Source organism: Heptranchias perlo, chromosome 32 (assembly GCF_035084215.1).
Source record: "Heptranchias perlo isolate sHepPer1 chromosome 32, sHepPer1.hap1, whole genome shotgun sequence".
NCBI lineage: Eukaryota > Metazoa > Chordata > Chondrichthyes > Hexanchiformes > Hexanchidae > Heptranchias > Heptranchias perlo.
Window position 1 is genome coordinate 19,132,541 of NC_090356.1, and position 542,732 is coordinate 19,675,272.

At 42.9% G+C, this 542,732-nt stretch overlaps 10 protein-coding genes and 1 long non-coding RNA gene across 25 annotated transcripts; 7 read left to right on the forward strand and 4 right to left on the reverse strand.

The window, feature by feature from the left end:
• Window positions 1-25,501: 25,501 nt before the first annotated feature.
• LOC137301126 (protein-arginine deiminase type-2-like) lies at window positions 25,502-70,361 on the forward strand. 3 transcript variants are annotated; one of them, XM_067970558.1, is made up of 17 exons: window positions 25,502-25,549; window positions 32,621-32,737; window positions 43,612-43,792; window positions 45,283-45,355; window positions 46,247-46,308; window positions 49,855-49,972; window positions 50,241-50,369; window positions 50,729-50,886; window positions 54,282-54,385; window positions 55,765-55,876; window positions 60,356-60,463; window positions 61,797-61,942; window positions 63,987-64,134; window positions 66,522-66,615; window positions 67,228-67,304; window positions 67,402-67,533; window positions 68,034-70,361. In XM_067970558.1, the coding sequence occupies exons 2-17, from the start codon at window positions 32,646-32,648 to the stop codon at window positions 68,265-68,267; spliced, it is 1,968 nt and encodes a 655-aa protein (XP_067826659.1). In that variant the 5' UTR covers window positions 25,502-25,549; window positions 32,621-32,645; the 3' UTR covers window positions 68,268-70,361. The 3 variants fall into 3 exon arrangements, with proteins under 3 accessions (XP_067826659.1, XP_067826658.1, XP_067826660.1); XM_067970557.1 differs by lacking the exon at window positions 25,502-25,549 and adding an exon at window positions 31,520-31,572; XM_067970559.1 differs by lacking the exon at window positions 25,502-25,549 and adding an exon at window positions 31,972-31,991.
• An 8,077-nt stretch (window positions 70,362-78,438) lies between these two features.
• On the forward strand, window positions 78,439-84,678 carry LOC137300853 (carboxypeptidase N subunit 2-like). Of its 4 annotated transcripts, none has more exons than XM_067970107.1 (3): window positions 78,439-78,648; window positions 81,804-82,614; window positions 84,216-84,678. In XM_067970107.1, exons 2-3 carry the CDS (start codon window positions 81,820-81,822, stop codon window positions 84,489-84,491), a joined length of 1,071 nt encoding a protein of 356 aa, XP_067826208.1. In that variant the 5' UTR covers window positions 78,439-78,648; window positions 81,804-81,819; the 3' UTR covers window positions 84,492-84,678. The 4 variants fall into 4 exon arrangements, with proteins under 4 accessions (XP_067826208.1, XP_067826209.1, XP_067826207.1 ...); XM_067970108.1 differs by lacking the exon at window positions 78,439-78,648 and adding an exon at window positions 78,716-78,776; XM_067970106.1 differs by lacking the exon at window positions 78,439-78,648 and adding an exon at window positions 78,756-78,837.
• A 6,904-nt stretch (window positions 84,679-91,582) lies between these two features.
• LOC137301129 (protein-arginine deiminase type-2-like) lies at window positions 91,583-119,225 on the forward strand. Of its 4 annotated transcripts, none has more exons than XM_067970565.1 (17): window positions 91,583-91,605; window positions 92,535-92,645; window positions 101,246-101,426; window positions 103,537-103,609; window positions 104,304-104,365; window positions 105,578-105,695; window positions 106,413-106,541; window positions 107,642-107,799; window positions 109,235-109,338; window positions 110,247-110,358; window positions 111,440-111,547; window positions 112,722-112,867; window positions 115,493-115,640; window positions 116,357-116,450; window positions 117,341-117,417; window positions 117,534-117,665; window positions 118,915-119,225. In XM_067970565.1, exons 2-17 carry the CDS (start codon window positions 92,554-92,556, stop codon window positions 119,146-119,148), a joined length of 1,968 nt encoding a protein of 655 aa, XP_067826666.1. In that variant the 5' UTR covers window positions 91,583-91,605; window positions 92,535-92,553; the 3' UTR covers window positions 119,149-119,225. The 4 variants fall into 4 exon arrangements, with proteins under 4 accessions (XP_067826666.1, XP_067826664.1, XP_067826663.1 ...); XM_067970563.1 differs by having other exon boundaries at window positions 91,590-91,605; window positions 92,465-92,645; XM_067970562.1 differs by having other exon boundaries at window positions 91,596-91,685; window positions 92,465-92,645.
• A 2,209-nt stretch (window positions 119,226-121,434) lies between these two features.
• Window positions 121,435-139,146, reverse strand: LOC137301131 (uncharacterized). Its single transcript, XR_010958230.1, has 3 exons — window positions 139,060-139,146; window positions 131,338-131,643; window positions 121,435-122,673 (listed from the first exon to the last, which is right to left on the reverse strand). It is a non-coding gene; the product is annotated as an uncharacterized lncRNA (long non-coding RNA).
• A 2,871-nt stretch (window positions 139,147-142,017) lies between these two features.
• Window positions 142,018-253,644, reverse strand: ccdc30 (coiled-coil domain containing 30). Its single transcript, XM_067970055.1, has 27 exons — window positions 253,316-253,644; window positions 243,950-244,135; window positions 242,382-242,502; window positions 238,832-239,022; window positions 237,915-238,004; window positions 231,081-231,164; window positions 227,811-227,964; window positions 220,879-220,994; window positions 197,164-197,262; window positions 196,552-196,662; window positions 195,123-195,223; window positions 190,955-191,147; window positions 186,573-186,683; window positions 185,863-185,988; window positions 181,275-181,412; window positions 178,436-178,584; window positions 176,142-176,496; window positions 174,191-174,319; window positions 170,212-170,382; window positions 167,700-167,909; window positions 162,126-162,283; window positions 159,870-160,035; window positions 157,306-157,427; window positions 155,440-155,581; window positions 151,934-152,070; window positions 142,167-142,269; window positions 142,018-142,086 (listed from the first exon to the last, which is right to left on the reverse strand). The coding sequence occupies exons 1-27, from the start codon at window positions 253,331-253,333 to the stop codon at window positions 142,018-142,020; spliced, it is 3,750 nt and encodes a 1,249-aa protein (XP_067826156.1). The 5' UTR covers window positions 253,334-253,644.
• Window positions 253,645-254,011: 367 nt separating this feature from the next.
• On the forward strand, window positions 254,012-280,741 carry utp3 (UTP3 small subunit processome component). 2 transcript variants are annotated; one of them, XM_067970566.1, is made up of 16 exons: window positions 254,012-254,069; window positions 258,197-258,287; window positions 261,547-261,603; window positions 262,361-262,417; window positions 263,630-263,738; window positions 264,386-264,460; window positions 265,909-266,030; window positions 271,044-271,196; window positions 272,184-272,255; window positions 272,369-272,409; window positions 273,062-273,158; window positions 273,607-273,786; window positions 274,481-274,605; window positions 278,799-278,865; window positions 279,606-279,713; window positions 280,550-280,741. In XM_067970566.1, exons 1-16 carry the CDS (start codon window positions 254,053-254,055, stop codon window positions 280,637-280,639), a joined length of 1,461 nt encoding a protein of 486 aa, XP_067826667.1. In that variant the 5' UTR covers window positions 254,012-254,052; the 3' UTR covers window positions 280,640-280,741. The 2 variants fall into 2 exon arrangements, with proteins under 2 accessions (XP_067826667.1, XP_067826668.1); XM_067970567.1 differs by lacking the exon at window positions 254,012-254,069 and adding an exon at window positions 254,211-254,274.
• Window positions 280,742-287,044: 6,303 nt separating this feature from the next.
• Window positions 287,045-291,606, reverse strand: ppcs (phosphopantothenoylcysteine synthetase). Its single transcript, XM_067970570.1, has 3 exons — window positions 291,028-291,606; window positions 288,420-288,523; window positions 287,045-288,069 (listed from the first exon to the last, which is right to left on the reverse strand). Exons 1-3 carry the CDS (start codon window positions 291,554-291,556, stop codon window positions 287,737-287,739), a joined length of 966 nt encoding a protein of 321 aa, XP_067826671.1. The 5' UTR covers window positions 291,557-291,606; the 3' UTR covers window positions 287,045-287,736.
• Window positions 291,607-291,879: 273 nt separating this feature from the next.
• Window positions 291,880-321,841, forward strand: zmynd12 (zinc finger, MYND-type containing 12). Its single transcript, XM_067970569.1, has 8 exons — window positions 291,880-292,019; window positions 295,612-295,753; window positions 297,990-298,161; window positions 303,900-304,069; window positions 305,689-305,811; window positions 307,659-307,785; window positions 310,498-310,643; window positions 314,517-321,841. The coding sequence occupies exons 1-8, from the start codon at window positions 291,904-291,906 to the stop codon at window positions 314,676-314,678; spliced, it is 1,158 nt and encodes a 385-aa protein (XP_067826670.1). The 5' UTR covers window positions 291,880-291,903; the 3' UTR covers window positions 314,679-321,841.
• Window positions 317,187-362,812, reverse strand: rimkla (ribosomal modification protein rimK-like family member A). Its single transcript, XM_067970568.1, has 5 exons — window positions 361,981-362,812; window positions 330,546-330,776; window positions 329,777-329,863; window positions 329,058-329,261; window positions 317,187-326,062 (listed from the first exon to the last, which is right to left on the reverse strand). The coding sequence occupies exons 1-5, from the start codon at window positions 362,141-362,143 to the stop codon at window positions 325,566-325,568; spliced, it is 1,182 nt and encodes a 393-aa protein (XP_067826669.1). The 5' UTR covers window positions 362,144-362,812; the 3' UTR covers window positions 317,187-325,565.
• Window positions 362,813-392,226: 29,414 nt separating this feature from the next.
• Window positions 392,227-497,343, forward strand: foxj3 (forkhead box J3). 5 transcript variants are annotated; one of them, XM_067970572.1, is made up of 13 exons: window positions 392,227-392,379; window positions 414,700-414,793; window positions 441,141-441,596; window positions 448,795-448,869; window positions 455,980-456,063; window positions 458,740-458,841; window positions 467,695-467,823; window positions 468,839-469,019; window positions 470,668-470,973; window positions 477,276-477,377; window positions 478,060-478,251; window positions 482,053-482,157; window positions 488,487-497,343. In XM_067970572.1, exons 3-13 carry the CDS (start codon window positions 441,279-441,281, stop codon window positions 488,615-488,617), a joined length of 1,725 nt encoding a protein of 574 aa, XP_067826673.1. In that variant the 5' UTR covers window positions 392,227-392,379; window positions 414,700-414,793; window positions 441,141-441,278; the 3' UTR covers window positions 488,618-497,343. The 5 variants fall into 5 exon arrangements, with proteins under 5 accessions (XP_067826673.1, XP_067826672.1, XP_067826674.1 ...); XM_067970571.1 differs by lacking the exon at window positions 414,700-414,793; XM_067970573.1 differs by lacking the exons at window positions 414,700-414,793; window positions 482,053-482,157.
• Window positions 497,344-520,245: 22,902 nt separating this feature from the next.
• LOC137301138 (uncharacterized) lies at window positions 520,246-539,240 on the forward strand. 2 transcript variants are annotated; one of them, XM_067970576.1, is made up of 7 exons: window positions 520,246-520,357; window positions 531,661-531,797; window positions 533,136-533,286; window positions 534,646-534,699; window positions 535,744-535,883; window positions 538,453-538,606; window positions 539,085-539,240. In XM_067970576.1, the coding sequence occupies exons 2-7, from the start codon at window positions 531,672-531,674 to the stop codon at window positions 539,108-539,110; spliced, it is 651 nt and encodes a 216-aa protein (XP_067826677.1). In that variant the 5' UTR covers window positions 520,246-520,357; window positions 531,661-531,671; the 3' UTR covers window positions 539,111-539,240. The 2 variants fall into 2 exon arrangements, with proteins under 2 accessions (XP_067826677.1, XP_067826678.1); XM_067970577.1 differs by lacking the exon at window positions 520,246-520,357 and adding an exon at window positions 520,453-520,547.
• Window positions 539,241-542,732: the final 3,492 nt, after the last annotated feature.

Consider the following 542,732-nt stretch of genomic DNA (forward strand, 5'->3'; position numbering starts at 1 on the left):
TCACTTTAAATCATAGGTGTGGGTTTTAACTTTTAGGCAGCCGACCGGTGGAGCATGCTGGCAGCCCGCCCAATGCCCTATTGCAGAAGGCTGAGATAAGCTTCGTCTCCTCTCAGCGTGTGTTATCATTGTTCTCACTTTCAAAATGGCTGCCAGTCCATTGCTGCAGAAGCACTGGAATTCTCTTGCCTTTCAGAGGCAAATAGGGCACAAATAGCACTGGGAACATGTCTACAATGTTAAAATGAATTTGATACAGGAACATAGGATGGGGTCACAAAAACCTTGCCATTGGGAAAAAGCAGGCCTGATACTCAAGGTGTTTAAAAAAAGCTATTAAAAATTAGGCTAACCAGGTATTTCTGACACCTTCCAGAAAAGTGCAAAAGAACCAAACCACTTCTTTTTCTCCTCTTTTACTGTAATTGGCATCCATTTCACGTTATTACAGTTGAATTGCTCAGTCAGACAGAGCTGGCTGTGATCAGTCTGTCCAAGCTATTAAACGGCAGTAAAAAGCAAAAAGCTGCAAATCTGAAACAAAATCAGAAAATGCCAAGTTCTGATGAAGGCTGCGTACCTGAAACAATCTCTTATCCGTTCTCTCCAGAGATGCTCACTGACCAGCGTTAATTCAACATTTTTGGAAAAAAGCAGTGGGTTGAGTCTGTGACACTTTTCTGAAATGTTTCCAAATATCTGGTCAGCAATTTGTGGGTGTGGGTGGGGTTTATGCATTAATAACAATCTCTCAGAGTGACGATCCGGATTCTTTCCCCTCAGTCTGGTTCAGTAATAACTGAAGTCGAATACATTTTAAAGTTCAACACATCCTTAATAGCAGGGTTCTTAGTCTGCAGCATTGATTTGGACTCCTGATAGAGTCCCTCTATGCTGGCAAAGCAAGAACAAGAAACATACAGAAATCCACACGTTTTTATACAAATCAATAGGGTTGGAACATACTTAACGAGGGTCAACACCAATCATAAGCCGGGCATAGGTTGCCATGCGAGGTTACATTATTTCCGGCCAATCATAAATCGTCCATGTGCTGATCATGCTGCTGTTAGACATCAAAGGGGATAACTTCCTCACTTTCCAACTTAGAATGTTCTTCCCTGTCCCTTCTGTTCCTTATCTCCCAACCTGGAATGTCTTTCAACTTTGGCTAAGCTCGTTCCCTATATTGATCTGCCATAAACATGGAGACATTCAGACCAGTCCTTGACTCACATCAAAGACCCTACATTGCTAAGACCATGCAACCCTGCTGACGAAGCAAACATATGGCCCAGCAGGAGGGCCAGGCCACTTGTATCAATCTCAGTTACTAACTAATTAACCCTTTCTAACCATTTTGCATTCTGCTTCTTTGCCACGTAGGCATCTTAATATTTTACCGAAAACTGACCACGTAGGGATTCTCAAGAGAAGGCAGATTTCATTTAAGTCTCGAGGAGTTCCTGTCTACAGAGGTATAGTAAACATGATTTGTAAGTGAGGCTGGAAAAGAGAGAGATCAGGATCTCCAGATTAGTTGTAAGAGGAATTTACAGTACCTGGGTCAGGTAAAGGACAGAGCGATATGAAAGTCAGGATCTTGTTGAAGTCTAATTATTTGCAAAAGGTGTGAAGGATATAGAATATAAAAACAGAAAATGCTGGACAAGCTCGACAAGTGAGGCAGCATCTGTGGAGAAAGAGTTAACATTTCAGGTCGAAGACCTTTCGTCAGAATGTTTCCAGCATTTTCTGTTTTTATTTCAGATTTCCTGCATCCACGGTATTTTGCGTTTGAAGGATATAGAAAATGGCTCGCTCACAGCCACTCCCTTACAGGAAATGCTTATATCAGTTACAGTGTAAGCAGAGACAGAGAAGAGTCTCTGTTCAGGTGAATTAAGACGGGACATTAACTTACGTAGTTGCAGGTCTGAGTTAAAACAATTTAGGGCAGTTTGGTAAGATAATCATTCATTGTGAATATCAGGTAAGAGAAAGAAAACAGGGACTTGTTTAAGTGTTTGAAAGAAAGGAAACGGCACTAACTCCAGTTAGTGCGGACTTGTGTAATAAGGGAGTCCCTTTATTGGGGATGTTTTCCCTAAAACAGATTAATTGCTGACGGATTTAAATAAGTAATAGGGGATTTCACTCATACGGATTATTACGCTTTTACTGCACCATTCCATTGAGATACACAAAACCGCAGAAGACAGTGGGGGTGAAATTTGACTTGGGCAGGGACATAAAACAAGTGGTATCGTATCTGTCGCCAATTACACGTCCCGCCCGATATTAAGTCCCATTGATGTCAATCCCATTTTGCAGCCCCGCCCAAGTCGAATTTCACCCTCTCTGACTGCAAAAGACATGCAGAAGCTTTGGGAGGGCTTTGCAAGCTCTATATCAACCCGTGACTTAGAGAAATAGTAATTTAAACTAATTATGTTTGGTGCATATATATACAACTGCAGCCTTCAAAGGGTTATTGCAAACAATAAAGATTTGATCAAAGTGTTGACTACTTCGTGTTACTGAATTACTCACATTTACCCCGTAACAGAACATTGACTCCCTCCCTAAATCTCTCCGCCTTTCCTCCGTTAAGTTAAAGGCGCTATATAAATGCAAGTTGTTGTTATATTGTATAAACTGGAGCAATACATTTGTCCAGGTATAGAAAGAACTTGCATTTATTTAGTGTCTTTTGGGTGTAAAAGAAATGACAGCCATCCGTGGCTAAGTAAAGAAATTAAGGACAGTATCCGACTAAAAACAAGGACATATAAGGTAGCCAAACTTAGTGGGAGGATAAAAGATTGGGAAGTCTTCAAAAGACAGCAAAAAGTAACTGAAGGATTGATTAAGAAAGGGAAGATAGATTATGAAAATAAATTAGCAAAAAATATAAAAACAGATAGCAAGAGTTTCTATAGTTATATAAAAAGAAAAAGGGTGGCTAAGGCAAACGTAGGTCCCTTAGAGGATGAGACTGGGAAATTAATGGTGGGAAACATGGAGATGGCAAAAATGCTGAACAAATATTTTGTTTCAGTCTTTATGGTAGAGGACACTATGAATATCCCAACACTGGACAAACAGGGGGCTCTAGGGGGGGAGGAGCTAAATACGATTAAAATCACTAAGGAATTGATACTCAGTAAAATAATGGGACTCAAGGCGGATAAATCCCCTGGACCTGATGGCTTACATCCGAGGGTCTTGAGGGAAGTGGCAGTAGGGATTGTGGATGCTTTGGTAATAATTTTCCAAAATTCTCTGGACTTGGCAAAGGTCCCGGCAGATTGGAAAACTGCTAATGTAACACCCTTATTTAAAAAGGGTAGTAGGCAGAAGGCTGGAAATTATAGACCAGTTAGCCTAACATCTGTGGTGGGTAAAATTTTAGAATCTATTATTAAGGAGACAGTAGCGGAACATTTGGATAAACATAATTTAATAGGACAAAGTCAGCATGGCTTTACGAAGGGGAAGTCATGTCTGACAAATTTGCTTGAGTTCTTTGAGGACATAACGTACAGGGTGGATAAAGGGGAACCAGTGGACGTAGTGTATTTAGACTTCCAGAAGGCATTCGACAAGGTGCCACATAAAAGATTATTGCTCAAGATAAAGAATCACTGGATTGGGGGTAATATTCTGGCATGGGTGGAGGATTGGTTATCTAACAGGAAGCAGAGAGTTGGGATAAATGGTTCATTCTCGGACTGGCAACCAGTAGCCAGTGGTGTTCCGCAGGGGTCGGTGCTGGGTCCCCAACTCTTTACAATCTATATTAACGATTTGGAGGAGGGGACCAAGTGTAACGTATCAAAGTTTGCAGATGATACAAAGATGGGAGGGAAAGTGGAAAGTGAGGAGGACATAAAAAACCTACAGGGGGATATAGACAGGCTGGGTGAGTGGGCGGAGATTTGGCAGATGCAATACAATATTGGAAAATGTGAGGTTATGCACTTTGGCAGGAAAAATCAGAGAGCAAGTTATTATCTTAAAGGCGAGAAACTGGAAAGTACTGCAGTACAAAGGGATCTGAGGGTCCTAGTGCAAGAAGATCAAAAAGTTAGTATGCAGGTGCAGCAGGTGATCAAGAAGGCCAACGGAATGTTGGCTTTTATTGCTCAGGGGATAGAATATAAAAACAGGGAGGTATTGCTGCAGTTATATAGGGTATTGGTGAGACCGCACCTGGAATACTGCATATAGTTTTGGTGTCCATACTTAAGAAAAGACATACTTGCTCTCGAGGCAGTACAAAGAAGGTTCACTCGGTTAATCCCGGGGTTGAGGGGGCGGACATATGAGGAGAGGTTGAGTAGATTGGGACTCTACTCATTGGAGTTCAGAAGAATGAGAGGCGATCTTATTGAAACATATAAGATTGTGAAGGGGCTTGATCGGGTGGATGCGGTAAGGATGTTCCCAAGGATGGGTGAAACTAGAACTAGGGGGCATAATCTTAGAATAAGGGGCTGCTCTTTCAAAACTGAGATGAGGAGAAACTTCTTCACTCAGAGGGTAGTAGGTCTGTGGAATTTGCTGCCCCAGGAAGCTGTGGAAGCTACATCATTAAATAAATTTAAAACAGAAATAGACAGTTTCCTAGAAGTAAAGGGAATTAGGGGTTACGGGGAGCGGGCAGGAAATTGGACATGAATTTAGATTTGAGATTAGGATCAGATCAGCCATGATCTTATTGAATGGCGGAGCAGGCTCGAGGGGCCGATTGGCCTACTCCTGCTCCTATTTCTTATGTTCTTATGTCTTTTACATCCCCAGGGTGCCCCAAAAATGCTTCACAGCTAATAAATTACTTTTGAATGTAGTCACTGTTTTTGTGAAGGCAATTGGGGTATATGTATTTCTTGGAGTGAGAGATGTGAATACTGGGGAACATAACATTTTTCCACTTTGGACACTGTGTTGGGATTAAGGTGAAAAGACCTCTGTTCTGATACATTCTAAAGTTTCCTTCTCCTGATGTAAGAGAGGAGAGTGAAAGATAAACTGACCTGGGCCATTCTCATGCACTAGCTACAGGTGGGGAGTCGTTTGCCATGTAGGGATATCTAAAATCTAAATAATACATATTTCATGTTATAATAAAATAAATAGTATGGAAACATTGTAAACTGATTAGCTGTTTTTTTAATGTTGTCCCTACTCTCCTCATTTCCCACTTCCCTTTTTAATGAGTTGTTACTACAGAAACCTGTTGTGAAATTAAATTAATCTCTCTATAACATTTTATATCTGTACATATTTCCTGTCTGCACCACTCGACATTCTGTTTTCATATTTTTGTCACATTTTTTATGTCAACCTTTCCACTATAAATTCCTTTGTTCACATATATTATGGGTTTTGCCCATGTAAACTCATCACTCTGGTTGTTCAATCTGGTCACCAGGTTCCTACAGTTCTCTCAAAATGTTTTCTGAAAATGCTTTACATCCACCATTTTTTCCCTCAGTAACTAACATTTCTAATGCCTTAATAAAGATTTAGACAAAATAAAAAACATTCAAAAATGATACATTTCACAATAACATGATTACATTTATCCACGGAATTGCCTTTTGTGTTTTTTAATGCCCTCGTTTACATAAAGGCTCAGATTCACCCAAAAATCTGGGCTTGAAGTTGATAGCTTTTCTTCAAATAATTTTGAAAAGCAAGAGGGCTAATTTCAAAACTTAACTGAGTCCAAATTTATATTTAGTTTATGTGTGAGAGAAAAATGAGAGTACTAAGTACAGGTATGTTATAGCTTTTGATTTGTGTTTTATAAACTTCAGAAAACGTGTTAAGCTGACAGATGGAAGAGAAAGTGAATTAATGTCTTTGTTCATGCTAATGTTCAATTTTCAAAAACTCTGAAGATGAATTCTGAAGTCAACTACATATCCACCTGCTTTTGTTGAGTTAGAAAAGGTTGATGCTAATGGTTTCCACTTCTGAGACAGCAGGGGTTAAATTATTCCGTGTAGCACCCGTTTTTCAGGCACTACGCAGCCTCTTAAGGCCCCAAAATGACAGGCAGGAAGTGCGCATGCACACTTCCGTCCTTTACCCACGGCTGAAGCGGGTATTAGGCCCAATGCATATGCAAATAAGGGACCTAATGCCTATTTCAGGTCCCTGCTGCAACATTGGTTTTCCCTGAGGCAGCCAGCGCCGACTGCCTCAGGGAAAACCAACCCTAAACATTGCTTGCAAAAAAAAAAGCTAAGTACTTACCACAATCACAATCTCGATCGCCGCCACTCCCGGTCCAGAGATCCCTGACCTCCGATCTTGGTCCAATTATCCTGGGCCTATAACTCCACTTCACCTGAAGACTACATTTGGTCTTGACTTGCTCTGTGTAACAGCATGAGCAACTGACTAGTATCTTATCAATAACCTTACATCGCATGCACTTTCTGTCTGTAGCACTTGACTGCCTATAGTCACGATTTTATCGCATTTTTCCCATTACAAATTCCTATGTAAACTTGCCACAACGTCATTAGGCATAATTTGGCCACTGGGTGACTTTGTGCCTGTTTCGGGAATGCGTTTTGGGGGTCCCTCTCTAGAAATTATATGAGACTTGGTCTACCATCTTGGTTTTTTAAACACAGGTCAGTTTTCATCTTAAATATTAGCTTTTCACCATAATTCTTTATCACTTTAAATCATAGGTGTGGGTTTTAACTTTTAGGCAGCCGACCAGTGGAGCATGCTGGCAGCCCGCCCAATGCCCTATTGCAGAAGGCTGAGATAAGCTTCGTCTCCTCTCAGCGTGTGTTATCATTGTTCTCACTTTCAAAATGGCTGCCAGTCCATTGCTGCAGAAGCACTGGAATTCTCTTGCCTTTCAGAGGCAAATAGGGCACAAATAGCACTGGGAACATGTCTACAATGTTAAAATGAATTTGATACAGGAACATAGGATGGGGTCACAAAAACCTTGCCATTGGGAAAAAGCAGGCCTGATACTCAAGGTGTTTAAAAAAAGCTATTAAAAATTAGGCTAACCAGGTATTTCTGACACCTTCCAGAAAAGTGCAAAAGAACCAAACCACTTCTTTTTCTCCTCTTTTACTGTAATTGGCATCCATTTCACGTTATTACAGTTGAATTGCTCAGTCAGACAGAGCTGGCTGTGATCAGTCTGTCCAAGCTATTAAACGGCAGTAAAAAGCAAAAAGCTGCAAATCTGAAACAAAATCAGAAAATGCCAAGTTCTGATGAAGGCTGCGTACCTGAAACAATCTCTTATCCGTTCTCTCCAGAGATGCTCACTGACCAGCGTTAATTCAACATTTTTGGAAAAAAGCAGTGGGTTGAGTCTGTGACACTTTTCTGAAATGTTTCCAAATATCTGGTCAGCAATTTGTGGGTGTGGGTGGGGTTTATGCATTAATAACAATCTCTCAGAGAAGGCAGATTTCATTTAAGTCTCGAGGAGTTCCTGTCTACAGAGGTATAGTAAACATGATTTGTAAGTGAGGCTGGAAAAGAGAGAGATCAGGATCTCCAGATTAGTTGTAAGAGGAATTTACAGTACCTGGGTCAGGTAAAGGACAGAGCGATATGAAAGTCAGGATCTTGTTGAAGTCTAATTATTTGCAAAAGGTGTGAAGGATATAGAATATAAAAACAGAAAATGCTGGACAAGCTCGACAAGTGAGGCAGCATCTGTGGAGAAAGAGTTAACATTTCAGGTCGAAGACCTTTCGTCAGAATGTTTCCAGCATTTTCTGTTTTTATTTCAGATTTCCAGCATCCACGGTATTTTGCGTTTGAAGGATATAGAAAATGGCTCGCTCTCAGCCACTCCCTTACAGGAAATGCTTATATCAGTTACAGTGTAAGCAGAGACAGAGAAGAGTCTCTGTTCAGGTGAATTAAGACGGGACATTAACTTACGTAGTTGCAGGTCTGAGTTAAAACAATTTAGGGCAGTTTGGTAAGATAATCATTCATTGTGAATATCAGGTAAGAGAAAGAAAACAGGGACTTGTTTAAGTGTTTGAAAGAAAGGAAACGGCACTAACTCCAGTTAGTGCGGACTTGTGTAATAAGGGAGTCCCTTTATTGGGGATGTTTTCCCTAAAACAGATTAATTGCTGACGGATTTAAATAAGTAATAGGGGATTTCACTCATACGGATTATTACGCTTTTACTGCACCATTCCATTGAGATACACAAAACCGCAGAAGACAGTGGGGGTGAAATTTGACTTGGGCAGGGACATAAAACAAGTGGTATCGTATCTGTCGCCAATTACACGTCCCGCCCGATATTAAGTCCCATTGATGTCAATCCCATTTTGCAGCCCCGCCCAAGTCGAATTTCACCCTCTCTGACTGCAAAAGACATGCAGAAGCTTTGGGAGGGCTTTGCAAGCTCTATATCAACCCGTGACTTAGAGAAATAGTAATTTAAACTAATTATGTTTGGTGCATATATACAACTGCAGCCTTCAAAGGGTTATTGCAAACAATAAAGATTTGATCAAAGTGTTGACTACTTCGTGTTACTGAATTACTCACATTTACCCCGTAACAGAACATTGACTCCCTCCCTAAATCTCTCCGCCTTTCCTCCGTTAAGTTAAAGGCGCTATATAAATGCAAGTTGTTGTTATATTGTATAAACTGGAGCAATACATCTGTCCAGGTATAGAAAGAACTTGCATTTATTTAGTGTCTTTTGGGTGTAAAAGAAATGACAGCCATCCGTGGCTAAGTAAAGAAATTAAGGACAGTATCCGACTAAAAACAAGGACATATAAGGTAGCCAAACTTAGTGGGAGGATAAAAGATTGGGAAGTCTTCAAAAGACAGCAAAAAGTAACTGAAGGATTGATTAAGAAAGGGAAGATAGATTATGAAAATAAATTAGCAAAAAATATAAAAACAGATAGCAAGAGTTTCTATAGTTATATAAAAAGAAAAAGGGTGGCTAAGGCAAACGTAGGTCCCTTAGAGGATGAGACTGGGAAATTAATGGTGGGAAACATGGAGATGGCAAAAATGCTGAACAAATATTTTGTTTCAGTCTTTATGGTAGAGGACACTATGAATATCCCAACACTGGACAAACAGGGGGCTCTAGGGGGGGAGGAGCTAAATACGATTAAAATCACTAAGGAATTGATACTCAGTAAAATAATGGGACTCAAGGCGGATAAATCCCCTGGACCTGATGGCTTACATCCGAGGGTCTTGAGGGAAGTGGCAGTAGGGATTGTGGATGCTTTGGTAATAATTTTCCAAAATTCTCTGGACTTGGCAAAGGTCCCGGCAGATTGGAAAACTGCTAATGTAACACCCTTATTTAAAAAGGGTAGTAGGCAGAAGGCTGGAAATTATAGACCAGTTAGCCTAACATCTGTGGTGGGTAAAATTTTAGAATCTATTATTAAGGAGACAGTAGCGGAACATTTGGATAAACATAATTTAATAGGACAAAGTCAGCATGGCTTTACGAAGGGGAAGTCATGTCTGACAAATTTGCTTGAGTTCTTTGAGGACATAACGTACAGGGTGGATAAAGGGGAACCAGTGGACGTAGTGTATTTAGACTTCCAGAAGGCATTCGACAAGGTGCCACATAAAAGATTATTGCTCAAGATAAAGAATCACTGGGTTGGGGGTAATATTCTGGCATGGGTGGAGGATTGGTTATCTAACAGGAAGCAGAGAGTTGGGATAAATGGTTCATTCTCGGACTGGCAACCAGTAGCCAGTGGTGTTCCGCAGGGGTCGGTGCTGGGTCCCCAACTCTTTACAATCTATATTAACGATTTGGAGGAGGGGACCAAGTGTAACGTATCAAAGTTTGCAGATGATACAAAGATGGGAGGGAAAGTGGAAAGTGAGGAGGACATAAAAAACCTACAGGGGGATATAGACAGGCTGGGTGAGTGGGCGGAGATTTGGCAGATGCAATACAATATTGGAAAATGTGAGGTTATGCACTTTGGCAGGAAAAATCAGAGAGCAAGTTATTATCTTAAAGGCGAGAAACTGGAAAGTACTGCAGTACAAAGGGATCTGAGGGTCCTAGTGCAAGAAGATCAAAAAGTTAGTATGCAGGTGCAGCAGGTGATCAAGAAGGCCAACGGAATGTTGGCTTTTATTGCTCAGGGGATAGAATATAAAAACAGGGAGGTATTGCTGCAGTTATATAGGGTATTGGTGAGACCGCACCTGGAATACTGCATATAGTTTTGGTGTCCATACTTAAGAAAAGACATACTTGCTCTCGAGGCAGTACAAAGAAGGTTCACTCGGTTAATCCCGGGGTTGAGGGGGCGGACATATGAGGAGAGGTTGAGTAGATTGGGACTCTACTCATTGGAGTTCAGAAGAATGAGAGGCGATCTTATTGAAACATATAAGATTGTGAAGGGGCTTGATCGGGTGGATGCGGTAAGGATGTTCCCAAGGATGGGTGAAACTAGAACTAGGGGGCATAATCTTAGAATAAGGGGCTGCTCTTTCAAAACTGAGATGAGGAGAAACTTCTTCACTCAGAGGGTAGTAGGTCTGTGGAATTTGCTGCCCCAGGAAGCTGTGGAAGCTACATCATTAAATAAATTTAAAACAGAAATAGACAGTTTCCTAGAAGTAAAGGGAATTAGGGGTTACGGGGAGCGGGCAGGAAATTGGACATGAATTTAGATTTGAGATTAGGATCAGATCAGCCATGATCTTATTGAATGGCGGAGCAGGCTCGAGGGGCCGATTGGCCTACTCCTGCTCCTATTTCTTATGTTCTTATGTCTTTTACATCCCCAGGGTGCCCCAAAAATGCTTCACAGCTAATAAATTACTTTTGAATGTAGTCACTGTTTTTGTGAAGGCAATTGGGGTATATGTATTTCTTGGAGTGAGAGATGTGAATACTGGGGAACATAACATTTTTCCACTTTGGACACTGTGTTGGGATTAAGGTGAAAAGACCTCTGTTCTGATACATTCTAAAGTTTCCTTCTCCTGATGTAAGAGAGGAGAGTGAAAGATAAACTGACCTGGGCCATTCTCATGCACTAGCTACAGGTGGGGAGTCGTTTGCCATGTAGGGATATCTAAAATCTAAATAATACATATTTCATGTTATAATAAAATAAATAGTATGGAAACATTGTAAACTGATTAGCTGTTTTTTTAATGTTGTCCCTACTCTCCTCATTTCCCACTTCCCTTTTTAATGAGTTGTTACTACAGAAACCTGTTGTGAAATTAAATTAATCTCTCTATAACATTTTATATCTGTACATATTTCCTGTCTGCACCACTTGACATTCTGTTGTCATATTTTTGTCACATTTTTTATGTCAACCTTTCCACTATAAATTCCTTTGTTCACATATATTATGGGTTTTGCCCATGTAAACTCATCACTCTGGTTGTTCAATCTGGTCACCAGGTTCCTACAGTTCTCTCAAAATGTTTTCTGAAAATGCTTTACATCCACCATTTTTTCCCTCAGTAACTAACATTTCTAATGCCTTAATAAAGATTTAGACAAAATAAAAAACATTCAAAAATGATACATTTCACAATAACATGATTACATTTATCCACGGAATTGCCTTTTGTGTTTTTTAATGCCCTCGTTTACATAAAGGCTCAGATTCACCCAAAAATCTGGGCTTGAAGTTGATAGCTTTTCTTCAAATAATTTTGAAAAGCAAGAGGGCTAATTTCAAAACTTAACTGAGTCCAAATTTATATTTAGTTTATGTGTGAGAGAAAAATGAGAGTACTAAGTACAGGTATGTTATAGCTTTTGATTTGTGTTTTATAAACTTCAGAAAACGTGTTAAGCTGACAGATGGAAGAGAAAGTGAATTAATGTCTTTGTTCATGCTAATGTTCAATTTTCAAAAACTCTGAAGATGAATTCTGAAGTCAACTACATATCCACCTGCTTTTGTTGAGTTAGAAAAGGTTGATGCTAATGGTTTCCACTTCTGAGACAGCAGGGGTTAAATTATTCCGTGTAGCACCCGTTTTTCAGGCACTACGCAGCCTCTTAAGGCCCCAAAATGACAGGCAGGAAGTGCGCATGCACACTTCCGTCCTTTACCCACGGCTGAAGCGGGTATTAGGCCCAATGCATATGCAAATAAGGGACCTAATGCCTATTTCAGGTCCCTGCTGCAACATTGGTTTTCCCTGAGGCAGCCAGCGCCGACTGCCTCAGGGAAAACCAACCCTAAACATTGCTTGCAAAAAAAAAGCTAAGTACTTACCACAATCACAATCTCGATCGCCGCCACTCCCGGTCCAGAGATCCCTGACCTCCGATCTTGGTCCAATTATCCTGGGCCTATAACTCCACTTCACCTGAAGACTACATTTGGTCTTGACTTGCTCTGTGTAACAGCATGAGCAACTGACTAGTATCTTATCAATAACCTTACATCGCATGCACTTTCTGTCTGTAGCACTTGACTGCCTATAGTCACGATTTTATCGCATTTTTCCCATTACAAATTCCTATGTAAACTTGCCACAACGTCATTAGGCATAATTTGGCCACTGGGTGACTTTGTGCCTGTTTCGGGAATGCGTTTTGGGGGTCCCTCTCTAGAAATTATATGAGACTTGGTCTACCATCTTGGTTTTTTAAACACAGGTCAGTTTTCATCTTAAATATTAGCTTTTCACCATAATTCTTTATCACTTTAAATCATAGGTGTGGGTTTTAACTTTTAGGCAGCCGACCAGTGGAGCATGCTGGCAGCCCGCCCAATGCCCTATTGCAGAAGGCTGAGATAAGCTTCGTCTCCTCTCAGCGTGTGTTATCATTGTTCTCACTTTCAAAATGGCTGCCAGTCCATTGCTGCAGAAGCACTGGAATTCTCTTGCCTTTCAGAGGCAAATAGGGCACAAATAGCACTGGGAACATGTCTACAATGTTAAAATGAATTTGATACAGGAACATAGGATGGGGTCACAAAAACCTTGCCATTGGGAAAAAGCAGGCCTGATACTCAAGGTGTTTAAAAAAAGCTATTAAAAATTAGGCTAACCAGGTATTTCTGACACCTTCCAGAAAAGTGCAAAAGAACCAAACCACTTCTTTTTCTCCTCTTTTACTGTAATTGGCATCCATTTCACGTTATTACAGTTGAATTGCTCAGTCAGACAGAGCTGGCTGTGATCAGTCTGTCCAAGCTATTAAACGGCAGTAAAAAGCAAAAAGCTGCAAATCTGAAACAAAATCAGAAAATGCCAAGTTCTGATGAAGGCTGCGTACCTGAAACAATCTCTTATCCGTTCTCTCCAGAGATGCTCACTGACCAGCGTTAATTCAACATTTTTGGAAAAAAGCAGTGGGTTGAGTCTGTGACACTTTTCTGAAATGTTTCCAAATATCTGGTCAGCAATTTGTGGGTGTGGGTGGGGTTTATGCATTAATAACAATCTCTCAGAGAAGGCAGATTTCATTTAAGTCTCGAGGAGTTCCTGTCTACAGAGGTATAGTAAACATGATTTGTAAGTGAGGCTGGAAAAGAGAGAGATCAGGATCTCCAGATTAGTTGTAAGAGGAATTTACAGTACCTGGGTCAGGTAAAGGACAGAGCGATATGAAAGTCAGGATCTTGTTGAAGTCTAATTATTTGCAAAAGGTGTGAAGGATATAGAATATAAAAACAGAAAATGCTGGACAAGCTCGACAAGTGAGGCAGCATCTGTGGAGAAAGAGTTAACATTTCAGGTCGAAGACCTTTCGTCAGAATGTTTCCAGCATTTTCTGTTTTTATTTCAGATTTCCAGCATCCACGGTATTTTGCGTTTGAAGGATATAGAAAATGGCTCGCTCTCAGCCACTCCCTTACAGGAAATGCTTATATCAGTTACAGTGTAAGCAGAGACAGAGAAGAGTCTCTGTTCAGGTGAATTAAGACGGGACATTAACTTACGTAGTTGCAGGTCTGAGTTAAAACAATTTAGGGCAGTTTGGTAAGATAATCATTCATTGTGAATATCAGGTAAGAGAAAGAAAACAGGGACTTGTTTAAGTGTTTGAAAGAAAGGAAACGGCACTAACTCCAGTTAGTGCGGACTTGTGTAATAAGGGAGTCCCTTTATTGGGGATGTTTTCCCTAAAACAGATTAATTGCTGACGGATTTAAATAAGTAATAGGGGATTTCACTCATACGGATTATTACGCTTTTACTGCACCATTCCATTGAGATACACAAAACCGCAGAAGACAGTGGGGGTGAAATTTGACTTGGGCAGGGACATAAAACAAGTGGTATCGTATCTGTCGCCAATTACACGTCCCGCCCGATATTAAGTCCCATTGATGTCAATCCCATTTTGCAGCCCCGCCCAAGTCGAATTTCACCCTCTCTGACTGCAAAAGACATGCAGAAGCTTTGGGAGGGCTTTGCAAGCTCTATATCAACCCGTGACTTAGAGAAATAGTAATTTAAACTAATTATGTTTGGTGCATATATACAACTGCAGCCTTCAAAGGGTTATTGCAAACAATAAAGATTTGATCAAAGTGTTGACTACTTCGTGTTACTGAATTACTCACATTTACCCCGTAACAGAACATTGACTCCCTCCCTAAATCTCTCCGCCTTTCCTCCGTTAAGTTAAAGGCGCTATATAAATGCAAGTTGTTGTTATATTGTATAAACTGGAGCAATACATCTGTCCAGGTATAGAAAGAACTTGCATTTATTTAGTGTCTTTTGGGTGTAAAAGAAATGACAGCCATCCGTGGCTAAGTAAAGAAATTAAGGACAGTATCCGACTAAAAACAAGGACATATAAGGTAGCCAAACTTAGTGGGAGGATAAAAGATTGGGAAGTCTTCAAAAGACAGCAAAAAGTAACTGAAGGATTGATTAAGAAAGGGAAGATAGATTATGAAAATAAATTAGCAAAAAATATAAAAACAGATAGCAAGAGTTTCTATAGTTATATAAAAAGAAAAAGGGTGGCTAAGGCAAACGTAGGTCCCTTAGAGGATGAGACTGGGAAATTAATGGTGGGAAACATGGAGATGGCAAAAATGCTGAACAAATATTTTGTTTCAGTCTTTATGGTAGAGGACACTATGAATATCCCAACACTGGACAAACAGGGGGCTCTAGGGGGGGAGGAGCTAAATACGATTAAAATCACTAAGGAATTGATACTCAGTAAAATAATGGGACTCAAGGCGGATAAATCCCCTGGACCTGATGGCTTACATCCGAGGGTCTTGAGGGAAGTGACAGTAGGGATTGTGGATGCTTTGGTAATAATTTTCCAAAATTCTCTGGACTTGGCAAAGGTCCCGGCAGATTGGAAAACTGCTAATGTAACACCCTTATTTAAAAAGGGTAGTAGGCAGAAGGCTGGAAATTATAGACCAGTTAGCCTAACATCTGTGGTGGGTAAAATTTTAGAATCTATTATTAAGGAGACAGTAGCGGAACATTTGGATAAACATAATTTAATAGGACAAAGTCAGCATGGCTTTACGAAGGGGAAGTCATGTCTGACAAATTTGCTTGAGTTCTTTGAGGACATAACGTACAGGGTGGATAAAGGGGAACCAGTGGACGTAGTGTATTTAGACTTCCAGAAGGCATTCGACAAGGTGCCACATAAAAGATTATTGCTCAAGATAAAGAATCACTGGGTTGGGGGTAATATTCTGGCATGGGTGGAGGATTGGTTATCTAACAGGAAGCAGAGAGTTGGGATAAATGGTTCATTCTCGGACTGGCAACCAGTAGCCAGTGGTGTTCCGCAGGGGTCGGTGCTGGGTCCCCAACTCTTTACAATCTATATTAACGATTTGGAGGAGGGGACCAAGTGTAACGTATCAAAGTTTGCAGATGATACAAAGATGGGAGGGAAAGTGGAAAGTGAGGAGGACATAAAAAACCTACAGGGGGATATAGACAGGCTGGGTGAGTGGGCGGAGATTTGGCAGATGCAATACAATATTGGAAAATGTGAGGTTATGCACTTTGGCAGGAAAAATCAGAGAGCAAGTTATTATCTTAAAGGCGAGAAACTGGAAAGTACTGCAGTACAAAGGGATCTGAGGGTCCTAGTGCAAGAAGATCAAAAAGTTAGTATGCAGGTGCAGCAGGTGATCAAGAAGGCCAACGGAATGTTGGCTTTTATTGCTCAGGGGATAGAATATAAAAACAGGGAGGTATTGCTGCAGTTATATAGGGTATTGGTGAGACCGCACCTGGAATACTGCATATAGTTTTGGTGTCCATACTTAAGAAAAGACATACTTGCTCTCGAGGCAGTACAAAGAAGGTTCACTCGGTTAATCCCGGGGTTGAGGGGGCGGACATATGAGGAGAGGTTGAGTAGATTGGGACTCTACTCATTGGAGTTCAGAAGAATGAGAGGCGATCTTATTGAAACATATAAGATTGTGAAGGGGCTTGATCGGGTGGATGCGGTAAGGATGTTCCCAAGGATGGGTGAAACTAGAACTAGGGGGCATAATCTTAGAATAAGGGGCTGCTCTTTCAAAACTGAGATGAGGAGAAACTTCTTCACTCAGAGGGTAGTAGGTCTGTGGAATTTGCTGCCCCAGGAAGCTGTGGAAGCTACATCATTAAATAAATTTAAAACAGAAATAGACAGTTTCCTAGAAGTAAAGGGAATTAGGGGTTACGGGGAGCGGGCAGGAAATTGGACATGAATTTAGATTTGAGATTAGGATCAGATCAGCCATGATCTTATTGAATGGCGGAGCAGGCTCGAGGGGCCGATTGGCCTACTCCTGCTCCTATTTCTTATGTTCTTATGTCTTTTACATCCCCAGGGTGCCCCAAAAATGCTTCACAGCTAATAAATTACTTTTGAATGTAGTCACTGTTTTTGTGAAGGCAATTGGGGTATATGTATTTCTTGGAGTGAGAGATGTGAATACTGGGGAACATAACATTTTTCCACTTTGGACACTGTGTTGGGATTAAGGTGAAAAGACCTCTGTTCTGATACATTCTAAAGTTTCCTTCTCCTGATGTAAGAGAGGAGAGTGAAAGATAAACTGACCTGGGCCATTCTCATGCACTAGCTACAGGTGGGGAGTCGTTTGCCATGTAGGGATATCTAAAATCTAAATAATACATATTTCATGTTATAATAAAATAAATAGTATGGAAACATTGTAAACTGATTAGCTGTTTTTTTAATGTTGTCCCTACTCTCCTCATTTCCCACTTCCCTTTTTAATGAGTTGTTACTACAGAAACCTGTTGTGAAATTAAATTAATCTCTCTATAACATTTTATATCTGTACATATTTCCTGTCTGCACCACTTGACATTCTGTTGTCATATTTTTGTCACATTTTTTATGTCAACCTTTCCACTATAAATTCCTTTGTTCACATATATTATGGGTTTTGCCCATGTAAACTCATCACTCTGGTTGTTCAATCTGGTCACCAGGTTCCTACAGTTCTCTCAAAATGTTTTCTGAAAATGCTTTACATCCACCATTTTTTCCCTCAGTAACTAACATTTCTAATGCCTTAATAAAGATTTAGACAAAATAAAAAACATTCAAAAATGATACATTTCACAATAACATGATTACATTTATCCACGGAATTGCCTTTTGTGTTTTTTAATGCCCTCGTTTACATAAAGGCTCAGATTCACCCAAAAATCTGGGCTTGAAGTTGATAGCTTTTCTTCAAATAATTTTGAAAAGCAAGAGGGCTAATTTCAAAACTTAACTGAGTCCAAATTTATATTTAGTTTATGTGTGAGAGAAAAATGAGAGTACTAAGTACAGGTATGTTATAGCTTTTGATTTGTGTTTTATAAACTTCAGAAAACGTGTTAAGCTGACAGATGGAAGAGAAAGTGAATTAATGTCTTTGTTCATGCTAATGTTCAATTTTCAAAAACTCTGAAGATGAATTCTGAAGTCAACTACATATCCACCTGCTTTTGTTGAGTTAGAAAAGGTTGATGCTAATGGTTTCCACTTCTGAGACAGCAGGGGTTAAATTATTCCGTGTAGCACCCGTTTTTCAGGCACTACGCAGCCTCTTAAGGCCCCAAAATGACAGGCAGGAAGTGCGCATGCACACTTCCGTCCTTTACCCACGGCTGAAGCGGGTATTAGGCCCAATGCATATGCAAATAAGGGACCTAATGCCTATTTCAGGTCCCTGCTGCAACATTGGTTTTCCCTGAGGCAGCCAGCGCCGACTGCCTCAGGGAAAACCAACCCTAAACATTGCTTGCAAAAAAAAAGCTAAGTACTTACCACAATCACAATCTCGATCGCCGCCACTCCCGGTCCAGAGATCCCTGACCTCCGATCTTGGTCCAATTATCCTGGGCCTATAACTCCACTTCACCTGAAGACTACATTTGGTCTTGACTTGCTCTGTGTAACAGCATGAGCAACTGACTAGTATCTTATCAATAACCTTACATCGCATGCACTTTCTGTCTGTAGCACTTGACTGCCTATAGTCACGATTTTATCGCATTTTTCCCATTACAAATTCCTATGTAAACTTGCCACAACGTCATTAGGCATAATTTGGCCACTGGGTGACTTTGTGCCTGTTTCGGGAATGCGTTTTGGGGGTCCCTCTCTAGAAATTATATGAGACTTGGTCTACCATCTTGGTTTTTTAAACACAGGTCAGTTTTCATCTTAAATATTAGCTTTTCACCATAATTCTTTATCACTTTAAATCATAGGTGTGGGTTTTAACTTTTAGGCAGCCGACCAGTGGAGCATGCTGGCAGCCCGCCCAATGCCCTATTGCAGAAGGCTGAGATAAGCTTCGTCTCCTCTCAGCGTGTGTTATCATTGTTCTCACTTTCAAAATGGCTGCCAGTCCATTGCTGCAGAAGCACTGGAATTCTCTTGCCTTTCAGAGGCAAATAGGGCACAAATAGCACTGGGAACATGTCTACAATGTTAAAATGAATTTGATACAGGAACATAGGATGGGGTCACAAAAACCTTGCCATTGGGAAAAAGCAGGCCTGATACTCAAGGTGTTTAAAAAAAGCTATTAAAAATTAGGCTAACCAGGTATTTCTGACACCTTCCAGAAAAGTGCAAAAGAACCAAACCACTTCTTTTTCTCCTCTTTTACTGTAATTGGCATCCATTTCACGTTATTACAGTTGAATTGCTCAGTCAGACAGAGCTGGCTGTGATCAGTCTGTCCAAGCTATTAAACGGCAGTAAAAAGCAAAAAGCTGCAAATCTGAAGCAAAATCAGAAAATGCCAAGTTCTGATGAAGGCTGCGTACCTGAAACAATCTCTTATCCGTTCTCTCCAGAGATGCTCACTGACCAGCGTTAATTCAACATTTTTGGAAAAAAGCAGTGGGTTGAGTCTGTGACACTTTTCTGAAATGTTTCCAAATATCTGGTCAGCAATTTGTGGGTGTGGGTGGGGTTTATGCATTAATAACAATCTCTCAGAGAAGGCAGATTTCATTTAAGTCTCGAGGAGTTCCTGTCTACAGAGGTATAGTAAACATGATTTGTAAGTGAGGCTGGAAAAGAGAGAGATCAGGATCTCCAGATTAGTTGTAAGAGGAATTTACAGTACCTGGGTCAGGTAAAGGACAGAGCGATATGAAAGTCAGGATCTTGTTGAAGTCTAATTATTTGCAAAAGGTGTGAAGGATATAGAATATAAAAACAGAAAATGCTGGACAAGCTCGACAAGTGAGGCAGCATCTGTGGAGAAAGAGTTAACATTTCAGGTCGAAGACCTTTCGTCAGAATGTTTCCAGCATTTTCTGTTTTTATTTCAGATTTCCAGCATCCACGGTATTTTGCGTTTGAAGGATATAGAAAATGGCTCGCTCTCAGCCACTCCCTTACAGGAAATGCTTATATCAGTTACAGTGTAAGCAGAGACAGAGAAGAGTCTCTGTTCAGGTGAATTAAGACGGGACATTAACTTACGTAGTTGCAGGTCTGAGTTAAAACAATTTAGGGCAGTTTGGTAAGATAATCATTCATTGTGAATATCAGGTAAGAGAAAGAAAACAGGGACTTGTTTAAGTGTTTGAAAGAAAGGAAACGGCACTAACTCCAGTTAGTGCGGACTTGTGTAATAAGGGAGTCCCTTTATTGGGGATGTTTTCCCTAAAACAGATTAATTGCTGACGGATTTAAATAAGTAATAGGGGATTTCACTCATACGGATTATTACGCTTTTACTGCACCATTCCATTGAGATACACAAAACCGCAGAAGACAGTGGGGGTGAAATTTGACTTGGGCAGGGACATAAAACAAGTGGTATCGTATCTGTCGCCAATTACACGTCCCGCCCGATATTAAGTCCCATTGATGTCAATCCCATTTTGCAGCCCCGCCCAAGTCGAATTTCACCCTCTCTGACTGCAAAAGACATGCAGAAGCTTTGGGAGGGCTTTGCAAGCTCTATATCAACCCGTGACTTAGAGAAATAGTAATTTAAACTAATTATGTTTGGTGCATATATACAACTGCAGCCTTCAAAGGGTTATTGCAAACAATAAAGATTTGATCAAAGTGTTGACTACTTCGTGTTACTGAATTACTCACATTTACCCCGTAACAGAACATTGACTCCCTCCCTAAATCTCTCCGCCTTTCCTCCGTTAAGTTAAAGGCGCTATATAAATGCAAGTTGTTGTTATATTGTATAAACTGGAGCAATACATCTGTCCAGGTATAGAAAGAACTTGCATTTATTTAGTGTCTTTTGGGTGTAAAAGAAATGACAGCCATCCGTGGCTAAGTAAAGAAATTAAGGACAGTATCCGACTAAAAACAAGGACATATAAGGTAGCCAAACTTAGTGGGAGGATAAAAGATTGGGAAGTCTTCAAAAGACAGCAAAAAGTAACTGAAGGATTGATTAAGAAAGGGAAGATAGATTATGAAAATAAATTAGCAAAAAATATAAAAACAGATAGCAAGAGTTTCTATAGTTATATAAAAAGAAAAAGGGTGGCTAAGGCAAACGTAGGTCCCTTAGAGGATGAGACTGGGAAATTAATGGTGGGAAACATGGAGATGGCAAAAATGCTGAACAAATATTTTGTTTCAGTCTTTATGGTAGAGGACACTATGAATATCCCAACACTGGACAAACAGGGGGCTCTAGGGGGGGAGGAGCTAAATACGATTAAAATCACTAAGGAATTGATACTCAGTAAAATAATGGGACTCAAGGCGGATAAATCCCCTGGACCTGATGGCTTACATCCGAGGGTCTTGAGGGAAGTGACAGTAGGGATTGTGGATGCTTTGGTAATAATTTTCCAAAATTCTCTGGACTTGGCAAAGGTCCCGGCAGATTGGAAAACTGCTAATGTAACACCCTTATTTAAAAAGGGTAGTAGGCAGAAGGCTGGAAATTATAGACCAGTTAGCCTAACATCTGTGGTGGGTAAAATTTTAGAATCTATTATTAAGGAGACAGTAGCGGAACATTTGGATAAACATAATTTAATAGGACAAAGTCAGCATGGCTTTACGAAGGGGAAGTCATGTCTGACAAATTTGCTTGAGTTCTTTGAGGACATAACGTACAGGGTGGATAAAGGGGAACCAGTGGACGTAGTGTATTTAGACTTCCAGAAGGCATTCGACAAGGTGCCACATAAAAGATTATTGCTCAAGATAAAGAATCACTGGGTTGGGGGTAATATTCTGGCATGGGTGGAGGATTGGTTATCTAACAGGAAGCAGAGAGTTGGGATAAATGGTTCATTCTCGGACTGGCAACCAGTAGCCAGTGGTGTTCCGCAGGGGTCGGTGCTGGGTCCCCAACTCTTTACAATCTATATTAACGATTTGGAGGAGGGGACCAAGTGTAACGTATCAAAGTTTGCAGATGATACAAAGATGGGAGGGAAAGTGGAAAGTGAGGAGGACATAAAAAACCTACAGGGGGATATAGACAGGCTGGGTGAGTGGGCGGAGATTTGGCAGATGCAATACAATATTGGAAAATGTGAGGTTATGCACTTTGGCAGGAAAAATCAGAGAGCAAGTTATTATCTTAAAGGCGAGAAACTGGAAAGTACTGCAGTACAAAGGGATCTGAGGGTCCTAGTGCAAGAAGATCAAAAAGTTAGTATGCAGGTGCAGCAGGTGATCAAGAAGGCCAACGGAATGTTGGCTTTTATTGCTCAGGGGATAGAATATAAAAACAGGGAGGTATTGCTGCAGTTATATAGGGTATTGGTGAGACCGCACCTGGAATACTGCATATAGTTTTGGTGTCCATACTTAAGAAAAGACATACTTGCTCTCGAGGCAGTACAAAGAAGGTTCACTCGGTTAATCCCGGGGTTGAGGGGGCGGACATATGAGGAGAGGTTGAGTAGATTGGGACTCTACTCATTGGAGTTCAGAAGAATGAGAGGCGATCTTATTGAAACATATAAGATTGTGAAGGGGCTTGATCGGGTGGATGCGGTAAGGATGTTCCCAAGGATGGGTGAAACTAGAACTAGGGGGCATAATCTTAGAATAAGGGGCTGCTCTTTCAAAACTGAGATGAGGAGAAACTTCTTCACTCAGAGGGTAGTAGGTCTGTGGAATTTGCTGCCCCAGGAAGCTGTGGAAGCTACATCATTAAATAAATTTAAAACAGAAATAGACAGTTTCCTAGAAGTAAAGGGAATTAGGGGTTACGGGGAGCGGGCAGGAAATTGGACATGAATTTAGATTTGAGATTAGGATCAGATCAGCCATGATCTTATTGAATGGCGGAGCAGGCTCGAGGGGCCGATTGGCCTACTCCTGCTCCTATTTCTTATGTTCTTATGTCTTTTACATCCCCAGGGTGCCCCAAAAATGCTTCACAGCTAATAAATTACTTTTGAATGTAGTCACTGTTTTTGTGAAGGCAATTGGGGTATATGTATTTCTTGGAGTGAGAGATGTGAATACTGGGGAACATAACATTTTTCCACTTTGGACACTGTGTTGGGATTAAGGTGAAAAGACCTCTGTTCTGATACATTCTAAAGTTTCCTTCTCCTGATGTAAGAGAGGAGAGTGAAAGATAAACTGACCTGGGCCATTCTCATGCACTAGCTACAGGTGGGGAGTCGTTTGCCATGTAGGGATATCTAAAATCTAAATAATACATATTTCATGTTATAATAAAATAAATAGTATGGAAACATTGTAAACTGATTAGCTGTTTTTTTAATGTTGTCCCTACTCTCCTCATTTCCCACTTCCCTTTTTAATGAGTTGTTACTACAGAAACCTGTTGTGAAATTAAATTAATCTCTCTATAACATTTTATATCTGTACATATTTCCTGTCTGCACCACTTGACATTCTGTTGTCATATTTTTGTCACATTTTTTATGTCAACCTTTCCACTATAAATTCCTTTGTTCACATATATTATGGGTTTTGCCCATGTAAACTCATCACTCTGGTTGTTCAATCTGGTCACCAGGTTCCTACAGTTCTCTCAAAATGTTTTCTGAAAATGCTTTACATCCACCATTTTTTCCCTCAGTAACTAACATTTCTAATGCCTTAATAAAGATTTAGACAAAATAAAAAACATTCAAAAATGATACATTTCACAATAACATGATTACATTTATCCACGGAATTGCCTTTTGTGTTTTTTAATGCCCTCGTTTACATAAAGGCTCAGATTCACCCAAAAATCTGGGCTTGAAGTTGATAGCTTTTCTTCAAATAATTTTGAAAAGCAAGAGGGCTAATTTCAAAACTTAACTGAGTCCAAATTTATATTTAGTTTATGTGTGAGAGAAAAATGAGAGTACTAAGTACAGGTATGTTATAGCTTTTGATTTGTGTTTTATAAACTTCAGAAAACGTGTTAAGCTGACAGATGGAAGAGAAAGTGAATTAATGTCTTTGTTCATGCTAATGTTCAATTTTCAAAAACTCTGAAGATGAATTCTGAAGTCAACTACATATCCACCTGCTTTTGTTGAGTTAGAAAAGGTTGATGCTAATGGTTTCCACTTCTGAGACAGCAGGGGTTAAATTATTCCGTGTAGCACCCGTTTTTCAGGCACTACGCAGCCTCTTAAGGCCCCAAAATGACAGGCAGGAAGTGCGCATGCACACTTCCGTCCTTTACCCACGGCTGAAGCGGGTATTAGGCCCAATGCATATGCAAATAAGGGACCTAATGCCTATTTCAGGTCCCTGCTGCAACATTGGTTTTCCCTGAGGCAGCCAGCGCCGACTGCCTCAGGGAAAACCAACCCTAAACATTGCTTGCAAAAAAAAAGCTAAGTACTTACCACAATCACAATCTCGATCGCCGCCACTCCCGGTCCAGAGATCCCTGACCTCCGATCTTGGTCCAATTATCCTGGGCCTATAACTCCACTTCACCTGAAGACTACATTTGGTCTTGACTTGCTCTGTGTAACAGCATGAGCAACTGACTAGTATCTTATCAATAACCTTACATCGCATGCACTTTCTGTCTGTAGCACTTGACTGCCTATAGTCACGATTTTATCGCATTTTTCCCATTACAAATTCCTATGTAAACTTGCCACAACGTCATTAGGCATAATTTGGCCACTGGGTGACTTTGTGCCTGTTTCGGGAATGCGTTTTGGGGGTCCCTCTCTAGAAATTATATGAGACTTGGTCTACCATCTTGGTTTTTTAAACACAGGTCAGTTTTCATCTTAAATATTAGCTTTTCACCATAATTCTTTATCACTTTAAATCATAGGTGTGGGTTTTAACTTTTAGGCAGCCGACCAGTGGAGCATGCTGGCAGCCCGCCCAATGCCCTATTGCAGAAGGCTGAGATAAGCTTCGTCTCCTCTCAGCGTGTGTTATCATTGTTCTCACTTTCAAAATGGCTGCCAGTCCATTGCTGCAGAAGCACTGGAATTCTCTTGCCTTTCAGAGGCAAATAGGGCACAAATAGCACTGGGAACATGTCTACAATGTTAAAATGAATTTGATACAGGAACATAGGATGGGGTCACAAAAACCTTGCCATTGGGAAAAAGCAGGCCTGATACTCAAGGTGTTTAAAAAAAGCTATTAAAAATTAGGCTAACCAGGTATTTCTGACACCTTCCAGAAAAGTGCAAAAGAACCAAACCACTTCTTTTTCTCCTCTTTTACTGTAATTGGCATCCATTTCACGTTATTACAGTTGAATTGCTCAGTCAGACAGAGCTGGCTGTGATCAGTCTGTCCAAGCTATTAAACGGCAGTAAAAAGCAAAAAGCTGCAAATCTGAAACAAAATCAGAAAATGCCAAGTTCTGATGAAGGCTGCGTACCTGAAACAATCTCTTATCCGTTCTCTCCAGAGATGCTCACTGACCAGCGTTAATTCAACATTTTTGGAAAAAAGCAGTGGGTTGAGTCTGTGACACTTTTCTGAAATGTTTCCAAATATCTGGTCAGCAATTTGTGGGTGTGGGTGGGGTTTATGCATTAATAACAATCTCTCAGAGAAGGCAGATTTCATTTAAGTCTCGAGGAGTTCCTGTCTACAGAGGTATAGTAAACATGATTTGTAAGTGAGGCTGGAAAAGAGAGAGATCAGGATCTCCAGATTAGTTGTAAGAGGAATTTACAGTACCTGGGTCAGGTAAAGGACAGAGCGATATGAAAGTCAGGATCTTGTTGAAGTCTAATTATTTGCAAAAGGTGTGAAGGATATAGAATATAAAAACAGAAAATGCTGGACAAGCTCGACAAGTGAGGCAGCATCTGTGGAGAAAGAGTTAACATTTCAGGTCGAAGACCTTTCGTCAGAATGTTTCCAGCATTTTCTGTTTTTATTTCAGATTTCCAGCATCCACGGTATTTTGCGTTTGAAGGATATAGAAAATGGCTCGCTCTCAGCCACTCCCTTACAGGAAATGCTTATATCAGTTACAGTGTAAGCAGAGACAGAGAAGAGTCTCTGTTCAGGTGAATTAAGACGGGACATTAACTTACGTAGTTGCAGGTCTGAGTTAAAACAATTTAGGGCAGTTTGGTAAGATAATCATTCATTGTGAATATCAGGTAAGAGAAAGAAAACAGGGACTTGTTTAAGTGTTTGAAAGAAAGGAAACGGCACTAACTCCAGTTAGTGCGGACTTGTGTAATAAGGGAGTCCCTTTATTGGGGATGTTTTCCCTAAAACAGATTAATTGCTGACGGATTTAAATAAGTAATAGGGGATTTCACTCATACGGATTATTACGCTTTTACTGCACCATTCCATTGAGATACACAAAACCGCAGAAGACAGTGGGGGTGAAATTTGACTTGGGCAGGGACATAAAACAAGTGGTATCGTATCTGTCGCCAATTACACGTCCCGCCCGATATTAAGTCCCATTGATGTCAATCCCATTTTGCAGCCCCGCCCAAGTCGAATTTCACCCTCTCTGACTGCAAAAGACATGCAGAAGCTTTGGGAGGGCTTTGCAAGCTCTATATCAACCCGTGACTTAGAGAAATAGTAATTTAAACTAATTATGTTTGGTGCATATATACAACTGCAGCCTTCAAAGGGTTATTGCAAACAATAAAGATTTGATCAAAGTGTTGACTACTTCGTGTTACTGAATTACTCACATTTACCCCGTAACAGAACATTGACTCCCTCCCTAAATCTCTCCGCCTTTCCTCCGTTAAGTTAAAGGCGCTATATAAATGCAAGTTGTTGTTATATTGTATAAACTGGAGCAATACATCTGTCCAGGTATAGAAAGAACTTGCATTTATTTAGTGTCTTTTGGGTGTAAAAGAAATGACAGCCATCCGTGGCTAAGTAAAGAAATTAAGGACAGTATCCGACTAAAAACAAGGACATATAAGGTAGCCAAACTTAGTGGGAGGATAAAAGATTGGGAAGTCTTCAAAAGACAGCAAAAAGTAACTGAAGGATTGATTAAGAAAGGGAAGATAGATTATGAAAATAAATTAGCAAAAAATATAAAAACAGATAGCAAGAGTTTCTATAGTTATATAAAAAGAAAAAGGGTGGCTAAGGCAAACGTAGGTCCCTTAGAGGATGAGACTGGGAAATTAATGGTGGGAAACATGGAGATGGCAAAAATGCTGAACAAATATTTTGTTTCAGTCTTTATGGTAGAGGACACTATGAATATCCCAACACTGGACAAACAGGGGGCTCTAGGGGGGGAGGAGCTAAATACGATTAAAATCACTAAGGAATTGATACTCAGTAAAATAATGGGACTCAAGGCGGATAAATCCCCTGGACCTGATGGCTTACATCCGAGGGTCTTGAGGGAAGTGGCAGTAGGGATTGTGGATGCTTTGGTAATAATTTTCCAAAATTCTCTGGACTTGGCAAAGGTCCCGGCAGATTGGAAAACTGCTAATGTAACACCCTTATTTAAAAAGGGTAGTAGGCAGAAGGCTGGAAATTATAGACCAGTTAGCCTAACATCTGTGGTGGGTAAAATTTTAGAATCTATTATTAAGGAGACAGTAGCGGAACATTTGGATAAACATAATTTAATAGGACAAAGTCAGCATGGCTTTACGAAGGGGAAGTCATGTCTGACAAATTTGCTTGAGTTCTTTGAGGACATAACGTACAGGGTGGATAAAGGGGAACCAGTGGACGTAGTGTATTTAGACTTCCAGAAGGCATTCGACAAGGTGCCACATAAAAGATTATTGCTCAAGATAAAGAATCACTGGGTTGGGGGTAATATTCTGGCATGGGTGGAGGATTGGTTATCTAACAGGAAGCAGAGAGTTGGGATAAATGGTTCATTCTCGGACTGGCAACCAGTAGCCAGTGGTGTTCCGCAGGGGTCGGTGCTGGGTCCCCAACTCTTTACAATCTATATTAACGATTTGGAGGAGGGGACCAAGTGTAACGTATCAAAGTTTGCAGATGATACAAAGATGGGAGGGAAAGTGGAAAGTGAGGAGGACATAAAAAACCTACAGGGGGATATAGACAGGCTGGGTGAGTGGGCGGAGATTTGGCAGATGCAATACAATATTGGAAAATGTGAGGTTATGCACTTTGGCAGGAAAAATCAGAGAGCAAGTTATTATCTTAAAGGCGAGAAACTGGAAAGTACTGCAGTACAAAGGGATCTGAGGGTCCTAGTGCAAGAAGATCAAAAAGTTAGTATGCAGGTGCAGCAGGTGATCAAGAAGGCCAACGGAATGTTGGCTTTTATTGCTCAGGGGATAGAATATAAAAACAGGGAGGTATTGCTGCAGTTATATAGGGTATTGGTGAGACCGCACCTGGAATACTGCATATAGTTTTGGTGTCCATACTTAAGAAAAGACATACTTGCTCTCGAGGCAGTACAAAGAAGGTTCACTCGGTTAATCCCGGGGTTGAGGGGGCGGACATATGAGGAGAGGTTGAGTAGATTGGGACTCTACTCATTGGAGTTCAGAAGAATGAGAGGCGATCTTATTGAAACATATAAGATTGTGAAGGGGCTTGATCGGGTGGATGCGGTAAGGATGTTCCCAAGGATGGGTGAAACTAGAACTAGGGGGCATAATCTTAGAATAAGGGGCTGCTCTTTCAAAACTGAGATGAGGAGAAACTTCTTCACTCAGAGGGTAGTAGGTCTGTGGAATTTGCTGCCCCAGGAAGCTGTGGAAGCTACATCATTAAATAAATTTAAAACAGAAATAGACAGTTTCCTAGAAGTAAAGGGAATTAGGGGTTACGGGGAGCGGGCAGGAAATTGGACATGAATTTAGATTTGAGATTAGGATCAGATCAGCCATGATCTTATTGAATGGCGGAGCAGGCTCGAGGGGCCGATTGGCCTACTCCTGCTCCTATTTCTTATGTTCTTATGTCTTTTACATCCCCAGGGTGCCCCAAAAATGCTTCACAGCTAATAAATTACTTTTGAATGTAGTCACTGTTTTTGTGAAGGCAATTGGGGTATATGTATTTCTTGGAGTGAGAGATGTGAATACTGGGGAACATAACATTTTTCCACTTTGGACACTGTGTTGGGATTAAGGTGAAAAGACCTCTGTTCTGATACATTCTAAAGTTTCCTTCTCCTGATGTAAGAGAGGAGAGTGAAAGATAAACTGACCTGGGCCATTCTCATGCACTAGCTACAGGTGGGGAGTCGTTTGCCATGTAGGGATATCTAAAATCTAAATAATACATATTTCATGTTATAATAAAATAAATAGTATGGAAACATTGTAAACTGATTAGCTGTTTTTTTAATGTTGTCCCTACTCTCCTCATTTCCCACTTCCCTTTTTAATGAGTTGTTACTACAGAAACCTGTTGTGAAATTAAATTAATCTCTCTATAACATTTTATATCTGTACATATTTCCTGTCTGCACCACTTGACATTCTGTTGTCATATTTTTGTCACATTTTTTATGTCAACCTTTCCACTATAAATTCCTTTGTTCACATATATTATGGGTTTTGCCCATGTAAACTCATCACTCTGGTTGTTCAATCTGGTCACCAGGTTCCTACAGTTCTCTCAAAATGTTTTCTGAAAATGCTTTACATCCACCATTTTTTCCCTCAGTAACTAACATTTCTAATGCCTTAATAAAGATTTAGACAAAATAAAAAACATTCAAAAATGATACATTTCACAATAACATGATTACATTTATCCACGGAATTGCCTTTTGTGTTTTTTAATGCCCTCGTTTACATAAAGGCTCAGATTCACCCAAAAATCTGGGCTTGAAGTTGATAGCTTTTCTTCAAATAATTTTGAAAAGCAAGAGGGCTAATTTCAAAACTTAACTGAGTCCAAATTTATATTTAGTTTATGTGTGAGAGAAAAATGAGAGTACTAAGTACAGGTATGTTATAGCTTTTGATTTGTGTTTTATAAACTTCAGAAAACGTGTTAAGCTGACAGATGGAAGAGAAAGTGAATTAATGTCTTTGTTCATGCTAATGTTCAATTTTCAAAAACTCTGAAGATGAATTCTGAAGTCAACTACATATCCACCTGCTTTTGTTGAGTTAGAAAAGGTTGATGCTAATGGTTTCCACTTCTGAGACAGCAGGGGTTAAATTATTCCGTGTAGCACCCGTTTTTCAGGCACTACGCAGCCTCTTAAGGCCCCAAAATGACAGGCAGGAAGTGCGCATGCACACTTCCGTCCTTTACCCACGGCTGAAGCGGGTATTAGGCCCAATGCATATGCAAATAAGGGACCTAATGCCTATTTCAGGTCCCTGCTGCAACATTGGTTTTCCCTGAGGCAGCCAGCGCCGACTGCCTCAGGGAAAACCAACCCTAAACATTGCTTGCAAAAAAAAAGCTAAGTACTTACCACAATCACAATCTCGATCGCCGCCACTCCCGGTCCAGAGATCCCTGACCTCCGATCTTGGTCCAATTATCCTGGGCCTATAACTCCACTTCACCTGAAGACTACATTTGGTCTTGACTTGCTCTGTGTAACAGCATGAGCAACTGACTAGTATCTTATCAATAACCTTACATCGCATGCACTTTCTGTCTGTAGCACTTGACTGCCTATAGTCACGATTTTATCGCATTTTTCCCATTACAAATTCCTATGTAAACTTGCCACAACGTCATTAGGCATAATTTGGCCACTGGGTGACTTTGTGCCTGTTTCGGGAATGCGTTTTGGGGGTCCCTCTCTAGAAATTATATGAGACTTGGTCTACCATCTTGGTTTTTTAAACACAGGTCAGTTTTCATCTTAAATATTAGCTTTTCACCATAATTCTTTATCACTTTAAATCATAGGTGTGGGTTTTAACTTTTAGGCAGCCGACCAGTGGAGCATGCTGGCAGCCCGCCCAATGCCCTATTGCAGAAGGCTGAGATAAGCTTCGTCTCCTCTCAGCGTGTGTTATCATTGTTCTCACTTTCAAAATGGCTGCCAGTCCATTGCTGCAGAAGCACTGGAATTCTCTTGCCTTTCAGAGGCAAATAGGGCACAAATAGCACTGGGAACATGTCTACAATGTTAAAATGAATTTGATACAGGAACATAGGATGGGGTCACAAAAACCTTGCCATTGGGAAAAAGCAGGCCTGATACTCAAGGTGTTTAAAAAAAGCTATTAAAAATTAGGCTAACCAGGTATTTCTGACACCTTCCAGAAAAGTGCAAAAGAACCAAACCACTTCTTTTTCTCCTCTTTTACTGTAATTGGCATCCATTTCACGTTATTACAGTTGAATTGCTCAGTCAGACAGAGCTGGCTGTGATCAGTCTGTCCAAGCTATTAAACGGCAGTAAAAAGCAAAAAGCTGCAAATCTGAAACAAAATCAGAAAATGCCAAGTTCTGATGAAGGCTGCGTACCTGAAACAATCTCTTATCCGTTCTCTCCAGAGATGCTCACTGACCAGCGTTAATTCAACATTTTTGGAAAAAAGCAGTGGGTTGAGTCTGTGACACTTTTCTGAAATGTTTCCAAATATCTGGTCAGCAATTTGTGGGTGTGGGTGGGGTTTATGCATTAATAACAATCTCTCAGAGAAGGCAGATTTCATTTAAGTCTCGAGGAGTTCCTGTCTACAGTTACAGAGGTATAGTAAACATGATTTGTAAGTGAGGCTGGAAAAGAGAGAGATCAGGATCTCCAGATTAGTTGTAAGAGGAATTTACAGTACCTGGGTCAGGTAAAGGACAGAGCGATATGAAAGTCAGGATCTTGTTGAAGTCTAATTATTTGCAAAAGGTGTGAAGGATATAGAATATAAAAACAGAAAATGCTGGACAAGCTCGACAAGTGAGGCAGCATCTGTGGAGAAAGAGTTAACATTTCAGGTCGAAGACCTTTCGTCAGAATGTTTCCAGCATTTTCTGTTTTTATTTCAGATTTCCAGCATCCATGGTATTTTGCGTTTGAAGGATATAGAAAATGGCTCGCTCTCAGCCACTCCCTTACAGGAAATGCTTATATCAGTTACAGTGTAAGCAGAGACAGAGAAGAGTCTCTGTTCAGGTGAATTAAGACGGGACATTAACTTACGTAGTTGCAGGTCTGAGTTAAAACAATTTAGGGCAGTTTGGTAAGATAATCATTCATTGTGAATATCAGGTAAGAGAAAGAAAACAGGGACTTGTTTAAGTGTTTGAAAGAAAGGAAACGGCACTAACTCCAGTTAGTGCGGACTTGTGTAATAAGGGAGTCCCTTTATTGGGGATGTTTTTCCTAAAACAGATTAATTGCTGATGGATTTAAATAAGTAATCGGGGATTTCACTCATACGGGAAGCACCAAGTAAATGGGGCAGTTTCCTCTTCATAAAAGGGTTCCCTACTAACAACTTATGTCACTACACAAGAACAAACAAGGCACAAGTTGATATTATAGGATCAGGACTCTTCATTCTGACAAACAGATCAGGTAATTTGTTAAGTGATAAACTCCTAAACTGTATTAATATTGCAGATAAGTACAAAAGGAGAATGAGAGATGAGGAGAGGTAGCGATTGTATTAAATTACAGATTTTTCTTACATCAGAAGACAGGTAAAGAGAGAGACTAGGTGATTCTGGGATTTTATTGTGAGCAGGGCAGTGGGTGTCTATAGGTAAACCGAGCTGAAACATTTGACTCTTATTCTGCAGAGTGTTATTGCTGTAAAGCTTCACTATGTCCAAGCAAAGAACCGTGCGCCTGGAGTGTGGAAAACCCACCCAAGTAATTTATGTGCTGGGAACTGAACTCAACATCGATATTTACAAGTAAGTCAGCAAACTGATTTGATTTTTTTTTTACTAGTTGATCCTTGTATATTTGCTCTTCAAACATTCTTCTTGCAAATACTGGACCTCTAAAATCTGAATCCCAAGGCTCCTCAGCTAGGGTAGCCATTTCCCAACTGACGTATCATCTATCCTCAGCTTCTCCTGGCCACATGCTCTGTGTGTCACCATGTGAACTCCCCTCTGTCTCACTAACAAATCCCCCCTTGGGTGGGTGTCTTTGGGCTGCTGCCTGTGAGGGTGAATTGCCATGATGGGATTGAAGAAGAGTTGCTAGGTATCACTGAAGCAGTTTTTCTTGCTAGTCTTGTAAAAGCACATGAAAATAAATACTGTATAACTTTAAAATGTACTAGCCAACTAATTCAATAGTACAAGCATGTACCAAATTTCCACCCACCTTGCCCTCCAGGTGCTGACAGTCATCTAGTACTTCCCTGAAATGTCCATAAGACTTTTCACACGTGACTTCTTGCCCCTGCAGGCATTCTTTCACTCTCAGCTTTTCATGAAGAATCATTAGCTCATTTTCTGTACCTATTATCACCCCACTAAGGAATATTTACTGACACCTGGGTTGCACAGGATGACAAACAAAGGGCCTTCACGTGCTTCACTTTCTTCTTAAAGGAGAAACTGGCCCATAAACAAAAACAAAGAACTGCCACAGGTGGAAGAACCCCAAGCCTCCAGCTTCTCAGCCTTTATGAGGAGGAAGCCCTGGAATATACGCATTGCACATGGAGAATCAAGACCAAGTGTAGTCTTGGTCAAGACCAGGTGTAACCCTTCATGTGAAGTGGCATTAGAGGGCGGAGTGTAATTGGACCAGGGCGTACGTAATTCAGTTCCCATTTTAAAGTCATACATTTACCACCTACTGCCCTTCTCAACTGACAAATCAGTACTTCTCCATGTTGAACATCATGAAAGAAACGCTGAGAAACAGGGTCACAGAATGTATTCTGGGTTGGGCACTTCAATGTCAACTAACAAGACTGACTCGGTAACATCACCACTGATCCAGCTGGTCGAGTCCTGAGGGACATAGCTGCCAGACTGGGCCTGTGTCAGGTGGTGAGGGAATCAACAAAATACCCTGAAAGGGAGAACTCAAGAAGAGATCACCAAGCTGGAGGATACAGTTGTATTTAGGAGAATAAAAACTGCTCCATGGTGACACCTGGTGGTCAAAGCCTGCAACTGCATGCAGACTCAAGCAGTTCTTAAAGTATTTCAAGATCACAGATTGTCACATTAATGGGCATTATCTGAAAGGCTTAACAGGTAGGTGTGGGCACATTTAAAATGGGAAATCCCTTTGAGGTGTTTATATAGGTGTTTCCAATGGAAGACATATCAGAACCCATTTTAATAACATATCTATTATATATTAAAAACAGTGCGTGATGGCAACAACCCAAAGCACCTGCATCTGTAGGTGGTGCTATCAGCATAATTTTATGTGACAACATTATGTGACAGTGCCACTTAAATAAAAAAATCAGTAACCTATCTACAGGTACCCATACATGGGTACAGTAGCATAGTGGTTATGTTACTGAACAAGTAATCCAGAGGCCTGGACTAATAATCCGGAGTCATAATTTCAAATCCCGTCACGGCAGCTGAGAAATTTAAATTCAATTAATTAAATAAAATCTGGAATATAAAAAAACTAGTATCTGTAATGGTGGACATGAAACTACCGGATTTGTCGTAAAAACCTATCTGGTTCACTAATGATATTTAGGGAAGGAAACCTGCTGTCCTTACCTGGTCTGGCCTATATGTGACTCCAGACCCACAGCAATGTGGTTGATTCTTAATCGCCCTCTGAAATGGCCTAGCAAGCCACTCAGTTGTACAATCTTGCTACAATAAGTCGTAATGAGAATAAAACCGGACGGAACACCTGGCATCGGACCACTAGGCACCAGACACGACAAAGGCAAACCAAGCCCAGTCGACCCTGCAAAGTCCTCCTCACTAACATCTAGGGACTTGTGCCAAAATTGGGAGAGCTGTCCCACAGACTAGTCAAGCATCAGCCTGACATAGCCATACTCACAGAATCATAACTTTCAGCTAACGTCCCAGGCTCTTCCATTACCATCCCTGGGTATGTCCTGTCCCAACGGCAGGACAGACCCAACAGAGATGGTGGTACAGTGATATACACTCAGGAGGGAGTGGCCCTGGGTGTCCTCAACATTGACTCTGGACCCCATGAAATCTCATGGCATCAGGTCAAACATGGGCAAGGAAACCTCCTGCTGATTACCACCTACCCCCCTCCCTCAGCTGATGAATCAGTCCTCGAGCACCACTTGGAGGAAGCACTGAGGATAGCAAGGGCACAGAACGTACTCTGGGCGGGGGACTTCAATGTCCATCACCAAGGGTGGCTCGGTAGCACCACTACTGACCGAGCTGGCTGAGGCCTGAAGGACATAGCTGCAGCAGGTGGTGAGCGAACCAACACAAGGGAAATACCTACCTGACCTCGTCCTCACAATCTACCTGTCGCAGATGCATCTGTCCATGACAGTATTGGGAGGAGTGACCACCACACAGTCTTTGTGGAGACGAAGTCCCGTCTTCACAATGAGGACACCATCCAACGTGTTGTGTGGCACTATCACCATGCTAAATGGGATAGATTCAGAACAGATCTAGCAGCTCAAAACTGGGCATCCATGAGGCATTGTGGGCCATCAGCAGCAGCAGAATTGTATTCCAGCACAATCTGTAACCTCATGGCCTGGCATATTCCTCACTCTACCATTACCAACAAGCCAGGGGATCAACCCTGGTTCAGTGAGGAGTGTAGAAGAGCATGCACCAGGTGTACCTAAAAATGAGGTGCCAATCTGGTGAAGCTTAAACACAGGACAACATGCATGCTAACAGCGGAAGCAACGTGCTATAGACAGAGCAAGGCGATTCCATAATCAACGGATCAGATCAAAGCTCTGCAGTCCTGCCACATCCAATCGTGAATGGTGGTGGACAATTAAACAACAAACGGGAGGAGCAGGATCTGTAAACATCCCCATCCTCAATGATGGCAGAGTCCAGCACGTGAGTGCAAAAGACAAGGCTGAAGGTTTGCAATCATCTTCAGTCAGAAGTGCCGAGTGGATGATCCATCTTGGCCTCCTCCCGATATCCCCACCATCACAGAAGTCAGTCTTCAGCCAATCTGATTCACTCCATGTGGTATCAAGAAACGGCTGAGTGCACTGGATACAAAAAAGGTTATGGACCCCTACAACATCCCGGCTGTAGTGCTGAAGACTTGTGCTCCAGAACTAGCTGCGCCTCTAGCCAAGCTGTTCCAGTACAGCTACAACACTGGCATTTACCCAACAATGTGGAAAATTGCCCAGGTATGTCCTGTCCACAAAAAGCAGGACAAATTCAATCCGGCCAATTACGCCCCATCAGTCTACTCTCAATCATCAGCAAAGTGATGGAAGGTGTTGTTGACAGTGCTATCAAGCGGCACTTACTCACCAATAACCTGCTCACCGATGCTCAGTTTGGGTTCCGCCAGGACCACTCGGCTCCAGACCTCATTATAGCCTTCGTCCAAATAAGGACAAAAGAGCTGAATTCCAGAGGTGAGGTGAGAGTGACTGCCCTTGACATCAAGGCAGCATTTGACCGAGTGTGGCACCAAGGAGCCCTAGTAAAATTGAAGTCAATGGGAATCGGGGGAAAACTCTCCAGTGCTGGAGTCATACCTAGCACAAAGGAAGATGGTAGTGGTTGTTGGAGGCCAATCATCTCAGCCCCAGGACATCGCTGCAGGAGTTCCTCAGGGCAGTGTCCTAGGCCCAACCATCTTCAGCTGCTTCATCAATGACCTTCCCTCCATCATAAGGTCAAAAATGGGGATGTTCGCTGATGATTGCACAGTGTTCAGTTCCATTCGCAACCCCTCAGATAATGAAGTAGTCCGTGCCCGCATGCTGCAAGACCTGGACAACATCCAGGCTTGGGCTCATAAGTGGCAAGTAACATTCGCGCCACACAAGTGCCAGGCAATGACCATCTCCAACAAGAGAGAGTCTAACCACATTGACATTCAACGGTAATACCATCGCCGAATCCCCCACCATCAACATCTTGGGGGTCACCATTGACCAGAAACTTAACTGGACCAGCCACATAAATACTGTGGCTACAAGAGCAGGTCAGAGGCTGGGTATTCTGTGGCGAGTGATTCATTTGCTGACTCCCCAAAGTCTTTCCACCATCTACAAGGCACAAGTCAGGAGTGTAATGGAATACTCTCCACTTGCCTGGATGAGTGCAGCTCCAACACTCAAGAAGCTCGACACCATCCAGGACAAAGCAGCCCGCTTGATTGGCACCCCATCCGCCACCCTAAACATTCACTTCCTTCACCACTGGCACACCGTGGCTGCAGTGTGTACCATCCACAGAACGCACTGCAGCAACTTGCCCAGGCTTCTTCGACAGCACCTTCCAAACCCACGACCTCTCCACATAGAAGGACAAGGGCAGCAGGCACATGGGAACAACAACCTGCACGTTCCCCTTCAAGTCACACACCACCCGACTTGGAAATATATCGCTGTTCCTTCATCGTCGCTGGGTCAAAATCCTGGAACTCCCTACCTAACAGCACTGTGGGAGAACCTTCAACACACGGACTGCAGCGGTTCAAGAAGGCGGCTCACCACCACCTTCTCAAGGGCAATTAGGGATGGGCAATAAATGCTGGCCTTGCCAGCAACGCCCACATCCCATGAACAAATTTTTTAAAAATCCCTCCAGGTGGGAAAATAAAAATCAGAAAGAATGCGCATAAAATTGGGTAACCTTGTGACATAGAAGATAGAGATTAGGGATAAAGGGAATGTACTCTGATGAGCGGGATGTGACAAATGGTGTCGCCCATGGATCTGTACTGGGGCATCAGCTTTTCACCATATATATCAGTGAATTGGATGAAAGAATAGAGAGTTGTATATGCAAGTTTGAAGATGATACTAAGTTAGCAGGCACAGAAGGTTGTGTAGATGATAGCAGGAAGTTACAAAGAGACATAGATTAAGTGAGTGTGAGGTCATTCATTTTGGATCCAAGAAAGACAAATTGTAATATTTTTTAATGGCGAAAGATTAGGAATTGTGGAGGGGCAAAGTGGTTTAGGTATCTATGTAAATAAATCACTAAAAACTAATGCACAGGTACTAAAAGTAATCAAAATGACTAATGGAATATTGGCCTTTATCTTAAGGGGCTTGAATACAAAAGTGAGGAAGTGATGCTTCAGTTGTACAGAGCCCTGGGTCAGACCCAGTACTGCATTCAGTTTTGGGTCCTGCACCTCAGGAAGGATATATTGGCTTTGAACATAAGAAATAGGAGCAGGAGTAGGCCATCCAGCCCCTCGAGCCTGCTCCGCCATTCAACAAGATCATGGCTGATTATCTACCTCAACGCCATTTTCCTGCACTATCCCCATATCCCTTGATACCTTTAATATCTAGAAATCTATCGATCTTTGTTTTGAATGTACTCAATGACTGAGCCTCCACAGCCCTCTGGAGTAGAGAATTCCAAAGATTCACCACCCTCTGAGTGAAGAAATTTCTCCTCATCTCAGTCCTAAATGGCCTACCCCTTATTCTGAGACTGTGACTCCCCAGCCAGGGGAAACATCCTCCCTGCATCTATCCTGTTGAACCCTGTAAGAATTTTGTATGTTTCAATGAGATCACCTCTCATTCTTCTAAACTCTAGAGAACACAGGCCTAGTCTACTCAATCTCTCCTCACACAACAATCCCACCATCCCAGGAATCAGTCTGGTGAACCTTCGTTGCAAGCCTCTATGGCAAGTAGATCCTTTCTTAGGTAAGACCACCAAAATTGTACAAAATACTCCAGGTGCGGTCTCACCAAGGCCCTATATAATTGCAGTAAGACATCTTTACCCCTGTACTCAAAGCCTCTTGTAATAAAGGCTAACATACCATTTGCCTTCCTAATTGCTTGCTGCACCTGCATCTTAGCTTTTAGTGACTCATGTACAAGAACACCCAGGTGGATCCCTATGAACATCAACATTTCCCAATCTCTCACCATTTAAAAATACTTTGCATTTCTGTTTTTCCTACCAAAATGGATAACTTCACATTTTTCCACATTACATTCCATCTGCCATGTTCTTGCCTACTCACTTAGCCTGTCTATATCCCCTTGAAGCCTCTTTCAATCCTCCTCACAACTGACATTCCCACCTAGTTTTGTGTCATCAGCAAACTTGAAAATATTACATTTGGTCCCTTCGTCCAAATCATTGATATATATTGTGAATAGCTGGGGCCCAAGCACCGATCCCTGCGGTACCCCACTAGTCACAGTCTGCCAACCTGAAAAAGACCCATTTATTCCTACTCTCCGTTCTCTATCTGTTAACCAATTCTCAATCCATGCCAGTATATTACCCCAGTTCCATGTGCTCTAACTTTGTTCACCAACCTCCTGTGTGGGACCCTATCAAAAGCCTTCTGAAAATCCAAATACACCACTGGTTTCCCCTTTTCTATTCTACTAGTTACATCCTCAAAGAACTCCATAGGTTTGTCAAACATCATAAATCCATGCTGACTCTGCCAAATCCTATTATTATTTTCTAGGTGTCCTGTTATCACATCCTTTTCCCTACTACTGATGTCAGGCTCACAGGTCTGTAGTTCCGTGTTTTCTCTCTCCCTCCTTTCTTAAATAGTGGGATTACATTTGCTACCCTCCAATCTGCAGGAACCGTTCCAGAATCTCTAGAATTTTGGAAGATGATAACCAATACATTCACTATCTCTATGGCCACCTCTTTCAAAACCCTGGGATGTAGATCATCAGGTCCTTGGGATTTATCAACTTTCAGTCCCATTAATTTCTCTAGTACTATTTTTTTTTTGCTAATACTAATTTCTTTCAGTTCCTCATTCTTGTCAGGCGCTTGGTTCTGTAGTACTTCTGGGAGGTTTATTGTGTCTTCTTCCATGAAGACAGACACAAAGTATTTGTTTAATTTCTCTGCTATTTCCTTATTCCCTATTATAAATTCTCCTGGCTCTGTCTGTAGGGGACCCACATTTGCCTTCGCCAGTCTTTTCCTTTTTACATACCTATAGAAGCTTTTACAGTCCGTTTTTATGTTTCTCGCTCGTTTACTCTCATATTCTATTTTCCCTTTATCAATTTCTTGGTCCTCCTTTGCTGAATTCTAAAATGCTCCCAATCCTCAGGCTTATTGCTTTTTCTGGCAACTTAAATGCCTCTTTCTTTGATTTAATACTATATTTAATTTCTCATTAGCCACGGTTGGACCACTTTTCCTGTTGGGTTTTTGTGCCTTAATATATTTGTTGCAAATTATGGATTAATTCTTTAAATGCTAACCATTGCCTGTCTACAGTCAGACCTTTTAATGTAGTTCCCCAATCAACCACAGCCAACTTGCACCTCATACCTTCATAGTTTCCTTTGTTTAGATTTAAGACACTAGTTTCGGATTGAACTACATCACTTTCAAACTTAATGAAGAATTCTATCATATTGTGGTCACTCTTCCCCGAGGGCTCCTTTACAACAAGATTATTAATTAACCCTTTCTCATTGCAAAATACCAGATCTAAAATAGCCTGTTTCCCAGTTGGTGCCTCAACATACTGATCTAGAAAACCATCTCGTATACATTCCAGGAATTCGTCCTCCACGGTATTAGTGCTAATTTGGTTTGCCCAATCTATATGTGGAGAGGGCAGATTCACCACAATGAACACTGGGGATTAAAGGGTTGCATTATAAGAACATGTTGCATAAAATTGGTTTGTATTCTCTTGCATTTGGAGGTTTGAGGGGTGATCTAATCAAGGTATTTAAAATTATAAAGGGATTCTATAGGGTAGATAACGAGAAACTATTTCTTCTGGTGGGGGAATCCAGAACAAGGGGGCATAATCTTAAAATTAGTATTTTAGATAAATGGTCATGCACAACTGTACAGATCTGGATAGTTTATTATTGCTGTGAGAGAAATCAGCTTGGAGCTATTGGGCCCGATGTTAGCAGGGCTGCGGGTTCTCGGCGGGGGGGCTATCGGGCGCGTGGGTAACGCGCCTGGTGAAATTAGTCAGTTTCCCGCGCAATCGTAGCAGACAATTCACTAATTGGAGCCACTTACCTGCTCCTCCGGGTTCCCCACTGCTGATCTGCGCGTCGGGCGGGCTGCGCATGCGCAGTAAGATCTGTCAGCTGGAGGCGCTCTAGTTAAAGGGGCAGTCCTCCACTGACAGATGCTGCAACAAATAGAACAAATTACAGCATGGAGCAGCCCAGGGGGAAGGCTGCTCCCAGTTTAATGATGCCTCACTCCAGGTATCAATACATGGGGTGAGGAGGAGGGGGAGGACAGAGATCTTCCTCCCGGCCGGCGGGAGGAAGTGGCCTGCCTCTGCCACCAGGAAGGCCTGGCTCGAGGTGGCAGAGGAGGTCACCAGCACCACCAACATATCGCCCACCTGCATACAGTGCAGGAGGCGGTCCAATGACCTCAGTAGGTCAGCCAAAGTGAGTATACGTAGTCTTTCCCCTACACTCCGTCTGCCACATCACTGCCCCCACCCCACATCTCCTTCTGCACAGCCAACACTACTCTGTCACATCACCCCTCACACCCACTCAAACCTCATCCTCATCTTACCTGCACCTACTCACCTCGCCAGTACTCATCCCGCCACTACCACTCAACCCAATCCTCATACAATCTCATGGCTCTATCTCATACTCACCCTCTCGTGCATCTCTTTCACAGCCAGCCTCACTCAACCTGCCACTACTTGTGCTGCAGCCACAGGGCATGCATCACATATGTGCAGTAGGCAGCGTAAGGCAAACGTGTCGTGAGCATGAAGGAGATGCACAAGGGTGTTTGAGGGTTTGTCATGGGTGTTACTTATATTGAATTTCTGAACAACTGACATTACATATTATATTGGCACCACTACTGCCATGTCTTCGCGAATCCTGTCTGGTTTGTGCAATAATGCCCGCTCCTGAGGATCACTATGAGGAGCCACAACTGATGCCACCCATTGTGTCACTGCAGAGTGGGTGTAGGTGTATTTGCAGGGCTCTTCTGCGCAGACGACTGGGAGACATCGGCGATGTTCCCGGTTGCACCCTGGAAGGATGCGGAGGAGAAGTTGTTGAGGGCAGTGGTGACTTTGACAGCGACAGGTAAGAAGATGGTGCTCGGGCTAGCCAGGAGCAGCTCGGCATGAAAGAGGCTGCAGATGTCCACGACTACATGTCGAATGACTCTGAGCCTCCGTGTGCACTGCTGCTCAGAGAGGTCCAGGAGGCTGAGCCTCGGTCTGTGGACCCTGTGGCGAGGGTAGTGCCCTCTGCGACGCATCTCTCTCTGTGGTAGCCCTCCCTCCTGCTGTGCAGGTGGATGTGTCACAGCACTCTGTTGTGGAGCTCCACGTGTCAGAGGTGGACGGCGTGGATGGCGAGGCTGGTGAGGCTGGTGATGCTGGTGATGCTGTTCGCCCTCCGAGGAGGTCATGACTGCAGCTACAGCGGCCCCCATCCGCAAGATGTACATCTGAGGGGGTCTGCAAGGTAGGTACATGTCTCTGGACCCCGGGGTAAGTGTGCAAGTTGGTGACTTTGACTGTCAGGAGAAGGGTGGTGGAGACCAAACTTTGTCCCAAGTGACAGAGTGGCCTCCTGCAATGGGTGAGGGTCTCCCCCCCTCCACCTGTCAAATGGACCTTTGCAGCTGCCACAGGCTGACAGCTGCAACACGTCCATTTGACCTGGGAGTGTTTCCCCCAGTGTGGGAAACAGTCCCACTTTGTTCTAAAATCCCACATAATCCCTTAATCAGGTCAGTTAATGACCTGAAATACCTAAATAAATACCTTCAAGTGGCATCCCGCTGGCTTTAATTGCCTGCAGGATTCCCACCAGTGGGGGCTGCGCGTTCACCCATCACCCCTGTGCTCGCTGACCTACATTGGCTCCTAGTCCACAAATGCCTCGATTTTAAAATTCTTATCCTCATGCTCAAATCCCTCTGTGGTCTCATCCCTCCCTATCTCTGAAACCTCCTCCAGCCCTGCAATACTCCGAGAACTCCACGTTCCTCCAACTCTGGCCTTGTGTATCCCCTGGTTCCTTCACCCCACCATTGGTGGCCGTTTAAGCCCTAAGCTCTTCAATTCCCTCCCCAAACCCCTCTGCCTCCCTCTCCTCCTTTAAGACTCTGCTTAAAACCAAGCATTTGGCTCGTTGTCAATTTTTGTCTGATTACACTCCTATGAGGCGCCTTGGGATGTTTATCTACATTAAAGACATTATATGAATGCAAGTTGTTTTTGTTGGCCAGCTATTTTCAGTTTTCTACCTCATAACAATCAATCAAATAGTCACTTTACATTTCAGCTGCAATCTTTTAAGAGCTGCAGCTCCACCTGCATCTGATTCCCCACCCTGCTGATTATGAGTTCTTGTTGGCAGGTGCAATCTGGGCTGGGAACTCAGCCCAGTGCCATGTTTACATGCTCTAAGTTTGTTGTTCTGAGTGGCATTACAACTGAAAGTTTTAGTCCCAATTAGTGCTGAATTGGGGCATTTCTAATATGTGGGCCATTCCTACTAGGAACTGGATTAAGACTCCCTGAACTAATTTAATGTAGGACTGTTGCAGCCAGTACAATGCCCTGTTTTAACTGAATTAGGTTTCTCATTTGGATGAAGCAAATAACTACCTAGACTTAAATATTTTCTCTTTTCCTTCAGGCCATCACCTCCAGGATCCCAGACATTTGAAGTCCGCTCTAGTCCTGGTGTTAAATGTTCCATTTCAGATCAACACAACGTAAGCATTGTAGCTGAACATGCAACAAGATGGGCCCTCAACAAAGGGACCTTGATTGTGGTCACAATGGACAAAACAAGCAATGGTCTCAACGAGAGCAAGGTAACATTGTAATGACTCTGCAGAAGTACCTTATTAAGATTATAGTGAATGATGCAGTAGATTTATGTTGAAATAGAATGGCCTGTAAAGTACTTAAGTGGAAAACAGAAGATGGTAAAAATCTAGAAGTGATTTCAGCATGAGACAATAGGAGGCATAATGAGAGAAATTAAAGACATTTCTGACACACAGAGAATCTGTGAACAGCTGAGGAGTTGGGGAATGAGGCAGGTGGAAATTGAAGCATGAAAAACTCGCACAATGGGTAGGAGATAAAAAGTGCTGGTCGACACCAACGTTGAAGCACACCCTACCAGCGTGATGTTCTGACAGAAGGTTGCCCCCCCCTAGAAATACCAGCAAACCCATCCCACATCACCAGCACTTTCTGCCAAAGAGAAAGTAAGGGGCTGTGGTTAACATCTGAAATAATTAAAGTCAGTATTAAGTTTGGAGGGTTGTAATGTGCCTAATAAAAAGATGAGGTGCTGTTCCTCACTCTGACAGAGAGGTCAGAGTGGGAGTGGCGAATTCAAGTGGCAAGCAACAGGCAGCTTGTGGTTGCACTTGCAGACAGAACTGGAAAGCGGCCACCTAATCCATGTCACCTGCATTTTATTCTCCCAGGCTCCAGGTTATGTTCCTTTTTAAATGTTGTTCATCTATAATATTCTCCAGTTTTAAAGAAGGCCCCTCACCCAAAATGTTAACTTATCTGTTCTCTCCACAGATGCTGCCTGACCTGCTGAGTGTTTACAGGATTTTCTGCTTTTTTTCCCAATTTTCCAGCATATGTAGTTTTTTTGCTATCCATTTAACCCCACTCTTTGCTTTTGACCCCATCTCTTTACCTATGAAGCTAAGAAGGTGCAGGGTTCAAACCCTGCTCCAGATACTCCCAGTGAGCTCTGAATTCTGGGTTGACATCCAACAGGATACTCATGTCCAGTAGGTGTGGGTGTCCCTCATCATTGTATGGGTTGTGAGAGCCCATATAACCACCCCACCGTATAGGACTGACCACCCATAACAGCCAGTATAAAGATGGTTATGGCCACGGAAGGAGTGTTCTCGTGGCAGCCTATCAGACTGTTAATCAGCCTGACAGCAAACCCTTCCACTACTTTATTCTATTCTCCAGGAATATAAGATTAAATGCAAGAGATTTATGATGGAGAAACTGGAAGATACTATACAGTGTGAACTCACGAAGCTACATTCCCTTTAATACCATATGTCCTAATATTCATGACAAGTCTTGTTAAGTGTTCACTAATTCCATCCTATATTATGGCTCTAGATGTTTAGCCACACTGAGGTAAGACTAGCTGGTCTGTAATTTGATGACGTACCTCTTTCCCTTTTCTTCAATTGACTTCAACAGAAAGGAAAGCTGGGCGAGGTGATCCAATATCCCCCATTTTACACAATCACTGAAAGTTCAAATTACCCCCTTTGTTCCTAATCTGGTTTCTGATCTCTTCCTGTAGGTTACAGTTACATTTTATGGAGACAAGTTGGAAAGCCCGATTGACAAGATGATCATCCAACTCACAGCTGTCAGTAAGTGATTGACATTCGGGTCTAGAAATTCCATGTGCTGAGTTGCATTGCTTTCATGTCAATGGAAAAGGGTCTGGAGAGGTACTTACACCAGAATTTTGTGAGTCAGCTTATTTACATCTTCAATGGAGTAGTAATTGGTGTAAAACCTGAGTTAGACAGGAATAACATGCTGGGGTGCACAGAAACTAGAGTGCAGCTTTTAAAAAGCCAATTCCAGCTGAAAGCTGCAGCAGCAGCTCAGTAAGGAATAATATTCGGCTCAGACAGCTGGCTGCCAGCTGGGCTTGACTGGATGCATCGTGACTGTTTTTGTGCCACATTACAAGAATGTCTCGCATAGCACAACCTGGCAAGATGCATCCAAAGAAGGGGCACAGAGGTGGAGAAGAAAATGCCGCAATTTCAAACCTCAACTTTCCTTGATGAAATAAAGCTTAGGAGAGACTGAGTGTTAGGTGTTTGTGGCAGGAAACCTATCAAAAAGATCAGTCATGCCACTTGGAGGCAGGTGGCACTGGCATTGAGTACAAACTCTCTCTTCCCCCAAGGACTGCAGACAAGTGCTGCAAAAAGTTCAATGACTTAACCAGTGCAGGTAGGATAACACACTAGTCGTTCTCCCTTTTCTTCCTTGGGCACCCTGGTCACCAGCACACTCTAAAAGCAACACTTTTACAATTAACCCTTCACAATGCACTTTAAGGGGAGCACTAACTCTGAATCTTACATTATGGTTAGCCAAATCCCCTAACAGCAAATACTTGTGTGCACAACCCTAAAACCCTTTCCTTCACTTTGACAGGCTGATATACCCAAATCTTACTGCTCTCATGCCAATCAGCAGACAGTCCCCAACTCCTAGCTAACTTTTTATCCCTTTTTTTACAGGCATATCCCTGGATGTGGATGCAGATCGTGATGGTAAAATTGAGACGAATAATCCAAATAAGGTGATTAAAAATGGAACCTACGCAGTTTATGTTTTACAATACATTTTGGATGAATTCCCATGGGATTCTCTCACTCGTTAACTGTAATTTTGGCAGAAGAGCTGGAGAAATACCAGAAAACAACTATCTGCATTTATATAGCGCCTTTAACGTAGTAAAACATCCCAAGGTACTTCACAGGAGCATTATCAGACAAAATTTGACACCGAGCCACATAGAGATATTAGGACAGGTGACCAAAAGCTTGATTAAATAGGTAGGCTTTAAGGAGCGGCTTAAAGGAGGAAAGTGAGTTGGAGAGGTTTAGGGAGGGAATTCCAGCATTTAGGGCCTAGGCAATTGCAAGCATGGCCACCAATGGTGGAGTGAAGGAAATTGGGAATGCGCAAGAGCCGAGAATTGGAGGAGTGCAGAGATCTTGGAGGGTTGTAGGGCTGGTGGAGGTTAGAGATAGGGTGGGACAAGGCCATGGAAGGATTTGAACATGAGGATGAGAATTTTAAAATCGAGGTATTCCTAGACCAGCAGCCAATGTAGGTTAGCAAGCAGAGGGGTGATGGATGAGCTGGACTTGGTGTGAATTAAGATACGGGCAGCAGAGTTTTGGATGAGCTCAAATTTATGGAGGGTGGTAAGTGTTTGCGTCATTTTTCTGGGGTTTCCGTAGCTCTTCTGCTGAAGTTACAGTGGACAAGTGGGAGAATCTCTGGGACTTCACTCCCATTGTGTGACAAAAGGGATTGCAAAGAATTCAGACAGTGTTGAATGGAGGCTTCTGTATATACCAACTGTGAATAAATTGGGCAGAAAGCAGAAGTTGGTCTCAATCTAATGCTACGACAAATTGAACTGGTTTTCCCTAGAGTTACTGCTTGTTTCTGGGCAGTTTTGGAGCACTAAACTGAGAAAAATGGCATGATAAGGGCGATTGCTGCAAATCTGCAACCCCCGCCACCCCCAAAAAAAAAATCTGCATCAGAACTGTCCTCCCCAAAATCAACTATTCCCCTCTAATGCTTACCTGGAGCCCAAACCCCCTCCCCCGCAACCACACTTAAATAAGGGTAGGTGGGTGTGTCCAATATTCCCCATCTTTTGTCCAAACCTGACTCTAATTAAAACCACCACTATATAAGTGGTTGTATGAGCAGCACAGTAGCAGATACTTTTTGAGGAAACCAATTTGTTTGCTGAAACTGAAGGTTTGTGCTACTCTACCTGCATAATGATTTTAGATGTTTGGTGCTGTACAGGTTCTGTCAATACGTTTCCTGCCATCTTTAGTCAGTTCTGCAGAAAATACAGTTTTAGATTGGGAACACTGATTTCCCGATGAGATATTACCTATTCGTATATCTTGAAGAGTAGGAGGCGGAAAAGTATATGGAAGAGGCTAGATTAGAGACACTTAGAATAAAGCATCATAGAAGATGTTTGCTTCCTACATGTAGATACCCACTCAACAGGGTCTACAGACCAAGAAAGTCTACACTTAGATTTCTCTGCACTTCAGTGCCTCATAAGGCTATGCTTCTCTCCTGGAGGCAATTTTGGGGATATGTTGGTTGTTGCCTGCAGACCCACAGACCACTTCTACCTTGGGTCCAGCATTGTGTGTACCAATCGAAGTAACCACTGCCTTAATTGTTTTGTGACTAGATTTTTCACCTTAGTCAGGCAGAGGGTCACCATTGTTTAAAGGTAACTGATGCTGTCTTCAGGCCGGCTGCACAGTTTATTTCCTTCTCAAAGGAATCACAAAAACAGTAAGCGCTATCCAATTTTACAAACTTGCAGGGTTCCCAAAGGTGCAAGGAGCAACTGATGGAATGTATGGCATTCAAGGCTCCATATAGGGAGAGGTTAGACAGACTGGGACTTTTTTCCCTGGAGAGTAGGAGGTTAAGGGGTGATCTTATAGAAGTCTATAAAATAATGAGGGGCATAGATAAGGTCGATAGTCAAAATCTTTTCCCAAAGGTAGGGGAGTCTATAACGAGGGGGCATAGATTTAAGGTGAGAGGGGAGAGATACAAAAGGGTCCAGAGGGGCAATTTTTTCACTCAAAGGGTGGTGAGTGTCTGGAACGAGCTGCCAGAGGCAGTAGTAGAGGCGGGTACAATTTTGTCTTTTAAAAAGCATTTGGACAGTTACATGAGTAAGATGGGTATAGAGGGATATGGGCCAAGTGCAGGAAATTGGGACTAGCTTAGTGGTATAAACTGGGCGACATGGACATGTTGGGCCGAAGGGCCTGTTTCCACGTTGTAACTTCTATATGAGAACCTCATTGTTCTCATGAAAAGGCAAGGCTTTCATTCAATTAATGTGCAGCTAGTGAGCAATACCAATTACCTTATCCTGCACGTTAATGCCCGGTACCCAGGACACGAAGCCATGAATCATAATGATTGATCGGTGATCAGGGCTATCCCCTGCAGCCATGGCTTCCACAGACAGAGGGAGAGACTCAGGGTTTTCAGTAGGTGTTCCTCTCCCGCATGCATTTCTTTGGCACTGGTTATACGTGACCATTTCCTTTGCATGGAGAGAACACAATGTTAAATCAATGTGAGTGGCAGGGACACATTTTTTCCCATATGAGCATGTTTCCCATGATGACAAGAGGTGATGGTGTGTTGTCCCTTTAAATTAACAGTCCTTCAAGACTAGCAGAACCCCTTGTGGTAGGCTATGCAAGTCTCTATTATTTGCATAGGATGTGCATTGGGAACAGTGCCTTCACTTATCTTTGATGTGGAGATGCCGGTGATGGACTGGGGTTGACAAATGTAAGGAATCTTACAACACCAGGTTATAGTCCAACTGTTTTATTTAAAAATCACAAGCTTTCGGAGGCTTTCTCCTTTGTCAGGTGAGCGAACCTGACGAAGGAGAAAGCTTGTGATTTTTAAATAAAACAGTTGGACTATAACCTAGTGTTGTAAGATTCCTTACATTCACTTATCTTGGACACCCTTGAGATAATTGAACCTCTTCCTGCACTGTGTACCAGTTCTTGAGTCGGTGGAAGTTGCACTTACTGTTTGAGTGGCCTCCCTCTATACAGTCTGAACCACCCTCTTATGGAACTTCCTGCCCTCAGCCCCCAAAAGTATTTCCTTTCCAGCCCTTACATCAGTCAGTAAAACATCCACAGCTGGATTTCAGAATCTGGGAATCTTTCCTGCTGTTGACCCTGCATCCTAAGGCTGCTGCTTTCTCATTCATTGAGGCTCCTGCTCTTCAAAAATACAAGCACCCTTTAATTGTCTGCAGCGTTTTAAGCACTGCAGCAGCACTCTCTTTCCCTCTGCCACTGTGGTAACCCAACAAAAAGCGATATTGTTGCTTCTAATATGCCCTGCATACTTAATTAGGGACCCTTTAAGATCCTCTTTAAAACCCACCACTTTGAATAAGTTTTTGGTTACCACTCCTAATTTCCCCTTCTTTGCCTTGGTGTTCATTTTCTCCACACATCAAGGAAGTAAATATTTTTCTAAGTTAAAGGCAAGTTGTAATATTTTTTCTTTACCTTACCAGGGTTCTTGGTCATGGGGTCCTAACGGACATGGAGCTGTTCTTCTTGTGAACTGTGACAAGGATAGGCTGGATACTACTGCACCTGACAATAGTGATGAAGCAGTGACCATATTTGAAGGTGACAAGAAACATGTACTTTTTAATGTGGTAAGGTATCGCTGGCTGAATTGGGTGCACTCAGGCTGGTGCGAATGAGATCTTTTTGGGAGTACGTAAAAGTTGAGATGTAACTGAAAAAAACACTAACAAAAAATCACTTCTTCTCAGAGGTGACTAAAAATATGCCAAGAAAAGTATAGAATTCTAGTCAGTTGACTCATTATTGACCCTAAGAATGTAGCTACCCCATTGTTTTACTGACAAATGTGGATATTTCTTCTTTTCAGACCTCGGAGATATGTCTCCTATGATCCTAAGAACCGAAGGACCCAACTCGCTGCCGTCTGGCTACAAACTCCAACTGTACATTTCAGCTTCTGATAAAGAGAAAGTGCGAGTCTTTCGTCATGATCTAAGTGAGTCTATCTGTCGGACGTCCTCCAGAAGGAGTATATTTTCATTAAGGTCCTTCTTCCCTTTCAATTTCCAGGTTTTTAAAACCCAAGTTTGGCAACACCTAAATCCTGCTTCCTGATTTGTCTAATTTTCTCTTTTCTTGTCACCTTGATGCTGTACTACATTATGGATTTTGGCTGTTCATTCAGGTTTCTTAATTTTATAAAATAAAATCCTTCACAAGAGAAACTTTGAACTTCCAACTCTCAATTTGTTTCTTGCACTCCCTTCATTTTCACCTTTGCTTACAAGTTTTCTTATTCAAGACGTCATTCAATTGTTATTTCACTTTTTTCTTTTTTTTTTCTGAACACTGCAGTAAAAATGACAAATGTCCTGGATAGAAAGAAGCTGTCGGTTGTTATGGATTACACAAAAGGGAACAATAAGTATCATTTCTTTGCCGAAGGGCTCATATTTCCAGATGAGGGGATTAACAACTTGGTGACCATCAACCTCAGCCTGCTTGAACCACTGGTAAAATTCTGACCTAATTCTGAATGTATGTTTTGTGGAATCGTTCTATGAATGGTGGGACTGGATGCATCAGTGGGTTTTGGCCTTTGAATCCAGTGCAGACTGTAAGATTCTAGCTGCCTTGTCTCACTAATTAATAGGTTCTAGTGTCAGTAACTTTAATACTTTATTAAGAAATATAAGATTAGCAGATTTTCTGTCCTCCTCCGTATCTTTTATTGACACATCAATCATAGTAAATATGTAAGTCCTGCGCACCCACAGTAACTTGCACCGGTCAGCCTGCTGGGTGGAACCTTGGTGTCTTAAGCTCAAGCTGTGCCCTTGCAGCTAGCAAAAGAAAGCTGGAAACTTTCTAATGTGATTTACAAGGACACATTCCTTGGTACCTAACAGCTTTCAGTTGCTTTCCGTCAGTAATTTTCTCATGGAACAGGCTGGATGCACCAATAAGTCTCTTTCTGTCTGTCATTTTTCATACGTTCAGATGTATCCATATGAAAACTAACTTGCCTATTAATTGTTATTTCGTATAGTTTCACAATCATAGGTATAAACATTCATTATAATTTAATCTATACTTTTACTCACTCTTGCTTCATCCTATATCATTAATGAGACAAAGCCCTGTTCTTCCTCCTTATCTCATTCTGTTCCATCTAGCCAGCTGTGAGAAATGCCTTATCAGTGTTGCCTTGGCGACCTGTCTGCAGTGAAGTGCCTGTCTGCTTCCATTTTAAGCTAGCACCACTTTCCCATAACGCATATTATGTTAGCCATTTTATGTTAATATATCTCAAACCTACACAGGCTGATTGGGTGAAAGTCTCTTCGTATGCAGGTGGATCCTGATGTGCTAACAGCAGAAGTGCACGTAATCTAGGCTGACACTTCAGTGCAGTACTGAGGGAGACCTGCACTGTTGGTGGTGGCATTTTTGGATGAGATCTTATACCCAGGCCCCATCTGCCCTCTTGGGTGGACATAAATGATCTCCTGGAACTATTTGAAGAAGAGCAGAGGAGTTCTCCTGGTGTCCTGTGCAATATTTATCCCTCAAACATCATCACTAAAACAGATCATCCAGCCATTTATCTCATTGCTGTTTGTGGGACCTAGCTGTGTACAAATTGGCAGCTGCATTTTGCCTATATTACAACAGTGACTACACTTCAAAAAAAGTACTTCACTGGCTGTAAAGCACTTTGGGACCTCCTAAGGTTGTGAAAGGCAGTATATAAATACAAGTTCTTTCTTTCCAATGTAAACATGGATTGTGTACACAGTTGAGTTCATTCTGGGTGTGCTTTCAACTTTTGGGGCTTTGAAAATGGCAGGGAAATGTAAACTTCTGTCTTGTAAAAGAACTTGGCAGAAGTCTTCGACAGTGAGGGATTTGAAAGGGTGTGGGGGAGAACAGGCAGGTGTGAAGTGATTTTACTGGTTGAGTCAACCATTATTTACCGAAAGCTTTGGGCTGACAGTTGTGTCCTCCTTTCTCTGGCTGCTGACTGTCCTGTTCCCTGTTCCCTGTCCCCTTCTTCCTGTGCACCCTCTTCATGCTGTGGGGAAGGAAGTCCTTCCATAACCTCTTTATAATCACCTTTCAGCTTCTAGAAGTAGGAAGCCTCTCTCTTCATCTTCATGTTATGTAGTACATATCATGCTATAATAATTCTTGAGACGCTCCTTGAGCTGTATTGCAGGGCTTTATTCAGGAACCTAAAATGAGCCTCAAAAATGTCTATAGTCTGCTCTACTGCATTTCTTGTAGGTGACATAAGCCTCATTATAGCTGTTGAACCCCTCTGTCTTCAAAAGCCTTACTAAAGTCATAAGCCATGACTTCAGGGGATAACCCTGGTCACCAATCGTCACAACCGCTTCCTGGGTATCTGGTATTCGCATGCCGGATAAGAGGTTGGCAATGCATACTATTTACACATTAATAAAATGAAAGCCTTTCCTGTTCATAAAATTGGAGGGAGGGGGGTTGTTATCACATGGGGCTTTGAGTGGCACATATGTTCTGTCAATTGCTCCTTCTAACTGTGGGAACACTGCCAGACTATAAAAACTGTTTGTCTGGGTTCAATGGGAAGGAAATGAATTTCACCACTTTCCTGATCGAGCATCAATGCCCTTTTTGGTGCAGCGGTGAGCAGCTGCCTGACCAATGTAGCAAAGGTCACCTGATGCTACTTGGAAGGATCCAGTTGCAAAGAAATTCAAGGCAGTGGTGACTTTGACTGGTACAGACAATGTTGTTCTCCTGGTGAAAGTGGGCTGCAGGTCTTCAGCCGGTGGTTGACATATTTCCCCAGTAGCCTCTGAGGGAAAGTGCAGCCTTCTGAGACAATGATAGTTAGAAAATTAAGACTTTCTTGGTCTGTAAGCTCTGGGTATGTGCATGCAAGGAAGAGCCACATTTTGTGATGCCTCCCTCTACAAGCATCCAATCTAGCCTCTTCCACATCCTCACCCTCCACTTCGTGGCATAATGAAAGGAAATCCATGTCCCCAATGCAAGGCAGTACTTTGAACAGAACTTACTAAAACTAGCAGCAAAAGTCCTGGCTGAACCTCCAAAGTACTAAAGAGTACTTCATTGGCTTTGAAGTGCTTTGTGAAAGGTGCTAAATGAATGCAAGTTCTTTCTTTAACATACAGCACAATTCCTAAGGCCTGAAAACTGAGGGACCCTGCTCAGCCGTCCGAAGTGTGGAGAGCAGGACTCCTCGCCAGCTATAAGAGGGAATGGGACCCTGTCCCAAATCTGGGGGATGGGGGTCATTTACATAATTGGAGCAATTGGGTCAGACAGGTGGCCTCCTAGACTGCCCGGTGGAAAATTGGAATGGCACCTTGCCACTCCAATGGGGGAGCCAAACGACTGAAGGGGTCAGTGCAATTTTCTTTGTTACTCGCTCTGCCTTCAAAGGTAATTAATATGGGAAGAATTCTGGCGGCCTTTCAAAGGTCAAGTACCAAACTCAAGCTAGTTCTCAGCTGGCGTGGCTTTCACTGGGCCTAAGGAGGAATTAATGGATAGAATTGCAAGAGCAACTTAGGCATGTCCCCAGACATTCCTCATTAGACATAATGGGGTGAGCGGAAGACTCATCCTCTCACTGCTGATCGGAATTTTGAGATTAATTACGTGGGGCGGAAACCTGGCAGATATGGGACCCACCCCATAATACAGTCCCCCCCCCCCCCCACCCCCTGCCCAGTCGCAAAGTTGTAAGGCAAAAACGTAGATTTCATGGTACCAAGTTGTACTAAATAAGGCAAAGAGGATTACAGCTAGAAAGTGAAATATCAATACAACTTTAAATCCATAAAATGTTTCTGTAGCTGTATCACAGTTTAACACTTGCTAACTCTCTTTCCAGACTGTTGGAGAGGCTCCTATTTTCACAGAAAAAGTTGTATTCCGCTTGGCACCATGGATTATGACTCCTAATACACTGGCTCCTGAGGAAGTGTTTGTGTGCAGGTAAGAGGCTGTTGCTTAGTGACTGATTTTCCAAGTAGATACATTACCAAGTTCCCTAAGCAGGCCTAGGTGTCTGTTTGCTAAAGCTGCCAGCTGCAGTTTGGTCAAAAGAACCACTGTTTTGCTGTTGCTGTAATGGAAACCTGACACTGATCATTGTGTTTATGCTGAGTGTGCTTCCTGTTGGCTGAGCTGGTGATGACATTGGGGCAGTCATGGGGGAGTCTGTGACTAGGTGTAATCCCTATCACATGATTAGGGGCCTGATTCAGCAGGGAATTCAGTGACTGACTACCCAGCAGTTTTATCAACAATCAATTATTACATCCTCCAAATCTAGATTATAGTCCTATTAGTCTAATGTCTGTTGAGTATGTTACTAGAATCTGTTATTGGGGAGAGTGACTGAGCACTTGGACAAATATGAACTGATCAGAGAGAGCAAGCATGGATCTGTAAGGGGTAAATCATGTCTAACTAACCTAATTGAATTTTTGGGGCTAACATCATGGTAGATAAGGGAGCGTCTATGGATGTTATTTATATGGACTACCAGAAAGCATTCAATGATTTTCCAAACAAGAGATTAGCAGCAAAAATGAGTGCACAAAATTAGAGGCAACCTATTGACATGGGTAGGGAATTGGTTAGGAAGTAGGAGACAGAGTGTGGGACTAATGGGTATGTACTCCAATTGGCAGGATGTGATTAGTGGTGCCTCTGTTTTCCCCAGGATCTGTACTGAGGCCTCATCTTTTCACTATATCAATAACTTGGATGAAGAAATAGAGAGCCATATATCCAAGTTTGCTGATGACACTAAGTTAGGCAGCACAGTAAATAGTATAGATGGGAGCAGAAAGTTGCAAAGAGACATTGGTAGGTTAAATGAATGGACAAAACTGTGGCAAATGGAGTTCAATGTGGGGGAGTGTGAGGTCATCCACTTTGGACCAAAGAAAAATAGATGAGTATTTTCTAAATGGTGAGAAGCTAGGAACTGTGAACAGAGAGATTTAGGGGTCCATGTACAGAAATCACTAAAAAGGTAGTGGACAGATACAAAAAAAATTAAAAAGGCTAATGGAATGTTAGCCTTTATTTCAAAAAGGCTAGATTACAAAAGGGTGAAAGTTATGCTACAATTGTATAAAGCTCTGGTTACACTTCTAGAGTACTGCATTCAGTTCTGGGTACCTCAGGGAGGACATAATGGCCTTGGAGGCTGCAGCGCAGATTCACCAGAATGATGCCAGGGCTAAAAGGGTTAAAATACAAGGGCAGGTTGCATAGACTTAGCTTGTATTTCCTAGAGTATAGAAGATTAATGGGTGATCTAATTCAGCTGTTCCACTCTCTGGAATTTCATTTTTCCTTAGTGTAAAAAATAATGAAAAATTCCTGAAGGAATTCACAGCTGTGGTGGAAAAAGCAAAGTGCAAGCTGACAATTTGTTCGGAGTATGTGAATCGCAACGATCGCTGGATACAGGTAAAACAATGAATTCCTAAAATTCCAGTCTGCAGTAACACTGAGCCTACATAAAAGGTGAGTTCTGTAGTGACCATCACCTCCACAGACAGAACAGGTATTATTCCTAGAGTATGGCCTCAGGTATGCTATAAAGGTCACAGACAGCATCTTTTGGGAAACAGAATCTTCTTATACATTGTTGCTCACATAGCTGCAGGAAAGAGCTCCTTGCTTGGTAGTGTCTGCTTTCTGGATAATTCTTTACCCTCCTCAGTCTGCTCTGATGCAGCTATGTGCTCTGATGCAGCTATGTCCTCTGTTCCAGTATTTCCACCTCCTCTCCCTTTACATTTAAGAATACCAAGCATAATATGAATAAGCTCTCAATCAACCAGGGCATATTAACCTCCATTTAAAAGAGGCAGGTTAGACCCCTTTAAATCCTCCCAAGCAAAAGCCACGGCTTCAGTCCTCTGGAAATAAACACATTAAAATAACAACAGGAACCTCCCCAGAGGATTATGATTCAATACCTGACTAAAATATGGCGCCAGCCTGGTTAATCCACTGCTATTTATTCACAGGCCTTCAGTCCAACATAGTTAGAGGCGTAATGACATCATCCAGCCTTATTTGCATGTCCTCCGCTCTGATTGGGGGAACCTGCGCCGCGCACCTGGGGGTGGGACAATGCGTGGGCGGAGCATCTTTGAGTCACATTGCGGCCCTGGTCGCCAATTCTTGGGCGGGAGGGGGCTGGAATATCCAGGCTCTTAAGTCTTTAATCCATTTTGTTAAAGTACAAATATTACCGAGTCCAGAGTTTCAGAAAGCAGAGCAATTTTGAAGTTATTCTCAAACATAAATAAAATGAAATAACACGTTATAGGGTTAGTGCAGTCCATGGCCACTTTCACTCATAAGTTACTTTCATTCTCAGTTACAAGGATTTATGAAACCGCACTTAAAGTTGATGTTCTAAAATTGTGAACTTTATATAAATAATTCCTGATTCTAACCTGAATTTTCACAGTCCAATCCCATTAACACCAGGAAAACACAGATGCTGGGATTTACGTTAACCTAATTAACTAAACTCGTTTCCTAGGGATAAAGAAGCAAGCGACCATTTGAAATAAACACAGTCTCTTATTCTTTAACTCTTGTTTGGAAGAACGCTGGTGGTATTCACTAAAATTTGTGAGAATTGTAAATCAAAAAGGGAGCTGTTCAAGGTTTTGGGTGGTGCAGATAGGTTAAAAAATTGGCCTTTCATCAAGTAAGTTGGATTTAAATCGACTCCCTGTGACTGCTGGCTATAAAGGGCCTGTGTGAAATTAATTTGGGCAATCTCAATCCAGTTCCGAATAGATATGGACCCACAATACAAAACTGCACTCACCTGGTATTTGTTAACATGAAATTAGCAATCTCACTTAGAGGGCCATGGAATGGTTAGAAAGCAGGATGCACTTGAGTTTGGGGCTGAGGCAGATTGTTGGGGAAGTAGCTTTAAAATAAACAGATTAATATCTGTTAAAATAGCGGAAAGAGGAATGTCATAACAAAAGTTTTAAATGTTCGTGTGCTAATATCGGCAACAACAATTCTTAGGCTTAAATGATTTCAGCTGTTTCCTTAGGAACATAGTTTCAAGTTACTAGTCAGAAGTAAAACTAAGAGGACCAACTATCTTCTCGGGCTTACACCCGAGCAAACAGCACGTCGAATGTCCGCTCCACCTGGACTTTCCCAACATGCACGTATTTCTGGTCAGGGGTCATTTACATGCACTAGGTGTGTCCGGGTATGCATAGCATCTGCTTTTGGGTGCACGTCTACAATGCCTGAGGAGGCTGGAGGTGGGGAAGCAGGAGGCCATGACCCAATGCAGGGTTTGTATGACACTGTTTCTTTTGCACGCCATCATATATGCTCTCACGTACGAACACACAAGCTGACATACATACGCAGCACCATGCCACCTGCTTCCTTAGGCAGATCTACAGTAAGTTGTTCTCAGGCAACTGGTAGGAAAAAGAGACTTTGTCCCTGCAGCTATGGCACACAAACGTGAGCAGGATTCTCCCTGGACCAGACACCAAGCACCTCACCTTGCACTACTTCATTGCATAGGGTGAAGTTGCCTCCCTTCTCAGTTGGTGATCCCAAGGATCCAGATTTCCAGAGCCCAGCTTTTAAAAGGTGAATGCTTTCAGAGCATAAGAGGTTGTTTAAGTCATTAGAGTATCTCTTTGTAACTTTCAGTACATAGCAGCAAATGTGGAGGAGTCCATAATATGTGTGAGGTGTTCAAGCACGGCATGAAAAGAATATAGCTTTGGGAGGAGTGGCAACAGCAGGGCCACCTGCATCACAGCCCCTCACGACAGAGGCCGCTTTGAATACTTTAAGATGGACCATCAGTCTGACAGAGTTGGAGAGCCACTAGAACAGACAGTCAAGCATAGCATATGCTGTTAGTAAGAGGACAGGCTGTAGAATCATAGAAAATAGGTGCAAGAATAGGCCATTCGGCCCTTCGGGCCTGCTCCGCCATTCAAAATGGTCATGGCAGATCGTCTAACTTAGTACCCTGTTCCCGCTTTTTCCCCATATTCCTTTAGCATTAAGAAATATATCTAACTCCTTCTTGAATATATTTAATGACTTGGCCTCCACTAGTTGGGACAGAGACACTTCACCTTTTGATTAATAAATTATTTGTGTGCATCAATGGTTGAGTCAGCAGTTTTATTCCAAATGTGAGTATCAGAAATGTGTAGACAAGAGGAATTGTGTTGATGGGGGAGGAGGAGGGTGGGGATCTTTTTTTTTCCCAAGAGGAGTGGGAAGTTGTATTTGGAGTGGCAAGACCTTTCTGCCAGCTCTCAAAGGGCCTTGTGGGACTACCTCCTTGTCTTCTTCAACATCCTCATTCTCATTCAATAGCTGCTCTTTTGTAGGTTCATGCTGCAGCTCCTTCAGGTGGATGCCTCTCTTATTGACCAGGTTAAGGAAAATGCAACACACCAGTGATGGGGAAAACTTTTTCTGGATGGTACATCAGAATGCCTCCCTAACCTGTCCAGGCATTTGTAACACTGCTTAAGGTACCCATCATATTCTCAATTATGGCACTAGTGAAGCCATGGACCTCCCTACACTGGCATTTGGCTGGGTTGTGGGATCATGAGCCAAAGCAGCAGCGGCTATCGCTGATCCCCCAGGAGCCAGCTTTTCATTCACTGAGGATCGGCAAAGACAGGTGGTATTGAAGATTGCCATTAAAATGAAGGCACCATAAGTGCAGCCTGGAAATTCGGCAGTAACCTGCAATGTGATGTTGATGATCTCTCATAAGCCGCACATTGATGGAATAGAAGTCCTTGCAATTCATGTAGGGGACTCTACTTTCAGCAGGATCCTGAAGGGCTACACGGGTATCATCAACTACCCTCAATTTTGGGAAGTCCTGTCACTTGGAAGAAGCCCATGGCCTGAGCTTGTTGTCCCTGGAGCTCCAGGGGGAACTTGATGTATTGGTTGGCTCTTTGGAACAAAGCATTAGTGAGAAAATCAATATGGTTTCCTTACAACTTCTGTCTACAGTACACCCCAAGTTCACCAAGCTAGCAAAATCAAAGTCCATAAATACCAGAGCAAACGTGGGACGATTTTCATCCCCATTTTTGGGCGAAAATGGGCCACAAATTGCAACGCAGCACCTAGCACTGCCATCTGGGCCTCCGCCATTTTGGTGGGGGTCCTTCATATATGATATCCAGGCCGCACCTCATTAGCCGGTGCAAATAAGGGTCCTATTACATACATAGGACCCCAATGCAATTTGGACTCCACTGGGCAGAGTGTGTGCTGTGCAAGCCCCACCCAGTGGAACTATATGTGGAGCGGCCTAACCAGTGGTCCTTAAAGAGACCTCTGGAACCCACTCAAAGATATAATTTTTGAATATTTGTGGAGCCAGGAGGAGCATGAATAATCTTCCTAGCCCCACAAAAATTGTCCTTCCTTTAACAGAATTCAGCTTTCAGCGCCTGCCTTCCAACCAATGGAATTGGACACATGAAAATTTACCCCTTGAAACTTTTTCAGTTTGCAGAGTCGAGGAATGCCAAGTTTAAATGGAGGAAGCTTGCCTTTTACTGATAGCCAGCAGAAATGGAGGAATGCTGGTCACAGGTGGTTGTGACATCCTCCTGCTGGTGCTCTAAAGCACACCCCACCCAGGTATCACTGCAGTGGCATCCTCCCTCATTATCCCTCTCTTTACCCATCCACTTATCTGTGTTTTACACCTATCCCCCACTGCATCTATAGAATCTGTCTGCTTGTCTATACCTTTCGTCTCTCCTCTTCTCTCTCACATTTTTCCAATCCTATCGTCTCTTTTTTTTTTTGCCTCACTTTTTGTTTCTTTGTCTTTTTCCACCTTGTCTTGAGGGATAGCCAAACTGACCTTTCTCTTTCTTTCAGGATGAAATTGAACTCGGTTACACGGAGGCCCCTCACAAATACTTCCCTGTTGTATTGGATTCTCCTCGAGATCGTGGACTGAGCAAGTTTCCCTACCAAAAACTCCTGGTGAGACACAATGGGGGGAATTTTAACCCCCCATGATGGGTGGGAGAGGTTGGGGGGTGGTTAAAAATTAAAAATCGCCTCTCGTGGCGGAACAGTTCATTATAATATTTAAATCAGGCTCCCACAATACAGTTGGGAGTCTGATTTAAATTTAACGCTGGCCGGCCAGGTTTCTCAGAGCTCGGGAAACCCGGCAGCTAAATGGAGACGGGAACAGCTGGATCAAGCAGGTAAATGCTTTTTATAGCACTGCTTTTGAGCCAGGAGGAGCAGGAATGCTTCCCCTGGCCCCAGCGAACCTTCTGCTGCGATTGGCCAACCCACCCCCCTGCCCCTGCGATCCCAAGCCTTCTGCCCCATGATCTTTTCCTCCTTTGTGATTGCCGATCCGACTCCTCCTTATGCCCAGCGATCTTTGCTGACCACCTCCCCCCCCCCCCCCCAACCTTAAACATCGGGCCCAATGTTTCTGTGGTGTGTGACTTTAGTATACATTTTTATCCCTTCAGTCTTCTCCTCACTTCCAAGATGCTGACTCTTGTTGGGATCGTGCACCCTGCTTGTATGTTACCAAGTAGTCATTCCCCATTTGTGACCCTAGGTAGTGAATGTTAGCAGGCTATTTTACAGTGAGGTACACCATAGCCTCACCCGATCATATCCTCAGTTGATAGGGTTGCCGTATTCCTGGAGGTTTCATCACATGGCTTCCCACCTCCAACCACTCCGCCCCCATGCTACCACCATTGGTCGCCCAACACATCCATCCTTGCAACGCAATGCCTTCCCACACAGATTGGAAAGTGAACAGAGGCTTCCTTATCTGAATGCATGATCAGCGTTTTTCTCTTCTCCCATATTTTTATAACTAATAAACGAAAGCTTTCAAAGAAAATGAAAAAAGCACATATTATTTAATGCCCCTAAGATTTTTCGCCCAAGTTGCTTGCAGCAGTATTAAGGAGATTAATATTTAATTCCTGGAAGGTTGGCAACTCTATCAGTTGACTTTCATATGGGGGTTCACTTTCCAGAGGGGGATCACTGGATAATCATCAGGAGTGCTTGATGGGAGAGTAGAGAACTCCACTCTGCATCTAGCCTGTGCTGAACATGACTTGGGAGTGCTAAATAGGGATAATGCAGGGTCCTTTACATCTGGACTATCCTATGCCTGATCTGAGTGTGCTTAATGCTGTTAATGGGGGTAAAAAAGTGAAAAAAATTCCATTCCTTTCACCTTGATGAACACAAAAAATTCATCAAAAATTTATTTTTAATTAAATTTGTTGACTTGAATCTCATCTTTGACTCTGTTGTATAATTTGTCCAGGGCCCAGATTTTGGACATGTAACCAGAACATCTGATGAGGTCAACAGCCTGGACTCCTTTGGGAATTTGGAGGTCAGCCCTCCAGTGACCGTGAAAGGAAAAAAATATCCAATGGGAAGGATTATCATCGGAAGCGCTTTTCCCACGTAAAGTTATTTTATTAATTTTGGGGGAGGGAGACCAAGGTGAAGGGTTCTCCCCCCATCTCTCCTGGGGTGTATTTCTCAGGTGCCAGCCACCCTCCAGTACCTTGCCCTAGTGACTATTCTTCATCTGTGAGCCTAGATGGTGAGAGCCAGCAAGCTCTTTGATGTGCCCTAGTGTGACCCCTCTATGTCCTTTATTTTTCTAAGTTCAGTCTTACAACAAGCATTTCTATTTTTTGAAGATACTTTTAATTGGACAAACATGAAACTCAATCAGCCTTTAAATCCAACATGGAATCACAATTGTCGGCCTGTAGTTTTCTCTCTGGTACCAGTTTCCCTGTGCAATGAAGTGTATTTTGTGCTTAAGTGCCCTGTCCAAATGCTGGAAATACACAGGGGACCGGCCAGCAACTGAAGGAAGAGGTTATCTACACACTGACTGTAGCAGCTTTTTCCAACTTTTAAAAAAAAAACTGCTCACAGGTTTTATAACCATTAGCTGAAGGAGTTATCCTCCCCTTCCTTTTTCTGATGGCTCTGCTTTGTTTCCAGAATTTTCTTCTTTTTAACTTCAGATTTCCAGTATGTGTAGTTTTTTTCTCTCTTTGACTCGCAGCACCATGGATTGCTCTACTTCAGAGCTGGCTATCGCTAACTCATTTAACGCAGGCAAACCTTAGACTGCCCTGGACTATCACTTAGACCCATCTACTCAGTCAATTTCAGTTTAGTTTGAGCTGGTTGAAGCGAGGACCTCCAGAAGTTCCTTGGGTTGTAACTGTAACAGATCGCGCCCATCAGCACCCTCTATCACTAACCCTGCCGGGGCACCTCCTTAGCATGGGGCAGTCAGGCTCAACCACCATTTAGGTGAATCTCTGTCATCCACCTGTCCCATGGCCACTGAAGCCCCAGCATTGCTCCACCTGTGCGGGGCGGGTGGGTGGGGTAGTGGCTGAGTCACCCAGGTTCCTCCCCAATCTCGGCAAATCTTCTATTAGGTCCCTGAGCAAGGGGGCCCGATCAGGTGCATTCTTTTTTAAAAATTCATCACTTTGGGGGTTTAGGCCACTTGTCTGGCCTGTACCCCACCATTGACCTCATGGAGGCCGGTACGTTTCCACTCATTGAGCTTACCGGTCGTCACTCAAATGCTGGGTTCCAACTGTGGATCAAAAGTGGGAACTTTTGGCTTAGTGGAGTTCTCATCCCTGGCCCCGCCCTTGCCTGTTATTTGTATTGAGCGGCAGAAAGAAGTCCTGTTTATGACAAAGCATTGAGGAAATTCCCCAACTGCACAATTTCCCTGGGCTTCCACTAGAGTTACAGTGGGAGATTGGTGGAACCCTTGAAGAAATTCAAGGCCCAAATTTGGAAAAAAAAAATTCGGGCATCCCTGCCCTGTTTGTCCAGTGCCTCTCCGCCTCCTCCCTTGCCCTCCTACCTACGCAGAGAAAGTATCCAGCACATAACGGGCAGCTAGCAGCCCATTATTGCTTGCTGGCACTCAAACGCATGGTACTGATGCTCCCAGTGTGTCATGAAATGATCCCGCAGCACCAGTAAATTATGCAAATGATCTGATCTCGTTTTATATGGTGAGGTTGGCCCATTTGTGCACAATGCATATAGCACCTGTGACACACCTGCATTAATATGTGTTGCATGTGTAGCATTATCGATCCCCTAAGTTTTTGTTTTGTGGCTTAGATCTGCCCTGGTATTTGCTGAGGATCTGCAGTCTTGATCAGGTCAAAGCTACTGATTGCAGACTGGTATAGACGTCCTTGTGAAACTGCAGGGAAAATTGGTAAAGAACTTAAGTGAGCAATAATCATGATAGAATTGAATTCATTCAAAGTAGAGAAGATCCAACAGGTTTGGCTCTCTGGCCTGAGTTTGTTCTCATTCCTAGATCTAGGTTTTGGTGTTAATTTGAAACAGCAGAGGCCAAAGACTCAGAAGTTTGAAACTTTTGTTCTTCAAACCTTGAAGATTTTTAAAAGTGAAAGTACGTATTTTTTTATTATTATTGCTCTAGGACGTCTGATGGGAGAAACATGTCTAAGGTCGTGCGGGACTTCCTGTATGCTCAGAAAGTGCAGTCTCCTATTGAGCTTTTCTCTGACTGGTTGGCCGTAGGTCATGTGGATGAGTTCATGACCTTTGTTCCAGCCCCTGACAGAAAGGTAACCAATTACATTCTACCATGTGACCAGGATCAGACTTATTTATTTTGTTGTTGGTATATTCTGAAAGTCTGTGATTAGAGATAATAGGGGTAAACTTCCATGGGGGTGGGGGAGAGGAAGGGGTTCTTCCAATGTAACTTTGGCAGAAGATCTACAGAAACGGTGTATACAGAATTTACGTGGTTTCTGCAGGGTTTTCGCAGATCTTAAGCCGATGTTATGGTGGGCGATCAGGAGAACCCCCATGGAAATTCAACCCCAGTGACACTGACAACAGAGACAGGAAATGTAAATTATGAAAAGCAGACACTGAATTGTGTCTTTGTTACACAAGATAAGGGCTCATGGGGTTGGGGATAATATATTAGCATGGATTGAGGATTGGTTAACAGGCAGAAAACAGAGTAGAGATAAACGGATCATTTTCAGGTTGGCAGACTGTAACTAATGGGGTGCCGCAAGGATCAGTGCTTGGGCCTCAGCTATTTACAATTTATATTAATGACTTGGATGAAGGGACCGAGTGTAATGTATCCAAATTTGCTGACGATACAAAGTTAAGTGGGAAAGTAAGCTGTGAGGAGGACTGAGTCTGCACAGAAATAGACAGGTTAAGTGAGTGGGCAAGAAGGTGGCAGATGGAATATAATGTGGGAAATGTGAGGTTATTCACTTTGGTAGGAAGAATAGGTAAACAGAATATTTTTTAAATGGTGAGAAACTATTAAATGTTGGTGTTGAGAGATTTGGGTGTCCTTGTATATGAAACACAAAGTTAACATGCAGGTACAGCAAGCAATTAGGAAGGCAAATGGTACGTTGGCCTTTATTGCAAGGGGATTGGAGTATAAGAGTAAGGAAGACTTGCTACAATTGCACAGGGCTTTGGTGAGACCATACCTGGAGTACTGTGTACAGTTTCGGCCTCCTTACCTAAGGATGGATATACTTGCCACTAGATTGATTCCTGGGATGAGAGGGTTGTCCTGTGAGGAGTGATTGAGTAGAATGGGTCTATATTCCCTAGAGGTTAGAAGAATGTGAGGTGATCTCACTGAAGCATATAAAATTCTTAGAGGTCTTGACAGGATAGATGCTCAGGCTGTTTCCCCTAGCTGGAGAGTCTGGAACTAGGGGGCATAGTTTCAGGATAAGGGATCGGCCATTTAGGACTGAGATCACGAGAAATTTCTTCACTCAGAGGGTGATGAATCTTTGGTATTCTCTACCCCAGAGGACTGTGGATGCTCAGTCGTTGGGTATATTCAAGGCTGAGGTCGATAGACTTTTGGACTCTAAGGGAATCAAGGGATATGGGGATCGGGTGGGAAAGTGGAGTTGAAGTCGAAGATCTTATTAAATGGCAGAGCAGGCTTGAGGGACCGTATGGCCTACTCCTGCTCCTATTTCTTATATTCTTAACCTGAGGCCTGGGGCAACTGGAACAGGAACTAAAAGGGGTTCCATTGGATTCCTCTTCTCAGCTCTTCCATGTTTATATTTGAGCTGGTTAAGGCAGAGTGTAGCTGATCCATAGCTAGACCCTGCTTCATGGTTCTCCCTACATGATCCCCCAGCCTGTCAAAGTGACAAGAGATAGCCTGTTCCACTCTCGCAACCCAGGCTTCTTTGGCAGCAGACTGCTCATTTGTACTCTATTTCTCACCCACTGCATGCCCCTCTATCTCACTATCTAAATTTCCTGGGGTATATGTATTTGGGGTATATGTATTTGAGCTGGTGCTTGGGAGGAAGGTGAGTGAAGGCACGGCCACCAATGGTGGGACGAGGGAGGGGGGATGCACAAGAGGCCAGAGATGGAAAAGTTGATGTAGCTCACCAGAGGCCCAAACCATTTTCATGATCCAGCTTCATTAGAACAATATTGGGGAGCTGCCAGCACTGAATGAACATCATTGACAAAGCTGGTTAGGAACATTTTTCTGGGCGTACTGCAGAAGTTGCTTTAAGGACCGTTGGTTCATCCGCACCATGCTCAGATTTACTGGGAAATTCCTGAGGCGTTGGTGTAGGGGTGTGAAGAGAAGCCATTGGTAAGACATGGTCTGGCTACTATTGGATAGGTAAGATTGGAACCAAGCAAGGGCAGTCCCACCAAGCTGGGCAACAGAGGAGAGGTGTTGGAGAATGATGATGTGATCGATTGTGTCAAAGGCTGCAGTAAGGTCGAGGAGGATAAGGAGGGATCATGATGGCCAATCCCTGGTCGGGAGAGAAGTTAGAGGAATGGCCTTCCCCCACTACTACTTCATACGAATGCAGGGAGAAAAAAGACAAGGCAACACAGTGGATCGGTCAGTCAGGATGCACTGCTGACAGAAAGTCAGTGTTCGAGTATCAATATTTGCCCTGTGTTCCTGCAGGGTTTTCGGCTTCTCCTGGTCAGTCCCGATGCTTGCTGCAAGTTGTTCATGAAGCTACAACAAGAGGGTCATGGGGAAGCCCAAATGTTTCAAGGTGAGTTTCTGACCAGTTGTACTATTTCAGTAGTAGACAAGTCAAACCCAATTTCTTCCTTACTCAGAGTTTAAAGTGACAATGTCCACCATGCAAAATGTGTGCTCTCTGCTGGTGAAATGAACATGGGTCTCCCTTGAATATGTTCTTATTTGATACATTACATGATTATGAATAGAAATAGCAAGCCATTGTAGTTATTTCTATATATAATCATGTAATGTTGGCAAGGGGAGGACCCAAAAGTAAAAGATACACATGGGTTTGTGGCTTTGATTCCCTGTATACGTTAATGGTCATAATCAGATGGAGGACATGCAGAGTGGAGACCAGGAGCCTTCCCACAGGCAGACCACTTTCCAGGCACCCCTCATGAGCCAGTATGTGCTCAGGTGTTCTTTCATTGAGAGGGCTGATAAACAGAAATAGCAAAAACAAGGACAGAATGACTCTAAGGAAGATTGTACACTATCAGGAACAAGGAGGTGGACAGCAGATCACTAATGGGTGGAATTGTTAGTCTCACAAGCCACAATTTAAAGTTAATGAGGAGATATTCAAGGAGCCAGCTGAGTAAGAAACAGTAATAATGCTTTTGTGTTTCACAACCAGGTCTAATGAGAAAATTGGTCACAATTAATGAAATCCTAAGCAATCAAAAACTGCTTGAAGATAATGCTTATGTACAGGTGAGTCAATAGAATAATATAATAATGTAGTGTAATTGTGTTCTTGTGCAAAAAATTATTGCATAAATATTTCAATTTCTGTCTGCCTTCCTCTCAGCAATGCATTGATTGGAACCGAGACATCTTAAAGATGGAATTGGGATTGGATGAAGATGATATTATTGATATTCCTGTGTTATTTGAGTTGCACAAGACTTACCAAGCAGCAGAAGCATTCTTTCCAGATTTGGTAAGTGGAAACTGGTGACGGTGAGTGGCTTGGTCTCAGCATCTGCTTGCTGGTTGCTCAGAGGTGCATAAGAACAGCCATTAGAACCAACCCACCCCAGCTGGGAGATGTCTGGTCTCTGCTCAGCACCTCTGCAGGAATTGAACCTTGGCTCAGATAATTTACAAACATAATATGGGACCTATTTTGTGTGTCAACTATGAGAAATTAATTGTCAGAATGGGTATTTGTTTTATCTGCCGCCTCCTCCTCCACCTTCAGTTTTCTTTGTTCATTATCCACTTGATCATCATTCATCCTTTTCCTCCTCATCATATAATTTTTGTCCTCTGCTTTTGTCTTTCACTCATTTATCTTCCCTCTCTCTCTCTGTCTTTCTCTTTCTCGCTACCTTTTTTGTCTGTGTCCCTCTTATTTGCCTCATGCATCTTTCTCTTATCATTCCGACTGTTTGACAGTGCTAATGAGTAAAAGAACTCTTTCTTTCTGTGTCCCTTTAGGTGAACATGATAGTCCTCGGCAAACATCTGGGCATTCCAAAACCGTTTGGACCTCTGATAAATGGAAAATGTCCACTGGAATCTGCGGTACGCTCAGCACTAGAACCACTTGGCCTGGATTGTAACTTCATCGATGACTTTGCTGCTTACCATTTGTTGAGTGGAGAAGTTCACTGCGGCTCCAATGTTCGTCGGAAGTCATTTGCTTTGAAGTGGTGGAATATGGAGATGTAATTACCAGTTACAATTGCCATAAGTAACAAAACATTGCTTTAGTTTTCATTTTGCTTTTGCATAACCTTGATAACATGCAACCTGCTGACAATAGCGCCTAACAATACCCGGACATTGGCATGCAACCTGTGCTATTCAAACACCTCTGGCACTAAATTGGGCCTTGTAGCACCCGTTGTTTCGCGCTACATGGCCTCTCCGACATCCAAGATGGCGTCTTGGATGCAACACATGTTTTCAGCGTGATATACGCCAGACGCCATCTTGGTATAGGAGTTAGTGCAGGCGCAGATAACTAACGCTGGAATCATGTAAAATAGGGAGAAAATGGCTTCAATCAGCGTACAACGCTGATTTAAAGTGATCGACACCATTTTGGGACTTAATGCTCAACTCAACGCACAGTCTTAACCCCGACCATCTGAACATGTCTTAGAGTGCCTGGAGGACCCCCCACCAGTGCTATTTAAAGGGACCATGCAGGATTTACAGGTTAATGGCTGGATTACTGCCTCTGGCTGCCGAGACATTTGTAACTGTTTTTGGAGGTCTCCTGCACTTGAATACTAGGATGCGGGGACGTAGCCTAACATTTAGAGCCAGAGTGAAGTTAGGAAATGCTTCTACACGCAAAGGGTGGGAGATGTTTGGAACGCTCTTCTGCAGATGGCAGTTGATGCGAGCTCACTTGTGAAAGTTAAATCTGAGATTGATAGATCTCTGTGAACCAAGGATATTAAGGGATATGGGGCTAAGGTGGGTATATGGAGTTAGGTCACAAGTCCTCCATGATCTCATTGAATGGCAGAACAGGTTCAAGGGGCTAAATGCCACTGCTACTTGCTGCCTCTTGATATGCACCACCTTCTCCTGCATGAAAGTGGGACGTGTGTCTAGGTGATGTGCCTGTCGTGGTTGAATAGCTGCCAGTGTGTGTGGCCTGTGAGTTGTGGGTGGGCGGCTTGAAACAGTGGTGATGTATAAGGGTGAGAGGAAGCACCTGGTTGGAAGAGTTGAGTACTGATGGAAAGAGTTTGTTGGTATGTGGGGGATGGGGAGTGTAGTGCGTGATGCAGTTGGTAGGAGACGCCACTTGACAGTTGACCTCACTCACCTTGACCATTCATGTCAAAGCATTGAACTTCTTCCTGTACTGCATCCATGTTCATGATGCTGTGCGCCTGGCATTGACTTCATCCCCTGCTGCCTCTCTCTGCCTTTTGGGTGTATGTCTGGAGGGCCTCTTGCCACCCCCGCCCCCTCTGTGGATATAGGATGTCCCTCCTTCTGTCCACCTCTTGCACTAGAGACCTTGGTGCATCAGCAGAGAGCCTTGGTGCTTGCACTCTCACAGGCCTAGTACCAACTCAGATTGGCAGTTTGGTGAGGTCTGGTGTGCAGATTGTAGGATGTGGGATTTAATAGTGCGCAACCTTTATTCAATGTTTTAACATAACTCATCAGTGTGTAAACATAGGGATGGGACCTGCATTTGTGTTTTATGTGTGCGATGTGTGATCTCCGTGCAGACAGTAGACTGTTATTTTCAGCAAATAACAGGTACCAGCTACCCTTGAGATTTCTAAGGAACATCCTCCCTTTAAGAGATTGATTTCCCTCTGGTGGTGGAAAGTGCGAATTGCATTGATTCCACGTACAAGGCCTGGAATGGAATGCTGATTGTAGGTAAGTCCTCGGGTGGGCCGAAACTTGCGTCCTGACTGCACAGAGGTCATTGGGTGCGGGGTAATAGCACATCACACTTCCTACGCCCAAAAATGGCCCTTATCCAATTTTTTTTTCCCCCTCGGGTCCTATAGTCAGATCTCAACATCTGTATTTACTCAGTTTCCCTTACGAATGAGTTGAATTTTTAAGCCAAATAAAACTTGTTGCTGAAAGATGAATTGTTCTGATCTGGAATTTACATTCCTGTGGATGTCAACTCAGATGTTTGCCTTGCAAATGATGCCCATTTTAATGTATGATGTGGAGATGCCGGTGATGGACTGGGGTGGACAAATGTAAGGAATCTTACAACACCAGGTTATAGTCCAACGATTTTATTTTAAAATCACAAGCTTTCGGAGATTATCCCCTTCGTCAGGTGAATGAGTGAAAGATTCTCAAATCGCATATCTTAGGCTGGGACAGCATCACACCAATCAAAAGGTGTCGTTGTTGTTCAAACAGGCCAGTCACGGAGAACAGCACGTCCCAGTACACTGGATATACATTGTGTCAATTACACAGACAGAAAGAGAGAGAGAGAGAGAGAATATTAAAACACATAACTTTATTGTTTTAATATTCTCTCTCTCTCTCTCTGCCATTTGGGTCTCTTTGTGTCAATTACACAGACAGAATGTATATCCAGTGTACTGGGACGTGCTGTTCTCCGTGACTGGCCTGTTTGAACAACAACGACACCTTTTGATTAGTGTGATGCTGTCCCAGCCTAATATAAGATATGCGATTTGAGAATCTTTCACTCATTCACCTGACGAAGGGGATAATCTCCGAAAGCTTGTGATTTTAAAATAAAATTGTTGGACTATAACCTGGTGTTGTAGGATTCCTTACATTTTAATTTAAGCCAAGTAAACAACAGCAACTTGCATTTATATAGCACCATTAACACGTCACAAAACGCTTCACAGAGGTGTAATAAAAAACATAACAGCACAGGTTGCATGCCACAACGGGTATTGCTAATTTGTTTGAATACAGTAGATCCAGACAGCCTAGCTTTTACTGTCTTGAGAGGATGAACTATTGATTGAAAATTTTAACTGGAAAATTGCAATAATTTTTTTTTACATATCTTGATATCTCAGCTGAGCCTGATCCTGCCTTAATCCAACATCTCGTACATGCACAATTGTCACCAGGAGTCATTGAATGGGTGATTTACTCCTCCCTAACCCAGGGACACTGAAACCGATCATGGAGCCTTATTGCTGCCTTAGCTAAGATCAGCTAATTCAGCACAGACCAAGGATTGACTCAGGAACCTTTTTTGGTCCGAGTGGCATAGTTCCTTAATTGCATAAACTTATTTTACCTTCAGAGGATAGAGTATAATTCTAATAATAGGTCAGGTATTCCAGTGAGTTAGTAACAAAATGCACAATGGCATTGGAGGACTTGAGTTTAAACTTGCAGTTCTCCATGACAAGTTTCTAATTTTGTTGAAGGGAGTTCCAAGTGTAGGACGCTTTTGAGAATGAACTCAGTCCTGTGCTGGAACTCTTTCTTCTAATGAAACTCTAATTCCAGGCCACACTAAGACCTTGAGGCCCATGCATTGGCTCCTTGTTCCAGCCGCGACACTATTATAGCTCCGGTTTGATCCCTACAAATGAGAGGTTGAGGAAATCTCTCCTTCCTCGTTAATATAAACTGGAACATTTCTATTTCAAGGTAACTTAGGTTGCAAGCAATGGCATAAAGGCCTCTGGCACTATCTGAGAGGCATTTCCACCAGATAGATCTTTGGTCTTAATTTATAGTGGGTCCCCGGAGTGAAGCTGCTCGCCAGTGGTGCTATAGTGAGTTTGCCCATTGAGAAAAATGATTCCATTTGATTATTACATTTTTGCTGCACCATTGCATTGATATCCACAAGCCTGTACAAGAAAGTAGCTGCAAAAAGCATGCAGAAGTCTTGGCAACCTTAATATAACCTCGGGGCTTAGGGTAATAATAGTTTAAAATGAATAATTTGGTGTACAGACTTCAAGGGTTAATGTCTATGCTATTGCAAGCAATAAAGATTTGATGAAAATGTTGATTGCCTCTTATGTTACTGACATACTCAAATTCATCAGTCACAAAATATTTCTGTTACGTTAATATAAACTGGAGCAATATATGATTTAAGGTGATTGGCAAAGGCGATGTGAGGAAAAACGTTTTTACGCAGCGAGTAGTTATGATCTGGAATACATTGCCTGAAAGGATGGTGAATGCAGATTCAATCGTGGCTTTCAAAAAGGAATTGGATAAATATTTGAAGGGAAAAAATTTGCAGGGCTGCGCGGAAAGAGCAGGGGAATGGGACGAGCTGGATTGCTCTTACAAAGAGCGGGCACAGGCTCGATGGGCCGAATGGCCGCCTCCTGTGCTGTAACAATTCTATGATTCTAGCACATCTGTCCAAGTATATGTATTTGTTGCAGTAAGCGATCTGAATACCAGGGCACAGGAAATATTTCCACCTTGTACTGTGTATTGGAGATACTGGTCTGATGCAACCCAATGCTTGCTGCCCTAGAGGGAAGAGTGAAGGGGTGAGCTGACCCTGGCTACCCTCATGCATTAGTTACAATAAGGTGCGGAGTGAGATGTTGGGGTAAATTTTAACTGCAAGTCGGGAAGGGAGCAGGGGGGAGGATTTTCGGGTGCGAAACCTGGAAGGTAAGTGGGCGGGTGGTGACGATCGCAACTTTAATGAGGCCCATCAATTGCACTTCCAGGTTTTGCACCCAGCAGCCAGCCGGGGTTCAGAGGGAGGGAGGGATCATGGGCTGGGGAGAAGATCGGGAAGGGGGATGCCAGGGAAGAGTTTGGGAGAGGGCTGAGGAAGAGTTCGGGGGGGCCCAGGAAGAGATCAGGAGGCCGGGAAGAAGATCTGAGGTCATTGGAGGCCCGGTGAAGAGTCGGAGGTATGTGGACGTCCACCATCGGGGTGGGGGTGTCCACCATCTGGTGGTGTGGGGAGGGGGGTGTTGGTCAATTGCAGGGGTCCTGTCGGCCAGGTGAGCTTGTCAGGCCTGGATAAAGCACTCCTGCCCCGCCAGGCCCACAAGCAGTGCAATAAAGGCACTCACCTCATGGAATCGGCCCTTCCCGCCTGCTTTCACCTGACATGAATGGGAAGTGATGGGAAACCCGTACAAGTAAGGTTAAATTTGTTTTATTATTCCAATACACAAAATATTAAGTACCTCAAGGAGCTCAATGAGGTACATTGCCCTTTTAAGTATCGGCCCTGCCGGCTTTAAGTGGGGGCGGGACTTCCTGGTGTCTGCTCTCCACACGCAATCAAACCTGCCTGGGTTAAACCTAGAAGTGGGCATGTTGGAGCCTGGATGCTGTCCCACTCTGAAAATGGAGGATACCCCCCACCCCCCCCCCCCCATCCCCAACCTGCCTGTTCTTGGGGGTTAAAATTTACCCCGTTATGTAGAAAGATCTGATATATGAAAAATATGCATTTTATGTTTTAATCATATAAATGAGGAATATGGAATAACATTGTAAACTGATCAGCAGCTTTTTTTTGTATAATGTTCATTTTCCTACTCCCCATTCTCATTTCACTTTTAATGAGGCAATTGTAACCTCAGAAATCCCAGTTATGATATACTAAGTGTGCAATAAAATATGTTAGCTTGTTTATCTGTAAATAGCTAATCTTAGTGAATTGGAAGCACAGGTGATTATCAGATGAAAATGTTGGCAACATAGCGATTGCAATATGTAATGTGTGGTTTGGAGAATTGCACAATGCAGTGTTTGTTCTCTTGTGGTAAAAAAGGTCAGCTTTGGTCACCCGATTCAAATAGAAATATAAATATTATTCTTTTATTCCCTCAATTTTCTCCTCTCCTCTCCCAAAAGCACCAAATTATGCTGTGGTCTACAGATCCGCAGACACCTACTGCCCTTCGGTACCTCGGCAAAGTGGCCATTCTTCATGCTCAAGTTTAGTGAGCAGTGTCTGGCTATTGGAATGTAGAAGACATCATAGCCAAACCCAATCTTGCCTTCACCTTATGTCCACCCAGATAATGTTCTCGAAGAACACTTTGGGCAACTGTAGCACCCATACCACTGCCCCAGTTGAGATCAGCTAATTCAGTACAGACTGGACACAGAACCTGGGACCTTTCTGGTCTGTATGGCTCAGCTATTCAACAGGAATGGTTACTTTTTAAAGAGGATTCTGCTCCCATCCCACCCTTCCCACCAGAGGATTACTAAGTTCTCAGAATGAATTATGTTATGATGGGAGTCTTTCTGAGTGCACACAGATACTTAACGGGTACGGTAGCATAGTGGTTATGTTACTGGACTAGTAATCCAGAGGCCTGGACTAAAATCCAGAGTCATGAGTTCAAATCCTGCCACGGCAGCTGGCGAATTTAAATTCAATTAATTAATTAAATTCAATTAATTAAAATTAAAATCTGGAATTAAAATACTAGTATCAGTAATGGTGGCCATGAAACTACCGGATTGTCGTAAAAACCCATCTGGTTCACTAATGTCCTTCAGGGAAGGAAACCTGCCGTCCTTACCCGGTCTGGCCTATATGTGACTCCAGACCCACAGCAATGTGGTTGATTCTTAATTGCCCTCTGAAATGGCCTAGCAAGCCACTCAGTTGTAAAATCTCGCTACGAAAAGTCATAATAAGAATAAAACCGGACGGACCACCCGGCATCGGACCACTAGGCACCGGACACGACAACGGCAAAAAAACACCAAGCCCAGTCGACCCTGCAAGGTCCTCCTTACTAACATCTGGGGACTTGTGCCAAAATTGGGAGAGCTGTCCCACAGACTAGTCAAGCAACAGCCTGACATAGCCATACTCACAGAATCATACCTTTCAGCCAACGTCCCAGACTCTTCCATCACCATCCCTGGGTATGTCCTGTCCCACCGGCAGGACAGACCCACCAGAGGTGGCGGTACAGTGATATACAGTCAGGAGGGAGTGGCCCTGGGAGTCCTCAACATTGACTCTGGACCCCATGAAATCTCATGGCATCAGGTCAAACATGGGCAAGGAAACCTCCTGCTGATTACCACCTACCGTCCTCCCTCAGCTGATGAATCAGTCCTCCACCATGTTGAGCACCACTTGGAGGAAGCACTGAGGGTAGCAAGGGCACAAAATGTACTCTGGGTGGGGGACTTCAATGTTCATCACCAAGAGTGGCTCGGTAGCACCACTACTGACCGAGCTGGCCGAGTCCTGAAGGACATAGCTGCTAGACTGGGCCTGCGGCAGGTGGTGAGCAAACCAACACGAGGGGAAAACTTACTTGACCTCGTCCTCACCAATGTACCTGTCGCAGATGCATCTGTCCATGACAGTATTGGTAGGAGTGACCACCGCACAGTCCTTGTGGAGATGAAGTCCCGTCTTCGCACTGAGGACACCATCCAACGTGTTGTGTGGCACTACCACCGTGCTAAATGGGATAGATTCAGAACAGATCTAGCAGCACAAAACTGGGCATCCATGAGGCGCTGTGGGCCATCAGCAGCAGCAGAATTGTATTCCACCACAATCTGTAACCTCATGGCCCGGCATATTCCTCACTCTACCATTACCAACAAGCCAGGGGATCAACCCTGGTTCAATGAGGAGTGTAGAAGAGCATGCCAGGAGCAGCACCAGGCGTACCTAAAAATGAGGTACCAACCTGGTGAAGCTACAACTCAGGACTACATGCATGCTAAACAGCGGAAGCAACATGCTATAGACAGAGCTAAGCGACTCCACAACCAACGGATCAGATCAAAGCTCTGCAGTCCTGCCACATCCAGTCGTGAATGGTGGTGGACAATTAAACAACTAACGGGAGGAGGAGGCTCTGCAAACATTCCCATTCTCAATGATGGCGGAGTCCAGCACGTGAGTGCAAAAGACAAGGCTGAAGCGTTTGCAACCATCTTCAGCCAGAAGTGCCGAGTGGATGATCCATCTCAGCATCCTCCCGATATCCCCACCATCACGGAAGCCAGTCTTCGGCCAATTCGATTCACTCCACGTGATATCAAGAAACGGCTGAGTGCACTGGATACAGCAAAGGCTATGGGCCCCGACAACATCCCAGCTGTAGTGCTGAAGACTTGTGCTCCAGAACTAGCTGCGCCTCTAGCCAGGCTGTTTCAGTACAGCTACAACACTGGCATCTACCCGACAATGTGGAAAATTGCCCAGGTATGTCCTGTCCACAAAAAGCAGGACAAATCCAATCCGGCCAATTACCGCCCCATCAGTCTACTCTCAATCATCAGCAAAGTGATGGAAGGTGTTGTCGACAGTGCTATCAAGCGGCACTTACTCACCAATAACCTGCTCACCGATGCTCAGTTTGGGTTCCGCCAGGACCACTCGGCTCCAGACCTCATTACAGCCTTGGTCCAAACATGGACAAAAGAGCTGAATTCCAGAGGTGAGGTGAGAGTGACTGCCCTTGACATCAAGGCAGCATTTGACCGAGTGTGGCACCAAGGAGCCCTAGTAAAATTGAAGTCCATGGGAATCAGGGGGAAAACTCTCCAGTGGCTGGAGTCATACCTAGCACAAAGGAAGATGGGAGTGGTTGTTGGAGGCCAATCATCTCAGCCCCAGGGCATTGCTGCAGGAGTTCCTCAGGGCAGTGTCCTAGGCCCAACCATCTTCAGCTGCTTCATCAATGACCTTCCCTCCATCATAAGGTCAGAAATGGGGATGTTCGCTGATGACTGCACAGTGTTCAGTTCCATTCGCAACCCCTCAGATAATGAAGCAGTCCGAGCCCGCATGCAGCAAGACCTGGACAACATCCAGGCTTGGGATCATAAGTGGCAAGTAACATTCGCGCCAGATAAGTGCCAGGCAATGACCATCTCCAACAAGAGAGAGTCTAACCACCTCCCCTTGACATTCAACGGCATTACCATCGCCGAATCCCCCACCATCAACATCCTGGGGGTCACCATTGACCAGAAACTGAACTGGACCAGCCATATAAATATTGTGGCTACGAGAGCAGGTCAGAGGCTGGGTATTCTGCGGCGAGTGACTCACCTCCTGACTCCCCAAAGCCTTTCCACCATCTACAAGGCACAAGTCAGGAGTGTGATGGAATACTCTCCACTTGCCTGGATGAGTGCAGCTCCAACAACACTCAAGAAGCTCGACACCATCCAAGATAAAGCAGCCCACTTGATTGGCACCCCATCCACCACCCTAAACATTCACTCCCTTCACCACCGGCGCACTGTGGCTGCAGTGTGCACCATCCACAGGATGCACTGCAGCAACTCGCCAAGGCTTCTTCGACAGCACCTCCCAAACCCGCGACCTCTACCACCTAGAAGGACAAGAGCAGCAGGCGCATGGGAACAACACCACCTGCACGTTCCCCTCCAAGTCACACACCATCCCGACTTGGAAATATATCGCCGTTCCTTCATCGTCGCTGGGTCAAAATCCTGGAACTCCCTTCCTAACAGCACTGTGGGAGAACCGTCACCACACGGACTGCAGCGGTTCAAGAAGGCGGCTCACCACCACCTTCTCGAGGGCAATTAGGGATGGGCAATAAATGCTGGCCTCGTCAGCGACGCCCACATCCCATGAACGAATAAAAAAAAAGATAGCTTCCAAGGTGGAGACAAAACACAGGACTTAACCAACTCCAACAAGAAGAGGTGCCCGATAGTTGTCATGGTCAATTCAATACACTCTGTCACACTCTCTCCCACTAGCAGTAGCATTCTTCTGCACAACCTCAGCAAATTCCATGTCAGTTAGCAATCTGGATGTCAGGACTTCCTTATCAACACCAGGAATGGATTCAAAACTCAAGTCAGCAAACAATGACCTGCGTTGAAAGAGGTTCTCTGCTTCAGAATAAGCCATTGGTGGGATCCTAGGCTGTGTCAGATACAACTGCTTCCTCTGCTAGCGGAATTAATTTACAGTGCCAAAAGTAGCTGACAATAGATTTTGCTTCCAGTTGCCCTGTCATGTTTTGGGATTTCTATTTGTCCTCAAGGGGATTTTTGGTTTAAGTTATAATGGGATGAAAATTGGGTGGGTTCTACAATGGGTGGGCAGTTAGCTCCAAAATGAACCCCAATATGTTTCGACATAAAGTCAGATTCAAGACTCTTAGGATTAATTCCCAACGGTCCAACATTTTTTTTTCACTTGACAGAAAAATGGCTGGAGCCACTGGGACAAACAGGGATTAGGTATGTTAATGAGTTCTTCCAAAAGGAGAGATTTTTCCAGCCATCAAAACTGTTATCCATATCAGTTTGAGACAACAGAGAGAGGTAAAGGATTTCCACAGTTGTGCGAACCTGGGCAAGAATGAGTTAAAGTAGGAGGCAGTACAATGAGTCATGATTTTAACACCGTGAGGATGCAGGGAGAAAGAACAGAATGCAGGATGTCTCGTTTGGAGCTTAGGAGGAACAAGAGAGTAAAGTTCAAAGGAACAATGTCAATGAAATGGAGACTAACAGATGAGGTCATGATATAAGAGAACATTCTGGAAGCAAGGTGCTTCCCAAAAATCTGAGTAGCAGAAATTGGCTTGGTACTACCTAGATTTCCCTGAAGTATTATCTAGTACTGTTTACCGTAAGTGACTGGTGGGCTCTTTCCTGTAATACTGTTAAATATTAATTACACCAAATGTTTATGTGCAATATTAAGTCTTGTTGATAGTTGCTGTGCTGTTTCAATAAATCCCAGAAGGCATACTCTAGGTTTGTTGTACTTTACTGAAGCTTGTGTCAGTGTATTTAGTCTGTGTGCTGAAACAGTAAGGTAAGTGCTGTATGATTAATGGAAAGGGGAGAAAGTACTTTAAAAAGAAAGTTGCACTCCCAGCAACAGCTGGTTGCCAGGGTAAAGCTAGCCCATGGCGTACTAAGCTGTTTATGCACAATTTTGTGAAGTCAAGTCATTTGAATAATTAGCATAAGCTTCCAGCACAACTTTTGCCTTGTGCCACCAGCTAGCTTAATGGGGCAGACAGAAAACCTGGCTTGCAACTAAAATTTAAAGGGGATATGACCACTTAAAGGTATAGTTACCTTTAACAAGTATTGTTTCAGCCCTTATGAAAGTTCAGAAAGGAATTTTAATATTTGTCAGTTTTTGCTAAAGCTTTGTGGGACAAGAGGGAGAAAGAAAGAAATGCCAAACAAAAATGAAGTAAACGGAAAACAATGTGAAGGCACAAAACTGTGGGCAGCACAGCACCTGACCTCCTGTTTGATGGATCATAAAGTGGACATATTGCTGCATGCAGTCAATGAGAGAAGGGTTTCCCTTTCTGGACATTCAGAAAATCTCCTCCACCACCCCCCCCACCCCCCAACTCCATTTCACCATCCAATTATTTCTTAAAAGATTCCAGGCTTTTGATTGCAGCTACTCTTTCTGAAAGTCTATCCATATGTTGATCACTCTTTGTAGAAGAATTTCCTGATTTTAGTTCTAAATTTACCTTTTGCTAGTTTGAACCTATGTCCCCTTGTCCTACTCTTGTAATTTAATTGAAAGTAATATTCTGGGTTTATCTTTTCCATTCCATTCACATGGGAGCCATCTACGAGGATCAGCATTCTGGGAATATTGCCACCCAGGAAAAGTTCAGTGCTTTCGTGAGCTGATCGGGTGGAATGTGAGCTGTGAGGAGGATGCAAAGAGGCTCCAAAGTGATTTAGACAAGTTGGGTGAGTGGGCAAGAACATGGCAGATGCAGTATAAAGTGGATAAATGTGAGGTTATCCACTTTGGTTGTAAAAACAGAAAGACGGAGTATTGTGTGCAGTTTTGGTCTCCTTATCTGAGGAAGGATGGAGGGAGTGCAACAAAGGTTTACTGGACTGATTCCTGGGATGGCAGGACTGACGTATGAGGAGAGATTGGGTCGACTAGGCCTATATTCACCAGAATTTAGAAGAATGAGAGGTGATCTCGTCGAAACATATAAAATTCTAACAGGACTAGACAGACTAGATGCAGGGAGGATGTTCCCGATGGATGGGGAATCCATAACCAGGGGTCATAGTCTCAGGATACAGGGTATGCCAATTAGAACCGAGATGAGGAGAAATTTCTTCACTCAGAGGATGGTGAACCTGTGGAATTCTCTACCACAGAAGGCAGTGGAGGCCAAATCATTAAATATATTCAAGAAGGAGATAGATATATTTCTTAATGCTAAAGGGATCAAAGGATATGGGGAAAAAGCGGGAACAGGGTACTGAGTTAGACGATCAGCCATGATCATTTTGAATGGCGGAGCAGGCCCGAAGGGCCGAATGGCCTACTCTTGCTCCTATTTTCTATCCTTTCCACAGGGAAATAAAAGCATGTTGCCCTCTTGCAAACAAGCTCTTGTCACTTTACTTGCTACATTTCAGTAGCCGACTGACTGGTCTAGCACATGCCATTGGCAGTGGCTTCAAAGGATTCAATGACGTAAAAGTTTAATACACCCATGGGAAGAGCCGGTGTGCAAGATGTTATCAGGTTTGCCTCCAAGAAATGGCATGTGTATCTTTCCATTTTCCTCCCTTCCTGTCCTGTAGGAGTAGCGTGCCATGATCCTCACCAAAGTGCCAATTTTAATTTGAGAGTCCAGATGAGTGTCATTGCGTTATTCAACCAGAGACTGCATCAAAGCTGAGCCCAATATCTTATTCGCTTGATGTCCACATAAGTCATTGGATAGCAATCAGGAGTGCTTTGTCTAGTTGTTGGTGCCAGATTTTGGCCACTTTGGCTAATATTAATTAATAGGTCTGAGAGTCTAGTGTCAGCAACTTTAATACTTTATTAAGAAATATAAGATTAGCAGATTTTCTGTCCTTTACCTTATCTTATATTGCTACATCAATCATAGGAAATACGCAAGTGATACGCGTCCGTACTACATACATTAGACAGCCCGCTGGATGGAACATTGGAGACCTTGAGCTTGAACTCAGTTCCAGCTGCCCACCTTACACCAATATACTCTGACTTTGATACTCTATAGTGATTCATCCATGCCACCTGACCCTTCTTTGTCTTCTTGCTTGTTTTTGGCACAAAACTAGCAACTGCAGCTGTGACCTCCCTTATCTGTGATTTACAAGGACACACTCCTTGGTACCTAGCAGCATTCAGTTACTTTTCTTCAGTGGTTCTCTTATTATCCCTAAACTAGCTTGCCCGTTGTTAATTATGTTGACCGTTAATGCTTTCTGCTCATGTCAAGTTATCCTAAATTAGTAATTTTCTACTATTATCCCTATATCCTACAATCCTATAACCTTCCAAGTGTTTAAATAATAAACTTTTCAGAATTCCATTCCCCATTATTCAATTTGAAATTATTTTGAATGTTACCTTCTAGATATTATACAAAACCTTTAGTATGTTGAATTTACAATCATCTAGAAATAAGAAGCAAAGGGTTATTCAATGTTGCAGATATTGCATTCCTCCAACTGTGGCCTCTTGTACATCCCCCACTCCTTTTACCCCACCATTGGCGACTGTGCCTTCAGCCTTCTAGGCCCACAGCTCTGGACTTGCCTCCCCTAAACCACCACATCTCCACATCTCCACATCTCTCACCTCCTTTAAAAAGCTCCTTAAAACCTACCACTTTGACCAAACTTTTAGTCACCCATCCTTGGTGTTAATTTTTGTCTGATTACGCTCCTGTGAAGCTCTGTGGGACGTTTTCCTACGTTAAAAGCACTATATAATTGAAGATGTTGTTGTTTCTACAGGGGAAAGAGGAGAGCTATGCCTTGGAAGTGTGTGATTTTCATCCTTTTGGCGATTGTTGAGGGGTTCAACTCCTGTCCAAGTGTCTGCACTTGTAGCCATACACAGAAGAATCTAATAGTGGACTGTGCAAGTGCAGGACTCAACTTTCTTCCTTCTGATATACCCAAAGCTGTCAACATTCTGAAATTAAGAAATAATTCAATTAAATTAGAAACAAATTCCTTTAGGAATACACCTGATCTTCAAGTGCTTCATCTTCAGAAGAACAATCTCACCTTGCTGCCAGGTGACTTACTTGCTTGGGTTCCTCAGCTAAGGGGGCTTTATTTGTATAGCAATCAGTTGACCCACTTACCAGATAGTATCTTCAACAATGTTTCCAATCTAGAATACCTCCTTCTCAGTGGGAACCAGTTACTCAATGTCTCTGATCAACTTTTCCTCCCCCTGAAGAAACTCAAGACACTAATTTTGTCCAACAACCATCTCCAAGTGATTTCCCCACGTGTTTTCCTGGGTTTGGAAGCATTGAAAGTATTGTCTTTGGCATTCAATCATCTGTCTGTTCTTCCAGAGTCTCTCTTTCACCCCTTGCATAATCTCAGATTGTGTGCTCTCAACAACAATAAACTGGACTCCCTTCCTGAGAAGGTCTTCTATGGTTTGCGAAGCCTGACCTGGATAACCCTGGCAAATAACAGCCTCCGAGAGTTACCCTCTAAGCTCTTCAGCCACACGTCACTTCTAAAACTCTTTCTCTACAGCAACCAACTGGAGAGTCTACCTACAGGATTTTTGCATTCTTTAAAGGTGAGATCAAATTATTTAACATTATTAGCTTTGCTGAAATAGTTAAATAATGTGGACAACAGGGGGAATTTTAACTTCCCCCAGCCCCCTCCGCCCAGAGGAAACCGGGTGTGGCGGGGGGGAGGGGCAGTTAAAATGGCCCAGGTCAATTACCCGCTCTGTTCCCGTTCCGTGGAGATTTTAATGCTGCTGTTTTTGGCGGTGGATGAGGCACCCACCTAGATCGTGTATACAAGTCGTGGTCCTATTATGTCAATAGGACCCCAATGGCCTTTCAACCAAGATCTGAGCAGGGTGCCCACTGCCCATGTCCCATTCAATGAAAGCTGCTCTGAAGACTGAAGCAGCCACAAGAGGCAATTGTAGCAGTGCTCCTCCAAGTCCCACACAAATGTCTCAGTCCCTGCTGCCCGGGCCCCCCACCCAACCATCCCACCCACAATCTCCTTCCTTCCAACCAGCAGGTGGCCTCCGGGCTGCACAACTTTAACCAGCCAGCCTCTGGCCAGCTTCCTCTTTCCTCCCATTTTGGGTGAGCAGCTGGCTGGCAGGATGTAAATGAGAGCCAGGAGTTAAAACAGTCCAGGCCTCAAGCTGATGATGTCGGGTGTGTTGGACACTTGCCCCGTCCCTCACCTGCCTGAAACCCGCTCCCAGTTAAAATCCCTCCCAATGACTCTGTTGACCAGTCATAGAATGGCACTGATTGCAGCTATGGAGAAAGTAAACATTCAAGCCACTCCCCTGCCCAGGTACAGGAGCCCAAAAGGAAATAAATGTCCAGAGAATAATTGGCAATTGCTAATGATGAGAAGGTATCTACTCAATGATTTACAATTAAAGCTGCCAGATCTCTCTCGGCATTGCTCATGGTAAGTTGGATGACACTCAATTTTACAATAACCAGGAGTGTTATACTATGCAATACATTTATGAATTATTCTACTTAGATGGAGCTGTATTTATGCTGATCTGTCCCTTTAAGCCCACCAAGTTTAGTTCTTTTAAGTAAAAACACAGCCTGAGCTCAATCAGAGTTTACTTGCTGTTTGGTAAGGCAAGCTTTTCCCCTTCCCTCTGAAGGTGTTGCCTTTGTGTTGATGCCATGGGTGCCAGTAACTCTTTGGTACCTTCCCATATGGCTATTATTCATGTGTGAGCCGTAACAATGAGTATTAGCAGTTGGGTGGGTGGGAGACAAGCCCAGTTCTGTTGTCATCTGATGCCCACACACACAGTTCCCAGCAGGGGTCACTGGATAATGATCCAGAGCCTCTTCCTCTCCCTAACCCAGAGGAACTGAGGCCAACTGTACCACCCCTACCATCACCCCAGCTGTAACCAGCTAAATCAGCACAGATCGGTAAGTTAACTTAGGACTTTCTGATTTGTATGGCTCACCTTAGACACTGGATGAATTTGCTGAGAAGTAATAGCAGCTAGGGTGTAATCTAATCAAAGCGTCTGTATGGTTTAAATATCGAAATAGAAGATACCCGGAATTGAGTGACAAGCGAAAATTCAATCATGTGGTTCGGAGTTTTACTTGGGAGCTGGAATTTATATTCTAACATTTATGTGATAAATAATGTGTTTTGCAGGACCTTACTTACTTGGATCTACATGACAACCAGTTAGAGTTGGTACCTGATGGAGCCTTTCAGCCTCTAGCTAGCCTCAGTACCATCAGGTTAGACCAAAACCCCTGGAGGTGCGACTCTGATAACAGTTACCTTCGCTGCTGGATCAAACATCACAGAAATACTGTCAAGAGTAGGAGTATCAGCAAACCAGAATCTGTGATATGTCACACACCAGATCATCTGGCAGGAAGCGCCATGGTGGATGTGTCTGACAGAGAGATGGGCAAATGTTAATCTTTGTAACTCATTACCACCCATTACATCATTCACAGAGGTCACTTAAAATAACATCACTTGAATGTTGAGTGAATATTCCTGCAACTAGAACAGAAGTTTAAAAAACTCCTAATCATTTTATGCCTGTAGCTGTTATACTTCATGTTCAAAATAACACCATCAATTACACATTATCACTGTCTAACTCGTCTTGTATTGTAATTTTTTCAGTTGTGTCACTGATAGACATTGGAACACTTTCCATTTTAGGCCTGTACCAAGCACTCTCAAGTCAGGTAAAGCATGGTTAGATGCAGAGTAATGTCTCTCTGTAGCATCCCATTCTCAGACAAGTGTCCCTTACTGCACCAAAAAAAATTTCTCTAGTTTCCGTACACTGTGCACTATTTGGAGCTGCTTCTCAATTAAGAATTGTCTTCAACGTGTCCTGAAAATGGAGTTTCAGCTTACATGTGTTCTCAAAATGGAGTTGGTAGTCAGGCTGAATGCTGGGAAATCAAGAGGGCAATTGCTAATTAAAATCATCAATTCTTATCTAAACAAAACATTCCGTACCAGAGATAGAAAACAAGCTATCTATGTCTCAAACCTTGAAATGGCTCATTAGGGGAATATAAATATATCATGCCTATCTGGACCTGTGTGAGACCCTTCATTAGTGAGAACCTGAGAAGCTGGGGTGTAAAAGCGTGACCTGGCATGTCTAGGTACTGGTGCTTAATTATCTTGGAGGCCATCAAGGGTGCCAAATGGCTGTGTGAGGTGATTGACACCAGTAGGGATGAATTCTTTTAACACGTGTTAGATTGGTTAGTAAAATCAAAGAGGTTTCTTTGAAATCAAGGCTATATAAAATGTTTTTTTTTACAGTTCTTAGTTTAGTAATTTTAGTAGTAGAAGTTGTAAGGGTTCTTTGTGTAGTATGTATAGAAGGGTGTCTCTGTAAAAAATAGAAAGTGCAACTCTGAGAGGGAGAGTGAGAGGTTACTGAAGTTAAGATTGCATGGCTATCCAGTCAGATGCAGGCAGATATAAGTGTTTCACTTAAGTGTACAAGTTTCCCTGAGATCAATGGAAGTGAGATTTAAGCCAGCTAGTTCAGATACAGCTACCAGCGTGAAAGATGAATCTACCCAGGAGCAGAGGATCCAGGAGGAAATGATAGCACCTCTACAGAAAGCTAACACCATCATCCCAGAGAAAGGCGAGACAACTAGTTTCTCTATGCCAGCTCTTAAAGGCAAGGTTGCATAAGTTCTGGAAACATTGCAAACTACAAGCATATAGACTTTAATCTATTCAATAGAATTACATTACATAGAATTATATAGATCGTACCGCACAGAAACAGACCATTCAGCCCAACTGATCCATGCCGGTGTTTATGCTTCATATGAGCCCCCTCCCTCCCTACTTCATATAACCCTATCATTATATGCTTCTATTCCTTTCTCCATCATGTGTTTATCTAGTTTCCCCTTAAATACATCTATGCTAGTCTCCTCAACTACTCCTTGTGGTAGTGAGTTCCACATTCTGGGTAAAGAAATTTCTCTTGAATGCCCTATTGAAATTACTAGTGACTATCTTATATTTATGGCCTATAGTTCTGGTCTTCCTGCAAGTAAAAACATCTTCTCCACGTCTACCCTATTAAACCCTTTTATAGTCTTAAAGAACTCTATCAGATCACACCACAGTCTTCTACTTTCTGGAGAAAAGAGCCCCAGCCTGTTCAATCTTGCCTGATAGGTATACCCTCTCAGTTCTGGTATCATCCTAGTAAATCTTCTTTGCACCTTCTCTAGTGCCTCAATGTCCTTTTTATAATATGGAGACCAGAACTGTTAACAGTACTCCAATTGTAGTCTAACCAAGGTCATATACATGTTTAGCATAACTTCTCTCTGTTTTTCAATTCTATCCCTATAGAAAGAAACCCCAGTGCTTGGTTTGCTTTTTTTTATGGCCTTATTAACTTGCGTCGCTACTTTTAGTGATTTGTGTATCTGTACCGCCAGATCCCTCTGCTCCTCTACCCCATTTAGACTCTTATTTTCCAAGGAATTTATGGCCTCCTTATTCTTCCTACCAAAATGTAACACCTCACACTTATCTATATTGACATTAATTTGCCAATTACACGGCCATTCTGCAAGTTTATTGATGTCTTCCTGTATTTTGTCGCAGTCCTTCTCAGTATTAACTACACCTCCCAATTTGGTGTCGTCCGTAAATTTTGAAATTGTACTTCCAATTCCCGAGTCCAAATCATTTATGTAAATGGTAAACACCAGTGATCCCAGCACCGATCCTTGTGGAACACCACTTCCCACCTTGTGCCAGTCTGAGCAATTATCTTTAACCCAACTCTCTGTTTTCTGTTTCGTAGCCAGTTTGCTATCCATTCTGCTACTTGTCCCCTGACTCCACATGCTCTGACCTTAGTCATGAGACTACTATGCGGTACCTTATCAAAGGCCTTTTGAAAATCCAAATCCTAATGCTGTTAACTTGTCAGCTACCTAAGGAGTCCAATCCTAAATTAATCTCACCAATTTATATCAATCTCAATCACTGATCTCAACTGTAAATTTATCATCAACAAGCTAGATAATACTGAACTACTGTGACATAACTGAACTTAAGGGGAGGGGGTTAAGAATTCCTCTGGTGCCCTTCATAAATACTCTTGTCAGTGTATTCATACATAGTTCAGGTACTGTTGCATCCTGTTCAGAACGCTGACACAGTGAATTTCATTCACTTCAATGGCCTCAGCCTGTGGCATTTTCTTTTAATTATGTAAAGGATAGATTTGGTTTAACTCCAGCTTCACCCAAGTCTCTGATTTCAATGGTGCAAAATGGAGAGCAGTGTTTGGTTGTGCATTTTTTTTAAAAATGGACCTGCTCGGTGGGATATCCAATGAAATATCCTATGTAAATGCAGTCTATAACTACTATATGCAGTTCCCTTGGCAAACTTCTACAAATGGGTGAGGGGATGCAGCTTTATGAAGATGTGCACAGATTTAGTAATGAAAGGAAATAAATTGCAAAAACGAAGACAAGTCACTGGGGTCAAAATGCAGCCGCTTGCTACAATTACCAAGCAGAACCCCCTTTATGAAAGAAGACCTAGCATGACTGTCTTTGGAGCAAGCTCATTTGGATGCTGATTGAATGCAGCTCGGTTCAGGCCCTGAGACTTCAATATGGAGCCAACATCACATTGACATATTTTTTCATCCCTTAATGAGCCGAGCAAATGCCTGGTGTAAAGGTCCCAGCACATAATACTACGGGTCAACTGCACCCAATGTGTATCATCGCTACCAGTGCATTATCAGCACTTAAACATGCACTGTGTCTATATGTGCACTGTACCTAGACATGAACTATGTCTGCATATGAACTGTTTCTGTACATGCACACTGCCTGTACATTTGCTATATCTACTATGTATGTGCTAGATATATATATATATATATGTGCAATGTGTCTAACAGCAAACCAGGGATATGCCACAACTTTCTGCAGCTTACCATTGGCAAGGTAAAAGTTGCCACCCCCACTGCACCCCGCCCCCCCCACACCCCGTATCCTGATTGTTTGCTCATGCTTAACTCTCAATATCCTCGACTCCAAGCTGATCTTCGCACCTCACTTCTGGACTATCACCAAGACCCCTTCCCCTCTAAAATATTGTCCGCTTTTGTACCTATTTCACTCCATTGCTGCTGAAACCTTCATCTATGTCTTTGCCTCATCAAGATTTAACGTTTCCAATGCTTTCCTTGCTAGACTTCCAAGATCTACCTACATAAACTCCAAACCACCCAGAACTCTGTGGCACATCCCATCTGCACTAAACCCTGCTAACCATCACCCATTCTCACCAACCTCAAATGGCTCTTCCCTCAATGCATCAACTTTAAATTTCTTGTCCTCATCTATAAATCCCTCCATGGCCTTGCTCCATCTTAACTCTGAAAACTCATCCATCCCTGCTCACATCCTCCACTCTTCCAACAATGGTTTAATGTGCGTTCTCTCTTCCTTCCACTCTACCATTGTTTGCAGAGCCTTCAGCCATCTTATCCCCATACCCTGTATTTTCTTGATACTGTATATACCTTTGCCTTGAACCTTCCACCACCTTCAAAAGCCTCTTTAAAATCTACCTTCAACTGTACTTTGGGCCACTTTTTAAAATTACTGCTGCACGGGTTTCCCACCTGTGAACATAGGAACATAGGAACAGGAATAGGCCATTCAGCCCCTCAAACCTGTTCCACCATTCAATGAGATCATGGCTGATCTGTATCTTAACTCTATCCACCCGCCTTGTCTCCATATTCCTTAATACCCTTGGCTAGCAGAAATCTAACAATCTCAGATTTAAAATTACTATTGCTTTTTATGTGAGAGAGTTCCGCACTTCTACCACACTTTGCGTGAAGAAGTGTTTCCTAACTTCTCTCCTGAATGGCCTGGCTCTGATTTTAAGGTTATGTCCCCTTGTCCTAGACTCCCCTACCATTGGAAAAATTTTCTCTCTCTCTACCCTATCAATTCCTTTCAAAATCCTAAAAACCTCAATCAAATCACCCCTTAACCATCTCTATTCCAGGGAATACAAGCCTAGTTTATGTAATCTCTCCTTACAATCTAACCCTTGGAGCCCTGGTAACATTCTGGTGAATCTGCGCTGCACTCCGTCCAAGGCCAATATATCCTTTCTAAGGTGCGGTGCCCAGAACTGTACACAGTACTCCAGATGTGGTCTAACCAGGAGTTTGTATAGCTGTAGCAAAACTTTCTCCCTTTTACATTCTAGCCCTCTAGTTATAAAGCCTAACATTCCATTAGCCTTTTTGATTATTTTTTATACCTGGCCACTACATTTTAGTGATCTGTGTACATGGACCCCTAAATCTCTTTGGACCTCCACTGTTCCTAGCTTTTCCTCATTTAAAAAAATGCTAGGATCTATCCTTTTTTGGTCCAGGGGGTTACTGTTTAAAAAAAGGAAGTGAGATCAGCGCAGACTGGGAATTGAATCCTGGACTTCCTGATCTGTTGGCTCCGTTCTACACTGGATAGTGTACATAGTAACTGTGCCTTTGAGGGAGGTCTAATGTCATTCTGAAAAATATTGTCAGAAATTAATGCCTTGCAATGACTTGATTGAATTATGTGAAACTTGTGCCCCACTCTCATTGCCAAAACCACCCACTACTCCAGGATCATCATGGAGAGCAAAGATAACTCTTGGCTTCTTTTCCCCACCACCAACCATCTCATTCATCCCCTCTCCCCATTCGCCGACCCTCACCTTCAACAATAGGTCCGAGGAGTTGCTTGTCTGACATCCATTCTTGAATGAGCTGCAATTTCCTCCAGCTAAAGATTGGGAAGACTGAAGCCATCATCGTCAGCCTCGCTACAAACTACGTACCCATACCACTGATTCCATCTCCCTCCCTGGCCAGTGTCTAAGGCTGAACCAGACTGTTTGCAACCTTGGCATCCTATTTGATCCAAGCTGATTGTCTGACATCATATCCTCTCCATCACAAATACCGACTACTTTCGCCTCCATAACTTTGTCTGTCTCCATCCCTTCCTAAGTCCATTTGCCTCTGAAATCTCCAGAATCAACCATTCCAACGCTTTCTGCCAGGTATCCCATCCACCAACCTCCGTAAACTTCCGCTCATTTAAAACTCGGTTGTCCGTATCCTATCCCGCATCAAGTCCCATTCATCCATCACTCCTGTCCTTGTTGACCTATATTGGCTCCCAATCCCCCAAAACCTTAAATTTAAAGTTCTTATGTTGAAATCCCTTCATGGCCTCACCTGTCTCTATCATTGTAACCTCCACCCCCTCCCTCCCGCACCCCACCACACCCGAACTCTCCTTCCTCTGACTCTGGCTTCTTGTGCATCTATGACAGCCATGCCTTCAGCTGCCTAGACCTCATGCTCTGGAATTCTCTCCATAACCTCTCCATTTCCCTTCTCCTTTAAGACCCTCCTTAAAACTTACTTCTGATCAAGGTTTTGGACACATCTACTAATAATCTCCTTTGTTGGCTCAGTGTCCATTTTTTCATTACGTCCTTGTGAAATGCTTTGGGACCTTTTGCTATGTTAAAGGCACTAAATAATCATAAATTGTTGCTGCTGCAAATGCAAAATAGTACACACTTTTTAAACACAAGTGTAGTGATCAAGCTGGTCAGGTAGGCATGTGCCAGGATTCAGCCCTAGAATCGCAGTGAAATAGCTGGAATCTTGGATTTCAATTTACTTATCATTTTAATTTGTTATAAGCAAAGCATCTTGGTGACATTTTCTTATCTTTGACTGTTGTTATGTCCTTATAGTAGAGGCAAAAGCATTAAGGAAGTTAAAAATGCAGCTGGTATGATATACTGGGAAGTTAGGGTACAAAAAGGGCCAAATGGCCTTTTTGTGCTTTTGGCTGTTCTTAAATTCGATACTGTCATATGATTCATTTTATGAGGCTGTACAACATCCATTTTTTTAAAAATGGCATTAATGAAAAGTTTCCAGAGACTCTGTAATAAACCCACACAGATATCTTTGTCCCTCTATCATTTTCCCCTGTGCCTGACATAGACACACTTGGCCCTGCATACAAAAAAAGCCTAGTCACCCAGTCTCGCTCTTTACCTGTCTTCAGGTGTAAGAAGAATCTGTAGTTTAATGAAATCAGTAGTCTCCCTGTCATTTTTTATATTTGTTCTCAGGTTATGGCTATTGCTGGCAAGGCTGCATTAATTGGCCATCCCTAGTTGCCTGAAATGAATTGTTTACAACAGAGTGGCTTGCAAGGTTACTTCAGAAGACATTAAAAAATCACTACATGGTGTGGGACTGGAGTCATGTGTGGGCCAGAATGGGCAAGATTCCCTTCCCTTAAGGACATTGGAGAACAATGTTGATAAGATTATAATTGACAGCTTAATTAGCCAGATTGTGATCACACGTTCCTGAAAATGGGCGGAGTTTGTGCAGTAATACATTACTGGTAAGACCGAATTCCAACCTCAGGTGCCACAGTCTACAGTTACACAGGTATGCTTAACCTTTGTGAGAGAGCGATTACGTGAAACAGTTTGGAAAGAATAAGATGGTGGTTACTTTGGGTTCAACAGGTTTGTTTTTGTAAGAATCTCATGAAATATTGTGTGTAGAGGTGAGGGGTAAATGATAATGGACCAAGCTTTGTTTTTAGCATTGAACAGCTGGCAGCATTTCAGCCAGGTGCAGAGTAGACTGACACTGAAAGCAAACCGAGGCTGGAGTACAAGAAACAAGGCAGCTCAGTGGGTTAAGTTTCCGGATTAACCATTAACTGTGAGTTTTAGGTGAACAAATAAAAAGTGAGATTTATTATGATCTGGAATGCACTGCCTGAAAGGGTGGTGGAAGCAGATTCAATAGTAACTTTCAAAAGGGAATTGGATAAATAATTGAAGGGAAAATATTTACAGGGCTATGGGAAAAGAGCACAGGAATGGGACTAATTGGATAGCTCTTTCAAAGAGCTGGCACAGGCAAGGTGGGCATCCTCCTGTGCTGTACCTACTATGATACTATGATTTGTGTTTGTACATTGAGGAGAGTAAACACTATGGTTCCAATCAATTGTTGAATTAATTGAGGCTATTTCCTCTAAAACAGATTAATTTCTGATGGATTTAAAACAGTAATAGGGTGTTTACTCCATGGGAGCACCTGCTAAATGGGATAGTTTCCTCTTCACTGGTGCTTTACTATTAACAGGTCTATTACTGTACAAAAGCAAATGGCATTCAAGTAGCTTATTAAATTATGAACTCTTAAACTGTATTAATATTGCAGATAGGTGTAAAGAGAGAGTAAGAGATGAGGAGAGCTGCTGATTACATTAAATTACAAATGTTTCTTGAAGACAGGCGAAGAGAGAGACTGGGTGACTCTGGGCTGATACCTGAGCTGAAACACTGACTCTTACCCTGCAGAGTGCTGTAAACCATCACTATGTCCAAGAAAAGGACTGTGCGTCTGGAGTGTGGGAAATCCACCCAAGTGAATTATGTGTTGGGAACTGAACTCAGCATCGATGTTTATAAGTAAGTCAGAAAATTAATTCATCTGATGTTCTCTCCTGAAATTAAGATAAAAATGTGGCCTGGTGTTCTTTTGATGGCTCAGTTCGTAAACAGGGCCAGAGTTGGTTGTGATGCCTCCCATATTCTAATATCCTATCAAGATACTGTCTAGGCTCACACATGGACTTTTGGGGAAGGTACAGGAGGGATACCGTGGAACCATACTCCAGTAAGAGTCAAAGAGAGGATAGGATAATCAATTAAATACCTGAATTTAAAAAAAAAACCTCAGTTGAACATCACCTCAGTTAATTAGATAAGGAGTTATCATCATAGCATTATAGAATCAAAAGCAATTTTGGTTCATTAGCAATAAACATTTCAAGTTTGAAAAGGGACGTTGAGAGAGTTGGCAATGATTACTAAGAAGGCTCGAGAGCAGAAATAATGGCCCAGAATTTGGTGGGACAATAACGGCGAGTTCACAACACATGCCGTTAGTAGTGTGTAACTAACCCAGCAACTCGTGCCAAGGAAGAGATAAGCCGTGAGTTGCGAATCGCCACCAGTTGCTGGACGATTTGCGTCACTCCGCTGTTGGCCTCGCAAAAATGGCAGCTCGCCCTCAACCTCCCCATGGGTTTCATGAAATTGCTGCATTTGCGCAATTAAAACGAATTAAACTGGCCGCAGAAAGATAGGGCTGGCACTTAATGACATAAGAACATAAGAAATGGGAGCAGGAGTAGGCCATACGGCCCTTTGAGCCTGCTCCGCCATTCAATAAGATTATGGCTGATCTTCGACCTCAACTCCACTTTCCTGCCCGATCCCCATATCCCTTGATTCCCCTAGAGTCCAAAAATCTATCTATCTCAGCCTTGAATATGTTCAACGACCGAGCATCCACAGTTCTCTGGGTAGAGAATTCCAAAGATTCACAACACTGTGAGTGAAAAAATTCCTCCTCATCTCAGTCTTAAATGGCCGACCCCTTATCCTGAGACTATGCCCCCTAGTTCTAGACTCTCCAGCCAGGGGAAACAGCTTCTCAGCATCTACGTTGTCAAGCCCCTCTCAGAATCTTATATGCTTCAATGAGTTCACCTCTTATTCTTCAGAACTCCAGAGAGTATAGGCCCATTCTACTCTACTCATAATTTTAAAATTCCTTTCTGTCTCTTTTTTTCTCTTTCTCTTAATCAAATCTTTCTTTCCCTCTATTTCTCTTTCTGTACCTAATTTGACTCTATTTCCTGTTTCTTTCTCTATCCTTAAATCTAATTGGTTAAGGAGATAGACTGTTGGTCCCGTCATTCACTAAGGTCCCGGATGCCCCATTATCAGCTTGCACTTCCAGCAATTTGTGGCACAAAAAATGTTCGAGCTGAAGGGTGAGGGAAAAAGTCTAACTAATGGGGCACGCCGCGAGATGCCCCACTCCAGCAAATTGTGGGACAATGGCTTTTTACACTGCGAAGAACATTCCTGCTCTTTCCAGCCCCACAAGGAAAGTAAAAATAAACTTATCTTCAACAGCCTTTCTGGTCCTGGATCCTCTTCACCTGGTGGGAAAGCTTCCGTACTCAGGCCAGAGTTAAAATAGCAGTCAGGGCCCGATGACATCATCAGACCCTGATCTGCATATTTAAAGAGAGACCCTGCCTTGGGAGAGCAGTTTAAAATCAAGATCACGGGAAATCAGCGAATAAGTCACCGGGCAGGTAGGGTTAAAATCGCCCCCTTATGTGTCAAGATGAGATTAGAGATGTGGAGAGTTCTGGCCTCCTAGTTGAAGATTCTGATCCCCACTGCCTTATCATTTGGTTGGCCTGTGTGTCCTATGCTCATTTATTCTGAGATTTTGGTGAGACAATTACACCTCAAATCAACTATCTTATGATGATGACATGGAACTTTAATTGGATGAGGGCCAGGCTAATGCAGGAATTTGCATATGAGTACAGTCCTCATGCGTGATACAATTGCGCACGCTCGAACCGGATTTTGGTTGCGGGCCCCGCTGCGTGTGTGCATGCGCAGCTACATGTCGCACAGTGTGTGGTTATCACGGTGGCCCTAGTCACAGCGGCAAACTAATGAACTGGAACAGGAAGCTATGACTCAATAACATTTCATTCAATGCACACAGCACAGACATGTTTTAAAGTGGATCTTCTAGTATGTTTGAAATATAACTGGATTATTGTTAGCTGTGGAAGGAATGTTCTAACTTTAACTAGTTGCTGTCTGTAATTTAACTTTAATCACAATTGTGGTTAGTTTCTGGTCGGTCAATCATTAAATGGACTGAAGTACTTGTTTAAAAGGATGAATAAGCAAAACTGGCTGAAGGGCGGTCCAATGTTAATTGGAATCAACGCTGAAGAACACTCGCAGAAGCACTTATTTGCTTTTTTTCCTCCAAAATATACAGTAGATCCTCTCTCTGTTGTAGATAAGTAGTATCTCTACATTGCTGTCTTTGGGAACTAGCCATATGTCAAGATTTATGTTATACCAAGGCTGTGTTCCAGAGAGAGAGAGAGAGAGAGAACATGCATTTATATAACGCCTTTCAAGGCTGTAGGACGTCCCAAAGCGTTTTAAAGTCAATTAAATACTTTTAAAATATGGTCACTGTTGTAATGTAGGAAGCACGGCAGCCAATTTGCGCCAAGATCCCACAACAGCAATGTAATAATGACCAGATAACCTTTTTTAGTGATGTTGGTTAAGGGATAAATATTGGCCATGGACGTCCAGTTCCTCTACCAGTTCCCCTCCATCCTCCACCAGGATGGCCTGCGGGCCCTCCGCTTCTTCCGTGAACGGAGGCCCAATCAGTCCCCATCCACCACCACCTCCTTTGCCTGGCTGAACTTGTTCTTATGTTGAACAACTTCTCCTTTGACTCCACTCACTTCCTCCAAATAAAAGGTGTCGCTATGGGAACCTGTATGGAAAATTTCATCAACTTTGCTTCCAATTTCCACCCTTCCCTTGCCTTCAAATGGTCCATCTCCGTCTCTTCCCTTCCCTTCCTCAACTTCTCTATCTCCATTTCTGGGGATTGGCTGTCAACCAATTTCTATTATAAGCCCACCGACTCCCACAGCTACCTTGATTACACTTCCTAGCACCCCGCTTCCTGTAAAGATTCTATTCCCTTCTCCCAGTTTCTCTGTCTCTGTCACATCTGTTCTGACGATACCACCTTCCGCAACAGTGCTTCCGATATGTCATCCTTTTTCCTCAACTGTGGATTCCCCTTCACTGTAGTTGACAGGGCCCTCGACCGTGACAGTTCTATTTCCCGCACTTCTGCCGTCACCCCTTCCCCTCCCTCCCAGAACCATGATAGGGCTCCCCCTTGTCCTCACCTTCCACCCCACTAGCCTCCACGTTCAATGTATCATCCTCCTCCATTTCCGCCACCTCCAGTGCGATCCCCCCACCAAACACATCTTCCCCTCCCCCCTTTTCAGCATTCCAAAGGGACCGCTCCCTCCGCGACACCCTAGTCCTCTCTTCCATCACCCCCAACACCCACTCTCCTCCCCACGGCACCTTCCCGTGCGAGCGCAGGAAATGCAACACCTGCCCCTTCACCTCCTCCCTTCCCACCGTCCAGGGCCCCAAACACTCCTTCCAAGTGAAACAGCGGTTTACTTGTCCGTCTTTCAATTTACTATACTGTATTCACTACACACAATGCATCTCCTCTACATTGGGGAGACCAAACGCAGACTGGGTGACCACTTTGCTGAACACCTCCGCTCTGTCCGCAAATGTGACCCTGACCTGCCGGTCACTTGCCATTATAATTCCCCTTCCCACTCCTACTCTGACCTCTCTGTCCTCGGCCTCTTACACTATTCCAATGAAGCTCAATGTAAGCTCGAGGAACAGCACCTCATATTTCGTTTAGGCACTTTACAACCTTCCGGACTCAACATTGATTTCAATAACTTCAGATCATAACCACTGCTCCCATTTCCAGTTCTGACGAAAGGCCTTCGACCTAAAACGTTAACTCTGTTTCTTTCTCCACAGATGCTGCCCGACTTGCTGAGCTTCTCCCAGCATTTTCTGTTTTTATTATAGAATTATAAAGCTTAGAGCATGGAAGGAGGCCATTCAGCACATCGTATCTGTGCCAGCTCTTTGCTAGAGAATTCCAAAAATAATGCTACTGCCCTCCCCCCACACTATCCCCATAAAAATATTTTTTCCATTTTCCCCTTAAAAGATGCAATAGTCTTTGCCTCAACCATTCCCTGTGGCAAAGATTTCTGTGCTCCAACAACCCTCTGTGTAAAGAATTTCTCCTAACCTCTTTCTTCACTCTCTTAGTAACAAACAAACTGATGATCGCTCATCACTGCTCCCCAACCAGAGGATGTAATTTTTCTCTATTCATGCTATTAAAACCCTCCATAATTTTTTTTTAGAAAACTCTATTAATTCTCCCATTAGCATTCTTTGTTCCGATGGAAATAGTCCCAGCATCTCAAGTCCCTCCTCATAACTAGTTTCCAGTCTCTGGCATCATCTGATGAATCTTCTCTGTATGCTCTCTACGGCTTTAATGTATTTTCTATAATGGGGTTCCCAAAACTGTACTCTGCCTAATCAATGATTTATTCAAATTTATCATTATTTCTCTACTCCTATGCTACTATCTATAAAAGCCAAGATACTATTGGCCTTTTCTATGGCTTTACCTTTCACTTTCAGGGAATTAGGTATCTGACCTCCTATGTCTCTCTGTTCGCACCTTTCAGTGTCTTTCCATTGAGTGTACACTCCCAATTCTTGTTTCTCCTCCCAAGATGTATTGCCTCACACTATCTACATTAAATTGCACCTGTCTGCTCATTCAATTAACCTCTCAATGTCTTCCTGAAGTCTTTTACAGTGCTCCTCATAATTTGGCAACCCCCCTACTTTTGTATCCTCAGAAAATTTCAAGATTGTGCTCCCTATGCCCAAGTCCAAATCACCTCTATATACCAAGAACAAAATTGGACCCAGCAATAATCATGGGGTACACCACTTCTACCACTTCTTCAATCTGAACAATACCCATTTACCTAAACTCTTTGTTTTGTGTCCGTCAACCAACATTCTATCCATGCTGCTACATTCCTTCTTATAACATATGCCTGAAAACAATCCTCTTGTGGAACATCTTATTGAACGTCTTCTGAAAACCCATATACAGTACATCTACTGCATTTCCCTTATCTATCCAATCAGTCACTTCTTCAAAAAACTCTTGAATGTGTCAAAAACAACTTTCCTTTAACAAATCCATGCTGGCTGTCCTCAATTAAACCTAATATTTCTAAATGCTTTTTAATTTTATCTTGAATTATGGATTCTAAGAGTCTAACGTTAATTGCAGGCAAACACCTGCAATTAACATTAGACCAACTATGACTACCTGGTTTATTCTTTTTGAATGGGAAATACAAATCACTCTTTGCCTGTGGCATAAACTTGGCAGTAGGTATCTTGTTGGGCGTGAGAAAATCTCTGAGAAAATGAAGAAAACATGAGTGCCCTGTAGCACTGGAGATAACTATAGAGTATCCTATTACCTGATGAAATACCTCATGAAACACTAGAGGCCACAATTATATGTTTTAAAGCCTTAGTCTATAGGTAAGATAATACAGGACTGAACTGGATCAGGATTTTGATTGGTTTTAGGAAATAACATAAGGCTTTAGCTCCACTTGTACCTATAATTTGCGTAAAATTTAATTTGTTAGAGTCAGTGGAGGCCTAAGGATCACAGGGACAGGGATTGGGATCACTCTGATAGAGTAAGGAACAAAAAGAAGAACTTGAATTTAGATAGCACCTTTCACACCCTCAGGATGTTTCAAAGCATTGCACAGCCAATGAATTACTTCTGAAGCATAGTCACTTGTTTTGTAGACAGATGCAGTAGCCAATTTGTACATAGCAAGATCACACAAACAGCAAGGAGATGAACAACCAGTTAATCTATTCTTGTTGGTTGAAGGATGAATGCTGTCTAAAACTCTTCTTCTTCAAGAGTGTCACAGGATCTTTTACAAAACACAGATGGGACAGGTCCTTGGTTTAGTGTCTTACCCAAAAGAAGGCACTTCCAACAATACTGTGCTCTGTCAATCACCATCAAGCTGGGAGACCAGCCCTTGTTCAATGGGGATTGTAGAAGGGTATGCCAGGAGCAGCACCACGCATACCTTAGAATGAGGCATGAACTTAGTGAAGCTACAGCACAGGGCTACGTGCATGCCAAACACAAAAAGCACCAAGCTATAAGCAAAGCTGCTCCACAACCAATGGATCAGAGCAAAGCTCTGTAGTCCTACCACATCCGATCGAGAATGATGGTGGACAATTACATAACTGACTGGAGAAGGAGCCTCCACAAACATCTCCATCCTCAGCTATGGCTGAGCCGAGCTCAGCATTGCAAGAGACAAAACTGAAGTGTTTGCCAATGTCTTCAGCTGAAAGTGCTGAGTGGATGATTCCAGGTGACCCCCCCACCCTCCCGAAGTCCCTACCATCATAGATGGCAGTGTCCAGCCAACTTGGTTCACTCACTGTGACGTTAAGAAGCGGCTGAGTGCAATGGACATAGTGAAGGTTGTGGGCCTTGATAGCATCCCAGATGTAGTGCTGAAAGTCTGTGGATCAGAACTAGATATCCCCACCCCACCCCAACCAAGCTAATCCAGTGCAGCTATGACACTGGGATCTACCCAATAACATGGAAAATTGTGCAGGTATGTCCTATCCACGGAAAGCAGGAAAAATCTACCCGGTGAATTACCGCCCTATCAGCTTCCTTCCAATCATAAGCAAAGTGATGGAAGGAGTTATCAACAGTATCATCAAGTGACAGCTACTCACCCATAACCTGGTCACTAATGCTCAGTCTGGCTCCAGATCTTGTCACAGCCTTGATCCAGGTATGGATGCAAGAGCTGAATGCTAGAGGAGAGGTGAGAGAATCTGTCCTAAACACCAAGGCAGTATTTGACCCAGTGCAGCACCAATGATCCCTAGCAAAACTGAGGTCAATGGGGTCAAAGGGAAAACATCCAGTGGCTAAAGTCATACTTGATACAAAGGTGATTGCGGTTACTGGGTGCCAATCATCTCAGCCCCAGGACATTGCTGCAGGAGCTCCTCAGGGAAGTGTCCTTGGCCCAACCATCTTCAGCTGTTTCATCAATGCCCTTCTCTCCATCATAAGTTCAAGAGTGGAGCCATTTCTACAGGGTTTAGCTCCACTCACAGCTCCTCTGACAGTGAAACAAAAACAGAAACTGTTGGAAACACTCAGCAGGTCAGTGTGTATCTGTGGTGAGAACTGACAAGTTAACATTTCAGGTGTAGACCCTGATCAGAAGGGTTTATACCTGCAACATTAACTTGCCTGTTTTCTCCAGAGATGCACACTGACCTGCTGAATGTTTCCTGCATTTTCTGTTTTTTGTTTCAGATTTCTAGCATTTGTCATTTTTTGCTTTTTGTTCCTCTGGTAGTGAAGCAGTCCATGCCAGCTTACAGCAGGACCTGGACAACTTCCAAGCTTGAGCTGACAAGTGATAGGCAACATTCATGCCACATAAGTGCCAGATAATGACCATCTTCAACAAAAAACAGCCCAAGCACCTTCATCTGACCTTCACCGGCACCATCATCACCATCACCATCAACATTCTTGGTGGGGGTTATCATTGACCAGAAGCTTAATTGGACCAGCCATATTGACTACATGGCTGCAAAAGCAGAACACTGGTTGGACACTCTGTGATGAGTGTCTTATCACATGAAACCTCAATGATTCACCATTGACAAGGCTCAGATCAAGTGTATGACTCACCATTTGCCTGGGTGGGTACAGCTGCTACAATATTCAAGAAGCTTGACACCATTCAGGACAAAGCAGTCACTTGATTGGTATCCCTGTCACTGGACTCAGTATCCGTGCCCTACCACTAGCACACTGTGGCTGCAGTATGTACTATCTGCACAATGAACTGTAGCAACTCACCAAGCTTACTTTAACATCATCTCCCAGCCCTGCAACCTTTACCACCAAGAAGAAGAACAGCAGCAAGATCATGGGAACACCATCACCTCCAAGTTCTTCTCCAAGTCACACACCATCCTGCCTTGGACATATACCACTGTTCATTCATTGTCGCTGATTCAAAAATTGTGGAATTCCCTACCTAACACGGTCACTGGGGCAAGGGCCAGAACCATCACCACAAGGACTGCAGTGGTTCAACGACAATGCCCACCACCACCTTTTCAGGGCAACTAGGGATGAGTAAGAAAAATGAAGCTTTCCAGCAACTCTCTCATCCCAAGAACAAACACAACAAACACACTGGTCAGCCTAGATTATGTGTAGAATCCTAGAGTTATGCTGGAAATCATACCCTTCAGACTCGGAGGCTACCACTGAGCCAAGCTAATACTTAAATGAGTAAGTTGAAGCTGAGTGTCACTGTGCTATAATGGGCACATTGTTAAAGGGCACTAATTCATTTTTTAAAATCAATCTAGTACATCAATGAAACTGTCTCTTTTTCTAGGCCATCGCCTCCAGGATCCCAGTCATTTGAAATCCGCTTCAGCCCTGGTGTCAAATGTTCCATTTTACATCAACAGTGTATAACCCCGGTAGCTGAAAATGCAACTAAATGGGTTCTCAATAAAAGGACTGTGCTCCTGGTCACATTGGAAAAAACGAGCAGTGATGTCAATGACAACAAGGTAACACACAATTTACTTTTCTTTTGTTTTTGTGATTGACTCTACTTGCACATTCGAAGTATTTCTGGTGTAACTGGAGTTTCTTCTTGTACTTCAACCCTTTTCACTCGGAGTCTTATTGTTCTCTTGCTTCATTGTTTGTTCTCGACACTTCTATGGAGTTGCTGAACAGTCTTTTTATTACTGCATCATGCTTTGAGGTTATGGTGGGGCAGCAGTTGGGGAACAAAGAGCGTGAGGTTTTTGAGTGGGCAGTTCAGAAATTTCTGAAATGAAAACCAGATGCCAAAGTCTGTGGCCCTGAAATTTCTGGGGTCTTGCTCCGCCAGCACGAGCCTCCACAATGATAGGCAGACACCCCGTCTCAAATTGCAGGGACGGGGTGATTTGCATGACTAGACTGGGCACACCCACCCTGGTGCGCTCATAGCTTTTTGCCTCAGGGGCCCCAAAGCCCTATTGGGATGAAGATAAAATATTTAATGGTCTTTGGTTCCCAGAAAAGCTATTGTACTGACAGGAAAAGGTAATCAATCCCCTCCAGGATCCATTAACTTGGTCTAGGTAGGGCTTGGGGCCTTTCAAAAGGCCTCAATAGGACTCATGCTAATTCTCAGCCGGCAAGAATTTTGCTGAGGCCTTTTAAAGGTAAATTTATTATATAGTACTAGATGTCCTGTGGTGTTGCTCACATATAAAAATAAAATTGCATGTGATTCTTGTAATTGTTTTTCCAGTTGGCTGGTATTGCCTAATTCTTCCTCTCTCTGGTAGTGTCGAGTTTATACAATTATATTGTGTTTAGTTTAATATTGTATATAATTTATTTGTTATGTAGTGATTAAATAATTAATACAATAAGTTTACATTTTGAAAATATGAACTTAGAAATAATTACTTATTTGTCTACAGTTTATAAATCTATAGATACTAATTAAATATTGGTTCTTAATTGAGTCACTTAGAGCATGGTCTTTTAAATATTTTAGAGTACTCAGCAGATGAAGAATGAAAGCTCTATTCTTTTATATTCAGAGGCAGACTAAGTCAATGGGCAAAACTATGGCAGATGGAGTTCAATGTGGGGAAGTGCGAGGTCATCCACTTTAGCTCCGAGAAAGACAAATTCGAATATTTTCTTATTGGTGAAAAACTAGGAACTGTGGAGGAGCAAAAGGATTTGGTTGTCCATTTGCAGAGATCACTAAAAGCAAGTGCACAGGTGCAAAACATAACTAAAAAGGCTAATGGAATGTTGGCCTTTGTCTCAAAGGGGATTGGAATACAAAAGTGAGATGCTTCAGTTATCAGAGCCCATCTGGGTATTGCATTCAGTTTTGGGCATCAAACCTCAAGGAAGATACCCCAGCACAGATTCACTAGGGCTTAAAGTGTGAGGACAAGTTGTATAAACATGCCTAGTGTTCCCTTGAGTTTAGAAGGTTGAGGGGTGATCTAATCGAGGTCTTTAAAATGGAAAAGGGATTTGGTAGGGTTGATACAGAGAAACTATTGCCTATGGAATGGGAATCTAGAACAAGGAGGCATAATCTTAAAAATTTGAGCAAGGCTATTTAGGAGTGAAATCGGGAAGCACTTTTTCACACATAGGGTAGTGGAAATCTGAAACTCTGTCCCCCAAAAGGCAGTGTATGCTGGGTCAATTGAAATTTTCAAGTCTAAGGTTGATAGATTTTTGACAGGTAAGAATATCAAGGGATATGGAGCAAAGGCGGGTAAACGGAGATGAGGTACAGATCAGCCATGATCTAATTAAATGGCAGAACAGACTCAAGGCAGTTGAATGGCTTACTCCTGTTCCTATGCCTGTTATATTGATGCCTTTTCAAGTTAGAGGAAGATGGGCAAAAGTCAGTGCAAGTTCAGTTACAGAATATGCCAAGGCAGAGTTGAAAGCAGCAAGCATGATGCCCTCACAACCTGCGTGTACGTGCGTGTGTACCCCTGTCTGCATGTATATAAGCACAGTGAATTCTTATGCATCACATAGCATTTACACCATTACATATACTCACCTCTTGTTCAAAACTTGATTGTACGAATCATTTTATCCTTGGTTCTTAATCCTGTGTTCACTCTCTTCCTGTAGGTTATAGTTACATTTTATGGAGATAAGTCTGACCACCCTATTGACAAGATGAACCTGCAGCTTACAGCTGTCAGTAAGTGTCTCATACAAAGGTTAAATGGATATTGCATGGTTTATTACCCATGCTCATGGAAATATAATAGCAAGCATTTGAAAGCTTTAATCCTTAGTCCTTTTTATTATATTAGAATCTTCTGTTACAGCACGGCATAGAAGAAAAAAATCCAAGAGAGTACATTTGCCTCAATAATGTTGTTGGTTGGTTCACTCCAAAACTTGAATACACATTGTAAGCTGATACTTCAATACCGTACTGAGGGGATGTGGCCCTTTGGATGGGATGTTAAACTGAGGCCCCGACTGCCTGTTCAGGTGACCGTTAAAAATCCCATGGCACTGTTTGAAGAAGAGCAGGAAGTTTTCTCGGTGTCCTGACCAACATTCTTCCCTCAACCAACACCACCACTGTTCATTCTTCTAATTGCTGTTTGTGGGATCCTGCTGTGCGCAAATTGGCTGCACAATAGCGACTACACTTTAAAATTAAATTGCGTGAAGTGCTTTGAGATCTTTCGCAGAGACATGATAAGATGATAAAGAACTGCAAGTCTCTCTTTTGTAATGGTTGGTGTATTTTTAAATGGTTGCTCAAGATGACAATGCTGTATTGTAATGCTATATATTGGAGAACTGGAACAATGGAAGAGTCGATAAAGGTCTACAGGCCAAGAGAAGTTTCCTTAGCCTTTGTATCCTTTCTTCTGCAGGCATATCCCTTGATGTGGATGCAGATCGTGATGGTAAAGTTGAAGAGAATCATCCAAATAAGGTGATCAGAAAAACTGAAATTCTGGAGTAATTTTTTCCCAAAACACATTCATGTACAAAGTCCTTCCACCTGCTCCGCTCAAGACCTGGTAGAACTAGGTGGAGCTTGTGTGGTGCAAGCTCTGCCCACTTGTACATGAATTTTGTATCGGTGTCGTACAACCAGCGTAGGACCCCGATTTGCATAGTGAAGCAGCCTTACACCTGTTTCAGTGGGTGGACTACTCACTCATTTACAGGCCCACTTGAATATGGCATCAAGTGGGCCTAGGGCATCAAAGGGGCAGCCGTGTTTCCCCAATTTCCAACCTGTGGTCGCATAGGCCACAGGCCTGGAGATAGCTTGGTAGGAGAGATAAGTGTGTGGCTCCCTAATTGAACAAGTGCAAAGTTCATTGTTATGTGGAGACTTGGAAGTTAAGGGAATGAATTTGCCATTTGACCTGTCTGGATTCTACAGCTCGAGTCACCTGAGGTCATCAGGGGTAATGACATGGCTGTTTGAGGCGATTGACACCAAACAAAAGTGGGCTCATCTGACACATGTGCCATTCAGATTTGTCAATTTGATGGATGGTGGTTTCTTTGAAAATCAAGGATATATAAGAGGGTGTTTGACACAGCTTGCACTTGCTTCTTATTTTTTTTAGTTCTGGTTCTTTAGCAGTCTTTACCTAATGTAAGTCAGATTGTACGGTTATGTGTGCCAGTTATAAGTAGACATAAGTGTATCACTTAGGTGTACAAGTTTTCCTGAGGTCAAGGGAGGTGAGCTTTAAGCCAGCTAATCTGGGTACTGTGAACAACCCTTAAGGTAAATTTACCCAGAACCGGAGGATCCAAGGAGCCAACATCATCATCCCAGGGGAAGGCAGGCCAAATTTAGGCATCATTCACTCAGGCATAGGCTGGGTAGTAATCCCCAGATGGTTCCTTGATGAGTTAAGGTGAGAGGGGTCTGATGCCTTGATAAATATTTGTTGGGGTACTGATCCTAGTGTTTTTACATCACTGTTCAGACTTGCACATGGAGAGAGGGTGCTGTTGCACTCTTAGAGGCAGTGATCAGTAGAGATTTTCCACCTTTTCACCCAGGGATAGTGAGCCCCACAGGGATACCCGAAGAAGTGGTCAAAATATCTCACACCTTTCATGGGATTGCAAAACAGGAGTCTGAATTAAACTGTAACTAGATCTTTATTTCCTTTACAAGGCTTCTTGGACATGGGGTCCAAATGGACATGGTGCTGTTCTTCTTGTGAACTGTGACAAGGATGAAGCATTTTCTTCTAAACCTGACAACACTGATAATTTGGTGAACAGTCTTTCAGGTAACGTAAATTATGCGCAGTGCACATATTTGTACTCACTGTGGTTTCTGTGACAGCCCGAACAATAATGATAGAAATTCCTCCATGTCTCACATATATAAACATTTACATAATGGGGACATGACCTTGCTTATGGGATAAATGCAACATTGGGAAGAATTTCCAGTTATTAGTGTCACATCCAGCTTTCTTAGAATTGTGATAGTGCAGTGGCACTGAGCTTTAGTGCCATGGAACAAGGACACACAGAGGTTCAAATTGTGTTTGGAGATGTATCAAGTTGGGACATGTTCAGGGTGGGGGGCTCTAGTTTTTCCTTCAAATGGAACTTGTAGGTTCAGCACTGTGCCATCTCAAGCCAAAATACCCAGCCAGCCAATAGTACTGTAACTTCCCTGTAATGGCACATGGTGCTGAATCTAGTAGTCCCATTGGATCCCCACACAGACACAGAAAGAGTACATGGTACTGGAACCAGATCCTACTCTTTTCATTTGTTGTATTGGCACATTGAAGGGAAAACATGGTCCAAATTTTTATTATGCTGACTGATGCAGAAAATAGAGGCTATTTCAGCACAGAACTGGTGGACATGGGTTAAAATGAATGCACTATAAGTGAGATTAGCGGTTAGAAATTTTTTTTTGATACATGTAATAGACTCAGCACTTTCAGGAGAGGTGGGGAGAAGAAAAAAAATCTCTGTTTTTGTTTTAGATCAGAAGGACATGTCTCGTATGGTTTTAAGAACAGAAGGACCACGGTTTCTGCAATATGGCCACAAACTCCAGCTCTACATTTCAGCCTCTGATAGGTACAAAGTACGGGTCTTTCTGAAAGAAGGAGGTGAGTCCATTTATCTGTCTGTCTACCCATCTGTCAGACTTGTACCAGGACATGAAACTGTGTTTTAAACAACTAATTGTTCAAGAGCTGATCATGAGCGACTGCAGAATTAGCTGGCACAGACAAATACACCGTGGAATCGGAAGCAACACATGAATAACACGAAATATAAATTGAAAAATACAAGTGGGGCTCAGTGTAATTATCAAAAATGGCATCAGGCAGTTCAAGAATGGATGTGAACAGCAAACGGTGCCAGTGCGTCTGGGATATGACATTCAAAAACAGAATGGTCCACACTAACACCAAACTTTCTACTTGTTTTAATTTTGCGTCCCAGTTCGGAAACCACTCCAGAGCTCAAGCCCACAGTGAATGATTGATAGAATCTTCCCCACACCCCATGCACAAGCAATGCTTTGCTTTTTCTTCTAGGAAATTAATTCCGTATAACACAGAATGACAAACAAAACTGCTTATAGGAATCTTTTAGAAAGACATTTATGGCTGAAAGTGTGTGTGCATTTATATGGCCGCATTTGAGAGATCACTTTTCAATGATTTCCTCATAGTTCTCTTTACTGGTACCTAAAGTTCAAATCATAAATCCATTGTACCTCAAATGCACCTCTGAGTTGTGTATGCCAAATTTGTCCTTCAACTCATAATACACCCATAGTACAGACCCACTGCTCCACGATTCTCTGGGCCTCTATTTACGAGCCTACTGACAGTGGAATGCTAATCGAGGTGGGATTCAGTGATGTTTTCTATTCTGACTCTATTAAAAGAAAGGAAGGGAATGCTATTAGGAGCATAGATATCAACCATTGTGTTTGACAGGGACAGTGGCCTTTTGGGGCCATCAGTACATGTCTACATTCATGGATGGAGGTCAGTGCAGACCAGACTCCCCCATCTAAGCGCCAGTCACGAGCTCCTGTGGCCATGGATATTTACTGCATGATTCTCTCATGCCAAAGCAGAGGCATGAGTGCCACTAGGATGGGGGTGGGAAGGTGAGTGTTTATTGCAAATTCTCTAATTCAAACAAGTCCCAGAATCATTGTGTTATATTTCTTTTATCCTGAATCCCACAGTGCGATTGGTGCATGTCCTGGGACACCAGAAACTGTCCTTTGTCACTAATTACATGTTTAGGAAGAAAGAATACGACTTTTTCGTCGAAGGGCTCAAGTTTCCAGATAAGGATTTTGATGGCTTGGTGACCATCAACCTCAGCCTACTAGAATCAATGGTAAAAGTTCTATCTAAATTCCTTTCTCCCCCTCCCTCTCCCAATTTTCTCCCTACCTCCCCTGAAGGCGTGGAATCATGATGGGTGTTGCCCTCCAGTACATTATCCTAGTGGCCATGATTCATTTGTGAGCCTAGATAATGAGTGCCATCAGGCTATTTGACAGGGGTGACTAGAATAGCTGAGCTCAATCCTGACCACACAGTTTCCAGCAGAAGTCACTGATTAGAGACTGTGGGGGAGAAATCTGTCTCGGGCAGTGGCACAAAACGGGCGGTATTGCCTCTGCCGCCCGTTCTACTCCCTACTGGTTCTACTCCCCGCCCGATATTCAGTCCCATTCACTTCAGTAGAACTGAATATCAAGCGGGCTGTACACTGGGCGGCCAAGGTGATAGCGCCCATTTAGTGCTACCGCCCGAGATGGATTTCTACCCCTAGGAGTGCGAACCGGGCTGATTTTTCCAAACCTACCAGCCTGGCTGAGATCAGCTAACTCAGCACAAGTCAGGGTGTGTGAGGCTCAGTACCACATCTGGTAGAGCACTTACCCAATGAGCCACTGGGGGAGCCCTATTGAGTACCATTAATAGCCAACAATCCTAAATGGCCAAATTGAAAAGCAAAGAAGTTATGTTAAACTTGTATAGAACCTTGGTTAGACCACACTTGGAGTACTGTGCACAGTTCTGGTCTCCATATTACAGAAAGGATATAGAGGCATTGGAGAGGGTGCAAAAAAGATTCACAAGGATGATACCAGAACTGAGAGGATATCCTTATCAGGAAAGGCTGAACAGGCCGGGGCTCTTTTCTCTTGAGAAGAGAAGGCTGAGGGTTGACTTGATAGAGGTCTTTAAGATAATGAAAGGATTTGATAGAGTAGACGTAAAGAAAATGTTTCCACTTGTGGAGGAGTCCAAAACTAGAGGTCATAAATATAAAATAGTCGCTAATAAATCCAATAGGGAATTCAGGAGAAACTTCTTTACCCAAAGAGTAGTTAGAACATGGAACGTGCTACCACAAGGAGTAAATGAGGCAAATTGCATAGATGCATTTAAGGGGAAGCTAGATAAGCATGTGAGGGAGAAAGGAATAGAAGGGTTTCATGATAGGGTTAGATGAAGTAGGGAGAGAGGAGGCTATTGCGGAGCATAAACGCCAGCATAGACCAGTTGGGCCAAACGGCTTGTTCCTGTGCCTGTTTTGATGAAACTTGATCTCATAGCAAGAGCTTTTACATTCCAGCCTTCCAACACTGCACTCCAAGGGGTCCTCAGCTCCCACCCATACTGCCCCCAGGAAGCACTTGCATCATATGAACTCAAGTCCGTATGACACACACTTGGCCTCCCAGCCCAGAGATGTGAGTCATGTCAAATAAGAACTATTCTGTTATTACTGTTTTAACATTTTCGAACACTCTTTCCAGACTGTAGGAGAGGCTCCTGTTTTTACAGACCAAGTCGTATTTCGTATGGCTCCATGGATTATGACTCCGAATACTCTGGCTCCTGAGGAAGTGTTTGTGTGCAGGTAAGAACCTGTTGCTTAAAACACCAACTGGTGTTCTTGCTGGATACAGCACTGACTCCAATTGACATTAACATCAGATTAAGATAACTATATTGTGCTATTTGGAAAGTAACAGGTGGTTGGGAGTGTATGACAAGGCTGAAATGCAAAGTGTTGAATGATATTGTAATGTGCACGAGGGAAGCACAGGAAAATTGAGCAATCACTCAAACCCCACTATTTGTCCTAGTGATGAATATACCTACAATTATCTTTTTAACTGAGTTTTTCCATATGGAGCTCATATCTTGCTATGTTAGTGCCAATGTTTTCTCACCCCTGCTGACTGGCACCATTATTGGCAGGTGAAGTTGCAAAATATGACATATGAAGGACTGGGTATATAGTGAGTTAGGACATTGACATTTCATTTCTGGGACCTGGCCTCAAATCCAGCCCAGGTTGATGGGATGAAAATCTCCACTCTACTGGGTCCCAGTGAAATGAGTTTGGGCAGTCTTAACCCAGTTTCTCATGGCCGACATTACACAACTGCCCCTAATTTAGCACAAAATTGGCAATCTCACTCAGGGCGACCACAGGATGGCTGGTGAAGGGTGGTAGTGAAACACTCACAGTGGTGTGAGTCTGAGGCTGAGGCAGATTGTTGGGGCAGTATAAAAGAAGCCCTGTGCTGCTTCTGGTCTTCTTCTACTTGACCTGGGACTGCTTCTTTGTCAATATTGGGTGGCTGAGTTGGGAAAAATGTTCCATTTTCCAGTGCCAACCTGGTACATCCTGGGGACCATACATCTCACCCAAAAAGATTTAAAAAAATTAAATGATATTGGACCAGGGTTGGAATATTATCAGTTAATAAGAGGAACAATGCTTACACATTTACGGGTAACCTTGTTTTATTTCCTTAGTGTAGCAAATAATGAAAAATTCCTGAAGGAATTCAAGGCTGTGGTGGCAAAGACCAAGTGCAAGCTAACAATTTGTCCCGAGTATATGAATCGCAATGATCGCTGGATACAGGTAAAACAATTTATTCCTAAAATTCCAGTCTGCAGTAACAGTGAGGGCATGTACCAGCTTGGATGTAATTAAATTCCTTTTGGATCAGAGATTGTTCAATATTCTGGACTGAAAACTCTCCAAACAAAATCAATCAAACGTTGGTTCATCTGGGTCCACATTTTTAAATCAAATTTGGTGGTGAACTCATCAATACCTAGGCCATATCATGTGGCATTAAGTTTCTCAGTCCTTCCTGTTGGGTTTCTGTTGATCTAACTTCAACTCTGATGAAGTTTGACAACTTTGACAGTAAAGATAGACAACTCAACTGTTGCCAGTTAAAAAGAATATAACTATTTTTTGCCCAAGGTGTATCCAGTTCTTTAGATTCATTAAGTGAAAGTCCAGTATAATGAGGTTCTAACCGGAAGAACTTTTCTTCCATCAAGACTTTCTTATAGAGAATTATATATTGTGGCCTCTTTGGGAGCCCTTTAGACACTTCATGATTCTGCACTCCCTACTATTCCCCTCTTTGTCAGGCAGAGGTCATACCTCCTCCGAAGATCTAACAAACCAAGAGCTAGCAGAAGGAATAACCTCACTTCCACATGTCACTATCAATCCCCAAGCAGTCTTGTCAATCTCTAACACACATTCCCAGATAACCATGAGCACAGTTACTGTGGGAACAGTACTGAAGACAACCTTCCCCTTGCTATCATCTGCTAATATATGCAACAATGAACACTCACGCATCAAGTACAGGCATCCTGTGATTTGCCACCTAATCAAATCATTTATGAAAATAAAACAATTTCTTCAAGATACCACCAATAGCACAGATTACAGAGACAGGTATTTTGTTGCAGCTTCACTCTCCTAAAATGTGAAATCTTTTTGTCCAGTACTTGTTGATTTTATGATCTCTGGTTCTTTCTCATTCACAATTTTCCACTTTTACTCATTCCTCACTCTGTCTACTCTCTTTTTTTCTTTGCATTCTATCCCTTGAGTTTGCTTGCCTCTTCTTTCATGCCATGTCACATTATGTCACTCTGCATTTTCTTTTACTTCAATCTTTATTTCTTCCTTACAGGATGAAATTGAATTTGGTTACATAGAGGCTCCACACAAGTACTTTCCTGTTGTGTTGGACTCCCCTCGAGATCGTGGACTGAAGAACTTTCCCTACCAAAAAATCCTGGTGAGATAGAATTGTTTTTATTATTGAGAATTTAAGGTGAAAGTCAAGGCCCATAGTGAAGGGCATCGCCAAGGGTAAAAAATGTGGGAGAGAAGACAGGGTAAATCAGGAAGTCATGTTTAGATGATGGTCAGCTCACTGTAGAAGGAAGGGAAGAGTTCTGCAGCTTTATGGTCCTGTGAAAGAATAGGTTAGAGTAGGAAACCATGCAATGAGTTTTGTGCAGATTCCAGGAACAGAAGAGGATTTAGAATGGCATATTTGAAGATAGGGAGGAACAAAAGAAGCAAGTTCGGAGGAGAAATTATTACAGTACTATCGGTTAATCAGATTTTCCACTTCAAATGCTGGAGAATATTGAAACAGCCCTAGGTTGGAGTGCAGTGGGATGGGACCAGTAAGTCTTGGACTTGATCCCATCCCAAATCCCAAAGATGAGGTCATTTACATATAAGGGGCAGGCATCTTTGCCATTTATAGCCTTCTTTGGGCATCCGTCCAGTGGGGTCTGGAAATTTGGAGCAACATCTTGCTGCTCTTTTGGGAGGTCAGGACATTCTGGTTGAAGATGGTCAGAAGGTCTAGAAAAGTATAGATTTTGAATGTCATTTTTCAAATGGCAAGAGTGATCCATTGATGTTAGGAAACTGACATTATGGCCCCCCTGTCCATGTTCATATTGCAAGTACACCCTCATTACAGAGATGTGCTTTCTGTGGGGTTCACGTAAGGTGTGTGATGACATTCTGTCAGCTCGCCTCTTCTGATATCAGGATGGAATGGGCGGTCACAAGAAGTGCTCACATCCCCTATCACAATTTCTCATCGTGGGGAGAAAGGGTTGGACAGTTGGTGGAACAAGGTGGTGCCCCAAATTCCAGCCTCGCCCCTCTGCCCAGCATATGCCCAGTAGTACCCTGCCAGACCCAGGAATTTCAGGGCTTATCAATGTAACGGAATAACTTGCTCTCCTGAGACCATGCTGAAACAGGTGGATTGAGTGACAGGCTGCACCGAGGCTAATAGCCATGTAGTTGAGAAGGTAACAGGCTTATCAACTTTCAGTCTGTAACTATCAAACCTAGATGAATATAAAACCCTATCATTAGTGAGCTAATTTTCTAAACATCGGCAACTTGAATCCCATCTTTTCTACCATTGTTTATTTATCCAGGGCCCAGATTTTGGACATGTAACCAGAACAACTGATGAGGTCAACAGCCTGGACTCCTTTGGGAATCTGGAGGTCAGCCCTCCAGTGACTGTGAATGGAAAAAAATATCCAATGGGAAGGATTATCATTGGAAGCGCTTTTCCCAGGTAAAGTTATTTTATTTTGAGGGCGGGGTGTTTAAGGGTTTGCATTTTGAAAACAATCCCATTTTCTTAAATAAAAGGAGCTACATCTGATCCCCATAAGCTTCATTGCTCTAGTTTCAAATTTTGCCCCCCCCCCCCCCCCCCCCCGCCAGATTTTCCACAAAGCCAGTGACCCGGGAAACCATTGGCTCCTGAAGCTCACGAGCAGAGAGAAGTGGAGTTGCTCTGGGTTTCAGAGCCTAGTTTCTCAATTTCTAGTCACACCTGAAATTAGAAATGTTGCTGTAGAACTGCTGACTTCCTTGAAGCATCCTCAACATCAAGACCCTTCCATGGTTCAGGTTACTTCAGGATGTGAAATGTAAAAAACCAAGGAAACAAAGACACCTGGACTTCAGAGTGCCTAGTCTCCAGTGCAGAAGTGGTCACAGGGAACCAGAACCCATCTACCTGGACCAACTGCCGGACAAAGCACAGCCAGAATAATAAGGGCACAGGTCACAACAGAAACTCTCAGCAGGTGAAAGCCAGACTTGTTTTCCTACCTCTAGTTGGTTGCTTAGAATCATAGAAGCATAGAAGTTTACAACATGGAAACAGGCCCTTCGGCCCAACATGTCCATGTCGCCCAGTTTATACCACTAAGCTAGTCCCAATTGCCTGCACTTGGCCCATATCCCTCTGTACCCATCTTACCCATGTAACTGTCCAAATGCTTTTTAAAAGACAAAATTGTACCCGCCTCTACTACTGCCTCTGGCAGCTCGTTCCAGACACTCACCACCCTTTGAGTGAAAAAATTGCCCCTCTGGACCCTTTTGAATCTCTCCCCCCTTAGTTGGTTGCTTGTATAGAGGGATTGGTGCAAGGAAGAAGTAAATTGGTCATATGATGGTGGTTAAATGCGCACAGAACCGTTCAATTAATTCGAGTTGTGTCACAGTGAAATGTCTATTAGTATGGGATTGTATATGTTATCTGTGGACAGTTGTTGCAATGGGCCATCAGAAGCATGGCAGGGTGTGATTTCTGGCTGTCAATCTTCCACGCCCCTGGACCTGTGCCAGTTCCAAATTCCTGGGTCAGGGTAATTTGCATATTGGGGTGGGCAACTGTGCCATCTGTGGCATAGGGGGCAAGAATCTCACTGCAGCAAAATTTGCAGATGACACCAAATTGGGGGGCGTATAGGTAATACTGAGGAAGACTGCTACAAAATACAGGAAGACGTTAATAAATTTGCCAAATGGACGCATAAATGGCAAATGAATTTCAATATAGGTAAGTGTGAGGTGGTGCATTTTGGTAGGAGGAATAAGGAGGTCACGTACTCCTTGGAAACTAAGAGTCTAAATGGGGTAGAGGAGCAAAGGGGATCTAGGGGTACACATTCGCAAATCAATAAAAGTAGCAATGCAAGTTAACAAGACCATAAAAAAATGCAAACAAAGCACTGGGGTTCATTTTTAGAGGAATGGAATTGAAAAGCAGGGAAGTTATGTTAAACTTATATAGAACCTTGGTTAGACCACATTTAGAGTACTGTGTTCAGTTCTGGTCTCCATATTACAAAAAGGATATTGAGGCACTGGAGAAGATGCAATAAGATTTGCAAAGATGATACTAGAACTGAGGGGGTTATAACTATCAGGAAAGACTGAACAGGCTGGGGCTCTTTTCTCTAGAAAAGAGAAGGCTGAAGGGTGATCTAATAGAGGTCTTTAAAATTATGAAAGAGTTCGATAGGGTAAACGTAGAGACGATGTTTCCATTTGTGGGCGTATTCAAAACTAGGGGCCATAAATATAAGATAGTCACTAATAAATTCAATAAGGAATTCAGGAGAAACTTCTTTACCCAGAGAATGGTTAGTGGAACTTGCTACCACAAGGGGTAGTTGAGGTAAATAGCATAGGTGCCTTTAAGAAGAAGCTAGATAAATACATGAGGGAGAAAAGAATGGAAAGATATACAAATAGGTTTAGATGAAGTAGGGTGGGAGGAGGCTCGTGTGGAACATAAACACCGGCATTGACTAGTTGGTACTGTTTCTGTTCTATAAATTCTATGTAGCACTTTGCTACAACATTGATGGACCAGTTTTCTGACCAAGGTGCGCCAAAAGGTTTTTTAAAAATCAAGTCACTTAAAGTTGCTGCTTTTGTAGTGATAATTGCTCAACCGATTGCCATTAGGAAACTAGCATTTGATATATTTATGGGCCCCATCTCGGTCAGGATCTGCAATGGGCATGCAAGTCCTCTTGCATCATGCAGGCGTACTTAGCATTGATGGCACTAGAGGAGGAACTGGCATGAATTTGTTGACAGAAACAAAAAGGGCACAGATCCTGTAGAACCAGGTCCCGCCTGAAATTCTGGCCCCCCCCAACTCTGATTGCACTGGCAATGTGCCCCCCCCTCCCGCCCTCTCCTAGGCCGAGGAATTTTAGGCCCCCAGGTGATTGTGACTTCTGCGTTTGCTTGGCATTTGTCCAGGGCTCTAGCCTAGTGAGCTCTGTCAGCACCACATTGGGGGGGGGGGGGGGGGGGGGTAGTGTCAGTTTAAATGAAGATTTTGGAAATTGTTAATGGGTGTAAAAATTTTTTAAAAAAATTACTATAGCACTTCCAAGGGGAGAAACATGGCAAAAGTCATTCGGGATTTCCTGTATGCTCAACAAGTCCAGTCTCCTGTTGAGCTCTTCTCTGACTGGTTGGCAGTGGGTCACGTGGATGAGTTCATGACCTTCGTTCCGGCCCCAGACAAAAAGGTAATCAATCATATCGGGAGGGAGTGCTGCACTGTCGGAGATGCCGTTTTTCATGCTGGAGATGTTAGACCGAGGCCCTGCCTGGCTCCTCAGGTGGACGTAAAAAATCCCATGGCACTATTTCAAAGAAGAGCAGAGGAGTTCTTCCCGGTCTCCTGACCAATATTTATCCCTCAACCAACATCACTAATTGGTCATTATCTGCGCTCCTCCAATTCTGGCCTCTTGCGCATCCCTGATTTTAATTGCTCCACCATTGGCAGCCGTGCCTTCAGCTGCCTAGGCCCAAAGCTCTGGAATTCCCTCACTAAACCTCTCCACCTCTTCCCTCCTCCTTTAGGATGCTCCTTAAAACCTACCTCTTTGACCAAGCTTTTGGTTACCTGCCAAAATATCTCCTTATGTGGCTCGATGTTTGTTCTCTCCTGTGAAGCAGCTTGGTATGTTTTACTACGTTAAAGGTGCTATATAAATGCAAGTTGTTGTTATCTCATTGCTGTTTGTGGGACCTTACTGTGTGCACACTGGCTGCCACATTTCCCTAAATTATAACAGTGACTACACTTCAAAAATACTTCTTTGGCTGTAAAGCACATAGAGATGTCCTGAGGCCTTGCGAGGTGCTATATAAATGCAAGTTCTTTCTTTTCTTTCTTATCTTACTAAGTGAATCATGACTGTTTGATTCTGATATAACTTCACCTTTGTTCCTGCAGGGCTTTCGGCTTGTTCTGGTCAGTCCTGATGCCTGTTGCAAGTTGTTCAAGAAGCTCCAACAAGAGGGTCATGGGGAAGCCCAGATGTTTGAAGGTGTGATTCTGACCAGCTATGCCACTTCAGTGGTAGGCAGTGGTGCATGCATCAAACCCAGTTCTTTCACACAGAGCTGGTGCTGTTTACACAATTTAACGTGGCAGAATGTCTGCCATACAAAGAAGTATGTTCTCTTCTGGTGCAGCACTAGGAAAATGAACACAAATTTCCTGTATCTTTGTTGTTGACCATATGAGCCATAGTAACCATTTCTGTACATGACCATGCATTCTTGACAAAGGCGATTAGGTGACACCTAATTAACTAGGACTAAGAGGTGAAGAGTTCCACAGTTTTAAGATCCTGGGAAAGAGCTAAAGTAGGAGACAATGTGATCAGGCTTGATTTCAACACAGTAAGGATGCAGGGAGAGTGAAGAGCATGTAGAATGTTTAAGGCTTGGAAGGAACAAGAGAGGAAAGTTCAGAGTAGCACTAATCACAGAACTAGCAAGAAAATTGGGAGAAGGTTGGAAGCTAGAGGTGAGATTGCAATTATTTATCTTGTGTCTTGTCCAAGAGTGTGAACGAGTTGCTAGAAGAGTTTTCATATGATTAGGTATTAGTAAATACCCCTACAGTTGTCTTCTGCATGAACTGCAGTTGTGAAATCTATGACTTTTATGTGCAGAGCCCAAGGAGAATAATGTTGGGATTGGCGGGAATAACCAAGTGTAAAGAATAAACATATTCTTTAAAAATGTACAGATGCCCCTAAGGGGGATGGGGGGGGAGGAGGGGATAGGTTTCAAGAATGCAAAGGGCGGGTGGCAGATTACCAATGGGTGCAACTGTATGTCTGATCAGCCTCACTGCAGAGTTATTGAGGAGGTATTCAAGGTGCTAGCTGAATAAGAACAGTAACGTTGCTTTGTATTTTTCAATCAGGTCAAAACACGCAATCATTCAAAATTAACGAACTCCTTAGCAATAAAATCCTGCTTGAAGAAAACGCTTATGTGCAGGTGAGGCAGTGGGACAATAAGATTAAATTTAATCATACTTTGTGTGAAATTCTATATAACTGTTGTTCATTTTCTTTCTTTCGCTTCCTTTATTCTTTCTGATCTCTCTTTCTCAGCAATGCATTGATTGGAACCGAGACGTTCTAAAGAAGGAATTGAGATTGGATGAAGAAGATATTATTGATATTCCTGTGATGTTTACGTTGGATCAGGAGTATAGACAAGCAAAATCATTGTTTCCAGACATGGTGAGTAAAAGCTGGAGGGTGTTGAAAAGAGACGGGAGCTCTTTACCTCTCCCCCTCCACTGCTGAAACCCCAGTCCATTCTTTCATCACCTTGTGGCTCAACATTTCCAGTTGTCTCCCAGGCAGCCTCCCTATTTCAACCACCACAAGCTTCAACGCATTGAAAAATGTTCAGCCTGCGCCTCAAATGCACTATGACCCACACTCCATTCATTTGCATCCTCTCCAAGTTTCACTGGCTCCCTGTGCTCCAGTAAGTTTATTTTAAAATACTCACCCTTGCTTTCAAATGTATTCAGGTCTTTCCCACCTTATCTTACCGAACTCGTCCTGTTTTGCACCTCACAGACATCCTCCACTCCTCTAACACTGGGCTTCTCCTTGTCCTCCAGCCCTTCCACTCCATGATTGGTGGCTGCTCATTCAGTCACTACACTCCTGCTCTCTGGAGCTTCTGCCCAATTCCCTTTGTTACCACCTCTCTTTCTGCTTTCAGAAGTCTCTTCAAAACACTTTTCTTTGACCTTGCCTTTGCTCCTCCATCCTAACCCTCTCCCTTTCCCATACCTGCTCAGTATCCACTGTTTTGCCAGCAATCTTCTGGTACCTCATCCAAGTGGCTATTTTACATAGATGTGCCTCGACTCTGAGCGTCAGCAGGTTGTGGGAGGCATTGAAGCCCAGCCCAAGGCTGAATGATCTCTTATCAGAGTAAGGTCCACACGTTCAATAGCTGGCCCTCAGCCATCACTCTCAGGCCCTCACTGCTGAAAACCTAATAAACCGGCAGACTGCTTTGTGACAGTAGAAGGGTAAAGATGATTTTTATTGCTGTGTTTATATTATAGCAAAGCTTGTGAGGCAGTGCAGACTTCAGCAGCAGGAGTTCTAACGTAAATTAAGTAGCATGGTGACCCACCTCAGATGGTCTATCTCTGCGTCTTCAGAAGGGGTTTTCTGGCCTCCATTCTGTTTTTGCAGTGCCAGCATCTAACAACCTTTCTCTGACATTAGCAACGTAGCAGAGACAGGAACGTAGTTGAGAATGTGACTTTTGAATAACTGTGGTTTCTGAAGTTTGTGAACATGCTGTTTTGTGGTTGCTGGCAGTGCTCCTTGGATTGACCCAGCAATACAAACTGACTGTGTTGCAGTTCCCGAGTGCCTTGGAACCCAACCACTGCTACAGTGTGGTACTATAAATGTGCCATAAACCCAGAGTAATAGGACTCTGTCTACGTTCCTTTAGGTGAACATGATAGTCCTCGGCCAACACCTGGGCATTCCAAAGCCGTTCGGTCCTCTGATAAATGGAAAATGTCCACTGGAATCTGCAGTGCGCTCAGCACTAGAACCACTTGGCCTGGATTGTAACTTCATCGATGACTTTGCTGCTTACCATTTGTTGAGTGGAGAAGTTCACTGCGGCTCCAATGTTCGTCGGAAGTCATTTTCTTTGAAATGGTGGAATATGGAGATGTAATTACCACAAGCAACAAAGCGTTTTTAGTTTTTAATGTATTTTATGTAGCCTTAATAAAATGCAACCTACCGACAAAAGACTAGTGTCTAGAAATACCCACACAATGATATGCAACCTGTGCCATTCAAACATCGCGGGTCCCATAATCTGAACCTAACATCTGTGCTCAGTTACTTAAATTTCCCAAAACAATGTGTCTCACTGTTGTTGGTAACTGATCCAGGACTTTGGGTCAACTCTGGTTGGAGGCATTCCTGGAGGTTTGATCATATGACATTCTGACAAAGACATCTGATCATGTGATGCCTGATCACATTACTTCTACAAATATTATTGCATTTACCTTCTCAAGGTTGCGTCCCCTGTAGTTGAGTATTTTTGCGCCAGCAGCTGTTGTGCGACAAGTTCCAAGAACCAGGAGGCCGCCAGTGAGCAGGCAGAGAGGGGAAATTGAGGGCAGGGAAGAGGAGAATCCAAAGACAGGGGAGCAATTCACAGGGGGGAAACAAATTGTTATTGTTCTGGCATAGTTATAAAGTCACTGTTCATGTCCTACATCTCCAGGGCAATGTGAATTTGCACAGACCAGCTTTCTTTCAATCTTCTCACCTGTTGAGTGCTGCTAGCTGCCCATACTTCATAATCAGCAACCAGCAACTGGGAGACAAGACCCACTCATTTTCATAATAGTTCCCCATCACATTTGGGTATTAAATTTCCTTCAGTAGCTCCCTGTTAACATGTTTTTGTAAAACTCTTCAATGTGTTATTTTAACAGTAATTAACCCATTCAAAACTCTTGCTCAGTTGGGTCAATATTCAGCACTTAGTGCAGTTCCTTCTCCCTCCTAGCTTCATACCAAGACTTCTGCTCCCGACCGAATTAGGAATCTGTTTTGTGGGGGGTTTGTTTTTAGAACAGTTCAACCAAGTCTGTAATCCTTTGTTTTTGAAGATTGGAATTTTTACTAAAGAAATTTTGATAAAAACTTAAAGCTCAGGAATTTTTAGAATTGCTTAGGATGGCTGGTAGGTGGGGAGAGCTTAAATGATGTAACAATGGACCACACAAATTAAACACAAAGGGGAATGCATTTAGAAAAAAATTATATATAATCTTTTATTTCAAAAATACACAGTATATAAAGTACATTTGCTCTGCTAAAGTTTTGCATTGCACCATACATATTGAACGCATGCTGCAAAAACGTGCTCAGAACTACGACTATACAAACCTTGACATATACATATAGACTGAACTGGGTACCAAAATGGTTTAACAAAAGTTTGTGCATCATTTCCAAGTCACTTTCTGTTTTAGCCGAATGGCCCAAATTAATTATCTGCCTGGAATTTCTGCAGGTATTCAGGGAATGTGCTGAGTGAGAAATGCGGGAAAGCTTCTTCGTGAAACCTTTCATAAATCGTGAACTGGTTCTGGTGAAGGGTCTCATCTAAAACATTCACCTGTCTATTCTCTCTCAGTTCCTGACCGTACTGCTGTGTGTTTCTAGTTCTTTCCATTATTATATCAGAATAACAGTGTTCACAGTCTTTTTTTGTACCTCTCAAATATCCATCACAATGGGGTGACTTGTCAAACATGCCAGTTCAGTTGACTTGTCAGGGAAGTCAGGCTGGTTGTATTTTCCATTTCAAACCCACTCAACTCTTTGGGAGTCATCTGCTTTCAGCACCAAATTGTAACTATTGGAAGTTTCAACTTGTGAAACACCAACAACTTAATTTAATTATTCCCTTCTAGTTGACAGTGAGCCGTAGTACTTGACTAGGCCCCTGGTTTTCAGTTTTCATGGAAAATGGATGGAATTTATGGATCTCAATCCATTAAAAAAGTCAAAATCCCCTCACCCATGTAACAAAATTAATTTTGACATATTCGGTCACTGTAAGGCAGTGACTCTGTGACTGGTACATGTATGGTACCAGATTGCCTACAGAACTGTCAAACATCCAATATGGGTGTAGATAGGACCCTCTGGTTCCTGAGTTTGAGACCACACTTTCATGGATGACTACTAGCTTAAAAGGTAAATCTACTGCAACAATTTCAGTGAATCAAAGGAGTGGACGAGAATGGTTTCATTCCATATTGGGTTAGTTTAAAACGTATTTTAGAAGGTCACCATCTCTTGTCAAATCCAAACTGGACAGTGGTCAGGATGACACAGTGGGGTGGCGTTGGTGGAATTCTGATGTTTGCTAACGATCAAAGTTCACTGAAAACCTTGATAACTAACATCTCTGAATCGTGCAATACGAAAGTATGAGAGAAATAATTGGCTTTATTTTAAAAGTCACACTTTTGAAGTCAGGTTAACATTTTTAAAATGTTACAAATCACCTACTCATAATTGGTCATATGTCAATCATACTTCAGAAGAATATAAAGTGGCAGGCTGGCACACCCTGTGCACTGAAGTACATGATAAATGTCGCACAGGGGGATTGAACAAGCACACAGCAACATGACTACAATATATGACGAGAACACAATTAACATTTTGGAGTAATGATATCTTTGGAACATTTAATGAACAACACTTCAATCTGCTTACCATATGTTGGACAACTATGTTTTTAAAATAACAAAAGCAGTTATTTTATTCAGTACAACGCCATTTCATGTTTACCCATGACCCTCTCTCATAATAAAGCACTCATGGAATTGTCCACTGGATTTAAAGGGAGCAGTTTGGAGCACGAATCAGTGAATCAAGGAAAAAAAGAAAATCAAGAAAGCAGTAGACACAGATTTGTTTAGTTTCTTTATGGAATTATGGTTTCTTGTGAAAATATCTTCGTATTCAGTCTCAAATATAGAATGCCTTTGTGTGCCTTTTCATGTTTGCGTAAAAATGGTTAGTGTGATAGAGGGCCTAACAACTGGAACAATGTTTAATTTCAAATAATTTCCTGCATTCCCTTTGGTTCCTGCTTCTAAACCCAACAGCAGCAATAACAAGCAGAACCCTGCAGCAAGGGTTTAGAGTTTTATTTTCACAATATTTTTTTTTTGTGCCTTTGCTTTCCTCTGGTTACTTTTCATCCCCTTTTGATGCCAGTCATAGTTATCCAGCAAAGTGGACAGGTGGGATGAACTGCTTCTCATCCCTGCATCCATCCAGGCCCCTATGGACTCAGTAATGCCATTTTTTAAATACAGTGTGTAATAAGGTCACTGGGGAAACCATCCAACTTTTTTTTTGTAAAATTATCTTATTCCATACATCCCTTCAAGTCGCTGTGGGCTATGCATCATCTTCCAGCATTTCCCAGGCCTCTACCTGGGCCACTGCTAGTAACCAGAGGGCTGCAAGGCCATAACATTCACCTGGGATATCTCACACTCCAAGTCCCCCTTTCTTTCCTGTAGGAAAGTGCCTGGTCTGTGCTGTGCACCTGTTCCGACAGCATGGTCAGGACCAGGAACTCCAGGCAAACGTTTAGTGTTCTTTTGACCATGTTACTTTAGTACCTCATAATTCACCAGGGCAGCACGAGCTAAAAGGATTGAAGTGGAAAGAACTCTCACCAACAGCATTCTGTATTTAGAAGTTCTGATCTCATACAGACAAGATAATACAGACAGTGCACTATTACAATTAATATACTGTGTGTCTGTGTGTGAAAGTGAAGCACCAATCTCACTTTAATAATCTAATTCCCTTATTGTGTAATATTCAGATGTTTGACACCTTAAGAATTGCTGGAATTATGTTGCCCCTCCATGGCACTGAATTATGTCCTGTTTTTAGAACTTAGGGGAAGGGGCAAGGCTTATAGTGCAAGGCGCCACTAAGATTAAAGGGAGTAGGGAAGGATGGGTTGAACAGTTAGTGTGAAGAGCTAAGGTGTGACTCAACCTGTAACATCACAAGAACAATCCACTGCAAATAGGGAACATCCTCAATTTGGCAAATAAATTGAAGGTATAAAGCATAGCATGTGATGGGTTGAATGTCAGAGCTCAGCTTGCAATTGGTGCGGGCTACATATCATCTGAAGATTTTAAGGATCAAAGAGAATTCCATCTAAACACTTGGAAGGATAAATACTTCAGAGTTATGATCTGTTGAGAATGAGCCAGGATTCCAACACCACTAGCCTGTAATGGAGAACAACTCACTTATAAACCTGAACCTCTCTTTTTAAACTGAGTCCGCTGAGTTACAAAGTAACTTGCTCTATTCAGCCACACCTTTCTGAATAATTTACAAGTGCAGATTGAGTAACAGCTGTGTGACAAACCATAATAATTTCTATAGTGTTCTTAGAAACAAGGATAAATTCATTAACCCTGACCTCTTAAGATTATATTTTAGCATCTTCCTGTACTATATAAAAAGCACTGTACATATAAAACCAAATATACACTTGCTGACTATGTACAACTCCAAAATGCAGTTTCCATTTTGTTGGCTAATTACACACAATAAAATCACCACAAGACAAGTGAGAATTCTAAAACATATAAGTAAATACAAAAACCATGCTGAATTCTACAGTACCTACCTGCATTATATACACCGACAATGTAGTGACAGCAATACTTTGAAAGGTAGGGAAAACATTTTTTTAAATTGTAAAAACTTCTTAAGGCAATTACAATATTATGGAACTGCTTCACCCTAGCTGTTTCTCTTTGAGGTGGGGGGGGGTGTTGGGTGGCAGGGGCAACTTGTTCCTGCAAATTGACAAGCAGACAAGTGCCAAGCTGATAAACTCAGTACCGAGCTTAGCACTACTGGTATTGAATTTTGACAGTTTGGATGCCTTCGTATTCTGCATTCACAATCGACCTCACAATGCTCTACATAGAAGATCATATTAACTCAATTCCCTTCAACTTATTATTTAGCACCAAGCAAAATACTGAGCGAAAGATTTCTGGTGCAATACTCTAAATTCATTACTTCAAATGGCTCTTACCACCAGTGACAGACCTGTACTCATCAGTATTTCACACTAGTACTGTACATTTTAAATTGCTCTCCCAGACACAACACAAGTTTCGAAGGACAATATACTGCCAAGTGTTTTTTTTAAACCTTTCAAGTAGGCTTAGTGTAAACTTTCATATATTAACAGTTATCTTTACTGAATTTCTAGTGGGCGCATTGTGTATTATCTCGGATTAATCATTTGAAAGACAATTTCTCTAAGTGTGCCAATACTGTGATCAATGGGTTCCCCATCTCTTATATTAATCTTGAACTATCACAATAATTAAGCTGTTGAAAGTACTGATCTGAGTATAATACTTATTTATCTTATTTAGAAATATCAGTTAGGCTCATTTGGTACCACTCATGCCTTTGAGTCAGAAGGTGGTAGGTTCAAGCCCCACTCCAGGACTTGAGCACGCGACCTAGGCTAACACTCCAGTGCAGTATTGAGGGAGTGTCGCATTGTTGGAGGTGCAGCCCTTCAGGTGATATGTGAAACTAAGGTCCTATCTACTTGTTCAGGTTGGCATAAGAGATCCATTTATCTCACCGCTGCTTGTGGGACAATGCTGTGTGCAAAACGTCTGCTATAGTCTACTACATAACAATAGTGAGTGCACTTTAAAAGTCAATGGGAAATGCGGTGGGGCCTTCCAAGAGAAATGTTAAGGTGCTATATAGATAAAAAAAGTTTAATTTAATTGTGGTGGAAGCTATCGCAAGATTCGAACTGTGTAACAAACATGTCAGCTAAAGCAAACAGCAGCTACTAACGTCACTTAACCATCAATCTGAACAAACAACGACACATTTAAAATGAACCCAGCTCTATTAGTCACCTAGCAGATGGGAAAGACAAGAGCATCAGTCAGTGATCTCAGCTGTATCATGCAAACAATAGTATTTCCAAAGTCGCACAGCAGAGACTCATGACCCTCCTTCCCCAATTTCTGGCGCTGAACAATAGAGGCTAGTGCTCTCCTCCCCCACCACACACTAGCTGCAAATCTGCACTTAATGCAGTGCGCTTTCATGATCACTCAATCGACCAACCCACTTCAGATGCTGGATAATATTACATTCTGGAAAGTTGCTGCCTGATAACCCTTCTCAGGGTTTTTCCTGAATAAAATGTCAACAGCTTAGACTGGCTCCCACCTTTAGCACTTGTCAGTTTTTTTGTCTAGACCATTTAACTGACCGTCATCTGGACTACCAGCCATCTATAGTGTTTCAGTGGTTGCTTCCTATTTCTCAGAATCACAAAACTGCCAGTCACTGGCTTTATCTACTTTTTGATAATTGTAAACAATTTTACAACACCAAGTTATAGTCCAGCAATTTTATTTTAAATTCACAAGCTTTCGGAGGCTACCTCCTTCCTCAGGTGAACGATGCGGAAATGAAGTCCTCGAAATGAAGTCGCATTTATAATTCACAGAACAATGCTGGTGATAACAGACAGTTTTTTCAACTGCCCGTTGCCAAGGCAATCAGTGTGCAGACAGACAGGTGTTACCTGCCAGGTCTCAGAATATACAAATCACCAAAAAAAACAACAAACAAAAAAAAAACAGAGATAGAGAGGTAGAAACATAGAAAAGACAGCAACTGACCCGTTATATTAAAAACAGATAACATTTGTTCGCTGGTGGGGTAACGTGTAGCGTGACATGAACCCAAGATCCCGGTTGAGGCCGTCCTCATGGGTGCGGAACTTGGCTATCAATTTCTGCTCGACGATTTTGCGTTGTCGTGTGTCTCGAAGGCCGCCAAGGACACACGACAACGCAAAATCGTCGAGCAGAAATTGATAGCCAAGTTCCGCACCCATGAGGACGGCCTCAACCGGGATCTTGGGTTCATGTCACGCTACACGTTACCCCACCAGCGAACAAATGTTATCTGTTTTTAATATAACGGGTCAGTTGCTGTCTTTTCTATGTTTCTACCTCTCTATCTCTGTTTTTTTTTTGTTTGTTGTTTTTTTTGGTGATTTGTATATTCTGAGACCTGGCAGGTAACACCTGTCTGTCTGCACACTGATTGCCTTGGCAACGGGCAGTTGAAAAAACTGTCTGTTATCACCAGCATTGTTCTGTGAATTATAAATGCGACTTCATTTCGAGGACTTCATTTCCGCATCGTTCACCTGAGGAAGGAGGTAGCCTCCGAAAGCTTGTGAATTTAAAATAAAATTGCTGGACTATAATTTGGTGTTGTAAAATTGTTTACAATTGTCAACCCCAGTCCATCACCGGCATCTCCACATCATGACTACTTTTTGATAGACATCAGTAGGCCAACTTGGGTAAATGACACAGCACATGTATGTGTCAGATTCAAAGAGGACACTGTGTGTCAAACAGTTTATCCATCCACGTCACTGACTTGAGATCCTTACAGATGTGAGCACATTGAGAGATCAAAGAACTTGAGCTGTAAAATTAACACTTTAACTGAAGCTGCACTGAAATAAACGTAACACATTCGGGTGACATATCCTACAGCATAATTTGAAGACCATAACCTAGAAAGCACATTTAAAATTCAATTCTAAACAGCTTAATCCCTCTTAAAATAGAGGATGAAAGAATTTCATGGATTAAGTGTTTGCATGTTAATATTGTATAGTCTGAAATTCAAATCCCAGGCTGAAAAGAACTGGTTTCTCCTATTTGGATGTACCTGGATGCATGAATCCAGATAGAAAATCAAAATAAAAATCTAATCTCAACCACATACAAAAAGGTTTCCGTATAAAAATATAACCAAAATAAAAATGATACAAAAATACATGACAAACGTAGTCGCAAACTTCAGCGCAGGAAGCCATTTTGCACCTCGTCACTGAATTTACTCCAACCCCATCGCCCTGCTCTTTTCCACTCCTTTAATATTTTTCTTCAAGTCTTTATTTAACTCACTCTTAAAATCTCTTGATTGACTTGATTTCAATAAACACTTTAAATATCTTGTGAAAAAAATCCTTCTAACCTCCCCCTTTTTGCTTCTATAATTATTCATGAGTTTGCGCCCCCTTGCTACCGACTCACTGATCAGTGGAAGTAATATTTCATTATTTACCCATTCAATCTTTTGAACAGTCCCCCCTCCTCTTAAATGTTCCCTGCTTCAGTGAGTAGTTGTGCAAGAAAACGCAGAATTTAATGACATCACAGCAGTGAACGCCAACAGGTAGTGTGATCACGTATGTCACAATTCATTTTTGGGTGTAGTAACTGCCCAAATCCTCAACAATTTTTCCAACAAAGTTTTACAAACAGAAAAATAATGCAGAGAGGAAGATGGAGCACAGTAGTCTTTTGCAATGGAGTATCAGAGCTCTGTAAGCTCTATACTATGGAGTGGTGGGTCAAAAGTTTGGTATCAGCCCGAGTCCCAATCTCAGCCCGGTTACCATGGGAAGTCCATTACAGAGGAAAATGGATGCGATTTTAGCCACAGGATGCTGTAGTACGCCCCCCTGCTGGTAGCTTACCATTAATCTATCGGACCAAATGCTGGAATATGGGATTAGAGTAGACAGGGCTGATGGCCGGCGCGGACACGATGGGTCGAAGGGCCTCTCTCCGTGCTGTATAACTCTATGACTCTAATTTGACAGAACCTTGGAGGTGGTCACCCTTTCCCTTGGCCGCAAGCAGTACTTGATCCGGGGGCATCAAGGAATGAAGAGAAATATTGGGGGAAGGGGAAAATAATTAGAGGATCCCACCAAAATTAGAATTAATTTGATTTTTGCATCAATATCAAATGCTAAAGGACATTTTTCAGAGCTGAGAGAACTCTCCAGTCGTCTCCTTCTAGCCTCTCACTGCAATTTAAAGTCAGAGGAGGGCCACTAGACTGAGATCTAGTTTAAAAGCCCTTAGTTACCACAATAGGCTTAGGGAGCTTGGTCTTCTTACTCTAGAAAAGCGTAGATTTCAAAGAGATTTGATTGAGGTCTTTTACATAATGAAAGGATTAGGTTTGGCCTATGTGGACAAGTTAGATATGTTAGGGAGGATCAGAGGACATGAGTATAAGTTACATAACCATAGAACTAGGTTAGACATCAGGAGGTATTTCTTTTCGTTGACGTACAGAAGAAGTTGCTGGCTCATGCAGAGAGTACAGATTTACAGCAAATGTTCAGCAGGGAGCTGGACAAGTGCCTGACTGTGGCTGATGTCACTGTGTATAAAGGTAGATGGGGTATTGGGTATGTGTCTTCCAGTCAAAGTGGGGTCTCCTGGAACTTGTTTGATCGCCTTCAGGAGTTGGAGAGGAATTTCCCAGAGTATTTTCCCCCCCTAAATTGGCCAGGGGATTTTTTCCTGCTATGTTTCCTCTCTCAGGAGATTGCATGGCTGGCTGGTGGGTGGGGGAGGGTCATGAGCATGGGGATCACAGTGTGCATAGATTGCACCCTGACAGTCATAACAGTATGGGACAGGCTTGATGGACCAGCTAGCCTTTTCCTATGTTTGTATATCAGTCTTCTGCAGATAATGTTTATGCTGATTCAGAATTTTGTTTGGAAGCAACTCTTTTTTTTTTACAGCAACACTTTAGGAAGCAAGTTATTTAAAGCGTCCGAGGTTAAAGCAAAGTATTTGTCTAACCATGGGCTTGTTCATTCTTATAATTTGTGCATACACAATGATGTTTACTAGTTGGTTAAGTCTGACCATAACCAACTGTGCTTCTATGTAAAAGTTGCCTTTGAGAACTATGTGAACTTCAATCTTGAATATGTTTTGGGGTAGAATTATGTTTCAACATTGCTTTAGGTCAGTAACAAGTGAATCAAATCAATTATGTACTGTTTTGTCCGTATAATCCCAGATCTTCAATTAGTTCTAACCTCGATACTGCACCTGTTTTGAGGTCCTCGTAGCAACAGACAATACCATCTTTTCATGAGAAAACCAAACCAAGACCCTATCAAAATCTATCCAGTCAAGTTCAACTATGCTTGGAATGGATGGGGGGGTGGGGGGGGGGGGGGGGGGGAAGAGGGGCTGGTGTGGAAAGAGTGCCATTCCCATTTGTCCCCCACTTTTGTTCATTTAAACTAGGAACATAGGAATATACAAGGGATTGGAGAGACCACTGCACTCCACCTTGCCTGTTCACAAGTTTGAAAAACACCAGAAACTACTTTGTCACTTGTATCTCTCAATCCATTTTTCTGCCGAATATTTAACCAATTCCCTCTTGAATCTGCCAATACTATCTGCCTCCACTATCTCCCTGAGCAGTCTGTTCCATATATTCACTACCCTCTGTGTAAAGTAGTTAAATCTAAATCTTCTGTTCATCTTCCTTCTTCTGAACTTGAGTTTGTGCCCCCTTATAGAGTTTGTGATTATGTCAAGTATATTATTAGAGTTCAGTATATTTATGCCCACTACAATCTTGAATAGCTCAGTAAGATGCCACCTGAGCTTCACCAGCTCATTCATAGAAAACTATCTCTTGCTTATAGAAGACAAAAACCCGAATCAAATCTAGCTTGATGCTGCTCACTGATATTCTTGTCACACCTGGATTCTTAGCTGTTGGTTGAAGAGTTCTATTACTACCCAGCTTATATTCCCATCTACTAAATCAACAGAGTTCCAAACCCACATTGTTTTGGTCCATTTATTTTAATGACGTATTTCTCCCTCCCTCCCACCATTCCAAGTACCAATCCCGGAGAGGTGCCCCAGCTTTTGGGCCTCTGCCAATGCTGCTCTTCTCCTTATCTGGCAATTAGAAAACATACGAGGGGCAGTCCGAGATGACCATCCCTCAGATTTTCCCTCCTGATCTTTGGGGAAGTATCATATCTCCACTACCACCGCTTCCTTCCCCTCACCCCATGGCACGAGAGCCGAGATTGGGAACTCGCTCTGTGGGGGAAGCCGCAAACCTACGGCGCACTACCCCATTGCACTGGTGGGTTACCGCACCAGCTCCCTAAGTAACCTCGGTAGCAGTGATTATAAGTTGACTGCCATTGCAGCAAAGGCAGAGTGAATGCAGAGGAAATCACTGGCATGTAATCAGACTGTTTGCCTCCTACATTTCTGTATGCTGCTTTTTCATTTTCACACTTTAAAGTGTCTGCAATTGGGATTTAAGTTTAAAAAGTACCTGACAAGTTTTAATAGGTCTGCAAGATGAATGCTTTTGGTAGAGCTATTTGCTTTCCCCCTGTCAGCAGCCTCCCCCACCCCCTTGAAGGGACAGACTATTGCCGGGGTGCAGACACCCTTTGATACGTTGCCCAAGCAGCCATTTGTCACTGGTAAAGCTATATAGTGAGTTTCATGTTCTATTTGACTGTGGAGGGCATCACTGCCAAGTCTGACCCTGATCTCACACGCGTATGTTCCAGCAGAGATTGCGATCAGAAGCAGGAATCCAATTTTTGCCCCTCCCTAGTCCGGTGAGGTGGAGGCCAATTGTAGCTCCCTAAACACTGCCCCGGCTGAGATCAATTAACTCAACACAGACCTTGGGACTGAACCTGGTACCATTCGGTTTATATGGCCCTGTATCGCACCAGGTGCCTTTATCCACTAGGTAATCAGGTGTTGCACTGTACTTAAATTAAAATTCAGAATCTCGAGAGAAAGCAACTGGGGAAAAACGCAGTGCAAGAAGGTATCGGCTCTGGCAAGTCGTCAAAACTTGGTGCTTTACAACCTAATTGCCAGTACTACAGCCTAATGCTATCTCCTTATGGTTATCTCAAACTGTGCAAATTTACTGCAATAAAATTACTTTACAACTATGACCACAAAGTTCCAAGACAAGGCAGAACACAAATAATGGATTCAAACTACAATGTGGACAAACTAATTACTCCTACAGTGAGCTCTTTGTTCTCATTGTACAAATTGGACAGCAGCACCAAAGCTCATTTTAACACGGAGAGGAATGTGGGCATTAGAGCCATAGAACCACAGTGGTTTCATACACCCAACGGGTACCCTTGACCTTTATAATACCGGTATGATTCCAGTATTCGTGTGCTTGTAAGTGCAATAGCCGGACCAGTGTCAAGTCAGGTATTTCAACCAATCTATCACTACTCATCCAGAGAAAGATGTGTTAATATTCCTGTTAGGCAACGTGACAAAGACAACAGCTTGCTGTATGTTGATCAATATGTCCCTGGCCCCATTGCCAGCATTACTTTAACTCCTGATAGAATCACCTTGTGGGTCATCCAGCCTTCGAATTTGCTTTGGGTTGCATAATCAGGATCCACTTAAATTGTACTCAGATCTCGTCTCGGTCATGGCCTGATCACACCTCGTCACTGCCTAGACTTCGGCCATCTTGGTCCCTGTACCGTGAGGGCATTGAGGAGCTTGTCAGGTTTAGGTAGCCCACCTCAGGCTGTTGCGGCCGGGATGGTGAATACGTGGATTTCGTGGCATCAGAATACTCCGCTGTTTTGCTGCGTCGGGTGCTGTCCAAAATATTCAGATTGTTACTACCTCCTGGTGACGGTGTATTGCTGGAAGAAAAGAAGAATCTGGTAACTCCAACAAAAACAACAACTACTACTTGCATTTATAAAACACCTTTAATGTGGAAAAATGTTGCAGGGTGCTTCACAGAGGTGTAATCAGACAAAAATGGATGCCAAGGCAAAGAAGGACCTATTAGGAGGGGTGACTGAAAGCTTGGTCAAAGATATGGGGTTTAAGGTGGGCCTTAAAGGAGGAGAAGGAGGTAGAGATGCAAAGGGGTTTATGGAGAGAACTCCAGAGCATAGGGCCTGTATAGCTGAAGGCACAGCCACCAATGATGGGCCAAAGGGAGAGGGGGATGCACAAGAGGCCAGAGTCAGAGGAACCCAGAGTTCTCGAGGGGTTGTAGGGCTGGAGGAGATTACAGAAGTAGGAAGGGGTGTGGCCACAAAGGAATGAAAATTTTAAATTGGATGCTTTGGGGGACCGGAAACCAACGTAGGTCCGTAAGGACAGGAGTGATCGGTGAATGGGATTTGGTGTAGTATGGAATATGGGTAGTAGAGTTATAGAAGAGTTGAAGTTTACTGAGGGTGCACAATGAGAGGCTGGCCAGGAGAGAATTAGAATAGGAGAGTCTGGAGATGACAAAAACATGGATAATTGTTTCAGCAGCAGAAGGTCTAAGGCAGAGGCGGAGGTTGGAGCTGTAAGAGAGATCGAAGTAGGTGGTCTTTGTGACAGAGAGGATAAGTGGTCGGAATCTCAACTCAGGGTTGAACAGGATGCCGAGGTTGTGAAAAGTTTGGTTCAACCAGAGACAATGGCTGGGGTGGGGAAGGATTCGATAGCAAGGGTACGGAGTTTGTAGTGGGAACTGAAGACAATGGATTTGGTCTTCCCAATGTTTAACTGGAGAAAATTGCAGCTCATCCTAGACTGGATGTCAGACAGGTAGTCTGACAACAGAGACAGTGGAGAGGTCGAGATGGATGGTGGAGCTGGGTGTAGTCAGCATACATGTGGGAACTGAACTCATGTCTGGGGATGTGGGTGATGAGAGACACAAAGAAGTGGTTATAGATGGCTTTGCCTATGATTAGACCATGGAAGTACATAGGTACATAGGAAAATAGGAACAGGAGAAGGCCATTTAGCCCCTCGACCCTGTTCCACCATTCAATGAGATCATGGCTGATCTGTGACCTAACTCCATATACCTACCTTAACCAAAGGTATTAAGGGATATGGAGCTAACAAAAATCTATCAATCTCAGATTTAAAATTAACAATTGAGCTAGCATCACTGCCACTTGCAGAAGAGAGTTCCAAACTTCTATCACCCTTTGCTTGTAGAAGTGTTTCCTAACTTCACTCCTGAAAGTCCTGGTTTTAATTTTTAGGCTATGTCCCCTACTCCTAGACTCCCCAACCAGCGGAAATAATTTCTCACTATCAGTTCCCTTTAATATCTTGAAAACTTCGATCAAATCACCCCATAATCTTCTAAATTCCAGGGAATACAACCCTAGTTTGTGCAATCTCTCCTCGTAATTTAACCTTTGGAGTCCAGGTATCATTCTAGTAAATCTACGCTGCACTCCCTCCAAGGCCAATATATCCTTCCTAAGGTGCGGTGCCCAGAACTGAACACAGTACTCCAGATGTGGTCTAACCAGGACTTTGTATAGCTGCAGCATAACTTCTACCCCCTTGTATTCTTGTCCTCTAGATATAAAGGCCAACATTTCATTAGCCTTTTTGATTATTTTCTGTACTTATCCATGACATTTTAATGATCGATGTACATGGACCCCTAAGTCTCTTTGGACCTCCACTGTTTTGAGCTTTTCACCATTTAGAAAGTACTCAGATCTATCCTTTTTAGGTCCAAAATGGATGACCTCACACTTGCCTACACTGAAATCCATCTGCCACAGTTTTGTCCATTCATTTAATTTATTAAAATCTCTCTGTAATTTTATGCTTCCATCTACACGGCTTACAATGCTGCCTATCTTTGTGTCATCGGCAAACTTGGATATGTGGCTCTCTATCCCGTCATCTAAGTCATTAATAAATACAGTGAATAGTTGAGACCCCAACACAGATCCCTGTGGGATACCACGAGTCACATCCTGCCAATTTGAGTGCCTGCCCATTATCCCTACTCTCTGTCTCCTGCTGCACAGCCAATTTCCTAACCAGGTTAATAATTTGCCCTCAATTCCATGAGCTTCAACTTTAGCTAACAGTCTCTTATGAGGGACTTTATCAAATGCCTTCTGGAAGTCCATATAAACAACATCCATAGACAATCCCCTGTCCACTACTTTAGTCACCTCTTCAAAAAATTCAATCAGGTTCGTCAGGCATGACCTACCCTTTACAAATCCATGCTGGCTTACTCTGATCAAATGAAAATTTCCAAGGTGTCCAGTCACTCTATCCTTAATTATAGACTCTAGTAATTTCCCGACAACAGATGTTAGGCTAACTGGTCTATAATTCCCCGTGTTCCCTCTCTCACTGTTCTTAAATAGCAGAGTGACATGTGCAATTTTTTCAGTCTAAAGGAACGGTTCATGAATCGTGTAGTAGACCACAGAAGATGGCAAGGTTGGGAAGTGGTGGCGGCGGGGGGTGGGGGGGGGGTGTGAATATGGGTAGGAGAGTTTATATAGGATATAGGAGAGGTTTAGGGAGGATGGGAGGTCAATGAAATCAGAGGAGGGCAAAGTGAGTTGAGATTGAAATCACTGAGGATGAGGAGTTGCTCAGTACAGAGTCTGAGGGGAGATATCTCGGTGCGAAACTCGAGGTGGGGGGCAGGGGAGGAGAGAGAATGAGAATTTTGAAGGAGAGGCGATTTGTGAGGTATGATTTGACTATAAGGATCACATCACCAACTCGGAGGATTTGGAGGGACAGATGGTGGAAAGTATAGTCAGGCCACGAGGCTTCATGATGGACAAGGTGTCGCCACCCATGAGCCATTAAGATTTGTTTTGAAGTCTGAAGGGTCCAATCTGTAGGAATATGTTAAGGGGGGGGGGGGGGGTGGGGGGAAATCACATTTAAGCCAACACGCTTTATCGATGTGTGATATCTTTTTCTGGTCAATTCAAATGGTTCTCACCATTACTATATCACCCCCTTTATTATACAATTCAGAATGCTGTTTCAAGACAGACTCAAAGTCGGAAAAACAGTCTCTATTAGTACTGTTGGATGATTTTCATCATTCAAGGGGACATTGGATCAAAGATTCACTTCCCCTTTGTTCACTTTACTTATTAGCATCCTATCCTAAAGGCATAGGATAGTGGTAGCAGAGTAGAACGGGAGAGGAGTAATGGTGGGCTGGGGTAAGGATGGGGAGGCAAAGTACTCGAGAGGGGAGAAATAAAAGGTAACATGATCAGGAGACAGGAAGGGGAGGATACAGGAGAAAAAAGCCTGGGAGGAGCCAAGAGAAAAAAAAAGGATATAGAAATAATTGACTCAGGTCCTAGATCAATGGGGACAAATTTGTCACCAGGCTGTTATTTAATATATTTGTACCAATGTACCACAGGAAAATGATCAAGCATATGGTAATATTCTGTATAGTTGATACTCTGAATTCATCCATTCAACTTGTTCATTGTTCCTTCAGGCAGTGACAGATCTGTAACCATCAGTACTTCACCGAAGTAAAACATATCTCAAAATGTTTTCTCTAGACACGGCCCAAAATTGGAAAGAAAGAAAAAAAGAAATCTAGTACTGCTAGATGACTCTTCCTGGGATACAATTCCTTGGGCAACGAACGCTCTCGAATACCTCACCTAAGAGAGCATCCTTCAAACGTGAGAGTTGGCACGCTATTAGACATGGGGGGCTGTCACAGCCAAGATCAATCTTGTCATCAATCGATGTGTGTACAACCAACACACACGCACGCACGCTTTCCAGCAATAAAGACTGGAATCAAGAACTGGTATCCTGACTGGGTTTTCCTCTTTTTAGCTCAGAGGTGATAAGGCCCTTAACTCAACAAAGACCAGAGATTAAACCTGGGACTTTCATGGACATTGTGACTCTTTGTGATCATCTGGGGTGGGGGGTGGGGATTATCCTTCTTATAAATGACTCAGCTGTGTCCTTTATTGTTTGACCAGCTTCCAATTCTCTAATCGGGAAGTGAGTGCAGTGACAGACTGCATAATAGTGTCGTTCACAGCTATTCAAGTCTTTCCTCAATGCTTGTTACTCAAAGTAAAATCTTGCAATTTTGTTAAAAGTATTATTACTCCAGAAACTGCCAGGTTTGATCCTCAATCTATACTAAATTAGCTGATGTCAGTTGGGGAAACTACAATTGACCTTAGTGCAACTCGATGAACTCAGTGTCTCAGTTCCTGATTGTTATTCAGTGATCCCTGCTAGAAAGTGTACATGCCAGGTGGGGACAGGATCAGTTGTGTTGCCCTGTATAGGTTCATAAAAAGGAACAGCCACTAGGATAAGATTTTTTTTAGCATGAGAACTTTTTTTGTTAGGTATTATGTTTTAAATACAACTCAACAGTACAAAGTTATCTAGTATCTCACCCAAGTGGCCAGCCTTGATGTGTAACCTTACATGATGCTGGTGATGGACTGGGGTGGACAAATGTAAGGAATCTTACAACACCAGGTTATAGTCCAACAGTTTTATTTGAAAATCACAAGCTTTCGGAGGCTTTCTCCTTCGTCAGATGAGTGTCGAGATTCATTGAAAATTACCGCATATATAGTCATAGAACAATGCCTGGTGATTACAGATAATCTTTCCAACTGCCCATTATCAAGGCCATCAAATTAATTGAATAGTGTTCAGACAGAGAAACCTTAGATACCCCAGACAACTGAATATACAAACGGCCAGAACCAAAGAAAGAGAGGGAGAGAGAGAGAGAAACATCCGAAAGGAAGAGAAAGAGAGAGAATGACCAGTTGTATTAAAAACAGATAACTTTTTTTTCCCCTGGTGGGGTTACGTGAAGCGCAACATGAACCCAAGATCCCGGTTGAGGCCGTCCTCATGGGTGCGGAACTTGGCTATCAATTTCTGCTCGACAATTTTGCGTTGTCTTGTGTCTCGAAGACCGCCTTGGAGAACGCTTACCCGAAGATCGGTGGCTGAATGTCCTTGACTGCTGAAGTGTTCCCCAACTGGGAGGGAACTCTCCTGTCTGGCGATTGTTGCGCGGTGCCTGTTCATCCGTTGTCGCAGTGTCTGCATGGTCTCGCCGATGTACCATGCTCTGGGGCATCCTTTCCTGCAACGTATGAGGTAGACAACGTTGGCCGAGTCACAGGAGTATGAACCATGTACCTGGTGGGTGGTGTCCTCTCGTGTGATGGTGGTATCTGTGTCGATGATCTGGCATGTCTTGCAGAGGTTGCCGTGGCAGGGTTGTGTGGTGTCGTGGACGCTGTTCTCCTGAAAGCTGGGTAATTTGCTGCGAACGATGGTCTGTTTGAGGTTGGGTGGCTGTTTGAAGGCAAGTAGTGGAGGCGTGGGGATGGCCTTAGCGAGGTGTTCGTCGTCATCGATGACATGTTGAAGGCTGCGGAGAACATGGCGCAGTTTCTCCGCTCCGGGGAAGTACTGGATGACGAAGGGTACTCTGTTGGTTGCGTCCCATGTTTGTCTTCTGAGGAGGTCTATGCGATTTTTCGCTGTGGCCCGTCGGAACTGTCGATCGACGAGTCGAGCGTCATATCCTGTTCTTCAGAGGGCGTCTTTCAGCGTCTGTAGGTGTCCATCGCGTTCCTCCTCGTCTGAGCAGATCCTGTGTATTCGCAGGGCCTGTCCATAAGGGATGGCCTCTTTGACGTGGTTAGGGTGGAAGCTGGAAAAGTGGAGCATCGTGAGGTTGTCCGTGGGCTTGCGGTAGAGTGAGGTGCTGAAGTGCCCGTCTTTGATGGAGATTCGTGTGTCCAAGAAAGAAACCGATTCTGAGGAGTAGTCCATGGTGAGTTTGATGGTGGGTTGGAACTTGTTGATGTTATTGTGTAGTCTCTTCAGATGACATTTTCTTCCTATGGACCCACGGCGAAGAATCACTGAAGAGACGTCATCCAGTACTTCCCCGGAGCGGAGAAACTGCGCCATGTTCTCCGCAGCCTTCAATATGTCATCGATGACGACGAACACCTCGCTAAGGCCATCCCCACGCCTCCACTACTCGCCTTCAAACAGCCACCCAACCTCAAACAGACCATCGTTCGCAGCAAATTACCCAGCTTTCAGGAGAACAGCGTCCACGACACCACACAACCCTGCCACGGCAACCTCTGCAAGACATGCCAGATCATCGACACAGATACCACCATCACACGAGAGGACACCACCCACCAGGTACATGGTTCATACTCCTGTGACTCGGCCAACGTTGTCTACCTCATACGTTGCAGGAAAGGATGCCCCGGAGCATGGTACATAGGCGAGACCATGCAGACACTGCGACAATGGATGAACAGACACCGCGCAACAATCGCCAGACAGGAGGGTTCCCTCCCAGTTGGGGAACACTTCAGCAGTCAAGGACATTCAGCCACCGATCTTCGGGTAAGCGTTCTCCAAGGTGGTCTTCAAGACACAAGACAACGCAAAATTGTCGAGCAGAAATTGATAGCCAAGTTCCGCACCCATGAGGACGGCCTCAACCGGGATCTTGGGTTCATGTCGCGCTACACGTAACCCCACCAGGGGGAAAAAAAAGTTATCTGTTTTTAATACAACTGGTCATTCTCTCTCTTTCTCTTCCTTTTGGATGTTTCTCTCTCTCTCTCCCTCTCTTTCTTTCTTTGGTTCTGGCCGTTTGTATATTCAATTGTCTGGGGTATCTAAGATTTCTCTGTCTGAACACTATTCAATTAATTTGATGGCCTTGATAACGGGCAGTTGAAAAGATTATCTGTAATCACCAGGCATTGTTCTATGACTATATATGCGGTAATTTTCAATGAATCTCGACACTCACCTGACGAAGGAGAAAGCCTCCGAAAGCTTGTGATTTTCAAATAAAACTGTTGGACTATAACCTGGTGTTGTAAGATTCCTTACATTTGTAACCTTACACAGTAAGTGTTAACAGGCTATCTGACCATGGTGGTTATCACAGTCGGGTCCGGTCACCTGACATCCTCACATGCATACACATTCCAGTACAGATTAGATACTGGATTAGGAATAGGAATCCTGGCTATATTTTTCCCTTCCCTATCTAGAGGTACTGAGGCCGGCCAGTTGTAGCATCCCTCCAGCCACCTCGGCTGAAATCAGCTAACTCAGCGTATAGACTAGGCATCAAACATGAGGCTCACTGGCCTGTAAGGCTCATTCACATCTTGGCTTTACCAACTGAGCCATTGGGGAGGGACAGAAAATAACAGTTAAAATAAGAATTTTAATTTTATTTACAGTACCGTGTTGAAGATTGAAAGTTGCCATTCATTACAGAATTGTCATTGCAATGAAACTTGCAAGATTCCTGGGGAAAGGAAACAGGCATATTCTCATGTTGCTGCGACTTCCCAGGATCCTAGTAGAAAGATACAGACACACAAAACGTAAAGTTCATGACCATAAGGGTGAAGGTAGCTGAGATGTGCAGATACCTGTGCTATGTTGTCCCTACTTATTTAACATATTAGGTGCATATGATAGATGCAGATGAAGGCAGCTCTTTGGTCCACAATACCAACTCTACCATCTCCCCAGTACAGCATTGAGCTATTTCTTAAATGAGTCCAGCGTCCTGGTTACCCCTTTTGGTGACCCTGTTTCAGTTGTTGATAATCCTCTGTGTAAAAAAATATTTCCTGACATCAGTCCTAAATTTGCCCTTCACAACCATGACCTTGTGCCTACTTGTCCTGCTGCATCTGAAAGTATTGTTCTAGATTCATTTTCCCTACATTGTTAAGTATCTTATTAAGATTTGTTTTGAAGGCTGAAGGGCCCAATCTGTAGGAATATATTAAGAGGGGGGGGAAAAAAAAAAAATCACACTTAAGCCAATATGCATTGTCGATGTGCGATACCCTTATCTGGTCAATTCAAATGGTTCTCACCATCACTACATCGCTCCCTTATTATACATATCAGAGTGCTGTTTCAAAACAGACTCAAAGTTGGAAAAACAGAGTCTCTAATAGTACTGTTGGATGATTTTCATCATTCAAGGGGACATTGTATCAAAGATTCGCTTGTCCATTGTTCACTTTACTTATTACTTACAAGTATATTATTGACAACTACAGTTTTTGGGCACATGTATGGCTCGGACATGCGTGATACTGGCAGTTCTAACCAAGACGTCACCACTTTTCACTTCACTGGTGTGGTTTATACATTTTAACGTGCAGCAGGTTGCTCAGAAGTGATTTCCGTACTCCTGTAAACATTCTAATTAATGTCCTGAACTCACCTTTAATATATATTACAGTAGGAAGAGGTGTGGACGTGAAGAGTCCGTGTGACACAGTATTTCAATTAGACAGAGCAACACTTAAGGGAAGTTGATATACTGTTTTAAGTATATTACTAGCAGATATCCTGTTGAAATGTTCACAATCAATCAATGGATACTCTGTTTTATGCTATGTAATGTACAATATATTATCAGGGTCACTATTTTATGGTGATTGAATGTCCAATCGTGGTTTAATTAGAGTATCGTGGGAGTGTCAATTGTAGAATTCAAGCCCCAAAATATCATTAATATATAAATACTGTGGCTACAAGAGCAGGCCAGAGGCTGGGTATTCTGCAGCAAGTGACTCACCTCCTGACTCCCCAAAGCCTTTCCACCATCTACAAGGCACAAGTCAGGAGTGTGATGGAATACTCTTCACTTGCCTGGATGAGTGCAGCTCCAACAACACTCCAGAAGCTCGACACCATCCAGGACGAAGCAGCCCGCTTGATTGGCACCCCATCCACCACCCTAAACATTCACTCCCTTCACCACCGGCGCACTGTGGCTGCAGTGTGTACCATCCACATGATGCACTGCAGCAACTCGCCAAGGCTTCTTCGACAGCACCTCCCAAACCCGCGACCTCTACCATCTAGAAGGACAAGGGCAGCAGGCACATGGGAACAACACCACCTGCACGTTCCCCTCCAAGTCACACACCATCCCGACTTGGAAATATATCGCCGTTCCTTCATCGTCGCTGGGTCAAAATCCTGGAACTCCCTTCCTAACAGCACTGTGGGAGAACCTTCACCACACAGACTGCAGCGGTTCAAGAAGGCGGCTCACCACCACCTTCTCAAGGGCAATTAGGGATGGGCAATAAATGCTGGCCTTGCCAGCGATGCCCACATCCCATGAACGAATAAAAAAAAAAAATCTTCAAGGAAACTGTAAATCAGTAACTTTGATTAATATTAAAAGTTCACTTAACTATATAGTTAATTTTAACTCTTGAATATATATATATATATAATATCTCTCTCTCTCGACGAAGATGGAAGAGATGCAGGTAAAGAGAAGGTAAGTTACAGAAACTGCATGTGGCAGTTCTGAGGGGAGGATGCTGGCTAGGTTCGTAGTTTTGGAAGAATGGTCCCAGGGTACGGGAACATTAGCAGCAGGAATCATAACGTGTGGGAGCATGAGGGGGTTACAAAGGATTGGGCCAAGCAAGAAGATTGTAGAAGATAGGAACACTGAGAGGAGGAGCATGGTATTTGGAAGTACTGGGAAGACGATGGCAAGGTGTTCTGTATGGTAGCCCTGGGCAAGTCCTGAGATGCTTAAAAGAGTGGAAGAGGGGCTCCGAGCAGTCGGAGGCTGTTAACGGGTGGACAGTGAAAGGAAAGTGGTGTAACTCCGTTCTTACACCACAGGTACACTGAAACATTCCAGGAAATTCCGGGCCATATTTTTTCATTCATGCAAAAAAAGGCAGCATGGTGCCCAGGATCTGGGGGTCAAACCCGTTGACGAACTGCCAGAATCACCCATTACCACGCTTATGTAAATGTGGGGTATTTCTACTCACCGGGCACACCAAACTCAGGAAGAGTACTTATGGATAGTGTTGTAAAAATTAAAAATAAAAAAAAAATTGTTTTTGTGTGGGTGTAACAGATAAAAAAAAAACCTGTATCTATGTGACAGCTTAACTTGCCTATGAGTACCAACCTTTAGATTCAAAATAGTTGATCAGCCAGTTGCTATGAGCACACCCATTGCTAGGTGTGTATGTATATGTACAAGACAGAGACAGAGGACAGGGTTTGGCTGTTGTGCCACCCTGTGGTTTAAGTCACCCGACCAACATTCATTATCCAGCTCATACATGAAGAATTGTGTTTCCCCCCCACTCCCTCAACACCGTCAAGGTGCTGATTCTTACTGGGGTACAGTTCTACTGGCACTGGCAAGCCTCTAGCACCTCGCCCAAGTGGCCAACCTTCATGTGATGCAGCACACAGGACTTTTAGAATGAGAGAAAAACAAAAAAGAATGGTTGGATTGTGCAAGGAGCACCACCCAGCTTGCTCCTGTATCATGTACCGTCTTAATTATTCTCAGAGAGCGCTCCAATGACCCAAGTCGGTCACTCAACTTCACTGTCTCGTCTTGAAGCTGCTTGTTCTCCTCTTCCAAATAGTTAATCCTAAAAAGTGAGTGAAAGGCAGACAATCAATATCGGTCAACACAGGCACGACATACAGTCTGAACTGTGTTTATTTTTCTTCCTCCTTTTGCCACCGGTTTTCCCCCTCACCACCGCCTCTTTCAAAAGTGCTGACTCCTTGCTGGGGTGCAGGAAGCAGTTGTCGTTGGCCATTCTTCATGTGTAAGCTTAGATGGTGAATGTTAGCAGGCTATTTGACCATAGATGACATCACAGCACAGCTCAATCCTGTCCTCACCCAATGTCTACACATGTGGGCACTTTCCAGGAGGGGTCACTGGGTAGTGATCAGGAGCAGGAGCTCCAGCTGTTGCCCCATCCCTCCAAAACAAGGGGCGCTGAGGCTAATAGTAGCATCTCAATGGACTGAAATCAGCAAACTCAGCACAGACTAAGATTAAATGTGGGACCTTCCTGGTCCATAGGGCCCAGCAACTCAGTGTCTTAAGTAGCTTAGCCACCATGGAAGCCATGATCGGTACAGGTTTAACCCCCCTCCAAATTTTTTTAAAAATTGAAAAGCAGCAGAGGGAGGGCACACAGCCCCTCCCCTACCACCACAGAGACACGGGAAGATTAGGAAGGAAATTTACTCAAATTACTTCTGGACTCTACGATGGACTGAAATCGATGGATATTCGGACACTAGGGGAATCAAGGGATATGGGGATAGGGCCGAAAAGTGGAGTTGAGGTAGAAGATCAGCCATAATCTTATTGAATGGTGGAGCAGGCTTGAGGGGGTCATATGGCCTACACCTGCTCCTATTTCTTATGTTCTTATATCAATAAGTGTGGCATAGACAGAGCACTGGGGTCAAGGTGCTGCCTGTCTTCCCAGCTGATACATTACATTTCAAAAGAGTAAGAGGAGAGAATAAAATTTTTAGACGGTACAAATGTGAAGGAGTCATTGTGCCTCTCAGCCATTGAGGTCTTACACAGACCACTGTAATCTCCTCCTACTATGGAATTGAAGATGTTAGCACTTTCAGTGGGACCCTTCATTAGGGCTATAAAAGGGGCTTCTCCAGCCTGACTGTGCCGGTCTAATGAAGGGTCAGCATCCTCTAAATATTAACTTATGTTTCTCTTCCCAATGCTGTCTGAGCTGAGATACAAACAGCACCTGGGATTAGGTCATTTCAGCAACGTGCACAGATCCAGCTTCTCACACTGTCCAGTGCAGTAACCCTGTCCAACCATTATTCTGGAACCCTTCCACTCCCAAATATTGAGATCTTCACATTTCCTTTCATGATACAATATGAAGGCTGGAAAAGGCGTCACTATGTTGTGTGTTATCCCAGCAGGAAGACAACACATTACAGCGATAATCAGACAGTAAGGTGCCTAGTCACTGCTGCTACTAACTGTAGTCTTATTACAACGCGTGGTTCTGTCTTACACTCGAGCGTGGTAAGATACGTGTGTCTGATTGAAAGAATTATGTGCCTTAAGCAGCAACACTGCTGCCAACAAAATTATTCAAAGCTATTAACCATCTGCCAAATAAAAATATATTTATAGGTAAAATGACCCAAGTCTCTGTTAAGAATAGAGTTTAGCACAAGAAAGGGCCATTTGGCCCAATCAACCCTGCATGGTCAAAGGCGCCCTTAATTCATATGATTTGCAAAGGTAGGTAAAACTTCCTGGAGGAAACTGGGAAATCTTTCCCTGATCCCGAGGAGGAAAAATGATCAAAAGCTTAATGATATCCAATATTGTAAGCCAGGATTTCAATGAAGTAATAGTGGGCATGTGAAATTTTTGTACCATGTTCACCTGAACAGGAAGAAACATCCACCAGTTATATATTGTGCCTTCTAACATTGGGTTGCATCCAAACGAGAACATTTTGAGCTGTATAACACTAGAGTGAAGTGCAGATGGCCACAGGTCTGTCACTATGGGAGGAGGGGGGGTGGGGGGTAGGAGCAATTTGAAGCGATGAATCAAAAGTATCATGCAATAAGTACATTGCACAACTATAATGCATATTGGCTTAAATGGGAGTTTTTCTTATAGCACATCAGTGCCAGTACACTAAACTAAGCCGGGTGCCAACACTTATATCAAGCTGTTATTCAAACCTGTTATCTTTCCCCTCTCCATTCCTCAAGGTGTTATTTCATGCTGAGGTATTGCCCACCCAGTATCTCACCCAAGTCACCATTCTCTGTGTGTAAGTCTAGGCTGTGAGTATTAGCAGGCTATTCTATCATGGCAAACATCACAGCTAATACCAACTGGGTCCTCGAATAATGTTCACACATGACCACTTTCAAGTAGGAGTTACTGGATAGTGATTAGGAGCAGGAACCCTTACACTATTTATCCCTTTTCCAGCCAAACCATGCTGAGGCTAATTGTACCTACTGATATTGTGGCTGGGATCAGCTAACTTGGCATAGACCATGATCAAACTGGTCAGGATGTACCCACTCAGCCATATGGGGAGCAGATAGCAAGTACCTATTGTTTTTTTAACCCATTTAAATTTGAATACCTCAAACACCCTCATATTTCCCCTCTATACACATCTGAAGTATTTCCCAATTACAGCAAGCAACCTCCAGCCCAGTTCCCTGACCCATTGTCTATTTAGATTCCTTAAACAGCCCTGAAATAGCTCAATTTTCATTAAACTCATAGGGTAGACATAGATGAGGAAGACCATTCAGCCCAACTCAACTCATTCTTCCAAAAAAAACCTACAGTTCCCTCATTACTGCATCTGTTTCTTAAATGATTGCAGACTGTTTGCCTTCACTACCTTACCCAAAGACCATTACATGTGTTGATCACGCTTTGCGTGAAGTGGAAACATAAGGGGCTAGAAATTGGGCCGTCTAGCGCCCGTTATTTCGGCACGATGCAGCCTCTTGAAATGCCAAGATGGTGCCATGTAAAGTAAGGAGAAAATGGATACAATCAGTGTGCAATGCTGATTTAAAGTGATAGATCATTTTGGAACATGACATTCAACTCAATGCACAGTCTTAACCACGACCATCTGAACGTGTCTTGTAGTCCCTGGAGGACCCTCCACCGGCGCTAATTAAAGTGACCATGCAGGATTTACAGGTTAGTTGTTGGATTATTGCTTCTGGCTGATGATGCATTTGTAACTGTTTTTGGAAGTCTCCTTTACTTGAATACTAGGACGCGGGGACATAACCTAACATTTACAGCCAGGACGTGCAGGAGTGAATTTAGGAAACGCTTCTACATGCAAAGGGTGGTAGATGTTTGGAACATTCTTCTGCAAACGGCAGCTGATGCTAACTCAATTGTGAATTCTAAATCTGAGATTGATAGATTTCTGTGAACCAAGCGTATTAAGGGATATGGGGCTAAGGTGGGTATATGGAGTTAGGTCACAGGTCCGCCATAATCTCACTGAATGGCGGAACAGGCTCAAGGGACCAAATCCCACTGTCACTTGCTGCCTCCTATTATGCGCCACCTTCTCCTGCAAGCAAGTGAGATGTGTGTCTGGGTGATGTGCCTGACATGGTTGAATAGCTGCCATGTGTGTGGCCAGTGAGTTGTGGATGGGCGGTTTGCAACACTGGTAATGAGTAAGGGTGAGAGGAAGCATCTGATTGGCAGAGTTGAGTAATGATGTAAAGAGTTTGATGGTATGTGGGTGATGGGGGGTGTAGTGTGTGGAGCAGTGGATGCGGCTAGTGGCGCAGTTGCTAGGAGACGCCACTTGACCTCACTCACCTTGACCACTCGTGTCAAAGCATTGAACATCTTCGTGCACTGCATCCATGTTCGTGGTGCTGTGTGCCTGGCATTGACTTCGTCCCCCACTGCCTCTTGGGACCATGTCTAGAGGGCCTCTTGCAACGCCCCCCCCCCCCCCCCGCTGATTTAGGATGTCCCTCCTCTGTCCACCTCCTGCACCAAGGCCTCTAGTGCATCAGCAGGGAATCTTGGTGCACGCACTCTCGCAGGCATGGTACAAACTCAGATCGGCAGGTTGGTGAGGTCTGGCATGCAGATTGGAGGATGTGGGCGTTAGTAATGCGCAACCTTTAGTCAATGTTTTAACATAGAATCATAGAAGTTTACAACACAGAAACAGGCCCTTCGGCCCAACATGTCCATGTCGCCCAGTTTACACCACTAAGCTAGTCCCAATTGCCTGCACTTGGCCCATATCCCTCTATACCCATCTTACCCATGTAACTGTCCAAATGCTTTTTAAAAGACAAAATTGTACCCGCCTCCACTACTGCCTCTGGCAGCTCGTTCCAGACACTCACCACCCTTTGCCCCCTCGTTATAGACTCCCCTACCTTTGGGAAAAGATTTTGACTATCGACCTTATCTATGCCCCTCATTATTTTATAGACTTCTATAAGATCACCCCGAAACCTCCTACTCTCCAGGGAAAAAAGTCTCAGTCTATTATCCAACCTCTCCCTATAAGTCAAACCATCAAGTCCCGGTAGCATCCTAGTAAATCTTTTCTGCACTCTTTCTAGTTTAATAATATCCTTTCTATAATAGGGTGACCAGAATTGTACACAGTATTCCAAGTGTGGCCTTACTAATGTCTTGTACAACTTCAACAAGACATCCCAACTCCTGTATTCAATGTTCTGACCAATGAAACCAAGCATGCTGAATGCCTTCTTCACCACCCTATCCACCTTTGACTCCACTTTCAAGGAGCTATGAACCTGTACTCCTAGATCTCTTTGTTCTATAACTCTCCCCAACGCCCTACCATTAACGGAGTAGGTCCTGGCCCGATTCGATCTACCAAAATGCATCACCTCACATTTATCTAAATTAAACTCCATCTGCCATTCATCGGCCCACTGGCCCAATTTATCACGATCCCGTTGCAATCCTAGATAACCTTCTTCACTGTCCACATGACTCATCTGTTTGTAAACATAGGGACGGGACTTGTATCTGTGTTTAACGTGTGTGAGGTCTGATCTCTGTTCAGACTTCGTGCAGACAGCAGACTGTTATTTTTGGCAAATAACAGGTATCAGCTACTTTTGAGAGATTTTAAGAGATGTCCTCCCTTTAAGTGATTGGCGCTCCCCCTGCTGGTGGAAAGTGCACATTTCCTTGAATTGTCACGTCAGGCCTAGTTTTTAGGCTGTTTGAAGCTAAGTCCTTAGACAGGTTGAACGTCTTGTCCTGCCTGCGCAGGAAGCACTGGGTGCGGGTTAATCGCAGATCGCGACATCTGCGCCCGGTTTTGGGGGTTAGCCAATTTAACCCCTATCTGTTTCTATCTCATAATCAGCTCCTTAAAATTTTTTAGCGTCTTTGGCTGTTGTCTCTAGCATGGGCAATAGTCCACAGGTGCCTTCTAACATTTGGTTAAACAAAAACAAATATGGACCTGAAATTTCTCCCATGCGCTGGGCACACCTCTAGTGTTGCTATGGGAGGGGATGGCAGAATATGAGATGAAATCCGGTTCTGCCAAGATTCCACCCAGAGCCAGTGAACTTTCCATTATGGGCTTACTAAAGGCTCCAGAATACTGGAACGAGCAGGTCGAATCTTGGAGGGGATCAATTACGTCGCTGGGATGGCCCAACGGGTCCATTGGCAGCTGCAGAACTGAAGCTGCTCTGTTAGCGAGAGGCCCTTCTCAAGGGAGAGACTAGAGAAACTGGGGTTGTTCTCCTTAGAGCAGAGAAGGTTAAGGGGAGATTTGATAGGGGTGTTCAAAATCATGAAGAGTCTTGATAGAGTAAATAAGTAGAAACTGTTTCCAGTGGCAGAAGGGTCAGTAACTAGAGGACACAGATTTAAGGTAATTGGGAAAAGAACCAGAAGCGACATGAGGAAAACATTTTTTTTACACAGCAAGTTGTTATGATCTGGAATGCACTGCCTGAAAGGTTGGTGGAAGCAGATTCAATACTAACTTTCAAAAGGGAATTGGTGAAATACTTGAAGGGGCAAAATTTGCAGGGCAATGGGGAAGAGCAGGGGTGTGCGGCTAATTGGATAGCTCTTTCAAAGAGTCGGCACAGGCACGATAGCCCAAACGGCCTCCTTCTGTGCTATATCATTCTATGATTTTAAGGCTGCACCTGCTATGTTGGAGTGGCCTGGAGCCACTCCGACATTCTGGAATTCAGTCAAGGCAGGCATCGCTGAAACACAGCCTCAACCATGCTAATGACTCCATCCTCAGAATTTGGTGCAGATCAGTGGCCTTGGGGTCCTTTTCACTGCACTTGTGCTGGCGGAGCGGGCCAACAGAATTTTGACCCTTCTGTCCTTTCACTTAATTCTTTAGTCACAAAAACACCCCAATATACATTGGAGGTGAATCATTTTTGAAGAAAACTCAGTAAGCACGAAATTTGATTTCCCATTTATGCACTGGTTTTGATTGCTTAAATTAACAGAACGAATCTCAGCCCCTATTCAGAATGGTGAAGGCTTCAAATATCAGGGACACAAATTTAAGAACTGGGAAGTTAGGATTAAGAAGGGAAGTTGGCCAAACCTTTTTGTCAAAGAGTAATGGAATGTGGAACAAGTTATCAGGAAAGCCCATTGTAGTGGACAGCATAAATGGGTTAAGGGCAATTACATACCTTTCTGGAGAGAAGGGGTTGAGGGATATAGTGATAAGGCGGGTAGGTAGGCTTGAACAATGAAAAAGGCGCTGGCTTGTTAGGCCTAATGGCCTTTTCTTTATTAATAAAATGATTATTTCTATATCACCAATCTTTCTTCACCTCTAGCTATTGCAATCCTGGCTTTATTTTATCATTACTCCTTTTTACTTTTCTCTCTTGTTCCTTCTGAACTGTAATGATGCTGTCATTCTCCCTATGTGCCCAAAAGTTTGTTGAAATGAAAACATCACAGAGTCTCCTAGTTTTTTTCATTTTTTCTAAAGACCACAGAACCCCTATAATCTACAGTCTTTTCAAATCTAAGCTCAGTGTCGCTAATCACTACTTCCTGATTTATCTCATCTCTTTTGAACTTTGGTGCTGTCCTGCCTTCACCTTAGTTTCTCAACAAGAGAAAGAGCTTCCAGCAAGGTTTCACCAGATAGTAATCAAGAGCAGAACTCTGTCCAATTTTCCCCTCCGCAGCACAGGGGCGCTGAGGTCACCTCTTGTGCCTTTCTGCCACCCAGCTGAGATTAGATAGTTAAACACAGATCAGGGTTTGAACCTGGGGTTTTCCTGATCTGTGGAGTTCAGCTACTTATTGGATAAACGCCGAGCTGTTGGGAAAGCCTCCTAAAAATCCTTGGGTACCTTTGCATCTAATAATGGAATCTCAACAATTACTTGGCTTGCATTCGTCAAGCTCCATACTCTTTGTTTAGAACCTTATCTACTTTTCCCTACTGACAGAAAACATTTTGCTACTAGCTGGTTAATCTCCATTCCTGCAGTAAAACTGGACAATACTGAATTATCCTGACTCAAAATGCATCCCAAGCGACATCAAGGACTGACCTGGATGCCGATGTTTGGGATTTCCGTTGGACTCGCTCGTTACCAGTTCTTGTTGCTGACAACAGCAGAGGTGTTCCCAAAGGTGTGTGGGCACCAGAGCCGGGAGATCTAGTGGGGAGGGGGGGAAAAGGAAAATTAAAATATGAAAAACCTACCAACTGGGGGATTCCTTTACTATTTGACGATGTTACTTAGATTGGAGGGATAACTTTAGATTAAAAGGTACTCCCTGTAGCACAAGTTAAATTGTTGGTTTAATTTACTTAAAAGAAACAAAAAGGTGTGTATCTGAGAGGTCAACAATCACCCCATTTGAACTAATTGGTTTACTGAATTTAACAAGGTCTCGCACAACTCAACGTAAAAACAAAGATGTTTCCTTGATTTAAATGGCAACATTGATCAGTTTTAGTTTATTTTATAGGTTTCACCTGCCTAGGCCCTAAGCTCTGGAATTCCCTTCCTAAACCTCTCCACCTCTCTAGCGTTCTCTCCTCCTTTAAGTAGCTCCTTAAAACCTACCTCTCTGACCAAGCTTTTGGTCACCCGATCCTAATATCTCCTTATGTGCCTCGGTGTCAAATTTCATTTGCTAACGCTCCTGTGAAGCGCCTTGGGATGTTTTATAACGTAAAATGTGCTATATAAAAGCAAGTTGTTGTTTTGTTTGTTCGACAAAGACATGTTCGATGTTCATGTCTTCTGGGACATGCACCACTGTACTTGTATTATCTGTTTCTCTACTGTTAATTATATATATAATCATGTGTTTTTAAAATTGTCTGGCAATCTGTACAACAAATGAGTAAACACAGGTATTGTTGTAACATCCAAGGGATTAACAGCAGTTTGAAACAGGACAACAGTTCTTCTGAAATTTGTTGCATGGTACATCAATTGGAAAGGATAGAGTACAGCAACAAAAATGATCCCAAGTGTAGAAGGGATGAACTAGGATTTGATAAATTCAGGTTCTACAGTCTAGAGTGAGGTTGGGAGTGGGGAGGCACCTCATTGAGGTATATAAAATATTAAACAGTGTAGATAAGGTAACCACAGAGTATGGCTTCAAAGCAAGTCAGGCTAGTAGAACTAATGGACAGGCTACAGGGATAAGTTTCAAGAGGCCGAATGAGCTTTTCTCATCCTTGGCTGTTCTTATGTTGGCAATGTGAGACAGTGTTAAATTCAGTAAATAGATTACGAGTGGGGTAATTGTTAAACCCTCAGGTCTGCACCGCTGAGATAATAATATAGAAAAGGTACAGCTTCTTGATCATGGGGAAAAGGCCCATTTATGGGAACAGTTAGAATGTTAGGAAAAGATGGTTGTGTAAAAATCTGAAATCTGTGCTTCCTGAGCACACACCTGCTTCTCTACCTACCATTATCTGATGTCTGCAGTTCTGATTTTGTTTGTGTGCACTGAATCAACAAACCATTTCTGACATACATTCCTCACACATTACCTCATCATTGTTAGTGACTATTGACTATATCATGCTTAGAATTATATACTTGATGACACACATCATGTGCAAACACAACAAGGACTTGAGGAAGTTGTCAAAGAAAAGAAAACAAATAAAAGTTAAAGAAAAAGTGGTTTGGGGGTGGAGGAAACACACACATTTAAAACATTTTCTTAATAACAAAAATAAACTTGACAACCTAGGGATCAGGCTAATTTGGGCTGCCCACTTCATTTGGCGTGTGGGGGGGCTGGGGGGGCCTCACTGCAACACCTCGCCGCAGTGCAAGAAGGCTGACTATGCCAGCCGAAGATCATTTAAAAATAACTACAAGGCTAGCTCTGCATCTGACTGCCACAGTCAAAGAGGCATTTTGAATAATACCGGGCCCTACTGCTTCATGCAGTAGCGGCGGGATTTGGCGCTGATGTCGTGATCCTACCAGCCCTGCAATGATGTCAGCATGGAAGGATCGTACACAAGAAATGCCCATTCCCACTTCTGATGGGATTTTAAAAAAGGATGGAGATCTGGCCAGGTAACCAGGTCCCGTGCTAGATTCCTCTACAGCTTGCCCAGATTTCAGGGCTCTCGTTATAAATTTTTCCCCTCTTGCACAAGTTAAAAGTAAACTTTTAAAAAATGAATTAGAATGTATAAGGAGAACCCGTCCTGTCTGCAGTGCAGGTACCTGTGCTTTACATTGCAGACAACTGAATTGTTGTTCCGTACAACCTCCTCCTGCTCATTCAACTGTTGTAGAAGCTCTCTCTTCTCAACAAGGAGCAGATCGTTTTCATACGTGACCTTCATGTTCCAGGCATGTTCCTGTGGGGCAGTGACAAGAGACAACATGAGCACAATTAATCGCAGCTCTATTTTTAAAACTCTTGATTTGTAAAATAAAATTTTAATGCTCGTCAAGGTGACTGATATTAGTGCTGGGGAATGAAGCAACTTGCATTTATGGCACCAATGTCAGGATTGTACGTGGTCAGGTTAGGTACAGTGTGGGTTAGATACAGAGTAAAGTTCACTCTACAGTGTCCCTTCAAGCACTCCCAGGTCAGATACAACACAGGTTAGATACTAAGTAAACCTCCTCTTACTCTGCCAAACATCAGAAGAGTACCTCTTCTGTACCACAGTGACATTCTTTCTACATGCTCCATTCTGTGGCCTCTCAGAGCTAGTTTGCTAATTTAGTGTTAGTCAATGTTGAATTAGGAGCAAATTCACTTCACATAGGGTCCTTACAAGTAACAAACAGAGGAGACTTTCATCTCAATAAACTTATCCCTAATAGTTCAGAGTGACTGATTTAAGAGAAAAAGTGCTCCTGAATGGGTGGAGGATCAGAATGACAAAAGGCAGATGATCTAATTCCTACTTTCACTTAAGATAAAAAGTGCCAGAAATCTGAAATAAAAACAGAAAATGCTTGAACCACATAGTAGGTTGGTCAGCATCTGGAAGCGAAAGATAGGCTAATGTTTCAGGTGTAACCCTTCATCAGAATCGTGGTAACATACATTATCCAGCACATTTCACCGCCTTGTTTCTGTTTGTGTACCCTTGACAAGAAAAGGCTAGCAGGCCCATTCATGCTCGCTCCCATCTGGTATTTTAAAATTTATTCACAGGCTACTAAACCCACGACCTGCCTCTTTGTAGTTAGCATATCTACACACTTAACCGTTACTGTCTTAGAAATATAGGAAGGAACATAGGAACAGGAGTAGACCATTCAGACCCTCGAGCCTGTTCCGCCATTCAATTAGATCTTAATTTCATCTATCCGCCTTGGTTCCGTAACTCTTAATATCGTTGTCTAACAAAAATCTATTGATCTCATTCAATTGACTCCCAGCCTCAACAGCTTTTTGGGGGAAGAGAGTTCCAGATTTCCACCACCCTTTGTGGAATTGCTCATCTCCAATTCTGGCCTTTGGTGCATCCCCGATTTCCTTCGCCCCACCATTGGCGGCAGTGCCTTCAGCTGCCTAGGCCCTAAGCTCTGGAATGCCCTCCCTAAACCTCTCCACCTCTCTCTCCTCTTAAGACGCTTGTTGGCCAGGGGCTGCAGAAAACTACTGAGTTTAATTAGAATTGCTAACAAAGAGACTAACTTTTGAACTGAAGTGACCTGGAGTTCAGTCACTGGTCTGAACTGGCCAGAACCGGTTTGAATTAGTTCCGCTTCTTCGAGGGACAAAGGAGCTCTGATGAGACACCAGTCCTTATTTAGAAAAGGAGTAATGAGGTGATGCTATCTAGCCCCTTGGAACAGAGCCAATCAGGGGATGACACTGACCACTCCAGCAACTTTAAGCCAACCGGAGAAGACAGCATCATTCGAAAAGACAGGCTTGAAGTTAAAAATGAAGAATTGCAGGCTTGTGCCAGTGTTTGTGAGGAAAACTCCAGAGACTAACCATCGCGAAAGTAGGGACCCTACGTCAGGGACGTAGAGACGATGTCAGGGACGTAGAGACGACGTCGAGAGAGAGAGAACGAATCGCCTGGCCAGCGTTATCTCTCCTTTCCGGGTAATATAATATCCTTTCTATTCGGTGACCACTCAGGGAGTGTTAGTCAGGGAAACCTAGTGGGTGTGCGTTTAAATCCTAGTTTGAGTATAAAACTGTATAACCTGCTGTAAACTGCATGCCTATATCTAACCAGACGTATAAGCAGTATGTACATGATCTAATAACGTTAATAAAGTGAATTGAGAATTAAGAGAGAATTGACTGTCTCCTCTGTGTACTAAGCCAATAACTGTAACCGGTGACTTCCGGTCAACACGCTCCTTAGAACCTACCTCTTTGACCAACCTTTTGATTACCTGTCCTAATATATTATATGGCTCGGTGTCAAATTTTGTCTGATAACACTCCTGTAAAGTGCCTTGGGACGTTTTACAACGTTAAAAGGCATTGTATAAATGTAAGTTATCGTTGTTTACTTCCCTCTTTGCTGTGAGCCACATTTATATTGTGCTGGTGCTGCCAGTAACTGATGTGGGAATCTCGTGCGGCCCACAGTAACACCAAAGCTAAACTGGTCAGATTTGCTAAAGCTAAACTGGTCAGATTCGCTAAAGTCAGCGGTCAAGAGGACATAACAAAGTTTGACAAGTTTAGCTTGTTACTGTTGCGGCACAAGACTCATGTGTCAGGATCCAGCGGCACTAGTACAACATGAAGGGGGCTTTGGGCAGCCCTATAAGAAGGATTCTCCCTACTGCTTGCCCCCTCTGAGAAAGGTAAGCAAAATTGATCAGTGATTTTACAACCAGTTTCGTGTTGCAAGCTCAGGTCAACCAGGAACTGAAATGTCTGCTTAAAACTAAACAAAGCTGCCTTTTATGCAAGAGCATGCAACAATGCAAGCTGCCTGCACTCTGCCCACATTGCTTTTTTTCAACAAAAGGAATTTTTTTTATCCTCTAAAGTCCTTCCTCCTCTCCTGAAGGTGCTGAAACGTGCTGGGGAAGAGTTCCATATCCTTCAGTACTACACCCAAGTGGTCATTCTCCAATGTGCAAGCCCAGAGAGTGTCAACAAAGTACTAGCAATCGAGAATGGGAACCCTGGCTGATATTTGTCTCCCTTACCCGGGGACGCTGAGCCCAATTGCAATGACTTTACTGCTACCCTGACTAAGATCAGCTAACTCAGCACAGATCATGCATCTAACCTAGGACTTTCCTGCTGTGCACAGCTGAGTGACACAATGCCTTTACCAATTCAGAACTGAATGAACTAAACTTTCAAATGCACAAGAAAGACTTATCACCTAGAATGTCTCAAAATGCTTCACAACCAATTACTTTTAAAATGCAGTCACTGTAGTTCTTTACACAAATGTGCCAATTGTGGCAGCAAGGTCCTATAAAACAGGAAATGAGATGAATGAGCAGTTAATCTGTATTTTGGTGGTGTGAAGTGAGGGAGGAACATTACTCTTCCCTAGTCTTCTTCGGATAGAGCAATGGAGTCTTTTACATCTACATGAACAGGCAGTCAGAGCCTCATTTTAAATTCACCCCTGAAAGACGGCACCTATGACAATGTAGCACTCCCTCAGTGCTGCACTAAAATGTTAACCTAGATATGCGCTCAAGTCCTGGAGTTGGGCTTGAACACCCAACCTCTGACTTACAAGTAAATAGCTTCTACTCTTTGGACTCACCTTGTCCATCAGGTTTTTCATCAATTTGAGCTCACTTTCCAGATGTTTTATTTTACCATCCCGTAGCATCACTTCGCGGATAAAGATCTCTTTAGCTTTGCGCAGCTTCTGTTTGTGTCTCATCTGTTTCTCGTTATACAATCTGGTTAGAAATAAAAAAAATACTTGCATTTATTTAGTGCCTTTCATGTCCTCAGGATGTCCCAAAGCGCTTCACAACCAATGAAGTACTTTTGAAACGTAGTCACTGTTGTAATGTAGGCAAACACAGCAGCCAACTTGCGTAGTCAGCACTACAAACAGCAATGAGATAATGACCAGATAACATGTTTTAGTGGTGTTGATTGAGGGATAAATATTGGCCAGGACACCAGAAGAACTCCCTTGCTCTCAAATAATATCATGGGATCTTTTATGTCCAGCCGAGAGGACAAACAGGACCTTGGTTTAGCATCTCATCTGAAAGACAGCACCTCCGACAGTGCAATACACCCTCAGTAGTGCAATGAAGTGTCAGCCTAAATTACACCTGCAAGTCGCTGAACGCACGCCCTTCTGGATCAGAGGCAAGAGAGCTACCACTGAGCCAAGGCTGACACAAGAAAAAAATGGAACAGAAATGCCACAATCCAGGAATCATGGAAACTGTGCATCTAATATTATAATTATAGACTGTGTGGCGTATTTACTTTGATGACCCCTTTACCGTACAATGCTAGCTTTGACGGCAGCCTTGACTCCAGCAGCAGTACTATTTGATAAATGAGGCAAATTATCTATGAGGTAAACTACAGAAGCACTGAGAACCACCTAGAGGTGTGTTATTTGTCAATCTTGTAAAGAAGGAACGTGGCAATGGCAAAGATTAATGCTGCCACTGCACAGATAGGCCCCGCAATTTCATCTGGCCACAGGCAAGTTCAACCCTCCTATTTGAACCTCTGATGCAGTTTCATGGTCACTGGCTGCTATGGACCTTTCCCAGCAATTGAGGAAGGTCAGAAATGAACTAATCCTGACTTTCAACTTCCAATGCATGTGTGAGCACAGTTATTTATTTGCTGCTCTGATACTTTGGAATCCATCTCGCGAAACAAATGTGGTTGATTCCACACGATGTTCTGGCTCAGATTTGTCCCGAGTACCAATTCTCTGTGTAGTGCAGTAAAGCACCTCCTTAACTGTAAGCTCCTATAATGGGGTCTGATTTCTGTATTAAATAAGGTTCTACGGCTTCTTTTAAAAAAAAATTCTATGCTCATCAAGTTGAAAGTTAGTGTCAGTGAATGGAACACTCCCAGGTCAAATATAGCACAGCTTTCTCTATTCTGCCCCAACAATGTGCCTCGAAAACGTGTGATATTTTTTCCATTCCTTACATCCTGAGGACTATCGGACTGAAGTTGCTATTTAGCAGCACATGCCCTCTAAGAGTTGGATTCAGTCTGCCCAAACTTATTTCACAGAGGATCCTTACAGCCAGCAGACAGAGAAGACTTTCATCCCAGTAGTCGGGGTTGGATTTGAACCAAAGCCCCAGAGGTGGTAGGCCAGTGACTAATCCACTGCACTACCCTGATCCCTCTGTGCTTTTATTGGAACATTGTCACTTGATCTAAGGATGCTGCGATAGCCGTGCCTCCAAAGACTTCTCTTGCTTTCTCTCATTGGTGAGGAAAAGCATCTCACTTCAAAACTGAGAATTACTAGTGCAGTTGCTGTAAATGAGACCAGTCACATTTTCACTGCTACAATTGGGTCAATCTGGACAATCGGAATGTTTAAACCTTCCTGTAACATAAACGATAGCAACCCTGGATTCACAGGACCCTATTAGTTCCTTCAATGAGTTGTTCATTCACTTGCCTGACTTGTGAATCCAATTGTTGGAGAACGTTCTGCAGCTCTTCCTTAAGTTTCTCTGCCTCTTGTTTGTTTAAACACAGATCATCCATCAGCTTCTTATTAGCCTTTTGACTACAGTGATTCTAGATGGAGAATGGTTTACATTAGCACTGGGAAGTAACAAACAACAGTCACTATGGTTTAAAATGATACAGAAACAAAGCACATGCAGAATGACACCAAATAATAATTATGCATTTTAAAAAATAAAATGTGATTTTCACCTTTCCATAGTGTTTCCTAGGTGCTCGCTTCTTGTATAAGTGCATCCTAGGGGGTGACTCCTCACCTGCTTAGTTGACACATGACTTGTCCACCCTTGCTGCTTCCCTCCAGACTGTCTGCTCAAGATTGGGAATTTTAGGAGGCGGGGGGGTTGGAATTATGGGGACAGGACACCATATTGGTAAAGGCTTTTGCACATGCGCACCTAACGAGCACCAGCAGCATGTAAAGTAGGGAGATTATGCAGTAGATCAGTGTGCTACACTGATTTAAAGGGACAAATGCAACTTTGGAACTCCACGCTCCAGCCAATGCACTGTCTTAACCTTGCACAGCTGAACAGGTCTTAAACGGCATGGAAGACTCCCCTACCAGCACCATTTAAAGGGATCAAGCAGGAGTTACAGGTTCGTTGCCAGATTATTGCTTCTGGTTGCTGATGCATTTGTACCTGCTTTTGGAGGTCTCCTATACTTGAATACTAGGATATGGGGACATAGCCTAAAAATTAGAGCCAGGAATTTCAGGAGTGAAGTTAGGAAAGGCTTCTACAAGTTTGGAACTCTCCTGCAAACAGCAGTTGATGCTAGCTCAATTATTAATTTTAAATCTGAGATTGATAGATTTTTGTTAACCAAAGGTATTAAGGGATATAGGGCTAAGGCGGGTCTATGGAGTTAGGTCACAGATCAGTCATGATCTCATTGAATGGCAGAACAGGCTCGAGGGGCTAAATGGCCTACTCCTGTTCCTATAATAAAAGTTTCAATACTCTACAGGGAGTGGGTGGGCTAGCTGACAGGCAACAGCAAGGGGACTGGCGTAGTGGCAGGGGTGGGACAGGAATGCTGTCATCCTGAGAGAGGACAGCAGGTTCATGTTCTTCGCCATTTGCTGCCTTATGTTATGCACCACCTTCTCCTGCAAGAAAGCGGGAAGTGTGTCAGTGAGTATCTTGCAAGATGTTTGGGTGATGTGCCTGTCATGGTTGAATAGCTGCCAGTATGTGTGACCTGTGAGATGTGGGTATACGGCTTGCAACCATGGTAATGTGTAAGGATGAGAGGAAGCATCTGACTGGAAGAGTTGAGTACTGATTGAAAGAGTTTGTTGGTAGGTGGGTGATGAGGGGTGTCGTGCGTGGAGCAGTGGATGAGGCTAGTTGGTAGGAGATGCCACTTGACAGTTGAACTCACACACCTTGACCGCTGAACTCACGCACCTTGACTGCTCTCGTCAAATCATTGCACTTCTTCCTGCACTACATCCATGTTCATGGTGCTATGCTCCTGGCATTGACCTCGTCCCCTACTGCCTCGGGAACATTTGTCTGGAGGGCCTCTTGCCGCCACCACCACCACCACCCCCCTGAGGATATAGGATGCCCCTACTTCTGTCCACCTCTTGCACCAAGGCCTTTAGTGCATCATCAAAGAATCTTGGTGTATGCTTTCTCGCAGGCCGGCAGATCAGCAGATTGGCCAGGTCTGGCGTGCTGATTGGAGGATGTGGGATGGAGTTATGAGTAACCTTTATTCAATCTTTTGAAAGAACTCAAAAGTTTGTAAACATAAGGACGGGACCTGCATCTGTGTTTTATTTATGCGATTTCTGATCTCTATTCAGACCAGTATCTTATATTTTCAAAATATAAGAGTCTCGCAAACTTTGAACAGCCAAGTTGTTGCTCATTAAAAATTCCAGAGTTCCCAGCATCATCATGCTTCACTATATTGCAGCACAGATTCACTTCACCATTGACTTTCATTACTTCCTGCAGCCACAGTGCATCTCCCCTTGAAAAAGGTGCAAGCTGCCTTTAAGTGGTGCTAGCCACTCGCAGTATCTGGGCCCCCTGCTGGTGTGCAGCCACTCAACAGCGCAAGTAGGGCTGGCTGCACACAGCAATTATGTAAAACAGCAGGCAGCATGAATGTTAAGTGCTGCCTGCCTCTCAACGACCGGGTACGGGTTAATCGCGCACCGCAATCCCCGTGCTTGTTTTCAAGGGTTAACCAATTTAACCCCCTATGTGTGCAAAGACTGGGCGAGGACAGGATCAGGCTCAGCAGTGATATCCCATAATTGAATAGCCTATCAACACTCACTGTCTAGGCTCACAGATGAAGAATGGCTGAGTGGGTAAGATACCAGAGGGGCAGCCAGCGTTCAAGGAGCTGCGCCCAGTAAAAAGTCAATGCCTTCTGATGAGAATGAGAGAAAATTAAAAAAAGAAATCTAATTCCACGGACAATGTAATGGAGTGTCACTCAGTTGTATTTCAGCCCTCAGTAGCTAACCTCAGTACACACGGCCTCCTGTTCCTCTTCCAGAACTCGGATCCGTGCCTCATGTTGCTGCAGTCGCTGCTGCAGGTCACATTTGGACCGCACTAAGCACCCTTCCTTTTCTTGCCATGCTTTGATTTGTTGCTGGAGCTCCTCTGCATTCTGATCTGCAAGTTTCCTAAAAAGATAAAGAGGGAGGGTTACACACAGGGTGGAATGACTCAAAGTCCAGATGCCAGTATGACTTGGAACTTCTTTTTGCAGTGTATCTATACTAAAGTGCGCATCGTGGATTTATTTTGGTTTTGTTCGTTCAAGTGTGTGTGTATCTGTTTTAAAGTTAATGAGACCAAGGATCCAGTCAGTCTTTGAGACTGGGTCACACCTTCTAAATATATTTGAACCTCTTACTGTCAAAGTAGAAATATCTAATTAATGCTGAAACATCCCTTTTTGGGGAGGGAGGTTGGAAAGAAGGCAAAATGAGTAGACACTATTGAACGGAGATATGAAATGTCTGATTTTCTGACTTTCTTCCCCACCCCAAAGCGTTGCAATAGTTTGCCATTGCAAAATATTTGATTCAGTACCCTGTGAACTGGTATACAAAAAGGATATAGAGGTACTGGAGAAGGTGCAAAAAAGATTTACAACTTTGATACCAGAACTAAGAGCTTACAACTATCAGGAAACACTGAACAGGCTGGGACTCTTTTCTCTAGAAAAGGGAAGGCTGAGGGGTGGCCTAATAGAGGTCTTTAAAATTCTGAGGGGGTTTGATAGAGTAGCTGTAGAGAAGTCATTTCCAGTTGTGAGGGAGTCCTAAACTAGGGGTCATAAATATGAGGTAGTCACTATTAATTCCAATAAAGAATTCAGGAGAAACTTCTTTACCCAGAGAGTGGTTAGAATGTGGAACTTGCTACCACAAGGAGTAGCTGAAGCAAATAGCATAGATGCATTTAAAGGGAATCTAGGTAAGTACATGAGGGAGAAAGGAATAGAAAGATATGTTGATAGGGTTAGATGAAGTAGGGTGGGAGGAGGCTCGTGTGGAGCAAAACACCGGCATAGACCTGTTGGGCTGAATAGCCTATTTCTGTGACTCTATGTAATTCAGTATGTAATAAACACAATCAGTGTACAAAGTGTAGAGGTTACAAACAGTCACTGCACATTAGAGAGATTACACAGGTTACACTGTACAACAGGAAATTTTCACTTAAATGTTTTGGTATTTGTGCAGGAAAAGGTAGGTACTTGTGAAATTAAATTTGCGCATTTAAATCTAATCCAGTTTAAAGGTGCTTTTACATCAGGTTCAGGAGACCAAATTACATGCACTGTTGTTCTACTTTACAGTCCACAATTAAAGGCCTGGATCATGTTCTTGTTGCAGAAGGTGGAGAACAAGTTCAGCTGTGCAAGTTTCTCCTTATAACTTAGAGCCATAGGTCCTAGAGTCAATGTGGGATCCCTATTTTTAAAAGAAACTCCACAATTTTCTCTCTCCTCTCCTGAAAGTGGCAATTCATGGTTCAACTGGCCCTGGCTCCCTCCAATATCTCATCCAAAAGGACATTCTTCACATGTGAGCCTGGACAGTGAGTATTAGGAAGTTTCAATCATGGAGAGCATCATAGCCAAGCCCAATTCTGTCCTCACCTGATGGCCACACACATGCACCAGCAAGGGGTCAGTGGAATGTGATCAGGAGTAGGAGCCGTGGGCAATTTTCCCATCACTAGCCTGGTTATACTGAGGTCACTATAGCACTGCTACTGCTGCCCTGCCTGAATCCCCCAACTTAGCACAACTCAGGGCTTTAACCTCTAACTCTGTCCTGCACAATACAGCCCCATGTGGTGCATTTACATTCAGCCACTGGGTGGGGCGTGGGCATAGAAGCAAATCGCAGCATTACCAAGAAGCAGTTTAGAATGATGTGGCAACTTATCTGTCCTGACGTATTGCTGTGGAATAGTGATTCAGTTAACATCAGGGAGTGGGTCTATTTGGTGGCTCTTTCAGACAGCCAGCACAGGCACGATCAGCTGAATGGGGACCTCCTTCTGTGCTGTATGACTCTATAACTCAGAGTTTGATAAGAATGACTGGTCAGATTAACATCAGTGCTTCATCTGTCCTAATAATTTAACTTGGAAGTGGAAAAGTAAGGCAAGTCTACATGCTTGGTTTCATTTTCTTTACACAACATCCCACTCTCTTTCCTACAACATCCTGGGTTCCCACCCCTTCAGAGTTTACCTCTGAAGGACTTCCTCCTGTAGCTGATTCTTGAACGTGGCTGCTGTGTCCCTGCTTTCCATTAGCTCTGCTTCTAACGCCTCCCTCTCCTTGGCTCGAGCGTCTGACAGTCGTAGCTGATGCTGAACGCTGCTCATGTGCTGCTGAAGCTCTGCAGTCTTCAGGCCCAGTTCACGTTGTGATTGTCCGTGGGAGTAAGGGAGGGAAAAGAGAGAAGAACGACAAAGCATTTTTGATGTCTTGCAAACAGCATCTCTCAAATAACCTACTGATCAAAATATTAAATGAACAGTCCAGACAAGCAGATTTGGTAAAGGGGCTTGAAATAAACAGATTTTTTTAAAAAAACAAACTGTTTCATTTACTAGCCAAAGTTCTATGCAAAGGATGTACAGTGTAGCTTCAGAATCCAGTTATTGCATAAGATTGCAATACAGTAAACTCCTTTTAAGATGGGGCAGGCTAAGTTGTACCTCTGTATTAGTTATGAGTTTGGGTTGGATCCTGTTTTTTTCCTAAGTTGATCCAACTGAGAAGTATGGGGAAAACAAATTGAGCGCAATCCCAACCGAAATTCCCTTCAGCTACATTGTATCTAAAAGCAATGCAGACTTACCTCAGTTGACTGAAAAATGTAAAAATAAACAAATTAAGATTTCCGATAGCCACAACTATTTTTAATTGATGAATTTTGTTTGACTGCTGATGGGCACGAGTTAAAAAAGTTTACTGGATTACCTGAATGCACTGCAGGAGGGAAGAAAGAAGGGAAAAGAAAGATATTTATACCTGAGGGCCTCTTGCTCTCTAACCAGTATTCAGTTCTGAATACTGGTGAGGGAAAGGGTTCCTCTAAGGAGTGCAGCCACAGGTAAGTTCACAGCATCACAGGTGGCTCAGCTGTATAGGGCCGGGGCTGGGGGGGGGGGGGGGCGGGGAAGAGGAGAAAGGGTCAGGAGAGCAATAGTGATAGGAGATTCAATAGTTAGAGGAACAGACAGGCGTTTCTGCGATTGCAGACGTGATTCCAGGATGGTATGTTGCCTCCCTGATGCCAGGGTCAAGGATGTCACTGAGCAGCTGCAGAACATTCTGAAGGGGGTGGGTGAACAGCCAGAGGTTGTGGTCCTTATTGGTACCAAGGACATAGGTAGAAAGAGGGATGAGGTCCTGAATGAAGAGTTTAGGGAGTTAGGAAAAAGATTAATAAGCAGGACCTCAAAGGTAGTAATCTCCAGATTACCCCCAGTGCCATGTGCTGGTGAGTATAGAAACAGAAGGATAGAGCAGATGAATGCGTGGCTGGAGAGATGGTGCAGGAGGGAGGGCTTTAGATCCCTGACGCATTGGGATCAGTTCTGGGGGAATTGGAACCTGTACAGGCTGGATGGGTTGCGCCTGAATAGAGCTGGGACCAATGTTCTTGCAGGGAGGTTCGGTAGTTCTGAGAGGGAGGGTTTAAACTAATTTGGCAGGGGATTGGGCACCAGGATGTAGCATTGGAAAGGAGAAACAAGGTGCACAAAGGTTTAGGAGAGGCAGATAGCACTAGAGTAAGAAACAGTATGGTATTAGATGGGATCAGACTAAGAGAATACAAGAAGGTCAAAGATAGGTTAACAGTGCATGTATGTAAATGCTCGAAGTGTAGTAGACAAGGTTGGTGAGCTGCAGACGCAATTAGTCATGTAGGAATTTGATGTTGCGGTGATAACGGAGACCTGGCTCAAGAAAGGGCAGGATTGGGTACTAAATATTCCTGGATACAAGGTGTTCAGGAAAGATAGGGAAGGAAAGAAAGGAGGGGTGGGGGGGTGGCAGTATTGATTAAGGAGAATATTGCAGTGCTGGAGAGAGAGGATGTCTTGGAGGGGTCAAGGTTAGAGTTAAGAAACAACAGGAGGTGCCATTACACGACTGGGGCTAACAACTAGTGGGAAGGATATAGAGGAGCAAATTTGTAGGGAAATTAGAGATGTGCAAGAACCATTGAGTAGTGATAATGGGGGACTTCAACTATCCTAACAATAGACTGGGATAGTAATAGTGTAAGGGGCAAAGAGGGGGAGGAATTTTTGAAATGTGTTCCGGAGAATTTTCTTGACCAGTACATTTCTGGCCCAACGAGGAAGGAGGCATTGCTCGATCTGGTCCTAGGAAATGAGGTGGGCCAAGTGGAGCAAGTGTCAGTGAGGGAACAGTGATCATAGTATCATAAGGTTTAGATTAGCTGTGAAAAAGGATGAGGACCACTCTAGAGTAAAAATACTCAATTGGAGGAGGGCCAATTTCAATGGGTTGAGAACGGATCTGGCCGGGTAAATTGGAATCAAAGATTGGCAGGCAAAACTGTAATTGAACAAAGGGCGGCCTTTAAAGAGGAGATGATTCAGGTACAGTCTAGATACATTCCCACGAGGGAGAAAGGTAGGGCAACTAAAACCAGAGCTCCCTGGATGACAAAAGAGGTAGAGGGTAAGATGAAGCAGAAAAAAGGGGCATATGACAGAAGTCAGGTTGACAATACAAGTGTTGTATTGTCAACCAGGTTGAATATAGGAGTCTTCTATAGGCATGTTAACAGGTAGTAAGAAGAGGGGTGGGACCGATTAGGGACCAAAAAAGGAGATCTTTGCATGGAGGCAGAGGTACTAAATGAGTACTTTGAAATTTTGAATGAGTACTTTGAAACACAGTAAGTGAAGAGGTAGCTGAGATACTGGATGGGTTAAAAATTGATAAAGAGGAGGTACTAGAAAGGCTAGCTGTACCGAAAGTAGATAAGTCACCCTGTCCAGATGGGATGCATCCTAGGTTGCTGAGGGAAGTAAGGGTGGAAATTGTGGCGGTACTGGCCATAATTTTCCAATCATCCTTAGATACGGGGGTGGTGCCAGAGGACTGGAGAACTGCAAATGTTACACACTTGTTCAAAAAAGGGTGTAAGGATAAACCCAGCAGTTTAACCTTGGTAGTGGGGAAACTTTTAGAAACGATAATCTGGGACAAAATTAACAGTCACTTGGACAAGTGTGGATTAATTAAGGAAAGCCAGCACGGATTTGTTAAAGGCAAATCCTGTTTAACCAAATTGATTGAGTTTTTTGATGAGGTAACAGAGAGAGTCAATGAGGTTGAAATGGTGTATATGGACTTCCATAAGGCGTTTGATAAAGTGCCGTATAATAGGCTTGTCATGAAAGTTGAAACCCTTGGAATAATGGAGGCAGTGGCAGCATGGATACGAAATTGGCTAAGTAATAAGAAACAGAGAGTTGTGGTGAACGTTTGTTTTTCGAACTGGAGGGAGGTATACCTGTTCCCCAGGGGTCGGTACTAGGACCATTGCTTTTTTTGATATATGTTAATGACTTGGACTTGGATGTACAGGGCAAAATTTCAAAATTTGCAGATGACACAAAACTTGGAAGAGTAGCGAACAGCAAGGAGGACAGTGATAGACTTTATGAGAACATAGACAGGCTGGTAGAATGGGCGAACACGTGGCAGATGAAATTCAACGCAGAAAAGTGTGAAGTGACGCATTTCAGTAGGAAGAGCAAGGAGAGGAATTATAAACTAAAGGGTACAATTCTAAAAGCTGTGCAGGAACAGAGAGATCTGGGGGTATACATGCACAAATTACTGAAGGTGACAGGGCAGGTTGAGAAAGTGGCTAAGGAAGTATACCGGATCCCGGGCTTTATAAATAGTGGCATAGAGTACAAAAGCAAGGAAGTCATGAAGAACCTTTATAAAACACTGGTTCGGCCACAACTGGAGTACTGTGTCTAGTTTTGGGCATGGCACTTTAGGTATGATGTGGAGGCCTTAGAGAGGGTGTAGAAAAGATTTACTAGAATGATTCCAGGGATGGGGGACTTCAGTTACATGCATAGACTGGAGACGCTGAGGTTGTGCTCCTTAGAGCAGAGAAGGCTGAGAGGACATTTGATAGAGGTAATCAAAATCATGAAGGGTCTGGACAGAGTAGATAGAGAGAAACTGTTCCCATTGGCGGAGGGGTCAAGAACCAGAGGACATAGATTTAAGGCGGATTGGCAGAAGAACCAAAGGAGACATGAGAAAAAACTTTTTTTTAACACAGCGAGTGGTTGTGATCTGGACTGCATTGCCTGAGGAGGAGGTGGAGGCAGATTCAATCGTGGCTTACAAAAGGGATTTGGATAAGTACTTGAAGGGAAAAAATTTGCAGGGCTACGGGGATAGGGCAGGGGAGTGGGACTAACTGGATTGCTCTTGCAGAGAGCCAGCACAGACGCAATAGGCTGAATAGCCTCCTTCCGTGCTGTAACCGAACCTCATCACATGTCTCAGAACTATCGCAAAGCACTTCCCATAAAAAGTGCAATGATTGTTGCTTTATAGGCAAATGTGCCACATCAAGATCCCAGAAACAGCAACAAGGGGAATGAATAGTTAATCCATTTTTAATGCAGTTGGTTAAGTGAGGAATGTTGGTCAGGGCACTGGAAGAACTTAATTGCCATGGGAGCTTTAATGTCCGCCTGGAGCATCAGAGCAGGCGGATGGCACCTCGGTTTAACATCTTATCTGATGAATAAGACTTTCGACAATGCAGTATTCCTTCATTACCACAATGGAGTGTCAGCCTAGATAAATTGGAATCTAGGCATGAAAACATATCATTTGGAAGTCGAGGCAGAAAGATGTACTGGGAGGGAAAATGCCAACATTTGTTAGCTGTGAACAGTTTTGAGTTTTCCTTTGAGAGAAAAATGTAATTATGAATGGCAGAAGCGCTAATTCTCATCACTTCAAATCAAGCAGATTCCAGTTCAAATCACTTCCCATCAGTGCCATCTAGGAAAAGATTGATATTGCCAATAATCAATTAAATATGTCTGTGTTAATAAGGTACATTTCTGTAATTTCAGTTGTGGTATTTCTTTTAAAAAAAAGTCAGAATCTTTGTTCATTCTCAATTGGTGACAGTGTACCACATTACATTCCTGCGGCTTGTAACACCTCCCCTCCAAATTATCTTATTTACTCTCCTGAAGGCTGTGAATTATACAAGGATACAAGTCCTACTGATACTGCCAGTTCTCACCTACTTTGACCAAAGTGTGAACATGGACTGTGGAGTGTTGGCAGGCAATTCTACTGGGTTGGGACACATGTATACATCACAGACAAGCTTGATCTGGATCAAAAACACACACGCACATCTATGTGTGGAGTTACTACAACACCCTGTGGTAACTCAGAATCAATGGATAGCCATAACTATTTGGTGACCTCGGTCATCTCCCTTATCTTTTCTCCTAATTCCTGCTCAGTGCTCAGAGCCCCACACCCCCCACCCTTTTGGACACATTACTACGTCGAAGGCTCTAACTAAGTGCAAAGTGTTGTTGGTTGAGTTTTAACAGGCTATGACTTTTTGCAGAGCCCAAGGGAATGATCATTAGAGCTGCCTAGGAGCGAACAACCTTCTTTTGACAATACACATGATTCATTTTTAAGGATCAAACTTTGACAGAACAAACTAAAAGAACCCTCCACAGTAAACTCTGCATCATCTCTCACCTTTTTCTCTGCATCTGTTGTTCTGTCTCTCTCTGCTATGAGTTCATCTTGCATGCTTTTTAGCTGTTTGTTGAGGTGGAAGGTCTTGGCAAATTCCAATTCCAGTTCTTTCATCCTCTGCTGCTTAATTTCACTTTCGGATTTCAATACTAAGTTGTGTTTCTCCAGTTCCGACAGCCTGCATTGCGCTGTTTTGAACTCCAAGTTCACCTGTGAATATAGAATTATAGAAATTTAAGCACATCATTTTGGCCCCTTGCATCTATGCCAATGCTAGCTCCACACTAGAGCTATCTACTTCACTGCTCTTTCTCCAACCCTTTAATATATTTTTCTTCAAGTGATTATTTAACTCACTCTTAAATGTTGCAATTCAATCAACTTCAATAGACATTGTGGCAATCTATTCCATATTCTAATAACTTTTGCGTGAAAACATTTCTTCTAACTTCCCCTCTACGTTTATAGTACATAATCTTTCAAACCTTCCCATAATTTTGAACATTTCTATTAGGTCGCCCCTTAACCTTGTCTGTCCTAGTAAATGCAGCTTTAGTGTCTCATCATAAGTACATCCTCTCATCCCTGGTATGATCCTCGTGTCTGGACAACACATGGGTCTAAGGGTTCTTTGAAGACATAAGCAACACTTACATTAACCATACAGGTACATGCAAGTAATGCATTATAGATAAGTGTTGGAAGCTGCCTCTGTACAATTCAAAGACCAGGGCACTTGTGCAAAGGTGAAGGGCCAGGATATCAAGCTTTGAGTCTATGAGACACCAATTTGCTCTTGGCTGCAAGGTGGGCTGGAAAAACTCACTCTCATTTCCCTTCCCCACTGAGAGCTTGTGTACACAAACATATGCAACGAGAGCTAAACTTGGTTTCTGGAGTGATGCAGTGGAGAATTTCTTCAGCGATATTGTAAATGCATTTGTGAAGAATTCCACTGCTTGGTATTTTGGAACACATTTACAATTTTGCCAGGAATATCATCATAAGGTCAGAAATGGGGATGTTCGCTGATTATTGCGCAATGTTCAGTTCCATTTGCAACCCCTCAGATAATGAAGCAGTCCGTGCCCGCATGCAGCAAGACCTGGACAACATCTAGGCTTGGGCTGATAAGTGGCAAGTAACATTCGCACCAGACAAGTGCCAGGCAATGACCATCTCCAACAAGAGAGAGTCTAACCACCTCTCCTTGACATTCAACAGCATTACCATCGCCGAATCCCCCACCATCAACATCCTGGGGGTCACCACTGACCAGAAATTTAACTGGACTAGCCACATAAATACTGTGGCTACAAGAGCTGGTCAGAGGCTGGGTATTCTGCGGTGAGTGACTCACCTCCTGACTTCCCAAACCTTTCCACCATCAACAAGGCACAAGTCAGGAGTGTGATGGAATACTCTCCACTTGCGTGGATAAGTGCAGCTCGAACAGCACTCAAGAAGCTCGACACCATCCAGGACAAAGCAACCCGCTTGATTGACACCCCATCCACCACCCTAAACATTCACTCCCTTCACCACTACAGGATGCACTGCAGCAACTCGCCAAGGCTTGTTTGACAGCACTTCCCAAACCCGTGACCTCTACCACCTAGAAGGACAAGGGCAGCAGGCATATGGGAACAACACCACCTGCACGTTCCCCTCCAAGTCACACACCATCCTGACTTGGAAATATATCGCCGTTCCTTCATTGTTGCTGGGTCAAAATCCTGGAACTCCCTACCTAACAGCACTGTGGGAGAACCTTCACCACACTGACTGCAGCGGTTCAAGGTGGCGGCTCATCACCACCTTCTCAAGGGCAATTAGGGAGGGGCAATATATGCTGGCCTTGCCAGCGATGCCCACATCCATGAATGAATAAAAAAAAAATATGATATCTTCACAACCACATTGTTATATTGTCACCACACATACGAACTGGAGGAAGTCTTACCCCAGGTTCCTTTACTAGGAACTACTGCCAGCTGGAGGCAGGTGCAGCATTTGATGATTCTACCAGGAGCTACAGATGAGCAAAAAATAAAGAATTGAAACTTTCACTGGCATTTAAGTGAGTGTCACCAGAGGATGTTTCAAAAATGAGTTGCAAAAAATAAGTAGGAGCTCGCCAGAGGAACAGACTCCTTAATGAAGTCACTGAGTCTAAAGGTATGATGACAATTGGACATCAGTGGAGATGTGAGCCTATCTGATTTTAGAATAGGAATGCTTAGCATGTTTCTATGAAATTAGTTTGTCTACTATTTTAACGGAAGTACTAACCAGGTTAGTTTAAACAGTAATATTGCAGAGCGCAATCTTTGGATTACAGTCATTAACCAGCTACACGCCAGCTTCAGCTGTATATATAAATTCAGCTCCTGCCCATCGCTAGGGTTTAATAAATCAATTGACTTTTCTACGTACTTTAATCTAAAAAAAATCTTAAAAATCAGACTCTCGGTCCTGGATTTTTTTCACCATTTTCACAAGATGAGCTCACCCTGTTATTTTCCTGATCAAGCAGAGTATTTTGTTTTTGTAGCTCCATCAGTTGGTCCCTCTTGTACTTCAGTTCCTTCTCAGCAGTGCCGCACAGGTTGTGTACCCTCTGCAAATCCTGCCGCAGCTGCCGGGACTCCTCTGAGTGTTGCACCAGCAAGGCTTCCTGGGACTGAGACAAAAAAAGCCGATTTCAATTCTAAAGGACTCAGGGGTTTTCTACATTTCTGCCTCCCCTCCCACCCACCCCCATCCCCCCTGCCCCCACTTTTAGGTCTTTTCTGGTTATGCAATGTCAAGGCTAAGAAGAATGATAGGGAACTAGCTCCCTGGCTGTTCCTTGGTGGGGATGCACAAGCAGTGGTCTAGAATAATTGTTTTATACCTCCCTGAAAAGCACAACTGAAACTGCGAAATCATTGTGTGAGAAGCTATGGAAAAGCTAATTATACAAAAGTGACAGCTGAAGAAATATTAAAATACACAGCTTTTCACTGGATTACAGGACACCTAGATTATAGATTCCAGTGAAGAGCCTCTACAAATCTAAGCTACAAGTGTATGCTACAGCACTATCTAGAAAATAATGAATGCAAAAGAGGCAATTATTATTGCTATATTCAAAAAAAGTTTTGCGTTTAAAACAAAAAATGTTGGAAACACACAGCAAGGCAGGCAGCATCTGTGTAAAAAGCTGGTAAATTAATAATTCAGGCTGTATAGCGGGAACATTAACTTATCTGTTCTCTCCACAGATGCTCATTGCTCTGCTGTATGTTTCCAATGCTTTCTGTTTTTGTTTCAGATTTCCAGAACTTCCAGTTTTTTTGCTTTCCTTAATTTTGTAAGTTATTTTTTCTCTGCCCTGCAGGTCCTTTACATCTTGCCACATTCCTGTAATGTTCAATTCTCCCGGTTAAAACTCATGGTAAGCCCATTTGAGATTTTAACTATGAAACGACTTGCTGTGTTTGAATCTCAATGGGGAGTTCCATTAGAATCCTCACTTTAATGGACATCCATAATTGGGCTTCCAGTTGAAGTCAAAAGCTCCCAGTCTCAGACAAAGTGGGAGTGGAACAAAATGGCTGAAAAAGGGGATTTCAGCAATATAGTGCAGTCATCCTCGGGGACTTGATTATACTGGCCATATATACCGGTCTGGATGTGGAGTATCATGTCCATGTGCAGGCACAGGCATAAGGACAGTGCTTCAAGTTTTGGAGCATTCAGTGTCATGTGGCTAGTGTTATCAGGCATATACAGCTTTACACTTATCTCCTGATGCTTGGGCTGTTGACCCAAGACTCACACCTGTGGCCAAGTATAAAAGGTAACACCGATGCATACCACAACATTACAATATCAAATAATGGTGCAGCATTATGTTGGGCCCAGACAGTAAGCTTGAAGCCAATGCCAGGTGTACCTAAAAATGAGTGCCAACCTGGTGAAGCTACAACTCAGGACTACATGCATGCTAAACAGTGGAAGCAACATGCTATAGACAGAGCTAAGCGATTCCACAACCAACGGATCAGATCAAAGCTCTGCAGTCCTGCCACATCCAGTCGTGAATGGTGGTGGACAATTAAACAAGGAGGAGGAGGAGGCTCTGCAAACATCCCCATCCTCAATGATGGCGGAGTCCATCACGTGAGTGCAAAAGACAAGGCTGAAACGTTTGCAACCATCTTCAGCCAGAAGTGCTGAGTGGATGATCCATCTCGGCTTCCTCCAGATATCCCCACCATCACAGAAGCCAGTCTTCAGCCAATTCGATTCACTCCACGTGATATCAAGAAACGCCGACTGCACTGGATACAGCAAAGGCTATGGGCCCCGACAACATCTACCCAACAATGTGGAAAATTGCCCAGGTGTGTCCTGTCCACAAAAAGCAGGACAAATTCAATCCGGCCAATTACCGTCCCATCAGTCTACTCTCAATCAACAACAAAGTGATGGAAGGTGTCGTCGACAGTGCTATCAAGCGGCACTTACTCACCAATAACCTGCTCATCGATGCTCAGTTTGGGTTCCGCCAGGACCACTTTGCTCCAGACCTCATTACAGCCTTGGTCCAAACATGGACAAAAGAGCTGAATTCCAGAGGTGAGGTGAGAGTGACTGCTCTTGACATCAAGGCAGCATTTGACCGAGTGTGGCACCAAGGAGCCCTAGTAAAATTGAAGTCAATGGGAATCAGGGGGGAAACTCTCCAGTGGCTGGAGTCATACCTAGCGCAAAGGAAGATGGTAGTGGTTGTTGGAGGCCAATCATCTCAGCCCCAGGGCATTGCTGCAGGAGTTCCTCAGGGCAGTGTCCTAGGCCCAACCATCTTCAGCTGCTTCATCAAAATCCTGGAACTCCCTTCCTAACTGCACTGTGGGAGAACCTTCACCACACGGACTGCAGTGGTTCAAGAAGGTGGCTCACTACCACCTTCTCAAGGGCAATTAGGGATGGGCAATAAATGCCGGCCTCGCCAGCGACGCCCACATCCCATGAACGAATATAAAAAAACAACACAGTCCTCCACAAGACCAGTATTCTCACTACTCCTCCAAACTATAACTGGAACTGTTTGGACACAATTGACCAGCCATGTTGCCTCATTAATAAGATCTGGATGGATAGACTTGTCACTGGAAGCTGTCATTCCTCTCAAGCGGCTTCATAAAATTCTACAAGTGAATTCCCTATTGGCTGCTAAACAAGGTCCTAGGTCCTAACTGGAAAAGTAGCAGAAGGCTTAGCAGTTCTCTTAACTGGTTTTAGCGGATTAAACTCCAGCAATACCCCCGTGCACATTCAGGAGTCCCTAAATCTTGGCTCTTATTATTGGGTATGGTCGTGTAGTGGTTAAATTACTGGCCTAGTAATCCAGAGCCCTGGACGAATAATCCAGAGAACACTAGTTCAAATCTCATCATGGTAGTTTGAAACCTGCTGTCCTTATCCGGTATGGCCTATATGTGATTCCAATCCTACACCAACTCTTAACTGCCCTCTAAAGTGAGCCACTTAGTTGTACCAGGGAAACTCGGGATGGGCAATAAACGCCAGCCTAGCCAGCAATGCCCACATCTCAAGAATAAATGAAGAAATCTTGGCTCTTGTCAATCTGTGCCTAAGCTGTGTGCTAAATCTGATGTGTCCCTACAGGGAGATACTGTGCACTCCACATTAGGCAAACACAAACTGTGAGGATTTTTCAGTTGTCTGGTTTAGAAGCCAGTAAGCAAGGTGATAAGACATCTGGCTGACCCTTTCTGGCTTGGAGTTTGTTTGGTCTAGAGATTAACTTTTAACATTCAGGTCTCCATTTGCCACTAAAACGATGTGAACACAACATAAGAAATCAAGTATAGAAGCAGCAGGTGCCAAACCCTGAGCCTGTTTTGCATTTTCTCATACCTGCTGGAAACTGGATTGATTCAGTACTCTATAATCTTCTTATACTTTCAAATACTAAGATCAGCAGCTGATGAATGTTCATCTTTAGCAAATTGAGTTTATTACAAATCACCAGTTGCCAGCAAGTGGTAGGAAAAGAGTAATGCAGCAGAAGTAATATAACAGTCAACCAGAAAGCACCGATTGTTGCTACTGGACAGTTCCAGAGGCACCAGCTCCCCTCCGATACCTCACTATTCCTGATATGTAAGCCTAGATAGTGAATATTGGTAAGATATTTGATGGTAAGACTTATCACACCTTCCAATAAAGGTCACAACAATTAGGAGCAGAAATCCCAGCTGATTCCTCCATCCCCCTAACTCAGGGTACTGAGGCCAACTGTAGCACCTGAACTGCTGTACTGGTTGAGAACAGCTATCTCAGCACAGACTGTGGGCCAAGCTTGGGCTTTTCTGGCTCAGTACCAACCCAGGCAGTGCATTTAGCCATTAAAAGGCATCAAAGTGAGCTAACAGCACAATCTTTAAAATGTTCTCCTATGCTATTTCTACAAGTACTTTAATCCTGTTGTTCGCTTCATCCAGCTGCAATTCCATGGTCTGTTTCTGCTGGCAAGAATTCTGCTGTTCGCATTCTAGGGAAGACTGGATGTGGCTCATTTCTATCTTCAGAGCCTGCAGCTGCACCTAAAACAAAACAGTCAGTAAGCGAGGCACAAACACACTTATTGTTGTGAGCAGAATAGACAGTCAGATAGTAAGCCCACAACAGGACTTAAATGTTAAGTTGATGCTCCAGTGCTGTATTATCAGAGGTACCATGTTTTAGATGAGATGGAGCATTCTTGCCTCTGGGTCAGAAGATTGTGCAATTGAGTCCATAATCTAAACTCACATTCCATTCCAGTATTAAGCGAGTGCTGTATCATATAATCATAATATTGCATAAATGCCTTATCATGTCATCAGAACATCTTAAAACGCTTCACACAATGAAATACTTTGAAGTGGAGTGACTGTTGTTATGTAGACAGCAATTTTGAACACAGCAAGATCCCACAAACGATGAGACAAATGACCAGTTAAATCAATGTTTGGTTGTAGTAGCTAAAGGATATGGGGGGTGGGGGTGGGGAAAGAATGTTGGCCAGGATACAATATGGGCTTCATCCTCTTCTTTGGATGGTGCCTTGGGAGCTTTAATGCCCCCTTAAATCAACTAACAAGTTTGCAGGTAATGTCTCATCTTAACTACAGCACCTTCAACACTGCAGCACTCCCTAGAATACAATCTTAAACCCTGGTATAGGGCTTGGACCACAACAGACTGACATAAAAACATCATTAGAACATCTCAATTCTCGGATACACAACTTTAAAATGGGCCAAATTCAAGACAATGAGGGAAGAGCTTAAACCAATCAACTGAGGGAGGTAGTACTCAGGAAATCCTGAGTTGAGTGGAAATGAAATACTTTTAAGAACATACCATTGAGCATGCAGGATAAGTACATACCAATGATTGGTAAGAAAAGATTAAGGAAATATAACCCTAAATTGACAAGACAATACAAAAAGAAATAAGTGAAATCAATCTCTAAAAACCTGTAGGGTGAAAGCTGAAGGAAACAACAATAAGAATACACGAACCTCTAAAATATGCAAAAAGGCAGTCAGAGGGGCAAAGAGGGATGTAGAAATGAGCACAGATAAAGAACAACAGTAAGAAACTCTGAGTATTATAGCAGCAAGAGATTACCAAACAAGAATCTTTAAGGATGCAAATGAGATTGAAACCGAGGATGAACTAAACCAGCTGACATACTAAATGATTACCTCCCAGAAGAATTCATGAGAGAAGGCATGAGTAGACTGCCACGTAGACTTTGGAAAACCCTGTGAGAGTGTGGTATGTCTATGCAGAAAGTTTTCAATAAATTTCCACATGAAAGGCTGCTAAACAAGCAGTGGGTATCCATGCAGCAGGTACTGGTTTGGGCAGTGATGTTGGGCTGGGGATTCAGAAATTCAGTGTAAATTGATCATATTTGTAGATTACATCTAACCTGAGTTTGGGTGTGGTGGGGTGGGGGGGGCGAAAGAGGAGAGGAGCAGTAGTTTCTGATGAAACAGCCAAGGAGTTACAGAAGGACCAAGACAATATTAATAATTGGGCAGAATTGTGGCAGATGAAATTCAAAACAGATAAGCTTTACACATCGGAAGAAAAAATGGAGGGCATATTTAATGAACAATAACTTGCATTTATATAGCGCCTTTAACGTAGTAAAACGTCCCAAGTCGCTTCACAGGAGTGTAATCATTGTGAAAATCGGGAGCAATGTATAACGGGTGGCTAGTTCTCAGGTGTTCTCAGCCTGGCCCTCCATCCCACAAAAAAAGCTTTTGCCATAAGACGGGAAGCTCCAAGATCATGGTCTGAATGTCTGGGACATCCTCAAGACCCTTATCTACATTGACACAACAGGACATTTACTGTGTAATCTACCTGATTAATGTTGTCTTCCACTTTTTCTTTGGAGTGAATTATGGCATTCAGCTGTTGCTGTATGTTGCACATTTCTTGGCTCAGGCACTTGTTCTCCTTTTGGCTGCTCGTCAGCTGTTGCCGTATGGTACTGTTTTCCTGTGCAAGAAGCTTGTTCTCCTGCTGGCTGGTGTTGAGCTGTTGCCGTATGGTGGCAGTCTCCTGGTTCAGAATGTGGCTGCCCTGCTGGTTGCTACAGAACTGTTGCCGTAAAATAAGATTCTCTTGGTTCAGCTGCTGGTTTTCCTTTAGCATTGTACTGAGCTGCAGCTGCATACATTCTAGTTTTTTGCCAGAAGAGTCAGTCATCTGGCTGCTGAGGAACGGAAAGTTACGTGGAAATGGTTAGTATAATTTCCATCTGACATTGGTACTTTTGCCACAGGAAGAGGTGTGCTGTATTTAACATTTTTTTTAAAAATAGTTCCTCCAGTTTTCTCCCTTCTGTGTGCACTTTCTAGCAGTGATAGTGATCAGATGCAGGAATGCTGACTGAATTTTACCTTCTCTGGTCTAGGGGGCACTGACTGTGGCTACAAGAGCAGGTCAGAGGCTGGGTATTCTGCAGCGAGTGACTCACCTCCTGACTCCCCAAAGCCTTTCCACCATCTACAAGGCACAAGTCAGGAGTGTGATGGAATACTCTCCACTTGCCTGGACGAGTGCAGCTCCAACAACACTCAAGAAGCTTGACACCATCCAGGACAAAGCAGCCCACTTGATTGGCACCCCATCCACCACCCTAAACATTCACTCCCTTCACCACCGGCGCACTGTGGCTGCAGTGTGTACCATCCACATGATGCACTGCAACAACTCGCCAAGGCTTCTTCGACAGCACCTCCCAAACCCGTGACCTCTACCACCTAGAAGGACAAGGGCAGCAGGCACATGGGAACAACACCACCTGCACGTTCCCCTCCAAGTCACACACCATCCTGACTTGGAAATATATTGCCGTTCCTTCATCGTCGCTGGGTCCAAATCCTGGAACTCCCTTCCTAACAGCACTGTGGGAGAACCTTCACCACACGGACTGCAGCGGTTCAAGAAGGCGGCTCACCACCACCTTCTCAAGGGCAATTAGGGATGGGCAATAAATGCTAGCCTCGCCAACGACGCCCACATCCCATGAACGAATAAAAAAAAAAAATTGTAGTGTCCTCTACTGCTGACCCAGTTAGCTCAGCACAGACCAAGAATTGTACCTGCGTACATCTTCATCTAAAAAGCAAAATAGTGCAGATACTGGAAATCTGAAATAAAAACAAAAATGCTGGAAACACTCAGCAGGTCCTGCAGCATCTGTGGAGAAAACAAAAACATTAACGTTTCAGGTCTTATAACTCTTTATCAGAACCAGGAGATGTTACAGATGAACCTGTAACATCTTCTGGTTCTGACGAAGGGTCAGTAGACCTGAAACGTGGAACTCTGCATGTATGGCTCAGTATCACACTGGGCAGTGCATTTATTAACTGAGCCACTGGGATGTCACCTTCTCAGTCCTTTTTGGCCAAATTAGCAGAAGGAAAGTTGAGTAATTTACAAAATGCAAGCATAAGTTCCAAACACTTCCACACAGATAGTGGGATAAAGATATGAAACTGCATTCAAAGGATAAAAATCAGCACATTTAAAGAAAGACTTGCATTTATACAGTAAATGTCTCTCTTGGCATCGGGCATGAGCCCATACCCTTGACCCAGAGGTGAGAATGCTACTACTGATTGAGCCAAACTGACATACACAATCATTCTTCATTTGTTTCATCTCCCACAAGCCAATGATTATTACATGGGATGTAAAATAGAAGGGAGCAACTACCCACAGAATCCATGCTAAAGGATGATGGACTAAAGAGGAAGCTAGGTGTGAACAGTAATATTTAGTAGAGCAGAGAACTGCTCCTCAGCGCAGTATTACTAACCGACTCTGAATATTAGTGCATTAGTCCACATTAGAGTAACAGCATGTTTCTGCTGTATCACTAATAGGCTGAGGACCGTAGGATAAGGTTTGGTCTCAGTCCATTAATCACACACCAGAAACGTTTTCTTAGTGAGACACTGTTACAAGTTTAGTCAGTATTACAATTTGGCAGAAAGAATTGCACAAAGCTACAAAGATCTTTTATTCTGCACAGGTCCTGGAGCAAGCTAGATGTGCTGGTGCCATTTTCTTATTCCTACCTGCTTACATACCTCAACTGAGTTTATAGTGCTTACTGTACACTGCTTTGTTCTTTCTCTGACCTGTCTAATGCTTCCTGAAGTTTGCACATGGTGGTCTTCATTCCTGCTATCTGGCTTGCGTATCCCTCTGCCACCTCTTTCCAATTTGGGTCTGGTACCTCCTTCCGATTGTTGCACAACTCTGTGTAATCCTCCAGCAACTTCTGGAGCTAATAAATAAGCCAAAAGGTCAGATTAACTCTTACTGATCCTGAATTATAATATTTCACAGAAGCAAAAGTGAAGAATAAATGGAAGCTCTCTTGAATATGACTGCATTGCAATGGCTTTCACAACTGAGTGAAAATAAAATACCAGCAATTCTTATACCGCCAAGACGAGTGCTGGGACCACCGATCATCTAATATGATTTACTTCCTCAATAGATCAACACAAGAGGGGAGATATCGGGATTGATATTAACCCCCCCCCCCCCCACAACGGGCAGGAGAGGGTCGGAGGGAGGGGTTAAAAATTTAAAATACCGAAATGCGGCCCCAACCTGCTGCGTACGCGCCTGCTGCCATTTTTATGGAGGTGGGTTGCATGTCCCGTCTTGGAGACGTGGGACACTTCATTATAATATTCAAATCAGGCTCCCACAGTGCAATTAGGAGTCTGATTTAAATTTAATGGTTGCCATCCAGGTTTCTCAGAGTTTGGGAAATCCGGCCGTGAAAAGGAGACGGGAGCAGCCAGTTGCAGTAGGTGAGTGCTTTATAAGAGCACTCCTTGTGGGCCAGGAGGAGTAGGAGTGCTCCCCCCACCTCCTCAAACAAACCTTCTGCCAATCGTGGCCTCTCCTCGCTGCCACAATCGGCCAATCTCCACAGCCCCCAATCTCGAACTGCCTGCCCCAGAATCGCCCAACCCCTCCCTCCGTCCCGATTGCCAGGCTCTGACCCCATCCCGATCCAAGCCCCTTTCTCTTCCTCCTTCTCAATTGTCGGGCTCTGACCCACCCTGCCACCCAAATCCCGATCTTTCCCAATTGCCAGGGACCATCCTCAAGGGTCGGCAGCTGCGGCCTTCTGCTGCTAGCTTTCCTGCCCGGCAACCGGCCAGCCTGTCAATCTGACTTGCCAACAGGCAGGAAATGGAATTAAAAAATGATAATGAGGTCCTGCTGTTAAATTCGGCAGGACCTCTGCATCCCAAAATCTTTTAGGAAACAGTTAGATGTTGTGATGCCAGAGCTTTAGGTTCTTTCTAAATCGATATGGACATTGGCCAAATGGCCCTCCTTGACCATATCCATCTTGTGATCCTGAAAACAGAGAGGATGACATTGTTGCTCCAATCTTGTACACATTGCAGTTTTCAGAAATTCCAGTAAGAGCAACACTCAGGTGATAGTTGATAACCTTGGACCCTACAGTACTGTGCAGTGATTCTTGGAACCAATACCTGTACCATTCTGAGCTTGCTGGTATGGTACTAGCTTCTTTGAGACATTGTGAGTGAGCAGCTCTGAATTATTCAGCCCACTTACACTGCTATTTGGGGAAGGGAGGAGGAACATAGGAACAGGAGTAGGCCTTTCAGCCCCTCAAGCCTGTTCCGCCATTCAATTAGATTATGGCTGATCTGTATCTTAACTCCATCTACTTGCCTTGGTTCCGTAACCCTTAACACCCTCGCCTAACAAAAATCTATCAATCCCAGTTTTGAATTTTTCAATTGACACCCACCCCGCCCAGCCTCAACAGTTTTTTGGGAGAGAGTGTTCCAGATTTCCACCACCCTTTGTGTGAAGAAGTACTGCCTGACATCATTTCTGAACGGCTTAGCTCTCATTTTAAGGTTATGCCCCCTTGTTCTGGACTCCCCCACCAGAGAAAAAATTAGTTTCTCTTTACATTTCAACTCCTTTAATCATCTTAAATGACTCAATTACATCACCACCTTATAAGAACATAAGAAATAGGAGCAGGAGTAGGCCATACGGCCCCTCGAGCCTGCCCTGCCATTCAATAAGGTCATGGCTGATCTTCGACCTCAACTCCACTTTCCTGCCCGATCCTCATATCCCTTGATTCACTTAGAGTCCAAAAATCTTCTATACTCAAGGAAATATAAGCCTAGTCTATGCAACCTGTCCTCACAATTTGACCCTTTTAGCCAGGATATCATTCTGGTGAATCTGCGCTACACCCCCTCCAAGGCCAGTATGTCCTTCCTGAGGTGCGGTGCCCAGAACTGAACGCAGTTTCCCAGATGGGGTTTAACCAGAGCTCTGTGATGTCAGAAAGCACTCCTTCACAAAAAGGGTAGTGGAAATCTGGAACTCTCTCCCCCAAAAAACTGTGGAGGCTAGGGATCAATTGAAAATTTCAACACTGAGATTGATAGAACTTTGTTAGGCTGGGGTATCTTTAGATTACGGAAACAAGGTGGGGAGATGGAGTTAAGATACAGATCAACCAAAATCTAATTGAATGGCGGAATGGGTTTAAGTTGCTGAATGGCCTACCCTGATCCTCTGAACAGTATACACAGGGGTAAATTTTACGAGTTTGTGCTGCTGACTGGGAACCTCCTTTGATGGGAGGGCAGATCACAGAATCGGGCAGAATGATCAGTGGCTCGATATGTGGCCCTCACAATGTTCCTGTCATCTAAATAACTGGAAAATCATGAGTGAGATTCCCTGTTGGAAATGCAAACTTGTAAAAGGTACTTCATAGTTTGGTATATATCTAAGATATACAGAGTTAGGGAGTGAACATTGCATATTGGCTTAAGGTTAGCTCAGAACTCGATCTGGTGGGTGGTACTGGTATTCAGGTGTGCTGCCATGACTAGCCATTGCAGCGATATTAGGTACTGTATTACCTGCTGCCTCGTATTATCATCTCACCTTCTGCTCTACAGTACTCTTCTCCATTTGTATCCTTTCAAGAGCGTTATTTAATGCTTGATTCTGCTCTGTTGCTGCACGATAATCCTTCAGCTCCACATTCAGATAGTGCACTTGAGTCCTGAAAGCCTCCAGCTCCTGTGGAAGGCAGGAAAAGTCACATTAATACAGTGCTTTTTTTTTTATCCTTTACCCCCATCAGTTTCATCCGCTCCCATCTTCTGAAGGCACCATCTCCTTGCTGGGGTACGATTCCACGTGCAAATCTAGATAGTAAGGGCTGGCAGGCTAGTTGACTGCGTGAGACCTCGAATCCACACTTAATCCTGTCCTCACCCAACAGCTACGTGGATGCATGTTCCAGTGGAAGTCACTGGACTGCGATCAGAAGCAGGAACCTGGCAGATATTCCCCCCGCTCTAGCTCAGGAGGACGGAGTCTATTGGTAAAACTCCAACCGTCACTCTGTGTGAGATCAGCTAACTCAGCACAGACTAGGAATTGAATCCAGGACTTTCTTGGTCCATATGTCTCAGTCACATTAATACAGTTTATTTTAAAAAAGCATGGAAAATTTTACAAACACAAACATCTACTGCAAAAATGGACTTTCTTAAACTTGCTTTTCTTCAAGTAGATTAATGTTGAGGTAAATGAGACAGATGTTACAAACTATTAGAAATGTTTCATGAAATTCTGACATTTTCTTTCCCAGAGCACAGATTTGTTCAAAAGGAGGCAATTGCTGGTGAAAGATTAAAGGAACTTGAATTTGAATCTTTGGCCTCCTATAGTAAGGGGAAACAAAGTCATATGCATGTTTTTTATGCCAATGATATTAGTTTGAGGTTATTGTTTTATGTTTCTTAATTTCTGGCTAAGCTTTTACCCTGGCCATTACAAAGCTCCACTGGCTCCCCGTTACCCTACCAATCAACTTCAAGATCCTAGTCCTTGCCATCAAATACCTCCATAACCTCACCACTCTACCTCATTGATCTCCCACAGCCCTATTCTCTGCTCGAACACAATGCTACTCAACACTGGTCCGCTCCTCTTTTGCTGTCCTCTTCATCCATCATTGGCAGCTACTCTTCCAGTCACCATGCCCCAGCCCTCCAGAACGCCCACCGAAAATCCCTCCACCTTATCCCCTCCCCTCCTTTCAAAAGCTTTAAAGAAATACTTCACTTCACCTGCTCTTTCAGTCCCATCCCTTAATTCCATCTACTTTTCTTCCCTCCCACTGAGTATTCATTTTTCTCTTCACTGCACTGTTCTGAGATGTCATTCTATATAAATGCAAATTGTAAAATTTTGAAATAAGTATATTTTACTGAGAATTTTAATCTCAAGAAAACAAGTGCTAGCATTTATATAGCACCTTGACACGTTGATATCACATTGAAACATTTCAAAAAGCACTTCACACAATTGCTTTTTTTGAAGTGCAATTGCTGCTCTTCTGTGGGCAAATACAGCAGCCATTTTACACACAATGAAATTCACAAACAGTAATAAGATGAATGCCCAGTTAATCCATTTTTGTTGAGAGGGGAATGTTGGCCAGGACAATGACAACAACAATTTGCATTTATACACCATATAAATCTTTCAGCGTAGAAAACGCCCTAAGACACTTCACAAAGGAAGAAATAAAGACGTAAGTAGGAATAGATTAGGGAACGGGCTTTAAGTCATAGGGGAAGAGATTACGAGGGGTAACTGAGAGCTTGATTGAAAAGATGGGTGGGTTTTGAGGTGGTATTTTAAAAAGATGGAGAGAGAAGGGAAGAGGCGCAGGTGCTTGGGAAGAGAATTCCAAGCAATAGGGCTGAAGGCTTTGCCATCAAAAATGAGAAAAGAGGACAGGATGCATTAAAGGTCAGAGTTGGAGGACCAAAGAGTGCAGTAGGGAATTTAAGGTTGGAGGAGACTCCAGAGATTGGTTGGGGCAAGACCATGGAGGGATCTCAAGAGGAGCACTTTAAAATTTAATGATTTGAAGATGAGGATTTTATATTTAATAACGCCATCCTACTGTTCTTCAAATAGTACCAAGGGATCTTTAACGTCCATTGAACAGGTAGGTAGGACCTTGATTCTAGTTTAGTATAATTTCTTTGTACCTCTGTAGACCAGATCTAGACAATTCCACTTGGCATCATTCTGGGGTATGGGTATGGCTCAGCTAGGAAGGACTAGAAAACAAATGGACCAGATGGAATGTTGGAGTGTTAATACCTCCAACCTTTCTAGTTTCCTTCTTTGCTTTCATGCTGCACTTGATCCTTCTACCTGTAAATAGATAGATAGATAGATAGATAGATAGATAGATGGATTCTATTTTTACATTAAAAGAGAGGCTAAGTGTGCTGCTCTCTTGCTTGTGGATGGTGCAGCTGATCTTACTGTAAACTAGCTGCACCCATGGGTCTGGCTATTTTGTGCATGTGCAGAATGGCAGTGACAATTTAGCCAGTGTGCGTGCTTGCAGTATTGGTGTCCCACATCAGCAGAAAGTGTACTTGATGACATCATGAAGTCACTGTCAGTAAACGTACTACAACTCAATGTATTATAGTAATTTCATAGTATGTTACAACACCGAAGGAGGCCACTCCGACGAAGCAGGTGCAGCCTTAGAATCAGCGAATGATACAGCACAGAAGGAGGCCATTCGGTCCATCATGCCTGTGCTGGCTCTTTGAAAGAGCTATCTAAGTAGTCCCAGTCCCCTGCTCTTTCCTCATAGCCCTGTGAATTTTTTCCCTTTAAGTATTTATCCAATTCCCTTTTGAAAGTTATTATTGAATCTGCTTCCACCACCCTTTCAGGCGGTGCATTCCAGATCATAACAACTCGCTGCTTAAAAAATGTTTCCTCATGTTGCCTCTGGTTCTTTTCCAATCACCTTAAATTTGTATCCTCTGGTTACCGACCCTTCTGCCACAGGAAACAGTTTCGCCTTATTTACTCTATCAAAACCGTTCATGATTTTGAACACCTCTATCAAATCTCCTCTTAACCTTCTCTGCTCTAGAATCATAGAATCATTACTGCACAGAAGGAGGCCATTTGGTCCATCAAGCCTGTGCCAGCTCTTTGTAAGAGCAATTCAGTTAGTCCCATTCCCCTGCTCTTTCCCCATAACCCTGCAAATTTTTTCCCTTCAAATATTTATCCAATTCCTTTTTGAAAGCCATGATTGAATCTGAATCTGCATCCACCACTCTTTCAGGCAATGCATTCCAGATCACAACTACTCGCTGCGTAAAAAAGGTTTTCCTCATGTCGCCTTTGGTTTTTTTGCCAATCACCTTAAATCTGTGTCTTCTGGTTCTCAACCCTTCTGCCAATGGGAACAGTTTCTCTTTATTTACTTTATCTAAACCTGTCATTATTTTGAACACTTCTATCAAATCTCCTCTCAATCTTTTCTGCTTTAAGAAGAACAACCCAGCTTCTCCAGTCTACCCACGTAACTGAAGTCCCTCATCCTTGGATCGATTCTAGTAAATCTTTTCTGCACCCTTTCTAAGGCCTCCACATCCGTCCTAAAGTGCGGTGCCCAGAATTGGACACAATACTTCAGTTGTGGCCGAACCAGTGTTTTATAAAGGTTCAACATAACCTCCTTGTTTTTGTACTCTAAGAACGTAAGAAATAGGAGGAGGAGGAGAGGCCACACGTCACCGCGTGCCTGCTCCGTCATTCAATCAGATAATGGCTGATTTTCGATCTCAACTCCACTTTCCCGCCCGATCCCCATATCCCTTGATTCCCCTAGAGACTATTTATAAATCCTGTATGCTTTTTTAACTGCTTTCTCAACCTGTCCTGCCATCTTCAAAGATTTATGCACATATGCCCCCAGGTCTCTCTGTTCCTGCATCCCCTTTAGAATTGTACCATTGCCTCTCCTCGTTCTTCCTGCCAAAATGAATCACTTCGCACTTCCCGGCATTAAATTTCATCTGCCATATGTCCGCCCATTCCACCAGCCTGTCTATGTCCTCTTGAAGTCTATTACAATCTTCATCACTGTTTACTACACTTACAAGTTTTGTGTCATCTGCAAATTTTGAAATTGTGTCCTGTACACCCAAGTCCAAGTCAAAAAAAGCAACGGTCTGAGTACCAACCCCTGGGGAACACCACTGTATACCTTCCTCCAGTCTGAAAAGCAACCGTTCACCACTACTCTGTTTCCTATCACTTAGCCAATCACTGTCCCTTTAATCTCAAGGGCTTTAATTTTGCTAACAAGTCTATTATGTGGTACTGGATCATCGTGCTCACTGGCCCCAGGAAGATTGTCATGCTGTCAGTGGGTCTTCCAGCCCATTGGTCTTAAAAAAACAAAAATCTGGCCATGCTGCCATTTGTGGGAAATCTGTGCATCAGATCAACATTATACTGTAAAGTCCAAAAACGAAATTAAAAACATTGTACTCTCTCTTTAAGATTGTCTTTATAATTATTTTACATGTTTTCTAATTTGCTTCACACCACCAAAAAAGAATGGGTTCAGCAGTGGATCTCCCAGCCACAATGTAAAATGGAGCAATGTCCTCAACAGTCCTACCTCCTCTTCTCGTATTTTTGACTGCTGGGCAGTTGCCAGAGCAGCTTCAAAGTACTCCCGCTTTTTCGTTTCTTCTTCAAGTCTTAGCTGGATGTTCTCCATCACCTCATTACTCCTCATTAGTTGCTGTTGGAGGTAATGCAGAGACCAATTATCAGTGTTAGCAGAATACAAGGCACAACCCTTTCAATCAGGGCTCCTTTCAAAAACACCCACAAATATTTTCCCTACTATCCCGATGACACTGACTCCGATTGAGGTACAGCTCCAAGGTGTAGCCATCCTATACCACATCCATCTTTACGTGTGAACCTAGGCAGTAGAGGACATCATGGCTGACACTAATTCTGTCCTCTTCCAATACCCACAAGGAAGCACGTCCCAACAATCTAGATCAGAATCCCTGGCTGAGTCTTGCTATCTCTCTCTACATTAGGACACTGGGATCAATTTGAATGCCCCTACTGCTGCCTGGCTGACATCAGTTTTTTTCAACATAAACCAGGAATTGAATCTGCATCTTCTGGTCCGTGTAGCTCAGATCGAGGCAGCCGCATTTTCTGTTTTTGACTGCATTATTTATCATGCACAAAGGAGGGGTCTGGAGAACAAAACATTCTTCTACATTCCATCCATTGAGATATATCAAGCATCGATTTCCTTGTTAGACAAATCCTTTCTCAAAAATCAGAGTAAAATCTCACACTCACCTCCTGCACATCTTGATCCTTACCCACAGCATTGATCACCTCATGACTTTTGGCTTTAAGCTCTTTGTACTTCCGCTTGAGTTTTGCATAATCAGTCTCCATACTGCTGAGCTGTGCAGAAAGATAGAGTGTTAGAAAACACCAGCTTCCTTTCTAAAAAAGGGAAAAGATGAGAACCAGTGCCATGGTTACTTGGCAGCAAAGCATATTTACATAATGCAAATTAGTTAATAAATTAAAACTGGTCTCATTGACTAATCCACCTCCAACACAGAGCCTCCTTACAATTCCCCACCCCAATACAAAGAAACCCCAGTAAGGTCCCTCAACACTAACACAGGGCACCCCTGCTATAATGCCTCACCCCCAGCATTGAGCACTCCTACTACGAAGCCTACATTCAATATGTAACCCTCCAGTACAATGCCCCAAGCCCTATATGGAACTATCCCACTATAACGTCCTACACCCAATATAGAGTCCTCTGCTACGATGCAACACAAGAGCAATCCTGCTATGGTGCCCCATCCCAACATGGAGCCCTCCTGTTACAATGACCTACACCCAGTACAGAGTTGGCAGACAACATCCTTAACATGATGCCTTCTGCTACAATTCCAACACCCTAACATAGAGCTCTCTTATTGTACGCCTGCTTGGAAAATGGCAAAATTGACTTTGTTTAGAAAAAGAGAGCATGTTTCAATAGTCAAGACCTAGGATTCAAGCCCTGACATCCTGTATGAGAATCTAGCACCGTATAGCATGGCTGAAATTTCAGCCAACAAATCCAGCATTCCATTCCACTACAGCTAATGGGATCTGAACCCATGTCCCCAGCCAGGTGCCCTTCATCCTACCGTCAGATCCAATGGGCTCGGAAGCTGGGTCCTCAACGTGGGAACCCAGCACTCTTCCTCTCTGAAATTTCATATGTGAAGATTAAACAAAGATCTCTTTGTTTGTTTTGAAATTATCTTTGTGGAAAATAACCTCAGTTGTGCAATCCAGGTTCACCTAGTCACAACTTCTGAAGTTTAGCGTTGCTCTGCTACTGATTGCAATCATTATTTGGCAGGACACCTCAACGGTATCATCAATAGCACTGAGATGTTCCCCCAGTGCACCACAGCCCTTTCTTAAAAATGTTTTTCATGAGGTTTGTGTTCATTAAATTGAAGGATATTAGTGTTAGAGAATGAAGCACATTCCATTTCAGGCACCCAGTATCTGACCAAGGCCAGGCGTATAGCATGGTTATATGCAGGTCAGGAATCCAACAAGCACCATATTCAACATGTAAAAGAGCATTTGACTGCAGGAAAAAAGGAGGCATTGAGATGGTGGGGAGGAGATCAAATGCATGGGCAGAGAAATGGATTCTTAGGAGGCTTTTGAAGGCAGGGAGGAAGGTGGAGATAGGCAGGTGAAATGGTTTTGGAAACGAATTATAGGGGGCAAGAATCTAACATTAGAAAAATTGCTCACCAATGGTGGATGGAATGTGAGATGAGTAGTAATGCAGAGTCAGAGGAGTAGAAGGTGCAGGGAAGCAGGAGGTGTGGGGGGTGCAGCGCAAGTTGGGATGTATAACTGGGAAAGATTGCTGAAATGGCTGGAGCAAGGCTTTGCAAGGATTTGAAAATGAGAATAAAAAAAACTGAAGTTGATTCACTGGGGAACAGGGAGACAGTGAAGCATGTCAAGGGTGAGGGCTAGGATGTGTGGGACTTTATACAGGAGAGGAAGGATAGAGACAAGGGAGGTCAATTAAAGCAGTATTTGAGAAATCAATCCTGAAATGATATGGATGAGGGCTTCAGCAGCAGTGGAGAAAGAAAAGGGTGTGGGCAGGCAATGTTCCAGGAGCAGGAATGAGTCTTGAGAACAGATAAGATGTGAAATAAAAAGTTTATCTCCGGGTCAAGCAGGACACCAAGGTACTACGCTAGCAGATTCAGTCTGAATGGTCTAGCCATGAGGTTGTGGGAGTCAGAGTCAGGGCCAGATCCACGTAGGTATTGGCAGGAGTTGAAAAGGTGGCTTTAGTTTTGTTAAGATTCAGCTGAAGGAAATTTCAACTCATCCAGGAGTTGATGAATGGCAAAATTAGACAGAGTAAAATAAAAACAAAATGCTGGAAACACTCAGCAGGTCAGGCAGCATCTGTGGAGAGAGAAACAGAGTTAACATTTCAAGTTGATGACCTATCATCAGAACTGGAAAAAGTTAGAGATTTAACAGTTTATAAGCAAGTACAGCACCAGGGAAAATGGGGGGTTGGGAAGAACAATAAGGAAGGTTAGTGATACGGTGGAGGGTAGGAGTGATTAAATGACAAAAGGAATGAGGGTGCGTGGCAAAAGGGGGTGGTAATGGGACAATAAAGAAACAAAAGATGGGTCCAGAGGAGGTGTAAATCGTTACAGCAGAACCATTACCAGCACCTGCTGTCTGAGAAAATGGAAGTAGTGGTTATGAATTGAAGTTGTTGAACTCGATGTTGAGGCTGGAAGGCTGTAAAGTGCCTAACGGAAAGATGAGGTGCTTCTTCGAGCTTGCTTTGAGCTACATTGGAAAAGCGTAGGAGGCCGAGGACAGTGAGATCAGAGTGGGAGTGGGATGGATAATTAAAGTGGCAAGCGACCGGAAGCTCAGGGTCACGCTTGCGGACTTATCAGAGGTGTTCAGCAAAGTATACTGTATTCGCTGCTCACGATGTGGTCCCTTCTACATTGGGAAGACCAAATGCAGATTGGGTGATCGCTTTGCTGAGCACCTCGCTTGTCACTTTAATTATCTATCCCACTCCCATTCTGACCTCTCTGTCCTCGGCCTCCTACACTGTTCCAATGAAGCTCAACACAAACTTGAGGAACAGCACCTCATCTTTCGATGAGGCACTTTACAGCCTTCCGGCGTCAACATCAAGTTTAACAACTTCAGTTCATAACCGCTACTCCCATTTCCTCAGACAGCAGGTACTGGTAATGGTTCTGCTGTAACCATTTACACCTCCTCTGGGCCCATCTTTTATTTCTTTATTGTCCCCTTACCACCCACTTTTGTACCATCATCCCTTTTGTCATTTAATCACTCCTGCCCTCCACCCTATCACTAACCTTCTCTATTGTTCTTTCCTCCCACCCCCTCCCCCTGCCTTTTTCCCTGGTTCTCTACTTGTTTATAAACTGTTAAATCTCTGACTTCTTCTAGTTCTGATGAAAGGTCATTGACCCGAAACGTTAACTCTATTTCTCTCTCCACAGTTGCTACCTGACCTGCCGAGTGTTTCCAGCATTTTGTTTTTATTTCAGATTTCCAGCATCCGCAGTAGTTTGCTTTTGTTTTCATAGACGTAGAGTAAAGCTTCCTTTCGCTGCTCCATTAAGTACTCCCAAGCCAGGTATAAAACGGGTTAGGTGCAGAATAAAGAGGTTAGAAGGATTTTCTTATGCTGTGGGTTATTGGAGCAGGGAATGTGTTGCCACTGGGACTAATTGAGGCAGACACCATTACATCTTTTAAGGAAACATTGACAAACATCTGAGGCAGATGAAGATACACGGCTATAGGGAGACAGAAGGGTAGTGGGATTAGTTTTGGATTGCTCTAGAAAGAGCCATTATGGACACAGTGAGCCAAATAGCCTTTTTCTGTGCTGTAAACTTTTATGGTTCTCCGGTAAGAAAATGAGACGAAATACAAATAATAAAAGGAACTTTAGTGGTCTGTGCCATGCTCCATTGTCTCCCTATTCCCCAGTGAATCAACTTCAGGTTTTTGTGTTCTTATATTCAAATCCCTCCACAGCCTTGTTCCAGCCATTTAAGCAACCTTTCCCAGTCATACATCCCAACTTGCGCTGCATCCAACCCCCACACCTTCTACTCCTCTGACTGCATTATTACTCATCCCACCATACCATCCACCATTAGTGAGCAATCTTTCCATTGTTAGATTCTTGCCCTCTAGAATTATTTGCCAAAACCACCACCTTCCCATCCCCATCTCCCTCCACGCCTTCAAAAGCCTCCCAAGTGTTGGGTGAGGATAGGATTGGCTTTGGCCCCCATGGTCGAACAATCTACAAACACTCAGCCTATTTTCACAGGTGAGGAATGATCACTTAGGCAAGGTGCCGGAGGACTGCAGACACTGGCACGAGTCCGGGCCGGAAAGAAAGCTGGTTAGAGAAAATTATATTCAACACACACGTGAATTTAAAAAGTATCCCATGAAGTGAACAAACACAGAGTGCAAACGGTGCCAGCCTGCAGTTTGGGAGTTACAGACCCACCCAGGTACAGCCCTGTCTTACAGTATTGCAATTAAGGTGTGAGAGAACAATGGGTATGTGGACCTCTGCTGTTCAGACTAACCCTGGCTTTCATTAATTCCTTCTCGCAGTCATTGCTATGCCGGTTATCTTTTAAGCGATTCTGATATTCTTCCGTAGAGGACTCGAGCGTCTCATTCCTCAACGTCACCTGTTCAAGTTCTTGTTGCAGTTTGTGCAGCTTGCGCTGCAGCTCGTGGTTCTTTGATTCGAGCCGATTAATCTCATGATGGCACCTAGAACATAAAACAAATGACAAATTTTCTGCCTTTTCATTTTCAAATGTTCATCCTTCCTCCTCTGAAGGTGCTGACTCTTGCTTGAGTACCGATCCACAGGCCATCCAGAATCTCCACCTTTCTTTATGTGTGATTTTAGAGAGTGAGTGTTGACAGGATTTTCAACCATGGGAGAACAGCCAAGTCCGATCTTATTCTCACCAGGTGTTTACACACATGCACTTTGCAGCAGGGATCACTGAATTGCGACCAGGATGGGGAACCCTAGTTGATATTTCACTGAACTCTACTGCCCCACTCAACATGAGGGATCAAACCTGGGAGCTACAATCTGTATGGTTCAGTACCTTCATCACTAAGGAAACTCAACAGTTATATTTAAGAAAGAAAGACTTGCATTTATATAGCACTTTATCACATCTCAGAAACCCCTCAAAGTGCTTCATAATAGAATGTATTACTTTGAAGTGCAATGACTGTTGTGATGTAGGAAAACACATCATCCAGCACTCTGCAAGGAAAGGGCACACAAAAAGGCAAAAAATGGCACAGATCCTGGCGAATGGGAAAGATACAAAGATCAACAAAGGGTCACAAAACAGATAGTAAGAGCTACAAAAAGAGAGCATGAAAAGAAACTTGCAAGGGATATCAAAACCAATACGAAGAACTTTTATAGTTATATTAGGAAAAAGAGGGTGGTCAGGAGCAGTGTTGGCCCCTTAAAAACTGAAAGTGGGGTTATTGTCATTGACAATGGGGAAATGGCGGACATGTTGAATAATTACTTTGCGTCAGTATTTACAGTAGAAAAAGAGGATAGCATGCCGGAAATCCAAAGAAAACTTATATTGAATCGGGGACAGGGACTCGATAAAATTAACATAAGTAAAGCAACAGTAATGAAGAAAATAATAGCACTAAAGAGTGACAAATCCCAGGACCAGATGGTTTCCATCCCAGGGTTTTAAAGGAAGTAGGTGAGCACATTGCAGATGCCCTAACTATAATCTTTCAAAGTTCTCTAGATTCAGGAACTGTCCCTCTAGATTGGAAAATTGCACATGACACTCCGCTTTTTAAGAAAGGAGAGAGAGGGAAACCGGGGAATTATAGACCAGTTAGCCTAACATCTGTCGTGGGGAAATTGCTGGAGTCTATAATTAAGGATAGGGAATTTTCAGTTAATCAGGGAGAGCCAGCATGGATTTGTGAAAGGTAGGTCGTGCCTGACAAACCCGATTGAAATTTTGAAGAGGTGACTAAAGGACAGGGGAATGTCAATGGATGTTATTTATATGGACTTCCAGAAGGCATTTGATAAGGTCCCACATAAGAGACTGTTAGCTAAGTTAGAAGCCCATGGAATCGAGGGAAAAGTACGGACTTGGTTAGGAAATTGGCTGAGCGAAAAACAGAGAGTAGGGATAATGGGTAAGTATTCACATGGGCAGGATGTGACTAGCGGAGTCCCGCAGGGATCTGTCTTGGGGCCTCAATTATTCACAATATTTATTAACAACTTAGATGAAGGCATAGAAAGTCTCATATCTAAGTTTGCCGATGACACAAAGATTGGTGGCATTGTAAGCAGTGTAGATGAAAACATAAAATCACAAAGGGATATTGATAGATTAAGTGAATGGGCAAAACTGTGGCAGATGGAATTTAATGTAGACAAATGTGAGGTCATCCACTTTGGATCAAAAAAGGATAGAACAGAGTACTTTCTAAATGGTAAAAAGTTAAAAACAGTGGATGTCCAAAGTGACTTAGGGGTTCAGGTACATAGATCATTGAAGTGTCATGAACAGGTGCAGAAAATAAACAATAAGGCTAATGGAATGCTGGCCTTTATATCAAGAGGACTGGAGTACAAGGGGGCAGAAGTTATGCTGCAGCTATACAAAACCCTGGTTAGACCGCACCTGGAGTATTGTGAGCAGTTCTGGGCACCTCACCTTCGGAAGGACATATTGGCCTTGGAGGGAGTGCAGCGTAGGTTTACTAGAATGATACCCGGACTTCAAGGATTAAGTTACGAGGAGAGATTACGTAAATTGGGGTTGTATTCCCTCGAGTTTCGAAGGTTAAGGGGTGATCTGATCGAAGTTCATAAGATATTAAGGGGAACGGATAGGGTGGATAGAGAGAAACTATTTCCATTGGTTGTGGATTCTAGGAGTAGGGGGCACAGTCTAAAAATTAGAGCCAGAACTTTCAGGAGTGAGATTAGAAAACATTTCTACACACAAAGGGTGATAGAAGTTTGGAACTCTCTTCCGCAAACGGCAATTGATACTAGCTCAATTGTTAAATTTAAATGTGAGATGGATAGCTTTTTGGCAACCAAAGGTATTAAGGGATATGGGCCAAAGGCAGGTATATGGAGCTAGATCACAGATCAGCCATGATCTTATCAAATGGCGGAGCAGGCACGAGGGGCTGAATGGCCTACTCCTGTTCCTATGTTCCTAAACTGTTATGAAATGAATGACCAATTAATCTATTCTTGGTGATGTTGGTTGAGGAAGGAATGTTGGACTGGGCATTGGGAGAAATCCATGCTTTTCAAAAAAAAAGCAGTGCCATTGGATCTTTAACATCCACCTGAACCACTAGAACAGGCAGACTTAGTTTAACATCTCATCTGAAGGATGGTACTTTTACTGTGCAACGCTCCCTCAGTACTATATATTGGAGTGTCAACTTAGATTATGTGCTCAAAACTGCACTGGGACTTTAAATCACAACCTTCTGACTCAAACAACAGTGCAGCCAACTGAGCCAACTTAACAAATCAACCCATTTCGGCCAATTGCTATTGCTGAGTGAAAGCTTTGCAAACCGCTATGTCATCGCTACTGATTTACCTACACCTTGCTGCATTAGGGCTCACGTGTAATAGTGATCCTTTCCTAAAGGATACATTTCCATTGCTGGAGTTGTCCTAGTGGAAAACTGGAAGCATCAGGGAAGGAAATAAGACCCGAAGGGAAGCCCTAGATGTTGTGCGAAGAGATTCACGTGATGACGATCTAATGCAATTGTATTAGAAACTTCTTGAAGGACATTTGCCATAGGATTCTCCCACAGGTAAATGGGCGGGTGGGAGGGGGGGGGGGGGGGAGAATTACTCACAAGATTGATGCAGAGGAGGGATGTGTTTGGCCCATCTTAGCTTACCTATCCAGACAAGGACGTACATCCCTTCATTGTAATCTAATTGACTTGAATTAGTTTAAGCTTTTTAACCCCCAGTACCCTACCTGGAAGACCATTCCACATGTTGATCATTGAAGATCTTCCTGACATCAGACCTAAATAACCCTTTCACCAGTTTAACCTATGCTTCCTTGTTTTAGTATCCTGGAATTCCATTAAGCAACATTCCTGATTAACCGTATCTATGTCACTTAATATGTTTCATACCTCTATAAGGTACGTGCTCCATCATCTTCCCTTAAGGGAAAAAAGCCTCAGTTTCTCCACTCTTTTCTCATAATGCAATCTTTCAGTAGCAGGGATCAGCCTCATGGCTCTTCTCTGCATCACCCCTAGGACTTGAATGTTTCCTTTATGTCTTGGTGGCCAAAACAGAACACAGTATTCAAGGTGTCGTCTAACCAAGATACTGTACAGTCTTAGCATGACATCTTCCGCCCTTACAATCAACTGACTTAGCAATTTATATTATCTATTCCTCATTTGAAAATGCTTTTTAAAAAATGCAATTGCTGGAAATCTGAAATATAAATGGAAAATTATGGAAATAAGTGGCAGTTCCATCAGCATTTGAATTACAACAGCTTTTAAACCCAACTTGCATATTGAATGATGCTGACATTCCAAAATTACACTGCAGTATCTCTCAGCCTCATGGAAGGTATTTTTGGGAGAGGAAAAATATTAAACTAGCACTTACTCTTCTCCCACCTCCAAATCCCCATAATTCAGGATCTGTTAATGTACCTTTTGTGGAGTTCCTCTGATTTTGGATGCTGACTGTCATAGCCTGAACGACCTGCATCCATGAGGCATGCTTCCATCTCCGAGTCTTGGCTAACATTGTCCTGGGGTAAAGGAGAGAGATCAGTGAAAGTTGGACCGTTAATCACAATGAATATAGAACTGTTAAATCTCCTTTTAGCTTTCTTCACTCCCATTAGAAATAGTAGCCCTGATTTTAACCTAACTTGCCCAACGAGAACGGGGCGGTTCGGTTTGGATGCCCGATTTATATCCCATTCGACTTTACGCTGGTGACTTCAATGGAGCCAAAAATCGGGCAGGGTCTAAATCGGGCGTCCGTCCCGATTGCGCCCCGTTTTTGCCAGGCGCATTAGGTTAAAATTGGAGGTAGCCTCTCAAATCTCTCCTCATAACTATAGCTTCACATCCTTGGCATCATAATGGTGAACCTACACAGTATGCTTTCAATTGTTTTATTGTCCCTTTAGTAATGGGGCACCCAAAATTGCATATAATGGCATAAACATAGCCTAATCAATGCTTTATACAAATTCCTGCTTTATTCTTGTACTCTGCCTCTATTTCTAAAACCCAAAATTATAAAATTGTACAACCAGGCAAGCATAGGCTAGAATACAGCAACGAGAATCTCACTGAGCCACAGAATGATGGGCTGCATCTCTATGCCTGTGATTCCTCAGGTGGTACGCTCCTGATTTCAATCATACATTGTGGGCAGTTGTTGAGTGGAAGCAAAGCATTTCGCCACAGGAAGAGGAAAATGAACCACAGGGCCAATAGTTCCATCTTAATAAGGTTTTTTGCTGTATGGAAACTGGGGTAACCATGCCTTTTAACAACATTTCCTTGCCATTGTTTGTTGGGAGAGGAAGAACAGGAGAGGGAACAGCCCTGATTCCCAGCTCAGTCAATAGCACAAGGACAGGTAAACTGTGAATGAAGGTCAGCAGCCAGCCCTCCTGCACGATGTCTCTAGAGAGCTATAGGTGGGGGAAGGTGGATATCAGTGCTTTAGCCCCTTACCACAGCACAGTCCAATAGGTTATAGACCTGCACCACAACAGCCAACAGACATGAACATTAAGGCAGTTCATAAATCTTAGATGCCCAGTCATATTTTGGACGAAGGTATGCTCCACACAACATAATTTTTCTTTTATAAACTGTTTTTTCCAATGCTCTCCTGAAGGTGCTTCAGCAGCCCACTGATACCTCACGCGAGTGGCCATTCTTTATGTTTGGGCCGAGATGTTTAGTGTCATTGCTTAAGAACGCTGCTGACTGAGCAAAGATCAGGGTCTAAACCTGGGACCTTCCTCGTCTGTACAGCTCATTGCCATACCAGACCATGCACCTATACACTGAGCCATCCAGAAAAGTAGGCTTGCATATTTACTTCACCCCTTACCGTAGAAAGTGTAAATGGAGATGCAAGTGACCTCTTCTTCTTACGAACAGTTGGCACTGGAGCCTCGTTTACTGGTTGTTGCTGGGCATCCTCCTGTTGGTCTCCTTCCCACTGAGGTAGAATGACACATAACAGTGAGGAAAGATGGCTACCATTACTGTATGACAAGGATTTGGCTCATTAGATTCTGAGGTGAGACTTGGTGTTGTGATTGGAGATTACACTTATTACAATAAAAACATAGCCCATTTTCTACTGTACCTTAACATGTGCACCAACCCAACTTCATGCTGAGCTCAGCAGCCAGCCCTCCTACACGATAAACCCATAGACAGTCCACCTCCAAATTAAACAATCAGCCAGTTCATCTCCACACTGAGCTCATCAGCCTTCCAAACTACACAATGAACTCACCAGACAATTAATCCGCCCGGCGACACAATTTCATAAAGGCCCCATCAATTGACACCCAACCTTGTTGCAGCACAGGAGCTCCATACCATGCAGCAAGCATAGCTTTAAAAAACATACAGCATGGGGAAAAGCAGATCGTGAAACAGCAGACATAATGTATCTTAACCAAAACTTGCATAAGACATTCCCAGTATTCACCTTATAGTCTGCAGTGGAGGCTGGTTGCAGCTGTTCCATTTCCTTTTCTGGACTGTGTTGTTGCGCCTGTAATGGTTGGATTTTTTGAAGGTTTTCAACCTGTTCAGAGACAATATAAAACAGTGCAGGACTTTCTGTAAACACATACTGAACTGAAGACGGAAGCAGGAAGGCAAGAGAGGGAAAACAAGGCATGATGGGGAGGGGAGCAAAGGCGGGTGAGGAGGGGGGGGGCCAGACGGAGGGCGGGGGAGGAGGGGAGCGGGGGGAGGAGGAGGGAGGCCAGACGGAGGGCTGGGGGGTGGGGAGGAGGGAGGCCAGATGGAGGGCTGGAGGGGGGGGGGGGGGGAGGAGGGAGGCCAGATGGAGGGCTGGAGGGGGGGGGGGGGGGGAGGGAGGCCAGACGGAGGGCTGGAGGGGGGGGGGAGGGGGGAGGCAGACGGAGGGTTGGAGGGGGGGGGGGGATGAGGGTGGCCAGATGGAGGGTGGGGGGGGGGGGGGGGGGGGGGGAGGCCGACGGAGGGGGTGGGGGGGGGGGTGGGGGAGGGCCAGATGGAGGGTGGGGGGGGGGGGGGGGAGGGAGGCCAGACGGAGGGCAGGGGGGGGGGGGGGAGGAGGGAAGCCAGGCGGAGGGCGGGGGGGAGGAGGGAGGCCAGGCGGAGGGCTTGGGGGGGGAGGTGGGAGGCCGGGGGTGGGGGGGCGGGAGGCCAGAGAGAGGGGAGGGAGGCCAGAGAGAGGGGAGGGAGGCCAGAGAGAGGGGAGCGGTTGGCCATAGGTAGTGGTGGGGAGGGGGTCGGCCATGGGAGGGGGGTGGCAAGGAGGGGATGGCCCAGCGGGGAGGTCATGCGGGGGGGGGGGGTGGGGGGGCGGGGTGCGGCCGAGTAGGGAGGGGGTGCTGGGGCCGAAAGGGGTGGGCCCCGAAGGGTGGGGGGAGGTGGAAGCGAGCCAGAGAGAGGAGGGGCGGAGGCAGTCAGAGAGGGGAGGGGTGGGGGCAGCCAGAGACGGAGGTGGTGAACGAAAGGTAAATGGCATCAGTGCGAGAGACAGGATGAGGGTAAGAGAGAGGAAGTGACTGACGCAGGTGGCAAGTCACTCACTTGCTTTCGTCCCTTCTCTCCTACTTGCTAGTGTGAGAGAGGGTGCGAGATAGAGACAGCTGGCAAAGAAAGGGCAAGTGAGTGAGAGAGAGAGATAGGGGACTTTGCGGCAGACAGAAGGAGCAAGGGAGTGAGCCAGAGAGAGTGGGAGTGATAGTGTGCAGGCAAGAAAGAGGGGGCTGGAAAGAGTGTAGAGGTGAGAGAGCAAGAGCAAGAGCAAGACAGTTCATAGAATCATAGAATCATAGAAGTTTACAACATGGAAACAGGCCCTTCGGCCCAACATGTCCATGTCGCCCAGTTTATACCACTAAGCTAGTCCCAATTGCCTGCACTTGGCCCATATCCCTCTATACCCATCTTACCCATGTAACTGTCCAAATGCTTTTTAAAAGACAAAATTGTACCTGCCTCTACTACTGCCTCTGGCAGCTCGTTCCAGACACTCACCACCCTTTGAGTGAAAAAATTGCCCCTCTGGACCCTTTTGTATCTCTCCCCTCTCACCTTAAATCTATGCCCCCTCGTTATAGACTCCCCTACCTTTGGGAAAAGATTTTGACTATCGACCTTATCTATGCCCCTCATTATTTTATATAGACTTCTATAAGATCACCCCGAAACCTCCTACTCTCCAGGGGAAAAAGTCTCAGCCTATCCAACCTCTCCCTATAAGTCAAACCATCAAGTCCCGGTAGCATCCTAGTAAATCTTTTCTGCACTCTTTCTAGTTTAATAATATCCTTTCTATAATAGGGTGACCAGAACTGTACACAGTATTCCAAGTGTGGCCTTACTAATGTCTTGTACAACTTCAACAAGACATCCCAACTCCTGTATTCAATGTTCTGACCAATGAAACCAAGCATGCTGAATGCCTTCTTCACCACCCTATCCACCTTTGACTCCACTTTCAAGGAGCTATGAACCTGTACTCCTAGATCTCTTTGTTCTATAACTCTCCCCAACGCCCTACCATTAACGGAGTAGGTCCTGGCCCGATTTGATCCACCAAAATGCATCACCTCACATTTATCTAAATTAAACTCCATCTGCCATTCATCGGCCCACTGGCCCAATTTATCAAGATCCCGTTGCAATCCAAGATAACCTTCTTCACTGTCCACAATGCCACCAATCTTGGTGTCATCTGCAAACTTACTAACCATTCCTCCTAAATTCTCATCCAAATCATTAATATAAATAACAAACAGCGGACCCAGCACCGATCCCTGAGGCACACCGCTGGTCACAGGCCTCCAGTTTGAAAAACAACCCTCTACAACCACCCTCTGTCTTCTGTCGTCAAGCCAATTTTGTATCCAATTGGCTACCTCACCTTGGATCCCGTGAGATTTAACCTTATGTAACAACCTACCATGCGGTACCTTGTCAAAGGCTTTGCTAAAGTCCATGTAGACCACGTCTACTGCACAGCCCTCATCTATCTTCTTGGTTACCCCTTCAAAAAACTCAATCTAATTTGTGAGACATGATTTTCCTCTCACAAAACCATGCTGACTGTTCCTAATCAGTCCCTTCCTCTCCAAATGCCCGTAGATCCTGTCTCTCAGAATACCCTCTAACAACTTACCCACTACAGATGTCAGGCTCACTGGTCTGTAGTTCCCAGGCTTTTCCCTGCCCCCCTTCTTAAACAAAGGCACAACATTTGCTACCCTCCAATCTTCGGGCACCTCACCTGTAGCTGTCGATGATTCAAATATCTCTGCTAGGGGACCCGCAATTTCCTCCCTAACCTCCCATAACGTCCTGGGATACATTTCATCAGGTCCCGGAGATTTATCTACCTTGATGCGCGTTAAGACTTCCAGCACCTCCCTCTCTGTAATATGTACACTCCTCAAGACATCACTATTTATTTCCCCAAGTTCCCTAACATCCATGCCTTTCTCAACCGTAAATACCGATGCAAAATATTCATTTAGGATCTCACCCATCTCTTGTGGTTCCGCACATAGATGACCTTGTTGATCCTTAAGTGGCCCTACTCTCTCCCTAGTTACTCTTTTGCCCTTTATGTATTTGTAGAAGCTCTTTGGATTCACCTTTGCCTTATCTGCCAAAGCAATCTCATATCCCCTTTTTGCCCTCCTGATTTCTCTATTAACTCTACTCCGGCAATCTCTATAGTCTTCAAGGGATTCACTTGATCCCAGCTGCCTATGCATGTCATATGCCTCCTTCTTCTTTCTGACTAGGGCCTCAATCTCCCGAGTCATCCAAGGTTCCCTACTTCTACCAGCCTTGCCCTTCACTTTATAAGGAATGTGCTTACCCTGAACCCTGGTTAACACACTTTTGAAGGCCTCCCACTTACCAGATGTCCCTTTGCCTGCCAACAGACTCTCCCAATCAACTTCTGAAAGTTCCTGTCTAATACCATCAAAATTGGCCTTTCCCCAATTTAGAATTTTAACTTCTGGGCCAGACCTATCATTCTCCATAGCTATCCTAAAACTAATGGAATTATGATCACTGGTCCCAAAGTGATCCCTCACTAACACGTCTGTCACCTGCCCTTCCTTACTTCCCAAGAGGAGGTCAAGTTTTGCCCCCTCTCTAGTCGGGCCATCCACATACTGAATGAGAAATTCCTCCTGAATACACTCAACAAATTTCTCTCCATCCAAGCCCCTAATGCTATGGCTGTCCCAGTCAATGTTGGGAAAGTTAAAGTCCCCTACTATTACCACCCTATTTTTCTTGCAGCTGTCTGTAATCTCCTTACATATTTGCTCCTCAATTTCCCGTTGACTATTTGGGGGTCTGTAGTACAATCCTATCAACGTGATCTCTCCCTTCTTATTTTTCAGTTCTACCCATATAGACTCCGTGGGCGAACCCTCGGATATATCCTCTCTCACTACTGCCGTGATGTTCTCCCTAATCAAGAACGCAACTCCCCCTCCTCTCTTACCTCCTGCTCTATCTTTCCTATAGCATCTGTACCCTGGAACATTGAGCTGCCAGTCCTGCCCCTCCCTATAGCTATAACATCCCAGTCCCATGTGCCCATCCATGCCCTGAGTTCATCTACCTTGCCCATCAGACTTCTTGCATTGAAATAAATGCAGTTTAATCTAGACTTCCCTTGGTCTTTGCCCTGCTTTCTCAGACCATCTGTCCGGTCATGTTTTGTACACTCTCCCTTACTGCCTTTTATTTCTGTCACCACTTTACTTCCCGCTGACTTCCTGCATCGATTCCCATCCCCCTGCCACATTAGTTTAAACCCTCCCCAACAGCACTAGCAAACACTCCCCCTAGGACATTGGTTCCAGTCCTGCCCAGGTGCAGACCGTCCAATTTGTACTGGTCCCACCTCCCCCAGAACCGGTTCCAATGTCCCAGGAATTTGAATCCCTCCCTCTTGCACCATCTCTCAAGCCACGTATTCATCCTAGCTATCCTGTCATTCCTACTCTGACTAGTCCGTGGCACTGGTAGCAATCCTGAGATTACTACCTTTGAGGTCCTACTTTTTAGTTTAACGCCTAACTCCCTAAATTCAGCTTGTAGGACCTCATCCCGTTTTTTACCTATATCGTTGGTACCTATATGCACCACGACAACTGGCTGTTCACCCTCCCCCTCCAGAATGTTCTGCAGCCGCTCCGAGACATCCCTGACCCTTGCACCAGGGAGGCAACATACCATCCTGGAGTCTCGGTTGCGTCCGCAGAAACGCCTGTCTATTCCCCTTACAATCGAGTCCCCTATCACTACAGCTCTGCCACTCTTTTTCCTGCCCTCCTGTGCAGCAGAGCCAGCCACGGTGCCATGAACCTGGCCGCTGTCACCTTCCCCTGGTGAGCCATCACCCCCAACAGTATCCAAAACGGTATACCTGTTTGAGAGGGGGATGGCCACAAGGGACCCCTGCACTACCTGCCTGCACCTCTTACTCTGCCTGGTGGTCACCCATTCACTTCCTGCCTGTACTCCCTTTACCTGCGGTGTGACCAACTCGCTAAACGTGCTATCCACGAGTTTCTCTGCATCGCGGATGCTCCACAGTGAGTCCACCCGCAGCTCCAGCTCCGAGATACGATCGGTCAGTAGCTGCAGGTGGACACACTTCCTGCACACATGGTCGGCAGGGACACTGGTAGTGTCCATGACTTCCCACATCTTGCAGGAGGGGCATATCACGGGTGCGAGGTCTGCTGCCATGACTTGCCTTAGCTTAGTTACCCCTTTTAAATTACGTTGAAATTAGAAAATGTTAGAAATTGTAAGAGAATAAGAGAAAGGTGGGACGATGGGAGTTTGGAGAGAGGGCAACAGTGAGAGAAAGAGAGGGAGCGAGGGGGAGAGAGAAAGGGAGGGAGAGCGAGGGAGTGTGCTGACAGTGAGAGGGAGAGAAATAGAATGAGTAACAGAAAAATCAAATTCAACAATGCAATACCATTTAACAGTATAAAACTGCTGGAGAGCTTCTCAGGTTTACACATTTAAAAATTACTTATGGTCAGCTTAATGTTTTCCACATTGGTAACCTTTCTGCCTCTGTGGGATGTTTGCAATCTGTTTGGATACATAATTCATTACTTGCTGCTGATGGTCTTATAATGAATTATGTATCCAAAGTAATGAAATAATGACAGATCCCTTTTACAAGTACAGTAAGCAATTTGGTTAAAATTAAAATTACAGTCCGTTGTGGCAGTACAGCACCCTGGAACAGTAAATATAAAGTGTAGGTTAGGAGGGAATTTGGCCAATCTAGCTAAATCTTCCCTAAAATCCTACAATTTTCCCATCACAGCATCTAACTGGCTCTCAGGATTCCAGAGCTTTGTCACTACCCAGAGAACTATATTAATCGCTCTTCGTCCTCTGTCTTGTGGTTTAAGGCCTGGAAAGGATGTGTCTGAGAGGTGATATTATTGAGGTACATAAGATAATTAATATCCAGAATATTACTTCAAATTAAATTGCAAGAAGAAGACAAGGGGATATCAGTTCAAACTAATAAAAGGTAAATTTAGGACAGATATCAGAAAATTTTTCACACAAAGAGTGATCAGCATGTGCAATAGACTTTCAGATATGAGTAATGAAGGCAAAAGTCCTATAAGCTTTCAAGAAACAAGTGGATGTTGAATTGGATGAATTTATGTGGGCTGAATGGTCTTCCTCCGAAACAGTCTTATGTGCTTGAAATAGTGCTCAGGATTAATCTTTTCTATTTCACTTCATATCTTACATATGGTCCCCCTCTCAAGACTGAACAGTCCAAGTTTCCTCGTAGTTCAGTCTTCTGATACTAGGGATTAGCCTCATGGCCCTCCACTTCCAGGGCTTGGATTTTTCCTTTGTACACCAATGACAGAACTGAACACAGTATTCAAGCTGACCTGACCAGAGGACGATGGTCTCAGACATACTCTCCTGATTTTGCAATATAGCTCAGCATTCTGTTTGCTTTGTGAATTGCTACTCTGCAATAGCTAGATACATCACTCCCAGATCTCTTTCCCGCTCTCTTAGCTAGTTCAACACCATTCATTCAGTATGTCCCTCATTTTTTCTTCCACCATGTAAGACCTTACACTTAGGAACATAGGAACAGGAGTAGGCCATTCAGCCCCTCGTGCCTGCTCCGCCATTTGATAAGATCATGGCTGATCTGTGATCTAACTCCATATACCTGCCTTTGGCCCATATCCCTTAATACCTTTGGTTGCTAAAAAGCTATCTATCGCACATTTAAATTTAGCAATTGAGCTAGTATCAATTGCCATTTGCGGAAGAGAGTTCCAAACTTCTACAACCCTTTGTGTGTAGAAATGTTTTCTAATCTCACTCCTGAAAGGTCTGGCTCTAATTTTAAGACTGTGCCCCCACTCCTAAAATCCCCAACCAGCGGAAATAGTTTCTCTCTATCCACCCTATCTGTTCCCCTTAATATCTTATAAACTTCGATCAGATCACCCCTTAACCTTCGAAACTCGAGGGAATACAACCCCAATTTGTGTAATCTCTCCTTGTAACTTAACCCTTGAAGTCCGGGTATCATTCTAGTATACCTATGCTGCACTCCCTCCAAGGCCAATATGTCCTTCTGAAGGTGCGGTGCCCAGAACTGCTCACAGTACTCCAGGTGCGGTCTAACCAGGGTTTTGTATAGCTGCAGCATAACTTCTGCCCCCTTGTACTCCAGTCCTCTAGATATAAAGGCCAACATTCCATTTGCCTTCTTGATTATTTTCTGCACCTGTTCATGACACTTCAATGATCTATGTACCTGTACCCCTAAGTCCCTTTGGACATCCACTGTTTTTAACTTTTTACCATTTAGAAAGTACCCTGTTCTATCCTTTTTTGATCCAAAGTGGATGACCTCACATTTGTCTACATTAAATTCCATTTGCCACAGTTTTGCCCATTCACTTAATCTATCAATATCACTTTGTAATTTTATGTTTTCATCTACTCTGATTACAATGCCACCAATCTTTGTGTCATTGGCAAACTTGGATATGAGACTTTCCATGCCTTCATCTAAGTCGTAAATAAATATTGTGAATAATTGAGGCCCCAAGACAGATTCCTGCGGGACTCCACTAGTCACATCCTGCCAATGTGAGTACCTTCCCATTATCCCTACTCTCTGTCGCCTTTCGCTCAGTCAACTTCCCTCAATTCCATGGGCTTCTATCTTAGCTAACAGTCTCTTATGTGGGACCTTATCAAATGCCTTCTGGAAGTCCATATAAATAACATCCATTGACATTCCCCTGTCCACTACTTTAGTCACCTCTTCAAAAAATTCAATCAGGTTTGTCAGGCACGACCTACCTTTCACAAATCCATGCTGGCTCTCTCTGATTAACTGAAAATTCTCGAGGTGTTCAGTCACCCTATCCTTAATTATAGACTCCAGCATTTTCCCCACAACAGATGTTAGGCTAACTGGTCTATAATTCCCCGGTTTCCCTCTCTCTCCTTTCTTAAAAAGTGGAGTGACATGTGCAATTTTCCAATCTAGAGGGACAGTTCCTGAATCTAGAGAACTTTGAAAGATTATAGTTAGGGCATCCGCAATGTGCTCACCTACTTCCTTTAAAACCCTGGGATGGAAACCATCTGGTCCTGGGGATTTGTCACTCTTTAGTGCTATTATTTTCTTCATTACTGTTGCTTTACTTATGTTAATTTTATCGAGTCCCTGTCCCCGATTCAATATAAGTTTTCTTGGGATTTCCGGCATGCTATCCACTTTTTCTACTGTAAATACTGACGCAAAGTAATTGTTCAACATGTCCGCCATTTCCCCATTGTCAATGACAATATCCCCACTTTCAGTTTTTAAGGGGCCAACACTGCTCCTGACCACCCTCTTTTTCCTAATATAACTTACCCATATTTAATTTCATCTATCATAGTTCTGCTCACTAGTAAATATTGTCTTGGTTTTTCTGTATTTCTTTGGCTGCTTCATTAGATTCCACTGCCCCTCTTAGTTTGGCATCATTTGTGAATTTGATTGATTTACATTGTGCTTCTGAATCCAAGTCATTTACATAAATTAGAAACGGTAGGGAGTCCAGCTCTAATCCCTAGGGCAATCCACAGAGTGCAGCTTCTCAGCCCATCATCACTCCCCTAACTAGTATATGCTTTTTCTTTTTCAGGCAATTCCTTATCAACATTGAAGTTTTACCCAAGATACCCAATGCCTGAAGCTTATGTAACAGCCTTTCATGTGGAACTTTGTCAAAGGCTTTTTGAAAATCTAGGTGCATTACATCATAGGGCTTTCCAACATCTACTTGGAAATGTTACTTCTTCAAAAAAGTCAAAAATGTTCTGAAACTGTGTTGGTTGCTGCTCACGAGGTTATGTCATAGAGGTAGCCCTCAAGAATGTTCCTGATCATCAATTCCATTATTTTTCCAGCTAGTGATGAAAGACGAATGAGTTGGCAGTTACCTGGGTTTGTTTTGTTACCTTTCTTGAAAATAGGATCCATGTTGACTTGCTTCCAAATTCTTGTATTCAATCATGACCCAGTGTCAGCACTTTACAGACTTCATCCCCACCCTTGGGTATTTCCTGTCTGTCCCAGAGGATTTATTGGTTCTGAGCCCCTTGAGCCTAGGGGACATTTATGCAAGTGCTATCATAGTATCATAGTACGGTACATCACAGAAGGAGGTCATTTGGCCCATCACGCCTGTGCCGGCTCTTTGAAAGGGCTTTCCAATTAGTCCCATTCTCCTCCTCTTTCCCCATAGCCCTGTAATTTTCTTCCATTCAAATATTTATCCAATTCCCTTTTGAAAGTTACAATTGAATCTGTTTCCACCACCCTTTCAGGCAGTGCATTCCAGATCATAAAACTCGCATTCCAGATTATAACAACAATAAAAGAAAATGTTGCCTCATGTCGCCTCTGGTTCTTTTGCCAATCACCTTAAATCTGTGTCCTCTGGTTATCGACCTTTCTGTCCTTGGAAACAGTTTTTCCCTTATTAACTCTATCAAAACCGTTCATGATTTTGAACACCTCTATCAAATCTCCTCTTAACCTTCTCTGCTCTAAGGAGAACCATCCCAGCTTCTCCAGTCTCTCCACATAACTAAAGTCCCTGGTAGCATGCTAGTAAATCTCTTCTGCACCCTCTCTAAGGCCTTGACATCCTTCCTAAAGTGTGGTGTCCAGAATTGAGCACAATACTTCAGTTGAGGCCTAACTAGTGTTTTATAAAGGTTTAGCATAACTTTCTTGCTTTTGTACCCTATGCCTCTATTAATACAGCCCAGGATCCCATATGCTTTTTTAACAGCCTTCTCAACTTGTCCTACCACCTTCAAAGATTTGTGTACATACACCCCTAGGTCTCTCTGTTCCTTCGCTTCCTTTAAAATTGTACCATTTAGTTTATATTGCTTCTCCTCATTCTTCCTACCAAAATGTATCACTTCACATTTCTCTGCGTTAAATTCCAGCTGTGATGTGTCTGCCCATTTCACTTGTCTGTCTACGTCCTCCTGAAGTCTGTTACCATCTTTCACATTGTTTACTACAATTTCGAGTTCATGACATCTGCAAACTTTGAAATTATACCCTGTGTACCCAAGTCCAGGTTATTAACATATATCAAAAAGAGCAGTGGTCCTAATACCGACACCTGGGGAACACCACCGTAAAATTCCTTCCAGTCTGAAAAAGAACTGTTCACCACTACTCTCTGATTTCTGTCCTTTCGCCAATTTTGTATTCACGCTGCCACTGACCCTTTAATCCCATGGGCTTTAATTTTGCTACCAAGTCTATTATGTGGTACTTTATCAAAAGCCTTTTGAAAGTCCATATATACATCAACCGCAATACCCGCATCAACCCTCTCTGTTACTTCATCAAAGAACTCAATCAAGGTAGTCAAACACGATTTTTCTTTCACAAATCCGTGCTGACTTTCATTTATTAGCCCATACTTTGCCCAAGTGCCAATTAATTTTGTCTCAAAGTTTCCCCACCACCGACATTAGGCTGACTGGCCTATAATTGCTGGGTTTATCCCTCTCCCCTTTGTTGAACAGGGGTGTAACATTTGCAATCCTCCAGTCCTCTGGCACCACTCCCACATCTAAGGAGGATTGGAAGATTGTGGCCAGACCCTCTCTAATTTCCACCCTTACTTCCCTCAGTAACCCAGGATCCATCTCATCTGGACTGGGTGACTTTTCTACTTTGAGTACTGCAAACCTTTTAAGTATCTCCTCTTTATCTATTTTTATCCTCTCCAATATCGCTACAATATCAGTCATTAAATGTAGCTGTAGAACCTTCAATGGGGGTTGGCATGCTATTAGAGCCACCTCTAGTGTGTACCGCCACAAAGTAATCACCGAGTGGCTGAAATTCTGCGGCCTGGTTTACTCCCACTATAAATCTGGTGGAAGGACTGGAAATTAGGCAGAGGCCTGGATATGTTAGATCCTGGCCTTCCCTGCCAGTTTTCACAGGGCTTTGTTTGGGATAGAGCCTCTAACTGCCCCAAACAAGGTCACTTGCATCAATAACCTGCATTGCCAGGAGAGGGAACTCCTAGGCTAAGAGTTTCCATCCTGACAATCCACCAGCAGGCTGGTTACACCTGGTGAAAAACAGGCACACCAGCCTACTAGCATATGCACTACCCACCCAAGGGTCCAGGCCTGGGTTGTGGCCTGAACCCCAGGAGATTTAAAAAATGTTATTAAGTATTTTTCAGCCCCCTTATAAAGGGGGGCGGGAGACAGCGTTAATGCACCCCTGGAGCAGGCTGCCTCCCACAATTGGTGAGCATCCACGATGCACCCACCAGTGATATTTTAGTGAGGGATCCTCCCCCAGCCTCGCACACTTCAGTGGGGTCGGCAACAGATGTTCCTCGTGGGCACACCTTGCCACTGATGCCAGGATATTGACCCCATTGGATTTTCGGGGTCTTTGCATTTTTAGTTCATCCTCAGTCTCAATCCTGTTTGCATCTTTATGGGATCTCGAAACTTCTTTGATAACCTTTTGCTGTTATACGGGAGACTTTTTAATCCGTTGTGTGTGACTTCTACAACTACACATTTCTAGTTCTTTCTTTGCCCTTCAAGCCACTTTTTTAAAAAAACATTTTTTGAAGGTTCCTCTATTCTTCCCAGTGATTCCCCTCGCCTTTGTCCCTGCCCGCTTTCTAGAATTTATGTTTCTTACTTGCCTCACTCAATGTCGTCTTATTAATCTGTTTAGGATCATGTTTCCTTAATCTTTCCTTATTAGTCCCTTATCTTGCATGCTTTGTAGTGTATCCTTAAAAGTTTTCTATTTATCATCAGTCTAAGTTTTCTTGTAAGGACTTGCACAACACCAGGTTATAGTCCAACAGTTTTATTTTAAATCACAAGCTTTCGGAGCTTTCCTCCTTCGTTAGGTGACAAAGGAGGAAAGCTCCGAAAGCTTGTGATTTAAAATAAAACTGTTGGACTATAACCTGGTGTTGTGCAAGTCCTTACATTTGTCCACCCTAGTCCATCACCGGCATCTCCACAACACAAGTTTTCGTGAGTATTAGTTGCCAATTGATCGGCTTCTTCCCTCACTGTCTTGAAGTTAGCTCTTTTAAAGATGTAAACTTGGGTATTGATTTGCAGTATCGACTCATCCTAGATCATGGGAGTAATTTGGGCAGATACTATTGTATCTTTAAAGGGGTGATTCGATAAACATTTGAAGCAGAAGAAGATACAGGGCGGCAGGATTCAATTTGGAATGCTCTAGCAAAGTGCTGACACAGACATGCTGGGCCAAATTGCCGCCTTCTGTGCTGTTAGCTTCTGTGGCTGTATGTCAAATGGTGACTTTTGCTGTGGGTGCCCCTATTTCCATTCCCAGTATGCTATTTTGGTCACTTGCCATTATCAGGTCAAACTGTGAGTTACCTCTCATAGTATCCCTACTGGGTCAGAAAGCAGTCTTCAAGTTTACTAGTTCATATTTTGGTCTGCTTGGGCGTTGCCAGTTAAATTAGCTTGGTTGAAATTGCCCACAAGTATGATCTTTCTGTTTGAACATATTTTCTTACCTTTTCATACAGTAACCTACTCTCAATTTTGTTTTGACCCAGTGGTCTAGATCAAACCTTTAGGATTATCTTTGCTCGCTTCATGCTACATAATTCAACTCAAACTATCTTCCTGGGAAGCATATCCTGTACTGATATGTCTATTTCTTTCATCTCCCAGGTGTCACTGACATTTAGAGTTATTCTATGTAGTTTGCCCTTCCTGAACACTCTAAACCCTTGTATGTTGTACTCATCTCCATCAATGGGATTGACAGCAACTGCTACATTAGTTCAGTCATCCTTTGTGAATGCCTCTAGCATTCATACATTTGCTCTTTAATAGGTTAAGCCTGTCTTTCACAGCACATTTTTCCTTAACGGATTTTTCTGCTGTTAATGTCCTTTAATTTCTGTTTGTTTTGTTTCTCTCTTCCCTTATACGAGTTCAAATTCCCCCACTGTCCTCTTTACCCTCTCTGCCAGGACATTGGTACCAATTAAGTTTAGAGAAAGTCCCCACCATCTGAACATTTCCCCCTAACTCTGCATTCAAACTTGTCCCAATGTCCCTTCCGCACCATTTCCCTAGCCACTCATTGATGTATCATTGATGTATCTAGTCTGCTTCTGCCAAATTAGTCCAGTGCATGGAATAATCCTGAGATTACAACCCCTGAAAACTTCAAATTCCTTCTGCAAGACCTCCATTATGCTCTTCTCTATGTCACTGGTTCCAAAAGAACCACAAGTTATGACTGCTTCCCCTCTCTTTCCAAAAAGCCAGACAACCTACACCTTTGGTGCAATACACCAGGAAGAGTCAGCAAATTCAGGAAAAGAAGGGTTTTTTTTAAAGACAAAGAACAAGTCTAAGTTACTATTTTTTTTCTTATGCTTCCCCACGGAAACAGAGGTGAGTCACTCCCTTGTCACTCTCACGCACCTTTTATCAGCCAATTCTGGTCGTTATCATTATTTCCACTGGAATCACGTCAAATTGGTGGAAATAGCCATAAATATTCTACCGATTTGATTAGCATCACTTGTGCAGGGAAATACCAGTGGAAATAAAATCATATTTCCACTGAGGCCACATCACAATGGCAGTGACATCACAGAGCAGCTGTTAAATATCTCCACTAGTGGGGCTGACATAACCCAACGATTTTCAAACTTTCTTTTGTAGGGGATCCCCCTCAATTCTGACAGACAATGTCTGCTATCCAATGGGAAAGAGTGCTATGATTGCCTGAAAAATTTTCATTAATATACAGCAACAGAAACAAGTTAATACCGAAATCTGATGAGCTTAGGAACTCTCCCTAGAATCCCGTTCCAGACCCTCTTTTTAAAATCTATGCCACAACCCCACTGGGTGATATTGATAATGTCATTCTGACAATGTTTCTATTTATACCATAGGCTCGATATAGCAAAATATTCTTTAAAAAAGTATTGGACATTCTACAGGTAAGTTGTCTAAATTCTTTATGATGTCAGCTTTCTTGTCCCCTACTCCAAATTTGCTCCTGAAGATGCTGACTCTTGCTAGGGTGCAGTTCCATGGTCCTCTAGTATCTGACCCAACAGTGGTAGTCTTGTCACTGAGAATCAGTAGGCTATTCGAGCATGGCAGATGTCACAGCTGAGCCCGATTTTGTCCTCACCTGACACTCAACACAGGCACTTTCCAGCTGATGACACTGCACAGTGAGGAATGAGAACTTTTCCACTAGGACACTGTCTTCAATGTTTACCAGTATGAAACACAACTTAAGAGACATAAGGGGATTGAGTGGTGCAGTAGTTATGCATACAGACTGTCATTTCATTTTTGCAAAATGGGTTCAAATTCAGCCCTGACTGATGGAATAAAAAGTCTCCTCTTTCTGCTGGCTAAGAGGAATCTACATGAGATGTGTTTGGGCCTCAACCCAGTTTCTGTGGACAAGTCACTCAGTACAAATTTGCTATCTCATTCAAAGCAGCCATAAGGATGGCTGGTGTTGAGAAATGAAGGAAATAAAGAAAACCAGGCAGAATACAGAGAGTGCAAGGGGAAACTGAAAAAAGGATACAAGGGCAAAGAGTATGAGAAAAGATTAGTGGGTAACATAAAAGGGAACCCAAAAATCTTTTATAAACATATAGAAAGTTAAAGGATAGTTAAAGGAATGGTGGTGCCCATTAGGGATGAAAAAGGAAATCTTCTTGTGGAGGCAGAGGGTATGAGTGAGATAATGAATGAGTACTTTGCATCTGTCTTCACAAAAGAGGATGAAGTTAATGTCACAGTAGGGGAGGGGGGGGGTGTAGAGATATTGAATAGGTTAAAAATAGATAGAAAGGAGGTGGTAAATAGGTTGGCATCACTCAAAGATAACAAGTCACCAGGTACAGATGGGATGCATCCCAGGTTGTTGAGGGAAGAATGGGTGGAGATAGCAGAAGCTCTGACCACAACCTTTCAACCCTCCTTGGATAAGGGAGAGAACTGGAGGATTGCAAATGTTACACCCCTGTTCAAAAAAGGGGATTTTAGTTAGGCATTTGACAAGGTCCCACATGGCAGACTGGTCAGAAAGGTAAAAAGCCCATGGGATACAGGGAAATGTGGCAAATTGGATCCAAAATTGGCTCAGTAACAGGAAACAAAGGGTAAAAGTCGATGGATGTCATTGCGAATGGAAATCTTTTTCCAGTGGTGTGCCACGGGGCTCAGTGTTGGGTCCCTTGCTGTTTGTGGTATATATTAATGATTTGGACTTGAATGTAGGGGGCATGATTGGCAAATTTGCAGATGACACAAAAATTGGCCGTGTAGTTGATAGTGAAGAGGATAGTTGTAGTCTCCAAGAAGGTATCAATGGGTTGGTGGACTGGGCGGAAAAGTGGCAAATGGAGTTCATCCCAGAGAAGTGTGAGGTAATGCACTTAGGGAGGGCAAACAGTAAAAGGGAATATGCAGTAAACGGGAATATATGGAGAGGGGCAGAGGAAGTGAGAGACCTTGGAGTGCATGTGCACAGATCCCTGAAGGTGGCAGTACAGGTAGATAAGGTTGTGACGAAGGCATACAGAATGCTCTCCGTTATTAGCGGAGGTATAAAATACAAAAGCAGGTAAGGTCACAACTGGAGTATTGTGCACAATTCTGGCCATGACATTACAGGAAGGACGTAATTGGTCTGGAGAGAGTGCAGAGAAGATTTATAAGAATGTTGCCGGGGCTTGAAAATTGCAGATACGAGGAGAGATTGGATAGGCTGGGGTTGTTTTCCTTGGAGCAGAGGAGGCTGAGGAGTGACTTGATTGAGGTGTACAACATTATGAGGGGCCTAGATACAGTAGACAGGAAGTACCTGTTTCCCCTAGTGGAGAGTTCAAGAACTAGAGGACGTAGATTTAAGCTGATTGGCGGAAGGATTAGAGGGGACATGAGGAAAAACGTTTTACCCAGAGGGTGGTGGGTGTATGGAATTCGCTGCCTGAATTGGTGGTAGAGGCAGGGACCTTCAACTCTTTTAAAAAGTACCTGGACCTGCACCTAAAGTGCTGTAAGCTGCAGGGCTACGACCGGGTGCTGGAAGGAGGATTAGAATGGGCACCTGGTTGTTCTTCAAGCCAGCACGGACACAATGGGCCAAATGGCCCCCTTCTGTGCTGTATCTTTTCTATGGCTCTATGGATAAACCTGGTAACGACAGGCCAGTCAGTCTAATGTCAGTGGTGGGAAAACTACTAGAGATCATTGTCAAGGACAAAATTAATTCTCACTTGGAGAAGTATGGGTTGATAAGAGACAGCCAGCACGGATTTGTTAAAGCCAAATCGTGTCTGACTAACCTGACTGAGTTCTTTGATGAAATAACAGAGGGGGTTGATGAAGGTAGTGCAATAGGTGCTGTATATATGGACTTTCAAAAGGCAGCAGCTCTGAAGTGCTAGATTGTATAAATGCAGAGATAGAACAAGCATGTAACAAAGGCATAGTGGTCTTAATGGGGGACTTTAACCTTCACATAGATTGGGGAAACCAGACTAGCAACTTCAGAAAGGTAGTGAATTTCTTGAGTGTGTCCAGGATAGTTTTCTACAGCAGTATGTCCTAGAGGCAACAAGAGGGCAAGCCATACTAGATTTAGTAATGAGTAATGGACCAGATTTAGTTAACAGCTTAACTGTGCATGAACATCTATCCAATAGTGAGCATAACATGATCAAGTTCAATGTAGTGTTTGAAAGGGAAAAAAGTGAGTCAGCTGCTAAGATTCTAGACTTGGGTAAGGCCGACTTCAATGCGATGAGACACAGACTGTCCACAGTAAACTGGGCAAATCTGTTAATGGGTAAAACGCCTGATGATCAGTGGGAAATGTTTAAAGAAACATTTAACGAGATATAGAACCTGTTTATACCCCGAGGGGCAAGAACTCTACTTGCCAAAAAAAACAGCCATGGACAACTAAAGAGGTAAGGGACAGTATAAGCCATAAGGAAAGGGCATACAAAAAGGCAAAAAATGGCACAGATCCTGGCGAATGGGAAAGATACAAAGATCAACAAAGGGTCACAAAACAGATAGTAAGAGCTACAAAAAGAGAATATGAAAAAAAAACTTGCAAGGGATATCAAAACCAATACAAAGAACTTTTATAGTTATATTAGGAAAAAGAGGGTGGTCAGGAGCAGTGTTGGCCCCTTAAAAACTGAAAGTGGGGATATTGTCATTGACAATGGGGAAATGGTGGACATGTTGAATAATTACTTTGCATCAGTATTTACAGTAGAAAAAGAGGATAGCATGCCGGAAATCCCAAGAAAACTTATATTGAATCGGGGACAGGGACTCGATAAAATTAACATAAGTAAAGCAACAGTAATGAAGAAAATAATAGCACTAAAGAGTGACAAATCCCCAGGACCAGATGGTTTCCATCCCAGGGTTTTAAAGGAAGTAGGTGAGCACATTGCAGATGCCCTAGCTATAATCTTTCAAAGTTCTCTAGATTCAGGAAATGTCCCTCTAGATTGGAAAATTGCACATGTCACTCCGCTTTTTAAGAAAGGAGAGAGAGGGAAACCAGGGAGTTATAGACCAGTTAGCCTAACATCTGTTGTGGGGAAAATGCTGGAGTCTATAATTAAGGATAGGGTGACTGAACACCTCGAGAATATTCAGTTAATCAGGGAGAGCAAGCATGGATTTGTGAAAGGTAGGTCGTGCCTGACAAATCTGATTGAATTTTTTGAAGAGGTGACTAAAGCAGTGGACAGGGGAATGTCAATGGATGTTATTTATATGGACTTCCAGAAGACATTTGATAAGGTCCCACATAAGAGACTGTTAGCTAAGTTAGAAGCCCGTGGAATCGAGGAAAAAGTACGGACTTGGTTAGAAAGTTGGCTGAGCGATAGGCGACAGAGAGTAGGGATAATGGGTAAGTATTCACATTGGCAGGATGTGACTAGTGGAGTCCCGCAGGGATCTGTCTTGGGGCCTCAATTATTCACAATATTTATTAACGACTTAGATGAAGGCATGGAAAGTCTCATATCTAAGTTTGCCGATGACACAAAGATTGGTGGCAATGTAAGCAGTGTAGATGAAAACATAAAATTACAAAGCGATATTGACAGATTAGGTGAATGGACAAAACTGTGGCAAATGGAATTCAATGTAGACAAATGTGAGGTCATCCACTTTGGATCAAAAAAGGATAGAACAGGATACTTTCTAAATGGTAAAAAGTTAAAAACAGTGGATGACCAAAGGGACTTAGGGGTTCAGGTACATGGATCATTGAAGTGTCATGAACAGGTGCAGAAAATAATCAATAAGGCAAATGGAATGCTGGCCTTTATATCAAGAGGACTGGAGTACAAGGGGGCAGAAGTTATGCTGCAGCTATACAAAACCCTGGTTAGACCGCACCTGGAGTACTGTGAGCAGTTCTGGGCACCGCACCTTCGGAAGGACATATTGGCCTTGGAGGGAATGCAGCATAGATTTACTAGAATGATACCCGGACTTCAAGGGTTAAGTTACAAGGAGAGATTACACAAATTGGGGTTGTATTCTCTCGAGTTTCGAAGGATAAGGGGTAATCTGATCGAAGTTTATAAGATATTAAGGGGAACGGATAGGGTGGATGGAGGGAAACTATTTCCGCTGGTTGGGGATTCTAGGATTAGGGGGCACAGTCTAAAAATTAGAGCCAGACCTTTCAGGAGTGAGATTAGAAAACATTTCTACACGCAAAGGGTGGTAGAAGTTTGAAACTCTCTTCCGCAAACGGCAATTGATACTAGCTCAATTGCTAAATTTAAATGTGTGATAGATAGCTTTTTGGCAACCAAAGGTATTAAGGGATATGGGCCAAAGGCAGGTATATGGAGTTAGATCACAGATCAGCCATGATCTTATCAAATGGCGGAGCAGGCATGAGGGGCTGAATGGCCTACTCCTGTTCCTATGTCCACATAACAGACTTATTCAGAAAATAAAAGCACATGGGATTATAGGGACGGTGATAACTTGGGTACATAATGGGCTAAGGGATACAAGGCAGTGAGTAGTGCCGAACGGATGTTTTTCTGACTGGAGAGAAGTATGCAGTGGGATCCCCCAGGGGTCGGCTTTAAGACCATTGCTTTTCTTGTTAGGTATAAATGACCTGGACTTGGGTATAGGGAGTACAATTTTGAAGTTTGCGGATGATACAAAACTTGGCAACGTCGTAAAAAGTGAGGAGGATAGTAGCAGACCTCAGGAGGACATAGATAGGCTGGTGATATGGGCAGGCGGATGGCAGATGCAATTTTATGTGGATAAGTGTGAAGTGAAGCACTTTGGGAGGAACAACATGGAGAGGCAGTTTAATCTAAATGGTACCATTTTGAGGGGGGTGTAAGAGCAGAGGGACCTGGGGTTACATATTCACAAATCTTTGAAGGTGGCAGTTGATAAGGTGGTTAAGCGTATGGAATACTTGGCTTTGTAAATAGGGGCACTGAATACAAAAACAAGGAAGTCATGCTAAACCTTTACAAATCACTGGTTAGGCCTCAGCTGGACTATTGTGTGCAACTCTGGGCACCACACTTTAGGAAGGATGGCAAGACCTTGGAGAGGGTACAGAGGAGATTTGCCAGGATGTTACCAGGGATGAGGGACTTTAGTTATGTGGAGAAATTGGAGAAGCTGGTATTGTTCTTAGAGCAGAGAAGGATATGGGGAGACCCAGTAAAGTTATTCAAAATTATGAGGGGTTTTGATAGAACAAGTAGGGTGAAACTGTTTCCTCTGGCAAGTGGGTCAGTAACCAGAGGTCATAGATTTAAAATAATTGGCTAAAGAACTAGAGGGGAAATGAGGAGAAATTTTTTCACACAGAGGATTGTTAAGATCTGGAACCCACCACCTAAAAGGGTGGTGGAAGCAGATTCCATAGGAACTTTCAAAAGGCATTTGGACATGTATTTGAAGAGGACTAATTTTCAGGGTTATGAGGAAAAAGCTGGGTGTGGGATTGAATTGGCCAGCTCCTTCAAAGAGCCGGCACAGGCACGGCGGGCCAAATGGTGGTCTGTCCTGTAAGATTCTATAAGAAATGTCACCTAAAGTAGTATGAGGGACTCTTCTACTGTTGGGGTGAAGGTATATTGTTGGGAGAAATGTACTTAACCCATGCTGTAACTTTTTTTTTTACATTCGTTCATGGGATGTGGGCGTCGCTGGCAAGGCCAGCATTTATTGCCCATCCCTAACTGCCCTCGAGAAGGTGGTGGTGAGCCGCCTTCTTGAACTGCTGCAGTCTGTGTGGTGAAGGTTCTCCCACAGTGCTGTTAGGAAGGGAGTTCCAGGATTTTGACCCAGCGACAATGAAGGAACGGCGATATATTTCCAAGTCGGGATGGTGTGTGACTTGGAGGGGAACGTGCAGGTGGTGTTGTTCCCATGTGCCTGCTGCCCTTGTCCTTCTAGGTAGAGGTCACGGGTTTGGGAGGTGCTGTCGAAGAAGCCTTGGCGAGTTGCTGCAGTGCATCCCGTGGATGGTACACAATGCAGCCACAGTGCGCCGGTGATGAAGGGAGTGAATGTTTAGGGTGGTGGATGGGGTGCCAATCAAGCGGGCTGCTTTGTCCTGGATGGTGTCAAGCTTCTTGAGCGTTGTTGGAGCTGCACTCATCCAGGCAAGTGGAGAGTATTTCATCACACTCCTGACTTGTGCCTTGTAGATGGTGAAAAGGCTTTGGGGAGTCAGGAGGTGAGTCACTCGCTGCAGAATACCCAGCCTCTGACCTGCCCTTGTAGCCACAGTATTTATATGGCTGGTCCAGTTAAGTTTCTGGTCAATGGTGACCCCCAGGATGTTGATGGAGAGGGGATTCGGCAATGGTAATGCCGTTGAATGTCAAGGAGAGGTGGTTACATTCTCTCTTGTTGGAGATGGTCATTGCCTGGCACTTGTCTGGCGCAAATGTTACTTGCCACTTTTCAGCCCAAACCTGGATGTTGTCCAGGTCTTGTTGCATGCGGGCACAGACTGCTTCATTATCTGAGGGGTTGCAAATGGAACTGAACAATTATCAGCGAACATCCCCATTTCTGACCTTATGATGGAGGGAAGGTCATTGATGAAGCAGCTGAAGATGGTTGGGCCTAGGACACTGCCCTGAGGAGCTCCTGCAGCAATGTCCTTGGGCTGAGATAATTGGCCTCCAACAACCACAACCATCTTCCATTGTGTTAGGTATGACTCCAGCCACTGGAGAGTTTTCACCCCAAGACTGACCTGAGAGTGCATGATAGGGCAAAGTCATGTGGATAGTCATGCTAAAGCTCATCTTGGAACACTTATTTGGGACATGCTAAATTCAAATTCCATCAAACCCCAGGAATGCTCAATGGGGCACATTCATGGGATCATCTGACCCATGCTATATCTCATCAAGAACTTGATTGGGACAGTGTAGTGGAATATTTGCTATGCAATTTTAAAATTCATTCTCAGGATGTGGCAACACTGTCATTTATTACCCATCCCCCTCATTTTATTCAACTGAGAGTCAACCATTTTGGTGTGAGACTGGATTCACATACAGGCCAGACCAGATAAGGACGGCAGGTTTCCTTCCCTAAAATTGCTGGACTATAACTTGGTGTTGTAAAATTGTTTACAATTCCCTAAAGAACATTAGTGAACCAGTTGGGTTTTTTACGACAATCCAACAACTTTTACTGATACCAGCTTTTTATTTCCATATTTTTAAAATTTTAACTGAATTTAATATCTCAAACTGCCATGGTGATATTTGAACTCATGTTCTCTGAATTATTAGTCCAGGCCTCTGGATTACTAGTTCAGTAACATAACTACTACCCTACCAAACTCATGTTATACCTGACCTGCCAGTACTTGACATTGAGTGCAATAAGACAAAAGTGTTTTATTCCCCAACGGTGATGTCTCAGCTTGATGAGCACAAAAAACAATTCATCAAAAGTAATATATTTCTATTGCTTTCTTTATGATATAAACAGGTTAGATAGCAGGAAAAGGGAAGGATACCAAACTAATTCCATTTTTAAAGCACCTTCATCATTGTAACAGAGTGAGAGAGGGACAATATGTAAGCCATAGGATGTTGAGAGCTCTGTATCCAAGATAAGGCTACAACTTTAAGAAGTTATATAAAAGGCAGTAGAACTTTAAGAAATCGTTGACCTTAATTGCCTTTAATGACTCCCAGCCTGTAAGAATAAACGACTGGGATAATGGCTCAGTTGGGGAGAGGAATTTGGAGAAGAAGTCGGCTGGAAAGTAACTGGTCACTGTCTTGTTCATCACTGCAAGTAAAGATGTCGTGTGGGTGAATAAATCTCACTTGTTCTCGGATCTAGTCTGCATGCCTAGTTGACCATTGGGTCCTGGGCCTGCATCAGCTTGTTACAATCACTCACTGGAGAATTTGAGTCTTGGGTTAAGAAGGGGTAGGTTTTTGTCTTCACTATCTGGGCGGTAATCTGGTGGAGCAGATTGCATGATCTTTATAGAACCCGTCCAATTTTTATTTCATTAAAATCAATGGAATGAAAATCAGGTGGGTTCTATAAAGAGCCAGTGATCTATCCTGCCGCTCAGACGATGAACATTTCAGGGTAGATTTTCATCTTCATCAAATACAAGATAAACCACATGTCCCATTGCTGCCCTCTCATCTCCAGCCTCCAATCTCTCCCCATCCTTAAACTCTTCCCTCTCATTCTTCTGAAGCTACAAAAGTACACACTCTTTACACAATATTCCTCCTCACTGTTATTTATTGTAAACAATTTTACAACACCAAGTTATAGTCCAGCAATTTTATTTTAAATTCACAAGCTTTCGGAGGCTTCCTCCTTCGTCAGGTGAACGATATGAAAATGTCACATCGTTCACCTGACGAAGGAGGAAGCCTCTGAAAGCTTGTGAATTTAAAATAAAATTGCTGGACTATAACTTGGTGTTGTAAAATTGTTTACAATTGTCAACCCCAGTCCATCACCGGCATCTCCACATCATGACTATTATTTATCACACTGTCTCCTATTCCAATCTATTCTTTCCCAGGATTTCAAAACTCCCTCAGTCTTTCCTCCTATAATCTATAGCCTTTAAAATCCAAGCATCACCTAATCATTACTTTCTGATTTACTTTATCTCTTTTACTCTTTTTGTCTCAGTGGATCCCTTCACTTAACAAAAAATCTTTATCCTGTAGTAGGATGTTGACTGATTCAAATGCAAGTGCATTTATTACAATTCTGTAGGCTTTGCCAGTAAACTTGTTTTCATGGAGAATACTACACTTTAAAATAACAAAAAAATAAAATTCTCCAAATTATATTATGCATCAGAGACAATATTGTTGCTCACACCCCAGTTCCAGAAACAAAATGCAACAACTGACTGCAAAAGATGGAACAACTAGTTTAAAATATAGTATTCTACTGCAGTGTAACAAAAAGTGTGACTACCATAGTGCAAGCAACTTACTGTTTCTAAGAGGGATTTCCGTTCCGCGTCCAATGTCCGTACACGATTGCGTAGCGCCAGGATTTCTTTATCCAGCTTGTTGTTCTGTTCTTTGGCTTTATCTAGTTCCATGAAGTCTGTGAAAAAAACAAGGAGATTTGAATCTTTTGCAGGCAAATCCTTCTCGTTTACAGACAATTCATCCTCGTTCACAGGCAATTCATCCTCGTTCACAGGCAATTCCTCCAATTTTATATCTGGAGTGTCCATGATTCAGCTTGGAGTTGCACGTTGCCCCAAAATATATACATTAGTGCGTCAAGGAAAAATCAGAATATTTTGGGGCAACCTTTTGATCATTATTAGCCTGATGATTGTCTTCAGCCAAATGGCCGAGGGCAGTGGGGAGTCAACACTCAACAAGCTGCTGGATAAAAAGCCCCTGCTGCTTTAAATTAACACAGCCAACATACAGTTGTGAGGTCATGCTTTATGATGCAAAAGTGTTCTTTCTCCTTTTTCTGAAGACTGGTTACCTTTCAGGTTGGGTCCTCCAAACACAGGAGTTTGTTCAATCATGGGCCCATACATGTTTCTGCATATATAGTTTATGGGCACTTCCCAAATGGAGAGATTTATCATGTGAAGCCATGAGATAACTACTTCCGCAACAGGGTTTAAAAATTGCATGGTCCTCTTACCAACCTGACTTGATGATGGATAGTAAACTCCATGTGGCCACATAGTTGTATTGTCAACAAAACCAATGAGGTAGGCCTCACTTTAGGGACTTATAACTTTCTTCCCCGAACAATTTCTCCTCTCCTCAATGCGTTGTGTCTTGTTGGGCTAGAGTTCCATAAACACTGGCATCCCTCCAGTATCTCACCCAATGGTCCTTCTACATGCGGGAGCCTAGACATTGAGTGTAACGAGGATACCCGACAGGAGGGTATCACAGCCAATGTTCAGAGTCAATGTCCATATGTACCCACTTTCCAGCAGGAGTCACTGAATAGCGATCAGGAATGGGAACTCTGGCTGATTTTTCTCCCCCCTCCCTAACTCAAAGGATGTAAGGCCAACTGTAGAGTCCCCACTATTGCCCCAGCTGCATATTTTTACATATGTGAAAAAATATTAGGAGTGATACTTTATACCATCATACCTGGACTGATCGCTGATTATTACATTTTCACATTAGAGTCCATTGCACATTAGTAGATAGATAGATTGAATCAATTGATCTGACTGGGGGAGAATGAGAAAGGGAAATTATGCATCATCATTCCTAAAATGAGCCGAGGGTTGAAAACAAGACAACATGGGAGTTCTCTTTACACAATGGACAAAGATTGAGGTAAACTGCTTTTGAATACTTTATAAAACGAATAATTCTAGTGTCTTGATGTGTTTACACTGCTTTATGATGTCATGGAGCTGAACAGGTCTACATAATTGTAAAGACCATTCCATGTCGCATTACAGAGCTGCATCCTTGCCAGTCACAACATATGACAAGTAGCCTCTGTGGGGGAGGAGTCGTCGTCGAAATTTTACAGAAATGTCTCTTGGCTTATGGGAACATCCCAAATGGAGAGATTTATCACATGAAGCTAAATACCCCTGTAGCAGGTTGTAGTGTAAAATATAACATTTTATTCGCATTTTCACAGCCTGATAAAAGTTGAAACTAGATTGTGATTTCACCCTCATTGTGAGGTCAGAACTGTAGAAATGACTTTATATAAAATAGGTTTATTTTTTAAATAAGGCTCATGAGTACAAGGACCACAGAGTGACACAGCAAACTACAACTCGAACACATTATACCACTACCACTAATGCCAGGATGAAGGTCTGGCCCTGTGGTTACCTGAACAGTAAGTTATCAATCTTGCCATACTGTTATAGAAAGACATTCAACAGGCAGGCACCACCCCAGATAGAGGGATGGGGCATGATTTCTCCCTTTCCTTCGTCCTCACGTCTCACAATTATCACATCCTTGGAATGATACCCCGTCCTTTTCGAAGGAGGTAATGCAACGTAAACAATGCTTTTTTAGCAAGATCTTGCATTTTAAAAATTACAAACAACCCCAGGGTTTCCCCCTTCCCTAGTATTGAACCCACATCTTTCTCTAGCTTCTCTCCCATGTCCCCTCATACCCTCTCCGAGCTCATCTTGCCCATGAGACCCACTTCCTGCTCTCTCAATGCCGTTCCCACTAAACTGCTCATCACCCAACTTCCGTTCCTGGCCCTCATGCTAGCTAACATTATAAATGCTTCTCTCTCCTCAGGTACTGTCCCCCTCCCTTTCAAAACCACTGTCATCACCCCCTCCTCAAAAAACCTACCCTCAACCCCTCTGTCCTTGCAAACTACCATCACATGTCCAACCACCCTTTCCTCTCCAAAGTCCTTCAACATGTTGTCTCCTTCCACATCCGTGTTCAGCTTTCCCGCAACCCCATGTTTGAATCTTTTCAATCAGGTTTCCGCCCTCGCAACAACACTGACGCAGCCCCAATCAAGATCACGAATGACATCTTCTGTGATTGTGATGCATGATCTCGTCTCGTCCGTCTCAACTTCTATGCAGCCTTTGAAATGGTCGACCACACCATCCTCCTCCAACACCTCTTCTCCGTTGTCCAGCTCAGTGAGACTGCCCTTGCTTGCTTCTACTCTTAGCTATCCAATTTTAGCCATAGCATCTCCTGCAATGGCTTCTCTTCCCACCTTGCACCTCTGGAGTGCCCCGAGGATCCACCTTTGGCCTCACATTCCTCATATCACATTCTGCCCCTCGGCAACATTATCTGAAGACATGGGGTCAGCTTTCACATGTACGCTCACTCAGCTCTATCTCTTTACCACCTCTCTAGACCCTTCCACTGCTTCTGTTATGTCAGACTTTACATCCAATCTTGGATGAGCTGCAGTTTCCTCCAGTTGAACATTGGGAAGACTGAAGCCATTGTTTTTGGCCCCTGCCACAAACATCAGCCCTACAACTCAGAACTTTGCATCCCCGACTCCCATCGCCCCATAATTGGCGGCCGTGTGGGCTTAAGCTCTAGGATTCCTTTCCTAAACATCTCCACCACTTGCTCTTCTAACGCCCTCCTTAAAACCTACCTCTTTAACCAAGCTTTTAGTCACCCCTCTTAATATCTCAATTTTTGGCTCGGTGTCAATTTTTGTCTGGTTAGGCTTCTGTGAAGAATCTTGGAATGTTTCTCCAAGTTAAAGGCGCTATATAAATTTATGTTGTTGTTATTCCAAGCTTCAGGGCAGGGAGAGGAAAGAAGTACACTCACATATTCTCTGCTGCCCTGCTAGCTCCCCACCAGGATGCTTGAACCCAGATGTGCAACAACCTTTATAGCTCCAAAAGACACCCTGCTTTTCTCTGCGGGAAGGTAGATCACCTTACATAGGAAGATATAGGACCGGAAAAGACCATTGCAGCCCATCATTTAAGTGTCAGCTTAGCTCATTTGGTAACACTCTCCCTCTAAGTCAGATGGTTTTGGGTTCAAACCCCATTCCAGGATTTGGACACAGTCAGAGTTCTCATTTCAGTGCAGCACTGAAGGAGTGCTGCATTGATGGAGGTGCCACCTTTTGGATGAGACATTAAAAGGTGGATGTTAAAGATCCCATGGCACTTTTGAAAGAAGAGCAGGGAGTTTCATCAGCTGTCCTGGCCAATATTCACTCCTCAAATAAGACCACCAAAAAAAATTAACTCCTGGACATTTATCTAAATGCTGCTTGTGAGATCTTGCTGTGTGCAAATTGGCTGCCACATTCACTACATAATGACAGTGACTGCACTTCAAAATTTTTGTTAAACATCTTCAGATGCTTCTCAGGAACATGTTAAGGTGCTATATAAATGCAAGAATTTATTCTCTTTCCTTGTATCTGACCAGTCCCAAAGTTCAAAGAATAACATACAATACATAGTTTCTTATAATTGCTGAAGTGCTCCTACTGCCAAAGAACTTGTCAACACAATCCTCCTCTATTGTTTATCTGGTAGTCTGCTCCGCACATTCAGTACCTGCTGTGAAAAGTTAAATCTAAACTCACTGGTTAGTTTGTGATTATGGCAAACAATTTATTAGGGTGCATTTGATCTACTATACTTTAGGAGCTGGCCAGCCTTTATTGCCCATTCCTGGAATAAATTGAAGGAGCTTTTTAAAGGGCTTCATTGACTCCTGGTTCCACACCTCATTGTAAGAGAGCACTAACAGCCTAATGGGGAGGTCTGACAGGAGAACTAAGATCTTTAAACATGACTTGCCAGTGAAGTTGGAAGCATTGTGAGGCATACTGAACTCTGGCCTGGGTCAACACTGCAGAAGTGATCCTGCCCTCTGCAACTCATGGAAAGTGCAATGCCCCTCCAAGGGCCATAGTCAGAAAAACTATAGAAGCAAAGAAAGATGATGCCAGTACCCTGGCTTTAGAAGGCTATGGGACTGCTCCAGTACTGTGTAGTAGTTGAGGTGCCAATAGCAAAGCCTTGGGTCAAATGGCTACTTCTGCCCTGTCTTGAACATATGCTATGGGCATCTTATGTTGTCAAATTATTGCAAACCTTAGGGGGAAAGGTAATGAATGGGATAGGGATAACATAAGTTTGAAGTAGAGATTGCAATTCCACTACATTGGAAACTACTAGTAACCCAAATAGGAGAAGGGAGGGCTCATTAGTGTCATGTATCTAGCCACCATCTTAAAGAGAGGACATGAAACTGACTGCCACTGACCTGTGAACAACTGACGAATGATCATGAAGCAGGACGGCCAGTAGCAATTGAGAAGGCAACAACTAAGATCATTCAGATTGCTGAAGCAGAACAAAGATGTGAGGTAGCAAGCAATCCACAAAAAAGTGGGGGAGGGGTTAGGAATTAACCTAAATGGCTGCCTGCGTGAGGCTAGTATTGCATAACACATCAATTTTAGAGCCAGCCGGTATAAATATTACTGAAAATGAATGCGGCCACATGAGCTGGAAAGTGGGAGTTACACATATCGCTCTCTATCAGCTTAGACACCTCTTCCTTGAGTGTTTTGATCTCATGACAAGCAGTCTGAAGAGCTGGGTCTGAATGACAGAGAAGATACAGCCAGATGTTTTAAAAACACACAATGTATGCAACTGGGTTGGGAAAATTCTGACTGGGAAATAGCCCGAGATAGCTGGAGATGATTCTTGTTCTTTTTCTTCCCTCCTCTCCTGAAGATGTCAATATTAATGCAAGATTCCATCACCCTTCAATGCCTCACCCAGGTGCTCATACTTTGTGTGTGAGCCCAGACAGTGGGTGTCAGCAAGCTATTGACAATGGAAAGGCATCAGAGCCAAGCTGATCCTGTTCTCACCTGATGTCCACGGACATGCACTTTCCAGCAAGAGGTCACTACACATACCTTCCCCTCCCTATCCCAGAGTCACAGAGACCAACTGTGCCTCTAGGATGTAGACATGGATCTTCTGGTCTGTATGGCTCAATTAGCTGTTGACTTTACCAACTGATCCATCAAAGGAGCTGAAGAAGAAACATGGTCAAGTTATAGTAATACCCTACCCTAGCACTCTTCCCATAAAACTCAGTTTGACAAATATGGGAATATCACATTATAGAGATTGTGTTCTTTATACTGTAGAATCAAGGAAGCTATAATACACATTGTTTATATGGGGTTACTATATCAGAAAAGGTTCTAACGGAAGACTGCCAGGCTGGAACTAGATTGGATTTATCTCTACAGTCTGGAGCAGTAAAATAGACACAACGATACTCAAAAGTGCTGCTTTTCCCAGGATTAACATTCACAGTAAACACGGAGGCCAAATATCAGTTTGGCAATTACATTTCAGTCTTAGGTTCCCTTTTTTATTGTCCATACCCTAAAAGCATGTGGTCAGTGTGAAGCAGTTATTAATAAAGTCCCAGCCAAAGCTGAAAGTTCCATCCAGTGTTTCTGTCCCTTGAACCTCTTATCCATGTAGGAACCTAATTAATCTAAATTGCTTCTTGGAAACTGACTTTTCTCTTTCAGTAGTTTCAGTCTAACTGGTTCCTTCTTTCAAAAGAATCTTCAAGTTGGCTCTTTGATTTAGACAAAACGCCCCTTTTTTATAGCTCAGAAAGTAAAAAGATTATCGATACATCCTGGATTTTGAATATCTGACCATTCATATTTAACAGGAACTGTTGTCGTATACAAATTAAACCAATGACATAGCATTCTTTAGTTTTGAATTATTCTTCTATCCAGCCTGTAACCGACAAAACGTAAAACTAACAAAATAAGCTTGGTACAGGAATTTGAGCTGCGGCCAGTTACTAAACTGTTTATGTAATGTGACTGGATTTAAAGCTACAGCCACTAAATCAAAACTAGACAAAAATACCTAATTTTTGTCACACTAGCATTACCGAACAGAGGAAAATATACCCACAGGTGTGGCTACTGGAAGTAGGGAAAGGTTTTGGTATAAACATAAGAACATAAGAAATAGGAGTAGGAGTAGGCTGTACGGCCCTTCGAGCCTGCTCCGCCATTCAATCAGATCATGGCTGATCTTCAACCTCAACTCCACTTTACTGCCCGATCTCCACAGCCCCTGATTTCCCTAGAGTCCAAAAATCTATCTATCTCAGCCCTGAATATACTCAACGACTCAGCATCCACAACCCTCTGGGGTAGAGAATTCCAAAGATTCACAACCCTGAGTGAAGAAATTCCTCCTCATCTCAGTCTTAAATGGTTGACCCCTTATCCTGCGACATAACATTTCATCAGGAAAGTTTGGTGCGATCATCAGTGTGCTTTTTTTTAACCTGATGATTTTTTGACAATTCTCCAAGATACCATGGAGGAGAAAGATCTGAGAGCAGTAGTTTAACTCTCACTCACCATTGTTGCTGTGCACTTTCTTCTCCATGTCCAGTTCATCTGTTAGTCGACGGATCTCCTCATGTGCCATCTGTAACCGCCGTGCTGCCTCATCCAGGTCTCGCTCTGCTCGATCTCGTAGCTTCCTCTCTTTCTCCAGATCCTCTTCATGAGTCTGTAGTGTTAACCAGAGCGAAGTGTCAAAAATGAACAGCTGAAATGCATAAGGACCCCATGGATTGTTGATAAGAGGGATCAAAACAGAGTGAGAGGCAAGGTGCAGAGAAAACCTGAGAAACTTCACTGAGTACCAAATATCAGTAGCAGTCTGACACCAAAGTACTGAACCTACATTTTGCAGTTTGAACTTCTGCCATATAGAACCAGGTCAGTTACTATTAAATCTGATGTATTTTCTGTTGACAAACTTTGTGCTCAATCTGAGAGATGTTTGTGCTAGGGTACCAAACACATTCCTATTTAGGGCACCTAGTGTTAGCATCCAGAGTTTCCAGGTCAGATACAGGAGCTAGATGCAGAGTAAAGCTCCTTCTACTCTGCCCCATTCAGGCAAGATTCCCACTTCTGATCACTATCCAATGACCCCTGCCGGAAAATATGGGAATGCGGACGTTGGTGAGGATTGGCTTGGGAGTCAGCTAGGATGTCATTTCCATGGTGAAATACTCTCTACTGACAATCACTGTGTAGACACGCAAATGGAAAATGGCCATTCGTATCTTATGATGGAACTGCGCTCCAGAAAGCCTCCGGGAGGCGAGGGGAGAAAATTGGAAAAAAAAACAAGAATCATGGAGGAAAATTCCATGGACATTCTGGGCCATAAATTGGTAGAACATGTGTTCACATAGTAAATTTTGAATCTCAGCCATGCTATCATAGGGAGATGGATAATTTATTAACAAACAGGAAACATTTGCCATGCAAGTCAAACATACAGAACAACAGAATTTGTTCCTTTTTGCCCCTACTCTGTTCCTTTGTTGCATGTTCCCCATGAGCTCAATTTAACCAGGTAAAGTATGCATGTAACATTTGTAGGACGAGCACATGCAGTAAATGGTACCTTAGAACCTAGATACTTTCATTATTGGTCATGTTGCATGAAGCAGCACATTAGAATCGGCATTTATCCCATCTCCAATTGGTCAGTACTGGTGTTAAACTGGCACTTTTGGTCTGTTAGGGAATGAGGAGGGAAGAGGGAGTTAAAAGGAAGTGAGTAATTCCATACATGCAGAATCTGGTTACTGCAGAAGACATGCTAGGACCTGATAAGTGACGTAGGTACAGTTGGAGTTCCAGGATAGCCTGAGTCTCAGACAGAGCAAGGCAGTTCAAAGATCCACACAGTGTCCCATAAAACAATATTATTACATGGGACACACATGCAATTTGTGTGCAAATTCCAACAAGATCACAAGATGGCTTCAGACAAAGGCAGCCCTTTGTGCCATTTGATCTCACCCTTCTCGAATACCAACCCTACAATCTTCCCATTACAATATCGAGCTGTTTCTTAAATTAGGCTAATGTCCTAGCCTCAAACATCCTTTCCAATAATTCCAGCTGTTGATCTCCCATGTGTAGAAAAAATGCTTTCTGACATGTCTCCTTCACAACTGATTAAATATATAAAATGCAACAAAATTGATAGAATAAGATTGGGTTATAGCAGGAAAGTGGACATGAAAGAAATCTACAACAGAAATGTCTCTCAGCCTTCACCAAACTACAGACTTCCCCAAAGGCTCAGTTGATAAAGGCACTTGCAGTTTGGAATAAAGCCATACAGACTAGAAAGGTTCTATGTTTGATCCCTGATTCATGCTGAGTTGACTGATCCCAGCTAGGGTGGCGAGGGGGTGGGAGTGCCATAATTGGATTCATTATCTATAGGCTAGAGACGGCAGGTGGGGGAGAAAAATATCAACTAGGATTCTTTCTGTTGCTCGTTACTCAGTGGCTCATACTGGAAATTTTGTGTATATGGGTGTTATCAAAGGATAGGATAGGGTTTGACTGTGATGACCTCCACAGTTAAATAACCTGCCAATGCTCTCTGTCTAGGCTCACTCATGCAGAATGGCCACTTGGGAGAGATACTAGTGAGTGGTTTGTGCAAGTATGCAATGCACCCAAGTATGGAGTCAACTTGGGAGAGGAGGGAGAAAAAGGAAGACAACATACAGGTAGAAGTGACTAAAAGCCCAACATTTGGCATCTGTGAGCAACACAGTGGTGCAGCACATTGGAGCACCAACAGGTAACACCAGAGTGAGAGGACAGGTTCATTTCCCTTTCCTTTTCAGCCAGCATTCAGAAGAGACTTTCATCCCATCACTCTGATCTGCATTTGAACCCAAGTCTCAGAGGTGAAAGGGCAGTGCACGAACTCACTGCATTCTACATCAAAATATTTCTATTTCTAAATTTCACCTTTGAAACAACAACTTACATGTATATAGCACTTTTCACATCAAAAAACACCCCAGGCACTTCACAGATACATGAGAAAAGATTAGATGGGGTGACCAAAAACTTGGTCAGAGGTGGGTTTAAGGAGGCTGTTAAAATGAGGAGAGGGAGGCAGAGAGGTGAAAGGGTTTAAGGAGGAAATTGCAGAGTGGGACCTATGTGGTCGAAGGCACAGCCACCAGCCATGGGGTGAGGGAGAGGGGATGCACTAGAGACCGGAGTCAGAGAAGCGGGAAGTTTGTAAGGGGAGGTTTGGGCTAGAGGGTGTTATAGAGAAAAAGATCTGTCCGGCAATTTTGAGAATTTTAAATATGGGACCAGGAGCCAAAGTAGATAAACTAGGATAGGGTGATGAGTGACTGGAACAGGTGTGGGATAGGATATGGGCAGCAGAGTTTTGGATGAGCTGGTTTACGGAGGATGAAAGGTCAGCACATGGAAAGACACAGCCAAAAATAAACAAGAGCCAGCGGCACTAGCACACCAATATACAAACAGCTATCACTCTTTGCAGCATGTTGCTGGTATAGAAAGCCTGCCGTGTTTTCCTAGTTACTTCAAAGTAATTCACTTTGAGATACTTGGCAGCAAGCAAAGTGCCATATAACTGCAAGTCTTTCTTTTTTTCTTTCAGACACTGGAATTTAAAAGTGGGAAAAATTTGATTAGTGCAACGAGAATATTTTAGTTGCAGTAGCTGTACGTGTGCGTTTTTCTGCCTTGCTCTGTGCAGACATAGCCAGTACATTATAGGTACAGACTGGCCGTGGGCAGAGAGTAGGTGAGACATACGGCTATGCCTTTGGAGACGCTGTGCGCCTGCTGACGGACCCCAAACAGCTTCTTCCATGGACTCGAAGGTTGAGATAAAGGATCCTTTTGAAAGAATAAGGTAAAAAGTTGCAATTAAAAGTGAAAAATTGACGAAATTGCAACTAATAATGATGAAACAACAGACACAGTATTAAAGATAAAACTAAAGCTATGTTTTAAGCTCAACTTAAGAGCCAATTAACCCTTTTGCAGTGAATCGCTCTCTTCTAATGACCTTTTAAGTTGTAGCTTGCTGCACCTCTAGCGATGTGACCCCAAACTGTCTCCCTGCAGCTCTCACCTGTATTTGCATTTGAAGTCTGCTGCCAGTTTCCTGCAGGCCGAGGGATAATTCCGATGGCAGATCCAGAGATCCACGATCCTGGTGTCTCCATTTTTGCCAAACATGATCAACTGCACGAGGCCCACGCATTGAGAGTCAACAACCCAGCGGTACTTTAAAGTGCCTTAAAGCTCATTTAATGACTCTATCTTCTGAGTTTGTTACGATGTGTCTGAATTTTTACTTTTTTTCTCCCCCACTAATTTTCATCACCTTTTCTCTCCTTAAGGCATTGACTCCTGCTGGAGGACATGGATCGCAGCTGCCCTTTTTCCTACCCCATTCAATTGGCCATTCTTCATGCATGAACCCTAACAGCGAAGCTCAGACTTTACGCCTACCCCTCTCCTGGATGATTTCTTGGCGGATCTGGGGCAGGTGGAGGCAGAAAGCAACTTGGGGCACCTCTCCGCTGTTTTCTGGTGCCTGGTCTGTGTTCAACCTGCATTGAATGTGGGAAATATGGCCCGCCCATTAGGCCCTAGTATCTAATGTTCAGAAATCAGTAGTGGGAGCCCCAAGAAGAGGGACCTGCAGAAGTGCTCTCAGTGAAACCAAAAATATTCGGGCAGAATTTTTTCCCCCCAATCAGGCAGCTCACTGGACACCTCCTTTTCCTGCTGTCACTGCAAGTTTCCCCCCCATGACCTTTCTCGACCTAGAAATATAACTGGGGTCAGGGGGCATCTTGGGTGGTCCTTGGAGATGCGCCCCAATCAAGAGGTGAAAAACCTTGGGCTGAGTGTCGACAGGATATTCAAGTAATTATTACAGAAACATGGCTTAAAAAGGAACAGGACTGGCAGCTCAACGTCCATGGTTACAGGGTTTTCCGATGCAATAGAGAGGGGGATAAAAAAGATGGGGAGGTGGTAATTTTGTTTAAGGAAACAATTACAGTTGTGAGGAGGGATGATATTTTAGAAGGAGCATCAAATGAGGCCTTATGGGTTGAGCTAAAGAACAAAAAAGGGGCAGTCACACTAATGGGAGTGTACTATAGACCCCCAAACAGTCAGAGGAAGATAGAGGGGCAAATTTCTGAGAAGTGCAAAAACAATAGGGCAGTAATAGTAGGGGATTTCATCTACCCTAATATTTACCGGGATACAAACAGTGTGAACGGTATAGAGGGCGCAGGATTCTTAAATTGCATACAGGAGAATTTTTTTAGCCAGTATATAGCAAGCCCAATGAGATGGGGGGCAGTTCTGGATTTAGTTCTAGGAAATGAAGAGGGGCAGTTGGAAGAAGTAGCAGTGAGAAAGCATTTTGGTGGTAGTGATCATAATACAGTTAGTTTTAGCATAATTATGGAAAAGGACAAAGACAGGGCAGGAGTTAAAGTTTTCAATTGGGGAAAATAAGTGATTTAGCAGAAGTAAACTGGAAACAGCTACTTGAAGGTAAATCAGTGTCAGAGCAGTGGGAGACATTCAAAGGGGTGATTGAAGGGGTTCAGGGTAAACATGTTCCCACAAAGAAAAAGGGAAGGGCTGCCAAATCTAGAGCCCCCTGGATGTCAAGAAGCATTCAGGGTAAGATAAGGCTGAAAAAGAAAGCCTATGATAGACACCAGGAACTCAATACTACGGAAAGCTTAGAAGAGTATACAAAGTGCAGGGGTGAAGTTAAAAAGGAAATTAGGAAAGCAAAGAGAGGGCATGTAAACTATGTGTGGAGGCGGAAGATGTGGGTATGGTTCTTAATGAATAGTTTGCATCTGTCTTCACAAAGGACAGGGATGATACAGGGATTGAAGTTAAGGAGGAGGAGTGTGAAATATTGAATGGGATAAAGATAGTGAGAGAGGAAGTAGTAAGGGGATTAGCATCTTTGAAAGTGGATAAATCACCAGGGCCGGATGAAATGTATCCCAAGCCGTTAAAAGAAACCAGGGAGGAAATAGCGGAGGCTTTAACAATCATTTTCCAAACTTCACTGGATACAGGCGTCGTGCTGGAGGATCGGAGGACTGCTAACGTTGTATCGTTGTTTAAAAAGGGAGCGAAGGATAGACCGAGTAATTACAGGCCAGACAGTCTAACCTCCTTGGTGGGCAAATTATTGGAATCAATTCCGAGGGACAGGATAAACTGTCACTTAGAAAGGCACAGACTAATCAAGGTCAGTCAGCACAAATTTGTTAAGAGGAGGTCGTGTCTCACTAACTTGATTGAATTTTGAGGAGGTGACAAGGAGGATCGATGAGGGTAGCACAATTGATGTAGTCTACAAGGATTTTAGCAAAGCTTTTGACAAGGTCCCACATGCAGATTGGTCAAAAAAGTAAAGGCCCATGGGATCCAAGGGAATGTGGCAAATTGGATCCAAAATTGGCTCAGTGGCAGGAAGCAAAGGGTAATGGTTGACGGGTGTTTTTGCGACTGGAAGGCTGTTTCCAGTGGGGGGGGCCGCAGGGCTCGGTACTAGTTCCTTTGCTTTTTGTGGTATACATTAACGATTTGGTCTTAAACATAGGGGGCATGATTAAGAAATTTGTGGATGATACAAAGATAGGCCATGTGGTTGATAGTGAGGAAGAAAGCTGTAGACTGCAGGAAGATATCAATGGACTGGTCAGATGAGCAGAAAAGTAGCAAATGGAGTTCAATCTGGAGAAGTGTGAGGTAATGCATTTGGGGAGAGCAAACAAGGCAAGGGAATACACAATAAATGGGGGGATACTGAGAGGTGTAGAGGAAGTAAGGGACCTTGGAGTGTATGTCCACAGATCCCTGAAGGTAGCAGGACAGGTAGATAAGGTGGTTAAGAAGGCATATGGAATGCTTTCCTTTATTAGCTGAGGCATAGAATATAAAAGCAGGGATGTTATGCTGGAACTGTATAAAACACTAGTTAGGCAACAGCTTGAGTACTGCGCACAGTTCTGGTCACCACATTACAGGAAGGATGTAATTGCACTAGAGAGGGTGCAGAGGAGATTTACGAGGATGTTGCCAGGACTGGAGAATTTTAATTATGATGACAGATTGGATAGGCTGGGGTTGTTTTTCTTGGAACAGAGGCGGCTGAGGGGTGATTTGATTGAGGTGTACAAAATTATGAGGGGCCTAGATAGAGTGGATAGGAAGGACCTATTTCCCTTAGCGGAAGCGTCAATAACCAGGGGCATAAATTTAAAGTGATTGGGAGAAGGATTAGAGCGGAAATGAGGAAATATTTTTTCACCCAGAGGGTGGTGGGGGTCTGGAACTCACTGCCTGAGAGGGTGGTAGAGGCAAAAACCCTCAACTCATTTAAAAAATACCTGGACGTGCACCTGAAGAGCCGTGACCTGCAGGGCTACGGACTAAACGCGGGAAAGTGGGGTTAGGCTGGGTGGCTCGTTTCTCAGCCGGCGCGGACATGATGGGCCGCATGGTCTCCTCCTGAGCCTTCAATTTTCTATGATTCTATGATTCAACAAGAGGACATCACCTGACGTACACACGCGCATACTTTAGAGCAAGAGTTACTTGATAGTGTCAAACGTGGGAATCAAGGCTGAATTGTTTCCCTCCCTGACCCAGGGGGCCGAGCCCAATTTAATTGTCCTTCCTGCCAGTTGAGATCAGCTAATTCTGCATAGAACAGGACTTGAGTCTGTGGTCTCCTGATCTGTACGGCTCAGTTAAGCGCTGGCTTTACCAACTGAGCTACCAGAAAGCTTACTTTAACTCATTTAATGCTGAGGTGTTGTATAAACATTATGCTGGCTTTGACCGTGGCATCTAAAAATGGTTGAACCTGTATAACCACTTAACAGTCACACAAGATTTCTGTGTAAAATGTTACTAAAATGGAAGTTACAATAAGAGAGAACAGAGGGCAATGCTTTGTGAATGCTTGGTTAAAAAAAAATTAACACCACCACTACTTGGAGATGCCACAACTATCATCAAGATGGGGCCTCCAACAATAAGAAGCTTTGGCTTCCTAATTGGACTTGGTTTAGAGGCCAGAATGTTGGGGAAGAGGTGGCGGCAATGGCTTAAAGAACAATAAACTAAGGTGGGCACACACCTTTGTCTGATCTTACCATATCCTTCAATCCCTTCTCTGTCCAGAAACTCATTCAGTTACCTCTTGAACTCATTATACTGTCCACTTCAATGCCTTTCCTAGTAGTTAGTTCGACAACTCTATTTCTCCTTGGGTAAAAAGTTCTGCCTACCTTCATGATTTTTAATTTCTGCCTCTGCCACCAAAATTTGCCTCAACCAACTATGTCAATTCCCTTCATAATCTTGAAAAGTCACCTTGAAGTTATTTTTATTTAATTTTCTTATGTTAGTAATGTGCACTTTCGTTTATAAGTGTACAACCTTTTCATTCCATTTCGCACTGGGCCAACAGAAAATCTTCAATTTGGTTTTATAGATGTCATTAACTTTTTGCAGTACCTGGTTTGTGCCCCTATGTGGCGGTATAACTTATTTTGGAGTGTGTTGCAAAAGGCTGCTCCAGCACCAGTTATTGTACTATACTCAGTGCCAGGAAGTGGCTGGAATGGGCACTAGAGCAAAAATGTTTCAGTAGAGAAGTTACCTCTCATCAGTGGCAAGAATCAGTTATTGTATTAAATTAAAGAAACATTTCAGGGTGACCTGTAGTTTTCTTGGAGAAAAGTAAGGTTTCTTTGTTCTAGCTTTCCAAGTTCTCTGCTGCTCATTAAATTCAGAACGCTCATTAAATTTCACATCGTTCACCTGACGAAGGAGGTAGCCTCCGAAAGCTTGTGAATTTAAAATAAAATTGCTGGACTATAACTTGGTGTTGTAAAATTGTTTACAATTGTCAACCCCAGTCCATCACCGGCATCTCCACATCATTAAATTCAGTGAAGTGGTTGGCAGAGCTGGCAGCTGAAGTTAAGGTAAGGAGTGTGTCTAGTTTTAGCACTCTGATTTGAAAAAATATTGCATGGGTGGCTGCCCAATTAGGATGCCAGCCCTTGTGTGGTAAGTTTCTTACTTTTTTAAAGTTAGACCTGGGAGGGAGGAAGGAGTATTTTTTCCATTAATACTCTAAGATCAAGGCATTTTAGCAGCTTCTCCTACCACGCTTCAAAGAACAGAAATTTCTCAAAACATTTGAGGTTCTCTTTCCTCACTCAGAGGGTGGTGAACCTGTGGAATTCTCTACCACAGAAGGCAGTGGAGGCCAAGTCATTTGATGTATTCAAGAAGCAGATAGGTATATTTCTTAATGCTAAAGGGATTAAGGGATATGGGGAAAAAGCAGGAACAGGGTACTGAGTTAGACGATCAGCCATGATCATTTTGAATGGCAGAGCAGGCCCGAAGGGCCGAATGGCCTACTCTTGCTCCTATTTTCTATGAAATCTCTTTTACAAAGAAAATCAGTCCAACTTCCGGAACTTTTCTTGTAACAAACTCATCTGCGTTAGTCTCATCTGTACCACAACAAGAACAAAATATACTTCCTAGAGCTGGATGACCATGTGTGCCTGTGGCAATCTCAACTTGTTTAGCCTAGAGCCACTCATGTATTTTTCTAAAAGTACTCCCCAACTCTTATATCTCTTCCACGCTACAACTACCAAAACTGCACTTTCCATGTTATCGTAACAGAGTAATTGGGAAACAAAACTTTGTGCATTATAATGAATCTTCTGTAACAAACCACAATATACACTATAAAAACAAAAGTAACCCCAGGGGTGATCATAATAAAGATGGTCTATTTCAAAATGAAAACATATTGTAACAAGTACTTTATTAATTTATATACATTTGCAGGAGGTTTGAGTCAGTGCTGATAATGGAGCATTTTCCACTTTTTTACCCTTGCTTGCTTGGGCAAAAGCAGAGTTAAGCTCCCTCTATACCCTCCTATCAAGCACTTCCAGGTCAGGTACAGCATGGTCAGATGCAGATCAAAGCTTCCTCTATACTGCCCCAACAAAGTACTTTAACCCTAACCTCAGAAAAGTGCCTCTACAGCAACAGTGTGAAAATTTTCCATTTGATACACCAGCCATGATAGTCATCCATTAGTGAGATTGCCAATTTAAGGTGAACTAGTGGTAAATTTCAGCCCTATTGTCGCTGCTGGGCTGATGGACTGGAATTTAGTAGTAGTAGTAGTGGTGGTGGTCAATTAGGGGCAACTTTATGCTGTGGGCCACATTCACCAGGAAGTATTAACACTTGCTTCAAGTGGGACTGTTATAGCCAGCAGAGTGAGCGACCAAACTTTCATCCCTTCAGTTTGGGCTGGTTTTGAACCCAAGTCTTAGAAGGCAAAGGGCAGTGTCCGATGCACTACACTCCCCAATCCCGCAGCACAATATTTCTATTTCAATTTAATGATTAAAAGTTTTATTTCTCTCAAAAGGATTTTCATTCAAAAACGTCATCTTAACTCCATGAAAAGCAAACTATGGGATAACTCTTATATAGGAGTGTGGAGCAGCCGGTATGTCCTGTAAAGGACTAGTTTACCTTTGCCATGGTTTCCTTGGTGCGTTGCATGGACTCCCGCTGCTGTTTCAATTCCTCTTCCAGAGTTTGCCGCATCTGGTCCAACTCTACCTGTGAGCAAGAGAAAATGTTACTGACCTGTGACTTGTGAAACTGAATCACCAACAAAAGCAAACACTGTGAGACAAGTCGATCTGGCTCCATTATTGCCCCCTCCCCAAGTACAGTCGATGAATATAGCTTCAGTACTGTTCACTCTCCCTAACCAGTCGGTTAGGGAGAGTGAACATTTACTGGCCTTTGCCCCGTACAAACAGTTAGTTATTTGCCACTACCTATCCCATTCAGCAGGCCCTCCAGTGAAAGGCACATCACAGGAAATCCAATGTCTGTGTAAAAATAGCAGCTACAGAAATGTAGTGTGAGTACGTGAAGTGTGCGTACTTGAATTTCATCAATTAGAATTTCTACCCTGTTAATTTCCATTATTCACGGTGCGGGGGGGTTCTTTTAGTGTGGCAGATAACAAAGGGACCACTGTATTACTTATTGGAATTTTTCCACTGCTCTATCATTCACATTCTACAGTAATATGTAGCAAAGCTACAATAAGCAAGCAGTGAAGCCAGAAGGTAAAGCAGGAAATGGAATGAAATGGTGGAAATAAATCTGCAATGTACTGAGCTGGAATTCACAATGCATGTAGGCAGATTTTTCTTTTAATGGTCCCTGTTTTGTACTCACATTATCTTCTTTGTTTACATTAGTGACTGGAGGAAAATATACCCTATGGGCACCAGTTAGCAGAAGACTGCATTTTTACAAAACTGTTCAAAATTAGTATTTTTGAATGAAACTGAGCTCCTATTTAATCACACATGACTGCAAGTTTTATGTATTTAAGCACACATCATGAAGGTATTGTATTAATTTCTTACCTGTAAGTGTGTCTCAAGAAGGCTCCCTGTGGCACTCTGTGAATCCACCTTTCTCTCTGCCGTTTCCAACTTTTCCAGCAGTGTAGCACGCTCCACGAGAAGATAGGCTACCTGCTCACTTGGGCCACTGTGTGCGATCTCTGCCAGTCCTTCCTGATCCAGCATCTCTTCCACTTCTTTCACCTGTGTATCTGTACACCCACCATTCCAAAGTACTTGGGTTAATAGTGAAATTGTATCAATGTTTCTTTTTAACCATGATATGTACCCTCCTATGAAGACATATACACTCTTTACCAACCCCTGATTTGGGACATACAAGGCAGGGAGTCTGCTTCCCAAACTTCCACTTAATTCAGTGATAGACTTGAGCACATAATCTAGGCTGGCACTTCAGTGCAATACTGAGGAAGTGCTGCACTGTTGGAGGTACCATCTTTCAGATGTGATGTTAAACCAACACCCCCATACACCCTCTCAGATTGATGTAAAAGATCCCATGGCGCTATTCAAAGAGTAGGGGAGTTCTCCAGGTGTCCTGGCCAACATTTATCCTTCAACAAAAACCAATAAAAACAGATTAACTGGTCAGTTATCTCATTGCTGTTTGTGGGACCTTGCCGATGCGCAAATTGGTTACTGCATTTGCCTACATTACAACAGTGATTACACTTCAAAAGTACATCATTGGTTGTGAAGCACTTTGGGACATTCTGAGGATGTGAAAGGCACTATTTAAATGCAAGTTCTTTCTTTCTATTCTTTAGCAATCCATCAGTAGGTATGTCAAAGACTCCCTGGCCAATTTTCCCTTCTCCTGCTCACATCTGACTTCCACTAACTCAGTGTTGCTGAGCACTAGCAAGACTGGGAACCTAAGGAGAGAGAGGAATAATTGAGCTGATATCCCACCATTTCACTCTGCAACACAGTGGAGTTCCAGCACACTGCCCAATCAAACCATCCAGGTAAATGGGCACAAACTGAGGATCCTGTCTATCTATTCAGGTGCATGTTATAATGTAATGGGAAGATGGTAGGGTTGGTATTCTGGAAGGATATCAAATGGGCTGACCTTGTGAAAACAAAAACCGCGAATGCTAAAAATTTAAATTAAGATGGAAAATTCTGGAAATATGGAGCTGGTCTTTCAGGTTTGAAAGTAAAATGACAGATTAGTATTTTTAACACAAGATAGAACTGATAGAGTCCAACTGCAAATGTTAACCTGTCTTTTCTCTTTCCGATGCCGATGGATCTGCCGTGTGTTTCCAGCATTTTCTGGTTTTATTTCAAAGTACAATTCTTGATGGTCAATGCAGTATTAAATTTAATGCACAATATTAATTACTGTGACTTATAGGCTGCAGTTATAATACAGTACCAGTTGAGAGACTGGTGGCTGCAGCCGGCAACACCCGAGTTATATTAGACTGTCCCTGGCTGGGAATCCCATTCTGATCAGTAGGTGGAGCTCTGTGTGTAAACGCATCTGTACAGCCCTGCTCCCCTGGCAGCTATATTTTGTCAGAGTGATTTCTCAAAACATTAAAAAAAACTCCACAGAAAGTTTAGAAAGTGCCCAGAGATCCATCAGAACTCCTGAGTACTTTTTAAACCCAGCTGCATACCACACTGGAGTTATACTCTATACAGTGTTGAGCTCGTAACGCCAGATAGCATCCTACAATGGGTCTCATACCCATTGGCTTTAGTACATTCATTAGATTGGGCACCTAACTCCAGAGTTATTCTCTTTCACATTGGTTGCACATTAATGTCACTTTCACATTAATGTGCAACCAAATCACTTCATATCAATGAAAAAGTGTAACTGCAATCTTTTTTGGGAAGGATTATGATTTTAGTACAAATCAAAACAACTTTAAATTGGAAGTAAAAGCATCACCTTAAACAACTGAGATTGAAAATATTCCATAGCAATATTAATTGTATACAATCTTATGGTTGCAGTCCTTCAATTACTTGATCAGATATAACTAAACATGCACACACTGGGTTATAGCAGTAGCAAATTCGTACAGGTTTCCCTTGCGGTAAAAGATTCTACATCTTTCCAGAAACTGCTGACTATGGTGTGGAAGTGCAATAAAAACAGGTCAGATACAGTGAATATTCAATTCAAAATGTGAACATCTAGAATATATTAAAAATCATTCATTTGCATGCACTTCTTGCCAACTTTTTCCATCATAAATTTCTATGTCCACATTTAATAGTATTTGCCAATGTTAACTCATCATGCTGGATTAACACCCTTCCCGCAGCGGAAATGCTGCAGTGCCAGCGGGAAGGTGTAATTACAGCGTGACAAGTTTACATAGGCTGTTTCCATCATAAATGTGGACATAGGAATTTATAAAAATTAAGGCAAAATGGGGATTGAATTACCTCTGTGTGTCCGAGTCCAATTTTCTCCCATTCTCTAAGCCCTCTTCACCTTGAAGCCAATAATCAGTCATGACTCCCCATGTGCAACACTACAGAAAATTGACTAGATATTTTAAAATTTTTTGCATCAATTTTGGAACTGTATAGTCAAACGGTTTGGTGCCAAATACAAGTCCTAGAGTACTGGTGACCAGCTTCGTAAAAAAGGCAGGATTGCTGGATTTCCCACTCCAATGAGTTTCCAATCTCTAGCCATATCGCTGTGCGGAGTCACCAAGCGGAGGCCTTCTTATTAAATATATTAGGAGAGTTATGTCAGGCCATCCCCTCAAGCACCACTGGCTAACTCAGAGCAGTACTGGCTGAAGCCTAGGAATGGGTTATCTGCCCTCAGTTTACCCATGATCTGGGAAGACTCAGATGCAAATGAATCATTTTTAACGTAGTCTAGATGTTCACGTTTTGAAATGATTATTCATTGGGAACACTCAGAGGAGGTGGGTGTAAAGTAGAATTTGAGTCTGTTTAATCTTTAAAAAGAAAACTACCAATTTCAGCTGGGGCAGTAGTCAGGTGCTATAATTGACGTCAGCAACTGGGGGAAATAGTCCTGATCATTATCCAGTAACCCTGCTGAAAACTGAGTGCGCGTGTGAAGATCGAGCTCAGGCAAGCCTCCTCCCCCTTTCCATGGGTCAAATAGCCTGCTGAGACTTAGGGGGCAATTTTAACCTAACCGGCCCGTCGGGAAACTGACGGGATCAAATGCAATGCTAGTTTTATACCCCACCAGATTTTACTCTCCAGTGAAGTCAGTGGAAAGTAATATTGGGCAGGGTGTAAAACCGGCATTCCATCAGATCCCATGGGTTTCCTGGGCAGTGACTTAGGTTACAATTAACCCCTTACTGCCTAGGCTCATGCATGAAGAATGGGCACTGGAGGGCTACCACTGACTGGCTCATACTGGGGCATAATTGCAAAGTCAGGACAAGAAGGTAGTGAAAGTGTGAGAATATTTCTTCCATATGGCCACACAGTCAGTGTGTAACTGAAACAAATGGAAGTCAAAGTAAAGCAAATACACGTTACATCAGTTGGGGGTTAAAACAAAGTTGAAAAGTCACTGTGTTCTGACCTTGCTCCAGCTGCAGCTGTTGTAGTTCCATCTTGAGCAGCTCATTCTCCCGCTCATATTCGGCCGTCAGTGCCTCTCGCTCCTCTGACAGGTTGCGGATGTGATCAACGTAATTCTCCACCTACAGAAACAAGACTATTCCCACATCACTCTGAGGTGGGGGGGGGGGGTGGGGGGTGGGGTGGGGGTTGTAAAGAAGGGCAGGAAACGTGAGGCTGCTCCAAACTGTGACATCACTAAACTAGTGAAGGGGGTGGGGGGCGCGGGGGGGAGGCTCAGGTAATCCTAATAACACTTGCATTTGAGCTTATATCCATGGCAACGGTGCCTTCAGCCTTTTCAAGCTGTACTCTTATTTCAGTACAATTTTACTGGACGTCGAAGATGGCTTTGTTGTGGCTGACTGTGATATTGTTTACAAATCTCAAAAAATTAAAAGCAGTTCATTTTACCATGTCACGCAGCAGGGAGGCTGGTTAAGAGGATTAAGGATATATATTGGCATCCAAGTAGAAACGATCAACAAAATACAAAAGTTTTTCTTTCAAAAGTGACAGTCCATTTTTTTTAAAGTGAAGCTCCCCCCAACAATGAATAATTGAGTAACAGCACCACTGGGGTAGAACTGAGCCAGTCAACCCACTTGAGCCAGTCTCAAGTTCGATGCCCAATCTGTGCTGAGTTAGCTGATTTTGAATTGTCGAATGCTGTTAGGATTTCAGCTGGGGCAGCGGTTGCAGTATTGTATTGGCCTAATTGACCCTGCACTAGAGACAGGGAATACAAATCAGCCATGGTCCCTGCTCCAGGTTGCCATCCATGACCTCTGCTGCTTGTGTGTGGATGTCAGATGAGGGCAGGATGGGGCTCAGCCCCTTGGCCAAGCAGCTACTAATACTTCCTGTCTACGTTTGGATGTGAGGAATGGCCACTTGGGTGAGATACCAGAAGGTTGCCATCACTCATAAACCCGTACTCGAACAAGAGTCTGTGACTTTAGCAGGGGAGAGAATACTGGAGGGGGGAAAAATGTCACTGAAGCAGGATCTCACAAAGTCACCGAAGGGGAAAATTACACAAAATGCCTGTTCCCACGCCACTCTTAAACTTGCTCTCCATTCAAAAAAAAGGATATCAACTCAGGATCTGATAAACGTGCTCCTTTTGGCTGGTATGTGCATTTTTACTCTTAGAGATAAACCTTGAACAGTGTGGCTTACTATACAGCTGAACAAATCCTAATAACCTATGAGAAAAGACTGAGTCATTTTTCCTTTTACACCAAACTCCACAAACAAGGAGACTGAGTTAGTGTACAGATAACCTCCCCCGAGGGAGAGATATAGTGCACAGCTAGCGCTCTGAGGAAGTGGAAATGAGAGCCACCAGTAAGCATAGATTCGAACACTTGCTACAGAAACAATCATTCATACATATTTAATCTGGCCGAAGTTGCAGGCTGTAAATATAGCCACAACTGGCTATTAAAAGGCGAACAGTCACATGCAAACAAGATTTAAAAAAAATCTCACACAAGGTCAAGACTGCACCCTGCTGACAGATCTCACCTCCTTCATCTCGGAGGCCTGTTGCTGTCGCACCCCCTCCAGATCCTGCATGGTAGCTTGTAGCGTACCCTCGGACCGCTGGTATATACGCCACAGGTGACATAGGTGCTCGTCTGCGGTGCAGGCTCCGGTGTCAAGTCCATCTTCCCGCAGTCTGTTCAGTATATCTTCCAGCTCCACCTTCTCCTGAAGAGAAAATGAAATAGTGGGAATCAGGAATGGGTTGCTAAATCGAGAGAAGAGAGATTCTACGTAATAAAAAGCTTAATTCTCCCCCTGTACTGACAATATTTTCAAAGACATAGCACGTACAAAAGTGATTCTCTCAAAAATCGTAACATAGCCCTTAAATTTGCTCAAATTGTTCGCATATTAAATTGTAAGGGTGCTAAGGTTGCTGCTTTAGTTTTAGAAGAATGGCTCTATTCAAACCTCTTGGTGTCATATTCCACTGTTTACATTCCTACCAGGGGTTGTTCTCCATCAGATAGCGGCCAGAACAGGAGCTGCCAAATCCAACAGCAGTTCACAAGACTCACGAGAAAGTGGATTTCTGCTGCGAAAAAAGGCTAAGTGCCACTAATATCAGGAGAACACTTTGTGTACCGTCAGCTGCAGTTTCACGATACACGGGTATGTATGATCTGTACTGTATTATTTTTGAATTGTAATATCTACACTGAACTGTGTATATCCTTAAATTTTATGAAATAAAGTATATTTTGAAATTAAAAAAAGATACACGGGTGCCTTTGAGTCTGAGTGATGAGACACTCAAACACCTAATGGGGCATCAATCAGGTTTAGGGGTTAGCAGCAAAGAGCACTCTGCATTGTCTAAGCTGGGATCACAGCCTCCTGAAGCTGCACTGCTCAACATCTAATTCAACATTACCCCCTCTGCATTTGATCCATTACCAACACCACTTTCTTCCACCTGCACGATTACCTCCACCCTCCATATTTTTATCATCTTGAGATTTAATTTATCGAACGCTTTACTTGCTTTACTTATTCAGAATGCCAAGGCCCATGTCCTCATCTGTTCAAAACCTCACACCCCCTCAATGCCTGCCTGCCAAGTTTCTCTGGCTCGCTGTGCTCCATCAAATTGATTTTAAGATTCTCATTCTTACTTTTAAATTCCTCTATGGCCTTGCCCATTTTACTTCTACAATCTCCTCTAGCCACAGGTCCCTGTCCACACCTTCAGCTCTTCCAACACTGAGTTAGTCATTCCCACTCCTACAACACTAGATTAAATCACTCGCCACTAACCCACTCCATCAGCAGCCACTATGGCGCTGCCCTCTAAAACCGGTTCCCTCAGCACCTATCCACCTTATCATCTTCCTCCAGCTTTCAAAGACCTCTTCTGTGTTCACTCTTCTGTCCATCACCCCTTAAAGCGTTGAGACATTTTTGTACATAAGAAGCATTATGGAAATACATGTTGTTGTAGTATTATTATTCATTCATATTATTCATGAGCCTTTACTGCCCATATCTTTCTACATCATTAGTTAAAGTGTGGAGAGGATTCCACTGCTATCAGGGATGCCTGTGTCTTATCTATAGCAACACTTCAGTGAAAAGCTGTAACACAACACGGAGTGCCAAAAGCAGCAGGAAAACAGTGCAACCTGAACAATTAGAGGAGACAGATTTTACTCACCAGAAGTAACTCATCAGTAGTGAGTTGAATGTTATACCCCTGCATGCACACCTCCCTCTCCTGTTCTCAGAAACAGTAAAAGGAATGGGCAAGCACAGGCACCCCATGGTATGGTACTGAGCTCTGTGCTGAATTAGCTGATCTCAACTGGGCCAGTAGTTGGGGTGCTACAATTGGCCTCAGCACCTCTGAGCTAAAGAGAGGGGGGGGTGGGGGGGGGGGGAAGTAGCCAGGTTCTTGCTCCTGATCACTATCTAGTGACCTCTGCAGGAAAGTACATGCACATGGATGTCAGGCGAGGGTAGAATCAAGTTCAGCGATGATGCCCTTCCAGAAAATTATCCTGCTGATCCTCATTGTCTTCAGAAAGGCCATCTGTGAAAAGTACCAGAGGTCCCCAGGAGCACGTGTCACTGTACTCTAACAAGAGTCAGTACTTGCAAAAAAAACCAACTGGTTCACTAATGTCCTTTTGGGAAGGGAACATGCCATTCCTGCCTGGTCTGACCTATATGTGACTCCAGTCCCTCACTATGTGGTTGACTCTTAATGCTCTACGAAGAGGCCTTGCAAGCCACTCAGTCGTAAAAATAATCACTAAGATGAAGAGAGCCCACCATCATCTTCTCAATGAGATGGTCAACAAATGTGGCTTACCTAATGTTGTTCACATCCTTAGAACAAATTTTAAAATGCAATGGGCAGGTATCATCTTTAAGAACCCAGTTTTATAGTTTCTCAGTTCAACACCCCTCTAACCCCCATAACAAGTTTAACAAGTTTCTCCATAGCAAGGAGGCCAAAGTATGTGAAACACACAAACTATGTCATTAATTATTAGGCTATCACAGTAATCCAGTAAGATTATACATGAAAGACAAAACCATATGTGCCACAGTATGGTGCCATAACATTGGCAGCAGGCATGGTGTATTTATAGCATGTACACCATGTGTTTACTGTCTGTGCTATAGTCAAGAAAGAAACCATTGAACACTCAAGTATTAGTTGAACAATGCAGCATTATTCAACTCAGTGCATTCTTGCTAAGTTGCAACACAATAGGCCAAATACTCAGTTGAGTCAACTATTTTTTTACAGCCCTAATCAAAGTCACAAATGACATCCTCTGTGACCATGGTGCATTATCCCTCCTCATCAGCTGTGGCTCAGTGGCAGCACTCTCACCTCTGAGCCAGAAGGTTTTGCGTTCAAGCCCCACTCCAGACACTTGAGTACAAAATCTGGGCTGACACTCCAGTGCAGTACTGAGGGAGGTGCCATCTTTTGGATGAGATGTTAAACCGAGGTCCTGTCTGCTCTCTCAGGTGTATGTAAAAGATCCCATAGCATTATTTTGAAGAAAAGCAATCAACTCTGCCTCACCTCGGCTCCACGCTGTGCTGCTGTGGATAAGTGGGAACTCTGTCCAACTTAACATCTGCAAGACCAAAGCCATCCTGTTCAAGTTCCTGACAAAAGCTCCATATCATAGCCTAATTACATCTCTCTCTTCAGCTACTCACTCAGGCTGAACCCAATGGTGCACAATCTCCATGTCTTACTTGACTGAACTGAGTTTCAAGCCCCACATCCTATCCATCACCACGGCCATCTATTTCCACTTCCACAACAGCATTGTCCACCTCCACCCCTACCTCACCTCCGCTAACGTGGAAATCTCCATCCACACCTTTGTCATCTCCAAGCTCGACTTTTCAAACCCTCTCCTCACCATTTTACATAAACTACAACTTATCCAAAACTGCAATAACACCCTGTCCCTGCCAATCTCCACTGACTCCCATCCCTCCAATGCACTGTATTAAAATCCTGGTCCTCATTCACAAATCGGTCTAAAGCATCACCTTTCCTCACCTCTGCACCTTGGCTGCATCACTACGTGCCAGGGTATGCATTTGAGCTCTTGCCTTCTTCGCATCAAATGCTTCCTCCATTCTCCCTAAATCCCACTGTTTCACTACCCTTCTTCCTTAAAATGCTAGTTTTAGATATTAACCATCTTCCCTTCAAGATATCCCCTCGGTTTATACAGATAATGACTTCTACTAACCCAGTCTACAAGCTTGCGTACATTAACAATTCCATCTAGATAAAACCATTGCTAACGTCTATTGGACAGGTTTTTTTTGAGGTTACAGGTTAAATGTCCATTGTCTTTCAAAAGACCATTAATTTGATTGGCAAGCTGAAGGTGCCATAGAGGCTTCAAGGGATACAATCTGAAGTGACTCAGATTCCTCCACATCGGATTTTAATAGCGTACTGCATGAGAATGACTCCCAGTCCAGTAAAAACACAACATAATACTTACAGAAACTGTCTGCAGCATTGCCATGTTCCAATGCAGTCCCCTACCTGCCCAGAGTCTGGTGCCTTGGGCACTCTACACTTATAATTTCCTACTATATAGTACAGTAAATATAACACTAAATGAGTGGTTGGATACAGGATGTTGCCATGGAACAGCTCCATTTTATCTACACTGTAGTGGTGGGGGTGCAATCTGGGCTAGCAGCAACATGCTCCTCTGCATTATTGAAATCGGAACCCTATACTTTTACAATAGTGAAAAGAAATCGCAGGTTAGTGGTACACAAAAGCCAGGGCAAGAGCAGCATGGGACATTCCTGAACAGACAGATTTAAAAGCTGCAAATAAAGCACTAGTAGTGTGTTTCCAGACTGGGAGTCATTCTGGCACAGTATGTGATACAGCCAAAACTGCAGCTCTGGATGGGAAAAGGATAGATTTCCACAACACTAAAAGATGAAAAGTAATGTTCTAAAAGATGGAAAAGGGAGACAAAGAAAGAAAAATTTCCAAATCCCAGATGTTGGTGAAATATCGCTGACTATTACACCCGCATTGCCATGGTTACTTCTTTAGAGCAGCTGAATATATTCCTCAACATCTCGTAACTCCCCTATAAACACTAACTCTATCCAAAGCTTGAATTCTGCTCATACCTCAAATCTAGGAAGGGCCTTCTGGCTCCTCTCTCACATCCCTGGATTAGATACAAGAAAAAGCTGATGGGCGATCCTTCTCTCACCTCTAATTTACAATTTCTAACTCGTCATCAGAATATTATTTGTCTTTCTCTATTAATATTGATGGTCGCTGTTCCTTTGAACTTTCCTCTTATTGTCATCTCTCCTACTCTTTTGAACCTCGGTGGTGTCCTGCATTATGGGCCTCAACCCCTCACCTTGGTTTCTCAATATAAAAAAAAATTCCTACAGGAAATGAAATAAGGACAAGATGTCAAAAGAAAGAAAGAAATTTCACTTGTATAGCACTTTTCACGATCTCAGAATGTCTCAAAATGCTTCACTGCATGAAGTACTTCTGAAGTGTAGTCACTGTTGTAATGTAGGGAAACGCTGTACCCAGTTTGCGCACAGCAAGGTGATAAATGACCAGATAATCTGTTTTATTGGCCAGGACATCAGAAGAACTCCCCTGCTATTCTTCGAATAGTGGGATCTTTTATGTCCACCTCAGTTTAACGTCTCACCCAAAAGAGAGCAGCTCAGACACTGCAGCACTCCCTCGGTATTGCAGTTCAGTACAGCACTGAGGAACACTCTTCATGAACTTGCTGTTTTAAATCCCTTCTTTACAGGAGTGCAGAGTCGTTACTAGAATTTCAGTAAAGTGTATTGGTGGACATTTGAATTATTTTCTATTATGTCCACCTGAACTGCAAAACACATCCAGCAGTACAATTCTTAATTCTGTTCCATCAAACTTGGGTTGTGTTTGGAGAGAGCATTTTGAATGTATAACACTGGAGTGATATACTGGTGGTTGCAGGTCCATCACTGGGGTGATGACCGTGGGAGCGCTTTGAGATGATGAATTAAGAGTATCACACATGTAGGATACTGTACAGCATTGAAGTATAATGGTTGAATCATGATTTTTATCCCCCCATCGCATATTGGTATCCAGATATTAAATAAACCGAGTGACAATACTGCAGCATTTGACCGAGTGTGGCACCAAGGAGCCCTAGTAAAATTGAAGTCAATGGGAATCAGGGGGAAAACTCTCCAGTGGCTGGAGTCATACCTAGCACAAAGGAAGATGGGAGTGGTTGTTGGAGGCCAAGCATCTCAGCCCCAGGGCATTGCTGCAGGAGTTCCTCAGGGCAGTGTCCTAGGCCCAACCATCTTCAGCTGCTTCATCAATGACCTTCCCTCCATCATAAGGTCAGAAATGGGGATGTTCGCTGATGACTGCACAGTGTTCAGTTCCATTCGCAACCCCTCAGATAATGAAGCAGTCCGAGCCCGCATGCAGCAAGACCTGGACAACATCCAGGCTTGGGCTCATAAGTGGCAAGTAACATTCGCGCCAGATAAGTGCCAGGCAATGACCATCTCCAACAAGAGAGAGTCTAACCACCTCCCCTTGACATTCAACGGCATTACCATCGCCGAATCCCCCACCATCAACATCCTGGGGGTCACCATTGACAAGAAACTTAACTGGACCAGCCATATAAATACTGTGGCTACGAGAGCAGGTCAGAGGCTGGGTATTCTGCGGCGAGTGACTCACCTCCTGACTCCCCAAAGCCTTTCCACCATCTACAAGGCACAAGTCAGGAGTGTGATGGAATACTCTCCACTTGCCTGGATGAGTGCAGCTCCAACAACACTCAAGAAGCTCGACACCATCCAAGATAAAGCAGCCCGCTTGATTGGCACCCCATCCACCACCCTAAACATTCACTCCCTTCACCACCGGCGCACTGTGGCTGCAGTGTGCACCATCCACATGATGCACTGCAGCAACTCGCCAAGGCTTCTTCGACAGCACCTCCCAAACCCGCGACCTCTACCACCTAGAAGGACAAGGGCAGCAGGCGCATGGGAACAACACCACCTGCACGTTCCCCTCCAAGTCACACACCATCCCGACTTGGAAATATATCGCCGTTCCTTCATTGTCGCTGGGTCAAAATCCTGGAACTCCCTTCCTAACAGCACTGTGGGAGAACCGTCACCACACGGACTGCAGCGGTTCAAGAAGGCGGCTCACCACCACCTTCTCAAGGGCAATTAGGGATGGGCAATAAATGCCGGCCTTGCCAGCGACGCCCACATCCCGTGAACGAATAAAAAAAAACATGCATGTATCTTGCTAGTGAGCTGTATTAATGTTAGTGAGGTCTGTCTCTCCTGGATCGCGTTTACTCACATTGCCCCACAGACTAACAGGATAGTCAACTTCAGTCCCAGAAATTCTAAAGAATACAAACAGAGCAAAGTACAGAGCATCAGCAAAACATCTCCACAGCACACCACAATCTAACAAACTGGAATAGTTTAGCACTTGTACACCTTTCCTTTTGAGTAGGATAAAGGTCAGAACTGCAGTCATGAAAGTCTCTTTACAAGCCAGGACACTGATAAAAAAAATCTTAAGGCTACATGTCAATTTGTTAGCATGCTATGGAACACTGCAGTGAGACTGGCATGTTGAAACATGTATTAACATCCTGCTGTGATCCAAAACATGTTCACAAACCTCCCAAAGCACAGGATTGAATGAACATTCCCTTTACAGAAAAAGATCAGATTCCAAAACCGTCTGATAAACGAACCTACCAGACAGCAAACACAAGCTACCAGGCATGTGAAGGTAGAGGATAGGATTTCAGACTCACATTACAACCAAATAACTCAGCATTCGGAGCTTCCAGAGTTATTGTAATGTACATCATAGAGAGACGCAGAGATAAGTTATACAAAATGTCTGACTCGGGAGAGACGGATCCTCCATCATGCAGAGTATAAATCTTATACTTTGCTTTTTTCTTGTTCTTGTCTAACATTCTTCACCTGTTTACACCATGGAATTGCTAATGAGACAATTTCCTTAGAGTCCAATTTGCTTTGCTCATAATGCGCAAAGCCTCAATTGACTTTTATCCATGTTGTGGTCACTGCAAAGCTGCATTTGTGATCTTACCATAGAATCATACAGCACAAAAGTAGGCCATACAGCCCATCCTGCCTGTGTGGGTTTTTGAAAGAGCTACCCTAGAAGGAAAAAAACACCAAAGCAGGAAATGCTAAAATAAACAACAGGTCAATTAGCAGCTGACAGAGAAAAACAGGGTGTACATTTCCCTACATTACAACAGTGACTACACTTGGAAAGTAATTCATTGGCTGTAAAGTGGCTTGGGACGTCCTGAGGCCATGAAAGGTGCTATATAAATGCAAGTTATTTCTATTCCTTCTTTGTAAACCTTCATCAGGACAGTTAGATTACCCCAACATAGGAGTTCACATTAACACTGTTCTGCTGGACTGAAATCAATAACTCTATGCATAGTCTTTTGATCACCAGTCTGGTTGTGTTCAAAATACTAGTATCTAAAAGAGAAACATAAATTAACTTTATAAGTCTTATAAAGCTGTTTCACCATTACTAAGGTGTATGCAGATAGAAATGGTGGTAGTTCTTACCCATGATGGTCAGGGTAGATGAAAAGTTCTACAGAACAGCTTCACCATACTATGGAATAAGGGTAATAAAGACTACTATTTAGACTTGACACCCTCCAGTGTGATCACTGGGCATATCTGGCGAATTGGTACTAATACGCTTTTTTCCCCAATATTGTATTAGTACCAATAAATTAGATGCCCAGTGACAACATTGGACACATCTAGCGCATGGACAGATTTTAACCCAATACACTTGAATGTTATACAATAACCTTCTTGGGTGATATTCTTAATTCACCATCTCAATTTGGTCCCACCACTACTCGCACCAGTGATAGTTGTAACTACCAGTACTTCACCTTAGTTTATATAGCTTAAAATGCTCTCTCCAGACATAACAGGGGTTTGCAAACTCAAAATCTATAATTGTACTGCTTTTCAGAATGTAAGTGGATACCATACATAAACTTTACTCATCCACTATCGCATTTTACTGAAATTCCAGTGACAACTATGCCGCCAGTAATGAACACAGGTGAAATTGTTATAAAGGTTTATACAGCAATTGATGTGACAAGATATAACGCAGTTTAACTGTGACAGCAGATCTAGGAGTGTGAAATAGGCAATGTGATAGCGTGCAGAAAGACATGCAATGAATGAGTTACCAAGGTTGAATTTGTTTTTCTTTCTCTAGGCACTGATCCAAAGTAACCCATCCCAGCTAAGAAAATATATATGTTGCTATGAAATTTAGAGATTGAAGGGAATGAAAAGAAACCATATATTTTAGAGCCCACCTGACAGGTTAATACAGAGCCACGCAGGACAGTACGTCCCAGGTTTGATTTCTGCTCTGTGAACCGATCTCAACTGTAGCGGCAGTTGGGTGCTACAAGTAGCCTCAATGCCCCTGGGTTAGGAAGGGGAAAAAATTAGCCACAGTTCCCGTTCATGATTGCTCCAGTAACTCGTGCTGGTAACGTGCATGTGTAAATGTTGAGTCACGTCAGGATTGGACTTAGTTGTGATGCCCTTTATGGTCGAATAGCCTGCCAACACTCAACATTTATATATAAGGATTAAGAATAGCCACTTGTGTGCGGTAACGAGGAATGCCAGCACCTGTGCGACCTAGTGAGATTCAGCACCTTTAGGAGAGCGGAGAAATTGCGGGAAAAAATACATTTTAATCTTTACCTCACCACTGCTCTCCATCTCCCACCCTGCAAACTCAGCAGGCTCCTTTGCCTCCACCTCCTTCTCTCAGACCCTGACCCGACCTCATCTTCTGTCGCTGTCACCAGAGTGGACTATGTACCAAGTCCCTGCCCGGTCTCTGCGGGCTGCCAAGCTAGTTTCTTGCAAAGGTCCCTAAAACCCTGGAGTTGAAGCGTGAGGAACAAGAACTGCAATTAGGACTGCAGGTATGTGAGCAGCTTAACAACAGTTTCCAAGCTAAATATTGAAGGGAATTCCCCTGCTGGATACAGTGCTAATAGGTCCACTGCAATCACTGTCTATAATATATCTGTACTTATATAATCTACACATTGTATACAAATCTACCACACACTAAGCCTTTGCGGCTCCCCCAGTTACCAGGCAGCCAGCACAGCCCACTCACATCCACCGAGGGGAACGGCGCACCGACCAGATCCCTTTCAAATGGGACAAACTCGTATTAACCCCGGTTTAACATTAAACTATATTGTAATTTATGATTTAACTTGAATTTTGCTTTGAATATGAAACTAGACGCCTTGCGGCCTCAGAAGTGGATTGTGGGCGAACTTTTCCCCCTCTGCCAGATGCAATGGATTAGCCCCGCGCATACCGGACGTTGTCCGGCTAGAGAAAGGTTCCGGGTAAGTGAATAAACAAAAAAACTAAATATTGAAGATGCTGGAAATCCGAAAATAAAAACAGGAAAAAAGATGGACACACACAGCAGGTAAGGTAGCATCCGTGGAGAAACAGTAGTCGACGTTTTAAGCCGATGGCCCTTCCTCAAGGCAAGTAAGTGAGTGAGTCAGTAAATGAGTCCGGCACTCGCGCAGGAGGGAACTGTTATACCTCCCCAATTGTTATTGTCGGGACTATTAACGGAGGGACCAGTAGTGTCTGGCGTTGCTGTTAGAAACCATGTGGAAGCAGCGGTAAGAAATAGGCCGATAATTGGGGGAAAAGAGGGAGACCTGGTCCAAGAGAGGGAGAGAGAAGTAGGGAGCTGGGAGAGTGAGTGAGGCTCATGTTGAGAAGGGAGAGGGCGCTCCTGCTTTTCCACTGATCTGATGCTCCGTTTATTTATTTGTAACGATAATTATAAACCGCAGGGCTGGGGAGTCACACTCGGAGCTGCTGCTTTATTCAGCTGTAAATGGATGGGGTAATGCAGTGAATGAGACACTCGGCTTTCACCCTCAGGACCTGGGTACACATCCAGCTCAAACTGATGGAATGAAAATCTCCCCTGCCCACCTATAGTAAAGGTCATATGTGAAATGAGTTTTAGGTATGCAGAGGAGATTCACCAGGATGTTACCAGGGCTGGAGCGCTTCAGCTATGAAGAGAGACTGGGAAGATTGGGTTTGTTTTCCTTGGAGCAGAGGAGGCTGAGGGGGGACATGATTGAGGTGTACAAAATTATGAGGGGCACAGATAGGATGGATACTAAGGAGCTTTTTCCCTTCGTTGAGGGTTCTATAACAAGGGGACATAGATTCAAGGTAAAAGGCGGGAGGTTTAGAGGGGATTTGAGAAAGAACTTTTTCACCCAGAGGGTGGTTAGAGTCTGGAACTCACTGCCTGAAAGGGTTGTGGAGGCAGGAACCCTCACAACATTCAAGAAGCATTTGGATGAGCACTTGAAATGCCATAGCATACAAGGCTACGGACCAAATGCTGGAATATGGGATTAGAGTAGACAGGGCTTGATGGCTGGCGCGGACACGATGGGCCGAAGGGCCTCTATCCGTGCTGTATAACTCTATCATAGTAGGTACAGCACAGGAGGAGGCCATTCGGCCCATCGTGCCTGAGCCGGCTATTTGAAAGAGCTATCCAGTTAGTCCCATTCCCCTGCTCTTTCCCTATAGCCCCATAAATATTTTTCCTTCAAGTGTTTATCTAATTCCCTTTTGAAAGTTACTATTCAATCTGCTTCCACCACCCTTTCAGGCAGTGCATTCCAGATCATAATAACTTGTTGCGTAAAAAGAATTCTCCTCATCAGTGGGGAAATTCTTTTGCCAATTACCTTAAATCTCTTATGCGCTCAAAGGCATTGACACCTTTCCTAAAGTGTGGTGCCCAGAATTGAACACAATACTCCAGCTGCGGCCTAACCAGTGTTTTATAAATATTTAGCATAACTTTCTTGCTTTTGTACTCTATACCTGTATTAATAAAGCCCAAGGTCCTATATGTTTTTTTAACCGCCTTCTCAACTTGTCCTGCCACCTTCAAAGATTTGTGTATACACCCTCGTGCCGCTTTGTTCCTGCACTCTCTTTAAACTTGTACCATTTAGTTTATATTGCCTCTCCTCACTCTTCCTACCAAAATATATCACTTCACGCTTCTTGGCATTAAATTTGAACTGCCATGTGTTTGCCCATTTCACCAGTTTGTCTATGTCATTATTTGCTACATTTGAGTTTTGTGTCATCTGCAAACTTTGAAATTATACCCAAGTCCAGGGCATTAATATATATCAAAAAGAGTTGTCGTCCTAATACTGACCCCTGGGGAGCACCACTATATACTTCCCTCCAGTCTGGAAAAACAACCATTCACCATTACACTCTGCTTTCTGTCCCTTAGCCAATTTTGGTATCCATGCTATCACTGTCCCTTTACTCCCATGGGCTTTAATTTTGCTAACCAGTCTATTATATGGTACTTTATCAAATGCTTTTGAAAGTCCATATACACAACATCAACCGCACTGCCCTCATCAATCCTCTCTGTTACTTCACCACTCAGCCTGTGGGCCCCTACCCTTTCCAATGGGTAGGGGTCCACAGCACAAAACTTCCTCATTTGGCACTAAGAATACTACAACAACTTGCTTTTATATAGCACCTTTAAGGTAGTAAAACGCCCCAAGGCGTTTCACAGGAACATAATCAAATAAAATTTGACACTGTACCACGTAAGGAGGTACTAGGACAAGTAATCAAAAGCTTGGTCAAAGAGGTAGATTTTAAGGAGCGTCTTAAAGGATGGGAGAGAGAGGTGGATTGGTTTAGGGAGGGAATTCCAGAACATAGGGCCAACACATCTGAAGGCACAGCTGCCATTGGTGGAGTGATGAAAATTGGGGATGCGCAAGAAGCCAGAATTGGAGGAGCACAGAGATCTCAGAGGGTTGTAGGGCTGGAGGAGCTTACAGAGATAGGGAGGGCGAGGCCATGGAGAGATTTGAAAACTAGGATGAGAATTTGAAAAGCGAGGTGTTGCTGTACCGGGAGCCAATAAGAACATAAGAGATAGGAGTAGGCCATTCGGCCCTTCAAGCCTGCTCTGCCATTCAGTGAGATCATGGTTGATCTGATTCTGGCCTCAACTCCACTTTCCTGCCTATTCCCCATATCCTTTGACTCCTTTGCTGATCAAAAATTTGTCCAACTCAGCCTTGAATATATTCAATGACTCAGCCTCCACTGCTCTTTGGGGCAAAGAATTCCAAAGGTTCACAACCCTCTGAAAGAAGAAATTTCTCCTCATCTTTGTCTTAAATGGGCAATCCCTTATTCTGAGACTATGTCCCCTAGTTCTAGATTTCCCCTATGAGAGGAAACATCCTCTCAGCATTTACCCAGCCAAGCCCCCTCAGAATCTTATATGTTTCAATAAGATCTCCCCTCATTCTTCTAAACTCCAGTGAGTATAGGCCCAACCTGCTCAATCTTTCCTCATAAGAAAACCCTTCCATACCCGGAATCAACCTCGTGAACCTTCTCTGAACTGCCTCCAATGCAAGTATATCCTTCCTTAAATAAGGGGATCAAAACTGTACGCAGTACTCTAGGTATGGTCTCACCAGCACCCTGTACAATTGTAGCAAGACTTCCCTGCTTTTATACTCTATCTCCCTCAGAATAAAGGCCAATATTCCATTTGCCTTCCCAATTACTTGCTGCACCTGCATGCTAACTTTTTGTGTTTCATGTATGAGGACACCCAAATCCCTCTGTACTGCAGCATTCTGTAGTCTTTCTCCATTTATATAATATTTTGCTTTTTTATTCTTCCTACCAAAATGGATGACATCACATTTTCCCACATTATACTCCATCTGCCAAAGTTTTGCCTACTCGCTTAACCTATCTATATCCCTTTGCAGACACTTTGTGTCCTCCTCACAACTTACTTTTCCACCTATCTTTGTATCATCAGCAAATTTGGCCACAGTACACTTGTTTCCTTCATCCAAGTCATTGATATAGATTGTAAATAGTTGAGGCCCCAGCATTGATCCCTGTGGCACCCCACTGGTTACAGATTGCCATCCTGGAAATGACCCCATTATCCCGACTCTGCTTTCTGCCAATCCTCTATCCATGCTAATATATTACCCCTAACACCATGAGCAATGTAGATCAGCGAGCACAGGGGCAATGGGTAAACAGGACTTGGTGCAAGTTAAGATGTAGGCAGCAGAGTTTTGGATGAGCTCAAATTTATGGAGGGTGAAAGGTGGGAGGCTGGCCAGGAGATCATTGGAATAGTCAAGTCTAGAGGTAACAAAGGCATGGATGAGGGTTTCAGCAGCAGATGAGCTGAGGCAGGGGTGGAGACGGGCGATGTTATGGAGGTGAAAGTAGGTGGTCTTTACAGGGGGCTTTATTCTGTAACTAACTGCTGTACCTTGTCAGTGAATACTTATTCTATGTAAATGAGCACAAAATTCTGCAGAATAATATAAATCTAGGAAGATGTAAATCTGACCAGCTTCTGTACCAGTGTCATTATGCATGGGAAGAACAGGATGTTATCCAAGAGTCTGTACTTCTGAATCTGCCAATGTTGAATTTGTCTGTGGCTTTATTTTTGAATTATTGTCCACTTTGCAGGGGGTCCAGTAGAAAGAAGCTCCAGCAGCAGCAGGTGGAGGATGACAGTGATGACTCTCAGGCCTACAGCAAATTACTAAATCCAGATATTGTGAGTATTATAGGGATGGGTACATTTCTTAAATGACATAGGGTGAGCTCATATATTTAGCAATTTGAATTGATCATCTTGTGATTTTAAATCCTACAGATCTACAGCTGCTTGGGGAGAAAGGATTTTTAGGGAGTTTTTCTAGTTATCTACTCAAAAATCAAATCTGTTATGTAAACCATCTACTGACTGGTTACAGAACATCATTATTAGATAGCTAGAAGTAGATTGTTAGTTTGTCCATCAAGAGAATGGTGTATTTTGATAGGGATAAAAAATACTTGGATTTGTATAGCACCCAAAGATGTTGATACATCTCAAAGTGCTTCACACAATGAACTATTCTGACTATTATGTAGACACACAGCAGCGATTCTGCACCAGCAACATCCCACAAGCTGCAATGGGATAAATGACCAGTTAATTCTTTTAAGTGATGTTGATTGAAGGAGCGCGGTTGCCTAGGACAACAACTACAACAACTTGCATTTATATAGCACCTTTAACGTAGTAAAAATGTTCCACTGTGCTTCATGGGAGTGTAATCAGACAACGTTTGATACTGAGCCACGTAAGAGATATTAGGACACATGACCAAAAGCTTGGCCAAAGAAGTAGGTTTTAAGGAGCAACTTATAGGAGGAGAAAGACGTGGCGAGGTTTAGGGAGGGACATCCAGAGCTTAGCGCCTGGGCAGCTGAAGGCACAGCCGCCAATGGTGATGTGATCAAATCGGGGATGCGCAGGAGGCCATAATTGGACACCCAAAGAACTCCCTGCTCTTCTTTAACTTGTCGCCGAACTATCAGAACTAACAAGTGACGGTATTGATGTTCAAATGCAATTGGTCGCACCCACCCTGCATAAATTGCAACTTGTCCAAATTATAGCCGCCCGTATCCTGTCACGTACTAAGTTCAGTTCACTCATCACACCCACCCTCGCTGACCTACACTAGCCCCCACACCGTGCATTCAGTTTAAAATCCCAGTCCTCATCGTCAAACACCTGCAGAGCTTCACTCCATCCAATCTCTGCAACCTCCTCCAGCTATACATCTCCTCCCGCAACTTTCGGTCCTCCGGCTCTGACCTCCAGTGCATCCCCCTCCCCTTCCCTCCTCAGAAGACTAACACGGGACGCAACCAACAGAGTACCCGTCGTCGTCCAGTACTTCCCCGGAGCGGAGAAACTACGCCATGTTCTCCGCAGCCTTCAACATGTCATCAATGACGACGAACACCTTGCTATGGCCATCGCCACACCTCCACTACTCGCCTTTAAACAGCCACCCAACCTCAAATAGACTATCGTTCGCAGCAAATTACCCAGCTTTTAGGAGAACAGCGTCCACGACACCACACAACCCTGCCACGGTAACTTCTGCAAGACATGCCAGATCATCGACACAGATACCACCATCACATGAGAGGACACCACCCACCAGGTGCATGGTTCATACTCCTGTGACTCGGCCAACGTTGTCTACCTCATACGCTGCAGGAAAGGATGCCCCGGAGCATGGTACATTGGTGAGACCATGCAGACACTGCGACAATGGATGAACGGACACCGCGCAACAATCGCCAGACAGGAGGGTTCCCTCCCAGTCGGGGAACACTTCAGCAGTCAGGGACATTCAGCCACCAACCTTCGGGTAAGCGTTCTCCAAGGCGGCCTTCGAGACACACGACAACGCAAAATCGGCGAGCAGAAATTGATAGCCAAGTTCCGCACCCATGAGGACGGCCTCAACCGGGATCTTGGGTTCATGTCACGCTACACGTTACCCCACCAGCGAACAAAAGCTATCTGTTTTTAATATAATGGGTCATTTGCTGGCTTTCTCTGCCTTCCGGATGTTTCTGCCTCTCTCTCTCTTTTTTTTCCTGTTTGTTTTTTTGTTGAATGTGTATTCGGGGGTTCTGTAGGTGACACCTCTCTGTCTGAACACGGTGATTGCCTTGGCAACGGGCAGTTGCAGGGGCAGTCTGTAAACACCATGTATTGTTCTGTGATGTATAAATGCGTAGGCTTCAAGGAGCTCCTGACATTTACCTGAGGAAGGAGGAAGCCTCCGAAAGCTTGTAGATTTCAAATAAAAATCGTTGGACTATAACTTGGTGTTGTAAAATTGTTTACAATTGTCAACCCCAGTCCATCACCGGCATCTCCACATCATGGCTTCCCTTCAACATCATTGATGGCAAAGCTTTCAGTCGCTTCTGCCCTACTTTCCGGATATCTGTCACTAAACCTTTTGCCCTGTCTACTTCTTGGTCCTCCTTTAAACACCTTGTCAAAGTCACCTCCCCAAGCTCTCCCATGGCTTGATTTTTTTCCATTTATTATTTCTTTGTAAAGTGCCTCGGGATGTTTTGTACGTTGAAAGTGCTTCGTTACTTCAAGTTGCTAATCCCAAGAGCTTTTTTGTGGTACAAGTTTTATTTGAGATGTGCTCCTAAGGGGGAAATACAGGACACTGTTCTCAGACATTCGGAATTATCCTTTGATGATGTTTTTGTATTGAATAGAATTATTTTATAGCCACACTGCTGTTTTCTGCTCCATGCTGTACTCCATTTTGAGAGTAATTCAAAAGTGGACGGAACTCCCACCCCGAGGATGATTTAGAATTTCTTGAGGTTGAGTTAGCAATAAAACCCATGGCAGCTATTGACGTGTCTCTGTGTTCGCAGGTTGTCAAGTCTATATGAAGGTTCATGTAAATAGTAAAATTGGCTTCTAGGAACAAAACAGAAACACCCCTTTAATACCCCTTAGATGAAAGTTTAAATTACATTTAATGTAGCAATAGGGTGTACAACAGTGTAGCTGGGGAGGTGGCGAGCAAACGCTTACTCAGAAGGGGTCATACTTGTACCCTTTCTGGCAACTGTGATAGAGGCCTGGGCTTAGGTTGCTAGTCCCACACTTTCAGTCGGTGTTATTTGGCTGAGAGAAGCCAAGGAAACTGGAATGGAAATAGATATCTTAAAGACCTGAATCAGTTAAATGATTAATAAAGTTCTCTAAGTGTGTGTGATTGCCTGGTTTATGCTGCTGCAATGGCATTCCAAATTATCAACCATCCTCGAACTTTCCATTGTCAGTTTTCTCCCAATACGGTGCTTCTAACCAATTGGCTGCATATTGGGGTCGGCTACGATATGTGCAATTGTAACAATGAAATGGAATGTGGGGGACGAGCAGTTCTGTTTGGCGTGAAAGCTCTTATTTCTTTCTTCTCCCCTTGTAGAATTCCTCCGAATATTATAATGATGATGTGGATGAATTTCATGAGAAGAAGCTCACGGTGAGTTTGAGACATTACACGTGTCCATAACCTTTTGCAGTCAAGAAAATAGTATATTACTAACACAGATGCAATTTTATGTGTGTGTTAATCGATCTCCCATAGTATTGCTCGTGGGGAGTCAAGACAAGTATAATCTTAAGGTGAATCAGGGTTATGGGCAGGTGCGGGACAATAATCGAAGTTCTGTTGTAACTTATTGTCAAGCAGAACTTATAACAATTTGGGAAGCAGAAAGTAGAGTTGGTTGGGGCATAGGAATTTCTCTACAAGCTGGAAGGTGCAAAGCCATGATACTACAGTGCCACTACTAGAGGGAGGGTATAGTTAAAGTATGACAATTTTACATTGGCAGTTACCATTACAAATGTGGACATAAGAATTTATGATTATGTGTGACTAAAATGTAACAACAGAATGTACGGTTTCGAAGACAGTGCGCTGAGACATCAGGTTTTTAAAATATAGATGGATGCACATAGTATGTTGTCCTGTGATTAGATTTGTGTATTGTTTCACTTTGAAAAATCTGTAATAGTGAGTCTTTACCTCCTCGGGATTTCTCTGTATAGAGTGGGGAAGGGGGAAGCATTTTTATAGAAGGTAATTTTTAAGGAACACAGAATATTCCCATTTGCTAAATAAAGAGTTTTTCAACAAAAGGAGGAGTATATGGTGCTTTGATGTTCTGGGTGCAGACTTTTTAAGCCTGGATAATCCTTACTGTCAGTGGTAACAGCGACATTTTGTGTTACAGAAGCTGCTGGCAGATGGAGTCGTGCTAGACGGTGCGAGTGAAGACTCAGCGGGTGAGGTGGGTGTGACCAACTCTATTGGGCTGACAATGAACCCTGTGGGGGCTGCAGGAGCTCTCAAAACATATTATTGAATTGTTTCTTAATCCCCTGTTGACAAAGAAAAAACATTTCCAAAAAATCTTGCAGTGCATCCTCTTTGAGATGGGACAGCAAGATTTAACTGGAAAGAAAGAATGACTCATTTATTTGGTACCTTTCATGATCTCAGGATGTCCCAAAACGCTTTACAGCCAATTAAGTACTTTTGAAGTATAGTCACGTAATGTAGGAAATGCGGCAGCCAATTTGTGCACAGCAAGCACCCACAAACAGCAATGTGATAATGACCAAACAATCTGTTTTTGTAATGTTGGTTGAAGGATAAATATTGGCTAGGATACCAGGGAGAGCTCCACTGCTCCTCTTTGAATATTGCTGTGGGATCTTTTGCATCCATCTGAGAGGGCAGACAGGGCCTCGGTTTAATCTCCCATTCAAAAGACGGCACCGCAGACAGTGCAGCACTCCCTCATTACTGCACTGAAGTGTCAGCCTAGATTTTGTGCTCAAGTCTCTGGAGTAGGGCTTGAACCTATAACCTTCTGACTAGGAGGCGAGCGTGTTACCTCTGAGCCACGGCTGATATGGAAGGTGATGTGTCCATACAAGGCAAATCTGGTGATCTGATTTTTGTCCATGATCAGCTAATAGTTACTTCTGCGAAATCCTAGACTCCATTGGAAGGTAGAGTTGGGTTTCCTGTTCTGTGAATTCCTGGCATTTAGAACATCAGGTGGTGGAACCTCTTGGATCAGCTGAGGTAGTACCACTGCCACCTGTCAGACACTACTAAGTACTACATGAATGTTTCTGCCACTTGAGGCATTTGTCAGGCCCTTTATAAATTTCCCTTCTTCCCATCTGTCTCATAATCTTAATGTCATACTTCTTGATTTACCTCATCTTCTCTCCCTACACTTTTCAGCTTTGGTGGTATGTTGCACTGTGGAACTTGACTCTTCACAGGGTATGAATTAAAAGGAAACTGTCCTTGGGTTCTTGTATTTGTTTCTACCGTTTCCATTGTATAGTGCCATCATCTCTACTTACCCAAGTTTATTATGTGGCATAAATATATTACGATTGAAATTATTGTAGTGACAATTAACCAATTAGCAATTTTTTCCCTAATTTTTGCTATTTGATCTTATTGTGTCCTTTTTAAACAGGAGGAGGTGATGCCCCTGGAGGTTCCTGACTCTGATGAAGATGAGGATGAGGAGGAAGATGAGGAAGAGGTTGACATGGATAGTGACCTTGAGGGCAAATCAGAGGCTGGTCAGTATAGTGCTGTAATGCATCAGATTTTATATTATTCGTCCAAGTTCCAACAAAACTAATCCATCACTTTCCACCTCCCCATTCTAGAATTACATTGGGCTAGGATCACTTCCAATGAGGGAAAACCCGGTATGATTGCGGGGAGAGGATAGATGAATTGGTCCAGGGCCGTAGTGTCAAAATATCAAGTGCTGGGCTACACTCAGTCTTGTACTTTCTCCCACTAGCTTTTATGAAGCTCTGTTCACAGGTGCTGTAGCAACCTCTAGTGACAGAAACTGCATCCTGCAATACAAGAAGTAAATAGAACTGAGCACTCCACAGTAATCCATCTAATTTTAAACAGATGCCTTTTACATGTCTGGCTGCTCTTTTAAGAGACAGATTCCTGACTGAGGAGTGGGTTACCATTCTCATTTCTTCATGTTGAAGAAATGATACCAGCTGTTGCATCCATCACATATTACTTTTTATTAAATTCTACAAGATTTTCTTGTACATGCTTATGAATTATCTGACCTGGAAGTCCGCAGCCCTGCCTAAAACTGTACTTGGTGAAGTACCAGAAACTGTTCTGCTGTAAGTACTGAATTATTTCCTTTACAGTAAAACTCATTCTTGCTTCACTTGGTTTTATTTTGCAGGCCTCCCAAACGTGTTGGCCTGGGGCCAGAAGAAGAAGGCATATTACAATACAGACTATATCGACGAGCTTCCTCGTAAGTGCAGTCATTTTCTCTCGTGATCCATCTTCAACAAGGAGGGAAAGATTTCCTCCACACACTGCATGTAACAGAATCGTAAACCAGTTCCTTATAGACAAATTTCTGATTTTTTAAATATACACCACAGAGAGCATCTCTTCCCCACCTTTAGAATCTAAAAAGTGAAATTAAAAATATGAAATGTATAGCAAATCCATTATCATCGGTTAGAGAAAACAGATTCATGTTTTGGATGGAGACCCTTCATCAAAACTGACATAACACTGAAGTCGCTGGCTATGCCATTCAGTGTGAGCTGAGCTGTGCCAGGTTGTACTCATTCAGTTGTTCCCAGGCTGGTTTATGCTCTTGGAATATGACCCGAGGTGGTTTGTATGAGCACCAGTGAGAATGGAGTCAGCGTGTGTGTTGATACTGAGCATCATTGAAAGTCACAACAAATATATTTACACTCATTGGAAGCTATTTATCAGACCCTATGATATCTCAAAACTTGGCTTTCAATGGGGACGCATTCCCCCTTACATGTTCGGTAACATAAGGGAGTTTCCAGGTTTACTCACTTCTTCTCATTTTCCAGTACTAGAGGTTAAACCTCCCATGTTTTAGTGCACAGTTCTCTACCTCTCAATCAGTCTATTATTGTCCTCTTACTTCTGTAGCTGTTAAATGACTGTTCAGTAAGGAATCCTGTACCTCCATGTTCCCGGGAAGACTCCTTGTTGGGGTTGTGTTTTTTTAAGTGAAGGGTAAGTTTAAGACAGATAAGACAGCCTGGACTCTGGAATCATGGGGGGACATTTAGGGTTGGTATTCTGGAAAGATGGGATCAAATGGGACGATGTACCTTCTTCATCTGCAGCTATCTTCTGATTAGTGCTGTGCATGTCAATTGAACTGCAATGAGAATCCACCATAGCACACAGTAGGCTCCAAACACAAGAGTGTCCATTGTCACTTCTCACAACCCCAGAGATGAAACATATTGGGTCTGACTTGCAGAGTCCCTCAACAACCAGCCTTTTGGAACCAATAGATGTTGATCCTGGATGCAAGTCTGGGACCATGAAGGTGTTTTTTTTGCTTGAAGTCCCACTTGTCTCTGGGTGACATGCTCGCAGTGTTTGCAGTTCTCTGCCAGTGGTGCTGGGAGGTGTGTGAAAGCAGCAAGCAGCTGACTCTGAATTCCCTTTCTTCATGGTGGCACAGCTGAGATCAAGCCTATGTGGTGTGTCATTGCACTTTGCTCCAAGCTTTGCAAATGTTTTAACTGTAATGTCTTCCCTTTGACATGAGAATCCTCTACCGGTCCTGGAAAGTTATAATCTCGCACTTTCTGTTTTTACCTCAGCATGCTGGTGAGCATTTACTGGTGTAAGCAGAGAGATGCAGGAGTTTATCATGGTGAGATTCTCAGTATCAGGCTGTTTACACACTTGCAGGTGGCAAGGGTCAGGAGGAGGCATTGGCAGAGGCTGAGGAGGAGGAACAGGAGGCTCTGAATATTCAGAAACGGCTGGCAGAGAATCTGACCGAGGATGACTTTGGACTCGACCTTCTTCAGGTAACCAACAGCGGAGACCAAGGAGATTGGGGTGTGAAAGAGGTTTTGGCACCAGATTCAGTGTGTTAAGTTAGCTCATATTAAAGGAGAATTATCAATGTGGGTGCAGATTCCCCTCCATTTTCCTCCTTACCCCACCCACCCCATCAATCCCCACCCCTCCCTCCCACCCCATCAATCCCCACCCCTCCCTCCCACCCATCAATCCCCACCCTCCCTCCCACCCCATCAATCCCCACCCCCTCCCACCCCCCCATCAATCCCACCCCTCCCTCCCCCTCCCTGCCCATCAATCCCCCCCCCCCATCAATCCCCCACCCCCCATCAATCCCCACCCCTCCCTCCCTCCCCATCAATCCCCACCCCTCCCTCCCCATCAATCCCCACCCCTCCCTCCCTCCCCATCAATCCCACCCCTCCCTCCCTCCCCATCAATCCCCACCCCTCCCTCCCTCCCCATCAATCCCCACCCCTCCCTCCCTCCCATCAATCCCCACCCCTCCCTCCCTCCCCATCAATCCCCACCCCTCCCTCCCTCCCCATCAATCCCCACCCCTCCCTCCCTCCCCATCAATCCCCACCCCTCCCTCCCTCCCCATCAATCCCCACCCCTCCCTCCCTCCCCATCAATCCCCACCCCTCCCTCCCTCCCTCCCCCCCTCCCCCCCTCCCTCCCCCCTCCCTCCCTCCCTCCCTCCCCCCCCTCCCCCCCTCCCCATCAATCCCCACCCCTCCCTCCCTCCCCATCAATCCCCACCCCTCCCTCCCCCTCCCCCCTTCCCTCCCTCCCCCTCCCCCCTTCCCTCCCTCCCCCTCCCCCTCCCTCCCCCCTTCCCTCCCCCTCCCCCCTTCCCTCCCTCCCCCTCCCCCTCCCTCCCCCCTTCCCTCCCCCTCCCTCCCCCCTCCCTCCCTCCCCCCCCTCCCTCCCTCCCTCCCTCCCCCCCCTCCCTCCCTCCCTCCCCCCCCCCCACCCCTCCCTCCCTCCCTCCCCCCCCCCCCACCCCTCCTCCCTCCCTCCCCCCCCCCCCACCCCTCCCTCCCTCCCTCCCCCCCCCCCACCCCTCCCTCCCCATCAATCCCACCCCTCCCTCCCCATCAATCCCCACCCCTCCCTCCCCATCAATCCCCACCCCTCCCTCCCCATCAACCCCACCCCTCCTCCCCATCAATCCCCACCCCTCCCTCCCTCCCCATCATCCCCTCCCTCCCACCCCATCAACCCCACCCCTCCTCCCTCCCCATCAATCCCCTCCCTCCCTCCCCATCAATCCCCTCCCTCCCTCCCCATCAATCCCCTCCCTCCCTCCCCATCAATCCCCTCCCTCCCTCCCCATCAATCCCCACCCCTCCCTCCCTCCCTCCCCCCCTCCCTCCCCCCCTCCCTCCCTCCCTCCCCCCCCTCCCTCCCTCCCTCCCCCCCCCCCTCCCTCCCCCCCCCCTCCCTCCCTCCCTCCCCCCCCCCTCCCTCCCTCCCTCCCCCCTCCCCCCCCCCCTCCCCCCCCCCCTCCCACCCTCCCTCCCCCCCTCCCCCCCCCCCCTCCCTCCCTCCCTCCCCCCCTCCCTCCCCATCAATCCCCACCCCTCCCCCCCTCCCTCCCCATCAATCCCCACCCCTCCCCCCCTCCCTCCCCATCAATCCCCACCCCACCCTCCCTCCCTCCCTCCCCATCAATCCCCACCCCTCCCTCCCCCCCTCCCCATCAATCCCCTCCCTCCCCATCAATCCCCTCCCTCCCCATCAATCCCCTCCCTCCCCATCAACCCCTCCCTCCCCAACAATCCCCTCCCTCCCCATCAATCCCCCCTCCCTCCCCATCAATCCCCTCCCCCCCTCCCCATCAATCCCCCCCCCCCTCCCCATCAATCCCCACCCCCCCTCCCCATCAATCCCCTCCCCCCCTCCCCATCAATCCCCTCCCCCCCTCCCCATCAATCCCCTCCCCCCCTCCCCATCAATCCCCTCCCCCCCTCCCCATCAATCCCCTCCCCCCCTCCCCATCAATCCCCTCCCCCCCCCCCATCAATCCCCTCCCCCCCTCCCCATCAATCCCCTCCCCCCTCCCCATCAATCCCCTCCCCCCTCCCCATCAATCCCCTCCCCCCTCCCCATCAATCCCCTCCCCATCAATCCCCTCCCCATCAATCCCCTCCCCATCAATCCCCTCCCCATCAATCCCCTCCCCATCAATCCCCTCCCCATCAATCCCCTCCCCATCAATCCCCTCCCCATCAATCCCCTCCCCCCCTCCCCATCAATCCCCTCCCTCCCCATCAATCCCCACCCCTCCCTCCCTCCCTCCCCCCCTCCCTCCCTCCCCCCCTCCCTCCCTCCCTCCCTCCCTCCCTCCCCCCCCCCTCCCTCCCTCCCCCCCCCCTCCCTTCCCCCCCCCCTCCCTCCCTCCCCATCAATCCACACCCCTCCCTCCCTCCCTCCCCATCAATCCCCACCCCTCCCCCCCCCTCCCCCCCCCTCCCCCCCCTCCCCCCCTCCCCCCCTCCCTCCCCCCTCCCTCCCCATCAATCCCCACCCCCTCCCTCCCCATCAATCCCCACCCCTCCCTCCCCATCAATCCCCACCCTCCCTCCCCCCCTCCCCATCAATCCCCACCCACCCCTCCCTCCCTCCCCACCCACCCCTCCCTCCCCTCCCCACCCACCCCTCCCCACCCACCCCTCCCTCCCCACCCCTCCCTCCCTCCCTCCCTCCCCACCCACCCCTCCCTCCCTCCCCATCAATCCCCACCCCTCCCTCCCCCCCCCTCCCCATCAATCCCCACCCCTCCCTCCCTCCCTCCCCATCAATCCCCACCCCTCCCTCCCTCCCTCCCTCCCCATCAATCCCCACCCCTCCCTCCCTCCCCACCCCTCCCTCCCCACCCCTCCCTCCCTCCCTCCCCATCAATCCCCACCCCTCCCTCCCTCCCCATCAATCCCCACCCCTCCCTCCCTCCCTCCCTCCCCATCAATCCCCTCCCCTCCCTCCCTCCCTCCCTCCCTCCCCATCAATCCCCACCCCTCCCTCCCTCCCTCCCTCCCCATCAATCCCCACCCCTCCCTCCCTCCCTCCCTCCCATCAATCCCCACCCCTCCCTCCCTCCCCATCAATCCCCACCCCTCCCTCCCCCCCTCCCCATCAATCCCCACCCCTCCCTCCCCCCCTCCCCATCAATCCCCACCCCTCCCTCCCCCCCTCCCCATCAATCCCCACCCCTCCCTCCCCCCCTCCCCATCAATCCCCACCCCTCCCTCCCCCCCTCCCCATCAATCCCCACCCCTCCCTCCCCATCAATCCCCACCCCTCCCCCTCCCCCCCACCCCTCCCCCTCCCCCCCTCCCCTCCCCCCCTCCCCCTCCCCCCCCTCCCCTCCCCCTCCCCCCCCTCCCCCCCTCCCCCTCCTCCCCCTCCCCCCCGTCCCCCCCTCCCCCTCCCCCCCGTCCCCCCCTCCCTCCTCCCCTCCCCACCCCTCCCCCCACTCCTCCCCACCCCACCCCCCCCCTCCTCCCCACCCCACCCCCCCCCTCCTCCCCACCCCTCCCCCCCCCTCCTCCCCACCCCTCCTCCCCACCCCTCCCCCCCACCCCTCCCCATTAATCCACAGGAAATTGTTCCCCCTCAACTTATTTTTTGACTTAATTGAAGTATTGTTTGACCACTTGATGTCTTTGGTGTGTTTCTTTAGTAAGTAGTTCAAAAAAGAGTATTGTTCTAAGCTTTCTACTTCCTCTCCTCCCCACCACTGGGTTTGAGGTGCGTCTCCAGTGGGGCTGGACTTTCATCTGCTTTTGCAATGCTTGCTTGACGTCAGCCATATTTCTGTCATTCATTGTCTTTGCAATGTGTCCAACCACATATAGGCAGATGTAGTTTGTTCTGGTGGAACTGACCCGTGGAAAGTAATGGGAAGGCAGGAACAAGGCACAATGCTTTCCTGAGTTAATGTCTGCACCTGCCTGTCTGATCTGCCAAAAAAGTCAGCGTGGGGGGAGGTTGAAAGCCCAGGCCACTATGTCCTGTAATGTGGGATCCAGCCATGGGTCATCCTGACAATTTCAGATTTCTTTGCAATTTTCATTCTCTGTGTTTAAACACAATTTGTGGGTTTATATTGGGTAGCATTGTCTCTGCAGTCTAACTGTAAGACTTGCTATGTTAAGTGCTATTTAATGATCTGATGAACCAACATTTGCTCTAGTGTCCCTTTTCAGACAATCATTAGAAAAGGCATCAGAACAGTCTGGAATGTCTCAGTCTATCCAACCTTTCCCTATAAGTCAAACCATCAAGTCCCGGTAGCATCCTAGTAAATCTTTTCTGCACTCTTTCTAGTTTAATAATATCCTTTCTATAATAGGGTGACCAGAACTGTACACAGTATTCCAAGTGTGGCCTTACTAATGTCTTGTACAACTTCAACAAGACATCCCAACTCCTGTATTTAATGTTTTGACCAATGAAACCAAGCATGCTGAATGCCTTCTTCACCACCCTATCCACCTGTGACTCCACTTTCAAGGAGCTATGAACCTGTACTCCTAGATCTCTTTGTTCTATAACTCTCCCCAACGCCCTACCATTAACGGAGTAGATCCTGGCCCGATTCGCTCTACCAAAATGCATCACCTCACATTTATCTAAATTAAACTCCATCTGCCATTCATCGGCCCAGTGGCCCAATTTATCAAGATCCCGTTGCAATCCTAGATAACCTTCTTCACTGTCCACAATGCCACCAATCTTGGTGTCATCTGCAAACTTACTAACCATGCCTCCTAAATTCTCATCCAAATCATTAATATAAATAACAAATAACAGCGGACCCAGCACCGATCCCTGAGATATCCTGCCAACACTCGCTATCTACACACACAGATGAAGAACAAGCAGTGGAGTGCGGTATCCTGAGGGCTGCCAGCACCTGAGACTGTATCTCAAAGGAGTCAAGATTTTCAAGAAAGGCAGCTGTGGGGGGGGGGGGTCAGATTTTATTATTTCATGGAGTGTTCTTGTGATAGGCATTTGCTCAGGAACGGGAAGCAGAGAAAGGGACAGAAAAGGATCAGAAAATCAAAAAAGATTTGAAGAAAATGTCCCAGAAAGAGAAGATGAAACTGCTGAAGAAAGAATCACCAGAGCTTCTGGAACTCATCCAGGATTTTAAAGCAAAGGTCAGCAAAACTTCTAAAGCTGTTCTTAAGTTTATTCATCTGTTTCACTATGTTTTCTGGATGATGTTAGATGGTATATAGAAAGGATTAAAATAAATAAATCTTAAAGTACAATAAAATAGTAAAAAATGTGCCAGGAGTTGTGCAGCCAAAAATGATTTCACTGGGAGCTCCTCATTTGTGATGTAAAGAACAGTAAGTTGATCATTAATGGGAATTGGATAGTGCTTTCCAGTAAGGATTTCCAGAGCACTCTGCAGTGGTAAGATGCAAATTCAGGCCTGCTGTCCTTACTGCATTCCAAGCCTCCTCTGATCTGTGAACAGAGGCTGGGTAAGTTTCCCAAACAGGAGGGAGTCGCTTGGCTGATAAGACCACTAGATGAGAAGAAGACACCTGACCTCTCGGGTAGGGATGGTGTATGAAGTTAGGAAAAGGAGTGAAATTACCTGAAATTGAATCTTGACTTTATTACACAGGATTTGCCTCTTTCCAACTTTGTGGTCAGTTAGTTTGTTATTGGGGATTAGTAGTGTACCCAGTTGGTCTCTTGATGTTCTTTTAATCTGAGTTCAGTACTTCTGGCCTTCTTTCTTTTACTGAAACAGCTGTGATAAGGAAAAATTGGCTGCAGCTCACTGTTTTCAGGGAAGCACAGATTTGGTGTTACTGCATTACTTTTACAAAAAATCACTCAAGAATAGTTGAATTTATAAAAAAAAATGCATCCTGGATAAGATGCAAATTTGGCTGTCAAGTGTACAGCCTCTGAAATTTGAAATTGTGCTCCCAACTTTCTTTTCCCCTTCATATAAAGGTATCTGACTTTTGTAACAGAAGAAATGTTCTTCTTATGAGGACAAAGCTTGGGCATTCTTGTTTTAGGTACTTACGTGCTAATTGTTAGGACTGTGGCTTGATAGTAAGACTACCTGTGCTAAATTTCTCTGAGAAGTAGTAAGTTAGTTTCTGATTTGTCTCTTGCAGCTTGCAGAATTGAGGGATGAGCTGCAGCCACTGATGGAGATGGTGCAGAGTGGGAGGATACCTGCAGGGAAGGTATGATGGGAACAAAATAAAATAGAAGCCTGCCATAGGTGGAAGGGCTGGGAAAAGAGGGTGTACAGACTGCCAGAATAGTATTGAAATAATTGTTTTCCCTTTATTCACAGGGTGCCAACTATGTGCAGACAAAGTACCACCTTTACCTGAAGTAAGTTTCTTTGGCAGTACTTTGGAGAGTCGTTGTCCTTTCCGGAGAATGATGGGGTGGGAGATCAAGCAGCTGCTTTTAATGCAGGATTGTCCAATAAGTTACCCACTAACCACATGTGGCCAATTGGAAATACAGATGTGGCTAATTGCATTTGTGATCAGTAAATAGAAAGAGTAATCCATATCGTTGTTGGATATGTGATCTCAATACTCCTATTCACACGGCGTATGCATGTGTACTTGAACCTTTTTGTGCATTTGTTGGTAAGATGAAAAGCAGAGTTGTGCAAGTTTTTTTTAATCGTTGTATGTTCTTTACTTGCTTGGTTACTGCCTGTTGGTTATCGGCTAAAATGGTGTGTGACGTGGGTGAAAATGCCGGACATTAGCGCCATAGAAACACCAACATTGTATGAAGAGGAGAGCTGTCATTGTGGAATAACCACTGATGAGGGAAAATTGGGATTTCTGGTATTGTGTCTGAGAACTATATATTTAATATACTATGTAGGGGTAGGAAGTACTGTACATAGAAAATACTCTGCACTCCTATTAGTAATGTCTCAAATGTCTGAGATTTTCCACACTGCACTTCTTCTGTTTAAACTTTTTTTTGATGTCCTTGTTAATGAGATGTCTCTGATCTACAGTTACTGCACAAACATCAGTTTTTACTTGGTTCTGAAGGCAAAGCGGATCCCAGTGCACAACCACCCAGTGATCGAGAGATTGCTCACCTACAGAAATGTGAGTATTGCGCTGTTTAACTGCCCCGGGGTCTTTAGTATTTTGAAGCGATTTGTTACCTCCCTTTTACTGTTTTCCTTGCACCTCACACTATCCCTGGCTAAACCAGGGGACAGCCTGTGCTCAGGTTTCTATCCGTGTCATTCAAAACCTAGTTATTAGGCAGTGAATAAGACTAACCCAGGGATTCTTCCTTCTGATTGTTTATTCCCTCCTTCCCTCCCGACCCTCACCTCCTCCTCCCCCCACCACCCAACCATCATCAAACTCAATGACATATTTAATTCACTGAGCAAGAAACCCCCCCCCGGTTGGGTTACTGAAAAATCCATAATGATACCCAGTGGATGGGCATGGGAGGTTCCCAGCTAATCTGGGGAGAAACAATGCCTGGGTTTAAAAACAAATTGTACAGACTTCTCTTTAACTGTCTGTTTTTTCCTTGCAGCTGATCAATGACTTGATTGGAGTGGATGAAAAGCTGTCATCTGAAATCCAGCAGCTTTTGAGCCAGGTTAGTCAAGAGCAAGGATCGGTTACGAAAAAAGATCAACTCGCCTCCGAGGTGAAGAAAGCCCCGACTGGACTGAGCAAACAACCAAATGCTGGACAAAGAACAGAAAGAAAGGTGAGGATGGAGGAGGCTTTCAGAGATTAGCAGATACCGAACCAAGATTTGGGGAACGAACTGTTACTGTTGTGTAAAATGTACAAAGTTTGAACATGTGGCTTAAGGGTGGCACGGAGCGGCGTCTAGGACTGTGATGACTGTATTTTCATATAAGTTTATTGTTGAAGCTAAAATTCTAGTTTTAGTGAATTCTGACAGACTGAATCTGTCCCTTACTGCATATAGGACATTGGATTTAATAATTGGAAACTTCAATTTAAAAATTTTCCCAGCTTGTGTTAATTTGATTCATCCTTCAACCCTATTTTAGACTTCTTTCTCCCCTGCCACAGGAAGTAAGTTACATAAATTGGAGTGCCCAATGTACACTCCCAGGCCTTGTTAGTATCAGACAGTGAGACAGAAAACAGTCATAAAAGCTGCACTGTATCAAAGAAAGACTCAGATTACGGGAATAACAGAATAGCACAGCAGCGAGAAGCCACACATTAGAAGATAATTCACCCCAACTGAGTTTAGTTCCCCTTTAAATGGATTTTCCCAATGTTTTGGGAAGAGAGTGGGGATTAAATATTAACACAGGGATGTCTTTCTCTAAGCGTTGCTTTGAATGGGTATGTTTAGCTCACTGAATAGGTTTTTCTGCCTTTCCATGTATTCTTGAGTTTACGGGATTAATGTTTTGATGCAGGTAACTGATCCGCTAGTTTCTGGGGACTCGGAGTCTGATGCGGATGAAGAAGCAGCATTCCAATATTACAAGGAAATGGAGGAGAGGCTGACCCAGAAGAGAAAGAGGAAAATGCAACAGGACGGGTACTGATCGTTTATACGCAGAGTATGCATGCACATCAATATATTTAAAAACAGCTCCTGGATTAAGGCGCCCTCATATCAGGAGAATGACTGTCGGGGTCTGCACTGCACGAGAGTGAACTCCCTCAGTTATTTAGTGGGGAAAGGAATTCATGTAGTGTTAAGTCAAACGGAAGAAAAAAAACATGAGCTAACTTGGGGGGTGGGTAGAAGATTAGCAATTCAATCAGGAATGCATTAGTAATAAGGGACTCCATAGTTAGAGGGGTGGATATTATCTTTGCAATCTAAACTGGGAGTCCCAGATGTTTTGAAATATTTTGGAAGGACTGTAAAAGATTATGGAAGAGTAGGGAGAGCAGCCACTCTCGTGGTCCACGTGGGAGCTGACAATATAGGGAGGGATAAAAGGCCTGAAATCCAGCAAAAGGAGTTTAGAAGATAAAGAAACTGGTTTAGGACCAAGACTTCAGGGGTGGTAATTTCCGGATTATTCCTCCAGCCTTATGTTAGAATGGGAGATTAGGGAGCTCAACACATAAGGAGTGGTGACGGGAATTTTATAGGGCATTGGCACCAGTTCTGGGGAAGCTGAAAGCTATTCTGCAAAGATGGGCGACATCCATACAGGAAGGGAGCAAATGAACTGGCATAATGGATAAATAGGAAAGTGAAGAGTCATTTAAACTAGGAAGGAGGGAGGAGGGCAGGGAAAATAAAAGCAAACAGCAAGTAGAGATGGTAGAAATAGATGAGGTAAATATACAAATAAAATTTAGCGAAAAGGATAGTATGCAGAAGGAATAAAAAGAGTGAAGGAGGAAAATCAAATCGACCACTTATAAACAGGGACAAGACTGAGATAAATGAACGAGCTGTTAGTTAAAGCAGCAGCTTGAAATTCAGACAAGAAAAAGATAGAAGTGCATGTATTGCAGTGCTCAGACTGCGGGAAATAAATGAGGGAATTAGAAGCAACTGTATCATAGGAAAATATAGATTTAATAGTACTAACAGCAACTTGGCTGCAAACTAGACATGAGTAGTAAAATAATGGGTTATAATATTTTTAGGAGGGTCACAAGTGATAAGGAAGGAGGAATGGTGGCACTATTGGTGAAGAAGGAAATATATGCTGTAGAGAGGATTGATCTATACTAAAAAGAGATTCAGACAGAGTTGATTATGGTTCAAGATCAAAGATAAAAAAGGGATTGTTACCTTAGTGGGGTTGTACTACACACCCCCCCTAATAGTTGTGAGAGGGAAATGGAAGAGGAAATCTGTAGACCGATCAAGGAGATGAGCAGGAGTAACAAAATTATTGTTCTAGGAGATTTTAATTACCCATTCATTGATTGATTGGGACAGGCAGGGAGTTATGGGAGAAAAAGGAATGGAATTCCTAATATATGTGTAGGTCTGCTTGGAGCAGTATGTTCATATGCCTGTAGGTGGAGCAACATTGCTAGATGTAGTTATGAGTAACGAAGTAGATGAGTTAAATGTGGGTGAGCACCTCAGGAGTAGTGACCATAATATGATGAGGTTTAAGGTCCAAATAGAAACAGTAAAAGTTAGTACAAAAACAACGGCACCAGATTAGAATTGGGCAGGTTTTAGAAAGATAAGGAGTGAGCTAGCTGAGGTGAGATGGAAAGAGAATTTGGCACAGGGGACTGTAGATAACAATGGGATATTTTTTAAAAGGAGATTGCAAAGTTGCAGAATAAATATATATCATTTTAAACAAAAAGAGACTACAAGTTTCAGAATGGCATGGATAAATAGGTTGGAAACAAACTAAACTTGAAGAGGGCATATGAAGCCTATAGGGTTATGCTACAAATAAGAGAATACAATAAAATAAGGAGGTTAAGAAAGAGATAATGAACGCAAGGTGGGAGCATGAGGTGAGAATCTGAAATATTAGAAAGAACAGTAAATTATTCTACAAATAAATCAGTAAAAAGAGAATTGTTAAATGAGAGGTGGGATCCCTGAGAGGAGAGGATAGTTAGTTAGTAGAGAATAACTGGAAATCGGCACGGATATTTAACAAGTACTTTGCTTCAGTTTTACAAAAGAGAATATTGGGAAGGAGGTAAATCTTGAATTAGTTAAAAGCAAGATGAGAGACATTATAATAAATAAAAGGGAAGTATTAGAGAATGTGAGTTAAAGGAGTAAAAAGTGCCAGGACCTGACATCCATGAATCCTGAGGGAAATGGGGGAAGAAATAGCAGAAGCCTTGGAAATTATATTTCTGGGTTTTATTGAGTGTGGATGTGTGATGGAGGACAGGAGAGCGGCCAGTGTAATATCCATTTTCAAAAGGAAGACAGGTAATTACAGGCCAGTTAGTTTATCATCTGTGGTATGGAAAATTTTGACATTTTTAACTAAAAATTAACTTACTAAATATCCAGATGAAGAGAAAATAAGAATCAGCCGCCAACATGGATTTCAGAAAGGAAGTTCACGCTCAACAAACTTGATATAATGTTTTAAGGAGGTGACAGATATGCTGGAGGCAGAAATGCAGTAGATGTGGTGTACATGGACTTTCAGAAAGTCTTTGACAAGGCACCTCACAGGACACTATTGGAGAAGAGTAAGGGGTATGGAATTAGGGGGAGAGTAGCAACTTGAATTAAAAACCGATTTTGAAGAGAGGAATCTTAGCGAAGGAACTAAGGAAAGTTTCTCACGGTGGTTGAAAGTAGGTAGAGGTGTCTCACAGTGTTCTGTTCTAGGACTCCTTCTGTTCACTGTAATTAGGGATTTGGATTTAGGGCTAGAGTGAGCTGCCCAAATTTGCAGACAATACTAAAATTGGAGGCATTGTAAGTAATTCCGAGGACCAAAGGAAGCTGCAAAGGGTATTGATAAGATGATGGAATGGTCAAAAAAGTGAGAGATGGGATTCAATGTCGGTAAATGTGAGGTGGTACATCTTGGTTAAAAAAAATAATTATGCTACAAATGGGGGAAAGCTGGGTGATGTGGAAGAGCAGAGGGATTTGGGGGATCAGGTTCACAACATTAAAAGCAGTGGATATGGCCATAAAGAAAACTAATGGGAGTCTGGGTTTTATGGCAAGAGGTATTGAATATTCAAGTTGTGGTGTAATGGTAAATCTATAAAAAGCTTTAGTAAGATAACAGTTGGATTACTGAGTGCAGTTTTGGGCTCTACTATGGGAAGGATGTTGAGGCTATAAAGAGGGTACAGCGCAGATTCGCTAGGATGCTGGCTGGTACGAGGAAATATAAATATGAAAAAAGACTTGAAAAATTGGGGCTGTTTTTGTAAGAACAGAGGTTGAGTGATGATTTGATAGATGTTTAAAATTATAAAGGGATGGGACACAGTAGATAGACAGAGACTGGTTCCAATGATTGAGCGAGTCGAAAACCATGGGACATAGATGTAAGATTAAATGTAAGTGTTTTAGGACCGAGAGCAGGGGAAACATTTTTTACACACAGTTGTTGTGGAATGCACAATTAGAGTTAGTGATTGAAGTAGACCAATGTCAACAGTTAAGAATAGGTTAGATAGATGGTTGAAGGAAAGGTGAATAAAGGGAGATGGGATCAGGGTGGCCACATGGCAATAATACCACTGGTAGTGTGGAGGATAGACACCAAGACGGACTGGTTGGGCCGATGGCCTGTTTCCGTGTTGTAATTCCTATATAATTCTCAGGTTTGATTCTTGGGCAAGGCAAAAGGGACAAAACATTTTGTTTTAGCGTCCTTAAGGCAGAGAAGAGAGAAGAAAATCAGCCACACTGCATCAGAGAAAGGCTCAGGTAACAACGAAAAAGCCATAAATTAGGAGATAATTCACCATAACAAGATGTGGTTCTCCTTTAAATGGATTTTTCTGGCTGGTCAATGTTCTTGCTCCTTGCTGGAATATTTTTGAACATGGGACAAAGGGCTGAATTGGGCTTGTCTGTGGTCTCGTTCTGCATTCAGATCAAAGAAGCAGCACCTGGGTGGGTGTTGGGGAGAGGTAATTCAGTTGAGAAATAATGTACGGTCATGCTAGTTTCTTCCAAACCTGATTTGGCCCCAGTCAGCTGGAACGTCCCCCGCCCCCCCACCCCCTCCGTGATATTCATTACAGTGTCTGAAATGTTGATGTATTCAAATGGCAGTAACATTGGGTTTTGTATTTCAGTTATGAGGACAGTGCTGTGGTAAAGGAAACGTTTGGTTCAGATGGAAAGAGAAAGATCACATACCAGGTTTCTATTTTCTCTGTAATATCGTGTTATAGGTTGTTATTTATCTGCTTTAGGGCTGTGCTTTTAACCTTTTCTCTGGACCTACCAGACCCTGTATAGTACTTAAATCTTAATACTACTTTTCCTGTCTCCTTGAGTTTATATTGATGAGGATTGATTATTCAATTTAAAAAAAACATTTAAAACACTAAATCTCCACTTATCAAAAGGCCAGAGAGGCAGTCCATACTCAGCTTTTGCTGTTGTATAACATGCTACGAGGAAGTGTGCAAATGGCACTTCAGGGGTTAGTCTGTATTTCCTCCTTGTGGGAGGGAAGCCCCTTGTTTTCCAACTGTCTGGTTGGATTGGAGCTTCCAATGTGGAGAATCCCAGGTCACCATGAGCAGAATAACCAGTATGAACATGCAATGTAATCATACCTTTGTAACAGAAAATTGAATCTTTGTGGTACTGGATATTATAAATTTGGTAGTCACATTCACGTCTTATGTGCTCTTGTGCAGAAGGTGAACTCTGAAAGGCATTTTAATCTTTAGTTGAGCAACTGACATAAAACATGCCCATTACACTGGGTCTGGAGATCATAATGCATGCTGCTGCCCCAGTTGTTACGTATTCAACTGTTATAGATAGCCTTTTTAATTCACAGACTATTTGATTACAAAGATCTGTTATTGTAACCCTGTCTGACAAAATCTTCTCTTGGGTGCTCACTAATCTTTACACGGTCCTTGCAGATCGCCAAGAATAAAGGTCTTACGCCCCGAAGGAAAAAGATTGATCGTAATCCTCGAGTCAAGCACCGAGAGAAATTCAGGAGAGCTAAAATCCGACGGAAGGGACAGGTGAGTGAAGGAGCCCTTTGGCAGTTAAGAGTTGTTGAGAATGTTTTTTTTTAAGTTAAAGGTCATTAACATCTTTTAAATGATTTAAGTTCGGCTGTGGGAGTGTCTCAGCTGTGAGTTACCAGCAGGATACCAGACATTCTTAGCGAATAAAACTAGAAATGGCTCCCCTGATGGTTGCTTTTGTAGAAATTTCCCTGTGAATAACCTACTGTTTCTAGCATGGTACCATAAAGGGTAGTGCTCAATGGTGCAGTATTGAATCAGTACTGTGTACAATTCTTGTTCTGTGCTGCAGTTGAGATATCTTAGTTTTGGAGATGCTACAGCAAGGGGCGAAACCTGGAATTGAGCCCTAAACTATGAGAAGAGGCTCCAGAAAGGATTGTACTTGAGAAGGCTCAAGGCAGATTTTATTATAAGCGTACAGACAAACTGAAAGATTAATTATAGTCAAAAGCTATGGGAAAAGGGGGTTATGAGATCACTTGGCAAAGTGCATAAAGCAGAACCCCCTAGTTCATTGGAATACAATATTCATACGGGAGACTGAGGAGCCAAGGAGCAGGAGAGAAACAGCACACCCAGGTGATCCTGCACTGACTGAAACATTTGAGAATGGTTATTTATATTGAATCCACATTTCTGGGAATTGACTTCTAACTATGTCCTAGCGAATCATACCTCAGTAATATATAGTAACCTCAAAATGGGCTATTCTTTCAGATTTCCCCCAAAATTTAAAGGCACAGCTACGTTTTGGTGTTGCAGTCTCTCCCGTGAGCCCAATGCCACAATTTGTTTACATCAGTCAATGAGAGGTTTTATTTTTACAGGTACGCGAGGTCCGTAGAGAGGCACGCCGTTATGGCGGTGAGCTGTCAGGTATCCGTGCCGGAGTTAAGAAGAGCATCAAGCTTCAGTGATCTTGCTGCCTGCTATCAGACACCTGCAATTTGGAAACCAAGGGAACACCCGCTCTGCCTCTTTGTAATGTATTTATAGTTTAATAAAGAATTTGTACATTTTTACTGTCTGTTTATAACCTGTTGGTAAAGCAGAAGTACTGATTAATGGACTCATGGACAATGTTAACTATAAGTTAATAAATTATATTTATGCATAAGTTAAGGATGGTGGTGTACAATCACCTTTAACCCCATATATAATGCTCACTACAATAGGAACTGCAGCTTAGAAATTACTTCGTGATAGGTAAGTGCTCAGACACTATCATTTATGTTAACAGTTATGTTATTGTGCAGCTTTTGTGCTGGCTGAACATTAAAGGTATCCACAGATGCTGCCTGACTTGCTGAGCTTTTCCAGCATTTTCTGTTTTTATAGGGAGAGGTTGGATAGACTGAGACTTTTTTCCCTGGAGAGTAGGAGGTTTAGGGGTGATCTTATAGAAGTCTATAAAATAATGAGGGGCATAGAAAAGGTAGATAGTCAAAATCTTTTCTCAAAGGTAGGGGAGTCTATAACGAGGGGGCATAGATTTAAGGTGAGAGGGGAGAGATACAAAAGGGTCCAGAGGGGCAATTTTTTCACTCAAAGGGTGGTGAGTGTCTGGAACGAGCTGCCAGAGGCAGCAGTAGAGGCGGGTACAATTTTGTCTTTTAAAAAGCATTTGGACAGTTACATGGGTAAGATGGGTAGAGAGGGATATGGGCCAAGTGCAGGCAATTGGGACTAGCTTAGTGGTATAAACTGGGCGACATGGACATGTTGGGCCGAAGGGCCTGTTTCCATGTTGTAAACTTCTATGATTCTATGATTTCAGATTTCCAGCATCTGCAGTATTTTGCTTTTGACTCACCCATCATTTCTTAGTCTGCTGTTTTAATGGAGGCATCAACCTATTTATGTTAAACTGGTTAACACCTCCATCAAAATAGAGGACAAAGTTTAGTGTAGAAATGTACTGTGCCGCAGAGTGATGGGCATTCCGAAGCAAATTGCCACAAAGACATTTGTACACCTGGCAGTTGTTTGAGGAGGTGAAGGAGAAAGATGTCAGTCAATTGCTGTTTACCATTCTTCAAATTGAGTAATAACTTTGTTTGTTGAGTTATGTTACTGTGCAGCTTTTGTGCTGCCTGAATGTTATAGGGGCTGATTGCTGTTCCTAATGGGGCTTCAGTGCTGTGCTGCGAGTGACTGCTTTAACATAACAAGAAATAGCAGGAGTAGGCCATACAGCCCCTCGAGCCTGCTCCTCCATTCAATCAGATTATGGCTGATCTTCAACCTCAACTCCACTTGCCCGTCTGATCCCCATATCCCTTGATTCCCCTAGAGTCCAAATATCTATCCATCTCTTCCTTGACTCAGCATCCACAGCCCTCTGGGCTAGAGAATTCCAAAGATTCACAACCCTCTGCGTGAAAAAATTCCTCTTCATCTCAGTCTTGACTGGCCGACCGCTTATCCTGCGACTCTGCCCCCTAGTTCTAGACTCTCTAGCCGGGGAAACAATCTGTCAGCATCTACCCTGTCAAGCCCCCTAATAATCTTGAGTTTCAATGAGATCACCTCTCATTCTTCTAAACTCCAGAGAGAATAAGCTCATTCTATTCAATCTCTCCTCATAGGACAACCCTCTCCTCCCAGGAATTAATCTAGTGAACCTTAGTTGTACCGCTTCCAAGGCAAGTATATCCTTCCTTAGATACGGAGACCAAAACTGTACGCCAGGTGCAGTCTCACTAAAGCCCTGTACAACTGTAGTGAGACTTCCTTACTCTTGTACTCCAACCCCCTTGCAATAAAGGCCAACATGCCATTTGCTTTCCTAATTGCCTGCTGTACCTGCATTTTGTGTTTCTTGTACGAGGACACCCAAGTCTCTCTGAACACCAACATTTAATAGTTTCTCACCATTTAAAAAATATTCTGTTTTTCTATTCTTCCTACCAAAGTGAATAACCTCACATTTCCCCACATTATACTCCATCTGCCACCTTCTTGCCTTTTCACTTAATCTGTCTATATCTCTTTGCAGACTCTTTGTGTCCTCCTCACAGCTTACTTTCCCAGCTTACTTTGTGGAGTCACTTGTCCAACTAAAAATGCTGCATATCCTAATACTCTGCCTTCATTATAAAGAACAGAAAACTCTTATAGAGAATTAAGAATGACAACAACAGTAATTGAGAGCAAATATGTAAGGAGATTACAGACAGCTGCAAGAAAAATAGGGTGGTAATAGTGGGGGACTTTAACTTTCCCAACATTGACTGGTACAGCCATAGCATTAGGGGCTTGGATGGAGAGAAATTTGTTGAGTGTATTCAGGAGGAATTTCTCATTCAGTATGTGGATGGCCCGACTAGAGAGGGGGCAAAACTTGACCTCCTCTTGGGAAATAAGGAAGGGCAGGTGACAGAAGTGTTAGTGAGGGATCACTTTGGGACCAGTGATCATAATTCCATTAGTTTTAAGATAGCTATGGAGAATGATAGGTCTGGCCCAAAAGTTAAAATTCTAAATTGGGGAAAGGCCAATTTTGATGGTATTAGACAGGAACTTTCAGAAGTTGATTGGGAGAGTCTGTTGGCAGGCAAAGGGACGTCTGGTAAGTGGGAGGCTTTCAAAAGTGTGTTAACCAGGGTTCAGGGTAAGCACATTCCTTATAAAGTGAAGGGCAAGGCTGGTAGAAGTAGGGAACCTTGGATGACTCGGGAGATTGAGGCCCTAGTCAGAAAGAAGAAGGAGGCATATGACATGCATAGACAGCTGGGATCAAGTGGATCCCTTGAAGAGTATAGAGATTGCCGGAGTAGAGTTAAGAGAGAAATCAGGAGGGCAAAAAGGGGACATGAGATTGCTTTGGCAGATAAGGCAAAGGAGAATCCAAAGAGCTTCTACAAGTACATAAAGGGCAAAAGAGTAACTAGGGAGAGAGTAGGGCCTCTTAAGGATCAACAAGGTCATCTATGTGCGGAACCACAAGAGATGGGTGAGATCCTGAATGAATATTTCACATCGGCATTTACGGCTGAGAAAGGCATGGATGTTAGGGAACTTGGGGAAATAAATAGTGATGTCTTGAGGAGTGTACATATTACAGAGAGGGAGGTGCTGGAAGTCTTAACGCGCATCAAGGTAGATAAATCTCCGGGACCTGATGAAATGTATCCCAGGACGTTATGGGAGGTTAGGGAGGAAATTGCGGGTCCCCTAGCAGAGATATTTGAATCATCGACAGCTACAGGTGAGGTGCCTGAAGATTGGAGGGTAGCAAATGTTGTGCCTTTGTTTAAGAAGGGCAGCAGGGAAAAGCCTGGGAACTACAGACCAGTGAGCCTGACATCTGTAGTGGGTAAGTTGTTAGAGGGTATTCTGAGAGACAAGATCTACAGGCATTTGGAGAGGCAGGGACTGATTAGGAACAGTCAGCATGGTTTTGTGAGAGGAAAATCATGTCTCTCGAATTTGATTGAGTTTTTTGAAGGGGTAACCAAGAAGATAGATGAGGGCTGTGCAATAGACGTGGTCTACATGGACTTTAGCAAAGCCTTTGACAAGGTACCGCATGGTAGGTTGTTACATAAGGTTAAATCTCACGGGATCCAAGGTGAGGTAGCCAATTGGATACAAAATTGGCTTGACGACAGAAGACAGAGGGTGGTTGTAGAGGGTTGTTTTTCAGACTGTGGAGGCCTGTGACCAGCGGTGTGCCTCAGGGATCGGTGCTTGGTCTGCTGTTATTTGTTATTTATAGTAATGATTTGGATGAGAATTTAGGAGGAATGGTTAGTAAGTTTGCAGATGACACCAAGATTGGTGGCATTGTGGACAGTGAAGGTTATCTTGGATTGCAACGGGATCTTGATAAATTGGGCCAGTGGGCCGATGAATGGCAGATGGAGTTTAATTTAGATAAATGTGAGGTGATGCATTTTGGTAGATCGAATCGGACCAAGACCTGCTCCGTTAATGGTAGGGCGTTGGGGAGAGTTATAGAACAAAGAGATCTAGGAGTACAGGTTCATAGCTCCTTGAAAGTGGAGTCACAGGTCGATTGGTTGGTGAAGAAGGCATTCGGCATGCTTGGTTTCAATGGTCAGAACATTGAATACAGGAGTTGGGATGTCTTGTTGAAGTTGTACAAGACATTAGTAAGGCCACACTTGGAATACTGTGTACAGTTCTAGTCACCCTATTATAGAAAGGATATTATTAAACTAGAAAGAGTGCAGAAAAGATTTACTAGGATGCTACCGGGACTTGATGGTTTGACTTATAGGGAGAGGTTAGATAGACTGTGACTTTTTTCCCTGGAGAGTAGGAGGTTTCGGGGTGATCTTATAGAAGTCTATAAAATAATGAGGGGCATAGATAAGGTAGATAGTCAAAATCTTTTCCCAAAGGTAGGGGAGTCTATAACGAGGGGACATAGATTTAAGGTGAGAGGGGAGAGATACAAAAGGGTCCAGAGGGGCAATTTTTTCACTCAAAGGGTGGTGAGTATCTGGAACGAGCTGCCAGAGGCAGTAGTAGAGGCGGGTACAATTTTGTCTTTTAAAAAGCATTTGGACAGTTACATGGGTAAGATGGGTAGAGAGGGATATGGGCCAAGTGCAGGCAATTGGGACTAGCTTAGTGGTATAAACTGGGCGACATGGACATGTTGGGCCGAAGGGCCTGTTTCCATGTTGTAAACTTCTATGATTCTAATATAGCATGGTTTAAATGATACCCTAATCATTGAAAGTGGAGCTCATGAGATTTATAATCAGTTAATTCCCAATCTTGAACTCAATAGTTGAGGTAATAGCTATGCCCAGTTTTGTCCTCACTTGAGTCAATGCACTTTTCAGAAGGAGTTGTTGGATCACAATAAGGAGCAGAAATCCTAACTAGTTTTTACTCTTCCACGTTAGGGGTATTTTTTTATTATTCGTTCATGGGATGTGGGCGTCATCGGCAGGGCCAGCATTTATTGCCCATCCCTAATTGCCCTTGAGAAGATGGTGGTGAGCCCCCGCCTTGAACAACTGAGTGGCTTGCTCGGCCATTTCAGAGGGCAATTAAGAATCAACCACATTGCTGTGGGTCTGGAGTCACATATAGGCCAGACCGGGTAAGGACAGCAGGTTTCCATCCCTAAAGGGCATTAGTGAACCAGATGGGTTTCTACAACAATCTGATAGTTTCATGGCCACCATTACTGATACTAGTTTTTTTTATTCCAGATTTTTATTTAATTAATTGAATTTAAATTCCCCAGCTGCTGTGGCGGGATTTGAACTCATGACTCTAGAATATTAGTCCAGGCCTCTGGAGTACTAGTCTAGTAACATAACCACTATGCTACCGTACCCCAATTGGCATCCTGACTCAAATCAACTTTTCAACACAGGTCAGGAGCTCAGTTGCACTCACTTTACCAACTAAGCTATCATGAAGGCTTAAAGACTCATTCCTACCAATGTAGGGGGTAGATCTAAATGTGAATTAACAGACTGTAATTTGTAACTTATCTCATTTAATGATTAAGTGTACTTGGATTCACATTGATTACTGAAATTAAATTTACCATGTTTACAGCATCATTCTATAACATACCTAACTTACTTCAACAATAGAAAATATAGCCAATGTTTTGAACAGTAGGAAGCTATTTACACTTCACCTAACAAAGATATATCTAAAATGTAAAGTTTGAGTGTCGGCAAATTCCCACCTTGAATCCTAAAAACTAATAGATCCTTTTGCTAAAAATATCAAATTTTTGGTCCTGTATACCATTGCTAAACAGTTAATGTTGCTCTCCTATTTTCATTGGTTTCTCCTAAGCTTGCACGTTTCACATGAAGGGATAGTAGTATTTCTCTAACAGTAAACTTTGTTCATTGTCTTGTTGGTTCAGTGGTAAATGCAGTGAGCCATACAGACCAGGAAGGTCACAAGTTCAACCATTGGTCAGTGCTGATATAGACGTACAGCCCAGAAGGTTTCAGGGTCAATTCCTGCTTACTCAGCCACGGCTGCAGTGGCAGTGTCATAATTGATTTCAGGGAGTCTTAGAGGTAAGTGTCTGTATGAACTTTAGGCAAATAAAGGATTGGACTTGGCTGCCACCGTTCACTTTTTAGGCTCTCAAAGAATTGAGGGTGGCTGTGTCCTGAGCAAGAATCAGCACCTCCAGGAGAGGAGGAAAGAAAAGCAGTGAATGTGTAGGGATGGTTTAATCCAACCCTTCTGAATTGAATGAACACTTACTACAACTTGTGTCTTATCCCTGTAAGTGTACTGTTGATGTGGAGTGGCAGTATATAATTAGCAAAGGAGAGAAGTTACAAATGGCAAAGAATACTTAATGTACATCATTGCATTTTATTTCAAGTTAGGATCAAGATATCCATTGTATTCAGTCAGCAATCTCTACAACTTTCTCTGATTGGCATATATTTGTGAAACCTGTAATCCAACATTCTCCGAGTTTGTCCACAGCTTGCATTATCCATTGAATTCATCAACTACATTGATAAAAAAAAATTGCCCTATTCCAATGACACTGGAGTATTTTGACCCTAGCCAGAACCGTGAAATATTACCAAAAGTAAAAGCTCCATCCAGCTGTAATTATTTAATCCTTTAACCACCCTATGCTGCACCAGAACTATTTCAAAAGACAACCAGAGATTGAATAGATAAAAATCACACCATGGTGCAGTTATGTGCCGCTGACATTCGTGGGAAAGTTCTGCTTACTTCCCATTACAAGTATGAAATAGCACATAGCTCAATGTTTCCTTTTATCAGTCCACTGATGACTCAAGGAGGAAATTTTAATGCAGTCAGAGTTTTAGATTTAGCCCAGACTATATATATTAGTGTTTTTTTAAAAAAAAACCTATATTAAGCACAATGCCAGATATCCCAGCTGACTTTGTTCACATTTGTACGGTTTCTTTTTTTAAAAAAAAAACTAACATTCCAACAGATCATAATCCTTTGTCATACAATTATTCCTCAATAACTCATCTCTAATCTTGAGATAAATACCTATTCATTCAGGATGTTTGCTCTTTTCTATAAAATTAGTGTGACATTCACTCAAGTGTTTCACAATCTTCTCTTCGATTTCATGGTGTTGCTTTATTTCGTTCTCTGAAAGCGCCAGGTCAATCTGAGAGTCCTCGGTTACTATGACAACAAACACTCGCCGCGTTTCAAGGGCATTGGCAACCACAACCTGATGTCTGTAAGTTGCTAAAGCTTTACGTGCTCTGGCAACCAGCTGTGAGGGATCAGTCTCCAACTTGAAGGATGTGACAAATGCCTGAGGAGCCCAGTCCTTCACGAGGGGGGAAAGCATCTTGGGAACCATTTGCATAGTTATCTAAAAATCAAAATCACTGACATTCAATAAACCAATAAAGGAAGCAAAGCTTACATCATATATACATAAAACATTGTGCCTTCCACTACATTTGCAACACTTTCCCAAGAACACTCATTGTTCAGGTGTTCTGGCTTTTATTGAAAAATCTTAAGAAATGTAACTTTTAAAAATATATTTAAACAGGACAATCTCAACCCAGTTCCAACTGAAAATTAAAAATTGCAAAAATTTATACCAAACTGTCAGTTTTACCCAGAGCGCATGGGGATGGGAGGACTTCCCACTCATGTTTAAACAAGACATCTCAGATTACACTGCGCTCCAAGGGTAGTCCGACTCTCACTCACCTGCAGAGGGCTAACACCAGACTGGATTTTGTGTTCTGGCATCTCAGAGGCCGGAATGAAGAAATCAGATACAGCTGCTGCGAGGTAGAACATGGCTTTTGGTCCTGCAGAACAAAACAGTTACAAATTACTTGCTTGATAATACCATACCCTGTAGATATACACCACACACTTAAGTTATCCAATAGATTTTCCCTGATGTGGAGATGCCAGTGATGGACTGGGGTGGACAAATGTAAGGAATCTTACAACACCAGGTTATAGTCCCAACAGTTTTTGTTGGACTATAACCTGGTGGTGTAAGATTCCTTACAATAGATTTTCCCGACTAGTGAGTAATTTGACTTGTAAATCCTACTATCGAGCCCAGTAGTATAGAAATTATTCTTTATTCAGTAGAATAAACAGAAACTAAAATTTGTTCTCTACCTGCCCCTCTCTTTTTCAGCATCACTCCACCTTTCCTACCTCAATGACTGGATACCTGGCCTCGACACCAAAAACTGAAAAAATGTATATAGCAAAGTAAAAATTTTCAATCACTTCTGGCTGGAATGAAGTGACTGAACTAAAATAACATTGCATCCGCTAATGAGGCTAAATGTATTTTCAATACAATGAACACCCTATGAAAGTTAATCTCCCAGTTTATATAATTGTGTGCAGAACATAATACTCCATATGCAAATCTGAATATAGCAAACAGCTTCCAGTCAAACATTTATCTAATTTGGACCAGACTGCATTTTTTTTTCAAGTACCATTATTCTCTGGTATATGCCTTAAGACAATCCGCTAGGTTTCAAATAAGGTTTAATGACAGTTACCAATTGGTCTATGAAAATGTTAAAGTCTGCAAACCTAAACCCCACAGTGGAAACTTTCTTCCATCCTGAGAGTTGTTACAGGAACTAGGCCTGTCCAAAAAAACTCACCCTCTAAACATTACCCTATAGTATGTTAGCTGTGGCTCAGTGGTAGCATGCTCGCCTCTGAGTCAGAAGGTTATGGATTCAAGTCCACTCCAGAGACTTGAGCACAAAATCTAGACTGACAGTCCCGTGCTGAGGGAGTGCTGCACTGTCTGAGGTGTCGTGTTTCAGTCAAGACGTTAAACCGAGGCCCTCTCAGGTGAACATAAAAGATCCCATGGCACTACTTCAAAGAAGAGCAGAAGAGTTCTCCCTGGTGTCCTGGCCAATATTAATTCCTCAACCAACACCACTAAGAAAAAAACAGATTATCTGGTCATTGTCACATTGCAGTTTGTGGGACCTCGCAGTGTGCAAATTGGCTGCTGCGTTTCCTGGCTGTAAAGCGCTTTCCGACTTTCTGAGGTCATGAAAGATGCTATATAAATGCAAATCTTTCATAGGGAAGACAAACAATTATTGTAACAGCTTATACAGGGCAGCTGACACAAAACATAAGGGGGTTTCTCAAGAGTCAGAAAATAGATGTAGGATTCCTTGCACATAGAAGCCATTAGCAGCTGTTGAAGTTTGGGAAACATTTCTTCGCAAAACATTCAAAAGGCAGATATGTACTTCACATCAAAATACAACACAACAGGAAAACTTCATGTCCTTTGCACCTCATGTGACAAGTGACATGCAGTAGCACTTCCTCCCCATGTATAAATACAGTGCATTGGGAGACTTGAATTGAAATAGTACACACATTGACCAATATAATTTAATGCTTAACGCACTTTTAATTTAACACCTCAAACTGTCCCACTCCCATCGGGCTTGTAACCACCAGCACTACACAGCTCAAAAAAATATTCTTCAGACAACCCAAGTTGGAAGGACAGAATCTATAATTGTGCTGCTGGCTGTTTTCCACAGTTCAAGTGGATTATTTACACACTCAGAAGATAGATACAGATGAGGAAAGCCCATCCAGAAAGAACCTACAGACCTGACTCCCCCATGACAACATGTTTAGTAAATTATTCCAAAGTTTTTGCCTACGACACTACCCAGAAGTCCATTACACTTATTAAACACTATTTGTGCGAAGAACCTAGTGACGTCAGTCCTAAATTTGCCTTTAACTAACTCGAATCTGTGCCCTTTGCCATACTATAATAGTTTAGCTTGCACTCGTGTTCAGATTTACCTTTTCTATCCTCCTTTTGAGGCTCCAGTATTTCCTTGTAACTCAGTCCACTGATCCAAGAGATCAGTCTTGTGGCTTTTCTGTGAGCTGCCTCCAGGGCTTGAATGTCTCCCTTGTTTCTCAGTGAACAGAACTGGGCACATTACTCAAAATACAGTCTGATCAAAGCACTATACAGTGACTGGGCTAATACCCCAATCTTTTTCAACTTTACTCTTAGCTATTCAACATCAGTAATGGAGTACATATGGCATCCATTTTTACCATCCTGTGTGCAAAACTTTACACCCATCAGTTGCCACTCTCCTTCCCAGTTACAGATTCTGTTCAAAATATACAATACGTATTTTACATTTGAAAATTTCGCACACCCACCCTTACACTTCACTGAAATTTTCGTAACGCTGTCAATATTAAACAGCCCTTAAAACTTCTGAAGAGTTTGAATACATTAAACGTTAAATGAGTATGATAATTTGCCTACCGATGGGGTTGAGCGCCTGCGCCGCCGCTCTCAGCAGGTATAGATAGTCGGATAAGGTGCTGAATTCCACGGGCAGGAGCAGGCCGGCCTCTCGCACGGCCATGTAGCGCTGCAGCACCGGTACGATGTCCGGCAGCGCTGCCTGGTCGGCTTCCACCCGCCAGCAGGTGGTTTCGACTTCGGGCACGGCCCTCAGTGCATCCAGCATGTTGAGGCCGGAGTAGCGCCGGGAGAAAGGGTAGAGCGAGCGGTGGCGGTGCAGGAAAACCACGGCGTAGCCGAGGCCTAGGAAGTACTCAGCAGACACGGCGCCGCGCCAGCCGCTACTGAAGTTGTCTAGGAAGCGGACAGTTCGCGATTCCAGCGGCACTTTGGTGCCACCCGAGGTCACCAGTACCACCCTGCGGCCTTGCTTGGCGTGCCGCACCGCGAACTCGGCCATGGCCCGGGACGAGATGTCCGCATTGGGCGGCGGCACGCAGTCCGAGAAAAAGCCGCTCCACTCCGGCTCGCTCTCCGCCGCCGCCATGACAACTGGTCCCCTCAAATTAGCGTCCGGATACTGATCCGTCCGCCCACGCCACTGCGCCCAGCATGAAGAATAGTTCTCATGCCTCAGTCAATAATTGCCAATTTTTTTTAAAAATGACACACAAAGGACACTTTGATATTTAAATATTTAGATTTTTCTATTCATGTATTTTTAGTTTCTATCTGTGGTTTGATATGTTTGTTGGGGGAAGTACTAAGAAGTGCAGCAGGCTGTGGGTTCAGAAGTCAGAGTCCTTAACAACGAACCATAAGTCCCTAGCAACCGCAACACTTGAGGGGCTGAGAGAGGTTTTCAAGTGAGGACTTACGTTCCTGGACACCAAGATGCTCAGTTCTGCTATTTATCCGCTTGCTAATCCCAAAGGGGTCAAACTGGAGTGTGAGATGTGCCAAAAAACCGCTTATATTATGTGCTCCCAGTGCAGGGTCACTTATTACTGGTGAGTAAAGAGCTACCCTTCTTTTGCCAAACCTAAAACCAGCCAAGGAGCTGAGTAAGGACAAGGGCAGACGGTACGGTTGTGGCTCCAGTTCTGATGTTTTCTTTGTCAATGGCACATTCAATTGAAAACGTTAATAACTAACCATAAGACAGATAAATAAGTGGGGGAAATGGATATTTCAAAACCAGCCAAGATTCTCACGCCTCCACGGGGAAGTGCACATGTGTGGACAGGGTGAGGATAGGTTTTGGTTCGATTTTGATGCCACCCTCCCTTTTCTCCCAGGTGACATTCACTGTCTAGGTTGGAAGACTGGCCATTTACGTGAGTTCCCGAGGGACTGTAAGAATGGTGTCCTGGAAAGAAGGGAAATGAATTGGAGCAAAAAAGTGAAATACAGTGCCATTTAAACATATGGAACTTTACTGAAAGTAAAACTGTCCATGCTGCACTGTTATCCTTCAACCATCTGTACTTTGTAGTGCACTCATAACAGGTTTATGAAGACATCCATAGATGAAATATCATAACGTTGCCAGTGGCATCACAGGTAACGTTTCACTCTCACAATTATGGAAAAACTTTTCTTATCATAGAGCTCAAATTGACTTTAGTCAGTCCATTGGTTGCTGAAGAAGGAAGTTTTAATTGAGTCAGATGATGAATTAAAACTGAAGAGTAAACAGTGCTTATGTTTTGTGTTTTTTAAGAAATGAGCTGCTTTAAGTGCAGTCAGGTCGACTGCTGGCTTTGATCACATTTGCAAAATCCTATTTTGAAAGCAGTGCCACCATTTTATCCATTGTGCAGCTTTGTTTTCTGAGCAAGATTTTAATACTTTCCTCTAAAAAGAGGCAGAAATAACAAAACTAAGAAATAGAGAAATAATTAAGAAAATCAGTCGTGCAGGGGGAGGGGGGAAGCAATCTAAGCTCGCTCCCTAAGGAAGGCTTCTCTGGAGCTCTACTGCAGCCAGAAGAGTAAATTGGGGTTTTAGAAAAAGTGAGATGAATCACAAGGCCTTTTAAACATATAGAACCTTTTTGAGGTGGGATATATTGAATGTGCCGCTGGTTGTGAGTACAGAGGTGACAATTGTTAGTGACAGGCCATGGGGTCCTCTGCTAAAACCACCCACTATTATTCTAGGATCAACCTGGCTTCTTTTCTCCACTACCAAACACCTCTTTAAACTCCTCTTCCCTGCCCCCATCATTCTCCCCTCTAACAACCCGTGAAGAGCTCATGAATTTCTTTGTCACCAAGCTAGAGACCATCATTCTCTAGCAAGCCTCCCCCAAGACCCATTTACCCTAGCTCTGAACCCTGTTTTTCTCTCTCTGGTTTCTCACCTATCTCCCATCACATCCTCTACAAGCTCATCTCATCTGTGAGATCCACCTTCTGCTCCCTGGACCGCATTCCCATTAAACCACTGACCACCCAACTTCCCCTCCTGGTTACCATGCCAACTGACATTGTAAATGGTGCCTCCTTCCATTCAAAACCACCATCATCACCTCTCTCAAAAAACCCACCCTCTACGTTTGCAAACTACTGTCCAAGCTCCAACCTTCCTTTCCTCTCTGAAGTACTTGAATGTATTGTTGACTCCCAAATCCATGCCCATCTCTTCCACAACTCTCTGATTTATTTTCTCCAATTAGTTTTCTGCCCCTCCCACAGAATCCCACAGTATGACCGTGGTGCATTAACCCTCCTCAATCTCTCTGCAGCCTTTGACACGGAAGACCGTACCATCCTCCTCCAACACCTCTCCTATGTTCTCCAGTTTGATGGGTCCACCCTCACTTGACTCCACTCTTACCTATCTAATTTTGCCAGAGCATCTCTACCAACAGCTTCTCTTTCCATTCTCGCACTGTCATCTCAGCAATCTCTCAATATCCATCCATGCCCCCCTCCTCTTTCTCATTTATATGCCACCCTTTGGCAACATCATCTGCAGACATGGGGTTAGCTTTCACATATATGCTGATGACACCCAGCTCTACTTCTCTATCACCTCATTCAACCTCTCCACTGCCTCTATTCTGTCAAACTGCTTGTCCGACGTCCAGTCTTAGATGAGCTGCAATTTCCTCCAGCTAAACATTGGGAACATTGAAGCTCCTACTGCAAACTCTGTATCCTCACTACCAATTCCATCCCCCTCCCTGGTCACTGTCTCAGGCTGAACCAGATTGTTCACAGTCTCAACATCCTCTATGACCTCAAGCTGAGCTTGACTCTATATTCTCTCCATCACAAAGATTGCTTACTCCACCTTCGTAACATTGCCTGCCAAGCTCCTACCTCAGCCCATCTACTGTTGAAACCCTCATTCGTGCTGTTGTATCATCCAGACTTAACCATTACAATGCTTTTCTTTCTAGCTACCCACCCTTCACCCTCTGTAAAGTTCAGCTCATCCAAAACTCTGCTGCCCGTATCCTATCCCACAGCAAGTCCTACTCAACCATCACCTCCTGTGTTCATTACCTATGTTGGCTCCCAGTTCCCCATCAATTTAAATTTAAAATTCTCAGCTTTATGTTTAAATCCCTCCATGGCTGCACCCTTCCATAAAACTTTAACTTCCTTCTGCACTATAACGCCCCGCCCAAACTCTCCGTTCCACTGACTCTGACCTCTTGTGCAGCCGTCTCCCTTCACACCTTCAGCTGCCTAGCTCCATACTCTGGAATTCCCTCCCTAAACCTCTCTGCCTCTCCATCTCTCTGGCCTCCTTTAAGACCCTTTTAAAACCCACACTTTGACCAAGCATTTAGTCACCCCTCCTAATATATCTTCTTTAGCTCGGTGTCCATTTTTTCTTTATGCCTCAATGAAGCACCTTGGGACGTTTTTCTATGTTAAAGGTGCTGTATTGTTGTTGAGATTTAATAGAAGCTTTTTATCCATATCCTCTCCATCACCAAATCGCTGCCTACTTTCACGTCCATAAAATCACTCATCTCCACCCCTACCTCAGCTCATCTGCTAGTGAAACCCTCATCCATGCCTTTGCTACCTCTAGACTTGACTATTCCAATGTTCTCCTGGCCGGCCTCTCACCATGCACCCTCTGTAAATTTGAGCTCATTCCAAAACTTTGCTACCCGTATCCTAACTCACACCAAGTCCTGTTCACCCATCACACCTATGCTCGCTGATCTGCATTGGCTCCCGGTCTGGCAATGCCTCGATTTAAAATTTCTCATCCTTGTTTTCAAATCCCTCCCTTGCCCCTCCCTATCTCTGTAACCTCCTCCGGCATTATAACCCTCCGAATTCTGTGTGCTCCTCCAATTCTGGCCTTTTGCTGCTTCACCGTTGATGGCAATGCCTTCAGCTGCCTAGGCCCTAAGCTGCTGCAATTAATTACAAAGTAACAGTGACTACTGCAAAGTAATTTATTATATGGGATGTGCTTTGGGACATTTCTAAGAGGTGTGCTAAAACACTATATAAAAGCAGGTACTTTCACTCGATGTACAATACATTTGCATCTATCAGGCTGTGCCAGCATGTGTATGCTGTTTTTTTAAGGATGACCTATCAAGAATATGTAATTGTCTTCTCTCAGTGACTTAGCGCACCAAGAGGCAGACTGGAATGGAATCCATGAGAAGATTTGCCAGCTCCTGATTCCAATCCGGACAGCACCGTCATTCCTCAGCTCTGCGAAAGAGAGAGAACACAGTGAGGAGCAAATGGTGCAGAGACAGGTGAACACTGAGCAGCTTTCGTATTTATTCAGTTATTTTTCTTGCTCCAATTTTCTCCTGTCGTCTCCTGAAGGCACTGACTCATACAGGGGATATAGTTTCATGGAAACTAGCAGCCGTTTGGTACCATTCTTCATATGTGATCCTAGACAGTGAAAGTTTGCAGGATTTTGACCATGGGGTTAGCACAGCCAAGTCAAATCCTGAGGTCCATATTTGCACATCTACAGCAGGAGGGTCACTGGATTGTGATCTGGAGTAGAAACCCTGGCTGACTTTTTTCCCTCCTTAACTCAGGGTGCCAAGGTGAAGTTTAGTACTCCCATTCCTATCCTTCCTGCTATCATCTAATTCAGCACAGACTGGGGATTGAACCTAGGATCTTGCTGGTCTATATCTCTCAGCACCACACTGGACAGTGCCTTTACCAACTGAGTCATTGGTAAGTATTCAAAATTATATTTTAAAAATAACAACGGTTGGTAATGGACAGATCAAATGCCACTATGAACGAACCCCAGAGATGATGTCATTCCTTACCTTCCATCGTGTGCATTGGGCTTTACAGAGGGAATATGGATCCTTAGTGATATCAATTCCCCCTCCCCCCAATTCTCAATAGGCAACTCTGGCGAACACAGAATGTTCTGAATAGAAATACCGGAATCAATTTAGAAACAAAACCAATCAATCAACTAGATCACTACTATGGAACAGAGGCACACTGCACTCTCGACAATAATCTGCTGTGCTGTTTGTGGAGAGGGAGGACTGAGTTTTAGCCAGATTAAGTAGAGCTTAAAAAAAGTGCCCAGCACAAAGGGCCGCATCCACAGGTAAGCTTCCTATGAACCAAAATGTGACCTTATGTGTGAAGTAATGAGAGGTAGTGTGTCTAGAGTGAACAGTAAAGTTCTTATCCTGCTGACAAGCTCACTGAATACGGTATGATACTTCATGCTCTCCAGACCTCTTCAACAGATGGGAAAAAAATACTGTATGATAGACGGTACATCTTAAGCTATAAACCACAAATCCGATTTATTAAGAAGTAGAAATAGCAGAAGCAAGAGGGCTTGGAGGTCTACATTTGTAAAGTATTATGTTCTTCTTCTGGATGGGGCCTTGCCCAGCTGCCCTCTGGGTACAGATGCTGCTTGAGTGGTCATTATTCTGTAAAAGTACAGTAAAAATATTAAGATGTGCATTGAAGCTATTTGAGAATGAAGTGAAAGAGCCAAGCACTGTTCCTCCTTTTTTACCTGGTTGTCCCCAAGTCAGCTGTTGAAGAGTACAGGCTCAAATGTCTTTCTTAAAGGCTGCGCAGAAGTTTCCAGGTAGTTCAGCTGCTTACACCCATTTTATACGGGCTTTACACCAAATGGCTTGAAACTAAAGTATTTTTCCAATTTCTCTATTCCTGTAGTTTCTGTTTATTTAATTCACTAGAGGCAGGAACCTAGGTTTGAATCTAGCTCAAACTGATGTGATAGAAATGGCCAACTAGGTCCTACATGAACTGAGTTTGTGTCCCAGCCCAGCTCCTAATATATGCCAATTCACATCACAAAACTATCTCTTGTCCTCTTCCCTTGGAAAAGTAACAAGGATGGTAGGTGCGAGAAATGAAAATTGTCACATTGTAGTGGAGGGTTTGCTTCTAAAACTGCATTTCTGGCTCTTTATTTGAGCAGTGTATAGGGAACTTTGCATTTACCCAGTGCTATATCTCTTCCTGGAAGGGCTTAATGCAGTTGTGGAAAAGGAACTTTACTCTGCATCTTACCCATGCTGACCTGAGCTTGCTCCAGGTAGAAAAGTGCCATTTCTCACCTTGATGCAGATGATAGGAGATGGGATTAGTGGTATTAAGGGACTGACACCCAAACCCTTTGAAAATAAATGTCAAATTCCTTTATAAAACGGTATCCTGAGAACAGATGAGTACATTAACAAAAGTTGAATAGCCTTCCAACACTCACTATCATCTAGGCTTACACATGAAGAATGGCACTTGGTGAGGTAATGGTGTGCTGCTATGCTGTGTACATAAAAGAGCCTTCAGGGACGAGGTGGTAAGATTGGAACAAACAAACAAGTACAGCTGTCCTGTGCCTGGTACCTGTCAGTAATTCTATTAACTGGCTGCTACGCTAGAGTAATTCCTTTGAACAAAAAAAACTCAACATTTATTGTTGATGCTTGACATTTGTCTATTGCTTTTGCTGTTTTACAGAAACACCTCATTGATCTGACACGGACGGTGGCCCAGAAACTTCTTTTCGAGGGTAAACACGAGGAAGCTATTCCTGGAGCCTTGCAGTCTCTGCGCTTTGCGACCGCTGTTTATGGCAGCGCCTCTGCTGAGCTAGTGCCATCTCAATTACTCTTGGCAGAGGCCAGTATTGGTAAGAATGTCTCATGAGCCTGCAGTGTGTTATAGGGGGGCTTGTCACCTGTGTGTGGAACTGCACAATTATTAAAATGTGTCAGCATAAACTGTGTGAGGTCATCCATTTTGGACCTAAGAAAGATAGATCAGAGTATTTTCTAAATGGTGCGATGCTAGGAATTGAGGAGTAGAGAGCTAGTGGACAGGTACAAAAAATAATTTAGAAGGCTAATGGAATGTTGGCCTTTATCTCAAAGGGGTGGAGTTTATGTTCCAGTTATATAAAGCTCTGGTTAGACTCCATTTATGGTGCTGTAGTTCTGGGCACCACAGCTTAGGAAGGATATATTGGCCTTAGTCGGGGGGGGGGGGGGGGGGCGGGGGTGCAATGCAGATTCACCAGAATGATAACTGGGCTAAAAGGGTTAAATTATGAGGACAGGTTGCATAGACTAGACTTGCATTCCCTTGAGTATAGAAGATTAAGGAGTGATCTGTTTAAGATGATTAAAGGAGTTGATAGGGTAGATGGAGAGAAACTATTTCCTCTGGTGGGTCAGTCCAGAACAAGAAGCTCGACACCATCCAAGATAAAGCAGCCCGCTTGATTGGCACCCCATCCACCACCCTAAACATTCACTTCCTTCACCACCGGCGCACTGTGGCTGCAGTGTGCACCATCCACAGGATGCACTGCAGCAACTCGCCAAGGCTTCTTCGACAGCACCTCCCAAACCCGCGACCTCTACCACCTAGAAGGACAAGGGCAGCAGGCGCATGGGAACAACACCACCTGCACGTTCCCCTCCAAGTCACACACCATCCCGACTTGGAAATATATCGCCGTTCCTTCATTGTCGCTGGGTCAAAATTCTGGAACTCCCTTCCTAACAGCACTGTGGGAGAACCGTCACCACACGGACTGCAGCGGTTCAAGAAGGCGGCTCACCACCACCTTCTCAAGGGCAATTAGGGATGGGCAATAAATGCCGGCCTTGCCAGCGACGCCCACATCCCGTGAACGAATAAAATTTTTTTAAAAAATAACCTTAAAATTAGGCCGTTCAAGGGTGATAACACTTCTTCACACAAAGGGTAGTGGAAATCTGGAACTCTTTCCCCCCCCCCCCCAAAAAGCTGTTGAGGCTAGTGGTCAATTGAAAATTTCAAAACTGAGATTGATAGATTTTTGTTAGGCTAGGGTATTAAAGGTTACGGAACGAAGGCGGGTAGATGGAGTTATCTTATAAATGAGCCATAATCTAATTGAATGGCTGAACAGCAATTTTCTCTCGAAAAGAGAAGGCTGAGGGGTGACCTGATAGAGGTCTTTAAGATAATAGGGAAGACGTAGAAAAAATGTTTCCACTTGTGGGGGAGTCCAAAACTAGACGTCATAAATATAAAATAGTCACTAATAAATCCAATAGGGAATTCAGAAGAAATTTCTTTACCCAAAGAGTGGTAAGAATGTGGAATGCACTACCACAAGGAGTAGTTGAGGCAAATTGCATAGATACATTTAAGGAGAAGCTAGATAAGCACATGAGGGAGAAAGGAACAGAAGAGTATCATGATAGGGTTAGGTGAAGTAGGAAGGGAGGAGGCTCGTGTGGAGCATAAAGGCCAGCATAGACCAGTTAGGCCGAATAGCGTGTTTCTGTGCTGCTGTTTCGATGTAACTAGCTCAAGGGGCTGAAAGGCTTCTCCTGTTCCTATCTCCTATGTTCTATAAACCAATATATTGTTCAATCATTCAAAGGGAGAATATGCAGTGTTATATCAATATTATACTTGGTTGTTAATGAGGGTATTTACTCCTCAGTGCAGGGTGTGCACCTTCGATTTTCTCCTCATTGGTATCTCTATGTCCCACTGGGTGTCTGTCCCCAAGGGAATGAGTGCACGGCCTGCTCTAAGCCCTCTGGCAGTACCCTGTGCAGCTATAAGGAAACAGTTTGTTAAGGACACACTTCCTACGATCTGCCATCTCACTAAGGAACAGTGTGTGTCATAAGAAATATCAACGGAAACAAAAACAACTTTAATATATAAAATATAACTTAAAAATATAAAAACAAGGACCAGAGTCTTCTCTGTCTGTTGAACAGCAGAAATGGGAAAGTGTCCTACTTTGCACCACTGAAATCAACAATAAATTTTGTTTCTGCATTCTACTTACACAGAGTACACTAGGAACAATTAACAATCATTTGTCATTCCCTTACAGGGGCAACAAATTTTAAAGAAGTTTCCAATTTTCTTCTACTCTTCACTTCTTACCTTCCTTCACATTTCCTTTATCAGCATGGCTGCTGTCTATCTCAGTGGAGTTTCTAAAAGTACAGGTTGCTCCACACCGACCCTTGGATTTATTTTAAGATTAAATCTCAGTACATGATCAGCTATTAGCAAATAATGTTATCTGACATTTAACATTGAAAACTTCTATTTCTCTGCCACCTACAAGTGTAACTGGTACTACAGTTAAATGTTGATATATTTATAATGCTTTTCCCATGGACAGGTGGGGGTGAAGGAGAGTGAGCAACAGAAGACAATAAACAGTGCCCATTTCATCATGGTTGGGGGCAAGGAGCAGAATAGAGTCATAGAGTCATAGAGTTATACAGCACGGATAGAGGCCCTTCGGCCCATCGTGTCCGCGCCGGCCATCAGCCCTGTCTACTCTAATCCCATATTCCAGCATTTGGTCCGTAGCCTTGTATGCTATGGCATTTCAAGTGCTCATCCAAATGCTTCTTGAATGTTGTGAGGGTTCCTGCCTCCACAACCCTTTCAGGCAGTGAGTTCCAGACTCTAACCACCCTCTGGGTGAAAAAGTTCTTTCTCAAATCCCCTCTAAACCTCCCGCCTTTTACCTTGAATCTATGTCCCCTTGTTATAGTACCCTCAACGAAGGGAAAAAGCTCCTTAGTATCCATCCTATCTGTGCCCCTCATAATTTTGTACACCTCAATCATGTCCCCCCTCAGCCTCCTCTGCTCCAAGGAAAACAAACCCAATCTTCCCAGTCTCTCTTCATAGCTGAAGCGCTCCAGCCCTGGTAACATCCTGGTGAATCTCCTCTGCACCCTCTCCAAAGCGATCACATCCTTCCTGTAGTGTGGCGACCAGAACTGCACACAGTACTCCAGCTGTGGCCTAACCAGTGTTTTATACAGCTCCATCATAACCTCCTTGCTCTTATATTCTATGCCTCGGCTAATAAAGGCAAGTATCCCATATGCCTTCTTTACCACCTTATCTACCTGTTCCGCCGCCTTCAGGGATCTGTGAACTTGCACACCAAGATCCCTCTGACCCTCTGTCTTGCCTAGGGTCCTCCCATTCATTGTGTATTCCCTTGCCTTGTTAGTCCCTCCAAAGTGCATCACCTCGCACTTTTCCGGGTTAAATTCCATTTGCCACTGTTCCGCCCATCTGACCAACCCATCTATATCGTCCTGCAAACTGAGGCTATCCTCCTCGCTATTTACCACCCTACCAATTTTTGTATCATCAGCGAACTTACTGATCATACCTTTTACATTCATATCCAAGTCATTAATGTAGACCACAAACAGCAAGGGACCCAGGAGGGGGAGGAGGGCAAGGGGAGGGGAGAAATGGAGAGGAGGAGGGCAGAGGGTGAGGGGATCTGCACTGTGCCAGGGCCCAATTCCATCTTTGGGTGGTGGGGGTGGGGGTTACGTTTTTCTTCACATTTGGAAGGGTTGTTACAGAAGGTAGATTTTCAGCTCTGGTCTGGGTGGCACTGAGTTGTATTCAGGCAAGGGGCTGAAAGAGGCATGTTGTTTCAGCTGAAGGGAGGGGAAGGGGTACTGGGCTTTGTGGGGGTTGAAGGGGGTCACTATCAATCTCTGCTGAACATGTGAGGAGAAAGTATGGAGGATTTCCTGTTCACTTGGAGTTTTTTTTTACCTTGGTTAGTATAGAAGGTCAGTTGGTTACTGCTCTGGTTTGCAGGCTTCCACTCCTTTGTTATTGATAATTTATCAGTTGAGTACATTCTTGGGCATCTGATTTTTCATGTCTGGTTTTTGGGGATGCTGAAATCTCTGCTCTGTGGGGTGAGGGTGTTGGTGCTGATCTGCTGAGTGAGGTGGAGGGATTAATGATCCCTGCTCATCAGTGACAGCTGTGGCTCAGTTGGTAGCACTCTCGCCTCGCAGTCAGAAGGTCATGGGTTTAAGTCCCACTCCAAAGACTTGAGCACATAATCCAGGCTGATACTTCAGTGCAGTACTGAGGGAGTCCAGCACCGTCAGAGGTGCTGTCTTTCGGATGAGATGTTAAACCGAGGCCGCATCTGCCCGCTCAGGTGGACGTAAAAGATCCCGTGGCACTATTTCGAAGCTGAGCAGTGGATTCTCCCTGGTGTCTTTGTCAATATTTATGCCTCAACCAACATCACTAAAACAGATTATCTGGTCATTATCACATTGCTGTTTGTGGGACCTTACTGTGTGCAAATTAGCTGCCATGTTTCCTACAACGGTGACTACACTTTAAAAGTACTTCATTGGTTGTAAAGCGCTTTGGGATACCGTGAAAGGTGCTCTATAAATACAAGTCTTTCTTTCTTTTTCACTGGGGTGCTGAGAGGGGGATGAAATTCAACCTCCATAGAGGAGCTTTCAAAATGCTCTCTGGGAAATCTTTGTTTAATGGAGGGTGCCGTAATTGGTTTTCTTTGGTGTGCGGGTGGGTCTGGGTGATATCAACTACTGTCAGTAACGATCTTACCTCATTATTTTCCCAATCTCTACAATGTGATTTGTTGCTGTGGATAGTCAGTGTATCTGCTCAATGATATAAGGAGTGAATTTAGTAGTCTCAGCGCCAGTGGTTTTCCCATTTTCAGCCTGGTGCTTCCATTTTCATCATTACCCATTGGGTTCCACAGTGAGTCATACTTTTATTGAAAGAAAGCTTTTTTAAAAATGTAATGCCTCAATAGTCTTTTCTGCTCGTTTTCACAATTCCTTGGGGGTGAATTTCCTCGGGGCTTCTTCTGCTCCGCCATCATAACTTCAGTGGAAACCCCGTTTACAGGCGTAAATAGGTTTCTCGACAAACTTTCAGTCGCAGTGCTGAGCGGGAGAAATCTGAGGAAATTTAACCCCTTAGCTGAGCATTAATTTTCAGGTAATCAATTGACAGACGTTGAATGGTGGAGATGCACTTTCTTATACTACTTTACAATACCACGCATTGCCAAGCGCTTTCTGATCATTATTCAAAACTTTGTTCTGTTATTCGCACAGACTTGGGCACCAACAGCCACGTTTTGCTCCTGAACGGGATACAATGGGATTTCTGAGGTCTTAGTATGGCCCTTTCACTGATGCCAGCATTCCTCCAGTACCTCACCAAAGTGGCTATTCTTCATGTATGAGCCCAGACAGTTAGTACCAGCAGGCTATTTGACTGTGGGGGCATCACAGCTGAACCTGATACCAACATCACCTAACATCCAAAAGTGCACACTTTCTGGCAAGAGTCACTACATAGTAATCGGGAGTGGGGAGATCTGTTGTGACCAGCTGAGACCTTCTCACTCAGCAGACCAGAGAAATCTGAGACCTCCTACTCTGCACGGCTTAGTGGTACATCTAATAATACCTTTACTGACCAAGATATCAGGGGAGGTGTATTTATATTTTTACGGTTTGATGTATTAATGATCAGTCAGTAATTTAACCTTTTTGTGTGCTGAATGTTGCTCAGGCCTTGGGCAGTTAGAGGAAGCAGAAGAATACCTCTCTCAGGCTCAATGGACAGTGATGAGGACCACAGAGTGTGTTACTGCCATTCAATACAAATTGTACCGAAACCTGGGCCTCCTGTATTCAGCCAAATGTGACAATCAGAAAGCATTGTGGTACTTCGCTGATGATGTAAGTAGGCGAGAGGGAAGGGGATGACAGAGAACAGCACAATGTTTAGCTAGGCTTTTGTGTGTGATGAACTGAATGGACTTTGAGTTTTGGAATTTTAATTTTATATATATATATATATATATATATATAGACACACACACACACACACACACACATTACTTATTTTCTGTTATTTTTTTCCCTCCTCCATTCTAAAAATGCTGACACTTGCTGGGATATGGGGTTCTGGGACTATTGCTCTGGCTCCTCAGCCAAGTGTGAACCTAGACGGAAAGTGGCAGCAGGGATTAGATCATGACAGGGAATACAAACTTCATCTTTGACTGGTTGAGAGAATTGCTGACGCCAAACTCTTACTTGCTTCCTGTCAACATTTCCATCCCATATTTAAGCACTTTTTTGTACTGTAGGATCCCTGTGCTGTGGCTCAGTGGTAGACACTCACACTTCTGGGTCAGAAGGTTGTGGGTTCAAGTCCCACCCCAGAGACGAGCACAAAATCTAGGCTGACACTCCAGTACTGCACTGGCGGAGGTACCGTCTTTCGAATGAGACATTAAACCGAGGCCCTACCTGCCCCCTCAGGGGGACGTAAACGATCCTTTGGCACTATTTTGAAGAAGAGCAGGGGAGTTCTCCCCAGTGACCTGGCCAATATTTAACCCTTAACCAACATCACTAAAAAACAGATTGTCTGGTTTTTATTACATTGCTGTTTGTGGGACTTTGCTGTGCGCAATTTGGCTGCCTTGTTTCCTATATTACAACAGTGACTACACTTAAAGTATTTCATTAGCTGCACTTTGGGACGTCCTGAGGTTGTGAAAGGCGCTGTGTAAATGCAAGTATTTTCTTTATGTAGCATGGCTCTCCCTTATCTATGGCCATTGCCATGTATCTCAATGTCTGTCTTGCTTGATCTGTCTCCAAGTCTCACTCCCTACCCTGTTAAACACCAGTGTTTTCTTTCTCACATCATTCTTCAGTGTCTTCCTTTCCCTTCCATGCCAATCCTCTGATCCTATTATAAATGTGGTTCTGGCCCTTCCTGGTGCCTGTTCACCCTCAAAACATGCAACTGGAATGTTCCTACAATGTTGTCATATGTGATATTCCTTTATCACCTGGGTCCTGACATTAATTTATTCAGGTCAAGTGTGTCTTGACTTGTACAAGTTCCAACAACATACTTTTTTCCCCCTCATTATATGTCATCATATCTGATGTGTGCATTCAGAGAAGTGCAAGGTAGACAGGGTCTTTGTGCACATATACACTAAGGTAGGGGGCAAATAATCAGGCTTGGTGTACGATACATCTATACACATCAAACAATACGTACACTCCTTTTAACTGACACAGGCTGGATGATTTTTCAAACAAAACATCTGGAATTGTGTCACGATCATGAGTCATTCTGCTTGTCCACTGCCATTTCAACCCAACAGTCAGACAGAAAATATCATTGAATATATTTCTGCTTTTCATCTATGCAATATTGTTACCTTTAATGCTCATTTAAAATAAAACACACAATGATGGATGGGTCCTGCATTGTGAAAGATGCCTCATTTCCCATTTTAAAGACACTAAGTACAGGAATTTATTTTTGACAGATTTACCATGCTACTGAGGTGTATAGCGCATTCGATATCCACACAGCTGGTGGGTATTTCCACATGGCCAATGTGTTTTACAGACTGGAAAAGATGGACATAGCAGACTCACTGTACACGGAGGTAAGCATCAGTATCACACACCCCAGCATGATCAACACCTTCACTACAAATAAAAGTTTTAATTTTTACTGTCAATTTTCTCTCTTTGCCTGAGGGTGTTGACTTGTGCAAGAGCACAGCTCCATGGGGGCGCTAGTCACTCTCTGGTACCTTGCCAAACTTGTCATTTTTCATGTAGAATCATAGAAAGTTAAGGCACAGGAGGCCGCCATTCGGCCCATCGTGTTCATGCAGGCCAAAAAAGAGCTATCCAGCTTAATCCCACTTTACAGCACTTGGTCGGTAACCCTGTAGGTTACGGCATTTCATGTGCACGTCCAAGTACTTTTTAAATGAGTTGAGGGTTTCTGCCTCTACCCCCTTTCAGGCAGTGAGTTCCAAATCCCTACCACCCTCTGGGTGAAAAAACTTTTCAGCTCCCCTCTAATCCTTCTACCAATTACTTTAAATCTATGCCCCTTGGTCATTGACCCCTCTGCTAAGGGAAGCTGTAAGCTTGGACAGTGAGCATAGGCAACTATTCAACCATAGAGGGTGTCAAAGCTAAAGGCAATCCAAAGCCAAGGTTCACTAGATTGATTCCTGGGATGAGAGGGTTGTCCTATGAGGAGAGATCGAGTAGAATGGGCCTATACTCTCTGGTGTTTAGAAGAATGAGAGGTGATCTCATTGAAACATACAAGGTTCTGAGGGGGCTTGACAGGGTCGATGCTGAGAGATGGTTTCCCCTGGCTGGAGAGTCTAGAACTCGGGGGCATAATCTCAGGATAAGGGGGCAGCCATTTAAGACTGTGATGAGGAGGAATTTCTTCACTCAGAGGGTTGTGAATCTCTGGAATTCTCTACCCCAGAGGGCTATGGATGATTAATCGTTGAATATGTTCAAGGCTGAGATAGATAGATTTTTGGAGTATAGGGGAATCAACGGCTGTGGGGATTGGGCGGGAAAGTGGAGTTGAGGTCGACATTCAGCGATGATCTTATTGAATGGTGGAGCAGGTTCGAGGGGCTGTATGGCCTACTCCTGCTCCTGTTTCTTATGTTCAATCTTGCCCTCACCTGATATTCACATACACTTTCCAACAGCGATCGAGCAGAAACTCAGATTAACTCCTCCCCTTTCCCCCCACCCAGCCAAGGGTCAGTGATACCAATTGTGGCACTCTATATTATCCCAGATGAAATGTGCTAACAACACAGAGCTATACCAGCACCAGATAGTGCATTAATTCCACTGAGGCACCAGAACACATTCATTTAATTCTTAAGCCATATTCAATATTTAAATTTTACTACCAGTAAATTCTCTGAATTCAAGAAAAAATGTTATGCTTTCTGATGGAGAGCGAGATACTGGTGCAGTCAATGGAAAACGTCACACTGGTACAGGTCGGGAAACTTTTCTGAAGCTGGGGTGGAGGTAGAGTAGAAGGAGCTTTATTTGTTCTGTACCTGATCTGGGAGTGCTCGATGGAGCAGGGCAGATAAAGCTTTAATCTATATCTAACCATGCTAAATGTGATCGGCGAGTGCCTGTCGTGCACACTGGATGCCTAAAATGGGAAACCAAAATCCCAGATTGTGATGAGCGCATAAATTCCCAGGGAACAATGTAATTGGTGACATTTTGTGTTTGGATCAGAAATATAAAAGGGACAGGTTCAGTCCATTGGAATTCTGCACATTGGGATTCTGTGCAGCAGGAGTCACTGAGAAGCATTTTTTTTGTAACATAATGAAACATGTACACAAATTAGGCTTGTAAATTTATTGTTTAGCAAACAAAGAAAAGTTTTAAAATAAATATAGGTATTTAAACAGCATTTTGATTAATATGTTCAATGCAGGTGACCAATATCTGGAACGCTTACCTGGGTGAGCTGGTTGAGACGGAGATACAAAAAACGCTGTGGAAAGCGGGCATCAGTTCACCAGACCCCGGCAGCAGTGTCCCAGATTTGGAAGATGTTTTCGGTTAGTGCCCTACAACATGATTGGGCAGGAAGTAAAACCAGCCACACACCAGAGAGTATTTACACTTAAGGGCAATCCCTCCAACAAAAGAGGTTGGAATCGGGAGTTTGTTCAAATTCTCTCCACATATAATCAAAAATTGTCCTCAGCAATTCAGAATAATTACTGACAGTCCGAGCGATGAACAAAAGTGCTCCATGTTGTTTTGGTGCACGCAAGAAACATCAGTAAGCTAGGTAGAATAGTCAGCAGCATATAGGTAGGGTAGCTGTGATAGCGGTAAGGGTTAAATTGGATTCTATCACACTCTGGCCACGCAGACGTATCAGACCGAGAAGTTAAGAGTAGGATGGCCTGAGAGTGTAGTGTTAATTGTTGGACAGGCGCCCAGATGTCTGGTAGAGGTGTTCAGAGTGTTCAGGTGTTTCAGTGTAGTAAAAAATCTAAGAAGTGAGGATTCTGAAGGCCAGCCTTGGCTAATCATGCGTGTGAAATGTCCAGAGAATAATAAACAGGTAGTATTGCTAATCAGCATGCACGAGATGGAGAAAGTGGTCTGCGTAACCATTAACGGGCTTACGTACTAACTTTACGTAGTAAAACCATGCTTACCTTACATAATCAACTGTATACCTTTAGGAACTTGAAGTAGTTTTGATGAGACTACTGTGAGCTGTCAGAGGGCACAGTTAACGAGGCCCGATGAGTTCGTTGCTTGTCAGTATAATTGATGCCAACCTCATAAGTACTGCGTGTGTGGGTTTTGTATTAGTGTATTAAAAAATAATTATTAATCAGACATCGAGCTCTTGGGTCCACGAGCAAGTATATAAATGAAGGATAAGGATTATCCTAAACCCAACAGAAACTAACTTTTATGGTTCCAAATTTTCTCCCCAACACCTCTGGCCACCAATTCTTGCTGGGGTCGACAATCCTCTAACATCCCACCTAAATGACCATTCTTCATGTGTGAACCCAGACAGTGAATTTACAGGTTATTTGACAGTATATGCCATCGCAGCCACACCTGATCCTCCACAAAACGACAGAAGTTTGCAGCAACAGAAAGCCATTCAGTGAGAATGATCCAGAACTAATTTCACTGCTTCAAATTTTAGCTACTCTTGCCTGAACTTCTCAGTGGCATACTGTAACAATTCTGCATAAAGACATTTCTCCTAACCTCTCTCCCAACTCAGTGACAATTTTAAATTGATATTCTTTCACCACTTACTCCCCAACTGGAATAATCTTTCCCTGTTCATCCTATTAAATCCCTTCATAATTTTAAAGACTTTTTTTTAAAAAAACCTCCTAAGTCTTCTCTGCTGGATGAAAATAGTCCCAGTATGTCATCTCCTCATAACCATAGTTTCTCATCCCTAGTATCCGAGTGAATATGCACTGTGCTCTCTCTTTGGCTTTAAAATAGGCACCCAAAACTTTATGGAGTACTGTAACTGTGGCTTAACCACTGCCTTGTGCAAACTGATAATTACCTCTTTGCTCTTGTACTTCATACCCCTATTTATAAAATCCAAAATACTATTGACCTTTTTCACATCTTTAAATCGACCAGTCCTCACCTAACATCCACCCTTTCCAGCGTAACAACCAGGAACAGGAATCCCGGCTGATCTTTGGGGGACTGAAAACTAATCATAATACCTCAATTGCACAGACCAAGAATCAAACCTGGGACCTTCTGATCCATATGGTTCAGCTAAAAATGATCTTTACCAAGTGAGCTATCAGGAGGGCGTAACCTTACTTTAATGTCTCTTACTGATACACAGGATAATAAATTTGACTCCATATCATCAATCAACCATTTAGATAAAGCAATTAACCTTATGGTCACTATAAGTGCAACGTTTTCCCCTTTCACCAATCACTACATGTGGGGGCAAAGAGGACAGTAGGAAAGTAGAGAGAAAGACGTGTTTCAATCTCAGGTATATGGTTGGAGCCTGCTGTTGAAATGGGTGCAAGTGATTCCCAGTAATACCCAACACACTGCAACCAGATACAGGTATGTCACTCTGATTCACTCTGCAGCATGGCCATTACATACAGGCCACAACAAGACCATACAGGGAGCATCACCTGTTGCTCGATCAACAGCTTTAATTGACGAGAGCGCTTAAAAACATGACTACAACCAAATCCCAATGCACAGGTAATATTAACCCATTCATTGTTATTTCAAACTTTCACAAGAAACACAGTAGTCGTGCAATTATACAAAAAATATTCTTTGTGCATTTTATTTCTCTCCTTTTAGGTTGCCTGCAGCATACACAGCTTCCTGTGGCTGAGGGGTAATGCGAGTGATCCCCTCCCAGGCCTTTGCTAATGCAGTTTCTCAGCCAGCTGCTGGGAGGTGTGCAAGTTGTTTCTACTACTTTTGTTTCTCCTCCAATTTTTCTCCCCATTTCTTTTGAAGAAACATAGAAACATAGAAAATAGGAGCAAGAGTAGGCCATTCGGTCTTCCGGGCCTGCTCCGCCATTCAAAATGATCATGACTGATTGTCTAAGTCAGCACCCTGTTCCCACTTTTTCCCCCGCAGGTAAAGTACAGGCAAGCTTGTGCAGCTGTAACCCAACTCCTGTTGAGTTACAGTTGCACAAGCTCGCCTGTATTTTACCTGTGAGAGATTCTGTTTTTAAATACGATCTCTTTCTTTGTTGTTTGTTTTTCTTGAAGATGAAGCCCAGGAAGCAGAAGCTATTCAAGTCCTGCATGCAATTTTTGACCTGCGAAACCAGGAGTACCTCTTGAAACGTGGCAAAATTGGAAGAATTGCTCACACCCTGGCTATGCTTTATTACCTGTTCCTGGATTTTAAAAAGGTAAGCTTCACATTACCCTTTCAAGAGATGTACCCATAACGTCTGCAAATTATTAGATGGTCAGCAGAATAGACATGATCATTGAGTACAATATCCAACAATGAAATTCTGTGTAAATCTATTTTATCAAATTGCTAAAGACTAGGTCAAACAAGGAAACCTCAAACAAGGCCACAAGTGATTAGATAAAATTTCCTGTTGCTTTGTGACTGTACCACATAAAAGGTAGATTAGTTGGGTGGGTAACTGCATCACCTGGTATGGTACTGAGTCAGGGAAATCAACAGTCCCTGGGTCTGTGCCAATTTAGCAAATTTCAGCTGGTAGAGCAGCAGCAATTGGTCTTATTACCCCTGGACTAGGGAATAAAAAAATTTCCAGGGTGCCCACCCGATTGTTGTCCAGTATCCCCTACTGGAAATTGCATGTGTGTGGATGGCAGGTAAGCACATATTCAAACTGACATTTAGGAGTAAATTTTAACCCCCAAGCACGGGTGGGTTGGGGATGGGTGGGAGGTTAAAATAACAGGATTTTGGAGTGGGACCGGATCCTGGCTCCAACTTGCCCACTTCTGGGTTTAACCCAGGCAGGTTTGTATGCGTGTGGACAGCAGACACCAGGAAGTCCCGTCCCCACTTAAAGCCAGCAGGCCGATACTTAAAAGGGCAATGTACCTCATTGAGATACTTGAGGTACTAAATATTTTGTGTATTGGAACATTAAAATGAATTTAACCTTACCTGTTCGGGTTTGCCTATCACTTCCGAATCACGTCAAGTGAAAGCAGGTGGGAAGGGCCGGATCCATGAGGTGAGTGCCTTTATTGCACTGCTTGAGGGCCCAGAGGAGCAGGAGTGCTTAATCCAGGCCCAACAAGGTCACCTGGCCAAAAGGACCCCCGTGATCGGCCAACACCTGTCCCCCTCTGCCCAATCTCCGTTGTTCGCTGACTCTCTCCCCGCTCCCCCCCCCCCCCCCCCCCCCGGATGTCATTGCTGGCTGACCCCTATCTCCCCCATCCCCCCATGTCATCCACATCCACCCGCCACCCCCACCTCCCCCCTCCGATTTTTTTCTAAGCGGGATGATCTCTCTCTCTCCCTCCCACCTCTGATTTACAGCTCCTTTCACTGCCAACAGACAGTCAGTCTGTCAATCTGGCTGCCTGGCACGTTGGAAATCCAGAAGCTCAAATACTTACCTTAAATTGAGTTGCGATCGCAGATTGCGACGCATTCAATTCGCTTCCGGGTTCCCCACGCGAACATCTGCGGACGCGCGGGGTACCCGGCTCAGAATAAAAATCATCGCCTTGGTGTCTGGGTTCACAAGAAGAATAGCCACATGGGCCAGGAGCTGGTGGGCTGCCAGAACCACTGGATTTGTATCCAACATGAGTTAGCACCTTCAGGAAAGGAGAGCAGAAAACAAATTAGGGGAAATTGCTTCCAATTACACTACATTTATCACATCCCGTTAGCAACATGGAAGGGCAAGGAGAGGCCATTTAAAACTTCCAGTTCACTATCACCCATTCATCTCCCTTTGGCTTGGTACAGATTGCACTGTTGCAGCACACCCATTCAATCTTTTAATAGCATCGATCTCACACACCTGCTGCTAAACAAATAAAAGCTTCCCTTCAGTGGTTAAAGACACTACTCGGTGTAATACTGGACCACAGAGACCAGAAGGTCGAATTCCTGGTCTGTGTTGAGTTAGCTGATCTCATCCTTTGAAGCAACTGGACCACACAATTGATTTTCAATACAAATGGGAGTTAGGGTTCCCACTATCCAGTGATTCCTGCTGGAAAGTGCACATGTGGCCAAGATTAGACTTAGTTGTAATGAACACAATGGTATACTAGCCTATCACCACTCACTGCTAAGCTCACACACTAAGAATAGCTACTTGTTTGAGTACCAGAGGACTGATGGTGCCCATGGAACTGTACTCCAGCAAGAGTCAGGGAGAGAGGAGGGGACAAAAAAAAAGTGGCAGTAACTCAAACACTACTGTCGAGCTATCAGGCAGCATCTGTGGAGAGAACAGACAAGTTAATGTGTCGGGTTAATGATTTGGACAAAGGGTCCGCACCCAAAATGTTAATTTGTATGTTCTCTCCAGATGCTGTCTGACCTACTGGGTGTTTCCAGCATTTACTGTTTGTTTCAAATTTCCAGCAGCTGCAGTTGTTTGCTTTTTGTTACTATGCTCAGGAGAGTCTGGAGACAACAGAGTGGGCTATTATTTAAATATATTAACTAAATGGAAACTCAAAAGGGAACCTTGAAAAGGACACACTCGCATTAATTACTCAGCTCAATATTTGCTACTTAACAGCAGGAGCTAGATCCAGATCAGTGTTCCCTGAAAGGCAGGCTGTCTACTGCAGTTTTAATTGCCAATACTGGGATCTGTGTTGGATCTATATTTTGATGATGATATCCAAACATCACAGCCTTTCTTCATTTTATTGCTTCAACTGTATCAAGAAAGCAAAAACCCACATGATGACCAACTTTAGACAGCTCACCACTCTCAAACAGTAAGATGAGGGATGTTAGTGCACAAATGTTTCAAATGACAGACATATAACATACTACAAGCAAGACAGCACATGGTTGACTGTAGATCTTTGACTTTTAGTTAACAAGCACACTAAGAATAAGGGACACATTCTGCAGGAACAAGCAAGTGTCTAGAAGGGCTTGTGAGGGACAAGCATTGCAGATATATGCGAGTGCCTAAGAAAGCTCGCACAGGACGAATACTGCAGGTATAGGACTGTTTAGGACAGCCCAGAAGGCACAAGCATTATAGGTAAATGTAAGTGCCCAAGATGCCTCATAATGGACAGCACTGCAAGACAATGCAATTGCCCAGGAAGGCTCACAAGTCCCCCACATGACCCAAAGCACTTATTTTGTTCAGAGGGAAGGGAAGCTCCAATCGAGACACCTACAACGAGAGGAAATGGAAAAGAAATCCTACTGCACATCAAAACTGCATTTTTATTTGGTAGAGAATCAACACATTAATAAATCTTTAAAAGTGTCTTGGAGGAAAGCAATACAAGAATCTGCAGTCAATAATTCATGAAAGGGTGAATGCATTTCTGGTACGAGTAATAGTGAAAATGTCATTGTTTAAAACTGCCAAGTCTCTCTTGTGAGAAACACTGGGAGAAACAAATTCATAACCTAAGTAAATCTTTGTAATGTTGTAGTGTTATAACCAATTCCATCGAATAAAATATATATTGTGAAGCCTGATTTAATTTTGTCGTATTCTGCACCAGCTGAATGGCAGACCAAATCATGCAACATTTGCTACTACAATAAATTCACTCAAATTTGGAATGTGAAAATATAACTGATCAGTGACTCATCCCGGTTCATTTGTTTGATTTGTTCTGGTAGTGGTTTACCACCAGTCTGATTTCCATCCTATTGCTTCTCTACACAAAACATACTTTAGCAATTAGCATGGGATTATTGGCCATTTCTTCAATAATAGAACAGTATTTTTCAAAAAAGGATCCTGGATTCACACTGCCCTGTCTTAAAGAGCTATAACATCAGCAACATTAATGCAGTTCACAGTCTGGTGCATTTTAACAGCAGGCTGATAACCAATTTTAAAATAAATTTTAATGATCTTTCTAATCATATTGGGAAAACCCTGAGGCCTCAAGTAAGTTTATTCTCCTCCCACATATGAAGTGTAAGAGACCAGGAATGGCCCATTAGAAGCATTTCACCAAGTCCAGGGTCATTTCATCAGTCTTTTTAAAAAAAATGATTTTAGTAAAGGACAGAGATCCCTTTAATACAAGTTTATCTTGTTTCTTGTTTCTTGTTACAGGCAACTGAATATGGGAAACTGGCTCTGGAGGACAGCCAGTTGTTTCCACATAGCGAGAAAGAAATTGCCACCATTGTGCGTCTTGTCGAGATGGCTGAAAAGGCACTTTCGTATCCCGGGGGGAAGGGACCATCACCCTCTGCATGGGCTAATTCGTGCTAAAAGTTGCTGTGCCATAGTTGCCAGGTTGTTCACACATTGTACCAAAATGGAGCACTGGTTACATTTTTATATATTCACATGGAGGTGATGTGGGGCACTGCAATTTTTTGGCAATTAAGAAAACATTTTCCCACAAAGAAAGTTGTCTGAGAGGTTTCTTTAGCAAAGAGATTACAGCAAGTCAGGGACGGGAGCTGCACCTGTGACAGCTAAAAGCAATATCACGTTGCAAATAGTGCCAGTCAATGCAACAAGACTCATATTTATATAGCACCTTATGTCTCACAGAAACATCTCAAAGTACTTCACGTACAATTAATTATTTTTTTTAAGGGCAGTGATTGTTATGCAATTGCAGCAATCATCTTATGTAAAGCAAGATCCCACAAATAGCAATTAGATGAGTGACCAATTAATCTGTTTTTGGAGATGTTGGTTGAGGGGGGAAATGTTGTCTTAGACACCAAAAGAACTCCCTGCTCTTTGAAATAGTCCCATGGTACTGTGAATGTCCATCAGAATCAGCAAACAGGGTCCAAGTTTAACATCTCATCCAAAGGACAGCATCTTCAACAATGCAGTACTCGCCCAGTACTGCACTGGGGTAGCAGCCCAGGCAATACACAGGAGTATGTAGAAAGACAGTCAAAGCAACACTGAAATTCAGCTAAGCTGACAAGTATATTTTATCAAAGTAGGAGCTACAATTAAGGAAAATCATGTCCAGGAACAGAACAGTTTACAACACATCTACTCAAGAAGTGTAAATTTAAAGCTCTCTGTTTATTTCCATTCTCTAAATAATACTGGATACCTGCTGTAACTGAGCAGGCAATTTCAAAACAGCAGTTATACATTACATAATAGTAAAAACGGAGATGAGTATATCCATCATATAAGGAACTGTATGCTTCAATCTGTATCTTGCATTTGGCAATACAATGTCCTAGAGCAGTAACATAATACTGCCACAAGTCATCTTTTTTTCCCAGCCAAGCTATTTGACTATGAAAGTGTCACAGCTGACAGCCAATCCTGTCCTCACCAAATGTCCACATATTCAGTAGCAGTAGGTGGCACAAGCAACAAGGAGTAAGAACCCTCACCCATTTTCTTTTACATATCCCAGGGCACTGACCCCAATCGTAATGACCCAACTGAGAGCAGCTCAGCACAGACCAGGGATCAAACCAGAGATCTTCTAGTCTGTCTGTCACTAGATTAACTTGCCTAGCCATCTGGGGAAGCATAGAACATAGGACAAAGCAGTCCACTTGGATGGCACCCCATCCACCACCCTAAACATTCACTCCCTTCACCACCGGCGCACTGTGGCTACAGTGTGTACCATTCACAGGATGCAATGCAGCAACTCGCCAGGGCTTCTTCGACAGCACCTCCCATACCCACGGCCTCTACCAACTAGAAGGACAAGGGCAGCAGGCACATGGGAACACCACCTGCACGTTCCCCTCCAAGTCTCACACCATTCGACTTAGAAATATATCGCCGTTCCTTCATCATTGCTGGGTCAAAATCCTGGAACTCCCAACCTAACACCACTTCACCACACGGACTGCAACAGGTCAAGAAGGCGGCTCACTACCACCTTCTCAAGGGCAATTAGGGATGGGCAATAAATGCTGGCCTTGCCAGCGATGTCCACATCCCATGAACGAATAATAAAAAAAGAAACCCCTAGATCAGCACAGTAGATCAGCTGTACCCACGATCTCATCCAGTGGCTACCATGTCCCATCTCTCTTTCCCCCACGCACCCCCCCACCCAAACCCCTTTTTTAACCTGTGGTTCTCATCAGACTTGGCGTCTGTGTTTCTGTAGGTTTCAATTCACAAGACACCGTAAGCACAAGCAAGCAGTAGCCCTAATTGATAAAATACTTTGAAGTGCAGTGACTGTTTTACATAGGTAGCAATGAGCCACAAGAGTAATCCTCAATAAAGATTTGAGAGTACCCTTGCAATAGATTGTGCCTCACGTCCACTAAAATTCTATGAGGAGGGGAAAAAGTTAGTGGACGTGGGTTATCCAGTAAATGACAGATGAAATTTAATGTGGAAAAACAAAGTAATGCACACTGGTACAGAACATATATGAAAAAACATGCAGTGGATAAGCCTATTTTGGTTTGAAAGAAAACAACTGTGAACTTAACAGTAATCAAATGCACACACTTACCCACAGAGCTATCCAGGTAAAGTGTGTTATCTACTGCCAACATTGGATACAAACATTAGTAAGAAGGACATTGACCTGAAGTGTCTCCTTACTGCATTGTGAATGAGTGAAAGCATTATTAGTCTGAACTGGGCTGCAAGAGTGACAGAGTGTCTGGCAAATTATACTTCCTCCCCTTGTTCATCCATATCCCCCATAGTTCAGTTCTGGGTTTTGCAGGACCGGAGTAAATCCAAAACCCATTTCTCAATGAAGTTCACACAGGACCATGTAACACTGAAATCTTACAAGAAATTCTGGTGGAGAAAAACATTTTCCAAGAGGCTGTTTCATTGACTGTAGAACACATATGAAGTATCTGTATTAGGAATAAGTGAAGGGTTACCCCACTTTAAAAATGTAAGAAAGCACAACTCAGTTTAATAGGTGGTTTTAATTTCTATGAATCATTTTATTACATTCTAAAAAATTGAAACAGAAGTATATGTACAGTATTCACCATGATCAATGTGACTAATACCACATCCCTGCCTTTCCAACTAGTTATTCAAGTACCAATAATTGGCCAGCTTCACCGGCACTTGGTCAGTTTGCACCACTTGGTAGGAGTTTCACATTCAGACTGCTAAATCTATAAACATTCGATAAAACTCCAAAATGATAATTGCAAATAGCCCACGGCTGATATTTTTTTTAAAAGATTGTTATTAAACCTATTCTACAGGAATTTAGGGCCAGAGTGTTTACTGTTGTTTAAAAGATGTAATATTTCACAGTTCATATAACTGATGTTAAAAGTCTCGTATGTGGATCTTTCTCTTCATATATTCACTAGTGTGGCTTTGCACTGCTATTATTCAGTGCCAGAGGCTGAAAAACAAATGGTGCAACGCTAGGCTGAGAATATAAACATGCAGCACCACGAGAAGCTGGAAAAAAGGGCAGCAATAGGTTTTAAGGCCCACTTAGCTTCTTAATATTGTGCTGAAATTCTGTATACTCCACAAACCACACAAATATCTCATTTTGTAATGCAGCAGGAACATCTAAATAGAGGGATTCTCAATTATCATTTTATCCTGCATTGTTTGAAAGTTCTCTCCCCTTGAACCAAATCTTTAAAAATGATTTGAGTATATTTAAAACTAGATAGGATTCTAGGAACATGTGATTGTAGATGTTTTCATACATAGAATTTCTCTGTCCTCTATGCAGTTCAAGTCACAACCACTTCTCTGTCTATAGAAACTACTAATGTATTAAAACTCCAGTCAGTTTATTGTTAAAAATCCACATACTTATGGGAAGCAAGTTAGAATACTGATGTCTAGGAATTCAGCTTACTCCCATTCTAATGGTCATGAAACCCCTACCAAGCATTCTCAAACTCATTAGTCCTTCAAGTTTTCAAACACTGTGAGTCAATTCATTTACCATTTAACCACACTCTTGAAATCTGTACAATCATGAAAGACACGCATGCTCTCTCTCTCTGATACACACACGCACACACACACACACACACACACGTACAGGGAATGCATAACTTTTAATACAATTAGTAACTGCTACTGTACTAGAAGGTTGCCCAAAAGGACCAAAATGACAAAGAGTTTGTGTCCTGATGACAAAAGCAAAAGGCGAATATACATTATTGGACACAGGATGTCACTCATATGATCAGGAGGCAAAACCTGAAGTACTATTGTCAGAAAATGAGTTACTATTTGCTTTATTATACCTTTGGGCTACAGTCACTCAGCTGTCAAACAAACAGCAGTACAATCAGGCTATGCAGGCAGCATGTCAAGAGGCACCAGCTCTACAAGTGCAACAACGGAATATTTGTTGCTTCAGCCTCCCTCCATACCCGAATGACTACTGCCCAGTGGAAAGGCATTTAATAACCAATAGTAAAAATGTTTTTTTTTTAAATTTCTAATAAAGTTTATAAAATATCATTTGTGTGACAAAAACACATGGAAAGTTTACAGTAGTTTATAAACTTGCAAATTCTAGCTGCCAGTTGGACAAGATCACAAAAATGGGAGATAAATTCAGGTCTATAAAAAATCTTCAGCTAATGTATAAGGTACTTTTGGTGCTGATCACTATCTGTCTCCATTCTAATCCAGAACTGCAGCCCAAGGGTCTAATGGGTTATTTTAAACAAAAAGCATATTCCAATTTTATTCTGAATTGTTTGAAGTGTCATGGTCAACATTTTTACAATTCCCAATAGTTTGATGCTGAAGCAACTGGATACTTCACTATGGTCAGTTCTTAATCACAGCCCATGTTGCAATATGTGCATATTGTGTATACACTGAACACAAGCTGCTGGCTGAAAATGAGTTACCCTTTAGTTTAGTATACCTTACCTAAAAGGAAACGACCATTAGGTTACTTTCCATATCACATGAACATTGACCGGAATGGGAAATGGTGCACTTAAATTAGAGTTGCTTTACCCCAATGAAAGATCATTTAAAATAACGGTGTAGTGCATATATTCCAAACCATCTCAATGAAGATAGTTACACAAATTTTCAGGCTTTGATAATTCAAACCATTTCAGCTATGTCCCTAGTGTATGTTCTCAAGGATACTTGGTTGTACAACTGCCTTGTATCCCAACTCATTCATGGCCTTTGACTATTGTGTCAATCACAACATTTGAACAAGGCACCCAGTCTTGCATGCACAGTCACACACACACAAAAAAAATCAACCTTGCTTCAAACACAATGTTCTACAGAGAAACGCAGTTAGTGAAACCGTCAGTAAATTCAAACTTCACAGCTGTACAAGTTCAGTGCATTGGAACACTCACAGCTTATACTTAAAATGTACATTTTCAGACCTTTCCCTCCCATTCTCTCCCCCCCACCCCAACCCCAATGTTTAAAGAACACTGAGCGTTTATGAAATAAGCAGTAAAAGCATAAACTCAACAGTTTTTGGATGTTGAAATATTTTTTTCTCTTAAATACAAGTTAAATTTAATTCCTAACTACATATGTATAATATTCTACTCATGCCTGGAGAATGGGACAGGGCTGCTTCTCCTGCTCTCCCACACTTAGTCAGCAACACAATGGAATGTCAGGATTGGTGAGGCTGCCTCAGTTTTACACTCTGCACAACGAACTGTTCTCGAGTCTGCCATGGGTATAGAGACCGTGTTTAGACTGTGGTAAAGATCCACAATCGGGTTTGAAACCTTAACTACTGGGGGCTTCCACTTTAAGATTCCCAGTGCAGTGGGGAGTCACATCATTGATTTGACTCAGTGTTTACAAACCAACAGTAACCATTATGTTGTTATGCTAAAGTTGGGTCTATTATCACATCCTACAGTTTCAAGTACCATGGAAAGGAGAATATCCACTGGGTAAGAATTCCTTATTGATCAGAGTGAGACAAATGCCAAAACTCTGCAGTGATATTTTTATTCAAGTGCTCACATCTCTAAGCAAAGTTGGAATGAAGAGAAAATGTGGATAAAAGGGTAAAATCTCCTCCTTCGCCCCTATACAAAAAATGTACACATATCATACTAGAATTATCGGGGGGGGGGGGGGGTCACAATTCTTTTTACATATCAGCATGTCTTCCCTGGTTTGCCTCGATTAAATTATTTCATTGGAATAGTCCTAATGTGATTGATGAATCCTGCCAGCACGTTAGCCAACATTCAGTCAGAGTTTTGCATGGCAACACATTTTGTACATGGTATTATATAGTACTCATCTATCAAACGGCTGGTAGAATTATCTGCCGTACTGATCTCTGAATTTACATTCAGAAATCCCAATTGCAGCAGAGGTGGTCTGGAGCCGAAGGCGTTCATGTCTGTGAAGAAGCTTTTCATCATGTGCAAGGCTCAAGAATCATTGGGTTTGTTTAAAAAAGTGTTATTTTCTTCTCCCTTACCATTTCTAAAGTTTGTCACAAAAGCAAAAATCCTTTAAAATTTTAGATGCATGCCGTAAATATCAGGTCAACAACTAGCTATAAGAGATCATAAATTATCCGACAAATTATCCAGTTAGCTTCACTTGTGGATGTTTAACATATCTTACTGTAACCAGGACACATCCACTGCATAAACATCAGCCAGCTTGTCATAGTTTTGTAAACTGTTAAACAAATATATAAAAATTAGCAAATTCTTAAATTTACTGAAAAAGATGAGGGGGCAGAGCACCAGCAAACATTCACCACTTCTCCCTCACCATTTTAAAATACTTTCAAGCTCTGAATCATTGCAGCTCTTCTTCCTCTCTTTCTCCACCCCTCACACATTATCATGGAGGTAAATACACTCAACGCAATTATAGGGCATCTTTATTCAAACACAATGGTTCTTCATGCTGTTGCATGTTCTCAAATTAAATTGCAAACTATATTGCACTGTCAGAATAAGCAGATTTTCCAACAGTTCTGAATCTCTGAAATTGAGCCTGCACACCAATGTTGTACCTGTGTTATCAGTCATCTCTCAATCTTCTACACCAGTAGCCTCCCCACCCATTTAGTCAACTTACCCAAATGCTGGACATTTACAAAGAAAGGAAGCAAGCAAAAACTACTAATACTAATAGCTAATACTGTCTGGTTGAGGACAGTCCATACCATTTGAGCATAGTTCCTCATGGGTCAGCCACTGGCAGTGTCCGTGAAGATGTTCACAGACTTGACAACCCATCCTTCCTCCCTCAAAATGGCTAGGGAGTCATTTACACTTTATTCTAGATCACGACATGCCCCTGCCACTAAACAAAGTTCTTACAACACTAGATTTACAAGGTAACAAAGGGCTCCTTTAAAAAGAATGTGTCACGGCTAATCCTTTTCTTTTGGTATTTGGGAGGAGGGAAGAGAAAGATTATAAAAGTGTACTGTTTTGCTGTTAATTTTGCATATGTATACATGCAAATAAAATTGATTGCTATTAGAATTTTCCATCTACCACAGAAAATATGCAACTTCCTCTGCACAGATGGCTTTAAATTTGAGGTTTTGCCCTCCTCTTTACTCCCCTGAATACCAGGCCTTATGCTAGGTGACACTTCCACAGTCAAAGTGACCCTCTGGCACTTCATTCACATGGCATTCTTCATGTGCACTCCCGAATAGCAAACATTGGTGGGCAGTTTGATTAAGAGTCAAGCCTGGTCTTGTCTTTGCTACTATTCACAAACATTTCCACTGGGGTCATGTGAGGTTAGTTCCTGTGCCTCTCCTCCAGCCCAGGCACGCTAAGGCCAAAAGCAGCATCCTCATTCAGATACGTTAACTCGGCACCAAGGAGCGTGTTGGGTTGCGTGGCTCAGTGCCCTACCATGTGGTGCATTTGCACATTCAGCCATCAGGGAATTGTATGCAAAAAAAAAAAATCAAGCATCTGCTTCGAGAAATTTAGTCAACAAGTTTAAGTGATGCATCATGAACCGTATCTGTGCTTTATCCCTGCATTTAGTGCTGCGTGAAAATATTTCCAGGGATTTTCAAGTCATTGACTTTAAATGCAGCAGGCAGCTGGATCAGAGTCAAAGTAGTCAATCAGAATATTGAGTGAAAACTTTTCCACAGTGCAAATAAAGTGGAAACAGTCCACTGTGACAATTTTTTTTAAAAAACGCCTTGAATTTTGTATCTTAATTTTCCAAAGTAACCCTGTTGTCTTTTCCAAATTGCAGGAAGGTTTATGGAAAATGACTCAATGTTCACAAGCCATCTTAAAAGTTAGAGGCTGGTGTGCTCACGGATGTTAAAAGGGTGGAAGAGGATGCTGCAAACCTTTTAACCCAAGCCCTCAGACAGAGCCAATTTTAATTACTTTTGTTCCAAGCCCCTTGAATTGTAGTTAACACAACACCCCACGTTAGATAGCTGGAGCCCTTCCAGAAGGAATTCATTACATTTAACCCGGTTGTTGTGCAAGCACAGATCAGGATAGTCTCCGAGTGTAGAATTCACTGCAAGCAGAGTGTGTACAGTGCTCTTTTACTGCTTTAAATACTCACACATCGACAGGCTGTGTTAAGAGTTGCCCTGGTCAATACCTGCGACTGCCAGATTGCCTTTACATTAATGAGTACCACATTATTTGGAGAACACTGTTCGGTCTTATTGAGCTGTACAGACAGCTTTTTGTTAAGTATACAATCCTAGATACTTCTTACACACAGAAATTCATCCATTAAATTTAGGGCCCTAGAATTCTGTAGCACCTCAAGCCAATTTCTGCAGGAAACCCAACCAAACTCTGTGACATGTGAATGTAGATTTTGTGGCCAAATCTATCCAGAGTTTCAGGTTATCTTAATCTAATATATTTTTTAAATACTACAAAAACTGGCAGTGTTTTTTTTAAAATGGGCATTTTTAATGGTTTAAGCAGTTTACTGTGCACAGCTTCTGATTCCCATGCGTTGCTCATTTTTCAGTAATAGCTGCCACTTAACGCCTAGCTGTTTTGCCTGGCTTTTCATCTAGCGAAATGAGACAGTTAGACATTACTTGATAGCTAACTAAGCTAGTGGCTTTTTATTTAAAGTGCCAGTATTTACAACAGTTAGATGAGGAAAGCCTATGCATAAAAAAAGGTGAAACCAAATTTCCCTTTTTAAAATTAACTTTAAATTACATCATATCTCCTAGTCTATTTAAAGTGTCTGTGAGCCTTGTGCTTGTTGACAGATACAGTAACTGATGACAATGTGTGCTCAAACTCACCAAATTATAAAAAGCAGGAAATATATTGAAATTTTAAAAAGGAAAACGTAATAGTAACACTGTATACACCATACTGGCAGATACAATTTGTAAATACAGACACTTTACTTTTTATAATATAGGCTCGGCAGACCCTGATAGACTGGAGCTGGCTTCTGCAAAGTCAGAAAGAGCTCAGATCAATCCCCGTACATTTCACACTTTGCAGATATCACCTAGCGAGCAAATAATCAATACTTGGTATAAAAACATGAATACTTGCTGTTCTGAATCATGTCAAATGACACCAATTTTTCTAATTCTTATTGATTTACAGTTAATCCCTATGCATTTCATACCTTGCACACTTCGCTTGATAAACTGGATCCAAAACTTCTGCAAAGCATTAAGGAGCAGAGTTCAATCCCCATGCATTTTACACCTTTCACCCATTACTGCACGATGCTAGGCTTGGAGAGTTAGCATATTAGCTAGAAAAGCTTCAATGGGACAAGTGGCCTTTGTTCACCTTTGCCTTATTTAATGTAACGTAAGTGTTGGCAAGTAAAAATAAAACATTTATTTAACTGGAGGCAATGCACAGTGGTTAGAATTCAATGCATTTACACCACACATCTACTTGGTCACTCACGAGTTAAAAGGACTTCTGTATCTATGGGCTAGACTACACATCCTATTTATTTCCCCAATGTACATTTTCTACGTTGTGCCTGGGATTGTTTCCAGGCAATCACAAGTCTGTGAAAAACACAACATTTTATCAATTGACTTGACAAAGTGAAGATGTCATCAATGATAAAGCCAAATCTCAAACGCAAAAGAACGTCTATCTCACCTTCAAACACATAGAAACTACTTGCGAGCAACCAGTTTTCCACTGTTCATGATCACACCCCCTCAACATGCACCCCTTTATCCATCAACCAACCTGGTAGGCAACTTCAAAGTCCAAAAACAGCTAGAAATATTAAATGATTAATCATCTAAGTTCTTTTATATATTACTGATTAGATTTCCTCTCAAATTACTTCCTGCAGAAATGTGTTTATTTTCTAATCAGTATTCTAATCTCACTGTTCAAGGATTTTTGTTTTGGGGGGGGGGGGGGGGTGAGGAAGGAAAGAGAGATAAGAATTGAAATCATGGCTCATGTCATTTTTGGTATATGCTGAAATTTTACTTTAAATTGATATTCTCTGTTCCTCTCCTCCTTATGCTTTTGATCTGAGATGCGCTGAAAGATCTCAGCTTGTTAGTTATTACATGTTCTGGAATAATAATTGGCTCATTTGTTTATAAGCCAGTTCAAACTGTTCCCACCAAACTTCCTGAAAAATACTGAAGTTCTGTGCAGTTGATACAGACTTTAGCAAATGGCACTGCTGTCGTAGCAGATAGTAAGTAAAGAATATATGGAACAGCTATTCTAGGGAATAGGAAAATAACATAGAAGTGCAGTTCATTGCAGAGGGGCAAGACGTTGATTCCAAATGCAGGGAGTTCCTGATCTCAACCATGCCATCACAGGAGGTGATAAGCAACGGCCATGCATTCCCAACAAGAACTGATGAAGTATCTCCTCCAAAATATTAACCAGTCTTTCTCTCCCAGATATTGACTGACTACCTTTTTATTGTCAAGGCAATGCCTTTTAACTAAACAACTGAAATCATACTATTGTGGTTTTGAAGTAAATTTATAAACTGCACCTAACCTTCCCCCACCCAAAGACATTGAGACTACATAACCCATTGCTCAGGCTATGGAGCGAGTTAATGGCTATAATGTCATTCAGGGTTATTTAACAAACCCAGACTTGACATAATTTATTCTCCACATCAACCATTAAGTGTCCTTTCCATCAATTCTTTTACCCTTTTATCCACAGTTCAGCTGGGAAAGCAGCCCTGTCTGTTATACCTGTTAGTAGAGGCTCCTCAACCTCACTCACTCAATAGCTTCATTTCAGTGTTTATGAGATTGTTCATGTTGTAGCCTGGCTCAGGCAGTGCAGTGTGCATGGACCTGGAAGCAGTAGTGTCAGAATCCCTGACCTCCACTATTTCAGGATCACTCTCACTGGAGCTTGATCCCACACTCATGGTGAACACACTCTCCGGGATGGCGCTGACTGGAGCCCCCACCTCTGGCTCACTCGTTTCACTGGCACTCGAAACTACAGAAAGGAGCGACATTTTCCTGGTCAGTCTGCTTGGCAGCAACGACAGGGCGTAGTCTGCTATGATACCGCTTACATCCAGATTGCAAGCTTTGTCAAAGGCCCTGAAACCTACATTTGCATTGGCTTCACACACTACAAAAGAACCGTCATCTTTCCTGAGCAGATCGATACCGCACACGTCCATGCCTAAGATATTGGAGACCTGGATTGCCAGCTGTTTGCCCTGCTCACTCAGCTGATACATCACACCAACACCTCCTGTCAAACAGAAAAAATATGATCAGTTCAGAACTCCACGAAAATTAGAAATTATTTTTAGGGCACTACAGAGAAAGAGAAGTATGTAGGTACTCTTACAATGAACAGTCAAGCTTTCTATGCAACACTCAGGAAGCCTGGTATCAGCTGGAACCTCTGCTGGGAAATAAGAACTCAAATCTCCAATCTTAACTCAGGCTTACCCAGAGAGAAAGTTTCAACAGTCTTTCAGGTCCCACAAAATAAATTTATCTGCAAACAGCAATTTTGCTCATCTTAAAATGAAGAAGTCACTTCTCCTTGTTGCATGTTGCTAACTGAAGATGACAATTTTTCCAACTGGGGTCTTAAACAGTTGATTTTTGATACTACGATCATTCTTCTCCAGTTCCTCCTCCCCAACCTTTTTAAAAAAATTGTTCAGGGGATGCGAGCAATGCTGCCAAGGTTGCATTTATCATTGATCCTTAGTTACCTCAAAAAAGTGGTGGTGAGCCTTCTCCTTGGACCACTGCAGTCCTCGTGGTGATGGGTGCTCCCACAATAGTGTTAGATAGGGAATTCCAGGACAAATTAGGAATGGCAATATGTCTATGGCAGTATAATGCATGACTTGGGAGGGAAACGTGGAGGTGTTTTGTTCTTCTCAATGGTAAAGGTCATAGGGGAGAGAGAGTTATTATTAAACTAACCTTGTTGAGTTTCTGCAGCACATCCTGTAGATCATACATAATGCAGCCACAGTATGCCTGTGGTGTAGGAGGTGAATATCAAGTCCAGTGGCAGGGGCACGAATCAAGCAAAAATGAATCCTTGAAACCATCGAGCTTCTTGATGTTGCAGCTGCACCTATCCAGGTGAGTGGTGCTCATCCACCACACACCTGACTTGAGACTTGTAGGTGGAGAAGAGGCTTTGAGGGGGGTCAGGAGGTTAGCCACTCATTACAGAGTACTGAGCCTCTGCCCTGTTCTTGTAGCTATGGTGTTGATAAGGCTGGTTCAGTTCAGGACCTGGTCACTGGTGGCCCCCAAGATGTTGGCGGTGATGCTGTTGAAGGTCAGGGGGAGGTGGTTGGGCCTTTTCTTGCTGGAGACGGTCATTACCTAGAATTTGTGATGCAAATGTTACCTACTACTTGTCAGCCCAAGCTTGGATGCTGTCCAGATTCTGTTGGAGGGTGGTATGGACTGCTTCAATATCAGAGGAATTGTGAATGGGTCTGAACACTGGAATTATCAGCGAACAGCCCCACTCTTGATCTTATGACAGAGGGAAGGTCATTGATGAAGCAGCTGAAGATGGTTGGGCCGAGGACTCTTCCCTGAAGAAATCCTGCAATGATGTCCTAGGGCTGCAATGATTGGCACCCGACAATCTACAAGCATTTTCCTTTGTGTCTGATATGACTCCTGCCACTGGAGGATTTTCTCGTTGACCCTCAGTGACCTCAGTTTCGTTAGGGTGCCACACTCCGTCTAATGCTGCCTTTCATCAGCACTGCGGTCAAACTCTTGGATTTTAATCACGCAGCAAATCAAACTGTCATGCGTTTGAAGGAAGGCAGAAAAAAATTCCAGTTTGTATCCAAGTTCCTGAACTCTGGGTTCTAATGACTTTACAGCCTGATCACTTCAGTGAACTGAAATGCAGTAGTAGCAGTTTCCACTGGAGGATACTCTACCTTAACAAATGAAGGCCTCAAATGATAGAAACACCTAGCAATCCAGCATTACAACAATCCTTGTAAAATGGCAGAATTCATTTTTTTAAAAAGTCAGGTGTGGGACTAATATGTCTACAAGAAATAAAGCATAAGCACTCGACCCTCATTTAAGAAAATTAAGTAATTTTAAATGTGCTATAATATGGTATTCGTTTAACATATCTTGGTAACCAAGCCCATTGTGCAATTAATCAAATTTACATGCAAACATAATTAATATATTACTTCTCAGGAAGGCACAACACCAAACACAGTTAACTTGCACAGATCAGTAATTAGAACAGGGGAGTTGGAAAGACTCCTGTTAGCGTGGGGAATTGGTACTTATGTATTGAAACAAACACTTAAGAAACAGTAAATCTGCAAAGCAACTGCAAAACTAAAATGTACAGTTAGAGGTACTATAAATAAACATGTTAGTCCAAACAAATATCAACCTGAACTGTGGTTGTTGCTGGCTAGTTGGATTAGCAATGTTCTACTATATAATGAAAACATGCTTTAAACTAAAGTATTTTTTTTTAAAAAGAGCTTTGGTTTGTGGGAGTGGGGGGTGGATTCGCTGAATGTTTTTTTTACTCAAGATGAGGGATGTTAGTGCTGGAGATAGAACACCTACCATATTTGGTGCCTAGCATAATCAAGAAGCACTCCTAGATCGGGTACAGCACAGTTAGAGGCTGAGTAAAGTTCCCTCCGCACTGTCCAATAATGTGCCTAAAACCCTGACCAACCCAATGGCACCAATGCAACATTTCAATTTTCCACACTGTCAATGGATCCACTGGGAGAGTTAATAGCAAAGAAATTGTTAGGAGCCAGGAGACTGCTTACTTGGGAAAAATATCAGAAGGTTATCACTTCATGTGGGGCTGAATCCTGGTATTTCTTGCTGCTTTAACATTTTAGTTCACAATGGGTTTGGATCCTTCCCCATCTTCCACCTGAGAGCCAAAGATCAACAGACAAAGACAGAGAAAAGAACCACTTCCCCCCCATTTTATTTCTGCAGAGGCATCATTTACAAATCTGAAGTCAGATTTGATTGCAGATGGCTTTTATTTTGCTATTAGGAACAAAAATCCTTGTTGATTTTTCCCCCCAACATAACCCAGGGCACAGAGACCAAATAAATGTCCCAGTTGAGATCAGCTAACTCAGCTCAGACCAGGGATCAAACCTGGGCCTTATGGTCCATATAACTGAGTTACACACTGACTTGCACTGGGGGAGCCACGAGTCTTCTACACATGAAGTGCAAAATCTCACCTAGTGAGCAGTTGCTTTGCATTCTGCCATCAGTGGAGCAACGTAGCATCGCACCAATCACACGGCCTCCCACCATGACCACGCGGATATCCTTCCCATGAGATTCCTTTACATATTTCTGGAAAAGGTATGGGGCATCGTGACGTATCAGGTGAGATAAATCGGACAAATGATGCTTGTCCCGTGCCAGGAACACTGCTTTTCCTGAAGAGGAACACACAGATAAACTCTGTTACACACCTGAACAGATTATAAATAATGTGCAATTCCGGCTGAGGCAATAAACATCAAGGTTTAGTATTATTCTTTATATACATGGCGCTAAGGACCACACAAGACAGCTCAGTATTTTACTTTGTAACATTTTTCTTGTAATAATTTTTGTGTAAACACAAATTTATTATTTATTTGAAAAAAAAAATTAATTCTTCACTTTTTTCTTTTCTCCTCTCCTGAAAATGCAGATTCTTGCTGGGGTGCTATTCCCCTCACCCACCCCCACACTGACTCTAGTGATGGGGCACTGTGATCAATTGTAGTGCCCCAACTGCTATTACAGGTGAGATCAGATAACTCAGCACAGAAGAGGTCATACCATCCTTCACTGCTTTGAATTCTGGTCCTTAACAAAAGTGATAATAAAGATTGTAGAATTAAATTGAAGTTCATTTGGCTTTACTGTATCTGTACTCAATTGCAAAATGAGAAAGAGTTTATACCTCGATGACCTCGTGTGTTTTTAACTACTACTGGATAACCCAAAGGCTCAGCTTCATCAATCATTTTTGAAAAATTTTCATGGCCACCTGTGGTAAAAGGAACAGACAGAATTTCTACGTTATCATGCAGATAGGAAAAAGGTTACAGGTGCTTCAATCCCCACCTCCCCAATTTGACTAACTGCAAGAAGGAAACAAATTCTTCCTCCCCACCCAATCAAAACCACAAGTCCAAGATAAACAGAAAATTAAAGAAATATACAAAATGGGCCAAAAATTGTGACACATTTTATCTTATCCTTCCAGAATACCGACCCCACTACCTTCCCATTACAGCATCTAGCCATTTCTTAAACAAGCCTAGTATTCTGGTCTCAACTACCCATCCTGGCAATCCATTTCAGCTTTTGGTCACCTCTTATGTAAAAGAGAAAGGCAAACAGTTGATAGTCTCCAGAGACACATAATACCCACAATAAAAAGCATGCAGAGGTCAAGAATGGCAAAGAAACACATTTTATAAGTGTTCCCTAGCTTTCATATTCAACTGTAAACTTACAGCTGTACATGTAATAATTAGGGGTAGTAACTATTGCAGGTACCAAAGAAAGCAACAGCACTGAAGACTGCAAAGACCAGCTTGTATCTATATACAATTACTTTGTTAAAGGGTATTAAGTGTTTTTGTGTCTATCAAATTCAACAAATGCAAAACATTGCTAATGACTCAAAATTTGCAAAAGGATCCTTGACATCCATCTATACCCACCATAAGAGAAGGTATCAGGCAGTGGTATTCCGTGACCAGCTAACTCCTGGAATGTCCAGAACTTGTTGACGCAGTGCAGTATGGCCTGAGGACGATTGGCCAGGCGACAGCCCATCTTCTCCAGGTGCCTCAGTAGAGTGATGTCACTGTCATTCTGAACTGAAGGAGTGGGAACTCTGACCACCACCACCTGAGGGTAACTGGTTACCGGCTCCTGTTTGATACGTAGTCCTGCAGAGAAAAACACAACAGTTAACATTAATAGCATTGTACAACCATTTAATTCAACATTCTTTTGTAAGAAAGATAATCCCAGATGGGCCTAAAAGTATCTGCAGCAGGAATACTTTATGTACACTTTTTATATAAAATATTTTGCCTACTCCATTCAAAAAAGTATGGTGAAACAAAAAAGTACTGTGAAACAGAACACTGGGCTTATGGCAAACAAATATGAGCAGCTTCTTGGGAATGTGTGCCAACAATTCTCTCTCGTACTCAACGCAGATAGGTTAACCTCAGAACTGGAGGAGGTAGGGAAGAGAAACAGTACTTTTAAAAAGCTATTTTGAGAACCTCACAGCAACAAACATTCAGACCCCAGAATAAACCTACACATATACTGCAACAAAAATGTCTTTGGGAAGATATAACCTATATGTCCACAATAGATTTGTACTGATGTTTCCTTTTGTACTTGGTTCTGTAAATGAACACAAAGGCTTGGCTCAGAGGCATGAAAACATTTATTTTAATACAAATAACATTATTGCATTGAAAAGGCAAACTTCAAAATGTAGGAAGAGGAAAAGACAAATAATCACAAGAAGGTAAGATGCTATTCATATCCATAATTTTCTATACAGCCACGTTTATGATCTTGGTTCTGCCGTCAGGAAGTGACACAGGTTGGCTGATTACCCACAACTGTGCACCAGAGATTACTGAGAAAAGAGAGAAAAACACACACAAAAATGCTCGCACAGGTCACTGAAAATTGTTTTTGCACTCCATCTATTGGTTAGTTACATAGGAACAGTTCTTTCCTGCACTCATATCAATGGTGGGACAAATGAGAAGGAAGGAGGGGTAGGGAAGATCTATAGAAGGAAAAAGTAAATTAAAAAAAGGAAGGGGACAAATCTCAATTCTGAAAGTAGCTTTGAGTAAATGAAACAAGTGCAGCAGAAAAAGTTACACCCATGGTATTTTTGGGTAAGATTCTCCAATAATTGAATAAACACATTCTTTCAATTTATTTCATGCCCTTTTACCATTTTAATTTTATTAACAGTCATTAAATCAAAGGTGTTTTCTGATTTTAAAAAAATGACAGAATTCCCAGCAGGCTTTTGGGTCAAAGCCAGTTAGACACATAGTTCAGCAAGTAATCCTTCGTGAGGAATCTGTAAATAAAATTTCTCCCAGTTCAGCCGTGCATCATCTCTGCATGATGTCCGATAGAAATTAGCATTGGTAAGGAAGAGACATACCATAGGCTATGAAAAGGAGAGTATGAAGATAATATTCAATCAGTAGTTGTGCACAATGCTTAGAGCTGGACCCTGATAAAAGTATAAAAGCACGAAGCAGAGTCTGGATGCTTTGGAACACACTGTGCAAGGAGAATGTAGGGTATCGGCTAGGAAGAGAGTGATGAGCACTGAAGTAATGAGCAGTGTCTTGTATACAGTAAAGAAGCCTGTTATAGCAAGAATACTGTTGAGAAACTGGGTACATGTGTAGTTGCAATTTGGGCTCCTTCTCAATACTCTCTATTCATACTCACTACATAAGCGAGCTTCCACAGGCAAGCCCATGCTTCCAATGCACCAAAACTTGACCCTAAACATGAAGTATCTGGGGTGAAGGCCCATTGGGCAAAAACTGGGTTATATGCTGGAAATAGTACGGGATGTTACTGTACTCAGGCTAAAACTAATAATTGTTTATTACAAGAAAGAAATATCCACAGAAACTAGTTTAAACAACAGATTAAAAGAACAAATATGGTGTTTATTTTCAACATGACATTAAAACGATCTTGTATTAAAATTAATTTTGATGAAGCAAAACATGGGTGCTCGTCACCATTGAGTCCATTCTTGCCAAAGTCAACTGGATGTGCAGTTTCCAAGTGAACTAGAGACACACAGCAATCCAAAACATTTATACCAGAAAAGTTTTTCATGTCACAATGTGAATTCTGAAAGAATACCAGCTACCCTACTCCTATACGACAGCTATTTCAGATAACAGCTGTGTCTTTTTCTTGCAGTGATAAATAACAACAAATTTTGCATTGATATGGGGTCGTCCTGCAAGTAATCAAGAGAGAGAGAGGCTGGTCATCCATTAATACTGGCACCTATACTCCAGACACAATCTGCACAATTGCCTGCCCCACATAAAAACATCAGAAAGCAGTTAACTGAAACCAGTTTAAATTTGATGTTAATATGTAATGCTTCCAGATGAAAAATGTGTATTTCACTTTGCCTACAGGGTCTCAAGCCAAGACTACCAGAAACTTTAAACAAAGCAGCCATGGAGTCCATTTGAAACATTCCAGTGCCTATGGCTAGCTACAAATTCGGAAGAAAATATAAATGTTCAATTGTTATAATCTGAAATAGGCAGACCCATCACGGCCTGTATGTGAAATAAAGCCCATTATTTCAACAGACTGGACATGTCTGCCGTATGGCTGAAGATTGGTTCCTTCAAACAGTAATAGAATAGGAAAAGACTGTCTGAAAGGTTAAAGCTAAGACGGAGGGACCTGTATCTGGAAAAACCTGAAAGTGTGTGAGCATAACCAGACAGTTGTAGCAGCTGACAGAAGGCAAAGGATTATGGTGAATTCTTGTGGCATATTTAGTCTGCCTGACAATAAGCAGGCCTGCTGGATTCAGCATGGCTGTAGTATATAGTACAACCATAGGAATCCCTTCTCAATAAACCCTTTCTAAATGTTATCCTGCCATCTGCAAATCTTACATAATCTGGATAAACCTGGGCACTTAGCATCACAAGGCACTCACATTGTTATATCATTCCAGATTAATGATGATCTACAAGATCAAAAACCACTCACAAATACATAGACACAACTATCCCTTTTAATATTAAAAAGGTAGTCTTTTTGCATTTACAAAGTAACTTTAAAACCAATAAATATGTAGAATTCCACCAGACAAGATTCTAGATGCATTTCAAAAGCACCTTTAGGGTTTTGCAGAAAGTGTGTTTTAATTTAAAATCAGTCACAACTTATATAAACAATACAATTTTTGAAAGATTTCTAACATCTGGTTTTGCACTCATTTCATGTAGGACCCTCGGAGCTCAGACAGAGGAGACGTTCATACCTTCAGGCTGGATTGGATTCAAACATGGATTTCAGAAGAAAGACTATATAACCTATGGCATATTGCTTTGGGAACAATATTCCACTTCTCCGTTTTTTCAGAACAAGTTTTATTAATCAGGTTAATACGATTCTAAATAAAAACAGAAAAACAGTGGAAATTTATAGCGGGTTGATCAGCAACTAAAATAAAAAAAGTAACATTTTAGGTGTGGCATTCATTACTACTGATCAGGGGTCACCCCTGAAATATAAACCCATCGTTCTCTTTCAGATGTTGACTGATCAATTCTCAATTTTCAGTATTGTCTGTTTTATTTCAGACTTCCAACATATTCGGTTTTCTGAAACGAATAATTGTTAATAATTTTTTTTTTAAAACTGCACTAAACATTTTATTTCAAAACTCAAAATATTACAAACCAATTAAAATTTGAAATAAGAAAACTAGCAAACATTTAACAACGAACAGTATTTATGGGAGGGTACATAAATAGCACGGGCATGATTTTGACCCTGAGCCAGGAAGGGGGCGGGTCAAACTGCGGACGGGAAACCCGGGTTTCCCAGATGTCCGTACAATTTTGACATAAGGACATTTTTTTTTGTTGGTTTACCGTCCGACTGACCAGCCTGATTGACAGGCTGGTCTCAATCGGATGGGAGAGCAGTCAGGAAGAAGCTGTGTTCAGATAAGTCTTTGATTGTTTGGATTGGTGGAGGGCGGGGGGGGGGGGGGGGGGGGGGGAGGAAAGAGAGCGGGGGGATGATCATGGATCATCGTGGGGATCCACGATCGTTGTTTGGGGGGGGGGGGGGGGAGGGGAGGGAGGAGGAGGAGATTCGCGATCGTTGGGGGGTCATTGCAGGTGGGCTTGTAAAGCCTGGGGGGAGCACTCCTACTCTTCCAGGCCTATAAGCTGTGCCAGAAAGGCACTTACCTGCATTTTCGGGCCTGCTCGCCTCCTTTCACGTGGCGTGAAGGAGAAGGCCCAGGAATCCCAGCCCCCAGGGGTTGAAATTGCAAATTCTGCAAAAATGGAGGCCCACAGCCTCCTTGAAAGGTTTTAGTCACCAATCCACCTCCTGGGATTGGGTTGGTCATGCGCCCCTCGTCCCACTCCGGTTGAAAACTGGAAATGGGCGGATTGGAGGCCAGTCTGAAATGGTTGTGATTTTAATTGCCCGCCCTGCCCCCAACCCACCCATTTTTCAATGCTAAAATCATGTCCCATATCTCAGGTTATAAGATGCTGTCCAACTCATGGGGGAAGGGGAAGAAAGGGGGTAGGTGAGTGGAAAGAGAATATGAATCTTTGGGCAGCCCACTAGTAGTGAGTTAGAATAGCAACCTGCTGTGCCACAGTCTAGTAGGATACAGCCTTATACCTGTAATTCCTTCACATGATGAGCCATCAATTTTGACTGCATCATTCAGGCCTGACACCGAGTAAGAGGGACTGTCACTCAACTGATCTTATGTATCCACTTACTGGCTATCCAAACAAATACAAGTATGGCAAATACAAGGTTTCTTGTAAATCTCAATATGCAGCCAACATAATAATCATTCCACATGAGTAATATAAAATAAATTTTCTTTTGGAATTCTGCTTGAAAAACAATAAAAATCTCCAAGGTAAAGATGTATTTGTAGCTCAAAGCAACCTGCACCTGAATCCCAGTTTTGACTAGCAGGGTCCTACCCAGGACAGATTTTACTAAGGCAAACATGATTGCCCTGCCCAGTTGTTGTATTAGCATTATAGAGCAGCACTTTTGAGACACAAAACATTTTCTCTGCCACTGTACACTATGGGACATGATCACTTTCTTGACACAGTAGTGACTGAACAATGTTATATACTATTACAAATATATCAGGATAGAAGGTTATAGGAGTGGGGGGCTGGGTTGCCTCAATACTGGATATGGCCCTGTTATTTAGACAAGCAAAACTATTCTCAATAACTGGAGTTTCCAAGCTTTCTGTCTTCACGGGCTGCTTAGGTGCATATGATGGGGACTCGTGAGCCACATATAAAATTTTAATCAGTGTTCCCATTAATTTGCATATATCTCAAACTGCAGATCCCAACAGATCTTGGTATCCCAATTTAAGTTTTATACAACGAGGCAACAGCACAAATAACAGCCCTCTCCAAACCTGCAGGCCCACTAATTTCAAAAAGGATAAACCAGCAAGCAAGAAATATAAGCACAAATAGACTGAGCTGCCTGAGCTTTGTGGGCAAGATTGCCATGGCCTGCAGGCTGGATAAGGCCCATTCAGCTGTAGTTCAGTTACCCATGATCTACACTGAAGTGTTATCATAGGGAGAGGGTATTACAACAAGTTAATGAATTGTGGTTTTTCCTCTGTAATCAGGGTTGAATCAAGCCAAAATAGATGGAACAAAAATATCTTCAGGCAGATTGCAGCAAAGATCCCAAGTGGAATGTATTTGGGCCGTCTCAACCCAATATTGTGCAAGATGCTGTTCAGCTCATGGCGGAGGGCACCAGAGAATAGCAACTCTAGTTGCCCCGAGATGGTGATGGAAACATTTACATAGCCACCTCCTCCCATTAGTTGCCTAATCATGCACCATCAATCTCAACTTAATGTGGCAGGGTTATAGAACTTTGCTCTGATCTGTTGGTAATGGCTCTTTCTGCAGCCTACTGCTTTTTGTTTTTAGCATGTTGGTAGCCCTGTGTTGTAGCTTCACTAAATTGGTGCCTCATTCTAAAGTATGTCTGGTGCTGCTCCTTGCACACCCTACCGCATAGGTCATTGAACCAGGGTTGATCTCCCAGCATGATGGTGGTAGAGGAGTAAGGGATGTGTTGGGTATTGAAATTACCTGTCGTGGTCGTATACAATTCTGTTGCTGATCACCCAGTTCTGGGCTGCTAGATCTGTCTGTAGTCTGTTCCACTTAGCACCACCAGAGTACCAAACCACACGATCGAAGATGAGGCTTTGTGTGATAGTCATTATCACCAATGCTATTGTGGACAGGTGTGTCTGCAACAGGTAGGTTGGTGAAGATGAGGTCTAGTAGGTTACTCCCTCATGTTAATTACTTCACCACTGGCTGTCGTAAGCAAAAGGCCCAATGCCAGTTGCAGGCATGGACTTTGGATGCCTCTTTTTCTGCCTTTACCAATATGGGGGGTGGCACACCTCTGACGTATTACGAGTGCGCATCCCCGGCCCACCATAATGGACAGGCAGTGTGGTGTCACACGACAATCAAGAGCATGTTCTGAGAATTTAAAACTAATGTCTTTAGAGGTATTGAACAGTGACTGAAATGCATGTCTTGGATAACTGTGGAATTACCCAATCACTATTTAAAATAATCCTACATACTACACAGGGAAAAACAGGCAACAAAGCAATGTTTTTTTTAATCCCTAATTGCCCTTGAGAAGGTGGTGGTGAGCTACCTTCTTGAACAACTGAATGGCTTGCCTCACCATTTCAGAGGGCGATTAAGAATCTACCACATCTGGAGTCACATATAGGCCAGACCGGGTAAGGACATTAGTGAACCAGATGGGTTTTTACGACAATCCAGTAGTTTCATAGCCACCATTACTGATACTATTTTTTTATTCCAGATTTTTATTTAATTAATTGAATTTAAATTCCCCAGCTGCCATGGTGGGATTTGAACTCATGACTCCAGAATATTAGTGCAGGCCTCTGGATTACTAGTCCAGTAACATAACCACTGTGCTACCGTACCCGGTACACCACTACACAAATTTTTTCCATCTCCACGATTTATAAGGTTACAAATATGCTTTTATTCCATCAGTTTCATAGTACAACTACTTTTGCAGCACTGACTGAAACTAGAAAATATCTTCAACTCCCACACTGATGGCTATCTTCTAATATACCTCCTCCTCCTAGCCAATGGCTCCAGGCTTATCGGGCACTGCATGCTCTTGGCAAAGTGCTCTTTCCCAACTATGCTCCCACTAAGAAACACAACTTTATTTTTTTTAAAAGTCACATTTATAGAGTATGCAATTACGAATCCGAGCCTTACACATGAAAATGCTGTTTGAGGAGACACACAGCATGATCAGGTGAATCAATTTGCTTTTGACGTAGTAAAACAACCAACTGTCAAATTCTGTGTGTTTTAATACTGTATACCAGAGCAGGGAGTCACCAATTGGCAATAACGAGAAATGCCCACATTCACGGATTATACTTGATTGGTTTGATCTCTGCTGTAGCAAACTCCATAACAGATGTATAGGACCTACAGAAATTGCCGAACTTTCTCAGAGAGAAGTGTGCCAAACAGTTCAGACTCAGATAGGCTAGAGAAGAGTTGCAGACAGAATTTTCAAATCTGCATCTGCAGTTTCCACAGCCTTACCAGTAGCAGTGAAAGTGACTGCAGTACTCACATTCTATGCTACTGTTGTCTTCCAGACTCTCTCCAGCGATTTTGCCGGCAGTCAGGCAGCCATACGTGGATGCATCTAGGTCACAGCTACATCAGTGAAGAAAGTAGGGATATGCATCTGCTTCCCTAAAATCAAACAGCAAGAGTAAATAAGAACAACTATTACACTGTTGGAGAATCCCCAGTGTTCTAGGAGCCACTGACTGTAGACATGTAGAACTACTGCAGTGGAAAGGAAATCAGCGAACATGCAGTGTATGATGCTATCAATCTCATCACATGTGCATTGATGGAGAACCAAAGAAATTTAAAGCTCGATAGGTGCTTTCAGGCTGGCTGGAGAGTGAGAGCAGATATGCATTGAAAGCAGTGATGATCTAGAGTCTATTCAAACCCAAACTTGGAGTCATCTAACTCCTTGATTTACCTTATCTTCTTCTCCTACACTTTTCAACCTTGATGCTGTCCTGCATCGTGGATCTTGGCCCTTCACGTAGTTTTCAAGGGGAAAATAAACACCCATTCAGAATCCACAGACTCCTGTAGTGTGAAAAAACTAGTTTTGTCACATTATTAGGGTAATGGAGGAGGATCCTCAGAAGAGCATTTAAACTTATTGAAATGCATTATGCGTTGATTTGGCTAGTACACTACAAACCATGATCCTACAAAGCTCTGCCATAACTTCCAGGCATGCTGAGGCCAGAACTCACTCAGCTATGGACCAGTAAGGTAACATATTAAAAGTTTTTTTAAAAGACATTATTTGACCCTTTTTGAATACGGGCACCATATTCACTTGCTTCCAATCTACTGGTACCTCTCCATTGTCCATTGACTCCCTCAATGATCGCCAATGCCTCTCAAATTTCTCTAAGCACTCTAGCATAAATGCTACCTAGCCCCGGGAATTTATTTATATTAAGCCTTTTTAGTGTGTCTAGGGCTTCCATCTCATTTCTATTGGTCATGACTTTTACCTTGCTACATTTTTTCTAGGGAGAGCAAGTTGTTCATGTATTCCCTTGAGAATACTCTGATCCCACCAGATAGATGGTGATATTTATTTCCAGTCGTGTATAGTTCTTTATTCATAATAAAATTGGAAGCATGTCTAGCGATGCATGATGGATAACCAATCTAGAGCTTTCTTGATTTTCTTAAGGAATCGGGGAGGAGTTTCACAGAGTTTTTCCTGAAATTAGCCAACTTTTTATCCTCTGTCTGCCAAAGGCTTGCAGTATTAACAGCTGGGGAGGGTGGAGTAAAAGTTTACATCATCCAATCGATAGGATATGAATGGGCCTGATGATTTTTTAAAAATCTTTCTATTCATATGTTTGTACGAGTCACTAAATTTTGGTTTTAAACATATCATACAGCAACACAGAAATGAAGAGAAGCAAAATACAAATAAGAAATTGAATTTAATCTTTGCAGGGCTGGGAGACTGACTCAAGTCAGACAGGATGAGACTGGTGTCAGTTGGCTGTGTGAGGCTTTGTCCAGTGAATAATCTGGTGGAGAATTGGAATCACAGAAAATTGGGAGCGTGAACAATGGAGGCTCACTGCATTTTTAGAGTCTGCTGGAATGAGTTGATCACTTTAAATTACTACAAAAAAAAATCATATAATAACAAAACAAGTTTTATTTTACTAATGTTTAGTTGAATGAAAGTATGAAGATAAAATGAGTAACCCTCTGGAGCAACTTTCACACAATGATTTCATAGAAACCAATAACAGGCACAAAGTTCAAACTCCAGCCCAGAAGAAAAGTTAAATCAGTAAGTTATGGGTTCAAGTCCCACTCCAGAGACTTGAAAAATCTAGGTTGACACTCCAGAGCAGTACTGAGGCAGCGTTGCACTGTCAGAGGTGCCGTCTTTCGGATGAGACGTTAAGCTGAGGCCCCTTATGCCCTCACAGATGGATGAAAAAGATCCCATGGCACTGTTTCAAAGAAGAGCAGGGGAGTTCTCCACAGCGTAGTTGGCCTATATTTATCCCTCAACCAACATCACTTAAAAAAAATGATCTGGTCATTATCACATTGCTGTTTGTGGGTCCTTGCTGTGCTCAAATTGGCTGCCGTGTTTCCTACATTACAACAGTCCTGAGGCACTATATAAACGCAAGTCTTTCTTTCTTTCCTACTCTAGTGGTTCCCATTTGTTAATTTATTAGTAATTGCTTAGTGATATTAAATGCATGGTATTACGGAATAGATTGGGCACCAAACACAAATGTGCCACTGAATTCAATGGCACCAGCATTCCAAAATACAATTTTCAAATTGGAGAAAGCTAGAGAATGACTCATCTCTGCTGTAGCAGACCAAAAAACGGTACAAAAACCTCCAGATATTTACCATGTTTGAGGTCAATCTTAGTAACACAATTCCATGTGGCATAGAATAATTTTCCAGAAATCATATATATTCACTGTTTTTTTTTGACTGCGTCCTTCACACATAGACCGTGCATCACTTTAGTCATAGTCTTCTCCATTTGAAAAACAGTTAATCACTTTCTGCAGACTGTAACCAGAGATCTAAGATGTGCGAGAAGGCCAGCAAAAAAAACCCCCCAAAAAAACTGTGGGATTTATGGGTAACTGTACTCTGAGACCTACCACAAGATAGAAAGACTGTTTAAACAACATGGCAAAACAGCTGGAATTTCCCAACACAACCAACACTTCTCTGCCACATCAACACTTTACTACTAGCCAAAACATCTGTCTCTCACTTTGAAATTGTATTTCAGATTCAGTGACCACTTCTGCTTGCAATGTTTCACACAATAACACATGGTTATTATAGTGCAATAGTCTAATAGCTCTCACTAGTAATACCCATTTTAAAATCATTAAATCTACAATCATATTTAACACCCTTGCTGTCTCTGTCTATTGATGTTTATTTTGCTTGTTCAAACAGCAAGTGTTAATGTTGGCATGATTAGGAGAAATAGCCTTGGAGGACTTATTGAGCCAGAAAGCATGAGGGAGTTGAACACACATACGGATGATGAAACTACTGAACCAGTTATATTTCTTCCACAATAGTTCATCCTCTAAAGAAAAAACAGATGGGTAATGACAGCATTTTTGTTTAAATGCAAGAAGCTTGGGGTCATGCAAAACTATGAATTCAAGGAAAGGATACAGGAGTTTATGGTGAACAAGTCTTGTTGGTACTGAGGAGCAAACATGTGATTTAAAGCTCCACCTGATTTAAAGCTGAAGCTCAATAACAGAAGACATACAAGGAGGCATTCTCCAACAGATCTGCCTTCCACAGGAATGTGGTATGCCCACAATGGCCAACAATACACCCTTAGAGAGCTAGAAATAGTAAGGGCTGAATGTAACATGAAATGGATGGTATGTCACAATGTAAAAGTCTGAATGAATTATGCTAACACCAAAATACCGATATATTATTTTCAACATTGTATGCCTCAAGTGCAGAGAATTTTCTGGATGCTAAAATAGTTTCCACAACTGAAGGCGCAAAACTTTAAATAGGACTCCCCTTTCAAGTGTCAAGCTTTGAGGCGAGGTTGCCAGATCTTGGCTTCCATCAGGCTTATGCCATAGAGCTACACATCAGTTGACACTCAATTTCAACAGGTTAGTAAAACATTTTCTTTTAGCAAGTACAGGAATATCATGATTCCTGTATCTGAATGTTGTGAAGGACACTAGAAAGTGCAGGATACATTCTCTCTCATGCTATCCAGATCGCATTGTAAGCTAACTTTTATACAATCTTCTGTAGATCAATATTTCATGTAAATATGTCAAAGGTCAGCTACTTGCAATTTGAATTAATCACCCATTTTAAGTTGCTCCCAGTCCTGTTTTCCTCCAAGCAGGAGTTATTTAAGACTCAGAGTAGGGGAAACTGCCGTCTATCCTTCAGAACCAAGTTATCTAGGCTAAAGAATATGGATGAGCAAGACTGGCGAACAGCAAATGTAATTCCCATCTTCAAAAAGGAAGCTAGAACTAAGCCAGGGAACTACAGACCAATTAGCTTATCAGTAGTAGGAAAGATACTAGAATCTTTGCTTTTCGATCAGATAATACACCGAGAGACAGAGAATTTAATTTTAAAAAGTCAGCATGGGTTTCTAAAAGGAAGGCCATGTTTAATCAACCTTACTGAATTCTTTGAAGAAAAGTGATCAACGCAACAGGTTAACTAATGTTTTTTAAGGAACAGGTCTGGTCTATATGTGACTCCAGTCTCACATCAACATGGATGTTATTAGAGTTGAGAGGATGCAAACATCAGGAAAGATTTAGCAGGCTGGGGCTCTTTTCTTTGGAAAAAAGACTAAGAGGAGACCTTTAAAATTATGAAGGGGTTCATAGGGTGGATGTGGAGAAATTGTTTGCACTTGTGGATGAGTCCAGAACAAGGGGGCATAAATACAAGGTAGCCACTAACAGGATCAAATAAAGAATTTAGGAGCAATTTCTTTACACAGAGAGTGGTGAGAAGGTGGAACTCGCTGCCATGTGGAGTGGTTGAAGCAGATAGTATTGATGCATTTAAGGGGAAGCTTGATATATACGTACGGCAGAAGGGAATAGAGGTATGCAGGTGTGGGGTGGGAAGAGACTCACGTGGAGTACAAACACAGACAGCTGGACTAAATGAACTGTTTCTGTGCTGTAAATTTTGAGTAAGAAATATTTTAAGGGATCCAAAAAATATAACAAAGGGATCCAAATCTGATAGAAGCCACTGAAAATACATAAGTAGCATGGATACAGTTAAAGGAGAACAGTTGATGAGGATATGCTCTGCTGAGCTAAAAGACTAAAAACAGTTAGACATCTGTTACCGAATTGACCGTAACACTGCATCTACTATTTCTTGCTGCAATTACCTCCACAAGTAGATTTTAGACCAGAGAAACATTATATAAGGGACTAATACCAACAGTCTACATATAACTAAAGGGATGGGAGGAAGATAAAAAGAAAGACAAAATGTTCCTTCCTAGCTTAGAAAACCATAATTCGTGGGGTAGCTACCAGAGAACAACTGCTAGTCCCAAATGAAATTGAATTACTCGGGCAGACAGACACACATGGAACATACCAAAGTGTTGCCGTCTCAAGTTACGACTCCTGACCTCTGCAAAAGGCTCAATAACATTCTTCATGGTCTCACCTGACGTCAAAAATAAATGCAAAGCAGACATTTTTCCTCCTTGGAGACTTAGTGCTGCAATAAGTTATATTCCATACAACACAAATTCATAGCCATTTTCTCAATTAAAACAGTACAATTGTACTGTAAATGTATGCCTTTTTCATAATTTTTGGTTTGATGGGCAACTCTAGTACATTTAGTGTGCTTATTATATTACCAATAAAGCTACAAGAGAATTTCCTTGCAATCATAATTCAATTAAAAATTAACTGCTCCCCCAAAATAAGATCAACTTCACAAGTTGGTGACAAGTTTTACTTGGCTCAGTTAGAAATCAGACAACAACTTGTTTTTGGATCCCTCCAAATACATCCTGTAGCAATAACTACAATGAAATTTGATCCCACCAATAAATGCTATTGCCCAAGTTGAACACATGTACAATGAATGCTGATGTTCAATAAGCAACAATTTGTACATATCCACATACCACTTCCTTTCCCCAATTCATTTTTCAAAATTAAGAAGGGGTGAAGATTCATAGCTACGCACAATTCCACATCATAGACTACTCCTGTTCCTATGTCAGCAATGGCTCAGTGGCAGCATTCTCACCTCTGAGTCAGAAGGTCTCAAGTCCCACGCCAGGGACCTGGACAGAAAATCTAGGCTGACACTTCAGTGCAGTATTGAGGGAGTGTGGCACTGTCGGAGGTGCCATCTTTCGAACGAAATGTTAAACCGAGGCCCTGACTGCCTGGTCAGGTGGATGTAAACGATCCTACGGCACCCATTCAAAGAAGAGCAGAAAAATAAATTATCTGGTCATTATCACATTGCTGTTTGTGGGACCTTGCTGTGCGCAAATTGGCTGCCGTGTTTCGTATATTACAACAGTGACTACACTTCAAAAGTACTTCATTGGCAGTAAAGCGCTTTGGGACATCCTGAGGCTGTGAAAGGCACATATATATATATATATATATATATATATATATATATATATATATATATGGAAGTTCTTTCTTTCTATGTTCCCAGGAGATAAAGCCACAGAAACCACGTTACGAATATTACATTGCACAGAATTTCCGTGTAGTCAACGCAAACTAGTTTGAGTTGGGGTCAAACTCAATGACATGGGGTCATAAATATAAGATAGTTTCTAATAAATCCAATAAGGAATTCAGGAGAAACTTCTTTACCCAGAGAGTGGTTAGAACATGGAACTTGCTACCATATGGAGTAATTGAGGCGAATAGCATAGAGGTATTTAAGGGGAAACTAGATAAGTACATGAGGGAGAAAGGAATAGATGGCTATACTGATACGGTTAGATGAAGTACGGTGGGTGGAGGCTTGAGTGGAGCATTGGCCAGATGGGCTGAATGGCCTGTTTCTGTGCTGTAAATTCTATGTAATATATAATTATGACAAGTTTATAATGCTGGCAGACTGACAGAACCAGTCAACTTTTCTAAACACCTTCCTCAGGGACTCCAGAAATCAGTAATAAAATATAAATGGACAGAAGAAAAACACATTGTCATCCACCCTATAGAACCTGAAGTATATCGATCCATTTAATGGCAACACTGCTGCTATTCATCTACAGAATCATGACATTGGAAATTACATAGTAATGTGTCTCAATGTAACCACAGTACAACAGTAAAAGGTTATAAATCAGTCTACCTTTTTGAATTTTATATCAGTCTGGATGTTAAAGAGAACATTTGTTTAATGTAGCTCCTTAGATTTATAAATATCACTTGTTGATGTTCTAAGATGTTGCACACAGGGAGTCAAGTCCAAAATGTAGACTTCAGCTGAAGTGGGGCCGGACGGTAGATGAGTGGACCAGGGCACGCAGACATAATTCAGTCATCTGTTCAAAGTTATATACTATGTCCATATAAAATCAATTTAATTATAAATCATATAAAATCAAAATATTTTAGAAAATTATTTATAATTAAATATCAAAGCAGAGAACTACATTTGGTTGGAGTATTGGAGGTTTTTTTGCAGTACAGGTGGAGGAACGAGGAGACGCAAAACTGAAACATTACAGCATCATTACTGGTGGGAGGGTGTCATTACAGCTTGACAAGATTACATAGGCAGTTTTGATTATAAATGTGGACATAGGAACTTATAATAGAAAAAAACTTAACAGGAAGTACACGCAGAAACAAGATTTTTAATATATTCTATAGATGTTTACAAGATTACCCTGGTGTACATAGTGCACACTGTTCATATATTTCTCTCACAAACCTTGCTTCACAAGGCTCAACAAAGATTGTTTCCTGCACCAAGACCTTCAACCATTGAATTGTGCCATCCCCAAGTGACAGAAATCTTGTCCAACCATCCTCAACATGTACAAGTGGCTATGCTGATTCAAGTTTATAGTGCTCTAAATTTGCTGAGTTCCTTCTGCAAGTAACATATAGTAAACCAACTGAAAATGAAGCTCAACAGAACTGCATTTGCTATGACCCAAGCACCATATCTATACACACATCAACAAAGCACCAAATATCATTACTATTAACTAGAAACTACAATAACTTTTGACAGTTTAACATTAATGCTTTGGAACGGCAGTAAAATATTGTGAAATAGTTGGCTACATTGATAAAGACTCTTGAGACCGGACAAAGTTGGCTTTTCAAGATACTGAACGAATCAAATTGTGAAAGAATACATGCACATACCTTACACAACAAACTAAATGCAAATAAATGAAATGAAATATAGGTATCAGAAGACATATTGAATAGGGAGAAACAGTAAAACAGAACAAAAATGGGGAAACAGACTAGGTGCCATGGGGTCAGTATATTGTCCTTTCATGTCTGGCACCCAGGTTTGAACTCAGCTCAGATGGGAAGGATGAAAGCCTCTTCTTTTTTTGGCTGTAAGGGCCTTATGTAAAATGACTTTGGGCAATTTCAACCTAGTTGCTTGTGGTGCTCAACCCTACAGCACAAAACTGACAATCTCACTCAAAAGCTATAATAGCAGCTGGATGGAAAGTGGGAAAACGTCACACCAGTGCAGATGATCATCTCAGGTTGGGATTTAAGCACATTGTTGGAGCAGAGCAGGAACAGCCTCACTCTGCGTTTGACTGTGCCATATTTGACAGGGTACTGTCTGATGCTGACACTGGGTGACAAAAGCAAAACCCGTTATATTCCAATACTGACGTTTCTCACCAAAAATACATGAGAAAAAAAAAGCAAAGACTTCAGCTGAAATATAAGGAAATCCATGGCCTCACTTAAAATTCTGCTGGAATAAGAACAGTTCCCTTCAGATCTTACTTTGTCCACTCCTGCAAAATACCTATCTGGTGTCCAGTAAAGAGCAGGATTTGCTGAAGTATTTAAAATGCCTTTCTTGAATAGCTGTTGCAATCTCTGGGTTATGAGGCAATATTCCCCAAGAATAAAAGTGTATAGTACATTAGCCAGAGAATTTTCCAGCACTGGTAAATTTGTATAAAAGTTTATTTGGGTTTTGTTACAATTTTCCAAATACAACTAGCATTGGGCAGTATGCATCACCAGAAAATGATTCCTGCAACAGTATATGGAGATTAATATTCACAAATACAATTAAGTAGCACATGAACCAGTGCTAACTCTTCCTTTTCATCACTGCACAAAATGGAAACCATTTAAAATAATAAGTGATTAAAACTTCATTTAAGAAATTATTTCAATACTTCAAATGATTTCTTTGCTTAACATGGTTTGAAGAGTTCTGTTATTCAGGATTTTGAAAGAGCATTTTTTTTAAAAATAGGCAAGCTATCAGTATCTGAGCTTAACTAGCCAATTTGTCTTCAAGAAAATTCAGGCATGAAGTTGCGCCTTTATCTTCTGCCCATCAATATTATCAGTGTACTTACACAGTGAAGTGAGTCTTTTTACTGGGTTTTACTGGCTAAGTGCAATCTGAAGCACTGGAAAGGACAGTACAGTACAACACAAGCTATTATTTTCAAATGGTAACTTGTGAGGAATCACATCCATAAATATCACTATTTTGCCACAAGGAGGTTTGCTCGATGACCCAAGCGTAAAACCATTGTCAGGGAAGCACTATGGCATATAGAGAAGAAAGTCGCTGATTCTATTCCTGGTCTGGTTCAATTTAGCTGATCTCATCACGGCAGCAATCCCTGGGCTAAGAAGTCAGTCAAAATTCCTGCTTCTGATCACTATCTAGTCTTTCCTACTAGAAAGTATACATGTGGATGTCTAGCATGTGGGCACTGGTTGGGAACAGGATCAAGCTCAGTCATGATGCCCACTGTCTAGTTTCACGTGAAGAATGCTCACATGGAAAGTTACCAGAGTCGTCAAACCCTGTGTACCTAGCAGGAATTAATGACTTCAAGAGAGCAGAAAAGGGGAAGATAAAATTGGAAAGGGGAAAAAAATGAAAAGCCACAGTGTGTAGGCAATGGCAGTGCCACATTACTTGGATACCCTAATATTTGGACTAAAGCATCAGATGGATGCTGACTTTGGACAAAAAAAATAGAAAAAATGAGCTGACGTCATTTAAAATTGAACACAAAATTTGTTTTTAATGTGGAAATAAAGTCTACAACTTAATAAAGAAACTGAATCATTAGCAAATTAGAATGTCGTCTATGTATTTATGAGATATGCTCGGTACAGCACATGATTATGGATGAGGAAGGCCATTCAGCCAATCACAATTCATCCATCCGGTGATCCTGGAGCTCCTCCATTGCAGCAACCAATTGTTTCTGAAATAATTCCTGAGTTTTTGCCTCCACTACTTTATCTGGAAGTCTATTCTATACATTGATCACTCTTCACATGAAGAATTTCCTGACATCAGTCTTAAATTTACAGATACTAGCTTGAATCTGTGTTCCCTTGTCCTACTCTCAATGTAATTTAAAGTAATATTCCAGATTTACCTTTTCCATTCCCATAACTATCTTATCTACTGTGTTAGATCACCTCTCAGATGCTTCCTTTCCAAACTAAAAAGGCCAAATCTCTTCAACCTTATCTCATAATTCAGTGCTTTGGTATTAGGGATCAGTCTTGTGGCTTTCCTCTGCACTGCCTCTTGCACTTGAATGCCTCACTTGTGTCTCAGTAACCAGGACTAGATGCAGCACTCAAGGTACAGTCTGAGCACCACAGTTTAGTTATCTAACTTGTATCTACTGTTCTGGCTATGTAGTTTACCATGCTATTGGCCTTGTTTATTGCTGTTCTGCATTGGTTCTACATGATCAGCGTTGAGTCTATAGGACCCCTAGGATGGACCATTACTAATTTAGCCCCCATTATGTTTTTAAATGGAGTTAGATGACCCAACGGAATGAGCAAATGTCATCTCACCTACTATTAACTCAATCCTCCTTGGAGAGATTGAAGGAGTACACGTGCACAAGATCCAGTCCAGAATACAAAGGATATTCATTGTAAAACTCCTAGGTTTTTCCACCATGCTAGTAGAGACAGGGCAGGAGTCAACTCCCCTGAGAAACAGGTGGCCAGACCTCTTAAGGAAGCAGATGACACCACTGAACCAGAGTGGATATCTGTGGCAGACCCAAATATGAAACATTTAAGCTAAATCCATTTGGGAAGCTTCTGTCACGAAGTTGAACAGTAGTTTCTCAATGGCTAGAAACCATGTTATCATAGAAAGGTTACAGTATGGAAGGAGGCCATTCAGCCCATCGAGTCTGTGCCGGCTCTATGCAAGAACAATCCAGCTAGTCCCACTCCCCCGCCTTATCCCCGTAGCCCTGCACTTTCTTTTCTTTCAAGTACTTATCCAGTTCCCTTTTGAAAGCCATGATTGAATCTGCCTCCACCAACCCTCAGGCAGTGCATTCCAGTTCATAACCACTCCATGCGTAAAAAATTTTTTCCTCATGTCACCTTTGGTTCTTTTGCCAATCGGTTTAAATCTGCATCCTCTGGTTCTTGACCCTTCCGCCAATGGGAACAGTTTCTCTATCTACTCTGTTTAGGCCCTTCATGATTTTAAATACCTCTATCAAATCTCCTCTCAATCTTCTCTGTTCCAAGGAGAACAACCCCAGCTTCTCCAGTCTATCCACGTAACTAAAGTCCCTCATCCCTGGAATCATTCTAGTAAATCTCATCTGCACCCTCTCTAAGGCCTTCACATCTTTCCTAAAGTGCGGTGCCAGAACTGGACACAATATTCCAGTTGTAGTCGAACCAGTGTTCTATAAAGGTTCATCATGACTTCCTTGCTTTTGTACTCTATGCCTCTATTTATAAAGCCCAGGATCCTATATACTTTTTAAAACCACTTTCTCAACCTGCCCTGCCACTTTCAATGATCTCTCTGTTCCTGTACCCTTTTTAGAATTGTCCCCTCTAGTTTATATTGCCTCTCCTCGTTCTTCCTACCGAAATGTATCACTTCGCATTTTTCTGTGTTAAACTTCATCTGCCACGTGTCCGTCCATTTCACCAGCCTGTCTATATCCTCTTGAAGTCTGTCACTATCCTCTTCACTACACTTCCTAGTTTTGTGTCATCTGCAAATTTGGAAATTGTGCCCTGTACACCCAAGTCCAAGTCATCAATATATATCAAGGAAAGCAGTGATCCTGGTACCGGCCCTCCCTCCAGTCCGAAAAACAAACGTTCACCACTACTCTCTGCTTCATGTTACTGAGCCAATTTTGTATCCATGCTGCTTCTGCCTCCTTTATTCAATGAGCTTCAATCTTGTTGACAAGCCTATTATGCAGCACTTTATCAAACTCCTTTTAAAAGTCCATGTTATATCTAGCGCTTCCTCAAAACATATTTGCGAAATCTAGTGGCTTGGTTTGCAAACATTTTTCCCACTAGATGTCACTACCACACCTTGTTGAACACCACTACTACAGGAACGACCATTTCAGCTTGAATGATAAATGGCAGCAAGCCTTCATTGCTATGTTGCTTTCCATTTTTTAAAATTGGTGAATTTAAGAGTTTCATCTAATACTGTGGACCAAAGAAGATTCAATCTGCCTTAAATAAATGTCTTTCCTGCAACAATTGCCTGATCACCATGCATGCACACTCCGACAGAGGTTATTGGATAGTAGTCAGAAACCAAAACCAATATACCCTCTCCAACCCAGGAGCCGAAGCTAATAAATAGTAACACCGCTATCACTGTACTGAGTTCAGCTACTAACTGCAAAAACTTGTTGAACCTCTGGGGATTGCTCAGAAAATCATTACCTGGCACAGCTAAGAAGTGGCAAAAATCACTCAATTAGGCAAACAAGTTCAAAAATATCAGTCAATAGCTGGGCTGTAAACTCAATTTCTCATCAATTAAGTCTAGGACCTGCCAAATAGATATTTCCTTTCTTTTGTATTTACAATGCGTACCTGTGTAAATTTGTTAAAAAAAGTCACTGAATGCAAAACGAAATCACTTTAAATTTCAATTTCACAAACTGCTTTGGCTTTTTGCCAATTCATTGCTAGATTTGTACAAGCTTTGTGTAATGCAATGTATTCATATTTCATGAACAATCTGCTAAAGTCACAGTGTCAAAGCATCACTGATTGCATGTCTGAGGATCTTCAAATCTAGCTAACAAATGTTTGGATTCTTAATGTAATTAGCCAATGGGTGGGAAATTATCCTGCAGCAGCTCCCCAAAAAATGCAAAATCCTGTCAAAGATTCACCATATTAACCATTCTTTTCTCTTCCCATACGCTGACAGTCCCGCTGTTACTTTCCAGCATTTTCTGCTTTTATCATATATTTCTATCATTTTTTATTTTTATCTCTGCAATATATATATATAAAAAACTGATTTAAGAGGATTCTGTAGTACTTAAAGCTTTACAGTATACAATCCAACCACAGTATAAAAGTGGAACATTTTCCTTCAAAATCTGCTGTTATTTCACTGTGAACAACCTTGCTGTGAATGTACTGAAACCTGTCTGCAATGGCTCTCAGATTACAATCTGCAAGCCAATAGACCTACACATTTATTTACCATCCTTAAATTCAAAATCGGGCAAAAATCGTGATTGGTGGGAACTAGCAAAGCATTAATGTTGCTGGGATTTTAGTGAAGCTATTTTAATTAGGAAGTGGTTGAGTTGCCTTTGTCTGTGTATGTGAAGGGACAATGGTAGGAATTCCCTATGTCAGTAGAAAATGATCCATTAATTCAGTCTGCAGTCTCTGCAGTGTCGACCCCACCCCCACACTGTCTGCTCATACAACCATGCATACTGCACTTCTCTGCCAACAGGATCTGTACTCTTAGCACCACAAGCTACAAAACACCTGAAAATAATCAAATACATTCAAGACATTTGATATCCCCCGGTTCTTAAAAACAATGCACCAACTGAAATTCAATACAGTATTTTTATAGTTCACTTGATCCAAATGATCTGAATGAGAGCCATCAATTGTATTTATTTAAATTCCATTTATGTTGCACTCTTTTTCCTCCTCTTCCTACCCCCCAAACAAGCCCACATAACAAATCTCATTAAAACAGTGAAAATTTCAGAGAAAAGCAGTTACAAGATGGTTTCTCTGTATACTACTTTTTGACAGTTCATTGTTAAACTGGTTTATTCTTCTCATGTAGCAGCAAGATTATACCAGCATCACTCAAGTGCATCACCCGATAGGCCAGCAAAGGAATACAGGCCTTCCAATTCGTTCTCATCTCAACAGCAAAACCCACATTTCTCATCCACTTAACACTATCATTGAGCAAGACTGCAATTTTTTAATACACTTCTCATTTTAGTGGTGTATTTTATATCAGATTAAATGAAGTGTTTGTGACAACCTTTAGTGTCAGTACAGCCAAGAATACAAATTACTGGTTGCTCATGAGGCACATGCATGAATATTTCCCAGCCCTCTCCACAGCCCCCAGTTAACCCCCCCGCCCCCATGCCCTCCCCTGAAGGTGCTAACTCACGCTGGAGTTTAGTTCCACAGGCACTGGTTTCTCACCAGATCTCAACCAAATGGCCATTTTTCATGTGTGATCTCAGATAGTGAATGCAATAAGCTATTTGACTAACAGGGTCATTACAGCTGAATTTGATTATCTCCTTACCAGTCATTCACATAAGTCCACTTTCCAGCAAAAGTCAGTAGGCAGCATTCATGAAGAGTAAGTCTTGGCTGAATTTTCTTCCACCCCCTATAGCCCAGGAAAGGACAGTTGTAGCAACCAAATGCTGCCATGGCTGAGATCAGCTAACTGAGCACAGGCTAAGGATCAAACCTCAGACTTTCTAGTACCAATACCTGGTGTATTTATTCACAAAACCTTCCAGAGTTTCTCAACAGTTTTCATTAACTGTCCAACCAATCAAGCTTGACATTCTGCTGTAGTTGATAGAGCAAACATATCAGTAGTCTGCCCATCACAACAGTAGAGGTGAGGTTAATTTGCAAATCGACACCTAAAAGACTGTAGAAGGTGGGATGAGTTTGGCCAACAAAAGCAGGCTTTGAGCGTAGGGCCATTGTGCAAAATTTAAATGCAGAAAGGTGAGAGCAATGCATCTCAGAGTCCCAGATGCCTAGGTGGTTAAGGCAATGAATAGCTAAGCCATGCAGATCTGGAATGTCCCCGGTTCCATCTTCAGTCTGTGCTGAGCTGGCAGATCTCTGCAGTAAGAGAAAATTAGCCAGAATTACCACTTCCGATCACTGTATACAATGCCACCACCCCCCCAAATTGGAAGTATGGGGGAGTGGGGGTGGCATTGTGTACAGTGCATGCAGGACACGATCGAGCTTGACTGCGGTGCACCCCCTCTACATTCAAATCACTTGCCACCCTTAATTTCACTCGAGCATGATCCCAGAGGTCAACTGGCACCTCATCAAATTATATCCCAGAAAAGAATCAACAGCTTTGGGGGGGGGAAAGAAGAGAGGAAAGAAAATTGGTGGGGAAAGTCCCAGATATACTCATGGTCATCTAGAATCCCAAAGCTTCTGGAGGTTTAAAATGACCACACATCCCTGGCTAATTTTGCTGTGTATCACCGTCTTGGCCAAGTCAGCATTTTCATAAATATTTTAGGTTGGAAGGTCTCAGAACACCATAACACCATCCAAAAGAGATATCCATAACTGGATTGTCCTGATCAAGGAGTGGGCAGAGGTTGCATTACATTCTAATTCAAATGAACGCTGAACATCCAAACACAGGATTGAAAACAATTTTTAAAAACATGACATTAGGCCTTAAAACCTAAATGGCTTGGCTCTGACAATGCAACTTACGAAACTCCTTATTCTGCCTCATTTAAATTCAAGTGAAGTTTCTTCACTTAGCAAATAGGGAATTTAAAAGTGAAAGAGCACATAGTGGCATAACAAGCTGTGCCAAAACAGTAGAACAGGAGTTCATTTCTACGATTCCCCATAGCACAAGCTCTTGATCGCTTGGAGAGACTTTCCCCCCCTTTTCCCAAGAAAGGAAGGGAAATGGAAGGAGAGACCATCCAAGCTGTTCTCAATTTACTTTGTGATGATCAGTTACAAAAGTTATATTGGCAAATGCCCGGGAGCAGATTATTTGTCTCAACTCCAGACCATGAGCTGGGACAATTTAAAACGAGAAAAGTTTCAATATTTAATATTTCAGTTTAACTGCTGTAGTGGTAAACTTCTGAATTGGTAATTTTCTAGTATGGTTACGGCTCCATAAAGTACAGTGCAGCATATCAAGTACACAAAGCTAAACCAACACCAGGGGACACATTTCTTTCCTGGCAATAATTTTAATGGGAAAGTCTATGTGAAGGCAAAGGTTTTGCACCAACTACAACCAAAATTACCAAAGGGGTATTTTGGGACCCTAACTAGTAAAAAAATGATACAAGTGATACCATAAGTAGTAAAAACTTCTTTGTATAAAAATGGAACTGTTGAAGGCTGCTCAGTAGTGTAACCAAATTTTGTACAGGTGCTGCATTACAGACATAATTGTACAACGTGACATTTTTGGCTCTCGGGTTATCAGGTATGGGGAAGGGAGGTCAGAGGGAAAGGACAAGAAAGAAAAGAGCAAATCCCTAGCAGTAGGGTGAGGAAGAAAAAAAACATCAATGAAGTGGCGGCCAATGCTACGCACCTACTTACAGGCAACACTGGCTGAGACTATAGTGGGGACAATAGTCTCCCAAGTGCTTTCTTGGCAAGAAGAATAAGTAAATAAGAAAGATTATTCTCCCTAAATGGGATTCTATTTGGGTAGTCAGGTCAGAACCATAATAATCAAGATAATTAGCCCACTTTTTAAATATATACACAATATAAAGACTGCATCCCTTGACTCCCCTCCCCCAAATATTCTCATCCCAATAGACTGCATACCATCAATATTTTCTATTGTGTTGACTCAGTTTTGGGGGGGGGGGGGGGGGAAATGATCAAAACTTGATTACAAATCTCTTCCCCCATTTCTTCTGCATTTCTCCCCAGCTTGCCCTCCAGGCCACAGTGAAGGCTTAACAATGCCCCATAGCATTGGTGAAACCATTTTATAAGCGCAAGGCTGATTCTTTGATGCCTAGGAGCCTTGCTTTACATAACATAACTCTGGTCCTAATCTGGAAGGATCACAAACAGAAAGTAGCAGACAGAGCAACAGGAAAGCCAGGGAAGCAAAGACAAACCATTATATAATGTTATATTTGTACTCAAGAGTAAAACTCTTAAATTTCTAGAGGGAAGATATTCAGAATATCCTTTCAGTTGCGAACAAGGCCCATGCCATCCATGACCTTATTGTGGATGATTGCATTGACTTCATGGTCTTGATGGAAACTTGGCTCACGGATGACGACATCTTGCCCGACTGCAGCCTCCCCGCTGAGCTACACTTTCCACCACCTGTCCTGCCCAAACCATCATGGTGGCGGTGTGGCTCTCATCACCAAATATCACCTTGGTCTTTCCTCCTACTCCTCTGACACCTCGTCCTTTGAGCACCTCATCTTGTTCCACCCCTCTCACCTTTCCTTTAAAATCCTCATTCTCTATCATCCATCCAAGTTTCTCAATGAGATATCCTCACTCCTTTCCTCGCTAAATCTCTTTTCATCCTTGACAATTTCAACCTCCATCTCAACTCACCTTGCCCACCCGCCTGAGTTCACTGCCTTCCCTTAACCTCTCCATCCATATAAACTCTCCTACCCATATTCACGGCCACCCCCTTGATCTTGCCATCTGACATAGCCGCTCTATTCCCATTACCTCAAATCATAGACAAGGCCAGCTGTGATTACATCCTGCTTTCCCTCACCATTCAATCCCCGTCACATCCACTTCTTTCTACGTCCACCCCTGAAAAAAAACTCCCCAAGTCACCTACAATGGCATTTTGAAACTCCCAACTGTCTAGCCTTTGGCCCTCCGTTCACCACGATACTTCTGCAGCTGTCAATCTGCTAAATCACTCCCTCACATCCGACTTTGATGCCCTTGTCCCCAGTAAAATCCTTACTCTCTCCCACCTTGGTCGTCCCCCCGCTACAGCACTGTCTTCACTCTATTAAGTCCAAGGGGATTTGGAGAAACAATCTCAACCCCAGTGTGGCTAGTACCAGACCACAACTAGGTCGAAGTTAGGGCTGTAGAAGCACTTAACAGCTGGATCAACAGCTGAAAGAAGCAGCTGATCCACCATGGAGACTGTGGGTCTATCACTGCAAATTTTATATATATATGTGTAATTTTTCCCTCATCCCAATTTTCAACACTTTTCTCTCCTCTCCAGACACAAAGTGACTGAGACTAGAGTTCTAAAGGCACCAGCAGCCACCTAATACTTGGTCCTTGAACCAATCTTTACGTGAGAGCCTTAACAGCCTATTTAACCACAACAGCATCACAACTGACAACAATCCTGTCTTCAATCGATGTCCACAGATTTACACACTCCAACAAGGGTTACAAAATAGCAAAAAAGAGGGCTCCTGGCCAATCTGTTTCCCTCCCTAGCATAGAGACACAAATATCAATTTTAGCATCCCCCACAACTACCTATTTAGATTGGCTAATTCAGCATAGACTAGGGATTGAACCAGAGACATTTCTTTCTGTATGGTCCAATATCAAACAATGTGACCCATATACATAGGTATTTGTGGGAGCCAGTTTATAAAAACCGACACAAAAGTCTCCATGTTTGTGGGACCCCAATAAAGTGCGCATGTATTAACATCACAGTGCAGATGCCAACCCAATTCCTCTCCCACTGAAGCATTCCCATAGAACAGTATTAGTTTCAAATCATGCTGCAGTACATCTGATGTCTCCGTTAGAGTCATGTGCAACTTGAGTGCAGCTTAAGTGCTCAGATTGTACATCTGGATCCTGCTTGCATAGAATCTCTGCAGACAGCACAGTAACTAATTCAAAAGCAGTTAATCCTATATTCCTTTCAGAGCAACCAGAAGATCAATATGGAAATAAATTTATGCAGTCATGACAAGTGATGTAGCCGAGATATTACTGCTGTTACCAGTCTTGATTAAATACACAATGAGCGGTGACATGCGCTACAGGCAAAATTACATCACGTGAGTTCAAAATAATACCAAATACTGCAACAAATACTGCCACAAATACTGCCCAGTTCATTGCATCGTCACACAGCAACATACATATTGAAAGAATTTAAAGACAAGCCAAGACACAGAGGGCAGGGAAATAAAATTAACAGCCCTGAAAGCTATTTCAGCTCGTCCTGCACCACTGCCCAACTGAAAAGACAAGCCAGGTGACTGGCAATACCACAAGGAATCTGCACGTGCAGTCCATGGTCATTCAACCACTAGATTTTTCCTCCTTCCTTGTATGAAAACATCCAATCTCCACTCAACCCCTTCCAAGTAAGAAAGTTGACTAGGACATCCCACCATATGTTACACCAACTAACCCACTACAGCACCATTAAATCATTATGTGGAAAAATACCAATCCCCTAACAACCAAACTTTCAGTAGGAGCCATCAACATTCGTTTAGCTCCATGAAAACCACTGCAAAACCTTTATGAACCATTATGAATTTTGAAATTTGCATTCTAATCTTGAAAAGGAAGAATGTCTTCAACAAATGTATGAGGGACAAATCTGTGAAAGAAACTCAAATCAATTTAGATGCAGCTTACAGATCAAGTAAAGAAAGACAACAGACCAGAGGATGACAGCTTCAGATACACGTCTAATGCTTCAACAATTAAAATGGACTCACAAGATTGACTGTTTATATCCTCTCAAAGCATAGACTGAGCAGAAGCTGGACAGTGAACAAGTTGTTGTATAAAACATCTCAACAAAAGAAAATCAACACACATCTGTTTTAAATTTTTAATTGTAGATTTTAGTATACATCTTTTGCTCCATGTTCATATACACAAATTCAAAACAAATAATGAATCAGCTGTTTACTGCCTTCTAATAATACAGGGTCTCAGTCTGACGATCAGACTAGAAATGGAAGTAAAGTGCTTACATAATGGTGGTTTGTGCTGAGATACTCTGACAAAGAAATACATTTTAGCATATATGGTGTAAGATTCAGGCATGAGCTACAATTTTGTCAGAATATTTTGTACTGCTATTCTGGACCTGTTTTAATTGCAGCAAAAATCAGAAGTCCTGAAATAATTCATCTTCAATACTGAAATTAAAGAGAAAAAAAAATTCTAATTTTTTAAGTCAATACTTCAGGCTTTTATGAATTCTCCATATTTGCAGTCATGAGACTAAAGAACCTCACGTGCACAATTCTTCTGAGGTGCTAAATCCCAAGCACAGATTCAGTTAAAACCTCCCATCAATTGCTATCAAATTTTTACTCCATTCTTGAAGGAAGGAAAAAAACTAAATGAAAAGATATTACATTAAGCTAATGTGCAATAGCTCATATAAATTGCTAGCCACCTTTACACACTTTAAATGAGTTAAAGTGAACTCTGCATCCAATCCAAACTGAGCATAATCATTTCAGATTGTATTACAAGATGAATCTTTATCTACAAAATGTCATTTTGACAGCAATGTGATACTTGACTCTATTTCATTCATGTACATCAGACTGTTCTGTTGTTAGTCTGAATTTCAGATGTGGGTGGGCGTGTGCACGCCCACACACACGCAGGGGTCTGTCCTGTATTAGTGGCTCCTCAGTCAGCATGCGAACATTTTGCAAAATTTGTATGCAACTAATCACGGATTGCCATGTCTCAGTTGGTTACTTTATACTAGATACACTGGTGCACAATCATTTGTACCAGAAATCTCTCACAAAAGTAAGAATTCCGTGGTTAAGAACCTTTGTGACTCACTGTTAATACATCAGTACAATAATCGTTATTACACATTTTGGGGTATAATGTCAAATATGGACTCAACACCATTTCTCATTTTAGTTGACGATACAATTTTTACTTTCACTAAAGTATACTCACATTCTAATAATGTACCCTAAATATCCTTACGATCAATATAACAAACTTTTAAATATCAGTCTTGGCTCAATGAAAGCACTCTTGCCTCTGAGTCAGGAGGACGTGGATTCAAGTCCCATTCCAGAGACCTTAGCACATAAACTAGGCTGACACTCCAGTGCAGTACTGAGGGAGTGCTGCACTGTCAGAGGTGCCGTCTTTCAGATAATATGTTAAACTGAGGCCCCTCTCAGGTGGACATAAAAGATCCCATGGCATTATTTAAAGAAGAGCAGGGGAGGTCTCCTGGTCGCCTGGACCAACAACCAAAACAAATTATCTGGTCATTTATCTCATTGCTGTTTGTGGGACCTTGCTGTGCGCAAATTAGCTGCTCCATTTCCTACATTATAACAGTGTCTACACTTCAAAAGTACTTATTGACTATAAAGCGTTTTGGGACGTCCTGAGGCCTTGAATGAAATGAAAGTTCTTTCTTTCTTCACAATCTACAGATCTCATTTGTCAATAGAACTTATTTTAATTCCTTCAGTTAAAGTTTGTGAAAAAATTGGATAGATCAGAAACTCATTAAATGAAATACATTTGACATGAAGTGAAGATGATAAACATACACGAAGCTGAAAATTTGACAACTTGACTTTCAACGGGTTGAATGAAAATGAAGTAACAAATTTCACCCAACCATTCCACATTTTCAGAAAGATTTTTTTTTCTATTCAGTTAGTTGTAAAATACAGTATCAATAAGTTTAAAATATCAACTAAATTAAGCTGTAGAAGTATGTCTCCTGAAAGCTTTGAGCAACAAAGCTCCATGGGCTCTAGCAGCCCTCCAGAATCTCACCCAAATAGCAAATCTTAATGAGCAAGCTTGTTCAGTGAGTTTCAATAGTGAGTATCAACCTGGGAGGGGATGGGATATTACAACTAAAAGAGCACCTTTCCTTACCCAACAACCATACTTTACAGCAGGGATCGCTGGATTGTCATCGAGCACGAACCTTGGTTGCTTTTTTCTTGTTCCTGACCCAGAATGCTGAGACTCAAATGGTCTCCCCAACTGAGATCAGCCAACTCAGCACAGGCCAAAGGTCTGTATGGCTCTGTATCATGCCAAGCAATGTTTTTACCCAGTGAGCTATCAGGGAACTTCACAATGTTGTAATAGTTATTTTTATGAAAGGAAGAAACTGTGTTACATGATATGAGAGTACAGCTAAAGTCAGCAACAATTGTTAGCCATATGGAAAATGCTGAAAAATTGACAATAAATATAGTAATACTTGGATGGCTAAACTCCCAACATTTAAAAAGTGACCTGCTACATTTCAAGGCTGCAATTCAATTTTAGTGTTCAGATACCTGTATTAAAAACATACACGCTTCAGATCCTTTGATTTAAAAAGAAAATAAACCCCTGCAATTTATAGCTTCATCAGGGCCCTTTGATTGCTCCACATCCATGCAATACACTCCCAATTCACCTATTATTCTGTATACAAAATGTTTGTTTCATGTCTTTGTATCATTGTTTCATTCTATGTATGTTTGTTCTGTCTTCAGTCTGGTCCTATGTTTTGTGTCGCTGTCTTCGTCCTTGAGCACCCAATGCAATCTTCAGCCAGCCAACCTGGAAATGTTTTTCTGATTTCACCTTTTGTTGCTATAAAGAGACTGACTGCTCTCAATTAAATGAACCACAAGCTCTATAATAAAAATTATTAGCTTTCTTAAAAAGATCATTTTCTGACCTCCATTTAACCATGTTTGATTTCCTTTTCTAGATGGCCGTTCCTGCCATTCCACTAATCATGTGCACAAAGATATTGCGGTGAGAAATATAATGTGTATATCTATTTTCTATTCTCATACAGTTTCTGTGAAATAAACGAGGACTTCTACTTCATCATAAGATGAAAACTGAAACTGCAGACATGCAGATTGTGTAACGCACGTAAGTTTAAAGGTTGGCAAAATAATGTTAACAGGAACATGGCACAGTAGATTACCTTACACCTAGTGGTTGTACTCTTGATATCTACTCTCTAACCCACATGCATTCACAGTTTGCAAGATAGGTTTAAACAAACCTCTACCAAAAACATCACAAAATCCATCTATATATATATATATATACACATTTAAAATTTCAGATTGTCTGAAAGGTCTTCTAAGGATTTTAAATAATTTCTAGGAAATAGAATGCACCCATTTCTTAAGACTGGGAGCCCTACAAAAGAACATTATAAATAATCACGATATTCCTTCTAGTTTCTGTACAATATAGAGAGCTTTAAGCAATGTGTTTTATTAAAGCGTTATAATGAGGGGTTGGTTCTACATTGAATGAACAAAAAAAATCTTTTAACAGCAAAACATATATAGTGTGGAGATTTAAGAATTTCAAACCAGATGCAAATTGGAGATAAAATAGATTGATAAAAAATCTGGTAGAAAAGCAACTGCTTATGTCACAGACTAACGTAGTTATAATATATAAAGGAATCAGATGTGGCTGTTCGTCTAATCTTGTCGACTCTCCTGAAAGAGATTCTTCACATAACTGTAGAAGTGACATTTGGAAGAAATCTTGTCGTCACACTAGAATTCAAACAAGGGTAATCAAGGAAGTGTGCAAAATACAATGCATTCCAATATACTGCATGAGCCATGAAAGGATTAAAAAATACGTGGTGTTAAACGTGCAAACATATCAGAAAATTACAGTATAGAAGCAATGAATTGGGAGGGGAAAATAAATCTGTTCACAACCAATTATGTTTGGAAGTAATGGAATTGAAGATACAATGCAAGAAATATTGGAAATAATGACTATGCGAAGTCAGAATTTCGAAGAATGGAAATGATCAATTATTTTGAAAGGGGGCACGCATTGATGTTGTTCCTTACCCAAAGCTCCCTGCTCGATGGTGATGACGATCTCATCCATTAAGACCATGCGAAATTCCACCTCTTCCTCGGCGCATTTTTGTCGGAGAGCGCGCTCGATCTCCTGCTGCGGGTAATCCTGCAGGATCCTGCGATCTGTCACGAACCAGACCCGGGCGGACATGATTCACACACCAAACGGTCAGCCCAAGAAAGAGGGAGAAATAATTACAGATAGAAAATGGGCTCGGGGAGTGGGAGGTGATGATGGATGAGAAGCGGAGCCAGCCTGAGGCAGCGGTCTGGGATGGAGGGGCGGGCAGGCGGGCGGGCGGGTCGGTGCCGCTTCTCCGCCCGTCCTTATTCGCCCGGGGCGAGCAAGGGAGCCTGTGAAGAAAAACAAAAACGTTACCGTTAAACCGGCAGAAGGTGTCACCCCCGTCCCGGCCGATGGGTGGGTCGGGTTGGGTTGGCCGGTAGGTGGTGGATAACTGACGGCTTATAGCGAGGCCAAGATTTGGGGGGGGGGGGGGGGGAAAGAAGGGGATTATACGGAGGAAGGGAGAAAGAGGGAAACAGTTTCTACTCACTCTCTCCCCTCACACAATTACTTAAAAAGAAAAATCTCGAACCGCCAGAAGGGAAGGGCTCCCCCCGCTGCCCTTTAATAGGGCGGATAACGGTTATTTTCTTTGTTTGATTTATATTGAAGTTATTTTTTTCCTCTCCTCACGGTGTCTGTGTGTGAACAGCTCCTCAACCGCTCGGTGCCCCGCTCTCGCGCGCGCGCGCGCGCTCTCTCTCTCTCTATGGACAGCGCCAGACTCCTGCCCGCTCGGTTTTGTTGTGAGTAAGTGAGGCGACCCGAGGGGGCGGGGGATGGGGAGCGGGTGGTGGTAGGTAGTGAGCGAACCGTTCAGTGCGCACGCGCATAGCATCTATTTGGTCCCTTTTTCTCGTAATTTTTTTCTCTCTCTCGTTCGAGGCGCGCGAACCAGCCGCGTGCCAGGCGCGGAATCACCTCCGCGCGCTTTGTGAAGAAAGAGAAAAGGAGGGGCTAGGGAGTGGGGGGGGGGGGATCTGCAAGCGGCGCGCCTGCGCTCCGTACTCCCCTGCTGTGGCTCGCGACACGCGCGAGGCTTCTCGCCCTTCGCTTCCCCGCGCACGCGCTCTGGGACTCTTTACTCTCGCTGACTCAGTGGCGCGCGCACGTCAATCAAAGCTTTTTTTTTCCTCTTTATGCTTCTGCTGTTGCCTCGGCTGCAAGAGTTTGCGTGTGCTTCGTGACCGACCGCCCCTCCCTTCATTCGTTGGCATCTACACATGCATGGTGAGCTGGAACGTCGACTCTTACTCATCATTCATTTGGATTTTTTTTTTAAAAAGGACCTATTTTGATGCACCCCACTGTAAACAAAAAAGTAAAAGAGCGCCATGTTTAAGTGGGTTTGCAAGTCGCTGCTGGCAATTCCCCAACGCTGACAAGTCTAGATGACAACTAGCGTGTTTGGAGTTTCATTTGTGGGAGGGAGCTCCTCGGGTATGCGCACCTTCTCAGCGGGAGCAAGAGGGAGAAAAATAGTCCTTGCAACGTTTGGTCAATAATACGGATTTGGCATGTGCGCCGATGAAGGAGAGACTGCGAATGCAGAGTCTGGTCGTGGAAACTGGATCTCGTTAGATCTGAAGACACAGAAGGATGTCGTGTTCGCTGCAACATGCCAGAAGAATGAATGCAATCCCTCTTTTTAAAAAAAAAACGCATAATAAAAATAATAAAATAAATACATTGCAAATACATAATCTGCATTTTTTGATTAATGCAAATTCACCCGATAAAATGGTTTCAGTATTTTTTTAATAATTTAACCTTACTATTAGGTGCCTGGAGCGATCTGTACTGCACATGACCTGGGTCAATGTAAAAAGTGTCAATATGTGAAAACCGTCGCTTTGACAGAGTAAAGCATTCAAAAAATGTCGTAACTGTTACTCTGTTTCATCATTTAATAGGCCTCAACCAAAACAAATATATTTTTACAGCCGCTCTTTCCATGAGAACAACTTGTATTTACATAGCGCCTTAACGTAGTAAAACGCCCCAAGGCGCTTCACAGGAGCATTATCGGACAAAAATTGACATGGACCCAAAGGAGACAGTAGGACTTATGACTAAAAACTTGGTCAAAGACACGGGTTTTCAAGGGAGCGTCTTAGAGGAGAAAGATGGAGTGGCTTTGGGAGGGAAATCCAGAGGATGGGATCTAGGTGGCTGAAGGCACCGCTGCCATTGGTGGGGCAAAGGAAGTGGGGGATGCACAAGAAGCCAGAGTTGGAGGAATGCAGTGATTGCAGAGGGTTGTAGGAGGTTACAGAAATAGGGGGGATTTGAACACAGGATGAGAATTTTAAAATCGAGTCAATGTAGGTCAGCAGTCAGAGGTGGTGGGTGAATGAGACTTGATGCAAGTCAGGATACGGGCAGCAGATGAGCTCGTTTATGGAGGGTGGAAGACGGGAGGACAGTTAGGAGAGCATAGCCATAGTCGAATCTAGAGGTAACAAAAGCATAGGTGAGGTTTAAGCAGCAGATGGGTTGAGGCACTATAGTGAGACAATTTGATTTAATTCAGATTTATACAATATTTAATTTTAAAACAACAGAGCACAAAAAGGACTATGTAATTGATGCAAAAACTGAGTGGTTTCAGCTCCATAGCTGACATTGCGGTTTATTTTCAAGAAATTCATATCCTGCAGACTTGAAAAAAAGTCAGAAATACTGTGTAAAATCAACAGACTGGCTCCGAGCTGCTATAATACAAGATTGCTGCCCTGAGATGCACTCGGATCTCAGTAAATTACAGTTACATACTAAACTTCTGAAGATGGAATTTTCTCATACATTTCTTAAAACTGAGGAATCATCATGGCAGCCCCTTCCCTCAATTAAGAATTTATAAAGAAATTGAAATATTGTAAATTAATCGTTGCCGAATTGGATGAGATGGAAGAATAGTGTTAGCCATGGCTCAGTGGGTAGCACTCTCGCCTCTGAGTCACAAGGTTGTGGGTTCAAGTCCCACTCCAGAGATTTGAGCTTTTAGAAACGATAATCCGGGACAAAATTAATAGTCACTTTGACAAGTAATTACAACCCCTCAAATAATGAAGCAGTCCGAGCCCGCATGCAGCAAGACCTGGACAAGCTTGGGCTCATAAGTGGCAAGTAACATTCGCGCCGGACAAGTGCCAGGCAATGACCATCTCCAACAAGAGAGTGTCTAACCACCTCCCCTTGACATTCAACAGCATTACCATCGCCAAATCCCCCACCACCAACATCCTGGGGGTCACCATTGACCAGAAACTTAACTGGACCAGCCATATAAATACTGTGGCTACAAGAGCAGGTCAGAGGCTGGGTATTCTGTGGCGAGTGACTCACCTCCTGACTCCCCAAAGCCTTTCCACCATCTACAAGGCACAAGTCAGGAGTGTGATGGAATACTCTCCACTTGCCTGGATGAGTGCAGCTCCAACAACATTCAAGAAGCTCGACACCATCCAGGACAAAGCAGCCCGCTTGATTGGCACCCCATCCACTACCCTAAACATTCACTCCCTTCACCACTGGCGCACTGTGGCTGCAGTGTGTACCATCCACAGGATGGACTACAGCAACTCGCCACGGCTTCGTCGACAACACCTCCCAAACCCGCGACCTCTACCACCTAGAAGGACGTCATGATGTGGAGATGCCGGTGATGGACTGGGGTGGACAAATGTAAGGAATCTTACAACACCAGGTTATAGTCCAGCAATTTTATTTTAAAATCACAAGCTTTCGGAGATTATCTCCGAAAGCTTGTGATTTTAAAATAAAATTGTTGGACTATAACCTGGTGTTGTAAGATTCCTTACCTAGAAGGACAAGAGCAGCAGGCACATAAGGAACAACACCACCTGCACGTTCCCCTCCTAGTCACACACCATCCCGACTTGGAAATATATCGCCGTTCCTTCATCGTCTCTGGGTTAAAATATTGGAACTCCCTTCCTAACAGCACTGTGGGAGAACCTTCACCACATGGACTGCAGCGGTTCAAGAAGGCGGCTCACCACCACCATCTCAAGGGCAATTAGGGATGGGCAATAAATGCCAGCCTCACCAGCGACGCCCACAACCCATGAACAAATAAAAAAAATTAAAAATAAAGGAAAGTCAGCATGGATTTGTTAAAGACAAATCGTGTTTAACTAATTTGATTGAGTTTTTTGATGTAACATATGAGCGCCATAAGCCCATAAGAGATAGGAGCAGGAGTAGGTCATTCGGTCCCTTGAGCCTGCTCTGCCATTTAATGAGATCATGGCCGATCTGATTTTTACCTCAACTCCACTTTCTCGCCCTTTCCCCATATCCTTTGACTCCCTTGCTGATCAAAAATTTGTCTAACTCAACCTTGAATGTATTCAATGACTCAGCCTTCACAGCTTTTTGGGGTAAAGAATTCCAAAGATTCACGACCCTCTGGGAGAAGAAATTCCTCCTCATTTCCATCTTAAACGGGCGACCCCTTACTCTGAGACTATGCCCCCTAGTTTTAGATTTCCCCATGAGGGGTAACATCCTCTCAGCATCTACCCTAACAAGGGCAATGTGGTTGATATGTATATAGACTTTCAAAAGGCGTTTGATAAAGTGCCACGTAAAAGGCTTGTCAGCAAAATTGAAGCCTGTGGAATAAAAGGGGCAGTGACAGCATGGATACGAAATTGGCTAAGTGACACGAAACATAGAGCAGTGGTGAACAGTTGTTTTTCGGACTGGAGGAAGGTATTCAATGGTGTTCTCCAGGGGTCGGTGCTGGGACCACTGCTTTTCTTGATATATATTAATAACTTGGACTTGGGTGTACAGGGCACAATTTCAAAATTTGCAGATGACACAAAATTTGGAAGTGTAGTAAACAATGAGGAGGATAGTAATAGACTTCAAGTGGACATAGACAGGCTGATGGAATGGGCGGACACATGGCAGATGAAATTTAATGCAGAGAAGTGCAAAGTGATACATTTTAGCAGGAAGAATGAGGAGAGGCAATATAAACTAATGTACAATTCTAAAGGGGGTGCAGGAACAGAGAGACGTGGGAGTATATGTGCACAAATCTTTGAAGGTAGCAGGACATGTTGAGAAAGTGGTTAAAAAAGCATACGGGATACTGGGCTTTATAAATAGAGACATAGGGGGTGATTTTAAATCCCAAAAACGGTTGGGTTGGGGGCAGGTGGGAGTTGAAAATAGTTGTTTTTTGGGTTGCAAATGCAACCCGGCTTTATTTCCGGGTTTAACTTGGGCGCGTAAAATACAGGCTTCCCACTGGGAATGCCAAGTCCAAACATTTTGCGGTTGCGACCCAAAAAAACAACTATTTTCAACTCCCATCCGCCCCCAACCCACCGTTCTTGGGGGTTAAAATCACCCCCATAGTGTACAAAAGCAAGGCAGTTATGTTGAACCTTTATAAAACACTGGTTTGGCCACAACTGCAGTATTGTGTCCAATTCTGGGCACCACACTTTAGGAAGGATGTGAAGGCTTCAGAGAGGGTGCAGAAAAGATTTACTAGAATGGTTCCAGGGATGAGGAACTTCAGTTATGTGGATAGACTGGAGAAGCTGGTGTTGTTCTCCTTAGAGCAGAGAAGGTTGAGAGGAGATTTGATGAAGTGTTCAAAATCATGATGGGTTTAGATTAAATAAATAAAGAGAAACTGTTCCCATTGGCGGAAGGATCGAGAACCAGAGAACACAGGTTTAAGGTGATTGACAAAAGAACCAAAGGCGACATGAGGAAAACCTTTTTTACACAACGAGTAGTTATGATCTGGAATGCACTACCTGAAAGGGTGGTGGAAGCAGATTCAATTGTGGCTTTCAAAAAGGTATTGGATAAATACTTGAAGAGAAAAAATTTGCAGGGCTACGGGGAAAGAGTGGGGGAATGGGACTAACTGGATTGCTCCTACAAAGACCCGGCATGGGCTCGATGAACCAAATGGCCTCCTTCTGTGCTGTAACCATTCTATGATTCTAAAATCTAGGCTGACACTCCTGTGCAATACTGAGGAAGTGCTGCACTGTTGGAGGTGCCGTCTTTCGAATGTGACGTTAAATCGAGGCCCCGTCTGCCCTCTCAGGTGGACGTAAAAGATCCCACGGCACTGTTTCGAAGAACAGCAGGGGAGTTCTCCCCGGTATCCTGACCAATATTTATCCCTCAACCAACATCACTAAAACAGATTATCCGGTCATTATTTCATTGGTGCTTATGGAACTTTGCTTTATGCAAATTGGTTGCCGCGTTTCCTACATTACAACAGTGACCACACTTTAAAAAGTACATCATTGGCTGTAAATAACTTTGGGACATCCTGAGGTCATGAAAGGCGCTACATAAATGCAAGTGCTTCATTCATTAAAAACGCAGCAAATCGGTTAAAAATGAATTAATGAGGGAGGCAGCAGATACTTATTTTTGGATGAAAGAGTGTTATAACTTGTTGAAGTAACAGATAATGTGAAGGTACAGGCTCCAGCCATTGATAGAATTCACTGGCATTGCTTTCCCCTGTACACTTCAATCTCTTCGATGTCACAAAAATTCTGCTCTTGCTTGGAAACCTGCTTTTTAAGATACACAGAAACTGCTGTGTTATTTTCAGTCACAGTTGCAATTGTTCCTGTCACATTTTGAGTATTTTATTTTTAATTGTTATTGTATGTGTGTGTGTTATTTGATACAATAGGTGAGTTCGATGAAAGTTCAAATAACCCCTTACTGTGTTATTAAACAATTATTCTTGTTCCTGTTAAAGAGTTCTTAGGAATTAGCGTGAGCTTGTTGGGAAGGAGAGCAGGCTTGGTAAATGCTGTGACCTGACACCCTCTATTTAAAACTTGGAATATTTGTACAATGAGTATATTGAATTAAATTCTGGTTAAATACCTTCACAGTGACATTTCTTGTTTGTCCAGCCATTGGTGAATTTTCTTCTTCCTCATTGGCTAAATATTCAAGTGTTCTTTTTTTTCTTTCTAATTGGTTATTTTCTGCTTTCATTATTCGCCAATCATCTTTCACCCCAATGTCAACTTTCTCCCCAATCACACCCCAACAAAACAGTTCTCCAATACAACTACCATAACAATTTCTCACCCATTCCCCTATATACTCTCACATACTCACCGATAAATATACCCATCCTATCTTTCCTATCTTTCAATCGCTTCAACAAATACCCGCCTGCGCACATTCTCGGACCTGTTCTCCTGATTTACAGGCTCTGCTCAAGCTATTCTCACTTGCCACAGAAGCCCCGTTTCCACTGCTCTCCCACCTTTAGCACCGGGACTGGAGCTAAGCCAGGAACACAGCAGGATGCCGCTGCAGACAGAAACAGACCATTCAGCCCAACTGGTCTATGCCGGCATTTATGCTTTACACGAGCCCCCTCCCTCCCTACTTCATCTAACCCTATCAGGATACCCTTCTATTCCTTTTTCCCTCATGTGCTTATCTAGCTTCCCCTTAAATGCATCTATGTTAGTTGCCTCGACTTCTCCTTGTGGTAGCACGTTCCACATTCTTACCACTCTTTGGGTAAAGGAGTTTCTTCTGAATTCCCTATTGGATTTATTATTGACTATTTTATATTTATGACCTCTAGTTTTGGACTCCCCCCAGAAGTGCAAAAGTTTTCTGTACATCTACTCTATCAAACCTTATCATTGTCTCAAAGACCTCTATTAGGTCACCCCTCAGCCTTCTCTTTTCTATAGAAAAGAGTCCCAGCCTGTTTAGCCTTTCCTGATAAGTATATCCTCTCAGTTCTGGAATCATCCTTGTGAATCTTTTTTGCACCCTCTCCAATGCCTCTATATCCTTCTCATAATATGGAGATCAGAACTGTGCACAATTCTCCAAGTGTGGTCTAATCAAGGTTCTATACAAGTTTAACATAACTTCTTTGCTTTTCAATTCTATCCCTCTAGATGAACCCGATGCTTGATTTGCCTTTTTTATGGCCTTATTAACCTCCGTCGCTACTTTTAGTGATTTGTCTATCTGTACCCCTAGATCCTTTTGTTCCTCTATCCTATTTAGAGTCTTATTGTCCAAGCAGTATTCTTCGTACCAAAATGCACCACCTCACACTTATCTATATTGAAATTCATTTGCCAATTACACGCCCATTCTGCAAGTTTATCAATGTCCTCTTGCATTTTGATGCATTCTTCCTTTGTATTATCTACATTCCCCCAAATATGAGCTAATCAAAGAGAGTCAGCATGGATTTGTGAAGGATAGGTCATGTCTGGCTAATCTAGTTGAATTCTTTGCAGAGTTCAGTGGTGGTGGACAGGGGAGTATCAATGGATGTTGTCTATATGAACTTCCTGAAGGCATTTAATAAGGTTCCGCAGAACAGATTATGAGCAAAAACAAATGTGCATGGAATTGGAGGTAACTTTGTGACATGAGTTGGTAATAGGTTGGGATGTAGGAGACAGAGAGTAGGGATAAAGGTATGTATTCTGATTGGTGGGACGTGACAACTGGTGTTCCCCAGTGATCTGTACTGTGGCCTCAGCTTTTCACTTTATATATCAGTGAATTGGATGAAGGAATAGAGAGTTGTATATGCAAGTTTGCAGATAACATCATTAGGAGGCACAGTAAGTTGTGTAGATGGGAACAAGAAGTTACAAAGGGACATATATTAAATGAGTGGGCAAAATGGTGGCAGATGGAGTTCGATGTGTGAGGTCATCCACTTTGGATCCAAGAACAAAAAAAGGAATATTTTCTTTATCGCAAGAGACTATTGCACAGGAGCAAAGGGATTTAGGTATCCAGGGACACAAATCACTAAAAACGTGCATGGGTACAAAAAGTAATCAAAAAGGCTAATGGAATGTTAGCCTTTATCTCAAGGGGGTGGGAATACAAAGAGGAGGAAATTATGCTTCAGTTGTACAGAACCTTGGTCAGACCCCATCTGGAGTGCTGCATTCAGTTTTGCGTTCTGCACCTCAGGAAGAATATATTGGCCTTCGAGGGGGCACTACGCAGATTCACCAGAATTATACCAAGGATTAAAGGATTAAGTTATGAGAACAGGTTACGTAAACTTGGCTTGTATTCCCATAAGTTTAGAAGGTTGAGGGATGATCTAATTAAGGTGTTTAAAATGATAAAAGGTATATGGACTTTCAAAAGGCATTTGATAAAGTGCCGCATGGTAGGCTTATCATCAAGATTGCGGTCCATGGACTAAAGGGGGCAGTAGCAACATGGATACAGAATTGGCTAAGTGACAGGAAACAGAAAGTAGTGGTGAACGGTTGTTTTTCGGACTGGAGGGAGGTGTACAGTGGTCCCAACACCACCAGGGGTTGGTGTTGAGACCACTGCTTTCCTTGATATATATTAATGACTTGGACTTGGGTTTACAGGGCACAATTACAAAATTTGCAGATGACACAAAACTTGGAAGGGTAGTAAACAGTGAAGGGGATAGTGATAGACTTCAAGAGGATACAGACAGGCTGGTGGCATGGGCAGACACAGACACGTGGCAGATGAAATTTAACGCAGAAAAATGCGAAGTGATACGTTTCAGTAGGAAGAACGAGGAGAGGTAATATAAATCAGAGTGCACAACTCTAAAAGGGGTGCAGGAACAGAGAGATCTGGGGGTATATGTGCACAAATCGTTGAAGGTAGCAGGGCAGGTTGAGAAAGCGGTTAAAAAAGCATACGGGATCCTGGGCTTTATAAATAGAGGCATAGGCCCCGATATTAGCGGGGAGGTGGGGAGGCGGGGGATGGCAGCAATAAAAAATGTCCGTTTCCCACGCGATCGCGGGTCAATTGGAGCCACTTAACGTGGCTTCCGAGTTTGCCGTCCAAAAGCTGTGCAGTGGACGGACTGCGCACCCGCATCACAGGCTGTCAGCTGGAGGAGCTCTATTTAAAGGGGAAGTCCTCCAATGGCTGCTCCTGGAGCAAACACCCATACACCACAATGGAGCAGCACAGGGGAAAGGCTGCTCCAAGATTTAGCGATGCCTCACTCCAGGTGCTACTGGATGGGGTGAGGAGGAGGAGGGATGTCTTCTACCCGGTGGACGGAGGAAGTGGCCTGCCTCTGCCACCAAGAACGCCTGGCTCGAGGTGGCAGTGGAGGTCACCAGCAGCAGCAACATCTACTGCACCTGGATCCAGTGCAGGAAGTGCTTCAATGACCCAACTAGGTCAACCAAAGTGAGTACACGTACTCATTGTCCTACATTCCGTCTTCCACATCACCGCCCCCACCCCCTAACTCATTCTGCACTGCCAACACTACTCCATCACATCATTCCCTACACCCACTTAAGGCTCATCCTCAACTTACCTGCACTTCCTCAGCACTTCCTCACCTCCCCATTACTCACCCCACCACTACCATTCAACCCAATCCTCATCCAATGTCATGGCTCTGTCTCATACTCACCCTCTGATGCATCTCTTTCATGGTCTGCCGCACCCAAGCCAATGCGTTCATCGGTTGGCCATGTCACCAGCACTCACTCACGCCTCTGTACTTTCTCCCCTTATAGGAGAAGAGAGCCCAGAATGCACGGGAGAGGGCGAGGACTGGACGGGGGGGGGGCAGCAACAAACCGTCGTCCTCACAGACACTGAGCATGAGGTGCTGCAGCTGAGCAGCACCCTCGAGTGCCTGTCTGTTGGGGACGCCGAGACTGGCACCCGACAAACGTCTGGTGACAGAACTTTAACATTCAGCGCACACAATATGAATTGATGTTAACATGCCTTGCCATCTTCAGCACCTCAGTATGCTCATTGCAACATGACACATCTCTGATCATGCTTAATATTGCCTTCTGTTCTCTTACAGGGCCTTCAGCGACCGTTGTGACGGCAGAGGGCGATTCCTCAGAGGACCTGCCGGCCTCTGAGGGTGCACCGTCACATCTGAGCGAACCATCCACCACCACAGATACCTCGGTGGCCCCTAGTCCGCAGTTAGTTGGGGTCGCACATGGTGAGTTACCACACACATGTGAGCACGAGTAGACACTGGTCGCAGGGGCAGCTGTGGAGAGTCCGCATCATTGGGAGCACTCCTCTCCAGGCTCTGCTCAGCTGGACATAGATGCTGAACCCTGGGGGCCATCCTTTAAAAGGAGAATGATCGAGGGGCAGCAGCACATTTACAAGGTGCTGGAACAGGTGCCACGTGCACACTCCACAATCGCGCAGAGGATGGAGGAGTCCAACTCCTGCATGAATGGAATGGTGGTACAGGTACGGGAGGGAACCTCTGAGATATTGTCACAGGGATGTAAACAACTCCCTGAGATACTGTCACAGACACGTGAGGGCATCTCTGAGATACTGTCACGGGTAAGTGCGGGAACGTCTGTGATGGAGGGAAGGCTAGCCTACATTGAGCTTCAAGCACGGCTCACAAATGAGTCCATTCAGGCCCTGACAACGGCTGTTCGGACTCACAGTGAACAGGCTTAAACAGGCAGGCAGATACACTAGCACTGGCCTTATGAGGCTTCAAATATGTCCTCCAAACTGTTGTCCAGCAAAGTGGTAGGAGTGGTGTGGGCCTGGCCCAGGGGAGGGATGATGGCAAAAGGAGACATGGAAGTGGGAACGCCACTCAAAGCGCTCCCACGTCTCACCCGTTGCCCCCCCTCGACCAGTACCCGTGATGCTGCCTCCTCTCCAGGTGGCCAAGTCTGCCCCTGCACAGGTGCAGGTGGAGCAGTCTTTGGAGGGGCCCTCCACGGCACCAAAACCCAGAGGGCATAGGCCCAAAGCACATAATTGGTCAGGGCATGAACAAGAGCAATCTGCCATTACCTCTGCTGCAGCCACAGGGGATGCACCATGTAGAAGTAGTCGGAAGCGAAAGGCGAAGGTTTTGTAAGCACGAAGGGTATGCACAAGGGTGTTGGACGGTTGGTCATGTTTTTTATTTATATTTGCCTTTTGTTAAACTCACGTTAAATATTATTATTGTCACCACTACTGCCACGTCTTGGCCATTCTTGACTGGCTTCTGTAATAAGGCCCTTTCATGACGTTCACCATGAACGCCGACACTTGATACTATCCATTGGGTCACTCTACAGTGGGTGTATGTGTAGTTGCAGGACTGTTTTGTGCAGGGAGGGGTGGGGGGGGGGCGCTGGTGTGGGCACTGCTCTATCCAGGTGGTGTGAGGACTGGGCTCTTCACACTGTCTGATGTTCACATATCAGTAAATCCCTGGCCTCACAAGCAGCCAGGCGAGCCACTGCTCTGCCCATGGGTTGCTCCTGTTCCTCCTCCTCTTCCTCCTCCTCTACCTCCTCCTCCTCAATGTTGGTGGCAGATATGGATGGGGCCTCCTCAAGCGGCACCCCTCTCTGTTGTGCCATGTTGTGCAGGGCACAACACACGACTATAATGCGTCCCACTCTGTCTGGTGCGTATTGAAACGCTCCCCCAGAACGATCAAGGCACATGAAGCGCATCTTGACCAGCCCTATAGCATGCTCAATTGTAGACCTGATGGCATTGTGGCTGTCATTATATCGATGCTGTTGCTCGGTGATGGGGTTCCTCAGAGGTGTCATGAGCCACGTGTGCAGGGGGTTTCCCTTGTCCCCAAGGAGCCAGCCCTTAAGGATGTTCAGTGCGTGGAAGAGGGGCAGGATGTTGGACTCCCGGAGGATGAAGGAATCGTGGCAGCTGCCAGCAAATCTGGCGCACACGTGAAGGAATGTCTTGTGGTGGTCACAAACAAGCTGAATGTTGATGGAGTGATACCCCTTCCTGTTGATGAGCAGTCCTGGCTCATGTGGAGGTGCCCATATTGCTATATGGGTGCAATCGATTACACCCTGCATCCATGGGAAGCCAGCCACAGCGTGGAATTGCACTGCCCTCTCCGTCTGGCTGAGGTCGTCCATGGGGAAGTTGACGTAGTGCCAGGCCCTGCGAAACAAGCCATCTGTGACCTGCCTTATGCACTTGTGTGCAGACAACTGAGAGTCCCTGGCGATGTCCCCGGTGGCACCCTGGAATGATCTGGAGGCGAAGAAGTTGAGGGCAGTCGCGACTTTGACAGCAACAGGTAAGGAGATGCTGCTCGGCACAGTCGGGAGCAGCTCAGCATGAAGGAGGACACTGAGCCTCCTTATGCACTGCTCCTCAGAGAGGTCCAGGAAGCTGAGCCTTGGTCCGTAGACCCTGTGGCGAGGGTAGTGCCTCCTGTGACGTCGCTCTCTCTGTTGTTGCCCTCTGTGCTCTTGTGCAGGTGCCTGTGGCGCAGCATTGTGTTGTGGAGCTCCATGTGGGGAGGTGGACGCTGTGTCTGGCAAGGCTGGTGATGTTGCTCGTCCTCGGATGTAGTGGTGAATGCAGCCATGGTGCCCCCCCATCCTGACGGTTTGAGTTTGAGGGGGTCCTCAAAGTAATTAAATATATTTGAATAGCAGAGTTTTGGGTGGAAAGTAAGAATTTTGAGTGAAAACACAAAGGTCTTGCAGCCAAAACTTTGTCTGAAGTGACAGAATGCCCTGCTGCAATAAATGATGTTTTCTCCTAATCTGTCAAATAAGCATGTGCATCTCCCACTGGCTGCTGGCTGAAACAGGTCTGTTGCGACACGGAGTATTTCCCACAGCACGGAAAATACGCTGAGGATGCTTCAAAATCGCACCCCTGCCAAAATGTCGAGACAATTAAGTACTTCAAGGACTTCAACTAGCTGACAAACTATGCAAAGTATCATCCCGCTGGCTTTAATTGCCGGTGGGACTTCCGCATTCGGGAGGCGCGCGCGCACCCGGACGCGTCACTGGGGAACCCGGAAGTCAGCGGGTTGGAGCCGGGCTCCGAACCCGTTCGGGATTTCAGCGATTTTCGAAGCCCCCAACGCACCCACTCCTTCACCCGAAAATCGAGCCCATTGAGTACAAAAGTATGGAAGTCATGATGAACCTTTATAAAACACTGGTTCGGCCATAACTGGAGTATTGTGTCCAGTTCTGGGCACCGCATTTTAGGAAAGATGTGAAGGCCTTAGAGAGGGTGCAGAAGAGATTTACTAGAATGATTTCAGAGATGAGGGACTTTAGTTACGTGGATAGACTGGAGAAGCTGGGGTTGTTCTTCTTGGAACAGAGACGGTTGCGAGGAGATTTGATAGAGGTATTCAGAATCATGTTGGGTCTAGACAGAGTAGATAGAAAGAAACTGTTCCCATTGGCGGAAGGGTCAAGAACCAGAGGACATAGATTTAAGGTGAGGAAAACTTTTTTACACAGCGAGTGGTTAGGATCTGGAATGCGTTGATGGAGGCAGATTCAATCATGGCCTTCAAAAGGGAACTGGATAAGTACTTGAAATGAAAAAAATTGCAGGGCTACAGGGATAGGGCCGAGGAGTGGGACTAGCTGGATTGCTCTTGCATAGAGCCGGCGCGGACTCGATGGGCCGAATGGCCTCCTTCCGTGCTGTAACCTTTCTATGATTCTATGAAAGAGTAGATACAAAGAAAGTAATTCCTCTGGTGGGGGAATCCAGAACATGGAGGCACTATCTTAAAGTTATAACTAGGCCATTCAGAAGTGAAATCAGGAAGCACTTTTTCACACAAAGGGTAGTAGAAATCTGGAATTCTCTCCCCCAAAAGGCTATGGATGCTGGGTCAATTGAAATTTGCAAGACTGAGATCGACAGAGATTTATTAGGTAAGAGTATCAAGGGATATGGATCAAAGATGGGTAAATGGGGTTGAAGTACAAATCAGCCATGATCTAAATGATTGACGGAACAGCTCGAGAGGCTGAACGACCTACTCCTCTTCTTATGTTCCATTCATCTCACTTGTTGTTTGTGGGATCTGCTGTGCGCAAATTGACTGCTGCCTTTGCTTACATAACAGGGCTTACACTTCAAAAGTAATTCATTGGTTCTGAAACGTTGGGATATTCTGAGGATGCAATAAGGTGTTCTATAAATGCAATCTTTCTTATGTGGGAATGAAAGGTTGAGGGCTGTTTTTTCTCCCATACTGTTCAATTATGCCTCCTGGTGGTAGGAACAAGGTGCAGCTTTGTTAACTGTAAATAGCCATAAGTACAACCACCCTGTGGGAAAAGGACAACATGAGTAAATGTCACCACCCTGTCCATATGCCCTGATGGTGTATTCCTCACACTTTTTTGACCTATTAAACTTTTTGTTGCCAATGATCTGTACATTGCTAAACAGGCAATTTAATATGTTTTTATATTTTTCACTCCTGCTTTACTTTTAACAAGTATTTTATTATTACTTCCCATAACCTTTTCTAGTCCCAATGTATTTATATTATCTTTATCTCTTTTTGTACTCTGACCTTTGCTCATATCTCCTCTTTTCCTTATCTTTAGGTTATTATTTTTCCCACCCAGCTTTATTGGTTTAAAGCCCTTTCTATAGTTTTATTTATCCTTTCCACCCAGTTTAGGCTCAGCTATCCCTGCAGTACAGTTCCATCCTGCCCCAGTACTGGTGTCAATGTCTCATGAAATGGAAACCCTCCTTTCCACACCAGTCTTTCAGTCACACATTTACCTTCTTGATTTGTTTATCCCTATGTCAATTAGTATGTGGCTCTAGAGATGACCACACTTGAGGTCCTGCTTTTTAATTTAGAGCATAGCTCGCAATACTCCCTCAGCATGACCTCCTCTCTGTTCTTTCCTATGTTGTTTCTGCCAGGTTTCCGCCCCTGCCACAGTACTGAAACGGCCCTTATCAAAGTCACAAATGACATCCTATGTGACCGTAACCATGGTAAACTATTCCTCCTCATCCTTCTCGACCTGTTTGCAGCCTTTGACACGGTTGAACACACCATCCTCCTCAAACGCCTCTCCTCCGTCGACCAGCTGGGTGGGACTGTGCTCGCCTGGTTCCATTCTTATCTATCCAGTTGTAGCCAGAGAATCACCTTCAATGGCTTCTCTTCCCACTCCCGCACTGTTACTTCTGGAGTCCCCCAAGGATCTATCCTTGGTCCCCTCCTATTTTTCTACATGCATCTCAGCGACATCATCCGAAAACATGTCAGATTCCACATGTACGCTGACGACACCCAGCTCTACCTCACGACCACTTCCCACAATCCCTCCACTGTCTCTCATTTGTCACATTGCTTGTCTGACATGAGCAAAAATTTCCTCCAACTAAATTTTGGGAAGACCGAAGCCATTGTATTTGGTCCCTGTCACAAACTCTGGTCCCCAGCCACTGTCTGAGGCTGAACCAGACTGATCGCAACCATGGCATCCAATTTAACCTAGAGATGAGCTTCTGACCACATTTCCGCTCCATCACCAAGACCGCCTACTTCCACCTGCATAACATTGCCTGACTCCGCCCCTGCCTCAGCTCACCTGCTGCTGAAACCCTCATCCATGCCTTTGTTACCTCCAGACTGGACTATTACAATGATCGCCTGGCCGGCCTCCCATCTTCCACCCTCCATAAACTTGAACTCATCCAAGACTCTGCTGCCCGTATCCTATCTCGCACCAAGTCCCGTTCTCCCATCACTCCTGTGCTCATTGGCTCCCGGTCCGGGAACGCCTTGATTTTAAAATTCTCATCCTTGTTTTCAAATCCCTCAATGGCCTCATCCCTCCCGATCTCTGTAACCTCCTCCAGCCCTACAACCCCCTGAGATCTCTGCGCTCGTCCAATTCTTGCCTCTTGTGCATCCCCGATTTTAATCGCTCCACTATTGGTGGCCGTGCCTTCAGCTGCCTAGGCCCTAAGCTCTGGAATTCCCTCCCTAAATCTCTCCGCCTCGCTACCTCGCTCTCCTCCTTTAAGACATTCCTTAAGACCTACGTCTTTGACCAAGCTTTTGGTCACCTGTCCTAATACCTCTTTATGTGGCTCAGTGTCAAATTTTATTGGATAACGCTTTTGTGAAGCGCCTTGGGAAGTTTTACTACATTAAAGACGCTATATAAATGCGAGTTGTTGTTGTTGTCGTTGTTGTTGTCGTCGTGACATCGTCGTCGTCTCTAACATGGACCTCAACAACTGGTTCTTCCCCCTCCCTTTCCAACTGCTTCGAAATATCCCTTACCCTGGCAACACACCCTTCTGACTCTCGATCATGACTGCAGAGGATACTCTCTATCCCCCCTAATTATCGAATCCCCTATAACTATAACCTTTCTATTCTGCTGCTCCCAACCTTGGACTGCCTCCTGCTCCACAGTGCCTTGATTAGCATTCTGGCAATCCTCCCCGCAGCCTTCTTCGTTATCCCCATAGGTAGCAATTGTATTTGGTCCCTGTTGCACAGGACCAAATTCTGCAGTTCCTCCTTCCCAGCCTCTACAAGGTTCTCCCTACCTTGCTAACTGTCAGCCACACACTCCTCTTCCTGTACCTGTACCTGTATCTCTCTAAGTGATGTAACTGCGTTCTGGAGTCTCTAATTCATGCTCCAGCTCAACGACTGAGCTGGAGTGACTCAAGACATAAACATTTCCCACAGGTGTGGTCATCCACGAAAGTCTCACTGAGATCCAATCTTGCCACCCTGTCTATGTCATCTTGTAGAATCTATGACTAAGTTAAACATCTGTCTTCTGCGTCCTCCCCAGGGCAGGCTCTAACAAGTCTTACATGGGATTCTTGAGCCATTTACTAGGGAAGAGTAGCTGAGATGGTTTCCTGTTGTCTTCCTCATGGTTTTTATTGTGGGACTAACCTCTCCTAGGTGGGCTGTATCCACAGATAAAGACCCCCACCTACCCTTTACGATGGGGGGCACCTGCTCCCATCGGACACAAATACCCCTGTTGGACGTCAACCCAGTATTCAGAGCCAGCACTCCTCTCCACCTACCAGGGCTGTCTGGAGTGGGACCCAAACCCAGCCCTTCTGACTCAGAGGTGGGAAAACAACCACTGAGCCAGTGATCACTCTGTCCAGACGCGAGTACCTCAAAGGATGTCAACCCAGTTCAGAGACCATATTCTAGTCTCCACATGCCGGGGCTGTCTGGAGTGGAGTTCAAACCCTGCACCTTCTAACTCAGTAGCAGAATACTACGACTAAGCCAAAGGCTCACTCCATTAAACAGATTGAGGTCAACAATGAGGTCTATACCCTTTAGAATCACAATGTTTAAGGAGATTACCAGTATGGTGGAATCACCGATGTGAATTTTCATCATGTTGAACTATTTCTGTCTGGGTGAGGAGATGAGTGAATCTATAACTGTAGTGGCACAATGTCACACTTTCTCACACTGCTTGCCAACACAGTACGGTTGATAAATAACATTCTAATCTGCTTTATACTATAACTGTGAGTCACAGTAAAAGCCCCACCCTCCTGAAAGCACAGAGCCAATGAATAATGCCTCCAGAAACACCTATACTGAACAAAGATACAGATTAATTTATCTCTCCATTAAGAGAACTGGAAGAAATAATTTAAAAATAGAACAAGACCCTACGGATCAGGAAATATCATGGCTGTGCTTTGAAACTGAAATTATCCTGACATCAAGACAATTGTAGCAAAGGCACAACTCAAGATTTGGCCTGCTCTACTACTGATAACATTCTGCAAGCACCATGCCACTTTCCTGAAGAAATTTAACAACCAAACCTGCAAAATGCTAGAGAATGATGATTTCTACAACTTCAACTAAATAAAAATGTTTGGCCAACTTTCAGTTTTGAAACAACTGACGCTGAATATGAACCAAAAAGTTCAAACTGGAGAATACCTCAGAGTAAATCTATCTAATGAGAAGGGAAAACAAACAATGTAGCCTAGTAAGTTTCAAGACTACTGTGATGCATGTTACTTGTCTAACAAATGTAATCTAGGTGAACATAATCTTTGGAAGAGTGGATGAACACTATACATAAATCCAGAACAAAAAGAAATGGTAAAGAATGAGTGATATGCTAAACTCAAAACTAGATGGCAACGAATCAAAAAAGAAATCAAACTTAGAAACCCAAAGCTTGCGCAACAATACACTATCCTGTATTCAAAAATACATTCATTAAAATTCAAAGACTGTTTCTCTGTGACTCCAGCCCTGGGCGGGCCCGCCATCTCCTCTCATAGCTCCTTCACATTCCCTGAATTCAGGAGAAAAGTTGGATTCTGGTCAACTCCATGGAAGTTCCCCTCTACAGTGTAGCATATTCATGTTTACACCCTGTACCCTAAGGGTCTTCCTCATCCCCTTCTATCTGATCATACAGTTCTACCTTCCCCATATTATAAAATGCTGGTGTCATCACATTCATATTCTCAAGGACGGCATTCACCAGTAGGAGTACACAGCTGACTCTCTTGAGCACCACACGAGGACAACAAGCCACCTTGGCGTCAACAATACTCATAGAATTGTTCCAGCTGAATATTGAGTTACAAGGAGAGACTCGAGAAGCTGAGTTTGTTTACACTAAACAGAAGAACAAGAAGGGATCTTACTGAGGTATTCAGGACTCTTAAGTGTATCAACATATTGAACACTGAGAAACTGTTTACTATGACCCCAAGAATGACAACATGAGGGCATGGGATGAAGCTGAGAAGAAATAAGATGAATGGACAGATCAAATATAACTGTTTCACACAAAGCATGGTGGTAGTTTGGAATGGACTAAGCAAGAAGGCAATCGGAGCTGATCCCATCAATCACCGTAAGAGGGAGTTGAACAAACATCTGACAAGAAAATCAATTGAGGAATATTGGTAGTGAACTGTGTATTGTGTTTTTGAACTCTGGGGCTCACCAGATGGACAAAAATGGTCTTTTTCAGATCTATACATTCCTATGTTAACAGTCATACTTATCTTACTGCATCAGTTTATATTAAATCTAATAAACTACAGTCAGTTTGTCATTAACTGGCAATAAGATCTGATCCTTTTTCAAATCAACTTTGGACATTTGAATCACTCACACATATCTACTGCGTGGGACCAAAGATTACATGAAGAATAATTACTCACAGACACTAGTCCGGTTTCAGCTAACCCCAGCCTGCCTACACTAATGGAGTTACCGTTAAGAAAGAAAGCAATTTCAAACCAATACCAGAGGAAAATTAGAGTGATGACAAATTTCAGACTCACTTGTCCACTGAAACTCCTTAGTCAAAAAAAGGAGTTAGAGGACTACCTCAGCAACTTGCCTGTTTTGCAGAGTCCTACTGCCCAATCCTTAGGGAGGGAAAGAAGATTAGTTAATTTTGGAAGAGTTGAGTGTCTATTTGTTCTTCCTATCCAATTTTGTAATGCTTATGATACCCGATTTTCCAGTTGTCAGCCCATTGTAAATGTAATGGCCCTGATCCGTTGTTAATAAGGTAAAGTCTTGGATAATGTTGGTGCTGGATCTATGCTGCCCTCTGGTGGGAGTAAATCAACAGAAAGAATTTATCAAAAATAAACATTTTGGACTCAAGAACTTTTGAACTGACGCACTCATGAGATAAATAGAGAAGAAGGTCATTCCAGCGCATTTCAGCTGAAACATCAAGAAGGAATCTATTGTCCACTCATCACTTCATCCAGCTGTTTATGGCGTCAATCTTGGCTCAGTGATAGCACTCTTACCTCAGAGTCAGAGAGTCTGGGTTCCAGTCCTACTTCAGAGACTTGACCACATAATCTAAGCTGATACTCTGGTACAATATTGAGGGAGTGCTGCACTGTCGGAGGTGCCATATTTCAGATAAGACATTAAACTGAGGCGCCTATCTGCCCTTTCAGGTAGACATAAAAGATCCCTTGGCACTATTAGAAAAAGAGCAGGGAGTTCTCCCAGTGGCCTGGCCAACATTTACCACTTGATCAACACCACCAAAACTGATTATCTGGTTATTTATCTCATTGCTGTTTGTGGGACCCTGCTGTGCACAAATTGGCTCCCATGTTTCCCTCCATTACAGCAGTGACTACACTTCAAAAGTAATTAATTGGCTGTAAAACACTTTGGGATGTCCTGAGATTGTGAAAAGTGCTATATACATATGCAAGTTCTTTCTTAAATAATTCCAAAATTATAAAGTTCATTCCACATGTTAATCACACTTTGTGCAACAAAGAACTTCCTGACTTCAGTCCTAAATATGCTATTCATCACTGTGACTCACTGTGTACTGTCATAGTTTAATTTGAAGTAATATTCTGGATCTACCTTTTCTATACATTTTATTATCTTACATATCGCCGAGGCTCATTCTCAGTCAAGGCTGAAGGACCCAACTTTCTCAATTTTTTCCTCATAGTTCAATCTACTAATGCTAGGGATCAGTCACATGCTTCTTTGCTCTTCTGTCTCCAGGGCTTGAATGACTCCTTAGTGGCCAAAACTGGAAACTGCACTCAAAGGGCAGTCCAACTCGAGCACTGTACAGTTTTAGTATGACATCCGCTGACTTGCGCTCTATTTTCTCCATGATTGCACTGTAATTCATGTTTGTACAGGTTCTTGCTCCTATTAATATTTCTCTTTGATTCAGAAGCTAATTTGCATCCATAAAGAATTAAAATGGAGCTTGCAAGGTTTAATAATGTCAGCTGTATATTAATTGACTATATAAAATACTTTGTCACAGTGGATTTCTGATAAGAGTTCATAAATTCATATATGCCTCTGTTGGCTGTTTGCAAGAAGTGAAACTGAAGGATATCTTGGAAAGAAAGAAAGGAAGGGAAAGGGAAAGAAGGAAAGAAGTAAAGAAAGAAAGAAAGAAAGAAACTAACTTTCATTTATATAGCACCTTTAATTACCTCACGACGATCCATAATGCTTTACAGCCAAAAAGTACTTTTTGAAGTGTGGTCATTGTTGTAATATAGTGAAACAAGAGCATCACGGGTGGCTGAGTTGGTTACGACAACTCATAAATTACCTGTATAGACTAGGTTTGATCAGTCTGTGCTGGGTTAGCTGATCTCAGCTGCAGTGGTAAAAGAGCACCACAATTGGCCTCAGTGCCCTTGGGCTAGGGACAGGTTCCTGCTCCCGATCTCCATCCAGTGACTCCTGTTAGAAACTGCATGTGTATGGGCATCAGCTGAGAACAGAATTAGGTTTGACTTTAATGATACCCTGAAGGCCAAATGTCTTGTTCATACTCACTATCCAAGACATGAAATCTGACCACTTGGGTGAGTTCCTAGAGAATGAGCAGCAGCCATGGAACTGTACCCAACAAAGGCCTCAGGAGAGGAGGAGGAGAAAAATAGCAAAAAAAAATGGAGAGCTGATTCAAAAGATATATAAAAGGCGTGCTTCACTTCAAAGAACAATCTGGTAGCTTACTACATCATGTTCATCTTGCAGTAAAGGTTCCTGGGTGCCATACTCGGTCGAATGTGGCCTTGATATTGAAGGCAGCTGCTCTCACCTCTCTTCTGGTAGTCAGCTCTCATGACCATGTCCGGATAAAGGCTGTGATGAAGCGTGGAGCTAAATTATTCTGACAGAGCCCAAACTAAGTGTTGGTGATCAGGTTACTGGTGAGTAGATATCATTTGATGGTACTATTGATGACTCCTTCTATCACTTTATTAATGATCGGAAAGAGGCTGATAAGGTAGTAACTGGTCAAGTTAGATTTATCTTGCTTTTTACGGATAGGACATATCTAGACAATCTTCTAGATTGTGAGATTGTAGCTGTAATGGAACAGCTTGGCTGGGGGATGGCTAGCTCTGGTGCACAGGTCTTCAGCACTACAGCTGGGATGTTGTCAAGGCCCTTGGCCTTTTCTGTGTTGAGTGCATTCAACCACTTCTTAATGTCATGTGGAATGAATTGAATTGGCTGGGCACTGGCATCTATGATGGTGGAGACCTTGGAGTAGACTGAGTAGGATCATCCACTTAGAACTTTTGCCTAAAGATACTTGAAAACACTTCAGCCTTGTCTCTTGCATTCACATGCTGAGCTCAAACATGTTTGACGATGAGGATATTCATGTACCCTCCTCCTCCTGTTAATTGCTTCGTTGTCCACCACCATTCACGACTGGCTGTAGTAGGGCTGCAGAGCTTTGCTTGATCTGTTGTTTGTGGGAGTGCTTAGCTCTGTCTATAGCCTGCTGCTTTTGGTGTTTAGTGTGCAGGTTGTCCTTTGTAGTAGCTTCACTAGGTTAATACCTCGGTCTAAGAATGCCTGGTGCTGGTGATGCTCTTCTACACTCCAATTGAACCAGGGTTTGTCTCTTGACTTGATGGTGATCAAGGAATGAGAGATGTGCCGGGGCATGATGTTACAGATTGTGGTGATATACAATTCTGCTGCTGAACGTGGCCCACAGAACCTCATGGATGCCCAGTTTTGGATTGCTAGATTTGTCCTTAGCCTGACCCACACTACATGGTAGAGGATGTCTTCATGGTGGAGGCAAGAGTTTGTCTTCACAAGGACTGTGCAATATTATATATATATATATATATATATATAATTCCTATGTCCACATTTATAATTGCATGTGGAAGCTTGTTATGCTGTAATTACATTCTCCCACCAGTGCAGTTGCTGAAGAATTACCACTAGCAGGAGGGTGTAATTAGAATGTAAAAATTTAGCTGGGCAGTTTCCATCAAGAATGTGGACATAGGAAATTATAATGGAAATATAGAAAAATAAGGACAGAATGTATGGCTTTAAAATAGCAATTGTATTATGTCTGCATGCCCTGGTCCAATTATTCCCTGTCCTCTAATTCCCCTTTGCCTGAGGGCCATACTTGGTCTTAACTCCCCAGGCTCAATGTCATGGGAGATTGATCAGTACCAGTATATATATTTAAAAATTATATGTCATGACCAATGCCGCAGATCAACTGACAATTTAAAACCTACAATTAAAAAATCTGTCCACCCATCTTGCATTGAGATAGTACCTAAAGCTCCAATGAATTACTTTTCAAGTACAGTTACTGTTGTTATGTAGGCAAACATTTTGCACACAGTAAATGACCAGTTAGTCATTTTTTGATGTTATTAGTTGATGAAAGGATGTTGGTGAGGACACCAGAAGAACTTAGTCCACATCACCTCATGGATGCCCAGTTTTGGACTGCTAGCTCTATCCTTATTCTGTCCCACACTTCATGATAGAGGTTGTCCTCATGGTGGAGAGCAACCTGGGAGAAAAATCATAGGGGCATTAAAAAAAATGTGCTTTTTTCCCATTTTTTTGCACACTTTCATTTATTAGTTAGAAAAATATTGGAGATGGGGGAAAAAGGCTATCTGACTGAGTGGGATGACTGGAGTGGTAGGACATGTGATAAACTTTCTAGGAATACGTCAAACCAGAGTTGGCAACCCTATGCTTTCTTTTAAATTTTGTCTGGGCCTCGGTTTAACGTCGCATCGAACAGACAGCATCTCCAACAGGGCAGCATTCCCTCAGTACTGCACAAATCATTAAAAGCCAGTAGACAGATACAAAAAGCAATCAAAAAGGCTAATGGAATGTTGGCCTTTATGTCAAGGGGGTTGGAATACAAAGGGGAGGAAATTATGCTTCAGTTGTATAGAGCCATGGTCAGACCCCATTCTGGAATACTGCGCTCAGTTTTGGGCACTGCACCTCAGGAAGGATATATTGACCTTGGAGGGGCTGCAGCGCAGATTCAGCAGAATCATACCGGGGCTTAGAGGGTTAAATTCTGCATAAACCTGGTTTGTATTCCCTTGAGTATAGAAGATTGAGGGATGATCTGATCAGAGTGTTTAAAATGTTAAAAGAAGTTGACAGGATAGATACGGAGAAACTATTTGCTCTGGTGCAGGAATCAAAAATAAGGGGACGTTATCTTAAAATTAGAGCTAGGTCATTTAGGAGCGAAATCAGGAAGCACTTTTTCACACAAAGGATAGTGAAAATCTGCAATTCTCTCCTCCAAAAGGCTGTGGATGCTGGGTCAATTGAAATTTTAAGACTGAGATTGACAGAGTTTTATTAGGTAAGGGTATCAAGGGATATGGATCAAAGATGGGTAAATCAAGTTGAGATACAGATCTAATTGAATGGCGGAACAGCTCGAGGGGCTAAATGGCCTCCTCCTGTTCCTATGTTCCATTCATCTCACTTGTTGTTTGTGGGATCTGCTGTTCACAGATTGACTGTTGCCTGTGCTTACATAACAGTGTTTACAAAACGATGGCAGATGGAGTTCAATGTAGGGAAGTGTGAGGTCATCCACTTTGGATCCAAGAAAGAAAAATCGGAATATTTTCTTAATGTGAGAGACTAGGAACTGTGCAGCAGCAAAGGAATTTGGGTATCCAGGGACACAAATCACTAAAAGCTAGTGCATGGGTACAAAAAGTAATCAAAAAGACTAATGAAATGTTGGCCTTTATCTCAAGGGGGCTGGAAGACAAAGGGGAGGAAATTATGTTCAGTTGTACAGAGCCTTGGTCATACCCTATCTGGTGTACTATGTTCAGTTTTGCGTACTGCACCTCAAGAAGGATATATTGACCTTGGAGGGGTACAATGCAGATACTCTGGAATCACATCAGGGATTAAAGGATTAAATTATGAGACCAGGTTGCATAAACTTGGCTTGCATTCCCATGAGTTTAGAAGGTTGAGGGGTCTAATTAAGGTGTTTAAAATGATAAAAGGATTCGATAGAGTAGGTCAGAGAAACTAATTCGTCTGGTGGAGGAAATCCAGAACATGGAGTCACTATCTTAATATTAGAGCTAGGCCATTCAGGAGCGAAATCAGGCAGCACTTTTTCACACAAAGAGTGGTAGAAATTTGGAGCTCTCTACCCCAAAAGGCTGTGGATGCTAGGACAATTGGAGCTTTCTACAACAACTTGCATTTATATAGCACCTTTAACATAGTAAAATGTCCCAAGGAGCTTCACAGGAGCGTTATCAGATTTGACTGAGATAGATAGATTTTTCTTAGGTAAGGTTATCAACGGATATGGAGCAAAGGCAAGAAAATGACATTGAGGTGCAGATCAGCCATGATCTAATTGAATGGCGGAGCAGGCTTGAGGGGCTGAATGGCCTACTCCTGATTGGGGTTTTGAACCCATAACCTTCTGACTCAGGCAAGAAGGCTACCAACTGAAAGATATTCTGCTATTCAATTGCTCACCTAGCTGTACTACATATATCAGAATCACAGTGCTCAAAAACCAGTTGAGTATTGGTTACCATAGCAATGGTCACATTGTTACCTGGTACCAATATTACTTTATAAACAGAAACATGATGAATTCCTAAACCTATATAGGTTGCCATTACTGGCATTGTTACATATTTCATTGACAGGGCTCTGGACCAATCACATGCTAACTACAGCTGATGAAATTGCCATAAAATGGCACAAGTGAAACAATCACGTGATTACTGTTACCCAATGAGATTGCTTTAAAACACCACTCAGATTGCAAACTTGCATGAGCAATATTGACCAATGAGATTGCCAGAAAGTGTCAGTGAGGAACGCATAATAATTTTAAAATCTATATTGATTGATTTTTTTTCCTGGTTATGAGTTACATTAAAGGAATGTAACTCATAACCAGGACAACCCTCTTACCCCAGGAATTAATCTAGTGAACCTTCGTTGCACCGCCTCTAAGGCAAGTATAGTCATCCTTAGGTAAGGAGACCAAAACTGTACACAGTACTCCAGGTGTGGTCTCACCAAAGCCCTGTACAATTGCAGCAACACTGCCTTATTCTTGTACTCCAATTCCCTTGCAATAAAGGCCAACATACCATTTGCCTTCCTCATTGCTTGCTGTTCCTGCATGTTAATTTTGTGTGTTTCTTTTATAAGGACACCCAAATCCCTCTGAACACCAACATTTAATAGTTTCTCACCATTTAAAAAATATTTGTTTTTCTAGTTTTCCTTCCAAAGTGAATAACCTCACATTTCCCCACATTATACTCTGCCACCACCTTGCCCGCTCACTTAACTTGTCTATATCCCTTTGCAGACTCTTTGCATCCTCCTCACAGCTTACTTTCCCACCTAGCTTTCTCGTCAGCAAACTTGGATACATTACACTCGGTCCCTTGATCTAAGTCATTAATATAGATTGTAAATAGCTGAGGCCCAAGCACCAATCCTTGCGGCACCCCACTAGTTACAACCTGCCAACCCGAAAATTATCCTGTTTATTTCTACTCTCTGTTTTCTGTCCGTTAACCAATCCTCAATCCATGCTAATATATTACCCCCAATTCCATGAGCCCTAATCTTGTGTAACAACCTCTTGTGTGACACCTTATTGAATGCCTTTTGAAAATCCAAATATACTACATCCACTGGTTCCCCTTATCTACCCTGCTAGTTACGCCCTCAAAAAACTTTAACAGATTTGTCAAACACAATTTCCCTTTCATAAAACCATGTTGACTCTGCGAATCATATTGATTTTCTAAGTGCCCTGTTACTACATCCTTAATAATAAATTCTAGCATTTTCTCTACTACTGATGTCAGGCTAACTGGCCTATAGTTCCCTGTTTTCTCTCTCCCTCCTTTCTTGAAAGCCGGGTTACATTTGCTACCTTCCAATCCACAGAGACCATTCTAGAATCTAGGGAATTCAGGAAGATCAAAACCAATGCATTCACTATCTCTGCAGCCGCCTCTTTTAAAACCCTAGGGTTTTGCAGGATTGGAGATTTGGGATAGACTATTTTTAGAACAATTTCCTCTTTGACAGATAAATTCTGAATCAGAATACCAAGGTCTGTAGGTGCCAGCAGTCTAAGATCTCTAAATTAATGGGAACATGAATTTATACATTAAATGTGGTCTGTGAGGCTCTGTAGTATATACTTATAAAGCCCACAAAGACAAAAGCGTGGACGCTGCTGTTTTAGGGTCATTAATAGAATATAAATTAGAAGGGGAAAGTTCAACATTTTCTTCCTATCAATATAATGTCTTCCATCTGATGCGAATGAACACATCACACTTGACCTGATTGGCTCAATTATTATTTTTATAAAATACCGTACCAACAAATCACAAGTGAAACAATATGGAACAGACAAATAAACAAGTAACAAGTAGGAATGAAAACCATCAGTATTCAGCAAATAGCCACCAATAAAAGGAAGGGGAAGCAATGAAATTTCTTCAAGATTTTTTTGGAATGTTTTTTGTTTGCCATCTTGTTTTCTCACCAAACTGAGGATTTAATACTAGTTTCCAACATAAGACAGACAAAAAAAATACAAAGTTCACAAGGAAATGAAAACAATTACATTTACTTTTTCCTTTTAATAATGTTTTGTCCCCAAGAAACCTACGGCTTGAATACATGGAGTTTCCATAGCTATCGTTCCATGAGCTCAGCTAAGTAGAAGAGTACTGAAGTCCCAATGTACAGTGTGATTCCCAGGAAGCATTCTGTGCAGTACAATTCCCAGAATTCAACATAAGGCTACTTCTCTTCTGAATCTATTGAACACAATATTTTGGAGCTTGGGAGAGGTGCATGAAACCAGAATTTTTTCTATGATTAACAGCAAGACTGGGATCACGCCAGGACTTGATCCTTGTAGGTCCCACCTCCTTCCCAGCAATGGGAAAGGCTTGAAGAATGAGAGCATTAATAGAAATGAAACCATCAAAAGGACTTTATCCACCTGGAATGCGTTACAAAGCTTTATTTATTCGTTTATTTTTTCCAGGAACCAATCAAAAAACACTTACTTCGCTGTCCCTGAGCATATTTTTGATAAACTTCTTTCTGAATCCTTTCAACGGCATGTGCACCATATCCCATTCCCACACCTCAACAACCCCCTTGCAATAGTGTAGCCACCAACTCACTGTGAGCAATATCATAGGAGATCTGTATATAGTATATTATATAATGAATAGACACATTTATATATGGAAAAGACTTGTGTTTATAAAGTGCATTTCACACCCTCAAGAGATCCCAATCACTTCACAGCCAATGAGTACTTTTGAAGTATAGTCACTGTTGTTATGTAGACGTGAAGGTGAGCAATGGAATAGAGGAAATATTTAAACACTGAGAGTAGAATATTATATAATAAATAAAGTTTTGTCCGTAAGTAATGCTGTGCGACTAGTTTTTAAAGCAACATTAATTACTGATTTTCTGTTGCAATAAAAACAATAGAAATAACAATTTGAGGTGAAGAATCTTCCTCTTTTTTCTTATACATCCAGTACTAACAAGAACTATATTTAATATTTTAGTCTCCTCTACAATGGGGAGACCAAACGCAGATTGAGTGATTGCTTTGCTGAACACCTCTACTCAGTCAGCAAGTGTGACCCTGATCTTCTGGTCGCTTGGCATTTTAATTCTTTGTCTCATTCCCACTCTGACCTCTCTGTCCTCGGCCTCCTATACTGTTCAAATGAAGCCGAACAGAAGCTCGAGGAGCAGTACCTCATCTTTCAATTAGGCACTTTCATCTTTCGATTTGGCACTTTACAACCTTCTGGACTCAACATTGATTTCAATAACTTAAGATCCTGGCCACTGCTCCCATTTTTTCAGGCAGCAGGTGCTGGTAATGGTTCTGCTGTTGCCATTTACAGCTCCTCTAGACCCATCTTTTGTTTCTTTACTTGTCCTACTACCACTACTACCACAATCCTTGCCTTGCACCATCATCCCTATTGTCATTTAATCACTCCTGCCCTGCACCCTATCATAGACCTTCCCTTTTGTTCCTTCCTCCCTTTTGCCCTGCTCTGTACTTGCTTAAAAACTGTTCAATCTTTAACTTCTTCCAGTTCTGACGCAAGGTCATCGACCTGAAACATTAACTCTGTTTCTTTCTTCACAGATGCTGCCTGACCTGCTGAGTATTTCCAGCAATTTCTGTTTTTATTTTATAATATTTAATAACCTTCTTTCGCCTCCCCGCTAAGAACACAAAAACTTCTGCCCTCCCTCATCAGTTTGTACCGCAAGTAGGACGTTAACCATACGTTGAATGAATCGGTGAGTGACAGCAGGGTTCGCCCGCACTTCTTTCCGGGACTCGGAAGTATCGCTGCGTGCCTGGTGCTGCGGCCGGGCGGGCGGAGCGCTACGCTGGGTGGCAAGTCCCGGCGCTGGAAGTAGTTCCGGGTATAGGCCGAGCCTGTCGCTGATACGGACGGGGATTGGAAACGGGTCTGGCAGCGGGAGCGGCACGGTCAGCGCCCAACACCCCACAACCATAGCGGGGGGCCTCTTCTAGGGCAACGGCCGGAGGCTGAGTGGGAGCGGTGGAGAGCCGCAGAGGGTGAGTCTCATAAGGGGCAGAGCCCGGGGAGTGGCGCCTAACTCGAGCCTCTGAGGGGGGCCCGCCGTGGGGGGGAGGGGGACAGAGACCGAGCCAACGCTCCTCAGCTCCGGCTATAACTAACTATGGATACCGAGGCCTAAAATAGACACTGAGGCCCAAGTTAAGGAAACAGACCGCTTACTAGGGCCTGGAATGGAGGCGGCATCCCGGGGCCTGGCGGTGAAGCGGGTCCCGCAGGCCTGACGGGGTCTGTAATGGGAAAGCCGGGATAGACTGGGGGAATGAGTGACACTGGAGCGGCGGGGCATGGGCCGCCACGATTACTGTCTAATGATTAGTAATGCTCATTTTATCAGTAATGTGCTGCAGAGAGGAAGGGGAAAATACCCATCTTGTTTACTCTGCTTAGTTTTAAGACTTGAAATGGTGGAATTTCAGTATAAAATGCTATATTCTTTTACCCAGATGTTGTTTATAAATGTTCGTATATGTGAGAGCTTTGAATGTGTGTGTATATATAATTAATTCTGTTTATGGATAATCCAGTACAGTCACTTGGATTTTGGTGGTAATGTAATGATAGGTGTGTAAAATATTCACACTGTGCCCTCTTGGATTGTGAAAAACACCTAACAGTACAATTCTGGATTTTGCCCTTTCCAACTTGGGTTGTCTGAGTGGGTTTTGAGCTGCGGGGTGAAGTACAGGTCTTGTTGGTCGTGGTGGTATCAATTAGATCAATTTGAGATGAACTAGAGCATTGCAAATTGTGAAATTGTTGTATTAAATGCATCTGTTTCTTTTATAGTGTATTTGTACCAATACACTAAATAAACTGGTCAGTTTCTGATATGAACTGTCAATGAGCAACATCTCCTTTGCACAGTACTTGTCACACCTGACTTGCCCAATGTCTCTGGAATAGATGGCAACTCACTGCTCTTTCAGATGGTAGAAAGCTCTCATATGTGCAGTCTTGTGAGTCTCTAATGCCATTGAGACAACAGTTGTGCAGCGTCTTATGTTGTGATTTTACATTGAGGAGCATGTGTGAAATTCTGTAGAGACCTAATTGCAAACATTTTCACTCCAGTTCTTAATTGTGGTGGTGTATCTTGTCTACTTCAGGAGAATTGAGTACTTTAGCTAATGGACTGAATAATGATTTAATTTGCATGTGATGGCATAAATAATACTAGGGAGTAATTTTTTGGGTCATTCCCTGACATGATTTCCCCATACACTGAACTGTTGATTTTGTTGAGGCAGCAAACAGATTGAGTCAGCCTGTTCTGTTTTCAGACCTGGTGCAGCTGTCTGAGTGACACTGAGACAGGTCTGAGAACCAGTTGCCTGCAAGCTTTCAGTTAGAATATACAGAATTCAAAGGGAGATGGATTTTTAAAATAAAAACGATTTAGCACAATTCTATTTTTAATGGGTTTGAAGCCATTTTATTTATTTTTGCTCCTTTTTAACCCTGTCCCCCTTGCCTACTAAAGGTGTTTGCTGCTACTGAGGTATGATTTTATGGCCATTATTCAAGTATGAGTCTGTAATTAGATTATTTGACTGAGCCCAGTCCTGGCATTAGTTGATGTCTACCCATGCGCACTTTCCAGCAGAAGTCACTAGATAGTAATCAGGAGTGGGAACCCTGCCTAATTTATTTTCATTGAGGCCTATCGCAGTACAGTAATTCCTACCCACTTTGGATCAGCTAACTCAGCATAGCCTGAGAATCGAACTTTTGTGTTTGTACTGTCTTGATTTTTGTCGTTATCCAGTGGGTCACGTGGAGATCCTTAAAAGAGCTCTTTAAATACTCTCAATTCTTCAGTATGTTCTCTTAAACATTAGGTAGTAACTTGGATTTGGTAGTAAGTTTCCTGCATTGGTATTTTGCATGGGATGTCATTGTTTATGAATTTGCAAAACTGATGAACATAGAGAGAAAGGAACAGAATCTTGTAGTGGTCCATGCACATTTGTATTTCAGACATACATATATGGTCATAAAATATTTTTTCTATGGTTGAAGTGTTTTATTTTTAGGCCCCCCCCCCCCCCAACCACCCCCTGGAAACAGACAGGCTAGTTTTCTGAAACTTGCATCTTAAATTTATGATTCTTTCCTGCTTAATGTACCTTGTGGCTGTTACTTGACAAAGCTTTGGGCTCTCTGATCTCCATCCCACTGGCACAACTGAGAAGACAGCCAGATCTAACTGACTCTGAAATTTGTTCCAAACTGTCAAGACTCAACCTACTTTGAAGAAGGGATTCCACAACTATTTTGTGCTTGTGATTTTGGCACATGGTCTGAGACAGCTTGCTTAACAACACCTTTGAATGAGCCAGTTGGTCAGTGAATGTGCCACTTTTGGAATGCAATGTTGCATTCTCAATACATTGTATTAAGGAAGCTTCAGGTTTTTTTTCCTTTTCTAAACAACTATTGGGTGCCAGCCATATTGTCTAGTGGTTCTGTGGTCTTATGAATGAGTTGCTGGTACCAGGCCTGTCTTCAGTTTGGAGAGTGCTTCTAAAAGCTCAAAGACTGTAGTGAATTAAACTTCTCTTGTCCTTTTTACCCCCCCTTCCTTTGATTATTTTGAGTTTCTAGGTGATCAGAACTTATTTTTTCAACTTTTTTTCTGCTCATTCCTTTGTGAAGAGCCTTGCGGCATTTTATTATGTTAAAGATCTCATAAAAATGCAAGTTGTTGATCAGTGTAATGTGAAGAATATACCATTATTTTAAATAAATCAGGTTACTTCAGAACGTGTGGAAACTGAAGCTGGAAGAAAATGGCATTTGAATAGTTTGAGGGGAACAGGGGTAGTTGCTTGTCATGTTTTTTTTAAATTTTTAAAAAATATTAAAATTGTGCAACATTTAAGGAGGTTTCTTCAGCAAAACGAGTTTTCAGCGCTAGGTTCATAAAAACTGGAGAATTATTATTTGGTCACTAATGAATTCATGCACCATGGGCATTATATGTGTGCTAAAGCCGAATTAGAAATGCCATTTACGTTTCTTACAATATTTGGAATACCTCCAGTGCAGCGTGCTCAGAATTCTAGGGCTGATGAAGAGGAGCAGCCCTGTTTTATGTTGAAGTTGAACAGTAGGTCATTTTTTTTTGTTGCCAATGTTCTCCCCTTTTTTCACACGTGAGCATAGACAGTAAAGGGGCTATTAATTCATCAGCCCAGCCTAGGATAACATCCACAGGTGCATTTTCTAGCAAGAGTGACTGAATAGTGAAAAGGAGTGGGGGTCATGGCTGAATATTTTTCCCCTCTCTGTAATCTGGAGCCACCAGTACCAATTGTAGTGCCCAGTCTTTGCCCAAGCTGAGGTAAGCTACCTCAAAACAGACTGGGGAATTGAACCTGAGACCTTCTGGTCCGTGCGGCACAGCTGTGCAGTGCCTTACCAACTGAGCTGAGCCAACGGAGTGCTCAGCAAGTAGTTTTAATGAGATTATGGGTTCCAGATGCTCGCTTCAATTAAAAATGTACGTTAATTGGTGTCATTTTGTTGCTAAGTGTGTCGCTTGGCAGGCAACACCCCCACCACCCCCAAAGCCATACATGAGTGTGGCTTCAGGGGTATTTTTATATTTGTACCTCTTGTGTTTTTGTAGCATTTTGCCATGAGAATTGCTGCATTCGTGATGATTTGCTCTTCATGTATTTGAGTTCACTCTATACGGAAATGAATATATAGCAGCTAAAATCTCGGCACACAGCCAGGATTTAAATTAATGGGATTTGATTGTACAAGCCAAGTGAAGAGGTTAAAGGGAGCCCCTTTTACTTTTTAGTTGGTGTGAATTGGATTGTAATATGTTTTTTCATCTAAGCCTACAAAATACTATCCTGCAGCTGAAAAAGAAAGCATTATATTTCTGTTCTTAAAGCAGTAGTGTCAAACTATCAAGGAGATATTGACTGGATCTGAAGCTGTAATGGTGCACTCTTGGAACTGAATCGATCTCTCGCAGACTCTAATCTCATATCTTCGCCAGATGTGTCCACAGTAATCCAAGGCACTGTTGGTGATTGTCTAGCTGGTCTGGCTCATTCATGGGACCTGGAGTGATAGACTTATTGGGGGCTGGGATTCTTCCCACTCTGGTCCATATATTCCTGGTTAAATTTCAGCAGTACCCCTATGCACACATGGGGGTTGATGAGCTTTGGCTCTTGTTAAGCTGTACCTAAATCTCTGGGTTCATGTAACTGGATGGTCGTTCAGTGAGTGCGCGCTCCAAATCGGGTCAAAAGAAGCTGCTCATGTGGATTTCTCAGCAGTTTAAGCATGGTGATGGACTTCTGTGTCAGATACTAAGCTGACAAAAAAGGCGGTGAGCTCTTGACGAAGATTTCAGAAGTGACCGACTATATCTATAATGCCTCTAAATCGAAGGGTGAGGTTGTTTGTGCACACTCGAAGACTCTTCTGTAATTCAGAGAGCAACAGCTTTACCCGATGCTCTTGGAATGACATTTTTAAAATGCAGTTGAGAATGAGGACCAATCTGGGTGGAATTGGAACTCTGATTCTGCATGTCCCAGTAATCCAGCAGAAATACAGGAAATGTGCCCTAAAATTAAAATGCAAATTTTTTTCACAGTGCTGCAGTGTGCTTGAGCAGCGGGCAGTGGTCTCAGTTCTACTGATACCAGTTAGCAAGAATTGTGTGATAGCTCAGCAGACAGTGACAGAGTTTGAGCCCCAAGATGTAATCATACAGAGCGTTTGATATATTATACAAACTCATTCCAATCAAATCACCTTTTCCGGTGTCGGAATACTACAGTTTTCCAAGTGAATTGTTTTGTCTGGGAACGGTTCAAAACTAATATGAACTCTCCTCAGGAGCTAAGGCACCCGAAATGGGTGACTGGCTGTTGAGAACCCAGGAAACAGTGATAACCAAAGCAGCAGTTTAAGGTTCTACTTCAAATGAAAATAACGTTGGAGATGCAAGTGGGAGCAAAGTTAGGGCTTTGAATTGCACAGTGTGATGAGGTGACAGCAACTGAGCAGCTCAGATCCAGGACTTTTTAACCATTTGCAATGTGAGTGAGGAGGAGTGACAAAACTGATTGAAGGGGCCACCAATGTCCCAAGTCCATACAGTTGCATAGGTGCTTGTACCTTGCCAAGTGGCTAGTTTTCAAGTGTGCACCTAGACAGCGAGTGTCAGAAGGCTATTTAACCATGAGGGCTGAGTCTGATCCTGTCTTCACCCAAGATTTGCATAACCATTTTCCAGCAACAGTCTCGGAGCAATATCCCTGACCTTTTTTTCCTTTCTACTGCTTAGGCCAATTTTAGTGTCCTTACTGCTGCTTCGGCTGAGTCAATTAATGCACCGTAGACCAGAATTAGACCTGGGATTTTTCTGTTCAGTATGAACATGTTCCTTTACAAACCGAGCCATCAGAGGAGCCCCAATTGATACTGCTTAATCCAGTGGGGGACACAATGACTTGTTTACCAAGAATTTCTACAAAATTGCATATTTTTAGAAAGTGGTATTTATTCTTTTAAGTCTTTGCCCCACACAAGTAATTCAGCCATTCGACTAAAACAAATAGGGAATATTCTACAGAAACTAGTGCCAAGCATTTAACATCTCACCCACAGCATGTACTGTTGAATAACATATTGAATACCACTTTATGTGGAGATATATGGAGTTGATCAATGCACCATAGCATCCTTACATGTCTGGATCACTGCATGATATTGGGTACCTGTGTTCTCCATTGAAGCAAGTAGTTTAAATTGAGAAATGTATCAAAACCAATTTTTATATAAAGTTTAAAAGAATTATAGCACGTGCAAGGAGGGAATACTTCAAAGTCTACCGTAAGTCCTCCCACCTCATTATGCATTTTAAGTATACATTTCCAGATATAGACATTTCTTAACTTTCTGGGAGGTGCCATAAAATTTGTTGCTGAATTTCACTCCCATGGCGACCTGCCATTGGGCCCAAAAACTGCTCTAATAATGTTGGTTGGAGGTGAATTGGATTGGGATTGGTTTATCGGCTAGTGTTATATACAATGAGGGTGAATTGGATGAGGTATTGAACAGCATTATATGCAGTGCGGGTGAATTGGATCAGGTTTTAGTGTATTCAGTTATATACAGTGGAGTAAATTGGGTGATGTTTTGGTGAATTGACAAGCATAATATACAATAGGTACATATTTTGGTGTATTGGAATTTTAAGCATTGATCAGTTGCTTGTCTCTCTGGATTGGAGTATTAAAAGACTTGTAATTATACAGCCTTTATTGTATATTACAAATGTATCAAAGCAAGTGCAGTGACTGTTAACGTAAGCAAAATTAGTGATGTACAGTGAAAGTTGCCTGTAAAGAAAACTTTTGGCAATGAGTTTAAATAAAAGTTTGAATTATGATTTAAAGAGACCATCTCTCTACAGAAGGTCTTTGAGTGCTTTCATAGGGGAAGCATCCTAGTACTTTCCCACATGTGGCACTGCCAAATCTTTTAGCACCAGCATCCTATATTTGAAAGAGATTTTTGTTATAAAATGTTAATATATGTCCACTTCTTGAGATTTTTTGTACTTTCACAAGTGATCAAGACGCAAGTTGCATTTTTATTAGGCTGTTTGAAAATTCATGTGGATTAATTATAATGGGACTTATTGTTTTCATGCAATAAAAAGAAAAACTGCAAGTACTGAAAATCTGAAATGAAAACACAAATTGAAAATACACATCCGATCTGTCAGTAACCGAAAAGACAAGTTAATGTTTTGGATGCAAACCGTTTGTTAGAACTGAGAGTCTCCACCCAAAGTATTAACCTGTCTGTTCACTTTCAGATTGCCGTGCATATTCAACAGTTTTTGTTATTATTTGTTGTACACAATGAGTATTGGGCAAGTGCGACAAGTATACAGCAGCCCCTACAGAGCGATCCATTCAGCTTGCGGTGTGGTATTGAGGATGAGTCAAAAAGGTTCATTGTATCTGAGGTCAGTTCTTTATGGAGCAGTAAACAGAAATCACAACAGTCAATGGGACTCTATTTAAAGTTGGTGACATTTAGACAGCAAGGCCAGTAGCTAACAAATATTACTGGCCTGAAGTAAAACAAAATATTCTTACTGTGCGTTCTGTTCAGATGCATTTTGTGAGAAGCTTGTAAAGGCGGTTACTTCCATATGAGAGCACAGTAGGATTGTGCATTGAAATGTGTCCATCAGAGCAATCATCATGCCACTAGTCTGCTAATCGTGCTAGTCGCAGTTTAGCAGAGTGGTGTTCAACTTGACAAGTAGTTATTTAATTTAAAACAATTGATGGTCAATATTGATTGATCTGTCAGTTGTTGATCTTTTTTCTTATTTTCTTTCCTCTCCATCTACCTTGAAGGTGTTGATTCCTCTGAGGCCATGGTTCTGTGGGTGCTGATCACACTTTGGTATCTCTTGCTCCAGGTTGCACTGAGGCCAATTGTGGCATTACCAATGACACTCGAACTGATGTCCATCAACTCAGCATTGACTAGGACTGAAACTGAGACATTACTAATTTGTACAGCTCAGCTACTCACTGCCTTAACCAGTTGGGCGTTGTGGGAGCCTGGAAACCTCTGCAGTATTGGACATGCTGCCATCCATTTTGTGTGATGGTCACTGGTCATTCATAAACATGAGTGGCATCTAAGGATTGAGTTACAAGTGAAGCACTAAGTACAATTCAAGTTTTCACTTTCTCTCTTCTCCCCCCCCCCCCCCCTTCCACTCTTCCTTCTCTTTCCCTGCCCCCCCCCCTCTTCATTTAAGTCACCAGCCAAGACAGATAGATAAGTGACCAACTTCCAGAACATCACTCTGTAACTAACAGTGACTCTTCCTGGCAGAGATTAGCTCTACATAGGGAGAGTTGCAGGCATGAACCGTGTCCCACTACCGTGTGCCTTAAACAATGGCACTGTGACATTCTTAATTATGACAATAATTTGGTTGTCAATGATCTGGATGAGGGGACCAAATGTAATATTTCCAAGTTTGCTGATGACACAAAACTAGATGGGAATGTGAGTTGTGAGAAGGATGCAAAGAGGCTTCAAGGGGATATAGACAGGCTAAGTGAGTGGGCAAGAACATGGCAGATGGAATATAATGTGGAAAAATGTGAAGTTATCCATTTTGGTAGGAAAAACAGAATTGCAGAGTTTTTTAAACGGTGAGAGATTGGGAAATGTTAATGTTCAAAGGGACCTGGGTGTCCTTGTTCATGAGTCACTGAAAGCTAACATGCAGGTGCAGCAAGCAATTAGGAAGTCAAATCGTATGTTGTCCTTTATTACGAGAGGATTTGAGTACAGGAGTAAAGATGTCTTACTGCATAGGGCTTTACATAGAGCCTTGGTGAGACCGCACCTGGAGTATTGTGTACAATTTTGCTCTCCTTATCTGAGAAAGGATATATTTGCCATAGAGGGAGTGCAATGAAGGCTCACCAGACTGATTCCTGAGATGGCGGAATTGTCGTATGAGGAGAGATTGAGTAGACTAGTCCTGTATTCTCTAGAGTTTAAAAAAATGAGAGGTGATCTCATTGAAACATATAAAATTCTTACAGGACTCGATTGGGTAGATTCAAGGAGCATGTTTCCCCTGGCTGGGGAGTCTAGAACCAGGGGTCACAGTCACAGAATGAGGGGTAGGCCATTTAGGACTGAGATGAGGAGAAATTTCTTCACACAGAAGGTGATGATTCTTTGGAATTCTCTACCCCAGAGGGATGTGCAGGCTCAGTCATTGAGTACATTCAAAAGAGATCGATAGATTTCTAGATATTAAAGGCATCAAGGCATATGGGGATGGTGCAGGATAATGGTGTTGAGGTAGAAGATCAGCCATGAACTTGTTGAATGGCAGAGCAGACTCGAGGGGCTGGATGGCCTACTCCTGCTCCTATTTCTCATGTTCTTATGTGAGCCCTGAATGTTGCAAGAGAGATCATTGCTGTGATTCTGGGGAGTTTAATAGTCACTGGATAGTAAATAGTCATTTTATCATGTTTATATAGATGTGACTATGGAGTGGGAGGATACCAACAGAATCAATACCGATCCTTAAACACATTTATGTCCAAATAGCACTGGAGTCACCAAAGGCTGGGACAGCATTAGGGTGGGTTCAGTTGTCCTCAGTACATGGTTGAGGGATGATTCCCCTGCTGATCACAATACATTGACCCTCTACTAAAATGTGCATGTGTGTGGACACTAGGAGAGGACAGGAGTCTTGGCTGTGATGCCCTCTGTGATTAAATAGCCTGTTGGCCCTTATTGTCTATGCTGCCACATGAAGAAGGGACCCTTTGGCAATGGGGGAGAGCTATAGGTGCCTGTGGAATTGTATTCCAACAAGAGTTAGCACCTTTAGATGAGGAGGGGGAAATAAATAAAAAAGAAGGTTCTCAGTGCACATGGCCTAACCTTGCTGCTGGCTGAATGAGAATATGGGGTTCCAAGAGGGACTTGTAAATAAATAAAAGTACTCGAGGCAGACACAAAGTGGTGTAATTGAAGTTAATTATAGGGCCCTGTATCTCAGTCACTTTACTGGAAATTGCAGGTGCATAATCAGGTAATATTTATTAGAATCATGTGTTTGCATTTAAGTAGTTCACATTGTATTATTTCAAAGCTTGCAGGTTTCCACTGCTGGTGGTTTCATAAGTACTCTTGCATTGAAAGGCATAATACAACTCTACTTTTACCCATATGCCTGAGAGCTGTTTCCTTTTTAGAATGTACCTCTGTTGCGTGTGCAACTGATTTTCCATAACTTAATTTTTTCTCAAGGGAGTTCACTGAAAGATTCAATCTAATTGCTGTTGTGGCAGAAAATTAATTCCAAAATTGCTGTACTCTATTGGCAATGACGACTGTCCAGGTTGAGTTTAAAGACTGCAACCGTTCCACTAGTTTGTAGTATAATTCGATAAACTGTGACCAGGCTAGCCTTTATGGTAGTAAAGGGAGTGAGGACTAACAATTACATGAGGGTTTTACCCACATTACACTTGAGGGAGCTACATTTGTGGAAATTGCATCATATTAAATCACCATCAGCTCTATATACAGCTCCTGCAGATCTGTTTTTAAAAGCGCACACATCCTCGTAAATGTGGAGCTTGGAACTGTGGTGCATGCTCGATGCAATTGCAGGTGCTACTGTTATGACTTGAAATTAGTTTTTTCATTTTCTCCCCATCTCCCCTGAAGGTGCTGATTCATACTGGTGTACAATTCCACAGGAACTGATAGTTCTCCAGTATCTCGCCCAAGTAGCCATTCTTCGTGTATGAGCCTTAATGATGAGTGTTTGGCAAGTTATTCATCCATAGAGAGTTCACGGCCAAGCTTGATACTGTCTTCATATGGGCTTTCTCCAGCTGACTGATTTTTCCCTCCCTAACCCAGGGCTGCTGAGGTCAGTCATAATACACCAATTGTTGCCCTAGCTGAAATCAGTGAACTCACCCCAGAATGGAATCGAACCTGGCGCCTTTCTGATCTGTACAGCTCAGCACCACACTAGGCTGTACAATTACCAACAGAATCAAGGGAGTGGATAAGTACTTTTAATCTCTATGTTCGGGGCCATTATTTTATGGTGACTAAGTCAAATTCCATTATTGCGTACAATTTTAGGATTTTTACTGGTGTTTTGCAGATCTCATTATGCCCACTAATTTATGGTGACTTTTACATTTTGAGATTTTTACTTATCTGTCCTGGAATGGATTTTGGGGTTAATTTGTTTTATGTTGCAACGAAGTTAAATTGGGATCATATGAAATTAACTCCTACACATTTTTGAGGATGTTGCAGCACCAAATAGAGTAGTAAACAGAATTCTGTATAATTGCAATACCATATCAGTTTGAGGTCGATGGGGGTTGGGGGTGGCTTATTTGTATATTACAGATGGTTTGCATCTACATTGGTTGGATTGGTTTCATTCAATGAGCATTGCAGGTGGCCAAGATAAGCAGGCAGTGTAGTTGCTGTGGGACCCACACTAAGGAAGAAGGCTCCTCGTATCAGGCCGCACCTTTGATTAGGAGCTCAGTGAGCCAGTCCTCAACACAGAGAACTGGTGGATGGAGCAGAGGTGACATTTTCCTCTCTCGCTAGGGAAAGATAGTCCAAAGCAGATTTGTGTCTGAAATAGTTAATAAGACATGGAGGTCTGGTTTTCTAAGTTAGTGCCAGTCAGCTCAATGATGCTGACTTGTAAAATAAACCAATTCATCTCACTGAAGTGCTTGTCGGTCCACATGCTGAAAGATAGGAGAGAGGCACATGTGCGAGATCACAGTACCCAGTAGACACAAGAATCATGCTAGCGTTTATCTAGATATTGAGTAATATACTCTCCAGAACATAGAGGATGGTCTGCTCATGGAAGTGACTATGAACCTGAGAAAAAAATATCTATTGTGGACCCAAAATTTGTAAGTGACTGAATAAATCAAATTCTGTTCTTAAACATGAGACTATTGGTTTGTTTGTACTTTTAATTAATATTTTGAAAGGTTTTATTCCATGATTCTGTCCATTTTTCTGTAAAAACTGAGTATGTTACAATGGCATAAATCATGTATTCATGGGGTCTAATTGTTATAATAAAACAGGTGTGTGCACATTGGACTTATCTTAGTGCGGTGGTGTTTCCATTCTTGTGCCAAAACGATGACTGGCATGGTAAAATCCATTGATACGGACACACTTATTATTTGTAAACCGAAATATTGTAAAGGTCCCTTTAGGATACCCTTTGTTTCAATGCTTGTTTTTTTAACTGTTCCCGGTTACTTCTGACCCATGAGTATTTTGTGCAGATTTTCCCTTCAGTTTCATCACAAGCAAACTTTGAATAACAGCTGTAAGTTCTGTACCAGACACTATATAGCTACACCCTCAAAGGGAGGGGACTGAGAGGCATAGTCACTTGTACAACTGTCTCACTAAGGAAGGAACGAAGAATCAGACACTTTACAGATATCATTCCAGAGGAAGAGATTTGGGATAGTTGTGGCTTTAAACAGCATTGTATCAGGGTTATGTGCTTGAAGCCACAATTCTCTTTCCCTCTCTTTCGCCCCACAACCTCAATCTTTTCAGTATATTAAAAAGCAATAATATTCCTGAATATGGTCCTGGGTGGCTGCAATTCAGTTCCATTTGGTCTTGAATTGGGACAGGTTCAGTATTAATGCTTGTAACAGTTTCAAGTTTATACAAATGTTGCTGAAACTGGGCAATCATTGCCCTTGACAGCCCAGGATGAATGCTGCCTGTCTATTCAGATTACTGTTGTACTGGCTATTACATATTTTTTTCTCATCTGCACTCTTCATTCTTCACCTTGTAATTCCAAAGTCTTATCTTCTACTTTCCCTACAGTTCCTTTCCTATTTCTGCTGGGCATTCAAGCACTGTCCACAATTTGGGCCCCCTGTACAACTGCTGAAATTGGTGGCTCTTTGTGTCACTTAAGTGCATAACAATTGGATTCATACAGTAATGTCACAGATTGAAAGTTTTCTAATAATTGTGCTTTGGCAGTGTTCAATATTGAGGCTAATTATTTTGGAAAGAGGGACAAAATGTGTCGCATAATTGTACATTAATGTTCAAAATTTGAGCCTGCAGGGGTTGTATAAGCAGAGGAATTAGACTGGACAATGGAAAATTAAACACTTCTATGTCTTAAGGTGCACAGGCAATCTATCTAGTTGCACAGTTGATTTAGCTGTAAGGGAGGCATAGATGAATGCAATAATCTTGAGACTGCATTGGTCTCAACTAAACCGGTGTTCCTTCGTGACCAATCCTTGGATTCCTTACTTGTTGGGGAACTGGTATCAATACTTAGTGCCTGCACCAGTTTGGAATTAATAGCAGCCGGCACAGTAAAGCAAACCAACCTCTGTCTGGAAAGCTGTACAGTGGCCCTTAGTTTCCAACAAGCTGGATTAATGGTCTCCCATAAAGAGACTTGTTGCCGCAGCTCCCATTCTCAGGCAGTCTGTGTGTTTGTCTCTAATTCTATATGAATGTGGGTCCATACACTGATTCCCACCTGAATATGATTTCAATTACTATTCACCATGAGCCCCTTGTGTGTATTCTTACACCCATATCATCGGCACGTTAACTTAGTTACTGCTACTGTTGATGTTGCATTAACAGCCATTGCTACAGTGCTACATTATACAGAATTCCAGTGTTATTGAGTTTTGCCTCCCTCTTCTTCTGAAGGTGTTGATTGATGCTGGAGTTTGTTTCCATGGGCATTAACTGCCCTCTGATAGCTCACCAATGTAGCCATTAATTGTGTGTGAGCCTTTACGGTGAACGTCAACAGGCTTTTTGACTGTTGACAGACCTCACAGCTGAACCTTATGCTTTGCTCACCTGACATCCAACACGTACACTTCCAGAAAGAGTCTTTGAATAATAAGCAGTAGGAAAACTGGCCGTTTCTCTCTTCCCCACCCCAACAGCCCAGGGTGGTGAGGCCAGTTGTAGAGCCTGCTACCACTTCCCTGACTTAGATCAATTAATGAAGTGCAGGCTAATAATCAAATCTGAGATCAGCCTGGTCTGTATGACTCAGGTACTTCACTGGAAAAACTTACTGAGCCATTGTTGATCTGTTTTATGTTTATATATAGAATTAAAAGGTTACTGTTTATTTTTATACAAGCCAGCTTGTTTTATTTTAAATCATATACACTGCTAAAAAAGACCAGGACAGCTGTGTAATATGCAAGGTATCTGACACAGTCAGTGATGGACAGTTGGATGGTTGTAGTTTAGTAATAAATCCATTAAGGCCTTGTGAAGATTTGTTACTGAAAGTCTTTTGTGTGTTTGTATTGTTTTGTGAGAGTTTTCTACTATGGCCTCCTATTATCTACACAGCTGTTAGAACTCGTGTTACAGTAGGCTAGATGTTAGCCGTTCATTTTTGGGATCTAAGTTCAAATCCAATACAGAAATTCCTTTTATGTGTAGTGAACAGTGAGGAGGATAGCGATAGGCTTTAAGAGGATATAGACAGGCTGGTGGCATGGGTGGACACGTGGCAGATGAAATTTAATGCAGAAAAATGCAAAGTGATACATTTCGGTAGGAAGAATGAGGAGAGGCAATATCAATGAAAGGGCACAATTCTAAAAGGGGTACAGGAACAGAGATATCTCGGGGTATATGTGCACAAATCGTTGAAGGTGGCAGGGCTGGTTGAGAATGCGGTTAAAAAAGCATACGTGATCCTGGGCTTTATAAATAGTGGCATAGAGTACAAAAGCAAGGAAGTCATGATGAACCTTTATAAAACACTGGTTCGGCCACAACTGGAGTATTGCTTCCAGTTCTGGGCACTGCACTTCAGGAAAGATGTGACTGCCTTAGAGAGGGTGCAGAAGAGATTTACTGGAATGATTCCAGATTAGTTACGTGGATAGACTGGAGAAGCTGGGGTTGATCTTGGAAGAGAGGAGATTTGGTAGAGGTATTTAAAATCATGAAGAGTCTAGACAGAGTAGATAGAGAGAAACTGTTCCCAATTTTGGAAGGGTCAAGAACCAGAGGACATAGATTTAAGTTGATTGGCAAAAGAACCAAAGGTGACATGAGGAAAAACTTTTTTACACAGCGAGTTGTTAGGATCTGGAATACACAGCGAGTTGTTAGGATCTGGAATACACAGCGAGTTGTTAGGATCTGGAATACACAGCGAGTTGTTAGGATCTGGAATACACAGCGAGTTGTCAGGATCTGGAATACACAGCGAGTTGTCAGGATCTGGAATACACAGCGAGTTGTCAGGATCTGGAATGCACAGCGAGTTGTCAGGATCTGGAATGCACAGCGAGTTGTCAGGATCTGGAATGCACAGCGAGTTGTCAGGATCTGGAATGCACTGCGAGTTGTCAGGATCTGGAATGCACTGCGAGTTGTCAGGATCTGGAATGCACTGCGAGTTGTCAGGATCTGGAATGCACTGCGAGTTGTCAGGATCTGGAATGCACTGCGAGTTGTCAGGATCTGGAATGCACTGCGAGTTGTCAGGATCTGGAATGCACTGCGAGTTGTCAGGATCTGGAATGCACTGCGAGTTGTCAGGATCTGGAATGCACTGCGAGTTGTCAGGATCTGGAATGCACTGCGAGTTGTCAGGATCTGGAATGCACTGCGAGTTGTCAGGATCTGGAATGCACTGCGAGTTGTCAGGATCTGGAATGCACTGCGAGTTGTCAGGATCTGGAATGCACTGCGAGTTGTCAGGATCTGGAATGCACTGCGAGTTGTCAGGATCTGGAATGCACTGCGAGTTGTCAGGATCTGGAATGCACTGCGAGTTGTCAGGATCTGGAATGCACTGCGAGTTGTCAGGATCTGGAATGCACTGCGAGTTGTCAGGATCTGGAATGCACTGCGAGTTGTCAGGATCTGGAATGCACTGCGAGTTGTCAGGATCTGGAATGCACTGCGAGTTGTCAGGATCTGGAATGCACTGCGAGTTGTCAGGATCTGGAATGCACTGCCAGAGGGGGTGGTGGAGGCAGAGTCAATCATGACTTTCAAAAGGGAACTGGATAAGTACTTGAAAGGAAAAAATTTGTAGGGCTACAGAGTTAGGGCGGGGGAGTGGGACTAGCTGGATTGCTCTTGCATAGAGCTGGCATGGACTCGATGGGCCGAATGGCCTCCTTCCATGCAATAACCTCTCGATGATTCTATGTTGGTGGAAAGAAAGAACTTGCATTTACCGTCAACCGCCTAGGCCCTGTGCTCTGAAGTTCTCTCTTAGTAAAAGTGCTCTATAAATACAAATTGTTATTATATAGCACCTTTCACATCTTCAGGCTGTTTCAAAGCATTTCAGAGCCAATGAAATATAGTCACTGTTGTAATGTAGGCAAACACAGCAGCCAATTTGCACACTGCAAGGTCCCATGAACGGCAGTGTGACAAATGGCCAGATAATCTGGCTTTTCTTTTTAAGTGGAATTGGTTGCGGGATAAATATTGGCCAGGACATAGGCAGAACTCCCCTGCTCTTCCTCAAATAGTGGCATGGGACTTTCACTCCACCTGAGAGGGGAGATGCGGCCTTGGTTTAATCCCAAAACATGACACTACTGGATTTGAACCTAGATCCCTCAGTACCTGGATAATGTGCTTAAGTCTCTGGAGTGGGCCTTGAACCCATGGCTTTCTGACTCAGTGGCGAGAGTGCTACCTCTGAACCAAGGCTGACAGGCAAGGGTCCTATTTAAAATGTGTCTGGGTAGCTTTGGTCCAATTCCTAGTGGTTGTAGGCACATAGCACAAAACTGGCATTAAATGGCAGTGTTGCTTGTGCTGGTGTGGGATGCCGTTAAGGACTGGAGAGCGACCCTTCCTGGAGTAGCTGAGCCTGCAGACCAGAAAGGTCCCAAATTCAATTCCCAGTCCGTGTTCAGCTTTGGTGACGGGACTACTGCAATCATGTTCAGCATGCTTAGGTCAGGACAAGTGATCCCTGCTGGGAGTGTATGTGTGGATGTTGGATGAGGAGCAGATCGAACTCTTCTGTTTTTCTCCTCCTCACCCAGAGTTGCATCGTCTGCTGACTTTCATTGTCAAGGGCTGCACGTGATTAATGGCCAGGTGGGCGAGGTATTAGACGGTGGCTGCAGCCTATGAAACCATTCCCAGTAGAGGGAGAAAATTGGCAAGAATTTAATTTTAAAATGATGGTTGATTGTAAATGGGAAAATGTTGCACTGATCCAATATCTGATCTAAAAAAACTGTAATGTCTTCATATCTGCATAAGATGAACATGAGGCTGTGACCATTCAAACATAGTGTTAAAGATTCTAAACCACCAGACAGTGCTGTTTTGCTGTTTTAATGGGAAAAAAATGAATGGGAGTGACACTTGGTAGCATCGGTTTCTTTTATACTTAAAGATTATTATGTGTCAAAGAATCTCTCATTTAATTTTGATTTGTCTAGTTTTCATTTGATGTTCAGAGATGTATTTTATGCTGCCTGCTTCAGAATAGTAAGTCACAACAAAGAAAGAACTTGCATTTATTTAGTGCTTTGTCATGTTTTTATTTCAAGGGGGTTGGAATACAAAGTGGGGGAAGTTATGCTTCAGTTGGACTGAGCCTTGGTCAGAACCCCATCTGGAGTATTGCGTTCTGTTCTGGGCACTGCACCTCTCGAAGGATATATTGACCTTGCCGTGGGTTACCAGAATGATACCAGGGCTTAAAGAATTAAATTATGAGGACAGGTTGCATAAACTTGGCTTGTATTCACTTGAGTTTAGAAGGTTGAGGGGTGATCTAATCAAGATGTTTAAAATGACTCATTAAAGCAGATATAGAGATGCTATTTCCTCTGGTGGGGGAATTCAGAACAAGTATGCACAGTCTCTAAATTAGAGCTAGGCCATTCGGGAGTGAAATCAGGGAGCATTTTTTCTCACAAAGGGTAGTGGAAATCTGGAGTTCCCTCCCCCAAAAGGCTGTGGATGCTGATCAATTGAAATTTACAAGACTGAGAGCGACAGTTTTATTAGGTAAGGATATCAAGGGATATGGATCAAAGGCAGATAAATGGAGTTGAGGTTCTGGTCAGCCACAATCTCATTGAATGAGGCTGAGGCTTGAGGGGCTGAATAGCCTACTCCCGTTCCTACGTCTATGGAACATCTCAAAATGCTTCACAGCCCGTGAATTATTTTTAAACAGCAGTTACTATTACGTAAGCAAATATATCCCACAAACAACAAATGAGATGGATGACCAATGGTATTAGTTGAGGGAGCAATGTTAGCCAGGCCACCAAGAGAACTCTTTGTTCTTTGAATAGTGCTATGGGCTTGTTAACGTCCACCTGAACAGGCATATGGGGCCTTAATTTAAAATCTCATCCAAAGGGTGGAGTGGAAACCTAAATTATATGCTTAAATCATGGTGTGGGGCTTGAAGCCGCAACCTTCTGACTCAGACTGCCAACAGCTGAGCGAAGCTGACCAGTATTGTAACGTTTACTGAATATATATTTTTTCTCTTAAACGCTCCATTTTAAAGATGTTGTCCATTACTGTGATTCTGTCGAAGGTGAATGGCTTTTTAAACTGGAAGCATATTTGAAACAAAACATAAATGTCTCTAGTAACTGAATATTTCACTAGAAATAATTACTGGGTATACAGTGGCTCACCACGAGTGGATCTGGTGCCTCTTCTCCACACTTCCTGCTCTTTCCTGAGCTTTAGACGGCTTTGCATTGAAATCTCCTTGGCGTAAGTACACTCAAGCTTTCTATAATTTTCAAGATGTCTAAGTCCTTGGAGATGACACAGTGGTGAAATCAAAGACGTTGTGATTTCAGAAGAAAGGACAATGATCCTGGCATTTCAAAAGCTCTGTGGCTTTTTGGTTTGAAACTGGGGAGCTTGGTGGCTGACGGTACTTCAAAAGATCCTTGTTATATCTGTAATGGATGTCCTTGAGTTTTGTCTCGTGAGAGTAAATGTGCTGACGAGACTGCCCCTGTTTTCAACATGTCTGCACTCTCTTAAAGTCTCTGGTGGAGCAGATTCAAATTAGGCCAGATGTCTCCTCATTCTACCTACATACAAACACACACACACACACACACACACACACACACACACTCTCTTTTGCTTATGGAGTATCTGGGATATAGTTCAACATCACTGTAATTATATAAAAGAACAGAAGCACAGGACTGTGGAATATCAAGTATTTATTTTTCTAAGAAAACACTTTTTGGCCAAAATGCAAATTATATTAAGTCTTAGTTGACAGGCATTAGGATTTTTTTGTTTGTTACTTACGATCTGAGTTCTTGGAGGACTTAGTTCGGTTTGTAAGTTAGACTGTCTCTGCAAAGTTTTTTTTTTATTCGTTCATGGGATGTGGGCGTCGCTGGCGAGGTCAGCATTTATTGCCCTTGAGAAGGTGGTGGTGAGCCGCCTTCTTGAACCGCTGCAGTCCATGTGGTGAAGGTTCTCCCACAGTGCTGTTAGGAAGGGAGTTCCAGGATTTTGACCCAGCGACGATGAAGGAACGGCGATATATTTCCAAGGCGGGATGGTGTGTGACTTGGAGGGGAACGTGCAGGTGGTGTTGTTCCCATGTGCCTGCTGCTCTTGTCCTTCTAGGTGGTAGAGGTCACGGGTTTGGGAGGTGCTGTCGAAGAAGCCTTGGTGAGTTGCTGCAGTGCATCCTGTGAATGGTACACACTGCAGCCACAGTGCGCCGGTGGTGGATGGGGTGCCAATCAAGCGGGCTGCTTTGTCCTGGATGGTGTCGAGCTTCTTGAGTGTTGGAGCTGCACTCATCCAGACAAGTGGAGTATTCCACCACACTCCTGACTTGTGCCTTGTAGATGAAAAGGCTTTGGGGAGTCAGGAGATGAGTCACTCGCCACAGAATACCCAGCCTCTGACCTGCTCTTGTAGCCACAGTATTTATGTGGCTGGTCCAGTTAAGTGTCTGGTCAATGGTGACACCCAGGATGTTGATTGTGGGTGATTTGGCAATGGTAATGCCGTTGAATGTCAAGGGGAGGTGATTAGACTCTCTCTTGCTGGAGATGGTCATTGCCTGGCACTTGTCTGGCACGAATGTTACTTGCCACTTATCAGCCCAAGCCTGGATGTTGTCCAGGCCTTGCTGCATGCGGGCACGGACTGCTTCATTATCTGAGGGGTTGCAAATGGAATGGAACACTGTGCAATCATCAGCGAACATCCCCATTTCTGACCTTATGATGGAGGGAAGGTCATTGATGAAGCAGCTGAAGATGGTTGGTCTAGGACATTGCTGCAGGAGTTCCTCAGGGCAATGTCCAGGGGCTGAGATGATTGGCCTCCAACAACCGCTACCATCTTCCATTGTGCTAAGTTAGAAATAGCAAAGGGGTTCGAACACGAAAAACAGTTGAGGCACTGAATAAATACATGGTGGGTCTGTGGCAGTCTCTGTAAACATAATTAATTGTACCCCTCCTGAAGGTGTCAACTCTTTCAGGGATACGGTTTTATGGATGGTGGCAACCTTCTGGTATCTTGACCAAATGGCCATTCTTCATCTGTGAGACCAGACTGTGGAGGCCTTGCAGCTGAGCCTGGTGCTGTCCAAACAAATGCACTTTTCAGAAGTTGTCACAGGATAATGATGAGAAGTGGGAACCATGGCTAATTTTTTTTTATGATGTTTATAATAGGCAGGAAGATTTCAGTTTTCAGAGTTAGAATTCTTTAAAACTAAAACTTTTGAAATGTTTTTAGCTGACATTTAAATTTCACTTGTGCAGAAGAGATCATTATCATTCTCAATTACAGTGATAAGATACACGCATGCAAGAGCCTTTACAGGCCTCTCTGGAAAACTGAAGGCATGAATAAAAGGCTTTATATACACTGATACAGTCTATCATTATACTATAGATAGATTATTTTAACCATGTAAAAGTAATACTTTTCACATTTTAAAAATAGCTTCCTGCCATGTGAAAAACCTACTTATTTTTGATTCCCAGTAAATGCCCTTAGTTTAGCATCCATCTTTTACAACAAAGAAGAACCGTGACATTTGTAAAGGTGATAATTTGAATAAGGAAACATTAATATCAGCAATAAAAGACTTGCATTTATATAGCACCTTTCATGACCTCAGGATGTCCTAAAGAGCTTTTCATCATTTCACTTTCAAAATACTTTTGAAGTGTAGTCACTGTTGTAAAGTTGGAAATGCGGCAGCCAATTTGAGCACAGCAAGTTCACACAAACAGCAATGTGATAATGACCAGATAACCTGTTTTAGTGATGTTGGTTGAGGGATAAATATTGGCCAGGACACCGGGAAGACCTCCCTTCTTTGAAATAGTGCAGTGGGATCTTTTACGTCCGCCTGAGTGAGCAGATGGGGCCTCGGTAAGTACTTGTGTAACTTAGGACACTGGTGGCAGAAATGCAGTGTCTTCAGTCCCAGGGCTAGTTGGGAGAAAAATTGATCAGAGTCCCTGACATCCGATGATTCCTGCTGGAAAATAAGTGTGTACGCAGGTTGAGTCAGAATAGGATCAGCCATGACAGTGGTGCCTCCATGGATGAATATAAAGAGAATGGAGTAGATGTAGTGTCTAAATTTACAGAAGGTGTTTTATACGGTGTCTCACAAGAAGCTTATTGGAAAAAATCAGGGATATGATATAAGAGGAAATGTACCCCCGTGGATAGATGGTTGGTTGACGGACAGGAACCGCAGAATTAAAGTAAATGGGTGTTGCTCGGATTGGAGAAACATTGGAAGTGGCGTATCCCGGGGTCAGTGCTACGTCCACTTTTGTTCTTGGTATCTATAGATGACTTGAACTTGGGTATAAGGAACACAATCTCAGTGTGCTGAGGATCTGGCAAACAATGAGAAGGAAGACATAGAAATGTTAGCAGAATGGGCAGACGGGTGGCAGATTCAACTTGATGTACATAGATATGAGGTAATACATTTTGGGAGAAAAAACATGGAATGGGGAAAGACATTGAAGGGTACAAATGAACAAAGAAACCTAGGGGTTCAAATATATAATTCCCTGAAGTACAAGTGCAGGTAGATAAAGACATTAAAAAAAGGTTGATAGTGTTTCAGATTTTATAAGTAGAGAAAGGGTGGTAATAAATTTTATACAAACATTGGTTAGGCCAGTTAGAATATTCTGTGAGCAGTTTTGAGTGCCTGATTAGAGAGAGGACAACAAAGCATATACCGTGGTCTCACCGGGATGGGAAACTATAGTTATGAGAAACGAGATACTGGGACTATTTTCACTGGCGGAAGAAAGCCAAGAAAAGATTTAATAAAGGTTTCAAAAATTATTTAGGATTTTGATGAATTGGTTGGGGAATCTGATGAGGGGTCATCAATTTAAAATTGTTGCTGAGTAAGGAGCGAGGTTAGGAGAAATTTATTTACTGAGAATTGTTGGAGTGCGAAATTCATTACTACAGGGAGTGGTCAAAGCGAAGACAATTGCATCTTTTAAGGGAAAATTGGATATAAGTAATTGAAATAGCAGAAGATACGGGGCTATGGGGAGAAAGTGGGGCAGTAGGATTCGTTTGGATTGCTCTAATAAAGAGCCAGCACAGACAAAATGGGCTGTAAATTTCTACTCCCTGTTTAGGCATACAGATGAACAACGGCCACGGGGGAAGATCTGCAGTCCCCTATCTTAGAAGCTGTATCCAAGGGCGATTCACCACTTTCAAGAAGAGAAGGTGAGAGAATTGGAATTTTTTTTAGATAGCAGTAATGCACTGAAATTGTTTTCACAAACAATCTCAGTAAAACTGCATATTTGGTAAAAACCTGGAGCATGTAGAAGGTTATAATATATTCACGGTGCTTGGGTAATTGTATAAACTGCTTCATCTTCATTTTTGTGGTTTACACTATTCTCTAACATTTTTATGACCCTGTGTTTTCTCTGTAATATTAGCAAATCTTTGACTAAAAAAGTGCCTTGGCCTTACACTAAACGGCTTGCATCGTGTAATTGAGTGGTAGCCTGGGAGGGAATGAGAGAGAGAGAGAATTCTGTATCAGTGAAGAGGACATAATGCACTTTGCAAGTGTGACTACTGCTTTGTAGTGGTTGACTATTGTTTTCTGTCTCTACTCCCTGTTAATTGACTAGAATGCCATGAGTTTTGTGTAGAAAACTAAGTGTTGGCTATGGAACAAATGTCTTATGTACCAGAGTCACAGGCTTCAATTATAGCTATAATTATTATACCATAAACCAGCTGGTGCGGTAAACCTATTAAATGTAATAAGGCTAGCAAAAGTGGAAAGAACCGAACAGTTCACAGGGACTGGAGTCAGCAGAGTACTGCCAATTCAGGTTATTAGTCAAATATAAAAGCATTTTGCTAAATAAAGTCAATTATCCATTGGATAATGCTGCAGCAGAGTACATTTCTGTGACAAGTCAATGCTTCATCACTGATTGGGATCTGGTAAGATTGGAAATTAATAAAATGGCACTTGTAAAACAAAATTCAGTGTTTGAGATGGGTCTATGAGGCCATCTTTGTATATTCTGCTGTTTTATTCCCTTTTCCAAATATATTTTCTTCCTCATGTTCCCTCCACAATACATATTCACCTTTTCCCCTCCAAGTAAGAGTATGTAGTGACATCCAAAATGAAGCAAATGCTGCACTGTAAAAGTGAGTCTGCATTGCATTCCAATCTTTTCTATCTTAGCACGTTTCCCTGAGAGCTCATCGTGGGCAATTTCAGGTGCCAGTCTGAGGGCCAGAACTGTGGTGTAATCTGCTTAATCATTGATCTGCTCTTTTGTTTAATTTTCTCCATCTCCTGAAGGTGGCAGTTTGTGTTGGGTATGGTTCCACAGGTGCTGGTAGCCCTTTATCTTAGCCAAAATGCTTCTCTTCATGTTTAAGCCAAGACAGAGTATCAGTCTATTTGACTGTAGAGGTCATCACACCGAAGCCTGATCCCGTCCTTGAGCAAAATCTGCGTGTGCATTTTTGATCAGGATCAGAGCCCTGGTTCTCTCCTCCCTATCCCCTCCCAAATAGCCTGAAAATATTCATCAGTAATGCCGTACTGTTGCCTTGATTGAGATCAGCTAACAGAGGGCAGACCAGTGATCAAATCTGGGACATTTCTTGCTCACACCACCCCATCTTTCATTTCCCTGCGTAAGCTGCTCTTGATTGTTTTCTTTGATTTGTGGGTACAGAGCTATGTTTCTGAAAGGTACCTCGCTCTTTTTTCTGAGTATTCTGTAACCTAGGATTAGCAGACTCTCGATGAATATTTTGCCAATTCTTAGAAAGTTGGATTTATAACTGAAATGTGCACCACCTTGCCACTGAAAGCCTTCCTCCCCATCCTCCATGTCACGCTGGAGGAATCCCTAGGAATAGGCTGTAGTACTAGCTTGCAATAATTTATTTGACTAATGCCTTGCTTAAGGCTCAGAGTAAATTATCTTGAGTAATGTGAAATTCCTAGTACTTTAGTGGAGATGGTCTTTGATGATACAAAGCAAAATATGCCTCAGACCTTAATCTGGAAAGAGTGTGAGAAATAGCTATGTAATAACCTTTTATTGAATAACTGGTGATGGCGAGCAGCATTTGGAGGTATTCCTATTGCTGTGATGTACAAATGCCTAACTTTTGAATTTCAAATTGAAACATAAAGAATTTCTTAGAATTCTACTGTTGCAGTTGGTTTCCCATAAACCTGTTCTTTCGATAACTGACACCCTGCAGTCAGTTGATAATTCAGCCATTTCTTCCACTAAAAAATTTGAATGATCCATTAATGCAAATTAAGCAATGTAACTAGCACAACAAGGTGGGAATTTAGTGCCCAAAAAAAAATCAAATTATCAGATAATTTTAATTGTGACTTCAAATTAAAAGGATTCAACTGTACAGTAATTGCATTCCATTGACACTGATCCTTTTTGATTTTGTTATTTTTAGGAGGCTCAGGGTTTGACTGCCAAATTATACAGGTTTCCTTTGTCCTGAATTACTGCAGTTCTGAATTTTGCTATTAAAGTTTGCCAGCGAGCTTTGTAAATGCGCGATGACGCTCAGAAGAACACTAGGGCTTGTCTGTCCTATGGCAGTGAGCCTCTCTGAGTGATAAATGACTGGTGGGTACGTAGTTACTTAAATGACGCATTTCATCCCTGCACTGTTTTCTCCTAAGATTGTGCATAGTTTTCAAGTATGATGTTTTTAACAGTAATAAAAATGTTAAGTGATTGGCATAGTAAATAAAAATTGCCATGGGTTTGTGTTGACCACTGGGTATTTAAAGCACCATTGCACGTTTTAGCCAATTGTCCATTGAAATGTGGATATATTTGATTCATATGTGTACCTGAGTCCCCAGGTAGGTGGAGATTTCCATTCCTGACCCATGTGTGTAGTGCATTACACGGAGAGTCCTACCATTGTTGGGGTTAAGGACAATTGCAGCAACCTGGGGATATACTGAATTTGAAATTCAGCCAGATTCAAAAAAACAATGTCAGTAGAATCGGAAGGTGCTTGCTACGTGGGCTTGGTTTGGGGCATCATGCCAAAGTGAGGAGACTGGACTTGGCAAAATGTGATGCAGGTACAGATATTGCATGACTGATCCCGGGTCGAGCACCATCTGATGCCGCAGTTTATATGAGCAGCCTACCTATAATTTTGAATGGCTCAGCTTGGATTTGGTATGGAAATGGCGTAACCTGTTATGTTCTGCGCAATGCGCTGCCAACATTCACGTTGCTTCTTGCATAATTCAGGTTAAACTGAGACGAGCGACTTTCTTGCGTTCCCTTTTGCCTTGTGAGGCTAAAAGAGATCTGTTTTAAGTGACTGACGTGGTTTATGATTTTTTGTTTGTTAACAGATCATCATTACACTGAAGTGGTGGAAATGCCTGTTCACTGTGCTGTCAGTGTGGCCTTTCCAATGCTTGTTTCCCATTCATCAATTGAAAGTTAACGGTTGTTTTAACAATCTATTTGTTATATAGCTGTTTTACTGCTGTTACAAGTTACAGTCAGAACCCAGCTGGAGTAGAAATGAGATCTTGGGTAGTTGAGTGGTATGCCATTGGAAGTAGGGTCTGAAATTAAATTTCTGGTTTTTACTGTAGAGAATGAATATTTTTATTTGTGAGTCTGAGATGCTTGATATATCAGCCATTAGGGTTTTCAAGTAAGGGGATTATTGTGTTGGATTGTCAATTATTTGTAACTCTGCCTAATAGAGTGGATTTTCGTTTAAAGGTCCACGTTTGAATCATAGACTTGAATGATATTCTAACCTGGCTGCCTTCACTGTGAGGTTTGTTGAACCTTGGCTGGATCTCTTGCTAGAGTGCTGAACGGTACCATTCTGGGCAAAGGGAGATTCTTCCCTTCATTTAAAAACATTGATTCTTGCTGGGATATGGTATAATTTGTGCAGCAGCCTTGTAGTACTTCATCCTGGTGGTTAATCACGTGTGAGGCCAAAGGATGAGGGAGTGTGGGCTGTGCGAACGTGTGAGGCATTATAACCGAATCAATCCTATCCTTCCCTAATGTTCACACTTGGACACTTTCCAATGTGAGTCATTTGATAGCAATCAGGGTTGGAAATTTCTTTTAAAAAAAAATAATAGTTTGAATTGACTGAGAAAGTCTTGCCTTCAGCAACAAATGGTAAAGGCACGATCCCTGGTCTGTGCTGAGTCGCCGATCGTCTAGTGACCAAACAGCTATGGTGCACACTAGTGTCTCCAGTCCTTTCCTGATGCGGATACTAGTACAGAATTTTATTTAGATGGTTAGGGAAAACTCTAATAGTTAGTGGAGTACATTTGAAATCATTATTTTGTGCAATGGTCAGTTACCCCAAACAGTTGAATTGAGTTCAAGCTTTGTCAAAATGACCTGAACGCATTACTGTACAAGGCACCCTCACCATAATCTGGAGATGGTAATGTGCTTGACACATCTGTATAGATATTAATTTTGTTTGTTTATATTGAGCTTTGTGATTATCAGAAATAATTGCAGGTTGTGGTTTAAGCTCATCATAGTTGGGCAGGGGAGGGAGGAAAGACGCAGTAATTTGTGTGGGCGTTGTGTTGTGATACTGTGACGTCACCACCTGGTAACTGTGGTAATCCACTTGCAAAACAGTCCAGGCAATGTATTGCACGATTTTATGCAATGTAAGTATGAAAGGGCTCTGGTGTTTATATAGTTCTACATTGCAGTGTATATGACCTAAATAAAGTACTTTCATTTATATAACAGCTTTTACTGCCCCATGTTATCCCGAAGTGCTTCAGATCCAATGAAGTACTTTTGAAGTGTAGTCACTGTGGTAATGTAGGGAAACCCATGACCTTCTGACTCAGATGAGAGTGCTATCACTGAGCCAAGGCTGACACCTATTTAAAGCTTTGTTGAGAGATTTATTTTATAGTTCGTTTAAAAGTAATGGGGGTGGATTGGGAAGGTACACTGTATCATACAAACTAGAAGTTTCCAGGTTCAATCTCTAATCTGTCCTGAGTTAGGTAATCGTAGTAGGGTTGCTACACTTGGGTTCAGTGACTTTGCGCATGCGGAAATCATTCAGGGTTCTTACTCCTAATTGGTATTTAGTGACCTTTGCTAGAACATGTCCCTGTATGGGTGTTGGGTGAGGACAGGGTTAATTTTAGCTGCGATGCCTCCCTATAGTTGAATAGCCTGCCATCACTCACTTTCCAAGTTCACAAATGAATCTGCACCAGGGAAGGTACTGAAGGTGTGCAGTAAACTGTACACCAGCATTAGCCTTCAGGAAATGAGGAGGAAAAAAAATTCTTCCAATGCCCCATTTCTATCTGGCAACTGAAACAGCAGATAGGTGGCATGGTCCCAGACATCTGGTGTTGCTGTTCTGTGTCGAGCCATTAGACGATGAGCAAGTCGCACATCTCCCAGCATGGCTGCATTGCTAATCCTATGGAACTTGTCACAGATGACCCTGTTGTCATGACTGGGAGGTTTTAAAGCTGGAAAAGAGCCTAAAATGGGTATCTAGCAGGTTGCCCATGAGGGGGATGACAGCATGTCAGTATTTCCTTTTACCCCCTGATAATCTGGATGGGTACTTAACTCCAGGCTGCACGTAATTGGAAATAAAACATCCCAAGGCTGCAAATCCTCCTTGCAGCTAGTCCACTGTTTAGCTGCAAAACATTTTCTAAGATTTAGTCTGCAATGGTTTCTTATTTGCTCTTTCTTGTCTGACTTTTATTAGCTTTAAAATGGCTGGGGTGGCTTGCCATCCAGCACTCTGTAGATCCCTCTGCCATGAGTTGGGAGTATGAAAAGTGAATACAAGGTATTTTGCATATCATTTGGCAGCGAGATATGTAAAGGATTTTGGCGACCCCTTTCCAGGACTGGAAAATTCTGTATTTACTTGAATAATGCTGCACTATTTCTGTTAATATAGAAATGAATTCATGTGGGATTTGAAGGAATCTCTTATAAATGGTTAGTAGAAATAGAGCTCTTTAAGACCAATTTAGCAATCCTTGTTACATCATGGATTGGAACTAGCTAAAAACTTTAGCACTCGGACTTTCAAAGCAATTTTTCCACACAATTTATCTTCTTCCCCAGAAGCTGTGGACTTTTGCTAGGATGCGATTCTGTCGGTGCCAGAAGCTCTCTTGAGCCTCGTCCAGGTGGGCATTCTTCACGTGTGAGCCTAGACCTTGAGTTTTTAGAGACTGTTCAGTCATGAAGCCATTAAAGCCAAGCCTGATGTGGTTCTCACCCGACATCTACACGTGCACTTCCTGGAGAAATAGTGATCAGGAGCAGGAACCTGGCTGATTTAATTTATTCCCCCTACTTTGGGTTATTGAAGCCAATTATAGCACCTAGCCGCCATTCTGAGAAGAGATTTAAATGCAAGATCTCATGTTAGGCTCATTGCTACACCAAGTGGTGCTTTTATCCACAAGGCCATTGAGGGAGTTACGAGAATTTTTTTTTTTAAATGTTTTTTTAGTGAGTTGAGTCTTAAGGACAATGAAAGAAAGAAGCCTGAGCAAGGATATGGAAACACATTTTACCGGCCTGAGTAAAGGATAGATTTTACTTTTTGCAGTCATGCTGAATCTTGATAAATAGATAACTAGGCAAAAACTTTCTGCTTTGGGGTCAGATTTCTATAAGCTGCAGGTAAAAATGATAAGTTGGCAAGTCTGACTCACAGCCATTTAATCATTCACTCAATAATTTTATCTAAACACAACATACTTCGATATGAAGTTAGACTTTGGGTGAAATTTGGCAGTCGGTTGACAATATCAAATGTTGCTAAAGCCTCTTCCTGGAGATCTACAAAACTCAAGGCCCCCTCCTCTTAACACCTGAACTGCTTCCCAAAAGAGGGATGTAGATCAGTAGAGGAGTAGGACATAAGCTCCATCAGTACCTTGCATGATCCAGCCCTGGACAGGGATCTAACAAAGCATGGTCACTAATCAGTGCAATCAGGTGTCAGCTTTGGCTTGGTAGTAGCACACTCGCCTCTGAGTCAGAAGGTCTTGGGTTCAAACCCCATTCCAGAGACTTGAGATCGTCATCCAGGTTGACACTTCAGTGCAGTAGTGAGAAAGTGCTGCACTGTCAAGATGTGCCTTTTGGATGAGATAATTAAGTTGAGGCGTAAAAGATTTCAGGTGGATGTAAAAGATCCCGTGGCACTACTCGAAGAGCAGGCAAGTTTTCCCGATGTCCTGGCCAACATTTATCCCTTAACCAACATCATTAAAAACACATTATCTGGTAATTTATCTTATTGCTGTTTGTTGGACAAATTGGCTGCTGAATTTCCCTACCTTACAACAGTGACTACACTTCAAAAGTACTTAATTGGCTATGAAGTGCTATGGGATGGCTTGAGATCACAAAAGATTCTATATGAATGCAAGTTCTTTCTTTCTAAGCAGTATCCTAATGCTACCCTCTTCCTCCAAGCACAACTGTACCTCAGTCGGCGAAAGCAAATTATCTCAATCATCAAGCACTCAGTTCATGATCTGAGTGCAGGCAGAGGCACCTCTTAACTGAGGAGGGAGGAGGCAAAATTATGCCTGGGTAATTTCTGACCACTCCTGGCAGCCAGCTTACAGGTATCATTGCTGCTATATGTGCAGGCTGTGCACCTACTTCCTTCTCAGTTGTCTGGCTAGGCGGGCGTAGAAAGGGGATTTAAGAAATGCAAAAAAGTCCCCCATAAAAATAAAATGACAAGTCAACATCAGATTTCTTGCTACACAACTTGTTGTAAATTGAGATGATGCAAATAAGATATGCACAGATTTAATTTCCCCCGCTCACTGTTAAGCAGCAACATTTTTTTTGGAGCTTTGCTTGGAAGCATAGATCTGGTTTCTGTTTTGTTACTGACTCTTGATCATGCTTCCCCAGTCCAGTTTTTGCTTCCTCTGGGTCCAAACACAGAGGCTTCTAGTGGTAGATGTACACACAACTGCAAAATTCCCAGCTGCATGGAGACCGACATATAACCAAGCTTCTCGGAGCTTCCTCTCGTTAGGCTTCACTTCTTTTCAGAATCAAATGGATTGTGAACTGGATTGTGTTAGCCTTTTATTTTTTTACATTTTTAGTTGAGATATGTGCTTATTGGGAGGAAAGATTTCAAGTGGAACTTTTAAAAATGTTGTCGCCTTGTGTCAGCATCAAAATGCTCCAAATCTGGTACAGTACGAGTTCATGCAGAGTAAAGTTTGGCCTACTCTGCCCCAACTCTGTGCCTCAACCCCAATCTCTGAAGAGTGCACATATTGCACGAGTGTGGATTTTTTCACTTGCCCCACAGCACATATCTTGAGGTTGGCCGTTTATGCTTAATTAGTGCGGGTTTTATGTTGTGTTGTGGACCTATGCCTCCTACAAGTTGGGTTGAAACTGCCTAAATTCGATCCGCAGAGGATGTTCATATCCAATGTTTGGAGAGTCTCCTCTCTTTAGCCTGGGCTGGATTTGAACCCAGAAGTGGAAATCCAGTATCTAACCCTCTTCATTCAGCTTACTGAGATAAAACATTTCAGATTGAAACTTTTGAGATTTTTGTAAAATTAACTAAGAAAAATTATTGTGCGCCATCTGTTGCTGGTTTTCAAAAACTGAACAGTCTTGCACTTCTCTTCAGTTCAATTGACTGCCTGCAGATAGGATATGAAATGTCATGGAATTCATCGAGCTCGCAATCTCCCAGGACAACTTGATTGAGCTTCTAATAACTCAATGAGTCAGATTAGAGAGGGAGAAAAATATTTTGTCTGTCAAAATTAAGAGCGAGCGCTTCTGGAACCAACACTTTTTGGTTTGTTTTTATGGGTTGGAGGGAAATAATTAACAAACTCCGGCTTTGACCTTTCCCTTCCACGAACTACAATGTGTCTGTAATGGAGTAGCCCACTTCCCCACCTGCATCAAAACTTACATCCCCATCACCCCGCCAAGGTCCACTGGCTCCTTTGCTCCAATGAATTGATGTTAAGATCCTCCTCATAGCCATCAAGTTCTCCTATGGCTCCTTACCTCAGTATGTTCCCGTACACTCCCTCTGTTCTCCCAACACCGCTCAATTCCCTGTTCCCTCCAACCCATAAAAACAAACCAAAAAGTGTTGGTTCCAGAAGCGCTCGCTCTTAATTTTGACAGAGACAAAATATTTTTCTCCCTGTTCCCTTTGCTGTGCTGCCAGTGGCTGCTCCTTTAACTACCCCCACCCCCCCAGTCCTCTGGAACGTTCTTCCCAACATCTCTGCCTGCCTTCAAAGGTCTCCTTATGACTCTTTGCGTTCACCCCCAATCCCTCTTTTTCCCTTTTCTCCCCCACCTGCTTGGTGTCTCCTGTTTGTCCACCATTTTATATAGTGCTTAGAGATGTCTCTCTTGTAAATGTTTTGGAAGGACGAGTTTTTTTTAAGCCTATTTTTCCTCCGTCGGTCTAGACATGCCAGTTATTTAGCTGAGAAGTGTTCCAGCTCAGCATCTTGGAATCCAGTATTCAGGATTTGTTTTGTAATTCTGGTAAATCTGCTTTGCAGACTCTAACACGTTTTGCTACCGGAGAGGACTTTTGCTGTCAACTAGTAAAGTTATTACTGAAGCCTTGATGTCTGAACAAAATTAAATTTGAGCCCTGCTTGTGATGTAGCACAGTATTCATTCGGCAGTGTCCTAAATATTTATACCTAGACTCCATTTAACTGGTTGTTCGTTGCCTTCATGTGAGTTGCTGCCATACAGACAACTTGGATGTATTTTGATAAAAGCCCGTAGACTGTGATGCAGGAGACACAATGATTCAGGCAGCAAATAGAATAAAATGTGTAGTTTGGAGACAAAGTACTCCCTGCTCAGTTTTCTCCTTTCTTTCCTAAAGGCACTAACTCGCTGGCATCTGGTTCCATGGATCCCACAGCCTTCAGGTGCCTTGTCTTCGTATGTGAGCCTAGGCAATGACAGTTGATTTGCTATTTGACTGTGTAGGGGGAAACATATAAACATAGAAAATAGGAGCAGGAGTAGGCCATTCGGCCCTTCGAGCCTGCTCCGCCATTCAGTATGATCATGGCTGATCCTCTATCTCAATACCATATTCCTGCTCTCTTCCCCATACCCTTTGATGCCTTTTGTGTCTAGAAATCTACCTAGCTCCTTCTTAAATATATTCAGTGACTTGGCCTCCACAGCCTTCTGTGGTAGAGAATTCCACAGGTTCACCGCCCTCAGTGAAGAAATTTCTCCTCATCTCAGTCTTAAATGTCCTACCCTGTATCCTGAGACTGTGACCCCTCGTTTTGGACCCCCCAGCCAGGGGAAACCTCCTCCCTGCATCAGTCTATCTAGCCCTGTCACAATTTTATATGTTTCAATGAGATCCCACCTCATTCGTCTAAACTCGAGTGAATACAGGCCGAGTCGACCCAATCTCTCCTCATACGACAGTCTTGCCATCCCAGGAATCAGTCTGGTGAACCTTTGCTGTACTCCCTCTATGACATGTATATCCCTAGGTAAGGAGACCAAAACTGCACACAATACTCCAGGTGTGGTCTCACCAAAGCTCTGTATAACCGCACTAAGACATCCTTGCTCCTGTACTCAAATCCTCTTGCAATGAAGGCCAACATACCATTTGCCTTCCTAACTGCTTGCTGCATCTGCATGCTTGCTTTCAGTAACTGGTGTACAAGGAGACCCAGGTCCCTTTGTACATCAACATTTCCCAATCTATCACTGTTCAAATAATACTGTTTTTCCTTACGACGTGGATAACTTCACATTGATCCACATTATACTGCATCTGCCATGTATTTGCCCACTCACTCAACTTGTCTAAATAGCCATTGAAGCCACTTCATGATCCCACCTAGTTGTCAGCAAACTTGGAAATATTACATTTGGTTCCCTCTTCCAAATCATTGATATTTATTGTGAATAGCTGGGGCTCAAGCACTGATCCCTGCGGTACCCCACTAGTCACCGCCTGCCACCCCGAAATAGAGCCATTTATTTCTACTCTGTTTCCTGTCTGTTAACCAATTTTCAATCCATGAAACAATCATGGGAACATCAAAGCTAAGCCTGATCCTGTCCTCGCCTGTTCATTTTCCAGCTGGGATATGTAGCAGGAATCCTATCTGTCTTTTTTTTCTTCCTCGCTAGCTCAAGGATGCAATCAATTATAGCACCCCGACTGTTCTGGCTGAGAACAATTAACTCAATGAATCATTCCTGTGACTTCCTGGTCTGTATGACTCAGTCCCATACCAAGTAGTGCATTTACCCACAAAGCAAGGAAGTCCCCAAAAGCTTGTTGAAACAATTTACGAGCTACAGTTCTGTTTAATTTTGATGAAGCAGTGTGATTTTTGCTCGGCATTGAGCGCTGGGTTCTGTTGTCAGCCTTGTTTTGGGTTCTGTGCAATTCATTAATCAGCATGCTCTCTTTGTGTTGGCATCTTTGCAACTACAGTAATGAGTCCCAGGTACTGCAGTTAACGACAAGTTTTATCATGTTCTTAGTAGTAACTGCCCTAATTGACTGCAAATTCTTTCCCCATTCCACATTAGTAATTTGTTTGTAACTATTGCCTCAAGATTCAGGTAATTATAGTAATGCTAGACCTGGGCCCAAAAAAAATTGTTTTTGGTCTTTTTGAGGTGTTCTACAGGCAAAACTACTATAGCATTGTTTTCACTAGGATTTCGTTAAAGCATAATGGTGGGTGTGTGAAAACTTTGTACAGTGTCACCTTCAACAGCCAGTGGTACAATTCTAGATTTTGCCCTTCCAAACTTGGGTTGTTTCTTGAGAGATGGTTTGAACTGTGTAACAGTAGGGGGAAGCACTAGTGGTTATAGCTTGGTTACCAATTTAAAAAAAAGTTTGAGGTGTTGAATTAAGAGTATCCCACATTAAAGCATGTTGGTATAAGTGTATTTTCTTTTCCCAAAATGTATTGGTACTAATACCAGTGTCAGCTTGACTCAGTTGGTAGCATTCTCACCTCCTGAGTCAAAAGGTTGTGGATTCAAGACAAACTGCAAATTTAAGCATATAATTTAGAGTAACACCCTAGTGATGGAGTGGTGGTTTGTTGAAAGTGCTTCCTTCAGACGAGACATTAAACTGAAGTCCCATCAGCCGATCCTAATGGTTCAGATGGACAAAAAGAATCCATTTCAAGTAGAACAAGAAGTTCCCTATGCCCAGGGCAGCATTTGTCCCTGAACTAACACTACTGAAAACAGATCAACTGGCCATTCAGCTCATTGCTGCTTGTTGAATCTTGCTGTGCATAAAATTGCTGTCAGATTTGCCTACATAAGTCACTGCATTTCAAGGTGATTCATATGTATGTGAAGTGGTTGGAGAGATGTAATAAAAGTGCTTTACAAATGCAAATCTTTGTTTCTTTTAGTATGCTAAATGAGCCTTGTGACATTGTAGAACATCAACCCACAGTATTGTGTTATACATGCAATTCTTTTTTTGCTCGCCTACTTTCTTGCCTCTTCTCTTCTGAAGGCATTGACTCCTTATTGGGACACAGCTCCGTTGATGTCAGTGACCCTTGGGTGTCTTGCTCAAATTGCCATTTTTCATGCATGAGTTTTGATGGTATTAGCGGACTATTCAATTGCAGGGGGGCCCAATGTCCACATTTTTTTTGTATTCGTTCATGGGATGTGGGCGTTGCTGGCAAGGCCAGCATTTATTGCCCATCCCTAATTGCCCTTGAGAAGGTGGTGGTGAGCCGCCTTTTTGAACCGCTGCAATCCGTGTGGTGAAGGTCCTCCCACAGCGCTGTTAGGTAGGGAGTTCCAGGATTTTGATCCAGCGACGATGAAGGAACGACGATATATTTCCAAGCCGGGATGGTGTGTGACTTGGAGGGGAACGTGTAGGTGGTGGTGTTCCCACGTACCTGCTGCTCTTGTCCTTGTAGGTGGTAGAAGTCGCGGGTTTGGGAGGTGCTGTCGAAGAAGCCTTGGCGAGTTGCTGCAGTGCATCCTGTGGATGGTACACACTGCAGCAACTTGCCACATGCATTTATAAAAAGCGTCACTGGTTATTGAGCAGGGATGGCAAACTTGCTGTATTTTTTCCCTTGTTTCCTTTCTTTTCCTAGTTCAGCAGCTAAGACCAATTAAAGCATCCCTATCACCAGCTAACTTAGCCCATGCCAGGGATGGAACCTGGTACTTTCCTGGTCTGTATAATTCAGCTACTTGCAATGTAAACTTGCTGAGCCGTTGTGGGAGCTGTTTCCATTTTCTTCCTTCTGTAATTTATTAATGCACATTTAGCCTGCAGGGTAATATTCACCTGCTTTGAGAACTGTACTCTCCTAATTAAATCCATTTCTGGTCTTAAAAGTTTTATTCTTGTATTCTGCTTGTTTTTATGTAAGAATGTGGGGAGTTTTTCTGTGTTGCTCACGTGGAAATGTCCACTTTGACACTACATTTATGATTTCTAGTGACTATTCGTTACCCCTACTTGCATGATTCCCTCATGCTGAAGCAACAGGATATGTATTACACAGTGTTGTTACGCAAACCTAATGGTGCGTGTGTAAAATTTTCAAACTACGTCCACTTGAGTTGCGGAACACCCCCAGTAGTACAATTATAAATTTTGCCTTTCCAAACTTAAGTTGTGTCTGGAAAAAACATTGTGAACTGTGGAGAAAAAAAAACACTTGGCTGAAGTATTGGTGGTTACAGGTTTTCACTGGTGTGAGCAATTTGAGATAATGAATTAAAAGCATCATACAAGAAGTATATCACACATTAAAGTGTGTTGACTGAAGTGTGAGCTTCCCCCCCACCCCCAACAATTTACCAGTTTAGCTGTTTTTATATTTGGGAGTCCTGTGCTTGTGTCTGGCTCCTGATAAGTGGATGTTATGCAGCTGACGGTAGTCCCAAACTAAACTCACTGAATTTAAGATTGGCTGCTGAGTAGAACTAGTTGAAAGAAAAAGGGTCTTCCCAGTTGCCAGCCTTTAATGAATCTGGCAAGTTTACTTTGGAGGTTGCTGCCACCAGTGTGAGACCTGCATGTTTGGAGCTGGCTGCACTAGCACAGCACTAAACACAGTATTAAGCAGTTTTAGTTAAACAGCACTGGTAACAACAGTTGGGAGATTGAAATTCACACACGTTATACAAAATATTGGGGTGAATTGTAAACACCTTGTTTTTGGGCTTTGACTATTTTATTGAAAACAATGTCTGTAACTCCAGCCTATTAAACTGCATGTAAGCTGAGGCATAAAGCTTGCCTCCATTTTACGAACAAATACATATTTTTGCTCCTCGTTGTTCCTTTTATTTAAAGTGCTGGTCACACTTTACAACTATATTACTTTAACACAACAGTCCTCCATCTTTTTTATGTAGGAAAGATCATGGATTAAAATGTGACAGGAGAAAAGATTCTAAAGTGGTGCATAACTAGAGCTATTAAGAGCTACTAGAGCTATCTTTGTACACCAGCTATTCACAGGTTTGTCAGGCAAGAGTCCCGTTCCATGTTAGAGGAAGTTTTGTGCTGTGAATGTATGCCTACTGAGAACTAGATTGAGACTGTCAACTCATTTCACGTACGACCCTTCTAACCAGGACCCTTATATCTAACAATAGAGTCTTTTGCCATTGGACTGAACTGGATTTGAATCTAAATCCAAGAAGTAAAAGACCAGTATCTAGCTCACTGTGCACCCAGTTCCTACCAAGAACAATTTCTGTACCACTCCATGCAAAAATTTACTCACTAAGTGTATGCAGTCTGTTGACTTTATACTTAAGCTGCATTTACTTTGGCCTTGGAAGAGTTCTTGCGCCACCATTTTCTGATGGATAGACCTTACGCCCAGTAGCAATCCCAATAGAAACTTGTCAGACTTGCTAAATTTTGCTACCAGGAAAACAGTGGCTGAATTTAGCAAATATAGGTTTACATTCAGGTTGATGCATGAAACCTCTGCCTGGGAACTGGTGGCAGAAACATCCCCTGCCCAACCCCATCACTTCAAATTAGCTCAATAATCTTGGCAGTCTCCCCTCTTTTCTACAATCATTCATTTACTATTTTAAGGTGTTGCATGTTAGCGAAGGAATTATTGCTGGTGCCATATTGCTGTGTGAGGGGCTAAAATTCAAAGGTTGGAAATGGATCATTCCATTCAGCCTGTATAGGGTGGTTGGGAAAAAATGTGACATTATGCTTTTCATAGATCAGAAAAGCATTAAAATTGATTTTCAGCACTTGATGCAGTTTATGTCTTGTATAATTGTGTGGGACTGGAGATATCATGTATCATGCAACAGGCATACTGTGATTTCTCCTCCAGCTCCATTCTCCCATTTAGATGCTAATTTCTCAATTTTACCACGTTAAGGGACTGATGCCCAAATTTAAAAGGGTATGAGGAAAGGGCAGGGAATTGGGACGAAGTGGATGGCTTTCAGAGAGCTGGCACAAGTGTGCCAGGCTGAATAGATTCCTTCTGTACTGTAAAATTCCAGGATTCTATAATATTTTCTGCTGTTCTGTAATTGCTTTTTGTTGTCCACAGTAATTGGGTTTACATGTACAATCATCTGTCTTCCAGGTGCTGTTCACTGCTGGTTGGCAGGTCACCTGACGAAGGAGCAAAGCTCCAAAAGCTTGTGATTTCAAATAAAGCTGTTGGACTATAACCTGGTGTTGTGCGACTCCTTACATTTATCTTAGGGTATGTTTACACACCGGTTTTAGCATTGTAGCTGACCACAGAGTCAAATCAGCAATCTGACTTCCCATTGCACTGGCAGCTTGAAAGTGAAACTCTCGGCAGCTAGGGGTTTCACACCCAAACTGCGGATCTTTTACCGCAGCTTGCACGTAGTATCGAAACCCACAGTGATTCGCTCTCGGCTTGTGTACAGTATGAATGCATCCTATAAAATTCAAGAAATTTGGAATGCTGCAGTGCCACAGAGTGGAGACAGATGCACATTCGAGGTTTGTTTTACTCACTTCCTGATCTGAGTTGCGTTGAGCAAGGCTGTGGCATCTTTTAGCAGGGCAGAGAATGAAGTGGAGGGGGAAAGTCGTGCCTGGGTGCTGCTTGGTGCCTCTGGCTACAATGGATATTGATTGCAGTCTGTGGGAGCATGCAGAGTGTTCACTTTCTTGGCTGTTTCAGGATTGGCAGATAAAGAAGAGAATTTTGTAGAAAAAAAGGAAACACCTAAAAATACCCCCATAAAAAGAAAGTTTAAAAAAAGTAGAATCCTCTTATTTGGCCCATTATTAATGGTGTGTGATGTACGCAACCTAGTTGGACTAATTAAGGAAAGTTTCAAATAAAAGTGTAATTGTTTTGATGAGTCATTTATATTGAACAGTCTATGACAGCCTGGAGGACCATAAGGGGCACAGTTCAATTCCTGATCTTATCTGGAGCAGAAGTATGGGTTCTACAGTTGGCTTCTGTGTCCCTGCACTTCAAGAAAAGAAAGTAGTTGTTTTCTGTTCCCGATTACTAACAAGCGACCCTTCCTATAAAGGAGCACTTGGAAGTAGGGGTGAGGACAGGATTGGACTCTAATGCGATGCCTCTTGAAGTTAAATAGCCCATGTGAACATTGACATTTGGGTTAGGTACCTAAGGGCTGCTGGTGCCTATACCCCAGCATTAGTCTGTGCCTTCAGGAAAGGGAAGGAGCAAAATGTTCTTGAATCTTTTGGAACTGTAGATGCTTACAGCATAGAAGGATGTCACTCCACTGATCATGTTTGTGCTCTTTGCTAGAATAATCCAAAACAAATCCCACTGCATCATTCTCACCCCATATCATCTGCTTCAAACATTTATCCAATTTTCCTTTAAAAAATGATAGTGTCTGCCTCAACCACTTCCTGGGACAAAGCATTGCATGCACCAACAACACTGTAAGGAAATTTCTCCTAACCTCTCTTCTTACTCAGTGACAATTTTAATTCAGATTCCCCAACAAGAGGAAATGGTCTTTCATTATTCGCCACCAAAACTCTTCATAATTTTAAAAACCTCTATTAAATCTCAGTCTTGCTGCAATGGATATGGTTCCCATCTTCATAACTGTAGTTTTTCATCCCTGGCATCATCTGTATTCTCTCTCTGACTTTAGTGTTCTTTCTGGGGCCACCCAAAACTGCACACAGTACTCTTAACCGTGGCCCAATCAATGCTTGTATACATTTATGACTGCTACTTTACTCTTATGATCTCAGTCCCTATTTATAGGACTCAGAATGGTGTAGGTCTTTTTTATTGATGACTTTATCTACCTGCACTGTACTTTCAGTATTCAGTGTGTGTGAATCCGAATTGTTTCTGCAGTGCAATCACAGCAACACCTGATTGTTTGGTTTTTGTACTTGTCCATTTTCGGGACAGTATGCAGACAAAGGTGAATTTTTCTTTGGGAGTTACAAATACCTTTCCACTAAATTCTAACAGCTTGCCACTGGCTGTGGGTTCTGTTGATCATTTCCCACATGGTGAGTTACTGGCTTCACCTGTATTGCTGGATGCTTTCCTGCAGGTTGGCAATCTTCACACCCAGAATGATATATGGAAAAAGGGGGGATTAACAGGGGTCTGGGGGCGCGGAAAGCACAATTCTTGTTACGCAATAGATGGGGGACTAGGTGGTACCGAGGATTAGACACTGGCTTTTTGTTTCCCGGACTTGTATTCAAATTGAGCCCATGCTGATGGATTGAAGGTCACCTTTGTCTTCTGGCAGTAAGGACGCTATAGGAAATGAGTTTGCCTTGATTCAGTCCAGTTCCCAGGAGGTCTGGTCACATACCACAAATACTTCCTTTTACATCGCAACCATACACAGCTAGGCCACAAGATGGTTACTGTGGCAAATGGGAAAAAAACTCACAAAAGGTACAACTGGGGTGCTTTTCTGAGATTGGAGCTGAGGCACATTTTTGGGGTAGAGCAGCAGGAGCCTCACCCTGTATATATCTGTATTGTACCTGACCTGGGAGCGCCTGATACTGTCACTGAGTATCTGAAATGAGAAAGTATTCCATTTTCCAGCAATAATGTTCTTCACGTTGATGAGTACAGAATTCATACAAACGCTTCCCCCTAAAACAGTGTGGTAACATTGTTCAAGACATAAAATTAGAAAGAGAGTTTTTTTAATAAGAGCTGAGATACAACTTTTTAATCCTGAGCTGGAATGTTGCTCAGTCACTAATATTTTTACTAACAAATGTTAAAATAGCTCCTCCTGATTTTTCCACTGGGTACTTCAAATGTTTGCCATTCACAAAGTTCTCTGCAAGGAGTAAGCAAATCCAGTTTGGTGACGCCCATGGTATAATTAATGTCATTCACTGCCAGCTCTTGTCTGTATGCCCAGACACATTGGAAACCATTATCTGACTTGTGGGCCTCATTTCGTCCCGGAGTTGAAATTTTCTTTGTTTTATTGCATGATTGAGATGTATCGTAATTACATGTTTTGCAATTTGTTTGAGAACTTTTGATTTAAGACTAAGATTTTGTTGATGAAATGGGGCAAGGAGAATTTGAAAACTTTTTCCTGAATTTTATGCTCATCAAGGTGACTTTCGGGAGCTGAACACCTTCCATTTTGGGCACCCAGTATTGTCATTAAGCACTTCTGGATCAGATATAGCAGGATTAAATGCAGAGTAAAGCTGTCTCTGCTCTTTCAGTTGGTAACACTCTTGCCTCAGTCATTAGAATGTGAGTTTAAGCCTCACAGTGGACTTGAGTACATGATCTAGATTGACACTTCAGTGCAATACTGAGGGAGCTGGCTGCACTGTTAGAGGTGCCATCTTTTGGATGACATGTTTAAACCAAGACCTTATCAAGATTGCGGCCCATGGAATAAAGGGGGCAGTAGCAACATGGATACAGAATTGGCAAAGGGGCAGGAAACAGAGTAGTGGTGATCGGTTGCTTTTCGGACTGGAGGGAGGTGTACAGTGGTGTTCCCCATGGGTCAGTGCTGGGACCACTGCTTTTCTTGATATATATTAATGACTTGGGTATACAGGGCACAATTTCAAAATTTGCAGATGACATAAAACTTGGAAGGGTAGTAAACAGTGAGGAGGATCGTGATGGACTCCAAGAGGATATAGACAGGCTGGAGGCTGAATGGCCTCCTTCTGTGCTGTAACCTTTCTATGATTATCTGCCTGCTTAAGTGAATGTAAAAGATCCATTGGACTATTTGGAAAAAATGCAGAGATTTCTGCCAGTCTGCGGGCAAACGTTTCTCCCTCAACCAGCACCATCAAAAAACAGGTCATCATTCAACTCGTTTGCTGTTTATAGAACTCTTTGTGCAAATTGGCTGCAGCGTTTGCTAAACTTAAGTAGCTGAACTTCCAAAAACTATTGGCTGTAAGGTGCTTTGGACCGCCTTGAGGATGCAACAATGTGTTATATAAATCAAATTTGTTCTTGTATCTTTCCACACTGCCCCTACCTAGATCAATACTCCCTACTGCACCAGTATGGTATTTTCTAATTTAGAGCAATTTTATGCTGTGACTCCATGTCTGCTATGAATTGGGATGAGACAGACCCAGACTCACTTAACATTTGACCGTTACAGCCAGCACATAGATGCTGGACTATATTTGAACTCCGGTCCCAGAGGTGTAAGGTCCACCACCTGCAAAGGGAACTGATTTAAATAACTATGCACTAAAGGTATTAGTTTAGCTGATTCAGTTAAATTAATAAATATGTAATAAATGACGGGATCAGTCAAGAAAAAAATATTGTATTTCTTCCCTCCCAACATGTTGATATTGACAAAAGCAACTACTATAATTTGAAGCTTCAGGTTGTGATCTAGCTGTGTGTTTTCTGTGGGATTGGGTGCTAATCCTCATTTAAGACAAATGATCAATGTCTGAAAATGTAAGAATTAGGCTTTAAATCATTATAATTTGACATTTGTCTGTGAATTTATTACAAACCATTAGTTGATCCCTATATTCCCTATGTTACAATGGTGACTGCACTTCAAATATACTTCAGTGGCTGTAAAGTACTTTGGGATGCCTGGAAGTAATGAAAGGTGCTATATAAATGCAAGTTCGTTCTTTCTTTCTGATCGATGTACCACTCGATTTGATAAATCTGATGTCTATTTAGGATCTGCAAGCTACATTTTTAGCTTCTTCCAGGCTACAATCTGCAAGTCAAAGTGTAATGTCTCTGTTGTGTAGTGGTGGTGCCATGGAACATAAGCTTCAGGTGTGACCTTTACCCCCATCTCCTCCCACTCTGCTGCAACATGGCAAGGCGATAGCATGTCGAGGCCATATGCTTCTTTACCGGGCAGCAGGTGGAATCAGGAGAGAGTAATATCCTCAGCTTGCTTTTGTGCTCCTTACTGCACCTTGTTCGGATTGGGGTTGGCGGAGATAGTTCTTTTGATCGATAGGCCAGAGGTGGTTTGTAGTTTGGAGAGGAAAGGGACAAAATTGGAGGGTAAATAGCCTTAAAGAAAATCATTGTCAACTATATTTGTACATTTAGATGAACTGTACAAGTATTATGCTGTGAAATGTTTTTGTTGCAGAGCACAAGCTGTCTTGACTGCAGTTTCATGACTTTTTAGATAACGGGGTAGTTATTCAGCAATTTATGCAAACTATATGGGTATCAGTTACATCCTCTTGGATTTTCCTAACATTAAATTTGCATTTGTGAGTAGAAATAGCAGTCGGAGTCCTGCTGTATGGAACAAGCTAGGATAGGGAGAAAAAGAATTGCTTGTGAAATGAATCACTTCCTACTCTGGTAATCTGGGAAAATGTGTGTCCCTGTGATGGCTGCTGACTTTTTTGACTAATGTGACTAAGCCATAAAAACACAGAACGAGGCAAATTATTGTCTTTCCAGATTGTGCTAATCTGCACTACATTTTTGCCTAGTTATGTTCTGGGTGACTTAATATGGAGCTGATGTCCAGTACTCCTTGTCCCAGAAACTAACACCAATAAATCTCCACTTGTTCCAACATGTTCTTGCTTGTTGAGGACAGATGGGTGGTTGGTTATTTTGACCTCTGCCAATATGGTTGGAATATGTAGTTGTTAATGAATATAATGTATTCATTGCAGGGTACATGAACTCGAAATATGGGATGAAAATCTCCCTCCCATATACGCCAATCTTTTCTTGAATCCCTACATTGTCACTCTGCCCTTATTGCCCAAAGTGTATCATGAAGTATAACTGGAAAATCCTAATTTTACATCCCATGTTCCAGCACACACACACCACCCCTCTACCTTGCTCCCCAACCCCCTGCCCAATCTACCTCAGCCCTCCCCCCACCCCCTTCTACCTCGGGCCTCAGCACCCCCCCCCTCTCCCACCTTGCTGGTGCTGGATCGCTGATGTTTTAACTCCTGCTTGGATCTTAAGAAACTGCCAGGAGTTAATAAAACAAAACTGCTAATGTTAGAAGTCTGACATAAAACAAAAAATGCTGGAGATTTGCATCAGATCAGGTAGTATCCAAAAGGGGAAAAAAACAAGTTAACACTCACTAGAGATGTTCTGAAGAAGGATTTCTACCTGAACTGTTAACTTGTCTTTTTTCCATTGCTGAGGTAGTGATAGTGGCATTGAAGTAGATGGAATTTGATTGGTAGTCTTGCTAGATCCATTGCCCCATTTGTACCAATATGCAGCTGGTAATCTCTGATGGGGATGCATGGAAAGAGGGCAGGAGAGCTGATCTGTCTGGAAATGAGCTATTGCTGGGTCCATTGTTATATAAAATTAAGATTTAAAAAAAATTATTGCCAGGGCAGCATGTTTAAAATCTTTGCATTTTTAATCCTCGTGTGTGTACGAATACAATTCCTACATGGGGTTAGATGAAGTAGGGTGGGAGGAGGCTTGTGTGGAGCATAAACAGCGGCATAGACTAGAGGACTGAATGTCCTGTTTCTGTGCTGTTTAATTCTATGTAGTTATAGTCCTGAATATATTTTCATTTCTACAGCTGGCTGCAGATCGCTTGTAAGTATTCCTACTGCCTATGAAATTTAGAAAAAAATCATCAATAGATTTTTTAATATAAAGAATGGTTGTGGACTTTGCCTCAAAGTTTTCCCATCACCCTTTACTTTACCCTACCTCAAAGTACAATTCAAGTACTCCACCCTGGCGCAGACTGTGCAATATCTACACTTTGGGAACCTGGTGGCACTTGTACAATGTAAAAGCAGCTCTCGCGGCAACGCTGGTTGCATCTCAGAAAACTCAATTACTTGTCTTTCTGTTTCTGGTGGGTGGGGCTGGAGATTTAATAAAACAGTAGAGCTTTGTATTTTGTTTCCAGTAAATTGTATCAGGCTATTGGTATACGTGGCTGTCTAATCCTGAGCCTTGAAGTGGAAGACTTGCACTCCCCTGCAGGTACAGCTGAGATAACTATGCAAGCCTAGTACTGTGTTGTGAAATTCTAGACACCCTTGTTTGGTTTGCTTCTAATTGAAATTTGTGTAACCTTTCTCACAGGAATCATTAGCAATTTGTCGATTATGGGTAGTTATTTACCTGGCTTAATGAAAAATATGAGCTACAGTAGCACTAGGAATATAAAAGTGCCTCATAAAAGTAAAGCTGATGGAGTTCACACAAGCCTCTGGGATTTGGAGACCAGCTTGTAGGCTTTAACCTGGTGTAGAGATCGCCCAGATAAATTAGAAATGAGGCAAAAAATCGAAGACAGAAAAATGGATTTTCCTTGGTCCCAACAGAATTCAACTAATCAGTTTTCACATGGCATGCACCTGCTCCATCCTCAGCGGTCGTGCAAATGCTCAAAGCCTCCTGCTATGATATGAGATGACTTATTTTATAAGTTGATTTTGTAAGATTAACTCTCAAAATCTATAATTATGCCTGGAAACAGCTTCAAGTAATAAGACTTCAGAAGCCAAGCATCTCGATGTGCAAAAAAAGTCTTCTGGAATCTTGATGTTTTATTGTGTGCTGAAAGTGTGGTGCTTGTCATGTGAATTATTTTTGTTGAAGTGTAACTCACTCTTGAGTGTTGGACCTTCTCCTGGTTGCTGTGACCATTTGTTGTCCGGGGAAGTTTGAAATTCCTCTTGTTTAAATCCTCTGTCTACATTTTTACACACATGTAACAAAAAATCCAACCTATCTGCCTTGCTTCCATGTCTTGGATGTGGGGATGTGAAAAAGGGAAGAGCAGAGACAATGAATTCACTTTACCAGTAAGGGCCAAAGTAAACTGGCAGACTGTTTGACAATCTGATACTGGAGCAGTAGGCTTTGAGCATGTGCACGACTGCAGAGGATGGAGCAGGTACACGCGATGTGAAAGCTGAGTTGAATTCTGTTGGGACCAAGGAAAATCCATTTTTCTGTCTTCGATTTTTTTGCCTCATTTCTAATTTGTCTGGGAGATCACTACACCAGGTTAAAGCCAACAAGCTGGTCTCCAGATCCAAGTGGCTTGTGTGAACTACTTCAGCTTTACTTTTATGAGGCACTTTTATATTCCTATTGCTACTGTCCCCCATTAAACTTCCACCCTGACTGGCAAAAAAAGACCCGGTAAATCCAGTGGCTGTTCCTAAGATCCACAACAAAGGGAAATAGTCAAGTTTATATTACTAACTGCACGTGGTGGCGTCAGAACCACACGTTTGCAGCTGGCTGTGGTTTTAAAATATTTTTAAAATAAAAGCACCTGTGGTTCATGTTCAGTATACCTGTGAAGTGTGTTACATCTTCATAACTCCCTGTTACCGTATCTATTTCTGAAATGGAATTGTATAGGTAATTTACTTTTTGTCATCTCGTAATTGTTAACTTGCTGTTAACGATTTGTTCATATACAGTGGGGAACAAGATAGCACAATAGATTAGATGTTGGCCTTTTATCTCTGGGACTGAGTTCAACTGCAGTTCGAATTTATTGGAAAACATCTCCATGTGCTGGAATAGTATCGTGGAAATTTTGTCGGCAGATGAATTAAGAGCTGTTTGTGGTCCCTCATTAGTTTCTGGGTTCAGGGGTGCTGCACTCAAAGCCACTTTGAAACTACATGCACCTTGGACCATCTGTTATTGCATAATGGATTCAGCCCAGATTTGGAAGTATATGTGTGTGAGATGCAGCATGATTTCAGATACACTGGCATTTTGTTGTAACTTGTTCTGTTTTGATGGGAGTTCAGAGACGACAGGGAATCAAACAGAACATGACGGAGCACTTCGAGTATGTGGCATGTGTGTTGTCTGGTTAAAACTAGCATTCCCTTTCCAGAAACGTGTAGCTCATTGGGTGTGCTACAGTGCTACCCTGAAAGAAATAGCAGAAATTGTGACCAGAACTTGCTCCACTGCTTTTAGTCATTTGCGTGGGAAAATAAACCTGCAGCCAATTTAAAAAAAAATGAAATATTAAATTGCACATATAATCAGTGATCTGAGTAATAAGTCAGTGAAGCATAATGGATGTACAAAATTTACATATGACTGCTGGATCTTTCTATGGTGTTGCCCATGGCCAAAAAAAAGTAATCTTATAACTGTCTCTTCACTCTACATGTATGCCTTTATCACCTCGAGGCTTGAATTCTCTAACTCCTCACTGGCCTCCCAAGTTCTAAACTGCAGCTTATCTGAAACTCTGCCCCCACATCCTACCCACACTAAATCCAGTTCCCCTATCAACCTCGATTGGTTTCCCATCTCCCAGAGCATTGAATTTAAAATTCTTATCCTCATTTGCTAATCCCTTTGTGGCCTTGCCCTCTATACCTCTGCAGCCTCCTCTAGTTCTATGCCAACATGTGCCATCTCCACCTTTCCGATGCTGACCTTTTTTGCACTCCCATTCCTTGCTCCGTCTTCAGTGGCAGATCCTCCATCTCTCTGTCTCACACTCTGGAACACACTCCCTAAACCCCTCCACTCAGCTATTTCCCCTCTTTCTAAAACTGGCTCGAAACAATTACCTCTGATATTGCTTTGATCACCCCCCCCCCACCCCAAACCTTTCCCAGCACTGCCAGTGTTTTCATCTTTTTGGAACATTGTATTATATTAAAGATGCTATGTAAATGCAACTGACATCGTTACTTACTTGTCTCCCACTCTCCAGGTCTTTATAGTTCTCGTTTTGTGCTCCTTCCGTCACATGCTTTTGTTGTTCCTCGCTTTTCTCATTCTATCCCTTTCTGGCAATATTTCCTTGACTTCGTTGGCTGTAAAGCGCTTTGGGGAGTCCTGAGGTCGTGAAAGGCGCAATATAAATGCAAGTTCTTTTTCTTTCTTTCTTTCTTTCTTTCTTGCTTTCACTGTCTCCACTCTCTATGCCTCCTCCCTCTCTCCATTTTCCCTGCCTTGCACTGTCTGTGACATGTAATGAATTCTTCCATGCATAAAATCCATTCATTTAGCCAGGATATACTGTAAATATGAAATCATTCATTATCTGATAAAATAATTTGGCTATGAACCAGGCAGAACTTGATCTTGTTGAGGAGGAGACTTCCTTTTCTCAATTACTGAATAATCCAAAAAGCCTTGACACTGAGGGTCAACTGTTGGAAAAAGCTGAACAGCCACTTTAATGGAGTAAGCCCTTTTCTTTTGCCTAGGAGTCATGATTGCCATGATTTTCCATTTTAGTCAGTCCCTACAAACAAATGGCTTCCCCACAGTCAAACTAGTTTATTGTAGATACAGGCCAGGCTCAGGAGGAACGGCCGAGTCCAGGCCGGAGTTGCCCAGAGTGGGAGTGGCGAAACCCAGAAATGGAGAGGTTTGCTATAGAAGGTAAAAGGCCAGGGTCAGTTGTGGGAGCGAGGGGATTGTTCTGTCGATGAACAGTCTGACCAATAATACATGAACACTTGCGTGGTTGCAGTGGACCATGACACACCAGACAGGGCAAAAACTCAATTAAAATAAATTAGATGGATAGATGACCACTTGAACTGGAAAAATGTCCAATAGTACAATTTTAGATTTTGTTCTTCCCAACTTAGGTTGTGTTTGGAGAGAACATTTTGAGCTACATCTGCGACTAGGTTGAATTACTGGTGTTACAGTCTGTTACTGGTGGAAGTAATTTTGAGGGGATGAATTGAAAACATCACACAAGAACTGGGCATCACGTTAACATTTTTGTGCGATTATTTTTCTCTATGATGTATGGTACTAATACACTAGGCCCAGAGACAGCATTAATAATGTTACCAAGTTATCTAGGTGGGGGCGGGAGGGTGTGAGAGAGACTAGTTAAATGGTTCACTGTTATAGTGAGATTTAATGCAAAGAGAAAGTTGCTTTTATTTGTTGAAGTGAATTATTCTCTCAAACGTTTTCTGAACTGAATTGTAACCTTCTCTCTCATTCTTTTAGAATAACCCTGTTTTCCTCCAGTCTGAAGTGGATTGTGAGTCTGGAAATTGCCTGCAGTGTGGCTTCTCTGTTGGGAGTGGAACGCTTATTGTGTGGATTACAAACAGTTGGCAGCTGGTGGAGGAGTGATTCAGCGCAATGACGTCAGAACTGGAGAGCAGCCTGACGTCCATGGATTGGCTGCCGCAGCTGACTATGAGGGCAGCCATTCAGAAAGCAGATGCTGCCCAGAATGTGGCTGGCAGTGGGGTTACAAAGAAAACCCCCCTTCTGGACCCAAACACTACCCTGGACCAGGATGCACAGAACAAAGATGGCAAACCGCCGTATAGCTACGCCAGTCTCATCACCTTTGCTATCAATAGCTCCCCGAAAAAGAAGATGACGCTCAGTGAGATCTATCAGTGGATCTGTGACAACTTCCCATATTACAGAGAAGCCGGCAGTGGCTGGAAGGTAAGTTACTGGGAAGTTACTTGGCTGGGTACTGTCTAGAGAAAACACCTGCGACTTGGACTTTAAGATGAACAGAGTTAAGAGACAGCACTAACAGCTCCCCGATGGCCTCCTGAGCAAAGGTTATCTGGTGTAACACCAAGTGTAGCACTGGGCTAGAGAGAAGGAAAGAACTTGTATTTACATAGAGCCTTTCACGTGTTCAGGATGTCCTTCACCGCCGATGAAGTACATTTAAAGTGTAGTCACTGATGTAATGTAAATGTGGCAGCTAATTTGTGATCCCACAAAAGCAATGAGATAAATGGCCAGTTAATGTGTTTTAGTGGTGTTAATTGAGGGATAATTGTTGGGAGAAGCCCCCTTCTCTTTCAATAGTTTCATGGGATCTTTCACATCCACCTGGGAGGGCAGAGTGGGCTTTGGTTTAACATCTCAACCAAATGACAGCCACTCCGACAGTGCAGCACTCCCTCAGTACTGTATGAGTTGTCAGCCTAGATGATGTGTTTAAGTTTCTGGAGTGAGGCTTGAACCCACGGCTCAGTGAGAATGCTACCACTGAGCCAAGGCTGACACTGAGGGAAAAAAATCAGCCAAGGTTCCTACTTCTGATTGCTATCCAGCTGAGGATAGGATTTGGCATGGTTGTGCTGCCTCCTGCAGTAGACTAGCCTGTCACTTACTGTTTTGGTTCATAGTTAATTAATGCCTGGGCTGACATATGACAAATGGCCACTTGGGTAAGATGTTGGAGGGTCTTAGTGCAACAATACTCCAGCAAATTACTACCTTTTTAGGGGAAAAATTTGGACCCCCCCCCCCCCCCCCCAAAAAGAACACATTGAATTGTGAGGATGGATTTAAATTAGGGTTTACCCACCTCATTACCCTGGTGTCTACTAGCATTTAAATGAAAAAGTTTAGAACTATGGTTTAATGGAAAAAGTTGATTTAATTACAGATGCTGTAAAATGAACAACGGCTTGTATTTATGTAGCGCTTGTAACTTATTCAAAATGTCCCAAGGCACTTTGCAGGAGTGTAATCAGACAAAAATTGACACTGAGCCAAAGAAGGAGGTATCTGGATGGGTGACTAAAAACTTGGTAGGTTTTAAGGAGTAGGAATTGAAAATTACAGTTGACTGGCAAAGTTTTTTTTGAAACAAGATTACTTCCTTTGATCTTGAGCACTGTCTTCAGCTGCTCAGTTCCTTTTAAATGTTTTTGTTCTCTATAAAATAATGGTAGCTCAGGACATTCTCGGGAGTTGGGCTTCTGGATGTGAACCTGTTTGCCTCTCCAGATAACTGTCAGCTCCTGTGTTTTTGCTTGAGGCTGTCTCGATGTGGAGGCTGGATTGTCTCTTTTTCCATACGCAAATGTTTGACTGCTTTTTCTCCAATCCCATGGATAGTTCATAAGATACAAGCAGATAAAACAAAAGTCATACTGGTAATCCCTTGTCTTGCAAACTGTAGTTCTCAGAATCATGTTAATCAGCAGAGGCATAACCCTAAAGCCTTTGCAGGAGGCTTTCTGTCACAATTGGCGTCAAATATCTGAACCTGGCAATATTCCTGGTTATTGAAAAATGACAACTATTAGGCCAGAGTCTTGGATCCCGTAGGGCTTGTAACAAGATGGGAAAAGTTTATGGATCACTATTCTACCAAGTCAGTCTTATCTTCTGTGATGTCCGCTAAATTCTTGTACTTCCAGCATCAATCTAACATTGGTTTAAAATCTCTTTGGGTTCATATGGTTATTTATCTCCATTGATCCTTCCATGTTCTATTTTATCCAAGCTGGTTGGAAATTGTGCTCCATTGGACCTTCATTGTTTCCCAATTGCAGACAGCTAAATGAATGGTTGAGTGTATTAATTGTATTCAGTTGGTGTGTATCAATTGGGGCTCTATCCATAAATGAGAGAGCTTATCTAGGGTGTGGTGTGTGTAATGTGGAGCTCTGTGAATAAAGGCTTGGAAGCAACTGAAGACCAGGCTCTAGTATTCTATCCTTCACCGGGCTATCCAGCTTGTAACAGAGTGTATCCTACACTGTTACCACCTTGCAGGGAAGAAGTCAAGTGGCAGGCTAAGGATAATTACCCATTCTATGGCTGCTTCCTGTGCATTTCGTACAGAATTCAGTAGCTGCTACATCAAGGCTACCTCATGGTGCATACTTCACATTTTCATAAACACTGCTGCCTAGATTTAACTAGAACTCATCTGGATGCTTTGGTCCTGACAGATAGTGTTATAGCTCCTCTTCAGGAGCTCTCCTCCCCTAAGACTCTAGTAATTTGGCATGCTCCTAAGATGTTTGGGGGATTCGTAATAAAAAAAAGAAAATGTACCTACCTTGAAGGCTATCATTTTTCAAATGATACCAACATACAAATCAAGAGCAGGAGTAGGCCATTCGGCCCCTCGAGCCTGCTCTGCCATTTGATAAGATCATGGCTGATCTGATTGCGACCTCAACCCTACTTTCCCGTCTACCTACTATAACCTTTGAATCCCTTGTTAATCAGGAATCTATCTAACTCAGCCTTAAAAATATTCAATGACCCTGCCTCCACCGCTCTCTGGGGAAGGGAGTTCCATTGACTCACGACCCTCTGAGAAAAAAATTCTCCTCATCCCCGTCTTAAATGGGAGACTCCTTATTTTTAAACTGTGGCCCCTAGTTCTAGTCTCTCCCACAAGGGGAAACATCCCCATAGCATCTACCCCTTCTAGTCCCCTCAGGATCTTATATGTTTCAATAAGATCACCTCTCATTCTTCTTAACTCCAGTGTATACAGGCCCAACTTGTCCAACCTTTCCTCATAAGATAACCCCCTCATCCCAGGAATCAGTTGAGTGAACCTTCTCTGAACCGCCTCCAAAGCGATTATGTCCTTCCTTAAATAAGGAGACCAAAACTGCACACAGTATTCTAGATATGGTCTCACCAATGCCCTGTACAACTGTAGCAAAATATCTCTACTTTTATATTCCATTCCCCTTGCAATAAATGACAACATTCCATTGGCCTTCCTAATCACTTGCTGTACCTGCATACTAACTTTTTGTGATTCATGTACCGGGACACCCAGATCCCTTTGTACCTCAGAGTTCTGCAATCTCTCCATTTGAATAATATACTGCTTTTCTGTTCCTCCTGCCAAAGTGGACAAGTTCACATTTTCCCACATTATACGCCATCTGCCAAATTTTTGCCCAGTCACTTCACCTATTTATATCCCATTGCAGACTCCTTATGTCCTCTTCTCAACTTACTCCCCTACCTACCATTGTGTCATCAGCAAATTTAGCAACCATACATTTGGTCCCTTCATCCAAGTCATTGTTATAGATTGTAAATAGTTACGGCCCAAGCACTGATCCCTGTGGCACTCTACTTGTTACATCTTGCCAGCCTGAAAATGACCCATTTATGCCTACTCTCTGTTTCCTGTTAGCTAACCAATCCTTTATCCATGCTAATATGTTACCCCCACACCATGAGCTCTTATTTTGTGTAGTAGCCTTTGATGTGGCATCCAACACTATCCCCACAGGCCCTGTAAGGGTATTCTTTTGGGTGCATTAGTATTAAGTAGTTAATTTTAGTTTAGCTTCAGCTCAAAATAAAGTGGTGCAATGTGGAAAGTCTTGTGACTTTATCATGTGGGAATAGAAACCATGTGGGGCATTGCCCATTTGTAACCTAATGACATTTTCGTGCAGATGCTCAGTGCGTAGTTTCCCTAGAATTTATCAAGCTGGCTATACTGTTATGGTGTGTGGAAGATGCATATTGTTTTAAGAGTAAAGAAGACTGTAAAAGATCTATCTTTCAATAACTCATGCTGAAAAGTGTGCACATATGTGAACTTGTGATGGGGACAGAATCAGGCTGAGCCCTTTTTGGAGGAATAGCCTGCCGACTTACTAGGCCCACACGAGGATTGGCCACTTTGGTCAGGTACAGGAAGGCTGGTGGTACCCTTGGAATCATACTCCAGCATGAGCCAGCACCTTGAGGAGAGGAGAAAAATTTGAGTATTAAAAAAAAAACAAGTCTTAATTGAATGCCACGTTGGAAAATCAGAACTACACACGATGCTTTATTAAAGTGACAATTGTCTTGTTTGGTTAGGTTCATGAGGTGTCATTAATGATGTGTCAAACCAGAACTTGTGATGTTTTTTGTATAAAGGGTGTCAGCTTGCCTCATTTGGCAGCCCTCTCTCCTCTGAGTGCGGAGGTTGTGGGTTCAAGTGCTACTCTGGAACTCGAGCATGTAATCTAAAGTAACACTTCGGTGCTGTATTATTGGAGGTGCTGTCTTTTGTGAGAGATGTTAAACCAAGGCTCCATTTGCCTGTTCAAATGGATGTAAAAGGACCCAGGATACTATTTGAAGAATCCTGGCCAACAGATCGCCCTCAACCAAACAACCAAAGCAGCTTAACTGGTCATTCATCTCATTGCTGTTTGTGGGACCTTGCTGTGTGCAATTGGCTTCTGTGTTTGTCTACATTAACAACAGTGGCTGCACTTCAGAAGTAATGTATTGGTTATGCAATGCTACAAGTTGCTCCAAGAGGATGTGGTAAGATGCTAAATAAATGCAAATTCTTCCTTTACAATGGCTAGTAATTTTATTATAAATGAAGAAAATTGGAATAGTTGGGGGAATCCAGGTTATGTTTATGTGATGCATTGTAAAGGAACACACACAGTGACTCAGGTTTATTGGCAGTTGGCATCAAGTTCTTCTGTGTGGGTTTTTCCAAAGCTGCGGTTCTTGATATTTCGTAAGTATTACAATGTGTCATTTCCACATTTCTTTGATGAAGTGATTGTGTTTACCCTTTAAACAAAAAATTCACACTAGAGGGGAGAGTGTGCATTGAAAACCTTGTCACGGGGTAGAGCTCATGATGGCCAAATGTACCCATGAAAAAGAGATGATGCACATTGATGTATGTCTGTCTCTGAACGCCACAATGACTTAATGAACTATGTAAGTGGCACACAACACTGAAAACTTGTCTCCTCCCTGTGTTGTGATCCCCTTTCATAATATAGTTATGGGTCTGTTTGTCCCCTCCTCCCCTTAAGGCATTGACTGCTGCTTAGTTACAGTTCCACAGGTGCCAATTATCCTCTGATTATTGAACCTGTTGGCCATTCTTCATGGGTGTGGCCCAGACAGGGGTTGTTTGACCATGTGGTGCATCACCTAATTTTTCTGTCCTCATCCAATGTTCTTGCATAATATTTCCAACAGGTGCCACTGCTTAATGAGCAGGCGCCCTAAATGAAATTTCCCCTTACCTAATCCAGTGGCACTGGGACTCAATTGTTGCCCTAGTTGAAATCAACTGAATCAGCACAAATCGGGATCAACCTGGGATCTTGCTAATTTGTGCGGCTTAGCCAAACTCAATCAGCCATTGTGGGGAAGCCTTTGCAAGACAAGTTTGATTGTCTTTCTTAACAATATATACTGCTTTTGTAAAAATATGGTGCAATACTGCTTATGAATAATGGTGTGAAACTCAGATTCTGCCCTTGGGCAAATGAACTGAATCCCTGTGCTACACCAATAATTGCAGTACCTGATTTTGATCATATTACTTTCCACCAACCAAATAGTTCTCTAATGACTCAACAGAAAGGGCCCGACCTTTAGACTCACATAGTGCATTTCTGTTTGCCTTGTACGTCATTGTAACTTGTGTAGCAACTTTACTGTGATCCTGCGCAATTACATTCAAAACACTTAAGCTTGCCTATTGGTTTGCCCCATGCATCAGAATGGTGACCACGTCACTTTGATTCTGCAAAGGAAAACACCTGGTACCATACAAATGATAGTTAAAGGGAGGAATTTCAATTTTGTACTCCTCTCCCATCCAAAACATCTGCCTGGCACCATATGCTGTGCTGCTGGAAGAGATTTTTGGTCCATAATATTAAACTATTTATGCTACTCAAAGGATTTTCTAGCAATCAACTGAAAAATATTTCTCAATAAACCTAAAGTAAAGTCCCAATCTTTTATCCTGCAGTATTTGTCACCACGTATTCACAAATGACTTTAGAAGTAAAATTTGATGGTCATCTAATTTCTTAAGTTACCTCAGCAGCACACCTACTCTTTTCAACCGTGGTGCTGCCCTGTACTATGGGCCTTGGCCCTTCACCTGGGTTTCACCAGATAAAAAATAAAATTACCCCATTCTTTGAGTCATTTAATAAAGGTGGCGATACAGAACAGAGATACCAGGTTTGGCCCCCAGTTGTGTCGTTAATCAGGCTTGACTGTTGTGCTGCCTGTAGTTAAGTAGCTTCCCAGCACACTCTTATCAGGACTCGTATTTGAAAAATGGCCATTTTGGTAAGGTACTGGAGGATGCCTGTGGAATCGTGCATTTACCAGCTAAGCCACCAGGGGAGCTTCCTCATTATTATGGTTAGAACTGCTGTGTAAAGGGTCTGGGGTTTCACCGGGCTAGGACAGAGTCATTTTACCTGTTAGAAGTTTCGATTGAATCTAACCCAGACAGGAAGGAAACCAAAGCAAAATACTGCGAATGCTGGAAATCTGAAATAAAACAGAAAATGCTGGAAAATACTCAGCAGTTCAGGCAGCATCTATGGAGAGAGAAATAGTTAACGTTAAAGGTCATCGATCTAAAACTTTTAACTGTTTCTCTCTCTCTCCATAGATGCTGCACTTGATGTAAGAAAAGTTTACTTTCCATCTACCTGCTTTAAGGTTATGTTAAATCAGTTTGGGCAGCCACAGATCACAACTTTTCAATAATCTGACATGCACTGACATTAAATTGACATTCTGCATGACTTTGGCTATTCATGCAAGTCTAAGGAATTTGTCCATTTGATGTGTTTGTTTTTAAAGTTAAACTGGGCTTTATTCCAAATGGTCTTAGGCTCAAATACAATATGTTCATCTTGAGTTTCCAGGAAATCACCAGTTAGGAAACCTTTTAATCTGCCCATGGACAAATCAGCCAGTCTGACACTGCCAGTAAACAATGACTCCTTGTATCAGTGTTTTTGCTGGTCGGAATATTGAGTTTACTATTGCAAGATTTGCTTATGATTACCCCAGTTGACTTTTTTGATCCTTTTAACATGGATCCCTTTTTGCGCTTTCTTAACAGAATTCCATTCGACACAACTTATCGTTAAACAAATGTTTCCTGAAAGTGCCTCGGTCCAAGGATGACCCGGGCAAGGTAGGTATATAACTTGTTCCTGCTGTCTACTGTGACATTGTTGGCTTTGTGGGGCTCCACATCAGGTGGATGGATTGACTGTCAGCTTTCCTCGCCCCTGATTTTTTTTTTTCGAACTCATTTAACAAGTAAGCTAGCCTAAGTATTTACTTCAGCTGAGACTGTCATATTTGATAAGAATGTGACAGGACAGTTATAGTAAGACCACTGTGGGGTGCACTTAAGTGACAGTGGTGTCGTAATTGTTCAACCCGTACCCAAACCCTTTAAATGTGTCGGTATTTGCAGGGAGTCCCTAGGAATCTCAATATTTGATGTGGGTGTCTGTGCGTGTGTCTTTTTACAGGGGATTCCCCAAAAAGAAAAGTTTGAAAACAACTGTTGTAAGGTATTTGCACCATTAAAGATTGAGATCTGTGTAAGCAAAGTTCTATTGAATGGGAATGTGCCTGGGAGTTTCTATTTGGAAATCAATACTTTCTTACCCCAGGGCACCTAAATATACTTAATTTAGACTTGAACCCAATTGTATCGTATTTTGTGAGGTTGTGTTTCAATTAGTAGCTGTATGTGGCCTTAAATGTTTGTTGTATTACCTGAAAAGTTTATTTTAGGCACTGGGGAATGATGTTCCCTGGCATCACTCGTGCATGATTTTGGACAGAGCTTCTTTCCAACATGTTTCAGCTCGCTGCTGAGCCAAATTTAGGATGAAGCAAAAGCTTTTAATCCTTTTCATTACATTTGTTCTCATTCTGTTGACTTGGAGCACTTTAGGTTACGCTTCGTAATTGTAAAGGTTGGTGCTGTTTGAGGATATGATTAATTTAACATGGGGCCCCTTCAATTTAGCTCCTTACGGATTAATATTGTTAGTTATCCTGCAGCAGGTCTGGCACTTTGAGCAGATGCTATCAGATTAAGATCCTGCTGTTGGCCCATGCACTTTTTGGCAGATGTTAATGTTTTGCTATCGCTATCGGGAATTCTGACACAGTATGTCTGTCGTTACTAAGGGAACGAGCTCCTGTTTTTTAAAATGAATTTGTGTTCTCATCAAGGTGAGAGACCTCAGTGCCAGGAGTTGCAATAGTTCCATTCCAGGCACCCATTATCAGCAACAAGCATTCGCAGTTCAGGTACAACGCAATTAGACGCAGAGTAAAGATTTCTTATAGCCTTCCCACCAATATGACTCAGCCCCAATCTCAGAATAGAACCTCCTATTACTCCAGTGTGACATTTTTCCATTTCCCATGCCAGCCATCCTGTAGCCTTCTGAGTGAGATTACCAATTAGTGCCAGATAGGGTGTCAGTTCTGTGCTTTGGCCATGTTCACTAGGAACTAGGTTGAGGTTACCCAAATTCATTTCAAAATGGAGAGTTTCTCATCTGTGGGAGGTTGTGTCAGGCAGGGCATATGCCCAGCAGTGGCTAAGTGTTTCCCCAGAAGAAGAGGACATTGGAGAGACAGATATCCTGTGCCTGTAACCAGCCTATATCAGATGATCAGCTGCAGAGCCTTAGTGCAGTTGCTCTGACTGATTCCTTGGGCTCCAAGACCTAAAACGGAGAAGAATCATAGAATTTTATAATGCAAAAGGAGAACATTTGGCTGTTATGTCTGCAACAGCTCTCTGAAGGAGGTATCCACTTAGTCCAATTTCCCTGCCCTTTCTCCATATCCTGTTATTTTTTTTCAGATATTTATCCACTTTGCTTTTTAAAAACTATTATGGATTCTGCTTCCACCAGTGTTTCTGGTAGCGCATTCCGTGTCCTAACGACCATTTGTGTAAAAAAAAATCTCCAAACCTTTTATTTTGATGAGCTTATTTTTTTCCACTGTTACCAGCTCACAGACTAGTGGAAATACATTTTCTCCTATTCACCATATCAAATTTTGAACAGCTTAATCAAATCTCCTCTTAACCTTCTCTGTTGTAGTAAGAGAGCTCCAGTTTCTCTAGTGTCTCCTCATAGCTCATCTTATTGTTTCTCTTCTATGCCCTCTCCATGGCTTTGACATCCTTTTTAAGGTAAACTGGACACAATAACGTAACGGCAGCCTAACCAATGATGTATATGGTTTAAAATGTCTTTGTTTTTGTACTCTTCGTCCCACTTCTAAAGATCTGTGTATCTGAATCCCGAGGTCTTTCTGCTCTTTTTAAAATGTTGCTGTTTAGTGCATATATCCTCTTATTCTTCTTCCCCAGATGTATCATCTCATTATTCTCACGTTTAATTTTATATGACGACTTTACGCCCAATTTACTAACCTGCCTGTTTTCTTGAAGTTGCTTACAAGTTTCTTCAGTTAACCATACTCTCTTTTTGTCATCTGCAGATTTTGATATTGTGCCCTCTATATCCACGTCCACGTATTATGAAGAGCATTGGCCCTAATACTAACCCCAGGGACACACCACTATTTTACATCCCTTTTGTCCAAAAAACATCCATTAACCACTAGTCTCTCTTTTCTGCCCTTTAGCCAACTTATATCCATGCTGTTGCAATCCCATTATTACAGTGTGCCTTAATTTTGTCAAACATCTTTTGAAAATCAACATCCATTGCATGTCCTTTTTCGATACACCCTGTTATTTCCTCATAGAAAGAAAGAACTTGCATTTAGATAATGCCTTTCATGACCTCAGGATGTCCCAAAGCGCTTTACAACAAATTAAGTACTTTTGAAGTGTAGTCACTATTTTAATGTGGGGAAGAGCTCTAAGTCAGATTTGCCTTTTACAAATCTTTGCTGGCTGTCCCGATGCCTTTCAAGCTGGTTCTTAATTTTATCCAGTATTATGGGTTCCAGAGCTCACTACCGGTGTTAGACTAAATGGTCTACAATTACCTGGTTAATCCCTTTTCTTCATTCTGTTCTATCCTTTGGCACAACTTCATATCCAAGGATTGTTTGAAAGATTGTGTTTAGAGCCTTTGCTATTTTTGCTCCGACTTCCCTCATCTTTGTAACGTTGTCTTTTTCATTTCTAATTAGCCTTGTTCTTTAACTATTGTTTTACTTTTTGTGTTTATAAAATCCTTTACTATTTCTTTTTATCTCCGTCTTCATATCTCCTTAGCCTTTCTAATTTTTTTGGTTATCCCCCCATATTGTTTTCTTTTGCATTAGTAGCCCTAAATTTGTCATATGCCTTTTTGTAAGTCTCACTTTAATTTAATCTCTCTACTCATCCAAGGAACTCCAGCTTTTGCTGCACCCCATTACTTCTTGTGGGCTATCTTTTCCTATTTGAATAAGTCCCATTTGTTTGTCCATTAGAAAAGAATATTACAATTTTAAAAACTCCTCTTACAATTGAGAAGAGAACCGTCCACAGTTTTCTTGGTTCACTAAAAGTTCATTATTATTCCAGCGTTTTGAATGTTGTGCTGAAATCCTTTAGATGTTTCTGACTAGAGATTACAGCAGGTTAATAACAAAATGTTACTTATTAGCAGAACAGAAATTCACTGCTGTAGATGTTTTATTGCAGAAGCTCTTCCATTTGAATGCTTTGTAATTGAGTTGATTCCTTACCGTTGTTGCTGCCCAATCTGTTCAGTTTGTACTGAGATCGATTTGGCAACAGTGGGACAATGTGCTCACTCAAGATTTGCCCACGTGCATGTTGGCTTTTATTGCTGGGGGATAGAATATAAAAACAGGGAGGTATTGCTGCAGTTATATAAGGTATTGGTGAGACCACACCTGGAATACTGCATACAGTTTTGGTGTCCATACTTAAGAAAAGACATACTTGCTCTCGAGGCAGTACAAAGAAGGTTCACTCGGTTAATCCCGGGGATGAGGGGGCGGACATATGAGGAGAGGTTGAGTAGATTGGGACTCTACTCATTGGAGTTCAGAAGAATGAGAGGCGATCTTATTGAAACATAGAAGATTGTGAAGGGGCTTGATCGGGTGGATGCGGTAAGGATGTTCCCAAGGATGGGTGAAACTAGAACTAGGGGGCATAATCTTAGAATAAGGGGCTGCTCTTTCAAAACTGAGATGAGGAGAAACTTCTTCACTCAGGGTAGTAGGTCTGTGGAATTTGCTGCCCCAGGAAGCTGTGGAAGCTACATCATTAAATAAATTTAAAACAGAAATAGACAGTTTCCTAGAAGCGAAGGGAATTAGGGGTTACGGGGAGCGGGCAGGAAATTGGACATGAATTTAGATTTGAGATTAGGATCAGATCAGCCATGATCTTATTGAATGGCGGAGCAGGCTCGAGGGGCCGATTGGCCTACTCCTGCTCCTATTTCTTATGTGCAATTACTCAAAAGTTACATATGTAAATCATGTGCACATATGATACTATGCAGAAGGATTTTTTTCCCTTCAAGTATTTATCCAATTCCCTTTTGACAGTTACTATTGAATCTGCTTCTAACACCCTTTCAGGCAGTGCATTCCAGATCATCGTAACTCACTGTGTAAAAAAATGTTGCTTCATGTTGCCTCTGATTCTTTTGCCAATCACCTTAAATCTGTGTCCTCTGGTTACTGACCCTTCTGCTGCTGGAAACAGTTTCTCCTTATTTACTCTATCAAAACTTTTCATGATGTGGAGATGCCGGTGATGGACTGGGGTTGACAATTGTAAACAATTTTACAACACCAAGTTATAGTCCAGCAATTTTATTTTAAATTCACAAGCTTTCGGAGGCTTCCTCCTTCGTCAGGTGAACGATGTGAAAATGAAATTTTTCATGATTTTGAACACCTTTTATATAATCTGTTAACCTTCTCTGCTCTAAGAACAACCCCAGCTTTTCCAGTCTCTCCACTTAACTGAAGTCCCTCATCACTGGTACCATTCTAGTAAATCTCTTCTGCACCCTCTCTAAGATGTTGACATCCTTCATGAAGTGTGGTGCCCAAAATTGAACACAACACTCCAGCTGAGGTCTAACCAATGTTTAATAAAGGTTTAGCATAACTTCCTTGCTTTTGTACACTATGCCTCTATTCATAAAGCCAATGATCCCACATGCTTTTTTAGCAACCTTCTCAACTTGTCCTGCCACCTTCACAGATTTGTGTACTCACACCCCCTGGCCTCTGTTCCTTCTTTCCCTTCAAAATTGCACCATTTAGCTTATATTGCCTCTCCTCATTCTTCCTACCAAAATGTATCACTTCACACTTCATCTGCCATGTGTCTGTCCATTTCACCAATCTGGCCAGGATTCTCCTCCTATGTCGGAGTGTTTTATAGGACAGCGGGGGCTATTTAACATTGTCGCTGGTAATACTTTCCATTGGAGGCACCCAACAAAACTCCCCGCTCCTAGAGGATTTCAGTGCCTATTGATTAAGCAGTTCCACAGTGAAAACAGGGTGGTTTTATCAACAGGAATTAATACTTCAAAATGCTCAGTCCTAATGTAACTGAGGTCAAGTGCAACCAAAATCCTCCCTTCCTCCAAAATAAACTGAAAATATTGAGTCAAATATACAGAAGACTCAAAATATTTGATTTAGGTTCCCACCAATTACTGGGGAGAGGGGTGGAGACACTTTTCTTGAGATTAGAGTCTAATTTCATCAGCTTTCTATACAGATTTGGTCCAGTAATGCATCCCTAAGATTAAATAAAATAACGTATGCCTAACACTAAAGAATCAAACAACGGACTATGCAACAGTAACATTAATCCTAAGATGTTTTTACACTTACCTGTAAAATTGTTTCTGTCTAGGGAGTGCAGTCTCCATATGTCTTTGTCCCCCTTGTATATTTGTCAGATCAGCTGTATAATGCAGAGACAGGATTGTTATTGAGTGTAAATGAAGGGACTAGGTCATCATGTTTACAAGAGCAGGCTTCCTTAACCCATTGGCAGATTCGTAGACGCACATTTTAAATGTCTTCTGTGCTGTCGATTACCTCAAGTGGGCCACTTGCACTAAAGAATGCAGCCAATAGAGTTGGATCTGCATGTCTACAATCTTCTTTACTTTAATATAGAAGCATCATGAGGTAATACTGTTATTGAGAACGGTAATAAGGAGGTGTCATAAAAAGAAATTGTCACATTTTGGGATTTATTAACCACACGGACTGCAGCGGTTCAAGAAGGCGGCTCACCACCACCTTCTCAAGGGCAATTAGGGATGGGCAATAAATGCTGGCCTTGCCAGTGACGCCCACATCCCGTGAACGAATAAAAAAAAAAATTCCTGCACAGAAAGGATTTGGAAAAGTTAAGTTTGGATAACATTAAGCAATTTATTAGTTTGCCTTGGTAATCTGTAGACATCCCTCACACCTGTGTCTTGGGGAAGTCCCTGGTCCCGGATGGCTGGCATAGACCCTCTCCTCTGGTTGTGAACACACTTACGGTCAGGTTTTTAAATAGAAAGCTGCTTAGACTCATAAGGTTAGGATGCAGGAGGGTAGTTAGAAGTTATTTTGTTTGTCAAGCAAGAAGACCCACAAATGTAGGGAAGCATAGCGTGTTCATTATTGTGTATTATTATACAAAGACATGTCATAACTGCTCTGTATGCTCATTAGCTGTCTGAGAAATAAAAAAACTTAATGGGCTACAGACTGGGTGCTGGAAGGTGGGATTAGAATGGGCATCTGGATGTTCTTTGAGCTGGCGCGGACATGATGGGCCGAATGGCCCCCTTCTGTGCTGCATCTTTTCTATGGTTCTATGATTCATTCTGACCTTGTCTTACTAAAGTGTAAACAGTCCGGCTACTGAAGGAAAGACGAAGCACTTGTGGAGGCACATGTGAAAGACATTATGTCCAGCTCGTATGTCAAGGGGGACGCATTGTTACATCCCCTAGATTGCACTTGTATAAGTAGATATTGGGCAATGTAAGCCAGCTCTGGAGCGACTGATACCACTGAACCTGAGAAGGTATCTACAGCAGATCCAAATGTGTAACAGATGTACCAGGCACTAGTTTGCACTGCGCTCAAGGACGGTACATGGCGCCACGTACAAAGAGCTCCATTGCTGTTAGTTTTGATTGATGTTCCAGAGTTTGTAGATGCATGTACCCGTGATAGAGGGTAATATCCTGAGAATTTTGGCTGTCTCCAACTTTGTGCTGGTCTTTTTTAGGGTTCATACTGGGCCATTGACACTAATCCAAAGGAGGATACATTGCCCACTCGGCCAAAGAAGAGGCCGCGATCAGGAGAAAGGGTAGGTCTAAATACTGGATTTAACTGGCTGTGAAATTAAGATTGGAGTGTGAGAGATTATCGTTGAAGATTTGTTGTTTGGAAGTGGAACAGTGCCTTGGGGTTGCAACGTGCCACATCATGAAATGTAAAGACATTGCTTTATGTCTGCGATTAGTCACAGGTCTCTGTTTTGTATGTGTATAAGTATATTTACCTGTTGCTCTGCTTTGGAATTCTGTTGCTTTCAGAATGAACTCTACTGTCCTCTGCCCTACCTCTCCAAAGTGCTTTATTTGAATAGACGGTGAATGAAAGATTTTTAGATTAATTTCTGAAGATGCCCTACTTAACTACCAACAGTTACCCGTACATCTTTGTACTGCACTACAAAAGCTTATAAAAATGTGACCATGTGTTGCCAGTAAACTCTTTCTAAAACTGTTCAATTACAGGCAATCCTAAGTATTGTGTCCTTCAAAACATAAATACAGGAGAAATGGAGAAAATTTTCATTGTTACTGAAATGTGGAACTAATATTGGTGGAAACAGCCAAGGCCACCCTATTTCTGGATTGTGGGGTCTCATTTTTGCCATTCATCTGGTCACACCAATACCCAGAAATTTAAATTCACTGTCTTGTCTGAGCGAGACATATTTTGTCAGTTGATGTCTGCTGGAGTCCAGTACCACAGGAATGGTTGCCCTTTGGTTCCTCGTCCAATTGGTCATTCTTCATGCTAGCTTCCTATTCAACTGAGAGAGGGAGAGAGGAGCATCACAGCCAAGCCGGGTACTATTCTCGCTCAATAGGGGACATTTTAGTGGAGCCTGATCCCTGTCCTCACTCTATATACACTTCCTAGTGATCGAACGGGAATACTTGCTGAATCTTCCCCCCCCACTCTCTACAATTGGAGGCCAGTTGTAGAGCCCCAACCAGCATTCTACCTGAGACAATGTAACAGCACAGGCCAGGACTCAAACCTGGGACCACGCGGCTTTCACCAACTCTGTTGAGGGATCTCTGGCCAGACATGTTGATCGCTGGAGTACAGCCGTTTGAGACACAAGTAGCTTATTACTGGATCATGCATTTGTTTAAGGAGTGGGGTGCCTTAACTGGGATTTGTAACACAATTTGATGATCTGCTAATTTAAACACTATATCTTAAAGTACTTCATATATTTTATGGATAATATTAGTCAATCTCCTGTGGCATTGCACACGGGGAGTCACAATTAAGTGTAGTGTTCAGGTCAAGTAGAGTTCAAGAGCAGGGGATAATTGAATTGGACCCAGAAGGGGGAGGACGATGGTGGCAGATGGGGAACAGAGGAAGGGTGGGGGGATCCCAGAGGCGGGAGGGCGAGAGGCAGAGAAGGGAAGGGGGAGATGGTGATTAAGAGGAGGAATACAAAAGGAGAATGGGATAGCTCTATTAGCTAAGTGATGGGGGTGTAGGTGGCGGGAATGTGCTCAGGTATGTGGACTCCCAATCATCAAATTGATGGTCAGTATAGGAAGGGGTGTTGGCTCAGTGTGTGGCTGAGGGGAATTGGCTCCAAACATAGGGTGGACAATCCAATGCTTTGACATCCATTTGTTAACAAGAGTCCTCGTGGGGGAGAGAGAACTTTGACTTTCTTGTCCATAGAGTATGGTACCTTTTTTTTGTATTTGGTAATTTTATTTGTGTCTGATTTAAACCAGGTGAACTTACCTTTTGTTTACCTTTACGAGCATGTCTGCTATTCTCCAAGGAAAGGATTATATTTTTATTTGTCAAATTGTTGGCAGTACTACAATATTAACAAATCCGCCACCAGCACTGTTAAATTGAGATTTAGCTGCAATAAAACAATGGGAGTACAAGTCTACGAGCAACTGAGTTGTAGGTATCTGTCTATTGTAACTTTTTTTTTTAAATAGTTTGACACAGCCAACTTGGAGGTTCAAAACAATAATGGGTGCCTGTAATTTCAAACAGACTATATTGAATGATAAAAGGTGAAAGCAAGGGGCTTGTCTCTATACTACTGATCATTCAGTAGTATAGAGACAAACTGCATATCTATTCTGGGTCCTGACCCAGTCTTAATCTGTTTGGATTTTCCAGTAAGAATAATCAGGATTACTACTTAACTTTTTTGTTTGGGGAGGCAGCCAAAATGGTTTTCATTCTGCAATTATTTTAGGACTCCAAATATAACTTTAACATTTGAAAGGTTTCCACCCCTGATAGCTATCTAGTGACTCCTGCAGGAGAGCAGATCTGTGGATGTCTGGTGAGAACAGAATATGACTCAGCTGTGATGCCCTGCAAGGTCAGATGGCCTACTGAAATGCATTGGATAGTCTCACCATATAAGAATGGTTATTTGGGTGTGATAACAGAGGACAGCCATTTCCAATGCAACTGTACCTCAGCAAGAGGAGTTTATTTTTAAGAAAAATCAAGTATTAAATTTGTTGCATACAAATTAACAGTTGTGTTCCACCCTTACAAATGGCCTGATGTGTTTCACTTTTTAGGTGTACAGTCACTCGACAAACACTTAACTTTGATTCATATGATTTAAATCAAATCTATCTATAATGAAATTTAACATATTGCATGATGGATGGGAGTTTCTGTGCTGTGTATCTTATGACTAACACCCGTGTCCCTGTGTTGTTCTGCCCCTTTGTTACAGGCCTCAACACCCTACAGTCTGGACTCCGAGCCTTTAGGAATGGACTGCATCATCTCTGGAAGTGCCTCTCCAACCTTGGCGATCAACACTGTGACTAACAAAGTACTGCTGCTTTAATTCTACCTTCTTGTCACTGCTTGTAGCTTTGGTTAAATGTTTATTACAGCGAGAAAACAAATTTCCTGTGTACTATACAATAGTGATAGCATTTACTGAAATCCATTTAAAAATACTAGTTAGATCTAATTGCTTTATCCTTTTTTAAAACAAAGTTGGATTTGGATTAGTCATCTTTAACTTGGCATTTTGTTTGGTAGAACACTGCTAAATTAGCACAAACTTGCATTAAAACAGTTTGCAATGGGAATACAGAAAACTTGTGACTGCTTGAAGGTATCAGTCAGTTGTAGGTTTTCTCAGAAATGATTTGACAGGTCTAACCAGTAATTAACTTGGAAGTAAGCAATAATGGATGCCTTTTCTGTATTTGTTTTTTGCTTTCATTATCCACATTTCCCTGCCTCTGCTAAAAGTGTCCTGCATGGGATCAGTCTGGAGTGACTTGGAATAAGTTTGATTACTTCTGTGAAGTACCCAGACTCCATTCAGCACTTCCCCTGATGACACAGTAGAGGTTGAGAATCCCTGTCTGGAGCCAATTTATGTCCTGTCAGCCCCTGGCATGGTGCAGTGTGCCATTCCAAATTAAAGCTTTTAATCTTGTTTGCATCTTGCATTAACCCAGTAGATTCAATGCATACCTGCATGGAACAGGAAGCATTCCTTCTGTGTGTACACACAACAACAACTTGCATTTATATAGCACTTTTAACGTAATAAAACGTCCCAAGGCGCTTCACAGGAGCGTTATCAAACAAAATTTGATACCAAGCCACATAAGGAGGTCAGAGAGGTAGGTTTTAAGGAGCATCTTAGAGGGGAGAGGTTTGGGGAGGGAATTCCAGAACTTAGGGCCTAGGCAGCTAAAGGCACAGCTGCCAATGGTGGAGCGATTAAAATCGGATGCACAAGAGGCAAGAATTGGAGGAGTGCGGAGATCTTGGAGGGTTTAAGGCTGGAGGAGTTTACAGAGATGGGGAGGGGTGAAGCCATGGAGGGATTTGAAAACAAGGATGAGAATTTTAAAATCGAGGCATTCCCGGGCCTGGAGTCAGTGTAGGTCAGCGAGCACGGGTGATGGAAGAACGGGACTTGGTACGAGTTAGGATACGGGCAGCAAAGTTTTGAATGAGTTCAAATTTATGGAGGGTGGATGATGGGAGGCCAGCCAGGAGAGCATTGGAATAGTCCAGTCTGGAGGTAACAAAGGCATGGATGAGGGTATCAGCAGCAGATGAGCTGAAACAGGGCGAAGATGGGCAATGTTATGGAGGTGGAAATAGGCGGTCTAGCTGATGGAGCGGACATGTGGTCGGAAGCTCATGTCGGTCAAAGAGGATGCCAAGGTTGCGAACGGTCTGGTTCAGCCTCAGACAGTGGCCAGGGGGAGGGATAGAGTCAGTGGCTAGAGAACAGAGTTCCATTCTAGGAAATTTGGTTCGCGTATAGATGCCAGTCAGGACAGTTTCTTTAATAAATATTTTTGCTCACTGATGAGGAATGTTAGAGCTGTGGAATGGCAAATTTTCACATCCCTGGTGTTTCTCTCTGGTCTGGGTTTTGCAATGTTAGATCCAGTATAAAGTTCCTTCTATTCTATCTCAACAATTTGTTTCAGCTTCAAACTTAAAAGCGCACACCCTCGGCACAAACTATTTTTTTCATTTCCTACACCAGCCATCTTGTAGCCTATCTGAGTGAGTCCAGTGACAAATTAAAGGCAATTTTGTGCTATGGGCCCAAACCGACTACAAACTGGATTGAGACTACTAAAACCCATTCCATGTTGGACTCTCAGCCAGCAGACAGAGGAGGCTTTCAGGCCGTAACTCTGGCCTGAGTTTGAACTTTGGTCCTAGTGGTGAAAGGTGCATCTAACCTAGTTGCCCAGAGGAGCTCTTTTTAAGCTATTGCTGAGATTTACAGTTGGTTGGCAGAGACCATGGTAAAATTAATCAGCAAGAGATTGAAAAATGAAATTGTGCAGGGACTCCCATGCCCTTCATCACCTGAATTAATCTATATTACATTTGCTGGATTAAAAGGAGACTTCTTTACCTGTAAGGAGGAACCCTTGATTTGGCAATAATGGATTACACACTGGTGAGTGCCTCAGATGCAGGATACCCCTGCTCTTCATGTTCCCCTTAAAATTGAACTGCAAGATGAAAATGACCTGAGTAATGTTTGAATAATTAGCTTTAGTTTACAGTGATATTTAATGATGTTTGGATTTTTCAGAGAGCTTTTAACGCATATACCGGTAAGGATTGTGCGACTGTTCTAATTTTTTCAATTATGTAATGTCTTACAAGAGTTAACACTGGGAGTATCTGAGAAAAGGGGCCTGTGATTAGAATGTAAAAAGCACCTATAGTTCTCTGATTGCTCTCTGTCTGTCTAAATTCTAACAGGCTGGTTGCGTTTAAAACAGGACAGTATGAGCCATAGGATTAAAAAAAATTAAATTTCCAAGTTTTTAGATAATTTAGTGCAAGTAACTTTAGTGCTGCAGCAGAATCTGCTGATAACAATAACCGACAAATATATTCTTCACTTGCAGTATATTTAAACTTATTTCCTTCCTCCCTGCTGGCTCAGTGGTTTTATTACAACTGGTCTCAGCTGGATGAGGGGGAAATCAGCCCGGTTTCTGCTCCTGTCACCTTCTAGTGACGTGTATTGGAAATGGGGGTATTGAGTGAGGACAGCATCAGACCAGGCTGTGATAGCCCCTCCAGTTGAATATCGAGCCAACGCTGTTGAGGCTCACACATGAATAATGGCTGCTTGGGACAAGGCCAGCATCTGCAATAGAGGAGCAAATTGGATAAGGGAGGGGGAACCATTCTCTGATCGAAAAGTACAGTGCATATACTGATTTGTAAATAAAGATGGAACTGCATCGGTTAAGCATTGGTTTACTGTTGCAATACTGCCTGAATTAAGGCATGTCTCCCCCTCTCTCCAGTGCAAATTGAAGTTCATTGTATCCAAAGCAGAATGTAAACACAGTTAGTTATATTTTTGTTTGGAACATGCTTTATTTTGAAATAATTGCCAAACCACAGGCATTGGTGGTTTGTTTTCAAATGGCTCGCCAATAGGTGATGTAACATTGCTCTCGCCTGACTGTACCGGAATATTGTTCGCTGCATGAGTGAACTGTGTGTGGTTTAGTTTAGATTTTTTTTGTCACCGTTGCTTATCTTCCACAGAGCAAAATTTGTATATTCTGAGAAGTAATTTTTTAGTTTGGCTTCTGTTGAGATACTGGTTTGTGTTGACTGTGCCAGACTGCTGGGCATGTGGTTGACTGGTTCGTTATTATAACCACATACCCAGCATTAATTCCAGATGGCACTGGGGTTGTGTTCAATGCATGGAAATTGGATGGGTTCACTTTTCTGCTCGGAACTTTAAGCTTTGTTTTCAACACATGCATCACTTTTCCCAAACTCTATCTTACAGACTTTTGTTTGTTGTTGTTGCAAGTGTAGTGAACAAAGAGGTAACGCTGGGCATTTCGCATTACATAACTGCTCCTCGTGAAGAGACTTTCTAACATACTCATTTAAGGTATGGGGCTAACGAAGAGGCAATTTTTCTTTACCATCTTTTATTTGCTTCCAATTTTCTCCCTCCCCTCCTATAGGGGTTAATTCTTTGCTGTGGTATAGTTCCATGACTGATGTTCAGCTTCCCATAGAACATAGGAACAGGAGTAGGCCATTGAGCCCCTCAAGCCTGTTACGCCATTCAGTGAGATCATGGCTGAACTGTATGCTAACTCCATCCATCTGCCTTGGCATCATATCCCTTAATACCCGTGGCTAGCAAAAATCTATCGATCTCAGATTTAAAATTATTAATTGAGCTAGTAACTGTTCCACACTTCTACCACCCTTTACAAGAAGAAGTGCTTCTTAACTTCTTCCCTGAATGGCCTGGCTCCGATTTTAAGGTTATGTCGTAGACTTCCCCACCAGCAGAAAAAGTTTTTCTCTACCTACCCTATCAATTCCTTTCACAATCTTTAAAACCTCAATCCAATCACCCCTTAACCTTCTATATTCCAGGGAATACCAGTCTAGTTTATGTAATCTCTCCTTGTAATCTAACCCTTGGAGCTTTGGTAACATTCTGGTGAATCTGTGCTGCACCCCTTCCAAGGCCAATATATCTTTTCTAAGATGCGGTGCTCAGAACTATACATGGTCCTCCAGATGCGGTCTAACCAGGGCTTTTAAAGCTGTAGCAAAACTTCCTCCCCTTTATATTCTAACCCTCTAGTTATAAAGGTTAACATTCCATAGCCGTTGTGATTTTTTTTTGTACCTTACTACTACATTTTAGTGATCTGTGTACATGGACCCCAAAACCTCTTTGTACCGCCACTGTTCCTAGCTTTTCACCATTTAAAAAATACTCTGATCTATCCTTTTTTGGTCCAAAATAGATGACCTTGCACTTTCTTGCGATGAAATCCATCTGCCACAGTTTTGCCCACTCCATTTAATCTATCAATGACTCTTTGTATCCCGTCTACACTACTTGGTATGCCACCAGCCTTTGTCTCACCGGAAAACCTGGATATATGGCTCTCTACTGTGTTATCTAAGTCATTAATAAATATAGTGAATATTGAGGACCCAGCATGGACCCTTGTGGGACACCACTGATCACTCCCTATTCAAGTACGTACCCATTATCCCTACTCTCTGTCTTCTACCGCCTAACCAATCTCCTAACCAGGTCAATATTTGCCTCCAATTCCATGAGCTTTAATTTTAGCTAACAATCTCTTATGTGGAACCTTATCAAATGCCTTCTGGAAGTCCGTATAAACTACATCCATAGACAGTCCCCTGTCTACTTATTCACTTACGTCCTCAAAAAATTCAATTAGGTTCGCTAGACATGACCTACCCGTTACAAATCCATGTTGGCTCTCTCTAATCAGCTCAAATTTCTCTTAAGTGCTCAGTCACTGTGTCCTTAATTATAGATTCCATCAACTTCTTCATAACAGATGTTCGCCAAACAGGTCTATAATTTCCAGGTTTGCCCCTCTCACCTTTCTTAAATAATGGAGTTACATTTGCAATTTTCTAATCCAAAGGGACAATTCCTGAATTGAGAGAGCTTTGGAAGGTTATGGTTAAAGCATCTGCAATTTTCTCACCACCTTCCTTTAAAACCCTGGGGTGGAAACCATCAGGTCCTGGGAACTTGTCAGTCTTCAGTGCCATTATTTTTTCTAATACTGTTTTCTTGAGTTGGGATAGTTGAGGCTGGGACAGAGAACTTGTTTATGGATTGGTGATTGGATACTATTTTAGTCAGTTCATTGAGGGAATCTCACCATTATACGGTAGAACATACCACAGAAGATAAAGCTTGGCACCACATGTTTTTATTTTGTGACCTTTGTCTATTTTGCCTCCATTTTCTTTTGCCTTTCTTTCTCCATTTTTTATGTGAGATTCCTGATCAGAGTTAAGTAAAATGTAAATCAGATCAAAATCAAATTAATGTGTAAGCTTGAATTGGGGCTTGTGATTAACTGATACTGTTATGGTAAGAAGTCCCCTGAAAATTGCTTTAATTTTATTTGCAATAAAATTGGGAAACCTATAGTATTGCTATATAGAAAAGTTCCACTGGTGAATAAATACACCATGTTGTGCTGACCCTTCAAGAACCTGTTCAATCCCTGAGCTGCGTTTAATTAGCTGATTTCAATCAGGGCACCAGCTAGGGTTGCTTCAATTATTTTCAGTATCTCTGGGTGGAGAGACATGGAAATCACCCAGCACATACACCTTTGCTTGCTATCTAGTGGTTACTGGTGGAAAGTGAGTCAGTGTAGGTATTAGGTGAGGACAGGATTGGGCTTGGATGTGGCACGTTCTGTCCTTGACGAGCCTGTGGACTCTTGCTGCCTAAGCTCGTGAAGATTGGCCTCTTGGGCAATTTACCAGAGGGCTACCTGTGCCCATGGAACTGTACGCTAGCAGGTATTGGTGCCTTCAGGAGAGGAGGGGCAAAATTGTAAGAGCAATAAGAGTTGTTCAGCAAGTCTCCCCGATTATTCTGTGATCTTTTAGTCCTTGAGAATGCACACAACCAATCAGCCAAGTTGCAAATTGAGAATTGCTATTGGAATTACATCACACCCTTAAAGTAACTATTTTCTTATTCTCCAATATATTTTATCTTAGGTCAGAATTTCTAATTAAATTTACACCTCAGTAACTTAACCTGTCTCGTGTTACAATTTAAATTTATGAAAACATATGCAAAATGCACTGATAAATCTGATTTTGGCAGGCAACATTATACTGGAATCTTTCCAAATTTTTGCCTCTCTCCTGAAGGAAGGTGACTCTTCTTGCTATAAGGGTTCTATGAGCGACTGAACCCTTGAGTACCTCACCCAAGGGCCCATTCTTCATGTGTAAGCCCAGTCAGAGTGTTTCAGCAGCCCACTTAACCATAGAGGAGGATACCACATCTGAGCCCAGTCCTGTTCTCACCTGAGGTCCATCCACAAGTTTTGACGCAGGAGTCGCTGGATAGCAATCAGGAGCGGGAACCTTGGTGGATTATTATTTTTTCCCTTGAAGCCAGATGTAATAACCCAGTGGGTGATCCAGCTACCTCAGCCCAGATTGGCAACTAAAATGGAATATTCTGGCTTCTGGTCTATATGGCTTAGTGCTATACCGAGCTGTGTCTTTTACCCACTAGCCTGTTGGAAGGAGGATAATCTCGATTTCTATAAACTGGAAGTTGATGTACCACCAAAACTAACTTAATCCTTCATTTAGCAGTCGGTTCTTTGGAATTATTTTGGTAATTCTACAAAGGCAAGAAAATAATTATGGGAGAGAGAGGAAGGACACTAAATGTGACCCTCCACATTCCGTGCAAGGAGATTAAAGATGAGCTGAAATTGTGACAATGCCCTACTCAGTCTCAAAAATATCCTTCCACTCCTTTCAAGAGTGATGACCCAGTGAAAGAGTACACAACTGATTAAAGAGTAAGAAATCCCCATACTAAAACAGCCCAATAAAATAAATCATGTGCAGTGATACTGTTGGGACTTCCGAGGTAACGCCACACCCCTTAGAATAAATCTGTGTGTGAGACAGAGAATGCTGCACTCTTCTGCTTTGCATAGTTTATCAGCACTTGACGATTGGTGACTAGAGCATTTAGCTTATTCTTGGAAGTGCATTTATTAATAGAATTAACCCTTAATTAGACTAGTATTTGTATGTTTTATAGCCAGGCATTAGTCTGGTGCAACAGTTGGGGATTTTAAGGTGCACACATGGACTCCTTCAGATTGCATAACACGTCCATATTTAGGAAGCCTTGCATTTATATAATACCATGTCATGTCTCAAAGTGCTTCACATACAATGAATTACTTTGAAATGCAGTCACTGTTCTGTAAACTTAGGGTAGCCATTTTACGCACTCAGATCTCGCAAGCAGCAATGAGATGAATTGCCAGTTATTCTGCTTTTGGTGGTGATGATTGAGGGTGGAATGTTGGCCAGGACACTTGAGAGAAATCGCTGCTCTTCAAACAATGCCATTGGATCCTTAATGTCCACCTGAATAGACAGTTGGGGTCTTTGTTTGATGGAACTTCCAACAATGTTGCACTCCCTCTGTACTGTACTGGAATGTTGACTTGGGTAATGTGCTCAAGTCTTGAAGTGGGTTTGAACCCACCACTTTTTGACTGGTGACTCAGCCACAGTGTTAATACTTTCACTAGGGTTTCAGTAAAGTGGTGGGTAAAGTTTTTGCTCTATGTCTGCTTGAACTGTGCAAAACACCCAGCATTATAATAGTAGGTTTTCGTCTTCCAAAATGGGTAGTGACTAGAGAGAACATCTTGAGCTATATAACACTAGGGTGAAGTACTGGTAGTTAGTCCTATCCCTTGGGGTGGCAGTGGTGAAAGTAGCGGAGACAATGAATTAATATTATTACACAAGAAGCATATTGGCACAACATTAAAGGGGGATGGCCTAGTGTGATTTTTGTTTATTGGCGCCAATGTATAAATAGTCTGGTGATGTTACTGCATTGTTGTTTTTCCCTTGGGGATGCAGTCTGGAACACAAATTTCTTGTAATTGTGCTGCAGCCCGACGCTGGCCAAACTGGACCAACACCAGTTTATGTTGTAAAAGGTGTGTGGTCCTAGTTCTGGAGCAGACTTGGGTATTACACCCCACTTCGGGATTTTAGAGTATAACCAGGGAATATGTATCCTGTTTGAGTCTGTAATTTTGTATAAAGGGCATGAATGAAGAGCGATTTAATCCATTAGAATTCAATGTATTGGAGTCAATGGAAAATGACTTTCAATAGAATATATATGGGTTTGAACAAGTTTATACTACAAGCATCGACTTGCTCATAAGTTGATGTGTATTCTTTTTCTGCTTGTATGTATGTTATACATGTCTGTGTAAAAACACAATCTGGTCATTCTTTTCAAAGCTGCACAGAAACTTGCTTGGATAAAGAAAAGTTGCTTTTACATTGCAGCCCTGGGTTAAGGAGAGAGGTGCTATAGTGGCCTCCTAACGCCCCACAGCTGTTTACATTTCCACCTAGCATCATTCTCTATCAAAGGCTTCTGTTCACAAGGCTTGTGAAAAAGTGGGTTTCTACAGCCACTCAGCAGGGCGAATCAGCAGGTTTATAATTCTAACTGCAGTTTGTTTGTCATCGGTTGCAAGAAGTGCCACAAGGTTTAAGCTCTTGCTAAAGTCTCAAAATGATGGACTCTTTGGTTGTGCAGGTAACACTATATAATACGGATCAGGATGGAAGTGATAGCCCTCGCAGCAGCCTTAACAACAGCCTGTCTGACACGAGTCTAGCCTCAGTCAACCTGAATAATGTCGGCTCTGTCCACAACTACGCACAGGTAAGTTCATGATCTTTGCTGACTCACTGGTTCCATGTGATTATAGTACTGGACCTTTAAGTATCTTGTCGAATCTGGCAGTCAGATTTCATGTTAAAAGGGATTATTGGTATTTCTTTTAGAATTAAATGATAGAAAATAATTTGGAATAATTTTAAGTACTTCTGTTTCATTGTTTTTTTAAAGAAATGAATGGTCCCATCTGATATCTAGAATATGAGAATGTGGAACTTACTACCACATGGGGTATTCAGGCGATTAGCATAGATGCATTTAAGGGGAAGGTAGATAAGTACATGAGGGAGAAAGGCATTGAAGGATTATGGTGATCGGGTGAGATGGAGTAAGGTGGAAGGAGGCTCGTGTGGAGCACAGACCTTTTCAGCTGAATGGCCTGTCACTATGATGTAAATTCTATGTAATTCTAGGAATGGTGCAATGTAGTTACTAAGTCCTGAAATGCAGTTTCAGCTGAAACAGAGCAATACCTTTTTTAAAAAAAAAACGAAAATAATTGAAAACAGAAAACTCAAAAGCTACGCAACGTGGTATAAATAAACTAAACCATAAGGAGATGAAATTAAAAGCTGTGAATGCTAGAAAATTCTGAAATAAAAAGCAATGCTGGAAGCGCAAAACAGGTCATTCAGCATCTGGAAGGGAAAAGGCAGGTTAAAGTCATAGGTGAGACTCTTATCAGGACTGAGTTCTGATGAAAGAGCCCCTCAAAGCCTTAACTAATTTTTTCCTTTCAGATTGCTGACAGACCTGTTCTGTTTTTGAATCATGAGTAGGGGTTTGCAGAGAAGTTAAGCACTTCTTGATGCTCAAGTACATCCTGTCCTTTCAGTCTCATGGTTGGATTACAAGATCTGATATCACTTGGTGTTTAATTTCTCAGCTACCTCTCTTTCCCACTCCACGCCTACATGTAGATGTGTAGCCTGTGAATTTTCAATTGGTATGCCGCTTACTAGGCTCTACATTGAGAGGTTGTGTGTTTGCATTTGTACAGGTGACAAACCGGGCTGATACAGTCTCCCAGAGTCTAACACCTCAACAACAACAGCAACAACAATATAACATGCCTGAGAGGGATACTAAACCTTCCTTCTCAGAATACAACTTTGAAGATCTGAGTGCCTCCTTCCGTAGCCTTTATAAATCGGTCTTTGAGCAGTCTCTCAGCCAGCAGGGTGAGTGTGGACTCAATGTCCTACTTGTGCTGTGTTTTGCATATTCTCTAACTAAATACTGGTTTCATACTATTCCAATTACATTGAGCTTTTTTTCTAACATGGAATGTGGTAACCGTAACAATTTAAAAAACCTTTTAACCCAAAGTTGATTTGTGATTATTTAATATTTTCTTTGTATTTTATGTGACTTGGAAGTATTATCTTGGGTGTTATTTTCCACCAATCTATAATTGAAAAAAGTGTGGATTATTTGAAAGAGAGGGAGAATTAATGTCCCATCCCGATTGATCAGGAATGTGGGTTAGTGTTGTGAGAAACAGGTCTACATTTGCTGAGATCTGCGTCCAAATCCAGGGCCAGCAGTTCTTTCTGTAGCAATGGTACTCAATACACTTGCGGATTGTTTGTGTCCTGTCTCACATTCGCCCGATATCCATGGAAAACCAGCCTTGTATATCTCTAGGCCTCTTCACAGCTTATCTAGCTGCTGATTGAGTTGAATTCAGTGCTGTTTCCTCTCCTTTTCTTACTCTCTTACAAAGGAAGGGAGCCAGATGGGTGGTTCATATGGCAAATGTAAGGACTCTATTAATAGAACTGTTCAGTGGAACTGTTAGTCCCGCAGTATCTTTTCTTCCTGTGGGAAGGTGCCAGCTCTTGGCAACTGGCCACGGTGACATGATTGAAATCAGGAGCTCACTGTGTGGGGAAGTGCAAGCACGAATGCATGTCGCATCACTCCCTGATGCAGCATACAGCAGCACTCGAGCATGACCCTCGAGTGCTGTAGCGTGTGAATGAATCTTAAGGTTACATTCTTTGATAGCAAGGAAAGTCTTCAAACACTACCAATTGTGCTACATATGACTAAAGTGCTTATAAAATGGATGCCTGATCGGCAAGTGTGGTCATGTAGATCCATAGTTTATTTTCCAGTATTTAACATATTGTGTAATGTGTACTTCATGTTTGTAAACAGTTTCAAATAACATTGACATTTATCCTATACACTTCATATAAAGTTACAAATTCCAGTCTCCATTACAACTTACATAGAACTTGTCATTTCCAATTTAAGATCAGCAACGGTTTTTGCTTTGAAGTAGATGAAATGTGACATTGGGTGTACTGCACATATACATAATATTTTTCTTGTAAAGTGAGATCAGTTGTACCCCAGAATACCGGATTCCTCCAAACTATCCTTTCCGGTTCCTCCTAATCTCCAAATACGCCATCCTACATCCCCATTGTTAAAATCAAGACTCAGCGCATTGTCTCCTGCTCCAACTCATTCATTCCCAGGATCGCAAACCTGTGGACCTTCTGAACGCCTTGTCTTCCCTCTCCCCTATAATATCGGGGCTTTTAAAGCACAAGCCTGGACTACTACTTGATTTATCTTTTCTTTTTTTCATCTTGAGATGTCCTGCACAATGGATCTTGGCCATTCACCTGTGTTTTTCAGTAACATAAGATGTTCATAGACCAGTGAGTTAGTGTTCATATCTATGATTATTGACCAGAGAATAGTCCATACTTCAAAACAATGCAGATTCATTTAGTGTTTGTTGATACTTGGCATGACTAATGGTTTGTACACAAATATATTAGTGTCTTGATATTCAACCCTTTTGTTTTTAAGGAATGATCAACCTGTCCTCTGAGGCATCACAGCCAACCCACACGTCCTGTTCCTACCAGCATTCTCCCAGCAGTACTGTCAGCACCCACCCGCACAGCGGACAGAACAGCCTGGCCAACAGCCATGCCAGCAGCCTCGGAGGTGGTGGGGGAGGGACGCAGGTGCAACTGGCGCAACATCAGATCCACGCGCAACACACTCACCACCAGCACCATCAGCACCAACATCCGCAGCACCAGCCAAACCAGCAACACCATCAACAGCACCACCATCATCAACAGCAACAACACATGGCCTGCAATATTGGTAAGAATAGTTTACTCTCTCTCTTTGCACTGTAGTTTCAGAATTATCTTGATTATTCAGTGTTTTTAGTCGGGGGTGGGGGGTATTCATGAGTCACAAATATTGAAGTATGCAAAAGCGTCAAATTCCACCCCCCCCCCCCCACCAAGTTTTTCTGCCCCCTCCTGAAAGCATGGACTGTTCCTGGGGATTTTTAAAAAGCAGCAAATGCTGGCAATCTGATGCATGTGCTTTGTAATTGCAGCACTTTTTGACTGACCCTGGAGAAGAGTTCCATAGTCCTCCATTAGCTCATCAGGTGTCAGCTTTGGCACAATGGTAGCACTCTCGCCACTGAGGCCGACTGAGGGAGTGCTGCGCTGTCAGAGATGCTGCCTTTTGGATGAGATGTTAAACCGTGGTCCATCTTCCACCCCCCACCCCCCCCAAACCTCAGGTGGCTGTAAAAGATCCCATGGCACTATTTGAAGAAGAGCAGTGGACTTCTCCCACTGTCTTGACCAACATTCGTTAGAGGCACTGAGCCCAATTTGTCGTATCCCTAATGCCAGCCAACTCAGAACAGCAGACTCAGCACAGACTGGGGATGAATCCTGTGACCTTTCTGTTCTGTGTTGTTCACTACCACACTGGATGGCACCTTTATCTACGGAGGCATTCAGGGGGCACAATTTTTTAATTGAACTGAGCTGAAAACTGGAATTGGCAACACTATTAACCAGAATACCCTTAGACCATTACATTTAGAGAGGTACAAGTTACAGGATTGTGACTGGCCAGTGGGCAAGTCACTGCATTCTACCCCATTGTGTTTTCCATACCCAGAGCTGCTTATGTGTAGGCTTTATACAGACTGTTGTTAGCAAACATCTTTGTGTCTGTAAGGTATAGGATGTAATATATCAATTTTTATTGTGTTCATGGCCCAATAAATTTAATGCTGCTCAGTGGCCTCACTTAGTCACTGATCCTGCTGGGTAGTGATTTAGTGATTATTATTTCAGATCCTGCTGCAGTCAGATGCTGTAGGTGTCAGACAAAGGCCCCTAATATCAAGGACTAAATCCAGTTGTACAAATGTTATGGTTTAGAAGTAGTTTCAGCATTAACCAAGCATGCCAGTATGTTTCCTAATTAATTGATGTAAGGAATCTTACAACACCAGGTTATAGTCCAATAATTTTATTTTAAAATCACAAGCTTTCGGAGATTATCCCCTTCGTCAGGTGAATGAGTGAAAGATTCTCAAATCGCATATCTTATATTAGGCTGGGACAGCATCACACCAATCAAAAGGTGTCGTTTTTGTTCAAACAGGCCAGTCACGGAGAACAGCACGTCCCAGTACACTGGATATACATTGTGTCAATTACACAGACAGAAAGAAAGAGACCCAAATGGCAGAGAGAGCGAGAGAATATTAAAACACATAACTTTTTTTCCCCCTTTTTGCTGGTGGGGTTACGTGTAGCGTGACATGAACCCAAGATCCCGGTTGAGGCCGTCCTCATGGGTGCGGAACTTGGCTATCAACTTCTGCTCGACGATTTTGCGTTGTCCTGTGTCTCGAAGGCCGCCTTGGAGAACGCTGACCCGAAGATCAGTGGCTGAATGTCCTTGACTGCTAAAGTGTTCCCCGACTGGGAGGGAACCCTCCTGTCTGGCGATTGTTGCGCGGTGTCCGTTCATCCGTTGTCGCAGTGTCTGCATGGTCTAGCCAATGTACCATGCTCCGGGGCATCCTTTCCTGCAACGTACGAGGTAGATGACGTTGGCCGAGTCACAGGAGTATGAACCATGTACCTGGTGGGTGGTGTCCTCTCGTGTGATGGTGGTATCCGTGTCGATGATCTGGCATGTCTTGCAGAGGTTGCCGTGGCAGGGTTGTGTGGTGTTGTGGACGCTGTTCTCCTGAAAGCTGGGTAATTTGCTGCGAACGATGGTCTGTTTGAGGTTGGGTGGCTGTTTGAAGGCGAGTAGTGGAGGCGTGGGGATGGCCACCCAACCTCAAACAGACCATCGTTCGCAGCAAATTACCCAACTTTCAGGAGAACAGCGTCCACGACACCACACAACCCTGCCACGGCAACCTCTGCAAGACATGCCAGATCATCGACACAGATACCACCATCACACGAGAGGACACCACCCACCAGGTACATGGTTCATACTCCTGTGACTCAGCCAACGTCGTCTACCTCGTACGTTGCAGGAAAGGATGCCCCGGAGCATGGTACATTGGCGAGACCATGCAGACACTGCGAAAACGGACACCGCGCAACAATCGCCAGACAGGAGGGTTCCCTCCCAGTCGGGGAACACTTTAGCAGTCAAGGACATTCAGCCACTGATCTTCGGGTCAGCGTTCTCCAAGGCGGCCTTCGAGACACAGGACAACGCAAAATCGTCGAGCAGAAGTTGATAGCCAAGTTCCGCACCCATGAGGACGGCCTCAACCGGGATCTTGGGTTCATGTCACGCTACACGTAACCCCACCAGCAAAAAAGGGGAAAAAAAGTTATGTGTTTTAATATTCTTCCTCTCTCTCTGCCATTTGGGTCTCTTTCTTTCTGTCTGTGTAATTGACACAATGTATATCCAGTGTACTGGGACGTGCTGTTCTCCGTGACTGGCCTGTTTGAACAACAACGACACCTTTTGATTGGTGTGATGCTGTCCCAGCCTAATATAAGATATGCGATTTGAGAATCTTTCACTCATTCACCTGACGAAGGGGATAATCTCCGAAAGCTTGTGATTTTAAAATAAAATTGTTGGACTATAACCTGGTGTTGTAAGATTCCTTACATTTGTCCACCCCAGTCCATCACCGGCATCTCCACATCATAATTAATTGATGACATAGTTGCTGATTCTGTGATACTCTTATTATACATCAGTGCGGTCAGTAGAATTTTGGTGTATCGTAATGGGCATATGAAATTTACGTACTATAATCACTTCAACTAAAAATGCCCAGTAGTGCAATTCTATACTCTGCCCTTCTAAACTTGGGTTGTGCCTAGCGAGTGCTTTTTGAGCTGTATAACACTTGGGTGAAGTACTGATGTTTATTTGTCTGTCACTGGAGTTGGGAGCAGTGAACCAATTTGAGACAGTGAATTAAGAGCATCACAGAAGACGAGTATTTCACAGTGTTAAGTGTAGTGACCTGGATGAAAATGTCTTTCCCATATGAAATTGATGATAAGGCTTTTGACAGCATTGTGTATATCAGTACAGGAGTGCTATACGCTAAGATTTTACAGCTGTAATCTTATTAATGGCAACTCTCAAAACTCTGAATTTATCATATCTGTTGAGCTGAGGAGGGTGTCAGCTGGTTTAGTTGATGGTACTCTTGTCCCTGAAGGTTGTGGGTTCAAGCTCCACTCCAGAACTTGAGCGCATAATCTAGACTGATACTTCAGTGCAGTACCGTGAAAGGTGCAGAATTGTTGGGAGTATTGGTCTTTGACTATGTTAAAAAGAGGCTTCATCTGTCTGTTTGGGTGGACATGAAAAAATTCATGTAGCACTATTTGAAGAAGAGCCGGAATTTCTCCTGGTGCCCTGACCAACATTCTTCCCTCAACCAAGACCACTAAAAACAATTTAAAGAGTCATTCATCTCATTTACTGTTTGTGGGAACTTATGCACAAATTGGTTGCTGCATTGTCTGGATAGCACAGTGACTACAGTTCAGGAAGTAATTCTTTGGATGTAAAGTATTTTGGGATGTTGATATGTTATATAAATGTAAGTTCTTTCTAATACAGATGTAGGGCATATCAGATCTGTGCAGGTTGATACGGGTACCTGGTATGGGTACCTGGCAACAAATTAGGTTGTAAATAAATGGAGAGTTTGAACCAAAGCTACATATGAACCCTGAGATTTTTTTGAGAAAAGGATAAATGTTGGTTATATATCTGAAATAAAAACAAAATTCTGGAAATAAACAGCACATCCATCAGCATCTGAACAGAAAAGGCAGGTTGACCATTCAGACGGAAACCCTTGAACAGTTCAGACATGAAGCTGTCTTTTTTTAAACATTTGGTACATCTGCTACGCACTTCCAGCATTTTCTGTCTTTATATCTGAACCCTGATTTGGTTATGGTGACATTTACATGTTTTTCTGTCAGCATTTACCATTATAAGTTGCTGTCAACATTTTCCATTAAATTTTGCTATGTAGACTGTCACAGGCTCTAGCCACTAGTTGGTTCTGTGGAGCGAGTTTCTGAAGTCTCCCTCCCAACTGCATTGTCATCCTTTATAATGGGGAAAAATTTATGTAAACGTGAACATTTTATAAGGGGAAAACACTGTAAGCAGGCACCTGATGTGATGTAGTTACACATCTATGGCCACTAGGTGGTGATGTGGCACCTGGTTTCCTATCTCCAGCCACCATTTTCGTTCTACAGGTATGTTTTTGCCTGTTTAATTTTATTCCACCTGCTGGGACTCTCCTTCAGCTCCCCCTAGCACTGCTCCACTGTCCTTCCTCCCAGACCCTGGAGCCATTCTCCCTCTGAGTTTCATCTGGACATACCTCATTGCTTTTGGCCTAACAGCTTTGGTCTCCCTCAACACGCCATCCTGTCCCTGTCACTCCAGGTCCTCCCTCCGGCCTCCTCTATGTACCTGCATCAGGCACCTTTTGCTACCATGCTTCCTCCCTCCCGCAACCCACTCTGCTTCTACCCTGCTGTCCTCCTGTTTTCTATGAGCTGTGACTTCCACAATCGTCCTGCTTCTTTCTCCTCACTTTTCCTTTCTCACCTGCCCCAAATTGGGTTCTTCAACCAGATTTCGAACATGGCCTGTGTTCTTTCAGCCCAGTCTCCCGTGTCAGTTCCTGCCCTGGACCCAAGTCCCATCCTATTCCCTGCTTCCTGGTGCTAAACTGGGAAGCAGCAGTTTGTTTTTAAAGGGCTTCTAGCACTATAATTTGAGTTGGTGTCTTCAGCAGAGGCCAGGGAAAATATTGAAAACTCTTTTAACTTTTATTAATTAGCTATTTCTTGTGCTGCAGGTCGCAAGGCTCAGGTTCTTGATAGAAAACACAGGTGTCAGGGCCCAATGCAGTGTCATCGCTTACTGCAGAAGTACACAGACTGACTTGAGCAAAGTCTTTAATAGCATCAGCAGTAAATGCTTGAAAGAGCTATTTTTTACTGTTGGAAATCTTTGAGCTAGATTTTTAAAAAATGTTGCAAATGTCTGCATTGACTCCTAGAAGTTCTGAGCTTGGGCGGTGAATGCAGTTATTGGTTGAATATAGTAATTTGACTGAGGTGTGTCTCTCCATTGTGATGCATTTAGTAAGGAGGTTATAATGTCTTTGTAGATCGTTTAATGTGTTTGAATATTGTGGTTTTTGTTGAAATAATTGGTAACATTTGACAAAAATCAAATGGTACAATACCAATAGCCATTTTACACCAGGCCTAAAACTTTTGTAGTCATTTAACAACCTGTATCTTCACAGGATGGTTTGACCTGAGTGATTCAATAGATTGAAAATATTCATATCTGGGTAAATGATGTTGAACAGGGGTTTTAAACTTGACCTCATCCCCAACTTTGGTAACATTGGGGCTGCATAACTGTGAGAACCAAACCCAAAAATGGGCAAACAGATAGTTTGGTTGCAAATACCTGGTGGGGGAAAGATTGTTGTTTGAATCCTTTTTACTTTGAATGTTGTTTTTGAAGTGAGGGGAGTTCCTCCGATGGCTAAATAGGTAAATTCATCACCTGATCTAATAATAAGCCACATAAAATGGAAGGTCCCAGGTTCAATCCCTGGTCTGTGCTGAATTTTCTGATCTCAACCAAGCTGGTGGTAGTTTGTGCGACAATTTACCCTGATATCATTGGCCTAAGGAGAAAGTAAAGAACAAGCTTTAATCTATCTTATCAAATCCTCCAGATGTCTTGAAGTGCATTACAACCAATGAGTTACTTTTAAAGTACAATCGCTGTTGTTATGAACGCAGCAGTAAATTTTCACTCAAGGTCCCACAAACAATAAATAAATTAACCATTAATCTGTTTTGGTGGCATTGGTTGATGGAAAAATTCCAAGCCAAGTTTGTGCTCGCATCCATAGTGCCTCAGACAAGACTGCTACCAACTGAGCCAAGCTGACACTGCATTAAGAAAGAGGATAAATAGCTCAGATTGCTGGTATAATTCAGCAATGTTTTTTTTAATCATATTTGTGATGAGCCTTCAGCATTATGTTGTTCTAATGCTCTTCGTTGGTGGATTTATGGCTGTTGTAGGCATTCCTTCTGATTGGTGCATGAATCTGGACACTCTGAAGGAGAGTTTCCGTATTGCTAGCAGTTTCAACTGGTCTGATGTGGATCTCTCCCAGTTCCAAGGTAGGTTGTTGGTAATGTGGAGCTGTGCTCCCTACCCACTCTGGCTAATTGGAGCTCTCCAAGGTGCAGGTTCCTGCTTCCTGTAAGCAGAAGTAGTAAAATGAAGACTTGCCAATTTAAAAATAAAATAAAATCCAGGTCTGTGAAACTTTTTAGACCTACAAAATGTTATAATTAAACACGTATGCCTGTGTGTTTTAGGGCAATTTCTTTCTGCTGGGGGAGGTTAGACGGTAGCTTTTTCTGCTATAATATCCCTGTATAATTTGGGAGCTTCATCTCTGAGCTACAGAGCAGAAGTATTTTGCAGTAAAGTCTCCTTAACCTCATGCAAGTTTGCATTTAGTTCTGGCCTGACTCTGGTTTTAAAATTGTAGATTAATCTGTTTGTAATGCCATGCTGACCACACATCCACAAACCAACCTGACCCTGTGCACACAATAAAATTGGCTGACTGACTTCGTGCTCAATGTGTGGAGCTAAATTAGGGATTAGCGTTCTTTATTTTATTGAATTTTATTTTTGCCATTTTATTTGGTTAATCCTTTTGTTTATGTTGCTGTAGTTTGCCATTTAAAAAAAATACCTGCTTTGCCTGTCAGGCTGTGGACCCATTGGTTCTTTAGCCTCTTGTTTCCCTGGATTCTCTCCTTAACGCTCTGTCATGCCTTTTATCCGCAGGTCTGATGGAGAGTATGAGACAGGCGGATCTCAATAACTGGTCACTCGATCCTGTTCAGTTTGCGGACTTGTGCTCTTCCCTAAACCAGTTCTTCACACAAACTGGTCTGATCCAGTCACAAGGGAACATGCAGCCCTCGGTTTGTCACAGCACAATGCATACGCAGAAACCAAACCAGCACATCAGTACAGGTATAGACTCCAAAACGTAGAGCTAGTTACAGCTTTTTCATTTATCGATAAGTATTCACACAGGTGAAGCTTTAAAGATGGTTAATCTTTTGTTTGTTAGGCCATGGCAATTCAGTAAATTGTTGCTCAGATTTAACCCCAGGAAAAAGTACCAAGCAGGCCATTATTTTTTAATTTATGTTTATCTTTTATAAGTTTTAATTTACTTTGGAAGGACAGGGAAAGCAGCCACCATTATCGTGCAAAAGAAAGGAGTTTGGTTTTATCTACATCTGAATCTCATTCATTACAAACCAGATTTTTTTAAAAACCGTGTGCGTCTTTGCAGCCTAATTGATAGCACTATCAGTTTGTGCACTGTGTCCCGGGTGTCTATGTAGATTTGTGTCAAACACACCAAGTACCTGCACATAAAAGGCTGCGACAATTTGAGCAAGATGCTTCTGTTCAGCTCCTGAAATCCAAAAAGAGGGGGGATCAAACTTGCAATAAAGGAGCAAGACCTTCAGCCTGGTTATCATTTGATGATCTGTGTTTATAATTGTGGTGAAGCAATAAAATGAAACCCCCCTCCCCACCCCCAAACGTGCTTCATATCAGATAATTTGGTAACAACAGAGCTTTGCAACTCAGCTCAGCCTGGTGACACTCTCCCTTATTCTCTAACTCCTAACCTGCAATTTATGTTTACAGCATTCTGCTCACCAAGTTTAGCAGCTCCTAATTGTACCTGTCTTTTGAAATTAACTGTTCCTATTTTTATTTTTTTACAGCTTCTCTGCTCCCTGTGCTACAGTTTACCAACATTCTGCTTAATTCTTGCAGGTTTCTCCAATTCCCCATGATTACTTTTGTTTGCTTTTACCTACTTCTTGCACATTTTATTTCGCCTTATACAGATCATCTGTTCCACACTAGATCTCCCTCTTCATATTTGCAATACGTCGATCTCTGTTTTGTAGTTCTCCAACTCCAGAGCCCGTTAGTTTCTAATTACATTTGACAGCTTTTTTGCTTCCTGTTTGCTACTGACTAGTTTCTCGCACCACATGCCAGCTTTCAGTTGCCCATTGCAGCTAATGTTCTCCATATTTTAGTCACCATTTACAGCCATCTCTCTTATTGCAAGCACTGGCTATTATTCCCTATGCTCTACTAAACAGCATTACAAAGCTCATAATTAAGAATGTAGAAGTACCAGTCAGTAGCTAATTGAGGCCATTGGTCTATTACAAAAATAGAGCTTGGCCTATCTGGTGTTATAAGTTAGTAACTCCTCTGATGGCTCGTTTGGTTGAGGCAGTAAGTAGCTGTGCCATATAGATCAAGAAGGTCCCAGTTCAATCCCTGTTCTGTGCTGATTTTGCCCAAGGCAGTGGTAGGGGGCTATAATTGGCCTCAGCACCCTGGAGTTAGGAAAAGGAAATTCTGTCAAGAGTTCCTGCTCCCAATCACAATCAAATGATTCCTGCTCGGCCACTCACTACTGTAACGATCTGAGCTGTTGAGTGTATATAGAGACTGACCGGATCAGGTATGGGTGTGATGCAGTTGAATAGCCTACTGCCACGCACACATGAAGAATGAGTGCTTGAGCAAGGTGGATGGTGACCAATGTTTATTCTTTTCTCAACTTCCTTTCCTATTGTAAACAATTTTACAACACCAAGTTATAGTCCAGCAATTTTATTTTAAATTCACAAGCTTTCGGAGGCTACCTCCTTCCTCAGGTGAACGATGTGGAAATGTGATGAGACAAGTAACACTATATTTAAATACAGTATGTGGAATGGAAAGTAAGTACAGTACTTCAACATAATTGGTCAAAAAACAATTTATTGCTCTGACCCTGTTCCAAAGAAGCTGCTTTTTTAATTGAGAAGGGATTTCCACATCGTTCACCTGAGGAAGGAGGTAGCCTCCGAAAGTTTGTGAATTTAAAATAAAATTGCTGGACTATAACTTGGTGTTGTAAAATTGTTTACAATTGTCAACCCCAGTCCATCACCGGCATCTCCACATCATCCTTTCCTATTGGTCTCATTGCTTTGTCTCCACCCAAGGGATCTGGCAGATACTCAGCTCGATCCGAGGTCTTTGCCACTGCCTCTAATCATCCACAAGGAGTTGTGCGAGTGGCCCAGTGATGTCCTGAATTTCTCTTCCATCCTGTTGGGAAACACTGGTCTTCACTCAGGACCTCCTTATAATAATAACAGCTCAGACAACAGAATCTTGTATATGAACATCATGTTGGATCTCCACTGTGCTGTGCTTCACATTGTCTTAATTTCTTAAACTTCACTGAGTGTGTTGTGTGCAATTTCAGAATTAGAAAATAAAGCCTCTCTCCCTTTAATATTGGGTTAGTAAATGGGTCTGAGAAACAAAATTGCCATGAGCCAACGGTAAATATTTAAATTCTGATTATTTTGTTAATGCGTTAATAAAAGCTACTGTAAAAATGTGCATGTGTACAATGCTATGTGCATTGATAGACAAATTTGCTATTTGTGATGTTCTTCCCCAGTTGAAGGCTGTTTAAAAACTCAGTGTTTCTCAACAACCCCTTAGTGTTTGGAATCTATTCAACTTGCTAGGGTTTCCTCCCTTGATCTGATCACTGGTTTTACATGGCAGTGCCAACAAGAAACAATTTTAAATTTGTGTAAATGTTCACTTATGCATGCACCCATTTTGTTAGATCAACTTAAGAGGAAAAACTTAAATCTTGCTAATATCAAATTTCACAACAAATGAAGGAAATTGTGATGAGACAAGTAACACTATATTTAAATACAGTATGTGGAATGGAAAGTAAGTACAGTACTTCAACATAATTGGTCAAAAAACAATTTATTGCTCTGACCCTGTTCCAAAGAAGCTGCTTTTTTAATTGAGAAGGGATTTCAGTGATGGGTAATGGAATGCTTATCTAGTTTTTAACTCTAAAGTCAGGTATACCAACAGAGTAAAGCTTTATTTACTCTGACCACAGGCAATGTGTCCTAAACCATAACCTCAGAGGAGTTCACCCTTGTACACCACTGTGACGTTCTTCCATTTGCCGTGCCTACATTCCCTGCAGCAAGTGAGACGGACAGTCCCAGTGTGGTTTATGGAGAGTTTTATGTGATGGATTTGTGCCACTGGGAAACTGGGTTGAGTCTGCCCAAACTCATTTCACATAGAACTGTTACAGCCAGCAGCAAGAGGAGACTTTTCGTCCATCAGTCGGGGCCAGATTCAAACCCAGGTCCAAAGATGAAAGTGCAGCGTGCTCACCTTTCTTGTGGCATTCTTGGTGTTATTCTAAATTTAGAAATAACTCGTGTGTGTGATAGGGATGAGTAAAAGATTTGGATTATTCTCGTCCCCTTTAAGGGACAAATAATATTACGTCCTCAAATGTTACCTTGTATTGAAAAAAAATTAATGCTGAAGATGGGTTTAATTTAATGCTACGTGCAGTTGGTATGAGTCAGCAAACATGACACAAAAATGGAAAAAGAACAGTCGGCGATGAAATTTTCAAAGCAGCCATCCAGCATGTTTTTCACAAAGTGGGAACAAATGATTGAAAGATTTAATGTTCTTCTGCTTAATTAGTCACATACAAATGCACCAATTTCTTTATCAGTTCTGTACATTTCCTCAAATTGCCCTTTATTTGTTGGGGAACAGGCCAGATATGTTCATTTGTATCTGACACTGATGCCGGATCTGATTGTTTAACACTGTTGGTGTGTTTGTTTGCACTGAAGTGGTGATTTCTCACTCCTGCACCACTTTCTCACACAGGAAGCTTGTACATTGACTCCAGACAAAACCTTCCTGCTTCAATGATGGGGCCCCCTGGGTACCCCCATCTCCCACCTCTCAGTACCCCAGGACCAGCCATGACAGGTAATTGCCCCATGTTAACTGCTTATCCCTGGGGCTGGTACTCTATCATTTTACTCCCTTCTTTCTCTTCCCTTTTGACCTGCATGTTGTATGCATGTCTGGGATCCTGGGTGCATCTTACTTGCATGTTTCTGCCGGAGACTGGAAACGGTTAGAAGTGGGAATGGTTTTGCAGTCAACCTGTTTTTGTAATGCATCCTTAAACAGGGCAGGCACTGGTGAGAATAGGACTTCTGAGGTATCATTTTGCTCATTGTCCAATTTATAAGTGCCTTGTCAGCATGGCTTGGTAGTTAGCACTTGCCTCCAAGTCGGGAGGTTGAATTTCAAGTCCCAAAGTACTTCCTAATCCATTAATTCCTTTGGAATGTCCTGAAGATATGATAAGGGACTATATAAATGCAAGTTCCTTTCTTAAAAAAAATACAGCTGCTCCAGAATTGTATTATAACAGATCCCTGGCTACTTCACTATGAATTCCTGATGCAGTCGCCCCTCTCAAGTTTGTGGTCAGATTAATTCACATTTGATGACTCCCCAAAAGTTCACAACTTAAAATTCCTAGAGGTTGAAACCCTATATTCAATTTAGTTGAACCTGAATCATTTTCCTCCCCAACATCTCCTTTCTCCTCTAATTTTGAGCAAAATATTACCATCCATTATGGAGCCCTGAACTAACTGGTACCTCAGCCTATCTGCATGCAGATCTGTTTTATTACAAATGATTTACCACTGAAGAGCATTTTTCAACCCAAGACTTTCACGCAAGAACTTAGTGCATTCACCAGCGCGTTCAAAAACAGAGGAGACTTGTTCTTAACGCCTAGATCATTAGTGCTGGGATAAAATGCACCGCCAAATGCAATTTGCACACACTGCATAGCGTAAAGAAACGCAGAGGAATAATTAAGCACTGCTATTTGCATTTACAGACTGGCCTTTCTGTGTAATGCTGTCTGGAAGCAGCGTTTCAGTAGTGAAGGGAATAAATTAGTTTCGTAGCGAGCAAGTCAACATAATGGGATGAAATTTATTCTGTTCTGCATCTTTTTGAAAATACGCATTTCCGTTGTACACTGCTACAAACAAATGGGAAAATTCCAAATGCTGCCCCTTAATCCCCACTCCTGTCAACTACAAGTGGTCTATTCCTTCAGAGGAATGCTGTATAGGGTGGCTGGGTAAAATGTGCATTGGCACATCAGTGCATTGGCAAAAATATGCTTCATTTTATTATGAAGTGACTACTACACCATGGAGTTGGAGTTTCTAATTAGCTCACTCAGTGACTACTTTGGTTCAGATACACTGCTGTTACCATACAAACCAGAATGTCCCAGGTTCATTTCTCAGTCTGTGCGGAGGTAGCTAATCATGGGCAGGGTGCTAGCAGGGGGTTGCTTCTAGATTAGCGAAGAGAAAAATCAGGCATCCTGCTCCTGTTTGCTATTCAGTGACCCCTGCTGGAAGTGTGCGCATGTGTGGACATCAGATAAGGGCAGCCTTGAGCTTGATCGGATGCCCCAATGGTGAAGTAACCCACCAGCATTCATCAAGACTCACGTGAAGAATGACCACTTGGCTTAGATACTGGAGGGCGACCTGCACCCATGGATCTCTGCCCAATCATGAATCTCTCCCACACAATATACTGTTAATACTCCTGCCTTTCTGTTTTTAAAAATGGTATACTTCTGTTGAGATTATTTTGGGGTGGAAGAGTAGCGTGTTTTGTAGCTGTATGTTCCTGGATTAAAGGCAGGAAGGAGTGTTAACATGCTGTACATTCTGGGGAGCTCTCATGATGCTGGTTTGTTTTGATATGCCTTCAAAGTAAAGCTGTAGTTGCAGTCACTGCACTGTGATAAGTCAGCTTATCAGTATAAACATCTTTTCTTTCATGTAACCGTATCAAAAATTGTTTGTGCATTTCTTGTGCTATATGCTGAACTCAGCAACTTTTAAAATATTGCAGCTTGATTCAGATTCACCTTGTAAACTCTAATGTATGTACTCTCATGTAAAGCAACCTATTCTCCAAAAGTCGAATCAAATCCTCCAAAAATTCAAATTCTTGCATGAGGGCCACCAAAATTTGCATCTTCATGTCAGCTTGTGTCCACAAATACATTTTCTCTGTTCTCGTTTCAGCCACTGTCCTCCGAACATCTGCTGCTCTACCATTGTGATATTTAAATGGCAGATCTTTCCCTAGACTGCAGTCCTGGTTGCGCTGGTAACTTCAAATCTCCTCTCACTGTACTTACCCTGTTGGTCGGTCTTTGATTTTAAATCAGCAGCGAGAGTCTAAAGCAATGTTGGGAGGGAGGAATGCACTGGTGTGGTGCAGATGCTGCGTCCACTGTCCATGGAAGAGGGAGGCAGGAGGCTAGCAATGACACCTCCTTTTCCCCCACTCCCCCCAAATAAAACAACCCACCCTAACTTTCAGTGGCATTCTAAATTTGTTTTCTTTTATTGGTATCTAGCTGGCCAACAAATCTCTCACGGAAAGACCTTCAGCCCCTCTACGTCTTCATAGTTTAGATTTCTGTGCAGCTCCCCCCCCCCCCCCCCCCCAACCTCTCTGAAAAGTTACAGTAGAGGCTATGTGCTTCCCAGCATCTGCCAGTGCTGTTCTGGGACCATCAGTAGGAGGTGCAAGAGTGCAATAGCTTGGAAATGCTTAGTTTCTGTTTGATGATTCCTCCTACTGGCAATTCACTGTGTAGGAAATCATGGGTGCTAATTCATAGCCCATCACTGAATGGCACACTGGTCTGGTAAACCGTCTTGCTTCAGTGGTGTGTTGTGTATTGATTTGTATATTTTTTAAATCCCCACCTTCTTCACCTTTCTTGCCTTTCCCCCTGCCTGAAAATGTTGACTCATGCTGAAGAATGTGGCTGGGAGTCCTCTTGTTACTTAATGCTTGAATATTGACGGTTATTTTACCATGCAGGCCGAGCGTGATCCACAAAGTGTACTTTCCAGAAGGACGCATTCGGTAATTTGAGGTCCAAGAGCCTTGGTTAATTTGCTTTCCCCTCGCTAGCCCAGGGGCTCTAAGGCCCATTCTACATTTAACACTTAGGCTTGCAGCTGCATTAGACACCTGACCTTACCCTTTCCACAACTTACAATTGAGCCTTCTCTGCCACCTCTTCCTTCTGTCCTTGCATCAGATTCAGTTCACTCCACTAATGAGAAAATTCCCTGCCATCTTCACCAGTTTCACCCTCCAATCCTTGACATTAGACACAAGTCATTCTGCTACACTAGTGAGAATATTCCCTGTCATGGTTCCCATGTCTGTATTTGGCCTGCATCCGTGTTAGCACACTTGTCCAAGGATGCTTCAGCCACATTGCCCTGAATACCACTCCACTTGAAGGAGCTTTGAATTCAATTGTACTAGGGCCAACTGGCAGCACCATTCCAGGATGTGACTTCATGTCCACCACATTGAACAAAATGAGAGAGGTGGAACAGTCTAGACTAGATCCACCAGTGGGTTACTCAGGAAATAGTGAGAGAGAGGGCTTTTTTGGTGGTGCACCAGGCCCCATTTTATTCAGTGTGGTAAATATGCAGTAATACCTTGGAATGGCGGCTTGCAAGTTGACCCAAATACAGTTGAATTCCATGCTCCTTCAAATGGAGTGGTACTCCTGGCGATGTGCCCTCAGCATCCTTTGATGATTTTGCCAGCTTGATGTAAGCCAAATACTGACACTGGAACCATGATGAAATTTTCTCATTACTGTAGTGGAGTGACATGTATACAATGATAGGTTCATGCAGCAAAGTGGGAGATGCTGTTTAATGTAAAACCATCGTTATCTGGGAATGTGTAAATGGAAATAGTTATGGTGACCATGTGTTTTTGTGCTGTCAAGATCTTGAGGTTACATTGCAATTTTCTTGTACACTCCCAACTTAGTGTTAGCTGTGTTCAATATATGCAAATCCCCAGTGCATTTCTTCTCTCTTTGCTACACTGCAAAACTGGTGAGTGGCGACCAGCACACTGGAAATAAATTGAAATTTACCAGTTATAAGTCATTTTCATTCATTGGAGCCTTTTAGTGTTGTAATTTATGTTAATTATAACAGAAACTCAAATGTACCCTGGATTTTGGCCGGAAATGTATTTGATTTAGTCTTAGCAGAAACAAATGTGGCAAGCAAAACCAAATATTTTAAATTCCATTGCATGCTTGTGTCATTCTCTCCTCCGAGTGTTGCGGAAGCCTCCAGTGTAGTGAGATATTTTCCCTTGGCTTACAGTGGAAAAAATGGCCATGCTTGAATGCAAGTTCAGAGTGACTGTTTAAAAGAGAGACAGTGTTGATACCTGTGGTTCTAAAACTTTAGTTTTCTAGTGTGTTTTTCCAAAGATTTTATTAAAAAGACCCAAGGGAGAGGTTAGGAAATTTATTTTACACCGAGAATGCTGGGATATCACATGCCCTACCAGAAACGGTGGTGGAAGCAGAATCTGTATTAGCTTTTAAAAGGAAAATGGATAAATATTTGGGGAAAAAAAGTGCATGGCAATGGGATGAAGTGGATAGCTCTTCGAGAGCCAGCACAGGCACGATGGGCCAAATGGCTTCCTCCTACATTGTAAAATTCTATGATTTAAGAAATTGACAAAGTTGATCCCGGCATATTGTTCACTGGTGAAATCTTGAAATGCCAGTGGGCACTAGTTTAAAAATTAGGGAGTTATGGATAAGAGGAGGAGTCAGGTGGAATTTTTTCACACACAGGCTAATAGTTGTGGAACAAGTTACTAGGAAAAGATTTTGCAACAGCTAGTAGAAATGGATTCAGAAGACAACTCGTGTTTCTGGAGAAAGAAGGGATTGGGGGAGGGGATGCGAGAAGCAGGTAGGTAAGTAGAGTTGATTTATCAACATAGTCAGGTTTTTTGGATGTAATGATGTTTTCCCAATTCTTAAAATTGTTTCTTTTCATAAAGGCACTTGATCCCCACTCCACCTGATCCCCACTCCACCTGTTTCGCCACATATGGTCCAGTATGTCTCACATTCAAGTGGGAGAGCTTGCAATAAGGTTGTTTCCTTCATGCCGCATATACTGATTCAATGTGTGTACAGCCACTAAAAAGAGATGCTGTACTGATTCTATGTGGTTTCTGGCCTGGAATGCAAAGCCATAGTTGTACTGTGTTGCCTCCCCCAAGCGCCCTGACTAAGGTCTGATGCAACAAGTTTGATGGATCGTTTGAGCATAAGCCAGTGCATGGTGGTCACTGGATAGTGATCAGGAGTGAGAGCCCTGGAGGAGGAGGATCCCAAATTTAATCCCCAGTCTTTGCTGAGTTAGTTAATCTGAGGTGGGATAGTTGGAGTGGTATAGTTGGTGCCCCTGGAATAAGAGGAGGAGGAGTTGGGTGGGGGGGAAGAAATCAGCTGAGGCTTCCACTCTTGGTCAATGATTGCTGTCCAGTCACCCTGGCTGGAAAGTGCGCATGCATGCAGATAGCCTGCCAACACTCAATATCTTAGGTCACATGTAAAGAATGGGCACCTGGGGAGGTACTGGAGGGCTGCCTGCCTCCTGTGGAAATGTATCTCAGCAAGGATCAGTGCCTTTGGGAGAAGAGGGAAGAAATGGGTGCAAGAAGGAGTCTCCCTTTATTTAAAAAAAATATAAAATTCTGGTGTAAGTCACTTGTCTGACTCTTTCTTTAAAGGGATGAGTATAATCACAGTGTAGAGTTTCCCAAAAGTAGTGAGCTGCTTCTAATGGACTGATGTATGCATGGACTGTCTGTCTATTGTAAGATGCTGCCTGACTTATCCCTCCCAGTGACTTGAGCTCCAGGATCAGGTACAACTTGGTGTGCAGCACGGTATAACTATAGCTGATGTGGACACCATGCCACTGCTGATAAACCTGCTGATCCCGGTACTTGAGTTTGAACTTACGTTCAACTAAATTGGCCATGCCACCGTTGCAACTGATCTGGGTGCCCAAGTTGAAGAAGCTTGTGCAAAATTTCTAGTCGCAAACCAAATTCATTGCTTACAATGAATGCTAATTAATTAAAGCAGCATTAGTGTCTGCTGTAAGTAGATTTACTGTCAAAGTCTGTGGGATTGGAGGTTTTTTACATGTTGTGAACAGTTGTCTGCCCTCGGCCCAACGGTATAAAACCTACACGCAGCCTCAGTATCCACTGTATAATTTATGGATTTTACATCGTCAACTTATATTACACAATCAATACATTCCTCGCAACCAGTTTTTTTTTCGTAGTCAAATATTGTAACTTTTCGTTATGTTTCTTCTCAGGGCACCATGCAGGAATGAACCAGCAGCACATGATGTCACCTTCCAGCTTCCCAATGCACAGACCGATGTCCCAACACCACAACCCTGCAGACGACATCCAGGATGATTTCGACTGGGATTCCATTGTTTAACTTTTCTTCCTAAGGACAAGCCTGTCGGAAGCCCTTCCTGTCAATGTGACTCAGATGTTCTTTTAGCTTCTTGCTTACTTGTGTCGGCCGATGCTGGCCACAATCGCTGGACTGCTGCCTGGGCACAGCCCCACCATGACTGTGCTAGAGAGCTGTACTTTCGGGGGGGAAACACACACCTTCTGCTTGCAGTCACTACAGAAATGTGGAGTTACCTGTCGGCCGCTCAGCGGTGGAGCAGCGCTAACAAGCAATGAAGCATTTTCTAATTCTGAACAGAATTTTTTTTTGTTTTTTTTTTAAAACCGAAGGGATGTGTAAGGGTTGGTATCTGAGCGACGCCCACCTGAGTGATGTGGCTTGGGTACGACCTGAGGTTGAGTAAGGATGGTACTATTCAGTGCAGAGTTTCTCTCCTGTGTGTGGTTTCATTTGGGAGAACGCTCCAGTAGGAGGAAACGAACACGGATAGGGAACAAGAAAGCTGGCTTCTAGATGGCCTCTCCCTCGTGTAGGCCAGGGATGCAGTCATGAGCTGAGAGGGGAATCTTTTACAAATGAGTTTCTTTTGAGAGAATTTTGTCTATATATGGTGCTGCAAAAAAAAACTCTCAATTTTGTGTTGAAAATCCAGTTGCTGTACCAGGATTAGTATTGGAGTCAATACTAGGATATCTGGGGGAAAGTGTTCTTACACTCCAAAGGTTGCATTGCTACAGCCTGTGTTAACTTTGGATCCCCAGCCTTTGTGCACACAACACCAGCTTCCAAGTCTGAACTGATGGGATTCTTCCCAGAAATCCCACCTGGATGCTTGTTAATAAAGCTACAACATCTCAAGAAGGTAGCACTAAATTCGGGGTTTGCAGGTACCATGTACCAAGTGTTGACGTGGTATTGGTTAGTTCCCCCGAGGTAAACGTAGTTTGATAATGAGAAAAGAGTCTGTTTCTCTCATTGAATGGTAGTGGCTGTAATCAAGAGAAATCTCCTGAGATGAATGTTTAGCAAATTCTGGTGAGTTTGTGGTCTCCAAGTCGCGTGCGTACTAAAATGCAAAGGAATGGAGCACAGACTACAGAACATGCGTATGGTGAGATCTTATGAAATGTTGACCATTACATTTTGCTTTACCAAAAGTTATGTGATCATAGGAGCTAATCTGGTTACTGCCTTTCTCCTTTGCCGGCCATAGTGGAAAAGGTCGCAATGCAGCATATCACTTTGAGGGGTGCTGCAGGGGAAGCATGTTAACCAATGCTGCATTTGTCAGCTTTGCATGTTTAGTGGTGGATAAATGAGAGTTTCATTATAGAGATCCCAATCTGCTTTTAATACTTGTGTTGCAGCTTTTTCACTTTTTTTGGATTTTTTTTTTAATTAATTGGCAAGGAGTGGGGTTTTTAAATATGCACTTTCTGGAGCAGTGCCTACTTGATTATTTCCCCCCCTTTTTTTAAAAAACATCTATTCACTCCTTCAGTAGTGCTTTCAGATTGCTGTACTGGTATGTGGATGCACAACCTTTCTCTGTGTTTACAATTGAAATTGTGATTCAAGTCATACCCATGCTTGTAATACAAACGGGGCTCTAAGCACCCATTACTGAGTTATTGGATGGGTGTTTTCTAGCAGAACACATGCTTTTTACTGGTGCACGGTTTCCTCTTGCCTTCCAGCTTCTCTTTTCTTCCTGTTGCCTCATTTGCACTTGAGGGATTCAGTTCTCATCAAGTTAAGCCTGTGGTTCAGTGTGTTTTTATTCTGTTATATTTTGTGTGCATGCTGATCCAGGACTTAACGGTGTCAAAATGCACAGGCCTCAGTACTGTTCCATACTTGGGCTTCTGCCACAAGAGGCTGCTGAGATATTCTTATGGCTATCTAGTGGCAGAAATCATATACTGCAAAAATTTTAATATGCTAAATCTCCATGAATCTATCAGACATGATGTGGAGACTTTCTGCAGTTCACGAATACCAGCACAGTGAAGATCTGGTCACTGACTTTGCTCACTGTAACACTGCACATAGCAATTTTTTGTCCTAATTCAAGGTATCAAACTGCACATCTCTTGATGTGTACCACGGAGCAGGGATTTAACTTGGGCCATTAATGCTTCCTTCAATCTTCAGTTTTCCCTTAAAGGAGTTATGACTCCTGGGAAGTCATGCTGCAAGAAATCAATTCATGGCGCTTGACAGCGCATTCCAAGTTTAAAATGATTATGAATTCTGAACAAAGACACATTTTTACAGCTGTAGTCTTTAAAAAAAAAAGTGTGGGGGGGGTGGGGGTTACGGTGAGAATTGCCACTGTCAGCTGAATCGTCCCACACAGTGAAATAAACCATGCGATTACTCGTGCTGCTCAATTGAAGTGAGTAGCCACGATGCTGATTTTTGATTTCTGCGCTCTCCTGGTATTTCTGCACTCCTGTCGTCTTGTTTTGTTTCCTAAGCCCTTCATTTAAAATGATTTCAATCTCCTGTCTCTCTTTCCTTTTATTTTTCTTGAAAAAGATCTGTGGCTCCTTGTTTGTTGTACAGGGCAGTTCTGAAAACATGTCTTCTGGCTCTTGCTTCAACTTCACCAGTATTCGCCTGCTGCTTTCCATCTCCATTCTTTTAATCCTGTTCCAGTAGCAAGGAGGGGGACGGCTTTTGCAGAGAGAAGCGTTACCGTACAACTCAAAAGGGTTGGGCATGGGGTTTGTATTTGTCTATTTAACCTTCTCACTGTTGTTAACCGATTAACTGCACTGGAGGTTTGTATTGTTCTGTGTGGCACTTGGTAAGTGAAGTTACACACAGCTTGCTTCAATTCAGTAAAGGTTCTTACTCCCCAGCTAACCGATAGTTTGCTGTCTGTAAGCTTGTATCTTGTGCAGGTCAAGATTAGTGTGTCAGAACTATGTAATCAGGCTTCAGCAGTTATCATGATTGCTAAAAAGCTTAACCCCCTCCCTATGTGACTACTGAATTAGCAGAAATAAAAAGGGAAACTAGAATGCACAGCAAATCTATCAGCATCTGAAAGAGAAAAATAGGTTTAATGTTCCAAATGCGATCCATCACCAGGTCCCTGCTGAAGGCACCCACTTTAAAACTGACTTTGTTCTGATGAAAGGTCCCATGTAATCTGTCTTTCTCTTTCACATGCTGAACACCCCCACCCCCCCGCCCCCCCGCTATGCATTTCCAGCATTTTCTGCTTTTTACTTCACTTTTATATTAGTACTTGATGAAGTAAGTCTAAGCAGTTTGATTATTAACCAGAGATACAGAATAAATACATTTTCTTGAGCTCAGACAGCACCGTGCACTGGATGGTTTATCTTCAGTTGTATGACGGACCTCTTCTCCTGAAAGTGCTGACTTATGTTGGGTACAGTTCCACTGCCACAAGCAGCCCTCTGGTATCTTACCCAATTGGACACTTCAATCTGTGAATCAAGACAGTGAGAGTTGGCAGGCTATCTTACCATGGGGGCTATCACAGCTGAGCCTGATCATGTCTCCACACCCACCCACACTTTGCTACAGGAGTCACTGGTTAATGATCAGGAGCAGAAACCCTGGATGATTTTTTTTTCTTTCCAGCCCCTCCCTCCTTCCCAGGGGGGCCGAGACCAATTATAACACCCCAACTGCTACCCCACAGAGATCAGCACACACTTGGTGGGGGGAGGGGGGGTGGATGTAGTATTCAAACTGAGCCATTTATCAAGTACAACTGCAACACAGTATCCAAAAAAGAGCATTTAAGCCCCAAATGGAATTGTGCCAGCACTTTAGCTCCTGGGGAAGGTTACTGAGATTCCAGTGAAGGGTTAAAACAGACTAAAAGGTGATATCACCAGAGTGACTGAATTGTATAAAACCTGCTGTGAATATAGCAAGATAATGCTGAAATGGAGGGGACAGCTGGTGCACTTTTTGTATTTAAAGTTAATGAAGTTTCTGGGGAAAAAGATTGATGTAAACGTTTGCATTGCAAAGGTCAGTAGAAGTCTCCCCTTTTTTTTGCTAATATATAAGCTAATTTTGTGGTATTAAAAATATATTGCACAAAACCTGCATTCATCCCTTCCTTTATGCTGCTTGGTCTCATTCCCTGTATTGTCAAGTTTCAGCTACAGTTTCAATTATTTTATTGTAAACCTAATACTTTACAGCGCAGGGTGAAGAGATTAGTGGCGAAGTTATCATTGTACCTTCAATAGTTGGCTTGCTTAGGGCCGTAGCTTGAACCTTAACTTCAAGGAAACGGGCATTTTTTACGGCTTAACTCCCAATCAAAATCCTTTGCCAAAGATTCTTTGCTATGTCCTGGTTTGTGGATAAACCTAGGTTGGAACATTGCTATGTAGCTTTCCGCAGAATTTAGTCATTGCTGTTGTGTTAGGGCAAAATTTTGCTAGAACGTTTTATATCTCAGCACTCTCGTTCTTCCCAAAATACACTGCTGCAAAAAGTAATGACACCACCTGGTGAAGGGTTGTATATTTCAACCCTAGTCTTCTGTGCAATGATGCAGTGAATGGTTCAGCCCTCAGAGGGTTGTGTTTGTGAGTATAATATTAAATAGCTGAGGCGCTGTGGTTAATTGCCAAGAATTTTATCCCTTATGCTAGATATTTGACCATTTTGTATGTAATCAGAAAATTTTCACTTATTTTTGCAGATTTCCCATCTGATCTTTCTTTGTGAAAGTTATATTTTGAGAATGTTTTGCATGACAATAGCAGAGATGTGGGCAGGCACATGGTTAAATGCACTTAAAACTTTTGTTCAGCTTCTTGTGAAATTTTAGCCCACTAAAAATTGCCCAATTAACAGTGTGCACAGACAAATTTGACGTTCTTTTCTTAAGGCTATATACTTAAATTTTTTTGAAACAGATTCTGAACTAGCTATCTGATGCATATGTAAACTGTCTGATTTGAAGGGGCTTTTGTTTCAAAATGATGTTGGCCAGAGTTGTGTTGCCCGCTCCTGTAAATTCAGGTTCTGGATTGTGGTGGGTTGTTTTCAGGTCTTGGCTAGCACTGGGTGCGGTGACTATAGCTGGCTGTGCAGGCTTGTGCAAGATGTTTTCTCAGCTGCTGTTTCTCCCATGGCTGAGGCCAAGATCAATGAAATCTTGAGCACAAGTTACTGTCTGCTCACCCTAGACTTGGAATAAAAATTGCATTTGTTAATAAATGGGTGGTAGAGATGCGTCACTTTCAGAGATAGATTAATGCTATTTTAAGCCAATCTGTCTGAAGCTAGGATGAATTAATGACTAGTTTCTTGGGCAGATTTTAAACATTAATTGGTTGGTAACTACCATTCTGCTGCCTCTTCATAGTGTCATTTTGTTACTCCACAATGATTCTGCTTTTTACAAAGCTAAACCTTTTGCTCTGAATCTCTCTCTCTCTCTCCCCCCCTCTCTGTCCCTCTCTCTCTCTCATGCAGCACTTCAGTAACATGTCTCTTATCTCTCAATTCCTGCCTGCTGCTCTCCATCTCTGCACTGCCATGCTCCCTTCCACACTCTTGCTCGGCTGCTCCCTCCCACCCCTTCCCCGGTGAAGCCCTTTGTAAACAAAAGGGTTTTGTAGTTTCTGAGAAACTAACTTTCTGTTTTATGAAAGAAATTGTAATTTTCTTTAGTAATATTCCAAGTGTCAGATCCACAGTAAGAAAAACATGGAGCATATGTAAACCATCCCAGCTCTGTGAAAGTATGCACTTACCATGTGTAAATGTACACTACTGTGTCTTGCCCTGAGTTCCTGATTTCTGCACATTGGAACAGTTTTTTTTTCTCTTTTAAAGAAGATTCCACATATCTGTTTTTGGAGAGACTGTCAGTGGTCTGGGCAATTTGTTATTTCAAGCAATCCTATTTGGTTTTTGGACAAGCTTACAAAATCAGTATGAGAGGCCTCAAAAGCCCATCTTTGTGGGAGCAGTCGACTTGTGTTGAATGGCTTTAGATTTTCCCTTCTCCTTGACTCCAGTTATCTCCACATCTGTATTCTCACGGGCCTGCAGAACAGAGCAGGCTGGAATTCTGACCCACTAGGTATGCTTAGCCAGCTTTGTTTCTTTTGGGAGGCAGGAGAGAGCATCAAGACATTGGGTAGTGCCTGAATTCTAATTGTAAGAGTCATGTCGTTGACTGGATCCATTGTTTACAAATGTCGGCACACTTTAAAACCCCAGTTACTTTGTGTCATTTTTAAATGAAACTTTGCATTAAAATGACCAATATGTTGTGAATGTTTTTTTTAAAAAAGTATATATTTTTTGAAATTTAGCTTCTATATGGAGGACTCCAGCTTAACCTGAATGCTGCTGGATTGTTTAATACTTCCACTATTTTTTAAAAATGAAAGATGTAGAAATGTCCAAGATCTAGCAGTTCAAGAGCCTGTGCAAGAAAGAATTGATCAGTCACTGTCAGTGTGCTCGGGTCAGGGCATGTGGAAGTCAGAAAGTAAAGGGCTAAACCCCCCTCCACATACAGCATTCAGATCCCTTTGGAAAGTAATCAAAGTTTTTTGCAGTCTGCACTGTTAAGAACTTTTTTATATATGTAGTGTTGAGTTCTTGCTGTTTTAAAAAAAAAATTGCAAATAGTTTCTCACAAAAATATAGATACAGAATCATCTAAATAGCAGAAGGTGGCAGCACATATTTAAGAGAAATTTTAACGCTGCACTATTTGACAGGCCTGCCATAAAGGGCAGCCCTACTTTGTTATACAGTATGTAGGAATATAAATATTACTGACCACCTTTAAAAGGTGCATTCTATTTTTAATAAAATGTAAGTAATCACTGAAATTGAAAAAAAATATATATATAGGTTAACCTATACCCTTTTTAAAAAGTTAAATTGACCGTCAATGCCGATTCAGTCTTCCCTTGGCAAGAAGTGGAAAAGAAATGCAGCACTGTGGTTGGAGGACAGCAGTAGTATCAAAGGCAAGTACATGCACTTGATTATCTACCAGCAAAGTTCTGAGTCCTGTCACTCAGACTCACCTGCCTCAGTTGGGAGACTTCAGCCATTTCACAGATAGGCAACCAGGTGAATTGGTAGGCAATGATGTCAGAAGGGAGGGGGAGAAAAATGACAACATTCAGGGTTTGTTGCCAGGCCATGACAGAGGACTTCTGGCAAATGGGCCCTTAAGGAGAAAAGCAACAGGGAGCAAATTATAAATTTAAACACAGTAACTGCTTTCAGACTGAGTTAGAGTTGCTGAAGATTCATGAGCTGGGAGAGCCAACCCGTATGAAAGCCATTTTTTTTTAAAAAATGGCTGCAGTGCAGGAGTGGAGAGAGACTCCAAATGTTCACTTTCACAGAACAATGAAGTAAATTTTAAAGAAAGCATTTGTTATATTTACCATTAACAGTTGGCAGAATCACTACATTAGTGATTCCTGCTGCTATCGAGTAGCACAGCTTTAACGAGCAGTAGGGGGGTTGCTGGAGAAGGAACGTTTGTGCTGTGCTTGAGCTCAAAGTAGGTACACTTCAAAAAATGGTTCATTTACAGTGCAGTGGATAAAAGCTGGGATCTCACCCTACTGGCTGGAGTGGGGCAGATCCCAGTCAAATCATCATCCACTTTGCATTTGAGTTGAAACATTAAGAAGGTATTAGCAAGGTTGGATTCCTCTGTTCCAAAAATCCTGATGAATAATTTTTGTTTGTATCTATTGACCTGTTTTATATTTAAAAGGGAAAAACACACTTCTGGCATCTTTATTGGTGGGAAGCAAATAAGTCACCAGAGTTTGGAATCAAGAGCATCAACTTTGTGTTCAAGATGTGCTGGAACCCAACAGTGGTTGGCGTAGTGACGACAGAGGGTCACAGTCCCTCTGAGGATTTTCTTTTTCATTTTTATTTGTTGTAAATGTATTTTTAAAAAACTTTGTAGCCATTCTGACAGCATGGGACAGATTCTTGTTTTTAAAAAAAACTAGAGCTTTTTTAAAAAAAAAAATTACAATTTGATTTTCCTAATTACATATTAAAGACTTGGGTGACAATTGTTTTCTTCATGAGGCTTTCTTGGAACAGGAGTCTAAAACCCTTTGGAATTGGCTTGTCTCCCCTTGTATGCACTGCCATTTTCTTATGTGATAGCTCCCTATGTGTTTTGCAGTAAAGAGGACATTTTGGCAGTTTTTGAACACAAGCTACAAGCAGGAGGAATATCAACCTCTTTCTAACGTAACAAAAGCAGTACTGGCTTTTGTGGCACATTTTAAACAAAAAAAAATGAATAAAAAAGTGTTGTGGTGTTCATGTGCTTAATTGTAAATATATTGTTTGTCTTTGAAATTGTCCTTTTATTTTCCGGGGTGGGAAGGGGGACAGGGAAGAGACCAGGGTTTTATTCTATAAAGGAATACAGAGTATTTTGATATTGTGCATTCCAAGGGTGATGTGTACATATCTATGATGTATATAGTGATGAAATCATTATCATTTTGTGCAACACTAGCTCTTCTCTGTACTGCTGTTCTACAGTCAGTGTTTCAGTGTTTGTATTTTTTGTTACTGCACGTTTTATTAATCCTAGCTAAAAGAGAAATGCACAACTATCCTTTGTATCAGTTTACTGCTGTAAAATACTACCAAATGTCATTAGTCGTTGCTGCCAGTCGTGATATGCATGGATGGCACTTATAATAAATGCTGTAGCTTCAGTTATGCGTTAAGGGCTTCTCTTTTAATGAGGTATGTTTGTAATCGAACTCGCAACAGTAGAGACTGTGTGTGTGTACAGAACTAACCGCGTAAGGGCTGTGTGCGTATAATTCATATGTAGGACTTGTCACAAGGGCTGAGTGTGTATTCAGGACTGACTGAAAGCTGTGTACGGGACAACTTGCATTTAAATGGCGCTTTTGACATACAAGAACATCCAGGAGCACTTTACAAAAGGGAGAGGTCAGAGTGGTGAGAGTTTTTTTGAAAGCAGATAGAGGGGTGAAGTAGTTGTAGAAGGAGGCAGGGAAGGCGCTAGGCTGGATGGGACAGATGCAGAGGGAAATGAGCAGAGTCCGAGGCACAGAGGATGCACCCGGGGATGTATAGCTGGAGATTTCCAAAATAGGGGGAGCAAAGGAGGTATTTGAAAATGAGGATGGGGGGGATCTTGAAGTTGACTCAGCCAGGCACAGGAGGCAGTAGAGCTGGCTGGGTTTGGAACTGCTGCTGGGTGTATGACACTTTATACAAGGGAAAACTCAACTTGCAGAGCACTAATTTGGCCGTAGTTTTTTGAAGGGTGGAGAGCGTACAGACATCAGTCATCAAGATGATGAAGGAATGGATGAGGACTGTTTTGAGTGTGGCTAAATGACCAGTCGTCTTGAGCTGTATGTATAAGTGGGACCGGCTGCCACAAGGATGTAAAGGCTGTGTGTATATGTGCAGGAGTCACTAACACCAAGACTCTGCATTTGTATATGTGTTTGTGTAAAGGGCTTACCACTACACAGACTGTGAGCACAGAACCCACTAATGTGTGTCCCTGCTGTGTGCACTTGCATGTGGGCTTCAGCATCTCCCACTACTAAAGTTGCACCAAATACAATAAGGGCAACAGATGACCAAAAGTGCCAGCTCAAGTTTGGGGAGAATGAACTGAAGGATTGGAGCAAAAATGTAAATATTTACAGGAGGTTCTTAATATAGTTTCATGATATTTCAAATGAAAAGCTCCAGGAGCAGAACATTGAATTCTGACCCATTGCACTTCACAGATGACATCCCAGTGCTCACAGGCATGGAGCCACAGTGATATTAATCTCTAAACATTCTTATTTTCCTCTCCGCAAGCAGCAGCTCTGGCACCTCACCCAAATAACCATACTTCATCTGTGAGACTAGACAGTGGATGTTGGCAGATTATTTAACTGAGAAGCATGTTCCCGTTCTCACCCAATAATCACTACACAGCAGTCAGGTGCAGGGACTCTGGCAGAGTTTCCCCTCCCTGAGGCCAATTGTAGCACCCCTGTTTTGGAATGGAAACTGGGTGGAACGGAACTGTTTCCTACAATCCATTTGTGATTGGCTGCTACTGCAGTGGGTAGAAACCAGCATCCTTGCTGCCCCCCATGTCTCAAGTTTAAGGTTCCGCTCTAAACAAGAATCGAGTTCCAGTTAGCACTGGGCCTTTTCCTTCTCTCCAGCATTGGGTTCAGCATCTTCAGGTGGGTTCTGTAGCCTCCTGGTATCCTGTAAAAATATAGTGTCGTCATAATTTTCTATTCTAAATATCGTTCACCACCCCCTGAAGGCATTGACTTGTGCAGGGGTACCGTCCCACAGACGCTGGACAGATTCTGTTGACTCGTCCAAGCAGCCATTTTTTTATTTATGAGCTTGGACAACAAAGATCAGAAAGCTAATCGTGTATTGAGGGAATCTCAGCCAATCCCAATCATGTTCTTTCCTAACATCCATACACTCACCTCCCAGCAGGGGTCACTGGAGAGTGGTCAGCAGTGGGCACCCTTGCCAGCTTTTTTTTCTTTCCTCCGCCCAGGGGCATTAAGACCAATTACAGTGTCCCAGCACTGCCCCAGCTGAGAGCTAACTCACACTGACCAGGGAGCAAGCATGGGGTCTTCCTGGCCTATATTGCTCAGTTTCACACACGATGCATTTACCTTTTGGGGAGCTGTTTTCTTAATTTAATCAAATTTAACATCTTCCCGCTGGCTGCTGTATCCTGCCGGACAAATGTGTGACAGCTGATTGGCTGACTGTCAAACATCTATTAACTGTTTCCGTGCTAAGAAATAAGTACCTGGAAGATGGTAAATATGTGAAATAACCCGCCCAGGGAAACAGTGAAAGTGGAGATGGTTATAAATGTTAAGAGGGTGATAGATGCATTTTTGAGACAGGGCTATCGAAGGGTATGAGACATGAAGTGGGGTATGAAGTCTGAGCTTTGGGACTGATGGGTGGAAATGGTTGTTTTTGGTTCAATACATTCATTGTTCCTTAGCAAATTTGGACATATATCTAGTGATGCATCATGGTCTCCTGGAGCTTTCTTGATTTCCTTTTGGAGTCAGGGATGAATTTTGCAGGGTTTTCACTGAAATTGGCCAAATATTTTTTTTGCCTCACAAGAATCAGCATTACTAGCGATTGGGGCTGGTGGTACCAGGGGTTGCATGGTCTAATAGCTTTGGTATGAGTTCAATGTTCAGGGTCTGCCTCAGGTATTCTGTAAGGTACAGTGGTGCCGGTCACTCCCATAAGTTAAGAGGTGTGCCTGTATGCCCGCTATCTTAACTATATGATGGTGTAACCCAGAAGTGTAACAATAGGGCCCCTTTGTAATTTGAACTGGATAGCGTCTCTTTTTCACATACCCTTCTCCAATATTTTTGAAGGCTGACTGAAACACTTGATGAGAATAGGCCAGATATGAATCGTTTAAGCTACTTTATCGTAAGGACACGTACAAAGTAGCAATCACATCAAATTTCACTTAGCTCAACCTCACTTCTCCCCTCAAAAAGATGGGGAAAAGATAATAAACCAAACGTCCTGTGCCTTGTTTTTGCATGACCTTTCGTTCAGACTGCTACTAACTGCAAAAATGAACCTCCTGCATTCTTTTTAACTTCTAACTCACGGACTGCATGCCACAATCTTCTGTTCAAAACTCCTCTTCCCAAGTGGTCTCTGCCAGGGTTTGCGGGGGCGGTGGGGGAGCTGCTGATGAGACGCAGACTTTCTCGTAATAGTGATTTGTTAGTAGGCCTGTCAATGAAACCTGCTACCTCTTCCTCTTTGGGGTGTGCGTTTTCAAGAGGTTGTCTCCTGCTGTTGTTGAGATGAATGGGAGGTTATTGACCCTTGTTATTACATCAGTTTGATGTCAGACTCGAAACCGTGGCATTTCACAAATTGGCCCATCGGGTTTCAGGGAGCATCTTCAATACCTGCGGGCTGTAGCTTTCCCCCCTTTTTAAACCTATGCAAATTTACTGTTTCAAAACACAAGTCAGTCCCAAAATCCTTTCCATGAAGAAAAAATTATCAGAAATCCATTTAGGTGACAGTGAGCATTGATGGGCCTGATGGGTTTTTTCTAACCTTTCACATGACAGTAGTAAAGATACACTGGGAAAATACCAGGGAATTCCAATATTTTGATGTTTGTGTGGTTTATCACAGCTGGTTTCTTTTTCTGGCTTTCTCTTGCTGTGTATTGCCAAATGTCAGTTCTGCTCCAGTAAACTATATCCTACACCAAACTAAAGGCAAGAAACTGTCACAAAGCATTGCCAGCCAGTGTACCTTTGAAGTTAAATATGTTTGAAGCTGCCAACCCAACAACCACAACAGGAGCACACGTCCTGCAAGAGAAACGCATTGGGATTTAGATTGGTGCCCAGAGACATATTCTAGTTTCTAACTTGGTTCTGGAGTTGTCCTACTATGTAAAGTGATTCACTTAAGACGACCCAGCCTGGGTCCTCCAATGACACAATTGGTAACGGTCGCTTCTAATGAATCCATGCAGACCAGATGGTGTCAGATTTGATTATAGGTCTGGGGTGCAACAATGGACCGTCTGTACCTTTGGAGGTGGCGATCCCACTCTTCAACACTATCCAGTGACCCCTTGCTGGTAAGTGTGGGTATTGGATGAGAACAGGGTTGGGTGTGGTGTCCTCAACAGTTAAATAGTCCTCAGACACTCGCAGTCAAGGCTCACACATGAATAATGGCTGCTTGGACAACGTACTGGCGAATGCCTGGTGCCTGTGGAACTGTGCCCTCAAAGAATCATCATCAGTAGGAGTGGAAGAAGCAAGAAATTGGATGAGTTTTACACCCAGTCATTAAGTAAAATGCAACGTTGGTAAGAATACTATTTAACTATTAGCTCACCTTAAGGATTGGATAGAACACAGCTCAGTGTCTTGGAGAAGTCAAACAACAAATTCATGAACTAGCAATTGTTTATTAACCTTAGAATCATATTTAGCAGCATTTAAACTTAAACACTTATGCAAGTAATTAGTAAATTGGGTTAACTGACTCAATGAATAACGAAGGTTACGGAGGCCGTAAAGTAGTGTCACAGTAATCCAGCATTAACTGCTTGCTGATTCTAAATTTACAGTTGAGATCAGTATCTGAGATTGATATAAATTGGTGAGATTAATTTAGGATTAGACTCCTTAAAATAGCTGACAAGGTATCAACATTATCCAGCCATTCTATTAAATTATTAAAGTTCACATGCTTTCAGTTAGCAATGTTTCCAGATCTTGTACAATCTCGTCCTTATGAGCTGGCATGGATGATCTGGTTGTCTCGCCTTCCTCTGGGAGCATGGTGTTAACCTTCTTGATGTCAGACTGAAATACCTCCATTTGTAGAGGTGCTATCCATTCTTCCTGGATCCTCTGCTCCTGGATAAATTCACCTTTCGCACTGGGGGCTGGATCTGGACTCGCTGCCTGAAATCTTCTGTAACCTTTCTCTCGGTCAAATATGCACTTTCCAATTTTACAGAGACACCCTTCTATATATACTGGACAAAGAGCTCCTACACCTCCCACTACAAAGACTACTACTAAAAGAACAAGAACAAGAACTAAACTAAGAACTGTGGATTGAAAACTGAGCTTTAGTGTCAAAATATCATCATATATCCTCAACTTCCAAAGAAACTTCCTCACTTCTCATGACCAATCTGAATGACATCTTAGAAGAATTCAGCCCTTCTGGTGCCAATCACCTCATACAGCCCTATTGGTACCCTAATGACCTCCAAATCAATTAAGCACCAGCACCTAGACATGCTAGGCTCTTCAGGTCCTTGCTAACAAATGAGCCACACACAAGTCCAGATAAGGCAGAACATACTTATGTGCTCCTTAACAAGCCAACTCTGGTTCTGTGGTCTTGATGGCTTGTCTTCTATCCCTAGTAAGGAATGTTTTGTTTGTTGGCTTTGCCTTCATGGTTTAATTAGCATTATCACTTTCCTTTCCTAGCATTTAATCTGACAATTGATTCCATTTTGAAGACACATTTAAGGCAATTCTTAGGGCATTTCCCTTACCTATCCTGGCTGACCAATCAATTGCTTGATCCTTGTTCGTCTTCCGTGAATAAGTTCCACCCTGTGTATTCTTAAATACAGTATTGAGAATCTTTCTTAAAATTCAACCATGACATTAGGCCAAGGAAGACATGGATTCTAATCCAATTTAGAACTGATGTCAGGAAATTCTCCACATAAATAGGAATCAACAACTGAAATTAACTTCCAGGTAAAGTCGTAAAGGTCAAATCTTGGAATTAGCAATGGTTGGATGCTGTAAGAGAGGATCTGAAGGTTTTTTTTGATTACCTGACCTAAGATGGGATAAACGGCTTTCCTCATCTATATCTATCTTGTGATCCCTGGATCCAGTTGTCCATGTCATTCTGATCCCCCTGAACTGTAATAATGTCACCAATGTATGTGCGTATTTACCTCCCAGTTTGGTAGAAGCCGGTTATAGATGGTCTTTTTCTTGAAAAGCACAATAAAAGAATTCAATAATGGCAGCCTTTTTCTTCGCATAGTTTGCAAGGTGGTAGAGAGATACTACAGGAGTCCTGAACTATAAAAAGAACAAGCGAGTAAGCAACTGAGACAAATGCCATGTAAGCCAAAAAAAAAGCCCATGAGTAAGCAAACTGAGCCAGACAAAAAGTCAACTAGACATGCCAAGAAACTTCATCAAGCCAAGCCAAGCCAGCCAGAAACCAAAATGAATGATTAGAACATTATGCCAAGTAACCTGCTTAACCTGCTGAGCCCAGCCGACAAGCCAAGAATGAGAATAAAGAGCCACATTATTAACAATGAAGCCCTGTTTGAGGGTGGTGGTGGGGGGTGCAGGGTAAAAGAACCAGGCTTATTGAACACTTTAAAAAAAATACTGTCCATCCACATTACTGTCCCTGTTCAGTTTTTCAAGACCATGATCATAACTCATTTCAGTCTTTACTCTAGAGAACAAGTTCAATCCGTCAGTCTATGCCTTGAGTCCCAGAATTATCTGTATTGCTCTTCTCTAAACTCTCTTCAATGCAACAATCTCATTGTGAAGATGTTTCTCAAAACGTCAACACTATTCCAAATGCCTTACGTAGGTTACCTGTACTTGACTGGGTATCCTTGGTTAGACCACACTTGGAGCACTGTGTACAGTTCTGGTCTCCATATTACAAAAAGGATATACAAGCACTGGAGAAAGTGCAAAAAAGATTTACAAGGATGATGTCTCCTATAATAAGAAGCATTATCTTGTATTTATCCACAGTAAAAACCTATCTGCTGTTTTTTAGCCCATTTGCTGAATTGGCCCCAATCCCTTGAATTATCAACCTGCCATCCAGGCCACCCTGGCCACATCGAGTGTAGGACATTTCAACAACAGGAAATGGTCTAGTGTCCCAACATGCCTTTCCCTCTTTGGTTGACTTCAACCCAGCCTTCCTGTTGTCTCACCCTCAATGTTGTCTTTTTCCAGAAATGTGTCTCACTGTTTCTTGAACCCATTCACACTAATCTCTTCCCTGGTAACATATTCCCATATATCAGTGAGCCTTTTGTGAAATAGTTCTATCTGCATTCCCTGCTTGTTCCTAATGTCTAGGTTCTTCATCAACCCAGATCTAATTAATCAATCTTCTTCATTACTGAAAACTGCTTTTTTTGGTCAACTTGAAATGTCTTTCCCAACCAGAACAATTCCAGTTTTCTCATACATTTTCTGATAACTTCAGCAATTGAGTCCTTGGGAAAAGTCAGATAGGATTTGGAATTTGGAAGTGCTTGCTCCAAACTGAGACTGAATTAGAATAGTTCTTTAGATTTGAGGTTAGGATCAGATCAGCCATGATCTTATTGAATGGCGGAGCAGGCTCGAGGGGCCGATTGGCCTACTCCTGCTCCTATTTCTTATGTTCTTATGCCTCTTATTCCTTCTGGGAATCATCAACTGAATGGAAATGTTTTATTTGTTCAGTTTCTGCTCCCCACTCCACCCTCAGCTGTGTAAGTACAGAAGCTGCAGTTTTCCGAAGCCAAGGTTGGGTCCTGGCTGACCGAAGCACTGACTTGGAGCTGTGGAGTCTCTGCAGTTCTACTTTCTTTATTCTCCCGGCTGGAGGAATCAGCTATCAAACCACACAGCATTCTCCCAACTGGGGAATGGGGGTGGGGGGAAGGAGGAATCTCTTACTACAAACTCGTACCCCACTCAGATACTGGAATCTGCTGGTCTACTCTCTCCCATTGCACCTGTAATTGGGAAAGGTCTTTATTCCACTCACCTCCCCAACTCTCTTGGTCTCTGTTTCTTCCCTTCCATTCTTATGGATTCTGTTATCCTCCTCCCTACCACCAGCCTCCTCCCATTCTCCCATTTTCTATTCCTCTCCAGTTTGAAGAGTCTGTGTTTCTATTCTCCCTCCTAACTTTTTAAAATTCATTCATGGGATGTGGGCGTCGCTGCCAAGGCCAGCATTTATTGCCCATCCCTAATTGCCCTTGAGAACGTGGTGGTGAGCTGCTGCCTTGAACTGCTGCAGTCCATGTGGTACTGCAGGTAAAAGGCTATCAAAAAAGACAGAAAAATCTTTACCATGTCAAACTCTGGTCCCTTTGTCTTGTTTTGGATGTTTATTCACCACACATCCATGTCAAATATCCCAACTCCATAGGTTAAATACAGACAGTCTTTTTAAAGATAGTCCATCTAAGTTTAGTTTAAAACAAAAATTTAGGAACAGGTACAGCTCTGCAGTCACCATTGAATAATTCTTAGGGATCGGCACAGGACATTTGACCCAGCAAGTCGTCACCTACCCTGCCTTCTCACCATATCCCTCAAATGCTTAATCTTAGAAATACATCTAGTTGCCCCTGTTTATTTCAGTGCCTTTCCTGGTAGCATATTCCCCAAGTCTGTTATCAGTTGAGTAAGACATTTGCCTCTTTCACACTTCCCGCATCTTGTCCTTTCAGTACAGTCCAAGGCGCTTTGCATAAAACTAGACAATGCAAAGTATTTGGCAGAGGGAAACAGGTTGATGTTACAGACAGAATCCTTCATCATGCCGTGCAGCTCTGGCATTTGTGGTTTGCCTGGTATCTCTCGCACGCACAAATTCACAGGTATTTTCTAACACTCTTACACCTGATAAAACGTGGCAGTACATCAGGTAAGGCTTTAAACCCTCAGACCCCTAAACTGTAGAAATCAAACATTACCTGTTGGACAGAAAAATCAAATCACAAGATCACAAGATAATTATGGATGAGGAAGGTTGTTCGGCCTATCTTAGAATCTCTCTGAAAGGACGAACTAACGTTCCCTGCCCCACTGTAGCATTCAATTGTTTCTGAAATGATTCCAATGTTTTTACCTCCACTACTCTATCTGGAAGTTTATTCCACATGTGGATCATTTTTTGTACGAAGAAGAATTTCCTGATGTCAGTACTAAAGTTACCTTTTACTAGTTTGAGCGAGTTCTACTTCTGCAGTTTAACTTCGTATATTCTCTTAACAATCTTATATACTTCTACAAGATCAACTCTCAGAAGCCTCCTTTCTAAATTGAAAAGTCCAAGTTTCTCGCCTTTCCTTATGACTCAGTTCCTTGACACTGGGGCTCAGCCTTTTAGCTCTTCTCTGCGCTACTTCCAGTGCTGGAATTTCTTGGTGTAATATGTAAGGTAGGGAGTAAGGACCAGAGTGTACAGGTTTGATCATTACCTCCTCTGCCTTTTTATTCTACTGTTTTGGATATGTAATTCAACATCTGTTGATTGCTGCTCTGCATTAATTGTACATGTTTAGTGTCAAATCTACTAAAACTCGTGTCTCTTTTAACTTCTTCCTTTGCTATTTCAACACCATTCATAAAGTAATCATTTACACCTTCAAATAAACAGAAATCTGGATCAGTTCTTGAGAGAAAGAAGAAAGAAACATGTTCTGGAGAACTCTCCAATGTGTCAAAGCCAGAGTATGCTGCCTTAAAGGGTAATGCAAAATATTTTGTTTTAACCAAATCTTGGAGCTCACAGTCAAACACTTGAAAGAATCTACCTGGCCCACTTACCAAATTGCTGTTTTTTTACTTTCACTTCTTAAGAATCTTGTTTCTGATGATGTGGCTTTGTGTAAATTTGCTAAACCCCAGACCAGGAGAACAAGAACAATGTGTATCTATATAGTGTATTTATATAGTGTCTTTAAAATAGAAAATGTCCCAAGGTGTTTCACAGACATAAGGAAAATGGACAACACGCTAAAGAATGAGAGCTTCGGAGCGGTGACCAAACGCTTGGCCAAAGAGGTGGGTTTAATGGACAGTCTTGAAGGAGGAGCAGAAGTTGAAGAGGTGGATAGTTTCAGGGAGGTTATTCGAGAATATGAGTCAACGGCACGACGATCAATGGTGGGATGAAGGGATGGGCGATGGACAAGGACAAAATCAAAGAAACAAAGAGTTTGTGCAGGGGAGAGGTTGTAGGGTTGGAAGAGATTACAGAGAAAGGGAGGGGCATGGCCATGGATGGGTTTAAACACAAAAATGAGAATTTTAAATTTGAGGCGCTGGGGGATCGGCAGCGAATATTAGGTCGGGGAGGCGGGTGTGATGGACAAGTGTGGCTTGGTTTGGATGAATTGAAGTTTACAGGGGGTGGAGAATAGGAGGCTGTCCAGGAAAGCATTGGATTAATTTAATCTGGTGGTGACAAAGGTATGGATGAGGGTTTCAGCTGCAGATGGGCTGAGGTAAGGACAGAGGCGGACGATATTACGGAGGTGGAAATCAGCAGTCTTTGTGATGGAGAGGATATCGGTTCAGAAGCTTAGCTCAGGACTGCGAACAGTCTGGTTCAGTCTGAGACAGTGGCCAGGGAGGAGGATGAAGTCAGTGGCGAGGGTACAGAGTTTGTGGCAGGTGCCATAGACGATGGTTTCAATCTTCCTAATGTTTAGCTGGCGGGAGTTACAGTTCATCCAAGACTGGATGTCAGACAAGCAGTAAGGCAACACAGAGATAGTGAAGGGGCCAAGAAAGCTGTTGAAAAGGTAGATCTGGGTGTCATTAAACGCTACTCCCATGGCTTCACAAGATGTTTCCAAAGGGCAGCATGTAGTTGAAGAAGAGATGGGGGGCAAAATGGATCCTCATGGGACTCCAGAGATGACGGTACAGAGATGGGCAGGAGGGAATGGGGAAGGCAGCAAAGGCAGTTGAACGGATGGTCTCTATATTGGAGACCTGGATTCTTAATTCAGATTGACACTCCACAGCAGACAGATTAACTGGTCGTTAATCTTGTTGCTGCTGCATTTGCTCACATAACAACAGTCACCGAACCATGAAGTAACTTGTTGAATGAAGCGCTTCAAGATGGTTTGATGTCATATTAAGGTGCTGTATAAATGTGAGTATTTCTTTTAGGCAGACACTGTCTTTATTCAGAAGGATTTTAGAAGGTGGACTGGATGGTGCAATAGATTAGATACAAATTCAGATAAACCCTTTTGTCTCTGATCTGGGTTTAAGTTCAGCCAGGTTAAAGTCTCCTCTGGCTGCTGGCAGGAAAAGTTCTTCTAGATATGAGTTTGGCCTGTCTCACTCAGAGAAGCTGCACTTGCTGTGGGTGGAAAATAAGAAAATGCCACACCGGTACAGTGGGTTATTGTTTCTCAGGTTAGAGTTGAGGCCTGTTGTTGGGGCATCTAATTGAGCTGTCCTTGATTTGCGAATGCTTGATGCTGACAGTGGGTAGCTGAATGGCGAGTGTTAATGTTCCATCCCCTGCATTAACGTCTCTCATCTTGAGGAGCACAAGATTCACAAAAACAAAACCAGAGAATTCCACACTTTGTTTACCTCATGCTAGTCTGAGGTTATGTGTGGAAATTGTGGTCAGAATTTGCCACCTCCCAAAGTGGGAGGGCAGAGTTTTCCTGAGGCAGGATATGTGTCCTGTTTTCTGAGGTTAATTTTTTGCTGTTCTTTAGGTAAAGAGAGCAATTGGGTTTAACAACAGAAGGTGAAAAATGTGGATCAAACTGGGCCTCTATCCTCTGTAATAAGCAGAGTTCAAATTCTATGAGAAAGTCACAGTTCATTAGTTCACTAGAGTCTATGTTTCACAGTCTAGTCTTGGATGCCACATCCTGTCAAATATTCTGTAAACATTCAGGATTTTGCTTTGACTTTGTACTGAGAAGTGAAAAATTACTCTGTGACTGGACCATGAGATTGAGAGCGTTGCAAGTCGATCGATTTGGTGAAGTAATAGGATAGTGTCACAATTGAACCATGGAACAGCTTTCCATTAGTCACGGTTTCCATGAGCTTTGACTCAATTGTCTATAAGACCAGGCCTGTGATTGTCCACTTCTAACTTGTCCATTCTTGTGTGGGTACAGCCAACTTGGTTCAATCACACATAGGTAGAAATTAACACTGTCCATTTTGGATTTGAAAAGTGGGAGGCTCTAGTTCAAAAACTCTGAATACTCACCATCTCTCTCTCTCTTTCTCTCCTCACTAACTTAGCCTTCAAACATTTTAGTTTACTCTCAGATCTATATGACTCACATTGTAACAAGGATAGAGGTCCAAATGAATCCATAATGTTCTCTTTTGATATTGGACCCAATTACTCTCTGCCAAGAGATAGCAGCAAAATAATCTGATCAGGAAAACACCCTGAGATATAATCAGGGCCAGATCTTGAGATGAATGCATAACATTGAAAGCTGACAAGCTTCTACAGCAACTCAGACTTGCGCATGAGATGCACAGAATATTGACATCCTTTAGTTTACGCTGGAAGGCGCTGGGTCATTAGATAGTAATTGGAAAACCGACCCCTCGTATGTGCCTCTGATAGTTGTGTCCAACTCCACTGCCTCTTGTCTGACCATTGATGCCATGAAGCATTGCACAGTATCTGACTGTTCCCCACTAACCCTCTAACTGCACATTCCTATTGTAAACATGACACATTGATGTGCTTCCATGTTTAACAAATTGTAATATAATATTTAAAAATTATTTTCTCTTCGCTTGCCTGCCGCCCCACCGCTTCCCCCACAAACAATTTGAGTTGTTTTTTTCTGGTGAATTTTCATTGCGTTGCTGCCACACTGAACAGGTGGGTACAGTTGGTACCACTCATGCGTTTTGATTGGAGAGCAGCCAAACCCCAGGAGTATTAACAAGCAGTTAAGGCTGCTTGTAAATGCCAGTTGCCCATGCCACGCCATCCTGGTGCCAGTGACAGCTTGTCACTGACCTCTCTTCCCTAATGCCTCTGGAGACCCGTTTTGAGGTTCACACTTACATTCTGATTGAGATATTGGCTATTTGCTCAGTGAAAGTAACGATTATGTTATCAAGGTGGCCTTGTTAGCGGGAACATCCAGGATGGCTCCAGATTGAAGGTGTGATGTAACTGCATTTGGATTTCACTGTGACTCTAGCTCCTTAAATATTCAATAGGTGTATGAAGTGTGGTTTCGTGGCAGATGACCTACACAGATTTAAACCGTGTCGGATGTGTTTTCCCTTCCTCTCCTAAAGATGTTTAGTTTTGCTTCATTCTGATACCTTGTCCAAATTTCCATTCTTCATGTGTCAGCTGAGATGTTAAGTGTCAGTAAGATATTTGACCATGGGGGGCCCCACATCTTATCCTGTCCTCACAAATAGGCATTTTCCAACAGGGGTCACTGAAGAGTGATCAAGAGCAGGAACCGTGGATGACTTTCCCCCGCCCGCTCCCCCCACCCCATCCCAAACCTAGTGGCATTAAGGCTACAACTAGCATCCTTCCTGCCACCTAGCTGAGATCAGACTGGGAATCAACCTGGAACCTTCACATTCTGTTTTTCTCTCACCTCATGAATATGTTATAAGTCAGGCCATGGGCTAAACCAGCTTTTCTCAACAATTCCTTATTCAGTGGTAAAGGACTGTGTATAAAAAATAGCCAAATACATTAAAGAGTTACTGTGATTACAACTTAACTCTTAACCTGCTCAATAAACAGGAAATCATAGTTACACAACAAATATGTGAGCAGGACTTGAAAGTGTAATGTAAGTATCCTGTTGGGCTGGAAAAATGGGCTTGTGAACAGAAATCCAAAACCTCCAGCCTCCCCTTACCTAACCTGATATATGTGTGTATATATATATATATATATATATTTATTAAAGAATGATTAGCCACTCTTATCCTCACACACATAAGTAGTTAAATCGCACATGTAGCATTTAGGTAGCAGCAAAGCATGATGGGATACTTGACCATTATGGGAGCAGCTTGTAACCCACACTGTAAGAGCTGATAAAGGCAGGTTTGTTGGATTTGTGGCTACCACCTCGCTTATCTCCAGAACACACTAGGGAAAGTTTATCCAAGGCCGAAGCCGACATTGTTTATCATAACTAGCTCACTTTGGATGATTAAGGGAGGAGCGATGGATGTCTCCAAGGTTACCCCAGCTCCAAAGGGAGTCAGATAGGAGCAGCTGCTCAGGACTTTGTGAAGACCCTTTGTGTCGTTTCAATGTCTGGGACTTGTGTTTATTGATAAGGGTCCTCCTCAGGAATGTGAGATGTTTAATGTCATGGGACGACCCAAGGTAGCCCTGACAAGTGAGTGGCAGGTTATACCACCCAATGAAACCCACTGTAGTTACGTAGACCTGTACCACCTTCCACAGCAGGTGGGTGTTGCTTATTGAAAGGTATAAACATGCTTGTAGTGCTGACGTTCCTTTGAGAGTTAGTCACGAGCTTGAGGAAGCTTGCCACTCTCCCTTTGTGCACAAGGTTTTCTAATAAACTTTAACTTGATCAGCAGTTCCGTCTCCGTCTGGTTTTGCTCCAAAAATTCGAGTCTAACAATCCAAAGTTTTCTTTTATTCAGCATTGTAGGGTTACTCACTGTGTAAGGAGTTGCTGCTTAGGTAAGGATTATTCTTGCTATAACTGCACAAAGTGGCTGCTTATTCAACAGATTAATGGTTACTCACAGCATAACTGTACAGGGTTACTGTTTTTGTTTATTTTTTGGTAACATTGAACACAAGGGTGTAAGGATAAACCCAGCAACTACAGGCCAGTCAGTTTAACCTCGGTGGTGGGGAAACTTTTAAGAAACGATAATCCAGACAGAATTAGCAGTCACTTGGACAAGCGTGGATTGATTAGGGAAAGCCAGCACGGATTTGTTAAAGGCAAATCATATTTAACTAACTTGATAGTGTTTTGATGAGGTAACAGAGAGAACAGATGAGGGTAATGCGGTTGATGTGGTGTATATGGACTTTCAAAAGGCGTTTGATAAAGTGCCGCATAATAGGCTTGTCATCAAGATTGAAGCCCATGGAATAAAGGGGGCAGTAGCAGCATGGATACAAAATTGGCTCAGTAGCAGGAAGCAGAGAGTAGTGGTGAACAGTTGTTTTTCGGACTGGAGGGAGGTGTACAGTGGTGTTCCCCAGGGGTCAGTACTAGGACCACAGCTTTTCTTGATATATGTTAATGACTTGGACTTGGGTGTATAGGGCACAATTTCCAAATTTGCAGATGATACAAAACTTGGAAGTGCAGTAAACGGTGATGAGGAAAATGATAGACTTCAAGAGGATATAGACAGGCTGGTGAAATGGGCGGACACGTGGCAGATGAAATTTAACGCAGAAAAATGCGAAGTGATACATTTCGGTAGGAAGAATGAGGAGCGATATAAAGTAGAGGGCACAATTCTAAAAGGGGTACAGGAACAGAGATCTGGGGGTATATGTGCCCAGTCGTTGAAAGTGGCAGGGCAAGTTGAGAAAGTGGTTAAAAAAGCATACGGGATCCTGGGCTATATAAATAAAGGCATAGAGTACAAAAGCAAGGAAGTCATGATGATGAAACACTGTTTCAACCACAACTGGAATATTGTGTCCCGTTCTGGGCACTGCACTTTAGGAAAGATGTGAAGGCCTTAGAGAGGGTGCAGAAAAGATTTACTAGCATGATTTCAGGGATGAGAGACTTTAGTTACGTGGATAGACTGGAGAAGCTGGGATTGTTCTCCTTGGAACAGAGAAGGTTGAGAGGAGATTTGATAGAGGTATTTAAAATCATGAAGGGTCTAGACAGTATAAATAGAGAGAAACTGTTCCCATTGGCAGAAGGGTCAAGAACCAGAGGATATAGATTTAAGTTGATTGGCAAAAGAACCAAAGGTGACATGAGGAAAAATGATTTTACACAGCAAGTGGTTAGGATCTGGAATGTATTGCCAGGGCGGGTGGTAGAGGCAGATTCAATTGTGGCCTTCAAAAGAGAACTGGATAAGTAATTGAAAGAAAAAAATTTGCAAGGCTACGGGGATAGGGCAGGGGAGTGGGACTAGCTGGATTGCTCTTGCAGAGAGCCGGCATGGACTCGACAGACCGAATGACCTCCTTATGGGCTGTAACTTTTCTATGATTCGATGATTTTCCTGTTACTTACAAATGGAAAATGTAACATTCAATTGTCCTTTCTATATTTTTTTAAACAAATAACTTTAAAAAAAATTCTTGGGAAACTGGGGGAAAAAAAAGGATGATCTGCCGTTAACCGAATATGTTCTGAACAGCTGGTGTCCTTCCCCACCTTGTGGTGCTTTATTGGTATTGCAGTGCTTTCTCCTGAACCTGGGAATGACTTGCTCTTGTTTTTCGGTACATGGGTTGGCACAATAATAATGTGCAGCCACAGGCAATTGTAACAAGGACAGGAGGCCCACAAACTTGATTACAGTGGTTGTCTGGAACACAGAAAAACTGGTCAGGTCACCATTGCCACTCCATTTTCACGTTCCATTAATTGATCAAATAGGAAATAAGGGAGACATTCAAGCCCTGGAGACAGTGCAGGGAAGGATTGTGAGGCTGATCCACCGTGTCAGAGGGATTGAGTTATGAGCAAAACTTAGAGAAACGCCAACGCTTCTGTCTTGAAAGGAGGCAAATGAGAGGGGACCTTACAGAGGTATGTAGGATAGATAATCTGGAGAAGGTCAATCTCAGAGGTATATAGAGGATAATTGAATGGCAACGGGAAGGAAAGTGGCAAGTACCAAGTTAGTGTAGTCAGCAGATTGACAACAGAGCCAGTTGGTTCAGCTAGCTGATCTCAGCCACCTTGCCCACTTTGATGTAATTGTGCAATTTTGCTCTGCAGGTATTGAGGTATAATATTATAGTGGGTTGGGAAAGGAGTGGGGCGAGAAGCAACTCCTTACATTGTGGCTGACGTGTCTCTTTATGGTGCAACTATGGCTCTTACTTTGGCCAATTGACGAATTCTTCGAGAGAGATGTCATCTTCAGGTGTTCTCTGCTCTTGGCTGTGTTCTGCCCATTGGGTGTTTGACGCTATCCCATGGTGACAGTGGTATTCTTCTCGGATATGACAACATAAGTTCAGTGAACGTCTTGGACGTGGATTTCATTAATTATGTGAGGCCAATATTGTAAATCATGTAGAATAAAATAAGCCACTTAATCAGATAGATCTGACTAGATTTAATCTCCTCCTGCTTGTTATATGTAAGACAGGATGCCTTACCTTTTGGCAGATAACAGCAAATAATTGGTGCAATGGGTGACTTTTGCAAAATTGCCTCCTTCATTTTTACAAACTATTTCACATAATCACCCAGCCCATTCTCACTGATCTCCTCTTTAATGGTTTCCTTTCTGCGGCCATTTTCGCATTACTGCCAGCAAAAAGGAAGCCTGGCTGACAACGATCAAGTGGTTTGTTCCCTGTTCTGTTGATTCCTTTGCATAAATTCATCTAAAGTTTGTTTGGATGGATCAACATCTCACCACATGCCAGAATGATAAACCTTGAGCTGGTGCCAAGAGGTGCTAATTCTTGCCAGGCTGCAGTTCTACATTTGCTGGTTGTGCTTTGGTACCTTGTCCAAGGGGCCATTCTTTACACGTGAGCCTTGACAGTGAGTGTCAGTAAGGTATTCAACATTGTGGAAGGGATATCATAGTTGAGCCTGATCCTATCCTCACTCAATCTCCACACATTGCACATCCAGCAGAAATTGCTGGTTAGCAGTCAGGATCAGGACATTTGTCCAATTTTCCTCACTAACCTCCTGTAATTGAAACCAACAAAAGCACCCTAACTTGGCTGAGATCAGGGATCAAACCTGGTCTCAGTTGTATGTTGTCTTGTGGTTTCCTGTGAGCACAGCAGGCGTCCAAGTGTCACTGCCTTTATTACAGGTGGGAGGGAGGGCAGAGAGTGAACTGCTATACTGGTAGTGTATCACAATGTTACTAACACTTGTGGTTTTCCTATTAATTTTTTTAGATTTTTCACTAATATGCTGATACTTGGGCGTCAGCCTTGACTCTCACCGTGAATCAGAAGGCTCCAGTGACTTGAGCATACAATCTAGGTTGACATACCCAGTGGAAGTGCTGCAGTGTCAGAGGTTCCGTCTTTTGGATGAGATGTTAAACTGAGGCTCTCAGGTTTATGTAAAAGATCCCCTGGCTTGGACTTAGAATTTCCTGAAGAGGGAATGGCAAAATCCAGAAGCTGAGAAGCTTGCAATGGGGAGGCAGGGCTGAGGTCAGTGGTGGGAGTACAAGGATTGGTCCCGAGTAACCACATAAGTGATAATACCTTAACATCACATGGTTATGATGGACCAATGAGATACCAAATGGAACTGACAACTCAGTGTTTTTCATATGGGTGTTTTGTAGCAATATATTAAGGCGACTGACTTACAGTGATTGAATCAGGCAAATTGTGATTTTATTACTCAGCATTATGCGATTATTAATGGCATTTTGGGGTTTGAATTGCATGACTGTCCATGTTTTGTGAAAATTGCACATCCGCAGCCTTGTTTATGTTTGATTAGCTATGTATTAATATTTTTTCCTTCAGCACAGAAAGATGTTAGAATGTTCCAGGATGAAGGTAAGTAGGAGGTTTGTAGTAGTATTGAGGAGTAGGGGAGAGGGGGGATGTTTTGTCGTTTGATAAGCCATAGGTGTGGGAGGACCAGAGCATTGTTGGGGACATAGGATGTGGGAGGAGTGGTGGGGGGTGGGGGGTTATTGCTTGGTCTGGAAGCAGTAGCTGGAGATTTCCAAAGTGTGGGAGTAGAGGGAAAGGTATGTTAGGTGTCTGGAATTGTGAGGGGTGATACTGTTGCACGGCAGTGGTGGGAGGGTGATCTTGGGGTGTAGGAGCATTAGGAAGGATAGTCACTGGGTGTGGGAGCATTGGGAGTAGTGTCTAGGGGTGTGATAGTGGGGGGAGGGTGCTCATGAGGCCTGGGGGTGTGAGAAACATGGGGCCTGGAAGGACTGGGACAGGAGTCCCAGGGCCTGGTAGCGTTGGTCAGGAGTGAGGAGCTGCTGGGGCATTGTGTGTGGGTTGTGGAATATGGGAGTAGTGAGTTGGGGGTGTTTGGATGTGGGAGCACTGGCAGTGATTTCTGATAATCTGGGAGCACTGGAGAAGAGGGTCGCTTTGTGTGGGACTACTGGAAGTGAGTGTTCAAGTTTGAGACTGTTAGTAGGGGGGGGCTCTTTTCCTGAAATCTGGGAGCAGGAGAGTGGTCCTAGGATGCGAGAGTATTGTGGAAAGGCCCAAGGGGCTGAGAGGGATTTTATAGTCCGGAAATATGGAGGAAGGGGAAGGAGCAGGCTCTGGGAAGGAGCCTGGAATATATCTGTGTTGGAGGGCGGATAGTGTCTAGCAGTATGATTGAGGGGTGCAGGGGATGTTGTAAGTCTTCGTCTGTTGTCCATCTTTCCTCCTCTTCTACCCACCCCCCTCCTGCAGAGGTTTGAAATAGATGAGAAAGACGGTTTCCCAGCACTGAGATGGGAACCAGCTCTTAGTTGTTCAAAGAGTTGAAATAAGCAAAGCAAAAATATCAAAGACATTTTCAGTCAAAACAAAGTAGATTGGTAATGCTGATTTAGTAAGTTTACTAATATTAAACTTATACTGCATTTGCTGACAGTTGGCAAATATTATATAAGTGCACTAAGCACTTTAAACAATGAAGAAATGACTCTCAGTCCAGTAAACAAAAGCTGTTTATGGCCAGAAAGGAAGATTTGCCAAATGACCCAGGAACCGACTTTAAGTTCATTTAAATCAGAGCGATCTGGGGGTATATGTGCACAAATTGTTGAAAGTGGCAGGGCAGGTTGAGAAAGCAGTTAAAAAAGGATATGGGATCGTGGGCTTTATAAATCGAGGCATAGAGTACAAAAGCAAGGAAGTCATGATGAACCTTTATAAAACACTGGTTCAATCACAACTGGAGTATTGTGTCCAGTTCTGGACACCACACTTCAGGAAAGATGTGAAGGCCTTAGAGAGGGTGCAGAAGAGATTTACTAGAATGATTCCAGGGATGAGAGACTTTAGTTACGTGGATAGACTGGAGAAGCTGGGGTTGTTCTCCTTGGAACAGGGGTGGTTGCGAGGAGATTTGATAGAGGTATTTAAAATCATGAAGGGTCTAGATAGAGAGAAACTGTTCCCATTGGCGGAAGGGTCAAGAACCAGAAGACAAAGATTCAAGGTGACTGGCAAAAGAACCAAAGGTGACATGAGAAAAAACATTTTTTGCAGCGAGTGGTTAGTATCTGGAATGCACTGCCAAGGGGGTGAGGTGGAGGCAGATTCAATCATGGCTTTCAAAAGGGAACAGGAAAGGAAAAAAAATTGCAGGGCTACGGGGATAGGATGGGGGAGTGGGACTAGTTGGATTGCTCTTGCATAGAGCCATCATGGACTCGGTGGCCGAATGGCCTCCTTATGTGCTGTAACCTTTCTATGATTCTAAGACCAGGGAAGTTCTCCCAGTATCCTAGTCAACAACATTTATCCACAATCAACATCACTAGAAGAAATTATCCAGTCATTTATCTCATTGCTGTTTGTGGGACCTTGCTGTGTGAAAATAATTGCCATGTTTTCTTACATTACAACAGTGACTACATTTCAAAAATACTTCATTGGCTGTGATGTGCTTTGTGGTGTCCTGAAGTTGTGAAAGGCACTTTATAAATGCAAGTTCTTTCTTATTTATAGCTATGGGTGTGACTTATAAATCTAAGAAGGTTGTGTTAAAATGGCTTTCTGGCCTTCATGATCATGATCTTCTGGAATATTTTGTTCATTTTTGGCATCCATATTGCAGGAAAGATGTGATTACAGGAGGGAGTCCAGAGTAAAACCACAAGGCTCATTCCTAAGCTTACAGGTCTGAGTTACAAGGAAAGATCGTCCACCCTGGGGACCTTGCTGTCTGGAGATGAGGAGGATGGCGGGTGGGGGGGGGGACTTCATAGACATCTTTAGGATTTCCACATGTATGGAGAATTTGGATCCATAAAAGTTCTTCCGTCAGGCACAGGATTAGAGGAGTAGGGGATACGGTTTAAAGTTAAAGGCATCAAAAGAAGGAAGGAAATTTAGGCAACATTTTATTTAGTCAGAGGGTAATAGAATTATGGAATAGATTACTGGCAGGGATGGGGGAACAGAATACCATGGCAGAGTTTATAAAAAGACTGGATTAATTCCTATTATGAAAGGGGATACAAGATGATTAGCTCCAGAATCATGGTCAGGAAACTGATGGGTGGTTTGGAAGGGCAGACAAGATATTGCCCAAAACATAACTCTGCTACTACGATACATAGGAATAGAAGGGAGGGAAAGCATTTTTTTTACTCCCTCCCTTATATCCCTGGTGAATTGAACACATGAATGCAGCGATGGAGAGAGTGCAGAGAAGATTTACAAGAATGTTGCCAGGGCTTGAAAATTGCAACTATGAGGAGTGATTGGATAGGCTGGGGTTGTTTTCCTTGGAGCAGAGGAGGCTGAGGGGAGACTTGATTGAGGTGTACAAAATTATGAGGGGCTTAGATAGAGTAGACAGGAAGTACCTGTTTCCCCTAGCGGAGAGTTCAAGAACTAGAGGATATAGATTTAAGCTGACTGGCGGAAGGATTAGAGGGGACATGAGGAAAATCTTTTTTACCCAGAGGGTGGTGGGTGTATGGAATTCGCTGCCCGAATTGGTGGTGGAGGCAAGGACTCTCAACTCTTTTAAAAAGTACCTGGACCTGCACCTAAAGTGCTGTAAGCTGCAGGGCTACGGACCGGGTGCTGTGTCCTAGGCCCAACCATCTTCAGCTGCTTCATCAATGACCTTCCCTCTATCATAAGGTCAGAAATGGGGATGTTCGCTGATGATTGCACAGTGTTCAGTTCCATTCGCAACCCCTCAAATAATGAAGCAGTCCGAGCCCGCATGCAGCAAGACCTGGACGACATCCAGGCTTGGGCTCATAAGTGGCAAGTAACATTCGCGCCAAACAAGTGCCAGGCAATGACCATCTCCAACAAGAGAGAGTCTAACCACCTCCCCTTGACATTCAACGGCATTACCATCGCTGAAACCCCCACCATCAACATCTTGGGGGTCACCATTGACAAGAAACCTAACTGGACCAGCCATATAAATACTGTGGCTACAAGAGCAGGTCAGAGGCTGGGTATTCTGCGGCGAGTGACTCACCACCTGACTCCCCAAAGCCTTTCCACCATCTACAAGGCACAGTCAGGAGTGTGATGGAATACTCTCCACTTGCATGGATGAGTGCAGCTCCAACAACACTCAAGAAGCTCGACACCATCCAGGACAAAGCAGCCCGCTTGATTAGCACCCCATCCACCACCCTAAACATTCACTCCCTTCACCACCGGCACACTGTGGCTGCAGTGTGCACCATCCACAGGATGCATTGCAGCAACTCGCCAAGGCTTCTTCGACAGCACCTCCCAAACCCACGACCTCTTCCACCTAGAAGGACAAGGGCAGCAGGCACATGGGAACAACACCACCTGCACGTTCCCCTCCAAGTCACACACCATCCCAACTTGGAAATATATCGCCGTTCCTTCATTGTCGCTGGGTCGAAATCCTGGAACTCCCTTCCTAACAGCACTGTGGGAGAACCTTCACCACACGGACTGCAGCGGTTCAAGAAGGCGGCTCACCACCACCTTCTCAAGCGCAATTAGGGATGGGCAATAAATTCCGGCCTTGCCAGCGACGCCCACATCCCATGAACGAATACAAAAAAAAAGGTGAGATTAGAATGGGCACCTGGTTGTTTTTTGAGCCTGCGTGGACACGATGGGCCAAATGGCCCCCTTCTGTGCTGTATCCTTTCTATGGTTCTAACAAATGTCATGATGTGTTCAGGGCACTGTGCCAATTTCATTAAATGATGCAATCAATGTTTAAGCAATACATTTTTGTGATCCCGTCACATTTTTTGATGCAGACTGTAATTACATTGCAGCCTTTAGAAAACAAAACAAATCTGCGGATCTGGCCCTGAATGGGCCTCGCTACAGGAAATGACGTCAGAGATTATTCCTTCAGATTGAAGTAAAAGTTTTTCAGACCGTCTTAATAACAGGAAGCAGCTGAAAAGAGCACCGGACTCGCAACACTAAAGGCCCAGACTCGAAGGCCTGCCGACACTCATAGCGGAACTACAGGTAAGAGCAGCTACAGGCAGGAGATAGTGCAGGACTCCCGGAACATTACTAAAGGCTCAGACTCGAAGGCCTGCCGACACTCATAGCGGAGCTACAGGCAGGAGCAGATCCAGGAGATAGTGCAGGACTCTCGGAACATTACTAAAGGGCCAGACTCGAAGGCCTGCCGACACTCATAGCGGAGCTACAGGCAGGAGCAGATCCAGGAGAAAGTGCACGACTCGGAGCATTACTAAAGGGCCAGGCTTGAAGGCCTACCTACACTCTCACTCTCTCTCTCTGGACGGACCTACAGGCTTCATCCCAGCAGAAAGGCAATCGGTGAAAAACAAGGAGTGGGACGTCACAGGACAGCAGAAATTGGGAAAAATTGAATTAAAAGCTAGAAGCGTAAAACTGCTCAGTAAAATTAAAAACTTAAACTACTTAACTAGAGTAATAAAACCAAAAATAACTGTATTTAAGGCTTAATTTGTTTTTGCTTGGTTTAAGTTAATCTAATAAATTAAGGCGTGGCAGGGCGCTTGAGCAGCAGCTGGCGTCACTGCAGTGCATCCGCCAGGCTGAGAGTTTCGTGGATAGCACGTTTCAGGAGGTGGTCACCCTGCAGATTAAGACAGTGCAGGCAGAGAGGGACTGGGTGACCGCCAGACAGACAAGGAGGACCAGGCAGGTAGTGCAGGAGTCCCCTGAGGGCATCTCACTCTCCAACCAGTATTCAGTTCTGGGTACTGGTGGGGGAGAGGGCTCCTCTGGGGAGTGCAGCCAGAGTGAAGATCAGAGCACCATGGGTGGCTCGGCTGTACAGGGGGGAGGAGAAAGGTCGAGAGAGCAATTGTGATAGGGGATTCTATCGTTAGGGGAGCAGACAGGCTTTTCTGCAGCCGCAGACGTGATTCCAAGTTGGTATGTTGCCTCCCTGGTGCCAGGGTCATGGATGTCACTGAGCGGCTGCAGGACATTCTGAAGGGGGAGGGTGAATAACCAGAGGTCGTGGGAAATATCTGTGCCAACGACGTAGGTAAAAAGAGGGATGAGGTCTTGCAAGCAGAATATAAGGAGTTAGGAAATAAGTTAAAAAGCAGGACCTCAAAGGTAGTTATCTCAGGATTACTCCCAGTGCCACGTGCGAGTGAGTACAGGAAGAGGAGAATAGATCAGATGAATGTGTGGCTGGAGGGTTGGTGCAGGAGGGAGGGATTTAGATTCCTGAGGAATTGGGACCGATTCTGGGGAAGGTGGGACCTGTACAAGCCGGACGGGTTGCACCTCAACAGATCCAGGACTAATATCCTTGCAGGGGGGTTTGCTACTGCTGTTGGGGAGGGTTTAAACTAGAGTGGCAGGGGGATGGGAACCTGAGTGGGGAGTCAAGAGAGTAAAGTTGAGAGAAGCAAGAGAGGGGAGGACCCAGGGGAAATTTACAATACAATAGTAAAAATAGTTGTTCAAGAAGAAGTGAAAGAGAAAAGTGTAGAGCAGCAGAAAGAGAGTGTACTTTAGGCACTACAGATAAAGTGAAAACTAGAAAAAGTAAAGCGATTAACCCAGCATCAAAGCTGAAGGTCAGGCTAGGGTGTGTGGCCCAACTAAGTGTTCTATATACAAACGCACGGAGTATAAGGAATAAATTAAATGAACTGCAGGCACAAGTTCAAATTGGAGGCTATGATATGATAGCTATTACTGAGACATGGCTGTAGGATGGTCAAGATTGGGAACTAAATATATCAGGTTATAACGTCTACAGGAGAGATAGGGAAAATGGAAGAGGGAGAGGAGTAGCCTTAGTGATTAGAGATGAAATCACGTCAATGATAAAGGAGGATATAACGAGAGGTAAGCAGCCAACAGAGACCTTATGGGTTGAATTGAGAAATAGGAAAGGATCTAAGACTATAGTGGGAATTGTGTATAGGACACCTGGCAGCAGCTCTGAAGTGCTAGATTGTATAAATGCAGAGATTAGACAAGCGTGTAACAAAGGCATAGTGGTCTTAATGGAGGACTTTAACCTTCACATAGATTGGGAAAAGCAGACTAGCAACTGTCAGAAAGGTAGTGAATTTCTTGAGGTGTCCGGGATAATTTTCTACAGCAGCATATCCTAGAGGCAACAAGGGGGCAAGCCATACTAGATTTAGTAATGAGTAATGAACCAGATTTAGTTAACAGCTTAACTGTGCGTGAACATCTATCCAATAGCGATCATAACATGATCGAGTTCAATGTGTTTTTGAAAGGGAAAAAAGTGAATCAGCTGCTAAGATTCTAGACTTGGGTAAGGCCGACTTCAATGGGATGAGACAGAGACTGTCCACAGTAAACTGGGCAAATCTGTTAATGGGTAAAACGACTGATGATCAGTGGGAAATGTTTAAAGAAACATTTAACGTGATATAGAACCGGTTTATACCCCGAGGGGCAAGAACTCTACTTGCCAAAAAAAACAGCCATGGACAACTAAGGAGGTAAGGGACGGTATAAGACATAAGGAAAGGGCATACAAAAAGGGAAAACATGGCACAGATCCTGGCGAATGGGAAAGATACAAAGATCAACAAAGGGTCACAAAACAGATAGTAAGAGCTACAAAAAGAGAGTATGAAAAGAAACTTGCAAGGGATATCAAAACCAATACGAAGAACTTTTATAGTTATATTAGGAAAAAGAGAGTGGTCAGGAGCAGTGTTGGCCCCTTAAAAACTGAAAGTGGGGATATTATCATTGACAATGGGGAAATGGCGAACATGTTGAATAATTACTTTGCGTCAGTATTTACAGTAGAAAAAGAGCATAGCATGCCAGAAATCCCAAGAAAACTAATATTGAATCGGGGACAGGGACTCGATAAAATTAACATAAGTAAAGCAACAGTAATGAAGAAAATAATAGCACTAAAGAGTGACAAATCCCAGGACCAGATGGTTTCCATCCCAGGGTTTTAAAGGAAGTAGGTGAGCACATTGCAGATGCCCTAACTATAATCTTTCAAAGTTCTCTAGATTCAGGAACTGTCCCTCTAGATTGGAAAATTGCACATGTCACTCCGCTTTTTAAGAAAGGAGAGAGAGGGAAACCGGGGAATTATAGACCAGTTAGCCTAACATCTGTTGTGGGGAAATTGCTGGAGTCTATAATTAAGGATAGGGTGACTGAATACCTCAAAAATTTTCAGTTAATCAGAGAGAGCCAGCATGGATTTGTGAAAGGTAGGTCGTGCCTGACAAACCTGATTGAATTTTTTGAAGAGGTGACTAAAGTAGTGGACAGGGGAATGTCAATGGATGTTATTTATATGGACTTCCAGAAGGCATTTGATAAAGTCCCACATAAGAGACTGTTAGCTAAGACAGAAGCCCGTGGAATCGAGGGAAAAGTATGGACTTGGTTAGGAAGTTGGCTGAGCGAAAGGCGACAGAGAGTAGGGATAATGGGTAGGTACTCACAGTGGCAGGATGTGACTAGTGGAGACCCGCAGGGATCTGTCTTGGGGCCTCAAATATTCACAATATTTATTAACGACTTAGATGAAGACATAGAAAGTCTCATATCTAAGTTTGCTGATGACACAAAGATTGGTGGCATTGTAAGCAGTGTAGATGAAAACATAAAATTACAAAGGGATATTGATAGATTAGGTGAATGGGCAAAACTGTGGCAAATGGAATTCAATGTAGACAAATGTGAGGTCATCCACTTTGGATCAAGAAAGGATAGAACAGGGTACTTTCTAAATGGTAAAAAGTTAAAAACTGTGGATGTCCAAAGGGACTTAAGGATTCAGGTACATAGATCATTGAAGTGTCATGAACAGGTGCAGAAAATAAACAATAAGGCTATTGGAATGCTGGCCTTTATATCTAGAGGACTAGAGTACAAGGGGGCAGAAGTTATGCTGCAGCTATACAAAACCCTGGTTAGACCGCACCTGGAGTATTGTGAGCAGTTCTGGGCACTGCACCTTTGAAAGGACATATTGGCCTTGGAGGGAGTGCAGCGTAGGTTTACTAGAATGATACCCGGACTTCAAGGGTTAAGTTATGAGGAGAGATTACACAAATTGGGATTGTATTTTTTTATCCGTTCATGGCATGTGGACGTTGCTGGCGAGGCCGGCATTTATTGCCCATCCCTAATTGCCCTTGAGAAGGTGGTGGTGAGCCAACTTCTTGAACCGCTGCAGTCCGTGTGGTGAAGGTTCTCCCACAGTGCTGTTAGGAAGGGAGTTCCAGGATTTTGACCCAGCGACGATGAAGGAACGGCAATATATTTCCAAGTTGGGATGGTGTGTGACTTGGAGGGGAACGTGCAGGTGGTGTTGTTCCCATGTGCCTGCTGCTGTTGTCCTTCTAGGTGGTAGAGGTCGCGGGTTTTGGAGGTGCTGTTGAAGAAGCCTTGGCGAGTTGCTGCAGTGCATCCTGTGGATGGTACACACTGCAGCCACAGTGCGCCGGTGGTGGAAGGGGTGCCAATCAGGCAGGCTGCTTTGTCCTGGATGGAGTCGAGCTTCTTGAGTGTTGTTGGAGCTGCACTCATCCAAGCAAGTGGAGAGTATTCCATCACACTCCCGACTTGTGCCTTGTAGATACTGGAAAGGCTTTGGGGAGTCAGGAGGTGAGTCACTCACCGCAAAATATCCAGCCTCTGACCTGCTCTTGTAGCCACAGTATTTATATGGCTGGTCCAGTTAAGTTTCTTGTCAATGGTGACCCCCAGGATGTTGATGGTGGGGGATTTGGCGATGGTAATGCTGTTGAATGTCAAGGGGAGGTGGTTAGACTCTCCCTTGTTGGAGATGGTCATTGCCTGGCACTTGTCTGGCGCGAATGTTACTTGCCACTTATGAGCCCAAGCCTGGATGTTGTGCAGGTCTTGCTGCATGCGGGCTCGGACTGCTTCATTATTTGAGTGGTTGCGAATGCAACTGAACACTGTGCAATCATCAGCAAACATCCGCATTTCTGACCTTATGATGGAGGGAAGGTCATTGATGAAGCAGCTGAAGATGGTTGGGCCTAGGTCACTGCCCTGAGGAACTCCTGCAGCAATGCCCTGGGGCTGAGATGATTGGCATCCAACAACCACTACCATCTTCCTTTGTGCTAGGTATGACTCCAGCCACTGGAGAGTTTTCCCCCTGATTCCCATTGACTTTAATTTTACTAGGGCTCCTTGGTGCCAGACTCTGTCAAATGCTGCCTTGATGTCAAGGGCAGTCACTCTCACCTCACCTCTGGAATTCAGCTCTTTTGTTCATGCTGTAATGAGGTCTGGAGCAGAGTGGTCCTGGCGGAACCCAAACTGAGCATCGGTGTGCAGGTTATTGGTGAGTAAGTGCCGCTTGATAGCACTGTCGACAACACCTTCCATCACTTTGCTGATGATTGAGAGTAGACTGATGGGGCGGTAATTGGCCGGATTGGATTTGTCCTGCTTTTTGTGGAGAGGACAAATCTGGGCAATTTTCCACATTGTTGGGTAGATGCCAGTGTTGTAGCTGTACTGGAACAGTTTGGCTAGGGGCGCAGCTAGTTCTGGAGCACAAGTCTTCAGCACTACAGCTGGGATGTTGTCGGGGCCCATAACCTTTGCTGTATCCAGTGCACTCAGCCGTTTCTTGATATCACGTGGAGTGAATCGAATTGCCTGAAGACTGGCTTCTGTGATGGTGGGGATATCGGGAGGAGGCCAAGATGGATCATCCACTCGGCACTTCTGGCTGAAGATGGTTGCAAACGCTTCAGTCTTGTTTATTGCACTCACGTGATGGACTCCACCATCATTGAGGATGGGGATGTTTACAGAGCCTCCTCCTCCTGTTAGTTGTTTAATTGTCCACCACCATCCATGACTGGATGTGGCAGGACTGCAGTGCTTTGATCCGATCCATTGGTTGTGGAATCACTTAGCTGTGTCTATAGCATGTTGCTTCCGCTGTTTAGCATGCATGTAGTCCTGAGTTGTAGCTTCACCAGGTTGGCACCTCATTTTTAGGTACTCCTGGTGCTGCTCCTGGCATGCTCTTCTATACTTCTCATTGAACCAGGGTTGATCCCCTGGCTTGTTGGTAATGGTAGAGTGAGGAATATGCCTGGCCATGAGGTTACAGATTGTGCTGGAATACAATTCTGCTGCTGCTGATGGCCCACAGCACCTCATGGATGCCCAGTTTTGAGCTGCTAGATCGGTTCTGAATCTATCCCATTTAGCACGGTGGTAGTGCCACACAACACGTTGGATGGTGTCCTCAGTGCGAAGAAGGGACTTCATCTCCACGAGGACTGTGCGGTGGTCACTCCTACCAATACTGTCATGGACAGATGCATTTGCGACAGGTAGATTGGTGAGGACCAGGTTAAGTAAATTTTCCCTCGTGTTGGTTCGCTCACCACCTGCCGCAGGCCGAATCTGGCGGCTATGTCCTTCAGGACTCGGCCAGCTCGGTCAGTCGTGGTGCTACCGAGCCACTCTTGGTGATGGACATTGAAGTCCCCCACCCAGAGTACATTCTGTGCCCTTGCTACCCTCAGTGCTTCCTCCAAGTGGTGCTCAACATGGAGGAGGACTGATTCATCAGCTGAGGGAGGGCGGTAGGTGGTAATCAGCAGGAGGTTTCCTTGCCCATGTTTGACCTAATGCGATGAGATTTCATGGGGTCCAGAGTCAATGTTGAGGACTCCCAGGGCCACTCCCTCCTGACTGTATACCACTGTACCGCCACCTCTGGTGGGTCTGTCCTGCTGGTGGGACAGGACATACCCAGGGATGGTGATGGAAGAGTCTGGGATGTTGGCTGAAAGGTATGATTCTGTGAGTATGGCTATGTCAGGCTATTGCTTGACTAGTCTGTGGGAGTGCTCTCCCAATTTTGGCACAAGTCCCCAGATGTTAGTGAGGAGAACTTTGCAGGGTCGACTGGGCTTGGTTTGCCTTTGTCGTATCCGGTGCCTAGTGGTCTGATGCCGGGTGGTCCGTCCGATTTTATTCTTATTGTGACTTTTTTTATCGAGATTTTACAACTGAGTGGCTTGCTAGGCCATTTCAGAGGGCAATTAAGAATCAACCACATTGCTGTGGGTCTAGAGTCACATATAGGCCAGACTGGGTAAGGACAGCAGGTTTCCTTCCCTAAAGGACATTAGTGAACCAGATGGGTTCTTTAGAGTTTCGAAGGTTAAGGGGTGATCTGATCGAAGTTGATAAGATATTAAGGGGGACAGATAGGGTGGATAGAGAGAAACTATTTCCGCTGGTTGGGGATTCTAGGAGTAGGGGGCATAGTCTAAAAATTAGAGCCAGACCTTTCAAGAGTGAGATTAGAAAACATTTCTACACACAAAGGGTGGTAGAAGTTTGGAACTCTCTTCTGCAAACGGCAATTGATACTAGCTCAATTGCTAAATTTAAATCTGAGATAGATAGCTTTTTGCCAACCAAAGGTATTAAGGGATATGGGCCAAAGGCAGGTATATGGAGTTAGATCACAGATCAGCCATGATCTTATCAAATGGCGGAGCGGGCTCGAGGGGCTGAATGGCCTACTCCTGTTCCTATGTTCCAATGATTTCTAGGAAGCGTCTTTGTTTACAAGTTTTGAGAACTGAATTTAAACAAGAGTGTTATTGCACTTTAGACAGTAAGGAGCGAGTATCTGCTGGTTTTGATTTGTGTGTATTTTGGACATGCTGTGAAATGTTCCGGGACCTCTCCATACCTGACTATATCATAGTTTGGTAGAGCACAGAAGGAGGCCAGTGTTTTATAAAGGTTTAGCATAACTTCCATGCTTTTGTACACTATGTCTATATTAATAGAGCCCAGGATCCCAAATGCTTTTTTAACAGCCTTCTCAACTTGTCCTGCCACCTTCAAAGATTTGTATACATACACCCCTAGGTCTCTCTGTTCCTGTGCTCCCTTTCAAATTGTACCATTTAGTTTATATTGCCCCTCCTCATTCTTCCTACCAAAATGTATCACTTCACACTTCTCTGCGTTAAATTTCATCTGCCATATGTCTGCCCATTTCACCAGTTTGTTTATGTCCTCCTGAAGTCTGTTACTATCCTCCGCATTGTTTACTACATTTCTGAATTTCATGTCATCTGCAAACTTTGAAATTATACCCAAGTCCAGGTTATTAATATATATCAAAAAGAGCAGTGGTCCTAATACTGACCCCTGGGGAACACGACTATATACTTCTGTCCAGTCTGAAAAACAACCGTTCACCACTGCTCTCTGCTTTCTGTCCCTTAGCCAATTTTGTATCCATGTTGCTACTGTCCCTTTAATCCCATGGGCTTTAATTTTGCTAACAAGTCTATTATGTGGTACTTTATCAAATGCCTTTTGAAAATTCATTTACACAACATCAACTGCACTACCCTCATCAACCGTCTCCGTTACTTCATCGAAGAACTCAATCAAGTTAGTCAAACACGATTTTCCTTTAACAAATCGTGCTGACTTTCATTTATTAGCCCATACTTTTCCAAGTGCCAATTAATTTTTATCCCGGATTATTGTCTCTAAAAGTTTCCCCACCACCGACGCTAGGATGACTAGTCAATAATTGCTGGGTTTATCCCTCTCCCCTTTTTTGAACAGAGGTGTAACATTTTCAGTCCTCCAGTCCTCTGGCACCACTCCCATGTCTAAGGAGGATTGGAAGATTGTGGCCAGAGCCTCTGCAATTTCCACCCTTACTTCCCTCAGTAACCTGGGATGCATCCCATCTGGACTGGGTGACTTTTCTATTTTGAGTACTACCAACCTTTTAAGTATCTCCTCTTTATTTTTATCCTCTCCAATATCGCTACTACCCCCTCCTTTACTGCTACATTGGCAGCATCCTCTTCTCTAATGAAGACTATTTATTTATTACTGTAGCCATACCCTCTGCCTCCACAAGAAGATCTCCTTTTTTGTCCCTAATTGGCCCCATTCTTCCTTTCACTACCCTTCTACTATTTGTGTTTTTAAAAGACTTTTGGGTTCCCTTTTATGTTAGCCACTAATCTATTCTCATACTCGCTTTTTGCCCCTCTTATTTCCTTTCTTAGATCTCCTCTGTACTTTCTGTATTCAGCTTGGTTCTCTAATATATTATGAATCTTACATTTATCATAAGCCTCTTCTTTGTTTTTCATTTTAATTTCAATATCTTTAATCATCCAGGGAGCTCTAGCTTTGGATACCTTTCCTTTCCCCCTCATGGGAATGTGTCTACACTGGACCCAAACCATCTCCTTCTTGAAGGCCTCCCATTGTTGAATTACTATTTTGCCTAACAATTTCTGATTCCTATCCACCTGGGCAAGATCCCTTTTCAACTCGCTAAAATTAGCCCTCCTCCAGTTAAGTATTTTTATGTGTGATTGTTCCTTGTCTTTTTCATAACTATTCTAAATCTGATGATATTGTGATCACTGTTCCCCAAATGCTCCCCCACTGAAACATACTCCACTTGCCCCACTTCATTCCCCAGAACTGGATCCAGCATTGCTCTCTTCCTCATTGGGCTGGAAACACACTGATCAAGAAAGTTCTCTTGTACACATTTCAGGAATTCCTCCCCCTCTTTGCCCTTTACACTGTTACTATCCCAGTCTATATTGGGATAATTGAAGTCCCCCATTATCAGTACTCTATAGTTTGTTAACTAGAAACGTTTATTTGTCCTTCTAGTATTCAAGGTACAACACTGGATTTTTTAATGTATATTTATTGAGAAATCTAAGTGAGAACCTACTGCTCAGAGAAACACTGAGGGTTGAAAAGACTAGGAGAAAAGATGAGATACACCTGCAAGCAGTGGTTAGGTGATGCCAAGATTGGGTCATTAAAGCCTGTAGATTGTGGGAGGAAGGGAATAACAGCAATCTATGCTCATAGAGCACCTTTAATGTATAGGAACTCACAGAGTACTTCACAAGTGGGATCGAGCACTGAGCAGGAGTTGGGAGAAGAGTTAGGGGAGAATTAGTTGATTAGGTCGAGGTTTTTGAGGGTGAGGACAGATGTTGCAAGACAAAGGGATTAAGGAAAAGAATTCCAGAGAGCAGGGGAGTGACAACTAAAGGCCCTGCCACCAATGGTGACATGGGGAAGGTGGGACACGCATAGTAGGACAGTTAGAAGAGCAGGTGTGGAAGGCTGTGTTGTGATAGAGGGCTGGAGAGGGTAGAGGATGTAGATCGGAATGAGGCCATGCAGGGGTTTTAAACAAAGACGCGGTTGGCAAGGTTGGGGTTGATGGGGGTGAAGGTGAGCAGGATTTAGTACAGAATGGGATGCAGGCGGCAGAGATCGGGACAAACTGGAGTTTGTGGAGAGTGGTGCTCTGGAGGCCAATGAGGATTGTGTTGGAGAAGTCGAGTTTGGAAATGACAGAGACACAGATAAGAAACTCGGCACCGAAGGAAGTGAGGTAGGGATGGAGATTGTTAAATTTTGCAGCTGGAGATAGGCAACCTTGGTGGTGGACTGGGTGCCCATTATCTAAAAGAAGAATCAGGATACTGTAACATTTTGAGACTTTTGACTGGAAGGGTTTTTATTGTAATTGGTGTAATGATATTGCTATAAAGGTTAGATTCATCTTATAAAGGGTAATTTGTTGTAGATACAGCATATTTTTTGACTTAACATTAAAAAGTCTGTAATCACTGGACAATGGGTGAAGGCCTGAGTAATTGGAAGTATTAATGGGCTCTCACTGTCTCAGCTGAGGTAGGAAAGTGTACAACCTATAACAGAGGAATACATGACCAGTTAGCTTAGGGTGAGCTAGCTTGAAATGTGAGTTTCTACCTAGAAAGGTAACAGGAATGCATTGTTTATTATTTTTATAATACCAAGAGGTAGGGAGTTGATTAATCTTGCTGCGAAGATTGTAGTCTGTGCAACAATATAATTCATGTAAACTAAACCAGTTATTTGGTTTACAATCATGCCTTGTCTCACTGAAGTGCTTTTCAAACTGCCTTCTGTCAAGACCAGAGAATGCAGATAGCAGTATGTGCAAGATCATTGTACCTAGCACATGCAACAAGGGGCCTACGTTAGGAGCCTCAGGTAGTAAAGGTACATTCTTGATCATTGAGGATATGAGGTCCACTCACAGGAGTGACCACTTACACTGAGCCTGAGAGAATATTTATAATGGATATTTTCTCTTTTTCTCTTTCCTTGTTTCCAGGTTATTGGAAGATGCAGCAATTGACCCCTTCATTTCCTAAACATTCTTACATTCATAGCTCCATGACTTTGCCTATGTTTTTAATATTTTTTTAAAGGAACCTCAGCTATGGAAGACTTTCAAATGGACCGGCTGTATTTAACCAACAGAAATGGGATGTCTGACACTGACCTGGAAGCTGTGGTGAATGAACTCTACCAAAACAAGATGATAAATGAAATTGAAATTAGCAAGGTAAAGACTCCCCACTCTCTCTCTCTCACTCTCTCTCTCTTTCTCTCTCTGCTATATAACTTCCAATGAAGAGATAGGACCAGAACTGAACTATAGACTCTTCATGCTGAAGTGGGGGACTAGAAAGAGAGACTCTTCCAAATGGGAAATGAGTGAAGGTTTGGATGGTAGTGCTCTCCACCCAGAATGGTAGTGTAACAAAAATGTGCATTTAGAAATTTAATTCAGTCATAGTGCATAAAAGGTTAAAAACCAGCCTCACTCACAAAATCATATCCCCACTAAACTTGATACCTTGTTGCAAATAATTAGTCAGTTTGCCAAAGAAGTTGTCTGTGGGAGGGGTCAAACCATTCAATTCAAATATAAACATCTTTAGAGATGTGTTCAAATATGTGTTTGATTGTTAGTTTAAAAGAAAATTTAACAGATAGTTATTTGGTCCCGGTCACTTTCTTGAAGATAATATCAGCTTGCCTTTTTCAAATCAGTGAGTCTGTCTGTAGCCTTTGAAGAGAAATAGGCCAGATAGCTTCCATAAATGTCGAAAAGAACCACGGCATAAGAACAATACATATATAATAATTTTGTACAAAGAAGATCACATGTTTAAAATCAGTAACTAAAATAAACTGAAGAGGGTTCTCGGTTTGTTCTGTGGACATGCAACAAATTTATCTAGATAACTGGAGGTGAAAATACTTTCTCTGGGATATAGGGAGCTGGGGCTCAAATACAATAACAGTCTAAAAAACGGGACAGAATTCTGCCCGAGAGAGTTGGGGAGATGGGAGGAATCCCATCCATCCTTTGAATGAGACGTTAAACCGAGGCCCCGTCCGCCCTCCCAGGTGCATGTAAAGGATCCCATGGCACTATTTTGATGAAGAGCGGGGGAGTTCTCCCGATGTCCCAGTCAATATTTATCCCTCAACCAACATCACTAAAACATATTATCTAGTCATTATCACGTTGCTGCTTGTGAGACCTTGCTGTTCTTGTATAGAGAGTTTGAATACGTCACCATGTCACTTGTGTAGCTTGTCATCTTGAAAATGGTACACAGCTCTGATTCATCTCACCCTCACTCCCAAAGAAAGGTTTCCAAGCAGTTATTTGAAGATCGCACCCTCTGAATGTAAAGTTAATTACAGGAATAGAGGACATGAGTATAAAATTGTCAAACCTCAAGTAAAGTTTGAAGATTGTTTTCCTATAGAATATTAAGTGTATAGGTATATAGGATCAAATTAATTCTTGCTTTGTCAATTGTTAATGATTTTCCCTTAATTGCTTGACTCGGTTGCTGGCTGGTTTACTTGCTTGGTTCTTTCACAGTATAGGAATAACCAAAAGACACTCATTTCCCGTGTCAGTACTTTCTTGGATAATATTGAAAAGAAGGGACCAATTGTCATTGAATTCTTTTATCATGCATTTAAAACGCTAAACAAGCCTGCCTATGATCAGCTTCCATCCAAACAGAAAGGTAAGAAGACTGAAGGGGTTACATTATTAGAGGGGGTGGGGGGGGGGAGATCAGAATGATATGAACAACTGGTTCCATGTACTATGAGATACCAGTGGTGGATTCAGGGATTATGGGTTCAAAGATAGTGAAGACTAGAGTTGATTGCATGAAAATGAGCATTGATTAAGAATTTTCCTGGTTAGTCGTAATGGACATATAGAACTGTAAGCCACTACATGATGTGGCGCAGGCTAACACTCTCTGCTGTGTTACTGATGTTCAGATAACACGGACACATTCCCATTAATTTTTGCTCCTCCAATTTCCGCTCCTCCCAGGTGTCGATGCAATCTGGGGTACAATTCCACATGTGTGAGCTTAGACAGTGAGAAACCATCCCATCCAGTCATGATCCCGTCTTCATCCAATGCCCACACTTGTTGCTCTTTCTAGCAGGAGTCACTGGAGTGGGAACCCAGGCTGATTTTTCCTTTCTAGTTGTATCTGAGTTGCCTCATCTTGTGCTTTTGCTGCAGTGTCTGAGATCAGCTAACAGACCACAGACCAGAGGTTAAATTTGGGATCTTCTTGCTCGGTAATACTGAGATCAGGAAAAATTTATCCAAGAGCTTTGCCTCAACAGATGGTTGGTGAGTCAATGATGGGTTAAATGTCTCCGATTTTGTATAATTTTATGACTCAAACCTCAGCTGTAGTATTTTTTGTAGGAGTTTCAGCACACCATGTCGGTCTGAACCGAGTGGTATTTGTCCTACCTCTGAGTCGGCAAGTTGTGGGTTCAAACCCCACTCCAGGGACTTGAGTAAATAATCTGGGCTGATCGTCAGTGCAGTATTAAGGTAATGTTAAAGAAAGAAGAAAGAACTTGCATTTCTATAGCACCTTTCATGACCTCAGGACATCCAAAAGCACTTTACAGGTAATGAAGTACTTTTGAAGTGTAGTCACTGTTGCATTGTAGGAATGTGTTGCATTGTTGGAGGTGCCGTCTTTCAGATCAAACTTTAAATCAAGGCCCTATTTTGAAGTGCAGGAGAGTTCTCCTGTTGTCCTGGCCAACAAGTATACCTTAAGACAACATATTATCTAATCATTTATCTCATTGCTGTTTGTGGGATCTTGCTCTGTGCAAATTGGCTGCTGTGTTTGCCTAAACACCAACAGTGTCTACACTTCAAAAGTATTTCATTGGCTGTGAAGCACTTTGGGATGTCCTGAGGAAGTGAACGGCGCTATATAAATGTAAGTTCTTCCTTTTCTTTCACAAATCAATGATATAGCTATGCTTTATTTTATGAAATTTAATCTCTACCGGTTTTTTCAATCATTGATTCCTGTATCTTGTGGTATTTTTAGGGTGTGTGACTGATGGACCACCTGCACTTTTAGCCCTGCCCTCAGAACCTGAAGGTACATTTCCAAGACATGGGTGACATCATGTTTACTTCAAAAAAACAAAGCAGTCAGTCTGCTGATATCACTGACTTAGTAACAGAAAATAGCTTATTATATCATCAGTTCAGAACCAGGCCTCACTTTAATCCTCCCTCATGTACCTCCCCATAAAATTAACTAATCCAGCTTCTCCTTGTCTTTTCAACCATTCCTCTGCATTCTTGCTGTGCCGAAATCAAGACTCACTATCGCCTCCCACTCTAATTCAATCCTTCCCAAGGTCTCAAAAATGTGGAACTTCTTACCTGCCTCACTCTTCCCAATCTGTTACAATTTACTAGACTTTCAAACTCAAGCTTGGCCTTGACCAAACCACTACGGACCGATTCATCTTGTCTTCTCTTCTGCTGTTGTTAAGGCTGGTGGTGTCCCCCATAAAGGATCCTATCCCTTCACCTAGGCTTCTTGGTAAATGCATTAAAAAAATAGTCTTACCTGGAGGGCACATGGGAAGGTTCGAGCAAGTCTGAGATTCAGGATGGCGTTAGTTTGTTTTCCTCGTTGTACTGCATCTAGGTCAACACTCCAGTAGAGGACTGGGCAGGTGTCATCGGAGGTGCCATCTTTCGGATGAGATATTAAACTACGGTTCCCCTGCCAGGTTGATGTACGTTAAAGATTCCAAGGCATTATCTGAAGAAGAGCAGGGAATTCCCCCACCATCTTGGCCAACATTCCTCCCTCATGTACCTCCCCATAAAATTAACTAGTCGTCTATCTCATTACTGTCTGTGAAATCTTGCTGTTCATAAAATGGCTGCTGCATTTGCCTGTATAAAAATATTCACGGTATTTCAAGTTAATTCATTATTTGTGAAGTGCTTTGGAACATTCTGGAGAAACAGGAATGCAAATCTGTTCTTATGTAGTCATTTGTGTGGGGGAATGTTTTGTCCTATTAATACACTTCCTCTCTTTACGGTTTAATGTAGAGTAATAATATTACACCACCAAAATTAACACATCCTTAAATTGTGAACATTCTGGTTTTGCCCACAGGGTCTGAGGTGTATGTGAAAAAGCTGAATGATGATTTTGTGTACCTCTCCAATAAGGGTACACTTAGTGATGTTACTCTGCAACTACTTGTTGAAGCTTTAGCCAATCAGCAGGTCTTCAACCCAGCAGAAAAGGAAAAGGTGAGAATTATTGCTCCTTGATTTTTGTTCTATTTTAAAAATTGAAGCCACTTCATGAACAACAGGGGATCTGGTTACCTGAATGTCCCCAACTCAGAAATCCATTTGGAGCCATCCTCAGTGGGGATTGGAATGTCAATTTTGAGGAATGGCTCAGCCTGTTGGACTCGTTCTCTTTTTGAGGTTGAAATTTAAGATTATAAAGGGGGATCAACACCATTCATCCAGTCAAATAGCTCATTATGATGAAGGGTTCAAATAGGGGACACGAGCAGAAAAAAATATTAGACACAAAGTGGCTGTGGAATAAATTAGAAAGAACTTACAAGGAAGGAAGGAGCTTGCATTTATAAAACGCCTTTCACGTCCTTTTTTTAAATTCGTTCATGGGACGTGGGCGTCACTGGCGAGGCCGGCATTTATTGCCCATCCCTAGTTGCCCTTGAGAAGGTGGTGGTGAGCCGCCTTCTTGAACCGCTGCAGTCCGTGTGGTGAAGGTTCTCCCACAGTGCTGTTAGGAAGGGAGTTCCAGGATTTTGACCCAGCGACGATGAATGAACGGTGATATATTTCCAAGTCGGGATGGTGTGTGACTTGGAGGGGAACGTGCAGGTGGTGTTGTTCCCATGTGCCTGCTGCCCTTGTCCTTCTAGTTGGTAGAGGTCGCGGGTTTGGGATGTCCACAGGACATCCATAAGCACTTCACAGTGTGATCACTGTTGTTCTATAATCAACGTGGCAGTCATTATACGCACAGCAAGGTCCCACAAACAACAATGAAATAAATCCAATAAATTACTTTTGAAGTGCAGTCACTTATTATTTACACATAGCTACCAGGGGAAGGCCACTGAAACTGATGGTGTCAATAAGTTCAAGAGATAATTAGATGTGTTTCTGGAGAGAGAAGAGATTGAGGGATGTGGTAAGAAGGTAGGTGGGTGGGGATGATCTATCCAAAGGACCTGTTGGGCCAAATGGCCTTTTCCTGTTCCTAAAATCGTTTTATGTTCTTACATGCCATTCCTGCTCGCTGTATCCTCGTTGTTGAAATTAAGATTCATTGAATCATATGCTGCTCTCATTCTTGGTTGGGGTTCCTCCCCCTCCTCCCCTTCATCCTACAATCTACGGGTCTTTAAAGCCCAGGCTTGGCAGCATCTAACCATTGCTTCTTAACCTACCTCATCTTCTCTCCTATTCCTCCTGATGTTCTTGGCTCTTCACTGTTTCCACTAGCCGGATGGTCGATAACCAGAGGACACAGAGTTGTTATGATCTAAAATGTACTATCTGAAAGGGTGATGGAAGCAGATTCAATAGTAACTTACAAAAGGGAATTGGATGTTTGAAAAGGAAAAATTTGCAGGGCTATGGGGAAAGAGCAGGGATAGCTCTTTCAAAGAGCCGGCACAGGCACAATGGGCTGAATGGCCTCCTTCAGTGCTGTATGATGTTATGGTTCACCCAGGTTTCTCAAATTTATAAAAAATAGAGTAATTGAATGAGTTCCAGGATTGTTGGCTAGTACTCTATCCCTTGGACACAGATGCACATTTAACCATGTGAACCACAGCTGTTGTAGGATACAATGGGCCTTGGAAAGGCCCTGGAGTTGTCCCTTGGTACCCAATGCATGTTCTTTAGATCTCTACAATGGGGAGACCAAAAGCAGATTAGGTGACCACTTTGCCAAGTGCCTCCATTCTGTGCACAAGTGTGATCCTGACTAGCTGCCACTTCAATTTCCCGTTCCACCTACTCTCTGTTTTTAACCTTCTACAGTGTTCCATTGAAACTCTATGTAAGCAGGAACTGCCTCTTATCTTTCTCCTGGACACTCCGCAGCCCTCTGGCCTGAACATTGAACTTGATAACTTCAGACCTTAACGATCGCCTCCATTTTCTTTACAGTAGGGGGTACTGCTGATGTGGGAAGGGTCTGTCACCATCTAGGGGGAGGGAGGTGGGTTGATGCTTAGGATGAAGACCCCTAGAACACAGTATTGGCGGGGGATCTGTATGCTTAGTGTTGGCCTGCTTTCCTTCCGTTTACAAGGCTCGCAGACCCCACAGATACTTCCTGTTGTGTTTCTTTTCTTTCACCCCTTTGTTCTATTAAAATGCTTGTTCATCTTTCACTTTCTCAGTTCTGATGAAGGGTTGTGTGCCTGAAATGTTAACTTACCGTTCTCTTCACAGATGCTGACTGACTTGCTGTGTGTTTCCAGCAATTTTCTGTTTTGATTTTCTCCAGGTCTTTTCTGTGCTCTCAGTGATTCGTCCAGTTGTATTACCACAGATTATACAGCAAAATATTGTAGCTATTAAAACTACTAGCCCAGGGCCTCTCTGACAGGCATCGAAAGACAATTAGCTTCTATACCTAGCTTGGCATAACAGCCTCGGGCTGGACCGTTTCTTCCAATTGCTGTGTTACAGTATCTGACTGGGAGGTTACTGAGAGGCTACATCTCGATGACTTAATAGGGTACCCCAAAAATAGCCAGGGTTTTCCTCAGTAACAGTGATGTATTTTTAATGGGCTGTTGTTCCTGTGTATTGACAGCACTTGAAAAGGAATGAGGAACTGCACAGATGCATAACTGATTTTTTAATGGACGTGAAAAGCAAAGGGTGGCGTCCGTGCGCTCTTTTCTATGAAGCTCTCGCTGAGCATTGTATGGACCTCTACACATCCCTCCCGAGTTCAAGAAAAGAGGGTAAAAAAAAAGCAACTTTTTTCTTAATTTTGTGAATTTTCACTCCTTTCCCTACCCCGGTCCCTTGCTGGACAATAGGTTCCATTTGGCACCATTGGCCCGCCGTACCTCAAACAAGCGACTGTTATTCATGTAAGTTCAGACAGCTGGCTATTCGACTGCAGCAGGGTACCACAGCTGGGCCCAACCCTGGCCTCGCCCAACAGCATCTCTCATGCACCTCCAGCAGAGGTCACTGGATCGTGGACAGGAGCACGATAGGAGCTTCTCCCCCTCCCTATTCCAGGGGAACTGAGACAAACAGTCCTGCAACTGTCCTGAGATCAGTGAACTCACTTCAGATTAGGGATTGGACTGACACCTTCCCTGGTCTGTGTGGCTCAGCTGCTCACTGCCTTAAGCAGCTGAGCCCTTGGTTGTGACCTTCCTCATCTCGGTAGAACGCATCGCTGAAATCTTTCTCTTTTTCTATCCTTAGGTGATGAGCCAATGCAGCTACGCTGAGAGAGAAAAGCAAGTGGCCAAACCCGACTGTACTTCCAGTAATTTTTAACAATGTGATGAATTTTAAAGTTGCAATGTTATCACTTAATAGTGTATGGTAGCATGAAATAAAACGTGGAATTAAAAAATACTAGTGTCAGTAATGGTGGCCATGAAACTACCGGATTGTTGTAAAAACCCATCTGGTTCACTAATGTCCTTTAGGGAAGGAAACCTGCCGTCCTTACCCGGTCTGGCCTATATGTGACTCCAGACCCACAGCAATGTGGTTGATTCTTAATTGCCCTCTGAAATGGCCTAGCAAGCCACTCAGTTGTAAAATCTCGCTTAAAAAAAAGGCATAATAAGAATAAAACCGGACGGACCACCCGGCATCAGACCACTAGGCACCGGATACGACAAAGGCAAACCAAGCCCAGTCGACCCTGCAAAGTTCTCCTCACTAACATCTGGGGACTTGTGCCAAAATTGGGAGAGCTGTCCCACAGACTAGTCAAGCAACAGCCTGACATAGCCATACTCACAGAATCATACCTTTCAGCCAACATCCCAGACTCTTCCATCACCATCCCTGGGTATGTCCTGTCCCACCGGCAGGACAGACCGACCAGAAGTGGTGGTACAGTGATATACAGTCAGGAGGGAGTGGCCCTGGGAGTCCTCAACATTGACTCCGGACCACATGAAATCTCATGGCATCAGGTCAAACATGGGCAAGGAAACCTCCTGCTGATTACCACCTACCACCCTCCCTCAGCTGATGAATCAGTCCTCCTCCATGTTGAGCACCACTTGGAGGAAGCACTGAGGGTAGCAAGGGCACAGAATGTACTCTGGGTGGGGGACTTCAATGTCCATCACCAAGAGTGGCTCGGTAGCACCACTACTGACTGAGCTGGCCGAGTCCTGAAGGACACAGCCGCCAGACTGGGCCTGCGGCAGGTGGTGAGCGAACCAACACGAGGGAAAAACTAACTTGACCTCGTCCTCACCAATCTACCTGTCACAGATGCATCTGTCCATGACAGTATTGGTAGGAGTGACCACCGCACAGTCCTTGTGGAGATGAAGTCCCGTCTTCGCACTGAGAACACCATCCAACGTGTTGTGTGGCACTATCATCACTGTGCTAAATTGGATAGATTCAGAACCGATCTAGCAGCTCAAAACTGGGCATCCATGAGGTGCTGTGGGCCATCAGCAGCAGCAGAATTGTATTCCAGCACAATCTGTAACCTCATGGCCTGGCATATTCCTCACTCTACCATTACCAACAAACCAGGGGATCAACCCTGGTTCAATGAGCAGGAGCAGCACCAGGCATACCTAAAAAAGAGGTGCCAACCTGGTGAAGCGACAACTCAGGACTACATGCATGCTAAACAGCGGAAGCAACATGCTATAGACAGAGCAAAGCGATTCCACAACCAACGGATCAGATCAAAGCTCTGCAGTCCTGCCACATCCAGTCGTGAATGGTGGTGGACAATTAAACAACTAACGGGAGGAGGAGGGTCTGTAAACATCCCCATCCTCAATGATGGCGGAGTCCAGCACATGATTGCAAAAGACAAGGCTGAAGCGTTTGCAACCATCTTCAGCCAGAAGTGCCGAGTGGATGATCAATCTCGGCCTCCTCCCATTATCCCCACCATCACAGAAGCCAGTCTTCAGCCAATTCGATTCACTCCACGTGATATCAAGAAACGGCTCAGTGCACTGGATTTTTTTTTATTCGTTCATGGGATGTGTGCGTTGCGGGTGAGGCCAGCATTTATTGCCCATCTCTAATTGCCCTTGAGAAGGAGGTGGTGAGCCACCTTCTTGAACCACTGCAGTCCGTCTGGTGAAGGTTCTCCCACAATGCTGTTAGGAAGGGAGTTCCAGGATTTTGACCCAGTGACGATGAAGGAACGGCGATATATTTCCAAGTCGGGATGGTGTGTGACTTGGAGGGGAACGTGCAGGTGGTATTGTTCCCATGTACCTGCTGCTCTTGTCCTTCTAGGTGGTAGAGGTCGTGGGTTTGGGAGGTGCTGTCGAAGAAGCCTTGGCGAATTGCTGCAGTGCATCCTGTGGATGGTACACACTGCAGCCACTGTGCGCCGGTGGTGAAAGGAATGAATGTTTCGGGTGGTGGATGGGGTGCCAATCAAGTGGGCTGCTTTGTCCTGGATGGTGTCGAGCTTCTTGAGTGTTGTTGGAGCTGCACTCATCCAGGCAAGTGGAGAGTATTCCATCAAACTCCTGACTTGTGCCTTGTAGATGGTGGAAAGGCTTTGGGGAGTCAGGAGGTGAGTCACTCACCGCAAAATATCCAGCCTCTGACCTGCTCTTGTAGCCACAGTATTTATATGGCTGGTCCATTTAAGTTTCTGGTCAATGGTGACACCCAGGATGTTGATGGTGGGGGATTCTGCGATGGTAATGCCATTGAATGTCAAGAGGATGTGGTTAAACTCTCTCTTGTTGGAGATGGTCATTGCCTGGCACTTGTCTGGCGCGAATGTTACTTGCCACTTATGAGCCCAAGCCTGGATGTTGTCCAGGTCTTGCTGCATGCGGGCACGGACTGCTTCATTATTTGAGGGGTTGCGAATGGAACTGAACACTGTGCAATCATCAGCGAACATCCCTATTTCTGACCTTATGATGGAGGGAAGGTCATTGATGAAGCAGCTGAAGATGTTTGGGCCTAGGACACTGCCCTGAGGAACTCCTGCAGCAATGCCCTGGGGCTGAGATGATTGGCCTCCAACAACTACTACTATCTTCCTTTGTGCTAGGTATGACTCCAGCCACTGGTGAGTTTTCCCCCTGATTCCCATTGACTTCAATTTTACTAGGGCTCCTTGGTGCCACACTCGGTCAAATGCTGCTTTGATGTCAAGGGCAGTCACTCGCACCTCACCTCTGGAATTCAGCTCTTTTGTCCATGTTTGGACCAAGGCTGTAGTGCTGAAGACTTGTGCTCCAGAACTAGCTACGCCTCTAGCCAAGCATGGGCACACGGCAACAGGTGCACACTCCTACATGGGCACACGGCAACCGGTGCACACTCCTACATGGGCACACGGCAACCGGTGCACACTCCTACGTGGGCACACGGCGACAGGTGCACACTCCTACGTGGGCACACAGGGACAGGTGCACACTCCTACATGGGCACACGGCGACAGGTGCACACTCCTACGTGGGCACACAGGGACAGGTGCACACTCCTACATGGGCACACGGCGACAGGTGCACACTCCTACGTGGGCACACGGCGACAGGTGCACACTCCTACATGGGCACACGGTGACAGGTGCACACTCCTACGTGGGCACACAGGGACAGGTGCACACTCCTACATGGGCACACGGTGACAGGTGCACACTCCTACGTGGGCACACAGGGACAGGTGCACACTCCTACATGGGCACACGGTGACAGGTGCACACGGTGACAGGTGCACACTCCTACGTGGGCACACAGCGACAGGTGCACACTCCTACATGGGCACATGGCAACCGGTGCACACTCCTACGTGGGCACACAGCGACAGGTGCACACTCCTACATGGGCACACGGCAACCGGTGCACACTCCTACATGGGCACACGGCAACCGGTGCACACTCC

What these genes read in the sequence shown, in the direction of transcription:
- utp3 (XM_067970566.1), top strand. An exon ending in GTGAAGACTCAGCGGGTGAG is followed by an intron (nt 262,418 to 263,629) that starts GTGGGTGTGACC and finishes CTTTTTAAACAG; the next exon opens with GAGGAGGTGATGCCCCTGGA. An exon ending in TCCAGGATTTTAAAGCAAAG is followed by an intron (nt 271,197 to 272,183) that starts GTCAGCAAAACT and finishes TGTCTCTTGCAG; the next exon opens with CTTGCAGAATTGAGGGATGA.
- ppcs (XM_067970570.1), bottom strand. Translation starts at nt 291,556, where the DNA reads ATGGCGGCGGCGGAGAGCGAGCCGGAGTGGAGCGGCTTTTTCTCGGAC. An exon ending in GCAGGCGCTCAACCCCATCG is followed by an intron (nt 288,524 to 291,027) that starts GTAGGCAAATTA and finishes TTTGTTCTGCAG; the next exon opens with GACCAAAAGCCATGTTCTAC. An exon ending in CTGGTGTTAGCCCTCTGCAG is followed by an intron (nt 288,070 to 288,419) that starts GTGAGTGAGAGT and finishes TTTGATTTTTAG; the next exon opens with ATAACTATGCAAATGGTTCC.
- ccdc30 (XM_067970055.1), bottom strand. An exon ending in AGAGTACTGTAGAGCAGAAG is followed by an intron (nt 178,585 to 181,274) that starts GTGAGATGATAA and finishes CTTATTTATTAG; the next exon opens with CTCCAGAAGTTGCTGGAGGA. An exon ending in TGGAAGACAACATTAATCAG is followed by an intron (nt 174,320 to 176,141) that starts GTAGATTACACA and finishes GTTTTGTTTTAG; the next exon opens with GTGCAGCTGCAGGCTCTGAA.
- LOC137300853 (XM_067970107.1), top strand. Translation starts at nt 81,820, where the DNA reads ATGCCTTGGAAGTGTGTGATTTTCATCCTTTTGGCGATTGTTGAGGGG. An exon ending in GATTTTTGCATTCTTTAAAG is followed by an intron (nt 82,615 to 84,215) that starts GTGAGATCAAAT and finishes TGTGTTTTGCAG; the next exon opens with GACCTTACTTACTTGGATCT.
- LOC137301126 (XM_067970558.1), top strand. Translation starts at nt 32,646, where the DNA reads ATGTCCAAGCAAAGAACCGTGCGCCTGGAGTGTGGAAAACCCACCCAA. An exon ending in GCAACGATCGCTGGATACAG is followed by an intron (nt 55,877 to 60,355) that starts GTAAAACAATGA and finishes TCTTTCTTTCAG; the next exon opens with GATGAAATTGAACTCGGTTA. An exon ending in AAGATAATGCTTATGTACAG is followed by an intron (nt 67,305 to 67,401) that starts GTGAGTCAATAG and finishes CCTTCCTCTCAG; the next exon opens with CAATGCATTGATTGGAACCG.
- rimkla (XM_067970568.1), bottom strand. Translation starts at nt 362,143, where the DNA reads ATGTCCGCCCGGGTCTGGTTCGTGACAGATCGCAGGATCCTGCAGGAT. An exon ending in CATCGAGCAGGGAGCTTTGG is followed by an intron (nt 330,777 to 361,980) that starts GTAAGGAACAAC and finishes TTTTCTCTGCAG; the next exon opens with GACTACGTATCAAACAGGAG. An exon ending in AAACACACGAGGTCATCGAG is followed by an intron (nt 329,262 to 329,776) that starts GTATAAACTCTT and finishes GTTCCTCTTCAG; the next exon opens with GAAAAGCAGTGTTCCTGGCA.
- foxj3 (XM_067970572.1), top strand. Translation starts at nt 441,279, where the DNA reads ATGACGTCAGAACTGGAGAGCAGCCTGACGTCCATGGATTGGCTGCCG. An exon ending in AAGCCGGCAGTGGCTGGAAG is followed by an intron (nt 441,597 to 448,794) that starts GTAAGTTACTGG and finishes CTTTCTTAACAG; the next exon opens with AATTCCATTCGACACAACTT. An exon ending in CTGTCCACAACTACGCACAG is followed by an intron (nt 467,824 to 468,838) that starts GTAAGTTCATGA and finishes GCATTTGTACAG; the next exon opens with GTGACAAACCGGGCTGATAC.
- LOC137301129 (XM_067970565.1), top strand. Translation starts at nt 92,554, where the DNA reads ATGTCCAAGAAAAGGACTGTGCGTCTGGAGTGTGGGAAATCCACCCAA. An exon ending in TTTGGTGAACAGTCTTTCAG is followed by an intron (nt 105,696 to 106,412) that starts GTAACGTAAATT and finishes TTTTTGTTTTAG; the next exon opens with ATCAGAAGGACATGTCTCGT. An exon ending in AAGAAAACGCTTATGTGCAG is followed by an intron (nt 117,418 to 117,533) that starts GTGAGGCAGTGG and finishes TCTCTTTCTCAG; the next exon opens with CAATGCATTGATTGGAACCG.
- LOC137301138 (XM_067970576.1), top strand. Translation starts at nt 531,672, where the DNA reads ATGGAAGACTTTCAAATGGACCGGCTGTATTTAACCAACAGAAATGGG. An exon ending in ATGAAATTGAAATTAGCAAG is followed by an intron (nt 531,798 to 533,135) that starts GTAAAGACTCCC and finishes GTTCTTTCACAG; the next exon opens with TATAGGAATAACCAAAAGAC. An exon ending in CCCGAGTTCAAGAAAAGAGG is followed by an intron (nt 538,607 to 539,084) that starts GTAAAAAAAAAG and finishes TTCTATCCTTAG; the next exon opens with GTGATGAGCCAATGCAGCTA.
- zmynd12 (XM_067970569.1), top strand. Translation starts at nt 291,904, where the DNA reads ATGCTCAGTTCTGCTATTTATCCGCTTGCTAATCCCAAAGGGGTCAAA. An exon ending in TGCAGGGTCACTTATTACTG is followed by an intron (nt 292,020 to 295,611) that starts GTGAGTAAAGAG and finishes GTCTTCTCTCAG; the next exon opens with TGACTTAGCGCACCAAGAGG. An exon ending in AGCAAATGGTGCAGAGACAG is followed by an intron (nt 295,754 to 297,989) that starts GTGAACACTGAG and finishes GCTGTTTTACAG; the next exon opens with AAACACCTCATTGATCTGAC.